Source organism: Hippocampus bargibanti, linkage group LG04 (assembly GCF_051943395.1).
Source record: "Hippocampus bargibanti isolate YZ-2025 linkage group LG04, ASM5194339v1, whole genome shotgun sequence".
In the NCBI taxonomy this organism is placed as follows: Eukaryota; Metazoa; Chordata; class Actinopteri; order Syngnathiformes; family Syngnathidae; genus Hippocampus; species Hippocampus bargibanti.
Window position 1 is genome coordinate 14,005,001 of NC_142737.1, and position 469,447 is coordinate 14,474,447.

Here is a 469,447-nt window from a genome sequence, read left to right on the forward strand (position 1 = left end):
AGATCACTCCGCCAGCCGTGGTGGGTGTGTATTATGAAAATAGTGCTGATTATAAGGTTTAATTTTCATAAATTTGACGTTTGTAAGACAAAAAGTTTGTAAGTTGAGGTGTTTGTAAGTTGAGGTCTCACTGTACTCACTCCTTATATGAGAACAGGATTTGGTTTGAAGCAAATGTGAAGAGTTTGGGGAAGGATAAAGCCCTTTGCTAATGAGCGGTATTGTGACGCAGGGCTATGAAAGCAAATGACCTTTTACTTTTACGAATGTCATTTTAGTTTCAAGAAATTAGCCAAACACACAGAGAAAAACTAAACCTTATACAAGGGTTTATTCGACTGATTCCGCCTCATGGCGAAGAGATATGCCTTATTTATCTGTTGCCGTGGCAACACTTCCAAAAATGGAGGTCCTTTGAGGTCATGGATCTTGGCTTGTTATAAAACTGCTTGTAACATTCTGCAGCACGTTTGATTGTCGATTCAGAATTCAGTGTTGGGAGATGAGAGAATTAAAATATTATTTTTACAAAATCCAACTGTTAATTCTCATTCTTAATTCATTCACTTCCAAACATGCAAAAATGTGTCCACTCCAGTGCCAGGGTTTTTGTCATTTTCACCCACAGAATATTGAGTTTCAGGACAACATAAACATTTAATACAGCGTTAGAAACCGTAGACTCTCTTCTTTACTCGGAAAAAAGAGTTAATTCCTAAATTATATAGGTCTGGAGTTATATGAGCTTGAAATGAGGGCGGCTGTCCAAACTATAATGCAACACATACATGTTGGTTTATGTAGCGCTTTAACAACAGCTGAAGCTGGAACAAAGCGCTAACACGGGAAAAAAATAGAAATGCTGCCCCCTTGTGGAAGGGGAAAAACATTGCCAGAGGTCTGGCTGGCGCTTTATAGACACCCCAGCAAGAAAAAACAAAACCCAAATAAATTCGGAAATGACACTACATATTTCCAAATCCAGAAAAAAATTCGGGAATGGCAGTGAATGAGTTAAAAACGACTGACATAATGAATAAAGGAACATATATTTTAGTTTATTTCATTTATTCATAAACACAATACAAAACAGAATAAACATGCTCCCCCCTCCCTCGCCCTACCAAAAAAAATATGAGTGGTCCATATTTAAAATATGCAATTCCATTAAGTTGAATGATATAGTGATAGAAAATATAAATATACAAACCAAATGAGAACATAAATTTCTCATAGAGAATGATGATGGGTAGATCAACATTACTTGGCACGAGAAACGTTCGACAACATGATATGTGACTTTTATTATTTATTTGATTGCCAAACAAAATACATCAAAACACATCTAAACAATTAATCAATTCTACGAAAAAAAAATAATAATTACTGTATTTTCTGCACTACTACGTCACACCTAAACCTTTTAAAATATGTCATTCATTGAAGGTGACCCTTATAATGCGGTGCACCTTATGTATGGAAAATGTTTTTAAATATGTAATTCGTGGAAGGTGCGCCTTATATTCCAGAAAATGTGGCAATTTGATTGTCAGTTGTCGATGAAGTCAGTCATAGTTGCACCTCTTGAATTAAAATGTAATTATAGAATCTAATCCATGTAATTACATTTAAAAAGCTTTACTCCAGGATGGGCATTTAAATTGTGGCTTGAAGGTCATGGACAGACGCCCAGTCATCTCTTAGCCTAAAACCTGACCGGACGCTGACACAGGACGATTTGATCCGGTGTCTTTGATGGACAGCTGACACGAGACGTATCACTTCCTGCATGTGATGAGATGAATTGTGAGACTTCACTTGTGTTTGAATTTTATGTCCCTCTGCAGAAACACATCCAGTCGACTTCCTGTTCGTTTTGCTGTCCAATGATAATTTGATACACCCCAGAGACCAATCCTTACAGGGTGGGAAATGACTAGGAAGTCAAGCTCAAAATCTTTTAGGGTGTACTTTTACACAACAGTGATCCAGTAAAAACAGGAATCTTTTTTTCAATGTATTTATAAAAAAGTTTTCATCACTGCATATCATTCCAGCAGTTGGGGATGGAATCGGGCCAAGAAATACAACTTATCAGGTCCGTAGTCTCAAGGTCTGAGTTCATTAAAAATAAGAAAATAAGTAAAGAAAAAATCGGGGGTGAAAGTGCAGTTTTCAGCTTTGTAGGGAGAAAAATCCCTGTCCCAATATTGATTCTAAAAAATACATACTGTATATATATAATATATACAGTAATATATATATAATATATACAGTATATATATATATATATATATATATATATATATATATATATATATATATATATATATATATATATATATATATATATATATATATATATACAGTAAAGTCTCGTTATATCGATATTCAAGGGAGTCCGAAAAAATATCGATATAACCGGGACTATCGATATATCCGACCCTGTTTGCATGTAATTTTCTCCGTGCGTGCATAGAAATAGTATCGATATATATATATATATATATATATATCAATCAGTAATACATAATCTATCTATCAGTAATACATGTGTCAAAGTCAAGGTCTAGGGAGCTGGTCTGTCTCGCTGCATCATTTTATGCTGCCCGCGAATGTAAAACGGTCATTCCCAGTCTATGATGCTTCCTAAAGTTATAACATTTCAGTTTGCACCGGTTTTGGTAATTTTATTCAGTGTCAGTACAACCATTCAGAGACAGGTCAGAGTTTGTTTCACCCTCTCAAGTTTGTTTCATCATATCATGTTTTACTCATGGTTTTGTTTTCTACTTTGGACTTTTTTGTTGTAATGACTTTGTTGTTTGAGATGTTGTTCCTGCTAACTTTATTTAGGACAATTTGTCAAATACACCTTGCTCCTCCCTCCTGCCTGCATTTTTGGGGTCCACTACCACCCCCACCTTGCAAATTGTGACAAAAGTAGTGTTTTTTAATAGTTTTTATTTATTTATATGGTTTCCCAAAATTGATAATGGTCCTCCAAAACTACAATGTGGACCGTGACAAACATTTGTTTGACACCCCTAGTGTAAATAATAGCAAGCTAGCTAACTAACTAGCTCGCTAGGAAGCTTTATACACAGTGGCATTTTCAAAATTCCATTTCACCTTTTTTTGATTGTCTTTTTTTTTAAACACTTCAAGCGATGTTTCTACCCTAAACAAAAAGTTAACAATAAATGCCAAAGAACACGAAATGATTCATCTTGCCATACAAGACTCAAATACAAATGTTCAGTTGTATTCATTTTCAGTCATAATTTATTATTGTTTTTCTTGTTTTTCAAACCGGTGTCAGATAAACGTATTTAAATTAACTGTTACATAACGGATGCATTTCCATTTCCCAAATTGGCATTAGTGTGGATAGCCACCTCATTTGCATATGCCTGCCAGCGGGGCGTCTCGTTGGAGGAGAGCTTTGAAAAGTGCCAATGAATGAACAAAAAGTCATGGATAACAGACAGGATGTGAGTAAGTGCTCCCTGAAAATAAATAAAAAACTCAATAAATAAATACTCTGTGACCGGTTGCTACAGCAACGAGAGCTGCACGTTGGCTCAGTTCCCAATGTAGCCAATTACGTCGTCGCCGTGCGACTGTGTGTGTTTGTGTGTGTGTGTGCGTGTGTGTGTGTGCGCGTGTGTGTGTGTGTGTGTGTGTGTGTGTGTGTGTGTGTGTGTGTGTGTGTGTGTGTGTGTGTGTGTGTGTGTGTGTGTGTGTGCATGTATATGCGTCTCTCACGGACTGCCATTGAAATGTAAAATTGGAAATGGGCCCATGTGATACGCACTGGCAGCCATTTTGATGCAAACATGCTACGTACAGCCTTACACACACACACACACGCACACACACACACAAACACACACACACACACACACACACCCACACACACACAAACACAAATTCATTCATTTATTTTCCGATCCACTTATCATCATAAGGGTCGCGGGGGTGCTAAGCCTATCCCAGCCATCTTCGGGCAGTCGGTGGGGGACACCCTGAACCGGTTGCCAACCAATCGCAGCACACAAACAAACAACCACTCTCACACTTATACTTCGGGACAATTTAGATTGTTCAACCAGCCTGCCATGCAGAAAATACACATAGGCCCATGGAAAACATGCAAACTCCACACGGGGAGGCCGGACCTGGTCTTGAACTATAACGACTGCACTCACTGCACTGTGAGGTCGACGAGCTCACCACTGTACCACCGGGTTACCCTATACTGGATATTATGAATAGTACAGCAATACATTTATTTTTAAAATCACAACATTTGAAGGGGAACTTTTGGAAACTATTTTCATTTCATTTTTGCCGAACCCTCATCTTGACCGTCAAGTCAGTCTCCTCTGAGAATCTTCACACTGTGAGGTTTGCGCCATTGTGGCAGACACCAAGGTGCACTGAATACGTTTATCCAAAGGGAAGATGCATTTTTCGGCTCTTGGCAAAACCCCAGTGAGATCAAGCAACACACACACACACACACACACACACACACACACACACACACACACACACACACACACATTGCAGGCCTTTTGTTCCTTGCGGTCTTGTAGTTTCTCACAGGAGCCATTGTGTCCCCTCAGGAGGACCACCAGAGCGCTTGACGAGAAGCCAAGTCGGACCACTGCACTAATTGGCCCATTGCGAGCTCCCACACTGCATCACAACTCTCACGCATAAAAGAAGATCAATTTGAAAGCAAAAAAAAGCTTGAATTCAATGTCTCTCTGAGAACAAGTATGTAGTTTTCTAGACTTCAATCAAAAATCATTCATGGATGATGTCAGAGGGGGTTTGGATGAGGAGATGAGGGGGTTTGGAAATGCAAAAGATGTGTGTGTATGGAGGGAGGGTGTGGGGAGCCGGTGTTTGTCAGGAGTACTTTAGCAACTGTGATTGACAGGAAGGAACTCAACCCTTTTTTATCCTTTGCTTTCTTCATTCCTCAATGAGGACCTTTTGGAGCCATTTTGTCTTGTTCATTTTGGCATGAAAAGGTATGCATTTTTTTCACATTCTAATAACATACATGTTAAGTCTCACGATTTGGTCAGGAGACTCTTGATTTTGACCACAATACTTACAATACTCACTTCATAAAGCAACTATTGACACAATGGGGACAGTTCATTTGTAAGGTGAAACAAAAGAAAATGTCAAAAACAAAATAGATTTGTATACCAATTGTATACAATGAAAGCATTTTTGTGTGTTATTTACTTCTAATTGACACTTTTGTAATGCTCACATTACACCACAGTCACAAGTATGAAAAGCTCTCGATTTATAATTTCAGAAATTTAACATGTATGTAATAAAAAGATACTGAATACTGCTGTCTTTTCTGTATTGTCCATTTTTATGTGCAATTCCTGTTTTTTATGTTCTTTGTTTTCGTTTTTTGTTTTGGGGGAGCATTCAAAAGAGTTACAATTAAGACACCCTTGCCAATGTAGTAGGTAATTAAATAATTAAGATATACAATGAGTCTAAACCAGCATTGGTCCTGCAAAAATAAACAAATATTGTACTTTAAAAATAAAATATAACCCTTTCCACTATGTTGCTAAATCTCTTTCGAAAGGTTTTAATGAGTTGGCTAAGCTGTTGAAGAAGAAAGACAAAAGCGGCTGTATAATTTTATAGTAGCTAAAATAAAAGATAAACACCATTGGCAAAAAAAAAAGTGTCTGAGTGATGTTTTTATCCTCACTTGTACGATACGGCGTGCATTCAAGTGTGTAGCCTATTACAAAAGCCGAGAAAAATCAGCTTATTTGCCTGAATATAAAGTAGAGTGGATGCTACAAAGTTTAATGAGCTCTCTAAACTTGTGTAAGACAAACATTTTCATGGAAAATACATTTCTAACTGTCATTATAACCACAGCCTTGTGAAAACTGGAACCTGGAAAGACTGACCCTAAACCTCACCCCAAACATGATCTGGTTAGTTGCCATAAAAAAATCACATATTTGTGATTGGTGACACCATTTATAATCATTTGTATTGTAGCATCTTGCTAATTGAGCTGATTACTTCAATGTAGATATAACCTGGTGGACAAACACACACACACACACAAACTGTCACGTTTCGGTTTGCGACCAACGAGCGGCAATGTTGCCTGCAGCTGCACAGGTGTTGGTTGTTTTAATCAGTGGCAGTTAAAAGGACTGCCCACACAACCATTCCGTTTTGCATCGTTTGTTTCACCCTGTCAGGTTTGTTTCATCTTGTCATGTTTTACCTCATGGTTTTGTTTGCTACTTTGGACCTTTCTTTTTTCTGATGACTTTGTTGTTTGAGATTTTCTTCCTGGTGACTTCATTTAATACAATTTGTCAAATACACCCTGCTCCTCCCTCCTGCCTGCTTTTTTTGGGGTTCACTACCACCCACCACGTTGCAAACAGTGTCACAAACATGCTAATGAGTCATAGTTGATCATGTTCATATTTTATTTCTGGCCTCTTCTTGACTGCTTTTTTTCGGTACGCCCCGGAAAATTGACTTTTATCATCATCAGAGACACACACAGACACATTATTAAGATACACATAGGGGAAACGAAATTTAAATTAAAAAAAAGGATAGAGAGGTTTTTGATGGAGGCAGAAAATGGCGAGAGTGATTGTGAAGGCGGTGGAGAAGGAGACGTAATCAAATTGAGAGAGGGAACGCACAGTACCGAAGCATTAGTGTTGCTGAATAATGGAAGAACTTCAATTCTGTACACACACACACACACACACACACACACACACACACACACACACACACACACACACACACACACACACGCACGCACGCACGCACGCACACACGCACACACACACACACACACGCACGCACACACACACACACACACGCACGCACGCACACACACACACACACACACACACACACACACACACACACACACACACACACACACACACACACACAAATTGGGCACTTCCTAGCTGAGATGTTTAATACACATACATACAGGTTGCATCCCAGAAACAACACTCCATTAATATCTTAGTAAAAAGCAACAAGTGGAAAGAAAATGCATGTTCACAAGCAAGTGAAACGAACGACTAGGTTATAGTGGGACTCTTCATACACAAAAGCACACACACACGCACACGCACACGCACACACACACACACACACATACATTTTATGTACATTCACAGACACAGTGGGTAAATATAAAGGTATAAATACCATTATGTGATCTGTGCAGCTTCTGGCCCATTTAAGATGGATATTTACTGCGACATGTTATACAATGCATGTACACTGCACTGTCTTTGTGAACATTCAACATCTACGTCACATAGTCACATATATATATATATATATATATATATATATATATAGTGTATGGCTGGACTTTAATGTCACATATTTGAATGTAAAAGTGAAAATGATCCACTAAACGTCCACTAAACGGACAATAAATGGTGACTGCTTAATAGAATGTATAAATAAACAATGAAAGCATTTTGGTGTTTTACTTACTCCTAATTTCCACTTTTGTAACACTCTCATTATTTTAACACCCACCACAGAGTCACGAGTACGAAAATCCCCCGATTTATGATTTCTGGAACTTAACATCTATGGTATAATAGTGCATGACCTTTTTATATTTTGATGTTAACAGGATAAGAACTAAATAAAATGGATAGATGACATTTTATATTTGAAAAAGCAGTAATCCAGTAATCTTTTTTTCCATTGCAATGTTGCAAAGTGCAAAGTCACCAATAACTAACCCCCCCCCCAAAAAAAAAAAAAAAAAAAAAAAAGAAATTCACTGATCTGAGATCTCAAATGATGGGGAAATAGTTTATCCTCAACATTTCTGTTGAAATTCAGATTTTGAGAACATCAGAGGTGTTCCATTTTCCAAGGAAACTTAAAGGACAACCGACGTGACTTTTTTGTTTTTTAACTGACACCAGAAAAACGTTTTATAGCATCTAAAATACCCAAAACATGCAGTATGATATTTCTAGTCAAATGCAAAACACCAATAAAAATGACTTAGTGTCCAAAATCTGCAAAAAATTGAGCTGCGAATTGGGCATTTTCAGAAAGTCCCGCCCCCATTTCGTGACGTCATGCCAACAATGGCTTCAGATTCATAGAATATGCTTTCTTGTTACACATCCAGTTATGAATATGATTCAAATAGTCCTGATGAGCAAATCATACATGTTTGCAATCGATTAAATAATTTATTTGGGCCATTTTGAGGCAACATTGGGGGACAATCTCTCACAAAAAACGAGGCACAAAATGGCGACCAGCTCCGGTGAGGAATGAATCAGCCCGTTTCCACAGGCTGATATATTCCTTCCATGGAGTTTGCCTACCTCTGCTGGCGGCTTTTGGGTCTAAGACATGGTTTAAAAAAAAGTACAGCAGAATACATTGATGTGATGGAAAGACGCTACAATGCGTCTTTTTTTACGGTGAGGAGGTGGTCCTTTTCTGACGTCATGTACGGACTCGTCACCAACTCAAAAACAAGACTTCCTGAATATTCAGCGCGAGTCTTAAAACGTGAAATATAGCTATATGCTGTGGAATCTTATTAAAATACGCCCAGTAGAAGTCATTTGAAGCCATTTTACAAATTATGGACATAACTTGTCCGGAGACGTCGGTTGTCCTTTAAAGGCACTTAAAGGGGACGGTGTCATCAAGCGTCTTTCTACAAGGCGGACACTTGGGTTCAATCATGAGATATCCGCCACGGCTCATGTTAAGACAGTAAGTGGGGAGTAAACAAGTTAAAGTGCAGGCTGAGCACGAGAAAGCGGGAGGCAGTCGTCGGGGAAGCTTTTGTGTCATGACAGAGACCCTTGCGAGCCTCCGATGCCACCCCAGGGTCATTACACAGGGAAATTTATGAGGAAGTCCAAGAAATAATATGTGCTGAATGTGACGGCTCCCATTTGCAGCGGGGTGGTTGTCTTAAGTGGTGCACCAAGCATCAGGTCAAAAGGACCCTCGGTTGCGGAGTTTTATTCCGTAACCGTTATTAAAGCTGGATTTACACGATGTGGGTCATGCAATGGCAATGTGAGGTCACCAGGATACAGCAAATGGATGGCGTGTATGTATATGCACTGTATGTATATGCACACATGTTGACCCAAACAAATAAAATACCCTTTTAGAGAGAAAGCATGCGGTATTAAGTGAAGTCCAGATATGGTAAATAACAGGTGTATAGGCAGTGTTTTGCAACGGATGGCTCACTAACGAATTCAGTCGTACGTTAAAATGTGTCAAATGGTGGACTTGGCTGGTTGCGATGAAAAATGTCGTTTTGTAACTTCATTGTTTTTAGGTCGTTAAACTTTCAATACTATTGAGGAAAGTGATGGGTAAATGGCAGCTGAGTGGCCCCTTGAAAATAAATACATTTAAAAATCAGATACATTCAAATACACAAAAAAAGTTTGTGCATTTGGTCAAACTGATTGTTGACATTGATGGTGTCCCATCACTTTTGGTATTTTTAGAACAGGCTACTCATGTTGTAGAATAGGGAGGTGCTTACTAGACACCATCTTTGTCACAACTTTATGTCATTCTATTTAGCTTTATTATTTGTTTTTTACTTTCTTCACTTCTTTTTATTTATTTATCTATCTAGCAATATATCTAGCTACCGAGGTAGCTATCTATTTACTATTTATTAGGTGGCTAGCTAGATTTGTAGCTGGCTACTTAGCTAGCTATCTATTAGCTATTTAGCAATCTAGGTACATGATTCTAGCTAGCTAGCTATTAGATATCTATTAGCTGGCTAGCTAGTTTTCTATTTGTTACTTCTGGGTTGAGTGAATGCTGGCACGTGTGACTGTCGCTGCTCACCCACAGAAAAATCCTGTGACTGTAAAGTGACCATGAGTTTTGAAAGGAGTTTATGAATGTGAAAAATGTAGATTAAAAAAGTAGATAAATAAACACAAATGTACAGTATATTGGCAACTGTAGCTGTAAGATGGAATATGAGCATTTATCACGAGGGCAGGTATGGCTAAATTGCACAGTGTTATGTTGCTAGCAGCAAGTTGAGTCGTGATACATTTTTATAGATTTGGAATGACATGCAGGACATGCTACTACCACAAAAATCTGACAAATTTGAGTTAGTTGATTTTTATGAAAATGCCCAAAATGAGTTCTTGCAGTTAATCTTGTTTTTTTTGGTCAGTGGTTTTATGCAAGAGAACCCTTTGCAATTGGGGGGAAAAATATAAAAAATTCGGTGGATAAGGCGCACTCAAAAGCCTTAGTTTCCTGCTATGTTAAGTATTATTGAACCAAAACAGGTCTCGAAACTATGGTCAGCAGGCACTAACTCAATTTCCCCCTGTAGTAGCGCATAACCCCAACTGCAGTGCCTTATACTGGAGTGTGGTTTGCCTTATATTTGGAAAACCTTGATGTATTTATATTATTTTGAAAACCTTTTCCATTCATTGAAGGTGTGCCTTATAGTCCAGTCCGCCTTATATATGGAAAAAGTTTGAAAATACACCATTCATTGGGGGTACGCCTTATACTCCGGTGTGCCATATACGGCAGAAAATACAATCACAAACAACTGTAGGTGGTTCCTTTTTTCGTTTACTTTCTTTAAACTCTTAATTGTTGGGTTAGGATTTTTATTTGTGCATTGGGAAATGCACACATATATATATATATATATATATATATATATATATATATATATATATATATATATATATATATATATATATATATATATATATGTCACCTTCTGTGTTTTGTAACATGTATCTTATATTTATGAGTGCAGTCATTGTTTACACTTGTTTACTTACGTGCATGCTTGTATTCAAGTAAAAGTAAAAGTCATATTTGCAGTGTCAATCCAGCCTTCGAGACAGACATGCATCAACAGTTAGAATAAAATGGAAAATGTGAGATTTTTTTGGAATTGAAACTGCCCCTGGTAGAGTCTGGGGGGAATTGAGGAGGGGAAGTCGATAGATAAACAAACAAATAAATAAATAAATAAATGAATGTTTGTTTGGTTTCATGTGTTTTTTTTTTTAACAGTCACTGGCTGCTAATGGCAGGCTAAGATTTCTAAGCGTTTCTGATCTCGGAGTCTGACAGAAGCGCCGGAACTTTTTCTTTGGTGACAGAGGCGGAGGAGGCGGCGGCCTCCAGATCCACCTCGGCGTCTTCGTCATTGCTCTCGGCGCTGTAATCCACTGCCTCTAGGAAAGACGGCTCATCCTCATCCATGACGTAGGTAGTAGGGCAGCTGATGCAGGGAGACACAAAAGACACATGCAGTGTTAATGGGACTAACCCTTTCAGTGACGACAGTGGACAGCTTATCATGTTATCATGTTACAGGTTGTCATTATTGGGTGATGAAAGGGTTCAAAATCGAGAAAAGTGCTACTGTGGCTATCATGGGTGATTAACTTTGATACATTTGTTTACAGTATATCAAATCAAATTTTCCTTTGAAATGACCTGAAATGAAATTCATTGTGTTAATGCAAGAGCCTTTTTTACATCCATCATTTTGTCTCATTGGCAGATTTAATAGAACAAAGATCCATAATTTTAGAAATGTTCAAAACCTTTTTTTTTTCTTGCCGATAGCCTGATGTATCGTCACCTCTTGAGTACTCAGCAATACAAAGTAACACAAATGCAATACAATGACAGCAATACAAAGACACAACTGTTGTTCAAAGTTCAAGATAAAACACATATATCTCACTTTGATTTGGGATCAATTTGAAATAAATGAAGACAAGTGCAAAAAACTTCCACTTGTAACTTGCGTAAAATGATTTACCTTTACTAACTTGGCATTATGGCCACAGGCTGATTTTAAGGGGCAGATGCCACATGCTTAATTGGCAAACTAGCTCGGGAGGTGCTGCCTTCACTTTTTGCCAAGAGAGGCGGGAGCAAACTTGCATCATCGATCACATTAATTGCACCAATGTATTCTTCTTCTATTTCTTGTTTTTGTTCTTCACCTTCGTCTTCCATTTCTTCTACTTTCTTCAGGTGGTTGGCAAATACTTTTGGGGCATTCCCAACACTTTCTGAAATTGGAGTCCTGAAAATCATGATTTCAAATGGCCACCGGAGATGACAAAGAATTTTAGTTCAGGTTAGCAATACTAAAAAAAAGTTCAGGTTAGCAATATAACGAAAAAAGACAAAAATATCCAAAGTCAAAAGCGGAATTGACGTATTTAAGCAGAACTGCCGTCAACACGGTGAGGTCATGCGGATTTTGGGTGTCAGTCCAAGCGTTTCTGTACTAAGATCTCAAATTTTGTAAAAAAACATTTCTTCATGGTGCATTTTTTTGACTGATGCCATTTATTCTCCAGGACGACCTATAATCCAAATGCAGTGGTGGGGCGTCAGGGCCTGCAAGGCCTTCTCTGTTGGCCTAAAAATATCTGAATGTGAGTGATATTTTGTTCATAAATTCTTGTGAAATAATTCCAAATTGTCTGTCAGCTTCTTTTCATTGCTTTTCCCCTGCTGAAAAGATGTGTTTCGTATATAAGCATTTAACCAATCACATTTCAGCCATCCTTTGTTACCGGGGTCAGAAATATACCTGGATGCCTTCACAATCAGTTCTACGAGCCCTGTCACATTAAATTGTGTTAAATTGTGTCTATGACTCTGTTGCTTTAACCAATCAGATTTTGAGTTGGTGACACGCAAGGCCCGCTCACTTGCCGCATACTAGCCAGAGCTAGCACACTGTATCTGTAGCGAGCTGCATAAGCAAATATATTTTTGTGTTGATTTATTAGCGTTTTTGTCAACTCACAATGACTGAAGGAAGAGAAGAAATAGATTTCGTTGCAGATTTACTGATGTAGCCATTTTCAAGATGGACTTTTTAAGAATAGATGGACATCGTTAAGAAAAGTTGGACGGATCTGAAGATAGCAAATAATATTGCAATTTTAGGCGGTTATCATGAATCCACACTTTCATAGTAAAAATTGGAACAGGTTAATGACAGTATTTTTTAAGTTTTATCAAGTCACAAGTTATGTCCTGGCAAACGACATCCTCTAGTGGACGTGTAGTAAATCGCACCACACTTACAGCTGTGGATCGACTCAGACGTAGCACTACTTAAGGCCTCGGTGACGTGCGTGACCCGCCCGCCACTGTCCGAATTAAAATAATATATGCATTACCACATGTTGCTATTATGTCTTCAGACCAAAGGCTAAAAAGGCGGCACATGTTATTAAATGGCCCCACAAACTTTTCAATGCATAAAATCTGAAGATTTTTTTCCCATAATTACCAAAGAGTATAGATGGTAATTTGGAATCAAAATGGCTGGTCAAGGACGCCTTTCTATTTTTCTTTCTTTCTCTTTCCCCTTGGGTCCATCTGCTTAAACGCCTGCTGCATCTTTTGAGGTTTTAGTGGCTTTAGTGGCTTTTTAATGGTGTTAATGGTTTGAAATGCGATCCCGGGGAGACAGTGTCATGCTGGCACAAGGGGGAGACAGACACATAAATGGTGTACTGTAAGCGTGTGCGTGTGATGGTGATGAGAGTTGCGAGTGAACAGGAAATGTCCTTTTCTTTGACTTCCAGTAGCTCTTTGCTCCATTTGACACTACATATGCGCCTCATCATTTCCATCCACGTACACACACACACATACTGACCGTATCTTGCCTTTTACAAACTGGCAGACGCTCCCAATAGTCGCAATATCATTGCAATGACGACCTATTAAATGCTAAGTGCTAGCATGGGGGGGCAGGCTCGGCCTGCCTGCCTGCCTGCCTGAGAGCATCCAATCTCAGAGGAGAGAACATTGCGAGTCCCTTAATGATCAAAGGCATCAATGATGAATGAACACCTATCAATATGAGAGCAGAGGAGACGGTAGAAGGCCATAGGAAGATGCTCATGGGAAGAGTGGTGATGGTGCGGGAGGGGTATTAAGTGGTTTTGGAGAATTAAGCCATCAACTGATTTAACGGAGACGGCAAACATCCAAATGATTACGTAAACAAATAGTTTGTTGTTACAATTTGTAGACTGTTGTCGTTTGGAAGAGTGCGTTGCGGTACAATGTAGGTGACGTACCATATCTGGATCACCATTAACTATTTGAGTGCCAGACGATGTGCAAAAATGTATTCACTCCAGTGCCAGGGTTTTTGTCATTTTCACTTAAATTGCAGAATATTGAGTTTTAGGAGTACAGAAACATTCAATGCAGTGGAAGAAACCTTTGACTTTCTTCTTGCATCAGTATAAAAGAGTTCATTCTTAAGTTACATCGGTCTGGCGTTAACTAAGCTTGAAATGGGGGCCGCTGTACAAAAGGAAAATGCTGCCCCCTCATGGAAGGGAAAACATTTTCCAAGGTCTGACCAGCACGTTATCGACACCCCGCGCAAGAAAAAAACAAAACCCAACAAATTGGGGAAAGGCGCTCCACGTCCTGCTTTTCAATTCCCGAAATTATTTGGGAATGAGTAGTGAATGAGTTAAAAGGCAACCACTGTGAAGTTACTGGGTGTCGTTTCTAACCTGACTACTTTAGGCTGTGTCCCAATGAGGTCGCTCTCGAGGTCCAGCAGATGCTGATGGCTATGGATCCCCGTCATTCTCTTGAGTCTCAGAAGGGCCACACAGAACTGAGCTCCCATCTCTTCCAGTTCCCTGGTACCAATCTGAAAACCCTGAACGAATATAGATTCATCATAAGATCAATTGCACATAAAAGATAACCCGTGACACCATTACTTGGACATATATTGACTTTAATTTGGCACCGTGGTTCAATGCTATAACGGCCAACCCAAGGAAAGGCTTGACTGTCAATACATGTTGATATACTGTCATCCCATCACAGGAAATGCAGATTCATGTGCATCGCTATGAGGCTTAACAGAGAAGTGCTCACACACTTACAGTACAATACACACACAGTTCAACCACATATTCACAGACCACTTTTTGTTCCTTTTCCACAGGAAGGCCAACGCTGGGCCAGATTCGTGTGCTCCTAAAAATTTCATGGTTCAACATTAATGGTGGCCCGATGGTCCCAGTATGCCTGTGCGTTAGGCCACTCCGGATATTGGCCAGTCCAAATTCGACGGCAGTCACCGAAAATAGCCCCAAAGTACATTTTCATTTGTTTTAGACCAAAAACGCTGTAATCGAGCATGCGCTGTAATCAGCACATACTTGACTCGATCAACGGGCATGAATCGGAGTAAGCCTCATGAAGTTTGGGAGGGCTAACTCGATTGCCGTAGCCTTAATAGATTCATGCAAGTGCCAGCAGGACCATAAAACTAAACGATAAGGGCAGCAATGCAAAACGATGCTTTATCACCTGATTATTATTTCTTGCAAAATGTGGATTTAAAAACTGGGTGCTAACCAGGAGAATGTAATTCATTATTTGTCTCGAATACTGATTGAAACACAGCATATTACAAGGCTTGTTGAGCAGTACCTATATGTTGAAGGCTATTTTTAATCATTTGGTTGTATTTGCTAGCTCTTCAAAATACCATATTTTCTGGTGCATAAGGTGCACCCAAAACCCTTGATTTTCTTCCAAAGATGACCCTGCGTCTTGTATGCAGGTGCGCCTTATATGTGATGTAATATTGAGCCGCAACATGTCTCGCAACTACTGACAGCAGCTACAGACTCCATTTCCTCCTGTAGAAGAAGCCGTGCGTAACCGCAGCCTCTACTTTTGTACTTTATAATCTGATGTGCCTTATATTTGGATTTTTTTAAATAGATTTCTATATTATATTTGGAAAAATCTTTACATTCATTGAAGGAGCACCTTATCGTCCGGTGTGCCTTATTTATGGAAAAAAAAATTGAAAATACACCATTCATTGGGGATGCGCCTTATACTCCGGTGCGCCTTATACACAGAAAAATACAGTAGGTCCTTACATAAAAACACTCAGTGGAACTATAAAGTTTGGGGGCACTTCCGTCGAATAAAAAAATATATATATATATATATCAATAATTTGTTGTGCATTGTTGGATTTTTACTTTTAAGCATTAAAACTCATTCACTGCCATTTTCATCATTTATTCGGGAATTGTATGACATGAAGCGCCATTCTCGAATTTGTTCAGGGTTTGTTTTTCACGCGACGTAGTGGGTTTGAAGCTTCGGTCAGACCCCTGGCCATGTTTTTCCTTCCCACGAGGGGGCAGCATTTGCCTTTTGTACAAGCGTCCCCATTTCAAGCTCAGATGACTCCAGACCCATATAACTTAGGAATTAACTTTTTTTTCTGATGAAAGAAGAGAGTCTAAGGTTTCTTACACTGCATCGAATGCTTATGTAGTCATAAACAACAATATTCTGTGAGTCCTGCAACTTCAGTGAAAATGACAAAAACCCTGGCACTGGAGTGGACAAATTATTTGCACATCGTCGAGGAGTGAATGAGTTAATATTGATTTGTGCAATTACAATGCCTTGATTGTATTATGGTTACTACAAAGTCATGGTAATTGTTTGCAACAATATGAAATAATTGTTCTGTAAAGTAACTTTACTGCTGTGTTACTTCCGGGTAGAGTGAACGCTGGAGTGAATGTCTGCCGCTGCTCACCCACACAAAAAAACTACGTGATTGTAAAGTGTCCTTGAGAATTTTGAAAGGCGCTTATAAATAAAATGTAGTGTTTTTGCTTTTTTGAATGTTGCTGAGCCGATGACCATTTTGTGCTTGGGGGGTTTTTACTGAGCGAGTTGCTTGTTCTGTAGCCACAAAGGGACATAAGTCCCAAGCCTGGATAAAACAGTGGGTTGTGTCAGGAAGGGCATCCGATGTAAAAGGTTGGCCAAAACAATCAAACCTCTAAAGATGGAGGACACTGATTTGCTGTGGCGACCCCTTGAAGGGAAAAGGCGAAAGGAAAAGAAAAAGATTATTATTATAATGCTCTTTGTTACAGCCAAAGCTGTTGATAGTGTTATATCAATAAATATGTATTGTAAATGTAATGTATTCCATGATTACTACAGCAAACGTGGCCATGACATCAGATTCACCAGAACTTGGCTGATCACCCGAAAAAGACGTAATGTCGGTCCCTGCATATGGACAAAAGGATTGAACGCACGAAACAACAACAACGAGGGTACTTTTCTATGGCCGAAGCCTTTCATCACAACAGTTGCTCTGTTGCCAAAGCGGCATGTTGGACTGCAGCACCACCTGGTGGAAACTTCCCTCTTCGGTAGTTGCGAATCAGAAAAAGAAATGCATGGCATGTAAAATTACAATTTTATTCTAATAACATGATGACTTTTATTCTGTAGCGTTCATCATTTCAAATTTCATTGTTATTAAATTGTGACTTTATGTATGTAAAATTGCAACTAACATTGACTATATGACCATTTTATCTGCCCTAAAGTTACATACAATGTATTCTAATAGAATGGTGTCTTTTCTACACAACACCCAAACGTTTCCTAAAATTCCTATTTAAATCAGATAAAATCCCAGGATTTTAGAGTCATTTTTTCTGATCATTTAACAACTTAAAATGAATATCCTAACATTTTGATTGGCGTATAATTCTGGCGCCTTTGAAAAAAACTGCTAATCATTGATTTCAAGGGTCAAACATATGTTTTGCAGCAAGCCACACTGTAGTTAGTTTCCTGTCGGGGCCATTATGAATTTGGAAAAGCCATTACAATGTTTAATATCCTCCAGATATTACCTGCACATACAGAACGCACAACAAATTAATGAATAAAACCTTTTCAAATTTGATGTAAAAATAGTTTAGTTTATTTAAAAGTGTTATTGTGGTTTACACTGGACAATTTGAAATTTTGATTCAGACTTTAGCAAGCATCATGGAATTTCACAAGTTTGATTTGCTTTCGCGGGCCGAATAAAATGACGTGGTGGGCCAGATTTGACCCCCGGGCCTTAACTTTGACACCAGTGATTTATTTAAACCCTGTCACGCACACTGTAATCGGATAACATGATAAACCGTCCATTGTAGTAACCGCTGTCCCTTATATGATTAAAATCCAGACTTTATTTGTTATTAATAATTGTCATTATATTCTCCAATCATATCTTCCACCATATCACAAATCACACAAACTGAGGTCATAAGACATTACCTTATATTTTCCCTGGTCGCAACCGCAGACGGTACTCTCCATGGTGTAGCTGCGCTGCACGCCAATCTCCCGCCATACCACCACACGGGCCGTCGATTCCTTGGAGCGTTCCACCACAAAACTACAGCTAGACAATGTGAAGGCCGGAGCGATCTGGGAGAGGATCTTTGGTAGGGCCTTAAAATCATCAGCAAAAGTGTGAAGCAGACCATTTGGGTGGGTTAAGCTTGGGTGCGTGTGTTAGTAATGGTAGTGTGCTCACCCTGTATGCAAGGTCCTCTTCTATGTCATTGGACGCCGTGCTAATGTTGGACTGCCATATTGTTTCCTTTAAACTGCAGCCGTACATGAATACGTTCTTCTTTCTGGAATGGCCGTGGTAGTCGCAGAAAACCTGAGCATACACATAACGTCACAACTCACACAACCAATCTCTACATCAATAATAGTAGTATGAAGGTGTACCAATGGTGCTCGTTGCGTGTGTGCAAGGTACTGCAACAGGCTCTTGGTGTGGTAGATGGTCGGGTGCAGCTCAGGATTAGGGTTCTGCCACTGGCGATTCAAATCTTCGCCGCTCAGAGAACAACGATGACTAAAGCAAAATAAAATGTCTTTTAAAAGCAGACGCTTCGGTCTAAGCTGCCATTTTGCACACCTGCGCACTAACTTTCCATTGATGACGCCATCTGGGTTGAGCATGGGAACAATCTTGAAGATGTAAGACTCTCGCAAAGAAGCCGCCAGCAGGCTCGTACCCATCAGAAACTCCAACGTCCCTTTCATCACCCAGCTGGCATTGGTTTCCCCGGGATGCACTCTGGCGGAAAGGAAGATCAATGGACGATTTCCTGCAGAGAGGGAATATTGTTTTTCTTCTAGTAAGTATCAGGTGTGCCGTATTTTCCGGTCTATTAGGCGCACCCAAAAGCCTTCATTTTCTTCAAATGATGACCCTGCGCCTGAAACGCAGTTGCGCCTTACATGTGAAGTAATATTGAGCCACAACTGGTCTCACAACTTGTATCAGCAGCTCGCGACTACATTTCTACTTTCATTCCTTTCATCACTTTGCTACTGTGAAATGTAAATTTCTCCACTGCAAGACTAACAAAGGCAAATCCATCCATCCATTTCCCTTTGTAAAAGAAGTTGTGCGTAACCCCAGCCTCTACTGTAGCGCCTTCTATTTAGAAAACATTTATATATTTCTGTATTCTATTTAGAAAACTTTTTCATTCATTGAAGGTGCGCCTTATCGTCCGGTGCGCCCTATATATGGAAAATGTTTTAAAATACACCATTCATTTGGGGTGCGCCTTATACTCCAGTGTGCCTCGTACACCAGAAAATACGGTTGGACTTTACATGAAAATACTCAGTGGAACTACAAGGTTTGGGGCTCACTACCCTGAAATAAAAAAACAATATCAATAATGTGTTATGCATTGTTGGATTTTTACGCCATGTACATTTTGGAATTCGTTTTTAAAGCATAAACGCATTCACTGCCATTCCCGAATTTATTTGGGAATTGAAAAGCATGACGTGGAGCGCCATTCCCAAATTCGTTCAGGTTTTGTTTTTTTTTCTTGTGAGGCGGTGCGTTTGAAGCTTCAGTCAGACCTTATCATTCATTAAAGGTGCGCTTTATAGTCCGGTGCGCCTTGTATATGGAAAACGTTGTAAAATACAGCATTCGTTGGGGGTGGGCCTTATACTCCGGTGCACTTTATACACTGGAAAAAACGGAAACTTTTTTTTCCTCACAAAAATAAGGTACATTTCTTTTTTGTTCAGACTTTTATGAGAATAAAAGTCTGACTGATATTTAAAAATTGGACATATATTTGAGTAAGGTAAATTCATAGTATCCACCCATCCATCCATTTTCTGACCCGCTTATACTCACAAAGGTCCCAAAACCAAATACAATTTTAGTGAATTAATTCCTCATTTTTGGACAATTTGTAATATTATAAGAGGCAGCATTTTTGTCACAAATATTGTGATTTTAGTACAAATATCAAGTTGTAACATAAAGGACAACCGACGCCTCCGGATAAGTTGTGTCCATAATATGTAAAATCTGAGCGTATTTTACAAAGATTCCAGCCCATATAGCTATATTTTACGTTTTAAGACTCACGCTGGATATTCAGGAAGTCTTGTTTTTGAGTTGGTGACGATTCCCGACGTCACGTCACGGAGGGATCTTCCCTGACCGAGAAGGCGACACACAATGCCTTTTGCGGTACTTTGTTTGGTCTGAAAACTTGGTGTTGATCCGTGTCGATGGCAAAATTAGAAGGACAACACATAACTAACGCGATGGTGAATCGATGTGTGTTGCACCAAGACAACTATTTGATATCGACTGACACAAATTCCCAGCAGACAAATCAGACCATTTCCAACGGAGCTTGGGTGCCAACTTCTGCATTTTCCACATCAGTCCTGATGCCTCAAAATGACCCGGAAGAACTTCTTTAATCGATTGCAAACATTTATGCTTTCCTCTTCAGAACTATTTGAATCATATTCATAACTGGATGAGTGACAAGAAAGCATCTTCTCCGAATCTGAAGCCATTGTTTTGATTCTCGACCAAGGCAAGACGTCTTGGTGTGACGTCACGAACTGGGGTCGGGACTTTCTAAAAATTTTTTGCAGTTTTAGCACACTTTAAGTCATTTTTACTGGTGTTTTGTATTTGATTAAAAATAGCAGCCTGCGTGTTTTGGGTATTTTAGATGCTATAAAACGTTTTTCTGATGTCAGTTATGAAACAAAAAAATGGTGTGGGTTGTCCTTTAATAATAAAATAAAGTTGGGACAAATGCACTTATAATATCATGGCCAAAAAGTTATCATCGTATGTGATCAAAAATGAGAACAAACAACTTTTTACATCGCTGTTTCCCAAGGGAAGAAACAAGTTTGCCAGGTTGACTTACTAAATTGGCAGATATGATCATTGGAGTTAGATTCCGGCATGGCGGTGACGGTAAGGAGCGGGCATCTGTTTCCCCCTAGCGTCTCGCAAAGCACATCCTCTCGCAGATAAATCTCAGGGGCTTTCAAAGCTGCTAACTTTGACAGGTGCATCTGACAACATTCAATGACACAATTTGGCATTTGACTTCTGAAAATTTCTGCCAACATCCAGCATTGTGTCATAGTACCTTAAGAGAGGAATACGTGTACGGGTAGTGATAGGAAAAATAGCAGACGTCATCCTTGTGGCTGAAAGCGGTACTGAAGGTCATTGTGTAGTAGGACTTCCCTTTCTGACCGCCAGTTGCAATGGAACTTCTGGCAAAATGGTTCCTGGAATTGGGTTAGAGTTATAGCAAAGAAAAGCCTTTAAAGTCAGAATCAGAATATTCTTGATTGGCCAAGTGTGTAGAACACACAAGGAATTTGTCTTTTGTAGAACATGCTGCACCAGTATCATCATAAAAAAAACGTGAAAAAATGTGTGTATAAGGCATAAATATTGCAATTTAAGTATTGGAATAAAAAAATGAATGGAGAAGGACATCATGTAGAGCCTGGATAGCTCAGTCGGTAGAGCATCAGACTTTTAATCTGAGGGTCCAGGGTTCAAGTCCCTGTTCGGGTGTTGACTTATGCAAATTTCCCCATTGTGGGAGTATGAAAGGCTTTCTTATTTGTATTTCACAATAAATAAATGTATCTAAATATACAGAAGAAAAAGTTAGATGTGAATCCAACCTACTTATAGTAACAGATGTCTGTTCCTGTTCTGACCCAGCAAGGCCTGCCCCTGATGGCCTCCTGAACCGAGTACATCAGCGGCTGCATGCCTAAAGACACACACACACACACACACAGATACACACGCAAAATACACACGCTTTGAGAAATGAGTGACCTGACTTTGGAGTCTTTATTATGCCAGCAAACTCAACTCACTCATTCATCATTTACATTATCATTTCACGATACGTAGCAGTTTATCGTAGAAAATTCCTCCAAAAAAGAGATTTGAAGCTGAAGACTGCAACCCCCAGATGAAATTCAGTCAAACTAAGTTGACAGTACAACAAAGATAATTACATCTTTTGTATTTGTTTAACTAAATGCTAAATAGAAATATACTCCATGGATGCGTCTGTGTAAGCTCTCAGTCGTACAGGAGTGGTCCATCGATGAGAAGGTTTCTTCAGCCGTCATCTGTACAAAAGTGAAGGTTTCGGACGTTTCGCCTCCTATCCAAGAGGCTTCGTCAGCGAACTAAAGTCTGACTGGTCGTATCGGCCCCATTTATATATCCCTAATGTCCAGACATGGTGGCGCCGGACACAGCTATGATAGGTCCCTACTCTCAGGTTGGGGGGGGCAAGGGACCCCTCCCTGTGGCCCCACTGATTGTTCCTACATTCCTGACTAACGACTGGCCTATTACCCCCACTCCCCCCGGTATCACCTCATCAGCATAACGACCCTCATCAGCATTGCGAAAGTTGCCTAACCTGTTTTGCCTAAGCAGGCTATTGTATGAACGATCCAAATTGAACCTCACCCCACCAGACCGGTTTAATGAAGGATTTTGTTGTTTTATAAGAATCGCCTCTTTTACCCCCCTTTCAAACCATCGATGTTCTTTCGCTAAGATTTTAACCTCATTGTCGTCAAATGAGTGGTTGCTAGCTTTTAGGTGCAAATGTACTGCCGATTGAGGCCCACTAGTATTATCCCTGCGATGTTGATAAAGTCTTTTTTTGAGAATTTGTTGAGTCTCCCCAATGTACTGCTCTTTACAATTTTCATTCTTACAATGTATGGAATAAACTACATTACTTTGTTTTTTCATTTGGTAGCCTATCTTTTGGATGCACTAATTTTTGCCTTAACGTGTTTATCGGTTTGAAATAAGTAGGAATTTTATGTTGCCAAAGGACTCTTTGTAATTTTTCAGAAACTCCTGCAATGTACGGTACTGCTACTCCTCTCCTTTTTGAATCTTGAGAATTATTGGTTTCGTTCGCTATTCTTTCTTTTTTTTTTTTTTGCCCATGGATGGGCTAACTATTTTATAATCTTTTAAAACACAACAATACTCATAAGCATATATGTATTTCTATCCATTATCTCCAAGTAACTGTACTATATTATACTGTCACTGGTGGATGAGATTGGAATTATTTCCATTATATTAGGTGCTTACATTTTTTTAAATCAAGTGCGGTACTAACGTGCTATTTTTAATATTGAAAAACACCTTAGATCATTTGGAGAGGCTCGAACAGATTCATAACATTTTCACACATTTCAATGGGAGAGCATGATTTGGTTTTGGAATTGGAAATGGAAATTAACTCATTCACTGCCAGATGATGTGTAAAAATGTGTCCACTCCAGTGCCAGGGTTTTTGTCATTTCCACTCAAATTGCAGGACACACAGAATATTGAGTTTTAGGACTACATAAACATTCAATGCAGCGTAACAAACCTTGGACTCTCCTCTTGCATCCGAAAAGAGTTATTCCTAAACTATATGGGCAGCTGTAAAAAGAAAATCCTGCCCCCTCTTGGGAGGAAAAAAACAATGCCAGAAGTCTGACCAGCGCTTGATCGGCACCCCTGTGTAAAAATAAACAAAACCCGAACAAATTCGGAAGTGGCGCTCACCGTCATGCTTTTCAATTCCCGAATAAATTTGGGAATGGCAGTGAATGAGTTAAATTAACTCATATTTCAAGGAACCACTGTTTATATCCTGAGTAACTTCACTTTATTTCATAATAAGAAAAGTGTAGTAGAAATCTCACCGTAATTGAACTGGCTGTTGGACTTTTCACAATTTATGATGTTGAAGCGGTACGTGGTCCCCACACGCATGCCGCTCACCTCAAAATAGAACCACTGGTGGTGGTGGTTGCTGTTGATGTCCGAGTTCAGAATCAGGTCGTACTCGTGCCTGCGCACAATATCTGTATCATGTGAACAGAACACCTTGTAATCACAATGGTAGGTGTGAATCCTTACTTCCTGATCTGAATGGCTTTCCGGAGGTTGCCGGACTCAAACCGAGAGTTGAACCTCAGTGACTCGCTATCACTTTCAATCACGGGACAACTGCAAAATAAGAAAAACACATTGAATACGATAAACATAATAGACTGTATTGAAAATACTGTACACTCAAAAGGAGGTATGAGATTTAAAAAAACTAAAAATCTACCTGGGAATGTCAAGGTCGTAAATGACTTTATCCATGATGTCGTTCGGGTGAATCAACCTCTCGATATCCTGGAATATCTTAGACCTGCATGATTATATGAGCCAATTTAGGATTTTTTGTTTTGTTTTTGGACCTTGGAACCATGCATAGTCACAATTTGGCATGGGCAAATTCACATACATTTGTTTGCATTCACATACATGTATTTGCTGATTTTTGGGGGGTAAACTATTGTCTGTTTTTGTTGCTGCTTGATAGGGCAATTTTATATCCACATTATTTAACATCTGCTGTTAATTTAAATATCGCTTTGGTTTAGTCTGACTGTGACTTCCCACTTTTAGTAGCATGTAGGTGATAGATAGGCTCTTTTGAAATGTCATTTTCCCACTGTATAACTTCCTCAAGTAAGGGAGGAGCAATCTCTCTTGCTTTTGGGCCGTCCTGAGGATTAAATAATCTTTTTGCCTCCTACTTTGGTTTGTTTGATTTTTCCATTCAAACAAGCGATTACTCTTAAATCACAAATTTGAACCGATCACGCTTATTCACGGATTTTGTGCTCATGACAATTTCTGTATCTGATATTTCTTTCATGCCATTGTGGTGCCAAGTAACTATGTTGACATGAATAGAGAAGCACCATTAAGTCAGGCCACAGCCTTGAATAATAAAAAACAGATGCTTTGTTGCGGGTGAATCAATATATGTGTATGAAATTGTTTGAACCAAACAACCAGAATGACTGCTGTTCGACTTTTAACTCATTCACTGCCAGACGTGCAAAAATGTGTCCACTCCAGTACCAGGGTTTTTGTCATTGTCACTTGAATTCCAGGACCCACAGAATATTGAGTTTTAGGACTACATAAACCTTCTATACAGTGTTAGAAACCTAAGACTCTCCTCTTTCATCATAAAAAAAAGAGTTAATTCCTATATGAGACCTCTAGAACTCTATATGAGCTTGAAATGAGGCCGGCTGCGCAAAATACAATGCAATACATTGGTTTATCTAGCGCTTTAACAGCAGCTGAAGCTGGAACAAAGTGCTAACATGGAAAAAATGGAAATGTTGCCCCTTTGTGGAAAAGAAAAAAACATTGCGAGAGGCCATGGCGAGCGCTTTATCGGCAGCCATGCATGTAAAAAACAAACCCCGAACAAATTTGGGAATGGCACTCTTTGTCATATTCTCAATCCCCGAATAAATTTGTGAATGGCAGTGAATGAGTTCATTTGAAATGACTAAAACACAAATAGTTAGGTTTCTGGAGAGCTTACCTATCAAGTGTGAAATTAAATAATGTGTTTACTGCATATGCCTTTGGCAAGAATCTTGCATACTATTTCACAAAAGTGATTTCATGGCTGGGTGATGAAATGTTGCTTCCGGTGAAAACATGATCTGTGTGGTTTGTGGGTGTTACCGGTTTGCATTTTCTTAAACCATTACGTTGCTGTGCTACACGGGGCTGCATCACTTGCATTAAAATGTCGAAATATTTCTCAAATGTGCCCACTGTGGGACTATTAAAGCCTTTCTGATCTGATCTGAAAAGATTTTGACCAACTGTTTTCTTACCGCTGTACCCCGTACAACCTTTCCAGAAGAGGCTCTCTATACGTGGGGGCCACATGTCCAAAGTAGTCCGGGTAAGCCACCTCAGTGTAGCACGGCACAGATTTTGTCCCCTTCACCAGCTCCACGTAAAGGTCCAGGTCGTGCAATGGGAGAAGCTGAGCTGTGTCAGGTACCTCCACGACAGCCCTTTCGCCGACTTCATCCTCCGCGCCCTGTGAGCCGCAGTCTGAACCACTTCCTGCTATACAGCGAATGGCTATGCCCTCCAAAAGCAGAGGGGATTGTGTGGCCTTCAGTGCATTAACTGGAGTTTCTTTTGGTTTGACTCTCATCGGAGGCGCATTTAAGGAGACATGTTTCGGCAGTTTCTGCTCCACTGGTTGATTTTGTGCCTCTGTGTTTTTGTTGAGGCCCTTGTTACAGTCACGGGTGTCAAGCTGCAAAGGGTGAAGAGTGGGAGAGGGAGCAGAAGAGTCACACACATCTCCGGTGATCCGTGCGGTGATGTTATTTGGAGACGGCGCCTGAGCGGTGGGCACAATGATGGACTGAGCAGATTGAGACGATGAAGAGGGAGGAGAGGATTTAAAGGTGAAACCCTAGAGTGGAGGAAAAGGTGGGAAAATATTATTTTCATGTGATCGTTCCACAATGTTTTTCTCTCTCCTCTGTCTTCAGACTCGTAGATGCTACTTTATGTGGCTTATTACTTTATAGTCTGCCTCAGTTCGTGAGGGCGCACTCATTTATTATTATATTTAATATTCAGTAGTTAGTGTGTTAAAAAGCCGAATGCTTAAAAAGTGCAGTCAACATACTCCCATATAGCGTATGTTAGTGTGAATTACAATTTTTTTAACTCATTCACTACCAGACGATGTACAAAAATGTGTCCACTCCAGTGCCAGGGTTTGTCATTTTCACTCAAATTGCAGGACCAACAGAATAATGAGTTTTAGGACTACATAAACATTCAATGCAGCGTGAGAAACCGTTGACTCTCTTTTTTCATGAGAAAAAAAGAGTTAATTCCTAAATTACTAAAATTTTTCAACAGTAGCCAAAATGGAACTGTATAGTGCCACTTAGCAGTTTTTTTGACAACGATACTAGAGCAGCGTGTTCTACCGGAAACAAATTCCTTGTGTGTCCTACATACTTGGCAATAAAGATGATTCTGATTCTGATTCTGATTCTGATTATATGGGTCTGGAGTTATATGAGCTTGAAAAGAGGGCGGCTGTCCAAAATACAATGCAATGTTGGTTTATATAGCGCTTTACCAACAGCTGAAGCTGTAACAAAGCGCTAAAATAGAAAAAAGGGCAATGCTGCCCCTTTGTGGAAGGGAAGAAACATTGCCAGAGGTTTGACTAGCGCTTTATCTGCACCCCCCTACCCCCAAGAAAAAAACAAAACCTGAACACATTTGAGAATGGCGTTCCACGTCACATTTTTCAATTCCCGAATAAATCCGGGAAAGGGAGCAAATGAGTTAATTGTTCAGCCCTACCTGGAAGTCTTGGGACAACTCAATGAAAAATTTCTCATAGACTTTTAATTCTTCGTAAGGTCGGCTCGGGATCTTGTGAGGGTGTAGCTTGTTGATATCCTTTTCAATATCATCATTCTGTAGAAATGATACGCTGGATAGTATTTGGGTGTTTTCACACGTAAAGGCAAGAAATGAAGCCAGTGTAAAAATTACCAGGGAGCAACAATCCTTCTCATCTTCCTCGTTCTCCGTATCGTTCTCCGTGTCTGCCTCTGTGTCGTTATCGTCACTTTCATCTACCACGTCGTCCACTAGAGGAACACAGTCACACAGCGCATCACTCATTACCCTTAAAACTTCCACTTTCCGCGTGTTTCTCTGGAGGATCATAGTTTTCTTGTGAGGAGTTATCAGAATGTCTCCAAACACAAAATGCATGCAGCTATGATCAAATGACAATGTTTTTTTTGAAGAAAGTTGAACATTTCTTCAAGGACATACATGAGGGATCATCTTCATTTCAACTTCAGTGAAAGTTAAGAGACTATCTATCTATCTATCTATCTATCTATCTATCTATCTATCTATCTATCTATCTATCTATCTATCTATCTATCTATCTATCTATCTATCTATCTATCTATCTATCTATCTATCTATCTATCCATCCATCCATCCATCCATCCATCCATTCAACAATCCATCCGACATTTACCGTTTACAATATAGCTCGTCTTGGTGAGTCGACGAGCTTTATTGTAGCACAATGAATATTTGACAGCATGAAAACAGCATAATATGATGCATGTTTACTGCTAGTTTTAGTTATGACTCATGCAAGCATGATCAATTGTAAATGTTTTTCTCTGCTTGTCTTCAATGGTCTTACCCTTCTTTAAGGGCTTGCTGAACTGTGCATGTGTTCTTCCTGTAAGTGTAGCAGTGTGTGAGAAACAATGAGAGCGCATGAGTGTGCGTATGTTCATAAATTGTACAGAAGACCCCATCCTCCCACCCTGTTGTCATGTTTTTTTTGTACATCTTTTCTCACCTCCAGGCGGTTGGCTGTATAGCTGTGCCACAGGCCCTGAAGCTAGAACGTGCTCCAGCTGATAATGGAAAGCGGACTTGATGGTTGGCAAAGGCAGACGGTTTTTTGGGAAGCATTTCCTCATGATGAGGCTTGAGGCATTGACAAGAGGATCCAAGGTGCGCACCGAGAGACACTCCTGGAAAAAATACCACCATGAAAATTTCGCTGTCAAATTATGCTGACCTGGAAAAGTTACTGTGCAATTCAGGGCCATGCTAAAATTTTACCTGACAGCCAAACAACCCAAACATTTTGGGAAGACTAGTGCTGTGAAATGTAAATTTCTCCACTGTGAGACTAATAAAGGCCAATTCAATCCAATCCAATGCTATGTGTTGGCATTCACTCAATATTCTCACTCACGATGGAAGAGTTGTACAGACTGCGCATGCCATCTGCTTTCGTAAACGCCCGCCTGCCCAGTTTGATGTTGGTGACATTGCGCAGACAGCCCAGCAGTCCCTTGCGGATCACCGTATGACGATGCCACGTGTCGTTGCGGTGCCAGTCCAGGTAGAGGGTGATCAGGGTGGGGACGTAAGCACCCTCCACTGCACGCCGAGCATTTGTCTCTGGATGGAGGATGAGAAGATACAATCAAGTGCAGGCACATGGAAAATATTTTACTCCTTTCCTGTTTTCTGATTTCTTTTCGCCTCTGTTTATCACCTATACATCACATTATATATTTTCTCTTTGAGAGACAAGCAAGTGAATACAAAATGCAAATCTAACTAATCTGTCCTCCTGGGAAAAAATTATTGTTCAATAATGAGTCACTCTGGTTAACTGTAATTGTTGGAAAGCGGATCTCAATTTCCAAACCCATGCATGATTAGTACCAGAAAAGATGATTCAAGAAATGCCCTCTAGTACTTTGTAGACAAACTGAAGTACAGAATCATATCTCAAAAAGAAATGCATAATGCCACCATGCTCCACCCCAATAGTTGAAGAAACAAAGAGAAACAGAGTGTTTGAAATCCAACAATCTCAATTTTGGGCTTATAAAAAAATCTGTGTCAATATTTTACACTCAATTCCATTCCCATCTGTCTGCTGTTTGATTTTTTTAAATTCACATTTTATTTTTGTTTAATTTGTTCAGTGCTGTTGCTTCCCCTTATGTGTTCACACCCTCGCATCCAGGCTTATATTATTACTTGCTGCATCAATTTTGAACCAGTCGTGATCACATATCCTGATTATCAATCAAGCTAATTATTTTGAGTCCACCCGCAGTTCCGAACTGCTTGACATCAGACTGCCACGCAACAAAACCAGTGCAACGGGTAAAATCAATACTCACTGGATTTGAGCAGAGCAACGAGTGCATCCACAGCGAACCTAGAGTCAAACACAGGGAACATCGTTACAAATGTGGCTAAAAAGACACGAGGCATCTAATCCAAAAAGTAAATTATAAATGAGTGAGTAAATAAATAAATAAATAAATAGACAGACATAAAATAAATATATAAATGCATAAATAAATAAATAACAAATAAACAATAAATAAATAAGTGGATAAATAAATAGACAGAAAGAAAATAAATAAAATGAATAAATAACAAACGCATTATAAATAAATAAATACATTTCCAAATAAATGGCTTATACATAAAAACAATAAATGGCTTATTAAGTAAAAGATTAAATACATAATAAATGAGTGAATAAATAAATTAGAGAGACAGAAAATAAAAGCATAAATAACAAAGACAAAATAAATAAAATAAATAAATACATACATAAATAAATAAATAACAGAATACATGAAAACAATAAATGGTAAAAAAAACAATAAATGAGTGAATAAATAAATACGGTAGACAGAAAGAAAATAAATAATTAATAAATAGACAAATAAATAGGCAAATACATACATAAAAAGAATACATGGCTAAATAAGTTAAAAAAGAATAAACAATAAACGAGTTAATAAATAAATACATAGACAGAAAATAAATAAATAAATGCATACATAAATAACAAATACACAATAAAGAAATGAATGAATGAATGAATGAATGAACAAACGAACAAATAAATAAATAAATAAATAAATAAATAAATAAATATGTTTGGCTGTGTATATTCATTTAGTTGTCTTCAACATACATACTTCACCAGGGTTGTGTTTTTCTTGCTGTACGGCGCCACAATCTTGAACATCATCTCAACGGCTCCACTTTTGCCCAAGGCTATGGCGTTCACAACTTCACATAGGACAAGTAAAAACAAACATCAAATAAAATGTTTTTTTCCTTTGGAGAATTCATGACAATTGAGCAAAGTTCCGATTGACTTACTATTGGTCGAGTACACCCTAAGAACCTGCAAACAGGGCAGGACCAGCTTGATATTTTGGAGATTTTTCTTGATCAGGTTTATTGTGACGTGCAAAGCGCCAGTCAGACGTGCCTTTACGCCTAACTTCCTGTCTATACAGACACACACACACACACACACACGCGCACATGCACACACACGCACGCACACGCACGCACGCACACACACACACACACACACACACACACACACACACACACACACACACACACACACACACACACACACACACACAGACACACACACACAAACAAAGGCTTATAGGTCAGCAATGTACTGGATCTTTGCAATATTGAGGTACACATTGCAGATATGTTTTGTGTGTGACATATCAACTACCCTGTCGCAGAATCCACCCCAATGGAGTAGTAACGTGTAGTTTCCGGCAATGTTTTTTTTTTCATCACATTTTACAGGAGAGTTTACAATATTCATCAGGGCATTTTTCAGCACTTGAATGACGCCCAGTAGTTAAATACATACAATGTTGCAGGTGATGCTGTCAACCACCCAGAAATGTCACGTGCCATCCTGCCAAGCCACATCAAACAAAAGGACTGAAATTCTCCTCGTTGGTACCAAATCCACCTTACGCAAAGCTAAGCATTTCTCTCTCACTATTGACAATTTGACCGTTTTTCCTTCCCATCAGGTCAAAAGCCTGGGTGTCATCCTTGACAGCACACCATCTTTCCACTCCCATAGAAATAACTTAACCCGATAAAAAAAGAGGCAGAAAATGGCGACCAAGCTCCGTGTAAGGAATTAATCAGCCCGTTTCCACAGCTTTGTCGCCCTCTTCTGTCTCTTTTTTGGTGCAACACGAAGTTGTCAGACCAAACAAGTACAGCAAAATGCATTGACGTGATGGAAGGACTGCTGCAATGTGTCCTTTCTTCGGTCAGGGGCGTTCCTTCAGTGACGTAGGGTGAGGACTCGTCACCAACTCAAAAACAAGACTTCCGGAATATTCAGGGCGAGTCTTAAAACGTAAAATATAGCTATATGCGGTGGAATCTTTGTAAAATACGCTCAGTCGAAGTCATTGGAAGCCATTTTCCAAATTATGGACACAAATTGTACGGAGACGTCGGTTGTCCTTTAAAGTTATGCATAACCTTGCCCCCCCATACCTATCTGACCTTCTTCAAATTTCTATTCCCTGTCGTTCCCTCAGATCCTCTTCCTCCCTCCACCTCTGTGTGCCCCCTGCCCGTCCTAGCACGATGGGGGACAGAGCTTTCAGCTGCTTTGCCGCCAAACTCTGGAACTCACTTCCTCCCAACATTTATAACATCAATTCCCTTCCCACGTTCAAATCCCATCTCAAAACCCACCTATTTAAAATTGCATTTTCTATGTAGCTTTATCTCTTGTTTCTATTTATAATTGTATTTTTATTATTGTATTTATGGTTGTCTGTGACTGTAAAGTGTCCTTGAGAGCTTTGAAAGGCGCTTGAAATAAAATGTATTCTTATTCTTATCTTTATTCTTATCTTTATTCTTATTCTTATTCTTATTCTTATTCTTATTCTTATTCTTATTCTTATTCTTATTCTTATTCTTATTCTTATTCTTATTCTTATTCTTATTCTTATTCTTGTTCTTGTTCATATTCTTATTATTACACCTCTTAAAGGCACAGACACAACAATAGATACATACAAGTTTTGTGTGTTTTACTGAGTTGATATTTGTGGAATGCGTGTGGGAGGTGTACAACTATCTCACATATTTTAGCCTTTTTCAGGTGGGTGTGGAACATATCCCCCATACGACCTTTGCAAAACATCTTACCTTTCGGGCCCACCTTGGCCAAGAGGGAGTGAATATGCAACATGAGCTCATCGTTGGGCTGAAACTCTTTGCTGGCACTGATGAGAATGCGGAGTAATACGGCCGTTCCTCCTTTTGATACAAAGAGCCCCACCCTGCGTCCTTTGCCTAAACAAGCAAAGAGACCATCATAAGTAAAACTAATTGAATGTAATGGTTAGAACAAGTAATAGTGAAATGTAGTCCATACTCATTCACTGCCAGACGTGCAAATACGTGTCTACTCCACTACCAGGTTTTTTTTTTTTTTGTCATTTTCATTGAAATTGATGGCCCCACAGAATATTGAGTTTCGGACTTCATAAACATTCAATACAGCGTTAGAAACTTTACTCTCTTCTTTCATTTGAAAAAAATAGTTAATTCCTAAATTATATGGGTCTGGAATTATATGAGCTTGAAATGAGGGCTGCTGTCCAAAATCAATGCAATACATATTGGTTTATATAACGCTTTAACAAAAGCTGAAGCTGGAACAAAGCGCTAACATGGAAAAAAGGGAAATGCTGTCCCCTGGTGAAAAAGAAAAGCATTGCCAGAGGCCATGGCCAGCGCTTTATCGGCACCCAAGCATGAAAAAACAAAACCTTAACAAATTCGGGAATAGTGCTCGATATCATAAATTCGTGAATGGCAGTGAATGAATTCAAGAAACTGTCAAATATAAAAAAACAATCAAACAAATGAATGAACGAACGACACCACAAAGACAGTCAAGATAGCTCACGAATATAAATTCAAAATATGAGTAACTTGTCACTGTTGATCACTATTTTTTTCCTTTATTGTTAATGTTTTGTTTTTGTTGATGGTTTGATTGGTTGTTTTCCTTGTTCAATAATTTTCAGTTACAAAAGGATCTTACTCTTTATTCAAATGTTCAATTTTGTCATAAAAATAATAAAGATGCGAGTTAAAAAAAAATGTCAAATAAAAATTTGACGAAGCTAAATAGGTTCTAACTCACTCTCACATTTCACAGAAAATGGATGGAGAGTATATCGACACCCTTTACTCACCCAAGGTCAGCAGCTCATTGAGAATGCACAGAACGTTCAAAATTGTCTGGATGTCCCGGGTGGTCTGTTAAGAGTTAGATTGTCATGAATTAGATTTTGCAAATGACCAAAAAGCGTATAGTAGTCAAGAACGTAGAAAATTCTAATACGTGGGTAGTTAGGTAGGTAAACTGGTAAACAGACCCATGTGCGTGAAGTGGTGCCGACTAACCTCCAGTAAAGCCAAGATGACTTCCAAGCCGCAGGTGCCTTTTGACATCACCTCCTTCGATGTTTTCTCTGTGAGACAAGCAGAAGACAGCCGTTTATCCATCTATTACCTTTCTTTGCAGTCATCACAGCATACCACTAGGTCACGCTGGTTTGAAGCATATTATTTGGATAAAATTAATTTGACATTTTGGATTTTGTTTATTGATTCAGAAGAACCGTTTGTGGATCCACCCGAATACACTTACATAGCTGATGCATTATGCTTAACCTCAAACTAGTTATTTTTGACCCTGAAATGTTTTTGGAATTCATGGCAATGACTGAAATTTTAGCCCTGTAATCAGTATAAATGCTGCACTACATTAAATTAATTAGGGAGCGTAACTCAGTGTGAATTATTTCAAAACCTTTTTTTTCTTCCATACTGCTGGTCTTGATTATCGCCGCAGTACGTCCTGTTGTAGCGGGGCTCCATTTATAGGTTCTCAAACTCGTTTATTTTTTTTATAATTATTTTTCCAAAGCAGCATGTCGTGACTGCACACAAAATACTGGCTGCATGAACTACGCCACATGTTGTCTGACATAATTTCACATATTTTGATTTTTATCTGGACGCAGGTCCATGAGGTGAGGAAAGAAAATGAGAAACAACTTGAGTCATGTGCCTCTCAAGACACGTGAGAAAGTCCACTAAAATAAAATCCCCGCTGTAATTGCCCGCCGCCGCCCTTGTTCTTGACCTCCGAGTCTCGCACACTTAAAACATGTAATCTGAGGACACCAAAATTCAGCCTGTGGTTTACAGTTACCGCTAGACAGATCGGTAACAGCGTCACACACTCTTCGGGGGTAGGAGGGGATGCTCAGTGTGTGTGTGAGTGGGGGCGTGAGTATGTGTGTGTGTGTGTGTGTGTGTGTGTGTGTGTGTGTGTGTGTGTGTGTGTGCGTGCATGTGTGGTGCAGATGAGAGAAACAGCTGACAGCAATGAAGTAGGCGGTGGGGTGCGGGATTCATGAGCGAGCGTGAGAGATGTGCAACATTCTGCTGCACCCATTCGTCCTGGGTGGGGTGGTATAACCACATTCAAAATTCCAGAAAAGTGTGAGGTACTATATGGTGGCCTATAGGGCTCAAATGACTATTTTTGAACACCACTAACAACTGAGAAGCATTGCTAAGCATCACTAGAAGGCAACACGGGAGTGGATTTTATAATAATTAATAATAATTTATAATAATCCCATAGTGACCCAGGAAGGCTGGGAGTACATGCCACAAGAGGTCAATATAGAGCACTGGTAGGACAGTAGATAGTACTGTACGTTGACCATTTTAACTCATTCACTGCCATATAATGTGCCAAAATGTGTCCACACCAGTGCCAGTTTTTGTCGTTGTCACTCAAATTCCAGGATCCACAGAATACTGAGTTTTGGGGCTACAGAACCATTCAATGCAGCATAAGAAACATTATACTCTCTTCTTTCATCAGAAAAAAATAGTTATAATAATAATAATACATTTTATTTCAAGCGCCTTTCAAAACACCCAAGGACACTTTACAATAAAAACAATAAAACAAAGCACATAACAATAAAACCATAAGTAAAATGATACATAATAAAATAGCAGATAGAACTATACATTGAAAGCAATTTTAAACAAGTGGGTCTTGAGGTGAGCCTTGAAAATAGGGAGGGAGTAATTACTAAATTATATGGGTCTGGAGTTAAATGTGCTTGAAATGAGGGTGGTCGTCCAAAATACAATGCAATACATACATATTGGTTTATATAGAGCTTTAATTTCAGCTGAAACTGGAACAAATCGCTAACATCGAAAAAAGGCCAATACTGCACCCTTGTGGAAGGGAAAAAAAATGCCAGAGGGGTGACCAATGCTCTACCGACAGTCCCAGCAAGAAAAAAAAGAAAAAAAATTCTAGAATGGCGCTCCACTTCATATTTTCATTCAATTCCTGAATAAATTCGGGAATGGTAGTGAGTGAGTTAGGCTTGAGTCAGCAATTTGTAAAACTATTTCAGTATGTATACGTCTGTGTAAGCTCTCAGTCGTACAGGAGTGGTCCATCGATGAAAATGTTTCTTCAGCCGTCATCTGTAATTCTTTGATAGAGAAGTACAGATGACGGAAGTACAGATGACGGCTGAAGAAACCTTTTCATTGATTTCAGTATGTATGCAACATTTAAAACGAAACACACTTTTTTAAGCTACACGTGTAGTTTTAAGGCTGTGTTAAACAATTAGGCTGGTGCTCATTATACCGTACTATGTTTTGGCTCCAACAGGGAACCACATCCTTCATTCATGCTTGCAAAACCAGTTTGGCTTTGTTTTGTCATTCTTAATTGTCAGTTTGCATGTCAGGTCCTGCTAAGTTGTGTTTATTTTTATTTAAATGTATTATTTTGGACATTTGATGTGATTCCAAAGTGTTTTGTTTTCATTTTTCTTATTTTTTTTTTAATTAAAGACTGTTGAGGGTGCACCTGCCATGCCTTATTGCTTCTTGGGTCCTCAACAACACACGTTCTTGACACACAAGCTTTCCAGTGTCCCTTCAAAAGTGGCTACTCCGCCTCAAGCAGTCTTTCCATCTTCTCTGCAATTGGGGTGTCATTAAACAGCTTCAAGCACACTCAGGGAGGGACGACAGAATCATAAAAAGGTCAGATGCTTGATGCACAAGCAACAAGGTTCTTCCACAATGTCGGAATCTTGCAAATGCACTTTTGGCGCATTAATCATTGTTCTACGAAAATAATGTTTTAACTAATTTAGTACCATTCAGGAATTTATTCGGGAATTGAAAATATGACGTAGAGCGCCATCCCCAAATTTGTTCGGGTTGTTTCTTCATGCTTGCATGCCGATAAAGCGCTGGCCAAAGCCTCTGGCAACAAAAAAAATCTTTAATTATTTTCCACAAGGGGGCAGCATTTCCATTTTTTCCATGTTAGTGCTTTGTTCCAGCTTCAGCTGTTGTTAAAGTGCTATATGAACCAATATGTATGTATTGCATTGTATTTTGCCCCATTTCAGATAACTCCAGACCCATATAAATTTTGAATTACTTTTTTTATCCTGATGAAAGAGGGAAGGTTTCTTACGCTGTATTGAATGTTTATGTAGTCCTAAAACTCAATATTCTGCGGGTCCTGGAATTCGAGTGACAATGACAAAAACCCTAGCACAGGAGTGGACACATTTTTACACATCATCTGGCAGTGAATGAGTTAACAGTTATAGAAGCAGATAATTAAAGGACAACCGACATCACTTTTTTGTTTCCTAACTGACATCAGCCGTTTTATAGCATCTAAAATACCCAAAAACTCAGGCTGATATTTTTAGTCAAATGAAAAACGCCAATAAAAATGACTTAATGTGTCCAAAATCTGGAAAAAATTGAGCTGCGAATTGGGCATTTTCAGAAAGTCCTGCCCCCAGTTCGTGACGTCACGCCAAGACGTCTTGCATTGCTAGTGAATAGGCTTCAGATTCGGAGAATATGCTTTCTTGTTACACATCCAGTTATGAATATGATTCAAATAGTTCTGAAGAGGAAAGTATAAATGTTTGCAATCGATTAAAGAAGGTTTTCTGGGTCGTTTTGGTGGCTCAAAACTGATGTGTAGTGTCACAGAAAATGCAGAAGATGGTGACAGCTTGGAATATTTTTCAACGAATATCAAAGAGTTGTCTCGGTGAAACATACAACGATTCACCATTGCGTTATTTACATGTTTACCTTCTAATTTTGCCATCAACACGGATCAACACAAAGTTTTCAGACCAAACAAAGTACCGCAAAATGCATTGAGGTGATGCAAGGTATGTCCTTTCTCAGTCAGGGGCGTTCCTTCAGTGACGTAGGGTGAGGACTCGTCACCAACTCAAAAACAAGACTTCCGGAATATTCAGCGCGAGTCTTAAAATGTAAAATATAGCTATATGCGGTGGAATCTTTGTAAAATACGCTCAGTAGAAGTCATTTGAAGCCATTTTACAAATTATGGACACAACTTGTCCGGAGACGTCGGTTGTCCTTTAAATTACAACAAAATTTAGATGAATTGTCCAGTGCTACTCTGTCAATCATTTTTTATATTCACTACATTAATCCTCCTCACCCTCAGGTTTCCACTCCATTAAGTTTGAAATGGAAAAATACTGTTGTCTAAATACCACTATCATTACTTTTTGTCATTGATTGACTTTCAAATCAGCTGTAATGAATGTCTTTCTGCCATCCAGTAGCCCAATAGGACCTATTATTTTAAGATATTATATGAAATGTTTTTCTTGTACTCAAACATCAGAGTACATGGGGAAGGTTGTAACATCGCACAACTGTCCATGTTTTGATGCTCCTGTTGTGTTTATTATTCTGCTTTGTGTTGACTATTATGTGAAGCCATTTGTTCCAGCTGCAGCTATTGTGAAATCGCTATATAAATTAGGATGCATTGTATGTATTGTATGTATTATTCGTGCGAGTTGACCTTGTGTCTGCATAAGATGCAGAAGCTTGGAGGTGATCTGCCGTGCCATCTCTGGATCCTTCACTATGGAGTCTCCGGTCACCTTTTCCAACTGGGTCAGCAGGATCTGAACTCTGGAGTTATTGGGAACACTGGTGAGAGGAATGAATGAGACCGTAAATTGGATTGAATTTGCTTGAATTTTGAGTTTTGTGCAAAAAAACAAACACAGCGTGATGTAGAAGAGGCACAACATTGCTTTCCTCCATTCTTTTGTGCATTGGAGTGTTTGGGAATAACATCCCATTGGGATACATCAGGGTCATCTGAGGTTGGCTATTTCGATTCTGTGTTCTCTTAGTTTATTGCCGTTCAGTTCAAAGACAAAAAAACAAAACAAATGATCAACGGGTTTTATAATGACAACAATAAAAAATACAAATATGTTAATCCTCATGGGCGGATTATTAGTAACAAAGCTGCATCTAAAACAGCTATGTTTCGACGCGAGTGGTATTTATTGAACAAGCAAAGCGTTTAGTGGACTTTAGTAGAGACGATTTCAGAACGTTTCGGTCAAGGACTTTTGTTCAGCTGGATGAGCGGGGTGAAAGGTCGCCACTTGGTACAGCGACTGCAAACATGGGAGAAGCGAATCCAAGTTGTACCCAGCGCAGCTCAATGTTCCCCATGTCCTTATAAAGACACAGCAAAGAAGAGTGCACGCTGGGGACAGCACAAGTCAAAATGGCAAGCGAGCGCATAGCGTTCAATACATGCCCAAATAAACAGATTGCATTAGTTATACATGAAGTGGCACGGGGGCCACTCTAAAAAAGAAATACATCAATCATTGCCTCATATTTGGTTAATTGTTATTTTCATTCGAGTATTCTGGAAATTGTCATCTTCTTAATATCATGACAGTTGTCATGTTTCATAATCTTACAGATTTCTCTGTATTTATGAATGCATTCTCATTAAAAAAAAAAAATCTCAAAAGATTGTAAGATTACAAATGTGCACTATTTGTCCAAAGCGAGTTTTGTTTTATTTCATTCTTGTGAAGTAATTTTGTCGTGATGTTTCAAATTTAAGTTTTTCCATTTTTTTCCCTTCAAGGACAACCAACATCACTTTTTCGTTTCCTAAATGACATCAGAAAAACGTTTTATAGCATCTAAAATACCCAAAACACATAGGCTTTTTAGTCAAATGCAAAACACCAATAAAAATGACTTAAAGTGTCCAAAATCTGCCAAAAATTGAGCTGCGAATTGGTCCTTTTCAGAAAGTCCCGCCCCCAGTTCGTGACATCACATCAAGACGTCTTGCCTTGCTCTAGAATCAAAACAATGGCTTCAGATTCGGAGAAGATGCTTTCTTGTTACGCATCCAGTTATGAATATGATTCAAATAGTTCTGAAGAGGTAAGCATAAATGTTTGCACTTTTGAGGGATCAAGACTGATGTGTTGAGTCACAGAAAATACAGAAGATGGAGCCAGAGCTTTTCAGCTTGGAATTTTGGTCAGCGAATATCAAATAGTTGTCTCGGTGTAACACACAACGATTCACCATTGCGTTATTCATGTGTTTTCCTTTTAATTTCGCCATCAACATGGATCAACACGAAGTTTTCAGACCAAACAAAGTACCGCAAAACGCATTGACGATATACAATGTGTCCTTTCTCGGTTAGGGCTGTTCCTTCAGTGACGTAGGTTAAGGACTCGGCACCAACTAAAAAACAAGACTTCCTGCATATTCAGCGCAACTCTTAAAACGTAAAATATATGTGGTGGAATCTTTGTAAAATACGCTCAGTAGAAGTCATTTGAAGCGATTTTACAAATTATGGACACAACTTGTAGGAGGCGTCGGTTGTCCTTTAAATACAGCTTTATCCCCCCCAAATCACGAACACTTGTTTTCTCAAGTTTGCAACTACCGTATATTCTCATTTTCAAAATGTATGTAATGATTGTACTCAGGTAATATTCCCTTTTTTCTTCCCTTATGAATTACCTCATTTTGTGGAATATAAGGTACGCCTTCAACGAATGACATTTATAAACATTTTCCATACATAAGATGCACCGCATTATAAGGGTCACCTTCAATGAATGACATATTTTAAAACTTCCATACATAAGGCGTACCGGATTATGAGTCGCATTCTCTTGTTTTGAAAAAAAATATCTTTTGTTTTAGGTGCGCCTTATCGTGCAGTAAATACAGTATTTATTCTCATAAAACTAATTTCTAGTAATGAGACTATTTTGTTATTTATTGAGAATTGATTTTTGTCAAAACACAGAAACAGAAAAATTACAACGATCAGAATATTGAATTGTTATGGTCCTGAAATTACAACTTAATCCTCGAAAACTGGCATTTGTTTCTTGAAATATTTCATTGTGGTATTTTCTGATTCGAAATATTGAGGCATTTCTGAAATGCTATTTGTTGCTCATAACAATATTTTATTTACATAAAATGACGGGAAAATGTAATTGTGTTGTCATACTACAATTATATTCCATTATAAACATTTTCCTGGTAAAATTCTGACTGTATTCTGGTAAATTTGCATTTCATTACTTTATGCTAGTAAATTTCAGGTGTTCTTATATGCGTTTTTGATTTGATATCATACATTTGTCCTCAATACATTTTTTTATTTGAATAACCCCCAAAAAATCAATAGTTTTGGTGGTGTTGATACACTGTTTTTCTTTTCTTCTTTTTTTGTTTTGCCAAATTCCTGTTGCATGTTGTTTGTTACATTTTGCAGTTTTTCGTGGGCACTCAATCACCACCTCCAATCAGTTGATCAGTCATCGACTCGGTTTAAGTGCCTGCTTGATCTGTATGCAGGTACCCTAAGATTCCGACTTCTGGAAGTGGTATTTTGGCAACATAATAAGTGTAGCTACGTGTTTGAAAGTGTTCATTCTCCTCTTTTCCTTCTTACTCATGCTCCTCATGACTCGCTGCCAAATCCTTGGTCCAACCTTGTTCCACCTTGTCACCCAAATCTCACATTTACCAAGCAGACCAATAGCCCATTGCATCGCCATCTGCTTCAGTAATAAATTTCTCCTGCACCCTGCTCATACGTTACCTTTTTTGTCATTAAACCCTGCCTCAGCTCTAATCCTGTTTCCTCTTCACCTCCACCCCACAAAAAAAAACAACTTTTATTGTCACAAAATGCATTTTTTAAATGACCTGTTTTTATTTTCTCTTCCGGTTCTTTTTTTCACCACTAAACGTTTTGTGGTAACTTTTATTTTCCTGTAATTATTTCTTTCCTATGCAGTTTCACTTTAGTGCAGGGGTGGGCAAACTTTTTAACTTGTGGGCCAAAATGGGTTTTAAAATTTGACAGAGGGGCTGGGCCAGGAGCATTTGGAAGGGGTGTTTGGGCCGGAAATAGTAAACCTAAAGCATTAAATGTAGTGGATGAAAACCTCATAGCACAGAAAGAACACTACAACCCAATTATTAACTGTCTTTCAAATGTGAAAAATAGCCCTTATCAGTTAATAAATTTGTCTCAAGGAATATGCAAGACATGGCATTTACATTCTATTTCGCAAATATTGGGAGGATGAAATGGAAATAGATTAAAATAACATACTCACTGTGATTTATCAAGATTCCGTCTGTTTTTAATAAGTTCCAATCGAAGGTGCAAAGTTATATAAAACAACATTTATTGAAAAATGGAATCACTTTCAACATTCAAAAAATTATTACACAACGAAATACTCAAGCTCAATAATATCTACTTGTGTTAAACTCCGCAAAATCATGGATGGATTGTCCTGACCGCGAGCTCTACAAATTCGCCACGGACGCCCTTGCCTTCACACGCAAACAGTACACATGTACCGTTGCCAAGCACACAGACAAAGGCTACCTGTTGTTGAAATTTGCATACTCTGCACAGCAGCCAATCAGAAGCCTGCTTCGTAGTTCAGACTTTCCCAAGCATTATAAGGTCGTGATTTGCATATCATTTTCCAAAATAGATGCACAGAACCTCACCCAAGAGGAAAGATTCAAAAGAAGCTAACAAAATTTGTGAAGCTACAAAACGTAAACTTACGTTATACCGTGACTGTAAAGTGTACTTGAGAGTTATGAAAGGCGCTTAGTGGCTTGCAATAGACAATGCAACGCAAACATTGGATTGTGCACCATGACAACAAACATCAACTGCCACAGATATCTGTAAATTAAGCAAGGTAGCATTTGTGGTAGGTATAACCTTAATTTAAAAAAAAAACGTTATACTTTGCAACAATGTTTTTTTCGCGATTACCCGTCTTATTGTGTTTCAAGTTGTGAAAAATGGGGCAGGCAGCTTTATGGCTGGGCAGGCAACTTTTCAGAGTTGTTTGCCCTGTTGTCCGCTAACTTTTTGACATGACTTTCAGACACTGTTTTTACTATAATTTGGACAAGTTTGACAAGCCGGATTAAAAAGCCTAACAGGCCATATGTGGCCCGCGGGCCGTAATTTGCCCATATCTGCTTTAGTGGATACTATTTTTCTTGAAGCATCACATTACACTTCTTTCTTGCAACATTGCCTATACATTATACATCTACATAACACAATATTTTATAAAGAACAATAGTAACGAGAACAAAAAGCCTCTGGATAATTGCACATGTTAACCTAATTCATGTGAAGTTCTTGTGCACAAAAGTACATTGCAGGACCCCAACAAACATTGGTGCTACACTCGGAGTTCAAAAGGTAGGAGAACTCACTTAAAGGACAACCAACATCACTTTTTTGTTTCCTAACTGACATCAGAAAAACGTTTTATAGCATCTAAAATACCCAAAACACGCAGTATGATATTTTCAGTCAAATGCAAAACACCAATAAAAATGACTTAAAGTGTCCAAAAACTACTTCAAATTGAACCCGGAAGTGGCCAGTTTCAGAAGGTCCCGCCCCCTTGTTCGTGGTGTCACCCCAAGACGTCTTGCCTTGCTGGAGAATCAAAACAATGGCTTCAGATTCGGAAAAGATGCTTTCTTGTTACTCATCCAGTTATGAATATGATTCAAATAGTTCTGAAGAGGAAAGCATACATGTTTGCAATCGAGTGAAGAATTTATTCCGGTCATTTTGATGCATTTGGAGAGAAATTGAGTGACAAACTCTTTAATACTCACAGTACCCAAAAAAGGCAGAAGAGGGTGACAAAGCTCTGTGTAAATTGTCTCCTGGGACGTTTTGTAAGTGATCATCAAATACACTGTAGAAGTCTTGGCGCAACACACAACGATTCACCATCGCGTTATTTATGTGTTTTCCTTCTAATTTCGCCATCAACACGGATCAACACGAAGTTTTCAGACCAGACAAAGTACCGCGAAATGCATTGAGGAATGAGGGTGAGGGGCGTTCCTTCAGTGACATAGGGTGACCAACTCAAAAACAAGACTTCCTGAATATTCACCGCAAACCTTAAAACGTACAATATAGCTATATGCCATGGAATCTTTGTAAAATACGCTCAGTAGAAGTCATTTGAAGTGATTTTACAAATTATGGACACAACTTGTCCGGAGACGTCGGTTGTCCTTTATGTCATGATCTGGTTGACGACCAACGGGGGGCGCTGTTCGCCCCCGCCTACACCTCACAGGTGCTGGTCGTCCTGATCAGATTGGCGACCAGCGGGTAGCGACGTCAGCCCTGCCTGCAGCCTCGCAGGTGTTGGTCGTTTAATCATTGACATTTAAAAGAACACCCGGCACGACCATCCGGTGCCGATTCATTGTTTGTTTGCTGCTTGGTTGCAGCATGCATTGTGTACGTGTTTGTTTAACCTTGGCGGACTTTTACACTTGGTTTTCTTTTGCTACTTTGTATTTTTTCCATTCAGTTCATTTTGATGTTTTACATTTTGTTACTGCTGACCTTTATTTTAATACAATTTGTCAAACAACCTCCTGCTCCCTCCTGCCTGCTTTTTGGGATCCGAACCCGCCATCACCACCTCGCAAAACCGTGACAGAATGAATCGGCCCACCATCGGATCCCGCAGGTACATCGGACCCGTCTCATTTCCACCCTGTGCCTGGCAATGCTACGTCCACGTTAGCGAAAGCCTCGTCGCGTTTGAATCGCGTCACTCGACGAGCCGCAACGTCCACGTAAACGTCCGGCCGAGACCTCCTTCCAGGTGGCCGTCCAGGGTGACCCTGGGTGACTGGCATTGCACGCCCACGTCCAGCCACGCTGTCGTCGTGCATGACGAATTGAGTCTCATCCACGACGAGCCGTGCAACGTCCGCGTCAATGTCAGTCCGAGACCCCACTCACCGCTGGATCCCGGAGCGGCTCTGGACTGGTCTCGTTCCTCCGGAGCCGGGCAGTTCACGCCCACGTCGGCGTCCGGCCGAGACCTGGTCCCATACGGCCGTACGGGGTGCCATTCTGCGCCTGGCAGTTCGACGTCCACGCAGAGCCATGCGCCGTCGCGTGAACGTGCGAGAGGGATCGCACTCACGCCCACGACGATCCGTGCCGCGTCTTCGTCCACCCCAGGCCGAGTCCCGTTCCCATCAGGCCGCCGCCCGTCGTATGCTGGAGAGGCAGCGGTTGCCCTCTCCACCGACCGTTCCCTGGCGAGTGGACCTTTTTGGGAGACTGTTGGGACTTCTGGAAGCAGCCCCTTGAAGGGGGGGTACTGTCATGATCTGGTTGACGACCAACGGGGGGCGCTGTTCGCCCCCGCCTACACCTCACAGGTGCTGGTCGTCCTGATCAGATTGGCGACCAGCGGGTAGCGACGTCAGCCCTGCCTGCAGCCTCGCAGGTGTTGGTCGTTTAATCATTGACATTTAAAAGAACACCCGGCACGACCATCCGGTGCCGATTCATTGTTTGTTTGCTGCTTGGTTGCAGCATGCATTGTGTACGTGTTTGTTTAACCTTGGCGGACTTTTACACTTGGTTTTCTTTTGCTACTTTGTATTTTTTCCATTCAGATCATTTTGATGTTTTACATTTTGTTACTGCTGACCTTTATTTTAATACAATTTGTCAAACAACCTCCTGCTCCCTCCTGCCTGCTTTTTGGGATCCGAACCCGCCATCACCACCTCGCAAACCGTGACACTTTAAAGGTGCGTAACAGTATGAAAGAGTACAAAGCATAGAGAAATGCCATCATTTTCCTTGGATAAAATTGTGCTTTTAAAGTAAGTAAATAATTAAGTAAGTTAATAAGTTAGTAAATAACTAAGTAAATAAGTAAGCAAGCAAGTAGTAATAATAATAATAATAATAATAATAATAATAATCATAATAAGAAGAACAAGAACAAGAAGAAATTAAGTAAGTAAATAAATAAATACATCCATACATAAATACATAACTAAATACATGAACATACGAATGAACACTCACCCCTTCTCTGAGGCCATCTTTGGTTTGTTCATTTTCTTCACATCAACATGGCATGTCGTCTATCAAAGAAATAAACATGTAATGCATCAGTATCTTAACAATATTATGCTTTCATTGTGAGTAGAATATGTCATTGTAGGACAACGTGAAGGTGTGTTACTGTTGAACGGCCACCAAAATGGGTCACAAGTCAATTTTTATTGACAACAGTTAGAGGTGACTTTTAATACAGTAAAGTCTCGTTATATCGATATTCAAGGGAGTCCGAAAAAATATCGATATAACCGGGACTATCGATATATCCGACCCTGTTTGCATGTAATTTTCTCTGTGCGTGCATAGAAATAGTATCGATATAACCGGGACTATCGATATATCCGATATCGATATAACGAGACTTTACTGTATATCTGTTTGATTCATTCGGGCATATCCTTTCCTGGCAAAGGGATTCTTGATTACTGCTTGTTGTACTGAATTAAAATGTTCTGTGTTGTATTTAGTTCATGATAAAATGTTTGGGTGCACAATATATGCTGGTTACATCCTGGTTAGGTGCCACAAAGCACTTCCAAATATGGGCAAGCATGGACTGGGGCATTGTCATTCATGCCTGTTTCCCCGCGGTGAAACACTTTGAAAATTAAGTGGGGGCCTCTTGTGCCGGTCCCAAGCCCGGAAAAATACAGAGGGTTGTGTCAGGAAGGGCATCCGACGTAAAAGCTTGGCCAGGATAAAGAACACATGGCTGTCAGTATTGTTAAAATAGACTACAGTAAAGTCTCGTTATATCGATATCGGATATATCGATAGTCCCGGTTATATCGATACTATTTCTATGCACGCACGGAGAAAATTACACGCAAACAGGGTCGGATATATCGATAGTCCCGGTTATATCGATATTTTTCGGACTCCCTTGGATATCGATATAACGAGACTTTACTGTTATTTGTGTTACTGCACCAATTGTGTACAAGCAACTGATCCTTAAATTGTTTTAGCACTGACATTACTCGTTATTCATTAGTATTAAGTTAGTATACTTGTATATATAGTTGTTTTACACAGTGTGTCTTTTTGCGGCATTAAACTTCTCTGCTTGGGAGTGGCATCAAAATAAATGCTTGACGTGCAGGGTTGAATGCCTTGCCGAAACACATGTACAGAAAACAAATGTTTCCTTAACGAGTCAGAGCATGACTCTTTTCAAAAAAAAATGGGGGCGGGGGGTTCGCTGGGTCCTCCGGTTTCCTCATACATTCCAAAAATATGCATAACCAAAAATATGCATAATTGACTGATTGCAGGGATAGGCTTCAGCACCCCTACAACCCGAGTGAGGAATATGAGTTTCGGAAGATGAGTTTAGGAAGATGAATAAATGAATGAATTTTGGTAAATTTGGTAAACTTGCTTTTGATTGTTATTAGGCGTGGGCACTTGTTTTGGCGGCGTTGTGGACTGGTGTACACGTGTTTAAATATTTATGAACCGAGCTTGACGTTGTTACGATAAGGTCTTTTTGTCACTTGTGACAGCCATTGCAAATTGAAAGACGGCTGATCGCCTTCCGATGACCCCCTTACAAAATCTACAACAAAGCAAAGTGAAATAACAACGAAGATGAAACACAGTGGCCGTCACTGGCAACCAAGTCGCCGGAACTGTCTGGAATGGCGTAAGAAATCACTCTAGATGCTATAAGCGTTAGCGGCCCCCGGCTGCACCTGCCGTCGGGGACGAAGGGTTACCGCCGGACTGAGCTCACAAGAAAGCCGATTTTAAGAACGTCCCAGCCGCGTTAAGATAAAGGGCTAGCCCGGGCAGCGCCGTTCATAGGATGTGCATGACTTACCTCCGAAGCAAGGAACGGCTGTCCTCCTGAGATAACGACGGTGTGTTTATTGTGTAATAGCGTTTGTCGTCTGGCTGGCTGGTTGAAACGCCCTGGTGATGTTGTGATGAGGGGCAGCCCCAAGACTGTCAGAGAGAGAGGCTGTCAAAGTGAGCGAACCACGCGAGAGTACGACTCTTACTGCGGTTTGACGTGCTCATACGCCTTTGATACAGCCAGTGCGCCATGGTCGTCACCAAAAACAACACTCATGGTATAATGTTCTGCATTGGGCGGTGAATTGGAAGCGGTAAATGTCCCGCGGGGACTGGGTTAAGAACAGAATGAGAGAAAACTACAAATCCCGGCATTTTGATTTGTTTTTTGATGACGTCATATCACTGCGCCCTGGCTGTAGGTCCGTGAAATCATTCCCCTTTCAGCTAAAGCTGCATGGCTATTAAAAAATAATAAGGTATGTATCAGATTTCAGTCAGAGCAGCACCCTTAACCTGGTATTGTTCATTTGTGGGGCATTGGAGTGTTAAAACAGGAAATATAAACAAGTTATCTCAACCAAGATGCACTATTTAGCATTACTGCCTCGAGCTAGCTCTGCATCTTTTTGTAAAACCGTCCATTTTTTTTGTATCGTCTATATAATGTACCTGAAGTAATTTATTTTAATTAACCAAACATTGTGTGTGTGCACGTTCCTTTCTTTCACTCACTCCATTGCTTGTACTTACATGATCGATCAAGTTATTTTGAACTGTCACTATTTGTTTGTTTATTTAAATGGAGAGGAAATGGTCCTGGCACGAATCTTCCAGATTAGAATCTGTTAAAAGTGGCAACAGCCTCTAATTTTGCGAATCTTACAATAATTGATTGTAATCCTTATCCAAATTCTATTAGACATGTCAGTCTGCTTTGAACATCTAACTGGAGATTCTGATCCTTGTTCCAAATTCTAATACCAGTTTGAAATCCTGACGTTCTATTCAAACCCTAATTTGAAACGCTGCAAAATGTTTGAAACCGAAACCCATGCTTTACACCATAATTTTAAATCAATCTAATTTAAAACCCAAACTCTTGTTTAAATTACACATTTCCCCATTGTGGGAATTTTTTAAAGGCTTTCTGATTCTGAAACCCCATCTGAAACCCTAAAATTGGCTTTGACGTCTAATTAAAATGTTTATCGCTTCTAGCTTGACCCTCAGATTTAGGCTAGAGATCTGTCTTTTTTTGTTAGCATAAGGCAATCTAAACTAATTCAGCATTATGTGCAAATATTCAACTGTTTTGCCTTTTCCCTCTTCTTTACTTATTTTAGTTGTAGTAGTGGGGTTCCAAAGTATCTTGATACTTCTAATTTCTTTAAACGTAATTCACTATCATCCGAAGCCAGTTCGACATGCATCAAGCCATGCAGTATTAAATGAATGAATGCCTACACATGTACAAAAATGCTCCTGTGATTCTCAAGTAGTGTGACTACAGTAATTGTTATCTTAATACAAATAGACACGGTTTAGTCATGATGGGCACTCTCTCCAATTGCAGTTAACAAGAGAGCATTTAGTGCAGCCAAGCATGCCATTGACCTACCATTAGCTGCCTCTTCGTGTGATGCCAAAGTTGCATATGAATTTGATAGGTAGGAAAACTAGTCAGAGATGTGTCTATTCATGTCCTCTGTGTGTGAATGCGCCAGTTGCCACCATGGTGATGAAGTCGTCGGGGGAAGAGGATGATTGTGGCTGGGGTCTGGGCATCCCGGAAAAGATGAAGAACAACGCCAACTGGGTGGACATTACCCATGATTTCAAGAGTTCTTGTAAAGGTACATAATAGTGGATGTCAGATAGATTTGTTTTCCTCTCTTATTACATTTACCTGTTGTTTTTTTTTTTTTTTTTTTTTTTTTTTTTGTAGAATTGAGCCTTGGGGAGTTGCTTCACGACATGCTGTGAGTATGGAAAAGACCGGAATACTTAAGGAGAGTAGAGTTAAGTGTATTTTCAGCAACAACATCAATAAAACACTTTTCTGACGGTGGCAGGTTTGGCTTGTTTGAAGCCATGTCGGCCATCGAGATGATGGATCCCAAGATGGACGCGGGGATGATCGGAAACCAAGTCAACCGGAAAGTGCTCAACTTTGAGCAAGCCATAAAGGTACATCACATGTGAACACAGCCCATAGCATGCACAAAGTCAAATTAATGTAACACATTAATAAAACACATTTTATATTCCACAAGCACAATATTAACTCATTCACTGCCAGACGAGATGCAACAATCTGTCCACTCCAGTGCCATGGTTTTTGTCATTTTCACTCAAATTGCAGGAGCCACAGAATATTGAGTTTTAGGACTACATAAACATGCAGCGTAAGAAACCTTGGACTCTCTTCTTTCATCAAAAAAAGTTAATTTGTAAATTATTTGGGTCTGGAGTTATCTGAGCTTAAAATGGGGCGGTTGTACAAAAGGCAAATGGGAGGGAAAAACATTGCCAGAGGTCTGACCGCAGCTTGAACTAATTCGTGAATGGCCTTCCATGTCATGCTTTTCAATTCCCAAATAAATTCGGGAATGGGAGTGAATGAGTTCATCATAGTTTTAACTAGTGGGCGCACAGAGAACATACAAGTTAAGTCTCACAAATTGGTCTCGAAACTCCCGATTTTGACCACAGTACTCGTTATATGGATATCGGATATATCGATAGTCCCGGTTATATCGATACTATTTCTATGCACGCACGGAGAAAATTACATGCAAACAGGGTCGGCTATATCGATAGTCCCGGTTATATCAATATTTTTTCGGACTCCCTTGAATATCGATATAACGAGACTTTACTGTAATTGAAACTATTTTTGTTTTTTATTTACTCCAAATTTATACTTTTTGTAATGCTCACATTATTTTAAGCACGCACCATAGAGTCGCCAGTACGAAAATCTCCCTTTTTATGATTTCTGAAACTTAACATGATTGAGAGAACATCCATCCATCCATTTTCTGTACCGCTTATTCCTCATTACGGTCGCTGGAGCCTATCTCAGCTGTCTTTGGGCACGAGGTGGGGGACACCTGAATTGGTTGCCAGCCAATCGCAGGGCACACAAAGACATACAACAGTCACTCTCACATTCACACCTAGGGACAATTTGGAGTGGTCAATCTGCCTGCGATGCATGTTTTTGGAGTGTGGGAGGAAACCGGAGGACCCGGACAAAACCCACGCGGGCCCAGGGAGAACATGCAAACTCCACACAGAGTCAGGACAGGAACCGGCGACCTCTGCACTGTGAAGCCGATGTGCTAACCACTCGACTACCTTGAGAGAACATCTTCTGGTAAAAATATTTTTGACTTGACTACCCCATTAAAGTGTCCATTTTATTTCCCGTAGGAACACGCCATCAAGGTGAAAGATCTGAGCCTCCCTGAACTCATTGGAATCATGGACACGTGCTTCTGCTGCTTGGCGAGTCTCCTACTGAACTAATATTCAGCAATCTCTCACCAAAGTACCGGCAGTGGATGTTTAAATGTGTACTGTATGTGTAACCCGGGTGCAGATCACATGGCTGGAGGGCCACTCGCTAGCTCAGACGGTGTTCACCTGCCTGTATGTCCACAACCCGGACCTGATCGAGGAACCCGCCCTCAAGGCCTTCGCTCTGGGCATTTTGAAAATTTGTGACATTGCACGAGAGAAAGTCAACAAGGCGGCTGTGTTTGAGGAGGTGGGCCGTAGGTTCCACAGCTTCATAGATTGTGTGGGAGAGTACGAACCCGAGAGTGAGATCTGCTCTTTGTGTATGCAGGAGGACTTTCAGGCCATGACGTACGGTTTCAGGATGGCCAACAATGTCACAGATCTGCGGGTGACGGGTACAACATGATTACGCTTTCACGTGTTACTTCATCCAAAGGGTCAAACAAGAGTAAAAATCAACAGTCGCCCCACTTGCTTCTAGGTATGCTGAAAGATGTGGAGGATGAGTTACAGAGGAAAGTCAAGGTAACCGATTGATCAAAGTTATTCTGTACCTGCCGCCTTCTTCTGTGTTTTATATTTTGCTCTGCGTCCACCTTTCAGAGCACACGCAGTCGTCAGGGTGAGCAGCGTAACCCCGAGGTGGAACTGGAGGTGATTTGATGTTTTTTTGGGATTCCTAAACGTTACTAGATAAGTGAATGGCTAAATATTTGTTTCTAGCTGTTGGATAATAGAGGCCCACTCCAAATAGCTCGTACCTTTTTTTTTGATTGAGTAATGCATCATCCATCACTGCTTTTATTGTCTTATAGAAAGAAAATAAACATGTAGCTACCCTTTCTTGCACAGACGGCAAATACTGTATTTTCCGGTGAATAAAGCGCACCGTACGACTTATACGACTTCTATGTAAAGTAATATTGAGCCACAACAGCTCTAACAATTCCTGTCAGCAACCATTTACAACATTTACGTAAAAAGTACAATACAGATATCAAGATATCATCACAGTACCGTATGACTCATGTCATGTGTGACTCATGAGTACAATTTGCCAGGGAAGTCAGATCATGTTCCCAACTTGTCGTTCCTACTTTTTTGTAAGGGTAGCACCAACGTGCTGCTAATGTTCCCTAAATTGCCGTTTGTGTGTGTGTGTGTGTGTGTGTGTGTGTGTGTGTGTGTGTGTGTGTGTGTGTGTGTGTGTGTGTGTGTGTGTGTGTGTGTGTGTGTGTTACTTCCAGCACCATCAATACTTGGCATTGTTCAACCGCATCAAGTTCACACGTCTTCTCTTAACGGCACTGATCGCCTTCACCAAGAAAGAGGTAACTTGGCTAAGTTCCCCTTCTAAAAGTCACGGAACTGAGAGACAAGTTTGTATTGTGTAACAGACCAGCTCAGTGGGGGAAGCCCAGAAGCTCGTTGCTCAGGCAGCTGACCTCCTGTCAGCCATTCATTCCAGTGTGCAACATGGCATCCAGTCCCAGAACGACACCACCAAAGGAGGTTCAAAAAACTCACATCTAATATGTATTTTTACGAAAAATGATTTGCGCAACTAATTTTTTGAAAGAAAAAAAAAATCATGTCAGATCACCCCATCATGATGGGCTTCGAACCACTCGTCAACCAGCGCCTGCTGCCGCCCACCTTCCCTCGTTACGCCAAGATCATCAAGAGGGAGGACATGGTGGCTTACTTCGGCAAGCTCATCGAGCGTATCAAGACCGTCTGTGACGTCATCAACACCACCAACCTGCACGGCATTCTGGTAATGTGGAAATTTGTTATACTAACCATGTCAATCAGTTTTTGTTTTTTATTTCTTACTGTCTAACATGAAATCATAGGAAATACTAATGAGAAAAAAAAATACAGTATTTTCCGGTGTATAAGGTGCACCGGAGTATAAGGCGCAACCTCAATAAATGGTGCATTTTTCAAACTTTTTCCATCAATGAGGCGCACCGGACTATAAGATGCATCTTCACTGAGTGAAAAATGTTTTCAAAATATTATATATAAATCTATAAAAGTTTTTCAAATATAAGGCACACCACATTATAAGGTGCGACAATAGAGGCTGAGGTTACGCACTACTTCCACTGGGGGAAATGGAGTCGGTGGCTGTTCACAGTAGTTGGGAGACCTGTTGTGGCTCAATATTACTTCATATATAAGGCACACCTGCGTATAAGTTGGGTCAGTTTTTGAAGACAATGAAGGCTTTTGGGTGCGCCTTATACACCGGAAAATACGGCACTCTGATTTCATGTCAGAAAGTGGAAAAAAATTAAGTACAGTCAGACCTGTTTTCGAACACCAGAAATTTCAGTTTTTTAATGCTTTGGTTTACAACCAAAAATTGGTTCTCGATCTTACTGAGTGCATCTGAATGCACCACTCCTCTACCCACCGCTTCCTTATACGTCACTTCCTTGTGTCGTGTGTCTCATTGTGACCGCCGCATTATCTTCGTGTCGCGTTCCATTGTGAGCTGGCATGTATGTGTTGTTCAATCACGATTAACTCATTCGCTGCCATTTCCGAATTTATTCGGCAGTTGAAACTAAGACGTGGAGCGCCATTCCCGAATTTGTTCGGGTTTTGGTTTTTCTCGCAGGGGGGGGGGGGGGGTGCCGATAAAGCGCTGGCCAGACCTCTGAGAATGTTTTTTTTTTTTTTTTTTCCCTTCCGCGAGGGTGCAGCAGTTACCTTTTGTCTATGTTAGCGCTTTGTTCCAGCTTCAGCTTTTGTTAAAGCGCTATATAAACCCATTTGGATGTCTTGCATTGTATTTTGAACAGCCACCCTCATTTCAAGCTCATATAACTCCAGACCCATATAATTTAGGAAGTAACTTTTTTTTCTAATGAAAGAAGAGAGTCTAAGGTTTCTTATGCTGCACTGAATGTTGATGTAGTCCCAAAACTCAATATTCTGTGGGTCCTGGAATTTGAGTGAAAATGACAAAAACCCTGGCACTAGAGTGGACATACAGTAAAGTCTCGTGATATCGATATTCTCGGGAGTCGGAAAAAATATCGATATAACCGGACTATCGATAGATCCGATCCTGCGGCATGTAAATTTTCTCCTTGCGTTCATAGAAATAGTATCGTAATAAGCAGTACTATCGATATAACCGATATCGCTATAACGAGACTTTACTGTATTTGCACATCGTCTGGCAGAAAAAGCAGACATTGATTATAATGGGAAATGTTTCCGTTTTCGACCAAATGGGTTTCCAAACAGATTTCTGGAATGGAGTAAGGTTGAAAAACAGAGGTTTGACTGTATATCTTTTTACCTGTTGTGAATGTCTTCTGGTTTCTTATTTTGGTGACACCGAATGACAGGACTTCTTCTGTGAGTTCAGCGAGCAGTCTCCTTGCGTGTTGTCCAGATCTCTACTTCAGGTGAGCTCATTTCCAAGTTTATGCTTGCAAAGGCAACGTCAACACTGAATGTGATTGTCGCGGTCCATCTAGACAACCTTCCTGATTGACAACAAGAAAGTATTTGGGACCCATCTGATGCAGGACATGATCAAAGATGCCCTTCGATATTTTGTCAGCCCACCCGTCCTTTCATATAAGTAAGTAAGTCAGAGATTTCTGGATTGTGAAATCCTGTACGCTATATCCAGCTGTGCATATTGCTTTCCCGTCTTCCATTTTGTAGTTTCAGTTTATTATTCCCGCCTATGACTTGCCGTTCTCGAGAAACTAGTGAGCACCCCCAATGAATGGTGTATTTTCTAAACTTTCCATATATAAGGCGCACCGGACTATATGGCGCACCTTCAAAGAATGAAAAATGTTTTCCAAATGTAATATATAAATATACACTGTATACACCTTTTCTAAATGTAAGGAACACCACATTACAAGATCTGTGTAAACTCTCAGTCGTACAGGAATGGTCCATCGATGAAAAGGTTTCTTCAGCCGTCATCTGGATAGAGCTACCAGCACAACTTTAGTTCGCTGACAAAGCTTTTTGAGGAGCGAAACGTCCGACATCTTCAAAGAAGGACAGATGACGGCTGAAGAAACCTTTTCATCGATGGACCACATTATAAGGCGCTACAGCCGAGGCTAAGGTTACACATGACTTCTACTACAGGGGGAAATGGAGGCGTTGGTTGATGACATTAGTTGCGGGACCTGTTGTGGATAAATATGACTTCCCATATAAGCCGCAGGGTCATCTTTTGAAGAAAACGAAGGCTTTCGGGTGCGCCTTATACAACACAAAAGACGGTACCAATGTGTAACTTGTGTGTGCAGGTGCTGTCTGTTCAACAATCACCAGGCCAAAGACTACATCGACTCTTTTGTCACACACTGTTCGAGGGTATTTCAGCTGTCCTCTGTGCATTTTGCCCGGTCGCTCTTTTTCAATGACATAACTTGCATTCTATTATCTTGTGCTTGATTTTTGTCAGCCGTTCTGCAGCCTCATCCAGATCCACGGACACAACCGAGCTCGGCAGCGGGACAAGCTGGGTCACATTCTGGAAGAATTTGCTACCTTACAGGATGAGGTGATGTTACTTTTGACGATAAAACCCAATATGCAAAGAAATATTGAGAATCTAGGAAGCAATGTGATCCATGATGAGGGATTGCTTTTTTTTTTTTCTTTACGCCTTAAAATGCAGAGGAAAATCAGCGGATCGGCCATGCCATTTGTGTCCTTTGGCCAGTTTAATTGTCAAAAATGTATATTTCATATAATTGTATATTTCATTTCGAAATGTATTTCGAAATGAAATATGAGTCACTCATAAACAAAAGTTGATTACGTAGAGGTTGCTGCAGGCCGCGTCCTTGTTTTCAAATCTCATTCTCATAAACTGCTTGACTGTCTTGTGTCCAACTCATCCAAATGGCTGTTGTATTCGGTTTCAGATTATTATTGGTGATTTTTTTCTACATAAATGTATAAAAATGTTTGTCATTTTTAAGGACAATATATTATTAACTCCTTTACTGACATTCCCAAATTTATTCGGGAATTAAAAAGCGTGACGTGGAGCGCCATTCATACATTTGTTTTGTTTTTTCTTGCAGGAGGTGCCGACCGATAAAGCGCTGGTCAGACCTCCACAAGAGGGCAGCATTTGCCTTTTATCCATGTTCGCGCTTTGTTACAGCTTAAGCTCTTGTTAGACACTATATAAATCAATATCTATGTATTGTATTTTGTACAGCTGCCCCTATTTCAAGCTCAGATAACTCCAGAGCCATATAATTTAACCATTAACTCTTTTTTCCGATTATTATTATATATATATATTTTTTTGGGGGGTGGGGGAGACTTGACAGTGATACAGTCGTCACGTGTCTGCCACCCCTCTCACCGGCAGGCAGAGAAGGTTGATGCAGCCCTTCACAGCCTGCTGATCAAGTATGAGCCCCAGCGGCAGCACTTGGCCTGCCTTGGCACTTGGATCCTCTACCATAACCTGAGGATCATGATCCAGTACCTGCTCAGCGGCTTTGAGCTGGAGCTCTACAGCATGCACGAGTACTATTACGTCTACTGGTACGCCCGCTCGACCTCGTAGATGCCGCGGGATTTGCCCTCAGGTTAACTGAGTAACACCTAGTAATTTGCGCAGGTATCTGTCGGAGTTTTTGTATGCGTGGCTGATGTCCACGCTGAGCAGAGCGGATGCGTCACAGATGGCCGAAGAGAGGATCCTGGAGGAGCAGGTGAAAGGACGCAGCAGCAAAAAGAGTAAAAAGAAAAAGAAAGGTATTTTTTTTTTTTTACTCCTCCATGAAAAAAAAACAATCAATTCAGCATTATTGTCGCATACTATATTTTAATATTTTAAATATTTGCTTATATGCATCGGTACCGTAGTTTTCACACTATTTGGCGCCATATATATATATATATATATATATATATATATATATATACACACACACACACACACACACACACACGCATATATATGTATATATATCTCATCTCTCATTTTTTCGGGAATTGAAAAGTGTGACGTGGAGCGCCATTCTTTGGTTGGGTTGTGGTTTTTCTTTCAGGGGGTGCCGATAAAGCGCTGGTCAGACCTCTGGCAATGTTTTTGCCTTTTATCTATTTTCGCGCTTTGTTACAGCTTGCATTGTATTGTATATTGTACAGCCTCCCTCATTTCCAGCTCATATAACTCCAGACCCATATAATTTAGGAATTAGCTCTTTTTTCTGATGAAAGAAGAGAGTCTAAGGTTACTAATGCTGTCGTGAATTTTTATGTAGTCCTGAAACTCAATAGATATTGTGTGGGTCCTGCATTTACAGTTAAAATGACAAAAACCTTGGCACTGGAGTGGGCACATTTTTGCACATCGTCTGGCAGTCAATGAGTTAATGGCACTAAATTGTCATACATGTGTAAAGATTTTGTTTCTTAAAGTATTTAATTTATTGAGAGCAACAATGTATTTTTATTACTATATCATTTTGAATGACTATTTCAGTATATTACATTTAAAAAACAATGACTAGTCCTGATGTAGAAAATGGGGCCCATGTGTATGATATAAATATGAAATTAATTAAAGTTTATTTGGTGTACATCAACAAACTATTGACAATGAAATAATTGTTTTTCATGGTTTTAATTCTGAGTTGTGTTCATTACAATTGCGTGAAAAGTAAAAAACAAAAACATGTTAAGGTCCTGAAAATGAGAGTGATGGCCTCGGTGAATGTAGCATTGCTTCACAATTTGTGTGCAGTTCGCCCCCTGAGCAAAGAGATCACCATGAGTCAGGCCTACCAGAACATGTGTGCCGGCATGTACAAGGTACAACGGCGCCATCCTTCTTTGGATTTACCACTCTGTAAATCAAGTCAGTAACCCTCATTCACCCTGCGGTCAGACAATGGTGGCGCTGGACATGGACGGCAAAGTGCACAAGCCTCAGTTTGAGCTGGACAGCGAGCAAGTTCGCTACAAGCACCGCTTCGCACCTTTTAACAGCGTTGTCACACCCCCGCCTGTACATTACATACAATTTAAGGTGGGTGTTTTGGCTTTGGACTTTCTCTGGAAATTCGGGCTGAGACACTTTCCAGTAAATTATACCTCAGTGGGAACGTAAAGTATGAACATCTTCCAATTCACAGGAAATGTCTGACCTGAAGAAGTACAATCCTGCTCCGGGCTCCGCCGACCTCTATCTGGCTGCCAGCAAACACTTCCAGCAGGCCAAGTTCATCCTGGAAAACGTACCAAGCCCGGACTCGGAGGTCTTAACATTCATTGATATTGTATTATGATGTTCCAAATCACTCGTGTCGCAAATGAGTGAAAATGCCGTGCCTGGTCACATCCATTGGCACCCGCGCCTCCAAAACAAAACGGATGACATTTCTCAATGCATGTGAAAAAGATCCACTATTCAACAACAAAGAGTTTGAAGCAAACAGTAAAATATGCATGTGGTGCATTTTTCGTAAGTTGATAGGAAAATGCACAACATGACTGTTCAAGGGCGACACAAAGCTGCTCAATCAAGAAACCAACATTGAGTCCAAGAACTCAATTTGCACATTTTTTTAAACCGTTTTTTTTCATTATTGAAGGACTGATTGTCATGCATATCATTCCAAATCTGCAAAAAAATATTAGGTCTACTCATAATAAATGCCCATTAAGGACCTTGTCGAAGACATGGCTGCCGTCTCGTGGTGATTGGTGGTATTACACCGTAAAGGACAACCGCCACAATTTTTTTGTTTCCTAGCTGACATCAGAAAAACGTTTTACAGCATCTAAAATACTCAAAACACGCATGCTGATATTTTTAGTTAAATGCAAAACAACAATAAAAATTACTTAGTGTCCCAAAACTACTTCAAAATGACCTCGGAAATTGCGAGTTTCAGAAGGCCCCGCCCCCTTGTTCGTGACGTCACGCCAGGACGTCTTGCCTTGCTCGAGAATCTAGAAGATGCTTTCTTGTTACTCATCCAGTGATGAATATGATTCAAATAGTTCGGAAGAAGAAAGCATAAATGTTTGCAATCGATTAAATAAGTCATTCCGTCTCATTTTGAGGCGTCTGGACTCCAATGTAGCGCCCAGAAAAATTCACAAGATGGCGCCCAAGCTCCATTGGAAATGGGCTGATTTGTCTGCTGGGAATTTGTGTCAACTAGTATCAAATAGTAGTCTTGGTGCAACACACAAGGATTCGCCATCGCATTATTTATGCGTTTTGCTTCTAATTTTGCCATCAATATGGATCAACTTGAAGTCTTCAGACCAAACAAAGTACCCAAAATGCATTGTGTCGCTTTCTCAGTCAGGAGCGTTCCAGACGTGACGTCACGTCAGGCATCGTCATCAACTCGAAAACGAGACTTCCTGAATATTCAGCGCGACTCTTAAAACGTAAAATATAGCTATATGCCGTGGAATCTTTGTAAAATATGCTCAGTAGAAGTCATTTGAAGTGATTTTACAAATTATGGACGCAACTTGTCCGGAGGCGTCGGTTGTCCTTTAAGTTTATTCAGAAAAAATATGGGGCGATTGGTCGCAGTTGCCCATACAGTAATATCATAAGTACTGTAAAAAAAATGTAAAGAGTGAATCAATTTGTTTTCAAGATGTGCTGTTTTGGTATGCGGACCTCTACATGCATACTTAAAAATCATGTAGATTTGAGGAGTCAAAATGTTGGTATTTTGTGACCACAGGTGAACGGTATTCTGAGAGTGGCCAAACCCAACTTTGTGGTGACCAAACTCCTGGCTGGAGGACACAAGAAGGAGACCATGGTATGGATGACTAATAATCTGATTGGCATTATGTCACTTCAATCTCATTGCATTTTAATCACCAGGTTTTACCAGAGTTTGACTTCACGGCTCACAAGTACTTCCCTGTGGTCAAGATCATGTGACACGACAGACGCAATAACCTGCTGTGCTTCAAATCCACTCATCACAACTGTGTGCGCTTTTGTGATGCAACTGTAAATTGTGTGTGTGTGTGTGTGTGTGTGTGTGTGTGTGTGTGTGTGTGTGTGTGTGTGTGTGTGTGTGTGTGTGTGTGTGGCCAATGTAAGTGTAAAGACCAGTGGCGGCGGCTTGTCAATGGAGGGTGCTTCCCTCTTGCTGAGCTGAGTCAAAGGGACAACAAATAATAAAAATGACAAAATACTTCTACTAAGTGTCTTTTTATGCGAGTACGTATTTTTTTATTTTTATTTTCTGATGTCTTAAATGAAGTCTCACTGCCATTTTGGACACAGAACAATGTCCATAGACTTAGAAATGTAATTCAGATTTGGCCCTTGTGCAATATGCGCACATTGTGGCACAGATGGGTGCTGAATTCCACCGCGTCCAACAGATAATGTTAAAATATTGAAAAATATATACAGTAAAGTCTCGTTATATCGATATCGGATATATCGATAGTCCCGGTTATATCGATACTATTTCTATGCACGCACGGAGAAAATTACATGCAAACAGGGTCGGATATATCGATAGTCCCGGTTATATCGATATTTTTTCGGACTCCCTTGAATATCGATGTAACGAGAGTTTACTGTAATATAAATTATCTCCTTTCCAGTACCGAGTGAGTCTCGCGTTCCAAGAGAACATGCCTCCAAGGTGTAACTGGTATGTCATTGTGGTGGCCATATTGGATGTGACTCAGTGAGGTTCCTTTTGCATTACCTCATTTTAGTTTGTCTTCATTTTCATGAATAATTTATATTCATAACTAAGGAAAAGTATGATTCATTCATTTCGTGACAAAATTAGGATAAAGTGAAAGAGACATCAACTATATTTTTGGTGACCGTTTACCTAACAAGTAAAAAAAATGTAAAGCAGAAATGTGTTCTTTAATCTTCCATTTTATTTTCAATCATGACAAACAATCCTTTTGTCAACACCACCTTTATTGTATGATTTTCATAGTTTTTCTTCGGCACATGTGAATATATTTACACATTTTTTTAAATCTGTCTTGCACACATTTAAAATCAAAGTACTCTGCTGGTGACAGATGATTTGACTTCACTCTTCAACGGTTCTGGGTCCATTTGTTTGTATGAGACAACAAATGTGGCTTAACTTCATTCAGTAGTCATTTTGGTGAAAAAGTCAGCATGTCCGTCTTGCCATCTCCAAAATGACACAGAAAATGTTTAATTAAACTATCGTGTTGGTGCTGTTGGACCAATCAACTACGATTCAAAAAGCCAGCAATCGTTTAGATGTCCATTTTGCATTGTGCTTTTCTGCAAGGAAAATATAAATTCATATGATATGATAAGACATGACAGTCATATTCTACTTATTTTGGTTCTATTATTTGAATAGTATTTGTAAATATGAATATGCTAGAATATACAGAAAGTCTCACCTTAATCCTGAGCCAATTCGGCTTGCTTTTCGGCCTCAACCTCTCCTTCGTTGGTGTCGTCGCCGTTGTAGTCGGCCAGCTCTTCCTCCATTATTTTGTCTATGGGGCAAAGGTTACAAGAACACTTGTCACTTTTCCTCTTATGTGGTGCTGACACAGAAAAAGACAAAACCAGTTGAAGAAAGTTCAACTTGTTAAGAAGAAACAATTTCACACTCACTAAACACACAAATGATCATTTACGGACAAACTCCCATACGTACACAAAGATGAATTGACACAACCACCCAAACAAAACACATGCAAAAATTCAAGCACGCACGCACAAATAGATGCACACACACCTATAGTTTCATCCCGTTTCGTTTGCTGCTGTTCTTCTCCAAGCGCCAGCTTGTCATCAGGGTCGTAATTGTCTTGTTTTTCTTCCAAGTCGTTCAGGTTGGCTTTCCCTCGGCCATTCAGCACGTATCCCATTCCAGGTTCCTCTTCTTCAAAAGACATCACAACGTGTCACTGAAGGAGAACCCCGGCACAGAAACTGACAAACAAGTACAATTTACTCTCTTAGGCGATGAGGGCAAACGCTATTTAAATAAAAATAATAATTTTTTACATTTTAATTCCTGCTCCATTCAGGATCAATGACACACATTTCTATCGAGTAGCTAAAAACCCTTCAGAAGAGTAAGAATCAGTGATTCTTGATGCTCAATCGTCAAAGGACAACCGACACCTCCGGACAAGTTGCGTCCATAATTTGTCAAATCACTTCAAATGACTTCTACTGAGCGTATTTTACAAAGGTTCCACCGCATATACGTCGCTATATTTTCCGTTTTAAGATCCGCGCTGAATATTCAGGAAGTCTTGTTTTCGAGTTGATGACGATATGCCTGTCACTGAAGGAACGCGCCTGACCGACAAAGCGACGGCCAATGCATTTTGGGCACTTTTCTTGTCTGAACACCGTGTTGATGGCGAAATTAGAAGGAAAACTACATAAATAATGTGATGGTGAATCGTGTGTCGCACCAAAGAAGGTGTTAAATTGACACAAATTCCCAGCAGACAAATCAGCCCATTTCCAATGGAGCTTGGGCGCCATCTTGTGCATTTTCTGGGACGCTACATTGGAGTCCAGACGGCTCGAATTGATACGCAAGGACTTCTTTAATCGATTGCAAACATTTATGCTTTCCTCTTCAGAACTATTTGAATCATATTCATAACAAGATTGCATCTTCTCCGAATCTGAACTGTCTGAAGCCATTGTTTTGATTCTCGAGCAGGGCAGTTTGTGACGGTGTATCCTGGCATGATGTCACGAACAAGGGGGCGGGACCTTTTGAAACTCACCATTTTTGGTGTCATTTTGAAGTAGTTTTGGGACACTCCAAGTCATTTTTATTGGTGTTTTGCATTTGACTAAAAATATCAGCCTGCGTGTTTTGGGTATTTTAGATGCTATAAAACGTTTTTCTGATGTCAGTTAGGAAACAAAAAAATTGTGTCGTTGTCCTGGAACTTATCTGTGCACATTTAACACACTTTCTTTCGTGAAAGTACCAGAAATAACACATCTGAGAATCACCCATCGTGCCTTACCTTGGTCCGGGGCAGCTAACACATCCACTTGGGTCAGGTTATTCGACAAAGAGAATTTGCTGGTTTGTGCCACAGGGGCCATATCAAGGTTTTTTATGCCATCTTTTGTCACATCTGACCGGTGGACGTCGTCCTTGTCCTCTGCAGCACCTGGAAGATTGCAGGAAAAAAAAATATATATATATTTATTTTCTTTTTAATTCAATGTAATTGAGATTAATAAATTTCTATCGAAATTGTTGCTTGGTCTGCAACTAACAAGATTCATAATCCATCTGTCTGCTTTGTCAATTGTTTGAGGGATAAAAAAAATAATCACGTGTAACCATTTATTCAACTATATAGGACATCGAATTGACATTGTAAAAAATGCACCACCTAAAAATGTAGGATTAATTTACGAGTTTGGTCCGTAATATATAGGGTGCAGAAGCCAAAATGTAAACCACAGTATATATACATATATTCTATAGTATACTTATAAACGCTTTAGCTCACGAACTTTGCGCCTTACTAACATTAAATTCGCGAGAATATAATCTTGGCATACAAAGTAGTTTTCTGCGGACGAACCAAACCACACAGCGCCACGGTGGCTGGCGGACTAGTTTTTGGCGGATGAACACCAATCCACACGATGAAAAGGTTTCTTCAGCCGTCATCTGTACTTCTTTGAAGGTGTCGGATGTTTCGCTTCTTATCCAAGATGCTTCGTCAGCGAACTAAAGTCTTACTGGTAGTTTAGGCCCTATATAAATCTCTACTGTCCAGACGTGGCAGTGCCGGACTCTGCTATGATTGATCTTAGGTTGGGGGGAGCAGAGGACTACTCCCTGCGGCTCCATTGATTACTTCTAATGTCCTGACTGATTACTTCTATTGTCCTGCCTGAGTATGGGGTCTACGAATGGCCTGATTGCCCCATTTGATCTGGTATCACCTCATCAGCATAACTAAGCCTATGTTGCCTAAGCAGTCTGTTGTATGAACGATCCAAATTGAACCTCACCCCACCATGGCGGCTTAGTGAAGGATTTTGCTGTTTTATGAAAATCGCTTCTTTTACTCCCCTTTCTACCCATCTATGTTCTTTCGCTAAGATTTTAACCTCATTGTCGTCAAATGAGTGGTTGCTAGCTTTTAGGTGCATATGCACTGCCGATTGAGGCCCACTGGTATTATCCTTGCGATTTTTGAGAATTTGTTTGCTCTTTACAATTTAAATTTTTACAATGCATTGAATAAACCCGTTTCCATTTTTGTGTTGACTAAAGGACTGGATATCCTTTCTTTTTCCTTTATTTAAAACAGTTCTAAAATATCCCAATGGGGAAAAAAATATGTTGTCTCTCTTTTCCATTGCTGTATTTTCTGCACTATAAGGCGCACCTAAAAGATTTTTTTTTTCAAAAGCTGACCATGCACCTCATAATATGTATGGAAAACATTTGAAAATATGTGCATTCATTGAAGGTGCCCCTCATAATGATGTGCGCCTTATGTATGGAACATTTACATGCAGAGCGCCGATGCGTATGTGGAACTGTTGCGGCTTGGAATTGAAGCAGATTTATGTGGAACAGGAGATGTGAGACAATCTCTTTTCGTCAATGGATGCTACAGCTGCGTGTTTGCTTTCAACATTTAGCTTGTAGTTGACATGCACATTCCACCATGATGTCCCTGATCCACTGGTGGAAAGACGCTTTGATCCTCTCCTCTTTCATCTAGAACTGTTTCATGTCATCACAAAGAGGGTACAGCAAGTCCTGAAGAATGAATGTCTCTCTGTGTCTTTGTTTAGTCATATTGTCTCTATGCTGTCATATTATTTGTTATTTAGTTTTTTTTTGTTCTTTTGACTTCAAGACGGCGCCGCGAGAGTGGCTGCCTTTCCAGCAGCTCATGTATTTCGTTTTTCTACTTTCATTCATCACTTTGCTGCTGTGAAATGTAAATTTCTCCACTGTGAGACTAATAAAGGCATATCCAATCCAATCCAATCCATTTTTAAACATCATTTGTTTGAAAATACTGTACGTTTAGAACATCCCAGAAACATTTGTTGCCGACGTCACCTATTATTTGACTGATTTGTGTGGATTTTTACATTTGGGTAAAAATGAACCACAACATAATCAACGTGATTTTTTTTTTCAACGAGGGTTAAATAGCTGACGACTAAAGGACCCATATGGAATGTGCTATTACCTTCCTCCTTGAATATGTTGTTGGCGTACGGTGCAAAAGGCTCGTCGGCTTTGTCCACCGTGAGATTGGAGGAGTGGCCCAAATCAACCGAATCCTTCTCATCCTGCCGATGGTTTATGAGTCATTTGACGTGACGCCACTCAAACGGTGGGCTGAGATGGACATGTGCATCATGGCTTCGGCTTACCTGGACGCTGGCGAGCTTGGTCATCGTCTTCTGGACTTCTAGTTTGGCGGCGGCCACTCGCTCGTCGCATAGTTCCTTCTGAGTCAGGATCTGAGAGTTACAATGCGTCCTACGCACGCATGCACATGACATTTGTTAACGTAAGACCACTGATGATAGCGTATCATACTTGTGTTTGTGTGTTGAATAAATGAGAGCAGTGTCACTTCAAATTTTATTTAGCAGTGACCCCAAAAACTTAAAGTTGTATCAGTTGTCATGAAATCGGGTGGAGTCGTCTAACACAACAGGACTCGTGAAAAAAAATCTCAAGAATCCATAACCGGCAGTCGGAAATAACTGTGGAGTGGCCAAAAATGAGGACCGCTGGACACCGTCTTGGCCCATCATTACGATAAGGATCAGACTTCTGTTTTTATAGCGGAACAGACGAAAAAGTTTCAACCGGACGGAAACTGAAGAGGAAGTCGGCCATTTTAAGTTGAAGCGGCCATTTTGGTGAATTCTATGACTCAAAATACAGTGATACCTTGGCTTATGAACTTAATTGGTTCCCAGACAGAGTGTGTAAGGCGAAAAGTGTGTATCCTAAAAATTAATTTCCCACAGGAAACCATTAAAATGAGAATAATGCGTTCCCAGGTCCCCATAAAACATAATTTTCTACTTTCTTATTTTCTAAGACTTCAAACTACACAAAATATACCTTATTTTATGTACAATGTTCAAGACGGCGCCCCGAGAGTGGCTGCCTTTCCAGCAGCTCATGTATTTTGTTTTTCTACTTTCATTCCTTTCATAACTTTGCTGCTGTGAAATGTAAATTTCTCCACTGTGAGACTAATAAAGGCAAATCCAATCCAATCCAATCCAATAAATGTGCTATGGTATTATAATTAAAGAAATAAACTTTAGTATATAATAAAGTCGTTTTATTTACCTTTGAGATGATCGTGGATGGCTTGATGGAATGGAGTGGCCGGTTTCATCAGCATTAAACACTTGATGAGGAACGTAACCCTCTTTCACCATCTTGAGGAATGATCCCTAGTAGGTGCTTTCTCTGCCATAATTTTACCTAGTTCCTCATCAATTGTGTTCTGTTTAGCTGGGTTGATAGCTTTTTGCATCAGGTGTACAGATGGCTTGTGCGGGTTATTTGTGGAGCCTGCTTGATGGGATATTTTAACCTTGCAGTCTACACTCTGCCTTTGAACTATTAAAGTTGAAACGAGTCCAAATTTCACTGTTTTTTATCCATTTGCTCATTCTCTCTCTGTCGTCTGCCTGTCTCTTTAAGGTTTAACGGCCTCACTCTCTCTCTGTCTGTAATCCCCACCCACTCAGTGTTGCATTCTTGACCAATCACGGCGATTTAACTGAAGACTGGGGGCGGGGAATAGAGGACAAAAACAGTCGGCTGCCATTTTGTTGTTAGGAGAACGGGCTCATTCGCGAACGACACATCGCTCATTGTGGCGCTCCGTGTGTATCCCGAAAAAAGTTTGTATGCCAAGGTAAAAGTGTCATAATTCTAACGTTCGTAAACCGAAAGGTTCGTAAGCCAAGGGGTTCTTAAACCGAAGTATCACTGTACCTTCAAGGGAATTCCGCCAAATCGAAGGCAGTGATGTGAGTGAGATGGGGTAAAAGTGGATGCAAGAGAGTGTCCATTGTTAATTTTTACGTAAAACTATATTGGATTCCTGCATTTTAACACATTCACTGCCAGATGATATGTCGGAGACAAATTCCTTGTGTGTTCTTCATACTTGGCAATAAAGATGATTCTGATTCTGAAAAATGTGTCCACTCTAGTGCCAGGGTTTTTGTCATCTTCACTCAAATTGCAGGACCCACAGAATATTGAGTTTTAGGACTACATATACATTCAAAGCAGCATAATAAACAAATGTCAAGCTTCTTTGGTTCGAAGGTTATCTGCAGTGGAAGTGGGGGCAGCTGTACAACAGGCAAATCCTGTCCCTTCGTGGGAGGGAAAAACATTGCCAGGGGTCTGACCGGCGCTTGATCAGCACCCCGGCCCCCGCAAAAAAACAAAACCCAAAATAATTTGGGAAAGGCCCTCCACGTCATGATTTTCAATTCCGGAATAAATTCGGGAATGGCAGTGGATGAGTTAAAATGAAAAGCATTTGCATGGGTTATCAATGAAGACACACATTGAGGGGTTCCCAAGTATGCTCCTTGGCGACCACTGCTCTAACTATTTTCGATGTTTCCCTCCTCCCACACACCTGATCGAAATGATTAGCATGACAGAAAGCTGATCACAACTTGGGAGCCGTTTCTTACATGTCATACGTGAGTTTGTCGTTGAGGGTTTTGACGTTGTTCTGGCAAGCCTGCACCTCCTTTTGAAGCTTCACAAGGTCATCGTTCATCTGATTCAGTTGGCCTGCCAAAGCAAAGGATGAAACTTTTTTTTAATTAATTCACTGCCAGACAATGTGCAAAAATGTGTCCACAACCAAGGCTTTTGTCACTGTCACTCAAAATGCAGGACTCACATAATATTTAGTTTTAGGATTACAAAAACATTCAATGCAGCCTAAGAAATCTTGGACTCTCTTCTTTCATTAGAAAAAAAAGTTAATTCCTAAATTATATGCGTCTGGAGTTGTATGATCTTGAAATGAGGGCAGCTGTTCAAAATACAATGCAATCAATGCATATATATTGGTATATATAGCGCTTCAACAATAGCTGAAGCTGGAACAAAGCGCTAACATGGAAAAAAGGGAAATGCTGCCCCTTTGTGGAAAAGAAAAACATTGCCAGAGGCCATGGCCAGCGCTTTATCAGCACCTAAGCATGTAAAAACAAAACCCGAACAAATTCAGGAATGGCGCTTGACGTCGTATTTTGAATTCCCGAATGAATTTGTGAATGGCAGTGAACGAGTTAAAGCACATTATTAAAACATGTTACCTTTGAGTTCTTCTATGGTTTTGGTGCTGGTGGAAATGTTCTGCTTCAATGTTGCCTGCAAGACAACATTGTCACCCAAAGTGAGTTTAGACTTCTCAAGACAAGGAATTCAATTGTTATATTTGTTATATTGACAGCACCCTGTCCTGGCTGCAGGTGTCCCGCACTCCCTCCAGCTGGTTCTTATATTGACTCTCGAGGAGTCCAAGCTGATCCCTCTGCCTGTGGATCTCCCTCTGGAATTCGGATTTTTTCACCTCATCAGCGCCACGCTCTGCCACCCCGCGACGCACTTGACCCTCCAGTTCATATAGCTTGGTCTGTCGCCAAGACACACAAGATGACGCCATCACATAAACGACCCACAAAGACTTCAAACATTCAAAAAAATGGCCCATGGAAATCACAACATGCCCTCCTCCGAGTTCAAACAAAAATTAACTTGGGATAACATGACTCAACAGACATTATTTCTTAAAGGACAACCGACACCTCCGGGCAAGTTGTGTCCATAATTTGTAAAATCACTTTAAATTACTTTACAAAGATTCCACCGCATATAGCTATATTTTACGTTTTAAGATTCGCGCTGAATATTCAGGAAGTCTTAGTTTTCGAGTTGATGACAATCCCCCTATGTGACGTCACGGAGGAAACGCCCGTGACCGAGAAAGCGACACACAATGCATTTTGGGTACTTTGTTTAGTCTGAAAACATCGTGTTGATGGCGAAATTAGAAGGAAAACTACATAAATAACGCGATGGTGAATCGTTGTGTGTCGCAGCCAATTGCGTTAACATGCTTAAAGAATGTGTTGCCACAAGTTGCCACAAATTCCCAGCGGACAAATCAGCCATTTCCAACGGAGCTTGTGCGCCATCCTGTGCAATTTCTGGGTGCTACATTGGAGTCCACACGGCTCGAATTGATACGGAAGTACTTCTTTAATCGATTGCAAACATTTATGCTTTCCTCTTCAGAACTATTTAAATCATATTCATCACTGGATAAGTAAGAAGAAAGAATCTTATCCGAATCTGAACTCTCTGAAGCCATTGTTTTGATTCTGGAGCAAGGCAGTGTGTGACCAATAGTGATGTCACGAACAAGGGGGCGGGACTTTCTGAATCTGCCCAGTTCCTAGCTCATTTTGTGGCAGTTTAAGTCATTTTTATTGGTGTTTTGCATTTGACTAAAAATATCAGCCTGCGTGTTATGGGTATTTTAGATGCTATAAAACGTTATTCTGATATCAGTTAGGAAACAAAAAAATGGTGTAGGTTGTCCTTTAAGGGGGAGGTGTGGAGAGGACAACATCACTTCCTCTCATGTGATATTGCTTATTCTTGTAACCACCTAATAAAAATGATTAGTCAGGAAATTTGCCTCGAAACAAATAGAGACATGCGCTATAATGTTAAGAGGCTACCTGGAGCTCAAGGTTACGCGAACTGGACACCCAGTAGTTGAATCCAAGAACCAGGATGCATGCGATCAGGGCGCCGATCATTAAAGGCGGAGACCTTCCTCCACGCCGCCCGTTGACCAGACCACCCATTGCTTGTCTAAAAACACACCAAAGAAAGAGTTCAGGAACTTTTTGTTATTTATTAATGCTGTGGGAGAGGGGCGGAGGGTATTAGCATTTTCTAATACTACCATACTGACACAAACAGAATTCAGACATTCCAACTTTGTGGCGGGCGCCACGGTGGCCGACTGGTTAGCACGCTGTTTTTTTTTTTTTTACCAGAACTCCGGTTTCCTCACACATTCCAAAAACATGAATGGCAGGTTAACAAAATACTCTAAATCCCAAACTCAAAAATCCGCCCGGGGGCAGATCCAGCCAGTCAGAAATTGTCATGTGTCATAAATGTCGTTGAGATTTTGCTATGATGTTACCTTTACAAGTATTGTGTTTTCCGGTGTATAAGGCACACTCAAAAGCCTTCATTTTCTTCAAAAGATGACCTTGTGCTTAATATGCAGGTGCGCCTTATACTGTATGTCAAGTATTTTAAGCCACAACAAGTCTCACAACTACTGTCAGCAGTCACCGACTCCATTTCTCCAAGAAAGAAGTAGTGCCTAACCCAGACATGGGCAAACTACGGCCCGCGGGCCACATACGGCCCGTTAGGCTTTTTAATCCGGCCCGCCGAATTTGCCCAAATTATAGTACAAACAGTGTCTAAAACTCATGACAAAAAGCTAGCAAACAACAGGGCAGATAACTGAAAAGTTGCCTGCTCCATTTTTCACAACTTGAAGCAAAATGAGACTAAAACATTAAATTAAAAAAACATTGTCACATAGTACAAAGTTTTTTTTAAAACAATAATGCACCAACTACAAATGCTACCTTGCTTAATTTACGGCAAATGTGCATGGCTGTAGATTTTGCTGCAGTAGTCGATTGTCATTGTAGTGCACAATGCAACGTTTGCATTGCTTCCTACGAGCCACTAAGCCCCTTTCATAAATCTCACGTACACTTTACAGTCACGGTTTAATGTAAATTTACGTTTTGTAGCGTCACATATGTTGTTAGCTTCTTTTGAATCTTTCTTCTGGGCTGAGGTTCTGTGCATCTATTTTGGAAAATGACATGCAATTATACGACTTTATAACGCTTGCGAAAGTCCGGAAGAAAGAAGCAGGCTTCTGATTGGCTGCCGTGCCGAGTATGCAAATTTCAACTGCAGGTAGTCTATGTTTGTGTGCTCGGCGACGGTACACGTGTATTGTTTGCGCGTGAAGGCGAGAGCGTCAGTGAGGAGTTTGTTGAGCGCGCGGTCAGGACAAACCATCTATGATTTGGCGGAATTTAACACAAGTAGGTATTATTGAGCTTGAATATTTCGTTGTGTAATAATATGTTTTGAATGTTGAAAGTAATTCAATATTTAAATAAATGTTGATTTCTTTAACTTTGCCCCTTTGATGGAAACTTAAAAACAGACACAATCTTGATAAATCACAGTGCATATGTTATTTTAATCTATTTCCATTTCCTCCTCCAAGTATCTGCGAAATAGTATGCAAACGCCATATTCCTTGAGACAAATTTATTAACTGATCAGGGATATTTTTCACATTTGAAAGACAGTTAATAAATTGGGTTGTAGTGTTCTTACTGTGCTATGAGGTTTGTACATACCACATTTAAAGGACAACCGGCACCATTTTTTGTTTTTGTTTCCCACTGACATCAGAAAAACGTTTTATAGCATCTAAAATACCCAAATCAGGCAGGCTGATATTTTTAGTTAAATGAAAAACACCAATAAAAATGACTTCAAAATGAATCCGGAAATGACCAGTTTCAGAAGGTCCCACCCCCCTGTTTGTGACGTCACGCCAAGACGTATTGCCTTGCTCGAGAATCAAAACAATGGCTTCAGATTCGGAGAAGATGTTTTCTTGTTACTCATCCAGTTATGAATATGATTCAAATAGTTCTGAAGAGGAAAGCATAAATGTTTGCAATTGATTCAAGGAGTCCTCCCACATCAATTCGAGCCGTCAATGACAGCAATGTAGCACCCAGAAAAAACAGAAGATTGCGCCCAAGCTCCGTTAGAAATGGGCTAATTTGTCAGCTGGGAATTTGTGTCAGTGAATATCAAATAGTTGTCTTGGTGCAACACACAACGATTCACCATGGCGTTATTTATGTGTTTTCCTTCTAATTTCGCCATCAACACGGATCAACACGAAGTTTTCAGACCAAACAAAGTACCCAAAATGCATTGTATGTCGCTTTCTTGGTCAGGGGTGGTCCAAACGTGACGTCACATGGGGATCGTCATCAACTCGAAAACAAGACTTCATGAATATTCAGCGCAAGTCTTAAAATGTAAACTATAGCTATATGCTGTGGAATCTTCGTAAAATACGCTCAGTCGAAGTCATTTGAAGTGATTTTATAAATTATGGACATAACTTGTTCGGAGTATTTCCGGCCCAAACACTCCCTCCAAATGCTCCTGGCCCGGCCCCTCTGTCAAATTTTAGAACCCAATGCGGCCCGCGAGTCAAAAAGTTTGCCCACCCCTGGCCTAACCCCAGCCTATCCCGTAGCGCCTTATAATGTGGTATGCCCTATACTGTATTTGGAAAACTTTAGTCAATTAATATATTATACTTGGAACACTTTTTTCATTTATTGCAGGTGTGCCTTATAGTCCGGTGTGCCTTACATAAGGAAAAAAGGTTGAAAATACACCATTCATTGGGGGTGCGCCTTATACTCCGGTGGACATTGTACACCGGAAAATACGGTAGTACTTACACTTACAAGTAGTACTGTAATACGATTAAACATTTTTTGTGGGTTCACTCCAAAAGACATTTATATTTTTTTCAATGCTGTTTTATGGGTATCTTTATAGAACTTGGTGATTTGTTATTGTTTTTGTTGAGTTAAGTTTTTGCTTTACTGACTTTTTACAGTTGATATTTTTTTCTCTCCATTTGAATTTTAACGTTTGGCTCAACAACACAGAATTGCACCAGTACAACAAACGAGACCCAGGACAGTTTTTGTTTTTATGAGGACAATGCTCAGTTGTCATATTGCTAACACGTCAAATATTAATGCGGTTGCAGCTTGCAATGGCTGTATCTGATGTCAACACATACCAACATTAAATGAAAGCAGACAGGCAGGAAATATGAGTAGAGGACTCTCCCTGAAATCACAGCTATGAATAGTCAATGCTTTTTCACAGCAATATGTCACACATTGAAATCAAACAAAGCGTGTGACGCATTATTCGGTCTGACAATGGCAGAAATTTCATGACCAACCAAAATTATTTTCAAAGACATGTCGCAATACCTTAGTGAAGCCGATTTTATTTGATTGTTCAAAGCGAAACGTAAGTGCGAGCAAGCTATCAGATGCCCTTTCTTCAGTCATTCCTTCCCTTTCACGCGTTAGCATGCTAGGAGTTTAGCGTCATCTTACCCGGTAAATCCACAGACAGGAGGTGGAATGCTTTGGCAAGATGATTCGATGGCTTTTAATCTTATCTAGGAGTGTCGCAACGTTGACCCAATTGATAATGAAGACACATCACGATGTGCTCAAATTGAAATTTGAGCTAATGGCCAAACACGAATGGCAGCATATTTGTGTTTACAACCCGCTTTGACTGGGACGTAGGTGGCGCGTTCCCGTGCTGTCGTAAAAAATAAGTTTTGCTCTTCGCACAGCAAAATTTGAGACTGCGTTCGTTAAATATTACATCCACTGACGAGGGTGGAAAAAGCGTTTAACTGTTTTGCCATTGAGGACATTACATCAAACCGCGAACCTGCCATTTGAGCTTCTCGCGATGTTTATCGTGGTGTTTCCTGTGGACTTTTTCTTACTAAGGGCCATGAAGGCAGCATAACTTTTTTTTTCAAATTGTCATAGTCAGGGGGGATGCCTTTTTTACGATGGAAATTCCTTGGCGGATGTTACATAAATCATTCCTTAAAAATTCGGGAAAAGAAACTCGCAAAAACGTGAAAGTTACATAGGTATTCTTTAATAACCCATCAAAGAAATGCCTTACAAAAAATGAACATTTGTAGAAATAAACAACACTTTATACAAATCATTAACTTATGGTCAGTTTCTCAGGGTGCAGAATGGAAAGTACTGTATGTCAGAATACATGGCACTAATGCTTTTAGCAAACATATATTACCCAATTTGTAAACACATGGGTGCTTGTCAGATTTTTCCTGAGAAGTTCCATTCAGACTTTCTTAAATAAAGGCAATGTGAAACAAAACAATTATTTTCTTCCATTTCAGCCTTCTGGATGTCAAATATTACCAAAGATTCACAGTGGCAGGGTGGACCTCATCGTGCAAATAGTTCAGAGAAGTTGGGACGACAATGTTATTCAGCGTTAAACAAAAGTCCCTCCAAGAGCAAACATGTTATTATCCATGGTCACCGGGGTGCAGTAAACTCCTCTGCTGCTCATCTGATTTTTGCCAACCGAAAGAGATAACTGCAAAGACAAAATAAAATTATGTGAAACTTCTAGCAATAGTACCAATTTACTCTGCATGTTTCATGAGTCCCTACTGCTTTTCTTGACTTCTGTTTCCCGGTCGTCTTTAATTTCAGTGTAACCAGTTCTGCTCCCACCGCAGGCCTCCTGGGTGCCTCCATATCGCTCTCTCCGTGCCTGACAACACAAACCAATACATTATCACAACAACCAAACTATATTTTCTTGTTATAAACAAATAAGTAAATTAAGTATGAATCCGGTGGGAAATTCTAAAGTTAATTTCAGGTTATTGATTCGTCTGGCCCTTACATGGGAACATTCTCGTCACCATAAAACATTTATTAACTGTAGAGCTGAGATGTCCAAGTCATATTTAACATTTCTAAATTAAAAACAAGTTAATCATTATCAATAGGTAACCACTGAAATGTAAAAATGACAACTTTTTTTGCTAACTGGTTGTCAAGAAAATAAACAATTGATTTTTGTTTTCCAAATATATTATGAAGTTTAACACTGAGTGTTAATGGTTAAACACTGAATGTTAATGTGGAAAGAATGCAGTTCTTTTTTACCATTTTTTTACCAGTGTCAAACATAAAAATAATTTAACCACAGTGAATTGCAAAATCTAAAAGCAAAGCTGGTAAGATTTTAAATACTTAATTTGCAAGCATCAAAAGAAACGAAAGACAAGATTTTTGTTTGTTCATGTCATACAAGCGTAAAAAGAGGTGAACAATAATGTTTCACAGTGTTCCGAGTTCAGCCACCAAATGCAAGAATTCATGAGTGTGTGAGTGACAAAAGGATGAAAACGTTTCAATAGATGCCCATAGATGGAGGCAGAGTACAATTTTTTATTTTTTTAATGAAGCTCCTTAACTCACAAACCAAAGCTTGTGGGCATGGATAGGCTGAAACATTACAGTGGGACCTTGGCTTACGAACTTAATTGGTTCCCAGACAGTCTGTAAGACGAAAAGTGTGTATCCCAAAAATTAATTTCCCATAGGAAACCATTAAAATGAGAATAATGCGTTCCCAGGTCCACATAATTTTCTACTTTATAATACAGAAATAAATGCAGCCGGCTGCCATTTTGTTGTTAGAAGAACGGGCTCGTTCGCGAACGACACATCACTCATTGTGGCAGTTCCGTGTGTATCCCAAAAAAATAGTTCGTATGCCAAGGAAACATTTTCATAAATGTAACGTTCGTAAACCGAAAAGTTCGTAAACCGAGGTCTCACTGTATTTTTATATACTCATAGATTTTTGGTGGGGCAAATTCTGCATTATTTGCTGAAAAAAAACATCAATTTTTGCATAAAATAATGGAGAATAGATTTAGACAATCAAAGTAAAATAATGTTCATAGAAAAATATAAGAAAACGCAAATGAATGTTTTTCACGATCTTAGATGTGATTTTTCCCCTCTAAAACATGTAGACAATTTCCAAGACCTCATTGAATTTTATGGCTTCGACTGAACGCGAAGGAGAATTCATAAACATGTCATTGTCAGAAGGACAATAGAAAATACTTACAAATGCTCTATTAGCTGCATCAATACTTTTCTGTCGTTTTCTTCTTTCTGGAAAACAAAATATCAACATGATTAATGTGTTCTTGAGGGGGAGAGCCAAAGTCATAATTGGGCAATGCTTTGAACCAACTGGTGAAGTGATCACCTCTCCTGACTAGCTCCTTGCCCTCATCCACCAGATCCAAGCTCAGTTCGTCATCGCTGACATATTGATGGACCCCCAGCAGACTCAAACAGCGAGAACCAAGGCTAGGAACATAAACCCATCAAATTTCCATTAAATAATTAGCATTTATTTTCTGTACAGTACGCTTCAAAAGTTGAAGTACACTTCATCTTTTCATTAAAAAACATCAATGTATGTATAATGTTACCCAAGGCATACATGATACTAACAGTTTTCAATAGCTTACTTGTAAAGTGTGGCAAAGCAGAGCAGCAATACCAACACGGGGTAGTAGATGTAAAATCCTTTGGCGATGAAGGAGAGGAGATGCATGGAGCCCATTATCTAGTAGAGACAGAACAATAAGTGAGTGTCAGTCATAATTACATGGAGTGGTACATTGACTTACAAGTGCTCCAATGCACCAGTTTTACAGTCGCAAGTTGTCACTCATTTGTTTTTTTTCCCTTTGTGTTCCAAGCAAAATATGTAATTCACAATTGTCATTCAGTGATCCAGAAAATCACATCAGCCGCCATCAGTTTGTATTAGTTCCCCAGCACGTGCCGTGTTACATATTCGTGGTGTTTTGTGTTGGTATTTTCTGTTGGTTTTTTTGCCACTAAATTGCCATTTTTAACACATCAAATCTGAAGAAAGCGTTTGGAATAGAAGACCTAGACCATTGAATGAAAGCTTGAAATTAGAGAATTTACTTGAGCAAGGTGTTTGTGAAATCGGCATGTCTTTTGCTTGTCATTTTAAAAAATAATTCTCTATTCATCTGTGTCTGTGTAAGCTCTCAGTCGTACAGGAGTGGTCCATCGATGAGGTTTCTTCAGCCGTCATCTAGTACAGATGACGGCTGAAGAAACCTTCTCATCTATTCATCTGTGATATTTTCAGCATCATTGTTTTGTTTTTCATAAGGGAACAAAAATTTTTGAAGTTATGGAATTTTCATTACATTATTACTGAATATATTTGTACCCTACAATAACGTAACAATAACGACAAAATATTTGAAGTGGGTTTTGGAGGCTTAGAGCAGATGAATTGCATTTTGATTCCTTTCAATGGGGACAGTGATCTGAAATCCAAGTGTTTAATAATAAATAATAATAATAATAATAATAATAATAATAATAATAATAATAATACATTTGATTTCTAAGCGCCTTCTGAGACACAAGCATTGTCAACGAACACATTCAGCTGCTAAATTAAGGTACGAGTGTAAATCATGGGATTGCATTCGAACAGTGAGTCCACTCACAGATGTATAAGATGTGTGTATTCGGTCTTGTTGAGATAGGGCGGGATCCATGTGGATCAGACCGAGGAAGTTGAGGCACATGGGAGGAGTCAGGCGACAAAACAACCTTGAAAAGAAGATATGTGACACATTACACGCATGTAGGTTTATATAATAATGCGACCATGAGTGTGCTGTGCATACATGCCACTGAACTGCAGGCTGTAGGCGTCTGTCTGGTGATGCGGTGCCAGATAGTAGTAGTTGAATACACGGATCTGGAACACGGTATAGTAAACGGAAACGCACAGGAAGATGATGGTAATGAAACACACCACCTAGTAGACATGGACAAAAGAAGGCGGTCAATGAAGGTTTTAATGTGGATTTATTTCAAGAGATTTTTTTTTTCTTCATAATTCAGAACACTTGACTGTGAAACATTTTGATCAAAATATTCCAAGAGAAATCTAGAATTACATTAACATAAATATGAAAAGCAAAATCACAGACAGCTGACACCAGGGGTGTCAAAGTCATTTTTTTGCCGCGGGCCACATTGTAGTTCCTGTTTCCTCTCAAGAACTGTTATGAATTTGGGGAAGCCATTAGAATGGTCCATCTCGTCCACATATTGCATACAGAATGCACAACAAATTAATGAATAACTAGCTCTCAAAGCTGAAGTCAAGAATAATGACTCTTATTGTGGTTTACATAGGACAATTTGAAATTTTAATTCGGACTTTTCGCAAGAATCATGCAAATTGACATGCTTGATTTGCTTTCGCGGGCCGAATAAAAATGATGTGGGGAGTCTTACACACTCTATATTTGGTATTTACTGAAGTTAGGCCTTTTGATAGATGACCCACTGAATGCTACTGAGCCAGCCTTAATCTAGGGTCACAATTCGGAGCATGTTTTGGGAATTTGGGAGGAAAACGGAGGAACTGGAGAAAGCCCACGCAGGCCCTGGGAGAACATGCAAACCCCACACAGGGAGTTCAGACCGGGTCTTGAACTCACAACCTCTGCACTGTGAGGTCAAAAGGCGAACCACTGGATCACCAATTTGCCCTGACATATTATTCTTATATTTTTCAGCCCAACTGGACACGTGGACTGCTTACACTTAATGACAAAATGCGACATTGCCTGTACGGGTATTTCAATGGCGATGTTATGAGTGATTCCAAAGAAAATCAACATCAGTGGGAAATTTTGTTTTGAAAGTCAACCAAGTAGGTGCCGACCTCAGTGCAAACATAGTAGTGTTGCTGTTCAGTCATACGGACAACAATGGCGAACAGGGAGAGGACGGGACGCATGCTGAAGAAGGTGCACTCGGACCACACCACCGCCACAGAGAGAAAGAAGAGCAGCAATGCCAGCAGCTTGTAGAACACCCGACGGAACACACACTCCCAGTACCACTCTGGACAACACACACATAATCAACCAAAAGTCAACTTGGGAAAAATAAATACATCTATTTTTAATAAAAGAATAAATATTTAGACATACATACATGAAGTAAAAGTATTTTTGTATGTGTGTTTATTTCAAAGTGTAAAATGTGGTGCTCCGTGTCCCCAAATATCAGTCAAAATAGACTAACGAAAAGTCCCATTGACTCACCTACTTTAGGTGTGTAAAGAAACCTTCGGATGCAGCCGTTGCGCTCCGTGGCAGCGAAGGTGTGCACAAAGTGCCGCGTCGGGCTGTCGCGACTCTTAGCGACATCTTCAAGATGGAAAATACGTTCCAACAACATGGACCACTGAACGCAAGTTTGACAGCATCGCTGCACAGAGTAGATCACCTGAAAAATGCACATTGTCAAAGATTAAAATTAAATATTCTATTTGTGTGCTTTTATATGGGTATATTGTAATACATGTATTTGTGTAATTTTCCTCTTAACTCATTCGCTGCCATTCCTGACTTCATTCGGGAATTGAAAAGCATGGCAATGTTTCTCCCTCCCACAAGGGGGTAGCATTTTCTTTTTGTACAGCCATCCCCACTTTCACTGCAGATAACTCTACAACCAAATAAGCTCAACATGAACCTTTTTTTCTGAGGAAAGAAGAGAGCCTTAGGATTTTTACGCTGCATTGAATATTTATGTAGTCCTAAAACTCAATCTTTAGTGGCTCCCACAATTTGAATGAAAATGACAAAAACCCTGGCACTGGAGAGGACACATATTTGCTCATTGTCTGGCAGTGAATGAGTTAATGCAGGGGTGTCAAAGTCATTTTTTGCCACGGGCCATATTGTAGTTATGGTTTCCTCTCGAGGGCCGTTATGAATTTGGGGAACCCATTAGAATGTTTAAATCCCTTCAAATATTACATATAGAGCACACAGCAAATTTAAATCCCTTCAAATATTACATATAGAGCACACAGCAAATTAATGAATAACTCGTTTTCAAATCTGAAGTCAAGAATAATGACTTTTATTGTGGTTGAAATCCAAAAATATGAAATTGTGGCTCAGATTTTAGCAATCATCATGGAATTTAACAAGTTTGATTTGCTTTTGCGGGCCGAAAAAAAAATGATGTGGCGGCCCGGATTTGGCCCGCGGGCCTTGACTTTGACACCTGTGAGTTAATGGTTTTATTTTGGGAATTTTTTGGCTGAAAAAAGTGAGTGTTTTTTTGCAGATATTTGTGTGTAATTTCTGAGGATTATCTGTATTGCACCGAAGCCACTTTGTGTACTTTTTTATGAAGCTGAACAAGGCCTTTTTTGGTTGGAAGGACGGTGTGATCATCGCAGGAATGTTCCGCGTTGCTGCCCATCTCCTGCTGGTACTCTACGGGACACTAAAGTGAGATGATGTTAGCATATTAACAACAAAAAAGAGCTAATTAGGGTACTTCACCTTGGTCAAAATGGTGTCCACACATTTTCTGAGCGAGTGGTTGTACTTGACTGAAACGTTGATGACCGACACCTCCTGATGATAACATTGAAACAAACGCTTGTTGCGCAAACATAACAGTACATTCATTTGTTTTAAAAAATATGTGGAGAAGCTTTTCAACACCCCTTACCTCCATGACATCGGCCAATTTCTCCTCGGCTGACGTCTTTTCGCCAGCCATTTTTGCTACCTTGAAGTAAGTCTTGGCCAATAAGTGGGCCTGGGAGGATGATTGCCAATAGGAACGTGGGATTTCCACCAGGCCATAGCCCAGCAACAGCACTAGCAGAAAAAGTCCCCACGTGTTGGCAGCTGTGATGCAGATGGTCTGAAACTCAGTCCTGAACACAGGTGATATTTTTGATATTGCTCAAAGACAGCACAAACAGGGTCCAATATACCCGCGACCCTCATGGCAATAAGAGGAATGGATAATTGATGGATACGTAAGCTCTCAGTCACAGGAGTGGTCCATCGATGAAAAGGTTTCTTCAGCCGCCATCTGTACTTCTTTGAAGGTGTCGGACGTTTCGCTTCTTATCCAAGAAACTTCGTCAGCAAACTAAAGTCTTACTGGTAGTTTAGGCCCTATATATATCCCTACTGTCCAGACATGGCGGTGCCGCACTCTGCTATGATAGGTCCCTGCTCTCAAGTTGAGGGGGGGGGCAGAGGATTACTCCCTGCAGCTCCACTGATTGTTCCTATTGGTCTGACTAACGACTGGCCTGATTGCCCCACTTCGACCGGTATCACCTCATCAGTATTACTAATCCCAAAATGTTGCCTAAGCAGGCTATTGTATGAACAATCCAAATTGAACCTCACCGCACCAAACCGGTTGAATGAAGGATTTAGTTGTTTTATGAAAATCGCTTCTTTTACTCCCCTTTCAAACCATCTATGTTCTTTCGCTAAGATTTTAACCTCATTGTCGTCAAATGAGTGGTTGCTAGCTTTTAGGTGCATATGTACTGACGATTGAGGCCCACTAGCATTATCCCTGCGATGGGGATATATATATAGGGCCTAAACTACCAGTAAGACTTTAGTTTGCTGATGAAGTTTCTTGGATAAGAAGTGAAACGTCCGACACCTTCAAAGAAGTACAGATGACGGCTGAAGAAAGCTTTTCATCGATAATGGATGGATGTCTCGTACTGGAGAGTGATCTTGAGAGTTTTGAAAGGCGCTTATAAATGAAATGTATTCGTATTATTTTCCTCTGATTTTTGTATTTTCAGTTTTATATCTTTGACTCTTGAAATATTATTTGTGGGATTTATATATTTTTTGCCTGAAATCTCATTTCACTCTTCTGTACTATTTTATCATTGAAAGAATGTTTTTTTTTACATTTTCTTTCATCTACTTCTCATAATTTTAGTAATTTATTTTTGTTTTCCACTAACATTAGTTATTTGTTTTAAACTGGTAAAAGGACACTTGTTTTTATTGGGGGGTTGTTTTTTAATGTTTAGATTTTTCATCAAGTACTTTTTTTGTTTTTTGTTTTGTTGTCTTCTCTAATATTTTTGTAGTTTTCATGTAATAATTTCGTACTCTGTCAAATACTTTTGTACTATTTGGTATGATTTTGGCTAATATTTTATTTATTTTACATGTTATATATTTTTTCTACTATGTTATTTTTTTATTTTTTTTGTAACAATTATTAAAACACATTGTTTTGGTGATTGCGGTAGCTCACCTCTGTATTTTTTTTAGCAAAGTTAATGATAACACTGAAAAACCTCAATTTCATGACTAGAACAGAGTGAGGCAGAGAACTAACCATGTGAGTCTCCACTTTGGGTGTGCAACGACGTAGATGAGCAAAAAGATAAAGATGAGCAGATAGGTGCCATAGTAGATGGCATTCTCAACAATTGCTGCTTTCACCTTTCCCAGCAGGGAGAACGCGCCAGATCGCGCGTACGACTGCATGAAGGGCAGCAGTAACCTAAATACATGCACAATGGGAAGGGTTATGTCCATCTCTTTGCAAATTTCCCCATTGTGGGACGAATAATGGTTTTCTGATTCTGTCTTTAGTGTGTGCGTGCGTGCATACATGTGCGTGCTTACCATGTGAGAAATTGAGACGTCCAATACACAACTCTCCAGAAGACAGGTAGCACACCCTCTGGTATGTAACTCCATGGCTTTTCACACACACTTGGTACACTGTCAACACATAAACAATAAAAAAATGGATGAATGGTTGTCCATTAATTGCAGTGTATTCTGGAGGTCTACAATGTAACTTTGTTACCTCTCAGTTGGGTAAAGAGTGGAGCCGTTTTTTGTTATATAAGATATTTTTGTGGGCGAAACAGGGGAAGGACGATATGTGTGATCCAAAAGACACTGCTTGTAGATGGTCTGAAAGAGAAGAGCATTTGAAACTCCTCACTGAAACACACACAACAATATATGTACATACCGTGCTGACATCCAGGGGCAGGACGAAGATGATGAGGAAACAGAGGTACCAGGATGCCAGAGTCCCCAGCAGGACCATCGGCTGCTGGTTCTTCAGGTCACCATAACGATGAAGGAGGGCAAGCGCCAGGAAGAAAACAGCTGCGAGCACTAAGCCCAGCGCCACACCGCTCATTTTGATAGGCAGACGCAAGAGAGGGCCAGCGTCAGGATGTCATCATGGAATAGAGGCAGTCCCTTTATTTTGACTGTCAGGGACTGCTTGTATTTGTCAAATGAAAGTGTTGTTTAAAACAGAATAAGAATGACAGTTAAAGGATATATGAAGAGAGCAGTAAACAATTATATTTATTTTGTATTTTTATATATGAGTGTAGCCGCATGGTGGTTGACTGGTTAGCATATCAGTCTTACAGTGAAGAGTTCGACTCCAGCTCTGTTCTTCCTGTGTAACGTTTGCATTTTTCCCCCCATGACTGCCTGGGTTTTCTCCAAGAACTCTGGTTTGCACCAATATCTCCAAAACAAGCATGGTAATACAGTAAAGTCTCGTTATATCGATATCGGTTATATCGATAGTACCGCTTATTACGATACTATTTTCATTTCCCTTGCACATTTCTAGTCTTTTTATGTATAATTAGTACCGTTTAGTACGATACCCGGTTATTATGATAATCCGGTTATTACGGTACTCCTTTTCATCCCCCGCCGGCCATTTTTGTTGTTTATATCGATATATCCGTCGCGCCATTGGTCAACTTGGTCACGTCTTGTTACGTGAGCCGCCATCGGTCGCGCCATTGGTCGACTTGGTCACATGAGCCGCCATCGGTCGCGCTATTGGTCGACTTGGCCGTGTGACTTTGTCACGTGACACGCCATCGGTCGCGCCATTGGTCAACTTGGTCACGTGTCTTGGTTACGTGTCACGCCATCAGTCGCGCCATTGGTCGACTTGGTCAGGTGACTTGGTTACGTGCCCAGCACCCGTGTAGCAGAGCCATTTTCATTTTCAGACGCTAGCTCGTGTGTAGCAGATGAGATTGAAGTGTTTGTGTTAAAAAGGTAAAAATGGGAAGCAGAAGAAGATTGATGACTTTTTTAAAATTGTATACATAATACAGTAAGATGTAAGCGTTGCAGTTTCCCTGTTGTGTTATGTACATGCCCACTGTACTGTATATGAATGCAATCGTTTTTTGCAACAATGTTTCTTGTTTTGTCTGCTGAAGCGCGATGATTTTGAAAATTATTAACATTCCATACTGTGTATTAAAGGACAGCCGATGTCACTTTTTATTCAAATGCAAATAAAAATGACTTCACGCCAAGACGTCTTGCATTGCTTGTGAATCCAAACAATGGCTTCAGATTCGGATAATATGCTTTCTTGTTACACATCCAGTTATGAATATGTTTCAAATACACTGTAGTTCTGAAGATTAAAGCATACATGTTTACAATCATTAAAGAATTATATGTGCCATTTTGAGGCAACATTGGGGGAACATCTCTGACCCAAAAAAAAGGGAGCTAATGGCCAGCTCCGTTTCTTATATGGCGCGTGGCTGCCCTCTTTTGGCGGCTTTTGTTTAATGCAGTTCGGCACAGGATCGGATATATCGATAGTCCCGGTTATATCGATATTTTTTCGGACTCCCTTGAATATCGATATAACGAGACTTTACTGTAATAATAATACATTTCTAATTTAAAACAGTAAAATAAGAATCTGTTTTAAATTAGATATCAAGTAGACAGGATGAACTTAATACAACTAATAATACATTTCATTTCATAAGCGCAAAACTCTCGAGGTCACTTCACAGTCACAGGATATGTTTTTCTGTGGGTGAGCAGCGGCAGCTACATGCGCCAGCGTTCACTCAACCCTGAAGTAAATTAATTGGACACACTCAACGTTCCCCAGGTGGGATAGAGAGTGTGATTAGTTGTCGTGTGACCTGCGCTTGCTGGCAAACAGGATGTAATATGCCAGTTTGTGAATGTTGGTATTTCGTCACTTTACTTGTACTTAGTTATTTCATGGTTTTAATTTTTGTGATGTTAAGTTATTCAAATAGGCCGTTTCTTTGAAGCAAAGTGTAAGTTATCCATCTACTCAATCAGTACACTGAGTCTAGCAAGATGATATAATGTTTAATTGCGTGACATGTCGATGGTACCCTGACTCTACAAGTGCCCCAACGTGGGAATTTTTCCATTTACAAGAAACGCCTTGATGGATGTTTTGCTTTGTCTATGTCAAGCCCAAATTTCAAGTACAAGCTGGCTTCTGTGCACTTCATCAAATTCATCAAATAACAAACTTTTTTTAATACAAAGCTATTTCTGTATATTAAACGTGTTTTAAAAGTACAATTTATAAGGTAATTTACATGGCAGCGAGCCGGAAATGTTTCACTGATTTGAATCTTTGCTTCCGAGGATATCAGTTATTTTGCAAGTTATACCAGAACGTTCTTCATCACACTAACACGATCATATGATCAGTGCTATAGACGAGTGTGCGTTTAAGAGAGTTTTGAAAAGCTTATGGTCTAAATGTCATTCTATTCATCAGCTGCATATATTTGTGAACCACTGTTTTCGGTGACATATATCTCTTTTTACCCACATTTTAAGATGTTCTAGAATCTAGAGTGACATCTTACCTTCTCTAGCGTCAAGATGCTAACACTCTGCTCTTGTGACGTGGAAACCCATACAAAAGCACACAACCTTTGAATTTACATTCCGTAACGACCGAAAATACAACATTCGTTTGCTAGCTAGTCGTTTAGCGCGGCATGGAATAGTGGTCTTGACAGGTATACTCCACAACCGGAAACTATGCAGGAAATTGCATGTGCTACCATAAACTTGTCATTTCAGAAGACGAACTGTTAAACGGCTATTTCAGACTGAATGTGACTACATTGCTGTCAAATAATGCGACCTCGTTTTTATTTATTTTAATATTTATCGAGCTCAGGAACAGTATAAATTCGTATTTTGATTTGATTTGCACGATTACCAGAACCATGCGACCGGATGTTCCCTTTATTTGGATGTTTTTGTTAAGAAGTAGAATGGCACGGTATCAAAAACGTAATACATCATAACATTTAAATTTAATAATAATAATAATAATAATAATAATAATAATAATAATAATAATAATAATAATAATAATAATCTTCTTTTCCTTTCGTTTTTTTACCTACAAGGGGTCGCCACAGCAAATCAGTGTCCTCCATCTTTAGAGGTTTGATCTGCATGTTTGTTTTGGCCAAGCTTTTACGTCGGATGCCCTTCCTGACACCTGTGTTTATCCGGGCTTGGGACCGGCACAAGAAGACTTATGTCCCTTTGTAGTCATCATCATCATCATCATCATCATCATCATCATCATTATTATTATTATTATTATTATTATTATTATTATTAGTAGTAGTAGTAGTAGTAGTAGTAGTAGTAGTAGTAGTAGTAGTAGTAGCAATAATAGTAGTAATAGTAGTAGTAGTAATAGTAGTAGTCTAAAACATTTCTCAATGTTTTAATATCCAATCACTCAAACGGAAGCATTTGATGGAGGGACATTTTACTTTAAATCCTATCTACTTTAAATTGTTGCTATTTTTATTTGTGCAAAAAAAAAACACCTTGGTAGTGAACACATGAGAACGATGGAGTTTAAGAACAATTTTTACTGCATTTTAGTATGTTTTAGTGCAGGCAAATCAATCCGACAATTGTTGAAACGTGGATATTGCAGTTCACGAGACACTCAATACAATTTATATCTGAATTCCGTGTTGAAATGAATCTGCATTTTCTGATCAAATGTCATGAAACAGCCACACGTAGGGGTCATCCAAAGAAAGTGGGCCTGCAATATTGACATACGTGTCTCGGTGCTCCAGAAGAAAGTCAATTTGTCCCAGCAGGTCCAGGCACATGTGCTCCACCAGAATTAGACAAGTGGACCACCCTCCTTCGTGGCCACCTATCCACTCTGGACCAAAAACGTCCAAATGTTCAGACCTGCCCTCCATAAAATTTTCCATCTTGTAAAATATCTTGTCCCACAACCAGCAATTGCAACTACTGCTATAGGGTAGTGAGGCCATCTAAATGCGCACTTCATCCCTTAACGGGATTATTCTAACTATAGCCACAAAACTTTCAACCGTCACTTGTTTTTACATGCCCATTATTATTATTATTATTATAGTTATTATTATTATTATTATTATTATTATTATTATTAGTAGTAGTAGTAGTAGTAGTAGTAGTAGTAGTAGTAGTAGTGGTAGTAGTAGTAGTAGTAGTCGTAGTAGTAGTAGTAGTAGAAGTAGTAGTGGTGGTAGTGGTAGTAGTAGTAGTGGTGGTAGTGGTGGTAGTGGTAGTAGTAGTGGCAGTAGTGGTGGTAGTGGTACATACAGTAGCCAGATATTACCATCAAGCCATCCATCAATTTCCTTCTGTGCTTATCCTCACAAGCGAGCCTCTCCCAGCTGTTCGTGAGGAGGAGGCGGGGTGCACCCTGAACTGGTTGCATGGTAGCCTATTACAATTATTGAAATGAAATTAACATATATACTTATGTGTGCATTCTGAATGTATACAAAAATATATTGTCATATTCTGGTAATTTTATTGTCATTTGGTCATTTTTCATTTACCTCTGCTCTGTCTGATCCCTCACCAAGGACCTGTTGTCCCACGGGCAACGATGACAGAAACATAAAGCGCCAGACTTTCACCACTAGATGCCACCACATCTAATATAATGATCAACGCAGGACCTGTTTTACCGTAAAGTTGTTGGAGTGTCACAAGTGTCCTTGATAAAGTAACATTCCTTAGTGACTACTAGCATATGTATTTATTTATTTATTTATTTATTTATTTATTTATTATGTTGTTTGTTCATTTATTTGTTTATATGTGCAATCGCACTGATAAATAAATAAACCAACGATCAGCTCATCAACAAGCTCTGGGAAGACTGTTAACTATCGTGATTATTTGAATAAGGTAAATTGGAGGAGGGAAAAGTCTCAATGAAAACATGCTGGATTATTTTTGTGCACCCTCCGGTGGTATCTCAGTGTGAAGTGAGTGAAGTGACTTGAGAGATTCCTTGACAGAAGTAGTTTTTTTTTTTTGTATTTATGTTTTTGTGGCATCTGCATTTCATAACCTTTTACGGGGGGGAGGGGGGGGCATGAATGTTTGTTGTTTGCACAACTCGTTGCCTGCGGATCCTTTATCCTGTGGCTGTAAAGTGTCCTTGAGAGTTTTGAAAGGCGCTTATAAATGAAAATTATTATTATTATTACTATTATTATTATTATTATTATTATATTTCCTCAATTTCCAATAAATGTGGCACCGTTTTGGCATGGGGTTCGTGACTTCAGGTGGCGCTGCCACAATTGTACAACTTTTGAAGAACGTTTGAAGACAGATGAAACATGAATACTGTATTACAAATGCAAACTGGAAACTTCAGGTTCTCCCCCTTCTCAAAAAAAGTACAATAGGTCATTTTGCGTTTCTGGTGTTTTATTGGAATTTAGGGATATTCAACAGTTGGGAGTGTGAATATGCCACACATATCACTATTTAAAATTTGTGTTTGGGAGCCTTTTACTGAGCATCTTCATCTTTATTAAGTTCATAGACTTGATTGTTCTGTAGCCACAAGGTGACATAAGCCAGTGTCTTCTTGTGCCGGTCCCAAGCCAGAAGGTTGTGTCAGGAAGGGCATCTGATGTCAAAGCTTGGGCAAAACAAACATGTGAATCAAATCTCTGAAGATGGAGGATACTGATTCACTGTGGCGACCCCTTGAAGGCGAAAAGAAAAGAAGAAGAATTTCAAATGGGTCAGCATCAAGTGAAATAAACAAAATGTGGTAAGACTACACAGTTTAGGTCCTGCCAGATAATCCCTCTATGCTGTTTTGTTGAGCATTGGAACAAAATTATATTGTGTCCGTGTGGATATTTTTTTTTCTTACTCAAATGTGTTACTTTGTTTTCATCCCCCCCACCCACACCCCTGTTCAATTTTGCTGCTGTAGATTGCAAAATTCCCCATTGTTGGGCTATTACAGGCTTTCTGATTCTGACTCTGACACCCCACGCCAAAACGGTGCCACACTTATTGGGAAAGCGATAGTGTCTATTTGAGGGTGGGATTTATTCCTTTTAAGTGCATGACACACCCAGAGTCCAAAAATGGATGGTGCCTATTTGGAGGAATATAGTAAGGTGCTTGTATGTAAAATCATCTGTCAAGACTGTACAGGGTGTTCATTTTCAACATGTGATAAGACTCCATGCTTCCATCCATATGAGACAATGTCTACACGTCTCGGGATGCGCTGCTGTTTTTGTTAGCAGCAGGGTTCAAATGGTGCAGTTCGCGGTGGCCTCAATGGCAAAACAACGCTTGAGCGTCCAAGTCACTGAACGGCAGAAAGGAGCGCGCTGGGACTCTCCCCCTATCATCTCACAATACCTGTTCCATGGGAAACCCTCATGCACAATGGTGACGAAACAATGCGACGACCCTTAGGGAGAGGAGAACTGTGCGCCGCAGATCTGATAACCTGAACCTGGGTACATCAGCCCCTTGGGAGCAGTGTGGCTAGAGTTATCTGACTGTGTTTGGTTGTGAGAAGGACACAGAAGATGTATTAAGGCATATTTGTATGTGTGTGGGAGGGGGGGGGCTAGGGGGTACAGCATAAGTTTACCCTGTTGTTTCTCTGTATTTTATGGCACTTCTAGGAGCCTTTCTTCCCATTTTCAAGCAACTGTTATTGAGTGCAGCGGAAAACAAAGGGCTCTTGTTGGCTTTGTATGTGTGTGTGTGTGTGTGTGTGTGTGTGTGTGTGTGTGTGTGTGTGTGTGTGTGTGTGTGTGTGTGTGTGTGTGTGTGTGTGTGTGTGTGTGTGTGTGTGTGTGTCACAGTTGCCATGTGAATCACTAAGGCGAGGGTCAAGATTGGCGGGGGCCCCTCCATTTCAAAGCTATAAGATCAGGGATGGGAATGTAAGCAGTGTTGTTTTTATTGCTTTGGATTAACTTTAAACCACATACTATCTGTGTTATATCCCTGTTTGTTTTTTTAAGAGCACACCTTTTGAGTGTATGATCCAAGATTGTCGAAAATGTTTGGATTTCTCGCAGATTTTCGAGGTTATGTAACTTGTAACTGGCGCTGCCATTCATCCCCTATGTACCGTAATTTTACGACCATTGCGCGCGCTGCGCGTTTTGGAGAATATTTATGACTTTTAAGTGCACCTGATAGTCATGAAGACTTTTAAGTGCACCTTATAGTCGTGAAAATACGGTACCAAGCTGACCATGTGACGTCAACACGCATGTGTTTGTGAACCTGACCATGTGACGTCAACACGCATGTGTGTATGAAACCTTAGACTCTAAGGTTTCATCCGCTGCATTAAATGTGTATGTAGTCCTAAAACTCAATATTTTGTGGCTCCTGGAATTCGAGTGATAATGACAAAAACCCTGGCACTGGAGTGGGTACGTTTTTGCATATCGTCTGGAAGTGAATGAGTTAACACTACCTGTTGTGTTGCTGTCATGTGGACCCAGACACAACACAACTCCAAGTGACACAACAACAACAACTGTAACGTTGACGTGCTCGCCACTCGACTACGGAACTGCCTCTGCCCCGAAGATATGCCACGGAAATTTTGCAATTGAGTCAATAAACACCCCAGGGTGCCTGCTCAACAAATATACACTTAAGTAATGGTTTCACTTTGCATTTGTATTTACCACAGTGGGAGTTCACAGCTATGGGGGCAGCCTGGAGCAGGAGGTTAAAGAATATTGTTTGATCAATCATTTTCCAGACATAACAGAATAATAACCTTGAATAAATGCAAGATCATTTCCTTGTACAGAACACTAGGTAAACATTGACCTCATCTTCATACAGAATCATACATTTTGCATAGCATCAACAATGGCTGTATTTTGGAAAAGTCTTTTCAATATGTTAATAATAATAATAATATCGATGAAAAGGTTTCTTCAGCCATCATCTGTACTTCTTTGAAGGTGTCGGACGTTTCGCTTCATCAGCGAATTCGCTGACAAAGCCTCTTGAATAAGAGGCGAATTGTCCGACACCTTTAAAGAATTACAGATGACGGCTGAAGAAACCTTCTCATCGATGGACCACTCCTGTACGACTGAGAGCTTACACAGAAATAATAATAATAATAATAATAATAATAATAATAATAATAATAATAATAATAATAATAATAATAATAATAAAGTTAATCATTGGTAAACACAAAAAATAGCATTAATTTTTCATGGTACAGATTTTTTATAGGAAAAACATAGACCACCAAAACTTTAATGCGACATGTTCTGACATATGCATCAGTAAGAGTGGTGAGCTGATTCTTCCATCCACTTGAGTCATTGACACACCTTCATACAGTCCATGCATTCTGGATGGACTAAGTCAAAAATGCCTTACCTGTCAAATCAACAAGGTCTTTCAAAGATTCCTCAAATGCTTAAGAAGCTTGAGTAAGTCAAGCACCTCAGAAAGTGAAACATTGGATTGCACTTAAAATGTAGATACAGTTACATTCAGTATTTACAGACGATACTCCCAGAACACATCTTCAACTCTTGAGTACTCACGATACCAAGTAACGGATACCGGTTTTACTTTTATAACAACTTGCTGTGCCAGCTATGAACAAATCTCTGAATCATGGGTAGTTACGGTTTGCCTTTGAGGGCCATGATTACTTTCGGAAAACCATATAAATGTTTACCCACCTCCACATATTCCATCCACAGTGCACAACAAATTGATGAATAACTTATCAGAACTCAAGAATAACAACTGTTATTATGGATTACATAGACTTAGACTTTAGAAAGCATTATAGAACTAGACTTGCTTGATTTGATTTTGTAAGCCACATCAAATGATATGCTGGACCAGATCTGGCCTGCGGACCTTGACTTTGACACCTGTGATATACTGTTAACCTTACAAATGTTCATCATTTGGCTTCGATTTGACCAATACGTTATACCAGTGGCGGGCCATGGTTTTCATCGCTCGGCCTTCAGTAGTGCTATGTTTGAATCAATCCAGACTGAAAAAGTGTGGTATGATTTACTACAAGTCCACTAGAGGGTACCATTAGCCAGAAAATAACTGAGCGACCTTTCTTAATGATGTCAATTTTTTCTCGAAAAGTCCATCTTGAAAAAGGCTTTAACAGTAAATTTCCAACCAAATCACTTTCTTCTCCTCCTTCAGTCATTGTGGGTTGACAAAATAGCTATTGAATCAACACAATACATTTACTTATACAGCTTTCTACCAATACTGTGTGATAGCTACGGCCAGTATGCTCTTGTCACGAGCAGCTTGTGATCAGAGCAGTTTTCGCAAACTAAGATTGGCTAGTGACTGATCAATCATAGTTTGCAAAAACTCTGACGCTGACCAGCCCCTTCAAGAAGGTGTTGTTACCCCTTTTGGGTTGCCAGCTCGAAACCTGATTGGTTAGAGCAACAGTTTGATCGACACTGATTGTGAAGGCGTCCAAAGAGATTTCTGACCCTGGTAACAAATAATGGCTGATATAGGATTGGTTAAAGGCTTAAACACGAAAACACACGTCTGGAAGCGGCGCAACAGGGGAAAAGTAATGAAAGGAAGCTGAAAGACTATTTGGAATTATTTAATAAGAATTCGTGGACACAATATAATTAACATCAGTCTGTGATTCCGATATTTCTAGGCCAGCAGAGAAGACCTTGCGGGCCTTTACGGTCCACCACTGCAAATACGTTTAGATGATTTATCAGGACATTCCAGCCACTTTGTCAATACATTTGAATGACTCTGAAGTAGCTTCGAATGACACAGCCCAGTCAAAAATATTTAATCCACATCAGCAGTTCCACGCTTTCGTAAATTCAATTCAATTTGATTCAGTTAAATTGAACGACATCTGCTGATAGAGGCTCTTGTTCTTCTCCATTCTGCAATCAGTTCCAACTTATCAGGCGTGACAAAACCTTTCAAAGAGGCAAACAAGAAATTCCTTTCTCTTCTTTCCTACTTGGAAAATCTCTTTTTTCTTCCAGCTCCCCTCACCCTGCCTCTACCTTGATTCCCATCCACCACCTCCCCTCTGCTCTCCTCTCCCACCCCCACGAGGCAACAACTGAGTCCCGTGGCACCGCCTTCATGTTGCCTCACTGGCTCTTTCGTGAGCAGGATTGATGACTCCCCCTCGCTCTCTTTTCTGCCTCTCCTCTCGCCCCCACTCCTCATTTCTGCACACTCAACAGCACAAAGTAACCCCGTGAGCACCACGGACTCACCCCTCCTCTACATCCACCCACGAAGTTTTCAACCCTCCACCAAACCGTCTCAGGTCTCGGTACGTAAGCGATTTTCTTGAAATTTCACTTGCTGCGGGACGGTTAGGAGCAAAACCACATGCGTGTGCGCGTGCGTGTTGAGGGGAGATGGGTTCGTGTGCGTGGTTGTGTTTTGTTTGAGGAAGTAGTCCGTCAGTTTTTCTCCATGCCACATGTGCACCCCCCAGTTAATGCGTTTGAAAGAGCTTGCTACGTTTTTTAAATTATATATGTGAATTTCGGGCCCCTTTTCGATGGATTTTAATAAAACGGAAAGATCCGGAGAATGTCGAGTAACGGGTGGCGAATATTTTAGCTATCTCAGATTTGATATAAGTCCTGAGGAAAACATGATGCAACATTTTTCAAGGACGTCTCATATTAGTTAATGTAATGAACAAATATCTATCGATCCATCTATTCATCTATCCACCCACCCATCCATCCATCTATATTCGAAAACAAGAACATTTATAACGAGTCTGTTCCGACTAACCTCCTCCAGCCCCTCATACTACTGCCCTTTACTACCAAAAGTTAATTGGAAGCAATAAATGCTAACTAGGCTGCTCCTTTACTCAATTCTCCGAGCAGATAACCATATTATTTTACATGGCGCATTCAAAATAACTGCAGCTGTAACTAAAGTCTTGACAAAACCTTCAACATAAAATAATCACACACTTTGCTAAGTCTTCCCAATAACGAAAACTACTGACGGTACTAGTAACGGTAGGAGTAGTAGTAACGTGAAATAATTAAAATACACTAAAGCTTTATTTATGTTGCGCTTTCACAGCAGATGTAACAATGTGCTTTAAAGAACATTTGACATTGGCCTTGTGGGTAGAAGCGGTTAGCCATATATAATCAAATCAAAGTGCAATTTCCAGAAACTTCATGATTACAACATACAGTAGATGACGTCACACACGTTTGCCCTAGCAAAACCATTGTCAACGGAAAGTGTTGAAATAAATGAATAAAACTGTGTTAAAATGCAGTCAATATTTTGACAATCATGGAAGTTCTGACATTTTAAGCCTCCAAAACGAGCAGTCAAAAATTTACCATTTTACCATTTTTATCCATTGGCCGAAAATTACGTGTCTGTTTTGGTATGAGCAAGAGCAAACTGAAGAATTTGGAGCTGTGATAAACAGAGAATATATAAATGACTAATATATATATATATATATATATATATATATATATATATATATATATATATATATATATATATATATATATATATATATATATATATATATATATATATATATATATATATATATATATGCTGATGAGAAGTTGAAAGGGTTAGGGAGTTATAAGTTTAGTATTGGCTCAAGAGATTGCTAGGTTATAAAAATAGCAGTTGAGTATTTGGGGAATTTATTAGCTATAGGTTCATCGATTAACTTTGACACATCTAGTTAGACGGTGTTATTATTTATTATTAAGCCTATTGTGTTTTCTACCTTTGTGTTCTAGAGAGTTCCTCCAAGATGCAGGCCAACGGGGAGGACCCACTAAGAGCACGAAGAGGCTTCCGGCAAATCCAGGCCAGCATCCAGTCCCGTTCACTGCTGACTAGGAAGAGAATCTCGAACATCAGCAAGAAAGACGTCAAGGGCTTCTTCATAAGGAATGTTTTTGTCATGTTCACCGTGGCAGCTGTCATTATTGGTGAGTGGAAATGTTCAAACGTAAAGCTGTAAAAACGATGACACTAGAGCAGTGTATTCTACCGAAGACAAACTCTTTGTGTGTTCTACACACTTATCTCATAAAAAATCTCACTAAATGCGCTCCAAACGTAAAACTGTTGGCTTTAAAAAAATGGTGAAACACTGCTACTATTTCGTAGTCATTAAAAAAAATAAATGTAGGGCAGCTACTGTTGTGCTGCTCCCAGCCAGATCGCTCAACACAGCTTAACTATTTCCTCCCCAGCAGGCATTTTGCATTTCTTCCCCCCCAGCCTACAGAGCCTGCAGCCTAGCTTTGTAGTGTGCTCCCTGTGAGGCTTCAGCAGGAAATTCATAACTAACATGTGTTCAAATAAACTGTTATAACTTCTTTATTTGTTGTTCAATCTTTATGAAACTTTCAGTACAAGTCACATATGCATGAAATAAACCTAGGATGCATTTAAAATAATTCAGGACGTTTTTTTTCTGGTATGGTATTTGTCCTGAATTCTAACAGTCCTTTTTCACAGGCGACCTGTTCTGGTTTTCACTTGATGGTTTGGAGAGAGTTTCATCAGTATAAATCCATTGCAAATACAAATATCCACTAGAAACCAGAACAGGTATTTCCACCATTTGAGTGATTTCCTAGAGATAGCGTATGAAGCACGTAGTTGATCAGCCCGAAAGTATTTGAATGGTGATAAAAGTTCATCAATGCAACAGTCACGACTGTGTCAGATGCCAAAATGTCTTAATCAACATCGTCATCTATTTCATTCATCAGGATCTGGAAAGATATACAGTACATGGGTATTTTAGAAATAAAACACATATGGACCTCCGTTTCAATAATCATATAGAGAATGCAAAGCTATGAGGTACATCTATTAGTGAAAAACACACCATTCACTTACAATTCTTACAATTATTCGCATCGGGTACCAAGTCAGGATTGCAAATATGATAGAGAAAATCAGCCACTTTCATAAAAAGGAGCAAAGTCGCATCCAGGTGAAATAGGCTACAGTTACATTTCATAGCATTGATTCTTTCTTGTTTTTCATGTCATTGTGTTATTATAAAATACACACAATGCATTTTGTGTCAGAGTGTCTGTAGTTTTGAGACCAGATGTCTCAGAAATAAGCTTCCACAAGTGAGGGCTAAACAGAAACCCATTTGGAACTCACTCGACCCCTGTGGCTGACATTGAAGTATTTTCGAATTAACCTACCAATCATGGAGCGGCAGGAAGTCAGTCGGGGGCCACCCACGCCTGCCACATCTGTAACCCTACTTGAGTTACGGCACCTTTGCGAATCAACAATTCAGAGCGTGATTTGCGGTGACGTACATCACAAGAAAACCTTGTGCATCCATTTTCAAACAAAAGAACCTGATGACTTGAAGTGCTCCTTCAAGTGAATTTAGACGAAAAATGAAAAATCCCCCCCCCCTCTTTTACTTTATAACACTCTACAATGTTTATATCTGTATTGGTTATCGTTTCGTAAAATAATCTAAATGAGGAAACTAAAATTAAAACAAACCAAATGAATTGTCAACATATTTGTGTAACTTTGTAAATGAGCGAAATTACTTAAACCAAACTTGAAAATGTTTTTAAAAAAAGGAATTCAAATGTACATAATTATGTTGTTGGCTAACTAACAAGTGAACCTAACAGTTGGCTAACTAACAAAATAATGTAAAGAAAATCATAACATACACATCCCGCTACCCTTGTTAATAAATGTACAAATTACTAGGTTTTCAGTTACACTTTTAAAATATGGGGATCATTTCGCAATTTAAACTTTTTTAAAAGACGCCATTGTTTATTTGAGCCCTTGTCGCAACAAGCGGATGAATTGTCACAATTGTCATGTAGTTCAATGGGGTGCCGTGACTCATGTCATTTGACGTGGTGTTGCTGAGAAGTATCACGTGAAAATGTCCAGTCGGTTAACAGGTGAAACTGGATATGTTGTGTCCTCCATGGAGGAAGTGGTGACTGCTTTTCACCGTTTGGAACATATTCACTGAATTTAGAACGCAGTTGCCAGTCAGTCATTGTAATGCATTGTGGATTGTCCCGTTTACGACTCTTAGCCATTGTTGTAGAGTTATTTGGCCAAACGCCTTTTCGCTGTGTGGTGATTCACAGTTCATATTCAGTCTTACTATTCTGCCTATATGCATAGACAAATAGATGGGCTTCTAGATACGAATCACAATGGATTGGATTGGATTGACCTTTATTAGTCATGCAGTGGAGAAATTTAAATTTCAAAGCAAAGTTATGGAAGGAAGAGGTAAGGAAAGGAAGAAGTAGAAAAACCAAATACAGTGACACCGCAACTTACGAACTTAATTGGTTCCCAGACAGAGTGTGTAAGGCGAAAAGTGTGTATCTCAAAAATATTTTTCCCATAGGAAACCATTAAAATGCGAATAATCTGTTCCCGGGTTACCATAAAATATACTTTTCAAGTAAATAAGCCTTAAAACTACACACAACATACCTTAATCTATGTATAATAAATGTGCTATTGTATTGCAAAGAAAGAAATACACTGCATTGTATCATAAAGTCACTTTATTTACATTTGTGATGGTCATTTATGGCTTGATGGAATGGCGTTGGAGGTCGAAGGTCAAAGGGAAACTGTGCTGTAAAATAAAGTTTTATTTGCCTTTTTGATGGTCGTTGATGGCTTATGGAAGGAGAGTCACCTTCCACAAGGACTGTTGGTGCTGTTCGGTCGTGTGCTTCCGCCGAAGATCACTCCACCAGTCGTGGTGGGTGTGTATTATGAAAATAGTGCTTATTATAAGGTTTAATTTTCATAAATTTGACGTTTGTAAGACGAAAAGTTTGTAAGTTAAGGTGTTTGTAAGTTGAGGTCTCACTGTATATGAGCTGCTGGAAAGGCAGCCACTCTCGCGGCACCATCTTGAAGTCAAAAGAACAAAATATGACAAAACATAGACTCAATCTTGGCACTTTCTGCACCCTTTTTGTTGTATGAAGCAATTCGAGATGAAAGAGGAGAAAATCAAACTGTCCTTTACACAGTGGATCAGGAATGTCATGGTGGAATGTGCACGTCTACCACAAGCTAATTGTTGAAAGCAAACACGAAGCTGTAGCATCCATTGACGAAAAGAGATTGTCTCACGTCGCCTGTCGGCACTCTGCCCTGACACTCCTTACTTCTCATCGTGGGCTCCTCAAGCCATGCATCCATCAAACCGCAGACTGTCCAACAGCACTGACCTTTCCGCTAAACAAAGCGGGGCTGTGAAAATGCTGCCCATTACTGGCGCAAAAAAGCACAATTGCCCCAGAGCAGTCTAGCGATTACAGTGAAATGGCACAGACATTCCTCCCAATCAAAATCAGCGCTGGCATATCTTAGACTTCCTTTCACTTTCATATTCACTTTCGTAAATGGTATGCCCCATGAGTCTTTAATCTCTAATGAATCAAACAACTTTATAATTTACGGGTGAGTATTTATGCTTTTTTGAATGTTGCTGTGCCGATTACCATTTTGTGTTTGGGAGCCTTTTACTGAGCGAGTTGCTTGTTCTGTAGCCACAAAGGGAAATAAGTATTTTTGTGGCGGTCCCAAGCCCGGATAAATACAGAGGGTTTTGTCAGGAAGGGCATCCGACGTAAAAGCTTGGCCAAAACAAACATGCAGATCAAACCTCTGAAGATGGAGTGCACTGATCCGCTGTGGCGACCCCTTGAAGGGAAAAGCTGAAAGGAAAAGAAGAAGAAGCTTTGTTGCATTGATTATGTGCAGAAAATCAATTGTTGACTTTTAATGTGACATATGCATAGGTATCATTCTGGGGTTTGCCCTGCGACCGTACAACATGTCCTACCGTGATATCAAGTTCTTCTCTTTCCCCGGAGAGCTGCTGATGCGGATGCTACAGATGCTGGTGCTGCCCCTGCTGGTGTCCAGCCTCATTACAGGTCAGTCACCACAACATGCAATGCCTTATTGCAGCAGAGGTTAATGTTGTTTACCGATTAAATGATTTTTTTTTTGTTTATCTTTACCAGGAATGCAAAAAAGAAGGCACTTTCATGCTCTAGCTTTTATTCCAAATATGTATCAAAAGACTTCAGGCCCGTTGACATCGTTGTACTCTGGTTCTCCACTCACTAATACTTACTGTTACTTGAAAAACACTTAATACTTGAATGTTCAGACTTCAGACTGTCTTAGGACTTGCAGTTCGTTGCACCTCTGGTAGGTGTGCAAACGGTGCCAGTATAATGCAGGGATGCAGCTGAGCCGCGCCCTTAAGCCATTTATGCATTTTGACAGCCTCTGGTGCAACTTTGCAACTCCCCTGCGCCAGCACCGACGCAGGTCTATTACTATTAGCGCATATTGCTACATGATCTGCGCCACATTTGACATAATTCTGTTAAAATAGCTAAAGAAACACATTTAATTAAACATAAATTGAAAACTGTTCGTTTTCCATCAGAGATTTGCCTTACCGATATCTAGCCATAATCACCCTGCATTTATTTTGGTGCGTTCCAAAATTGTGGTAGAGGATATGTTGGGCTTTTCCACAATCCGTCGGAAAGTGCCGAAAGAGATAATCAAATATTTATTTACCCATAGTGCATTGCAGTATTTACATCAGACATGGCAGATGTTTGCAAGATGGACCGTGAGAACAGGAGCAAAACTCAAGGACATTAAAAGCAGGAAGCAGACAAACACATTCTTGTTTTTTTAAGAAACAATCGAACAAGTCTGCGGAGGGTAGTGACAATTCGTTGCAGCAAACAGCTGTTAATGATTCAAATGTTGTTGCTAATGGGAATTATGTCACAGATGTTGCAGCAAATTGGAAATCTTCAGAGCAAAGAAATTGTGAAAGCTTGGCCAAAACAAACATGTGAATCAAACCTTTAAAGATAGAGGACACTGATTCGCTGTGGCGACCCCTGAAGGGAAAAGCCGAAAAGAAAAGAAGACACGAGTAAGAAATATTGTGCTAAGTCTGTTCTCTGTGTCTTCTCTGTAATACCGTAGAATGTTAAAATGGCACAGGATTGATTATGTAGTAACTAAAGAAAATAGAAATGTTTTGTTTATTTTATGCATGAATAAATGATTTGACTTGAATTAAAATTGTTGGTATATTAGAAAGAATACATTTTACTCAAATAATAGTTTTCCATTTGTAATTTATAAATATCATGATCCAATGAATGCATTTTTGTTTATTTCAATCAGTTTAGTATACTTTGGCAATCTAGTTAAATCGGGCCCCATCAATGTTACAATTTGGCCCATTTTTCAGACACGACGGGGCCAACTGAATTCAGACCAAAAATTGCCCCCTTTTTTTATTTCCCAGACATCTCCGGACAAGTTGTGTCCATAATTTGTAAAATGGTTTCAAATGACTTCTACTGAGAGCATTTTAATAAGATTCCACCGCATATAGCGATATTTTACATTTTAAAACTCGCTCTGAATATTCAGGAAGTCTTGTTTTTGAGTTGGTGACGAGTCCGTACGTGATGTCATGAAAGGACCGCCCGCTGAAAATGCCCAATTCGCAGCTCAATGTTTTGCAGATTTTGGACACTTTAAGTCATTTTTATTGGTGTTTTGCATTTGACAAAAAATATCATATCATATCATATCATCGTTTTGGGTATTTTAGATGCTATCAAACGTTTTTCTGATGTCAGTTAAAAAAACAAAAAAGTGATGTCGGTTGCCCTTTAATGTACAATGATCCATGCTAGCGATCGTTACTTTTACAATAATGTTTACATCTTTTCCACTTTGTGCAAGTGCTTTTAGGTCACAGAGGGAAGATAGACGATAAGAAATAGGAGATGAACTCATTATTGATTGAATGAGCAAACACACGATGGAGCTACTTTGCGCAGTTATGGTGTTTACAACGGTCTTGTCGTATGTTTTCATGTGCAGCAAGCATATAGTGACCGGGTCATTGAGAGAAAGACGTAATTGCCGCTTGCAGGGACACGGCACAGATAAGACAGTTAAGACTTTGTGCTGTGCACGGAGCGAAGCACAACGTAGCATTTTACGACGTCATGCCATGTGACGACTGAAAATACTGGGACAAAACAAGTTTATGCTCATTGGAATTAATTAAAAATAATAAAATAATCCAATTCAAAATCAGATGGGGGCGGCCCGGTAGTCGAATGGTTAGCACACCGGCTTCACAGTGCAGAGGTCGCCGGTTCGCGTCCCGGTCCGGCCTCCCTGTGTGGAGTTTGCATGTTCTCCCCGGACCTGCGTGGGTTTTCTCTGGGTCCTCCGGTTTCCTCCCACACTCCAAAAACATGCATGGCAGGCAAATTGACCATTGCAAATTGTCCCGAGGTGTGAGTGTGAGAATGACTGTTGTCTGTCTTTGTGTGCCCTGCGATTGGCTGGCAACCAATTCAGGGTGTCCCCCGCCTTGTGCCCGAAGACAGCTGAGATAGGCTCCAGCAACCCCTGCGACCCTAATGAGGAATAAGCGGTACGGAAAATGAGATGAGATGAGAAAATCAGATGGTGGCCCCCTAATAAATACTTCATGACCCACACAGGTAATGTTTCAGGTAACATTTTAACATTTGTAACCGCGATACAAGTGTAAAAAAAAACTAACGACTGTAGAAATGTAAATACAACAAGACACTTTCCTTGAAACATGGATGTCTAGTTTGTTTTTGATGGTTCAATGAAAGCTCTCCAGGAGCCTAATAATGATCTTGAACCTTTGGATTAGATTGGATTTACCTTTATTAGTCTCACATTGGAGAAATTTACATTTCAGAATAGCAAAGTTATGAAAGGAAGATGGTTTTGGTCTGTTGGCCCCCAAAGACTGGATTTTGACACCAGATGTAAAAACAAAACAAGGTGAGACACGACATCGGCAAATCATCTCTTGTCTCATTTTGAGACAATTGGTTTCATGTCAGCATAAGAAAATAAGCAGTCTCAAATCACCTTTCTCGAGTAAGTTGTCAAATGAAAAAAAAGAAAATCATTGGCCAGTCAGGTGTCAAAATAATTATTAACTACAGGCGGCACAGTGGACAAGTGGTAAGCACATCGTTGTGAGTGCGTCCTAAAATAGGAGCCACCACACCAATGACCTTTGTGTGAGGATAAAGCTGTTTAGATAAAGGATGGATGGGTTACTAGCTATGATACTCATATGTAAAGAATGTTACCATGCCAACAATCTTACTACTTTGAATATGAGTCTACCGCCAGGCACCACAACCCAAATCTCTGCCATTGCAAAAGATGGTTCCACAGAAATGGTTGCGGACGACGACAGTGCAACACAAGAGGCATGTTTTTCCAAACACTGTATTCAAACTATCCCATAATGGGTTAGATGAGGCGAACGGTGCAGGAAAGTTTAGTCACCAATTATTCTGAATGACTGTGTTTGAGTTAAAATAGACACAGGCTTCCTCGGAAGGGAAGACGAGGCAATTATCTATCCAAGTGAAACTGAAAAAGAAAGCGCTTAGTCAGCGGAATTCGAAGACAAAAGTCTCTTTCGGACACTGCTATGGCAGTGTTGTATGAGGCTGGTTGAACACACATATTTTCTAGAAGAAGATATAAAAATGGCAGTTTCTGACTATAATCTTGGAGCTACTATGCGTCAATGATTTGATATTTTTTGGGTAGTCAAGGAAATGCAGAGAAAAAAAAAGAAGCCTGCTTGATCAGTCACTTTTTCTCTCTGCCTCTCTCTCTTTCTCTCTTGCTCGCTCTCTCTGTCTCTCTGTCTTTCTCTGTCTCTCTCTCGGTCACTCTCAGTCTCTCTCTCTCTCTCTCGGTCACTCTCAGTCTCTCTCTCTCTCTCTCTCTCTCTCTCTCTCTCTCTCCTCTTCCCCCCCCTCTCTGTCTCTCTCTCTCTTTGTCTTCTCTCTCTCTCTCTCTCCCTCCCTCTCTCTCTCTCTCTCTCTCTCTCTCTCTCTCTCTCTCTCTCTCTCTCTCTCTCTCTCTCTCTCTCTCTCTCTGGACCGAGTCTAGCCTTCTTACATTTGTTCACATTGAGCGGTAATGTGATTACAGTGGCCTTCAAAAAGTTCTCACCTGAGACGCCCCAACGCCCTCGCACGCAGACATTTGGGGGCTCTGAATACACCTTTTGCTCGTGGGTTTCTGTATCAGCTACATATAGCACAAATGAAATGTCTTCCCTCTCAATCAGACGACAAATAATATGTTTGGTTACATGAAAAAATGGTAGGGCACTACGGGGTATACGAGGTTCCAGAAAGTCTGGACCACTTCATGTGCCCCCAACTTCAACTTCTCCTTCTCTGGAAAGGGGTCTGTATTTGTAGTTATACCCCCCACCGCCCTTCTAAAACAATCTTTCCTTGCTCTCATTCAACCTTGCCTCTTTCATTCTTTTGAGTGGAAGAAATTAGTGAGGCTGCTTACGCTGTTGCCCGGGCGACAGTTCAGGGAACATTTTGTGTGTGTCTGTGAGTGTGTGTGTGTGTGTGTGTGCTCGCGTGTGTGAAGACTAAAGACTAAAGTTAAAAGTATACCACAAATGTATATTTTCTTTGTTATATACAATACTGATTTATACGGCTGCAGCTGTAAACGCTAAATAATAATAATTTCCTAATGGATACAATGGATTTGGTTTGTGATATTTTCTTTTCATAAGAACCCTTAAATGTATTTTTGTATTGTGTATTTGTTTTATTTTGTAGTATGTATTATAATCCACAAACATGGCTGGCATGTTGTTCCTAAAAGGCTGTCTTTTGCCACAACATCCCACATCATAGTTTTAAAAGCATTTTGGTTTACAAGTTTGAAGGCATTTAAAACTTCAATGAATTTAGATTTTTTTTAACCACCACCACCGAAATGTGTCCACAAAAATGCAGGCATACTGAAGAAGACAAGAAATATTTTTTCATCGCAGTATAAAAACGGAGTCACAATCATGTCATGCCACAATAAACAAGAGAGGCTCCTCCTTCTACTCTTAACAGAAAAAAAGGTATGTCTATCATGTGGTCCATGGTTGTTAGCGCATTCACACACAAACACACACACACACTCATTGGAAAACTGAGCGACACATGAAAGGCCGAGATGAATCTTGATTCCAACAAAAGGGGAGGCTTTTCCTGTTCCTGCTCGGAATGAACTAAGCCGTAAATGGAGGTGGCAATATGCTACACTTGTTCCTTTATCTTCAGAAATCCGCACTCGCACTCTTTCTCTGACCAACAATGTGAATTGAATGCTGTCACGATGATGAAAAGGGGTTAAAAAAATGTTTCATAGCTTCATTCTTCTCAGGGAGAAAAAAAATCTTACCTGAATGACAATATGTTATAAAACCAAATAAAACCCACCAAGGAGTTTTTTTTAGAAAGCCCACAAAAGACAAAACGCTTTATAGGGTAAAAAGGCCTTTAAAAAATTACAATTGACATTTTTTTTCTTTTTAAGTTGCCCATTTTTAATACATATAAAGACTGGTTCCTATCGGAGAAAAAAAAACGTTCTGAAACAAGTTTTATATTTGAGTGGAAATATTTTTCTGATAATGTATTTGTTTCAAGGTAAATATGCATTATTTTATATTCCAGAAGAAAAATAGCATATTTAGGCTAAGGTGATGGGAAAACAAACTACAAAAAATATATTTTAATATTGTCTGAATTTTTTCCATAAATAAATTTAATAAAAATCTAAACCTTGATTTAAATCCTGCGCGATTACCAAACTCTCATTTCAATGCGGTTGAGAATACATAAAAGAATGGATTAAAATGGGGTGTCTGAATTAAAACTTCACATGAAGTGGTTGTGTACGTCAGATGCCAAAATATGCAAAACATGCTTTATCTTTTGGCCAAACAAAGCCAAGGTCACTATGTTAATCATTAACAAGCATCTTCGTGCATATAAAGTAGTCACACTTGGTTACCTTTTGACCCTCAAGTTTTGAGTAAATGACTTTGGAAGTGTTCATATTTAAAGGGACTCTTGTGATGCACCTTAAAACAGTGAGTGCCATTAAAAATATATTAAAAAAACACATTAAGCGGATATGATCGTTCCCTGGGTTTTATCCAGAAGGTGTTGCTTACCTGCCGTGTAGATCACAGACAGATTGTATTTCTTATTGTGCTTTGTTCCTTGTAAAATAGTTGAACAGATTATGGCGGTGGAAGTATTCCATCTATAATTACAAGCATCTTTTTCCCATACTCGCTGGGACACACCAATTCATTTTGTCTAAATGTCTAAGTTTGCAGCGCTGCTCTTTTTTTTGTATTGCCAACACAAACTCAACTGTGTTAATAATTAACAAGCCATCTCTCTTTGAAAAACCCTCAATTTCCCATAAACTAATTTGTAAAATAAGTGCTTTGTTGATACTCTGCAGCGATGCTCTTGTAAGGAAAGAGTATGTGCATGCAACAACTTTCCTCATGTAAAGAAGCCACAATTATCAAATATTAAATTACCTTTTTTTAAGTAATGTATTCATGTCCTACGTTTTGAGAGAAATGTTGCCTAGTTGTTTTCAAGGCGTTTTACTGTTTTAGGTGGAAAGTAATATGTTTCCCGTATTTTCCGATGTTTATGGCGCACCGGAGTAGAAGGCGCACCCCCGACGGATGGTGTATTTTCAAACCTTTTCCATATATAAGGCGCAACGCACTACTAGGCGCACCTTCAATGAATGAAAAACGTTTTCCAAATATAATACATAGTTATATAAAAGTTTTCCAAATATAAGGCACACCACATTATGAGGCAGTACATTAGAGGCTGGGGTTACGCACTATTTCTTTTACAGGGGGAAATGGAGTCGCCTCCATTTCTTTTACAGGGGGAAAAAGGGTGCGCCTTATACACTGGAAAATACGGTAGAAATATATATTTTGAGAGCAAAGGGTCTGTATATTTGTGGCATTTAAAACCTTTTTTGTAATTTTATTCTTAAGGTTTTGTATGAGTTTGCAGACTGGTTTCACAGGATGTAAATTTACGTTCAATATTGTTTTGTAGTTTTTCATTCACTGCATGGCACCGCCGCATGGCACCACATCTTAAAGGACAACCGACTCCTCCGGACAAGTTGTGTCCATAATTTGTAAAATCACTTCAAATGACTTCTACTGAGCGTATTTTACAAAGATTCCACCGCATTTAGCTATATTTTACGTTTTAAGACTCGCGCTGAATATTCAGGAAAGTCTTGTTTTCGAGTTGATGACGATCCCCACGTGACGTCACATTTGGAACATCCCTGACCGAGAAAGTGACACACAATGCATTTTGCGATATTTGTTTGGTCTGAAAACTTCGTGTTGATCCGCGTTGATGGCGAAATTAGAAGGAAGACATAAATAACGCGATGGTGAATCGTTGTGTGTTGCACCAAGACAACTATTTGATATTCGCTGACACAAATTCCCAGCAGACAAATCAGCCTATTTACAACGGAGCTTGGGCACCATCTTCTGCATTTTCTGGGACGCTGCACATCAGTCCTGACGCCTCAAAATGACCCGGAAGGACTTCTTTAATCGATTGCAAACATTTATGCTCAGAACTATAATCGATTGCAAACATTTATGCTCAGAACTATTATTACTATTCATATTCATAACTGGATGAGTAACAAGAAAGCATCTTCTCCTAATCTGAAGCCATTGTTTTGATTCTTGAGCAATGCAAGTCTTGGCGTGACGTCACGAACTGGGGGTGGAACTTTCTGAAAATCCCCAATTCACAGCTCAATTTTTTTTGCAGTTTTAGCACACTTTAAGTAATTTTTATTGGTGTTTTGCATTTGACTAAAAATATCAGCCTGCTTGTTTTGGGTATTTTAGATGCTATAAAACGTTTTTCTGATGTCGGTTGTCCTTTAAGTTAAATTTGAAAGTTTCAAATTAGGGAGCAGAATTTGGTTAATAAAGTAGATGTATTGTTAAATATTATATTACTACTTTTTTAACAAATGAAAGGTCTCACCTCAAATAAGCACTGAAGGCTAGGAAATACCCAAAACAAATCATTTAAGGGAAGAATTCCCATTAAAACTGCATGACTTTTATGATTTCAGGCATGGCCGCACTGGACACCCACGCGTCGGGTAAAATGGGTATGAGGGCGGTCGTCTACTACACCACCACCACGGTTATTGCTGTGTTCATCGGCATCGTCATGGTGCTCATCATCCACCCCGGTAAAGGCTCCAAGGATGAGTTCACCACCCGGCAAAAAATTGACACTGTTAGTCCTGCCGACGCCTTCCTGGACCTTATCAGGTATAATAATAATACATTTAATTTACAAGCGCCTTTCTGAACACCCAAGGACACTTTACAACAAAGACAATACACAAAACAGTAAAATCATGAATAAAACAATAAATAATAAAACAGCAGATTAAACTAGACCATGAAGGCAAGTTTAAACAGGTGGGTTTTCAGGTGAGATTTGAAAGTAGGAAGGGAGTCAATGTTACGGATGTTGGGTGGAAGTGAGTTCCAGAGTTTGGGAGCGGAGCGGCTGAAAGCTTTGCACCCCATCGTTGTGAGACGGGCAGAGGGGATATAGAGGTGGAGGGAGGGAGAGGATCTGAGGGCCCGAGAGGGACTGGAGATTTGAATTAGGTCAGACAGATAGGGGGGGGCAAGGTTATGGATGGCTTTAAATGTAAACAGAAGTATCTTGAATTCAATACGGAGTTTAACAGGGAGCCAGTGGAGCTGTTGGAGGACAGGGGTGATGTGGTGAAAGGAAGGGGTTTTTGTGATGATCCGGGCTGAGGAATTTTGGACTAGTTGGAGTTTATGGAGAAATTTTTGATTGACCCCGAAAAGAAGTGAATTACAATAATCGATACGGGAGGTGTGGATGGGGATAGCAATAGTGTGACGGTTGAGAGAGGGACGGAGACGATTGATATTGCAGAGGTGAAAATATGCAGACCGAGTTATGTTATTTATATAGGAGTGAAAAGATAGTGTGCTATCGAGGATGACACCCAGGTATAGATAGACTATTTCATAATGTTTGTAAACCGTAGGTGCCAGGAAACAAGTGGCAGGAAACAAGTGGCAAAAATACTTTACATGAAACAAAAATGATAAAAAAACCTACTGTGTTTGGGCTTGCGCTATGGCCCAATGGCTACAAAAAAGTTTAGAGCCCTATGCTAAATCCAACAGGAAGTCCGCCATTTTGAACTGACTTTTATATTATTTAAAAATTGGCCTCATTATCACTGCAAAAACTGCTGTAACTATATTCTCATCATCCTATTTTGGCCTAATACCACTTACTATGTGAAATTCCAGGCCTGAAGGAATCTACAAACACATTTTCATTGTAATGGCAGTGCCACCTACTGGCTTACGTCTGACATCTGCTTTGAACAACAGTGACAAGCATTTAAAGGACAACCGACGTCACTTTTTTGTTTTTTAACTGACACCAGAAAAATGTTTTATAGCATCCAAAATACAATACATATTGATGTATATAGCGCTATAACAATAGCTGAAGCTCTAACAATGTGCTTAAAATTGACAACTATGTACGAAAGAGCTTTCTATTGTGCATGGAAAATCATTAGCTGCAATTAAACTAATTAATTAATTTATCTTTCTTTAATATTTGACAGTACATGCTGAAAATAGCAGGTAAATATTCAAAATTGTACGCATTATCTATCTATTGCTGTTATAATGCTCAATTCATAAAATTAGCCTAGCCTTGGTAGAAAAACCTATTTACTTGTGTTTTTGCTCCCAAGTCTCCTTTTTTAAAAGGGTTGGGAGGATTTCTTTAAAAAATATTTCAACATACTTACTAGTGACTTGTATGTGTGGTTTTGCAGGAACATGTTCCCTCCAAACCTTGTGGAAGCGTGCACCACACAGGTAATATATCATATTTATTCACATGCTGTTTTCAATTTTACCTATTACTTAAATTCTGATTGAATTTGATTATTCTTTGTTCATTGATTACCAAAGATCAACTTGAGGTGATCCACGATGTGAATAAAAACAACACCAATCTAAATTAATGTAGTGGCATTGCATTGCATTAAGTGTGTGTTTGTGTGTGTGTGCGTGTAAAAAAAATTGGGGAACACAAAAACTAAACAAAAAATATTCAAATGAAAAACAAAGCAATTTGTTGAGAAAAAAACTTCATACAGTCATAAGAACAATATTTTTTAGATGAAATTTGAATATTGTCAAGTGAAAAAGTCATATTCTCGAGGGGCTGTGCAAATTATACACCAATGTGCGTTGTTCACATGCTTATATGGCAAGTAGAGTAGTTAGAGTACCTATAGACAAATGCAAATGTATTGTGTTCCTACTTCCACTATAAGATGAATGAAGACACACGTGATGTACCTCGATGTCTGGAAATGTTTGTTCCATATGCTTTTCTTTACAGATGTAGTCATTTCACTAGAGTCATATCCCGAGGATCGTCAAGGCACTGTGAACATATGGCAAGCTATTAAATTGCCACTGCACTGCTACCAGCATGGCTAAAAGCTTCACTGGCTCATGGGACTCTTCCTTTTCTTTCAGTTCAAGACACAGTATGCCAAGAGAGTGATCCAAATCAATGTGACGGTCAACGATTCGGTGTTCCTGCTCAACGGGACCCAGGTGATGACTAGGGAGGAGATGATCCCCGTGGCGGGTGCTGTCAATGGGGTCAACGCATTGGGCCTGGTGGTCTTTTCCATGTGCTTTGGCTTGATCATCGGGAGAATGGGGGAAGAGGGACAACCCCTGAGGGACCTCTTTGATTGTCTCAGCGAGGCCATCATGAGGCTTGTGGCCATCATCATGTGGTACGTCTAAATTAAACTACCGTATTTTCCGGTGTATAAGGCGCAACGCAGCCCCATCGAATTGTGTATTTTTAAACATATTCCATATATAAAACGCACTGGACTATAAGGTGCACCTTCAATGAAGGAAAAAGGTTTATGTAATATGTAAATCTATAAAAGTTTTTCCACACCTTTTTCCGAGTAGTGCTTCTTTTTTTACTTATATAAGCCTTAAACATACATTCATACAAAATATAGCACTGAAGTAACTTATGAACGAATTCATCTTACAAACGACCGTATCTCGTTTGTAAGTTGGGGAGCGTCTGTATAAGGGACACCACATTATAAAGTGCAACAGTAGAGGGTTACGCACTACTTCGTTTACAGGGGGAAATGGAATCGGTGGCTGCTGACAGTAGTTGCAAGACCTGTTGTGGCTCAATATTACCTCACATGTAAGGCACATCTGCGCAAAGGCGCAAGATCATTTTTTGAAGAAAATCAAGGCATTTGGGTCCAACTTATACACCAGAAAATACGGTACTCTGATTTCATGTCAGAAAGTGAAAAAAAAAGAAGTACAGTGAAACCTTGGTTTTCAAACATCTCTGTTCTCGACCAATTTGGTCTTCGACCCGAAATTTCAAGGCACTTGTGAGTGCTGACTCATACAGTGGAGCAAAAGCTGAGAAACAGTAGAGCGAAGGAGAAGCGCGATGAATGTCAATGAAATAGCAAAAACAAATAGGCATGCAAATGATAATTTATCAAGTCGCTGACAAAAAAAAAACAGAGATTTGCTGTCAGTGGCAAAGCAATTAATCATGGAAGACCAAAAATCCATTGAACCTTTTTTTGAATCAGGTATGCCCCCATCGGTATCCTGTTCCTGATCGCGGGTAAAATTGTGGAGATGGACGACATCTCATCAATGGGCGGCCAGCTGGGTATGTACACAATCACTGTCATCTGCGGCCTGCTCATCCACGCTATCGTGGTCCTGCCCACGCTCTACTTTGTGGTAACCCGAAAGAACCCCTTCACCTTCATCTTGGGGCTGCTGCAGGCCCTTATCACCGCTCTGGGAACATCCTCCAGGTTTAGTGACCATTCTTTCTTTCACTGTTAACACAGTCAGGGGATGCGCTGATGTGGTCATTTTTACCATAGCTCTGCCACGCTGCCCATCACGTTCAAGTGCCTTGAGGAAAACAACAAAATAGACAAGCGTGTAACACGCTTTGTACTGCCCGTGGGTGCCACTATCAACATGGACGGCACCGCCTTATATGAAGCGCTGGCAGCCATCTTTATTGCTCAGGTGAACAACTTTGACCTCAACTTTGGACAGATTCTCACCATCAGGTAAGTGCCCAAACAGACTGTATCATCTCTATATTGCTAACACAATAGACCCGCAGATCTCCAACTATTCACGCTAAGTTCCACCCAAAAATAATAATTAGCGCTCCAAGTACAGTTAAAAACAATGCAATTTTTAATGAATGAAATGTAAATTTAATAATATTGCAAACCTTGTAACTTTTATTAAAATTGTGAACATTATCACTGTTGTTTCAATATACTGTAGGTACCAGTGGTGGGCAATTTATCAAATTTTGCCTCTCCGCCATTTGTTTTTTCGGTATTCGTCACCAGCCTGGCCATCTGTCAGTCAGTCACTTTGTCATGTTCCTGTATTTTTATTAACCACACTATGGTCATCGTTTACATCAGTGCATTTCGCGACCAATCCGATTTGGGACAATTACACTAATAGACCAAAACCCACTTCTGCTGGTGCATAGTCTGTCACATTTTTTTCAGCTTCCTATCGTTCAGCGTTCCTCAGCAAAAGGGCCGTCTGTCCCATGAAATTCACAACTCTGCTTGGTCGATTAAAAAAATGTCCTTCATGAAATAAATTATGATTTATTTCACGTAATGTTGAATAAAAAATATTCATTGTTTAAAGTCTCAAAACAAATAAGTACAGTAAAGTCTCGTTATATCGATATCGGATATATCGATAGTCCCGGTTATATCGATACTATTTCTATGCACGCACGGAGAAAATTACATGCAAACAGGATCGGATATATCGATAGTCCCGGTTATATCGATATTTTTTCGGACTCCCTTGAATATCGATATAACGAGACTTTACTGTAAATGCAAATGCCTTGCTCTAAATAGACAACCGACTTTTTTGTTTCCTAACTGACATCATAAAAACGTTTTGTAGCATCTAAAATACCCAAAACACGCAGTATGATATTTTTATTCAAATGCAAAACACCAATAAAAATGACTTAAAGTGTCCAAAATCTGCAAAAAATTGAGCTGCGAATTGGGCATTTTCAGAAAGTCCCGGCCCCAGTTCGTGACGTCACGCCAAGACGTCTTGCATTGCTGGAGAATCAAGACAATGGCTTCAGATTCAGAGAATATGCTTTCTTGTTACACATCCAGTTATGAATATGATTCAAATAGTTCTGAAGAGGAAAGCATACATGTTTGCAATCGATTAAAGAATTTATCCCGTACCATTTTGAGGCAACATTGGTGGGAAATGTATCACCAAAAAAGAGGCAGAAAATGGCGTCCAAGCTCCTGTGATGTATTAATCAGCCCGTTTCCACAGGCTGATAAATTCCTTCCATGGAGCTTGGTCGCCGTCTTCTGGCGGCTTTTTGGTGCAACACGAGGTTTTCAGACCAAACAAGCAAAATACATTGACGTGGTGGAAGGACTGCTACAATGTGTCTTTTTTTTCGGTCAGGGGCGTTCTTTCAGTGACGTCACGTACGGACTCGTCACCAATTCAAAAACAAGACTTCCTGAATATTCAGCCCGAGTCTTAAAACGTAAAATATTGCTATATGCGGTGGAATCTTTGTAAAATATGCTCAGAAGAAGTCATTTGAAGCCATTTTACAAATTATGGACACAACTTGTCCGGAGACATCGGTTGTCCTTTAAATACAACTGGACTGTCCGAGGGAAGTCTTTGTTTTTTGTATTGAATCATTTTCCTTTAATATAGCAGTGGAGGAACCTGTAGATTCTTTCAATTTCAGAGGTACAATGCTCTGAGTTTAGTGACCCTATTCGCTGTTGTGCATGCATGGATGGAGGTCAATTTGAGTTCATGTGGTTCAAACAGATGACCATAAAAAGGCCTGAATTTATTTTCCTGCAGCATCACAGCCACAGCTGCCAGCATTGGAGCAGCTGGAATACCCCAGGCAGGACTGGTCACCATGGTGATAGTGCTCACATCTGTGGGCCTACCCACTGATGACATTACACTCATCATCGCCGTTGATTGGTTCTTGTGAGTACTTCTTGGACCACATGGTCAAGATTTATACTTTCACACAGAAATCCTGCAAAAACTGGCAGTATTTCATTCAATACCATTCCCAAATTTATTTGGGAATTTAAAAGCATGACGTGCAGCGCCATTCCCAAATTACTTCTGGTTTTGGTTTTTCTTGCGGGGTGTGCCGATAAAGCGCTGGTCTGGTCATACCTATGGCAATGTTTTTCCCTTCCACGAAGGGGAAGCATTTGCTTTTCGTCTACGTTAACACTTTTATTACAGCTTCAGCTGTTGTTAAGGAACTATATAAATCAATGTGTATGTAGCGTATTGTATTTTGCATAGCCACCCCTATTTCAAACTCAGATAACTCCAGACCCATATCATTTAGGAATTAACTTTTTTCTGATGAAAGAGTCCAAAAGTCTAAGGTTTCTTATGCTGAATTGGTTGTTTATGTAGTTCTAAAACTCAATAGAGTGTGGGTCCTGCAATTTGAGTGAAAATGACAAAAACCTTAGCACTGGAGTGGACATATTTTTGCACATTGTCTGGAAGTTAATGAGATAAGGACCGTTCTCAAACTTCCTCCTATAGTGGAAAACTGCTGGGCCAGCTTAATTAAATGTCAGGGGATCTTTATACAAACAGAATTTTCAAAAGATATCAGCTTTTACATATAGTCTAGATGAGCTTGTTATGCCACCTCCAAATATTAAAAAATTACCAGGTGGCACAATTCCATATTCAGTGCCGTTTTCGAAAAAAAAAAAAAAACATCTGGAAAAATGTTTGTCTTTCAATGTTTTCTTACATAAACGGTTTCTTCATCTGTGTCCTATTTGCGCTTGCAACAGGGACAGACTACGTACTGTGACCAACGTCCTGGGAGACTCCATCGGCGCTGGTATCGTGGAGCATCTATCTCGTCACGAGTTAGCCCAAGACCCAGAGGAGCCTCACTTGGGGGCAGCGGAGGAAGTGGACAAGAAGCCCTACCGACTCATCTGCCAAGATAACATAAATGAGAGGCCCATCACTGACAGCGAGACCAAAATGTAGCCCATTTTCATTGCTTTTTTTTTTTTTCATTTTGCAATGTCAACATTTTCCATTGTCGGAATTTGATGCTACATTCAAATCGATCAAAGAGTGTCAGTCCTCTTGTGGCTTGAGTTTTTCAGCCAATTCTTGAAGATGAGTTCCACAGATACAGTCCAAATCTAAATTCTTGAATAAGGAACCACAAATAATTGGTGGTTTCCAGCATTCTGTCCCATGCTAACTTTTTACTCCAATAATATTGACACTGTTGCCATGCGGCTGTTTTGTCATTTGGGTCCTAAATAGCTTATCGATCCATCCCAGCTGTCTTGGGACAATTGACGCAGTATGCCTTGAAATGGTTGCCAGACAATGGGAGGGCAGTGTCCTGAGTAGTTGAATGTATTTCTTGGAATAGGATTGGTAGCCAGATATTGTGTCAAGGAAAATGTTCATATCAGTCTGTTTCTTTTTTTATATTTAATTTTTTTATATAACTTTTTTCTCTTTTGGGTGTAGAGTGGCATCTTAATATTAAATGTTCAAGTTACGAAATGCCTCAACAGGAAAATATTGGAGGAAGTGTTCCCAAGTGTATTGCGTGGTGGGAAACGTGCCACTAAATTCTCAACTGTGATAATGATCCATTTCTCCCACTCGAGTCCAGTACCCCTCTGAATCCAGCAGATTTACATTTTTATTCACCAACGTAATTTTATGCTTGTCTTCCGAACAATTACCCACTACAGTGGTGCTGCTCAGAGACTGTTAAATGTTGGATACCATGCACATACAGTACACTGTGAACAGTCTGGTTTCTTTAGGAGACCGAAAAGGGCTGCCTTCTTTCAAATGTATTTGTATAGGCACAAAAGGCATTCTGAAATGTTGCAAAGTTGGTGTGCTGAAAAACATATGCTTTGTACTATGCTTTTGGTTGCTTTTATACCACCCCGAATGCCTATAATGCCTATTAAGTCTCCTGTTATGATGATGTCTGAGTAACATTGACAATGTGCATAGAGGATGAGCCTAAAAACACTAGACCTGTACCGCAACAGGGGGGTTACGAATATATATATATATATATATATATATATATATATATATATATATATATATATATATATATATATATATATATATATATATATATATATATATATATATATATATATATATATATATATATATATATATATATATATATATATATATATATATATATAAACATAAACCAAATTTTATCAGCAATGTTTTAATTTCAAAAATCTATTTGACCAAATCACAATTTATGACCACATATGGTGCACACTGTATTTTTAAACTATTTTTTCCAAAGGAATATACGAAATGGATAATCTGCTTTTCTTGAGTCAAGGCAATTATTTCAGATTTTAACAAATATAAAATGCTGATGGGTTTTGTGGCATTGTTATTTTTAGTTGGGTTAAAGTTGTAGATTTTCTTCTTGACCCAATCTTTGGGGAAACGGGGGGGTGAATGCAACATTAAGAAAAATTAACCAACGCTTATCAGCCAAATTTTAATCCTTAGCAATGTCTTTACCAAATCAAACAATTTGAGAAATCATAGATATGTGTGGTGTTATTTTATAGAATTCTTTTCCACCAAATCACAATGTCAACTTTTTTCCATATTTCATTTGTACACATTTTTATTTACTTCTAAATTCTGTATACATATTTTAAAATATTTAGCGTGGTGATAGTTTGATTTTTATTTTTAATATTAAGATTATTTTCTAGTTTAGTTAATCCAAATGAGAACATTTTATAATTATGTAAACTAATTTGATATTGTTTAGCAGATTGAGTGTTTACAGAGAGGGGCTTCCCAAATTTTCTATATTATGTCTACCAATAGAAAAACATGCTGTATTCTGCTTGATTGATTGTAAAAGGAAGAGTTTATTTCATATTGTTTCACATTTATTGTAATACCTTTTGTGTACGTATAGTGTGTCCATGATATGTTTTACTTGATGGAATGGTTGGGAAACCTTGTTATAGAGGAACATTTATGTAGATAAATAAATGTGTATGTTAACTGTAGTCAAATTGCAAAAGGTTACTTGCGGATTATTCTGTTTTCAAACTAGTTACCGAATTCTATGTTAAAATGTGATGCAAAGGGGCAAATTATTGGAATAGTTCATTTTTTAGAGTCATTGCTGTCACATCCATAGGCTGCACAGTGTTTGTAACTGTACGTTGTACAATGCTTTCTTAAAATAAAGGAGAAAAAATACTTATGTTAATGTACAAAGTTGACACCTGCACACATGTGATTTGGCACCAATGGATTTGCGGCTTTTTTGATTTTTTTTTTTTTTTTTTTGGGGGGGGGCGGTGTTTGAATATATTGGGCACGTGGAGGCACTTCCTTTCCTCACATTATTTTTCTGCAAAATGCATGTACATTTTGTAGAATATTCCACTTATCCTCACAAGTGTGTGTGTGTGTGTCAGCTTCTGGATCTGCAAGTCTTCCCTCACAACATTTGTGAATCACCTCTTGGGTCTCTGTCGTCCTGCCTGTCGCTGGAATTACTGCATCCTCATTGCAATATATCCAATGTCACTCCTCTGCAATGTCCACACATCTCAGTCTGGCAACTCCAAGCTTTTTTTCCCAAAACTTTAAACCTATGTGCTGTCCTTTGAATGCTCATTACTTACTGATCTTGTTTCTAAACTACACTGCACTATCCTACTTTCCTTTGACTTAACTAATACTGTACTCGTCTCAGAAGTCTTTTTTAACCAGAACCCTTTCCTTCATCTACTATGTCTTCTTCACTCTACATTTCTCTGTAAATTCAAGTCCAACTTGAACTCCTGAACTTTATTTGGCTTTTGTACTTGTAACTCAACCTTTCCAATTGACTACTTTTATTCACACATCTATACTGTGTTTGACAGAAAATGTACTCCCAATTTTAAAAACACATATTTTCTTATATTTTATCTTTTACAGAGATATCAATGCTACATTTTGATTGCCACCGTCTGGGTTATTAACGGTATGTTGAACACACGATTGAGTTTGGAGAAATTAAGCTGCGTCTAATTCAGAGGTACACCAGGATCCGGGGGTCACTTGGAGCCCCATCTCAGTCTTTTGTGGCTTGTGCCATAGAGAGTGAGACCTTGGTACAATTAAGTTTTTGTTTCCCCAACAAAATTGAGTATCAATATTCATGAATTTCGTTTTATTTCTGATCCAAACCAAACTCACCCTAACATATTTTACGAACCCTGACAAAAATGGCTATAACTTTTGCTGCTTAGTTAGATAAGACTGACGGGTTGGATGTAATATAACCAGTGGAGGATGCTAACAGACTATAACGTTATCCAGCAAGCCATCACGCGAACCGTTTGTCCTTCATTGTTTTAGATTAGATAACCTTTATTCGTCTCACAGTGGACAAATTCACAATTCACAGCAACAAAGTTATAAAAGGAAGAGCAAAGGAAAAGGAAGAAGAAAATATAGGAGCTGTCAATAAAAGTTAAAACAATAGTCAATGTTTGTTTATCCATTTCATTAGTCTTTTTTTCTTTATAATCATAAATCTAGTTATCACAGTGAACGTTTTAATTGTGCCAAGTGCTTTTGTTTAATATTTAATTGGATAAAATATTCAAACCATTGCAGCATAGTGTAGCTTTCTTCCAGTGTGTTTATAAATACACTATGATGAACTCAAAATTTCAAGTCAACAGACATGAGAGCCATTTTAACTTGAGCAATTCAACTGCATGTCTTAAATTTTGGGATCATGAGAACTCTTTCCTGGATTACAAAACAAGGTGTTTACAAAATGGTTGTTTAATTAATTTGCTTGCTTTGTTGCATTTACTAACGTTGTTGCCATTAATGTCAGTATAATTTATACAGATTTTCCCAGATTAACTACGTGCTCCAACCATTGTTTTGAAACCAATATACAGGTACAGTATTATAAAGAGCTATTTATCCTAGAATGTCTTTTGGATACCAAATAAAAGGTTGAGGTGCCAAACTGTACCTGTTGGACGCGAGATCAAGAACAATATTTTAGACAATGACATTTGTAGACATTTGAGGTCTATCTATCTATCTATCTATCTATCTATCTATCTATCTATCTATCTATCTATCTATCTATCTATCTATCTATCTATCTATCTATCTATCTATCTATCTATCTATCTATCTATCTATCTATCTATCTATCTATCTATCTATCTATCTATCTATCTAATCTGTCTGTCTGTCTGTCGATCTGTTTATCCATTTATTTATGTATTTATTTATGGATTTATTTATTCATTTGTTTTATCATTTCGTTTATTCATTCATCGTGTATTTATTTATTTATTTATTTATTTATTTATTTATTTATTTATTTATTCATTCATTCATTCATTCATTCATTCATTCATTCAAAAAACTATTCGAAATGAGGCGTCAAAAGGATGCTCGTGTGCTCGTAACGTTGTGTTAAAGCGCCCTCTGGCGAACCGCAGGCATGGTGTCGTGTGACATTTCGTTTTGGCGCCGATGGAGGGAGTCACTCGTGAGATCGTTGCTCAAGTCAGACTGTGGCACTTCCGGTCGGCATTTTGTTCTACGAGAGGAGAGCCTCTTTCGGGCGATCGTAACAAATCGTCACATTTCTCGTTTTTACGCTCGGGGGGAAAAAAACAAGTCGCTCGTGCTCGTCGCACGCGTCAACCGCGACGCCGAAGGAAGGACGCAAACCTCGTTCTTAAACGTGGAAATAATTTGGCCGCGAGTTGTGTGACGGAAGAAGGAGCCAAGCGAGCCCGACCCCGGATTATTGTTGATAGCTAGCGAGCTAGCAACCTAGCTCGAGCTGGGCTAGTTCTACGAGCCAATCCGAGTTTCTTCTGGAGGAGAAGAAAGGGGGAGCTAGAGACACGGACACCAATCCAGCAAAAACATTCCCCTCCCTTTGGGCGCCACATCTGAAGGTAAAAATAGTCACCTTTGCGCTGTCCTGTTTAAAATCAATTTAACACTTAATAAGCAAACTGCGGTGTTCGAGGTGGGGGCACACTGCGTCGTTAATCGCTGACCGGGAAGGGAACGGATGCTAGCGGGGCTAACCGCGCCAGCTAGCTAGGTGTGTTTTCATTCTTGCCCGAGCTCGGCCTCGAAGCTGGGTGTCACTCGTCGAAGCCCGCGGAGCTGTTCCCGCAGCGAAAGTCAACAACTCCTCCGTTTCCTCTCGAAACTCTGATCAGTCTCTCACTGTTTAGCGTCGCCGTTTCGCTTCCTTACTCGGTCTCCACTGCAGCGCTTCATATTATGCTAACTTCATAACATTCAAAGCTAGCCATCGGTAGCCGAACCGAACAAGCGACCGAGTCGTAGCCGAAAACCGACCCGCGGAGTGAGCCCGTTTGCATCGCTTTTTTTACCGCGGTTACCTCGGGGACTTCTAGCTTTATTCAAAAACTTTGTGAAATTAGCGATTTGGTGCTTTATAAAAAATCACAATGGCTAATTTGGGGTTATCGTTTCTTCGTGTCGTGGTAGTATTTTTACGTTTGTGGTCTGGCGATGTTGACGATAGGCACCATTCACGGCGCATCTGCTCTCCTTTGTGCCGCCTCCCACCCTCCTTGTCTGCCTGTCAGTTTCCCAGCTGTCATTTTTAGCCCACACGTTCTGCTTGGGCTGAGAGAACCCCACAAACGTGTTACTACGATTTTATGTTTACAACACTTCCCCTACCCCCAATCTTTACTTGTTTTCGAACTCCTACCTTTTGCACGAGCTTTTTTTTGGACTTGGCGAATCGCAGCGCTGATGTTGTTTGTCAAACTTGTTGCATTTTACTGCAAGTCGTTTGAACATTGGCGAAAACATTACCTTTCTGATTTGTAAACCAGTATAGCAGAATGTTAAAGGTCGAAGGAAGCATTGTTCGATTTCTTCACATTGTTTTCAGGAAATTGCATTAATCAGTTTTACTGCCCTACTGTCAAGATTTAAAGAATGGTACACTGATGCGTTTACTTCATTATTAAATGTCATACAGGGGTATACAAATTGATTAGGTACTATTTGGTAAAATAATTAAAATTCAATGGAGTCAACCCTTTATGCGATGCATTCACCTGAGGTTGACTTGATGCTATTTACCATTCCTCAAGTAATTTCGTTCAATGTCCGTTACTTAAAAACACTATTGATTTCAATACTATGCAGAAAAAAATTCTATCACAGCTACATATTTTTATCAAATTGTCATGAAGTCATTGGCAATTTCATCACTTTGTGTGCACCTGCACAACTGGAGGCTGCCATATTTTGCCACCGTCTTTCTTTCTACATATACCCAAAGGAGGCTAAGTTAGTGAACATTGCTCATCAAAATTATGACTTGAATGAATACTAGTAATCGCCTGGGGTGATATGTTTGCACGAATGCTGAAGAAATTGGTGGTAGCTTGCCACGTGTGGTCTTGCAGAGGCACTATTATGCACGTACCTGTAAATGCATGATGCTCTTTTGAGCTGAGGTAGTTGCGTTTTGTTAAGCCAACACTAGATGGCACTAAAGTCTACATATTGTACCTTTTAACTTTCCTGTAAGTGCAGGACAAAAGTTGTGAAACAGAACTGAAAAGTCAAACCCGTTGCCAGAAATCAGCCTGACCGGGGACACATGAAATGCATATGCATATGACAGAATTAACTATTTTTTAATAGAATGGCGCCTTGGCGACAACCACTGGTAGGTGAATTCTTGGGCAACATTAACAATACAGATACAGACACCTTATGCCGCAGCCGTATTGATTGTGAAGCTATTTATGTTGATGCTTTGTTCACTTAAGACTTAGAGATTGATTATCAAACAAGAACTGATTGGATAAATACCGTACCATTGCTTTTGATTGCATTATGAGATTAAGACTCAATTAAAAATATTTGCTGATTTTATGGCTACTAAATTGAACTTATCCAAAATGGCATGTGTGCTGACTTCTCACAAGTGTCTACAGGATAAATTAAACGAAAAATGACATGGGAGCAGGGGGGACAATCTTCATTCTAGATCAGTGGTTCTTAATATCGTTGGAGGCACCGAACCCCACCAGTTTCATATGCTCATTCACCGAACCCTTCTTCAATAAATAATAAAATATGTTTTTTTTACTGGTGCACGAAATGAATTGTACATTAATGTCACTTTGTTCAAATGACAAAACAGTGCATGAACTGAAAACACTATCAATGACTGCACTCCTTAACTGCAGACGAGACTGAAGGCACCTCAGCGGCGGAGGATAGGTTTGATCGAACCCTATTTAAGAACCACTGTTCTAGATGTTGAAAGGGTTTGTGGCTTCTGTGATTTATTTTATAGCTCTTTCGTTGGCACATACTCAAGTGCTACGATAGTCAACAAGCGTTGTATCGGAAACTGTCTCCAAATGGCCAAAAACTGTCATCGGTAGCAATCAAAATCAGACTGCCATGCGGTTCTTTGGAATTGGGAGGACCCAGAGAGAACATGCAAACTCCACACAGGGAGGTCGAACCGGGTCTTGAACTCTCGACCGCTGCACTGTGCACGTTTGCATGCGTGCATGTACTATTTATGTCAATTATGACCTCATTAGTATATATAGACTAAAAGTGTTGAGATGTCTCGACGTCCTCTTTGGGAACCCCAAGGCAATGTGCTGTGTAATCAACTATCAATTTGACCAGAAGAAAAATCAACCACACGTCACTAATCATTAATATTAACACTAGTATTACTACACCTTCGTTAGTTCTTATGGCCAACTTCATGTACTTGCCTTGGAATCATGCCTCCCGGTATTTCTCTTTTGATTTGTGCATCCAGCACATGTCAACTTGCTAGTACACCCATCGAATGATTTGCGAGAAAAATCAGACCGGAAATCCCATTTTTTAAACATAATAATGAATACACCTTTTGGTGTGTTTTTTTTAACCGTCATTTTGATCCATCATCCATGCACTTTCTCAGCTTTCAGACTAAAATAGCAACCCCAATGCACACATAATATTTCTTATCCCACCGCCCCGCCACTTAATGCAAACAAACGGAAATCAAATACAGTGATACCTCAGCTGATAAACTTAATTGGTTCCCAGAGAGTGTGTGAGGCGGAACGTTCGTCTGCCAAACATTTCTTTCCCATAAGAAACTATTAAAAATGAGAATCATCCGTTCCCAGGTCTCCATAAAACATAATTTTCTACTAAATAAGCCTTAAAACTACACAAAAATACCTTATTTTATGTATAAAAAAATGTGCTATTGTATTGTAATTAAAGAAATAAACTGTACTGCATAATAAAGTCATTTTATTTACCTTTGTGATGGTCGTTGATGTAGTTGCCTCTTGATGATATCCGAGTGAAGTTGCCGTGCTTTCTCTGCAATAATACCCTCACTCACACAGTCCCCTGCAAGCTGCTTTTTGTTATTCCAAATCAACAGAAGTTTTTCAGCCTTCTACTGCCTGAGACCGTTGCTTAGACAACACAGAAACACCCTTAGCCACACATAGCGATCATCCACTTAGCATACTGGTACTGGGATGCTAAGTCATACAAACGCACACCTTGTTCGTGTTTTTTGATGATCTCCTTCTTCTGCTCGACCATAATTTTCTTTTGTGTCCTCTTCGGCTTAACACAAGCCTGTGGTAGGGTCAAAAGTACTCCACTCGATAACAAACCACGTTTGCACTCAAAGAAAGTGGGTGTGGAAAACTCGTCCGTCAGCCACCGTGGTGCTGTTCGACCATGTGGTTTGGTGTTCATCCGTCGAAAACTATTCCACCAGCCACCTGGCTGTGTGGATTGGTTCGTCTGCCGAAAACTATTTTGTATGCCAAGATAATATTCTCGCGAATTTATTGTTCGTAAGGCGAAAAGTTTGTGAGCTATAGCATTCGTAAGCCGAGGTATCACTGTATAAGAAATACACACCGCACCACAAAAACACATAGGCACAGTGAAATCGCATTGATCACACTGGATCGATACGTGTATGGTCAACTACTGCGCAGTGAATTTTATGGGAAACGATTTTTCTGTACCATACACATGATCCCATGAAGACATCACACAACATGAAATGATCATTACCGTGAAATCCTCAGGTGTGTGTTCACATCAGGCTTTGAAACTATATCAGAATTATTACCATAGTATTACGGATTTGAGAGCATTTCCCTTAACATAGAGACACCACCTATAAAGTTTCTCTTCATGACTTTGTCCATAAAATACAAAATATTGGTGCAATCATTGTGAATTTTTTAGAGGTTTCTGAGGGCTTAAAGGGCTTAAAGTACAGAAGTCCACATACATTCTGTTGCCGAATCGATTGCAGTTTTCTGAAATATTAAGCTCTTAAGTTTTTTTCTTGAGCGCAGATTCACTTTGATATAATGGGCAGTATTTTCTCACACAAGCATTTACGTACTCTTTCACACTGAAGCGTGTGTACCTAACATTCTAATTTTTATTGGTTGGTGGAAATAAGACAAGCCCTTCAGTCATACAAAAATTGCAGCACTGTTTCTTTACATTTTTAATGGCTTCGTGAAACACAAGATTGGCTACGATGATATTATAATAATAATATCAGAATCATCTTTATTGACCAAGTGTGTAGAACACACAAGGAATTTGGTGCTGGAGATTATATTGGTCAGTAACAGTGGTTCAAGTGAGTCCAGAACTGCAGCTGCAATGATAAAACAGGATGCTGTTCCACAGGTTTGTGCAAAATTGCAAAGAGACTATGGTTATATTTGGGTTAGTGTTTTGATAGTTAAAGGCGAAGCTGTTTAAAGGACAACCGACGCCTCCAGACAAGTTGTGTCCATAATTTGTAAAATCACTTCAAATGACTTCTACTGAGCATATTTTACAAAGATTCCACGGCATTTAGCTATATTTTACGTTTTAAGTTTTCGGGTTGATGACGATACCTGACCTGACGTCACGTCTGGTGACCGAGAAAGCGACACACAATGCATTTTGGGTACTTTGTTTGGTCTGAAAACTTCATGTTGATCCGTGTTATTGGCAAAATTAGAAGGAAAACATAAATAATGCGGTGGTGAATCGTGTGTTGCACTAAGACTACTATCTGATTCTAGTTGACACAAATTCCCAGCAGACAAATCAGCCCATTTCCAACGGAGCTTGGGCGCCATCTTGTGCATTTTCTGGGACGCTACATTGGAGTCCTGACAGCTTGAATTGATACGCAAGTACTTCTTTGGATTGGATTGGATTGGATTGGATATGCCTTTATTAGTCTCACAGTGGAGAAATTTCTTTAATCGATTGCAAACATTTATGCTTTCCTCTTCAGAACTATTTGAATCATAATCATAATTCGATGAGTAACAAGAAAGCATCTTCTCAGAATCTGAAGCCATTGTTTTGATTCTAGAGCAGGAGTCGGGAACCTATGGCTCGCGAGCCATATATGGCTCTTTTGATGATTGCATATGGCTCGCCGATAAAACTAAATACATAGTCTCGCCTTTTCGCTGTTAATTTCCTGTTGGGGCTGCAGTTGGCGGAAAGCGCAATTTTGATTGGATGATACTGGCCGTCATTTTGAAACTGGTAAACGCCCGTTTAAATGAGCCCGATGAGTAAAAACAAATGACGAGTACACTTCAGCTTGAATGTACCGGAGGATTCGCCTTTGTGGAGTTAAAATAGTCTGATTCTAATTTGCAATGAAACAATACCATCGATGAAACAGTCAAATGTCAGTGACATTTTAACAAGCTCTATGTTAACGTTAACATCAATATACTTCTGCGAGAAGTATATTGCAGATAGCAAGTGTGGAAGCTAATTAGCCGTGTGCAGGCTAGCTAGCAGTAACTTCGCCTATGTACCTGGCAAGTTGACTGTAATTCCGATCGTTTGGCTGGATTTTTACCAATCATGAACGGAAAACCATTCATGTTAACGGTGAGTAGTATCACAAGGTTATTTTAAATAATACATTCTGACATTTTGTTGAAAAGTGGCCGCGCGTGCGTGCGTGCCTGTTTGCGTGTGTGGGTGTGCGCTCACGCGTGTGTGGCTCTCACTGAAAAACCTTTCAAAATATTTCACTTTTATGGCTCTCTTAGTCAAAAAGGTTCCCACCCCTGTTCTAGAGCAAGGCAAAGACGTCCTTGACGTCACAAGCAAGGGGGCGGGACCTTCTGAAACTCGCAATGTCCGGGGTCATTTTGAAGTAGTTTTGGGACACTTTAACTAATTTTTATTGATGTTTTGCATTTGACTAAAAATATCAGCCTGTGTGTTTTGGGTATTTTAGATGCTATAAAACGTTTTTCTGATGTCAGTCAGGAAACAAAAAAATGGTGTTGGTTGTCCTTTAAATGTCTGCTGGATTTTGTGAGCATCAGTCAGTAGCGCCTGCCTGAGGGGAATAGCTGGAAAAGGTGGTGGGCAGGGTGCGTAGTTCCGATAGGATTTTCTGTGCCCTTCTCTTGGTTCTTGCAGTGTGCAAGTCCTTAAGAGTGGGTAGAGCTGTGCCAATTATTTTTTTTCCGCCGTCACCAGTGTCCATTGAAGTTGTATTTTATCGATTTTTGTGGTGGCCCCAAACCAAACCATGGTTGAAGAACACAGGATTGATTCAATGACTGCCATGTAGAACTGTCGTAGCACCTGCAGTAGCTGGCCATGCTTCTTCAGCGGCCTCAGGAACGACATCCTCTGTTGGGCCTTTCTCAGCATGGAGTTGGTGTTGACCTCCCACTTCGTGTCTAGGGAGAATGATTCCCAGGAACTTGAAGGTCGACGGTTGACACAGCTGTTGGAGAATGTGAGGGGCAGCTTGTGGTAATGGATGTTTCCTGAAGTCCACGACAGTTAGGACGGCGGAAAAAATCATTGGCACCGTCCTACCCACTCTCGAGGATTTGCACACTGCAAGAATCCAAATTAGGGCTCGGAAAATCCTACTGGACCCTCCGCACCCTGCCCACCACCTTTTCCAGCTTCTCCCCTCAGGCAGGCGCTACCGATCCATGCGCACCAAATCCAGCAGACATTTAAATAGCTTCTTCCCCCAAGCCATTAACTCTTTGAACTTTGAACTCTTTCAACAGTAGCCCAAATGGAACTGTATAGTGCCACTTAGCAATTTTTTGATGATGATACTAGTGCAGCGTGTTCTACCGGAAACAAATTCCTTGTTTGTTCTACATACTTGGCAATAAAGATGATTCTGATTGTGATCATCTCTATCGTCTTGATCGTGTTCAGCTCTAAGTTGTGTCGGCAACACTTGAGCTCCAGCTGTTGGCTAGTGTGAAGGGCAGCTGTGGTAATGGATGTTTCCTGAAGTGCATAATCATCTCTACCGTCTTGAGCGTGCTCCATCTGTTGTCTGTACACAGATTTGTCGCCGTTATTGAGTAGACCGATCACCATGGTGTCGTCTGCAAACTTTATGAATTTGACAGCAGGGTCCGTTGTGGTGCAATCAAAGTCAAAGTCAGCTTTATTGTCAAATATGCTAATATGCATGACATACAGCACAGATGAAATTTATGTCCTCGGACCCAGCGTGCAAGGCATGCAAGGCACTTATAACGTGGCTAAAAAGACATACAATTGACAACAGACAATACATGTAATTTCTGAATGTAAAGTGAGGTAGTGTCGTCTGGAAAGTGAGGCAGTGACGTATGTAAAGTGAGGTAGTGACATATGTAAAGTGAGCAAGTAACGGATATAAAGTGACGTAATGTAGTAATGCAAAAACAAACAACAAGAAAGGGTTGAAGTGAGGTCTTGCAGAAAAAAAATGAGAAAGATAAAAAAAAATAGTGTTCAGGATGATAGTACAGCATGTAGCGTGTACTCAGAGTTCGGTGAGTGTGGCAGTGGGAAGGGGCAGGCTGGGCAGGGCTGGGAGGGAGTTGAGTCTCCGGACTGCCAGGTGGCAGAAACTGTCCTTGAGCCTGCTGGTCTTGGCTCGGAGACTCCGCAGTCTCCTACCCGATGGCAGGAAGAAGAGCAGTGGAGAGAGGACGCATCCCTGTGGGGCTCCAGTACTAGTGGTTTGTGTTGGTGATTATATTTTTCCCAGTCTCACCTGTTGTGTCCATCCCGTCAGGAAGCTGAGGATCCACTGGCAAATCATAGGGGACACACCGAGCTGGAGAAGTTTGGGAGTTCCGGGATGAAGGTGCAGAGCTAAAATCCACAAACAGGATCCTTGCGTAGGTCCCAGTATTGTCAAGGTGCTTGAGCAGGGATTTCAAACTCTTGTTTTTTTGTAGTTACGGTTTCCTCTCGAGGGCCGTCATGAATTTTGGGAAACCATTAGAATGTGTAATCTCCACCACATATTACATAGAGAACACACCAAAAATTAATGAATAACTAGTTTTCAAATCTGATGTCAAGAATGATGATTGTTATTGTGGTTCACATACGACAAGTTCGAATTTTAGCAAGCATCATTGAACTTGACTTGCTTGATTTGCTTTCGCGGGCCGAATAAAACGATGTGCCGGGCCAGATTTGGCCCCGGGCCTTGACTTTGACACATCGTGTTAGATGATGTGGTGGAGTCCGATATAGACTGCATCTTCCACAGACCTGTTTGCCCGGTAGGCATACTGAAGAGGTTTCAGGAGGGGTCTGGTGATGATATTTAGGTGGTTCAGCACGAAGCGTTCAAAGCACTTCATGACCACAGACATCAGAGCAACAGGTCATAGTCGTTCAATCCTGATGGTGCTGGTGTCTTTGGAACTGGGATGATGGTAGACTGTTTGAAGCAGGATGGGACTTCACACTGCTCCTGGGGTCTGTTGAAGATTTGTGTGATGACCGGGGCCAGCTGGTCAGTGCAGACTTTCAGGCTGGAGGGGGACACTGTCAGGTCCTGCAGCTTTCTTGGTCCTCTGCTGTTTGAAGAGCCGTTTCACGTCCAGCTCGTAGATCTGTAGGGCACAGGGCGTATATATACTAGTCTCCTTTTCAAATCGTCAAAAAAATGTGTTTGGCTCATCAACCAAGACCCTTGTTGTTCACTGCTTGGGGGGATGCTTGTAACCGATAGTTTGCGATCGCTTTCAGGCCATTCCACCTGATGCAGTGTCGTTAGCAGAGAACTGTTTGTTTAGCCTCTCCGCATAACTTAACTTTGCGATGTTAATTAGGATCAACATATCAATCAACAACAATAATAGTATGTTTATAGTATTATAATAATACCTATTATTACTATTATTATCATTATAAAACACATCTATTTTTTGGAATTCATCCCTCAAATGGGGTTGGCAAAGATTGGGAGCTCAGCCCTCTGTGACCCACTCATGATGGCGGGTCTGTGTATAGTAAAACGAAATGAAAGCATAATCACCCCTCGATTATGTAGACCATTTATGGTAAATAGTTTAGTGCTTTTTAACTTTAACTGTCATGCAACTGTTAAAATCAGTTGAACGCTGCATACTAAAACAAAAGAGAAAATTAATAACTTCGAATTAGGGGGCGATCCACTACACTTAGTTAAATGTGGATTCATTTATAAAACAACACATTCAATCTCTCAGAGCCTCCTAAATTTGTAATTGTTTAATTACGCCGTGGTCTACGATGAAAAGAAATCAGCTTTCTTTACTGCACGTTCCGTTATTCTGTCAAGTAAAAAAAAAAAAAGAAAAGCTAACACTGTTAGCTTTTCGCAACTGTTATACAAGTGCAGAAAAAAATTAGCAAGTTTACATTTTATTTCTTCAATGTATGAAATAATCATCGCTTAATTGTTTATTATGCTTTCTTCAAGCTATTTATCGCACTCACAGTCTTTGCTAGGAGCATCCTGGACTGAAAACATTCACTAATGTTGTTTAACTTAGCATATTGCATTGCTAACAATTCAGTACAGGATGCTCATCGGAAACAAAAATTGTCTATGTAACGAGTTTTCTTCCTTTCAATTTTGGCATGATGGAGCTTTTCTGTCAGTTCTAGTTCTACAGTTCCCTGCCAAATCACGCTCAACTAATGTGACGTTTTTAACCATGCAGGTTTTCTATTTGAATGAAATTTGGTGGACTGGTTGATGGATTACGTACTAGTGGTGCTTTTGGTCAATTGGAGCAGTGGTTGGAGCACTATGGCCCACAGAAGTTAAACATTTTTGCCAAAGGGGGGCGCAGCAGCCTTCCTTTGAATCTTTAGCTCAAACATTCAACATTCAACGAACGAGTTTTGTTGTTGTTATGTTTGGATGTACGGTTCACAATATTGGGCTGAAGTGCATTGTGTTTTTTGTTTGTTTTTTAAACAGGTCCAGGTGGATTTGTTTTCATCTGAAATGTCACTGTGTCCACCTGCAGCAGCACAACATTCTTTGAAAAGGTATATTGCTGTTGCAGATTTGAATTTATCCTCCTTGTGATCATTCAGGATGAAAATTAATTTTGGGTAAAGCATTTCTGAACAGGGTGAAGGCAGGTACTGTGTCTTTTCAGGTACTGTGTCTTTTCAGGTGCTGTGCCAAGCATTACACTTCTCATATTGCTGGCATCATGCAAGAGAACAGTAACAATGAAACTTTTGAGATAAGATTGCCACTTTCTTGTCAAAGTAACGGAATATACTTGTGTCGCTCATGGACCGATATATTTTTTTTTATTGTGCAAGATTAGATCAGAATCAGAAAACCTTTATTTGCCCCACAATGGGGAAATTTGCAGTCCACAGCAGCAATTTGAAAGGGGATGGGGTGGGGGGTGAAAGGATAGAAAACAAGATATTCTAAGCATAGCAAAATAAAAATGTCAACTGTATACTGTAAATGTGCAAAACCGTATAATCAAAAACTGTACATAGTGCAAGTATCAAGAAAGGCGTATTGATATATGTAGCTGTATTGTATCAACCCATATTTACAAGTTTCCAGTTTTTTTCTTCACATGTGCTGTCAGGAGGGGGTGGGGAGGGGCTGTCCATCATAGCTTTTAGTTTAGCTAGCGTCCGTCTGTTGCCCACCTCCTCCAGAGAGTCCAGCGAGCACCCCAGGACAGAACTGGCCCTCTTGACAAGGCGCTCCAGTCTTTTCCTGTCCCGGGTGATGATGCTGCCTGACCAGCAGACAATTCCATAGTGGATGGCTGAAGCCACCACAGAGTCATTTACACATTTTATGTAATTCAGTTCAACATGGTCATGAGAATGAATGTGTACTTGATGTTATATGTAATGGATATTCCGTTTCAAAAGCAGAAAGCAAGACCGAAAAAAAACAATAAGTCCCATTTAATCTTTTCCTTCAGGTGTCAGGAGATGTGAGGACGGGTGTCGTCCATCGGCCCCCCCGATCTACCTGTGTATCAACACACTCCCCCCACCTCAAGTATGAATGGGGATATGCCTCATGTTCCCATCACCACTCTCGCTGGGATCGCTAGCCTGACAGACTGTGAGCAGCACCTTCTGTTTCATGCATCAACACACACAATTTCTGTTGGATGAGTACTCGACACATTAGTTCTCCGTCTCTCATTCCAGTGTTGAACCAGCTACCCCTTCCTTCCCCCCTCCCGGCTACCACCACAAAGAGCCTCCTGTATAATGGGAGAATTGCTGAGGAGGTTACCTGCTTACTGGGTTGCCGGGATGAGAATCTAGCCTCGCAGCTTGCTCATGGCCTCAACCAGGTCTCTACAGAACACATGTAAGAGGCCATGACAGAGTGCCTGCGTGTATTTGTGCGGGCGCGAGTATTATATAACAATGTTTATTGTATCCAACCAGCCAGCCATTCATCCATCCATCACCCAACCCACCCAAATCCATCTATCCATCCATCCATCCATCCTTAACAGCACAGGCGTCGAGGTCAAGACCCGGGGGCCAGATCCGGCCCGCCACCTTATTTTATGTGGTCCGCTAACAGAAATCCTGTGTCAACTTGTTAAAATCTGTACCTAAATTGTCATTCCTAATGAATAACATTTTAATTTTACGGTCGTGTTGACACTCCTACTATTTGAATAAACTTGACTGATTTCAAAAATAGTAATCCTTGAATTAGTTGTGTACTAGTAATCATTTGGTGGTTTCACTGTCATAACGGTGACTACAAATTGACCCACAACTAAAATGACTGACACCCCTGCATCAAATTAAACCATCCCTAATAAACAGTGAAATAAATGTTGACAGGTGAATAAGTTCACATTATTTTTATTTGTATTAATAAAAAAAACGTAAGCAATGGTGGCACACTGGATGTCTGGTTCCCGCATCCGCCTCACAGTTCTAAATGTCGTGGATTCAAATTACGCCTATGACCTTCTCTTGAGTTTACAGGTCAAGCACGAAGACGTAAATGTGAGCCAAACTGAAAGTGGTTGAACCCTTTGTTTTGTGTTCTTGCAGAGAGCTAAAGGACAACCTGGGAAGCGATGAGCCCGAGGGAGATGCGCCACTGCTGCTGCAGACCATGCTGGCCAGAAATCCAGGCATCTTCAGGGAAAAAAGTATTCCCCTCAAAACCGTATCACTTTTCAATGGAATTTAAGTAAAATATTCCCCCTCTGAATGATTTCTCCTCTCTCCTTGAACAGATGTTATGCAGCAGCCGATGGTACAGCAGTATAAGATCACCCAAAATTCCATGCATAGTCCGGCTCAGTCGGCAAACTTTCAACCGGCAGCAATTTCTCCCAATCCTTCAAGGTAAATTAGAACATACAATGATCTCATCAACCACTTGAAAGGGAATACCAATCGTTCAATACCAACAATAAATTCACAATTTGATTTGCTTGGAATTCAAAATGGCAGCTGCAGTGCATGATTGATCTTTTCAGAAACATCGTCCCAGAGTCTAGACTCTTGAGAATCATCAGTATCAACCCCGAATATCTTTTCTTTTTTGTAATTTTCATTTTTAATGTTCTCCCACATTCCAAAAACATGCATAGAAGGCTGATTGAATACTCCAAATTGTCCCAAGGTGTGAGCAGTGTCTGAAACTCATGACAAAAAGTTAGTGGACACCCGGGCAGACAACTCTGAAAAGTTGCTAGCCCGGCCATAAAGTTGCCTGCCCCATTTTTCATAACTTAAATCACATAAAGATGTCTAATCGCCAAAAAAAGTAAAAACATTGTTGGATTGGATTGGATTTGCCTTGATTAGTCTCGCAGTGGAGAAATGTACATTTCACAGCAGCAAAGTTATGAAAGGAATGAAAGTAGAAAAACAAAATACATGAGTTCCTGGAAAGGCAGCCACTCTCGCGGCGCCGTCTTGAAGTCAAAAGAACAACAACAACAAAAAAAGCCAAAACGAACATTCGTTTGGCAATTTGCATACTAGGCACCGGCAGCCAATCAGAAACCTGCTTCAGACTACACCCTGACTGAAAAGTGTACTTGAAAGTTTTGAAAGCCGCTGAGAAAGAGGAGTCTGCGTGGCTCATTGAATAAAACAAACATTTGATTTGAAAAAAATCGCTTTTTTTTCTTCAAGTTGTTGACGCCCATCCTCGCCGAGACGTTTTGAAAGTTGTACGCCCGATGTAAAAGTTCTACGCCCCGGGCCACAGGGCAGACGCTAGCTCAAACACTGGTGTGAGTGTGAACATGGGTGGTTTATCTGTGTGTGCTTTCCAATTGGTTGGCAACCCATTCAGGGTGTCCCCCGCCTCGTGCCCGAAGACGGCTGGGATAGGCTTCAGCATAGCGCCGCGACCCTAATGAGTCGGTCTGGAAAGTGGATAGATAGATGTTTTTAATCGATGCATTGTGCATTTTCACAATTAAAAAAGTTCTTATGTGCAAAACAAACAAAACTGACATGCTCTCATCATATACCCCATGGTTTGACCTTTTTTAATACACACAATTTTTCTATCCTGCCGAAATCAATACTGTTGGTGTGTATTGCAAGAACCTCACCACGTATACTCTTTGGGGAATCAGGAGCCAGAGTTTGAGACTGTTAAAATACTTGTAGTAGCAAAACCCGGTGTGGGGAAGGGAGCTCCTGTAATGAAAATAAAACAGGTTGTATTTTGGGGGGCAGCACTTCATATACTACATGTATAGGTAGCACATAGTTCAAATTCAAGTCACCTTTATTGTCAAATGTGCTTGATGTGTCCTTGGGGGGGGGGGGGGGTGGCTTTACTCTTGCTCCACATGTTTGTCAATTTCGGATGATGAGGATGTTGGCTTTCCAAATAGAGGCATGGGATGATGAATGGTATCTTTGAAGGGTTTATTTGTAGAGTATTGCAGGCACCCGCGGTTTATTGACAATGGCTGCGGATCACGAGTGCAAAGCAGCAAGGGATTCACAACATATTTGTGTCATGAGAAGGGTGATACCAAAACTTTTGGTATGGCATCAGGACTGTCATTTCTCCTGAACCGATTCTTAGCGTGCATCAACTTGCACATTCCTCTGCCTAACTGATGAGTGGGTGTGATTTCAAGGACATATAGTTTCACAGCTGGCATTATAAAGTTACAATTGCACGACTAAATATGAACAGGATACACACTTCATGTGCAACATACAGCACAGATGAAATGTCTTTGCTCTCAACACCGCTGCGGATGCCCATGCCACCATCAACTAAACAGTTAACATAAAATGACAAAATAACACAAGACAGACAGCCATGCGATCTTTGCCAATTTATCTGTTTACACATTGTTTGAAGCAGTTATGGATGAAAGAGGAGAGAATTAGGTAGCCTTTCACCAGCGGATCAAAAATGGCATACATAGACACAACCCAAAACGTGTATGATATAAACGAGAAGGTGCAGATGGGTTACTGATTTTCTAAACGCCTTCAATTTTTCCAAGAGCTGACCATGCGCCTTATAATCAATTCACCTTATATATGGAAAAAGTTTGAAAATATGTCATTCATTGAAGGCACGCCTTATAATCAGGTTCACTTTATAGTACGGAAAATACGATATTTGTATACACGTCAATAATTCCCCCTTTGGAATAAATCGTTAACTGAAACTGAAATATGTATTTGATATTCCCTTTAATTCTCTTGCTCAATTTTATGCTGTGGCCCTCTTCCGTTTTAGCCGTTTCGTGCCCCCACAGACAGGCTCTAGTAGTCGATACTTGGGCCAGCAAAACAGCCCGGTTCCCAGCCCCTACACGCCCCAAAGCCCCGCCCCTGGTTACATCCAGCAGTACCCCCACCAACAACCACCCAGCTACAACCAGCATCAACAGATACAGCAAGGTGAGTCGAACATCACTGTTATCACATTCTCTGAACCTCTGAACACGTTCCTCCAATTCTTTGTGATTTAATGAATATCCCTCACTCTCATTTCATATTTGCAGTAGTTAGACATGCACTCTGCCAGCACTGGCCCAAACGGTGCTGAGGGTGTGTTATTGTAATGCATCGTGTGAAAATCCATTGTGGTTTGTGACTTGGGCTCATTTGTGCCCCAAAATATGACATGCGGCACTGCACATTCCTCGTATGAAAGAAGCTGTCTCTGTGGCGTTTTAAGTAACTAAATACAGTAAAGTCTCGTTATATCGATATTCTTGGGAGTCAGAAAAAATATCGATATAACCGTACTATAGATATATCCGATCCTGCGCCGTACTGCATGAAGCGGGGGCAATAAATGGGGGATCTTTGATATGGCATGTCATTTTCTCATTGGGTTCATGGATTGCGTATCTAGCATGCTTTTGTACTGTAGTGAAGTGAAAAATAAACGGATGCATTAAATAAAGACATCATTTATTATTTTTATAACGCACTCTTGCAATCATGACTCTGAGTATCACTCGACATTGTTGCTGGCGTTCGTGGCGTTCTGGCCCAGCATGTACAAACATATGAAAAAGTGATTATTGCAAGCGATAAAGATATGTGAATACAACACAATTAAATACATGTATGGAAAACGAAAACTGCGACGTTTACATTACTTACCTTGATGAAGTATTCTGCGGCACGTCGAACTATTTCGCGATGGAGTTGCTTGTTGGATTGTCCTCCACAGCCGCGATTGCCTTGTACGTTGTTCGGATATCACAATTCTTATGTCTCCCCATGGTTGAAATTGGTGTCAAACAACTGTATACTTACTGTATAAGAAGACTACAGTATTGTGACGTTCTCGTCCTCTTTGATCCAGGTCCGAAGTTTATTTTATCCTTACTCTTCAACCACATTGATAAAGTATTTAACATTGACAAAGGATTTGCTCCTTGTTGGATTATCCTCAACAGCCACGATTGCCTTGTATTTCGTTCCAAGGTCACAATTCTTTCGTTTCGCCATGGTTGAAAATGGTAGAAAATGGTTTCTGCTACATTGCGCAAGACAAGCTGGTCACGTCACGTGACCAACGATGCGACCGATACAGATTTCGATAATGGTGGTACTGTATAGAAACCCCTAAACAAATATCGATTCACCTTAAGTATCTTTTGTATCGATATAAACCTAGCAAAATGGCCGGCGGGAGATGAAAAAGGGCACCGTAGTAACCGGATTATCGTAATAACCATGTATTGTACTAAACAGAACTAATTATACATAAAAAGACTAGGAATTTGCCGGGAAATGAAAATAGTATCGTAATAAGCAGTATTATCAATATAACCAACATTGATATAACGAGACTTTCCTGTATACATGAAAATTCACCTGATTTTAAAATTCATTGTGAGATAATAACTCATGTCTGCAAAGATGCAAAAAAACAATATCATGAAAAAAAAGTTTCCTTTAATATTACGTATTGTTCATTGCACAAGGAAATAGAAATAAAACGAGGTAAAAAAATAGTTTCCATTGGTGAAGTTAGTGAAACCATAAGAAATCTTTAATGCTGAAGCATCAACTTGCAACTGATGATTTTGCAGGGTAATAGTTAAGGATTTTACAACTCAATAATCTGATCTGTTTACTTTCTCAAAGTGTCTGTGGCCAGTCCAATGGTTCCGGGAAGTGTACGAAACATCCACGAAGGCAAGGTATCAGGGCAAATGGCCAACGTCGCTAACCACCACTCAGACAGGCACGGCACCGACGACTACTTGAACATTGTGCACCGGCTGGGCAGTGAGGTACAACCACTGTTATACACTTTTTCGTCCCGGTAGATATTTTGGAATCACCGGATGGAAAAAGTACTGTTTTTCAAGACTATAAACTATTTAACGTTTTATAAATTTATACATATGATGCATTTTTATTCGAAAATATGATCCGCGTTTGTGGTTATATGTGTTTGTGTCTAAAACAGATAGTTTTCTTGTTAAACCCCTTTGACCAACTGGAAATGTTTAAATTCCCTTTTATGTGTTTAATTCAGGAGGGTGACTCTGCCTTGAGAAATCCATCATTCCCTCTGAGGTCGCCACAGTCTGGCTGCTCCCCAGCAGCGGGCGAAGGGACACCCAAACGTAAATAATTGTTTTCTTTAAGATCAGCATTGCATTCAGGTGGAATTCACGTTTCTTGCGTTTGTATGGGGTTCACTCTTTTTTTTTTTTTTTTGTCCCACCTCCTTACAGCAGGTTCTCGTCCTCCGCTGATTCTGCAGTCGCCACCACCATATGCGACGTCACCAGGGGATGGTGGACTCGACCAGAAACAGCAGCTCCTGCAGCGCAAGAAGATTCCCACTGTGAAAGAAGAGAAAGACATGTATGACATTGTTAGCTCGCCAAACAAGGACTCCACCAAACTCACGCTCAAGTTGTCCCGGGTCAAGTCGAATGAGTCTGATCCAGCGGGTATGTCAACACACACAAAGTCTGAACAGTATTTAATAAATTAGCAAATTAATCCGTGCCTGTTCCATCAGGTGACACCATGCCTGGCATGGACCACAACTCAGACAATATGGAGGCGGAACTTGGCTTCCAGCAGGTTCCTGTTCTCCAGCAGAACCTGGGAGCCCGCCATCAACAAGTCCTCCAGCAGCCCGGGGGTGCTCTTGGTCTCCAGCCATCAAGTTCCCCATATGACGAGGCCGAGCTTGATGCACTGGCTGAAATCGAGCGGATAGAGCGAGAGGCAGCAAGCGAGAAATGTTCAAAGGAAGTCCAAGATAAGGGTAAATAGAGGATCATTATTTTTATTTTATTTTTTAAGCACAAGAATGGAATCTATATGATGGGTTCATTCCTTTTTTTAAATAGACAAGCCACTGAAGAAAAGGAGGCAAGACTCATTTCCTTTGGAACCAGGTGCCGGGGGACCCGGTGGTCCCACTGGAGCACCAGGAAGTGGACCTGCGGGAGGGGGAAATGCTGGCAAACTGACCCCGCAAGAGGCAACAGCAGCTGGAAACGGTGCCAGTCGACCTCCCCTCATGGTGAGCATCAACCTCCAGCAGGCAGGTAGAGCTGACGGCCAGCTTGACCCCTGTCTGGCTGCCCCAGTCCCAGCCCTAGAAGCCCAACGCTGGCCCGAAGAACCGGCTAGTGGGCTCGCTGTCATAGAAGGTTATGACACCGCCTCGCGTTTGAAACCGGATGGACGACCAGAAGTCATCAAGAACAGGGTTGATAAACATGACGGCAGAGGAGACAGTCGGGAATCAGCCAAAGCCAGACAAGATGACAAGTCTTCAGACAGGCGTGTGGAGATGCCCAAGTTGTCAGGCCGAGGGGATCATGGACGGGACAGGGAGGGGGAATCTGACAAAGATAGGATGCATCGAAGCGAAACCAGAAACACCCGTTTGAGAAGTGACCAAGACAGGTCTGGCTTTCAGGTAACCTCTGCCAGAGAGCCTGGTCGGAGCAGCCATAGGCAAGATGTTCTTAAGCCCACTGTCGTTCCCTCCGACACTAAGTTTCCAGATTCTTTTCCCGCTCACCTCCTGGGAGGACAAAGTGGCACACTGAAGAACTTCCAGATCCCTAAGGTGATCTGGATCGACCCAAACAGCAAAAACCTCCAACCATTCAGTTGTCACTGCCTGCAGTTCCACTGAATCATGCCACCATTCTTTCTTGTTTTCACATTAGTCTTCCCATTTTCAATTGTTTGGTTTGGTTTGTATTGAGGTTTATTTTTTAGCACATTAATCCGCCTAAACAATTTTTGAAGTAGATGTTTTTGTTCTTTTTATACATTGAGCATCCCCTGTAGAGTTATGAGCAACAATGCACAAATCTTAAATACTCCACTGCAGTTTCTCCGATGTCAGCTGAACAACACCCTATGGCCCATTGACCGCACTTGTCTTTTTCCAATCTCCACTTTTTGTCTTAACACTAATGTTGGACTGGAGTATTTCTTTAAGCATTTGTTACTAGGACTATACTGAAAACTAACATTATATTTCCTTAATTCATCAGTATGCACCATTAACACTCGAGCTTTGCAATATGGACGACATTGAATCCCCTTGTAACTGTAATTTTCCACGCCGATTATATAAATGATATGAGAGCGATTAATATTTTTCCTTAAAATTACATTTAAGTGAATTATTTGTGATGTTTTCTGTTTATTAATGCAACCAGTGTTTTATTTACACCATATAATTAACTGCAGAAAAAATATCCTGTGATTGTAAAGTGTCCTTCAGAGTTTTGAAAGGCGCTGATAAATGAAATGTATTATTATTATTATTAACTGAATACAAGACGAAAATACAATGAAACATAACAATTCGATGACAAAATATATACCGTTAAAAATAGCTAGTTGTACAACCACTTTTCAAGGAGTACAAAAAAGTTCAAAGAATTCCAATAAATTCTACAGGGTGCTTCCAGTAAAATTCAAGTATCTTTTCAAAGTATCAGAGGATGAGAAATTACAGGATTTGCTCAGTAGCGACAAGGTTAATCTGAGGATATAAATGACAGATGATTAGAAGCTACAATAGATGTTTTATATCGCATCGACAATATATTTCAATCTATTGCACGGCTCTAATTTACACTGCACCATTTCATATATTTTACATTCCGAATTAACTGTTTTTTAACTTTAAATTGCAGGCCAACACTGTATAGGATCCCTAACTAATTTTCTTCTTTCAGATCAAACGCGACAAGTATTGTGATGTTCCAACCAAAAGCCACGGATGGGGCCAGCCCAAGGTGAAATTGGAGCGGCTAGGTCTGGTGCAGAACTTTGAGATGAGGCCCAAGCCTGTTGTGGTCTTGAAAAAGCTCTCAGTTGACCAGATCCAAAGAATCATTCGTCACAGCAAATCCGGAAAGAACCGATTTTCCTCTGGCAAATATGGCAAAAGTATCTACCACGATGAATATAGCCATTGGTCCTATATATTCATCTTATATTGCATCTAATGAGATTTGGTCTTCTGTTTTAGGTGGCATGGACCCAGCAGTTTTGAAGGAACTTCCCCCAGAGTTGCTTGAAGAGATTGAGTCAACCATGCCCCTCTGTGAACGAGTCAAGATGAACAAGAGGAAACGGAGTACAATCAATGAAAAGCCCAAATACGCGGAGGTCAGCTCGGATGATGATGCTAACGGAGAATGTGAGTCAACCGTTTGTATTCTTGTTCTTTGAAAGCATAGTCGCTGTATGTCAAATCATCTTTCGAGGATTGTTTGGTGTCCTCAAATTGTCGCTGCCCCTCTTTCAGACATCTACCCTAATTTGTCTGCAGGTAAGTCTGTCTTCCCTTTGAGGCAAAAATTTAGCACTTTTAGCAGACAATTCAGACAGTAACTAGGTGTCTTCGGTGTAAATAAAAAAAAAAAAGATCATGAATGACTACACCTAACTTAAAACACTGCTTGAAATCACTCCGTTCTGGAGGGGGCCCCTTCTCTGTTTTGCAGTACTCTTTTGCACCGTACTCCCCTGTACTGTAGGACTAAAGTTGTGTGTGCTCTTTCTTTTCTTAGGAACATGTTATCGAGGGCATTTTCACTTGATACTGAATTGTCGACGAGGCCCATATGTGTCTTTGTCTGCCTGTCTGCCACTCTGTTCACTGCCTGCCCCATAAAACAAAATATAAGAATGTGTCATGAAATTATGATTATTGATCAATTTGACGAGATATTTATTGAAGGTGTGCCTTATATATTGGAAAAAGTTTGAAAATACATCATTCATTGGGGGTGTGCTTCTGATTATTTGGTGACTGACTATAAGCGAAGAAAAACTATTTTTTTTCCCCACTCAGCTGAAAACCACTTGTTTGGCACCAATTTCCGATCGTATGATTGGATCTTGACATCCCTTGTCTAAAATAGATGTTCTTGAATATCCATAGCAGCAAGGAAGCGCCAGCGGCGAGACAAAGATAGGACATGGGACTTTGAGGAAAGGGAGCGACGAGTCTCAGGCGAACATCGTAGAAGTGGTTTGAAAGAAGGCCGGAAAGGCCTGGGTAGCCGTTACCGGGACTCTTCTGAAGATGAATCGCCGCCTCCCAGCATGAGCGATGGTCTGTTTTCACATTCGTCATGTTTTTTTCACTCTTTTGGCTTGGCTTTTTTGTCTTTGCTTCATGAAACCGAATAACAATTCTCCTTGCTCAGTTGCCAGGAAATTAAAAATGAAGGAGAAGCAGAAGAAGCGGAAAGCGTACGAACCTAAGCTCACACAAGAGGAGCTGATGGACTCGTCCACATTCAAGCGGTTTTTAACAAGCATAGACAACATTCTGGAGAACCTGGAGGATGTTGATTTCACCAACATGGGTAAAGTATCACAGTGATATCAATGTGCCGGAGAACCTCCTCTTGAATTTGCGCTTACTTATTGGGTTGTTTCCGGCAGCAGATGATGATGAGATACCTCAGGAATTGCTACTTCGGAAACACCAATTACACGAGCTGGGTAGTGAATCAGCCAAAATCAAAGCCATGGGCATCACTGGCAGGGTAATCATATATTTAGTTCATTTGAGATACTTGTTGGTGAATCATTGTTTTATTTTCTAAATTTTTCTCACCCTCTTCATTCAGATCCCATCAGACAAGCTAGTGAAGCTGCTCAACATACTAGAAAAGAATATCCAGGATGGAGCCAAGCTCTCCACCATGATCAACCACGTGAGCCTCTACTTCCTAGACTTCCATTGTACTACTGTATTGCCGCCACATGAATTGATAACCCAGTTTGTCGCTGGTGGCCTCAAATAGACAGAAAATTACACTTGGTTAAGTTAGGACTGCACAGAGATGGCCAAAATGAAAATCACAATTGTTTTGAGAAATTTTAGTGCTTATCTAAACCTAAGCAAGCCCGCATCCAACTACACTGAATTATTGATACATTGATGTGAAAGAAATGCCTGATACTGTTTGCAGCTCAGTAAACAGCTGCTTTTGAGGACACAGTTTAAACACTAGACTCATGATTTGCGGTAAAAAAAAAAAAAAAAAAAAAAACTGATTTCCATTTGGAATGTCAGGACCATGACGCCGAGGATGAGGAGAGGTTGTGGAGAGACCTCATCATGGAGCGAGTGACCAAGTCGGCCGACGCCTGTCTCACGGCCCTCAACATCATGACGTCTGCGCACATGCCGAAGGCTGTCTATATTGAGGATGTCATAGAGCGGTTGTTGCAATACACCAAGTTCCATCTGCAGAACACACTCTACCCTCAGTATGACCCCGTCTACAGGGTGGACCCGCATGGAGGTGAGGATTGAACAGTCATCAGAAAATGATGCCATTTAATGTTGCAGTCCGGCGAGCGCAATCGCCATGTCATTTGACATCTACCTGCCTACCTACCTTTCTACCATTCTACCTATCTGTGTATATTCTCATTTATTTATACAAATTTGTTGATCTATCTAATTTTTCATCTAGGTGCCTTGTTAAGCTCCAAGGCGAAACGTGCCAAATGCTCCACACATAAGCAACGTGTCATCATCATGCTGTACAACAAAGTGTGTGATGTTGTAAGCAACATCTCTGAGCTGCTTAAGATCCAATTGCTCACCGACACCACCATCCTGCAGGTGAAAAGATAAATTGTACTTTGTTGTCCGGGTACATACAATGCAAAGCATTCAAGGGACATTCAAAACGAAATTAGATGACTTCACACAACCCTGCAATGTATTTTTAATGCGTAATTTGTGATATTTCATTGGTGAGTGCGCTCTGCTTTGTCCACCTCTGTCATGGAAAATCCGCAACTCTCCCCCTGTCGCAGGCTCCCACTTTAAAAAGACGTGCTTCGGAACCAAAACAATACTGATTTTGACATTAATTCATCAGTGCTCTATCATACTAATTTATATTAGTCCATACTACTCAAAAAGACCCATCCCTACTGGTATGCGCACCTCATGTATTTATAAGTGCAAATGCATGTTCAGTCTATGCATTTAAATTGAGTTTACATGCAAAATAATCACTGGATTCATGACACGTACGTTAGCACAACTACATACATGGAGGGGTCTGAATTCATTCTAAATGACATGTGCCTGTAGCATACTAATTTACATAAACCACACTCTTTTTTTTCTAAAAGGGCATCCATTTGATGCATCTCAGCCACTATGCATAGGTAACACTACTGTAAGCCATTGACACTTTAGCGTAGATAACTACCCCATCATTATTCTATTTTCAAGAGGTTGTGGGGCAGAAAGAGTCTTGAACACACCTGACACTACATAAAATTACCACTCATTTTTTTATAAAATGCGAATATAGTTGTGAATACTTAATGAAGGATAATAATAATAATACATTTTTTGAAAGCGCTTTCCACAGTACTCACTCTACAACAAGAATTAAGATACACAGTACACAAGAAAAATATACAGTTTATAACAAAGATAAATAGCAATTTCAAAATGCACAAATATAAAGACAAAAAAAACAAAGCAAAAAATGAGTACAATAAAAAGTTATTCTTACATTGTATACATAGTACTTTTTCCTCTCTTTATATTTTGTTTGTCCCCCCCCAACCTCATTCCCCACGCCCTCAGGTTTCGTCAATGGGAATCACTCCATTTTTTGTGGAAAATGTCAGTGAGCTGCAGCTGTGTGCGATTAAACTAGTTACAGCGGTAAGTATTCTGACATTCATCCCCACGACTGTCTGCAGTTCTTAGGGGTAAATGTGAGACACCATACTTGAATATTTTGTCCCTCCAGGTGTTCTCACGCTACGAGAAGCACCGGCAGCTCATTCTGGAGGAGATCTTTACGTCATTGGCGAGGCTGCCCACCAGCAAACGCTCCCTCAGGAACTTTCGGTATGATAAATTACATTGAGAGTAAGACCGAACAGCTATGTTAGGCTGTGATACTGATCCTCGCCATGCTCTATCAAGGTTGAACAGCTCCGATCAGGATGGTGAACCCATGTACATTCAAATGGTGACCGCCTTGGTGTTGCAGCTCATCCAATGCGTAGTCCACCTCCCCAATGACAAAGACACTTTGGAGGAGCATGACAGCAAGGTTGGAGAAATTACATGCACTTCTATGCCCTCTCTATGTAGTACATATATGTTCATTGTGTTTATTTTCAGGTGGACCAAGACGTGTTGATAACCAACTCATATGAGACGGCAATGAGAACAGCGCAGAATTTCCTTTCTGTATTCCTCAAAAAGTAAACAAACTCCTCTTCTATGTTTTTGGTTAAAATACCAATATTTCTGTTCAAAATTACAGCGTAACCTTCAAAGTGGAATTGAATCCATTCTGTAATCCTGGCTGATTTTTATCAACAATTATTAACAATGCCCCAATCACACTTATTTGGCACCCGAGTAGGACTCTGGTCTTATGGATCTGCCCATACAGAATTGTGTCTTAGTGTTTTTCCCCATATTCACCCTCAGATGTGGCAGTAAGCAAGGAGAGGAAGATTATCGGCCTTTGTTTGAGAATTTTGTTCAGGACCTGCTCTCCACGGTTAACAAACCAGAGTGGCCCGCCGCCGAGCTGCTACTCAGTCTGCTCGGCAGACTCCTGGTTAGTGTCATCCAGCTCATTTGTTGGCTAAATGATTTTGACTGTACTTGTTCGTGTTATTATTGAATAATGGCATGACATGTGGTCTAAAATTGTCTGCTGTGTCTCATGTCCAGATGCACACATTATTTGGCAACTATACAGTAATTTTGCATCTTACTTATGAAGTGCTGTCTCTATCGGGGAAATATGCTGTTCGTTTCACACACACTTTTTAGACGAGGGACTTTGAAAAAGTAGCCACTCCCTCAAAGATTGTCAGGGTGAACTTCGTCTCGGCCACCCCTGCCCCTCCTACTTCAGTGGGGCTTAAAAAAGTGGGGGTTTTGTTGTGTGCTGTAATTTTTGACAATTGTAGCATTTCGAAAAAAAGAATGCCTCAGATAATTTTCCTATTTTTCCTTGCTCTCTGCTACAAAATATCATTAGCCTGCAAACATTGTGTTTGATTTACACCAGGTGCACCAGTTCAGCAACAAGCAGACTGAGATGGCACTCAGAGTGGCGTCTCTTGACTACCTCGGTACCGTAGCTTCCCGCTTGAGGAAGGACGCAGTCACCAGCAAGATGGACCAGCGGTCGATTGATCGTATTCTGCAACAGGTTCAACAATTCAATATGTTATTTTGCTGAAAGATCAATATTTATCCCTGTGATATTTCTGCAGTCTCAGGATGGGGATGAAACTCAGCAGCTGCAAAAGGCTCTACTGGACTATTTAGAAGAGAATGCTGATACTGATGCCTCCCTAGTGGTAAGTTTTGGTTTAAACAAAACATTTCTTAAAAAAATATATAAAAGAAAACAAAAACTTTTTTCGTCGAAATATTACAAACAACTGCCCATAATGACAACTTGAAAGTCTACACTGGCCAAGAAACAGTCTCTGTCTGAGCTTCAGCGGGCCTCTGGCAAGAGCTGAACCTTATAGAATGAAACCTATATATGGAGCACTACACCAATCAGGCCTGTGTTGTAGGGACACTCCTTAGTAAAAGGCAAATGGCTAATGTGACAAAGGTTGAACTCTTTGGCATAGATGCAAGTTATCAAGTTAGGACAAAACCAGTAATATCTATAAAAAAAAGAAGAGAAATTAAGGCAGACTTTGATTTGTAGTTCGCAAGAAAGTTCTACATCGCACAATGGTTCCGGGATTCCACAACGGAGGCGGAGAAGTCCATGCGAAATCAGAACCCGAAGGACGACGATTCTTCAGATGGTCCGCAACATGCCAAGGAAATGGAAACCACGGGTGAGATCATGCAGCGCGCTGAGAAGCGCAAGAAGTTCCTGCGCAATATCATCAAAACCACACCAGCTCATTTTGCCATGCTGAAGTAAGCACACATCTCACCGGAATGGCTGTGATGTGATTGGGTATCTTCTTTGCAGCATCTTAGTCTTGTAATGTTTTGTGTTCTTTCCTCCAAGGATGAACTCCGACACTGTGGACTATGAGGACTCCTGTCTTATTGTGCGCTATTTGGCCTCTATGAGGCCGTTTGCACAAAGCTTTGATATTTATTTAACACAGGTAAACATTGAAAATTCATATCCTGTTTTCACCGTGTTTAAATTTAGCAGCCACTTCATGGTTAATAAAAGTAGTTTATATTGACCAAATTTGCTGATGATAATTATTCGGGGGGAACCGGGGGTAATGCATCATATTTATACTCCGTGTTGTGTATTTGGCTTAGAAAGGTTAATAGACCGAACAGCTAAAATGATTGAGTGAGTGGGCCTTTATTATAGTATGAAAAAAAATATATTAAATATTGACTATCATCATCTCTTCTTTGTAAGACTTGAAAAAAAGGTGCTTGCTGAGTTGCTGACACATAATCCTCACTTTGGGGTTTCGATTGTACAATATAAATGACTCATGTTCAGTTGAATGCATAATGGGCATTGAATGAACATATCTATTTTCTATTTTGTTTATTTGTATTGTTTTTTTCCTCTCCCTTGTTTCTGCCCCAGATATTGCGAGTCCTTGGAGAAAGTGCCATAGCCGTGAGGACTAAAGCCATGAAGTGTCTGTCGGAGGTGGTAGCCGTGGACCCCAGCATTCTAGCCAGGGTACTTGTCTGAAGACTACCTCCCCTTTGTACTGTCCTTCCCTTGTCATGCTGTAAAGTGACACAACTTTGTCTATCTGTGTAGTCCGACATGCAGCGCGGAGTTCACGGACGCTTGATGGACAATTCCACCAGTGTGAGAGAGGCAGCCGTGGAATTGCTGGGCAAGTTTGTGCTAAGCAGACCGCAGCTCACTGAGCAATACTACGACATGCTCATAGAGAGGATCCTGGTAAGTGTTGGATCACTCGATGTGTATTCCACTCTCCGAGAACGATATCGGTCACCGCAAAATCAGCAGGAATGATGAATGCGCTAATTTTTTGGGTCTGAAATTAAAATCACTTCAACAAGTTAAATTATTCAAAGAACAATAGTCGGAAACAGTCTATGAAAAAATATGACCCATTCATTCCAAAGATTTGGGCTACATCATGTCAAGCATAAACACCAACTCCGTTTAAATACAAAATAAATTAAAACAACTTTTTTTTTCCTGGGGGCACCAGCGCTTGTTTGATTGTTTTCATTTAGTTTTTTTTAAATCACACACACATATATGTCACTATCAAGAATTTCATTCTATGGGAAACAAATGTTAAATAAAAAACTGAGCCTTTTTGAAATGCAAAAATGTTTTGGTGCACGCCGAAAAAGAAAAAAAAAACCAGTACCACCATTGTAGCAAAATACATTTGCTTTGTTTCAAACGCATTACCTCCAAATCTCCTTCCGGGATCTGAAAGTGTCACATTGATAGTGTTATGCCTGTTGTCATGGAAATCAATCGGGTTCATGTGGAGTTCACCATCCACTGCAGTCCTACACTGCCACCTGGTGTTATAAAAATAATGTTCCAACACGCCACTCTTCAGTCACATCTTGTTTACAAAACCTGTCCGAGGGGTTTCATCAACCAATGTGTGCCCTTCAGGACACTGGTATCAGTGTAAGGAAGCGAGTGATTAAGATCCTGAGAGACATCTGTTTGGAGCAGCCCACCTTCAGCAAAATCACAGAGATGTGTGTCAGAATGATTCGCAGAGTCAATGATGAGGAAGGAATTAAGGTAAGCTCACTGCATGTTTTTTTATTGTGAATATTCTTTTGGAAATAAATCCATGCAATTCAAATCTTGATTATTTTTTTTCCCCCATAGAAATTAGTGAATGAAACATTTCAGAAATTATGGTTCACACCAACGCCAGCCCACGACAAGGAGACCATGACCAGAAAGATCCTTAACATTACTGATGTGGTTGCAGCCTGTCGAGACACCGGCTATGACTGGTTTGAGCAGCTTCTTTCTAATGTAAGTCTTGTGTCAATAGTTTGGCACGTTATAAAACCAATGTTGATATTCAGCACAACACCATCCGTCCCTTTGATGTTAGCTTCTCAAATCTGAGGAGGACGCGGCTTACAAACCTGCCAAAAAGGCCTGCGTTCAGCTGGTGGACAATCTTGTGGAGCACATATTAAAATACGAAGAGTCTCTCGCAGGCAAGTAAGCTCACTAAACCATAGAGATGATGAAAGGAAAATATAAAACAACATTGATTTAAGTCCACCCGGAAATGTCCATCAAATTCCAGCCTTTGTGAGCTCAAAGGCCTTCAACTTTGCCGAGACTGCTCTACATGCACTGAATGAATGTCAATATTTAATCTTTCTTATACAGAGAGCAAAGGTGTGAACTCCACCCGCTTAGTGGCCTGCATCACTACTTTGTATCTGTTCAGTAAGATCAGGGCCCAACTCATGGTAAAACACGCCATGACCATGCAGCCTTACCTCACCACCAAGTGTCACGTAAGTGTCCTTTTTGTCTCAGTACATCATCGGCTTATTAGCTCACTTTAACTGTAGTCAAAACCAATCGCACTTGTGTTTTTTTTTTGTTTTTTTTTGCAGACTGCCAACGACTTCATGGTCATTTGCAACGTGGCAAAGATGTTGGAGCTTGTTGTGCCTTTAATGGAGCACCCTAGTGAGACGTTCCTTGCCACGATAGAAGAGGACCTCATGAAGCTTATCATCAAATATGGCATGACGGTACGTTTAAGGAGACTTCACATTAATGCTCAGTCTTTCTACCCCTTTATTAATACACATAGTTTATGGGTACAGTACATCTAAAAATCTATACATTTTGGGAATTTTTAAAATAAATGTCTCATTTTAGAAAGTGAACCAATTTTTTTATTGCGATCAGCCGGCAGCCAGTGGACTGGTCCTAAGTCAATCATAGAGGGTGTATTTCTCTCTCTCTCTCTCTCTCTCTCTCTCTCTCTCTCTCTCTCTCTCTCTCTCTCTCTCTCTCTCTCTGTGTGTTTTAATCTTTGAAATCAGTATTTGCATAAAAACCCCCCTATATACTCTTGCTTGAAAACATGTGTTTATGTATATATCTTGGGAAGATGAGTCATGTCAAATTGCATAATTGTGGCACAGTGGATGGGAATTACTGCTCTGATGCTCGAGAACTGTGTTTCACTTTTGTATAGGTGGTGCAGCACTGTGTCAGCTGTCTGGGGGCTGTCGTCAACAAAGTGACACACAACTACAAGTTTGTCTGGGCCTGCTTCAACAAATTCTATGGTGAGATAACATTTCTCCATATGTAACGTTTCTGCTTTACTGCACTTCATAGCTCACCATTCCCCCCACTTTTTAAAAAAAATAGGTGCTCTTAGTAGGCAGAAAATCCAGCATCAAGAGGACCCAAACAGCACGACTTTGGCAGCAAACAAGGGTGTCATACTGAGATCTCTATTCACTGTGGGTGCCCTGGGTCGCCACTTTGATTTTGACCTGGAGGAGTTCAAGGGCCCAACCAAGGTAGCATATTGGTTTTCAACAGTTTCCAACTGTATCAGTCATATTTCTGTAATATGAGTTTATCAAAATACCTCAAATATTGGGAATTGTTGGAATAGCCTGATCACACACCCGTGTGGTACTGTGTGTAATGGGGCAATAATATTCAAGATGATCACCAATTTTTTCCTGATAGACTCACAAGAAGCATTTTGTTTGTATTTCCTTTTTTTTTGTTTATTAATGTTGACTTCAAACTCTTACACATTGCATCTTCTATGTAATGGTTTCCTCCTATGTTTTCATACATAGAGCTTAGACTGGCCGTCACGTTTTTTTTTGTTTACAAACAATGAACGATAAAGGCGATGACACAGTGCTGGTTAACCCTAACAGTTCTGATAATAGCCTGCTTTATATTTCCAGATATGCTCACTTATATTTTTATTAGCTGACAATAGTCACACGCTCTCCCACTAGCTGATGTACGCTCCTCTTTTTTGATTCAAGCACTTGCAAGTAAACACCCGAGTCGTGAATGATTGTTTGTCTCAATGTTCACTACGTTTGACCGCCAACTTAGCCAAACTCAAGTGAGATTGACTTCAACTCACTGAAGACTCTTATAAAAGACAAACGGTATAAAATAGGAAGTAATGACTCAACTCAAAAAAAGGCAACGTTTACAAGCTGACCTCCAACTTAGCCAAACTCAAGTCAGTTTGACTACAACTCACTGAAGACTCTTATAAAGGACAAACGATATAAAATAGGAAGTAGTGACTGAACGAAAAAAAGGCAACTTTTACAGGCTGCGAAAAAGATTCAAGAAAAGTGGAAGCTCTTGTGGCTTCAATAGGTGCAGCACCTTTATATTCTTTCCTCTGTTTTCACTTCCAAGAGGCGTAATGGTCATGTGTCTCAATACATTTCTCAACATAGTATCTGTCTGAATTTGCGCTGTCATTGTTTCCTCATATTGACGCATTTAGCATGGCAACATCATAAAAATGTAACTTTTTTTGGGGGGGGGTTGCAGGTTATTATCAAGGAGAAGGTTCTGGAGCTTCTTCTCTACTTCACCAAGCACGAGGACGAGGAAGTGAAGACCAAAGCTATCATTGGCTTAGGTGAGGTCAAAAACCTATAAGTATTAGATAGTTTTTGGGTTTTCAACAGTCCTGACATTTTTGCATTTAATGTTATGAAAAGCAAACAGGCATATTCATTTTCTGCAGTGTTTAGTTTTTCATTTGAATATTTTTCTTACCGTAATGGCTTGCAAGTCTTTTTCACACAAATCTTTTCTGTATTCCTGATAGTGTCGGTTCGTGGTAGACTGCACTACATTCCTAAATTTTAGGTGATGTCACCACCGCAGAAATGGAACTCTGTTGTAAACAGAGGGCTCCAATTATAAATGTGAAAAACAAAATTTAATTTGTTGGTTAAATTCTAAAAGTGAAAGTTATGACACATATTTTCCCTTGTTTAATGAGTATGTATATAATATGATTTTCACTTATTCTAATTAAACTAGATGAACTAGATAAACTAGATGAAGGCTCAATATCAACAAGCTTTAAATCTGTCATATCAAAATGCGGTTGCTCACATCATTCAGGCTTCCTCGTGATCATGCACCCCAGCCAAATGTTTGTACCTGAAGTAAAGACCTTGTACAACGGCATCCTGGCTGACAGTACCTCGTCCATTAACCTCAAACTCCACATCCTCAAAAACCTCCAAACATACCTACAAGAGGAGGACACAAGAATGCAGGAAGCTGACCGAGAATGTACGTTCCACAACCCAATGAAGTGCATAATGTGCCACATCAATGCTGTATTCTCTCATGGTGATGAAAACTATGTTTTTGTAGGGAAAAAGCTTTCTAAACAGGAAGATCTGAAGGAGATGGGGGACATCTCTTCCGGGATGAGTAGTTCCATTATGCAGCTTTACCTGAAGCAGGTTTTGGAGGCCTTCTTCCATACACAGTCCAACGTACGTCTCTATGCGCTCAACGTCATTGCGCTGACACTCAACCAGGGTCTCATCCATCCGGTGCAGGTAAGCCACTTATTGTGAGTTCTTTCCATTCTCACTCATATTTAAGGACAGTAGGAAAGAACATGTTAAATCGTAATTTGTGCATCAGTGCGTGCCGTACCTCATTGCCATGGGAACCGACCCAGAGCCCAGCATGAGGAACAAAGCCGATCAGCAACTTGTGGAAATCGACAAAAAGTACACAGGATTCATCCATGTGAGTTAACATGACAGTCATTCATACGTACAAGGCAGGAAGTTATCAGTTATCGTTTGAAATATTTCATACTCCATCAATATCGATTGCCTTTCATTTTTCCTGACTCAATCCTCAACAGATGAAGGCTGTGGCTGGGATGAAGATGTCATTCAACTTGCAGCAGTCCATCGCGATATCTCGGAAGACCATCGTTCGTGGTTTCAGGCAGGACGAGACACACTCTGCGCTCTGCTCCCATCTTTTCACCATGATCCGCACCAACCGGCAACACCGGAGGGCCTTCCTCATCTCGCTGCTAAACCTCTTCGATGACAGCGCCGTGAGTCTTGCTGACCTGAACGCTTCAACCTTAGTAATATGATCTTTTTTAAACATCGTCTTATCTCCTTTTCATTCCGCAGAAGACGGAGGTGAATATGTTGCTGTTCATAGCGGACAACCTAGCCTATTTCCCATTCCAGAGTCAGGAGGAGCCTCTCTTCATTATGCACCACATTGACATCTGCCTCTCAGTTTCTGGGAGCAATCTTCTTCAGACCTTTACAGAGGTAAGCGATAGATTCGGTTCCATGTTGACAAGTAGCTCCAAAAAGTAATTGTGGCAGCCAAAATTCAGTTGTGATAGTCTGCCACAGTTAAATGTATAGGTGGGAAAACACTGTTGTAATACTGTCCATTCTTTGTAGCCAATTACCCCTGTGGAATATAGTTTTGAAATCAGAACTGTGAAGTCAAAGATCATCACCGAAGGAATCGTTCAACTTTGATGATTAAAACTATTTATTGGTGATGATAAATCGTCACATTGTGGTTGTCTTTCCCCGTTGTGGGACCATTAAAGGCTTTCTGATTCCGATTCTGATTTCCTCTATTCAGCTTCTGTTAAAAGAGCCAAGGCGTAAAGAAAAGGTGAAGGAGGAGTGGAAGAGCACTTCAGATGGTGAGGATGATGATGATGAAAGAATGAACTGCAACTCCCCTGTGAGCGATGAGGGACACAACAGCGAAGACGACGACGTGGTGCCGCGGCCCAAAAAGCCCAGAAAACCAGTAGCTGACTCGGAAGAGTCAGAGTCGGACTTTGATGATTTGAATGTGGATGATACGGAGAGGGTCATGAGGCGTCTACCAGACAATCCTGCTAGCCTCTTAGACTTTACCAACTCTGTTCAAGGCATCTTGTTGCTGCTGGTCCTCAAACAGCATCTGAAGAACCAATACGGATTCTCAGACGGGTATGAACTGTAAGACTTATCCAGGTTCTGATCTTACAGAAGCGCTGTTTGTAACTCTTAATGTGTTTTTTACTCTTCCCTCAGCAAAATTCAAAAGTACTCGCCAACGGAGTCAGCTAAGATTTATGACAAGGCGGTGAACCGAAAAGTCAACGTTTATTTCCACCCGCGACAAACCCTTGACTTCATTTCCAACAACATGGCCCGCGCCACGTTGACGGAAGAAGTCAAGAGGCGTATCGTCAAGCAGTACCTTGATGTAAGTAATGATGGAAGTTTATCTGAAAGTAAATATTGGTAACCATGTCACAATATGTGCTCTGTAAAATACACGGACACCTGGTGCAGAATAGTTGCAACAATATAAATGTGTATTAACTCATTCACTGCCATTCCCAAATTGATTCGGGAATTGAAAAGCATGACATGGAGAGCCATTCCCGAATTTGTTCGGGTTTTGGTTTTTCTTGCAGAGCGGTGCCGATAAAGCGTGGGTCAGACCACTGGCAATGTATTTTCCCTTCCACATGGGGGCACATTTGCCTTTTGTACAGCCGCCCCCACCTGCTCCTCATATTACTCCAGTGTACTCAAATGTGGACACATTTTTGCACGTCTGGCCGTGAATGAGTTAAGATTAGGGTATTGCATTATTTAACAACGTATCAAATTACAATTCGTCCTATAGTATTTGTGCATCGGTAGAAATTGTTATTCCTGTACTTTCCGCACTATTAGGCGCACCTAATAGCCTTCAATTTTTTCAAAAGCTGACCATGCGCCTTTCTAATCCAGTGGACTTTACATAAATATATATTTTTTAAATATGTCATTCATTGAAGATGCACCTTTTAATGTGGTGCATTTTACATATGGATTTTTTTTAATACAGTAAAGTCTCGTTATATCGATATTCTCGGGAGTTAGAAAAAATGTCGATATAACCACACTGTCGATATATCCGTCCTGCGCCGAACTGCATTAAAGGGGGGGGCAACACTTAAACGAGGTATCTTCGATATGGCATGTCATTTTATCATTGGGTTCATGGATTGCGTATCTAACATGCTTTTTGTACAGTAGTGAAGTTAAAAATAAACTTGTGCATAAAATAAAAACGTCTTTACACTTTTTTAATGACGATTTCCTTTCAAAAATGCAACCAATGCAAAATTCTCACGTTCTATTCACATGAAACCAAGAAAAAAAGTGACTGTTGCAAGCGATAAAGATATCTGAATGCTACACAATTAAATACATGGTTGAAAAACCAAAACTGCAACGTTTACATTACTTACGTTGATGAAGTATTCTGCTGCACGTCACGTCAAACTCTTTCGCGATGAAGGATTTGCTTGTTGGATTGTCCTCCACAGCCACGATTGCCTTGTACGTTGTTCGGATATCACAATTCTTACGTTTCCCCATGGTTGAAATTGGTGTCAAGCAACAGTACTGTATTTTAGATCTGCTACGCTTTTTTTATTGTGCTCGGTAAGACAGGTCACAACACGGAAGCTGGTGACGTGACTGGGCTTGGGAGGACCCGACAACGGGGTTCGAGAGAGTGCCTGACTAGAATGACTGTACATGTTTGGTCTGAGAACTGTGTTGCACCCAAAAGCTGCCAGAAGAGGGTATCCAAGCTCCATATAAGGAATTTATCAGCGTCTGCTACACACGAGCTGGCATCTGAAAATGAAAATGGCGTCTGCTACACGGGAGCTGGTCACGTAACCAGGTCGACCAACGGCGCGACCGATATAGATTTCGATAATGGTGGTACTGTATAGAAATCCCTAAGCAAATATCAATTCACCTTAAGTATCTTTTGTATCGATAGAAACATAGCAAAATGGCCGGCGGGAGATGAAAAAGAGCACCGTAGTAACCGGATTATCGTTAAAACCACGAATCGTACTAAATGGAACTAATTATACATAAAAAGACTAGAAATGTGCACGGGAAATGAAAATAGTGTCGTAATAAGCAGTATTATCAATATAAACAATATCGATATAACGAGACTTTACTGTATGTCATTCATTGAAGTTGCGCCTTAAAGGACAACCGACGTCTCCGGACAAGTTGTGTCCATTTGTAAAATGGCTTCAAATGACTTCGACTGAGCGTATTTCACAAAGATTCTACCGCATATAGCTATATTTTACATTTTAAGACTCGCGCTGAATATTCAGGAAGTCTTGTTTTTGAGTTGGTGACGAGTCCGTACGTGACGTCACTAAAGGACCCCACTTGACCGTAAAAAAGACGCATTGTAGCGGTCCTTCCATCACGTCAATGTATTTTTCTGTACTTGTTTGGTCTCGGGACCTTGTGTTGCACCCAAAAGCCGCCAGAAGAGGGCGTCCAAGCGCCATATAAGGAATTTATAGGCCTGTGGAAACGGAGGTGGCCACAGGATGTCGGTTGTCCTTTAAAGGACAACCGACATTACTTTTTTGTTTCCTGACATCAGAAAAACGTTTTATAGCATCTAAAATACACAAAACACGCAGTATGATATTTTTAGTCAAATGCAAAGCATCAATAAAAAGGAGTGAAGTGTCCCAAAACTACTTCAAATTGAACCCGGAAGTGGCCAGTTTCAGAAGGTCCCGCCCCCTTGTTTGTGGTGTCACGCCAAGACGTCCTGCCTTGCTCGAGAATCAAAACAATGGCTTCAGATTCGGAAAGGATGCTTTCTTTTTCCTCATCCAGTTATGAATATGATTCAAATAGTTCTGAAGAGAAAAGCATGAATGTTTGCAATCGATTAAAGAATTTATTTGTACCATTTTGAGGAATTTATTCCGGTCATTTTGATGCATCTGGAGATAAATGTAGTGACAAACTCTTTAGTACTCACAGTACCCAAAAAAAGGCAGAAGATGGCGACAAAGCTCAGTGGAAATTGTCTCCTGGGAAGTTTTGTCAGCGAATAATATAGAAGTCTTGGTGCAACACACAACGATTCACCATCGCGTTATTTATGTGTTTTCCTTCTAATTTCGCCATCAACACGGATCAACACGAAGTTTTCAGACCAAACCAAGTACCGCAAAATGTGATTAAAGGACTGCTGCAATGTGTTCTTTCTCGGTCAGGGGCATTCCTTCAGTGACGTGACGTGAGGACTCGTCACTAACTCAAAAACAAGACTTCCGGAATATTCAGCACGAGTCTTAAAACGGAAAATATAGCGACGTATATGCGGTGGAATCTTTGTAAAATATGCTCAGTAGAAGTCATTTGAAGTGATTTTACAAATTATGGACACAACTTGCCCGGAGGCGTCAGTTGTCCTTTAAATATGACACATTTTTTAAACTGTCATTCATTGAGGGTGCTACTTATAGTCCGTAATTTGTTTTTAGGTGCTATGAAGTGCAGTATACCAAACCCATGAAAAAAACTTAGGAACACTAGTGTCTAAGATGTCCTGCAGTGAAGCTGCAAATGTCAACAATATTTATTTTCCCAGTTGATAGCAACTGGATGACCCACTAACCAGTGCTTTTATCCTGGATCATAGTTCAAGGTGCTGATGGAACATCTGGACCCAGACGAGGAAGATGAGGAGGGAGAGGCGTCAGCAAGCGCCAATATCCGAAACAAAGCCATAAATGCTCTGCTGGGAGGCTCGGGACCCCTATCGGGACCTAGTCCACGTAATCAGGCAGGACCAGAGACAGATGATGACTACAGTGACAGTGACGAGCGGACTCCTGGGGTGAGACTGAATCAGTGTCTGGTGGATTCCTTGTATGTGCAAAAACACTAATTTTTTTCAGATATCAAAAAAGACATATTTCTTGCCTTTTAAATTATTCACCCGAGTGAACAAAACAAAATATTTTGGATACATAACGGTTACATATAAGAAAGACTGTAATTTTCAATTTTCTACCATTTAATTTGCACCATTATTTATAAACATGAATGTTGGTACAAGTTTCTAAGTTGGATCAACATGGACTATTCTCTCCTCTTAACTCATTTACTGCCAGTTGACGTGCAAATATGTGTCTACGCCAGTGACAGGGTTTTTGTCGTTTTCACTCAAATTGCTGGACCTACAGAATATTGAGTTTTAGGACTATATAAATATTCAATACAGCAAAAGAAACCTTAAAGGACAACCGACGCCTCTGGACAAGTTGTGTCCATAATTTGTAGAATCGCTTCAAATGACTTCTACTGAGCGTATTTTACAAAGATTGCACCGCCTATATCTATATTTTACGTTTTAAGACTTGCGCTGACGATTCAGGAAGTCTTGTTTTTGAGTTGGTGACGAGTCCTGACGTCACGGCTGGAACGCCCCTGACCGAGAAAGCGACACACAATGCATTTTGCGGTACTTTGTTTGGTCTGCAAACTTCGTGTAGATCCGTGTTGATGGCGAGATTAGAAGGAAAACACATAAATAACGCGATGGTGAATCGTTTTGTGTTGCACCAAGACAACTATTTGATATTCGTTGACACAAATTCCAAGCAGTCAAATCAGCCATTTCCAATGGAGCTCTGGCGCCATCTTCTGCATTTTCTGGGACGTTACACATCAGTCTTTATGCCTCAAAATGCCGCCAGAAGGCCAGAAGAGGGCGTCCAAGCGCCATATAAGGAATTTATCAGCCTGTGTAAACGGAGGTGGCCACAGGATGTCGCCATTTTGTGCCTCTTTTTTTGGGTGAGAGATTTTCCCCCAATGTTGCCTCAAAATGGTACAAATAAATTCTTTAATCGATTGCAAACATTCATGCTTTTCTCTTCAGAACTATTTGAATCATATTCATAACTGGATGCGTAACAAGAAAGCATCTTCTCCGAATCTGAAGCCATTGTTTTGATTCTCGAGCAAGGCAAGACGTCTTTGGCGTGACGTCACGAACTGGGGGCGGGACTTTCTGAAAATGCCCAATTCGCAGCTTAATTTTTTGCAGATTTAGCACACTTTCAGGCATTTTTATTGGTGTTTTGCATTTGACTAAATACGTCTGTGTAAGCTCTCAGTCGTACAGGAGTGGTCCATCGATGAGAAGGTTTCTTCAGCCGTCATCTGTACAAAAGTGAAGGTTTCGGACGTTTCGCCTCCTATCCAAGAGAAGCGTCAGCGAACTAAAGTCTGACTGGTCGTATCGGCCCCATTTATATATCCCTAATGTCCAGACATGGTGGCGCCGGACACAGCTATGATAGGTCCCTACTCTCAGGTTGGGGGGGGGGGGGGGGCAGAGGACCCCTCCCTGTGGCCCCACTGATTGTTCCTACATTCCTGACTAACGACTGGCCTATTACCCCCACTCCCACCGGTATCACCTCATCAGCATAACGACCCTCATCAGCATTACGAAAGTTGCCTAACCTGTTTTGCCTAAGCAGGCTATTGTATGAACGATCCAAATTGAACCTCACCCCACCAGACCGGTTTAATGAAGGATTTTGTTGTTTTATAAGAATCGCTTCTTTTACCCCCCTTTCAAACCATCTATGTTCTTTCGCTAAGATTTTAACCTCATTGTCATCAAATGAGTGGTTGCTAGCTTTTAGGTGCAAATGTACTGCCGATTGAGGTCCACTTATATTATCCCTGCGATGTTGATAAAGTCTTTTTTTGAGAATTTGTTGAGTCTCCCCAGTGTACTGCTCTTTACAATTTTCATTCTTACAATGTATGGAATAAACTACTTTACTTTGTTTTTCATTTGGTAGCCTATCTTTTGGATGCACTAATTTTTGCCTTAACGTGTTTATCGGTTTGAAATAAGTAGGAATTTTATGTTGCCAAAGGACTCTTTGTAATTTTTCAGAAACTCCTGCAATGTACGGTACTGCTACTCCTCTCCTTTTTGTATCTTGAGAATTATTGAATGGGAATGAAACCAATAATTCTCAGAATTATTGAATGGGAATGAAACCAATAATGATGAGGTGATACTGGTGGGAGTGGGGGTAATAGGCCAGTCGTTAGTCAGGAATGTAGGAACAATCAGTGGGGCCACAGGGAGGGGTCCTCTGCCCCCCCAACCTGAGAGTAGGGACCTATCATAGCTGTGTCCGGCGCCACCATGTCTGAACATTAGGGATATATAAATGGGGTCGATACGACCAGTCAGACTTTAGTTCGCTGACGAAGCCTCTTGGATAGGAGGCGAAACGTCCGAAACCTTCACTTTTGTACAGATGACGGCTGAAGAAACCTTCTCATCGATTTGACTAAATATATCAGCCTGCGTGTTTTGGGTATTTTAGATGCTATAAAACATTTTTCTAATGTCAGTTAGGAAACAAAAAACTGGTGTCGGTTGTCCTTTAAACTATCTTCTTTCTTCAGAAGGAAAACGTTTTATGTCAACCTTATTTGGTTCTAGAGTTATCTGCAAGTGGGGGCACTGTACAAAACGAAATGCTGTCCCTTCGTGGTAGGGAAAACATTGCCAGAGGTCTGACCGGAGGTTGATCCGCACCAACAAGAAAAACCAAAACACAAACCCATTTGGGAATAGCGCTCCACGTCATGCTTTTCAATTCCCGAATAAATTAGAGAATGGCAGTGAATGAGTTATTCGTCTTCATTTTTCATTTCCAGGTCTCTTAAAATATTTCAAGATGTAAAATAATGATGCATCTATAAAAATCCCTCAATCTCTCCCACAAGCATTGAAGTGTGCTCAATTCTGCCATCATTGTCCTCTTGCTCCCTTGTAGTCTTCTCGGAGGTCGAGACGAGCAGGCGACCCATCAGACTTGGGAAGAATGAGCGAGACAGTAGACGTGATGGACGTGATTGCCTTGTGCTGCCCTAAGTACAAGGACCGGCCGCAGATTGCCCGCGTGGTCCATAAGACTCCCAGCGGCTACGCCATCCATTGGATGGCCGGCTCCTACTCGGGGCCATGGGCGGAGGCCAAAAAGCGGGACGGTCGCAAACTCGTGCCTTGGGTGGACACAATCAAGGAGTCGGATGTTATTTACAAGAAGATTTCCTTGACCAGCAATCACAAACTTAGCAACAAAGTAGTGCAGACTTTACGGTCACTGTACGCAGCACGGGAAGGAGGAGCGAGCTAATGGCTCCTGTACTTTTGTTTTTTGTTTGTTTCTTAAATTTCTCCACTTTGCCCAATTCCCTGCCGCCTCCTTCAACACGGCCAAACTTCACTGGATTCTCACCCTTTCTCTTCCTCTTCCTCATTTTTTGTAAGCAAAACACAAGACACTACATACTTTTACATGAGTTCTTATTTCAAAAAAGACTTATAATTATTGTTATTATTATTATTACTATTATATGAGAGGGACTGCTCATGTTTGTGTTTAAATGTGTACACGCACAGAGAGGATATAGGATCCAGAAGGCATATTGAAAGGAAATCATAGGCTCCAGTTTATACCCTCTGTTGGAAGGCGTTTACCAGAAGAGACCTGGAGGGCGGGAAATGTTTGGTCAACATTGTTGTGGGAGCTCCTTCGCTGTTGTGCAGCCGATTCTAGTCGCTCATTTCTACTCCCACTGTATCATAGTTTAACACAAACAGAAAAACTAAACAATGTTTATATCTCTGAAGACAAAACTGTAAAAAAAAAAAAAAAAAGAATAAAACCTTAAGTGAATGTTGGAAACTAGTGTTTTTGATGTTCTTATTAAAGTGTTTTTGGAGTTTATTATACTATTAGCACCTAATATTTTCCCCCTCAAGCTTTTAGATATTTGAAAGAAAACAAAAAAAGGACAAAATAATTTTTATTTTATTTTTTTTCCACTTTTATTTGTCTATGCTGTACAATGGCAGAGTCCTCTGAATATAATTTATTTCGAACTACGCATGCAGTATATATGTGACCTATTGCAGAAGGATATTTTGTAAATGTAGATATTTGTTGTTTTAGGTCACCTTAGTAATAAGAGCAAAAGGGGATTCATAACCTTTTTGGGCTGGGGTGGGTGGAACAAATACTGCAATAAATTTTCTACTTCTCTTTGTCATTTGTCTCCTGAAAGTGTCAGTGATCTTTTCCGTTTTTTACCCCAAACGAGTACAGCTGTAAATGGGTTGGCATGTATCTGGATACCTCTGCAGAGTCCTTGGTTAATGGTGCCTTTTACAATTTCTTAGCCAAATTATTATGAACATAATGCACTGTTGTGTCATTATCATCTCAACCATTTCCACAAAAAGTACTTCTGGCCAATGCATATGAAAAGGAATGAAAAACTGAATTACTCGAGTATGAGTTCTCATGCCATGTGAAGGCCTACCTGTCAAGGAAATATGTCAGGTATTTGAACACCGACAATACACTGTAAGTAAGGAATCTGCTTAACATTTGTCAAGGAAATAGTTCAAAATCACTGCACCTCGCTCACACGAAACTGAAATACAGTAGGATACCACTGAGGCAGAGTGTCATGTATTATAGCATTTTAGTATGCTGTATGTGTATTTTAGGTGCATGCTCGTGCTTTTATTTGCGTCCCAAAACAATTCACGCGCGCTTGTGTAAGCATTTTATTGTCGCGGGGATGGGGGCGGTACTAGCGTGTCTGATGCTATTTTATTTGAGTACTGTTCAGTAAATAATTTAACGTTTGTATACACCAGGGGTGATATTGGTAGATAACGACAAACAGTGCAGCACGGAAGAGGATTATGGCCAACGAAGAAAAATATAAAATTGGCACATTATCACTTTAATCTCAGAATACTGACTTTATTCTCAGAATTCTGACTTCAAAGTCAGAATACTCGCAAAAACTGCTCACCCGCAGAAAAACATTTTTGTTCTCATTCTGTGACTTAAGTGCCCTTTACAGTTTTGAAAGGCGCTTAAATAAAATGTATTATAAAAAGTCGCGATGTCCTATTTTCCAAGCCACACCACTTGCTGACGTCCCCCACATACACGCACACAAATCATAGCTCCACGAACGTCATAGAATTCTGACTTTATTCTCAGAATTATCACTTTTTAAGTCTCAATTCTCACTTTAAAGAATAATTCTGAGATTAAAGTGAGAATCTCGCCAACATTGTCATTGACATTGACATTGTCATGAACGAACGCGATACTGCAGCCATCCCTTCACTTGATTGATACAACGGACAACCAATCAAATGACATCCGATTATTAGGTACACTGTGCGTGATCACACAACGCCCCCGAGCGCTGCAAAGTTAACAAACTAGTCGTTCGTTTCCATCCTAACTTTTAACTTGTTTTTCCCCTTAAACGTAAGATAGGGTATAAAAATGAGTGGGGCAGCTGGAACAAATAAGAAGAAAAAAAGTATCACGTTCATACGGAATTAGAGTAGGACTTTTTCCACGATTACGTTAAAAAAACAATTATTCTGTATTGCAAGAACCCTCAACATATTTCTCTATATATTTATCAATAAATATGAGAGGAAGATCATTCATTTTGAAATTATATGCTATAAAGACAGTATTCAATAGTACTTTTGTCACGGTTCTGAACACCTTTCCTTCCCTAAAAATGAAATTAACGACAGTACATTTAAACGTAGCTACACTTATCGAAGTACAAGCTGAAAACAATTTTAATATTAAATCAACATACTTCTCTCCAACTTCATGCATCCTGTAAGTGTATGCAATCAGTTTCAAATACCGTTTTTAATTACGTTTCGCCGCGTTTATTTTCTTTTTGAACCAATTGACTTGCCTTACTGCGAAGATGTCACGTGGCAGCCATTTTGAATTGTGTTGGCGGGTTTTGCGATTTTATTTTTCAGTGTGATTATTTTGCCCCTTGTTCAAAAAGGATACAAATGGAACGGTATGTATCGGATCTAACCACCAACTCTTTTTAAATTTGATCATTGAATGGTGTTTTGACCAAGAGGGCTGAGCAAAATTAACATAATAACGATGTCAGTGCGAATCAATGTACGTATGTAGTATACATCAAATACAGTTTGAACCACAAATAGATCAAACTGAGTTTAACGTGCTGTTTCTGTTTGCGTCTAGTATTCATCATGTAACACATTGAACATGTTCTTTTATTTGTACGTATATGTGACTTTTGTGGCCAGAGGAAGAATGAGCAGAGCCAACAGCAGAGCCGCAAGCAGGCTGTCTGAGCTGCCCATGCGAGTGCATGATTCCAACAGGATGAGCACTGCGTACACAACACCCCGCAGGTTGGTTCATTGTTGTTAAAAACTGCATGAGCAAACGGGCGTTAAAATAAAACCTCGTGTTATTTTCTTCTCAAAAATTATCATCAGAATGTATTGTCATTGCAAAATGAGAATAACACATTTTACATTTTAGTTTAATATAATCACATTTTTTTGTTTTATAAAATCCCATACTGTTCTCAAAAAGCAACTGCATTCTATTGTCATTAGTAAAGACACGTCTTCTTTTTTTGCTTTATTTTTACATTTGTAAACAAGATCTCCCTCGTATTACCTTGCATCAACTTCCCCCACATTCATTGCAAATCATGTCAAAATGTGTTGTATTCAAAACATAAGTACAAACACAATCCATCCCAAATTATTTACAGTCATTAAATATAAAATCTTCACTATTTTCGTCTCAACCTCGGTTATCACGTTCGACTGCTAATTTTTCCATTTGTGATTTTTTTTTTTTCTGTTGTTGAAACGTGAGACTTTAAGTCAGCTATTTGATTACCATGAACACTGTCAAAGAAAATGTCACGGTTTACAATCCTCTTTTGTTGTTAAATTTGTTTGTCTTGGCCACCACAAACATTGTTATTTTGCTCAGAATGTTGTCCTGGCAGCTATTTTTTTAAGTTTAGAAATCACATTTAAATTGCTTTGTTTTAATTGACAGTGAAAAGCCTTCAATGGGAAAGCTCAGCATATCCAAACCACTGTCACAGACATCTGACCGGCAGAAAAGCTTCTTCGGTCAACGGTATGTGAACAATAACACTGCTATAAACCATGTTTTTCCACTATGTATAATGGAATGAATATTCTTGCAGGTATGTGTATATATATATATATATATACACACACACACACAGTAGAGTCTCGTTATATCGATATTCAAGGGAGTCCGAAAAAATATCGATATAACCGGGACTATCGATATATCCGACCCTGTTTGCATGTAATTTTCTCCGTGCGTGCATAGAAATAGTATCGATATAACCGGGACTATCGATATATCCGATATCGATATAACGAGACTTTACTGTATATATTGACTTTTGGGACATTCTGTGTACAGTATTGTACAGGTAGTATTTTTTTGTTGTTGTTGAGTGCAGCACAAGTGGAGCGAGTATGCCACGAAGCAGCTCCATTTATGGCTTTGGGGGACCAGAGAAACTCAAAGATACACGGCCTCTGCACGACAAAGCCTTTGTTCAGCAGTGCATCAGACAGCTGCATGAGGTTGGTTTCGCTGCATCAATATTTTAATTCTTGATCTTTGGGATAGTTTGACAAATGAATGTCACAAAAATGTTAAGACCCCTGGGCAATATTTGGATCCAGTATCCTCTAGTTTAGTGGAACCTCCCAAATTTAATGGCAAGACACGAACATGAAGTTCTTAACCCTGCGTTCAATTGTTAGATTTTGGTGTTGTAATGTAGATCTCCTACTGCTCATTATCCATGTTCCTGCACAGTCTGTGGTTGAGACACACCCACTAAAATCAGAACTCTTTTTTTATGCAAAGCTAAAACTTTGGATCACTTACATAATTAATTCTTTTTTGTTTTGATTTAGTTCTTGACAGAGCACGGATACAATGTGGCAGCCAAGACGCTTCAGTCACCATCCACCAAGGAGTTTGTCAAGCTCTTTGAGTTCATCTATCGTCAACTGGATCCCACTTTTGAAATGCCCAGCTCCAAAGTGGAGGAGGAAGTTCCAGCTCTCCTTAAGTCGCTCAGGTGACAAAATATCCTGTTTGCTTTAAATTACTTTCTCTGTTATATAAATTGCATGGGAGTATATGGAAAAGATATTCCCCTCAGAACAACATATCCCATAGTGCTCGTACTCATTAGACAAAGAAGGGCAGCTTTATATGCTGCACATTACGAATAGCACATTTTATGTACATTTAAGGTAACTCAGTACTTCAGACAAGCAACCACACAAATAATTTACAAAAATGATAGGTAACAACCTTCAGAAGTAAACGAAAACAAATTACATTGCCCACATTACTGAACAAAGTCCTTCAAGTGTAGTCTGCCTAACCCACCTGTCTTGGAGGGGATGTGGCGTCACACGTGCGCACCGCAGCACTGACCTTTGAAGTGCGGCTTTCAAAGTCTTTCAAGTCTGCACTTTTGATGTCTTTCAAGTGCGACAGCCTGACGCATTTCCCACGCATGCAAATGCGTATATAAGTAGCCTTCGCAGGGACAGACTCAGACAGAATCACACGGATTCATAGAGACTCGCAGAGACCTGCACAGGCACGGCCCGCATTATGATTAAAGAGAACCACCAAACTCTTTAGGGACACCCTGACACCCAGCCAATTGCACATCACACATAGACAAACAACCATCCACACTCACACCTAGAGGCAATTTAGAGTGTTCTATAAACTGTCATGCATGGTTTTGAAATATGGGAGTAGATACAATACACCCTAATTTATATAGCGCTTTTACAACAGCTGCAGCTATAACAAAGTGCTTCACATAAGAGTCAACATTAAGCAAAATAATAAACACAACTAGAACATAAACATGGACAGTTGTGCAATCTTAACGACTTTCCCCATGTACTCTATGATGTTTGAGTACAAGACAAACACTTTATTACACGAAGCAGTTCTAGATAAAAGAGGAGAGGATCAAAGCCTCCTTTCACCTGTGGATCAGAGATGTCATAGTGGAATGTGCACATCTGCTACAGGCGAAGTTTTCAAAGCAAACACGGAGCTGTAGTATCCATTGACAAAACGAGATTGCCACTGTCCAACATAAATCCGCTTCAATTCCAAGCCGCGACAGTTCCACATACGCATCGGCGCTCTGCGCTGACGCTCCTTTCTTCTCATCGCGGGCTCCTCTCACTATTTGTCTTTCAGATATCCGTTTGTTCTGTCCAAGAGCTCCATGTATTCAGTGGGAGCCCCCCACACATGGCCTCAGGCATTGGGTGCCCTTGTGTGGTTAATTGACAATGTCAAGGTGAGCAGTTACATTTAAAAAAGTACAACAAAATAAATGTTGCTTGAGTCATTCAAAATTGAAATTTGAGATGGCCCGCTTCTGTCAAAGTCAGCTTTATTGTCAAATATGCTAATATGCATGACATACAGCACAGATGAAATTACTGTCCTCTCGGACCCAGCATGCGAGGCACTTATAATGACTTTCTGTCATGTCGCCAGGTGCACATGAACCTGAACCAGCAGGATCTGCTCTTCAGCAACTTCTGCGAAGGAAGCGACAACATTGATGACAACGCAGATTACAATAGGGTACTTTGATTTACATTGACAATGTTTTCATTGTGATTGTGGATGAGTTGGAATCGGGACGTGAACTAACAAACTTCCTGATAACATCTGTACTGCGTGGGTGTGCTTATTTCATTCAAAACATTCTTCCGTCTGCAGCTTTTTCTGGACTACACAGCAACCACATACACCAAATTCATGCAGGGCGAGGACACCTATGAGGAGGACGACGAGGCCTTCATCTCTGAATTGAGTAAGCTGCATTTGAAGCAGTTAAAGGACAACCGACACGTTGTGTCCATAATTTATAAAATCAAATCAAATGACTTCTACTGAGCGCATTTTACAAATATTCCACTGCTATATTTTACGTTTTAAGACTGAATATTCAGGAAGTCTTGTTTTCAAGTTGATGACGATCCCCTACGTGACGTCATTGGGGGAACGCCCGTGACCGAAAAAGCGACACACAATGCATTTTGGGTACTTTGTTTGGTCTGAAAACATCGCGTTGATCCGTGTTGATGGCGAAATTAGAAGGAAAACTACATAAATAACGCAATGGTGAATCGTTGTGTGTCGCAGCCAATTGCGGTAACACACATCGAATGTGTCAGTTCACAAATTCCCAGCGGACAAATCAGCCATTTCCAACGGAGCTTGTGCGCCATCTTGGTCATTTTCTGGGAGCTACATTGGAGTCCAGACGGCTCGAATTGATACGGAAGGACTTCTTTCGTCGATTGCAAACATTTATGCTTTCCTCTTCAGAACTATTTGAATCATATTCATAACTGGATGAGTAACAAGAAAGCATCTTCTCCCAATTTGAACTCTTTGAAGCCATTGTTTTGATTCTGGAGCAAGGCAGTGTGTGACCAATAGTGACGTCACGAACAAGGGGGCGGGACTTTCTGAATCTGCCCACTTCCGAGCTCATTTTGTGGCAGTTTTGGGACACTTTCAGTCCTTTTTATTGGTGTTTTGCATTTGACTAAAAATATCAGCCTGCACGTTTTGGATATTTTAGATGCTATAAAACGTTCTGATGTCAGTTATGGAATAAAACATGGTGTCGGTTGTCTTTTAAATTTGAGAAATAGGATGGCATAACGATCAGATTTTATTGCCTGTGTTGTTGCGTCGCTCATTAATTTTTTTGTGTTGTGATACTGTACTGCTTTTTGTGTTTGTCCATACAAATGTGCATTTATTTAAGTGTGTTTGTGCATGATTTCACAGAGAAGATGTGGCGTTATGATGAAGAGCTGCTGGTTGCCATGGAGCAGAAGCACAAGATGCTGATGGAAGAAGTTGAACGACTGGAGAAAGAAAACCAAATGGTTCTTTTTATCATGATGAATTTGATTGTGACTGTGTGAAACCGAAATTTCCTGCAGAGCATCCAATCAAATGTGTAATTGTGGGCAATGGTGACACAAATCACATTTGCTGTTTATTTTATGACCAGCAAACGTATCCTTATTCCCTGATAGGACCGTCTCCAGGTCAAGAGAACAGAAATGATGAAACTGCAGTCAGACCTCCAGAAACTGCGTGACTATTGTGCCAAAGTGGAAGCCTTCCAAGCAAATCAGGAGAAAAAGTACTCCGAGCTGGATGAGGAGCTGAATTGCGCTGGTAAAAGAAAACACTTGTTTTGGTTACTTACCATCTTCCCTCATATAGTGGCCCATGGAGCATAACAGCCTTCTATGAGGCATGCAGCACTTTTTTTTCGACAAATGGATTTAATGAGGGTGCAGGGAGGTGCAATATCAGTGCAGTTGACCTGTGTTATTCCTGTGTCTTTTATTTACAATACATATTGATTTACATTGCGCTTTAACAACGACTAAAGCTGTAACAAAGTGCTTAAATCATTCACTGCCATTCCCGAATTTATTCGGGAATTGAAAATATAACGTAGAGCGCCATTGTCGATTTTGTCCGTGCTTTGGTTTTTCTTGCTGGGGGTGCCGATAAAGCGCTCAGATCTCTGGCAATGTTTTTTCACTTCTACGAGGGGGCAGCATTTTCCCTTTTTCCATGTTAGTGCTTTGTTACAGCTTCAGATGTTGTTAAAACACTATATAAATCAATATGTGTGTATTGTATTGTATTTTGGACAGCCACCTTTATTTCAAACTCCTATAACTCCAGACCCATATCATTTAGGAATTAACATTTTTTTTACTGATGAAAGAACAGAGTCTAAGATGTTTTATGCTAATTTATTCAGGAATTGAAAAGCATGACGTGGAGCGGCATTCCCGAATTTGTTCGGGTTTTGGCTTTTCTTGCGGGGGGTGCTGATAAAGCGCTGGTCAGACGTCGTGCAATGTTTTCCACTCCCACAAGGGGCAGCAATAAGCCTTTTGTACCGCTCCCCCCGTTTCGAGCTAAAATAATTCCAAACCCATATAATTACGGAATGAACTCTTTTTTTCTGATGAAAGAAGAGTCTCGGTTTCTTATGCTGCATTGAATGTTTATGTAGTCCTAAAACTCAATATTCTGTGGGTCCTGGAATTGTGTGAAAATGACAAAAACATTGGCACCGGAATGACACATTTTTGCATGACTGGCAGTGAATGAGTTATCATATACAGGAAATAAAGCAGTCCCAAAGATACAATAAATATTGATTTATATAATGCCTTAACAGCTGAAACTACAACAAAGCGCTTAACATGAACAGGTATCATATACAGTCACAAAGTCAGTAGAAAGCACCAGGGAGTAAAACTAATATCAAGACGGAATCATGCTGAGTCAAAATTTTAATTCCAATTATTGCATGACAATACACATTTTTTATTAAATAAAACCAAAGATGCAACATTTATTCGGACGCCAATGTTTTAAATGTAAAAAAAATCAGCACTGTACATTTTGTTCAAAAGCAAAGTTATTGTCAGCAAAATTGTCAAATGGAAAATGAATCACATGAAATTGTGACTTTGAAATGCGAACATTATACGGACGGAAACATAAACGCTGTACATTGAAAAGAGCTTCCACTCTATGCATCGAAGTGCTTTTACCCATTTGAATAAATGAACATTTTATTGAACTCTTCTCATTTTGTTTTCTTGTCTGCAGCCAGCACTCAAGAGTCTCTGAAACTCGAGCAAAGCGAGCTGCAAAATGTCCTGCGGAACCAAAAGTACAAGCCCTCCGACGTACAACGGATCAAACAGGAGCAGCGGGAGCTTCAGCAAGCCATCAACAGTCACACCCAGTCTCGGGAACATGCCCAGCAGTGCAAGTGGGGCGAAGAGATTGCGCTGGCCAAAGTCAAAGAGAAGGTATTTCCACCCAAAGATGACAAACTTTAATTGTCGCCGAAATGATCTCATTTCAAAGACTCAAAGGGAGGTAGGATGCTTTACAAGTAGATGTCTGATGGAATTATATCGCTTTTATTGTGGCTGTCCTTTCCAATAAACAATCCAGGCTGAGCTGAAGCTTGGCGAGTACCACAAACTGGCTCGCAAACTAAAGCTGATACCGATATCTGCGGAGAATGCCTGCGGCCATGACTTTGAACTCAGGCCCTTTGAATCTGGACCTTCCAACATTCATCTCAACTCACAGACGCAGGTACTCGGTGGAAATCTCCTCATGTGATATTCTTGTCTCGATTCCTTTTGCTATCAACTGCTTTTTATGTCGCGTGATAGACTCATTTGAGAAAGCTGACCAACGACGTGGAGGAGGATCGCTGTCGACTGGCCAACAGCAAGTTCAGCCTGGAGGACTCTTGTGAACAGGTGATGAAAATTGTGTACTGGTTTTGTTTTTTTCCTCGCGGGGGCTGTCGATAATGCGCTGGTCAGACCTCTGGCAATGTTTTTCCCTTCCACAGGGAGGCAGTGTTTCCTTTTTTTCCATGTTAGCACTTTGTTGCATCTTCAGCTGTTGTTAAAGCGCTATGTAGTATAAACCAATATGTATGTATTGCATTGGATTTTGGACAGCTGCCCTCATTTCAAGCTCATATAACTCCAGACCCACATAATTTAGGAATTAACTCTTTTTTTCTGATGACACAAGAGTTACCTATGCTGTATTGAATGTTTCTGTAATCCTAAAACTCAATATTCTGTGGGTCTTGGAATTTGAGTGACAATGACCAAAACCCTGGCACTGGAGTGGACACATTTTTGCACATCGTCTGGCAGTGAATGAGTTAAGAAACGGACCTGGTTGGTGAAAAAGACATTGTGCGTGCTCACGTGAAGGCGTCATAATTGGTACACATTAACTGTAATAGCAGCAGAGGAAATTAATCAAATTAAAGATGTATGTTGAATAAAACTCCTTTGTTTGTAACGGAGGTGGACAGCGATATGGTGTGACCAAAAAATTACAATTTATGGATGGAAAGGTGGTTGCGGGGTTGAGCTGGAACAGATTTGAATGACAAACTACGCCGTTCCTCCCCTAGGTCAACTCCAACATCTTCGACAAGGAAAACGACCTGAAGCAGCTGAGAGAGCAGATCCGCAAGGTGGATGATCGCTGGGATGCCAGCCGGAAGGTATAAATTACATTTGCCATCCGGAACTGACAGAAACGCCACTTACCCATCTCATCTATTCGGTGCCCTCCTTCTGTGTGTGTAGGAGGTGGAGAGAGAGGACAAAGAGTGGGCAAGAGAGGTGGAAATGGTGGAGAGCAATCACAATCTTCTTGAGGAGAAGATCAACTGGGGTTATGAGGAAGCCATGCAGGAGAATAAGGCACTGAAGCAACAGTGAGTAGCTCGCGGGTTGGACACTTAATTGGGTACACGAGTGACATCCATTGTAGGGATGCATCTGGGCCGCGCCCTTGCGCCATTTACGCATTTTGACAACACCTGGAGCTACTTTGTAATTCCACTGCGCCAGCACCGGCGCACTTGTATTACGATTGGCGCATATTGCTACATGATCTGCGCCACATTTGACATACTTCTGTTAAAATAGCTCAAGAAACAAATGTAATTAAACAGCGAAAAGTGTTTGTTTTCCATCAGAGGTATTAGCTTTCGTCGTCTGCCATCTTGCCTTACCGATATCGAGCCAAAATCACCGTGCATTTTTTTCAGTGCATTCCAAAGTCGTGGTCGAGGATATCTCTGGCTTTTCTGTGATCTGCCAGAAACTGCAGAAAGAGATAATTGAATAATAATAATAATCCATTTCATTTCTAAGCGCCTTTCAGAACTCTCAAGGTCACTTTACAGTCACTGGATCAGTTTTTCTGTGGGTGAGCAGCGGCAGCCACATGCGCCAGCGTTCACTCAACCTGGAATAACTCAAATAAATAAAAAGCTAGCTATTAGACTGCTAACAGATAGCCAGCTAGCTAGCTAACCAGCCAGCTAACCAGCTAGCTAATAGATAGCTAGCTAGCTGGATAGATAGCGTCATTGCGGATGGCGCCTTTGTTGTTGACCTCACCGTCGTCACTGGAGGTGGCTTCCGTGTTGTCATAGCAACCTTCCTCCTTTTCCATCTCCATGGAGGATAGCTCCTCCATTTTCACTTCCATGGGTGGCGAAAAGGGGGCCAGCCTTCAGTCTCTCTTGACTCTGTCGGCAAAGAGCAGCGCTTTGGGCAAGTTTCCCGCCAGAGAAGCCACGCCCCCATCGGCGTTCATTTAGCCATGGTGCAATGCATCATTTACACCGAACATGGGGGATGGTTGCAATATGGAGAAAAACAGGAGTAAAACTGTAAAAGACATTAAAAACGGGCAGCAAACAAGCATATTCTTGTTTTTTAAGAAACAATCCAATGTCTGCAGAGGGTCGTGACAATTAGCAGATAATGGGAATGATTTCAGAGCTGTTGCAGCACATTGGAAATCTTGAAAGCAAAGACATTTAAGGAGACACTTAAACATTGTGCTAAGTGTGTTTTCTTTGTCTTTTCTGTAATACCGTAGAATATCAAAATAGCACAGGATTGATTGTGTAGTCCCTAAAGAAAATTGGAAGTGTTTATTTTATATATGAATACATTCTTTGAGTTGAATTAAAATTGTTGAAATATTAGGAAACATAGATTTTACTCAAATATGTTGTTTTTTCATTTTCAATTTAGAAATATGCTCCAATGAATGTATTTTGGTTTAGTTTTGTATACTTGGGCAATGTAGTTAAATCGGGCCTATTAACTTTAGAATGTGGCCCCCTTTAAGACACAAGGGGGCCAACTGCAAAAGCCGTGGCAATTAATCACTCCTCATTTTTGAACAGCATAAGAGAGGTAATGTATGTTAAAGGGAACCCCTGGATATGTGCGCCACCTCATGGTAGTTAGGGTGGGGGGGGGGGGGTAATAGAAGAGACCCAAGTTGTATGTTTGTATACCAAACATTAAAAAGTCAATTTTCAGGAATGTCCCCCTTAAAATGTTACCATTTGTGTCATTGAGGTACCATCTGGTTCTGCTGGAAACCACAGAAGAAAGACGAACGATATGCAACAACCTCACGAGTGTATTCACCACAGCAACAGATCACTTGTCATCCACAGAGGTAACTCTCGTACTCTTGTCGACATTTCTCCTTTCAGCGCGCATGGAAGTGGAGGCAATAGTCATAAGTTCTGGTTCACATTGCTGCTGTGCCACAGAATTGTCTGAAGGACCTTCTCAGCCACAGGCAGCACTGCTGCTCGAAGGCCTTGGAGGACGATGAGAAGGCCGTGCAGGAGCTTAAGAAGATGGTAGAGGACTTCAAGTTGAAGGTGCAAAAATCCCTTGAAGATTAAACATATTCATCATTTTTATTATTGTTTGTTTAAACTAATACTTTCTTGTGTTCTGTTAACATGTGTTTAATAAAAATTTATTTGAAATAAAAACTTAGCCCTCAGAGTTGCTCAAACCCAAACACGTTTTCCCATGATGTACATTTGAACGCCTAAAAAAGAGTAGCCCTGAAATAAATGTCATTCAATCTCAACTCACTGGTGTTTTGTTTTGTTTTTTTGCCATGAGACTAAACTGAAGGCAGCAACCAAAAAAAGGGGGGGGGGCCATCGGAAAGGCTTATGTGATATTCGCATTACATATCTCATCTCAACCCTATTGAGTATTATTATTTTTTTGGGGTGCAGTCAAAACTGCACTTTGGTTAAACCAGGTGGCGCTTTGTGCCACTGATAGCATGTAATGCAGTCTGCAGATGACCCAAAAAAACAGCAATTTTGTCATCCTTTTTCAATGGCATTGCCATTTCATCCACTTATAGTTTCTATCCTCGTGGTGATACTAATCACATGCTAAGATTAAACTTTTCACTGCATTCAAACCCGCAACACAATGGCGGTCTCATTAAAAACACAAGCACACCTAAGAAAGACGATTCTCAACTTCTTTGGTTCACATCCAGCAAGTATGTGACTGAACCGCAGCGCAGCGGCCAGCAGGAGTCTCCCTTGTTTTGTGAAACAACATCCGTTTACTACAGAGGTGTCAGTCATTTTATGCCACGGGCCACATTGTAGTTCCGGGTTCCTCTCGAGGGCTCTTATGAATTTGAGGAAGCCATTAGAATGTTTCATCTACTCCACATTTTACATACAGAACACACAATAAATTAATGAATGACCAGTTTTCAAATCTGAAGTCAAGAATAATGTCTTATTGTGATTGACATATGACAATTTGAAAATTTTGGTTCAGACTTTAGCAAGCATCATCTTGATTTGCTTTCGCGGGCTGAATAAAATGATGTGATTTGCCCCCCCCCCCCCCCCCCCCCCCCCCGGCGTTGACTTTGACACGTGGTTTTGTAGTTCACAAGGACTTAATAATACCAATTTTCAAATCATTTTGAATACCAATTAATTTTATGTCAAAGTATTTTAGATCTTAAAAGAAGAAAAAAAATAAAACTAAAAAACAATCTGAAAATGTTTCAGAAAATTGATGAAACGATAAAAAAAAGTCCTTTTAGCCATAAATGTCTCATGATATGTTCCTTATCAGGAACTAACATTTGTGTTCTGAAGATTCTTGAAAACCAAAATGAAATGAAAATATTTTACATTCGTAACAACATGCAGTCTAATAAATATTTATGTCTTTTTATTGCGATGCAAAATGTTTTGTATTTATGCCACGCTCCTTGACAACAAATATGTTTAAAAGCTGTTTTTGTTAAGACGTCAACAGTTGCAATTTTGTGCCATTAGGAAGTGCAAGTATACCTAACATTAGAAGCTTTCAATTAGTTTGGGTTGACGTTTTTAAAGGTTACACTTTTTATTTCTGTGTGGCTATTGTTTCCATGATGATGTCACAGCGGCTGCCTGCGTTACGATGTTTGCAGTTTTTGGAGAGCAGACAAATTATTATATATTGTTATGTACTTATTAACTCATTCACTGCCATTCACAAATGTATTCAGGAATTGAAAATACGACGTAGAGCACCATTCCCGAATTTGTCTGGGTTTTGTTTTTTCTTGTTTGGGTGCCAATAAAGCGCTGGCCATGGGCTCTCGCAATGTTTTTTTCCTTTCCACAAGGGGGCAGCATTTCTCTTTTTTCCATGTTAGCCCTTTGTTCCAGCTTCAGCTGTTGTTAAAGCGCGATATAAACCAATATGTATGTATTGCATTGTATTTTGGACCGCCGCCCTCATGTCAAGATCATGTAACTCCACACCCATATAATTTAGGAATTAACTGTTATTTTTCTAATGAAAGAAGAGAGTAAGATTTCTTACGCTGTATTGAATGTTTATGTAGTCCTAAAACTCAATATTCTGTGGGTCCTGGAATTCGAGTGACAATAACAAAAACCCTGGTACTGGCCTGGACACATTTGTATAAATGAAATGTATTATTATTATTATTATTATTATTGCACATGTCTGGCAATGAATGAGTTAAGTGGTTTGTGTTTTCTCAGTGTGGGAGATCGAGCCAGATGTAAAAAAAACAAACTGTTGTGTTGGTGTGTGCGTGTGCGCATGTGTGTGTGTTGATGTGTATGTGTGTGTGTATATTTGTATTACTAGTCTTGCGAGATTATACCATACGTAGTGAGGACATTTTTGACAAGTGAAGACCTTTTGGCCGGTCCTCACAAGTTTTTTTCATTCTAAAGGCTTCTATCGGGTCTATATATGCATCTGTTAAAGTTTCAGAGAGGTCCTCACAAATTCACACAAAATGATTTTTTTTGTGAATTTTCATTTCACTTGGATATACACAGTTTTTACTCACTGTATGTGTTTGTGTGTGTGTGTGTGTGTGTGTGTGTGTGTGTGTGTGTGTGTGTGTGTGTGTGTGTGTGTGCGCGTGTGTGTGTTTATGTGGTTGATGACAAGAAAAAGTTCATACCACAAAAGTAAAACGATATTTTAACTCAATTCACTGCAGGGGTGAGGACTTTGATGTACCCATTATGAAACCTCACTCCTGCTGTTATTTCAGTTTCAAATCTACTTTTTATTTCTTTGTTTTTAAAGAAGTTAATGTGGAAAATGGGCTGACATTTAGTGTTGAAATGTAACAGTATTTCTTCTCTAAACTTATCAGCAACTGTGGTCCTCACTCCTTATCTGGAGTTATCTAGACCTCACAAAACAATTGAAACAGGAATGTGTGTGTGTCGATATGTGTGTGCGTGTGTGCGCTTGTTTCACTTTCAATATATTGAAGATTAGATGTAGTCAACATGTGACTGTTTTTTTTTAAAATAAAATAATTCAACTTTCTTTACTGTCTCTCCTGAGTACTACATTGCACAGCTGCACACAGAACACAATAAAACTATAGTGAAATTCAGTCAATGTAGAAATAGTCTGAAAATAACACAATAAATACTGAAGCAGTTCATCAGGGTTTCATATTGACAGGCGTGTCCTTACAATGCCCACACAAAATTCCTATAAACGTTCACACCTGGGCGGTTTATGAATCGTTCATTCAAGCCTCAGTTAGACGTTGCAATATTATACAATATTATATATCTTAAATGTTAATAAACTATTTTCGTGTTTCTTGTGTGGAGTTGAAAAGGGTGAAAGTGTGCCATGAAGGTCAATGATGTGCAAATCTATGTGAGAAAGTCTTCACTTTCCTGCATATGGTATCACTTATGTCGATAGATGCAAAGCCAAGCAAACTTGTCCAAACACGTCCCTTGGGATTAAAAATCGTAATTTAATTTGGAATGTGAATGTGAAAATATGATGTATTGATAATAATGTCAACAATATAGTACAACAAAGCAAAGCGAATTGTGTGTTCCAAAACAATTTGCTAATTTGTTTTGACTTCTGTAACATAAGACAATACGAGCGGACAAAATAAGGAGGACAATACAGATGCTCTCCAGTTTACAAACAATCGAGTTACGAAAAACGGTACACACGAACGAACGAAGATTTTGTATTGCGCGCCTTTTTCCGGTCGAGCTCGCTTGCAATTGGCTGCGTACCGTGCTTCACGAACAGACACGTTGGTTGTTTCAAGGGCTGGAAGTTTACGCGACGGATACCAAGGCTGGCCAATCAGCGCACGACTATGCTGAAGTGTCGCCAACGAGTTCAAGCCCCGATCCGTCAAGCTCGATTGCAATTGGTTGCATAAAGTATGTGGGCGGGAAGGAAATCCATTTTACCAGTTGGCGCTCCATGAGGACGCGATGCATCAAAAAGTGATGGTGGCTCGTAATTCGGTAATTATGTGCCAGCAGCTTCTATAACGGCTTACTGAAGACTCAAGGATATGTACCGTCGTACTACAGTAGGTGTGAATTTATTTTCTGACTGTTAGAGCGTCTGTGTTTTATACTTCCCGGTTGTGTGTTTGACTTAAACATACATTCTATACAAAATATAGCACTGGAGCAATTTACGACCAAATTCACCTTACGAACGACCGCTCGGAACGTATCTGTTCGTAAGGTGGGAAAGGTCGGTACAAGCAGCAACTAGTTTTGTAAGCTCTGTATTTCTTTGTTGAAAATGCGGGAATTACTATTTTTATATTGGATTGGATTGGATTGGATATGCCTTTATTAGTCTCACAGTAGAGAAATTGAAAATATGAAATATGAGAAACACTTCTAATGTATTGTTGGATTGCTCATTTTAAAAAAATGTTGAAGATTATAGCCTTGAAATTTTGCGTACTCCCAGCGTGTGTTTTACAGTGTACTAAAGAACAACAATTTCACTCGTACATATGTGTACGTGTGCGTTTGTGTGTTTCCTCAAGGATTGTTGGTCTTACGGGCTGTAAGACCAACAATCCTGCTATATATCATGTTTCCATCCGCGCCGTCGCCGCCTGGCTGGGGGTGGGGGGGTCACGAGGGTCCTGCGAGAAGTCATCTAAAGGTGGTTGTAGATGAAGAAAGGTCACGGCGAGGTTGCCAGTGTGTGATGTTTCAATCGGTTGCTCCTTGTTTTTGCTGTGTGAGTCATTCAATGTCTTGGCGCTGGGATCTATTTCAGCCTGGCTTCACCGTGCAGGAAGTGGAACAGATGCCTGTCAGGGAACTGGCAGCTCAAAAATAGAACCGGACATATTTTTACAATCTCCCAAAATTTTGTCTTTTCTTTGTTTGACAATTTCAGCTATTGTACGTTTTTTATTTTCATTAATTTGGAGAGTTCATAGGCCACCTCATTGGGTACACCTTTACTATCTAATGAGATTCTCTTCTTTCATCAGAAAAAAAAATGAGTTAATTCCGAAGTTAGATGGGTCTGTAGTTATCTGTGCTTGAAATGGGGGCGGCTGTACAAAAGGGAGGGAAAACATTGCCAATGGTCGGACCAGGCTTCATCGGCACCCCCCACCCCCACAAGTAAAAACAAAATCCCAAAAACATGGGAATGGTGCTCTATGTCTTGCTTTTTAATTCCTGAATCAATTCGGGAATGGCAGTGAATGAGTTAAATTTGAATGCTCCTATTTGAGTGACGCTGTCAGGGGTATTTATTGATTCATTTTCAAATTATTTCTATAACCTGATCAGGTGTCCCTTGTTGTCACCGCTGTCCCTGGAGGGATTATTGATTTTTTTTCAGAGAAATTAAACAGAACCCTAATTTTATAAATGCTTTTCCCAATCCAACTCACGTATATTTACACTGTAAAGCACTTTCTCAACACCTGCAGGAGTTGGAAACCCCTGAAAACATGTTGATGATAAATATGCTCAGATTTTTTTAGTTTTTTGTGTTTATCCCCATTTTTTAAAAATGTTAATTCAACACATTTGCAAACACCTGCTTTTACTTTGGAAAGCAATGCTCAACATTATTTTCTGATTCTTGTCTGTATTATGCACTGTCAATTTGAGCCAATGTCGTATTTTGGAACAAAAAGATGGATTTCTTTTTTCAATACTCTTCGTTAATTATAAATCATATAAAATTATATGAATGGTACTGCAACATCATCAGCAACATAATAAGCTTTTTCAACATCATGACGTTGCTTCTTTACTGGACGCTCGAAGCAGCATGCTGTTGCCTGGGAGAAAATCAGACCTTGATGACAAATGGGGCGTTTGACCTAGTAATCCTCCATTTCGGATAACTAAAGCTAGGAGACAGCTTGCAAGCTAGCGTTTAGAAATGAACGAAAAATGACATCGATTTCAAGGTAAGATCAGAGCATTGTAATCAAATGGTGAGTAGTTTTACATTATTTGAATGTTATTGTGCCAATGACATATTTGATATATGCGTTAGTGGTGTACACCTCCACTTCCGGGTTGAGTGAACGCTGGCGCGTCTAGCTATATGCCGCTGCTCACGCGCTGGAAAAAAAACATCTTATACTGTGACTGAAAGTGTCCATGAGAGTTTTGAAAGACGCTTATAAATAAAATGTATTGTTGTATTATTATTATTCATATTATTATTACAAGTGTGTGAAATCGATGACGACATGAATATGTACAAGAGTTAACATTTATAGGAGAGTGTAAAATGAAAAGGGTTAGTGTATGTGCACATGTGTATCTTCCTGTGTATTTTTTGATGTAGTGCATTATTCTAGATAGTTTATGATGGGTCTCGGTCCTCTTCCCATTCCATTAAAACCGTCTGTTGGCCGCCCACTTGAGACCATTTTCTCTTTTTTTCCCCCACAGATGAAGATGAGAAAATGCTTGGGTGATGTCGTCCGAGGACTTGTTGCCTCGAGCATTTGCAGACAATCACTAGATTTATGAACCCGCGGAACAGCGATATGTTCTCCTTATGGCATGTTCTCATGATTACGTACTCTCCTCTATGAACATCCTTTTGTATGGATTTGTATGCGTGTTTGGAGACCGCAGAATATGCGAACATTTTTGCTTTTAAGTGTTCTAATAAAACATTTCCTGCATGTTGGTAGACAGATGTCAAACATCTGCCTTTATCTTTACTTTAATTGCAAACCAATGTGGCATTTTAAATAGGGAAATTATCTTTCAGTAGTAATCCTGTCATTATTTTTCACTTGAATTTTCAAAATCACAAATTGTTTTTGATATGCCACGCGTAAAAGAAATAAGGCACAGAGGAATTCATAAGGAGAAATTCATCCATCTTTCGCATCCATTCGCCAATCCATTTATGCGGCTCGGGGGCCGTGCAGGGGCCCATCCTAGCTGTCTTTGGGCCGAACGCGGGGTACACCCTAAATGGGTTGCCAGCCAACCGCAGGCTGCACACAGACAAACAACCATTCACACTCATAATCACACCAAGGGACTATTTAGAGTGTTTTAAGCAGTGGTGGACCATCAAGGCCCGCAAAGCCTTCTCTGCTGGCCTAAAAATATCAGAATCACGGACTGATGTTTATTATATGTTGTCGATGAATTCTTATTAAATAATTCCAAATTGTCTTTCAGCTTCCTTTAATTACGTTTCCCCTGTTGTATTGCTTCCAGTTGTGTGTTTTCATATTTAGGCATTTAACTAATCACATTTCAGCCAACATTTGTTATCAGGGTCTGAAATCTACCTGGCAACCCTAGAAGTGTGCCTTCTTGAAGGTGCTGGCCAGTGTTTTCGCAAACTATGATTGGCTGGTGACTAGCCAATCACAGTTGGCGAAAACTGCTCTCTTCACAAGTGGATCGTGACTAGAGCATACTGGCCAAAGCTAGCACAACGTATCGGTAGCGAGGTGCATAAGCAAATATATTGTGTTGATTTAATAGCAGTTTTGTCAACTCACAATGGCTGAAGGAGAATAAATAGATTTGGTTGGAGTTTCACTATTAAAGCCATTTTCAAGAAAAAAAATCATTAAGAAAGGTTGGTCAGTTATTTCCTGGCTAATGGCACCCTCTAATGGATTTATGGGAAATCACACCACTCTTTTTTCAGTCTGGATTGATTCAGACAGGACGACTGAAGGCCTAGCGATGAAATTCATGGCCCGTTACTGGCATTAAGTAATCTAGATTGCACGTTTTGGCAATGTGGGGGGTAACCGAAGTACCCGACAAAAATCCACACAGGCACGGAGAGAACATCCAAACTCCACACACAAATGCCAGAGCCGGCATCGAACCCTGCACCTCTGCACTGTGAAGCAGATGCGCTAACCAGTTGGACACCATGCTGTCCCGAAATAAAACAACTCCACATACAATGTAGTGTGAAAAGACAACCGACGTAAAAATTGTTGACCAAAAAGATCTCAAAATGCTGGGAAAAAAATGTCACTGTCGTGGTTACATTAAGTGTCCACCAGGTGGCAGATGTGGACGTATGCTTCGAACTGTGCACCTGTCTTCTGCCGTCATCATCAAAGGACGACTCGACGCTCATTAGCTGCCGAATGAATAAATGCCGTGCTCGATACATTATTCAAATGCTGTTTTCGAACCGTTGCTCACGCCGGGCGTCGGACCGACATCACAGCACGACGAAACACCCTGCTCGACTCCTCGACACGATCAAGCTCTGAAGCACATCACATCTGCGTGTCACTTGCCTGGGAGATCTGACAATGAACCCTACTTACAAATAAAGAGAAACATCAAACTATTTAGTAGTGACAAGCTATTTCCTTTTATCTTATTATTGCCTTTTACAAGCGCTTTTGATTGTTTTTACCCTGATTGGGCGTTCCAGCATCATTTTTTTGTCCTTTATCAGCTTCTGGCCCCATGTTTTTTTTTTAATGTAATATATATATATATTATATATATATATATATATATTACATATATCATATATATATATATGATATGATATATATATATATATATTATATATATCATATATATATATTTATTTTAACATTTATCAGTCTAGATTTAGAGTCCGATTCTGTCCGTCACAATACAATACAATACAATACAATACAATACCATACAATACAATACAATAGATATTGATTTATATAGAACTTTAACAACAGCTGATGCTGTAGCAAAGTGCTTAAAATGAACAGCTATCATATACAGGAAATAAAGCAGTAAGGAAAAGAGCAAGTAACCTTCCGGGCATTGTGACAGCCACGTTACAAAGAAATCCACCAACAGATGACAAATCAAGAATGTGACAGCTATTCGTCTGGAAACCATTACCATTACAAAGATTTTAGCCATTATCTACTAATTGCGAAAGCATGGAAAGTGACAAACCTTTCCAGGAGTAGCCATCTGACAAAAATTATTCCAAGTCCAAGAGCGATTTATCCAGGAGGTCACAAAGAAACTCAAGACAATGTCTAAAAAACTGCAGACGTCCTTCTCTTCATAGGGTCAGTGTTGATGACTCAATGACAAGGCAGAGAGTGGGCAAAAATGGCATTCATTAAGTTCCAAGGTGAAAATTTATTGGTAACCAAAAAGAACATAGAGGCTTATTTTCCAGATTATTTTTTTGCACAATTCCCAAAACTGTCAAACTATCTGGAAGGTGTCTCTCTGTCATAAATGTACTGCAACATTTCAAATAATGACAATCACACCAAAAGTTAAACATGGTAGTGTGATGATCTGTAGCTGTATTGCTTCTACACGACTTGCTGCGCGTCAAGAAAGCATAAAATCTGCTTTTCATTTGAAGATCCTGAGGAATAAAGTTCACTGAGTAGTTTCCTATTGCAACATGCAATATAGAGTGCCCAACAATAGGGCCACTGAGATCCTCTTATTGTACCAAAAGAATTTCAGGATTATGGATTCTCAATCAAAAGGTACGTAAAATATCACCTTATCTTAAACGACAACCAACGTCACTTTTTGTTTCTTAACTGACATCAGAAAAACGTTTTATAGCATCTAAAATACCCAAAACACGCAGTATGATATTTTTATTCAAATGCAAAACACCAATAAAAATGACTTACAGTGTTCAGAATCTGCAAAGAAATTGAGCTGCGAATTGGGCATTTTCAGAAAGCCTCGCCCCCAGTTCGTGACGTCACGCCAAGACGTCTTGCATTTCTGGAGAATCAAAACAATGGCTTCAGATTCGGAGAATATGCTTTCTTGTGACACATCCAGTTATGAATATGATTCAAATAGTTCTGAAGAGGAAAGCATACATGTTTGCAATCGATTAAATAATTTATTCTGTGCGATTTTGAGGCAACATTGGGGGGAAATGTCTCACCCAAAAAGAGGCAGGAAATGGCCACCGAGCTCCTGTGAGGAATTAATCAGCCCGTTTCCTGGCTGATAAATTCCTTACATGGAGCTTGGTCATCCTTTTCTGGCTCTTTCTGGTGCAACATGAGGTTTTCAGACCTAACAAGCATTGGCGTGATGGAAGGACAGCTACAATGTGTGTATGAATTTGATTCAAATAGTTCTGAAGATGAAAGCATACATGTTTGCAATCGATTAAAGAATTTATTCCATGCCATTTTGAGGCAACATTGGGGAGAAACGGATCACCAGAAAAGAGGCACAAAATGGCGACCTCCTGTGGCCACATCCGTTTCCACAGGCTGATAAATGCCTTATATGGAGCTTGGACACCCTCTTCTGGCGGCTTTTGGGTGCAACACAAGGTTTTCAGACCAAACAATACAGCAAAATACATTGACGTGATGGAAGGACTGCTACAATGTGTGGTTTTTTTTTTTCGGTCAGGGGTGTTCCTTCAGTGACGTCACGTACGGACGCGTCACCAACTCAAAAACAAGACTTCCGGAAAATTCAGCGCGAGTCTTAAAACATAAAATATAGCGATATGCCGTGGAATCTTTTTAGAATACTATTGCTCAGTAGAAGTCATTTGAAGCCATTTTACAAATTATGGACACAACTTGTCCGGAGACGTCGGTTGTCCTTCAACTAATATTTGGATTGTGCGTGATGAACACCTCGGAAAATCATATCCAACCTTTACCCCTGCAGAGAGAGGGGGCACGAAAAGGGAGTTGGAGGTCTGCTTTGCCTCTTGGGGTGCACACACACAGGGAGCAGTGCAGTGTTTACAGAGAAGATTAGAGCAGTTCCACTCTGTGCCTGAGCTGCCACATGTGGAAACCATGAGAGGAATGCACCACGGCAGTAGCGATGATGCGCGGATAGCGTCTGCTGCGTGCATCAACACATTTGTAATACTTCCAAAGTACGAACTCGGGTTTTCCCACACAGCCACCCTGCTGACACATAAGAATAAGACACCGTTGGAGCCACGGTTCACTTGGCACAAAAGTGATATGAGTTGGAGTTCAGCTGAGAATATTTTGGGGAAAAATAGGGAATTCTTCTCTGGAAGCTATCTTTTGTACCTGTCACAATTTGCAAGGTGGCAGTGGACCCCAAAAATGCAGGCATGGGGAGGATCAGGGCGTATTTGACAAATTGTATTAAATAAAGCTGGCAGAACAAAAATCTCAAACGAAAAGGTTATCAGAAAAAAGGTCCAAAGTAGTAAACAAAACCATGAGTGAAACAAACAGTGACCCGGCACTGAATTGTCGTGCCGCGAGCCATTTTAACTGCCATTGATTAAAATGACCAACACCTGTGCAGCTGCAGGCGGGGCCCAACAGTGCCACCCATTGGTCGCAAACCGAAACGTGACAGTACCAGTGTTGGTAAAAAGTAAAAGGTGTAAGTAATAACCATCAAACGGGTCCATCTCATTACAATATCACACATAATTCAAAAGACTCCATTGCCATAACTTGATTTAAATATATACAGTATTTATTCAGCCATTTATTTATGTATGAATTTGTTGGTTAGCTTGGCCAAAACAAACATGCGAATCAAACCTATGAGGATGGAGGACACTGATTCGCCGTGGCGACCCCTGAAGGGAAAAGCTGAAAGAAAAAGATTTGTTAGTTAGTTAGCTTGTTTGTTTTTAATCCACTGACTCATTTCTTGAGAGAAAATAACAGTAGTATTTCATGTTTTGGACTTTCTGAAAATATTTTATTCTTCAAGAAATTATTTTAATGTATTCTTTTTTCAGTAAATTGAATATTCTTTGAGCGAATGCGATCTTTTTTTATTTGTTGTCTTTGCCTCTGACTCTTGTCCTGAGCAAACCAAAAAAATACTCTTCTTTGAAATATATCATTTTGATAAAATATATGTTTTTGTAAGATTCCAACAACTGGGAAAATTACACGTGTACATTGAATTACAGCAATACCTCGTTTTAGTAGTCTAGTTTGATTGTTTTGGTTTGACTTATGTTTATACAGTAAAGTCTCGTTATATCGATATTCAAGGGAGTCCGAAAAAATATCGATATAACCGGGACTATCGATATATCGATATAACGAGACTTTACTGTACTTGTATGACAGCGATGCATAATAAATAAATAAATGCATGCAAATGATGCCACACAGGTGTCAGACCGACACCTCGGGCAACCTATTCTATGGTTCCATCTCAATATTTAATGATGCCATCTAATGGTGGTGTTACGATTGCATTTCATGATCACGACTGTAACTCACTCACTTCATTGCTATTTTTTATTTGGGGGCGTTCAAATACACCGTGCAAAATGTAAAGGGGAAAACAGTTAAGTTGTTTGAATCCAAAGTGATGCTAATGTTCGCCACATACAGTACTTTATGTCATTAAAAACATCTGTATTCGGCACCTGTTGGCCAGGCGATCCACGGCCGGAAACATGATCGTTCATTACAAGCTCATTTGACGCCCTGAACAAAAGCACAAGAGAGTCATGTTGCGAATGACATGATCCTCTCTCATCTTGCCTCCTCATTTTACACACTGAGTTGTAAACTAGCTCATTCTGCTCTTACAGTCTTCATACAAGGTGAAAATTAGATGGTCTGAAAATAAATCTGATTTTAGTTTGAATAGTTTTTGTTTTCACCCATTTAATATCAACAAAGAGCAAATGATATCATTTGCTCTTTGTGTCCATAATTTGTAAAATGGCTTCAAATGACTTCTACTGAGCGTATTTTAATAAGATTCCACCGCATATAGCTATATTTTACGTTTTAAGACTCGCGCTGAATATTTCGGAAGTCTTGTTTTTGAGTTGGTGACGAGTCCGTACGTAACGTCACTGAAGGAACGCCCCTGACCGAAAAAAAAGGACACATTGTAGCTGTCCTTCCATCACGCCAATGTTTGTTTGGTCTGAAAACCTCATGTTGCACCAGAAAGAGCCAGAAAAGGACGACCAAGCTCCATGTAAGGAATTTATCAGCCAGGAAACGGGCTGATTAATTCCTCACAGGAGCTCGGTGGCCATTTCCTGCCTCTTTTTGGGTGAGACATTTCCCCCCAATGTTGCCTCAAAATCGCACAGAATAAATTATTTAATCGATTGCAAACATGTATGCTTTCCTCTTCAGAACTATTTGAATCATATTCATAACTGGATGTGTCACAAGAAAGCATATTCTCCCAATCTGAACCCATTGTTTTGATTCTCCAACAATTCAAGACGTCTTGGCGTGACGTCACGAACTGGGGGCGGGACTTTCTGAAAATGCCCAATTCGCAGCTCAATTTTTTTGCAGATTTTGGACACTTTAAAGGACAACCGATGTCACTTTTTTGTTTCTTAACTGACATCAGAAAAAAACGTTTTATAGCATCTAAAATACCCAAAACACGCAGTATGATGTTTTTATTCAAATGCAAAACACCAATAAAAATGACTTAAAGTCATATATATATATATATATATATATATATATATATATATATATATATATATATATATATATATATATATATATATATATATATATATCTTCTCCTCTTCTTGTCCTTTCGGCTTTTCCCCTCAGAGGTCGCCACAGCGAATCAATGTCCTCCATCTATCCCGGTTTTGTGCATCCTCTTGTCTCACACCAGCCGCATATTTGTGTATATATATATATATATATATATATATATATATATATATATATATATATATATATATATATATATATATATATATATATACAGTAAAGTCTCGTTATATTGATATTCAAGGGAGTCGGAAAAAATATCGATATAACCGGGACTATCGATATATCCGACCCTGTTTGCATGTAATTTTCTCCGTGCGTGCATAGAAATAGTATCGATATAACCGGGACTATCGATATATCCGATATCGATATAACGAGACTTTACTGTATATATATATAAACCTAGCAACAGCTTTATTATGTTATGGGGAGAAGAAGTCACAGCTTGTCTTCATAAAAGAATTGAAAGAGGTGGGAGTGTTTATTGTCAAGTTGTTGTTTATGGAAAACAAGATGTGCTGGCTCCAACGAACAACGGCTAGTTGAGGAGGGAATTAAATTTTCTTAGTTACTGAAGCTTTGAGTAACGTACAATGTATCCTAGTGCTTTTCCCCAGAATGCTTAGCGAATCTGAGATGTTTTGTGTTAGTTTGTTGATTTTTGGATACGTTTGCCTGCCTTTTGAAGTAAATAACTGAAGTGTGCTTAGTCAGGAAGCAGACGTTTGCCATCTAGTGAGCATGTTTTCATTTTATACAATCCCAAATAAATATGAATAAGTTAATACATCTATTTTCATAAATACATTCTATAGTATATGGTTGCTCCCCAGTCAAAAGTATCTCCAAAATTCTTTTTTCTGTCGACAACCCCCCCCCCCCCCCAAAAAAAAAAAACAAAAAAACAAATATGTGGGTTAAAATGCATGGGAAAGGTTTTGAGTGATACTGTATATCTTATTTTGTTCCTGGTTTGAGAAAATAATCAAACATGACGATACACAAGTTTGATGTGATTATATTTCTGTTTTTCTCGATTTTGAAGACCCCCCCTGACCCCCACCAAAACCTCTCCCTTTTCCATCTGTAAAGAAAAATTCTTCAATTTCATAGGTATATGGTTCAAAAACCTCTGTGTAAGCTCTCAGTCAAACAGGAGCGGTCCATCGATGAAAAGGTTTCTTCAGCCGTCATCTGTACTTCTTTGAAGGTGTCGGATGTTTCGCTTCTTATCCAAGATGCTTCGTCAGCGAACTAAAGTCTTACTGGTAGTTTTGGCCCTATATAACTCCCTACTGTCCAGACGTGGCTGTGCCGGACTCTGCTATGATTGGTCCCTGCTCTCAGGTTGGGGGGAGCAGAGGACTACTCCCTGCGGCTACACTGATTACTTCTACTGTCCTGATTACTTCTATTGTCCTGCCTGAATAGGAGGTCTACGACGGGCCTGATTGCCCCATTTGCTCTGGTATCACCTCATCAGCATAACTAAGCCAATGTTGCCTAAGAAAGTGTAGTCCTCTGCTCCCCCCAACCTGAGAGCAGGGACCAATCATAGCAGAGTCCGGCACCGCCACTTCTGGACAGTAGGGATATATATATATATATATATATATATATATATATATATATATATATATATATATATATATATATATATATATATACAGTAAAGTCTTGTTATATCGATATTCAAGGGAGTCCGAAAAAATATCGATATAACCGGGACTATCGATATATCCGACCCTGTTTGCATGTAATTTTCTCCGTGCGTGCATAGAAATAGTATCGATATAACCGGGACTATCAATATATCCGATATCGATATAACGAGACTTTACTGTATATAGGGCCGAAACTACCAGCAAAAGACATTAGTTCGCTGACGAAGCATCTTGGATAAGAAGCGAAACGTCCGACACCTTCAAATAAGTACAGATGACGGCTGAAGAAACCTTTTCATTGATGTTCAAAAACTGTCGGTTTTTTTCATGATTTTCTGCATTTTCCTCTCCATGCCATGTGGGTTTTCTCCGGGTACCTTCGTTTCCACACAGGTTCCAAAAACATGCATTGCGGGGACTTTAAATTGCCCCGAGGTATGATTGTGAATTGTTGTGAGTGTGATTGATGGATTGTTTTTGTGTGCCCTGTGATTGGGTGGCAACCAGTTTGGGGTGTAACTGAAAGCTCCTAATATGTACATTGGATTAAAAAAAGTCATATATATTCCTTGGACTCAACTCAGCCTGCCAAGAAATTTGGAGATACTTTTTTCATTGGAACGTGCCGTAGATCCAATCCTGCAGACACTGAGAGAGTGTAGAATCCTCTTTTGTGTCTGATTCAGACATGAAAAAGGTGTGGATTGTCATGTGTCGTATGAAAAAAAAGTCGATCAGACACAAGCACATTTTCTGGCCGAGTGTTTCCGGAGCGTATGGTAGACCAGGTTATCATCAAGAAAAGACAAGTTGTCGTCAAATGCCACCGGGCGGCAACAGGCCTTCAGGGGAGCGTCCTTGGCCGGCAACTTCCCGTGGCGGCTCAGGTGGCGCAGGATCTTGTCGTAGTTCGTCTCAGACTTTCTGCAGGTTCCTGCGCAGTACCTGAAGATCATCTCTTCACCCGAATGGTAGCCCAGGCCCATATCAGTCACATTGAGGTGGACTTGCTGGAGTGAGCAGCCCTTTGCTCGCCCGCCACCTGCTTTCCGTGCTTTTGTATTCGGGATCCTTTTCTGGCTCGACCCCGTCATCCTCTCCTGTCTGGACCTGATCCTCCGGTTCTGATTAGACTTTGGGATCCTCAGGGAGGACTCGCTGGGTGATCCTCGTATTCTGCTCACGGTCACCCTTACCAAATCCGCCACTTCATCAAAGTCGCCTGGGATAGCCTCCTCCATAATGTCTAAAGGAAAAACAGGTTATTGGCGTAATCAATTCCTACCTTATATTTTTAACTCATTCACTGCAAGAATATGTCTTGCAGTGAATGAGTTAAAAATATGCAAAAATGTGTCTACTCCAGTGCCAGGGTTTTTGTCATTGTCGCTTGAATTCAGAATATTGAGTTGTAGGCCGATATAAACATTCAGTAAAGTGTTACAAACCTTACACTCTCGTCTTTCATTAGTAAAAAGAGTTCATTGCTAAATTACATGGGTCTGGAGTTATATGAGCTTGAAATGAGTGCGGCTGTCCAAATTACAGTGCAATACATGCATGTTGGTTTATATAGGGCTTGAAACACAGCTGAAGCTGGAACAAAGCTGTCTATCAATGTCTTTCCTTACCTCAATATGAACACAAGGATGACTATTTTTCGTACCATGTTACACCATAAATTGAAATTGTGATTTATTTTTTTTACAAACGCACGTTTCACCATCCTGACGGAAAAACTTGCAGTTGTGTGAATGTGTCTCAATATTCACAATTGAACATGACTGCTTTTATCTAAACATTACCAACTACATTTTGTATAATGGTAATATGAATATTTGGCTCTCGGCATTCCCATTTCAAATATGATAGACATGCAACATTATATGAATGCTTGTCTCTCAGCATTGTGGCTAAAATACCTTTGTCATGCAACTGAATGTCTATCCAAGCATTTCCCCCTTTTTTCTGACATAGCATGAGTGAGAAAAGGCTTTCTCTCAGTATTGCTACATTCTTTTTTTTTTACATCAGCATAACTGCTGGACTCTAAGTATCTCCCCAGTAACTTATTGCCTTCCAGCCTCATCCTTACAAGCGTCTTTCTGGTCGTTCGCGTCCTCCTGGTTCTCCCTGACGCCCTGATAAGAGGTGAATGACAGGAGCGGCGGTCTCTCCTCTGCGACGAGCACAGATCCCGGGGGTCCCAGGTCGGCGTGAACGACTCCGACAACAATCAAACAAGTGGTCAGGCTATTCCATAGCGTCATGGTCTGCTCGGGTCCGGCAGGGGGACATGGCGCTACTCGGAACTAGCTGCGCTCATTCGGCAGAGATAGGTGCTTCCAAAATGATTCCTGCAAGCAAAAACAAAAAAAAAATGTGTAAGTCTATCAAACACGTATTCCCACAGAGCTCTAGTCCACACCGAAGAAGAACAGGAGGCGTGATGGGGTGTGTTGGTGACGGCCAGCGGAACATCCCGGGTGGGTGGAGACTCCACAGGGCAAGTTAAAAATGTGCTTCCAATCAGTGGGACATAATTTGTGCTGCTCTTTGACGTTGCCGCCCCCCCCAACGCCCTCCCTCAATGACATTTGATACACCCTCATCAGAAATACAAAGCTCCACATATATTTGATGTATGATACAACAGTGACTAAGTGATGTGTCGTCTAAAAAAATCAAGCGAACATAATTTGTACACTAGCATTTCATTTGCGGTCAGGGGGTGATGTATGTTTGGACTTTATTGGTTACTTTTTTACTTACGAAACTTACAAGTAATCATTCCTCAAGATGGTGAAAGAAGAAGGCTACGCTCCTCATCAAGTGTTTAATGCTTATTTTTTTGGGAAAAAGATGCCTTACCAGACTTTCATTACACAGGAAGAGAAGTCCGTCCCTGGGCATAAGCCTTTGAAAGATAGGCTAATGGAATGTGACTCCCCTTCCAAACATTAACTCCCTCCCTCCCACCTCCTTCCACTCCATTCCATCAAGCCATCAACGTCCATCACAAAGGTAAATAAAACAACTTTATTATACAGTACAGTTTATTTCTTTAATTACAATACAATATCACATTTATTATACATAAAATAAGGTATATTCTGTGTAGTTTTAAGGCTTATTTAGTAGAAAATTATTTTTTTATGGAGACCTGGGAACAGATTATTCTCATAATAATGGTTTCCTATGGGAAATTAATGTTTGGAATACACACTGTTTGCCTTACACACGCTTTCTGGGAACCAATTAAGTTCGTAAGCTGAGGTATCACTGTATATGAAATAGTGTTGCTAAAAACAAAACTAAAAAATCAGCAATATTTAGCAGCTACTCTACTCTTAAAATGCTCACTTACATACTTGTTAAGTTTCAGAAATCATAAATCGGAAGATTTTTGAACTCGCAACTCTGTGGTGTGTGTTAAAATAATGTGACCGTTACAAAAGTGTAAATTTGAAGTAAAAAACACAAAAATGCTTTCATTGTTTATTTATACATTCAATTAGTTTACAAATGTATTTTGGTTTTTATTTTATATATTTGTTTCACCTTACAAATGAACTGTCTATTGTGAGTATTGAGGTCAAAATCGGGAGTCTCCCGACCATATCGTGAGACTTAACATGTATGCACTTACGATGTACCCACATCTTACCGTTGTGTGCTTCGTATGTGTTTATGTGTCTTGTCTGTAGTCGTCGAGAGTCGTGATATGAAGAACTAAATTGAAGTCGAGAATAAAACCGGTGGTCAGAGATCCCCCATAAAGGCCGGCTGGAGCATGAAAAGAGACAAAGGAATTTCAGGCAAGTTATGGCTGTTTGGCGAATGGGAGGACAATATCCTCTCCTCTTCCTTTTTGGGCTGCTAAGTAGAGTGGCAAAAATACATTACCTTTGACTTTTATGTTGACTGGTCCATTTGTTTTTCACTTCAAAACATCACTTAAATGTTTTACAATACAATACAATACAATCCTATTAATACAATAATGATTTTTATAGCGCTTTAACAACAGCTGAAGCTGTAACAAAGCGCTTAACATGGAGAACTATCATATCCAGGAAATAAAGCAGTCACAAATGTGCAAACATTGTATTAAGGTCTAAAACAAAGGACTTCAGTTTGCATTATTTTCAATTTGAGGAAAAAAAATCTTTCCTTCCCAGAGGACTGATTAAAAGACGTTTGTTGACCTTAAATCAAGTCTAACAGCATGCAGCTGTTGGCTGAATATAGACAGACATAATCTACAGAAGTGACATTATGTCCAGAATGTACAAGAGCTTTGATTTTGTTTACCTACCACCCTCCCATTAAAACCATTCAAGGAAGATGTATTGTTTCCCCAAGGCTCGCATAATGCAAAATCTTCAGCACCAATGTAATGGGATTTATGGAAGACATCTGATGAGCGCTCTAATGAATTGCGTTTCTGTTCCACGTGATATTTATTTATACATATATTTTTTGAAACATCCACATGGAGCCTCATCAGTACGGGAACAGTAACCTCACATCCTAAATTAATTAGAGGTGTGATAGTAGGTTATTGTTGAAGTAGGAAAACAACCAAGGATATAATTGTCACGTTTCGGTTTGCGATCAATGCATGGCCTCGTGTTGGGCCTCGCCTGAAGCTGCAGAGGTGTTAATCGTTTTAATCAGTGGTAGTTAAAAGGACTCCCGGCACGACCATTCAGTGCCAGGTCATTGTTTGTTTAACCCTGTCAGGTTTGTTTCGTCTCATGTTTTTGTCATTGTTTTGTTTGCTACTTTGGACGTTTTTGTTTTGATGACTTGGTTCTTTTCTTCCTGCTGACTTTATTTAATACAAATTTTCAAATACACCCGGATCCTCCCTCCTACTTGCTTTTTTGAGGCGACAATATTATAATAATAATATAATATATTGTTATTGTTAATATTGTTAAATAAATTGTTTAAAAATCTGTTATTATCCCATCACTGTAGTGTCCTTGAGAGTCTTCAAAGGCGCTTCGAAATAAAATTTACTATTATTATTATTATTAGTAGTAGTAGTAGTAGTGTTATTAGTAGTATCATTAGTATTATTATTATGAATTTGCGGCCCGGTAGTCGATTGGTTAGCACACCGGCTTCACAGGGCAGAGGTCACCGGTTCGCGTCCCGGTCCGGCCTCCCTGTGCGGAGTTTGCATGTTCTCCCCGGACCCGTGTGAGTTTTCTCCGGGTCCTCCGGTTTCCTCCCACACCCCAAAAATATGCATGGTAGGCAGATTGACCACTCCAAATTGTCCGTAGGTGTGAGTGTTAGAATGACTGTTGTACGTCTTTGTGTGCCCTGCGATTGGCTGGCAACCAATGCAGGGTGTCCCGAAGACAGCTGAGATAGGCTCCAGCACCCCAGCGACCCTAATGAGGAATAAGCGCTACGGAAAATGGATGGATAGATTAGATTAGATTAGATTAGATTAGATTTGCCTTTGTTAGTCTCCTCCGTACTCAGTTGTCATGTCTTTTTTTATGATACTAGAGCACCGTGTTCTACCGGGGACAAATCCATTGTGTGTTTTACGCACTTGGCCAATAAAGATGATTCTGATTCTGATACTGATTGTGAACCATTTAAACACACTTGATTCCTGGCAGTCAATATGATGGGGTTCAATCTAAAAATTCTGCATTTACTATAGTATATTGGGAAAGGGAGCAATATGAGCAGCCGTGAGACGTTATTCAGGATTACCTCTCACACTTACTACTGAAACATCATTTTTTTTCCATCTAACCCTTTCATGCACCCCATAACCTGGTAACATGATAAACTTTGCACCGTGGTAACCACTGTCGCTGAAAGGATTAAAAAGCATGTTTTCATGACTTGAAATGCATTTGATGGCTATGGGAGGAGTCACACTATATCACAATGACATTAAAAATATATACATACATATAGCGGTATGGAAAATGGATGGATGGATATTATGAATCTGAATTACTTGTTGCAGGAGCAAATTTACCCACCAGTGTGCGCTATTTACCGTTTTTATGCGTCCCTCAACTGGAAGTTGAGATTTTTTTTTTTTTTGCGGGGGGGGGGGTTAATATTCGTATTATACGAAAGGATATTCTTAGAACAATTCGCCTCATTATATGTTTATTGTATTAGTTATGTGTTGATATTTTGAATTAAAACGTATTTAAATTTCCCCAGTTTGGGACTATCAAAGGCTTTCTGATTCTGAAAATTTACTTTATGTCGTTTGGTGTTTTGTGATAACATTCATCCTGTCTGTAAATAAAAACACATTTCAGTAATTTAATCATAACTATGCAGGATTATGTAATTGTGTCTATTTAATGTGGTGGTTAAGAGCCAGCCCAAGTGGACGAACGTTTGTATTTCTTTTAGTTACTTGAAGGAGCCTTTTGGGGGGATAAAAGAGCATTGGCTGTCGGCTGTAGTGGTGTAGTGCTCGTGTGGGTCAAGACTGCGTGGCTTCCATCTGCGTGCGTGGCCTGCGGTGTGCGGATTAGACGCTCGTTATCCTCTTAGCCTCTAAATGGCTCCACGTTGCTGCGTGCGCTCCTGGGTTGTCGTTTTGCTTTCCGGGACGCACGCGCAGGAATCACCCAAGAAATAGAGAAAAAAGACACATCACACGCGCGCGCCCGGTGTGCCCACCCATCGCGCGTTGATCTCGCGCATAACGCACGGGTGTGTCCCCTCCCGCCCTCACTCACATTGAACTACCGCCTGTTCGTTTGCGCGCGCGCGCAGTGACGTGACAAACCCGAATTGATCTTTCGGACCCTAATCTCATCAGCTCTTCTCGTTCATTGGGACGCCGCATCAACCCTCTCAACTTTTGTAGTATTCTTATAGTATTGGTCCCGTGTGAAGCGGTGTCGCTTCGGGCTGCGTGGACGATGAGTATTTGAGAGCGGCGGAACGATGGCGAGCCGCAGCTGGACACGGACCTCGTTCTTCCTGCGCTTTGTTTTCTTTGTGATGTGCTGCTTGGCCAGTTGCAGCTACGCCGCCAGGAGGTCCAGTGCCAGAAGAGCCGGTCAGTCAAATGCTGGTTCAGCAGGATCATATTTGTCGGGTTCCATAGCTAAAACCTCTTCTTGCATTTAAATGTAACCGCTTTCAGAACTTCAGACAGGGTTCCCAAATTGGGGGTCACGAGCCTAAAATGCATCCAGTGTCACTTTGTAATTAATTTTAATATCGGTCGCACAGTTACACCGAATCAGAGATGGCTCTGTGTCCATTAATATATTTTTAGTGCAGATTTTTTGGGGAAAATGTCTTTAACATCAGGCATGTTTTATATATATATATATATATATATATATATATATATATATATATATATATATATATATATATATATATATATATATATATATATATATGTAACGGAGTTGTGCGCTTAGATTATTAAATTATGAAGGAAGTGACGCAACGGCGCACAGTGTGGCACTATGTCCCGCCCATAGTTTTCAGAACAATCTCGAGGAGATTCAGGAAATAAAAGAAATAAAAAGACACATCCACGCGTCTCGTCTTCATTAATACAGCAGCATCGTGGAGATGAAGACAGTCACTGTTGTGACACCCGTCACATTGGTGCCGTGACCCGGATCACAAGTGACTCTCCACTTCGGACCGGGACCGCGATGCTGCACAATGAAGACGTTGTGCAGTCCCATCACTCGGTGGACGGTGTGTCGACCCCCGTTTTGGAAATACATGTAGTGTGTTAATTGTCTGACCTGCTGTTTTGCAATTAGTGTGTTTTTTTTTTCATGTACGTGTTTTCGTGTGTCAAGTCTAAGAATGAGCTCCTTACATTTAACCAGTAGCACACCTTTGAATGAGTGTGTTGGTAGAGGTAGAGGCTTCCCAACCGTGTAACAGTTGTGTGGTGCAATCCAGAGTGGTGTAGGTTGTACAGAGGGGAATGGGCAGGTTCAAGCTGAGGCCACTTATGTTAGTGGGGACAGAGTTCCTTCCCAGACCCAGTGCAGTGCATCTACGACGAGCGCACAGACAACTGATACACCAGCAACAGATCCCTTTCTCCAGTCTGTCACAGTTATGTAGTGCTATGCAGGGTGATGTAGTTTGTACAGAGGGGAATGGGCAGGTGCGAGCTGAGGCCACTTATGTTAGTGGGGACAGAGTTCCTTCCCAGACCCAGTACAGTGCATCTCCGACGAGCGCACAGACCCTGACACACCGGCGACAGATCCCTTACTCCAGTCACCTGACGTAGTTGGTCAGATGAGTGACATAATTAGACAGCATTTTTGTACATCCTTGCCCGATAACCTTGTCTATTTTGCCTGTTGGTCTTTCTGTTGTCTTCCATGTGTATGTTGCCTCACTTCTGCATAATTTAAGGGGGGTGTATGTAACGGAGTTGTGCGCTTAGATTATTAAATTATGAAGGAAGTGACGCAACGGCGCACAGTGTGGCACTATGTCCCGCCCATAGTTTTCAGAACAATCTCGAGGAGATTCAGGAAATAAAAGAAATAAAAAGACACATCCACGCGTCTCGTCTTCATTAATACAGCAGCATCGTGGAGATGAAGACAGTCACTGTTGTGACACCCGTCACATATATATATATATATATATATATATATAAATATATATATATATATATATCAGTGACGTGCGGTGAGGCACTGACGTCATCACAGTCAGATTTACAAACATATTAACTCTACAGAGTAGCTGATTCACCATTTGATTGGCAACAGTTAACGTGATTTGTTTAAAATGGCATGTCAGCATTCTTTATATAAACTGTAGCATGGAAAAAAAGAATTAAAAAAAACGTGATTATCTTGTTACCTTTACTCATAAATGAAGTCCATGATGCTCCTTCTGAAGAAAGGCATCAATAACTTTCGGTTATTGATGCAACAGTTTTAAAAGTCTCTCTATTTCTTTCAATTTAGATATGTAAATTCTGAAAACAAGGCCAAGCAACACGAAAAAATGACTGGATGGTTGCACTTAACTTGCTGTTTACTGTAGCTTGCTCTCACTAATTCTATTATTCTTCAGCCAAGGAGGCGCAAGAAGAATCTGTAATCACCAGCGCCCCCTGTCATGAGGCAGAAGAACTGTGTGCCTCACCTATGCACAAAATTTTGATGAAAATAAAATAAAATAAACACTGTACTACAGTGTTTATAATGTAAAGTGACTCTACATTATATACACCAGCTAAACGGTAGAAATTTAGTTCCTATACTAAAAGCGTTTCATGCTAGCTTTGCCAACTCGTCCATCGATTCCCATGGATCAAGTCTACATAAGACAACGACCCAACACTGTGTTCCTAGCTCACTCAGCTGCAATCAGGAAGACGTCCATGCGTAACTCTCGGACAGTCCAGACTGCTCCCATCTTTCCTGTTCAGTGAGGGTGAGATGCCTTGGTCAGTGGAAATGCCAAGAATTTTGTTCAATCAAGAACGGCAAAATGATACATAATAATGTTAAAATCTCTATTAGACTAATTCCAAGTGAACTTTCATAATATAAAATACATTTCGGAGAAAATGAATATTAACCTGCAAAAGTCTAAGACTCATACAAAATTATTAAATTAATTACACATTATAAGCCTAAGAACATCCATTAATTAACTTTTGAGTATTCATAGATGAATAAATTCAGCTTACAGTCATAAATGTATTGAAAGTACTTAATGATCTATTGAAAGAATTTACTTTCATCAACAGTAAAGTTCATGAATAATGTAATGAAGTATGGTTATTGACAATGAGTGTGTACAGGCATAGCTAGTTTGCGTAGGTAATGCGATAGATTTGTTGAATGAGAATAAGATTGATGATTAATTTGGATTGATGATGATAATAAATAATATACTAGTATAATAGATCAGCAATATATCGATAGATAGTATGAGATATATAATCTTCGATATCTGTTAATTTTGTCTGTCTTCAATGTCTTACAACTTCTAAGTTTATGTCTGCTACATGCACTGTATTCGACTAATCTATACAGAACATAATTTCATTGATCTCTTTATTGTTTGCGTTCAGGCTCAATCCGCTTAAATCTAGACTGATTTACTGTGGTCAAGTACTAATTTATGCAGTCAGGGACGAATATGATATTATCTTGCATGTATTTGTGTGCACAGGGATTTGAATGCGTGGGGAATGAACTGGACGTGGGACATAATGCCGATACTGTTACTAGGGATATCATTCAATATGGTATGGTAAGGTAGTTCAATTATTCTAGATTTCTTAAGCTAGATAGTTTTATCTGATATATTCATTATTCTGTATGTTACACACTAGTAATGTCATAAAAGATGCCATTTGTTATGAATCTTCCAACTACTACAGTATTAACCAAGAGTAATTGATACATGTTTTTTTCCATTAACTTGCCCTGCACTATTACAATATATTACAATTATTATTTAATAAGTAATTGGAAACGTGTGAAAATCGGTCAAATCCAATACTTTCAATGCAACACTTCCAGTTTTGAAGCACATGACCCGTTGGAAGACTGAACACATACATTTCCTACTATCTCGAAACTGTAACAACTTTTCACAGGATTTAATGTACTACATTTACCACTGTAGATCTGTTATTACTTTAGTTGTACTGAGTTAAATCTTTAGTATACAGTATATACTTGTTTCAGAATTAATTAATTCCTTTGCCCATAACTGGATTACTTTCTCCCAGCAATTTCAAGTCAAATGCAGGACATTTCGCAGCTTACTGCGGTAGTTCAGCATTGCAGCATGCATCAAGATTTATACGCAATACATTGTGGTATATAAATCAATCACTTCATGCCTACTGATTATACATCTCTATTACATACATTACTATGCTCTTTGTTCTGTATGATAATATTATTTCGAATTACGATATAGATTACTAATATATCAGCATGCTTCATTAGCATATTCAGAGCAGCTTAAAAACATCAAAGATTATGTAAGGACATTTACGGACTATACATACGACTTCTATACAGGCTACACTATATCTATCCTCTTCTTCATCATCTTTAGACTCTTTGACTATCTGATTAAGTCTTACTTTCTTTATTTCTATCTCTTCTATCTATCTTCTTCTATCTACTACTATTTGTTCATTATCATATCATATATAAGTTTATAATCTTTTCATTCTTCGTGATTTTGCGTAGTCCCGTTATCTATTGTTTGCTCGTTAGTATTCGATCCTTTATCATATACGAGTTATTATATATTTCTTTTCGACTATAATATTTAATTATGTATATTAATATATCAATAATTACATCGAGATATAATTAATTTAGTTCATATACATTGGATTTTATCGTTTTCTACTACTTGAAATGATACTACACTATTTATTACATTTTGATACCATTTTATAACTATTTCACGATACAATTTTTTATTAGTTTTATTGAACATTACATTTTCACGATTCGGATTATTGGTCTGCACGTAAGAAGTGCATGTTTGTCGCACAGTCAAAGACCGCGTACGGTGCTCGTGTACATAACCCTGCTGAACATGACAATCTTTTTTGATCTTTCAAAGCTTGCTCATTGCAGACAGTCAGTTCAGACCGTGGTATACATATAGTCAACGGAAACAGTTTTGGCTAGGGAGGAACAGCAGTTGCTCACAGGCTACGTACCGCTACTTTTCACAGCGACTGGCTCGCTGGGTAGGCAAGGCGACCAGGTCTGTTGTTAGGGGTGCTTTCCAACGAACCCGATCAGACTAGCCTGCAAGTGGAAGCGGAGCCGTGAGGGCGACCAGATCGGTCTTCCAGCTACTCAAAGGAGTACCATCACGCATCTGGCTTAATGCATGGTTTCGGCCACAGAGCTAGTGTGTACGTGGGTCAACGGCGCTGTGTTTCAACGTGCACCCTTCTGTCTGCCCTGTCCCTGGTCGGACCTGGCAACGTGACATTTTTATCTCCTCACTCCGACAATGTAAACTTCAGGATTTTGTATGCAGGCATGCGTAAGATAGTGCAGTTGGCAGCTACGTGGATTTGTTCCACCTCCTCGATTTTCTGTACCTGTCCTCGTAGGGCTCGGACTTGAGACTCTTGCCACATGTGACATAAATTAGAATAAATCTCCACGTAGGATGTTGTTCAATGACTCAACTCATAATGCAGTTATTTGATTCTAATGGATTACTTCAGGAATGAGTTTTACTTTCAACCATTGTTGCCTGATCATTATTGTTCAAGTCTACGAATATTTAAATTGTATCGTCCATTAGTATTAAATTCATATTTGCACTCGAGCTGATAATGGCTTAATTGTAATATTCACTTCTTGAACCAGGCTAAGAATCTTACAATAAATACTTTCTTAACATATTTTCGACATGTTATCTCAGACATATTTGCATGAGCCTGAACTGACTTGTTCTGCATGATTTTGAAACTGTTATGAATGCACAGTATTGAACAACATGCCAATTTGAAAAACCATTAAGCAACACCAATTAATGATGAAGGAATATACAACATTAGTTGGACATACTATTCCAGGATAGTATGAACCGTTCACTGGCTTTCAACAAGGCATTTATACTATAACTGCATTTGAAACACTAAACTCATCATTTTGTCATCTTATCGTATTTGACATTTACTGAAATTGAAAATGGCACGAGAGCTGACTGATACCCAAGCTAGATTCAACTAAACGCACTTGAACGACAGGTCATCTTCGCTACCGTTTCCTCGCTCATTAATGTTGGACCGAAACAAATTAGAAAATATTTCCACACTATTTTATTTCATAAAGGTCATTACCGTGTAATGCAATGGGCTGATGCCGTATGTATCAAACATATTTTTGATTAAGTTTTCTTCTTATTTAAAATTGTATTGTTAGTTTGAATCGGCATGGAAATACATGTTCTCACCAACGTGTGTTTCTTCTCTACCTAACTGCAATGTGTGTATTAGTCTCTGGCCTTGGGACCCACACGCTATATTTACCAGTGCTTCCTGCTGCGCTGTGACGCTTCGTCGACGTCCGAGCGGTTCGAACCCTGAATTCTTTTGCTCGAGTCTCAATGTTCAGCTGTCTCCCGACAGCTGTTAACGACACTATCATCCTCAATTACATGCCGGTGCGATTAATGTGCCTGTAACTGTAGTCTACTGCTATCTCTTCCGGACCATTCGGTGGATCCTTCCCGATCGAGCTAATTGCCACCCGAAACTTTCTTTCCATGGATTTTGTTTCGCCCCATGTTTCTGCGTCGACTCTGTTCCGGTTTTTTGCTCTTATGCGATACTCTCCTGGAGTGTCTGCCTCTGGTCGTTGTATACTTCTAGTGCGCTCGCTCCCTGCTGCTCATCTTCTAGGACCTCTGTAGAGTTCTGCCTTGTCAGTTACGTCGCGACACGCCCTACTCCGGTATACGTCGCTGCTTCTTTAAATATCTTCCACGCATTGATCTCACCCCACATGCCATTCCTAGACAACGCCTCCTTATCTTAATTCGGATGATTATCTTTCATGCTTATTCCAACTATGCACTCGCACACTCTTCATACTTGGAACCATAATGCATACTGTCAACTACTATCTAATTTCGCTTCAGCATACTTCTGCGACCTTAGCTCAAACTGTTTTACACCTATGATTAATACGCTTGAGCAAACGCTGCACACTCAACATCATTTGGTCACGAAGAGCGATCGCCTTAGCATGCAACTCGTTGAATTTGTAAAATGAATTTGCTGAATGTTCAATAATCATACCTGTCAACTTTGGCTAATAGCTGCCCTTATAAATGATTACAATTCTCATATAAAAGTTGTAGTATGCCGTACATTATTTGAAATGATTAACAAAATGCTAACATGAGCGGAAATGCAGACATCTTACGATTGATGATTACTTTTGCTGGTTTGCCGTGACAATAGTAGCGATCGGCAGCAGCATTGTCGCTGGCTACCAGCAGTTGAGATGAACTGGATTCGAGCCAAAATTGTCTTTGTAAGATCGGTTCACAATTATTTTGTAAACCGAATGTATAAAAGTTGTAGTACGGCGTACATTATTTGAAATTATTTTTAAAAAAAAACGTATAAAATACAGGGAAAACATACAGGTTGACAGGTATGTGTTTTGATATCTGCGTCGTTGTGAGCAGCACAATACGTAAAATGCGATTATTCCACAAGAGGTTCAGCCCAATAAACGCAATTCGTAACGGTCAATTAAATGCTTATTGTGGATCACAGAGTATTTGTTTGTGTACACTAATTGCGGATCACCCAATTGACCTTCTTTGCGTCCTTCCTAATTGCCGTCACCCGTTAACAAAGAATGAATCAGTGTGTGCTCTGACCATATGTCCGTGCTAAGAGGATTAGTCAACGAGCTGCACCTAGCTTCCAAACGACTCACAGTTAAACATAGCCTCTGCATTACCTCTTATGTATGAACTTATTACTAATTATTAAAACAAAACCTAATTTTAGCTCTTTCAAACTGTTCCCACATTGATTCAAGCCTTTTGCTCATGTGTTGAGATGATCCCCTTTAATGTATTTCAGGTATTCTACACGGAAATGAAATATGGCCGACCCCTGGGCACAGCCTCTGTAATGGACGTCCCTCTTAGTTTGGATATGCTAACTACGGTGAGTCCGTTTTGTTGCTATCAAGACCGGCAATGTTGTTAGGTGCCTGGCTCAGCTTCATTATACTGAATTTATGTTGATCGCTCAGGAAAATATCGGGCCACTATCAGCAATAATGAAACTGCTCATGATAAAAAAATGGCAGATGTAATAATAATAATAATAATAATAATAATTTTTTATTATTATTATTATGAAAGTGCCTTTCATAGCTCTCAAGGACACTTATATAGATATAAGATATAAAATATAAGATATAGGCTTATTTCAAGTTATTTTAAAATTATTTATATTTTTCCATTGTGAATTTATTTTTCGGTGCATATAATTTTATTTTAAATGCTTTTTTCCTAAAAAATTTATAACATGTAAGTGTTTTTTTAATCTTCATCTTTTTTTCCTTAAAATTAATAATGGAAACCCACTACCTGTACAGAATATGGACAAGGTACACAAGTGAATATAAAATACCTATAAAGTATTCATGCTAATGAAATAGCAACATACCATTTTTTTTCATGAATTAATTTTCCTGTATAAAACATGTGCATAAAACAATAACTCCTGCCCCCCCGCCCTCCCACGTAAGCATGTACAGTGAGACCTCGGCTTACGAACACCTTACCTTGCGAACTTTTCGATTTACGAACGTCTGGCGGAGTGATCTTCGGATCTGGCGGCATGATCTTCGGCGGAAGCACACAACCGAACAGCGCTCCAGCCGGCGCACCTTTCCACACCCCCTCTCTCTGAATTCACACGAAGATCGCCTCCGAGGAGCTTTTTGCAGATAATTTTGCTCTTATGGGACCGAAAAAGACCGCACCACAAGACCGCGACACAAAACAAAATCACAGTCGAGGAGAAGAAGGAGATAATTGTACAACACGAACGAGGTGTGCGTTTGTGTGATTTAGTGGCCCAATACGGCTATGCTAAGTCAACCATTGCTACCATTCTCCGCAACAGAGAAGCCATCAAAGGTGCGCCTGTTGCAAAAGGTGTTTCCGTGCTGTCAGAGCAACGGGCTCGGGCAATCGAAGAAGTTGAAAAACTTCTGTTAATTTGGATTAACAAAAAGCAGCTATCCGGACTGTGGCTATGAGAGTCATCAACATGATGAACGATAATGTGATGCCTCAGTTTCGTAAGACCTTACAAGTCAGAAAGCAACAGGTGTCAATTAAGAGGTTTTTAATCATCAAAAATAATGAGGAGTCTCCAAAGAAGCAAAGAGGAGAAGCCACACGAGAGGTTGAGTTACCTACAGTCCTTTTGGAAGGTGACTCTCCTTCCATAAGCCATCAACGACCATCAAAAAGGTAAAAGAAACTTTATTTACAGTACAGTTTATTTCTTTAATTACAGTCCTCCTCAATTACAGACCAACGTTTGATTAAACAGTGCATGTATTGACATCAGAATCAAAGTTGGTATAGAAGGAACTGTTAACATCACCGAAAGAAACACTGTAAATGTAGGAGTCAGAAACCCGATGCAGTCTGACAGCACAAAAAGAAGCACAATGTGATACACTGCAATAGAAAGGGTAGAATGAAACGCAACAACCAAAAGCGGCTGATTGACTGTTGGTGAGATACAAGCTAACTAGCTAACTGACTAGCTAACACTCATCTGTTATCTTGTGTTGATTTTTAATCTTTCCAAAGGGCCAATTCGATGGGCAGGCAAGCTTTGTAAGTAACCTTTCCTTCTTTTGCATCGGGCGCATTTTATCAGAGCAATTGAGAACGAGAATGAGCCAAATCCATTTTTGGTTACTTCATGAGAATCAATCAAAATTTTGTGGCTATAATCCAATCTGGGATGTTGATCTATCTTGGTTAAAAGTGACAAAAATGGAGTTAGTCCAATCTCGTTGCCACTCACTCATTTGGTTTGACGCTTCCTTTTTTGTGCATCACAAAGGACGTGGATATAGGTAACCTCAAAATCAACACCAAGTACCGGGTGAGCGTTGGTGCCTACGGTTGGGCGGGTGAGGGTCGACCCAGTATGCCTCGTGATATCGGCACAGCATCGCATGGTGAGAGGACGGTGGCGCGGGGAGAATCAAAAAAGCCAAAATAACAAATGAGATATGTATCTGATTGAATTTGTCATCTGCCATCAGATACGTGCATGCCGCCCTCACCCCCGACCGAGCCCATTGTCGTGGCGATATCCGACACAGAGTTGGCATTGTCGTGGCAGCAAGGGGAGAGCGAGGGAAGTGCGCCTGTCCTCCACTTCCTGGTTGCTTACATCAGGTGAGCCACCCCTGATCAGGTATATCATTTTTGTGTGTTTAAATAACAGTATCAATATGTATTTATGAAATGCTTATACAATAATAATAATAATAATAATAATAATAATAATAATAATAATAATAATAATAATAATAATAATAATAATAATAATAGATTTAATTTGTAAGCGCCTTTCAAAACTCTCAAGGCTCACTTTACTGTCACTGGATCAGTTTTTCTGTGTGTGAGCAGCGGCAGCCACACGCGCCAGAGTTCACTCAACCCAGAATAACTCAAATAAATAAAAAGCTAGCTAGCTAGCCACTGGATAGTCAGCCAGCCAACCAGTCAATAGCTAGCCAATAGATAGCCAGCTAACCAGCCTGTTAGCTAATAGATAGCCAGCTGGAGAGATAGCTAACAGGTAGCGAGCCATCCAGCTGAATAGCTAATAGATAGCTAACAGATAGCCAGCCAACTAGCTAGCCAATAGATATGTAATAGATAGCTCGCCAGCTGGATAGATGGCTAACAGATAGCCAGCCACCCAGCTAGATAGCCAATAGATAGCCAGCTATCAGCTTGCTAGCTAACTGGATAGATAGCCAATAGATAGCCAGAAAGCTAGCTAGATAGCCAATAGATATGACATTTTAGCATGATTTATTTCATATTGCATTTCTTTTATCCAAAACATTTCGCCGTTTTTATTCCAGCTACACCATAAGCCAAGGTTTTAACCGCCCACCCTTTCTTATGCGCACGCCAGTGACCCTACTAAAAGATAAGATTTTCCAAAGGGAATATAAGAATTAAAAAAAACCTTTGTCTCACAATGGAGAAATTCGAAATTTACAACAGCAAAGTTATGAAAGAAACAAAGTCTTCTTCTTCTTTTCCTTTCGGCTTTTCCCTTCAAGGGGGTCGCCACAGCGAATCAGTGTCGTCCATCTTCAGACGTTTGATTCGCATGAAAGGAACAAAGTAATATAACAAAAAAAAGAAAGGATCTGATGTAAAGGCAGCCACTCTTGCGGCAGCATGTTGAAGTTATAATACCAAATATGTTGTTAAATGAGCTTTTAAAAGTGGTGAAAGTAACATCTGTGTTATTTGGAAGACCCTGTCGAGTGTCTTCCATGCATCTATTTGGAGTTGTCAATGTCTTTGGTTTGACACTGAGACAAAACTCATTGGTTATGTGAACAGAAGAGTCCGACAGAAAAAAAAAACACAACAAAAAAGCTTTTTAGAGTGTGGAACAAAGCGCCTCTTTGTCTTAGCCAAGACAAGTTACAGTCAGTCATCATTTTCCACCAAAGTCCCTTGATGGTTTGCTCAGAGACAACGGTGACAAAAAGGCTGCTTGTGTTTGAAACACTTTTCTCTTCGCGCCCCGCTGTGACTCCACCGCATCAAGATGTGGCATCGGATATAAAAAGCATAAAGGCAGCTGTTGCTCTTTACTTGACAAAGAAAGACTGTGAGACAACTGATCTGAATCCATGTTCTTTCTTCACAAACAATATCAGGTCAAATTATCGCCCATCAACACCACACAGAGACTTGAAAGTGACAGGCAGACAGGAGTAAAATGGGAAAATTCAGAACATTTGCCTGGAGGATTGAACCCCCATTTATCACCGCAAATATGTTCAGAGCACATCTGCGCCAGATCAAAATCTCTGATTTAAAGAGACAGTGTATACATTTTTAATGTCATTATGATATAGTGTGACTCCTCCCATAGCCATCAAATGCATTTCAAGTCATGAAAACATGCTTTTTAATCCTTTCAGCGACAGTGGTTACCACGTGCAAAGTTTATCATGTTACCAGGTTATGGGGTGCATGAAAGGGTTAAATGGAAAAAAAATCTGATGTTTCGTAGTAAGTGTGAGAGGTAATCCTGAATAACGTCTCACGGCTGCTCATATTTCTCCCTTTCCCAATATACTATAGTAAATGCAGAATTTTTAGATTGAACCCCATCATATTGACTGCCAGGAATCAAGTGTGTTTAAATGGTTCACAATCAGTATCAGAATCAGAATCATCTTTATTGGCCAAGTGTGTAAAACACACAATGGATTTGTCCCCGGTAGAACACGGTGCTCTAGTATCATAAAAAAAGACATGACAACTGAGTACGGAGGACACTAACAAAGGCAAATGTAATCTAATCTAATCTAATCTAATCTAATCTAATCTAATCTAATCTAACCATCCATTTTCCGTATCCATCCATTTTCTAATCTATCCATCCATTTTCCGTATAAAAATAAGGATTGGCAGGGCTCGACATTTAGTTTTTGGTAGCCTGTTCGTTTGACTTTCCTAAGACTATTTTGTTCATCTTGTCCTATCCATGCAGGCCAGAAATGGACACAGAGTGGACGTACATCCGGGAGCCCATCGAGAGCAATTCCATGGTTCTGAAAGGCCTCATCCCCGAGACCGAATACCAGTTTGTCATCCGAGCCGTCAACGTGCACGGGGCAAGCCCGCCAAGCCACGTCAACAACCCGGTGCGCACCCTGGGTAAGATTCCTCTTCACAACACATCTCCCTTACTCCATTTACCGGCTGGAAATATACTTTTCTTTCCCAGTCCTACTGTCATGACCACCATTTCAAAAAGGGGTATGAAAAGGTGGTGACGGGGGTGTGAGCCCCAGGCATCAAATGGAGGCAGGGAGCTTCATGCACCTCCTCTTCAACTGTCAGACAAAAATTTCTTCATTTGGGTACTATAATAGAATAATGTGAGTAATGAAAAAGTTCCTGAAAAGGAGGCTCTCCCCCCGAAAAAAAAAGAAACAGTTCGGGGAAAGGCGGGCAGACAAACGGTCAGAAGCTGTGCGGTGGACGAGCGTGGTCTCCCAGCAGGGGACCAAAGCGGGTTACGTTCAAGTCTCATCAGATGGGATTAAGAACGGCATGCCAGACCCTCTTCACGCACGCACGCATGCACGCACACACACACACACACACGCACACACACACACACACACACACACACACACACACACACACACACACACACACACACACACACACACACACTTGCACACGCACGCTTGCACACACACACACACACACACACACACACACACACACACACACACACACACACACACACACACACACACACACACACACACACATGCACACGCACGCTTGCACACACACACACACACACACACACACACACACACACACACACACACACACACACACACACGCACACACACACGCACACACACGCACACACTATGAAGGAGAGCCTTGTGAAAACTATCAGTGCATCAGGCCCATCCTTGTCGTCCATTCAAGAAGCAACATAGCTTGTGTGTGTGCGTGTGCGTGTGCGTGTGTGTGTGTGTGTGTGGAGGGGTGTTGTTAGACAACAGCAGATTAGTTTCCTGGGGACCCCCCTCATGTGTTCCAGTACTCAGTATGCAGGATTTACTGTTCGTTGGCTGTGCCAATTAGCATTTTGAAAAAACAGTCTGTGCTGATTTAAAACACTTGTCACACATTCAAAAGCATTTCACTGCCGGTTACATTATCCACGATACTTGGGGGGTGGGGGGTGACGCACTCTCTCACGATCGCATTTGAACGCTGTTGAATGTAAGCATTATTCTTTCATTTTGATTGTAGTGAACAAGGAAATATGAATTGGAGGGTTCTTAAATTACTCGGAGGAATAAGGAAGCGCATATAATGGAGAGTGTCCATCAGGCAAACACATTTTCTTCTCACTGAAGCACATTAGAAACTCTTTATTTCGACAGTATCTGCATTGGCATACTCACAATGCTGACGATTATGCTGTTTATTTTTTTCACCTAATTGGCACTGCTGTACTCACAATCAATTCGCAAGTTTAGGATGTTTGTGGGAAATAAGTTGTCTTTCATGCTGAGTTCTTGCATTCAAGGTGAGAAATAGAATTGAGTCGATGCAAGGAATGCGGTATGGGATAACGTAGGAATGTAGCCATCCAAATGCCACAATATCATCATGGTAAGAACCTTCTCATGCAATATTTATCACAATATCGTTGATAGGTTAGCAAATCAAACAAACAAACAAATAACTGACTGACCAACCAACTAACCAACTAACTAACCCACTAACTAACCAACTACCCAACTAATCAACCAACCAACCAACTGACCTATTAACTAACTAACTAACTAACTATCACATACTTATGACAATATCGTTGACAGGTTAGCAAAACAAACAAACAAACAAATAATGGACTAACCAACCAACCAACTAACCAACTAACTAACTAACTAACTAACTAACTAACTAACTAACTAACTAACTAACTAACTAACTAACTAACTAACTAGATAACTACAACTAACTAACTAACTAACTAACTAACTAACATACAAACCAACCAACTAACTAACCAACAAAATAACCAACTAATTAACCAAATAACTAACTCGCCAAATAGCTAACAAGCTAACCAGCCAACTAGCTAACAACCTAACTAGCCAACAAGCTAACTAGACAACTGGCTAGCTAATTAGTTAACTAGTGAATTAGTGAACTAACTAATAACTAGATGAATGAATGAATGAATGATCCCTGCTACATCAATTATACACCACTGGTCAATCAATGCTTCATTACTTGGGGCTTCATCTGTGTGGCATGAGTGTTGTGTTTTGGTGTATTATGGGTGCATAATTATAATAATTATTATTCTTTTGTGCCTGAATAATTTAGCACCAGATCAACTTTGGTTCTCTCAACAGCAGCCTCAGACGTGGGCAGCGGCGATTACGGACGTTATTTCACGGATACGCAGTTCAAGGACGATGACGGATTTGACATGGACGACTCCGACTATGATATCTTTATTGAGGAAGTGAGTCGCCATGTATTTTATGAAATTAGAAAGATTTGTGGTGTTGATTTATTTATTTTTGGGGAACACTTTCAAATGGTTTTCAGCTGAAGTCGTTTCCTGCTATCGGCCAAGACAGCGTCAAGTCACAGCTTCGCTCTCGCTCTGGTCCATCGAGTCAGAACATTGTTTACCGCATGAACACCATGGTGCCGCCCAACACCACGACGTTACCTTCGGCCTCTTCCCCCAGCAGCACTGCCATCTTTGCAGACTTCTCCGATTTGATTTTCCCCACTAGCTTTGATAGCAGGGCCACAAAAACGACCACAACCGGCACTACCACGGCCAGGTACCTCCTAAAAAGTTGACTTTAACAACTTCAATGATGCCAACGCCAAAGTCCATCTTGCTGATTCTCACCAGTACCGCGACGTTTGCGCCCACTGCCGCTGCCACCGTGTCCCCATGGAAGGGCGACGTTCCTCGGGTGTACCAACTGACCTGCGACGACACCGTGTGCCCACCCGACAGCTTTTGCCTCCCAGACTTGGAGAGAGGAGGATCGAGATGCCATTGCAACCTTGGACGTGCCGGTGACATTTGTTCCCAAGGTGAACTCCTCCTCTTCTTTTCCTTTCCCAAGGTGAACTAAGTCATGAATAATAAATATAAGAATACACTTTTTGGAAAAATATACTGAATTTAGTGGAAAATTTCAATCAAAACGTCAAAAATAAAAATATACAATAATAATAATAATAATAATAATACATTTCATTTATAAGACCCTTTCAAAACTCTCAAGGACACTTTACAGTCACAGGATAAGTTTTTCTGCGGGTGAGCAGTGACAGACATCAAAAACCATGAAAAAAGTAAAATACATGCTATACATGAATCACAAAACAAATTGCTAATAGTGCACATTGAGATTGTTTTAAGAACATGTGCTAGCTTAATGCTAACACGTCATAAAAGTTGTCATGGTGAATGAATTCTAACATTAGCATCGGTATGCAGTCATTTGAACGATGATATTTTTTAACACAAGCAGTAGCAATTCATGCAGTAGCTGTAACACTGACAAGCATATTTTCTTTATCCTCTGCAAAAAATGCAGTTTATTACAGACAATCTGTTTCCTGTATGAATGGGTGGGTGGGTGGATGGATGGATGGATGGATGGATGGATGGATGGATAGATAGATAGATAGATAGATAGATAGATAGATAGATAGATAGATAGATAGATAGATAGATAGATAGATAGATAGATAGATAGATAGATAGATGTGGTGTCAGAATATTGAGCTAATCTTTTGACTCATCTATACAAAACTTTCACTCACTGCATATGGCAACTTAGTACACACCTGCACAGTGTAATGTTGTCCCACTAAAACTTATTGAACAAAATAGCATTGAGTAATCTCCTGCCGAGGATCAATCTATTTTTTTCTTTTGTCTTGTGCTGTTCCTTTTCAGAGGTGTCTGTCAAGTTTCCCAGGTTCTATGGCTACTCGCACATGACCTTTGAACCTCTGAAGAATTCCTACCAGACCTTTCAGATCTCAGTGGAGTTCAAGGTGGAGCTGAATGGTTAATGGAAGTCATTTTGGCTTATCCCCATGACAAATATGATGATGGTAACTGTGGCTAATACTGATTTTGTTTGCGTGCGGTACAGGCGGATGCCGAGGATGGCTTGTTGCTGTACTGTGGCGAGAATGAACATGGCCGCGGAGACTTCACCTCTTTGGCCCTGCTGGGAGGGAAACTGCATTACAGGTGATGGGATCCCAGGGGTCAATAATAGCGATGATGGGCTGATAGGGATAAGTTTTCGATTCTGGCTCCTGGTTAGAGTTTAGTTGAATGCATTCCAAACAAACGTCTTCAAAATGCTGAAGGTTTTAAATGTCTGAATAGTATTGCCCAGCTTGGTGTATCGGACAAGCTCAGTAAGTGTACACCAAAAAGATGCCATTTGATCTACATGTCAATCTCTTCTCAACATGCCACGCACTACAATATATTTAATATCAGATGGAGGTTAGTTTTGTATAAGTAATCCAATACTGCGCAAAATTTTGCCCCTGGAATCATACTCATTTCCAACAATATCTTCATTTTAATATAATCTTCACATGGAAGAAAGTTTGAAAAAAACCCGTAGAGAAAATGGAAAGTGTAAACACAACACAATTCACCTGTACCTTCACTTTCTCAACGATGTTGTGAAAGTCGCTGCTGCCATCTAGTGTCTGAGTTTCTGAAACTGACGAGTCACATATTTGCACACATCACAGATAAATCCCTGTACTACTTTTACTGCTACAGGGAGGGTATGCTAGAGATGTACTTGTATTGTTATGACACTGTAGTTACACAGTTGTTAAACACCAAGAGAAGTCATTCTTTGTTTTCTCCATTAAAATCTTCGCCATTACTGGTTTAATATATCCTCCAGCAATTTCAAGTCTAAATCTAGCCGGACATTTGGGCACCGTTACTGCGGTGCTACTATGTGCTCATGCCTTTCAAGCAAATGACACATGTTTGATTTCCCATTTGAGCAGCAATACCATTGCCGGTCCAGATAAAAATGAATATGTTTTGCCAGGCAGGGCTTCAGGTGCCAAAAGTCTTTTATTACAACTTTTTGGCCTTTTTGTAACATACCAATGTACTAATAATTACTTTTGTTGATACTGTACGTTATTATTACTATTACTACTACTATATTATTATTCTTAGATTAGATTAGTTTAGCCTTTATTAGTCCCACAATGAAGAAATTTACATTTCACAGCAGCAAAGTTATGAAAAGGAAAGGAAGAAGTAGAAAAACAAAATACAAGAGCTGCTGTAAAGGCAGCCACTCTCGCGGCGCCATCTTGAAGTAAAACAAAAACATTATAATAAAACTATAATAGTGTTACATATGATATATTATTAATATCATACTCTATCTATCTATCTATCTATCTATCTATCTATCTATCTATCTATCTATCTATCTATCTATCTATCTATCTATCTATCTGTCTGTCTGTCTGTCTGTCTGTCTGTCTGTCTGTCTGTCTGTCTGTCTGTCTGTCTGTCTGTCTAGCTAGCCGTCCGTCTCTGTCTGTCTGTCTATCTATAATACAGTAAAGTCTCGTTATATCGATATCGGATATATCGATAGTCCCGGTTATATCGATACTATTTCTATGCACGCACGGAGAAAATTACATGCAAACAGGGTCGGATATATCGATAGTCCCGGTTATATCGATATTTTTTCGGACTCCCTTGAATATCGATATAACGAGACTTTACTGTATATTATTTTTATATATAATATAATAATACATATTATATTATGATATATTTTATATATATAAATAGTATATATGATATATTTTAGCATAATAGATTTTTTTTATTATTTTCATGTATTTATTTTTGATTGTTATCATCACCTTTTATTTAATTGACATTTTAGTGGCTTTATCCATTATTACAATATTATTACACAGACGTAACAATTGGAACCGTTTTTCATTTTCTTTTCCGAACCAAAAACTACAATGTTTTTAAATTGCAGGTTTAATTGCGGAACGGGTGCTGCACAGATCGTCAGCGAGAGCCGCGTGGTCATTGGTCAGTGGCACACGGTCACAGTGTTCAGGGACGGAATGAGCGGTTGGCTACGACTGGACAATGACACGCCCATATCTGGTCGATCCTCGGTAACAGTAACAAATCTGTCTGATCATGTTCAAACGCTGCAGGTTTACCTCATGTAGCAATGACTGCTTAGTCTCAATTAGTCTCTGGGTGTGTCATTTCACACCAATAAACTGTTACAAACCGAAATATCGTGAATATACATGATGCTCTGTGGAAAGGAAGTGAGAACAAAGTATGTTTTGCCGTCCAGGGCCAGTACACCAAGATCACGTTCCGCTCGCCGCTCTACGTCGGCGGAGCTCCGAGCACCTACGGGCTGGCGAAGGCAACAGGCGCCACCAGAGGCTTTGTGGGGTGTATCCAAAGCTTGAGCCTCAACGGCAAAACCACCGATGTCAGACCGTGGCCGCTGGGCAAAGCTCTGAGCGGCGCCGACGTAGGTGGGCGGACGGCATCGTGTACATTCAAAGCGGACGTAAGCGGCGCGGCATCCGACAATATTTCAACACTGCCGCTTATGTGCATGTGTTTTCAGGCGAGTGCAGCGACAGTGTGTGCGACGTGGTGGGCTGCGATAACGGCGGCGTGTGCTTTGCCAACCGCGCCGACACCTTTATCTGCCTCTGTCCACTCGGTTTCAGGGGAGCACTGTGCGAAGACAGTGAGACCATTCTTCTTTTTCCATTCATTCTCACACAAAATGTGAATTTAACGTCTCCTACTCAGCGGCATGGTGGTCAAATGATGAGCATGTCAGCCTCATAATGCATAGGTGAAGATTTTGGGTCCAAGCTTCCTTTGTGGAGTTTTCTTGTTCACCCCTTCCTGCTTGGGGTTTCTCTGGGTACCCTGGTTTCCTCCAACATTCCGAAGATGGTTTAGGAAATGGATCTGTGCCACTCTGCTAAGGGTGTCAAAAAGTTCAAGAGACTCAACAGTGCATGCCACTCCGAGGCCTTCAGTTGTGCTACGTCTGAATCACTCCACAGCTGCGAGTGTGGTGTGATTTACTCCACGTCCACTAGAGGATGTCGTTAGCCAGGAAATAACTTGTGACTTGAAGAAACCTATGAAACACTGTCAGTAAATTGTTCAAATTCTTACGATGAATATTATTTGCTATTTTTGCTAGCTTCGGAGCTGCCCAACCTTTCTTAATGATGTCCATTTATTCTTGAAAACTCGGTCTTGAAAATGGCTTTAACAGTATATCAGCAACTAAATTGATTTCTTCTCCTTCTTCAACCATTGTGGGTTGATAAAACCACTATTAAATCAACACAACAATATATTTGCTTATGCAGCTCGCTACAAATACGTACTTTGTGCTACCTCTGTCCAGGTAGATTTCTGACACTGGTAACATATGGTTGCTGAAATGTGATTGGTTAAGTGCTTATATGCAAAAAAACACATCTAGAAGCAGCACAGCCAAGGAAAAGCAATGAAAGGAAGCTGAAAGTAAATTTTGAATTATATAAATATAATTCACATTAGTCTGTGATTCAGATATTTTAGGCCACCAGAGTAGGCCTTGCACTGGGACTTTTCACAAGCCATTATATACAGTACTGTATGAAACTGCCACTTGTATGAACACCCATCCATTCATTTTTCGATCCATTTATCCATCTTATCCGCTGGAGCCTATGCCAATTTTTGGAATGTGGGTGGAAACCGAAATACCTGACAAAAACCCACGCAGGCCTCGGGGAGAACATTCAATCTCCACACAGGGCAGTCAGAGCTAGAATTCGACCTGGTACCTCTGCAACTGTAAGGTCACTTCGCTAACCTCTGGGCCGCTCGGCCGCATTTGTATGAACAATAATTTACAAGTAATTTTAGTTTAAAATGGTTTCGATTCAATTTTAATTTACCCCAAATGAAAATGCAATGGAGTTTTAATGGAATGGAAAATAGAATGTTTTATTACATACACATCATTTTGTTTGATTTCAAGTTTTCTTCCTTAGTTTACTAAATTGTTGTTTTTTTAAATTGTAATGGATTTGAAAAAAATCTATTCAAAATAACGGTTCCCACCAAGCTTTTTTTTCTACCAGGCTTTTCTCTGTCCTCACCGCTGTTCAACGAGACAATGTGGTCTTACGCCGTGGTGCCGTGGCCTCAGCCCACCCAAAGCTACTTGTCCTTCATGGAATTCGAGATGACCTTCCAGCCTTCTGCGCCTGATGGCACGCTGCTGTACAGCGACGACAACGGTAGCGGCGACTTCCTGGCCATTAACCTGCTGGACGGATATGTGGAGTTCAGATTTGACTGTGGCTCTGGAGGAGCTGTTTTGAGGTACCCTTACATCCTTTCCTAAGGTTGTACAGTGATACCTCGGTTCTCGACCATAATTCGTTCCAGGACCCTGTTCGAAAAGCGATTTGTTCGAACACTGAAACCACCTCTTTGCTCCTGTCACTTGCGAGTTGACAGCGGGGGGTGGGGGGATGGCTGCCTCTCCCAGTAGTTCTCCACCTGCTGTCAATTCTCTAATCACGGACACGGGGCATTTATACGGTTCGCGATCACCTCGCTAATGCCGGATGATTGACTCAACTCGCCACCGTACCTGGACTCTTTCTTTGATGGGCGAGTGTATCCGGTCCGAGGTATTTTCCCTGCGTCCCGTAAATGTATGTCATCTTCCGGGATTGTGTAATTTTGCACCCTCGTGTGCCATTTGCTTTTAGGCGTAGTAAGCGGGTCGGATCACCCACTGCCTTCTTACTCGCTGTGTTTTCTTTTATTTGTGAATAAACATCCTGCTTGGGTAGTATACGTCTCTGCCGCCTGCTTTGGGATCCCAAACATTCCACTACGTTCCGACGAGCCAGCTGCCGTCACTCTCGCTCGGAACGTGACAGCTACGGATGACTCGGCTGCAGGATGTTCTTTTCTCTTAAAATATCTATCCAATGACAATTGCTCTCACTCCCACAGCCACATCACTAGATTTAACAGCCTCCTTATTCTTTAATATCGTACTGATCGTAGATTTCGCCATGCTGTATTCCCTAGCCAGATCAGACACTCGCACAACTCCTTCATATTTTGTGATTATTTCTTTCTTAAATGCAATAGCTGTACACACTACTTTTCTTTTGTCACTTAGCAGCACTTACTTTCTTTGGAGGCATGATTAGGGGCTAAAACTGTTTGTACACCTATATTAAACGCTTGAGCAAAACGCTGCACATCCGCAAGCGACAACAGTTGGTCACGGAGAGAGCGATACACCCGTACGCCGCTCAGCACCCCACCCTCGCGTACGCACTCACGCGTCATATTGGCATTCGAACACCGATTGGTGTTCGAATTACAAAGCAAGAATATCTTGAATATTTTGTTCGAACTTCGATTTGTTCGAACTGTGAGGCGTTCGAGAACCGAGGTACCACTGTCTATGCAGAAGACCTGATCAGAGTAGCGTCAGTCATCCCCACTGACATTCATTTAATGACCCTCTGATCAGATAGTGAAATCAAATTTGTCATTCCATACAATTAGTTTGCAACTCTTTCATGTATACAGACGCTCCCCACCTTACGAACGAGTGGTCGTTCGTAAGGTGAATTTGGTCATAAGATGCTTCAGTGCTATATTTTGTGTTGAATGTATCAAACACAGACTCTCTAACAGTCGTAAAATAAATTCACACCTACTCTAGTATGACGACACATATCCTTGGGTCTGCTACTGGCACATCATTCATTAATTACGTGCCACCATTACTTTTTGTTATACATCGCGTGTTCCTGGAAAGAGGGATTTCCTTCCTGTCCACATACTCTATACAGCCAATCGTAAACGAGCTCGGCGCCTCCTTCTCAGAGCGTCAACCTGTAAGAGTGATTTTCTCCCCGCCCAAATACAGTACGCAGCCAATCGTAAGTGAGCTTGGCGGATCGGGGCCTGAACTCATTGGCAACAACTGATTCGTCAGCCTTGGTGTCCGTCGCGTAAACATCTCGCCCTTGAAACCTCCAAGTTTTCTATGTGCGTGTGTGCGCGTGTGAAGCATACAAGGCAAGCGAGCTCGGCCGGGAAAAAAAGGCGCGCAATACAACATCTAACTTACAGCATCTCTGTCCAAACATTTTCCGACATAAAGTATCCGCAAAAAAGTTCGTATGTACTGTTTGTCGTAACTCGAATGTTCATAAATGGGAAGCGTCTTTACTGATCACTAAAGCGGAAAGCTTTTCAAAAACAGTTTTCTTCATATTTGCTAAAGTGCACTGCAGTTAGCATGAGCCATAAAAGACATAACCAAAGTGTAGAAAACGTGCCCTGTGAAGAATGCAGCTTTGAAACAAATGCACTGACGTTGCCATGGTTGAATGATGATGTTACAGGAGTGAGAAGCAGATCGAAATGGACGCGTGGCACGAGCTGAGGGTGTCCCGCACGGCCAAAAGTGGAATCCTGCAAGTGGACAGTCAGAAATCAGTGGAAGGATTTGCTGAGGTATTTCTAGTATTGACCACAAGGGGGCAGACAAACTCATTTTTTTTATTCCTACAAAGCATTCCTGAGTCGATGATCGTGTGCTTTGAATGTGTGCGCAGGGAGCTTTCACGCAAATCAACTGCAGCTCATCACTTTACATTGGGGGTGTGGCGCAGTATGACAAAACCAAGAGGACGGCGGGTGTTAGGAAGCCTTTCACGGGAACGATTCAAAAGGTGAATTTACACCGGGCTATCGCCAGACACAGTATGCATACTCTCATTCTTAGTTAAGTTGCTTTGCATGACTTAAAATTTAAAAAAGAAGTTCACTGCCACAAAATAAATTTAAAGCAATCTGTTGGAACTTTTTTGGTGAAGCAGGTAAAAACATGTCTTACTGAACTCTTATGTATAAAAAAAAATCGCCAACTAAAGGAAAAAAATATAAATAAACATGTTCTGCCCACCTAGTTGGTCCTGAACGATCACACCATCGCCATCACAAACGGCTCGGCGGGCGGCGTTAATGTGGCCAACTCGGATCACCCGTGCGTGCAAAGCCCTTGCGCGAACGGCGGCACCTGCCGACCCAAGTGGGACGCCTACGAGTGTGACTGCCCCCTCGGGTACGACGGAAGACACTGCCAGAAAGGTCCGTTGGATGCTCGTTATCCTTTTGTTTCGTCATTATATGGCTAGGCGGAATTGGATTAGCTTTAATTTTGTTCCTTTTTCAAGTGGAATGATTTAATCGAAATTTGTGATGGTGAATGCAGCACTTCTCGGTGTGGTTGCAACCACGTGAGAGGGGTTGCATACTTTATATGTACAGACTACAATGAACTCATTCACTACCAGACGATGTGCAAAAATGTGTCGACTCTAGTGCCAGGGTTTTTGTCATTGTCACTCAAATTCCAGGACCCATAGAATACCAGTATTGCGTTTTAGGACTACATAAACATTCAATACAGGGTAAGAAACCTTAGACTCTCTAACAACAGCTGAAACTGGAACAAAGTGCTAACATAGACAAAAGGCAATTAAAAAACATTGCCAGAGGTCTGACCAGCACTTTATCGGCACCCCCACAAGAAAAAAAAAAACAAAAAACAAAACCTGAACAAATTCGGGAATTCCGCTCCATGTCACATTTTTCAAATATGTTGGGAACATTTCTTCCTTTTAAATGTAAATTCTTTTACCCACGATATATCCAGGTTTTATTTTGTGTTGCAACATCCCTTATAATTCAATATATATTCTTTTATGTTTCTCTTTCATCACGTAAAATTATATTTTTATTTTTCCATTTTTTAATTTTTCATCTGAAATTAATTATTGATGATCAATTATTATTATTTGTCCTTTGACAATTTTATTCATTTATATATATATATATATATATATATATATATATATATATATATATATATATATATATATATATATATTCGGCCGTATATATTTTATATATATATTTTAATTGAGTTTTGCTTCTTGGAAGTGTGTTTTTCATGCTACCAGTTTTGTGACATTTCTTACACCCGCTGAATGATGCAAGGAGTGGGGTTGTGAACTTCCACCACAGGTGGATTCTGCCCACTCTGCCCACCCCTTTTGCATGTCTCTGAAGGCATCGCGAGTCTCAAAGGCCTTGAATTAGATGGGCTTTCCCCTTCTTGTTCGCCACTAGATATTTTTCCCAATTATGAGTCTTTATGACATCACGTAGCACACATATTCTGTCTGTATTTTTTTCATGCAGAATGTGGAAACTACTGCTTGAACAGTGAGTCGTGCTGCATCTTCAACGCACCACTTCTTGAAGAAGCAAATATTATTTCCAACAACCTATGTGGTGGCAGTAAGTTGTGCTGCCACTGTGCGCACATGGTCGTGGTAAGTAAGCATGTGCTTTCCCTCCTTGTCTGTCCCAGCCGTGACGGAAGCCATCGAGATCCCACAATTCATGGGTCGCAGTTACCTCACCTATGACAACAGGGACATCCTCAAAAGGTCAGAATAAAGTGCACACCAAACTTTCTATTTATGTATTTATCTATGTATTTATTTATTTATTTATTTATTTATTTATTTTTTTATTTTTTTATTCATTTTTCAGTGCGGGGTGATCCAGTAGTTAGCGCGTCAACCTCACATTGCAGAGGTTGTGGATTCAATACCCCAATTTTTAAAAAAGTTCTTATATGTATGCTCCATTAACTCATTCACTGCCAGACGATGTGCAAATATGTGTCCACTCCAGTGCCATTTTCACTCAAATTGCAGGACCCACAGAATATTGAGTTTTAGGACTACATAAACATTCAATACAGCGTAGGAAATCTTCCACTCACTTCTTTCATCAGGAAAAAAAATATTTCGAGCTTACTTGGTTGTAGAGTTATCTGCATTGAAAGTGGGGGCGTCTGTAAAAAAAGGTATATGCTGCCCCCTTGTGGGAGGGAAAAACATTGCCAGAGGTCTTATCAAAGCTTGAAAGACAAGCGCCCCAGCCACCACAAGAAAATACTAAACCCAAACAAATTCGGGAATGGCGCTCCACGTCATATTTTTAATTCCCGAATATATTCCGCAATAGCAGTGAATTAGTTAATGTTTTTTTAAAAGTAAGACCGTAGAAATTGATTTTTTTTTTTACCCTAAAATTTTAGTTATCCTATGAAATGTGTTGTTCATGTTTAAGGGTGTCAGGTTCAAGGAACAACGTGTTCATGCGCTTCAAGAGCAGTTCCGGGGACGGCCTGCTGCTGTGGAGAGGAGACACACCCATGAGAGCCAACAGTGATTTTTTGTCCTTGGGCCTCCAAGGTGGCGCGCTCATTTTCAGGTAGCGGGAAGAGAAACCACCATTTTTGTCATAGTTTTTTTCTACTCTTTGTGACTGTCACAACATGTTGTCGTTCTGGTGGAGTTATAACCTAGGGAGCGGTGCGGCAATCATCGTGGTCAACGGCACCTTCACTGATGGGAAATGGCACAGAGTCAAAGCTGTCAGGTGAAGTAGCAACATAAAGGAAGACATTTTAAGATCATTTTTATTCCTACTTTCAGGAACATTTCAGGTCCTATATCAAGTCTGATTTCAACTGCCCTGACCTGCGTGAATGACTGAATATGATCAAGCATCTGAGTCGTCATATTACAATTCATTCTCTCGTTGTTACGACTTAATTCATTGAATGAAGTCTTTACTGGCATTTATTATGACCTTTATTTTTATGAATCAGACATAGATTTTCATGACATTATGATTTTAATTATGTAGAAACTGGCTAAATAATCTTGTCCATTTTAACAATTAATTATTACAAATGAATCCGTTCTAAATTCACGACCTAATTGAGTTGCTGATGGAGCGTTACACTCACCTAACTTGTGTGCGGGCAACGTGGGATCGGTTCCCACTCAGTCATGGTGTCAAAGTGAGTGTAAAAAGTTGTACATCTCTGTTTGAAATGTAACTGAGTGGCAACCAGTTCATTGTTTAGCCCTCCCAAAATCAGGTGTTACAGGTTCCAGCACCTCTGTGACCCTGTACAGCATACATACATCTTGTTGAAAATGGTTCGATGGATGAGGGATCAGGGATGATGGATGAATGGGTGGATGGATGATGGATGGATGTAAAGATTGATGGATGAATGGATGGGAGGATGGATGATGGACGGATGACTGGAAGGATTTATGGTTGGAAGAATGGATGGATGACTGGGTGGATAGATGAATTGATAGATGATGGATGGAAGGATGGATGAATGGATGGATGATGGATGGAAGGATGGTTGGATGATAGATGGTTGGATGATGGATGGATGGAAGGATGAATGGATAGGTGGATGATGGATGGATGGAAGAATGGATGGATGACTGGGTGGATAGATGAATTGATAGATGATGGAGGGAAGGATGGATGAATGGATGGATGATGGATGGAAGGATGATTGGATGATATATGGTTGGATGATGGATGGATGGAAGGATGAATGGATAGGTGGATGATGGATGGATGGAAGAATGGATGGATGAATGGTGGATGGAAGGATGAATGGATGGGTGGATGTAAGGATGGGTGGTTGGATGGTTAGATGATGGATGGTTGGATGATGGATGGATGGATGGAAGGATGAATGGATGGATGTTTGGATGATGGATGGTAGGTTGGATGATGGATGGATGGCCTAAATGGGGTGGCACAGTGGTTGACTCGTTAGCATGTCCTCCTTCAAGTGCAGAGATGCGAGGTTCGATTCCAGCTCCAGCCTTCCTCTGTGGCGTTTGCATGTTTTCCCTATGCCTGTGTGGGTTTACTCCGGGTATTCCAATATACTCCCACTTTCCAAAAATATATATGACCGGTTAATGGAACACTCTAAATTGTCCCTTGGTGTGACTGTGAGTGTGGTTGTTCGTCTATATGTGCCGTAAAATTGGCTGGAAACAAGTTCAGGGTGTACCCCGCATATTGCCTAAAGACAACGAGGATGAGCTCCAGCACTTCCTCAGCAAGATTTTTTTTTTAAATGGATGGCTGATTACCTATAATTGACCACCTGCTTTGCTCGTATAGGGATGGGCAATCCGGGAAGTTGACCGTGGATGACTACGGTGCCAGAACGGGTCGCTCGCCAGGCAAGATGAGACAGCTCAACATCAATGGACCGTTATATGTCGGTCAGTGACTGCTCAAATGGCCGTCCAGATACCAATGCTAAGAATGACGTCATCGCTTTTGCATCTGTGTGTTTGCGTTTGTTAGGAGGCATGAAGGAGATCGCCCTGCACACCAACCGGCAATATGTGGGCGGTTTGCTGGGCTGCGTGTCACACTTTACACTGTCCACCGACTACCATGTGGCGCTAGTGGAAGACGCCGCCGATGGCAAGAACATTAACACGTGCTCCAACTAGGACCATTCCAATGACTGTCCAAAAACTGAAACCATTGTGATTAGCGGCGGGTAAAAAAAATGGTTAGAGCTAATTTGGATCATTGCAAGGACTTTTTTTGTGCTGGGGTTTTGTGCACATTTCTATTTTTTCTACTCCAAATCCTTATTTGATTGCTGGAAGGAGCGACTTACCCGCAGGATCAAGCGTTATGTGACCTGACCAAGAGCAGCTAGCGGTGATCAAGTTCTTTGTAGGGGATTTGCTCAGGCCTTTAGGGACCTTCACTCACTTTTCAAACCCGTCTTCTTCTTATACTTCTGGTGCTCGTGTAGATAAAGCGATAGTTGGCAAAAAAATGGAGTGTGTAGCAGCGTTTGTGTGCTTTTTTTAGTGTACATCCTGATGTTTTTTATACATACAGAGAAATGCTTGCTCGTTCCTCTTGCTGTTCATGGATTCTTATTGTTGTGAGGGAGAATTGATAGGGTGCCGTTGTAACTGCCCCATCGGCCAATAAGAACAAAAAAAGACTGCTCCTCCGCTGGACAGTGAGCTGACATAAACAGGAAGTCAGATCAGAAATGCAATCCATATAAAACAGGAAGTAATGTATCGTGAAAGAGATCAACAGAAGGGTTCTTAGAAGGGTTCTTACTCCAGCTTCTTGTTGAAAGTGCACGATTGGAACTGCCCCAGAGGCCATCGATAAAGAATTGGCATAAATTGGTCATGGTCTGGCAGAGTTAACAGGAACAGTAAATCAGAAAAAGCAAAAATGATCCAAAAATCAAACAGACTTACATGGAAATTAATTTTAAAATGTTACAATGAAAATCAAATAGAATCCAGTGAGCAGATTTGCTATCATAAATTCACAGCATGACTCAATTCCCTTTTCCTGTTTCCTCTCATCTATTCATTTCTAACTTTACCACAAGCCACAAAATTCATTTATCGGGTACAATAAATGACATTTAGCGTGAAAAGCTAAATATCAAAGCTGGGTGGTAAAATATCTGCCCCTTGGAACAGATGGTCAGCAGGAACAGGAAAAAATCTGGATCTTTGGTTCTGTTGTATTTATGTTTGTAACTCTGGCACACTTGCAGTGGTAACAAAAGAGTTGGTTTGCCCACGTGAGGTAAAATTCGACATATTGTCAGTCATGACTCAGCAGCAAATAGCACACAGCAGCATCAGTTTGTTTTCATCAAAAATAAAACGTATGTCAGCAATCACCTGTGGCCATTTTATTTCATTTTAATGAATGTGTCACATTGAAAACTAAAACACTGAAAAAAGATGTGTGACTGATTTTATTTGTAAAAAGTAATTATCAGTAGATATATGGATAGCAATGTGACTATTTTTTTTACATATACAGGTAACATCCAATTTACGATTGGCTCGACTTACGACCACCCGTAGTTATGACCATGACCTCCAGACCCTATTTTTAAAATTTTAATTCTACGCCTGGCAGCGCAACGCCCGAGCAGGCCGGAAACGCGTACGGCAATTTTGGCCAGCCAATATCTCACTCTCGCTCAGCAATCGACCATGTGATGGCACCAGAGTGCCTTCAATGTTTTGAATGTATTTCGATTTACGACCATTTCAATTTATGACCGTCTGATCGGAACGGACCTCGGTCGTAATTCGGATGTTACCTGTAATTGTTGCTTTTCAGAAGATGTGATTTTTTTTCATTGATGGTAGCCAATATGTTAACATATCACTTTTTAAAATTGGATTGCAATTGTGGTTATTTTGTGCTCTATAAATACATGTGGAGAATTTTAAATAATTGACTTGACCTGAGTCACTTATACACCATCTTGGGCTGACCCATTACTCAGGAGATTTGGATTGGGATTGAATTTACCTTTACTAATCTTGCCGTGGAGAAATTTACATTTCACAGCAGCAAAGTTATGAAAGGAAGATGAAAGGAATGATTGAAGTAGAAAAACAAAATACAGAAGCCATCTTAAAGTTAAAAGAACAAAAAAAACTAAATACATAAAATGACAACACATATACACAGACAGTCATTCTTTCTGAAGCACTTTCTGTACCTTTTTTTACATGAAGGCGTTCTAAATGAAAGAAAAGAGGATCAAAGGGTCCTTTTCACCAATGGATCAGGGACGTCATGGTGGAATGTGCACGTCTATTACAAGCTAAGTGTTGAAAGCAAACACGAAGCTGAAACTATCGCAGAATATCCACCATCAGAAAATGAAAAATGCCCATCCCTTTTATGCCAACAACTGGGCATACAATTTAGCAGAGAGAAATTAAAAAAAAGAAAAGAATTGGACAGATTTATAAACAAAGGCATGCATCAGAGTCGCCTTTTCGAGTTGGAAGAAACTCAGGCGGTTCAAAATTTTGCTTGACAAGGAATAGAGTGGGCTATGTTCACGCTCATCACGGCGCAAACAGCCCATAAAAAAATACGACAATTTGCGCAATTAACATTCGTTCGAACTCGCGTCTGCTCATATTGCATACTGCGTCGGATTTGCACCGGCGCGAAAATATGCCGCCCTATGTCATAGAGGTGCTCTGAAAAACAGCAATTGGTCCTGCAAAGGTGTTTTGTTGTTGGCCGCGGGAAGTTTTTTAAAAGAGTAATTCACAGAAACACTTAAAGCTTTCCAGACTTTCCCCCTTTATTGCGCCTCTTCTATTTTTTTTTTTTCAATTAAATGTTGGTCTACAGGTTCAGGCAGCCTGGTGAGGTTAGAGTGATGTGAAGCTACATTGTCCAGTGGTGAAGAAATAATGCCAACATATGCAGCTGGTTGATTTACATCATCACTTACAGAAGATGAAGATGCAGTTTGTCACATTTCGGTGTGCGACCAACGGGTGGCACTGGAGGGCCCCGCATGCAGCTGCACAGATGTTAGTTGTTTTATTCAGTAGCAGTTAAAAGGACTCCCAGTGCGACCATTCATTGTTTGTTTCACCCTGTCAGGTTTGTTTTGTCTTGTCATATTTTACTCCTGGTTTTGTTTGCTACTTTAGACATTTTTGTTCTGATGACTTTGTTGTTTGAGATTTTGTTCCTACTTTATTTAATTGTCAAATACATTCCCTCCTGCCCGCTTTTTTGGGTTCCACCACCACCACCACTACAACCTTGCAAAGCGTGACTTAGTTAAGCACCATCTTAACTTTGATCGGAATCTAACTGATGCAAGCTAAACCAACATCACATTTTGGGTCGTGATTTTCAAATCATTTCAAGACATTGTCTGCCGTTTTTAAAGCATGTCAATGAAAACATATGTTTAATTTGGAGCTCCTTGTGACGCAAGCAGCAACTTGGAAGCTAATTAACCCACATCCTTGGGTTCCAATGTCCTGGCATCCCTGCTTTATGCCTCGCCTGACCTTGCTCGCGTACACTCTGTAACGCCCAGTGGAATATTCTATTGAGTCAGTTTTGATTATATTACATCACTCACACACACACACACACACACACACACACACACACACACACACACACACACACACACACACACACACACACACACACGCACACACACACATACACACGTACCCTAGTTACAGTTCAGTGTGACTGCTTTCATTGCTTTCCATTCGTTCCCCCCTCTGATCACGTCAAAAATAATCAGAAATCTGCTGTATGAAATTATTTTCCCCACAAAAAAAAAACGGAAACAACTAATTATTAACTAATTAGAATCAGAATCATCTTTATTGGCCAAGTGTGTAGAACACACAAGGAATTTGTCTTCAGTAGAACACGCTGCACTTGTTTCATCATAAAAAAGACATGACTAAAAAAAAAAAGACAAAAACAGGAACAATACCAGGGAGCGCGTAACTGAGGCTGCCACTCGCCATCTTGTAATTACATACAACATTGTGCAATAGTATGCTTGTGTTAGGGCAATTCAGCTTGTTACATATTTATTACACAATTGATTTTTAACTCATTCACTGCCTGACGTGCAAAAATGTGTCTATTCCAGTTCCAAGGTGTTTGTCATTGTCACTCGAATTCCAGGACCCACAGAAGATTGAGATTTAGGACTACATTCAATGCAGGGTAAGAAACCTTAGACTCTCTTCTTCTCTCTTCAAAAAAGAGTTAATTCCTAAATTATATGGGCCTGGAATTAGATGAGCTTGAAATGAGGGCGGATGTCCAAAATACAATGCAATACATAGATATTGGTTTATATAGCACTTTAACAACAGCTGAAGCTGGAACAACGCGCTAACTGTTAGGGTAATTCGCCATACAAACATCTCTAAACATCGCTCTGTAATCTTTGTTTACATTTTGAACTTCCTCGTATGTCATATCCTGCCTTCCTTTACACGATGTCGCATTTTTATTACGTCACATCCTGTCGCGTCATTACTATGTGCCACATAAATACTCCTGCAGCCCGTTCATCTCTCTCTCTCGCCATGCGCTCCCTCCTCCGCGACACTACAATGCCCGTGCTCTCCAAATTAAATCAACTTTCTGTTCAAGTCCTGGCTCCCTGATGATTTAACCATCGATCTCCATCAACACCCGTCGAAGCAATGAACCAAGGGCGAACGATAAAAAATAACCCAACACTAACATGGACAAAAGGGAAATGCTGCCCCCTTGTGTAATGGTAAACCATTGCCAGGGGTCTGACCAGAGCTTTATCGGCACCCAAACAAGAAAAAAAAAATTAACAAATTCGGGAATGGCGCTCTACGTCATATTTTGAATTCCCGAATAAATTTGGGAATGACAATGAATGAGTTAAAAATATTTTGTGGTGGCTCAGTGCATTAACCCTCATATTAGGTTAGGGGGTCAATTTGACCCGTTTCTATTTTGTGTTGACTAAAGCACTGCATATCCTTTCATTTTCCTTCCTTCAAAACAGTTCTAAAATATCCCAATGGAATAGCAAAATGTGTTGTCTCTCTTTTCAAGTATGTTTATGACATCTCAGAAACAGTTGTTGCTGATGTCACCTATTATTTGACTGTTTTGTATGAATTTTTACAGGTAAAAAATGACCCATACCATAATCAACGTGATTTTGTTTTCAACATAACATGACGGTTAACATTCTCCTCCAATATACTCGCCTTTTGTTTCATTCGGTAACCCAACACAAACGAGATTTGTTCATTTTGTGACACAGAACGACACAATGCACAAAGTCATGAAAAAAAAAATAAAGCATTCAGAGACTAATCCTTTGCAAGAAAGATTACCGACTGCAGTGAAGTTCCAAGAATACATTTCCTCATTTGCAGAGATTTGGGACGCCGCATAAGGATTGTAAGGAGTAGCAGCCCCGTGGAGGAATACTATTTCATAGTGAGTGCTGTTCTTGAAAGCAGTAAACTATGCAGTAGTAACATAGTTTTGAAAGGACAAATCAGTCCAATGAATAAAAATGTATTCAAATAAAGTAAGAATGACTTTCAATGAAAGAAATACAACTTTAAACTGTTTTTGTCTGCAAAATGCCATAGAATGTAACACGTCTACACACGGGCAATACAAATAAATAGGTTTGCAAAAATGCATATAAATCATCTCATCTTATTTAAAGAAATGAATAGATATAGGTAATTTTACACAAATGAATGCAGATGATGCAATGACATTTGGGTCCACCTAGCAGTCACCATCATGTGATTCTCGAAAAAGCCCATTTTTAAACCTCAACTGTGATCAGAGTGTCAGTCTCACGCCAAACCACATCTTTAATTCTTTAGTTGTTATATGGTATCAATAATTGTGACTTTAGAGTGAATACAACTGCTTTTGCTTGGTCCGCACATCAGCACAAATCAACCGGTGACCAGTGACCACCCGCTGTTTCATCAACGACAGCGTCTGGACCCTATACACAAGGAAAGGCGCATGATTTTGAGAAGAGGAAAAAAACAAACAGTGATTGCCCTCATTTTATTTTCACTCCATCTAGAGTGCACACATTTTATGAAGGCGTGTATGTAACACGCTTAAGATGATGGGAAAATCTGTACAGTAAAAAAAGTGCACTGCTGCTTATCTTTTGTGATGCATGTGGGAAGCCAATTCATATGTGTTGTACTCAAAATGAGTGACAGAGCAGCTCATACAGAACCATGACTGTTTTAGTACATTTTGATGAAAACAAAATATTTGTAAATACACATTTATTCTTGTAAGATACTTTTCATCGGGTATGGAGTTTTTCTTTTCTTGTCAGATCATAACTTTTATTTTCCTAACTCGACACATAATATGCCTTCTCAGAATCAGAATCAGAATCTCTTTATTGGCCAAGTGTGTGGAACACACAAGGAATGTATCTTCGGTAGAACACACTGGACTAATATCATCATTAAAAAGACATGAAAAATAAGTATGGAGAACACTAATAAAAACTCATCTAATCTAATCAAATCAAATTCCTTAATGTAAGTGGTACCTCTCAGGAACAACTGAAAGAATATGCAAGTAATCAAGCAGAGCTAAAGTGATCAGTGCTAGAATAAAATACACTAACAGTTGTATAGTTGGTGCAGAAAATCATTGAACAATTTGTACAGTCCCATTATTTGTAGTAAAACAAGTGTGCAATTATGCTGATGTCCTGAAGCGCCTCAAAGTGTCTGGTGCTGGAGATTATATAGGTTAGTAACAGCGGTTCAAGTGAGTACAGAGCTGGAGCTACTACTATGATTATATCGATGAGAAGGTTTCATCAGCCGTCATCTGTACTTTTTTGAAGGTGTCGGACGTTTCGCCTCCTATAAGAGGCTTCGTCAGCGAACTAAAGTCTTACTGGTCGTATCGGCCCTATTTATATATCCCTAATGTCCAGACATGGCGGCGCCGGACACAGCTATGATAGGTCCCTACTCTCAGGTTGGGGGGAGCAGAGGACCACTCCCTGTGGCCCCACTATGATTATAACGAGATGCTGTTCCACAGGGTTGTGCAAAATTGCAAAGAGGCACTATACAGTTAGATTTGAGTTACTGTTTCGAGAGTTCATGGTGACGGGGGAAGAAGCTGTTTAAATGTTTGCTGGATTTGGTGGATTGGTAGCGCCTGCCTGAAGGGAGTAGCTGGAAAAGGTGGTGGGCAGGAAGCGAAGGGTCCAATCAGATTGTTTATTGATTCTTGCACTGTGCACGTTCTCAAGAGTGGGTAAGGCAGTGCCAATGAACCTAAGTGTCCTTTGAAGTCGGATTTTGCCCTGAACCAAACCGTGATGGAAGAAAACAGGATTGATTCGATGACTGCCGTGTAGAAATGTCGTAGCAGCTCCTGTGGCAGGCCATGCTTCTTCAGCAGCAAGTACATCCTCTGTTGGGCCTTTATACTATCATTATGTTTATAACTCAAGTTGAAGCAGTTCTATTCAACTTTCAATGGTTCTTTCTAATATTTTGATTCCATTATATAGCCAAATACGGAAACCAAAGTCATCAAAACAAAAATGGCTGAAATTTTGAACTGGGTGATTTCGATAATCTAATGTGTCCTGTGACCTCACACACTCTCATAACAGCATGGTAATCCCTTCACTTTCATTTTGTAGGGCAGTGATTTTCTTCCAGGTTTTTTGGCATTGTTGTATCCCATGAGAAATCATAAAGGCTTCCTTGGGAAATCATCCAATTTCACTATATTGATGCAAAAACACTTTGTCCATCGACAATCACCGGCAGAACAACTAAATCCTCTTCCGTTTGAGAGCAGAGGGCACAATAACCACCTTTTGCATTTCCTGGATCAGCTTTGTTTTCCATTTTTCACCTCAATATTTTAGCATTTTTCCATTTCGTGACATTAGTTTGGTTGTGTGCTGTGTGACCTTTGTAATGAACAACCATGTCACATTAAAGGTTGGGAAAGACTGTGGGAGATGGGACAAGATCATGAAAGGTCTGCTATTGACTGAAATTAATTCCATTTATGGAAGTGTTTCCTTTGATCTGCATTTTGCAAAACGTTTCTTTCGTAACCTACATTCCCACTAGCAACATTCAAGCATGCGCTTGCCTGCACGTGCACATACCCGCACACACACACGGAAACAGTATTAAAGAGGCTTAAGACCACATTACTTGTTGAGCCCTAAAGCTCTATACTCAATGTTGCAGCCTTTCCTCTTGGCTTGAGCGCATGTCAGGATGTCTTGTGAGATTTTGTAAGATTTCAGTCTAGAAAAGAATGATTTTTTTTTTCTGTGCCTTTTCTAACATGATTTTTGTGATGCAATGGCACTGCCAATGTCGCATGACTTTTGAATAGCAAACAGATCGTAGATATACATTTCTTGCTTGACATTGTATGCATTATTCACAAATAAAATTCTCATGAAAAACATAGTCTGTAAAAGGCTGAGGGCAGCTAACCCTCAATACATACCCACTCATACAAATTAAAGTAAAAGTGAACCCTATGACCTCGATACGAATAATGGTCAAGAAAATGTATGAATTTAACAGATTATTTTGATTCAAATCTGTTGTAAACTCCTTATTTTTAAGACTAGTGTTATCGATATGGTTGAAAATCTTACTTGGGTGTATTGAGATTAAAGAGTTTGATGTTTCTCTTTATTGGTAAGTCGGTTCGTTATCAGATCTCCCAGGGAAGTGACACGCTGATGTGATGTGTCCCAGAGCTGGATCGTGGCATGGAGTCGAGCAAGCCGTGCTGTGAACTCCGTCCGACGCTGTGTGGGTCTCTGCGAGTCTGTGCGGTCATGTGAGTCTGAGTACGTGTGATTCTGTACATCTCTCTGTCCCGCGAAGGCTACTTATATACCCATTTTTCATGCGTGGGAAATACGTCAGGCTGAGACGCACTTGAAAGACATTAAAGGTCTTTAAAGGACAACCAACGTCACTTTTTTTGTTTCCTAACTGACATCAGAAAAACGTTTTATAGCATCTAAAATACCCAAAACACGCAGGCTGATAATTTTAGTCAAATGCAAAACACCAATAAAAATGACTTAAAGTGTCTAAAAAGTACTTCAATTTGAAACCGGAAGTGGCCAGTTTCAGAAGGTCCCGCCCTCATGTTCCTGGTGCCACGGCAAGACGTCTTGCCTTGCTCGAGAATCAAAACAATGGCTTCAGATTCGCAGAATATGCTTTCTTGTTACTCATCCAGTTATGAATATGATTCAAATAGTTCTGAAAAAGAAAGCATACATGTTTGCAATCGATTAAAGAATTTATTCCGTGTCATTTTGAGGCATCACGGGTGGGAAATGTCGCACCCAAAAAAGGCAGAACATGGCGACCAACCTTCGTGTGAGGAATTAATCAGCCCGTTTCCACAGGCTGATAAATTCCGTCCATGGAGCTTGGTCGCCCTCTTCTGGCGGCAACACGAGGTTTTCAGACCAAACAAGTACAGCAAATTACATTGACGTGATGGAAGCACTGCTACAATGTGCGGACTTGTCACCAACTCAAAAACAAGACTTTCTGAAAAGTCATTTGAAGACATTTTACAAATTATGGCCACAACTTGTCCCCGTAGACGTCGGTTGTCCTTTAAAGATGTCAAAGGGTTGAAAGGCGCACTTCAAAGGCGTACACACGTCAGCGCTGCGGTGCGTACGTGTGATGCCACAGGATCATGGATTGTATCAGAATCGAATAAAATACGTACTGGTATTTTCTGGTGAATAAGGCGCTCCCAAAAGCCTTGATTTTTTTTCAAAAGATGACCCTACGTCTTATATGTGGATGCGACTTATATGTGAAGGAATAAGGAGCCGCAACACGTCTCGCAACTACTGTCAGCAGCCACCAATTTAATTTCCCCCGGTAGAAGTAGTGCGTAACCCCAGGCTCTCCTTTAGCGCCTTATAATGTGGTGTGCCTTATATTTGGAAAACGTATTTCATTCATTGAATGTGCGCCTTGTCGTCCGGTGCGCCTAATATATGGAATCAATTTGAAAATACATCAGTCATTTGGGGTGCATCTTATACTACGGTGTGTCTTATATACCGGAAAATATGGTGTATATATATGTTGGTCGCCAACCAGATCGTGACAATTTCAACCAATTTATATATATATATATATATATATATATATATATATATATATATATATATATATATATATACGTCTGTGTAAGCTCTCAGTCGTACAGGAGTGGTCATCGATGAGAAGGTTTCTTCAGCCGTCATCTGTACAAAAGTGAAGGTTTCGGCCCCATTTATATATAAATGTATTTATATATAAATGGGGCCGATACGACCAGTCAGACTTTAGTTCGCTGACGAAGCCTCTTGGATAGGAGGCGAAACGTCCGGAACCTTCACTTTTGTACAGATGACGGCTGAAGAAACCTTCTCATCGATATATATATATATATATATATATATATATATATATATATATATATATATATATATATATATATATATATATATATATATATATATATATCGTATGTGTGTGATCGGTTTTGGTTGAAATTGTCACAATCTGGTTGGTGACCAACGGGTGGCGCTGTCGGCCGCACAGGTGTCGGTCGTTCCAATCAGTGGCAGTTAAAAGGACTCCCGGCACGACCATTCGGTGTCGGGTCATTGTAGTGTGTATGTGTTTACTGCACCCTGTCAGGTTTGTTTCATCTCGGCAGATTTTTACTCATGGTTTTTTGATACTTTGTATTTTTCTGTTCAGATGATTTTGATGTTTTAGATTTGATCCTGCTGACATTATTTTCAGACAATTTCTCAAATATAACCTGCTGCTCCCTCCTGCTGCTTTTTGGGATCCACAACCGCCATCACCACCTTGCAAACCGTGACAGAACTTTCTTATATTGTGCATTACTAAAAACAAGAAAACCAGTCACACTCTTAAGATATATTTTGAAGACAAATTAATTTGTCTCTGTGTATACTTTTGCAAAGCAATTCCTCACATAACCGTCAAGGACATCTGTGTTGTCTCATATTACCTGTGACGCTGCACTGGATCCACTTCGGAGGGTGCTCATGTGGCTGGCTGCCAATGACCTTTTGTCCACGGAAAAAAAAAGTGGCCAATGGTGTCAACTTGACGCCGTGGACTGCAGGTCAACGTTTCACATGTCAATGAGACAATTAACATGAGAGAGCAGCTGATCTCAACTGGTGTGAATGTCCAGTTCAGGCATGACAGGATGGTGCGCTGGGCTTTTGTGACACAGCGTCAAGAGACCGACTAATTACTATTGAGCGCTGGGAGCGGTACAACCAGCCTGCAGGCAATCGATACGCCGACCTGCCAGAGAAGTGAACCACTGTATCAAAAAAGTCAGCTGTCATAAAACTAGAGTGAACACTTGCTTTTCTGTTGAATTAATAGCAAAAAAATCAAATGACTTTCTAGGATTTTTTTTATTTGTCTGAATTACGGATGAACTGCAACAAGCATGGCGAACTTGAGTTCCTCGAGAGATATATCCTGCTTCTTTTTTATCCTTCTCTATCCAAACGGTCTTGATCATTTCAGGTGACCTGATGAGCTGATTATTTGAATCAGGTGTGTGGGAGTAGGGGGCGTCTAAAACAGAAAGGGACCAGAGTTCCACCTCCTCTGCACTGCACTTTCTGTCCTGAGCTTGTTTGGCAAATACTCGAGCATGCATGACTGCTGTACATATTTTTTTTTTTTTTTTTTTTGCCGGCTTATGTAAAAAATTTTGCCAGATTGCCGCATTTATCACACCCAAAAAAAAAAAAACAACTTACACCTCAAATTCAATTTATGTACATTTTTTAAAATTTGGAAATTTTTCCTTTAAATATTTTATACCAGATATAATTTTAGTTTAAATTTATATTTCAATATATATTTTTTTTCTCTTATTAAATATATTTTATTTTTCATTCTTTAATTTATGAAAATTTTATTCATTTTAATTTTCTTGAATTTATTCTACATTATTATATTATTATTATATTATATTATATAATATATATATATAAATTTATATATATTTTATTTATATATATTTATTTTTTAATTGATTTTTTTCTCAATTGTGATTTATACGTTTGATGACATTACGTGATCTGCGATTCCCCTACTTGAACACATTTATTCCAAGATTTTCCCTGCTTTGAAATTGCATTTCCTTATTAATAATTTCCATTTTTTTACTGATATTAAAATATTCCAAACTCGCGAAATTACTTTTAACAACTCAAATTAAAATCAAAATTTTTTCAAATTTTTATAATTTGTGATTTCCCACTATGTATGGTAGTGCGTGTTCCGTGTGGCCACGCCCGCAAGGGTGGTTCCCCCACTTCCAGCCGTACTCAAGCCATCACGACATGCAATGGTCATACCCATTTCATAGAACCAGATTTGATTTAATTTTTATTATTTATTATTTTTATTCATTTTTCATCGATATATATTTGCTATCTTCAGTTGGGTTACGATACCCCAATTTAAAGTTTATATGTTGCTTTCAATCATGCAATTTAAAAGTTCATAGTGCCTTCACCCATCGACAAAATATTCATTGCCACAATTTATTGGTCAAACTCAATATATTTTCAGAAACACAAATTTGTTTTGTTAAATATAGTTCTTAATGGGTCTGTAGGATTGGACCTTTAGAAAAAACATTCGGCCTTCTGTTGAAGGAACCCCAAGGCCAAAATGATACACCCCCAAAGAATTTCAGTATTTTAACTTGTATTTTTATTCCAATTGATCAAACAGTTTTTAGTAAGGGTGTTTAATTTACCCAATTTTGTCACATAATTATTATTTTAAAAAGAGTTCAGTAAGTGTATTAAAAAATATTCTTCACGATTCGGGAACCCTAGTGCTAAACAATTGTCACGCCCGACTCGCTGATCAGTTGGGGATCAAACATATACAATATTTTTTGTTGCTCACTTTTGGTCATTTGGGGAAATATACGATTTCGCATATGTTTGTCTTATGATGGGAAATTTGGCCATTAAAGCTTAGTAAAGACTAAATAAAATTTTGATCGACTTACCTTTTGGAATGAGGTCAATCAGTCTGGTAATAGTACTATAGAATCTTTTAAACAGTCATTACCTTTATTTACCTAAATATAAGTTTTACGAGCCTTACTTATGATAATTAATTTTACAATATTATTATGAAAGGATAAATTTGAATGATTATTATAATTATATACAATGATTTTCAAATATTCCCATATGAGTGTGATTAGTTAATGCATAATTTGGGGAAAGTGTGATCAAGGTTAAGTGAATGTAGTGTGATGAAGATGGTTGTAATGCCCGAAGGAATAGTGGATCGTTACATTGGTGCCTAAGGAAAGATCTGTTAGGTTATGGGGGGACACATTATGAATTGATGATTTGGTGAGGATGAGGTGAATCGGATGGTGGTGATGGTGCTGTTGTTGATGATGGTAGGGATGGGGTGATGGAGTGATATGGTGTGGATGATATGTGTGGAGATGGTAATGATATGGTGGATAGATGGAACGATAATGGAATTAGTGGAATGGATGGATGGGAATTGGATGTATGAGTGGAAGTGATGTGGATGAGTGGGGATGTATGATATGGTAAGGAGATGGAGATATGGAATTATGGATGGATGAAGAGTGATGATGGGATGAAGGTATGGGTGAGGGAAGATGGTGGATGATGGTGGAGGTGTGATGAGATGATTGGATGAAGTAATTGGGATGATGGATGATGAATGGTGGATGATGGTGGATGCTATGGTGGAATGGTGTGTATTTTTAAGGCAGAATGGAGGTTGATTCCACCAGCCTTGGGCGTTGTGGTTCATTCCTGTTGGGGTTACTCGGTTGAATACCACTTCCAAAATATATATGAGTTAATGACTCAAATGCCTTGTGATTGATGGTGTCGTAATGGGAATTGGCTGAAAATTGGTGTCCCATCATTGCTAATCACAGGTGAGCGCACTTCCCAGCAAGTTTTTTTAATGCGTGGGATAATATTTCCCATTTAGGTATAGAGGAATGGAATTGAACCGTGGTGACTGGTGCGTGCGGTAGTGCGGAAATGGAGAAACAAGTGTAGCGGTTGTAAAGCGTGGATGATTAATCATCAGAATCTTTATATGTGTATTCTTTTGACAGGGATTTGGTCGGGAAACGGAATGCCAAAAGGTGCTGGGGCGTGCTCTCGGCAAACAATGTACGATATGGCGTGAAGTACGGACAGGGTTAAGGTGCCAAAACCTTGTATGAGAAAATGAACTGTGATGCAGTAATTTGGATATTGGCAGGGGAATTGCGCTTGCACATTATTTTATCCAATATGGAATTTGATTGCTGGAAGAGTTCCAATAGATGTGACGACAAACACAGCTTATGGATGCATCATTTTGAGACATCATACATGGGCATAACTTTGATGGTTTAAACTGGGTGGGAAAATTGGAAGGTGGGAAAATAAGTGTACTTTTTGTTTTATTAATGGTGTGTGTTTTGTTAGATTTGTTGTTCTAGAAATTAATGGATGCTATGAGGGCAAGAGGTAAACTAGTTCCTGCACGGCCATATAAGTTAAAGATCGACCTTTCAGGAAAGTTGATTTTAAAATAACGTGTTTTAGCTTATATTCTTTCAAAGGAATAATCCGAATTCATAAAAAATTGAAGGTCTCCAGTTATGTTAAATTAATCATGCACCATCAAAGCACAACTCTGGATTTGGAGTTACATAAATGCCAGGAGAATATATGCTTGAAATACACATTCTTCCTGTAATCTTTCCTTACTGATCAACAGAATCGATAGCAATTTCATTACAATAATTATTTAAAATGGATGAAGGTTTGTCTTAATTGCATCTTGTAACACGAGAAATCGATCTGGCTTAAGGATTGAGTGAAATTTCATTGCGTGGAAAAATTCTTAGACAAGTCAAAAAAAATTGGAAATATTTACATTAATTAAAAGTCGTACAAAATCATAAAAAATGATTTTCTTTCTGACTTTTCTAATTTAATACAAATGTAAAGTTATGACGGAATAAAGATCATTGTATTAAAGAAACATCAATACTGGAATTCTCTAATGACACTTGCACACTGAACTAAATTAAAATGTTGCTAATTTTAAGCGCAGTGCAAGGTTTTAGCTAGGAAATCCAATGATCAGTCACATTCGCACACGACCGACAAAATGCCATAAATAACTATTTCATTCATTCATGCGCGCATAAAGGCGTAATGAATTGCAAATCTACTCTGAAATGATGATTTTGTCTGTGTTTGATATTGATCGAATTTTTTATTATTCAATAGCTTCATTCTTTGGCCGCTTTTTTATTAAATGCTCGTTCTAGTTACAATTAGTACTATCAATTTAGGGGGAATTTTACCCTATTAGGGAATTTATCACTTGCAAAAGAGTATAATTCATTTCGAATTACTGGGCCGTTAGAAGATAATTTATACATAAAATGAGTGACAGGATTTTTCCTTTAGTTTTTTAGATAATGATTTTTTATAAAGACAAGTATTAATTGACAATTTTGATTGCATTATTAGCTTATTTAAGCATCTGAATTTTAATAGGTTACCACAGATAAACCTTCACCTGTACAAAGACTGTATGTGCATCTATTACTAAGAGAAACAAACAGAAAGTGAATATAAAAAATAAGAAGACTGAAGAAGATCCAAGTTAAATGCTACAACGGATTGTCAGCCATACACGCACACACACAATGATAATATGCACATATACATTCTCATATTGTCAACTCTTGAAATGAACGATGAGATGAAATGAACAATGAGATGAAATGTAACATGGTCCTGCGCACTGATTGGATGAATTGAATAATGTAATGAACGCATCACATACACACAAACACACACACACGTTGAAACATGCATGAAAACGTCCACCGTGATATAATGTGTTCTCTTTAAACTATTGCTATTGTATCGAAGTGCGTGACCTAAATAGCACAGTATTCTCGCTCTTACCTAAACTGTGATGGCAATGCCAATAACTTTGTAGACTGTGCAAATGTGTCATGATGCATCCAACAATGTTGAGAATCATGAAACACTGGACGTGATGTTGTTCTGTCCGTTTGTTACAATGGATGGTCCTCACATGAGATTGATGTTGAGAGTGGTGTGGGTGCTGTGCTTCTAGGATGGGAAGGTTGTGAATTTGGGACACATCGTCAGTAGTGTGCCAAAGAATCATTGGGTGTTTCGGCCTTTCATCACAAGACACCCTCATCGATGGTGGCCCATGACAGGTTAATCACGCCCGCGCTTGTGTCCCATGCCCAATCAGATGTTGAGAAGTTGGTGGGGGGTGGGGCGGGGTGTGGTGTCTTAAGTTGCTGTTCTATGAGCCCAACAAGGGTCCTTCCTCTTCATCCAGATCCACTGGTTGCTTCTTTCTGCCGCTTCAGAGACTGATCTAACTGTGTGCCACAGAGCCTGTCCATGAATACCCAGGTCTTTTAGCAGCCTGATGGTGGAGGAAGGCACAAACCCTCTGCATCCAACTTCAATTGCATATACCTTGGCTTTCCATCCTCACAGTTGCGCATCCACTGCGAGTTCTGTGTAGCGCAGCTTGTTGCGCTCATAGGCATCTTCAACTGAGTTTTCCCATGGGACTGTGAGTTCTGTGATGTAGACGGCCTTGAGTGAACGGGACCAGAGCACCAAGTCTGGTCTTAGGGTAGTGGCTGCAGTCTTCGCTGGGAAAACCAATTGCTGGCCAAGGTCAATCTGCATCTCCAAATCGCGGGCCCTGGATAGCTGTCCAACTTCTGGTTTGGCAGGAGGATGGTTGGGCTTTTTCTGTCCCTCTCGGATGAAAGTCAATGGTGCTGGGCTGGAAGTGGTGGCTCTCATTGGCAAGGAGTTGATGCTATTTCTCTTGCAACAGCCAAACTCTTTGACCTGGTTGTGCCTCCAGGTGTCGCGGACTTGTGTGAGGCTGGTCTTCAGGATGTGTTTGAGAGTTCCTGGAGTTCGACAGAGGTCACAGGTTGGATCTTTGCCATACCATAGTTGGAGGTTTTTTTTGAGATGGGAGCACTCATTGATAGCTCTGATGATGAAGCTGATGTTGCTTGCCTCCATTTCCCAGAGATCCCTCCAGCTGAGCTTTCTCTTCAGCTTCTCCAGACCTTCCCACCTCATCCATTGTCCCTATTTGGCACGAGAGACAGCCTTTGCAGTTCTTTCAGCTTCCTCTTGGCGGCACACCTCTTCCATCACCATTTTCCTTCTTTCCGATGTTGAGGCCTTACGCCAAGATGGTTTGTTAGTCAGGCCAAACCCCCCTGTTCCTAGCTGGACCTGTCCCACAATGTCGCTGTGCCTTAGTGCTGCTGTGGCCTGCTGCACTGTGATGGATGGCGTCCATTTCCGTCCAGTTGATAGGGGAGGTGTAGCTTGACTGATCTTCCGGTCTCTGGAGTCTGTAAGGGTCATCGGAAGTCTCACTTTAGAGCACTTGTACTCTTCCACTTTGGGAGCATCTTTAACCTCAGATAACATTAGCAGTACACTGAAGCATAAATGACTATTTATAATGGGCTATTAAAACATTTGCTGTGGCCTGATGATTTATCAAACATATGGCAAATGCACAAAATATTTTATATTAGTAGTGGGCTCAGTATTTGATAAGCACTTTAGCAAACAGATCTGATGACAAGCTGACATTAGGTTGATCATCACTCAAAAGTGGTACCAAACAGTTCTGGCTCACACATGATTTAGATTCTAATCCAAATGGCACAACAGCAATGCCTAATCCGGAATAATACTTCATTTGAACATTCGCTTTTCCTTTCCTGTCTTCATCGTGCAGAAATACGTTGCTGTCTTTGAGCACAAGTAGATCGTTCGTAGATCAAAAAGTAGATATTCGGTCCAAAAAGGTTGGGCAACCCTGTTCTACAGGATGTACTGCAGAGGGAAAATCATTTAATCATGAAGACTCGTTGTTTATTTGTAGCCAATTTACTCATTTTGATAGTTGGCTAATATCGCTAATGTTGATATAAACAGTATACCAGTTGCCTTCATTGTAAAGCTTAGATAAGGCTTTTATTTTTTTTGCGGCTCCAGGCATTTTTTTGTTGTTCTTCTAATATAACTTTTTTTTACATTTTGGTTCACCCACCTATAGTTTTGGGTTAGTGGTCAGGGTCAGAGTTGCTTTAAGGCAGTGTTTTTCAACCAGTGTGCCGCGGCACGCCACTTTGCCGCGAGATATTGTCAGGTGTGCCGCGGGAAATTATCCGATTGTGTTGCACATTGTGTTTTGTGTATGCTGTGGCTGGTATATTGTTAATTATTAATAATATAATAAAAAATGTGAAAAAAAAGCATACATTAACAGTTAATACTTTTTCCCCACGTTTTCAGCTGGGGGTGTGCCCCGAGATAATTTCAACGGAAGAAATGTGCCTTGGCTTGAAAAAGGTTGAAAAACACTGGTTTAAGGTTAGGTTGAAGTTTAGGGTTGGAGTTCGGCTAAGGTGTTAAAGGGTAAAGGGTTGTAAATAGGAGTTTGGGTTGTGTTTTGGTTTTGGTACGTTTTGGTTTGCGAACAACGGGTGGCTTTGTTGGGCCCCGCCTGTAGCTGCACATGTGTTTGTCGTTTTAATCGGTGGCAGCTAAAATGACTCCCAGCACGACCATTCATTGTCGGGTCATTGTTTGTTTCACCCTGTCAGGTTTGTTTTGTCTTGTCATGTTTTACTCATGGTTTTGTTTGCTACTTTGGACATTTTTGTCCTGATGACTTTGTTGTTTCTCCTAACTTTATTTAATACAATTTGTCAAATACACCTTGCTCCTTCCTCTGCCTACTTTTTTGGGGTACACCACCACCACCTTGTAAGGTGACAGGTTTTAGGGTTCAGTTAGTGTTTAGAGTTTAGGGGCAGTGTTGGGACTTCGGGTTTAGGTTTATGGTTAGGATTTAATTTAGGGTTAGGTTTATATTTAGTTTAGGTATTAGGATTAGATTTCGGGTTGGGTTGGGTAGTGGTTTGTTTTGGTGCTCGGTTTACAGTTGGGATTAGGCACAGCCGGTTGTAAACCTACCATATGTTTTTGTGTGTAAGGTGCACCGTACTATAAGGCACACCCCAATGAATGTGCAGGGGGAAATGGAGTTGGTGACTGGTGACAGTAGTTGTGAACTGATGTGGCTCACTATTCACACATCACATATCAGGGGCATCAGCGTATAAGGCACAAGGTCAACATTTGAAAAAAATGAAGGCTTTTGGGTGTGGCTTATGCATCAGAAAATATGATAATTTTCTATATCTGAACTACAGAGCTCCCCGCTAATGTTATGTTCTTATTTATTTGAATGACTTGCTTGTACCTACCAAAAGGGCGGACACTAAATAATTTTCCATCCTTTGGACCATTATAAGGTCTTTATAACAGTATAAAAGTCATTATAAAATGATTTTGTGTTCTTCGCAAAGTTTTGTGAGGAAACATAGCGTTTTCCCCCTTCCATGTCACTTTAGGGGCTCTGTAAAATTATTTTGGCTTTCCGCAGAATAAAAAATGCTGCTCCAGTCATGTTCAATGACCATTTTTTGTAGTGACAATTGTTGCTCTCGCTGTGGCTTTTCCAGGTTTTGTGATGTTTTTCAATGGCCAAATTGTACAACTGTACAATTTTTTATCATTGACTGCCGTGTGATAAATTGTATGTTCAGAATTTCTCATTTATGTTTGTGTGCAGCAACAAAAAGCTTCGCAGTCCGCCCAACTATTTCATCATGAACCTGGCAGTAAGCGACTTCCTCATGGCCTTCACGCAGTCACCAATCTTCTTCATCAACTGCCTATACAAAGAATGGGTGTTTGGAGAAATGGGTAATTTCATTTTACATCATGCGAACTTCCACACCAACATCCAAAGTATTAAACATCTGGATTGCCACACAGGTTGTAAAATGTATGCTTTCTGCGGTGCCCTGTTTGGCATCGCCTCCATGATAAACTTGCTGGCCATCTCCATCGACCGCTACCTGGTTATCACCAAACCATTGCAAACCATCCACTGGAGCTCCAAGAAAAGAACCACGCTGGCCATCATCTCTGTCTGGCTTTATGCACTAGCTTGGAGTTTGGCTCCTCTTGTTGGATGGAGTGAGTCGTTTACCATCGTCGACCGCATTTCATGCCAGATAAAGAAAATTAACTCAGCCAAGCAAACACTGAATACATTGTATAACCCAGTATAAATTTAGACGAGTAAATAGAAATTTCCCTTCCTGATTTCCACAAAACTTTACTTATTCTCACTATTTGACAAACATAGGGTTTTGTTTGCAACGTAAAAACGCATGATGCACTGTGTAGTATGTGGCAAACACACGCTATGTTTTTTACAATAGGCAAAGGGACGTATCAATGGATATGAGCTCATGATTTGGGAAAGATAAGGCACTCTTGTCTGCGCAAACCATACAGTGTAATCTAGTATACTGCATGTCTCGAGAATGGCATTAAAAAACAAAATAATACATCACTGCTTTCCGTAAGTTGTTTGAACTCACTACATGCTGCTATTTATAGTAGGGACAGCGATGTAACTTTGGCTGTGGGAACACTAAAAGCTATTACTGAACTGGCAAACAAATAACAACTTTAGTTGTGAGATCACTATTTGGCAAACACATCCCACTATTTATAGCAAGCAAAATAATGTCACTTCAGTTGTGGTGGCCTGGTGCACTTAATGATTGTTAGAACAAGCTAAATTTCATAACATTAGCTTAGGCCTCGCTATTGTGCAGGTACAGACTGGCAAATAAACTATAATGGCAAAGTTATCCAAAATTTGCTGTTGGCTCTACTTTTGACCGGTACAAGCTATTGGTACAAGGAATAAAACAGTGGAACTTTAGCAATGTTCTTCCCATTTGTTAAACACCGAATACTGGTCATTATTTCCAATATTAGTTTTGTTGTTTAATGATGAACTTTGGGCTCACTATTTGGCAAGCACAAGTTACTATTTAGAAGTGGCAAAGAAAGGCTTTATTATAGTGCTAGTGGGCTCACTATTTGACAAGCACACCATAAATTATGACTGTAATATAAAAGTATGTAATAATAGCTGTGATCTTGTTATTTGGAAAGCACAAGATACTATTGATACAAAGTGCATTATCAAGTTACAGCTTCAGCTGTTATCAAAGCGCTATATAAATCAATGTGTATTGTATTGTGTTGTAAGTACGTACTTATTTATCTTTGGGCCACCAATGGCACTGTTTATAACAGTTAAAACAACATATTTTAATAGTTTATTGTGTGTTGTTTCACTAAGAATAAAAAACGATTTTTTTTTTCTTATGACAGATGCATCTGTAATTTCCATGTTATTTTGTATAGGCTCCTACATTCCAGAGGGCCTGATGACATCGTGCACTTGGGATTATGTCACATACTCAGCATCTAACAGGAGCTACACCATGATGTTGTGCTGCTTTGTCTTCTTCATCCCGCTTCTTATCATCTTCTACTGCTACGTATTGATTTTTCTGGCTGTCAGGAAGACCAGCAGGTGAGCAAGAGGCCAAAGTCATGTTTGTCGTCTCCCAATACCTTGACTTGTGAGTGATAAAGTAAGTTGATATTTTGTTTATTACTATGACCAAAAATTGGGCATGTGAGTGAAGGAGTTTGTCACGTTTCAGTTTGTGGCCAACGAGTGGCACTGTAGGGCCCTGCCTACAGCTGCACATGTGTTGGTCGTGTTAATCAGTGGCTGTTAAAAGGACTCCCAGCACGACCATTCAGTGTTGGGTCATTGTTTGTTTAACCCTGCCAGGTTTGTTTTTCTGTTCTGATGACTTTGTTGTTTGAGATTTTGTTACTGCTGACTTATTTAATACAATTGGTCAAATACACCCTGCTCCTCCCTTCTGCCCACTTTTTTGGGGGTGCACCACCACCAACAACAACACCCTGCAAATCATTCAGTTATATTTCATTACTATTATCTTGGTATATTTCTTATTTCCTAAAATTATCTTGGTGTTTTTTAGACATTTGGAAACAACACATTTCTATCCATTTCATTGGGGAAAGTTGATTTGCAATACAAGTGATTTGAGTTGCAATTATGATCTATAAATGACTCAAACTCGAGGTGCCAATCAATTATTAAACACTGAACTAACGTTGTTGTCCTCAGGGAGGTGGAGAGACTTGGTACCTGGGTGAGGAAATCCACATTAATCCACCAGAAATCCATCAGAAGTGAATGGAAACTGGCGAAAATCGCCTTTGTAGTCATTGTGGTTTATGTCCTCTCCTGGTCACCGTACGCCTGCGTCACACTTATTTCATGGTCAGGGTAAGACTGCTTTAATAAATGACATCTGGACAAATTGGTAATGAATGACTTTGATAACTGAATGAACACTCCCCAAAACCGACTCACGTACATCCCCCGGAAAGTTTAGGGAAAAAAAAGATGGGGATAATTGTTCCAAGTGTTTTTAATCTGCCTAGACAGCCTTTGCCCACAAAAACACAGTAAAATTGTTAACAACATATAAATATATTACTTGATGTCGATTTTCTACTCGTTCAAATGGGAAATCACCAATACACAGATGGATTTAATCTACATTTTCAGATAATCCCTGAACGCTCATGACCCAATGATTATGTAACAAATCAAGAGATCAGGGTTAACTTTGAGCTGTTGAACTCATTATTTTTCATGCTCTATTGAAGTGAAAAAAAGGCAGGTTGCCAATGTTAACATTTTAGACTGTATTGACAATGAAAGCACTGTATATGATTCAACATGGTTTGATCTCTTTGTTTTATCCAGCCATGCCAACCTGTTGTCGCCATACTCCAAGTCCGTTCCTGCCATCATAGCAAAAGCCTCCACTATCTACAACCCTTTCATCTATGCCATCATTCATAATAAATACAGGTAATCAGCTCACCCAGCGTCTGCTTCCGTGAAACCTCATACAGCAGCTTCCACTCTCACAGACGCATTTGACAATTAAGCAGTGGGCGTTGAAAGACGGGAGCCTTTTTTCCCTCTCAATATGATACGTATGCATCCACTGGATACAATCGGAGAGGAGTGGGCATGGTTTTGTACATCATGTCCTCAGGTCATCTTGCATAAAATGTGTACTGTTTCTATATGTGTTTCTCATTTTTGCTGTATTCAGGATGACTCTGGCAGAAAAGGTTCCCTGCTTGTGGTTTCTGTCTCCCACCCCTCGAAAGGAGTGTATCTCCTCCTCATCCATCAGTGAATGCTCCTTCAGGGACTCCACCATTAGTCGCCAGTCCACTGCATCCAGGACTCACTTCATCAGCGCGTCCTCCAAACCCACTGATATGGTAAACCTGAAAAACACAACAAAAATGAAATTCTATGGAAAATAATATTAACACATTCAACCATAAAGCAATGCCTGAAATGAAACAACATGTCACAACTGTTGACAAAATACAGGATATGGTGAACAAAATACAATACAATACAGTCGTAGCAGAACCAAGTCATTTAATTTTTTTAAAACCAAAATACTATAGTAATCCATCTGCATGGTCTTATGCATGTGGTACTATATGTGCAACCACAAAACAAATCATTTCATGAATGGAGCATACTCAAATTTCAACTGTCTGTCGTGGCTTGGAATTGAAGTGGATTTACGTGGGATAGGCGATGTGAGACAATCTCTTTTCATCAACGGATGCTACAGCATCGTGTTTGCTTTCAACATTTAGCTTGTAGCAGACGTGCACATTTCACCATGACGTCTCCGATCCATTGGTGAAAAGGAGGCTTTGATCCTCAGAGATGGTGCAGAAAGTGCTTAAGATTAAATGACTGTGTCTTTGTGTTGTCAAATTATTTTGTTTATTTTTGTTCTTTTGACGCCAGGATGGCGCTGCGAGAGTGGCTTTCTTTACAGCAGCTCCAGCATTTTGTTTTTCTACTTCTTCCGTTCCTTTTCTCTTACTTTCATCACTTTTCTAATGTGAAATGTCTACACTGCGAGACTAATAAAAGATAAACTAATCCAACTCTACTTGATTCAAACATTTTAAAATTGTAAACCACAGGATTTTTTTTACGATGTTGAATCAAAAATTGATTATTGATGTATGTGCGCACACCGGTTGAAAACCCTATTGCAGGTCCCAAGGGACGTGGAGATGCAGCATCTTGGAAAAAAAACAGGAGATTCCTTTAGAAGTCTATCATCCTACCATCAATCCAGCAGAGGCAGCTCCTGCAGGAGGGCACTGGAACACAAGACCACCCATAGAGTGGAGAAGGTGGGTATGGTGGTGTATAGTAGAAATTCATGTCAAACTTGTGGCTTGGGGGCAAGATCCGAAGTTAGCTAGCTAGCCTGCACACGGCTCATTAGCTTCCACACTTGCTATCTGCAATATACTTCTCACAGAAGTATATTGATGCTAACCTTAACATGGGGCTTGTTAAAATATCACTGACATTCGACTGTTTCATCTATGTTATTGTTTCATTGCAAATTAGAATCGCGAATCCTCCGGTGCATTCAAGCTGGAGCGTACTCGTAATTTCGTTTACTTGTCAGGCTCATTTAAAGGGGCGTTTACCTGTTTCAACATGACGGCCAGTATCAACCAATCAACATTGTGCTTTCCGCCAACTGCAGATGCAACAGGAAATGAACGGCGGAAAAGCGAGAATATGTATTTAGTTTTATCGGCGAGCCATATGCAATCATCAAAAGAGCCATACATGGCTCGTGAGCCATAGGTTCCCGACCCCTGATCTAGTGTAGCAATACGTTGAGGCTATAAAACATTTATTTGATTTGACCAATGTCGGGCCGTGGATTTCATCGCGAGGCCTTCAGTAGTGCTTCGTCTGAATCAATCCAGTCTGAAAAAAGTGTGGTGTGATTTACTACAAGTCCACTAGAGGGGACCATTAACCAGGAAATAATTGAGCAACCTTTCTTAATGATGTCCATTTTGTCTTGAAAATTCCATTTCAAGACAAAATGTCTTTAACAGAAAATCACCAACCAAATCCATTTCTTCTCCTTCAGCAATTGTGGGTTGACAAAACCGCTATCAAATCAACACAAAATATTTGCTTATGCAGCTCGCTACCAGTAGTGCGCTAGCTCTAGCCAGTGTGCACTTATCACCAGCGGCTAGTGATATTATGATTGGCTAGTGACTAGCCAATCATGTGACTAGCCAATCAGAGTGCTCTTCTCATCTAGCAGCTGGTGATCAGAGCAGTTTCCCCAAACTATGATTGGCTCGTGACTAGCCAATGGCGTTGACCAGCGCCTTCAAAAAGGCGTTGGTACCCCTTTTGGGTTGCGAACTCGAAATCTGATTGGTTAAAGCAATAGTTCAATCGACATATTTGATGCGACGGGGCCTGCAGAACGGATTATGATGGCGTCCTGGTAGATTTCTGACCCTGGTAACAAATGATGACTGAAATGTGATTGGTTAAATGCTTAAATACAAAAATACATCTGGAAGCAGCAGGACAGGGGAAAAGTGTTGATAAGAAGCTGAAAGACAATTTGGAATTATTTAATAAGAATTCATGGACAAAATATAATTAACATCAGTCCGTGATTCAGATATTTTGAGACCAGCAGAAAAGGTTTTGCAGGCCTTGACGGTCCACCACTGGTAAACGCTCGATTCAGTTCGTATGTACACGGATGAATACACTAAATGTAATACTAATTGTACTAAACAGACTTTCTGAATACCGCCTTTCAACATCTAGTTCAACTTGATATCAATGTGGAGGAAGAAAAAGCCTTCATGGTCCACCACTGAATTTGACTTTCATAAGGCCTCCGAGGAAAGACATAACTCCAAAGTCGTCTGCGACAACAAAAATGAGTTTAACACCCCTGCAGTAGACGTTCACTGTCTCATTGCATGTACTCTCACGTTCTTATTTCTCATGCACATTTTTCTTGTTTGTTTTTGCTGCATTTTTTGTTTGTTTGTTTTTTGTTTTCACCACCAGCATCCATCTACCATGACTGAGTCATCAGGCAACTGTGACCATGAACTGGTTTCTAGCACGCTCACCAGCGCCACTCTCCCCCTACTAGTTCTTACCAGGAGGCGTAGTCACAGTCTGACCCACAAAGACTCCAAGAGGGACAAAATCAGTCCCGACAGGCCGCAAGGCTGCAAGAGCAACTCGGCTGACTCATTGTGCGTCGGACGAGCCTCGACGGCCGAGACTCGGGAATCTCAAAAGCAGGGGGTCCCTCGAATTGTCGTCATCAGCCCCACGACAGAGAGCAGACTGGTCCAACAGGACAGCCTCTGCTTGGAGGAGATGATGGCAAACAACGTTTTGGTTAGTCTGAACTTCTCGTCAGAGGTGTTGGAAGCGGTGGAGTTGCTATCCTGACTTGTTTGTGGATGGTTGGCATCATGGAATAGCTTCCACGTTTTGTCGCTGCAGTTTTTTTTAAAGGCTTCATCTTTCAGGTTGTCAATGTATTTTAATCTTTTAGTGATTTGTGATACCCTAATGAGTTTGGACAAAAAGCATACACCAAGTTAAGCCCCAAAATCTAAACCTTGGATATTTTGCCAGTGAACCGTTGGATGTTGCAGAAACCCATTCCACACCAATTCAGGTACGTGGAAAAAAATCCAATCCAGGCTACACGTAAGCAGGCCTTAATGCTCCTGCACTGGAACAGGCAGCCAGCCTCTTATTTGAGGAGGGTGATTGCATGCGAACAACGTAAATTGGTCTGAACGTAGGGGTTAGTGCAATAAGTCACCCCTTGCAATTTTCAGGTAATAAGATCACTCTCACACCAAATGAATGAAAGATGTGAAAAATTACAACACACATTCACAAAAATGACAAACATTTTTTTAATAAAAATACAGGTACAGATTAATGGGGTTCCATACTCCAAGACTAATTATGAATGGACCTGTGTTTAAAGGAAATAAGAGACAAGGCATGGAGTTAGGGGTGAAGGGTTAATTTTAGTGTTAAGGGTCTGAGATCAGAACAGCTCATCAGGAGAGTCTCTGCAGATGGCATTTTGGTTATTTTGGAATTTTCTTCAGAGGCCTTGCATGCAGTAGACTTTCTATCCTGGTCATAAGGTAGATGTTATCGTTTTTTTTTACCTCAAAACTAGACTCTGTTTATCTGCAGCCATGTTTTTTTTCTCCGAAAGGGTTCGTATTTTGGATTGGATTAGCCTGTATTCGTCTTGCAGTGGAGAAATTTCACGTGTCTCTGGGGTTCAATGTTTAATCAATTCTCTGTATCCCATCGATGTTGGCCAAACGGTAGATTATCCCTGTGGAAAAAAACAACATATTTACAGTTAACACCTTTGTTTCAGTCACTGATCCCATGCAAAGTGCTATATGAATGAAACACTACACCAAAAAAGGTTGTCAAAGTTACAAGCAAAGAACGCACCCTCAATCTTGAACTGTGTGTGAATTTACAGAGTTTGATGGATATTTCATTCTAGGAAGTTTGAGTTAGTGTTAGGGTTGGGAATGTATCGTTTTTGAATGTATAACCAACCTATTTAGTCCTCATCATTGTCACATGATGGTACTGTGAAAATTTAGATATGGTAACATTTGGCATCACAAGTTCTCTACCAAACAAAAACTGGTCAGGATCTGTCCGACAATGTAAATTATTGAGAGGTTTTGAGCGGTAATAATTGAACTTGAAATCTATACTCGACTCAATTGGCGACACTCAATTAAAGTAGTAAACGGGGAAAATCTCTTTCAATCTGTGTGATTCCCAATACAGGTTCTTCAGATTTTTTGTTTGTTTTTATGCTTGTTTTTGTTGTTATTGTTATTGTTTTGTTTGTTTTTTTGCCCGACCTGTCACCATAGAAGTGACTGTTCATTTTCATTAAACAAAATAAATAAATGCCAATGTCTTGTCTGCACTCCTTTTCCTTTATCTTTTGGGAGTGACAATCAGAAAGAGATTTGTGATTTAAGTTGCGTGTGAATGCAGTATGTACATTATTATGATCGTCCGTGCACAGGCAGTAAAACACATTTTATATCAAGGCTTTTTGTGCTTGTAAAATATACACAATCTGACTCATCAGACATCAAAGTGGGTTCAATTTAGTAAAATAACAGGAATCGTTAGCGATCTAATCGCTGCAATCCAAATGAAAACACTCGTTGCACAGTGTAGCTCATTTTACACATGTAATTTCGACATTTTTGTTGATATTTTATTGATTCAACATGCGTACATAAATAAATACATTTCAAATGAGTCATTTGACATCTTACGTTTTTTATTTATTGAAATAGGACTGATGTTTTCATAATATCCACAATGCTATTTTATCAAACACATTTTCTCCTACAAAGATGAAACAACTCTGAAAAGTATCATCTTTTGGAACGGATCAACAGTTATTTTATTTCTTCCACAACGCGGGCGCCTTTTTAATGCGTCACTACCTACGCATGACTAGTCAGCTGTTGCTGCGTCCGATTCTTGCACCACCTCCATTTTTGACAGGTAAGTCATACTACTCACACAAGAATGGCTTAAAGTGGAATTGTTAACGTTCTAAAACTTCTAATGAAGCTTCAACAATGAGTTTAAATATTTTAACCGAAACGGTTTAGTCATCAGTTCGCTGTATTAGTCGTCGCTAACCTCACTCCAACTTAGATGACAGCTCCGAAGTTACTTAGAAATTATGCTAGCAAGTAGCAATGCTAATAAGGCACCAACAAACTTTCTCAATATTTTGATGTCGCCGTTGCTTGAATAGTAACGCGGCGAAGTATGCAGTGTGTCAAAATCTAACATTGAGTTAATGTCTGTTGTTTAATTTTACAGATTTTTTTCCAGCAGAGTTATTTGGAGAAGTTGTATATTTTTTCGGTCATTTCTGTTTTGACTTCTGTTTCAGTTCCTTGTACAACCCTTGCCAGTTTGTGAAAGAATATTGGAAAAAAGGCAATCAAAATTAGTCTTGGAATATCTATTTCTGGTTTAGTTTTACAATTCAATTGTCTTTTTGTGCATGAACCCATAATGTAAAGTATTAAGTATTTCTATAGTATTTATACACAGTATGGTAAAACTGGGGCTGAACGGTTTTGGAAAAGAATAAAATTACAATTGAATTTTCAATTATTTTGTTCAAGGTCTTTTTTCAAATTATTTTTCAGCGAACAATCTTTGCAATGCTACAAGCAATATCATAATACAGTACCGTACCACAATTTCACGTATACATTTACCAGATGTACAGTCTTTTGACCCTTCACCACAGTAATTCAATACTGCCACATATGACATGCAGTGTGAACATAATTCCAGAAATACAAAAAAAGATACATGTATAAAAAATGATCTAAAGCCAGTATTTTATACACATTGTAATTTGGATTTGAATTTGCCTTTATTAGTATGAAAGTATGAAAGTAAGATTATCATTTTTTTGACATAACAAATTTACTATGAATAAGCAGTATATTTTTCAAAGTTTTTTTTTTAGTTTTGGAAATGTATTTTCTTTTATGTGTGATTACAAAGATTACAGCTCATAATGGCGTGTCAATTTTGTAAGGTCACAACACTAAACTCGGTGACAAATGTCACTATCCAACGGAAACCACATCGCTTCAAAATGTTGTCATTGTTTTTATCCTTGTTTTATGTTCCTTATGTCCACCAAGAAACTCGATTACATCTCCCATAGAAAACAGGAAGGAGTGATTGACCAGGCACAATGTGGACAGACAAGCAGCGAGGGATGCGTCTGTCTCAGCAGGAGATCCTGTGCAAGAACTCCTGTGGTTACTATGGCAACCCTGCATGGCAGGGTTTTTGCTCCAAGTGCTGGAAGGAGCGAGTGCAGCCTGCCGAAGACCTTCGACAAGACAACAGGTGAACTTGTACAGGCGTCATTTAAAGAATGTTTTCTCTTTACAGTCATGTAAGTGGAAGAAGAATTGAACAAAGTTGACCAATGTAAAAGTTCGATGCATTTGAGACCCACTAAAAAAATGTGAAAACCTTCAAAATATCATGATTAAGATTTTTTTGAACCCCTTTGACTCACTTTGTAAGCATAGAATCTGATCTGTGTGACTTCTTGCAGAGCGGGTGCTGACGGCATACCACCAACCTTTTCCAAATTTGAGGAGAAGAAGAATATTGAGAAGGGTCGTCGTGTCAACACCATGAGGAGATTCTTCTGGGGCGGCCCGTCCCCTCCCAAAGCTGGTAGGAAAATGATCAATGACGCATTTCAGGTGACGCTCCGTGAAAGGATTCTGCTTGGCCAAGATGGCGGATTTCATATGAATTCCCCTCACTACTCTTCTTAACTTATTTTTGTCTTCACTTAAAATTAAAGGACAACCAACGTCACTTTTTTGTTTTTTAACTGACATCAGAAAAACGTTTTAGAGCATCTAAAATACCTACGCATATTTTTTACGCGATATTTTTATTCAAATGCAAAACACCAATAAAACATTGAGCTGCGAATTGGGCATTTTCAGAAAGTCCCGCCCCCAGTTCGTGACATCACGCAAAGACGTCTTGCATTGCTGGAGAATAAAAACAATGGCTTCAGATTCGGATAATATGCTTTCTTGTTACACATCCAGTTATGAATATGATTCAAATAGTTCTGAAGAGGAAAGCATACATGTTTGCAATCGATTAAAGAATTTATTCCATGTCATTTTGAGGCAAACGGGCAGGGGGGAATGTCACACCCAAAAATGGCGACCAGCTCCCGTGAGGAATGAATCAGCCCGTTTCCACAGGCTGATAGATTCCTTTCATGGAGCTTGGACTCCCTCTGCTGGCGGCTTTTGGATGTAACATCAAGGTTTTCAGATATCCAGTACAGCAAAATACATTGACGTGATGGACTGCTACAATGCGTCTTATTTTACGGTCAGGAGGCGGTCCTTTTCTGACGTCACGTACGGACTCGTCACCAACTCAAAAACAAGACTTCCTGAATGTTCAGCGCGAGTCTTAAAACGTAAAGTATAGCTATATGCGATGGAATCTTTGTAAAATACACTCAGTAGAAGTCATTAGAAGCCATTTTACAAATTATGGACACGTCGGTTGTCCTTTAAGAGTTATTTTGAGTCATTGGTTTTAAATATAAGAGGATTAGAGTTGAATTTGCTGCTTTTTTTTGGCGAACCTTAAGATCCGTTTTTCAAAGACTGACTGTGAAATGTTTATCCGCAGACATTAAAGTAGACTTAAAAGATCAAATTTGGACGTTATTCCTTTTGTCAGCAATGAAACTTGTTTGGTTGCTGTTTCTTCCACCTCTTCCTTTAGAACCTTCCGACAGTCAAATGAATGTGTTAAAAGCCTTCCAGAACCTGGAACCCGGAGACTTCACCGGGTTCTTAAAAGCACTCCGCAGCCCGTCATCTCAGCGTCTGCAGTCCCGTTGCACAACCTTCCTCAACACAATGGAAGCTTACCATGTAATCACCGTCTCATCTTGAGAAGGAGGTTTCGTTGAATAGTTCTGACCGTGTTTTTTTTTATGCAGGCTCTGCCAGTGGAGAAACAGTCGGACCTCGTGCAAGACTTTTACCAGTCTTTTGCCCGCTATTTTAGCAGTAAGTGCCCATCGCCTCATTGCCATTCAAGTCATCCATTTAACCCATTGACCCATATTATGTTATGGGTCAATTTGACCCGTTTCAGTTTTTGTGTTGACGAAAGTACTGGATATTCTTTCTTTTTCCTTTCTTCAAAACAGTTCTAAATTATCCCAAAGGGATAGAAAATGTGTTGTGTCACTTTTCAAGTATGTTTATAACATCTCAGAAACACAAAACAGTTATTGTTTTGTGTGGATTTTTACATACAGGTAAAAATGAACCACAACATAATCATTTTTTAAACCTAATATGAGGGTTAAATGTAAAATGTGGGTTAACAAGTGTTTTTTTTTTTTTTTTTTTTTTTTTTTTTTTTCTTTTCAGGGTTTTCAGAAGCTGAGCTCACTCAGACAATGGAACATGTGGAGAAGCTCATCATGACGCGCTTGCACAAGTGGGTATTCTGCCATGACAGCTGTGATGACGAGCAGAAGGACCTGATTTTGCAAAGGAGGATACGGTTAGACTTGCCTCACACCTTGTTTTTAATTCTTGAATTTACTTTGGTTGTATGCTTCCATTTTTTTTATCCATCATCCTGCATTTTTTTTGGAATGGGGTGGCTGCCGCTCCTCACCTGTGACTGTAGTGTCCTTGAGAGTTTTGAAAGGTGCTTATAAATGAAATGTATTATTATTTACTCTTCCCTAGGTGTCCCTATTCAATTGTAGTTCCATTCTCTCCACATATGAGTTTCAGAAATCGACATTTTCTTGTTTAACAAAAAAAAGCTAATTTCCCTCAAGAAAATCGCTTGAGTTAGCATGAAATTTTGCATGATCGTTGTACTAAGTTCATCCTGTCTACTTGATATCTAATTTTAAGCAGATTCTTTACTTAGTGTAGGTGTTCAAATACCTGACATGTTTCGGTGACTACTTCCGTGTTTTTGTGTTGGACGAAGGCGGAAGTAGTCGCCGAAACATGTCAGGTATTTGAACACCTACACTGTCTGTAAGTAAAGAATCTGCTTAACATTAAAAATAAAATATGAAATTTTGCAGTTAGATGCTGACTTGTTTTTTATTGTATACCTTTTTGGCAGTTCTTTAAACTGGGTCACCCCGCAGATGCTCAGCGTACCTTTCCCAGACGTGCAGAGCGCCGTCTCGGGTGACCCCTTTCTTCCCGCTATAACAGCCATCATCGAGATGGACGCCAAACGCGCCCCTCAGGACAAGCTGGTATGCGTGTCCAAGTGCAGCCAGCACGTGTTCGAGGCGCTCTCTGCCTACAACAATGAGCCAGCCAACGCCGACGACTTCCTGTCTGCCCTGGTCTACGTTGTGCTTAAGGCCAACCCGCCTCGCCTGCACTCCAACATGCAATATGTCATCCGCTTTGGCCTCCCGCATAGCCTCATGGCAGGAGAAAGCGGTTACTACTTCACCAATTTGGTAAGTTTCTTACATGTTTCAAATATTTTCTACCTCAACAAAATTAAGAGTTGAATGAGAAATGTGTTTGGATTTCAACCCAAAGTCCAGACTGTGAGAAATTTTACAACTTCTAAAATGACCCCATTGCCATCATTTGGTTGCAGTCTTGCGCTGTGGCCTTCATCGAAAAATTGGACGGCTCCTCGCTCAACCTCAGCCCAGAGGAGTTTGAGGGCTACATGAGGCGTCGAAGAACCCCAGCAGCAGTGGATGGGTTGCGCGAGGTCGCCTGTGAAACGCGGCAACTTCTGGATGAGCTGACATTGCGACAGGAACGGTTGGACCACGGGGTGGATGCCCTCAATGTCCAGATGCAGACGTGGGCGGACGCGGTTCACGCCCAGATAGACCAGGCCACGTCACAACTGGTCTTGGTGCAAGAGGAAGTGAGCGATCTCTGTTCATCATCGTCATCACCGTCCTCCTCTGATTCAACTGGCATAGAGCAGGTAGTGCTTACAGCTCAATATGCAGGGCCCTCCGATACGGACTGTTAATCATAACTTTAAAAGGTACCCCTGTACTAACTCTATCACTTGATCAAAAAAAGCACAGGTTGTATTTCCACGTTGTACACGTGAATTGTTTGTACTTGTTAGCTATTGGTACGGGCAAAATGAAGAAAGTTTTAAATGCATTCCGTGATTACCAGCAACTGTGATGGCGTAGCACTCAGGTTTTTTTGTTGTTCTTGTTGTTGTTTTTTTGTTTCCTAAAAAAGAATTTATAATATATTAAAATGGAGATTTATAAAATAATATGAAATGGTCCATAATACTGATATATGGGTATGTGAAATAACTAAGGAATCTCTTAATGTCCTGTACTTGTTTTTGCTTTTGAAGGTTTCCATAATAAAAATCTGAACTGACTATTGTGCAAAGTCCTTGGTTATTTTCAAGTTAGTTTTTTTTGTTTGTTTGTTTGGAGTGGAGCGGGGTCAGTTTTTCCCTTAAAATCATGCATCAATGTGTACTATTTTGTTTGGTCGAAACACTCCACACTCGCACATACACAAACTTCAGTTATTTTTTTCTTCTGAAATACAAATTTGTTCAACTCCTAACATTTAATGCATTCATTGATGTTAAATCTCAGAAATCATAAATCAGGAAATTTTTGTACGTCAACTCTGTGGCGCGTGTTAAAATGTGAGCGTTACAAAAGTGTAAATTAGAAGTAAATAAAACACAAAATTGTTGTTTTTTTTTTAACCTAGGACCAAGACACACTCAAATCCAGAATAATTGTTTGACCTTGCCGCCTCGAGTTTAAAATCTAACCGGAAACAAAGCGGCCTAACACACTGTTGTCCATCCTGACACAATATTGTTCCGCCTGAATTAGAAATTCTACCCGGACATAATTGTGCAGGACAATCAGGAAGTCGCAATGAAGATGACTACCGAAATTACTCCAGAAACGTCCATGGATGATGTTAAAACCCTTATTAAAAAGAAAGATAACATCGAAGAACAGATTAAAGCGTACCACGACGTCCTGGAAGACGTAAGTTGACGGAATATAACCATCAATTTGTAGCCGATGTTGCGAGGTTGTTCTATCTTGGCTGGAGTTTTTGTTGTTATAGCAAGGGGTCGGACTCGATGGTCCCTTGGTGGACGCGGAGGGCTACCCGAGAGCTGACGTCAACTTGTACCAGATAAGAAACGCCAGACACAATATTTCATGTAAGTAACTCTGCGGGTTTTCTTTCTGGTGTTTTCTACACGATGACGTGACGCCAAGTCATTGCTACGTCACAAAACGATGACGAATGCGTATAAATTACAGTATTAGACATGAAAAGGGTTGAGATGCAGGTGTCGACTACTTTTTAGATACATTAGACAGAATAGCTTGATTAATTTTTTTATAAACACATTCAAATATGAGATTGCAGGAAAAATGTCAATTAAGAAAAGCCTGCAAACATACATTACACAGGTTTTGCACAAAAATTGGCTATTCAATGAAAAAAGCACAACTATTAGACAAAAACCTCCAATAGAAAAAAAAATCCCAAAATAATAAATGTAATACTTCAGTTATACAATATACTGCTAGGTATGTGGCAACCAAATTATTTTACAATTTTTAAATCAGAATCAGAATCATCTTTATTGCCAAGTATGTAGAACACACAAGGAATTTGTTTCCGGTAGAACACGCTGCATTAGTATCGTCGTAAAAAAACTGCTAAGTGGCACTATACAGTTCCATTTTGGCTACTGTTGAAAGAGTTCAAAGAGTTAATGGCTTAAAGTGCATAAACCAATGTCGCCAGCTAGTCTGAGCTAGTCAGAGCATAACTAAAGGAAGAAAATGGTAATTACAAGTGTCCGTGAGCAGTATTCAATTGTTCAGTAATAAGATGCAAACTAGGTTTCAACACAAATTGGGTGGTCAAATGCCATCGTGCGTGACGTGAACACCGAGATAATTTCATTGAAATCAAAATTAGGCAGAGGAAATTCCATCGTCCATATCTAAAATTAGACACAGAAAACAAATGTGCATTTTTGTCAAAAGAGCGCAAAACAGACCAGCTTGATGTGATGGCACGAAAATGGCAATAAGAATGTCAGAAACTAGTCAATTATCACATATATGTACAATATTGGGGGTAAAAAAACGGTCATATGGGCCCTGAATATTGCGACAATGGTATTTAAGAAATAAAATATACTTGTACTCAAGAAAATAGGAAAGCATTGGACACATTTACAAATACAGTACAGTAAAGTCTCGTTATATCGATATTCAAGGGAGTCGGAAAAAATATCGATATAACCGGGACTATCGATATATCCGACCCTACGCGCATGTAATTTTCTCCGTGCGTGCATAGAAATAGTATCGATATAACCGGGACTATCGATATATCCGATATCGATATAACGAGACTTTACTGTATATTAAATAGAAAAATACACAACTTCTCCAAAATATGTGCATATATTTGCACGACCTAAAAAAAAAAAAAAAAATACAAAGTTAACACGAATATTTTAAAACATTTGAGACATTTTACAAAATGCATGCTGGGTCAGAGAGGACAGTAATTTCATCTGTGCTGTATGTCATGCATATTTGACAATAAAGCTGACTTTGAAAAGCATGGGAAACTATTAGCCAAAAAATATATACGAAATCCCAGAAAAAGTACAGAAACACTTAGGTTCCCGATTGACACTGAAGTGTAAAGAAATGAAGGTGTATTATCAAACAGAACAAAATATAATTACCTTTGATACACCTGACACAAGTCAGAGATAATACAGTTATGACCATTTCTATTTTTATTGTGATTCAATGTGTACATCTCAAACTCAACAGTAACGGACGTCTGTCACCGTTTTCCATGTCAGGCCTGCAGAACGACCACAAGGCCATCATGGCTGAGATCGAGGATGCGCTGCACAGGCTACACGCTCAAGAGAAAGCCAAGCGCCTGCATGATGAGACGGAAGCTCTCGAAGAGGCCATGGAACATCAGGACACGCTTCAGCCGGCCTTTGCGCGGGTGGATGCCGTCACTCAGGGTTCTCCCGCCTTCGCAGCCGTGAGTGATTGGAAACCCATTGGCGGTGATGTTTGAAAGCCTTTCTTGACCTTTTGCTTTACTTTCTTGCAAAAGGGCCTCAGAGTTGGAGATGAAGTCATTGAGTTTGGTTCAGTGAATACTGGCAACTTCCAGAACCTCTACAACATTGCCTCTGTTGTGCAGCACAGTGAAGGGGTAAGACTCTCACTAAACGGATCCTTTAACATGTCTTAACATGTCAAGATGCTAAGATGGCTTGACTTAATGTGACAAAGCCATCAAGAGTCATTTTCCTTGATAAAATACCAAAAGCAATCAAAAATCTGATCTTCATGACAAAATATTGTATTTACAGTCATCAGTGTAACGGTTTGGGAAATGTTACAAACTATCTGCACACTACTTTGTAGTCATTTTTAGTGCGTACACCCACATTAGATCGTTTCTTGTACTTATAAATTTTGGGAGGGTGACCCAAAAAGATGCGTCCGACTGAGTCCCTCACAACAGCAATGTTTTCTCGCGAAAGAGGAGTGTGTAAAAGTGATTGACAACTTTGTCAGACGAGGACAGGTTTGCTTGCAATGAAATCGTGGACATTTGGAACACATTTTGGGAAAGCCATAAATTGACTGAAAATTGACAGAAACAGCTGAAACTCTGGTGAATGGTCTTCCATAAACTGAATAATGTGTGGTTTTAATTTGAAATAAATAGCTTTTTAATCAAAGCCACAATTGAAATTTTCATGGTACGCATCTTTTTGGGTCACCCTGTAGATTTAATGTTACGTAATGTACTTGTACAAATCTTAAAGGACAACCGACGCCTCCGGACAAGTTGTGTCCATAATTTGTAAAATCACTTTAAATGACATCTACTGAGCGTATTTTACAAAGTTTCCACGGCATATAGCTATATTTTACGTTTTAAGACTCGCGCTGAATATTCAGGAAGTCTTGTTTTCGAGTTGATGACGATGCCTGACATGTCGTCACGTCTGGAACGCCTCTGGCCGAGAAAGTGACACACAATGCATTTTGGGTACTTTGTTTGATCTCAAAACTTCGTGTGGATGGCGAAATTAGAAGGAAAACACATAAATAACGCGATGGTGAATTGATGGTGTTGCCCCAAGACTACTATTTGATACTAGCTGACACAAATTCCCAGCAGACAAATCAGCCCATTTCCAAAGGAGCTTGGGCGCCATCTTGTGCATTTTCTGGGACACTACATTGGAGTCCTGATGGCTCGAATTGATACGCAAGTACTTCTTTAATCGATTGCAAACATTTATGCTTTCCTCTTCAGAACTATTTGAATCATATTCATAACTAGATGAGTGACAAGAAAGCATCTTCTCCGAATCTGAAGCCATTGTTTTGATTCTCGAGCAAGGCAAGACGTCTTGGCGTGACGTCATGAAGAAGTGGGCGGGACCTTCGGAAACTGAAACTTTCTGAGGTCATTTTGAAGTATTTTGGGACACTAAGTCACATTTATTGGTGTTTTTCATTTGACTAAAAATATCAGCCTGCGTGTTTTGGGTATTTTAAAAATGGTGTCGGTTGTCCTTTAAGCTCTGAAAATCAGAATTCAGAATTCTCTTACTCGGCCATAAAGCCCCCACACACCCAAATACTTTCCCCATAACCTTCAATAATACTGTTTGTTGTTTTTTTTCCCTAGAAGCCATTGCGAGTGACAGTGGTCCGCGGGGGTCAGAGAACCCACATGAGCTTGACTCCGCAGCGGTGGTCTGGTCAAGGTCTGATGGGGTGAGTCCATAAACACAGATGCATTTCCCAATGGTGTATGGTCATACACCATTTGGTTGTTTTCTTGCCAGGTGTAAGATTGTCCCCATGCCTCCACGTTAAGTCTCGCGATCTCCTTGTGAATAAAGACCTTTTCAAATTCAGTTTTTAGTTTTTTTTTTAGTTTGAACATTTGTAAAAAATATTTATCACTGAATAAACATGATTCAAAATTACAAATTGTAATGGACCGATGACCTATGCATTAATTAGGCCGATGTAGTCATAGGGAAAAAATGATCACGATGCTTTGATTTTCTTCTTTTTGCCTTTGACCATTTGCGGAAGGTGGATTTTGAAAGCCGCCCTACAAAACAAACAAATATTCAATGCAAAATTGAATGTTTATAGAGAATTGTGATTAAAAATGCTCTTTTTTTAACTCACTCGCAGGTTGTACAGAGAGGGCTGAAGTTGCAGAATACTGTGGTGGAGAAAAAAAGTAGCAGAAAAATCAAATAGAGATTAATTCATGATATTTTCCCTTAAACTTCAGTGTATAAAATGAAAAACAGATTTTTAATACCACTATAAGGACCATATATATCTATGGCAGTGTCAAACATGTCTGATGGAAAGATCGAGAGGGATTTGAGTTTCTGTTAATTTGAAGAAACTGCGGTGAAGGGGATTGAAAATAAGACATTTATGGGAATTTAATTTTCCAGCACATGGCGAGTATATTTCAGAGTTTGATGCTATAAATGTTTTCGTTATCCATTAGTTTTCTGATAGAGAATAGAGAGAGTAGGAGTTATCATATTTAAAAGTTTCATGCTGTTGTATGCTTAGTTGGCCGAACACAAGGCCCACAATGGAAGCACAAAATCTGGGGTCAATCTGAGGTGAACATCACAGTAAGAAATCTAGCCTTGGACAGAAGGCAGGACTTAATACACTCTTGCACAGGAAGGGCTCATTAGCCAGGTTACAAATCTATCAGTTCATGGAAAGTCAACCCATTAAAATGTCAACATTCTGTTGGTTTATGGCTGTTTGTGCTTGTACAATGGGACGTCCAGGGGTGTGGTATTTAAATCAAAAAGACTGTTTTACGAAGGTATCACTTAACTTTGCATATACTCTCAATAAATAGCTTATCTGAGGGCTGCAGAGGTTCGGTGTCGGTCGAATAAGCTCACATAAAGTGGCTTTGTGAAAACTGTGTCCCGTGTCCGCAGTAAAAGACAATCTTCCCGTGTTCGAGCATTTGTTCAGTGTGCGAGCTAACATCTCTGACACCTACCAATCGGAAGTCGTACAAAAATGAGGAAATGGTGCATCTTCTTAGATATATATAAGAACTTTGGTCTTGAGCAAAAAAAAGATTTTGTTGGAAGAAAAAAAAACACTTCATTCTGAAATATTACTTTTTTTCTGGAAAAAAAATATAATTGCCAATACTTGTTTTAAAAAAAATCGTAATATCAAACCTTTTATTATGAAATGAAATGACTTGTCAAAATGGTGTAGCTTGTTTCCTTAAAAAACAAATTAAAAATTCTTGCACTTACTTGAGAGGCAAACGGAGCAGACGTAACCGATCTGGATGAGGTTGCGGTGACAGAAGCACGCCGCCCTGTAGTCGACGTGAGCCGGCGGCGGCAGAAGTAGCTGTGAACGTTGCTCGCCCTCAGGCAGGAACACCCACTGTACCGTAAAGTCACACAAAGTTTAATAGCACCTTGATGTTAATAATAGACCTGAAAAAGTGGAGCGAGTGGCGGTGGTCACCAGCAGGTACTGAGCCAGAGCTGCCTTCTGGGGAATTTTCAGGTATAAGCCTCCCGTTATATCACAAGCCTGTCAATTCAGAAAGTAAAAGGACGACAGTTTTGATCTGAATCATCTTTATTGGCCTTTAGTGTAGCCTGTAGACAAATTCCTTGCGTCTTCGACATACAGTAAAGTCTCGTTATATCGATATTCAAGGGAGTCCGAAAAAATATCGATATAACCGGGACTATCGATATATCCGACCCTGTTTGCATGTAATTTTCCCCGTGCATGCATAGAAATAGTATCGATATAACCGGGACTATCGATATATCCGATATCGATATAACGAGACTTTACTGTATGTCGAAGACGCAAGGAATTTGTCTACAGGCTACACTAACTAGTATCATAAATAATCAGGTCTCTCCCACTAGTCACAGCAGCTAGTGTTACTACTACATTTTTTAAATTTATCATGATGATAGTATTCACAGCAACTATAATCCTTTTATTTCGCGTGAAGATGGATCACTGTAAGTAAGTGTGTTCGTGCGTGGGTGTGTGAAGATCTTATTGAGCAATATTTACTTGCTGCAACAGCCCCGAGTCTGACTCCAGCACGCACGCATCTATCAGAATGCTCTGTTTTGAAAACAAATAATTTCACAAATATTATATAAACATAGTAAGATGATCAATAACTATTCAAATTGGCAACAAATGAATCCCAACCAGCTTCTGGGCGGCAAAGATGACATTCATGAAATTCATGTACTGCAGGGCGCAGTCGTCTGCTGCCTTGATCACCTAAACAAGGCCATTTATCCGATTCAAATTTCAAAGTATAAATACGACAAGACTGATTTTGACACTCTGCATCATTCACACTCGCACACACAAGCTTACCAAAATTCGAGATTTGACCTCCTGTCCCACTGACAAAAATAAAAAAAATGAAAGACATGAAAGACAATTGATGGTGAAATATAATCAAAAACATGACGTACCTTCAAGCTCCTTTGAGACTCTGTTAATATCTGTGTTGAAATAATTCAGATTAATAGCTGAAATATATGAATGGGGATTTCCCCGTGCATTGTTTACAATTTTTATTCTATATTTATATCACTGTTTAAACAATTTGTCAAAACGTTTGTTCCTGTATTTTCATCTAAACTGTATTATTTCATTGATATTGTCTTAAACCATGTCAAAATTATGTAATAATTTCCAAATATCTGTTTTACAATATTTTTAAAATGTCATTTTACGGTATGGTTCCATTGATAATTTCTAATTGGTATGTGTGTTACAATATATACCGGTAAGTATATTGGAATATATATTGTAATCATTAGTGAATAGTTGTGAACATATATAGAGTCATTTGTCAGGTGTCATATTTTCCGAACAGCAAATGTCTAGATTGTAAAGGAAGGATACAGCAGAGAGCTTTGGCAAGGGATCCAGCGAGCAAGGTGTCTGTGGAACCTCCCGTCACTTCAACTGCAAAGTGAACACATAGAGAATATGATTAAATCATTAAAATACCCCCCCGCCCCCCCATACCCACTTTTCAACGTGAATCCTCAAAATGACCATTACACTTTTAAAATGTACTTTTGAGCCTCATTTGAGCAAATTTTACATGAAGGTCATCAAATCACAAAACCTGAAATTCGTCTAAAATGGCTGCTTGAAAATGAACAAAACTGGTGTAATTATTTTCCTAACTTTCCAGGCAACAAGACTGAGTGAAATTGTTTTTGCACTCTTACAATTCATATATTTTCACCGGGAAACACTGGCTTGAAAAGAACTAATTCGTGTAGATGTGTTTTGATTATCCAGAAAGGTCATTTGTCAAAAGAATTATTTAACCTGAAAGAAGCAAAAAGATCAGCCAACTTTAAAAAAACAATCATCAACTAAGAAACTCCTGTGTTTAGGCAAATTTTATGGCAAAGTATTCTCAAAATGTGTTTCTTAATGTACAGTAGTGGGGGTCCCTTTAGTGGTCCAAAAATAATCAATGGACTACTGTAAATGTTCAAATTGTGCACACAATACAGCCGATTAACCTATTTTTTAATCCTTAAGAGCAGCTTAGTTAAATACAATTCAGGTGTATTTAAATTTAAAGCATAATAATATAATCATCATAATCATAATTATCATAATAACAATAATTATCATAATAATAATACATTTCATTTATAAGCGCCTTTCAATACTCTCAAGGACACTTTACAGTCATATTGCTCCCCCCAAAATCTTCTGTGTGAATGGCGTTATCATTATTAAGTAATGGAGTCAACCTACTATTGGACATCAAGTTCCTGATCTGGTCAGCAATGATGCCGTTGGCGATAGACAGCAGCTCATACTTGCCATCGCCGCTAGAGCATGCATCGTCAGGGATGCCATTGCTGTCTGACTGACTCTGACTGGGATACAGGAAGTGGCTGGAATAAAAAAACGTGGCATTGAGTCTATTTGTATACAAGCTATTTTAATCAAATCAAGAAATGTTGATAGATTAAATCAAGGATGTCAAATTCCTACAGGCCACGTTTCAATTTCAGTTTCCCTAAGAGCCATTAAGACTGAAACCATAAAAATTCCTGACTCATTGTATTACACATGCAGTGCACTACAAGTTGACAGATAACTAGTTTTTAAATGTTGCTGTGCCGATGACCAGTTTGTGTTTTGGAGCCTTTGACTGAGTGAGTCGCTTGTTCTGTAGCCACAAAGGGACACAAGTCTTCTTGTGCCGGTCCCAAGCCCGGATAAATACAGAGGGTTGTGTCGGGAAAGGCATCCGACGTAAAAGCTTGGCCAAAACAAACATGTGGATCAAACCTCTAAAGATGGAGGACACTGATTTGCTGTGGTGACCCCTTGATGGGAAAAGCCGAAAGGAAAAGAAGAACAAATCCAGTAAAAAATATTAATTTGCAGAACTGGCTAAGTTACTGTCAACATAATATTACAATTGTATATATTGAATCAGATAATTTGAAATTTTGGTGATTATGTGAAGCATCATAGAAGTTGACATACTTGATTTGCTTTCACGAGGCATAGAAAACGATGAGGCAGGCCAACTGTGGCCTTGAGTTTGAAATCTGTAGATGACATGGTGAATGAGGGGAAGAAAGAGAGGAAGAGACGAACGGCGTCGGACCTGTCTTGGCAGTGGCTGGCGATGACGGCTAGCTTGTTATTCCTGCTCATGGCCACGTGAGAATTAGCCATCACCATAACAGCGTCCATACATTTGGACAGCGTGAACTAGGGCCACAAAACAATGTATGAGAAATAACGATATGATCCCTGTTTGATATCTTCTTTCACGTACCTCCGGCTCTCGCTGGGCTTGCTGTCCCCACCATATCGGGTTAACGTCCACGACGATGACTAACAAGCTAACTTCGTCTTCTGCTGGAAAAAGAAGTATATACATTTAAAAGTAAGTACCTGTATTAAATAATTTGATAACACGAAAAGCCAAACAAAACCAACCTGATGCCATCACGGCGGATCCCTTGAAATTTGTATCCTCTTATCGTTCACATATTCCAAAAAACACAGAATTCGACGAAAGAAAGTGCTATGGACGAAGAAAGTCAAATTTGGACAAAATATCAGCGCTAGAATGAATTTCATCAAATCAAAGAAATGTGTGAGAGTTGAGCAATGTAATATTTTTAACTATTTGTCGCAGGTGATGACGTTTCGTCCCTTCTTTTTCTCCATTCTTTTTAGATTAAAAAGGTGCACTGCTGCCCCCTGTACCATGCAGCGGTTTGGAGTTGCTACTTCGAATTATTCAATGTAATTCAATGTATTCGGTATATGGCACACAATAATGCATATTTATATAACTTTGAAAACAGCTGCACCTGGAACAAAACGCTTTCTAAAACATCAAACATAATGTAACGGAACAAACAACATAACCCATTAAGACTTGGGGGTTGTGTTCATACGAACATGAAAATATTAGCAATTAAATATATAAAACTCACTCAAATATTATTGTATTATTGTAATTCATTAAAATGTAAAATGGCTGGCAACCAGTTCAGTGTGTCCCCTGCCTACTGCCCGAAGACATCTGGGATTGGCTCCAGCCTTTTAATTTTTTTGTAACCCATTATCCATCCAAAATGCATTTTGAATACTTTTCTCCAATTCATTGGGTGTCACTTATCAGAACATTTTCACAAGTAGAACGTTGTGCAGTTCTAACACAGTTCATATCCCTCGCAAAGAGTTATGTTCACCTAAATTTGTACTGTGTCTCATAATCAAAGAGACATTGTGTCCAGAAAAGCCAAAACAAGTATAAAAAAGATTATTTATTCAAGAAAAAAAACATGGAGAAACACCATTCAGTGTATGGTGTTGAATGGTCCATTCACAGATCTGTCAAAAGAGCCCCCAATCACAGGATACAGTTGAGTGCATGAGCAGGCCGCTTTGCTTATCTGCAAAATAACTGGTCAGCATTCAGGAGCACGAACAGTTACTTACATTTTAGCACTGTAAGATGTAAAATTCCCATTACAGCTGTACATTACATACAAAACATGACATATTCTCTTTTCAGCTGACCTTTTGGATCCGTAAATTGGACCTGAATGTGTCAGTTTGGTAGTAATCGGACTCAATGGTCTCTCTGGAGTCATTCAGTGTGACGTATATGTCCTCGTTCACTTCAGTAATTCTGTGGACCCTCTGTTTGACACCTTTGGATCGCCAGTGAGTGATTAGAGGTTTAACGGTGGGGTTATCCACAGCTTGGTAAAGTCCCTCGCCTTCCACCAGTGTGATCTTGTACTTGTGCCATGGACAGACAATGCACACGCGCCCATTGAACTCCTGATGGACAAGTAAGATTGACAACTGAGATGTGTCATTGATAATAGAAACTGCTGGTGCTAGAAAGCTCACCTCAATGTCTCCAAGTTCCAAAGCACCGCCAGCATCTGTTGACGTCAAAGTAATCTTATGTTAATTTACTTTTTTCCCTTCATTAACTTATTCACTGCCATTCACGAATTTATTCGGGAATCGAATTGAAGATGAACTCATACTGCCTAACAAAGATTGTATTCAAGTGAAGGACTCTTACGGTAACAGCGCATGTCCATGGCATGGAACTTCCCGTGGTGATACACGACAAGGACATCCCGGCATCCATTCACAAGCTTCGTCACACGGCCACGTCTGATGATCTCACCACGTTTCCCAACATAATGAGAAGAAGGTGGGGAAGGATGGGGAGGAACGAATGAAGATGAGATCTGCCAAGTCTTCTCCTCAGAGGACATGTTATTTGCTACAGGGGCATTCCTGAACAAGAAAAATAATCATGAAAACTCATCCTCACGGGGGCATTTTTTTAATTATATGAAATTTTAACTAAAACTAGTAAAATTACGCTTATAATTAGTCATTATGTCAATGAAATATGAAGGGGGAGATTGTAAGGCAAAATATGTGGAGCCCATTGCCCTCGAGTGAGAAATAATGCTGAAAACTAAAGCGGAAGTTATGGTGGCTAAAGAAGCACATCTAGACTAAGGTGAAAGCTGATGATTCAGATTCTGAAGAGGAATCTATCAAAGAATTCGAACATAACGTCGGTAAAAGCCAATTAGACAAACCAAAAGATATACCACAGATACAGTACTATGATGCCATCCGAAATGGTCAAGGGTCAGCACAGTTGCTTTTGCATTCTGTGACCGTGAGCAACATAATCCACATCCATTCAAAATGTTGAATGCACATACAGTATACCAGTACTATCTGCTTCAAATCACTTCCATGTACTTTTTACGCGGGCCGAGTCACAACACTCACACAAACTCAGACAAAGTTACAGTCCCTTTTCGATTTGACCTTTTCCTGACGTGACAACGTCAATGTGAAATTTACCAAACTCTACCAAAAATTCAGGGTGCCAAGTGAATGGGTGTCAAAAGGCACAACGCAAATTTCGTTCTGTTTGTTTATTAATTACGTTCAAGCTCAGCTGGTAAAAACATCAATGAATTTGAAATTATATTTTAAGAGACGCCAATGTTTGATATTTAGTGAATAGAACCACAAGGACTAAACATTCGAAAAGGGCCGATGGTGTTAAATTTAAATGTTAGCCTAAACTCCACGCTCATTCAAAATGTAACTCAGTGTCGACTTTTGGTTTTTACACGTTGAATCTAGAGTACGAGTTTACTCACTTCTATGTATTTATGGATAGCAGTTTACATTTCCCAAGAAGATAAACTGCAACAGCCGATGTTTTGGAAGTTTGCGGGTTAGCACGACATGGTAACAATACTCAGCATGTCGCGTGTTAGCGCGAATGCTGTTCCCTGGCAAAACATACAAGCCAAGACAATCAACTGGCCATGGCAGTGTAAAAATAACCCGGACGGGTAATTTATTTGAAGTCTCTGGCGGCCATTTTACGCTGCCACTGGTTTAAGACTGCAGCGCGCGGCGTTTTGCTGTCTCAATAACTACAGAAGATGCGAAATCTGCTTGCCCATTTGGAGTAAATAATTGGTTCAAAGTTTTTCTCTTATAAAGTAATGACTATCTCCATTGTAATTGTAAATATTATCTCAGAAGGCATATTTACTCACATGGTTGTTTGCATTATGTTGACATAACAAAAAATAACTACTAAATGGAAGCAAAGCCTAAGAGAAAGAATGCAAGGACATCGATTCTATTTGCGCATAAATCCTCTATGATGATGTGAAAACCCAACTTTGTAAGTCATTGTTCACGATATTGAGATAATATGCTCTGAAAGTTTGTTTGCCTATATAGACTCTTATTACCTCAGATACGATCGTAAAAAACACGCAGTGGTAAAAGAATATAACTGAATTTGTCAGTGAGAGTGGCAACGCAAGATGAATGCCCCCTGACTTCAACCGGAAGCGTCCACCGTGAATCCAGGTTTGTTGTAGACGTCCATGCACCGGCGAGAAGAGTGACTGACCACTCTTATCGTATCGAAATACGGGTCGTTCATCGAAACTGTTTGCATTGTTTGATAATTCAAAAACAAATATTGAACGCGAAAAGGTTTCTTTTGATAAAATAATAAAGTGCTTTTAAAAGTTCGGAGTAGCAACAATAAAAAGAATACTCGCATTAATATATGCGGTGTACGTTTCTTTAAAATACGTGACTAATTGATCTAATCCTGATTTATTGGATTAGCAACTTCTTCCTACTGATCCCGAAACTGTCGCCGTGGAGACACAAGTGTGCGGCGATAGCGATAACGCAAACTGTCACAAGGGAATGCCTGAACGTGTTTATTAATCCCATGCTAGCAATAAATGAACACCTTCAAATCGTTTTTAGTCAAAAGGCTCGCATATTACGACGCCCCGTATGACGTCCATTGCACTTTTCAAATCATCATCGGACATCGGAAACGTGAACCGCTTTTTCTTTCGGCCTTCTGCAACGTACATCTTGTGTTTGCACGAAACTCACACTGGTAAGTAAAAAAAATCTATTTTGTTTTACGTTTGACGGTTCTTTAAAAAACACCCACGTTCTCAAACCCAGTTGACATTTGGTGTCACTCAATATTTATATGACAGTCTTCACTCTTCAACATTAGTTGTCATATCAATGTGATATTCTTCAACACCAATTGATATCATATTGATATTTACTTGTTTTATGATACCCACTGGGAAATTATCTTCTTCTTTTCCTTTTGGCTTTTCCCTTCAAGGGGTCGCCATAGCAAATCAGGTTGGAAAATGACTCAAGTGTGTCAGCTATCAACTGGTCAAGTTTAAGATGATGTTGTTCAGTAAAATTTTCAATATTCAATTATACATCCTCCACTGTCACAACACAATTATAAAAACTATCAATACTATTCAATACAACAACACAATTGTGGCCCGTACATCGAGTGGAGTGGTTTAGAGCTAATATTTATGATATAAAGTGCATATCAATAATAAAATATTTCACACCCACTTTGCACACTTTGATAATTAGAGTTACGCTATCACCGAATGCTGTAGGTGATCAATTACAGTTTATTGTAGTGTGGCTAAAGGAACAAAAAACGTGTTTCTTGGATTCAGGTTATAATGGTATCGCACTGCTCCGCTGATCTCAGGTGTACCTACCTTGTGGCATCCAATTTCAAAAGACTTGAGGCTATACTTGCTGCCAAAGGTGCATCACTTACACTTGGTATTGATCAAATACAGTGATTTAAGATAAGAAAATACATTCTAAAACATTTTATTTTTAATGAATTTGGAATTAAATTTCACATTGAGCTGCGGCATTTTGAGGAGTGGCATCAATTGTCTTGTGATGAAAATGTGGGCAATTTAACAAGAAGTGTAATGTCAATTTAAATGGAGGACACAATTACAGGTAACACATTTTTCACATTTTATCCTATGCTTTCTCTCAATAGTTTTGTGATGACATCGTGGTCAATGTTATTGACTGTCAGAAGGAACAAAGGAGCAAGGACACGTTGCCATGGCAGCGGTATAGGAGACTTTGTACCATTTGGATGCATCACAGTATATCCATGGAGAAGTAATTCCCCAATTCACCAACCTTTGTGAAACCAAGAGCTACTACTTCTTAGGTACTGATTACTGCAAAGGGCAACCAGATTGATCCATCCATCCATCCATCCACAACAAACCATCAATCCGACAAACAACCATTTACGCTCACATCCGCACCACTAAGTGGGAACCAATCCCACATTTCGCGCACATAAATTAGGTAACATTATAACATTAACTCCAGTTTGATACACACTTCTTCAACGCTTGTCTGAACTTTTAAATCGTGAACTTTGAACATGTGGGGAATTACTGCATTGATTTCATACTTCATTGCTGAATTGATCTTAAATTTGTGTGACTGACCCTCGCCAGGATCTGTGGAGACAAGTGGAAGATCATCCAATCATGACACTGAGCCTGTTTGAGTGCCTCAAGGTGGTGGGCCTTCAACATCTTCACGAACGGTAATTACAAGATTGTACTTCCTAACTCGGGCCAACCAGCACTCATTCCTCCATTCTCCATTGACGTTTCAGCTTCACTTCCATGGGGATCTTTCACATAGCCCATCTCATAGCCCTCACTTCAGAGGACTTGCCTCTCTTAGACATCCACACGGCCCAAGATAAAAAACGCCTCTTCAAACTAATCCATCTTGTTAAAATACTAGAGCAGGAGGGGTTGAGACTTGGAGAAGTGGCAGATGATCAAGACGTATACCTTAATCATTCTGCACTGCAGGGCACCCACATGGCGCTACAGAGAAATGCCAGGCCAGACATTACGAAACGATTAGCCATGTACAATACGTACTCTGCACTGCCACAGGCAAGGAATGTGACGCCCCACAATTACCAGCAGCAACCAAAACCCAGAACTGCAGCCAAGAGGTGCACGGATAAAGCAAGTCATCCAATGCCTGTTTATGAAGCCAAGAGAAAACCAGGGTACAACTATGGACTTCCTCTTCAGCCTGTTTCTGTAAAAAAGTGAGTTAAGTATGTACTTGTGCAGTCGAGTGAACGACGAACTGGCTATTCTGAATGATCAAGTATGTGTATGAAAAGAATGTTAAAAGGGGATGCCATCACCTCATTGGTCAATCAGCAAATAATCCCAGAATCAGACACATAATTATCAGAATCAGAAAGTCTTTAATAATCCCTCAATGGGGAAAATTGCAATTATACTTAAATATTATATTTATTTTTAAGTCATTTTTTTCTGTATCATACTTACTGGAAATGTTTGTATTTTTATTTTTAACATTTTATCCAAAACAATTGATCAAGATGATGTTTGCCAGAATAGTATTTATTACTATATATATATATATATATATATATATATATATATATATATATATATATATATATATATATATATATATATATATATATATACAGTATTTTCTGCACTATACATTGCACCTAAAAGAAAATATTTTTTTCAAAAGCTGACCATGCGCCTCATAATCCGGTGCGCTTTATGTATGGAAAACGTTTTACAATATGTCTTTCATTGAAAGTTCCCCTTATAATGCGGTGCACCTTGTATGGAAAAGGTTTTTAAATTTGTCATTCGTTGAAGGTGTGCCTTATATTCCAGATAATACGGTAATTATATAATACAGTATATGAAAGTAATTGACAAAAATAATTTATTTTTGCACACACATACACATGATTCACACACACACACACAAACACCCACATTCATATAGTATAACATGTGTGTATAATTATTTATTTATATTATTTGTATTATTTATTTAATAATATATTGAAATAAATTTGTGCCCAAATAATGTCTTCAAACGCAATTTTAACAATATATCCTATATAAAATATAGTATTTAATAGTAATAGACATGGCCTCAGTTAGTTTCTAAGTATTCTTTTCCCTAATTCTCGAACAAATTCATACCTCAAATGCATTCTTTTTCCATTTTCTGGAGAAATAAAACCTGAAATAACTCAATTACTTGATTTTATTTTGCCAAACTTCTTCAAATGGAAATGAATGGATCAGTATCAAATGTGCATAGGGGGCAGTAGACTGTTGCAAAGTGATGGGATAATTTAATTGAACAGTTGTTGCTTCATTTTATTTCATTTGGACTCTGTGTTGTTTGTAGGCAAACCCACGGGCCTCGGATCACCGTTTGCGTGAGGAAACGACCTCTGACGCAGTTTGAGAATAGGAAGGGCCAGACAGATGTGGTGATAACGCCGAGCACCCAGTGCGTGATTGTGGAAGAAGCCAAAGAAGCTGTGGATCTTACACAGTACATTCTACAGGTACGACAATTCAAATTTTCAATGTTAATATTATAATATCCAGCGACACCTATAACTGTCTAGAACATGCTTAGGTCACATTGTCTGATCTGATTTGTAGCACCCGTTCTATTTTGACCAAGTTTTTGGAGCGTATCATTCTAATGAGGAAGTGTATAAGAAGACGGCATATCCGCTGGTGCAGCACATGCTCGATGGGTAAGATGTCCATCTACACAATTCTTCTTCTTTTCCTTTCGGCTTTTCCCTTCAAGGGGTCACCACAGCAAGTCAGTGTCCTCCATCTTGAGAGGTTTGATCCGCATGTTTGTTTTGGCCAAGCTTTTACGTCGGATGCCCTTCCTGGCACAACCCTCTGTATTTATCCGGCTTGGGACCGGCACAAGAAGACACATGTCCCTTTGTGGGTACAGAACAAGCAACTCGCTCAGTAAAAGGCTCCCAAACACAAAATGGTCATCGGCACAGCAACATTCAAAAAATTATGTCTTTATATCTATAAATTCCTTTCTATTACAGTTTATTTTGTTTACATTTACTGACTTGGACAGTTGTAGTGTTTTTGGGGATGTTTACAACTATTATAGGCTCTCAATATTTCACGGTAGTAATTGGACTAACTGTAATACTGTATATCATTTAATTTCCATTTTATTATTTAACTCATTCACTGCCAGACAATGTGCAAAAATGTGTCCACTCCAGTGTCATTTTCACTCAACTTGCAGGACCCACAGAATATTGAGGCTTAGGACTACATCAACATTCGAATGCGGTGTAAGAAACCGTAGACTCTTATTTCACCCGAAAAAAAGTTAATTCCCAAGTTATATGGGTCTGAAGTTATCTGAGTTTGAAATGGCGGCTGTACAAAAGGCAAATTCTGCACACTCGTGGGAGGGAAAAAACATTGCCAGAGGTCTGACCACTGCTTTATCAGCACTCCTCCGCAATAAAACCCGAAACCCGAACAAATTTGGCAATGGCACTCCAAGTCATGGTTTTCAATTCCCGAATACATTCGGGATTGGCATTGAATGAGTTAAAGGATCTTCCCAGCCTTTGCAGTCTTGACAGACTCTGATTGATATTTAATGATAATAATTTGACCCGTTATATGTGTATATGTAGGGGGAAGGCCACTTGCTTTGCATTTGGCCAGACAGGCGCAGGCAAGACTCATACCATGATGGGTTCCACTCCTGGCGAAGCGGGTTTATACATGCTGGCGGTCCAGGATATCTTCACCCACTTGTCAGCAATGCGCAGCCCCATGCTGGTGTACGTCAGCTTCTGTGAGATCTACTGTCGTCAGGTCTATGACCTACTCAACAACAGGAAAAGGTGGTCTTTTTATTTATCGGTATATGGGCTCTAAAATAGCTTAAAATTGGATATTACTTATTGGCCACTCCGGTGTCAGAGATACGAAACCAGAGGTCCCTCAAGGGTGAAAATTTTCTATCCTGATCTCCTGAATATCTAAACTCCTGTTTTATTTTATTAGGTTATTTGTGCGGGAGGATGGTCACAACGTGGTGCATATTGCAGGACTTTGTGACATCAGAGTGGACTCAGTGAACTCACTGCTGAAGGTCGTTCTACAACTGCCATTGACTTTTTGAGACAAATTTGTGTCCTGCATCTACTGTATAAAATCCCATCTTAATCCCTTTATTTTGCTTTTTAAGGTGATTTCACAAGGTTTAGCAGCACGCAAAAAGAGAGTCAGTGGCGTCAACCCACTCTCATCTCGGTCTCACGCCTTGCTTCAGATTCAACTCAGATTTCCCAACCAGCAAATATTTGGCAGGTGACACTACTGGCAGCCTGTTCCCTACATGTTTTATTCATATATCACAAAACAAGTTTAATAATATTGTGTTGTTGTTTTTTTCTAAGAATGTGGTTTATTGACTTGGCGGGAAGTGAACGAGCATCAGATACCACAGCAACAGATTGGCAGACTCGTATGGAGGGAGCTGAGATCAACCAGAGTCTGTTGGCTGTAAGTGACAACAACCTTCACACTGATGTACTTATCGGCCAATATTAGCCTCTGAAGATGGAGGTTACTGATTCGCTGTGGCGACCCCTTGAAGGGAAAAGCCGAAAGGAAAAGAAGAAGATTCTTGATATGTGTAAGATGCAGATGACTCATGCCTATTAGTCAAAATGGTGTCAGGAGTGCGACTCTGCAGATAAATTCTGTCATCCTATACACGTGTTTGATGCTCATTTATTGTGCGTGGTACTTACCGGGCAATTTTGCATTTAACTCATTCACTGCCAGATGAATATGTGCCCACTCCAGTGCTAGGATTTTTTTTATTCACTCAAATATCAGAATATTGAGTTTTCGGACTACATAAACATTCAATGCAGCGTAAGAAACCTTGGACTCTCTTCTTTCATCAGAAAAAGTTTATTTTTAGCTTACTTATACTTCCCTCTCGTGGGAGGGGAAACTTTGCCAGAGGTCTGGCAAAACCCGAACAAATTTGGGAATAGCGATGCATGTCATGCTTTTTTATTCCCGAATCAATTTGGGAAATGGCAGTGACTGTGTTAGAATGAGATGAAAAATGAAATTCTCTGTCCTCAACTGTAGCACATGTAAGGTGTTTGTGATTTCGAAACATTTTCGGCATCAGAAGCGTTCATTTTCCCTCCTGCAGCTTAAAGAATGCATCCGCTCCCTTGATCAAGAGCAGCGGCACACACCTTTCAGACAAAGCAAACTAACTCAGGTGCTAAAACATCAATGCAGTCTTTCTGAAATGTTATTTTCAGTTCATGAAAGGCTCATTTGTTTTTGTTCAATTCCTAGGTCCTAAAAGATTCATTTATTGGCAACTCCATGACCTGCATGATTGCCAATATTTCACCTGGTAACGTTGCCACAGAGCACACTCTGAACACGCTAAGATATGCTGATCGGTAAGTGTTCAAAATGGGAAATTATATTATTATTTCAGTCAACAATGATCCATGAAATGTTCCCAAAATGGCCGCTTCAAACACTATTACGTATTAAGTTGTGATCGACCGCAGACCGAGGCTGATGACTCGAGGCCAAATCCACAAAGAAATGAATTGCTGCTTTATTTTTATTTTCAATTCTACAGTGTGAAGGAATTGAGGGGTCGCGGCCAAGGACAAGAATGCAAAACCACGTCACCTTCCAAATGCTGTGGTCCTGGAAAGAATCTACCTAAGAGCCCAAAGACGACGACAGCAAGAGTGTCTTTTGCCGCCATTTCACCAAGCCTGAGGATACCGATGGGGTGTCCTGTCGACTGTTCCACTCCAAAAAGACATGTGGAGGAAAGACCTGCAAGAACCAAACTTGGGATCAGACTCGAAGATGCAAGGAACTCTCAGCAACGGGGCGATGGAGGACTCGGTTCTAACAAAGAAAACAAAAGCGCACATTTCCCGTGTCAGGAAAGGCCAAGTGAGGGAAGCCAAAATCAGAAAGCAAAAGTGTCAAGAGAGGAAGGTGGAAAAGACGTGATGGTGGACAAGGAGATGCAGCAGCACCTGCAACATTATCACCAGCAGCTGCAGATATTCATGCCCTTCTCCAACACGCCGCCTTCCTCTAGCTGCAGATCGCTCTCCTCTTCTGCATCATCCACCGGACATGTGGCATTTTCCACCCGTCCCGGTTCGAAAGATTCATCTACCGTGTACGACAGCGGAGTTGGGAGCTGTGATTCGTTTGGAAAAGATGCCCCGCAAAGGGTTGATTTGAGGTGGCGGACTAATTTACAACAGGCTGACCACACGGCAGATGCAACCGGTCTATCCCCCAACTCTGGAGAGAATGGAGAGGACTCGCTTGAAATGGACCCTTCGCTCGACGGGTTGTGGACGGACTGTTTAACGTCGGTCCACCAGACACTTTGTGGCTCCCCTGCTGTTGAACTGCCACATCAAAATGTGCAATCTGCCCATTCAATCTCCTCAGCCTGTGAATTTAAAAATGTACTGCGAGCACCCCAGGAAAGTAAAAAGCCACCGAGATTATTAAAAAATACTCAGGTACACAAACATGTAGAGGATAAAGCAAAAACATCTCAGGATAATACCTCAAGCATTTCCCACCTTGCGGTCTCCACAGCCTTACTAGTTCAAGGAGATGGGACCAATAGCCAGTCACTTGGGAGAGAAAAAGAGCCACTCATATATGCAAAGAACACAGACAGACAATTCAACCCCCAGGCTTCCACTTTTGACAGTAAAATGTTAAAAAGGTACACAAAGGAGCTCACACATGCAAAGGACGAGGATGCTGATTTATGCCTACCAAAGGACTTCCAGTCCCCCACTTCGACCAAGAAGTTGGCTAAAAAATACACAAAGGAGCGGCTCATACATGCAAAAAATAAAGATGACAACACTTACGTCGGGCCCCCTACTTCTGATTCCAAATTAACTAGAAAGTGCAGACGGGACCATCTCACACTGGCAAAGGATGAGTCTGAAATCTGCGGGGCATCTTTTCCCACTTCTGAAACAAAACTGGGCAATAAATACACAATGAGAGAGCAGCTCCCACATGTAAACAAAAAACAGAGAGAATTTGACCTGCAATTTTCTACCTCTGACACCAAAGTGGCCAATCAGTACGTAATAAATGAGCATTTGATTCATGCAAAGGATGAAGATGCAGACCTCTGTGACCCCGAAGACATTTGGCTTCAAATTTCTGACACCAAACTGGCCAATAAGTGCAATTTGGAGCGCAGGACACATGCAAAGGATGAGGACACAGACTGCCACTCGCCCTCTTCTAACACGGGTAATCGGTCAGGGCTGACACAAGGACCTGGCTCATGTGCACCAAAGAAAGCCATCTCACTCTCTTTGAATAAGAGAGACACCACCATATCAAATAAGACTGGCAGTGCTCCAGAACCAGAACACCCCCGCAAACCTCACCATCATGACAAAATGGATGATGCTGCAGATTTGTACTGGAAAGAATCAACCTCCTACCCAGATTTTTCCCTAACAATGGATCATGCCAAGTAAGTAATAGGAATACAAATCAGGTGTTTGGAAATATGTCTCTGTCCATAGAAAGGTGTTTTAATAGTGTCTTTTGACAACATTAGATATGATATAGTTTAGCAACCAGTGGGGTTCAGATTTCCGCCATGGTGAACTGTGATGTTAGCAGTGGTTTTTGTTTTGTTCTAACCACATCAAGTAATATAGCTATATAGCTAGCTATATATTCACTATCTAGCTGGCTGGCTATCTAGCTAGGTATCTGATGGCTATCGATTGGCTAGCTAGCTAACTTTCTATCTATTTGAGTTGAGTGAACGCTGGCGCGTGTGGTTGCCGCTGCTCACCCACAGAAAAACTTATCCTGTGACTGTAAAGTGACCTTGAGAGTTTTGAAAGGTGCTTATAAATGAAATGGATTGTTATTATTTTTTTAATTGGCCACTTCTAACACTCGCCGTTAAAAAAAAAAATATTTTGATACATTTGGATCGTTGCTTCTTCTAGTAATGCTAAAATTGTTGCCTTCACTATTTTCTTATGTTTCTGTGAACTACTGTGTGACATTCCAAAATTCATTTCTCAACTCAAGATGCCGTGTCATCCAAGCCCATTGGGAAAAACTGATGAAGATGAGGCCTTTGCTGCATGAGGAACAGACACTACTATGCAAACAGCCTCATATGGTAAGAAGAACTCAACTTCTGTAGTTGTCTGTAAGTCTTTCATCCTACTTTGATGGACTTCCCTTTTTTTAATAGGCATTTGTGGACTACGTGGACAAGCTGGAGGAGATCCTGGATCGCAACTCTCAGTGTCTGCGCAGCATGAGAACCAAGCTTCGCTTATATCGTATGACCAGCTCCTTTTCTGAGCCTGAGAACAACCAGTAATGAACCAGTGGTTTAAATAAAGAAAGGTCATAACCAACAGCTAGCTATAAGTTAATGTGTTTGATTGTATAGCCAGTTTTTATTCGAATGAATAAACTTGTTTTGCATTTTTTATGTATTTTTTTTTTACAGTAACCAGGAAAGGGTCATTTTCTTCACACCTGAATCGTGTACTTCAATATATGTTTTTGTGTCACATGGGTTTATAAATCACGATAATAAAAGGATTGGATTTACAGTACCGGTAATCCTGAATATTGTGTGAATATATACAGTACATAATAATACACACATACATATACTGTATACACATGCACACACATTAAATCTCTATTATATCTTTCAAAACTTTGCTGCTGTGAAATGTAAATATCTCCTCTGCGAGACTAATAAAGGCAAATCCAATCCAATCCCAAAACAGTAGTCTCCCCTATATGTATTTAATGGAACTGTAAAACTATTTCTAAAATGTATGTACATTACCAGATGTTACAGTGCCATCTTAAAACATTTCATTTGCCTTTGGACTCAGCATTACGTACGGAAGAGGATTAGGGCCACTGAAGAAAAAAAATACGGTTGCCAAAATTCTGACTTTAAAGTCAGAATTCTGAGAAAAAAGTCAGAATTCTGACTTTAAAGTCGCAACGAAAATAATGCTGACTTTAAAGTCAGAATTCTGACTTTTTTCTCAGAATTCTGACTTTAAAATCAGAATTTTGGCAACCGTATTTTTTTTCAGTGGCCCTAATCCTCTTCCGTACAGCATGTCTTGATTTTAATTGACTGTTTTTTTCCTCTCCCGTCTTAATTGTTGAATGAATTTTTGCTCCATGCACAGCACTTGCACAGTGCTAGTTGTTTCAAAGTGATTTATAAATATACGTAGTTGAGAATATACATGTAGTGTATTTTTATTTTACCATGAGAACTTCAATAACAAAGTAAGGAAAAAATGTGCACAGACTTGTCTGTTGACCCACGTGATCCACCGGCTCTTGTCGGATTCGCGGGGTAAATGTGTTGTTCACTTCCACAGATATCAATAAAGCAATGTGAAAAAAAAACGGAAACTGTTTTCACAAAGGTGAACTACGGCGCGGTGGGTCACGTGACATCTGCTGCTGGTCTGAGCGAAGCGTGTTAGCAGGTAAGGAAACAGACACAGAAGTTTGTTATTTTTAACACGCTTGACGATTTAAGCATTGGTTTGAGGAAAGCGTGCGACACCAGAGGTCTCGTGTTATCCGTCCTTTACCCCTGGATAAAACTCAACGTTAGCCTGCGTCGTATCCGGATTGTCTGAACAGGCCGTTCGCATGTCTGGCTAGTTTGGGGCATATTCTCGAAATGTGTTATTTAATATTGTTGTTTGCACCATATTTCAATTTCAAACCATCGTCTTCCAGATACTCAAACGTTGAAATCATTTGTATCGAGTAGAAAGTGCTGTTTTATGTCACGCTTGTTAACTCACCTCGAGTGTTAGCGTCCTTTGACTATCTCGTTGACTGTCGCGCCGTTGACAATAAGGGATTTTTATTAACGCATTTTTATTAAAAAAAAGTTAGTTTTGTCGTTGAGTTCATCCCCCCAAGTGATAAAATCGATTCATCTCGACGACGTGTGGGTTTTATCGACAATCTTTAGTTTTTTTTCGAGCGGAGTGTCGTGGGAGAGTCGCACACACGAAACAAAGACGGAGTTGCGGCTAAAAGCTAAGCTAACGTGGGTACCAGCCCACTGCGGCTCACGTTTGTTCATAAAAACGTTCCTTTTAGATACATTAGTTACATACCGCTATATATAAGTGTAAATCTGATCCCACATCGAACAATATCCCTTAATTTAATTTGTGAGTTGTTTTTATGTCCTGTATATACCGCCTAAAGGCCGTTTGGTCAAGTTTCTATGCGCTGCATTGCGATTGACACACGCCCAATTAAAACGAAGCAGATTTAATTATTTTAAGAGTGCTTGTTTGCTGGTCAGTCATAGTGTTTTTGTGTGTGAGTGACGGTGTAGAGCGGGGTGTTTGTAAGATGACACCTCGACTGTCCCCTCCAGAGTTCTATATTTAACCGTAAGGGGTAGGTGGGTGACAGATGGAGTTATACTCGTACATGGTATACTCCAACGCCCCAACCCACTTGGCATATTTACTTTAAGGGGACATGCTTTAGAAAGTTGATGTTAATGATAGTATGCAAATATAGTCAACAATTGTTTATCATGGGCGTTGGAGATCACTTGAGAATAATTGAAAAGTCTATTTTGAGAGGGAGGATAAAGATTTTAAAACATTTTCTGCTCCAGCACTAGAATAAAAAAGTGGACAATGGGTTCCAGAAAAATTGCTTTTTTTGTGTTGGGGCGAAAACTGCTTTTTGAGGAATGTTGTGTATTAAATTCGATTAGATGAGCCTTTATTTGTCTCACAGTGGAGGAATTTACATTTCACAGCAACTAACTTAATCATAATAAAGCACAATACCTTTATTGTACTTTTGAATTGTCATTTTAATCTCCGTGCTATTTTCCAGGAGCCTGATGATTCTCCCTTGTGCCTCTCTGATTTCAGATTTTTTTCTATTTTGTACATACATTGTTTTGTATATACTGTATATGATGACTTCTTTGGTCAGCAATCAAACCCGGGGTACGCGGGACAGAACGCTGCCGACTCCCACCACCACACAAAACCCACAGCCACAGAAACACAGACAGGTTGGTGATTAAATAAATGTATATAATAGTAAAAAATGCCAACAACTTGCATCATATTTTTCAAATGCTACTACACTGTCCCACATTAAGCATTTGATAACTTACTAACTCCTTTTTTAAAATCTTTTATTTTGGTATAATTAGTTGATATTGTGCAGTGGTGCTTGTTTTTGAACAAAATCTTTCTGTGTTCCAGGCAACGGAAGAACAGATCCGTTTGGCTCAGATGATCTATGACAAAAATGACGCCGTCTTTGAAGACAAAATCAAACAGGTGTTGTTTCTCTTGGTTGTCTGCCTTGTTGTAAGGAGTGTTAACGGTGACACCATTTACTTTATACGCTCGCAGCTGATTGAAGTCACTGGCAAGACTCAAGATGAGTGCATGGTCGCTCTTCATGACTGCAATGAGGATGTTAACAGAGCCATCAACTTCCTGCTTGAGAGCACGTCGGACGCAGTGAGAGCCCTCATTGCATTTGTTTGTCGTCCATGTACTTGACGGATAACACAACTGTTTTGTTTGTTTTTCTGTAATCAGAACTCCTGGGAGACGGTTGGGAAAAAGCGAAGCCTTGGGAAAGAAGGAGGTTCTTCAGAGGTAAAGGAGAGCCGTGAGAAGAAGGGAGGCGAGCGGGAAGCTAGTCGTGGGCGAGGAGGGGCCAACAGGAGAGGCCGTGGGATCAGTAGAGTACGCGAAGGTAAAAAGCGTGATGGAATCAAATGCTGACTTTTTAATGATAGCTCGGGTGTGTGTTCAGAAGATTAAATTTAATTATAAAATGTCTGGGAAAATGGTGATACCGTATTTTTCACTACCATGAGGCGCACTGTCTGAAAAGATGTAGTGTTGTTGTGGTTTAACTAGCTTAGCATTGCCTCCTAGCCTGAGTGAGGAGTGTTTGCCCTGCCGCTTTCAACTTCACTGTTTCTGTCCATTACAATGGTAACCAATCACTACAGTAAAAGCCAACTTCACGTGTGATGTGCCTATCGCTACTGTGCACCTCTCTTCTCTCCGATGTGGTCCACTGGGATTGAAAGAGAGTGCCACTTCATCCATGTTGATGTGGTTGGACCACATGTGTTTGTTGCCAATGCAGCCCACGCTGATATGTCAGAATGTGCTGATTGGTTGAAAGAAGAGTCTCCTCAAAATTAGAACGTTTTTTTCCTTAAATGAAAAATTTTGCAATACTGCTCAGCAAGGGAAAAAAATCTACCCTTTATTGTGAAATACTTTTCAGCCATAATGTGTAAAATACAGACCCCCCCCCCCCCCATTTGAAAGGCAAAACTTGAAAAAATGCATTGTCAAAAGTTGAGTGTACCCACTGCAAAAAAGCTACACAGGAGCCCTGCTTTTGGACCACGCTTGTATGGCATCTGCCAAAACGTGAACAGCCTCAACATTGTATTGTTGCAACTGAAAGGCGCTTAAATATAAAATATATTCTTATTAACGCTGACATTTTGTGTAGAGAGCTGTCCAGTCGACTTAAGTGGTTGCCTTGCAATGTTGTGCATATCCATGCGGGTGTTTTTTGTTTTTGTTTGTTTGTTTGGGTTTTTTTTTTTGGGTAGTGTGGACATTTTGCTCATCCTATTCCTTTTGTTAACTTTGTTTCCAGGTCGTGCCGAGGAGAATGGCTTTGAGGTGGTCCCTGCAGAAAGGGGTGGAGACCGTGGACGCAGAGGACGAGGCAGAGGTAGCTCATTTTCTAATGCTTTCTATTCACATTCACACTTACAGACAATTTACTGTCTTCATCCAACCCACTATGCATTTTTTTGGATACCATAATCACCATGAATTCTGTGTGGAACATGTTTTAAAAACCTCACACACAAGGTACTTTCTGTGGGTTTTCAGGGCCAGGTGGTCGAGGGAGAGCTCCAGGAACCAGGTTTGCCCAGGTTATGGGGTACGAACATGAGCTCAGCACTTAATGTTATCAGCGGTGATGTTTATTACAAGAACATATCTAAATTGGGAGTAGACAGAAAATACTTTCTGAACCTCCTTTTGGAAATATGGCCTCTCAATGGTAATTTCATCTATTTGGTGACATCCCTCTTCCTCTTTCAGCACCTTCAATCCTGCTGACTATACGGGTGGTCGCCACGAGAATTGGGATAATGATGTCAACGAAACTGCTGAGGCACCCGGTAAAGAAGAGAATTGTACCTAAATCAGAACATAAGAGGACTGATATGGATCCAGTTGACTTAAAACCATTCTTTCAGCCACAAACGCCAACCTCCATACCCCACTGAATGATAAAGGCTGGCTGTGAAGTAAAGTTATTACAGAGTTGGATCATTGAAATGGTTGCTGTTGTTTTTCAGGTACATGGGCAGGAAACCCAGAAGATTGGACGACCGAAGACTGGAATGAAGACGTGAGTAAACATTAGCACCCTAATGATAATTCGATTATTCTCACCATCATACGGCTCATGTTAACAGATGCATTGTTAGTGGCATGTGCTATTTCTGTATTTAACTCCTACACAAGATGGATCGCATTATTAGACAGGGGCATGATAAAACACGTTAGTTAAAACTATACAATTACATCCATCCGAGCAAAAGTTTTTAAAAAGGCAGCAAGAGCAAAACTGCGTTCAGTTGTATTTTATTCAAATATACATGCCTTTCATGCCCTCTTTCACAGCCTCCTTTCCCACTTTAACATGAGCATGCTGTGCTCGTTTCATTCCACCTCTGTATAAGCACATCAGTCTGTCAAATGGGCTGTCATCAAAGTCAAGCAACACTACAAGGCAATCAGCATTATTAGTTGCCGCGTCCACTTTGGAGAAAATTTCAGACTTTAATATCCATATTGTCGTCGTGAAAATCTGGTAGATGTTTTCTGTAATTTAGCTGACTATTTATATTTTGCTTTGCAGTTATCTGAAACCAAAGTATTTACTTCCTCTTCAACTCCTGGAAACCACAAGTGAGCCCTCCCACTAATTTAGACAGTTTAAAATATTATTCAATTGTCCAATTTTTTTTCTAAAAGTTTTGTTATCTCTCTCTCTCTCTAGTGTGGACCTGACAGGACTCCTGCCAAAACCCGGAGTCTCTGTGGAGTCAGATTTTGTCGATGGACCTTCTGCCGAAGATCTTGGCCAAAGCCTGGTTTTCACCAACTCCCACCATAATGGACGCACAGCCACCCACAGCTACGCTCACGCTGCCTCTGCTAGCACCACCTATGCGCACGCCGCACTGGTACATATGAGCACACCATTAGCCAACTAATACTGTTGCTTGCCAAATTTTGTTGATTAAATGTACGCGGTAGTCCAAAACTCGGTGCATGTTTCAAGTTTGATTGTGGGTTGTGATGCTTTTGTTAAACTGGTGAAGACTGTAAAATGTGTACTGAGCCCCGTTCTTTTAAACGACCCATGTTCTGTTCTCTTTTTCCTGACCTCCACTTTCCACTGCGCCTAAATTTGTGGCTTACATTTAGAATGTCTTAACTACTTCAATCATGCCTCAATCTGTATTTACATTATATATATTTTTTTCATGCCCAGTCTTCAGTCCCAGGTCTTGGTCTTGGGTCCCTGAATGCATCCAAGCCGGCACCAGTCTCTGATGCTAGGACAGCAGATCAGCTCAACGGGCCTCCGCTTGGTCAAAGAGCAAGTCGGATTCCGGCTGCTCCTGTGACCATCCCCAGTCGCCTTTCCAAAGATGCTGTGCCGCCTGCAGTATCCACCTCCTCGGCCTCGGTCGAAATCAAACCTCAGAGATTGGACAATGGACCAGTAACTGGTCTAAACGGTAAGTTAGGCCACTTTTCCTTTTGCACTTTCTCCTTGGACCGGCACCACAAATAACGGCTTCCGTTGCTTTTCCATTACAAATGGGCACACTTTTAGAGAGTGTTTAATTTGTTTCTATAGTGGAGATGAAGCTTCAGCCAGAACCCTCTGCGGTGCTCAGCCAGCTATCACACAGGCACCAACAATCTTCCATCCTTCCCCAGTCGGAACCGTTACTTCTGTCCCATTCACATGCCCCACAAGTGCCCACACCACCAGGTACGACTGCATCACAGAATTTTCGACCCACTGGGGATGATCCGACTATCATTTTGGCATTGAAATCTTGATTTCGGAGGTGTTGATTTTGTGATCAAAACTGCATTTACATTTTTGCCCCCAACATTCTAATCACCAAGATCACCACTCAGATGCAACATGATAATTTTAAAATAGCTGATGCCGCACTTTGAAGCAGTTAAGTCTCGGACAACAATATGGGCAAAAAAATGTGCATTTATGGACAAAGAACATATAAATGATGAGTTTTTAAACGGTTTAAAGTATTTTTATATATGCACAACTGCATATTTATACATGATGGTAGGCAGTATTATGAATTTAATCAAAGGCAATAAATACTAGAAAAATCACAATTGTACCTGAAATCATTCAACCTTATTACAAACAACTTTAAATGTCCAATTAGATCCCAGCTCCCTTTCTGTATATCTCAGGTCACGAGTCATCAGTCCTGCCTGCCAGAGATGGATCTTCCCCAGGAATGAAGCTTCCTGATATGGACCCTCCTATCACAGAACCACCTCCTATGCGACAGCTCAAGACGCAGAAGCGCAGAGTACCACCCCCATCTAAGGTGCCCAAATATATTTATTAAGAAGGTTGTTGAATCAAGAAACCATAATGATATCTATACATCATGTCCCTTGTTTGAATATCTTGATTTAACGGGTATCAGTGCCACAAACGTCATGCATTAAACTTGTTTGTACAGCAAAGATTAATTGGTCAGAAGCTAAAAAGATACACTTCTTCTGCATTGGATTTTGTTTGTTTCAATACTCAGTCTGCAATTAACAAAAAGTCTAAAGAAACACTTGCATGAGGAAGGAGGCCATGATCTACCTTCTGTGGGAGCTTTAAATATCTGTCTTTTAGCTCAAGATGCAAACAAATGTAGTAGCCAGTGTTTATGTTTTGTTTGTGTTTACATACTCGGATGGTATAGTTTAGGGAACCAGCTAACTAACGTGCTTTCTGGCGGGTTTCACATGATTTTGGACATACAGTGGATTTTGCCCATACTACTGCGTGGGGCACCTTTCATCTTCACAAATTTGTTTTACTTTGTCACCAATATAATGCAACAGTGTCATAAACAGAAGACCCACAGATTCGACATCTATGGCCGTATTGCAACCATACCTATTGTTCCTTTAATATGATAGCCTCAGTATATATTGAAACCAATCTTCTTTGTATCCAGATACCATCGTCCGCAGTGGAGATGCCAGGCTCGTCTGATGTCTCAGGTTTCAATGTTCAGTTCGGTGCACTGGACTTTGGTTCGGAGGCAACTGCCGTTGATGTGGTCCAGAAGGATTCTTTACGGGAGCAAGCACCATTGGCACCTTCAACGGTGGCAGCACTGTCCATCCCTACAGCTGCCATGCCCGCACAGCAGCCGCAGAGCTTGTTTTCCAAGCCTCCATCTGTGAGGTGTGTGTGACTTTTATTGCATGTATGATGATGTTATAAATATGTTATTAACCAAAATTCACTTCATGCTATTCAAACAGCGAACATATGAGCAGCATACCCACCATGCCAGATGCCAGCTTCCCCTCACCGTCCTTGGGGTTACCCAGCACCACGCCCTCGGCCTCCCGTGGCCTCCCTGGCGCAGGCCCACAGCCTTCCTCCACGGCATCAATCTCTGGAAAACGGGTGGAGGGTGCCGTATCCAGATCGCTGCCTCCCCACCTGGTCTTCTCTCAGAACAAGGAAAGCACACCATCTGTTGCCGCGCCCCTGACGGTAAGGCTCGAGCAATGATGCTCACCATGTGTGATGTGGCACCTTCGTATGACATGGAAAATTATCCTGCTTCACTTAATTAGTGAAAAATAACTGAAAATTATTAGCCATAATTTCCAAGATACAAAACATACCTAACAAAAGCTGCAACGGCACATAGGGTTGTGGCATTGCAGTCTTTGGAAAGCCGTTGGATACATGTATGCAGGGGGGTGTCATCTTCTGCCTGCAATCAAGTTAAGATTCTTATTTTCGCTCTGCGATATATGATATAATGTATGCGCTATGCTGCTCACACACTCCCGCTTGTCCTACGAGTGTGTGCACTCCAACCACACATGGCTGATTTACATTCAGTATAGGTGTCGACTCGGGACAATTACATTCAGCCACTGTGCTATGTGTGGTAATGTTATTGGCCAGCTGTGATGTTATGGTAAATCTATTGACAGCTTGAAAGTCCTCCGTAAAGAATCAGGAATCCGGTCCATCATTTAAATAATATTTTTTATAGATTTTGTCCAATGCAAAATGTGTCTTTGCTCCGTATCGGTTGGTAAACCCTTGACATTCTATAACACACATTATGGAAATTGAGTAATTTTTCTTTTTCATTTATTTTAGAATGGTTACTGTGGCATGAAGGCGCAAAGCACACAGGACGGTGAGTTTATGATGAGACAACTGTCAAATTCACATAATCAAAATTATTTTTATTTTAGCCGTACCATCACAGAGAATTGTGAAAACAGAATCGCCGATGAGTGACGGCGGTGCCGGCCACCACATATCTTCCCCCACAACCTCCACTGCCCACTCGGCGGCCCTTCCCTCGCTCAACAGGTAGAGAGAGGCTAAATTGCAAACTGTTTTTCTTTGTTGGGGACTACTGAGCATCCTAAAATTGTGATTGAGGGAAATATGAAAAGCACAAGTTTGGCTACTCTGTGACATTCTTAACAGGCGTGGGAAGATTTTCCCAATTTGATTGTTTTATGATGCATTCTTTGTCCATACTTTTTGGGGAAGAATCAAACAACAAGGTTACCACCCACTCTCTTATTTCTTAATTGCTACACACGTTTCTAGAAGTAACATCAACTTAAAACCCCAAAGAATACGATTATGCATGTTTTGTACATGTATAGTTGTATGGATTATTTTGCTAATATTTGCTAACTAATATTTTGGTTTATTACCAAAAACAGAACAAGTAAAATTGTGTCATTTTACAGAACCCTAGAAAATGTAAATGCTAAAGGCTATATATCACACTCAGGTAATACTTTGCGTCTTTGGAGGTGTGTTTTTATCCATAAAATGTTAACTGGATCACCTGACAGTGCACGATCACTTCCTCAATATTTTTAACAGAACAAATGTGAAATTCAAGCTGACTAATGTAAATGGTTGTAATTTGCTTTACAGCCAGGTGAGCAGTTGTCAATCATCTGGACTAACGCACACATCAAGCTCTTCCATGCAAGTAAGTGTGAACTTACTTGCCCTAACATGAAACAAAATAATATACAAGTCTACAACGTTTAACCTCATTCTTTCTTTGGCAATATATTTTAGACAAGTAATGTAGAGAGCGTTGGGGGCAATCTTCACACCTTCTCCGCGCCGTCCAGCCAGCCCCACGGTGCCACTCCCTCAGCTCCGCTGGCTGTTAGTAGTTCCAGCACCAACAACGCTACGCACCTGTCTGGAGCCCCCGGACTAACCCAAAATGGCCCAAATGGTGCACTTTCAGCTGCCAACAGCCGCACTGCCCCGCTACTCACCACCAGCGCTGGTAAGCCCTGCCAAATTAACTGCTGTCGTGACTCTTTTGTAGTACTTTTTCTTGGCCTCCTTGAAAATATTATAATCTCCCTGATTAGAAATTGAATATCTAATTTAATCTCAAACAATGATCACTAAACACTTATTGTTGCTAATTTGTAGTACTTTTCTCCTCAACTTACTAAACGTGTCTCAAAATGCATCACTCCAGCATACTTCCTTGACCAGTTGCCTTTTTCGACGAGTACTAACCTGAGTTGTTAATGTTCTTTTTCTGTTCCTGTTTAAGAAACTGGAAATGTGGCCAGATGCCAAGATGACATGTTATCCTCAATTTTGGCAGTTATTTTTTATGTGTTTAGAAAAAGCATATTGTATTGTTTCAATGAATTGCTCCGTGAGGATATGCATTATTATAATTGGGCAATACTAATTGCAAACAAAGTTGGATCTTTACACTTCAAAGATTACATTATTTTGTACACCAACAGACAGCTCATAGCTGCCTTTAATTTCCATTTATAGTTTAAATAGTGAACCATGGTTTACTGTATGGAGCCATTTGTACTCAACCACAGTTGGATGGAGAAATCTGATGGGCGACCAGTAAACCTGGCTGTAATTCAGGACTGTTATGGAGGAATGTTGAGAACTGAGGTCGACTGGGCAGAACAAGTGTTAGAACATGACAAGTACAACATTGTTGGAGTGACTGCTTTATTCTATACCATCTCTGCATAACAAGGTCAGTGTTGTGCAGAGATCTTGTTTGCCAGAGGCTCAAACTCTCAATTTAAATGTATCTGGCAGATCGTTAATTTGGGCCCAAGCGTGCTTACAGGGTGTTCAAATGGTCTCTGCAGTTGAATGATATTAAGAATAGTGTACATGAATCCTCATGAGTTATTTCCCAGTCTGTGCTCTGTTGAAATAGAGGTGTGTACTTGATTAAATGCGGTGTGCCATAAACAATTTGTGGTTTGAATCCCAAAGTAATTGTAATTTTCTTTCTGTCCCCAGGAAAAGCTCCCCCCAACTTAGCCCCTCTCCTTGCCAGCCAGTACATTATGGGCCCTGGTGGCTTACTCCCTGCTTACCCGGTAACAATAATTGTCAACTACAGATTTGGAATCATTAGACAAACATATTTATCTTGTCATTTGTGTTAACCCTTTTAGCAGATCTATGGTTATGAAGACCTGCAGATGCTGCAGTCTCGCCTTCCTATTGTGAGTCTCATTTCGTATTTATTAGGGAGAACATATGGACAGCTAAAGGTTGTATTGCATGGTGATGCGATTTACAACTCTGTGTATCTCCCCCTCTTTGCAGGACTACTATGGCGTAGCATTCCCTGGTACAACGGCAGCCATGACTGCAAGAGATAGCCTGGCAAGCAATCCTTACTCTGGTGAGTGGTGGTGCTTTTATCTGACTCAATCTAGGTTCTCTTGAAACAGACCTTGGCACCATTTTGTAGCATTTTAGGGCATGTACAGCAGCTTCTCAACATACAAATACTGTGGCTTCAAAAAGGTTCTTCATTGGGTGTATTTTTCTGAACTTGGGTTATTAAATAAGACATATACCGAGCATTCTAGTCATCAGTAAACTGTTGCGGCCACAAAATCAACATATCTGCTGCCTTGATGTTTGTGGAAACACAGCCGTGGCTTGCAAGCAGGGACTCAATTAACTGATCATTTATTCCCCCCCCCCCACCCCCATTGTCCAGGTGAGGCGACGAAGTTTGGCAGAAATGACTCTTCGTCCCCGGCGCCGCCCACCAGCCTGTCCGCAGGCGGCGTGCAGTCGCAGGCCCAGCAGGCACCGCAGGCCGGTACGCAGGGTCAGGGCCAAGGCCAACAGAACCAAAACCAGACGTTCCTCAACCCTCCACTACCACCTGGCTATGGATACACTGGTATAGATAAGTGACAACAGGTTTCACCCTCTACCATGACACATTTTGTCATAAGACATAATTAATGTGTGTCAGGTCTGCCGTATTACGCGAGCATGCCTGGCGTGCCCTCGGCCTTCCAGTACGGCCCCACTGTCTTTGTACCTCCTACCGCGGCCAAGCAGCCCACCATGGGCCTCGCCAACCCTTCCAGTCAGTACCACCAACAGCACCAGCCCACCTATGGACAGCATGCATATGGAACAGGTAAGGCGCACAACGTGGAACAAACCTGGATTATTTTTCCTATGGGTCTGAACGAGTTATCATTTTTGAATCAAAATTGTGGTTTTGAATAACAAAAATATTGTGGTCACCAATATTTATTTATTTGTTTGTTTATTTATTTTTAAAACACCCTTAACCCTCCCAAGAATTGAGATATGTCTCTTTTGGTCTGGGAGGTGACATCAAAGCACTGTCACCAACCTTCGGCCAAAAACACAAATAATTCAATAAGTCATATTTATTAAAAAGTGAACAGGAAGAACAACATTTTTTTTCAGGCTGTCTTCAAAGGGTGCAGTCATTTATGTCTAATAGCTTGACTTCTGGAAGCCCTGCTATCGTGTCGTACAACATACAAAACAGTGTTAGCGTCTAGCCATGTTATTTTCTATTTTCTCGACCTTGATGTGCAATTAATTTGGGAGGGACTAAACAGTGGTTCACTTTTGTGCATGTCAGATAAGATTGCCGTATTTTCCGGTGTATAAGGCACACCCCTAACTAATTGTGTATTTTCAAACTTTTTCCATGTATAAGGTGCAAAGGACTATAAGTTTCACCTTCAATGAATGAAAAGTTTTCTCAGTAGAATATAGAAAGATATAAGGCACACCACCTAAGGCACCACAGGAGAGATTGGTGTTATGCACTAGTACTTCTCCGGGGGGAAATGGAGTCGGTGGCTGCTGACAGTCGTTGCGAGACCTGTTGTGGCTCATTATTACTTCACATATAAGGCGCAATTGCGTATAAGGCGCAGGGTCATTTTCTGAAGAAAATCAAGGCTTTAGGGTGCGCCTTATACGGCAGAAATTACGGTATGCATTAATTTTTTTAAATGAAGATACGCAGATGCGTCAGATGCTCTTTTCCTGAGCATTTTTTGTGAATGTATGCTATAATTTCTGTTTTAATATCACACATAAATGTTTAGCGAACCATGACCAAAACAGATTTGAACAAAACAATATTAGCTAAATAGTCACTGAGCATGTCGGAATAGACGATTTTGTCTAGCGTTTTTTTTAACCATAAGCAAAACAACTTTGGTGTATCTACTGCAGGTAGGTAAAATTTAAAGAATGACTCATTTCAGTGTGTTTCAGTGAAACACCATTTAGCAAAAGTTAAAATGCTGGACCATTTGACAGTTTTTCGTCTGTTTGCTTTCCATTTTGTGGATTGTGTAAGGTTAACTTTCTACATTGCATGAGTGTTGTTGGAATTTGGTTGGTCCCTTTATATGCGAGTGTGTGTGTTAGGCTTCTACTGCACGCATAGCTTAATGCCTCCTCCAACACTACCGCAATCATCATCATCATTACCACCGTCACCGCTCCCTTGCAAAAGTCAAAATAGACAGAGCTGCCATTGTAGTCAGGTTACCTTACTGCCTTTCTCCCCTCCCCCTCCCCTGCTCTTCATCCTCTTCTTCACCTCATCTGTCCTGTCTGCTCTTCTTTTTCTTCACTTCCTCCTCCTCCTTCAGCCTTTGACGACCTGTCTCAAGCCCACGCTGGGGAGTACAATAAGGGAGGGTACGGAGGCTCTGCCCAGTCTCAAGTCGCCAAGTCGGCGGGCAGCGGCCCAGGGAAAGGTACATGTGCCAACTATGCACGTGCGCTCAGTCACACTCACAAACACACATGCACATATCTCGTCAGTGGGAATTTAATTTAAAAAAGCGCGCATAAAAGTGATCATAGGGTGTGTGTCTGTGATTGCATGTCATTCACATTTGAAAAGGGCTGTGCTTTCTGCTTGTGCAGTGTTTCAACTTCATGAATCAGCATCTTCCTACTAGCTGCCCTTTCCCCACGACACCCCTCCCACCACCTACTACATTGTTTGATTGACTGCACCCACGTGGCGTTGACTTGTTTACCATTCGTAATGCCTGTCGCTCTCTCTTTTGCTCTCAGCAGCTGGAATGTCTGGATCGAGCAGCACTGCAGGTGTACCTGACATGAGTGCATCCATATACAGCAAAACACAGGTGACTTGTCTCTTTCACTTTTAGTGAGTGTGGAATTACTGTATTAATCTGTTGTTGTCTAAAGAGAAAACATGTCAGCTGTGGGAAAATGAGTTTACCGCATAATTCTTGACATGCAAAAAAAGATGTCCAGAATATTTCACAGCGAGAATATTCAATAACCTTACAATGAAGGCCACGGGCTCTTATGCTATACACTGTTGTTTTGTTTTTCTTTTTAAACCAGTCATTCGACAAGCAGGGCTTCCACACGGGGACGCCACCGCCCTTTAGCCTACCCTCAGCCCTGGGTGGTGCCGGGCCTTTGAACCCTGGGGGAGCACCGGGCTATGCACCAGCCCCCTTCCTGCACATTTTGCCCCCACATCAGCAGCCCCATTCTCAGCTGTTACATCACCATCTCACACAGGACACACAGGTATGGCCCAGACGACACATCGTTGAGTTCACTTTCGCTAAAAACAAATCAAAATAATGGACTCTTCAGACCACAACACACTTTTCTACTTGGCTTCATTCCACCTCCAATGAGCTTGGGCCCAGAGAAACCGGTGACATTTCTAACTGTTACAGATACAAGGCTTTTGCTTTAAGAATTTAAACCTGGCTTTGTAGATCTAGCAATGAACTGTTCTCCCACTATTATTTTCTGAAGGTGTTCGAGAGCACAAGCTCCAACCTCCTTTACACACTGATTAGATGAGCCTTTATTTGTCTCAAAGTGGAGAAATTTACATTGCATTCAAATATGGATTTTCTGTCAGTTCTTAAACCATTCATTTCCAATTACATATTAATGCTTTTAAGAATCCAAGACATTTAATCCCAGGTACATGTTTTATATATTTTTAAAAATGTGTTCACATAATAGTTTACCCTATTAGAGGACCGACCCAAAAGTGGCTGTCAGTGTCCTTCAGTGTCCTTTTATTCATTCACCGGGTTAAAGATATCTCAAGTGTTGTTGTTTGTCTGCCTCTGCAGGGCGGTCCGGGTCAGCGCAGTCAATCAAGCAACATGCAGCAGAAAAGCCAAGGCAGCAAGTCTAGTTACGGCAGCGCTCCCTACTGGGGCAATTGAGGATAGCACCCCCCCCCCCCCCCCTCCAAGAACCCATGTTCCTTCCTATCCCTTTTGTGCGCTCAAAGGAACCAAAAGGAAAGACACACACTCAAAAAGCAAAAGCAACCATTCAGGCTCTTCCCTCACCCCCACTTCCATTAAGTCCTCATCATGGTTTTCTTCCTCCTCCGCCTACAAATTGGTTTCTCTTGTAAGATATTTATGTATGTAGTTATATAAATATATATATATATGTAATGGTATAATTTGATCACGTGGGTTGCTACATTTTTTGAAGGACTTTTTCTGGTTAAGTTCGAACACTGCAGGAAGAGAAATTGCAGGAAATAGAAACAAGCAGAGAACGACAGCACTGATTGAGACATGAGGACTGTTCTGGTTGGGGCGAGGGACTTCACCACCACAACGACTGTGTTTCTGCTTTTTTTTATGTACATTACAAACACAATCCACCCCATCGGCATTTTGTAACTTTCCCATATATTGTGTCAAAGACACAAACCGCCCGCCCAAATTTTATATCTTAATTTAATTTTAATCCTCATTGCCCTCCAATTAAAGGTTCTGAAATGTTGAAAGTTTAACCTGACTCCTGTTTTTTATTTAAAGGACAACCGACGTCTCCGAACAAGTTGTGTCCATAATTTGTAAAATGCCTTCAAATGACTTCTACTGAGCGTATTTTACAAAGATTCCACCGCATATAGCTATATTTTACATTTTAAGACTCGCGCTGAATATTCAGGAAGTCTTGTTTTTGAGTTGGTGACGAGTCTGTACGTGACGTCAATAAAGGACCGCCCTTTACCGTAAAAAAGACCCATTGTAGCGGTCCTTCCATCACGTCAATGTATTTTGCTGTACCTGTTTGGTCTAGGGACCTCGTGTTGCACCCAAAAGCCGCCAGGAGGCCAGAAGAGGGCGTCCAAGCTCCATATAAGAAATTTATCAGCCTGTGGAAACGGAGGTGGCCACAGGAGGTCGCCATTTTGTGCCTCTTTTTGGGTGAGTGATTTTCCCCCAATGTTGCCTCAAAATGGCAAAAATAAATTCTTTAATCGATCGCAAACATTTATGCTTTCCTCTTCAGAACTATTTGAATCATATTCATAACTGGATGTGTAACAAGAAAGCATATTCTCCGAATCTGAAGCCATTGTTTTGATTCACAAGCAATACAAGACGTCTTGGCGTGACGTCATGAGCTGGGGGCGGGACTTTCTGAAAATGCCCAATTCGCAGCTCAATTTTTTGCAGATTTTGGACACTAAGTCATTTTTATTGGTGTTTTGCATTTGACTAAAAATATCATACTGCGTGTTTTGGGTATTTTAGATGCGATAAAACATTTTTCTGGTGTCAGTTAAAAAACAAACAAGTGACGTCAGTTGTCCTAATTAAAAAAGCCACTAAAACGTTTCACCTCCAAATCATTTGAGTGAGCCCTTTTTTGATTGCCAATGATTTTTCAATTGGTAGCTGTATGGGGGCTTTCTCTGTGTTTTTTTCTTTTCCTGGTTAATGTCAGATTATCTAAATATCAAAGATGGGCTAAAATACCAAACCTTGTTTTGAACATTGAGTGATCATAACCATTTTTAAAGTAGCAGTTATACTCTGAAATGGTCTTTTAAAGTGAGCATTGTTTGTGTGTGTGTGAAATGTGACACACTCCAGAAATCAATGTCCTGAAACTAATTTCTAACCCCCCCCCCCCCCCCCCCCCCAAAGTATTACTGGGTAATGTAACGTCAAATTGAAACTGACACCACCCTGTTACTTTTGCTCACATCACAAGTGTTTGTTTATTGTTGACCACTTAGCCTTGCTGCTAATTTGGACGTAAGGGCTATAATGTTAACATTAACTCATTCACTGCCATTCATAAATTTATTCGCAAATTGAAAATATGACGTAAAGCTGCATTCCCGAATTTGTTAGGGTTTTGTTTTTTTCTTGTTTGGGTGCCAATAAAGCGCTGGCCATGGTTTCTGGCACTGTTTTTCCCTTCCACAAGGGGCAGCATTTCCACTATTTCCATGTTGGCGCTTTGTTCCAGCTTCAGCTTCTGTTAAAGCCCTATATAAATCAATGTGTATGTATTGCATTGTATTTTGTACAGCCGCCGTCATGTCAAGCTAATATAACTCCATATACAAAATTTATAAATGAACCCCTTTTCTGATGGAAGAAGAAAGTAAGGTTTCTTATGCTCTATTGAATGTTTGTCGCCCTAAAACTATTCTGTGGGTCCTGGAATTTGACAAATGACAAAAACCCTGGCACTGGAGTGGACGCATTTTTGCACGCGTGGCAGTAATCTTGCTTTACAACCATGTCATAATTAATGAATATAAAAGATGAGATTAAAATAACATTTTGCTTCATTTAACTGCTCAAGGTTTATTTTGCAATATTTTTAATTAGTTTTTTATTCATTTTTGCTGTCTTGAGTGTGACAAGATTGCCCCAGACTTCGGCTTTTCCCTAGACATTGAAAGCAATTTTAAACAGATGGGTTTTGAGGTGGGACTTGAAAATAAGGAGTGAGTCAATATTACGGATGTTGGGTGGAAATGAATTCCAGAGTTTGGGAGTAGAGCGGCTGAAAGCTCTGCATTCCATTGTGGTGAGACGGGCTGAGGGCACATAGAGGTAAAGGGAGGATGAGGATCTGAGGGACCGAGAGGGAACGGAGATTTGAAGCAGGTCAGACAGATAGGGACGGGAAAGTATATGGATGGCTTTGAATGTAAACAGAAGTATTTTGAATTCAATTCGATGTTTAACAGTGTTTTAAAAAACAATCTTTTAACACGTGCCTTAACGTTCCATTTTTAAATAGTCTAAGAAAGAGGGCTAATGAATATTTTTTTTAAATAATGTTTTGTAGTCTAAAAACTTCCACATTTTGTGAAGCACTCACGGGCTCTGGCGAATCATCAAACCTCTGAAGATGGAGGACACTGATTCGCTGTGGCGACCCCTTGAAGGGAAAAGCAGAAAGGAAAAGAAGAGGAGTATCCTTGTCCCTCGGTGTTGACATTTCCTTGAGGTTCAGCGGGTCCATTCGCGTGAGGAAGGAGGGTGTTCTATTTAGTCTACTTTTAAAGGGCTGAAGAGCTAAAATAAATATATTAAGAAATCCCCATTTGCTGCTTCCTTTCTTCCCGTTTATCTCATTGGACGATGGATTGGACACGGTTGTCTTGTTCATCGACTGGAGGAACTGAGTTGCAATTAGCATGCGATTAGGACGCCCCTTTCAGCTTTTGAGGAGGGGTTGATGTGGAGGGCGGTGACAAAAGGATGTCAATCAACAGTGAATGGGCGGAAAATCACCGGCACATTCCAGAATGACAGCGTTTAGTCAGCTGTGACCTGGTCGGCATGGCCTGGAGGTGGGACGGGAGTCGCTGAGTTATCCCAGGGGGAGTTGAAAAGGGGGTTTGGACATTCTGGGTTGAGTGAAAGCTAGAGCGTGTGGCTGCCGCTGCTCATTCATAGAAAAAAAACTATCTTGTGACTGTAAAGTGACCTTGAGAATTTTGAAAGGCGCTTATAAATGTATTTATTATTATTATTATTATTATTATTATTATTATTATTATTATTATTATTATTATTATTATAATATCTGGAGTAAATATGCTGCCAACATCCTCCAGAACCTTTAGCGACTATTCTGGCATTGTGGGCACAGATGTTGAAACATGTTTTTTTTTGCTTGTTCCCGTTTGTAAATAATGTTATGAAATAAATGTGGATGTAAGGGTAAATATTTTATTGGATGTACTTTTGCATACATTTCCATTTACCATATTTTCTGGTGTTTAAGGTGCACAGGGGTGTCAGGCGCACCTCCAATGAATGATGTACAGTAAAGTCTCGATATATCGATATATCCGATATCGATACATCGATAGTCCCTGTTATATCGATACTATTTCTATGCACGCACGGAGAAAATTACATGCAAACAGGGTCGGATATATCGATAGTCCCGGTTATCTCGATATTTTTTGGACTCCCTTGAATATCGATATAACGAGACTTTACTGTATTTTCAAACTTTTTCCATATATAATGTGCACCGGAATATGGGGTGCACCTTCAATGAATGAAAAAAAGGTTTTCCAAATATAAGGCAAACCACATTACAGGGTCTACAGAAGAGGCTGGGGTTATGCACAACTTCTCTCACAGGAGAAAATGGAATCGGTGGCTGCTGGCAGTAGTTGCGAGACCTGTTGTGGCTTTATATGACGTCACATATAAGGTGCACCTGCGTATAAGGCACATCTTTTGAAGAAAGTAAAGTATTTGGGGTGCGCCTTACACATGAGAAATATGGTCCTTTTTCCAACACAACCCATTCTTTTGGTTCAATATTTTGGCGAGAAATTGTACATTAGTCCCTTAACATATAATTTACTTTTTTACTATGCTTTTAATACATTGTTTGATCTTTAAATGTTTTTCCCAAGTATGTGAACCACATTAAATTACCTTGTATATAAGATGCTAGAATAAACGACATTTTCTTGATTACTCTGTGACATTATTGCTGTTATTAATTCCCTCAACATCAGTTTCAAACCAAAACATTAATTCTACAAAAATATGTGCAGAAGAATGTGTGCAGTTAGTTGTTGATTGTGAAGGTGGAGTTCATAGTTGAGTTAACTCTGCTCTGGTATGTGTATGTCAATATGAAACGGCACACCGACAAGGCTCGCATTCAGCAGTACATCTCAGCAAGATGTTTAGTGTGTTTGTGTGTGTGTGTGTGTGTGTGTGTGTGTGTGTGTGTGTGTGTGTGTGTGTGTTTGTACGGCTATACTTGTGAGGTCCACAATGATTTTATACCATACGTAGTGAGGACATTTTTGACTTGTGAGGACCGTTAGGTCGGTCCTCACAAGTTTTTCATTGAAAAGGCTTCTAGAAGGTCTAATATGCATCTCTCAAAGCTGCTCACCGTCAGAATAACTTAGCCTGTGACTGTAAAGTGTCCTTGAGAGTTTTGAAAGGTGCTCATAACTTAAATATATTTTTATGATTATTTTCAGGGAGGTCCTCACAAACGCATCAACATTCATTTTGTGTGTGTATTTTTATTTCACTTGGATACACACACTTTGGACTCTCTACCGCCATCTTTTGGATTTTTAGATATTTATGTTCCAGCAAAATTCAAACTGGAGAAAACAGTCTCATGGGGTTATTAGAAAGTAAAACTGATTCATTTTCATTACATGTAATATTTGTCTAAGTTTAATTAATTTTTTAACAAAACATAATGTTCTGAAATAGAAGTCGTTTTGTGAACCCAACATTGGAATATGGCCTCAGACCCATCCAAAATTATACCTTAAGTCAAACCACTGAAAAAAATACATTGAATGAACAGGTTTAAAAAATTAGATAGAGTGGAGAAATTTACATTTGCTTCATGTTCATTCCATGAATGACATACTGAGCAAAGTTTATGTTGTCATTTTATAACTCCACATTTGTAATTAGAAGTGTACATTTCTAACAGTAAGGTAAGACCTATGTGAGTATTTTACTGGGTTTTATATTCTGATGTATGAGTGATGGAACTATTATTTACTCTTATATTTAGGGCATCCGTCTCATCTTTTGCAAAATACATACAAGGACAGAGGTGGCAGAATAAATGTGTACTCAACTGTCTTGTTACTTTTAAAAAACATCACAGAAAAAAGGGGCACTTGAGTAAAAGTAAATACATACATCGTGAAAGAAGCACAAGGACTGAGTCATTGGTAAGTAACTTCTTGTTTGTATTCAAATTAGCACATTAAACAGAAATAGTAAAGTGATATTCTATTTCAAAAGTTGTCCCTGGGTGCGAGTGCGGATGGACCTTAAAGCAATAAGTTAAATAAATAAATAAATAAATAAATAACTAAATAAATAAATAAATAAATAAATAAATAAATAAATAAATGGATGTGTGGGGCGTGTGGGTCGATGGATGATGAATGAATGAAGTGACAGCTGTAAGCATATTTACACCCTTTGGCGGTCCCAATGATGATCATGTAGTTCTCTTGGTCAACAAGATTGGGGCCAGAGTTGAGGGAGCATTTGCTGACATGTTCAGTTGGGTCTTCTGCGGGTTAAAAAAAATATATATAAGCGAGAAAGTTGTGATGAGATTAACATGATAAATAGCACAATACGTAATAATACGTTTCAAAATTGTACAGATGACGGCTGAAGAAACCTTCTCATCGATGGACCACTCCTGTACGACAGAGCTTACACAGACGTAATAATACGTAATAAGTAAAGTGGTTAACCACCTCTCCCAGAACACACAATAATATATTTTGGCTGTTAAAAGAATAATTTGCACGTTTCAAGCAGCATGTGTGTGTGGTACTTGTCGAGCCATTCAAAATGAAATAAAGACTTACCTTCAAGATATGCAAGAGGGCCTCACCTGCATTTCCCAGCTTCTGCAAAGGTGCAACAGCTGATGGTAACAACCCTGGCAAAAACAGCATATTCAGATGTTGGGGGAGGAGAAGAAAAACTATTTGAACTATATCATGTTAGTCCTACATAAGCATGATTTGTGCCAAACAGCAATACAGACCATTACTGGATGAACTGCATTTTTTTATCAAGACATTACGACTTTCTTATGACAGTACAGTATATATAACCCGACTGCACTCAAATAAATACTGATATATTTATTCACAATGAATGTCTTTTGTGGTGGTTTTAAATTGATTTAGCAGTTTTCATAAGCTAGAGTGCCTGACAAAAGTCTTGCTGCTTATCCAAGTTGTAGGAACAACAAATAAGAACTTGACTTGGAGTTCATCAATTGGAATCACAAATGGCTTATATGAAAGGCAATGCACATTATATCAAAATAAAGTTTTGGACAGAAAGGTCAGATTTTGCTTGGACAAAAGTCTTGTCGCATACAAAAATAATGTAGAAATTATACATATATTTCATTTTGAATACACAAATATGCTACAATAACGTCAGAACATAAAGTCTTGATGCATTAGAAAAAGAATTCATATTGTGTATGGCTCTTGTGAGCTTGGAGGACTGCATACATACGTCTCGGCAAGGACTCAATTAATTTATTGATGAAGTCATCTGGAATGGCAAACAAAACAGTCTTGCAGGACTCCCAGAGTTCATCAAGATTCTTCGGTTTCATCTTCCAAGCTTTCTTCTTCATCTTACCCCAGACATGTTCAATAACATTCATGTCTGGTGACTGGGCTGGCCAATCCTGGAGCACCTTGACCTTCGCTTTCAGGAACTTTGATGTGGATGAGAAGGAGCACTGTTGCAGAATTTGCCCTCTCTTGCAGTTTGGAATGTAACGAGCAGCAAGAATTTCTTGATTCTTCATGCACACCCCCATACTGGATGTAACCCCAAACCATGATTTTTCCTCCACCAAACGACTGTTTTCTAGGTGAATCTTGGATCTAAAGAGTTTGATGTTTCTCTTTATTTGTAAGTAGGTTCGTTGTGAGATCTCCCAGGCAGGTGACATGCAGAGATTGATCATGGTGTGGAGTCGAGCAAGTCGTGCTGTCAAACTCTGTGCGATGCTGAGCAGGTGTCTGCGAGCTGCATGTGTCTGGGTCTGAGAATGTTCTTCTTGTTGCCAGTCAGCGAGTTTAGTGGCAGGGCAGCCTCGGCACAGTTCGGGATGAAGCGGCGGTAGAAATTTACCATCCCGAGGAATTGTTGTAATTGGGTTACCGTCTCGGGTGTGGGAAAGTCACGGATAGCCTGCACCTTGCCAGGTAGAGGACGTACTCCTTTGCCATCGACTAGGTGGCCGAGGAACTTGATCTTGGGTTGCCCAGAAACGCACTTGTCGGAGGTGACGACCAGGCCGTGCTCGTCCAGACGCTTGAAGACCGTTTTCAGGTGCTGCAGGTGCTCCTCTTGGGAGTCGCTGGCGATGAGGATGTCGTCGATGTAGGCACAGCAGAAGTCAAGACCGCGGAGGACAGAGTCGATGAAGCATTGAAAAGTCTGAGAGGCGTTCCGGAGGCCGAATGGCATGCGCAAGAACTCCAACGAGCCAAATGGGGTGGTGACGGCCGTCTTCGACACATCCTCTTTCGCGACAGGGATGTGGTGGTAGGCTCTTACCAGATCGACGGTGGAGAACACTGTTTGTCCGTGGAGGAAGGACACGCAGTCGTGGATGTGAGGAAGAGGGTAGCGGTCAGGAACTGTGACAAAATTCAGCGCACGGTAGTCACCGCGGGGACGCCAGTCGCCCACCTTCGCCATGGGGACCATGTGCAGCAGGGAGGCCCATTTACTGTCCGATGGACGGATAATACCGAGCTGAAGCATGTGGTTGAATTCGGCTTCAGCAATCCGTTGTTTCACTGGGGCAAGGCGGCGAAAGCGTTGAAACTTCGCGGGACCAGCGGTCACCATGTGGTGAACAATGACGGGGGCAGGTAGGGTCGTCCGACTGGTGTTGGTTAGGTCGGTTGCGGCTTGGGCTGCACTCTCGAATGGTGATTACGGCAGCGTTCTCGACTGTGGCTGTATTCCCGGATTTCGGTTCGCAGGGCACGCATCTCGTCGATGAGCAGTTGGAGAGCATCAGTCGAGGGCCCTGGCGTCGGAGGAAGCTGCATGGCAGAAACGGTAGGCTGCCGCGCGTACGCCTCTGCAACTTTGTCGGCGAGGGCGACCAACTCCTGCAAGGTGGAGTCAGGTGGTGTTGTTGCCAGGACTGCTTGGATCATCGGGGGCAGCTTCTCTATGAAGATGTTCCGCAGGAAAAAACGAGCCGGATGCGCTCAGAAGAGCCGTTAGGAGGTGAGCCGTTCTGGGAGGTGCACACGTCTGCAGCTCCGGGTCGTTCGGCCACACGGAAAGGCCAGGTACGAAGAAGGTCGATCACCAGACATGGGGGGCATTGACATTTGAGTCAGTCGATGGAGACTGTATCCTCGCGGCCGTTGATTTGAATCCAGAACGTCTTCTCACCACGGGAGAGGACGGAATACGGGCCAACGTAAGGGGGCTGGAGGGGCTTGCGCACCCGATCACACCGCATGAAGACATGCGTACATGTCTGGAGTGCGGGATCCACCTGCGTCGGTCGGTACGATGTTCGCGGCGGCCAGGGCCGCAGAGCCAGCGCAAACTGCCGGAGGCGGGTGAGCAGATCATTGACGTCGATAGTCGTTGCGTCGGTCAGGTTGAGCAGCTCACCAGGCAGTTGTAAACTGGCGCCATATACCAGCTCCGCTGGAGTCGAGTTGATGTCGGGTTTTAGCGTGGAGCGGATGCCCAGCAACACTGGAGGCAGGTTATCCACCCAGTGTTCGGCATTGTCGGAAGACATCAGGGAGGCCTTCAGTTGGTGATGGAAGCGCTCAACCATGCCGTTCGCAGCTGGGTGGTAGGCCGTCGTCCGGTGTCTTTCATATCCCAGAAACTTGCACAGCTTGCCAAATAGTGCAGACTCGAACTGGGCTCCACGATCGGTGGTGATGGACTTCAGTGATCCAAAGCGGGCGACCCAGTGTTGGAGGAAGGCACCGACAACAGCTTCGAACCCGCAGTCGGACAAGGGAAGGGCTTCGCACCATCGGGTGAAACGGTCAATGCAAGTCAACAAGTACCGGAAGCCACGGGAGGGGGGAAGGAGTCCGACAAGATCTATGTGGACTTGACTGAACCGGCCGTTCGGCGTGTCAAAAATTCCCACGGGTGACTTCGTATGGCGCTGGTCCTTTGAGCGTTGGCATCGTAGACAGCCGCGCACCCAGTCTCGCGCATCCCTCTGCAGTCCTTTCCAGGAAAACCTTTTCGCCAGCAACTTGGTCGTACCACAAATTCCAGGATGAGAGAGACTGTGCAGAGAGTTGAACACCTTTCGCCGGAAGGAGTCTGGAACCAGTGGTCGAGGGACGCCGTCGGACTGGACGTACAGGATCGTGCAGCCAGAGTTAGGGAGAGGGACAGCGATGATGTTGGGGTCGTTGGCATGGTCGGTCAGACCTTCTCGTACCTGGGCTGCTGCCATCTCGTCGTAGTCAAGACCGTCTGGGAACTGGATCTCGTTGATCTCACCCCAAGAAAGGGCGTCTGCGACCTCGTTTTGAGCCCCCTGGACGTGGCGAAACTCAAGGTCAAATTGCGAGAGGTAGTCCAAGTGCCAAACTTCTCGCTCCAGGTACTTCGTCGATGCCGAGGGGATGGCGGAGAGGAGTGGCTTGTGGTCGGTAAAGATGATGACACGGCCACCCTCGATGAAGTGCCGGAAGTGCTTCACGCTAAGGTAGACGCCAAGAAGTTCCCGGCCAAAGGTGGAGTACCGGCGTTCGGCCGGCTGGAGGGCCTTGGACAAGAAGGCGATGGGTCGAGAGTCACCATTAAAGCCGTCGTGGAGAACCGCACCGATTGCAACCGTGGAGGCGTCAACCATGAGAGACAACTGACCATCGGGGCTTGGGTGAGCTAGGAGTGTTGCATAGGAAACGAGATCCTTCAGCCGTTGAAAAGCCTTTAATTGCTCGGAGAGGTCGACAGCAATGTTCTTCTTCTTGTTGCCAGTCAGCGAGTTTAGTGGCAGGGCAGCCTCGGCACAGTTCGGGATGAAGCGGCGGTAGAAGTTTACCATCCCGAGGAATCGTTGTAATTGGGTTACCGTCTCGGGTGTGGGAAAGTCACGGATAGCCTGCACCTTGCCAACTAGAGGGCCTACTCCTTTGCCATCGACTAGGTGGCCAAGGAACTTGATCTTGGGTTGCCCAGAAACACACTTGTCGGAGTTGACAACCAGGCCGTGCTCGTCCAGACGCTTGAAGACCATTTCCAGGTGCTGCAGGTGCTCCTCTTGGGAGTCGCTGGCGATGAGGATGTCGTCGATGTAGGCACAGCAGAAGGCCGGAGGCCAAATGGCATGCGCAGGAACTCAAACGAGCCAAATGGGGTAGTGACGGCCGTCTTCGACACATCCACTTTCGCGACAGGGATCTGGTGGTAGGCTCTTACCAGATCGACGGTGGAGAACACTGTTTGTCCGTGGAGGAAGGACACGCAGTTGTGGATGTGAGGAAGAGGGTAGCGGTCAGGAACTGTGACAAAATTCAGCGCACGGTAGTCACCGCGGGGACGCCAGTCGCCCACCTTCGCCATGGGGACCATGTGCAGCGGGGATGCCTATCTACTGTCCGATGGACGGATAATACCGAGCTGAAGCATGTGGTTGAATTCGGCTTCGGCAATCCGTTGTTTCGCCGGGGCAAGGCGGCGAAAGCGTTGAAACTTCGCGGGATCAGCAGTAACAATGTGGTGAACAACGTCGGGGGCAGGTAGGGTCGTCCGACTGGGGTTGGTCAGGTCGGTTGCGGCTTGGGCTGCGCTCTCGAATGGGGCCGCGTCCGTGATTACGGCGGCGTTCTCGACTGTGGCTGCGTTCCCGGATTTCGGTTCGCGGGGCACGGATCTCGTCGATGAGCAGTTGGAGAGCATCAGTCGAGGGCCCTGGCGTCGGAAGAAGCTGCATGGCAGAAACGGTAGGCTGCCCCGCGTACGCCTCCACAACTTTGTCGGCGAGGGCGGCCAACTCCTGCAAGGTGGAGTCGGGTGGGTTGTTGCCAGGACTGCTTGGATCATCGGGGACAGCTTCTCTATGAAGACAGGAAACTCTGGTCCTTGATGCTGTTGCCCGCCACCGTCTCGAGGCATTGCAGGAGCTGGGAGGGCCGGCTGTCTCCCAGCTCGACGTCATGCCTCAAGGCTGTGTACCTCATGTGTTTCATGAGGGTGGTGTGCCTCAGGATTTCCTGTTTCAGGGCCGCGTAAGGATTCTCGGCCGGAGGGTCAAAGATGACTCGGCCCACACGACCAGCCAACTCCGGAGTGAGGGCTGCGACCACATAGTGGAATTTGCTGGTCTCCTGGGTGATGGCACGGTTGACGAATTGGGAGTCAACCACTTGGAACTCCAGAGCTCCATGTCATCGTGCCTGGGGTGGAAGGGGGGGGGGTTTGAGGGAGACGGCGGAAATCTGGTCTCTTTCCATTAGGAGAGTTGATTGGGCTGAGGAGGAGAAGAAAAAAAATCCTCCTGGCTGGCTCGCCAATAAAGATGTTTCTCTTTATTTGTAAGTAGGTTTGTTGTCAGATCTCCCAATCTCCCAGGCAGGTGACACGCAGAACTTGATCGTGGCGTGGAGTCGAGCAAGTTGTGCTGTGAAACTCCGTGTGATGCTGAGCAGGTCTCTGCGAGCTGCGTGTCTGTCTGGGTCTGAGTCCGAGATGAGTCTGATTCTCTCTGTCCCGCAACGGCTACTTTTATATAATTTTCAAGCGTGTGACATGTGTCAGGCTGAGACGCACTTCAAGGAGACCAAGGGCTTGAAAGACATCAAAGCCGCGGTGCGCACCGGTGACGCCACAGGTCCATGTGGGTTCCAACAGGTCTTCTGCAGTATTTGCGGCGATTGGGATGCAGTTCAATGGACGATTCATCAGAAAAATCAACCTTCTGCTACTTTTCCACTGTCCATCGTTTCTGCAAGCTGTGGGCTTGAGCAAATGCAACACGATTGTTTCGTTGTCTTCTGTTTAATGCTAGTTTCTGAGCACAAACTAGGCCATAGAGACCACTGCGTGAGAGAAGTCCACAAACTGTCCTTGTAGATCAGGGGTGGGCAAACTTATTGACTGGCGGGCCATAATGGGTTCTAAAATTTGACAGAGGGGCCGGCCAGGCCAGGAGCATATGGAGGCAGTGTTTGGGCCGGATATACTAAAGCATTAAATGCAGTGTGTGCGAACCTCAGCACAGTAAGCACACTACAACCCAATTTATTAAATGTCTTTCTAACGTGGAAAATAGCCCTTAGCAGTTCAAACATTTGCCTCATGGAATATGCAAGATATGGCATTTACATACTATTTCGCGGATACCTGGAATATAAGGCCAGCAACTTTTCAGAGTTGTCTGCCCTGGTGTCCGCTAGCTTTTTGTCATGAGTCAGTTTTTACTATAATTTGGACAAGTTCGGTGGGCCGGATTAAAAATCCTGACGGGCCGTATGTGGCCCGCGGGCCGTCGTTTGCCAATGTCTGGTATAAGCCATAATAATCAAAATTCTCACAAATAAAACCTCAAAATATCTTGCAAATCATGTTATGAGTAAATAATATATTCATTTCACCTTTTAAATTGAATCACTTAAACGAATGAATGTTTTCACAAGATTCAAATTTTCTGAGTTTTACCTGTATATGATCAACTTCTCTGAAACAAGAATATGCGTCAAGGATCCTCAGTCTTGGGCTTGACCTTGCATATTTCTTGGAGTTTGATGTGGTCTTGTTGGCTCTCTGTAATTTGTGAAGCTAGAAAAAACCCCAAGCAACAAATTTAGCCATCAAAAGATGCAGTGTCACTGGCCGTTGTGTCAATTACTATTTGCCACTTAAATTTGCTCATGCAACATTGATACTAAGGCCTACATTATCCAGGAAATTTAATTCGTAAAAAAAGCTTCATTGTCAACAATCCACAACATTGTTCAATTATGCAACACTGTTCACAAACTATGTAACACAAGTAAATATTAGATTTAGATTTAAGGCTAGCGTTGGGCTGAAATCCTAAAGTCAAAACGTAACTAACATTCACGTCTATTAGACAAAAGTACTATTGCACTCGAAAATACTAAATGAAATCCAATACACCTCTCTATAAAGTGCTATTGTGTAGATAGATATGCATACACACTGCATAGATAATGATGTAACTGTTAATGCTAACGTTAGCTGAACACACGTTTTTAGCTTGCATGAACCTAATTTGAATGTCGAACTTAGCGTTACCTAATATAGCAACGCGGGTGTCAATATATCGCAAAAGTTAAACGGAAATTACCTTTTAATATTCCGGCTGCGATGTAATCCAGTCCATCTTCTTTCATGTTGATAGTGATTCTTTTCAGGAGCGAATGATATGTGTTGTGTTCACCAACGAGCCGGCTCTCTGTGCGTGAACGACGGGGAGGCGGCTAATTTTTTTTCAAATGAAAGTGAGATGGGGCCTGTGTCCGAGGTTCATGATCTACACCAGTGGTTGTTAAACTCAAATTCAAAGAGGGCCAATATTAAAAAAAGAAAATTGTCGAGGGCCAGACCATTTTTTTCAAAATTAATTTGTTTGTTTTTATTATCTTTAACATACAGTCAACTAATGTACTTTATTAACTATCCTAATAAATTACAACTGAATTTTTGCTTAAATACTGAAATCAGAATAGGTTTAAGAAAATAATAAAAACAAAAACTGAAAAAAACATCAGGCTTCTATATCTTTAACTTTATTCATTCTAATTGTAATTTAAATCATTTCATCACAGACATCACATCAAGGCCAACACCTAAACTATATCTCTTTCAACTTTGAATAGACGATGCCACCAGTAAATAAAATAATATTTATCCATTTTAGTTTTTTTTCACTGCTCAGTTACTCTGGTGATGCACAAGTATACAAGCTGAATACTTGGCATCGCTTTTACATGCAAGTGCATCAATTTCTGGAGTCTGGCTCTGCACAGAGAATTCAAATTGTAGACACCTTTCGCGGTACATGTGCTGTAACATGGGGCGGCGGGCCAGATGTAATACATATTTGAAATCATTTCGCGGGCCAAATATAATTGTAGTGCAGGCCAAAATTGGCCCGTGGGCCTGAATTTGACATGTCTAATCTACATGATTTGTCTGCAAAACTGAGGGATTGCCTATGAAATGAATGTTCAAACCATGCTGTTGCAGACAAATGAGTTGTGCTAAATGGTGCTAAATGTATTGAGCTCAAGAGCTCACATTTGAAAACACATATTGATGAAAAGGTTTCTTCAGCTGTTCTTCAGCATTTTGCTTCATGCCGGACGTTTCGCTTCATCTCCAAGAAGCTTCGTCAGCTTCTTGGAGATGAAGCGAAACGTCCGACACCTTCAAAGAAGTACAGATGACGGCTGAAGAAACCTTTTCATCGATGGACCACTCCTGTACGACTGAGAGCTTACACAGACATAAAACACATATTAATCATTTTCTGCAATCATTGTCATTGTCCAGTGTCCATGCTGTAAACACTAGGGGGGTAATTAAATATTTGTCCATGTGGCAACATGTAGCCGATCGTCTCGTTCCTCCGAGAAACTTAATGATGCATGTGAGAGGTCGTGGTGACAGTCAAGGAGTTAAAGGAGTTAGGAGTAAAAAGGGCAACTGCAAACTCCGAATTGGGTTGTGTACAAGATTCTGACCCGGATGAAGGCCCTAGTATTAGTGTTGGGGAAAATAAAGCAAAGACGATGACCTTAAGGCAACATAGTGAAAGCTATCTTTCGTATGGATTTATTTTGATCGGCAATGAGACAACACCTTCTCCATTATGCCTGTTGCGTGGCGAGAAGCTGCCTTTCCAGCAGCTCATGTATGTTGTTTTTCTACTTTCATTCCTTTCATCACTTTGCTGCTGTGAAATGTAAATTTCTCCACTGTGAGACTAATAAAGGCAAATCCAATCCAACAGCGCCATGGTGCCGAGCAATTTGAAAGAGTAGTTGAAACTAGCCAAAGAGTAGAGGTGAGCATTTGTGAACAGCAGTATGGGTTCATGCCAAAAACGAGTACGGCAGATGCAGTGCTATGTGACATTGTTGTTACGAGTTATTAAAAGTTGATATTGAACACAATTTATCATACCCCCCTTCAAAACAGACCTCAATCAAAGTTTAAAAAAAGCTGTGGCAATTTTGATCATCAGTTGAGGTCTGTTCTCACGCTCTAACCTTACTGTCTTCCCCTCCGCCACTCCCGGCCACTTTCTGCAACTGTGTCTGTCTCTAATTCCCATCCCCCACTCGTTTAGAAATCAATGAGCAGACTGCCAACAAGCTAAAAAACAGTCACTGCTTTGGACATTGAAACTGTATCTTATGAATTGCATCTTATAAATAAATATTTTCATTGCACTTCCATCTTAGCGTTGGATAATTATGCTGCTCTAAGAATAATTATACATTTTCATGTGAGTTTTTAAACCATGATATTAAGTTGAAAAAATGTGTTGATTATGTTGTGGGTCATTTTTACCTGTATTTCTACAGTCCAAACCATCTCAGTCTGGCCTTTCTGACATTCTCTCCAAGGCCTCTAATATGGCTTGTCCCTCTGATAATCTCATTCCTGATCCTATCCAACCTGTTCACTCCCAAAGAAAACCTCAACATCTTCAGCTCTGCTACCTCCAGCTCTGCTTCCTGTCTTTTCTTCAGTGGCACTTAAGGACCAATTATAATTTTCCATGTTAGTTTAATACATATAGTTTTATTTGCTGTACCTATGTTAGAGGTATGTGACATTGGAGTTCATATAGTTTAATTAAAACACGATGTTGCTCAAAACGTATCGTTCTCAGCCTTAAAATATACCTCAATCAAAGTTGAAAAAATGCCGTGGGAGAATTCTCAGTGAGACTTGGTGACTGTTGCACTACCCCTCCCCCACTTAATTAGTGACACAGAGACTGTGCGCGTCTCCCCGCCTACGCAGCGCGGATGAAGAAAAAAAAAAGATTCTGCACTCTATTGCAATGCCGAAATAGTAGTTGAAACTAGCCAAAGAGTAGAGGTGAGCATTTGTGAACAGCAGTATGGGTTCATACATCTTATGAATTGTCAAGAATAATTATAAATTTTCATGTGAGTTTTTAAACCATGATATTATGTTGAAAAAATGTGTTGATTAAAGAAAGAGTAGTTGAAACGAGACAAAGAGTAGAGATGAGCATTTGTGAATGTGTTCATGCCAAATGTGAATGTGTTCATGCCAAAAACGAGTACGGCAGATGCAGTGCTATGTGACATTGTTGTTACTAGTTATTAAAAGTTGATATTGAACACAATTTATCATACCCCCCTTCAAAACAGACCTCAATCAAAGTTTAAAAAAAGCTGTGGCAATTTTGATCATCAGTTGAGGTCTGTTCTCACGCTCTAACCTTACTGTCTTCCCCTCCCCCACTCCCGCCCACTTTCTGCAACTGTCTGTCTCTAATTCCCATCCCCCACTCGTTTAGAAATCAATGAGCAGACTGCCAACAAGCTAAAAAAACAGTCACTGCTTTGGACATTGAAACTGTATCTTATGAATTGCATCTTATAAATAAATATTTTCATTGCACTTCCATCTTAGCGTTGGATAATTATGCTGCTCTAAGAATAATTATACATTTTCATGTGAGTTTTTAAACCATGATATTAAGTTGAAAAAATGTGTTGATTATGTTGTGGGTCATTTTTACCTGTATTTCTACAGTCAAATAATAGTTGACATCAGCAACAACTGCATCTGAGATCTTGTAAATATACTTGAAAAGAAACAACATATTTTCTATCCTCTTCTTTTCCTTTGGGCTTTTTCCTTCAGGGGACGCCACAGCAAATCGGTGTCCTCCATCTAACCCAGTTTTGTGCATCGTCTTCTCTCACACCAGCTATCTTCATGTCCTCTTTGACAACATCCAGAAACCTCCTCTTTGGTCTTCCTCTCGGTCTCCTGCCTGGCAGTTCAAGGCTCAGCATCCTCCTCCCGATATAATCACTCTATCTCTCCTCTGGACATGTCCAAACCATCTCAGTCTGGCCTCTCTGACTTTCTCTCCAAAGCCTCTAATATGGCTTGTCCCTCTAATGTACTCATTCCTGATCCTATCCAACCTGGTCACTCCCAAAGAAAACCTCAACATCTTCGGCTCTGCTACCTCACGCTCTGCTTCCTTTCTTTTCTTCAGTGCCACTGTCACCACGGTTTTATACACCTTTCCTTTCATCCTAGCTGAAACCCTTCTATTACACACCACACCTGACAAATACTGAGGAGACATCATCCCCACAGCTTCAGAAATTTACTGGGAAGTTCTCCTGAAGTTTATCTACACATGGCGGTAAATTGAATTTGTCACGTGATATAATGACTTTGCAGTCTTTCATTCATCTTCAGTACCACATGCGTCCTCTGATTCTTCTCAGATCCTCCTCCAGGTAGTCTTCCAGGATAGACTTGCATATTCCATGCATACCTACATTTTACATCATAGGCTGCCCACATTTTCATGACATATTTGCCAGGTTTATTGAGCAAGTGCTGTCTGAAAGTTGTCAAATCAGATCACATGAGATGTGTGGAATTTCTTTTGAGACATTGTTTCTTGAAAGATTGGCTTTACATACTCTTCATCCCACAGACTTTCAGTTGCTTCTCCCCATGACCTGTGCACTCTGGCTAATAACTGAATTCCGTGGTATGCATGCAAGTCAGTCTGATCCAATGGCTTCAATTTCTCTTGAAATACATGCTTCCCCTCCAAATTTGTCTTTTCCTGGAGAATCTTTTCTATTGGCGAGGACATGGACAGCTGAAATGCCGATTGAAGAACATCAGGTGTAATTTTGATCACAACAGAAGATGATATTCTGCCTTGACTTTGGTGTGGTGATGTTGCATGACCATTTTATCTCACCATCCTTGTCCCCTCTGCGGCTGATGATTCCCGCTTTCCTTGGTTTTTATCGAAGAGAGAGACAGCAGTAGAACTGTCCTCTGTCATCCTTGTCGTTGGATGCATTACGAAACTTATTCAAACTCTGCAATGTAACTTATTTTGCTGTACATCTTGTGAAGCTTGTTTTTGGTGTTGGTTGAAGAGATAACATTGGATTGGATTGAATGGACCTTTATTCGTCTCGCAGTGGAGAAATGACATGAGGATGGTGACACGTCAAATCAGAGAATGTTCCTGCTCTCTATACATCTGGCTCTCTGGCAGTTAAAACAAAGTACTGTTCATTAAATATGCTTTTTTGGATATGAACAGCTGTTTGCCCACATTGCAGTGGATGGGTCAAAATGCTTTAAGAAAAGCTGTGTCAATTTTGATAATTATTTTTACCATTTGGTCATGAATGTGAGGCCTATTTTCACACTGTAAAACCTTCGGTTCAACTGTGTGACTGTCTGCAATTCCCATCCGCCATAAAACTGCACATACAAAAAAAGTCAATTGTTTTATTTTGCCTTGGGCATTGAAACTATGAAACTAACTACTATGTATATCTTATGAATGGCATTAAATAAGTAAATAATTGTGTTTCATAACACCCACATATCAGCGTTTGATAATTATGCTTCTCTAAGAATAATTATTCTTTTTCGTGTTAGTTTAATACATATAGTTTTATTTGCTGTATTTATGTTAGAGGTATGTGTGATTGGAGTTCATACAGTTTAATTAAAACACAATCTTGCTCAAAATGTATCATTCTCAGCCTTGAAATACAATAGACCTCAATCAAAGTTGAGTTGTTGTAAACCTTCACTGTTAGACAGAGTGACTCTGCATACCCCTCCCCCACGTATTAGTGCACTGAGACTTTCTGCAGGATGGCGCCCACACTTTGATCAAGCAATTAAGAGCGCTCAGGCTCCAGGACGCCATGCGCACTGCGCATGAACAAAGTTTTTTTTGCAGCCCCCCCCCCCCCCCCCCCCCCCCCCCCCCCAGGACACTCTTACAGTGCGTGTTCATCAATTTAATAAACTGCGAGCGCACAACCAGCCCATCAGCCCAAAGGAGTGAACGAATAAGATTTCGGAATTAAATCAGGTAAGGAATTCAAGTTTTGAATATTTTTCTTACAAATGTGTCATTCTAAGAAATTACTACAGGATTCGAACTTTCGTGTTTTATCAGAATGAGAGTGAAAGCGTCGTCATGTTAATTGAGCAGAGAATAAAATGAAGCTAGACTATTGGGTAGTAATAGTGTAATACGTATTGAGTGAGAAGCACGTAGCAACGTAAATCGAAACTTAAGTCCGGTCAGTATTTCAGAAGTGCCCATGTGGTCCCAATCGTTGTCGCGTCGGGCCAGCCAATAGAACGTAATTTAAACAACACATTAATGTAGCACAAGCGAAAAAAACGCACAGCCAAATTTGGAAGCACGATAAAAAACAAATGGCACACAATAAAAACAAAAGCACAGCTACGGTGATACCAAATGACATTTGATTTATTTACTTTGACCACCCCTGGTCACGTGTAGAGGATTTCATTGTATTATGAGTTTTTTTTTAAATACCACGTGAAGGAGCGTTATTTGTTAGATCACATGATTCACGTTGAATGCAAATGATAACCCATTTGAGCTGTACTGATGACTTTTTTTAATCCCACCGCCTGAATTTTTTAGGTTATCAAAATATCTTATATTATTTTGGATAAGGACTTGGAGAAAAACATCAAGAAAATGACTACCCAGGTATGTTTCAGGACAATTTGGCACACTTCACTTTTCATTGGAATTGATAGTTTAGTGTAAATTAAATGCGTTATCAATTTGAACGTGACCATCATTCTTATTTTGTTTGTGTTCCGTTAACTGACATTGTTTTTCTTTAGCACCTGAATATTAATCTATTTACTTTTATTGCATTAGGCCCAGCAAGATGATGTCAACACAGCAATTCAGGTACATTTCAGTATTACTATTTTGTTGCACACTTCCATTTAATGTGTATCTACTGTGTATCTAAGTAAATATATGTATGTGTGCGTATGCACTGATTATATACAGCTATGGAAAAAAATTGAGCTCCATTGTTTCTTTAGTTTTTTTACTCGTTGTAAATGCTTCATACAGTAAAGGAATGTTTTCTTGGACCAAAATATTAACGACAACAAAAACAATTCAAAATACTTGAACACATGCACTATTGGATGAATTTCAAAGTTTTTCTAATGACAAAAATCACTCCATACATTCTTAACAATAGCTATGACGTTTTACTGTAAAAAATAGTGTATTTGAGTATTCCATAATACCTTTTATTTCAGTGATTCACTTAATACACTTTTTGTAGCACCAGACATGAAAATGAAAATGAACATAAAGAAAACATGGTGGTGTCAAATTTTCTTCCATGGCTATATGCGCCTGTGGTTACAGCCAAAGACAGTGTCTTACCATCTATGTAATGTAACGTTGCAAAAACACAACGTAAAATACAAATCAATTTCCAGAACACAAAGTACTTTGGACAAATTACTATATTGCGACCCCTTATCAACACAACGGTTATATGGATCAACAAAAGCTCTGCATTTAGGCTGAAAAAACTTATATTAGGTGAGATGCATATTGTCTACAGTATATGTTTGTTTAGCTTTTCGTTCTTTTCTGGCATCTTTTTAATGATAAATTGCAGTTGTGGCACTCTATTGGCCAGACAGAAATGAACATACGCTTTAATTAAAAACAAGACATAATACGCTGAAAGAGTTAAAATAAATATTGTAATTATATACAGAAATTGCCGATTAATAAATCTATGAAAATATTGGCCTGGGTACAGCTCACATGGAAAATTGTTTCCTCCGCAATCCATACCAGCCATCATTGTTATTTGTTTGCCGAATACTTGGAAATCAGTCTCTTATTGTGACGCAGCTAATTCGCTAAATGTGTAGTGGCAACTAACTACCATGGAGGACTTGTTAATATATACACGATTAATATTTTATCCCACAGGCAGTCCTCATTATGACCTATCTCATCGTATAAACATAAATCAGTACTACTTAGTAGTATTATTTGCAATGGTATTTTCTGATCTTTTTACTTTTTTATATTTATAACAGATGGACAATCCCACTGAAGAGAGCGATTTTTCTGACTTGGACAGTCATTCTGGATCAGATGTGGAATACAAACCTACCTATACATCATCCACTGATTCGAGTGTTGATGAAGAGATATCCCTTCCAAAGGTCAAAAATATGCCCTGTCATGACACATACAATGAAGACTCTACAAGTCAACAGACATATGAAGCAGACCAGCGTAGAGTCACGTCTGCAATTAGAAAACAAAGTAACCCATTAACCTATGTTCAAAGAAAAAACAAAAAACAAAAGATGAGCAAAGAAGATCCATCTGTAACCATAAAAACGTGTTCAAGAAAAGAAGGCAAACGTGTTTGGGACAAAAGGCATTATTGTTTCTACTGTGGCCAATCAAATTTGAAGATGGCAAGACATTTAGAAAGGAAACATATGGAATTTAAAGAAGTTGCTTTCGCGTTCAGCTTTCCATCAGGATCCAAAAAAAGAAAGTCCCTATTGGAACAGCTTCGGAACAAGGGAGACTTCAAACATAACAGCACGGTTCTAAAAGATGGACAAGGGGAACTTGTCACATGGAAGCAGCCAACCGATGCCGCCTCCACCGATGATTATTTGCCCTGCCCATCATGTTATGGGTTGTTTTTAAAAAAATGTCTGTGGAAACATCATTCAATATGTAGAGCAAGAGAGCTATGCAAAGACGACAAGCGAAGGAAAGGAAAGAGGGTCCAAAATATTGCTGCCAGTCTCCTCCCAACAGCCGCATCATCAGAGGGATATGAAACAATTATCAATAACATGAGACAAGATCCTGTATCGTTTCACATACGAAAGGATTTCCTAATTTGCAAGTATGGCGAATCACTGTATTCCAAACATGGCTGTGTCAAGTCCAAGCACCAGTACATTGCGCAACGAATGAGGGAATTGGGACGGTTCATGCTTATTGCTAAAAAAATGGATAAGACCATCGCGGGTCTGCAGGATTTGTGTACGCCTTTGAAGTTTAATACTGTTATAAATGTCGCAAAGAAACTCACTGCGTTCAGTCCAGGGAAAAATGAATATGGGAAACCCTCCACAGCTCTTAAATTAGGATTTTGTTTGAAAGGAGCAGTGGAAGTCCTTATTGGACAGACTCTGATGGAGGATGACGACCTGGCAGAGAGAAAGGCAAAAAAATTTCTGGAACTCCTCGAAAAAAACTGGAAAAACCATGTATCAGTCAGTGCTCATCAAACAATAGATGAAAAAAGATGGAATAAACAAGATGATATTCCTCTTACCAAGGATGTCATCACACTCAGGGACCACCTTAGAGTGGTTGAAGAGGAGGCAAAGGCTGAATTGACCCAAGGGATGAGTTTAAGTGCTTTTCGTAAATTGAATGAATCTGTTCTGGCACAAATGATTGTTTTTAACAAGCGGCGTGAAGGGGAAGCATCACGTTTGACTCTCGAGACCTACCAGAATGCCAGCACAAATCCAGTCAATCAGGACATTTTTGAAACACTTTCACCATTGGAAAAAGAGTTAAGCAAGCTCTTAACTCGCATTGAAGTCCGGGGCAAAAGGGGCAGAAAGGTCCCAGTGTTTTTTACAGAAAGAATGAAGGAGTCCATCAACGTTTTAATTCAAAGGCGACAAGATGCAGGGATACCTGCTGAGAATCCCTATCTTTTTGCAAGACCAGGTGCAATAACAAATATCCGGGGATGTGACTGTCTGCGCAAATTTGCGAAAGAAAGCAACGCAGAAAACCCTCAATTCCTAAGGTCTACCAAACTGAGGAAACAGGTTGCGACACTGTGTCAGCTGTTGGATCTTAGTGAACAGGAATTGGAACAAGTCGCAAGGTTCATGGGACACGACATCAGAGTGCACCGAGATTTTTACAGACAGACTGATAAAACTTTTCAAATTGCAAAAATCAGCAAGCTGCTTTTTGCAATGGAGCAAGGCACTGGAACACTTAGTGGAAAGAATCTTGACACCATTAAATTATCTTTTTCTGGTAAGCATTCACTGAAATGTCATCATATTTAAAAAAAATCATTTTGAGACTGGCATAAAGAAAAACCTGATTGTTACTTCTATACCTTCTTTCTTTCTTTTCTGCACAGATGATATACCCAAAGCAGGCTCTAGTAGCACCAAACCGAGAGGGAAAAGAAAGGCAAATGTGGATGAAGGTAAATTGTAAGATTAATAAGTATACTTTACACTAACTTTCAATCTTATTTTCTGCAAAGATGATATCCCCAAAACAGGCTCAAGCAGCACAAATTCAGGGGAAAAAAGAAATGAAAATGTGGATGAAGGTAAATTGTAAGATTAATAAATCTGCCCTGGTTAGGACTAATTTTCAATCTTTTTCTTTTCTGCACAGATTATATCCCCAAAGCAGGCTCTAGCAGAATCAAACCGTGGGGGAAAAGAAAAGAAAATGTCATTGAAGGTAAAATTGTAGGATGAATAAGTATGCTACTACTGTGTCTGCAGGCATCATTAGATTCTGATTTAAGAGTCAGCTTTCTGTGGCTGGGGGCGATGAACGGACATCCCAAGGGTTCGAATATCTCCTCTTTTTTTTTCACGGCCGTTGTCATGAAGTATGAGGTATCATGTAGTTCTCTTGGTCAACAAGAATGGGCCAGAGGTGAGGGAGCATTTGCTGACATATGGGGTCTGCAGGCTAAAAAAAAATACGACTGAGGAAGTTGTGATGAGATTGAAATCATAAGTAGCACAATACTCACCACACTTGACAGAATAACAATTTGTTCATTATTATTTAAAAACTTAGTGTTGATCGAACAGGTATATACAGTGATACCCTGGCTTACGAACTTAATTGGTTCCCAGACAGTGTGGAAGGCAAAAAGTTTGTATCCCAAAAATAATTTCCCAGAGGAAACCCTTAAAATGGGAATAACCCGTTCCCAGGTCCTCATAAAACATAATTTTCTACTTTCTAATTTTCTAAGCCTTAAAACTACACAAAATATACATTATTTTATGGATAATAAATGTGCTACGGTCTTATAATTAAAAAAATTAACTGTACTGTATAATAAAGTGGTTTTATTGACCTTTGTGATGGCTTGATGGAATGAAGTGGCCAGTTTCATCAGCATGAAACACTTGATGAGGAACGTAACCTTCTTCTTTCACCATCTTGAGGAATGATCCCTTGTAGGTGCTTTCTCTGTGATAATTGTATCTAGTTCTTCATGGGCTCGTTCGCGAACGACACATCACTCATTGAGGCAGCTCCGTGTACAAAAAAGTTTGTATGCCAAGGTAAAGTTCGTATGCCAAGGTAAAAGTTTCAAAAATGTAACGTTCGTAAACCGAATATAGAAAATGTCTTTGGTTTATTTCAAATGGTTTTGTATACTTTGGCAATCTAGTTAAATCAGGCCCTATCAATTTTAGAATTTGACCCCTTTTCAGACACAAGGGGGCCACTTTTTTAATTTCCCAGATGCATCCCTGTAGAATTCCAAATGATTCCTTTTGAAATGGCTCCCTGTCCCACCATAACAAGTGCAAGGTGTCATTTTGCTTGTTTTACTTTAAGGTGACGTGACAAAAAAACGAGCAAAGCGCTGTCATGGCAAACGGAAAAGAACTTCTGACTCAGATGGTAAACTGGAAGCTTTTTTTGGCTATTAGTCTTACCTTGAGGTATTGGTTCGCACTAACTTTTAATTTTGGATCCAGAAATATTTTTTTCTCTCCATAATTTAACAAGTTAAAATGCATGCACCGTATTTGCCCATGAGTGTCAAATTAGCAATGTCTCCTTTCTTTGTAGATTTGAGTCCAAGAAAAAAAATTGCTTCCAAAGAGCATGAAAATTCAAAGTCAGAGAAAAAGAAAGGTAAGTCTATTTATTTTATGTATATAATCCACACTGTAATGCTGCCACAAGTGGTCTTTGTGAGTATCATTAAATTGCAATTGTCATCATATTTAGGCTCTCCCAGAGTAAATTTGAGGAGACCGTGGAGTGAAGAAGAAAAGGCTGCTGTGGAAAAACACATGAAGAGACTGATAAAAGGGCATCAAGTGCCTGGGAAAGAACAGTGTACTGACTGCATTAAGAAAGAGCCGCAGACTTTGGCTCAAAGATCCTGGAAAGACATAAAGAACTTTGTCCACAACAAAATTGTGACACTCAAAAGAAGATCCACTTCTCGGGTTCTTCAGTTTTAATGATACAACAAATTTGTTTTGATGTGCATGCCTTTTTCTTCACAAATATGCACTTTAGTACATGTTCTAGTTTCTTACAAGAGTATTTAATTTTGTATTATATTCCCTTTTACTGTTGTTAAAAATGTTTTGCTTCAGGACAGATTTCATGTTGACATCATGTTAAAATAAAGTTTTAGTTTATTTGATTTGGTTATGGAAATTCATTGAGCAAAAGCATGGGTCACTTTACCAAAGTAGTTATGATACAGCAATCGACCAGACCAGCTTCCGGTTGATATGAACATATAAATAAGGAATTCCATTTATTTTAAGTTAAAACTATCAAGTTATTCATTAAACAGTCTCTCTCTCTCTCTCTCTCTCTCTCTCTCTCTCTCTCTCTCTCTCTCTCTCTCTCTCTCTCTCTCTCTCTCTCTCTCTCTCTCTCTCTCTCTCTCTCTCTCTCTCTCTCTCTCTCTCTCTGTATATATATATATATATATATATATATATAGTCTATATATATATATATATATATATATATATATATATATATATCGATACTATTTCTATGCACGCACTGAGAAAATTACACACAAACAGGGTCGGATATATCGATAGTCCCGGTTATATCGATATTTTTTCGGACTCCCTTGAATATTGATATAACGAGACTTTACTGTATATATATACACACAATTAAAATACAAAATGTCTGCCGTGTAATTGTAGGTGATAATGAGAGGTAAAAGTTGATACAAAAAGTGGTTTGAAAACTCAACTGAATCAACCAAACAAAAAAATTAAATAAATAAAACGATGTTTCGAACATAATTCACTATATGAGTGAGGTCCCGGGATTTACCCATTCGGACCTCACTTGTCTAGTGATTCCACTCTCAAGTCCACTTCTTATTGCTTTGTTTTTTAAACAAGTTGAAGTGGGAAATGCAGTTAGGGGGACATCTAGTGTTCAAATATAACACTGGTTCTTCTCTAAACTTATCAGAAAGGGTGGTCCTCACTCCTGATGTGGAGTTACCCGGACCTCACAAAGTCGTTCAAACAGGAATGTGTGTGTGCGTGTGCGTGTGCGTGTGTGTGTGGGAGTGTGCGCCCATGTACATGTTTGCGTGTTTGTGATTTCCCCCGCCAAAATATATGTGTGATGGCAAGAATGAATTATGGTACCACAGAAAAAACGCTATTAAGTAATTTTGTTGGGAAATAATCCGAGTGCTCGATACAGTTACAGCAGGACAACACTGGGCAGTGCTGTTCCTTTCCAATACTGTAGGTGGGAGTAATGTAATTGTCCAAATCTCAATTTCACCCACTAAATAGTTAACGTTCTACAATCTGGTGTCCTCCATAAAAGTTTATCTTTACGTTTAATCAAAATATATAGTGTAAAATGGTGTAGTGGTACATGTTGCTGGCTTTCGTGCAAACTTGGATTTATAAAACTTTTGCGATACAAAGTGTTTCGTGAGTGGATTGATGGATAATTTAAATGAATCGTTTTCAAAATGGCATTGGCTGTCTGTGACAATGGATCGCTCTGATTGGCTGTTACATAATCTAGCGAATTAAAATAATTCAAATTAGATATAAATTCTAAACTGTAAAGTGAAGTGCAAGTATCATTTGATTCATTTGGTTGCCTTAACAGCAACTGTTGTATTTTGTTTTTCTGCGACTTCCTTTCATTTCTTCTTCCTTTCATAACTTTGCTGCAGTGAAATGTATACATCTCCTTTATGAGACTAATAAAGGCTAATCTAATTTAATGTAATGCTTGCCTTTTTTAATTTCGTGTAAAAAATACCAACGTGGGTTACATTTCCATCCATCCAGCTGCTTCAGGCAGTACGTGGGGCGCACCCTGAACTGGTTGCCAGTCAATCACAAGGTGCACACACTGTAGTGTTTACACTTAACACCTTCGGACACTTTAGAGCAGGGGTTTTCAAACTCATTTTTGTTGTTGGCCACATTTTAGTTACAGTTCCCCTTGGAGGGTCGATATTACTGAAACTATTTATCAAAGTCAAAATAACAGTTTATTCGTCTATTGTTTAAATTACTGTAATGAGGTGTTTGGTAACAAAAAAATAAACACAGCAGTGATGTCAAACTCATATTTGTTGCGGGCCACATCATAGTTACGGTTTCCCTTGGGGGTCATTATGAATTTTGGGAAACCATATACATGTTTCATCATCTCCACATATTATATACAAAGCACACAATAAAATAATGAATAACTAGTTTTCCAATTTGAAGTCAAAAATATTGACTGTTTTTGTGGTTTACATGGGACAATTTGACATTTTGGTTCCGAGCTGTGAGGAATGAATCAGCCTGTTTCCACAGGCTGATAAATTCCTTCCATGGAGCTTGGACTCCCTCTGCTGGCGGCTTTTGGGTGTAACACAAGGTTTAAAAAAAAACAGAACAGCAAAATACATTGACGTGATGGAAGGAGCTACAATGCGTCTTATTTTGCGGTCAGGAGGCGGTCCTTTTCTGACGTCACGTACGGACTCGTCACCAACTCAAAAACAAGACTTCCTGAATGTTCAGCGCGAGTCTTAAAACGTGAAATATAGCTATATGCGGTGGAATCTTATTAAAATACACCCAGTAGAAGTCATTTGAATCAATTTTACAAATTATGGACACAACTTGTCCGGTGACGTCGGTTGTCCTTTAATTGAAAGTGTATGAGTGAAGACTGTATTTTTACTTAGAGTTGAATCTGTACTTCATGTTTTACCAATTCATTATTTATGTATGTGCTTCTTCTGAAGTACAAGTCAGACTACTTTTGGGTGTTTGTTATTATATATTTTTATTTTATCATGATGAAGGGCTTCCAAGTTTTTGGGACGACCCCCCCCCCCCCCGGCCCATCTCTATTAAAAAGTGCCTGTGTTCAATCTAACTCTCTTTAAGACCCAGCGGCGCGGTTTTAGCGAACCTCCATCACCCCTCCCCTCGACCTCCTCCCTCCCTTGGCTTGGACTCTCCTCTCCAGTCTGGGGTTCCACGGACCAGGCTGCTCCAGCTAGTTAGTCGTTCGTGAAGAGCCGCCGTGTGGACATTTATTTCAGTGGAGCGCTCTTGAAGCCAGCCGCTTCGGAGGAGCCTCTGTCTACAACAACTACCACAGGAGTGAACTTCCAACTCTTCCATGTGGACATTATTGGAGATTTGAGGGTAAAGGGGAACTTCCCACTATCACCGCTATCCTCGGTCCTTCTCTCTCGTTGTCCCGCTTCGGCCGTCCGTGCGATCCGTGCTCCACCGAAGTTAGCTGTTTTTATAGGGAGAAGAAAAAAGAAGAGGAGGCGGAGGAGGGGAGGAAAGAAACGTTAAGGGGGGAAGATGGTCCGCCTGCTGTGCGTCCTGGCGCTCACCCTCGGCTTCTTCACGCCGCCGCCGCCGTGCCACGCTCGGATTTACACCAACCATTGGGCGGTCAGGATAGCCGGCGGGGCCGCGGTGGCCGAGCGGATAGCGGAGAAGTACGGCTACAGGAACATGGGACAGGTAGGCAACATTCCTCTACTTTTCACTCACTCGTACCAAGTTGTCAAAGTGTACCGGAGGCGCAGCCGTCAAACCAAAACCAGTCAAAATGTTGTTGGAAGCGAGTCAAAGTCCGCCCCGAAGAAAGTCGCGGTTGGACGGAGCAGGACAGCACAACAGGTGCCTCATCCTCGCCGAGCCGGCAGAATACTCACGTGCTTGGCCCGTTTCGCCAAACGGTTTGACGCTTATTGGTCAGATCTTCATAAAGCACATTATGAAAAACAAACCATTCTATTACTAAACCAAGAATATAATCCCGCACGGTTAATACGAAGTGCGAGCCACAGATTGAAGACGACGATTTGGACTTGGTGTTTGGGGTCTAAATGATTGCACTAGGTGTTTGGGGTCTAAATGATTGCACTACCGAGATGTGACCTGCCTCGGCGCTCTGGAGTCACCCACAACGAGTTTTCCAAATGAAGAACTACAATGTAAAGCAGTTGAGCCACGAACGTCTTCAAGATACGCAAGTGGCCTCTGGCGGACTGTGGGCAGCCACCCTGTGCTGCCACTGCAAATGGCATCCTATGTTTGGGTTTCAGTGAAGACGTTGTTATCAGTGCGTGCTTTAGACCAGGATCACTGTATAGAGTCAAGAGAGCTTCACAACGAATGTAATTACGTACATGTTTGCATCTACCATTCAGACTATATAGTGGTCTGACCTTTGTGCTAAAAATAGCAATATAACCCACACTCCCATGCACAGAACCATACTGGGAGACATCCTTGGCTTTACTTTGAGAATCCCGGCCTATGAGTATGTATACATATTTTGATTAGATTACACGACAAGGAGTTTTAAGAGGACTTTGACAATTTGTAGTTATGGAGAATTAAAGCACTGACTTAAGGTAGGCAGGCGAGGTGTGAAAAAATTTCATTTGATTGGTGATTTAGATCCTTGGAAAATTCAACAGGAATGCTCGATTATGAACCTGAAGATACTGTTCAGTGGGATTTGTATTGATCTTGTCAGAGAGTCTCTGCAAAATAGTGAACAGAATCAGAATCAGAAAGCCTTTAACTCATTCACTGCCATACATGTGCAAAAAATATTGAATTTTATGACTACATAAACATTCAATGCAGCGTAAGAAACCTTAGACTCTCTTCTTTCATCAGAAAAAAGTTAATTCATAAATTACATGGGTCTGGAGTTATATGACATTGAAATGAGGGTGCTGTCCAAAATACCATGCAATACATATATATTGGTTTATATAGGGCTTTAACAACATCTTAAACTGGAACAAAGAACTAACATGGAAAAGAGGGAAATGCTGCCCCTTCGTGGAAAGGAAAAAAAACATTGTCAGAGGCCATGGCCAGCGCTTTATCGGCACCCAAACAAGAAAAAACAAAAGCCGAACAAATTCGGAAATGGCGCTCTACATCATATTTTCAATTCCCAAATACATTCGTGAATGGCAGTGAATGAGTTAATAGTCCCACAATGGGGAAACTTGCATTCTACAGCAGAAAAATTGAAAGGGTTGGGAGTGTGGGGTGTAAAAGAAAAAAACAAAACAAAACAAAGTACTATATATAAAAATGTCAGAAAAACCGAACTGCACCACTGCATAAAAATGTTTCAGAAGAAAAGAAAAAAAAATGTTGTCACTAACTACATTCAAGAGTATCTCAGGGTATCACTTCTTTCAACTACTCCTATCAAGAAGAGACACAAGTGCTGATCTGAAGTTATTGGTATGTCAGTCTAAGTTGTTTAAAACAACTTTAACAAATGAAACAATGATTGTCCCCTCGCTAAATACCTGTACTATTATTCAGTAAAAGACCGACATGCTCACCAAAATTATTGTTCCGGTAAATTATAAATCTTCAAACAACACACAGAGAGGATTCCAGTTTGTTGTGTACTTTTCTTTTTCTATCATATATGTAAACAAGAACACACAAAACTAGAGCATGTTGGCATTTAAATGTAATGCTCTATTCAGAATGTTGATACTGTCAGTGAGACTTGACAACCAAGATGTCCGCCGCTGATGCATTAATAATTTGAAGACCTTGAAGGACTCCGTATGGTCTCAGTCTTGTCAATTGTCACAAACAGAGGTTAGCAAACAGAGGTTAGGGTTAAATTGGAAAGATTTTTTTCCCTTTGTGGGCTTTTTTTTTTTTTCATTTAATTGGCCATTGTTCTAAAATTGACAAAAAAATATACTAGTATGTAAAGCCAGAACTTTCAAGGGAACAGACAGCCATTTTTCAAGGACATGTTTTTTAAAAAACTAATTATAATTTGGGACTATTGCTGACAGGTCAAGTCTTCCCGTCGGAAGGTGTTGATTGGAATTGTACATTTTTTGATGGATAACATCAATATCTTTCTTCGACAGAAAATTTGTTAAGATCTATTCATTTTGCCATCGTCTTTTCAACACATCACAACAGATTGATACCCAATGACAAATTTGTTGTATTTATTTTTTTACCTTTTTTTATTTTTTACCTCTTGAGCTATGAGCTAGCCACATTTGGTTTCTTAAATTGGACAAAGTGGCTTCAAAATGGGAGCTAAAACGTGTTTGAGACTTACTTCAGCTTGCATGAGGTGGCCTGAAATGCATGTTTTGCTCTCATTCCTATGTGGGTCGTTATTTCCAAAAAAGATGGTCACATTCACCTTTTTTTAAAGGTTAATTTGGAAAGAGTCCTGTCGTACATTCCCTCCGCCATGTTGACTATTGTCAGTAAAGACCACGGTGAGGCATACATCCATAAACAAGAGCTTTTCATGAACAGTTAAGGTGTTGTTAGGTTGATGGGAGGGCGGGGGGCGTGTTTGGACACAGTTAAAGAGCCTTTCGTGGGGGTTGGGAGAAAAGATATACACCCCTCCAGCATGGACCTCACACATACTTCTCACACCAAAATATAGTTCAAGCCCGCACTTGCCGGCGTTGGCGGGTGGGGGTCGGGGGCATTCTGACAGGTTGTTGTAGGGTAGCCTAGTCAACAGCTATTGAACCCCCACTCATTGCCTCCTCTCTTCCACTATCTCCGCTTTGCCCAGCCATCCCGCCCACCCACTACAGTCCCGGAGAGAAGAGCCTAAATGGCCTCGTTTATCCCCCTCTCTTTGACAGGAACTAAACATGGAGAGCCCGCCACCACCCCAGCATCACCACTCACTCACCCTTACCCTCGTTCATGTTCTATTCCAGGTCATCATAGGAATTCCCTTGTGGAGTGTAACACCACCCCCAATCCATGCACCCTCATTTCCATGTCAATATGGTGTGTTCATTGGACGTCAACACCTCATAGATGAGCATTTTACTTCACTTCCCGGTGTGGGAGTTCGGCTTGCGTGCATGTGTGTGTGCGTGTGCATGTGTGTGTTTGGTCTCAGGGGTGTAACTCTTTTTGACTCTCACCCACATGGAATCCTCTACATTAGGCAGCGCTAATGGATCACGACTTTAGATGTATCAATCGAGGTTGTCAGCCATGCTTTCTTTTGTTTATGTTCAACCGGGAATGTTGTTTTTGCCCGCAGTATAAAATTGCAGCTTTGAAGACAGTGATGGCTGCCATGAAGAATGTTGAACAATTCGACAGGTTGCAAAGGAAAGACAAGAAAAATCAGAAACTAAATTATTCAATAGGTATTGTGATATTTTTGAAGACGAAAAACATTTTGCAAACTCATAAAAGAGTTTTTCAACGTTTGTTTTTGTGTAGATTATTATAGAATTTAGAAGCATTTTTTCCTAGAATTTTTTAATGAAAATATCTTGTAAGAGTATAATTCATTTGTTTTTTTTATTTTGTTTATTTTTATGATTGAGAAAATCATTGAAAATATTTTGGTTTGTCAAAAACTTATAAGATAAATTATTTGATCGATTAATTTTTGAAGCCAAATAGTTATTTATATTCAACAATCTTCTGATAAGCAAAAGTATTTCTTTCTTCATGATTAAGTAGAAATCTTTCTAAGAATTTCTTTTGTAGTGATTCACGAAAACTGTCCAAACAAATGTATGAGGAAATGACATCAAATTCATCTGACGCTATCTACAAATCACTTTTGTACAGATGACGGCTGAAGAAACCTTCTCATCGATCTACAAAGGATGAAAAAAGTAATTTGGATACTTTGGTTAAAAACAATGTTGGAGACTCTCTTTTCAGGGGAAAAAATCTGAAAAAATCTGAACTAATTTTAAAAATATAATCTTGATTTTTCTCGACTAAAGTCATATTTTGAAAGCCCCCAAAAATATTTTTGAGAATTTAATTTCTTAATTTAAAATTCCCCATAAAAAATACAATTAAATTCAGTCAATCATAGCAATTGAGAATATTCCATCCATTTTTGTGTGTCATTGTTCTGTAGAAACAACATTGACATGGAATGGGGAAGTAGGGCAACGTCATCTCGCATACATTCTCCCTTAAAACATAGCATAGCAGCACTATAAAAGAGATTTAACAGAGGCGGGAATTGCTCTTTGCATGGAGTAGGGCGGGGAAAGTTTAACACTCGTGGGCTCATTAGGGTTAACCCATGATGCTTACTGAATTGAGGTCTCTAAGAACAGACCTTGAAGTTGTGCCGGGAAGCAAGATGAAAGTGATGGGATGATTCTTGTGGGGTCTAGATGGGAAATGGTGACAGAATGACAACATGAACTCCATCACAGTCCTGGAAGGGGTCAGCACACACCAATCTGGCAACTAAAGAATGGAGGGATATTGGCAAGATGGATGAACGGATGAAAGGAGTTGGCATCCAGAGAGTGAGCACCTTGTTTGGGAATTCTGGGTAATCCACTTAAGCGTGGAGCCCCCTTTCCAGACTAAGACAGTGGCTCGAATGGAGTCTAAATCACCTGACAAGCTCATGGGCACAATGTATCTTCAAAGTGTTGTTTTTGAAATGCTTGGAGATAGGTGGGGGTCTTGGGGAATGGGAGTGTAAAAGGGGGGGGGGGGGGGGGGGGGGGGTCAGTCCATAGAAAAGTAAACGATGCCAGGTGTTTCTAACAATTGGATTTGATGGTTCGTCATGCTCCTTCTTCATTACTTGGTTACTGTTGGTATAGTTAAAGACAAAGAACCGTTGAAAGTTCTCTTAGAATTTTTCACACTCTTGGAATTTGGGTCTAGAAGAGCAGTCGAAATTAAAGCAGGGTTTCAGAATGTTTATTGAGCAATGGGACATATTGTACTTTACGTTTAAAAACGCACTGCCAAACAAAGATATCCAGATCATGGGTACTTGCTGTCTTTCCTGTCCGAAAACCACCTCAAACACTTTTTATTCATATCCAACTGTAACTTCAATGTTAGTATATTTAATCACAATAATGCAGCAGCAATGTCACATTGCGTCATCCTAGTGCCTCACTCTCTTGGCGTGACCAATCACTTCGGACCTACGCCAACTCTTACATTTGTGTATGTAACACAGGGATGGGCAAGTGGGCGCTTGCCCAAACTTGGTGTGGCCCTCGGTTAATTTTTGAAAATAAACATGTTTACTATCGCTGAGCAACCTGAACTGTTCAATAGTGGGTGCCAATTCTTATGTCATTTTAGAGTGGCCTCCTATATTCATTTGAGCATTGAAATGCATGGAGATATTGTTCTCTACAGTCAGTGAAAAAAGAAGACAGGTACATATTTTGTTCTGATTTAAAATTGCCATTTTGCCATAGATGGAGTTAGGAAGCACAAATTGAAGCCCCCTCCATCATTGACGTTGCCCATCCCTTTTGTAACAGCTGGATTGACCGTAAATCCGAATGACCTAATAGAAAGCCCATGGTTGTTGCGTTCAGTCTCAAGCTACATAAGTGTAGTGAGAGCCCAGTCCCACACATATTTACAACATTACTGTGTGGAATACTTTACTGCACTGTCGTCAGTTAAGGTGCCACGGTGTGGGTTGTGGCCGTCAATAGCTCCTTGTGTGTCTTTTTGTATTAATGTGTTTGATTTCATGTGTAAATCGTGAGGTCACAAGACAAATCTTCTTCTTTTCCTTTCGGCTTTTCCCTTCAAGGGGTCGCCACAGCGAATCAGTAACCTCCATCTTCAGAGGTATGATACGCATGTTTGTTTTGGCCCAGCTTTTACGTCGGATGCCCTTCCTGACACAACCCTCTGTATTTATCCGAGCTTGGGACCGGCACAAGAAGACTTATGTCCCTTTGTGGGTACAGAACAAGCAACTCGCTCAGTAAAAGGCTCCCAAACACAAAATGGTCATCAGCACAGATAAAAAAAAGTAAATTAGCAACATACAGTAACTCAAACCAAAACATTTTTTTTTTGCGGAGCATAGATAGGTGGGCAAATATATATCATTTGTCAAAAAAAATAAATTTTCCAAACTAATTTATTGAAACTGGACAATTTCCCCCACTGCAGCAGGCAATCACAGTATTAGAGTACAGCACTCCCAACAAAGCCAAATAATCCTATTTCACATTGTCATCAAATTTTTTTAGGTGTCTGAAATGTTAAGAATCCATTCAGTCATTTTTAATCATGAATTCTGCCACAAATGTTCCAACCTTTTTTGGTGCAGCTACCATACAAAAAGTCATTGTTAAAACAGTGGCGGGCCGTGAATACATCGCTAGAGCTTTAGTAGTGCTATGTCCTCATCAATCCAGACTGAAAAAAGTGTGGTGTGATTTGCTACACGTCCACTAGAGGGTACCATTAGCCAGGAAATAACTGACTGACCTTTATGATATCCATTTTTTCTTTAAAAGTGCATCTTAAAAATGGGTTTAACAGTATATCTGCAACCAAATCCATTTCTTCTCCTCCTTCAGCCATTGAGCATTGACAAAAGCGCTATTAAATCAACACAAAAATGTATTTTGTTATGCAGCTCGCTTCAGATACAGTGTGCAAGTTCTGGCCAGTATGTGGTTATCACTAGCAGGTAGTGATTCTATGATGGGCTAGTGACAAGCCAAGCATAATTTGTGAAAACCCTGGCATTGACAGCGCCTTTGAGCAGGCCGTGGGTTGCCAACTCAGGTAGATTTCTGACCCTTGTAACAAATGATGGCTGAAATGTGATTGGCTAAATGCTTAAATACAAAAACACATATCTTGAACAGCACAACAAGGGGAAAGCAATTAAAGGAAACTGAAAGACTATTTGGAATTATTTAATAAGAATTCATGGACACAATGTAATTCACGTTAGTCTGTGATTCAGATATTTTTATGCAGCAGAGCAGGCCTTGCAGATTGTTCATTACGAAAAGGACGCACAGCCTTTACTGAAAGCGTCAGCGCACTAGTTCAGGCAAATCTCCAATTTGTTGATCCAGCTCGGAAGGCCTCATTTAAATACACCCAGTGGGAGATGAGACAACAAAAGAAAGAGATTGTTTTTTTGTCTTTTTTGTCAATTATGGGATTGTGATCAAAGTGACGCATCATCCAGTATCAGCATGACAGCACGTGATTGACTTCCCAGTTGTGATCGTTGCGACATTGTTCCCAGAAAACAAAGTCAGGCGTTGCTTCTGGGGCTCAATGCAAAACCACTTTGAGTGATAAACAACTCAAAATGGCTTCATTTTACTGCGATTATGAGAAAATTTGAATAAGACCTACTATTAGATTTTTTTTTTCATTTGTGGATACCAAATTCATAAAGTGTACATACAATACAAGTTTGACCTTAATTTTTGTTAAATGGAAATTTCGCGTTACAAAGTCAAACCGCAACTGTCCTTAAACCTGCTGCTCAGTAAATTACAGGATTTATCATACTACAGATTGTCTTTGTGATGTGATTCAGCTACTGTTCAGAGGAGGAGTGGAGTTATTTTAGTTGAATACTTGACCAGAGGCCCACACCACCTAACCAAAATCTTAAATGGTTTGCCTGCTGTAATGTCGATACCCATGGCTTTAGTTGCAGCCGTTTGAAATGCGATAAGGCGCAAAAGGAATCAATCAGCTTTTCATGCCATTGTAATTTAGGATACAAGATGTGGATTCCATTTGTTTGAGGAACGATCCAATTTGTGTCATTCATGGTTGCCAATTCCATTCAAGGATGATATCAATTCATTTAGAATGATAACGTTCCAAATGATTCAGTGGATTGAAATTGATTTGGTAACTTTTTAGCTGAAAATACCATCTGTGTGACTGTGAAATAAATACCCAGCTACTGTGCAGTCCAGGATACGTTTCCTAGATTCATGTAGTTTCTTCAATGAAATCGGGTAAAAAAAAACAACAACAAAAAAAGCACTGTTTAACTAGTTGTTGAGGATATGATATTTTCGGTTTATTTTGACATCAAGCCTGAAACACTCTGTTGAGTGAAATGTGACAGTGTTCGTGTTGCTCTGCGAATAATGTGCTGCTAATAAATATGAGGACGCAACATTAATTTGCAGCAATTTTCTGCAATTTTATGGAATGAATCAAAATGGATTTGCAAAAAAATACATTTTCAAACAAATAAATGAATTGCAAATAAAAATGATGGAAAAAACATGTTTGAAAACAAGGCTATTATTTCCAAAGGGTATGGTTTTGTTTAAAAAAAAATGCTCTTTGCAGTCAGGCGTGGTTGCAATTTTTGAAATGTTAAAGCCTTGTTTGCAACTCTTGACTTTTGCTTTGAGAATCCATTTCAGTGAACAATGTTAAAAACAAGTGTTCCACCTGGAATGTTGTGACAACTTCCACCCTTAATACGACAAACATGAGCAGGTTGCAGTCAATAACTGGATCATTTTTATGTTTATTCTTAACTTTTCTGTGATGACCGGAGTTCTTCAGTCAAAGTGATTGGATTGGATTGGATTGGATTTGCCTTTATTAGTCTCACAGTGGAGAAATTTACATTTCACAGCAACAAAGTGATGAAAGGAATGAAAGTGATCTCAATCAGAATGACATAAAAGGTCTCCATGTAAATCCGACTGTTGACTTTGTGCATAACTCTGCCATGTCTGGCTTTGGTAGCGATGCTTGCCGCATGCCAATCATGCAGAGTTGATTTGGGGTCAGAATCCCTTCAGTGCACAAGAACTGCTAGTTTCAGCTCTTGGTGAAAAGGTGCAAATCGGGTGCAAGTCATGATTGTTTGAATTTATTTGCGAGAAACGCATCAGTTGTGAACAGCATTTGACAGGTCAATAAAACTGTCTCCTCCTGTCCAAAATCCCACCCTATGATTAAAAATCACCAAGACATTTTACAAAAGCTCGCACAAGGTTTGCATGCATATTCTTTTTTGTTTGGAAATATTTGAATAGATATTTTTACTTTTGAATCCATTTTTTGGGGGTTTGGTTAAATGAAAAAAATCTCTCCATAACGATGCTGCTGTAGCGGGACCACCGCAGGAAACGCCTATAGGTGTTAAAAAGTGTAAATCGTTGATGTACATCATACTCAAGTAATTTTTTTAATGTTAATGGCTGCAACAACTGAAGGCTTAGTAGCATATATGTATGTAAATATTCACCTGCTTTTATTCTACACAATGAAACCTTTCTAATAAATTATATCCTTTTCAAAACTCAGTTGATTAAAAAAATCAAGAAATAATGTAATTTTCGACCGATATTTGTGTCTATGTAAAAATTCACAAAATTCAGCACACTTTGTTCCAAGGTAGAGTGAAGAAACACAAAGAGCATGATAATTTTATTAATTTTTATACTTATTATACATTATACTTGGATAGCCTCAAAGCTCCTCGTCATGGTTGCTTAACTGATAAATTTTCGGTTCAAGTGTGGGCTTACCACAGAGATAGTAAGATACGGAGATAAGGCTGAATTTGGAATTTGTCTTTTAACTTGTGATTGATGTTTTTTTTTCACCCCTTGGGGTGATACTGATTATTAGTCAAAGAAGCTGATAACTGATATTCGGAGCCCATATTAATATGTGCTGAAAAGGAAAAAAATGTTTTTAATGGTACAAAGACAACACTATACAATATTTTATGCACAATGTTCTATTCATTAGAACTTTAGTAAAAATCCCTCCCCATACTTTTATATAGTAAATAAAACGTAATAAACTTCCACATATTCACCGTATGGCATGACAAATTTGTAGTTAAAAAAACAAAAACAAAAAAAAACATGAACTCTTGCATTGTAAATAGCACAGCCAACTTATGTTGACTCAACACAGTTACATATATCAAATATGCTTTTTTTATATCGGAGGCTGGGATGGGGTTTGTGTTTCAATACTTTTCCATATTTTAAAGTATATACTGTTTTCATATTTTGAGGGGGATGTTTCACCTACATTGATCTATTTATTTTTATTTATGAATTTATTTTTTAAATTGGTGTTTTTCGAAGAAAACTGCCTCTGTATTTTCCACTTCTCCCTTGGGGCGTGCGTTTCACCACCAAAGTCCCTGTATTCAGTGTAATTTTCCATACATTGGATCTAAATCCCATTTGATGAAGGTTTGATTTGAAAGTGCAATGATTTGATTCAGTTTGATTACAGTGGGATTACGATTTGATATGGTACGGCACAGTTCGAGTGTGTGTAATGTAATTGTTTATTCTGATATTATGCATACATTTGAATGAATTTGTCAGCACTATAAATGTGCGATTTCCTTCAGCTCTCTATCCAATAAAAGACGCTTTAATACACTTCTTGAGCGCACCACACTTAATGTCTAGCAGTCAAAACACATGGCATTGTTTTTTCTGTCTTTATGGGACTTTGCCTTTTCCCTTCAGCACTTTGAGCACAATCTGGCCTAGTAAGTAGCCACTCCCTTGTCTCCTCGCAACCTCTGCGCTCCACTGCTGTATTGCACGATGGCCCTGCAGAAGTAGTGGGTGGGGGTGAGCAGGAACTCTTTTGCTTGAGATAATACCATCTTCTCAACCGGCTAAAATCTTACGTTTAAAAAAAACATCCAATCTATTTATTTATTTATTTCTTTATTTGTTTGTTTGTTTGTTAAACAATTTAGATTCCAAGGATTGTTGCGGCTCTTATTTGATTCAAAGAATTTTGTGTTGAATGAGCTGAAAGATGATCTAATGGATCATTTGGGGCTGGCCATTTGATCGGTGACAGAACACAGGAGCCTTGGCAGCCATGACACTTTGCTTGTCTGAGGGATTGTGTGGTCTTTATCAATTATTAAACCTAATTACCTTTTGAGCAGCTGGGATCCACTTCACATCCTCTTACTCGCTATTACTGTGTATGTATTATTATTTTTCTTGATCTTCTTCTTTTCCTTTCGGCTTTTCCCTTCAAGGGGTCGCCACAGCAAATCAGTGTCCTCCATCATAGAGGTTTGATCCGCATGTTTGTTTTGGCCAAGCTTTTTCGTCGGATGCCCTTCCTGACACAACCCTCTGTATTTATCCGGGCTTGGGACCGGCACAAGATGACATATGTCCCTTTGTGGCTACAGAACAAGCAACTCGCTCAGTAAAAGGCTCCCAAACACAAAATGGTCATCGGCACAGCAACATTCAAAAAAGCAAAAACTATACTCACCATTTTATGACAATGCGCTGATCTTACTGTGAAATGGGCATCTCTTTCCTTCAAACATTGTTCAAGTATGTTTCGGAAAAGGGTGCAACTTGGGGGGGGGGCTTTAAAACAAAAACCTGTTGTTTTTACCATTAAAGACTCACATGATCATTATCATCATTATTGTTAATGAATAATGCAGTAGGGATAGGATTAAATAAATAAATGTTTTTTAACTACCTCTGCGATCATTGGTTGTCACAATTTCCAAGTGTATAACAATTGGCTCAACAAAACGCAGGTTTGTGATTCACAGGATTGTACTGTATTGAATCACAATTTCATTTCAAAAACAATACACCGTTCAGTTTGATTTCATAGAATTTGTAATTCAAATGTGGACTTTAAAAAAATTATTTCCCAAAACAACAGTAAGATTTACTGAAGTTCTATTCATTAACACCAACTCAGTGTCCACAGTGTTGTTTGTTTCTGTATATTTGTGTCTGTGTGTTTGTATCCTCGTGTCATCAAGCACACTTGCATGCATTTGTAGTCTAAGCTTTTTATTAGTTCCCCCAGGCCTATAGCATTCCTCTTGGATGGTTGTTTTTAAAATTTGTTTTAAGCGCTATTTTATGGCATTACAGATTGGGGACTTGAAAGACCACTACCACTTCTTCCACAGTCGGACCATAAAGAGGTCCACTTTGTCCAGTCGTGGTCGCCACAGTTTCATCTCCATGGAGCCCAAGGTAAGCTCATTGTCTTTCTTTGAATGCTCTGAAATGCTCTTTTCCCACCTGTTGTGTTAATGCATATGAGGTTTTTGTCACGGCGGGGGATGTTGCAAATGTGCCTTTAGTTGACCTCATTTTTCTGCAGCAAAACTCTTCCAGCCTGAAAATTCTGCTGCTCTGTCAAATAGTCCCACATCCTGATGAATCAACAATAGATAAATCCAGTATTTTGTCCACGGCTCGTAATGATCGCACACCAAGTTTAAAGTAACAATGCCAATATTAGTGGCTGCTTAAGCGAGTTACTGTCGCTCATAATTATCAAATAATCAAAAAAAGCTGTAAACTGTGCGCTTGTTCAGCGCTTTGTAATACAACAGCGCATAACCAAATCTGTCTTTATTTAATGTCTTACTTCAAACTGCTGAAGTCTGAGTTAATTTATAGCATGCCAGGTAGTAGTTATCAGAATTGGTGAAACGGAAAACAGCTTTGTGATCGATTCTGCATGATATAATCCTTCGTTACCACAGCTTTGTGTCTCTTTTCAAGGCATTCTGTTCATTTCCATTGTGCAAGGTTAGGGCTGTGCAGGCCGGATTAAGCCAAATAAAGGAAAGGTGGCTAATCTGCAGGATCAGGTAGAGGGCGAGTCTGCCACCCCGCGATGACGTCCCACTCTATGTGTGAATGAGTCAGATGAGGTGGAGTGCCGTCGTCAACTTGTTGCAGCACATTTAAAGCGCTGCGCCCTGGTTACCTTGACAAAATACCGCTTTATGGCACAGGGTTTACGCCAACATCACCTGTCAGGTCAAAGAGCATTTCTGTGTTGATGAGTGGGGCTTTTTTACCTTCATTTAATGACCGTGAGGAATTTATGGTTGGTCTAAGTAACAGAATGTGACAGGCTTTAGGACTTTTTGCCAAGATGACTATCCCAGCCCGCATCATGTTCTTTCTGAAAGGTGAAGTGGCTGAAGTTCATCTTGCGCTCCATATGTGTTGAAATCAATTGTTGCTTCCCTTGTCACGACCTCACATCTCCTGTCATCTCATATCCGTACAATCGGTAAATCATCTCCATTCGACAAAGTACTTCCTTCCGGTGAAGGTAAATAATGGAACCCTATAGAACAGGGGTGGCCAACCAGTCAGAGATGAGGAGCCATTATTTTTTTATTGTGTTACTGCAGACGCGCGCACAGACACACACACACACACACACACACACACACACACACACACACACACACACACACACACACACACACACACACACACACACACACACACACACACACACACACACACACACACACACACACACACACACGCACACGCACACGCGCACACACACATGACCATGCACTGGAGCGCCCGAACATAAATGAAACCTAAAAACACAAACGCACGAATCTTTTTTCCCCCAATTTCCTCCTCCGACCGTTCGCAGTCCACTAGGGACCAATCTGCTGGATCTTGGTCGATTGCAATCGACTTAGCATTTACTACTTAGCACCGATTTCTGCGCTTGAGTGGTGATCCAGTCATCTGTTCAGCTGCCCTCTATGTCAATCAAGTAGCGGGCTGATGCGGTTCATTCTGTGTATTCAGAAACCTTCGAATGGAAGCGCCATCGGCGAGGTGTTTTTCTCATGGTTTTCAAGGTGATGGTGGTGGGTCCCAAAAAAACAGGAAGGAAGGAGCAGCAGGGTGTAATTGACAAATTGTATTAAAATAAAGTCAGCAGGAACAAAATCTCAAACATCAAAGTCATCAGAAGTACGAAGTAACAAAGAAAACCATCAGTAAAAATCTACCAAGATGAAACAAACCTGACAAGGTGAAGCAAACGCATACAATGACCCGAAAACGAATGGTTGTGCCGGGAGTCTTTTTAACTGCCAATGATTGGAACGACCAACACCTGTGCAGGTGCAGGCGAGGCCGACAGTGCCACCCGATGGTCGGCAACCAAATCGTGACAGTTTTACAGTTTTAGTTGGCGTGTGAAAGCCCGGGAGCCACATTGAAGCAGCCAAAGAGCCACATGTGGCTCACGAGCCTCGCTTTGGCCACCCATGCTATAGAAAAGGAACTGTGACAAAGCACCCGTCGGAATTTGACGTCAAGAGTGCCTTTTGTTTTACAAAGTAATAACTGTACCGCAGTTTCCACTTTGTATTTTAAAGACATATTGTATCATATACCTATAAACAAAAGAGACATCATTTAACTCATTCACTGCCATTCCCGAATTTATTCGGAAATCGAAAAACATGACATGGAGCGCCATTAACAAATTTGTTCCAGTTTTGGTTTTGTTTTGCTAGGGGGTGCCGATAAAGCGCCGGTCAGACCTCTGGCGATGTTTTTCCCTCCCACGAGGGGGCCACATTTCCTTTTTGTACAGCCAGCCGCCCCCATTTCAAGCTCAGATAATAGGAATTAACCTTTTTTTCCGATGCAAGAAGAGAGTCTAAGGTTTCTTACGCAACATTGAATGTTTATGCAGCCCTAAAACTCAATATTGTGTGGGTCCTGCAATTTGAGTGAAAATGACAAAAAACCCTGGTACTGGAGTGGACACATTTTTGCACATCGTCTGGCAGTGAATGAGTTCATTTTTGTCAGAAGACACAAACCATGAAGAAAGCACAATTATAGCATGTTCCAGATCAAATCATCATGTTATCCTAGTAATCACGACATACACAGTAAATTTGGGAACTTTTTTTCCAGGCTTGGACACACGATGTTGGGCATTTACCAAGTTATCCAACTTTTCCCCCTCTTCAGGAGGAAAAGGTTCAAACATGCAATACGTGGTTGACATCAGCCTGCATTTCCTGGCTTCCGAGATAGTAACAGAGAACACGTGTGCAAGGAGCCATGACCCGCTGGCCACGACCTTCCCTGTTGAATTATCTTAAAGGACAACCGACGTCTCCGGACAAGTTGTGTCCATAATTTGTAAAATGGCTTCAAATGACTTCTACTGAGTGTATTTTACAAAGTTTCCATCCCATATAGCTATATTTTACGTTTTAAGACTCGCACTGAACATTCAGGAAGTCTTGTTTTTGAGTTGGTGACGAGTCCTCACGTTACGTCATGAAAGGACACCCCCCTTGACCGACAAAAACACACATTGTAGCAGTCCTTCATCACGTCAATATATTTTGCTGTACTGTTTATCTGAAAACCTTGATGTTACCTCCAAAAACCCCCAGCAGAGGGAGTCCAAGCTCCATGAAAGGAATCTTTCAGTCTGTGGAAACGGGCTGATTCATTCCTCACGGGAGCTGGTCGCCATTTTTGGGTGCGACATTCCCCCCTGCCCGTTTGCCTAAAAATGACACGGAATAAATTCTTTAATCGATTGCAAACATGTATGCTTTCCTCTTCAGAACTATTTGAATCATATTCATAACTGGATGTGTAACAAGAAAGCATATTATCCGAATCTGAAGCCATTGTTTTTATTCTCCAGCAATGCAAGACGTCTTGGCGTGACGTCACGAACTGGGGGCGGGACTTTCTGAAAATGCCCAATTCGCAGCTCAATTTTTTTGCAGATTTTGGACACTTTAAGTCATTTTTATTGGTGTTTTGCATTTGAATAAAAATATCATACCTCGTGTTTTGGGTATTTTAGATGCTATGAAACGTTTTTCTAATGTCAGTTAAAAAACAAAAAAGTGACGTCGGTTGTCCTTTAAAGTAGATGTCAGAGACTGAAGGAAAAAGAATCGCATCAGTATATTGCGAGGACTCAGCCAAAATACGTCAAGAGAATTGTTTTCTGAGAATTTTTTTTCTGATTCATGAGTGATCGTTTTTAAGAAACTGGGAAAATACAATCGTTCTTAATAACATTTTGAAACTCAGACTCATCTACATACAGACTATAATATTTCCTTCATTTGTGCTCAGCAGTCACTGGTCAAATGCTTCATATTACTTCTGCATTTAATTGTGAAGCCAACACAGTCATAGATTATATACACAGTCCATACGTCCATGCGAAGGGGGCTTATGTTACATGAAGCATTCTTGCACGGCCACCATGAATATTTTTAGGGAAAATAACGGAAAGTAAGCTTTTTTTTTAATGTGCCAAAGTTTGGGGTCTTAATTGGCTGCATCATATGCCATGTATTTACTGCACTATTTGATTCATTGTAACCCATAGTTTGTGGTAATTACATCTTGGTCGTGCAACCCCCTTTTTTAAAGTCCATGCACATTCAGGTTTGTGACAGGTTAAAAAAACAGACAAACAAAAATGTATTTTGTGCCAGAGGACATTTGCGTCTCGGAGGGTTTGAGTTAATGATACCAAATGTCATCTTGCACGGTACTACGTTGTTTGCTGATGAATCGGCCCCCCAACCACGTTCAACACTCCCTTTGTCATATTAAAAGCACTGAATGCAAACTACTTTAATTCAATTTTTAATCAAACTAAATGCGATAATCAAATGTTGAAAGAATTCTCAGAAGAAGAAGAGCAAACAAATAACAGGCAACCGAACTACTCTTGAGTGTAAAACGATTAAAAACAAGCTCCCATCACAAAAACAACAGTGGCTCAATTTGTCCTTATTTACGCGACTGGAATGAACTCTTCCCCACTTCCCCCCCGGTTACTGACCAAGGCGAACCACCTGCAATTGTATAGTGTACGCGTGTGCATGCCTGTTCATGTGTGTTTTGTGGAGGAGGGGGTCTTTTAAGACAACAGAGACAAGGCAACAAACAATTAAAAGATGAGAAAATTGGAGGGAATTGAGCTGACCCAGTCGTAAGCCATCACTGGAGTAAAACTAATACAGAATTAAGAGTCTCCAACAAATGGTTGCTGATCCTCTGATAAGGAGCCAAGCGTGATGTTGTCTTTGCCTTTGAATATGGACTCTGATAATGTGTCGTATCCAAATTGCTGGACGTGCCAACTTTTATTGATTGTTCCATTCAAGTACCGTATTTTCTGGTGTATAAGGCGCACCCAACAGGCTACATTTTCTTCAAAAGATGACCCCGCACCTTATACGCAGGTGCACCTTATATGTGAAGTCATATTGAGCCAGGAAAGGTCTCGCAACTACAGTCAACATCCACCGACTGACTCCATTTCCCCCTGTAGAAGATCAAGGGGAAAGCACAGACTCTACTGTCGCACCATCTAATGTTGTCACGTTTTGCAAGGTGGTGATGGCGGGTGCGGATCCCAAAAAGCAGACAGGAGGGAGCAGGAGTTGTATTAAAATAAAGTAAGCAGGAACAAAATCTAAAACATCAAAATCATCTGAACGGAAAAAATACAAAGTATCAAAAGAAAACCAAGATTAAAAGTCCGCCAAGATTAAACAAACACATGCACCGCACACAATGCATACAACAGCATATAATGCGTTCAACAATTACCCGACACCGAATGGTCGTGACGCGAGTCCTTTTGAGTGTCACTGATTGTAACAACCAGCACCTGTGCAGGTGCAGGCGGGGCCGACAGCGCCACCCGTTGGTCGCCAACCAGATCATGACAAATGTGGTGTGCCTTATATTTGGAAAATATTTATATATTTATATATTATATTTGGAAAACCTTTTTCATTCTTTGAAGGTGCGTCTTATAGTCCGGTGCGCCTTACATATGGAAAAAGTTGGAAAATATACCATTAATTGTGGGTGCACTGTATAATCCAGTGCGCCTTATACACCGGAACACCTATTGGTGACCTAAAAAGACTCAATAAAATGCAACCATTATTAAAGCCTCCCATTCCCTGGTCAGAACAAAATTATTGTAAAACAATTTGAAAGCTCTTCAACCTGATTTTAAGGTTCATCCAGACTTATCTTGTAGGTGGTTGGGGGTATGATAATGGCATGAATCCGGTGGCGTTCATGAGCCATGATGCATGCGCTTCCTTTTTCTATAGATCTGTTAAGATTAGCTGCCATAGATAAGGGCTTTCAAAGAAAACCATTGTAACTGCCTCCAAAATCTCATGTTCTCAAGTATACATGACCTGAGGAAAGGCTTGTCACCATAATTACTACATTAATTTATCACTCGATGATTAAAAAATAATAATATTGTTTTTATGGGGCGATGGATGTTTGCTTACCTTCGCCATATTCCTTCCCTCTGTTGGCTCTCAACGTGTTCGATGCTGTGGAATCGGTACTCTTTGCATACGCTTTATATTTCCAGCATTTATAATTTCCACTTAAAAGGCGGGCTGGGTAGCTGAGCTCTGCTAAATGAAAACTACCGGGAATAGATTTGAGGTGCCGTTAATTTGTGAAAGTCGCAGAGGACTTGAGTCTGCTGGAAAACCTGGGATGCCTTCAGTGTCTCCCAGAGTTATTCCACTAATATAAATGTTAATGTATGCAAATTGCAGCAATACTCCAGTGGTTTTAAGTAGACAAGAAAATCCAAATCCATTTTGAGGTGGATGTACAGATATAGCTTGGCAGCATTTGGCTAATAATGACTATTTGAGTAGGTATTTAATGATTGTTCCCTCCCTGGTGGCCTTGTCTAAATCTCATCCCACAAAGAAGAGACCTGAACGCCTCCATAAAGAGCTATCCAATTGAGTTTAGCCACCCTTATTTATGAAATCAATTCTCTTTCTCCAGCTGATTCTTTTCACTTTTTTTTCTTGGCCTCTCCAGGCACTCGTTCTCCTCAAGCCTCCACTCCGCCTACCTTTATCTCGTCTCGCCGCCTCCCTACCCTCCCGAGATGCCGGCAAATTGTTTCTGTGCATGAAAGCAGATAATCACGGCGCAGTAATTATGTCAGTCTTGCTGTCGATTCGATATCGACGCATTGAAAAACGCTACGGCTTTTTATGCACGCGGACATTGTTCGGCAAGAAGACACAATTGTGCTCTTTGGAAATGATTCTCTTTGTGGTCTCAAGTTCTGCATCAGCTTCATCGTTAGATTCCGTGACGTGTGGCATTGTTCAGGGGAGTGAATAAAGATGTGGAAAAATGTTTTAAAAACATTTTTTTAAAGCAACAACAAAATCATTAAGGTTCCTTTTTTTCTCTGTCGATCTGAAAATTTTCTACTTATGAACTGGCTTTCCCAAAGGAATTCATGGAAATGAATATCTGCTGCCATCATTAAAACATGTTGTCCATTAACACATGTTGTGCATATTTTACATGATTATTTTAAATTCATTTAAAAAAAGTCAAATGGTCCCATTTATCGGTTTGAATAAATACTATTTTTAAGAGTGACCTTTTAAAAATATGTGGTAAATTAACTCATTCACTGCCAGACGATGTGCAAATATGTGTCCACTCCAGTGCCAGGGTTTTTGTCATTTTCACTGAAATTGTAGGACCGACAAAATATTGAATTTTAGGACTATATCAACATTCAATGCAGGGTAAGAAACAGACTCTCTTCTTTAATCAGAAAAAAAGAGTTCATTCGTAAATTATGTGTCTGCAGTTATTTGAGTTTGAAGTGCTGGTGGCTGTACAAAAGGCAAATGCTGCCCCCTCGTGGGAGAAAAAAAAACATTGCCAGAGGTCTGACCGGAGCTTCCCCCCCCCTTGAAAGAAAAACCAAAACCCCAGCAAATTCAGAAATGGCGCTCCATGTCAGGCTTTTCAATTGAGAGAGAAATGAGTAAAACAAGATTCACGTTTTACATTGAGCTCGATTTTAAACCAATTGGCTTGTTAAATAAATTGAACATTTTGGGTCCCAAAATCTATTTCACTTGGCAGCATGATATTTGGTATATACTATTGTGCGTAGACCCACCCCAATAAACAAACAAAAACAAACAAACAAATAAATAAATAAATAAATAAATGAAGTACCTGTGCATAAAATGACTTGGGCTGGTTTAAGTGTCATATTTCGGTAATTTTAACCATTTCCAAGAGTCCTTAGAGAGCAAACTTTATTTTTTGCATAATTTCCATCAAATTTGAACCACAAAAGAACGAAAGAAAATAGACCTTTGACATGTACGGGACTTATCTTAGTTGACAATTTTTTCGGTGAATGAAGAGAGTCAAACCACGAATGAATTTCTTGAACTGAAATTCTATTCAATGACTTTGGGTTTTCATGGAATGTGTTAGGTGGAGTGGATCCAACAGCAGGTAGTGAAGAGGAGGATCAAGCGGGATTACAAACAGGCTCCGCCCCTCTCCTTGTCCAGCCACACCCACAGCAGCCCAACCTTCCCCAGCAATATCTTCTACAACGACGCCAAGTGGACCAGTATGTGGTACATTGTGAGTACACCACGTCACCCAAATGTTTTTCCTCCCTCTTTGTCAATCGTTAAGCTAGTTTGTAGGTCAAAGTTCAGATGAGGTTGTTGGTTTCTGATTAGTGCTGGGTCAGAGGAGCTGAGAGGTTTTTTTTTTTTTTTTTTTGTGAATGGAAGACAAGCAAAGCCATAGTATGAACACCATCTGCTTCAGGATGGTAGTAGATCGCCTCACTCAAATATTATTAAACATACACAAATATTCAGCCTTTTTTTGGAACTGCTGGGGGCGCAGTCCACAAATATTCATAAGAATAATCACAAGAAATATGCTGTAGTGTTTTCTGCTTTAAATTAGTCATCTTTGGTCGACACAACTGTGATTTGAGCTTCTTATCGCAAATTGTTTGCACACCCCTTGATATCTCGGCTGTCGGTAGTCCTAAATTCTGTAAATGGTTAATGTTGTGTTGATAAATGCTAATACTTTGACCGTCGCATATTCTTTTTCTTTCTGGCTTTTGAACAGAACTTCATAAACTGAATAGTGTCTGGGTAAAAACCTCTAAAACAGTCTTTCAATTCATTCTAAAATATATTTGTTTTAACGTACTCTGTGTTACAATAAAAAACAATACAATACATATTGATTTTCATAGCGCTTTAACATCAAAACTCCAAAATATACCTCACACAAAGGTTCTCGTGTACCTTAATTGAGCATTTACATTTTTCTTTGGCTTTTTCTGCTGCATGCTGAAAGAAAGCCTCAACATGAAGCGGCGTGACATTCAAACGAGGGCTGCTGATTATGTTTATAAATTATGATCAGGATTAATTGCAATTGAAACCTCGCTTGATAAACACACACACACACACACATATATATATATATATATATATATATACAGTAAAGTCTCGTTATATCGATATTCAAGGAAGTCCGAAAAAATATCGATATAACCGTGACTATCGATATATCCGACCCACCCAAGCCTCCAATTTAAGCCCTTTATGCTCTTTCACCCCTGGACATTATTTTTATACATATTCTCGACTCTTATTCTCAAGTACAAAATTTCCTCGCCAATATGTTTAATTCAAGCCTTTTTCATTTTACTGATGCTGCATTGCATCTCTGCACATTCAAACCATGAAAAAGCATCTCCCCGATGTCTAATGCATTTATTTTATCCGCCTTTGCTGTTCTATTTTTATTTGAACACGTGTTGGGACTTTCTTGGCTTAATTGAGCTGAGATCTTGAGCATCATAATTTGTGCAGTATCATGTGATCATATGTAGTTTAGATTTAAATTAGGATTTTATATTCATATCCAAACATGAACATGCAATCATCTTTGATGTGTTTTGGCTGTGATAGCACTGCAATGAGGATGTGCACAACTGCCAGTCGGACATGAACATCGTTGGAGCATGGAAGCGGGGATATACAGGCAAAGGTGTGGTGGTGACCATCCTGGACGATGGCATCGAGCGCAACCACCCAGACCTTGCTCAGAACTACGTGAGTGTGTATGTATGCCATTTTGTGTGTGTGTGTGTGTGTGTGTGTGTGTGCGTGTGTGTGTGTGTGTTTGTGGACAGTTATTGCACAAAGTCCCCTTTTGCATCATCCTCTGCAGAAGAATAAAAATGGCCCCTATATCGACATTTCCCTTTTTTCCATTAGGAAAAAACATGTAGTGACTGTGGTTTTCTCAGCGCTTAGATGCCTTATCATTGCTATTATATACTTCAGGCGCACATCAAAACACAAATGCTTTTCTGTGTGTATTTACGTGCATGTATGTATTTCTACACACAGGAAAGTGTGTATGTTTGAGAGTCAGAATTTCCATGAACAGCACTTTATTAAATTAGTGTATTTCGTTACATTCTCTTACGTTTTATGGTTATGATTTATCAATAAATTTGGGATATTGTTGCAAATATTTCAAAAGAGAGTGCAATAATACAACGTGTGTAACATGTTCTGAAAATGCTGGGGCAAAACTATGGGAAAGTTGAGAGATATTGTAGAAGAATAAACAACAACAAAACCTTTTTAAAAAAGGCAAAAAAACACCTGAATGGAGCTTGCCACATGTGATCAGGTTAACTCATTCCCATTCCCGAAGCATGATGTGGAGCGCCATTCCCAAATTTTTTCGAGTTGTAGTTTTTCTTGCAAGGAGGTACCGATAAAGCACTGGTCAGACCTCTGACAATGTTTTTCCCTCCCATGGCGGGCAGCGTTTTCCTTTTGTTCAGCCACCCCCATTTCAAGCTCAAATAAGTCCAGACCCATACAATTTAGGAATTAACTCTTTTTTTAGAATGAAAGAAGAGAGTCTAAGGTTTTTTACGCTTCATTGAATGTTTATGTAGTCCTTAAACTCAATATTCTGTAGGTCCTGCAATCTGAGTGAAAATGACAAAAACCCTGGCACTGGAGTGGACACAGCGTCTGACAGTCTTTGTCTTCTTTTCCTTTCGGCTTTTCCCTTCAGGGGTCGCCACAGCGAATCAATGTCCTCCATCTATCCCGGTTTTGTGCATCCTCTTCTCTCACACCAGCTACCTTCATGTCCTCTTTGACCACATCCATAAATCTCCTCTTCGGTCTTCCTCTCGGTCTGCTGCCTGGCAGTTCAAGGTTTAGCATCCTTCTCCCGATATAGTCACTCTCTCTCCTCTGGACATGTCCAAACCATCTCAGTCTGGCCTCTCCGACTTTCTCTGCAAAGCCTCTAATATGAGTTGTCCCTCTAATGTACTCATTCCTGATCCTATCCAATCTGGTCACTCCCAAAGAAAACCTCAACATCTTCAGCTTTGCTACCTCCAGCTCTGCTTCCTGTTGTCTGACAATGAATAAGTAAATTGGAAACAGAGTAGTCCCATGATTAGCTATAAAAGGAGCAACACCGAAAAGGGAATTTACCTTCTACAGTCCATAATAACACAATAACGACAAAATTCAGTGAATTTGGGGCCATTTCTGCTTGTAAGCAGCAAGGCCGAAACCCACATTTACCTTTGACCTTGGACGCCTCAGGCGGCGCCACATTGAATTATATAAAGGAAGTTAAAGATAAATAAACAACAGAGCCCAGACTGTTGAACACTGAAGCTGTACGTCAAGTAAGAATATTTTAAGTTCTCATATGTAATAAATAAAAGATATATTCTTAGCATTTTCTTGTTCCCAAAGCCCCCATACTAGTAACACTTGACTCCTTGATATTGTTTCGGCCCTCAAAGTGAAATGGTGACTAAAATTGGGCCAAAAATGAGTTTGATACCCCTGCCTTTCAACACTAACTTTTTCAGCCTATTGGCATTCCCAAATTATCGTAAACCTTCAAAATACTTATTCAGTTTGTAACAATGAATCTTTGTAAGCATTCGTTTATAATTATGGTAGATATACAAATCACAAAAGGAACATTTGAGAATGGCAGCTCAGCATTCATAAACATGTCATGGCATGCAATATCGATTTGCAACAAATATTTATTATGTTAGATTTTTTATTTTTCAGTGAAATTCATATTTAGCTGGTTTTGTCCTTTGAATACAACAATTTTATGTGCTACTGATGCATGATTCACCCTGTGCACTGATATAATGTACCTTTGTTTTGAATTTGGAAAAATACATTTTATTTTGACAAGACCAAAGAGTTTGATGAAGGCCATTGTTTTATCTTTAACGGATAAAATTAACATGGTTAGAGTGCTTTATTTAGAATTACAGTAAGTGCCGTTTTATATTACATTCCACATACTTGTGGGTGTTCAAGTATGTGGCATTTGCCTCCTTGTGTGCGTCTGTGGTTACGCTGGACGTGGATGTTGAGGTATGCTTAATACACGTGCATACACATTCAAACCGACAAGCTCAATTGGAAGTTGTTAGCTCGAGGCTGCAGGTGAGGCAAGAATGATTCATACGCCTGTTGATGACTTTGTTAAGTTCAGCTTTAGTTTGATGCCAAGATGAAAGCTGCCTTTTCTATGACAAGCCACGTGTAAATCATTGTCGCATTGTCGAAAAAACACCTTTGTCCTCTTCTCCTGTTTTTTGTCCTTGTTCTAATTCTCATTGTTCTTCTTCTCCTGCCCCTACTATTTGCGTTTTCTTTCTAACCACCATTCTCCTTCTCCAGGACCACCAAGCCAGTTTTGATGTGAACGGCAATGACCTGGATCCTATGCCACGCTATGATGCCACCAACGAGAACAAGTAAAGGAAAAAAAAAAATCAATCTTAATCAAAATCAAAATAATTCTATATTCTACTCATATCGTGTCACTTGTGTATTGCTCAATTGCAGCGAGTGCAAGGAGTGTAATGTGTAAAATTGTGAGGACCATATTTTCTGGTGTAAAAGGCGCACCCAAGAGCCTTGATTTTCTTCAAAAGATGACCCTGCGCCTTATAGTTCGGTGCATATTATATATGGAAAAAGTTTGAAAATACAGCATTCATTGGGTGTGCGCCTTATACTCCGGTGCACCTTATACACCGGAAAATATGGTAATTGACATGCACCAGAAGCCCCGCCCTCCCGTACTGGGTGAAACATGCCTATGTAAAAACTTTTAAGAAGAACACCCCCCCCCCCACCAAAAATGCCAAATTCAGAGTGACCATTGTACATGCAGGAAATTATGAAAATTCTCCACATTGTAGACTATTACCAGTATCTAGCGGTTTACAGACGCTCCCATACTTACGATCATTCGAGTTAGGAACAACGGTACATATGGCCATTTTTGTGGGTACAGTGATACCTCAGTTTATGCACGCTTTAGTTTAAAACATTTCGCTTTACGAACGTTAAATTCACGAGATTATAATCCGGGCATATGAACTAGTTTTCGGGAAACACACGGAGTGACACAATGGCTGGCGGACTAGTTTTCAGCGGAAGAACACCAAACCACACGGTCGGACAGCGCCAGGGTGGCTGGCAGACTAGTTTTCCACACCCCCTTTGAGTGCAGACGTGGTTTGCTATTATGGGACCGAAAAAGGCCCCGCCACAGACTAGTGTTAAACCGAAGAGGACACAAAAGGAAATTACGGTTGAACAGAAGAAGGAGATCATCGAAAAACACGAATGAGGTGTGCGCTTGTGTGACTTAGCATCCCACTACCAGTATGCTAAGTCGACCATTGCTACGTGTGGCTAAGGGTGTTTCTGTGTTATCTAAGCAACGGTCTCAGGCAACAGAAGAGGTTGAAAAACCTCTGTTGATTTGGATTAACGAAAAGCAGCTAGCAGGGGGCCGTGTGAGTGAGGGTATTCTCGCCGAGAAAGCCTGGCAACTTCACTCGGATATCATCAAGAGGCAACCAAATCAACGACCATCACAAAGGTAAATAAAACGACTTCATTATACAGTGCAGTATATTTCTTTTATTACAATATAATAGCACATTTATTATCCATAAAATGTATATCCATCCTACATCAATTCACAAGTTACATACAAACAGAAATGTTCAATCATTTCAAGGGTTTTAAAACTGAACGTGGCCCGATAATAGGTGGCCCCGTGTGTGTGTGTGTGTGTGTGTGTGTGCGTGCGCGTGTGTGTGTGTGTGTGTGTGTGTGTGTGTGTGTGTGTTTGTGTGCGCGTGTGCGTGAGTGAGAAGAGACATGCGGCACACAGATGCCACTTTAATTAGCCTGATTTCATTTTGTGTCTGTGGTGTTTAATGTGCAAAATAACTTTGTCTGTGGCTTTACTGTAGATTCCGCAAGTGAAGGGGGTTTTTCCTCTCTCTTTTATGAGTTGGAGACACTGTAAGATGACACAGCACACTATAAGAGCGACATAGCCTGCTGCGATAGGAGTGTGCCTCTTGTTCCACTGACTGCAAATCTATGGCAGCCCCAACTCCACTCTGGCCTCAGCCATCAAAACAAGTGAGACGCAGATGTGCGAAAATGGAAAATACGAGCAAAGTACAAAGAGCGGAACGATGGCCAGACTGAAGATTTTATGGATTAGTAAAGTGCAATGAAGTGAGGAAAGATGACTGAAGCCAGTTTGGCTCATTAAGCACCACCAAAGGGACTGTTAGTGATTGAAATTTGTTACAAAAATGCAAAACTTTCATTCAAAATAGGCCTCGTGTGTTAATTTTCCCCTATGCGGACATGAGTGAGTCAAAGTGTGACTGCCAGCATGATCAAAGTGTTGTCTGCTCGGCAAGCGTCATCCTCACTCGGGTGCAGCATCACGTCTTCCATCCCAGATGCTCAAATGGGAAAAATCACTGCAGAGATGTGGGAAACTTATTTATTGAGGCCACACATGTATAAAGCAATACCTCAAAAGGTGGAACATGTTCTGTTTCAGGATGTTGGTTCACGACTGACACAACTTATTCCGATCCAGTTCGGATTGTGGCTTGATTGACTTTTGGCTTTGCGTTTGAGGAAATGGGCAAGCTTCCTAAACGCTGCCACTCGGGTGAAGTGAAAAAATCAAGTAATTATTGAAAGATCATGATGCGCATGGTCAAGTAGAACTACAATCACTGATGCACTTTATTCATTGAAAGAGATAAACATGCAAACCCACAATCACAAAATAAGAACATGCAAAAAGTGTGTGTGTGTGTGTGTGTGTGTGTGTGTGTGTGTGTGTGTGTGTGTGCGTGCGTGCGTGTGCGTGTGTTTGCGAATGAGCTTTTGCTTGTATTGCACATTTCAACCTTCAAGTTACCCCAAGCACTTTAAAAATCTCTTCCTTCAACTACTGATGATGCAGCATCCAACTGGGGTTGGCCCTTCTTACTCATTCAAACATCTACATTGTCACAGGAGCTCAAACTGAACCATAACATCTTTGCAACGAGAGAAAAGCACTCTGCCGCTGAAATGATGCTACTGTGTGTCTTTGCATCTTGGAAGTAGTGTTTTTATTTATTTTTAAGGTTGTTTTGCCCATTGTCACTGCATCATTGATTGTGGTATGTTACTCTACTGTGTAGGTGTGTATTTTTGTGTTGCCGTGTTAGCATATATGTGTATATAGTATTGCAGTTGTAGACACACATGTGGCCTCATGTGACTCGCCATGTGTTAAATGGTGCAATAACTTGCATGTGGTCTCTTCCCCAGACATGGGACACGGTGTGCAGGAGAAGTGGCTGCGTCAGCAAACAACTCGCACTGCATTGTCGGAATTGCCTACAACGCCAGAATAGGAGGTGAGGCTATTTGGGTTTAATTGTATTTTCCGTATTTTCCCGAGTATATGGGACACCCAAAAGCCTTGATTTACTTCCAAAGATGAGCCTGCGCATTATACACATGTGCGTCTTATATGTGAAGTAATATTGAGCCACAACAGGTCTCAACTACTGTCAGCGGCCACTGACTCCATTTCACCCATTGAAGGAGAGATGTCCACAATTTTTATTAAGATATTTGACACCACGCTTGGAGTGAGCAAAATGCGGATGTTATCATTAGATGCTAGTGTCAGTAATATTGTATACAGGAAGGTGAAAGTCTCAAATCTTAACATTGAATTGTCAAGCAAGTGCCAAGTTACTGCAGCAAAATTCAAGCAATTCAAGGAGACTCCCAACTACATTTGAAGAAAGTTGACTCAATTCCTCTCTTGGGTAATGCAGGTCATAAATCAACTGAAAGTGTCCCGCTTAGTCACACCATATGTGTACTCTATACCATACATAAATGTAGAATGCCTTTAATAGTCCCACCGTGGGGAAATTTGCAATTGAGCTATATAGTATAATTTGTTTATAGTCATAATCAATTGTTTGGGTTTGTTGTTTGCTTTCTTGGTGTCAAATAAAATTGGATCTTTCGCTAAACCGACTAATGGAGAATTATGTTATATTTTAAACAATATCCATGACATACACCAAATTTACTGAGGAAATTTTAGAAACAGTCATAGAGCTGGTCCTGAGTTATGAGATTAAACAAACATTTTGTTTCTTATGCTTTGGTGACCAAACTAAGACATTTGCATAGTACTTTACTCATGTAATACATGGTCTAAAAATTTTATTGTACTTTATCAGTAACCCGTTTCATCCCTTGCGGTGTGTTGCCATCTGCATCAGGTGTGCGTATGCTAGATGGGGATGTGACGGACATGGTGGAGGCCAAGTCGCTGAGCTTGCAGCCGCAGCATATTGACATCTACAGTGCCAGCTGGGGGCCCGATGATGATGGCAAGACGGTAGATGGACCTGCAGCTCTGGCCAGGCAGGCTTTTGAAAACGGCATCCGCATGGTGAGGAAAGTATTTTTTTGCAAGAACAAATAATGAAGAATACTGTAAGTGCAGGAGTATTAGAATCATGCATCCAATATCTGGGGAAAATATGCTAACATGAGGAAAAAAATCCAGCAGGAGTTTGACTTTAGGTATAATAATTGCATTGTGTTGTACTGTGAATACATTAGTTGGTAGAGCTACTTGGCTACATTGTCGGGTGTTGGGTTGTGTCTAACAGCAGCTCCTTGCAAGTGTTCTCAGTTTGTTGTTTGAGCCGTTTAAAAAAAATAACAAACAAGATACGTGCCCAAAATGTTAAAATAATACCCATAAAAATGTGTAAAGGCTACAGATATTCATACAGTGCTTCTTGGTTTGAGTCCGATGTTAGCGTTGTTAGTCACAACTCCTTTCATGCCGGTTTAGTGCTGCAAGCCCATTATCTGGAAAAAGACCCCATGTTCCCCCTGATCACAGTTATGAGGACTGGCGGACAAGTCTCCTCCTTGCTCAACTTTCTTTCCCAGCATGACATCCCAGTCTCTTCCTCCTCAGCTCTGAGGGAATGTCAGGTCACACTCCAGGAGCCGGTGTAATGTTAGCAAGGAATGCTAACAGCTGATCGTGACTGTAAACAAAAGAACCATTGCACATGCTTCAAGCTAGTAGATTGTGCATCGATGTTTACAAAGTAGATGTCGCACACAGAGATCCAGAAATAGAAGTGAATGTAAATACAAACATAGAGATGCTGTTTACACACTTGAAAATGTGTTTTTATCAAGATATTCCTTTGAGAAGTCTTTAAACTCATCATAACTCTAGTGCTAAATACTGTAGAGCATGTGCATCACAAAGCAAGTAAAACAAATGTTCTGATTAACTCATTCACTACTACAGTGATACCCTGGCTTACGAACTTAATTGGTTCCCAGACAGTGTGTAAGGTAAAAAGTGTGTATCCCAAAAATTAATTTCCTATAGGAAATCAGTAAAATGACAATAATCCGTTTCCAGGTACCCATAAAACATAATTTTCTACTTTCTAATTTTCTAAGCCTTAAAACTACACAAAATATACCTTATTTTATGTATAAAAATGTGCTATGGTATTATAATTCAATAAATAAACTCTAATAAAGTCGTTTTATTTACCTTTGTGATGGTCGTTGATGGCTTGATGGAATGGAGTGGCCGGTTTCATCAGCAACACTTGATGAGGAACGTAACCTTCTTCTTTCATCATCTTGAGGAATGAACCTTATAGGTGCTTTCTCTGTGATAATTTTATCCTGTTCCTCATCAATTGTTGTCTTCTGTTTAGCTGGGTTGATAGCTTTTTTCATCAAGTGTGCAGATGGCTTGTGTGGGTTATTTTTAACCTTGCAGTGAACTATCAAAGTTGGAACAAGTCCAAAATTCACTGTTTTCTATCCATTTTCTCACTATTTTAACTGCCTTTGAACTTTCAAAGTTGAAACTCTCAATGTCGTCTGCCTGTCTCTTTAATGTTTGAGTCATGACACACTGGACATGATGTTATTCTATCCGTTTGTGCCAATGGATGGTCCTCACAAGAGATTTAGCCTTGATGTTGAGAGTGGTGTGGGAGCTGTGCCTCAGGGATGGGAAGGTTGTGAATTTGGGACACATCATCAGTCGTGGTCCAAAGAATCATTGGGTGTTTCGGCCTTTCATCACTAGACACCCTCATCGATGGTGGATGGATCACGCCCGCGCTTGTGTCCCATGCCCGCGCTTGTGTCCCAATCAGATGTTGGAGGGGTCTTAGGTTGCTGACCTATGAGCCCATCCAGATCCAGTGGCTGCTTCTTTCTGCCGCTTCAGAGAGTGATCTAACTGTGTGCCGCAGAGCCTGTCCATGGATGCCCCGGTCTTTTAGCAGTTTGATGGTGGAGGAAGCCACAAACCCTCTGCATCCAACTTCAATGGGATAGACCTTGGCTTTCCATCCTCGCTGTTGCGCATCCACTGCGAGTTCTGTGTAGCGCAGCTTCTTGCGCTCATAGGCCTCTTCAACTGAGTTTTCCCACGGGACTGTGACTTCTGTGATGTAGACGGCCTTGAGTGAACGGGACCAGAGCACCAAGTCTGGTCTTAGGGTGGTGGCTACAGTCTTCGCTGGGAAAACCAATTGCTGGCCAATGTCAACCCGCATCTTCCAATCCTGGGCCCTGGATAGCTGTTTAACCCCCCCCCCCGCCCTCACTGCTGCGTTCTTGACCAATCACGTGGCTTTAACCGAAGACTGGGGCGGGGAATAGAGGACAAAAACAAGTCGGCTGCCATTTTCTTGTTAGGAGAAAGGGCTCGTTTGCGAACGACACATTACTCATTGTGGGGCTCAGTGTGTATCCCGAATAGTTTGTATGCCAAGATTAAATTTTCATACATTTACACAGACGTCTCCATGTAAACTTAAGATTTTGGTAAGTGAGCCACACCTCACATATTAACAAAGTTTGTGATTCGAAGAATGTGTAATGTAAGTTTCTCCACTGTGAGACGAATAAAGGCAAATCCAAATCCAATCCAAATCCAATATGGAGAAATAAATCTAGGAAATATTCCCAACAGTGTAAAACGGCTGTGTGTATAAATGCCGTATCTTGGATCGGTTGAGTTTGAGTTGAAAAGACAATTTGAAAAATGGAGATGCTAGTGAATATGGTTTGCATAATAAATAATGCAAAACAGATGCAAACGCTTGTCATTAAGAGTCATCTATTATTCACAGGGAAATTAAGGAAAATATTGAAGATTGCCTGAAGTGTTCACACGAGTGGGGAGAAATCATTAGTTAAGTATTTCTTGCAAAACTCTGCAATAAAACCTTGAAGGGGCCATATTCTGTTTGGGAATTTCAACTGGGCTGTAGCCTTCGTGTGTGTCGAGTTTACATGTTCTCGCCGTGCTCACTTGAATTTTCTCCAGATACTCTGATTTCTTTCAACATTCCATCCACATATATGTTGTTTAACATTCTAAATTGTACTTATGCGTGAAAGTGAGTGTGAATGCTTGTTTGTTCCCAAACACTGGTTTGCATCGAGAAGATGGATGGAGAGATCGATGGATACAAAGTTCAGCATTAGCAGAATTCCCACCTCTTGTATTTGCATTTGACAATGTGTCTACTGCATGCATCACATGCATGGATCAACTCCACTAATTAACAAGTGGCATTTTGTGTCTTGGTGATAAAATCCTGCCTCCAATGTGTTTATTGTCTTTATGGGGGTTAAATTTTTGCAGTTTGGCAAGGCTTTAAAAAGGACCATAAAAATATACTTTGGCATATTGTTTTTGAAACGCACTATTGGATTGTCATCAGTGATGAAAAATGCATTCTATCTCCTCAATGCAACAATGCCTGCAAATCTCGATGTCTTGACATATTCAAGAAATAAATATCAAATATCAAAAGCAGCACTGATGTCAATTATAGAGTTTCCGTATCCATCCAAATATTTTCTAATCGAGGACTGCGGGCATGTCCGAGCCAATCCAATAAAAATATCTTGAATTATTTACAAATTCAAGACATTAAAAATGCATTTCTTAAAAAAAATTAAAGAGATAAATATAATATTTTCCGGTGGATAAAGCGCACCCAAAAGCCTTGATTTTCTTCAAAGCCACAACAGGTCTCGCAACTACTGTCAACAGGCACCGACTCTATTTCCCCCTATAGTAGTAGTGCATAACCCCAGCCTCTACTGTAGCGCCTTATAATGTGGTGTGCTTTATATTTGGAAAACTTTATATATTATATTTCAAAACTTTTTCATTCATTGAAGGTGTGCCTTATAGTCCGGTGCGCCTAACATAGAAAACTTTGAAAATACACCATTCATTGGGGGTGCGTCTTATACTCCGGTGCTCCTTCTACACCAGAAAATACGGTATACTTTTTTTTGGACAGTGTTCTATCACAACAATCACATGTTGACGACTAAGTGAACTACATTTCCCATAGCACTGATTGGACAGGGCATGTCATAAAAAAATTAACATGTTAAGTCACATTGCAGAGGTTCTGCTGAACCCCTGAAACCGATTCACCGAACCTTTTAGTTTTGATCAATCTCAGCTTAAGAACCACTAACCTGCGATGCATGTTTTTGGAATGTGGGAGGGAACCAGAGTGTCCGGAAAAAAACCCACACAGGCACGGGAATAACATGCAAACTCGACAGAATCAAACCTTGCACCTAGGCACTGTGAGGTTGATAGAGAAATCTACAAACAAATTGATATCATGATTCAAGTTTCAGTTAATTTGGGCCAATCTAGACATGAGTCTATTTAGTGTCCCCAAATGTCTGCACGCTAGGGTGTTGGCCGTCTCCAGCGGAGATCTCTTTGAAGTCCACAATAATCACTTTACCGCAAGAGTGGGGTAGGATAGAAGGGGGCTAGACTAAGCTCGGGTGTGGGAGTAAACAGTTTAGGAACGAAATGTTTTAGAATATCAAAAGGCAGTTTGGGAAGTGGTAATAAGTGTCATGGCCCAGGCGAACATATTGTCACCTGCAGCGTCTGCGACTTTTGTTACCAGACATTATGAGTACAGTGGGGGCTTGGCTTACGAACTTAATTGGTTCCCAGACAGAGTGTGTAAGGCGAAAAGTCTGTATCCCAAAAATTAATTTCCCATAGGAAACCATGCAAATGAAGATAATCCGTTCCCAGGTCTACATAAAATATAATTTTTAACTAAATAAGCCTTAAAACTACACACAATATATCTTATTCTACGTATAATAAATATTGTATTGTAATGAAAGAAATACACTGCACTGGATAATTTGTGATGGCTGTTGATGGCTCTTAATTGACACCTGTTGCTTTCTGACTTGTCAGGTCTTACGAAACTGAGGCATCACATTATCATTCATCATGTTGATGATACTCATAGCCAGTCTTTTCTGGATGGAACTGTTCAATAAAAGCCTGCACATCAACTCCTGAATGGCTTGATTCTGCTTGTCCTCTTGAAGGCAAATCAAATCCTCTGTGTTGAGGACCTCATTATGGTCAGCAACAAGCTCCTCGATGTCATCTGCGTCCACTTCAAGTCCCGTAGCTGCTGGCAGAGATTTTATTACAACAAAAGGCGCGAGTCCGATGATTCCATGGAGCCGGAATAAAACGCCACAAAAAAGGCGGGCTGGGGCGATCCGTCCAGCCTATCAAGCTATGCAAAATAAAATGGCACACTCGCGATCCCGGAAAGCAACAAACTTATGTGATCACAGCGAACAATAACTTCGAGCGAAGGAAACTCTTATGGTGGCAAGTCCAAGACACAGCGAGGCGCGAGGCGTCGTAATCATGTCACTGGTGAGGTGACAGCGACTCGTTGAAATGTCCCAGTATCGGTGATTAGGGGATCAACAAGCACACCTCGTTCCACGTGTTTCTCAATGATCTCCTTCTTCTCCTCGAATGTAATTTTATTTTGTGTCTTCTTCGGCTGGCGGAGGTCAGGAGCGGCGGCCCCACCCCAGCTGTCAACTCGCACGTGACAATTTCGGTGTCATTAGTCACGTGAAAGCATCGAGAAAATAACGCCTTTGTGTCAAGCTTTTTGTGAACGATGGTAGCAATGGTGGACGGTACCGAGCTCTTTATTTGTAGAATGGTAGTAGAAAGTTACTCTCAGGGAAGTGACACACAGCGTGCGAAATGTGTCAGGCTGAGATTCACTTGAAAGCCGCGGTGTGCACCTGTGACGCCACAAACGCACACCTCGTTCGTGTTTTTCAATTACAGTAAAGTATCATTATATCGATATCGGTTATATCGATAGTACTGCTTATTACGATACTATTTCTATGAACGCAAAGAAAAAAATTACATGCCGCAGGATCGGATATATCGATAGTCCGGTTATATCGATATTTTTTCCGACTCCCGAGAATATCGATATAACGAGACTTTACTGTATCTCCTTCTTCTCCTCGACGTGATTTTGTTTTGTGTCTTCTTCGGCTGAACACGAGCCTGTGGTGTGGTCGTGTGCATTCAGAGAGAGGGGGTGTGGAAAGGTGCGCCGGCTGGAGCGCTTTTCGGTCGTGTGCTTCCGCCGAAGATCCGAAGATCACTCCGCCAGATCCGAAGATCACTCTGCCAGCCGTGGTGGGTGTGTATCCCGAAAAGTAGTGCACATTGCAAGGTTTAATTTCATCAATTTAACGTTCGTAAACTGAAAGGTTCATAAGGCAATGTGTTCGTAAACCGAGGCCCCACTATATCTGTGTTTCAAAGCTCAACAAAAGTTAATCAAATTCCCGAATGAAGAGTCGGAATGGGGTCATGCCATGCAAATATGGGGGGCAGTGGTTTTCTTGCAATTTGTATATATAAACAATAAAAGTACGATTTTAGTGTGATTTGCAGAGCAATTGGCATGGATTGTTCTGGTAGAGGTAGACCAAACTCCCGCCGACTCAAACACAAACTTCCCTGAGTCAAATTCTTTATTTAAACTTGTCCGGGTAAATCTCTGACCCAGGTGGACATGCTAACCGCTTTACCCACTGTGTTGCCCAGATCTTCTTCTTTTCCTCACTGCCATTCACAAATGTATTTGGGAATAGAAAATATGACGAAGACCTCCATTCCCAAATTTTTTCAGGTTTTGTTTTTTTCTGTTTGGGTGCCGATAGAGGGCTCGCCATGGCCTCTGGCAATGTTTTGAAACCTTCCACAAGGAGGCAGCATTTCCCTTTGTTCATTTTAACGCTTTGTTCCAGCTTCAGCTGTTAAATCCCTATATAAACCAATCTGTAAGTATTGCATTGTATTTTGGACAGCCACCCTCATTTCAAACTCATGTAACTCCAGACCCATATGATTTAGGAATTAACTTTTTTTCCTGATGATTGAAGAGAGTCGAATGTTTCTAACAATGTACTGTATGTTTATGTAGTCTTAAAGGACAACCGATGTCTCCGGACAAGTTGTGTCCATAATTTGTAAAATCGCTTCAAATGACTTCTACTGATCGTATTTTACAAAGATTCCACCGCATATAGCTATATTTTACGTTTTAAGACTCGCGCTGAAGGAACGCCCCTGACTGTGAAAGGACATACCTTGCATCACCTCAATGCATTTTGCGGGACTTTGTTTGGTCTGAAAACTTCGTGTTGATCCGTGTTGATGGCGAAATTCGAAGGAAAACATAAATAACGCAATGGTGAATCGTTGTATGTTACACCGAGACAACTCTTTGATATTCTTTGACAAAAATTCCAAGCTAAATAATAAACCTATTTTTCAACGGAGCTCTCCCGCCATCTTCTGCATTTTCTGTGACACTACACATCAGTCTTGATCACTCAAAATGACCCGGAAGATTGATCTTTGATCGATTGCAAACATTTATACTTTCCTCTTCAGAACTACTTGAATCATATTCATAACTGGATGCGTAACAAGAAAGCATATTCTCCGAATCTGAAGCCATTGTTTTGATTCTCGAGCAAGGCAAGACGTCTTGGCGTGATGTCACGTACTGAGGGCGGGACTTTCTGAAAATGCCCGATTCGCAGCTCAATTTTTTTGCAGATTTTGGACAATTTAAGTCATTTTTATTGGTGTTTTGCATTTGACTAAAAACATCAGCCTGTGTGTTTTGGGTATTTTAGGTGCTATAAAACGTTTTTAAGATGTCAGTTAAGAAACAAAAAAGTGATTGTCCTTTAATACTCAATGTTCTGTGGGTCCTGGAATTTGAGTGAAAATGACAAAAACCCTGGCACTTGAATGGGCAATTTTTTTGCACATCTGCCAGTGAATGAGTGAAGTAAAAGTTCACGTGTCTGCGTGTGTGTGTCTGCGTGTGTGTGTGTGTGTGTGTGTGTGTGTGTGTGTGTGTGTGTCTGTGTGTGCGTGGGTGCATGTGTGTGTGTGTGTGTGTGTATTTTTTTCTTTTATTTAAACAAAGTGGCTTGCGTCTGCATAGGTTTTTCTTCCCCCACCAATTTGGGAGGACTCCAAAATAACAACTTTCAAGCCTTAAAATTAGATTACAGTAGGAAAACCTGTCCCGTGACTGTAAAGTGACCTTGAGAGTTTTGAAAGGTGCTTAGAAATCGAATGTTTTATTATTATTATTATTATTATTATTATTATTATACTTTTGAAATCTGTTCCTTTGCTCATGTTTGATTATTTTGAGTGCCAGAGACCCTTGCTTTTTAAGAGGAAATCCTTGGCTCCGACACAATATCAAACAATTCTCTTAAATCAAGCCACAGATGGGGAACCCTCTGATGCGACTATGTTGTTGGTTTACGTTGCTTGATGTTTCCCCTGTGCCTGATTTATTTCTACCTCATAGGACCTTAAAACCCTTTTTAATCAAGATCGCAAATGTGGTTAAATTTATATTCTCAATATATGTTGTCATGTTTCAAAGTAAAAGGCCAATTTTGACAAAGTAAGGAGTACAAGGTACACATATTGAATTACTCAGTACTGTACTTTTTAAAGGTAGGATGTGAAACTAAAGTTGTCAAAAAAAACACTTAAGTACAAATGACTGGAAATTACCGCAGCAACACATGTATTTGTTATTTCCCACAACTGCTTCTCAGAGACTCTTTTTTTGTCTCATAAAAAAAAACATTATTTTAATATTTCTTCCAGAGATGTCTCAATAATGTATTTTGAGTATTACAGCTGAATTATTTGTTAAAGCTATAATACATCTTGTCAGCCACAGTTCCAGATTCAATGGAAAATGCATCAGTGAACAAGTACGTAATGCAAAAAAATTCTACATTACCCCCTTTCAAACCTCACCGCAGAGTTTTGATCTTTCACTTTCAAGAGACTTTGGAAGACACTGCTCCAACAAACTGCTCCCCGGGGCCTTAAATAGAACCTTGCCCCAGTGTGTGCTTCGAACAGTGTGTGTTTGCTTTGTCATTGACAACAATGGGAGCAATGCAGAGATCAAACTTCATGTTTGTGTGTCTCTATGACAAATGAAGATGATTCTTCTTTTTCTTGATCACTATCGATCCACAGAGGCTGTTGCTTCCGTCTGAACATCGCTTATCGAATCCCTAAAAGTGAATGATGAGTAAGTAAGCAACCTTTGTTTTTTTGTTTTTTTTTATCCGCAATTCCTAGGGAAGGAAGGGCCGGGGCTCGATCTTCGTGTGGGCCTCGGGCAACGGCGGCCGAAGCCGTGACCACTGTTCCTGCGATGGTTACACCAACTCTATCTACACGATCTCCATCTCAAGCACGGCCGAAAGCGGGCGCAAGCCCTGGTACCTGGAGGAGTGCTCATCCACACTCACCACCACCTACAGCAGCGGCGAGAACTACGACCGGAAAATTGTAAGCTTGAACCTTCCGTTGGAGGAGTAATGGCGGGCTCTGAAGTCCACCTACTCAGACTTGGTTGTGCGGCAAATTAACCAGTAACCAGTCAGAGAACAAAGTGGTCTCTGATTGGTTTCAAATGCCTGTGGTGAGTTTTAGCCATTGGTTTCAGGTTAGGACCTTGGAATAGAATGGGAGGTTGAAGTAGGGCCATGAATTTTATATACCATATTTTCCGGTGTATACGACGCAACCAAAATATTTTCTTGAAAAGATGCCTCTGCACCTCATACACAGGTGTGCCTCATGTCTGAAGTAATATTGCCACAATAGGTCTCGCAAGTACTGTCAACAGCCACCGACTCCATTTCCCCCTGTAGAAGATGTAGTGCATAACCCAACCCTCTGCTGTCGTGCCTTATAATGCGGTGTGCCTTATATTTGGAAAACTTTATTATATTTATATATTATATTTGGAAAACTTTTTTCATTCATCACTCCGGTGCGCCTTATATATGGAAAAAGTTTGAAAATACACCATTCATTGGGGGTGTCCCTCACAGTATACTCCGGTGCGCCTTATACACCAGAAAATACTTTAATAAAAGTATCTTCCAATGCACAAATCTGTTGGACTTCTTTTAGTTCTTACCATTTCCACCGCATTGTAACCACGGTTCACAGGGATGAAAAATGCCAGTTCGCCAATGTTAGCTACTAGGTCTGGCACAGTCCCGCTACATTCCTCGCACCGATGCTACAAGCGAAACCACACAGTAACCCGGTTGCATTGTACAAATGAGCAATTTTTTTGCCAGTCACTCTAATCTACTCGAAAGGCATTCTGTGCTGCAGCACATTTTTAGTACTTGTGTGTTTGTGTGGGGATAATCCCTCCAAGTTTTCAGTCCAGCAAAGGCCCTTTGATCAGGGCTCAGTTGAGGGGCTAGCCAAACTTTCTCTTCACTCAAAATCTGCCTTGCTCTAGAAATCCATATGATTTGGCCAAAGCAGACCATAATCCAACTACAATGAACCCTCGCTTATCATGGATGTTAAGGATCGAGACCTGCTGTGATTCGCAACATCCACACTCAGCTGTGCAGCCAAGCCAGGCATTTGTTTTTCCCACAAATTTGTTTGATTTAATGACAATTAAGCCCTGAAAAATTGATCTATTCCAGGCCGTATTTCATTGAGTGACAAAAAGTGTTTGCTTGTTTATAGCCAATTATATTTTTCTTCAGGCTTTGTTCAGGGTTCTAAATGGCAGCAACATTCTTCCCAACAAATTCAATGATCTCAAGCAGTTCAAAATTTGACGGCAACAACAAAATCTTTTTTCAACCATTAAAACTGCATGGTGGATGCCTTTGCAACGGTTTGCAACAGTGAACAAACCCTGTCCCAAAAGAGACACTGACAAACGTCTGCCACTCAATGAGACTGGCTTTAATGTAGAGCTTTTTTATCACAAAATCAACAATCTGAGAACTATTATGTTTTATTTGAATTGTGTAAGGCTTCATACAAGGCTTCTTAATTGATCTTAGCGATTCCTGGGGATTATCTAGCTTCCAGCAGCGCCTCCGAATTCTTATGTCCTTATAAGCGACTGAGTCGTTGACAGCATAAACGCTCACAACCGCCTTAACACTCAAACATCTTCCAGTTTGCACCTTGTCAGCAATAGAGCTCAGGACAATTCTTTTTGGCCAAATGTTGACCAAGTAACACTTGAAATTAAACTGCTTTACAAAATTTTACCTGGTCTGAAATAAGGTGGCTGTGCAAAAGTTCCAAAGCATTTTCTGAAAAAAATCAATTTAGGTTTATTATCTTATCCCTTCTTTTTGATTAATCTCAATCAATGAATATAAAAATTCAATGCATGTGAATGGGCGATCAACATTTTTCCAATGCATCAAATGCATCTTCCATTCTGCCATGAATTTTTGCCCATTTTTTTGGCGCAGGAAACTTGCAATATCTGCAGCATTAACTATAAAAGTAGGACAGTAATTTGGTGTCAGTGAAATCAGTTGGTAGCACATGTCTTCTAAAAGCTAAACTTGGATTGATGGTTTAAATTACACGTGTCAAAGTCAAGGCCCAGGGGCCAAATCTGGCCCATCACATAATTTTATTGGGCCCACAAAAGCAAATCAAACTTGTGAAATTCCATGATGCTAAAGTCCGAACCAAAATTTCAAATTGCTGTACGTGAACCACAATAACAGTGATTGTTTTTTACTTCAAATTTGAAAACTACCGTGGCTGAAATTATTTGCCAGAGTTGGGTGTAGAGAGTCATTATATTTCAGAATTTGAGGCTTCACGTGAATCACCATAGTTTCTCCCTCACCATGCAGATTACAACAGACCTGAGGCACCGCTGCACGGACAGTCACACGGGTACGTCGGCGTCAGCTCCCATGGCCGCCGCCATCATCGCTCTGGCTCTGGAAGCCAAGTAAGATCCAGTTAACTGCATCCCTTTCACCTCATCCCTTTTCACTTTGCGGACATTCTTATGTTTCACTGATGGAGTGAGGGAGATCATATGTCCGGAAGTCTTGTGTTTGTCACAGAATCCATTTGATTTGAACGATCCATTAGAACCGTGCTCCGTCCAATTAACACGGAGTGTCCAAGTAAGCATTTTTCTTACTGTCCTTAGTCGAAAGTTGTCACAAGGTGAATATAGTGGATTATAATCGGGCTGCATATGAGACTCCATAATCTCCATTTTAGTCAACGTATTCAGTCTCCTCCTGAAGGAAATATCAATTTTCCATGACAAACTGCCAATACTGTCATTCAAAATAAATACCACGTTTTGCAGTTGTTTGTTAGCGTAAAGTTACATTAACTCATTCACTGCCAGACGTGCAAAAATGTGTCCCCTCCAGTGCCAAGGTTTTTTTTCATTGTCACTTGAATTCCAGGACCCACAGAATATTGAGTTTCAAGACTACACAAACATTCAATGCAGCGTAAGAAATCTTGGACTCTTTTCTTTCATCAGAAAAAAAGAGTTAATTCCTAAATTTTATGGGTCTGGAGTTATATGAGCTTCAAATGAGGGCAGCTGTCCAAAATTCAATGCAATCCATGCATATTGGTTTATATAGTGCTTTAACAACATCTGAAGCGGGAACAAAGTGCTAATATAGAAAAAAGGGAAATACCTTATGGAAAAGAAAAAAAAAACATTGCCAGAGGCCACGGCCAGCACTTTAACAAATTTGGGAATGGCGCTCTACGTCATATTTTCAATTCCAGCATACATTCGGAAATGGCAGTGAATTAGTTAATGTCTCATGAGCAAGTCCCTGACTTGCTAAAGCAATTTTCATTCTTCTCATCGTTACAATAATATCCTGATTGGAGAATCTCACTTGCTTCCACACTCACATTTGAACCTTTTTCTTGTTCTGATTTATGTCCTTGAATGGGGGGTTTTCACAAATTATGATTTGATGAAGCCGGTCATCGGCGTTTTCAACTTGTGCCAGTTGTCACGTGCCTAGCTGCACAATTAGCTGAGGTCATTTAGTTTAACCCGGATAATCCACTTTAAATCTCCAGCAGTAGAAAATATTCTGGCTTTCTCAGTAGAGCGGGCCCGGCACATACTCTAAGCCTGTTTCCTCAACAAGATTATTGACACTCGGACGCTCTGCTTGCCTGCCTTTCTTTTCCTCCCCTTATCTTTTTTCTTCTTTTCTTCATATCCACTTGGATAAACTGGCATGCACATGCGGGCAAGGAAGCATCAATTGCTTCAGACAGATTCTCTGATAATATCAGAGAGTAACTAATGAAGCAATGCCAGTGCAGTGAGCCAGCTTTTGTGCGGTTTTCCGTGTAGCGTGAAAGAGCTTTTCAAAGTTTAGGTGAAACGGAAAAGGCATTGGGCATAAAGATGAGCTGATGTCAAGGTCACAATGACCTCACAAAGCATCCATTTATACTCTAATGGTAGACACATATATCCAAAGACATCAAACCTTCCTTCAGCAAAACAGCGGCGCAACTTTGTATAAACTCATGATGCAAAAACAAAAGCACAAAGTTGCGTTTTTGAATAGGAGAACAATGACTAAGTCACTTTATTTCCAAATGATCCTATTGGCTGAGCAGCGCAAAGTATCATGGTCTATGTAGTTCACAATGCTTTGTTCGTCTCACGTAATCGCACTTGAGGTATTGGTGGCAAGTCAATTTATGGAGGAATTTAAATGTGTTAATTCCCTTTCATCTGACGATTAGTGTGGATTTTCAACCAATGGCCAAAACACGCATAATTCAAAGCAAAATGCACAAATACACTAACCACCAGAGGGTGCTGAAACTGCAGAAGTGGATAATAACCTTGCCTATTTCAAAGATAATAAGAATAAGATTAACAAAACCTTTAATATAACATTGGGGAAATTTGCAATCTACATCAGCAAAATTGTAAGGTGCTTTTAAAATCGCGACATGCTGTTAACAATATCGTGACAATTTTAACATCACGGTATCACAGATATTGTTCCCTCCCTAATGTCAAGGTAAATCCCTGAATTATTTTTTAAGAATCCTTAATTCGTAATTGTAAATGGTTTGTTGGTATTGGTGGCAATAGTTTATGAGCGGAATATTAGTATATACTGGCCACAACAACAGTCTGGAAGATAATTCGAGACAGTCGCCAGACCTGCATGACATATCCATTAATTTTTTGAGATATGGTTTATGCATGCCTTGTATGTTACTCTCATGCAAAGCCAGTTATGGCTGGCGTGACTATTTTCCAGAATGTGCATGTACACACAAATCTGTGTGCATACCAAATAAATAGGTTTGTGAGACGAGAAGTCTTTCACTTTTAATTTGAATATTTTTAATGAATGAATGAATTTAATTTAATTAGTAGTAGACGTGCACATCCACCATGACGTCCCTGTGGCGACCCCTTGAAGGGAAAAGCCAAAAGGAAAAGAAGAAGCCGTGCACATCCACCATGACATCCCTGATTCACTGGTGAAAAGGACACTTTGATCCTTTCCTCTTTCATATAGAACTGCTTCATGCAACAAAGAGGGTGCAGAAAGTGCTTAAGATTGAATGACTGTATATGTCTATGTGTTGTCATATTATTTGTTATTTAGTCTTTTTGGTCTTTTCAATTCAAGATGGCGCCGCGAGAGAGCTGCCTTTCCATCCCTACCCTATGCCGAAATGTCATTTTACAACAGTTTGACCCAGAACAGATTATTTGTTGCTAATCTGCTTCACACAAATATTGAGAATATTTCTTTCCCTGTGTCTCAGTTAATCATATTTTTTCTTCACTTAATTACCCGCTACCATAGCTCAAAGGAAGCTCCATTAAAACCTTCCTATTTGCTGCAGCTGCTGCTGCCAGTAGTTTAGTCGGCTTGCTTTGTTAATTACTATTGGGTTGTTTATGAGAGGAAGGCTGTTGTGACCTAGATAACGATGCCATTCCACTCCTAATTAATGACCATAAAACATTTATGGGGCCATCATTACTCTTTGCCAACTACTCTGCCCCCACCATTCCATTAATATTGATCTTTTACACTCAAATTCGTTTGGCTTTCATGGCATATATTTCTGTTCAAATTATATTTAGAATACGTATTTAAAAGGAGTATCCAGCACTATTTTTATCTGTTCCATGACAAAGCCCATACAGTAATTCTATAGGGTATATATTGTAATTTTCTGTGTTTGGTTCTAAGAGTCAGTTGGTCTGCTTCTCCACTGTCTGATCCCGGATTTCTACCTTTTAAAGGACAACCGACACCATTTTTTTGTTTCCTAACTGACATCAGAAAAACGTTTTATAGCATCTAAAATACTCAAAACACTCAGGCTGATATTTTCAGTCAAATGAAAAACACCAATAAAAATGACTTAAAATGTCCCAAAACTACTTCAAATTGACCTCACAAAGTTTCAGTTTCAGAAGTTCCCGCCCCCTTGTTCGTGACGTCGTGCCAAGACATGTTGCCTTGCTCGAGAATCAAAACAATGGCTTCAGATTCAGAGAAGATGCTTTCTTGTTACTCATCCAATTATGAATATGATTCAAATAGTTCTGAAGCGGAAAGCATAAATTTTTGCAATTGATTAAAGGAGTCCTCCTATATCAATTCGAGCCTTCAATGACAGCAATGTAGCGTCCCAAAAAATGCACAAGATGGCGCCCGAGCTCCGTTGGAAATGGGCTGATTTATCTGCTGGGAATTTGTGTCAGCTAGTATCAAATAGTCGTCTCTGTGCAACACACGATTCACCAACGCGTTATTTATGTTTTCCTTCTAATTTCGCCATCAACACGGATCAACACGAAGTTTTCAGACCAAACAAAGTACCCAAAATGCATTGTGTGTCGCTTTCTTGGTCAGTGATGTAACGGTAGGTATCGTCACCAACTCAAAAACAAGACATCCTGAATATTCAGTGTGAGTCTTAAAACGTAAAGTATAGCTATATGCGGTGGGATCTTTGTAAAATACGCTCAGTAGAAGTCATTTGAAATGATTTGACAAATTATGGACACAACTTGGGGCGTCGGTTGTCCTTTAAGGGGCATGGCTAACTGGGTGACATCAGAAGATAGAATTCGTTTGCATTAATTGTGGCCTACATAAGCACTTTGCAGGTTTTGTTATCTTTTATTTGGTTGTTTCATTCAATCAACAGCTGACAATGCATCAGCGACAATAGCCCTCTCTGCCTATATCTGACGATATGAAGCCCTCATTTGTCAGGGTACAGTACATAATAATGCTGATGGTGGATTCCAAAGCGAACATACGCAAAGTAAATTCTTTAAAATCTGCTTTGACTAAAAGAGCATCCAAGATTGACAAAACCTCGATTTGAAATAAATGACAAGCAAATAAGACAGAGGCATGGAACAAGAGCTATTAACTCAAGAGCATCTGAGGGTTATGGATGGCTTTAAATGTAAACAGAAGTATCTTGAAATCAATACGAAGTTTAACAGGGAGCCAGAGGAGCTACTGCTGGAGGATAGGAGTGATGTGGTGAAAAGAGGGGGTTTTAGTGATGATCCGTGCTGAAGAATTTTGGACTAGTTGGAGTTTATGGAGAAATTTCTGATTGACACCGAAGAGAAGTGAGTTACAGTAATCAATATAATTTAGGAATTAACTCTTTTTTCTGATTACAAAAGTGAGTCTAGTAAATAATATTTACCAAAAAAATGCGAAAAACACAACTGGCAGAAAACAAGATGAGTGCAAAATAAACACTTGGGTAGCAAAATGTTTTTTTTAATTTTATTTTATACCAATTGTTGCACTCTCAGCTAACGCTTTTTTCGAACACAGGACTGGTTATATTTAGACACTGATCTCTCTCTATTTAAATGTTTTGTTTTTTAACATTTTTTTTTTTGGGGGGGGGCCTAATTCTGTCCAAGTGCTGTATTATTGAGCGCGCTGTCCTCAGGTGCCAGCCCTTTTGTCTCGACCATCATGCAATCAGTGACGTGCTGTGAGGTTGATGGCTGGTGAGGCGCTGACGTCATCACAATCAGATTTACAAACATATGAACTCCACAGAGTAGCTTATTCACCATTTGACGGGACAAGAAGTGCAATGGACGACAGGTTTGGATGCAAAGAAAAAGGTTTTAATCAAGGGTTCCAGGGGGAATTCACAAGCAACAAAGGTTTGAATAGTGTCTCTTCCAATACTTGTCAAAATAAAGTCTCTTCTGATACTTAAATCCAAATAAGGTCTCTTCTGAGGTAAAACTGAAGACGGAGTTCTTTACAAGAGTCTCTAGGCCTCACCCCTCTTGACGTCCTCGTCATGTAGCCTAGCCACCTTAGCTAGGTTCAAATCCAGTGTCCAGTCGTGTGGTCCCAACTGGCAATGAGTTCCACGCAGCAATCAACTTCTCCACAGAGCACAGCAATCGAGCTTGTCTTTCCCCAAGCTGCACACTCAGAGGCTCTCTGCCTTAAGAGCCCTGCTTTCCAATCAAGCCCTGATCAGCTGCAGGTGTGTGGGTTTAATTGCTGCCTTCCACCAGGTGGGGCCAAGACTCTCTCTGGGTGGAGCCATCTTAGGGGGATGTATTTGCCCTCCAGGACGCAGCCTCTCGTGACATCACAATATACTGTATACAAACTGTAGCATAGAAAAAAAGAATTAAAAAAACGTTATTATTGTGTTACCTTTACTTATAAATGAAGTCCAAGTCTCTCTGTCTCAATGGAGATCACTGCCAGTGATGAAAGTCGTCCTTGATCAGTTCTGTTCCGACTGTATGTTTTCTGTCTTTTGTGCTGAGAATGACCGCTCCACTGATGCTGTAGTAGCTGGAACAGTGAGCACGAGCTGGAGCAACCTTGTCGCTTCAGGAATGGTTTCATTGAGATCCTTCTTGGCCAAAAAGCTGAGAAGCTGTCCAGGAGATTTACATTCATCCCTCACCGTTTGTGAGCTATACAGTCTGGCGTTGGTCTTCCTTTAATTATTATCTCCTGCTTCGATTGAAAGTTCGGTTTAAAAAATTCTTTCAATTTAGATGTGAAATCCACCATTCTGAAAATAAGGCCAAGCAACATGAAAAGTCGCAAGAAGAATCTCTAATCAGCGCCCCCTGTCATGAGGCAGGAGAACTGTGTGCCTCACCTCGGCACACAGTTTTGATTAAAAAAAAAATAAACATGTAGTACAGTGTTTATAATGTACAGTGACTGTACATTATATACACCAGCTAAACTGTACAAATTTAGTTCATATACTAAAAGCTTTTGAACATTTTAATAGCGATATGCAGAGGGACAGCAATGTGGTCTCACTGCAGAGCAAGCAGCACAGTTAGCATAGTGATTGCGCAATCCATGGCGAGGCTCAGCCGGCTGCTACCTCACTGCTCGTCTCCACTTAGTATTTGAACGGTAAATGTGAAAATTCAGCGATTTTGAAAAAAAAAAATGGTGAAGTTAAATGGAAAAGACCGTTAAAGTACAAATCACTACATAAATACAAGTGTTTAATTTATTTTGTCATTTGATATTTCCATGATGACAGGTGAGGCACAGCCTCACCGGCCTCCACTGACTGCACGTAACTGCATGCAATAACACTGCAACCTCATGAAAAACAATTCTTGGCTGACGAGCTCTCTCGGATGGTGTGAAAGTATCTGGATGACATGCGGATAGGAGCGGGAATCCCAGGAAACACGGTGACCCACTTGCTGGTTCTCCCCCACTATTTAATGTAGCGTTAGGCTCATGGAAGGAGTTGTGACACATGGTTGCCCGTCATGTAATGGAACTCACGTGAGAACAGAGAGGCCGGCAGGTGGGTGGGGGCTGCACAGATGAATGAGCCTCAACAAGCTCCAGCCAAGCCTTCCTGTAATTTTCCCCTCTATTTGGCGGTTGCATTGTTTTAATTTTAACCTCCCTTTTCCCTTCTTATCGTTCCCTTCAGTGCTTTGTGAGGTTTGCTTTCCTACCACCTATAAAACTGAATTTATGCTGAAGTTGAAAAAGAGAGTATTGTGGATCAAAAGCATTTTGATACTAAGACCTAATAGAATCAGGATGTGCATATTAGCATTTTTTTGAAATGGCAATCATTCACCACATCTGACATCTGTAAAACTCAATCCATATTGGAGTTAAGGAGAAACAGCAGTACCAAGTCTGTGAACAGGTTGCAGGTGAATTACCAAGTTTGAATCGCGTGTGGATGGCGACAATAAAGTTGTACCTGACATGCGATTGCCCCATCCTATTTTTTACAAGTAAATTCATGTTTGTTTGTGTTTCCCTTTTTCTAGTCCTCTTCTGACATGGAGAGATGTTCAGCACATCATTGTGAAGACATCTCGAGCTGGACATCTTAGCGCTCCTGACTGGAAGACCAATGCAGCTGGTTATAATGGTATTTACACTGTATATTATACTCTACACTGCAACGTCCAATTTGTTGCAGCTGCCCTTATAAATCATTTTATATATGAAACAGTCTTTTAAATGTGGGGAATTAATGCCAGCGCTCTATTCTCGTTCGACATCAGCAAAAGTAGGGACTTGGATGTGCCATTTTGGTTTCTTGTTAGTCATGGTTCTTCATTATTCTCCACATTCTCCACTTTGTTGCACTGGACCATAGTCTCATCTCTGAACAAAATTGGTCTCCAGACAGTGGCGAAGTCATGCTATGACTTGACTTGTTTTTGAAGCTTTTCCAATGGCCAAAGGTTTAAATACAAATACTTTTAGTCCCGAGCAAATCCCATCGAGATGATGTAAATAACAGCTGGACCCTCTCCGGTTGGATCTGAATTGCCATTTGAGGTTATGTCAAATATAATAGCTGTGCTGTTCCTTATCCATTGTTTGTCTGCTTTGAACTAAGATTAATGAAACGGAGACAGACGCAACTATGTTTCAAGTTCTGTTCGGAGAGAGAGCGCACCGTATGGGAGAACTGGGCGATATGACAATATATAGCGCAAAGACATAAGATAACATTTTATCGTGTCATTTGTCATCTGCAGCAAACTGCATTTAATTGATACATTAAATGAGCTTGGTTTTGAATTACACTTACCAATATTATATTGCAGGAAAGTGATTCACAATACATAGTGATCGTACATAATATATACCTGTAATGCAAAATTAAATCTAAGAGGAATTGCAAATGAATGAATAACAAGATGGGTAAATGCAATTAACAAACACTGTTGGGCAAAAAAATTATTAACAACCAACATATAATTATTAATGCTTGCCTTCCCTGTGGCTCGAAGGACATACGGTTTTATAACAATAAAATAATAATTGTATGTTTTTGTATGTCTGGTCCACAGTTAGCCACCTGTATGGCTTTGGCCTGATGGACGCAGAGGCCATGGTGAAGGAGGCAGAGCGATGGAAGCAGCTACCCTCCCAGCATGTTCCGCCTCAACACGTCTGCGTGGAGAGCGCCGACCGTCAAATCAGGTACACGATCAAGCATGGCCAAAACTATATAGTGAGCACATGAATGGATTTGCCTGTTTATTTTTATTTGTATTTATTTATTTGTCTGTTTGGTACACTTATTCAAAGACAATCATCAACCAATCCCTCAAACTAGACAATTAAAAGTGGAAGTTTGCAGTTCCGGTGTACCTTGACCTAGGCGTGCCCAAACTTGCCGGTTTTGCAAGTCACCTGATAATTTCCCATCCCACATTCTGTCAAACAAAAATGTCAAAAATGTTGCTTCCGCTGTAATTGATCCCATTTATTTTCTTTCTGGGAGGCATGGAGGTGGATTGGTTTCCACATCCACCTCACAGTGAGTGTGTGTGGAATGTGCATGTTCTCCTGTGCCTGCATGGGTTTTCTCAAGTATTCTGGCTTCCTCCCACATTCCAACAAAATGCATGGCAGATTAATTGAACACTTTAAATTGTCTCTAGGTGTGAAAATGAGTTTGAATGGTATTTTGTCTATGTGTGCCCTGCAATTGGCTGGCAACAAGTTCAGCGTGCCCCCTACTACCTCCCCGGACAACACTGGGATAGCAAGTGACCCTCGTGAGGATAAGCGGATTAGAAAATTGAGGGAAGGATTTATTCACCACTCCCACCCCCATTGGTTGTTTTTTTTTAATATATACACCAGCCCCCATGTGCTTGAGAATGTGCTTGTGCAAGCTTGTACATTGATAGGGGCCAAGCATTAGTTCTGGCAGGGTGGTTCTCACATAAGACTTTTACTAAACACACACATGTACACGCAAACACACACACTCCAAACCAGGGCTTCAAAGCTTATTCTTGATGCAGCTGGAAGCCAAAGCACTGTTTGGTGCAAGGCCCAATTTAAGCCAAACGTTCAATTGTGAGGGGCTCACTGGGCAGCACCCACCGACTGCGATACAACTCCCCCAATCATCATCATCATCATCATCATCATCATCATCATCATCATCATCATCATCATCATCATCATCATCATCATCATCATCATCTCCACTGTCCTGTCTGGTCTGCTCTGATGCACAAATCTACCCATATTAGGATTATGTAGTTGTGCCCGCTGACTGTGTGATATGGTTGAATTTGACTTAAAGGACAACCGACGTCACTTTTTTGTTTTTTAACTGACATCAGAAAAACGTTTTATAGCATCTAAAATACATCAATAATAATATAAAAAAACACCAATAAAAATGACTTAAAGGGTCCAAAATCTGCAAAAAATTGAGCTGCGTATTGGGCATTTTCAGAAAGTCCCGCCCCCAGTTCGTGACATCACGCCAAGACGTCTTGCATTGCTAGTGAATCAAAACAATGGCTTCAGATTCGGAGAATATGCTTTCTTGTTACACATCCAGTTATGAATATGATTCAAATAGTTCTGAAGAGGAAAGCGTACATGTTTGCCACCTCCGTTTCCACAGGCTGATAAATTCCTGATATAGCGCTTGGACGCCCACTTCTGGCCTTCTGGCGGCTTTTGGGTGCAACACGAGGTCCCCAGACCAAACAAGTACAGCAAAATACATTGACATGATGGAAGGACCGCTACAATGCGTCTTTTTTACGGTCAAGGGCGGTCCTGTAGTGACGTCACGTACGGGCTCGTCACCAACTCAAAAACAAGACTTCCTGAATATTCAGCGCAAGTCTTAAAACGTAAAATATAGCTATATGTGGTGGAATCTTTGTAAAATACGCTCAGTAGAAGTCATTTGAAGCCATTTTACAAATTATGGACACAACTTGTCCGGAGACGTCGGTTGTCCTTTAATTGTTGAACAAACGCATCAACCTCTCCAGTTTGTAAGGCAGGGATTCTTCAAATGGACCTTAATCAGTGGTGACATTTTTCCAAGGACTCCATTTTCATGCGATGTACAGCGGCAATCAAACCTAACTCTGCACTTTAACCCAAAATGATTAAAAAATAGTCAATTTTCACAGAGGGAGGAAAATAAATATGTATGTACCATATTTTTACTTTTTTGTTTTCTAACTGACATCAGAAAAACGTTTTATAGCATCTAAAATGCCCAAAACACGCAGGCTGATATTTTTAGTCAAATGCAAAAAAACAATAAAAATGACTTAAAGTGTCTCAAAACCGCCCCCTTGTTCGTGACGTCACTATGGGCCACACACTGCCTTGCTCCAGAATCAAAACAATGGCTTCAGAGAGTTCAGATTCGGAGAAGATGCTTTCTTGTTACTCATCCAGTTATGAATATGATTCAAATAGTTCTGAAGAGGAAAGCATAAATGTTTGCAATCAATTAAAGAAGTCCTTCCGTATCAATTTGAGCCGTCTCCAAGCAATGAAACCGGTGAATATCTGGACTCCGATGTAGCGGCCAGAAAATGCACAAGATAGCACACAAGCTGCGTTTCGTCCAGTACATGAAATGGGCTGATATGTCCGCTGGGAATTTGTGTAAACTTACACCTTTATGTGTATTACCGCAATTGGCTGCCACACGATTCACCATCGCGTTATTTATGTAGTTTATCTTCGAATTTCTTGATCAACACGGTGTTTTCAGATGAAAAAAAGTACCCAAAATGCATTGTGTGTCGCTGTCTCAGTCATGGGCGTTCCGAGGGGCATCGTCATCAACTCGAAAACAAGACTTCATTAATATTCAGCGCAAGTCTTAAAACATGAAATATAGCAATATGTGGTGGAATCTTTGTAAAATGCACTCAGTAGAAGTCATTTGAAGTGATTTTACAAATTATGGACGCAACTTGTCCGCAGGTGTCGGTTGTCCTTTGAGGTAGAATTAGAGAGGAAGGTCACATTTTAAAAAGTAAACTTTAAATATACAACTTCAGTTTGGTAATGTTAACTTCACAGTGTTGTATGTTGGTTACTTTCTTTTTCTTCATAATAGTTTACTTTGTTGTGAACTCCACTTTTATTTGACATGAAATGTCATCATAACCTGTTTAATTTCCATCCATCCATTTTCCGTACCTCTTATTCCTCATTGGGGTCACGGGGGGTGCTGGAGCCTATCTCAGCTGTCTTCGGGCACGAGGCGGGGGACACCCTGAATTGGTTGCCAGCCAATCGCAGGGCACACAAAGACATACAACAGTCACTCTCACATCCACACCTAGGGACAATTTGGAATGGCCAATCTGCCTGCGATGCATTTTTTTTTAATGCGGGAGGAAACCGGAGGACCCGGAGAAAACGCACGCGGGCCCGGGGCGAACATGCAAGCTCCACACAGGGAGGCCGGACCGGGACGCGAACCGGCGACCTCTGCCATTATTAACGTATTGCGAATTGCCCCAACAGTGTTGTCCAAAAGATTTTGTCCGATTGATGCTACAACCAGTCTATAATAGTTGTAATTATTCAAATAATACCAAAAAATGTTGGGCATCTGTTTAAGACAAACTTTCAAGTTCTATTGTCACTGGAGTGTTGAAGGAAGCAGGAAGTCTGGAGGCTGTGATTCCGGCACACAAGGACTACTAGTACACACGTTAAAGTCATTTAGTCCGGCAATTATAAGAACATCTGGTATTGTAACATGGTATGTATGTGATAAGCAAAACAGCAGGTTCACCCCTTTTTTTGTTCTGATTTCAAAGAAACACTTGGTCAGAATACTTAGTTAAATTCGCAGCTTGGAATCACCCTAAGCAATTTCCTCCCCAATGGCAACCATCTGCATTGGCTTTAAGTCCTCAAAAAGAGCCGCAGCTTTCATGGGGTCGGGGGAAAATGGGCTGCAATAAAGCAAATTAGAGTATCAGTTTGTGTTTTTTCCAGCCGGCTTGACACACACCAAGTGTTTTCCAGCAAGTGTAACTCAGCGGCTTTTCTATGAAGCTATGCAAAATTGGCTCAGCTGTTACTATAACACTGAGAAAGATGGTCTTGATTATCACAGCCCTCCATGAGCGCGTGGATGCCCGCCAAACAGACGCCGGTTTCACGGCCTCTTTCGTGACTGCTTCGCATCTGATGCTGGTGAACTTGTTTGACGTGCGATGGAACCGCACGCCTGCCCAACATCACACTTTGCTATTACGATGCGTTCTCAGTTTCAAGACACATTCAAAAGAATAAAAATAACAGTCTCTACAAATAGAAAAACGAGGCAAAAATAGTTATCTAATCTAATTTAACAAACAAATGATCCTTGTGCTGCAGGACAATCCGCCCAGAGCATGTGGTGCGTTCAGTGTACAAGGCGACGGGTTGCACGGACAACCCTAACCACCATGTGATTTACCTGGAGCACGTGGTGGTGCGCATCACCATCACTCACCCACGCCGGGGAGACCTGTCAATCAACCTCACCTCACCATCGGGGACCAAATCTCAGTTGCTGTCCAACAGGTAGAAAAGGATGTGCTGTGGAAGTTATGAACATTATTTGTGTATTACCGGTAATTAAAATACAAATAACAATCATTTAAATAAAAAAAAAAATCTACCAAATCCTTTTCACATTTTGTGTTAAAATGTAAAAATAATTCCATGCAAACAATAGGATTTTTTATATTTTAACTCATTCACTGCCATTCCTGAATTTATTCGGGAATTGAAATGCATGACGTGGAGCGACATTCCTGAATTTGTTCGGGTTTTGTTTTTTCTTGCGTGCGGGTGCCGATCAAATGCTGGTCAGACCTCTGGCAATGTTTTTCTCTCCCACAAGGGGGCAGCATTTACCTTTTGTACAGCAGCCCCCATTTCAAGATCAGATAACTCCAGACCCATATAATTTAGGAATTAACTCTTTTTTCCTGATGAAAGAAAATAGTCTAAGTTTTCTTACGCTGCATTGAATATATTTATGTAGTCCTAAAACTCAATATTCTGTGGGTCCTGCAATTTGAGTGAAAATGACAAAAACCCTGCAACTGGAGTGGACACATTTTTGCACATCTGGCAGTTAAGATGAACATGATTACAATCTAAAATGCGTTTTTTCCCCAAGTAGAGAAAATCCAAGTTAATCCACAAAAGGGGTGCACGGTTGACAAGTGATCAGTATCTGCCTCACAGTGCCGAGTTCGTGGGTTCGAATCAGGGCTCCACCCTTCCCATGTGGAGTTTGCATGCTCTGTCCATACGCGTGTGTGATTTACTCCGGTTTGGATTGGCTTGGATATACATGTACCTTTATTTGTCTCGCAATGGAGAAATTTACATTTCACGGCAGCAAAATTATGAAAGTAAGTGGAAAGGAAAGAAGGAAATAGAAAAACAAACTACAGGAGCTGTTGGAAAGGCAGCCACTCTCGCGGCACCATCTTGAAGTCAAAAGAACACATTTGAAAAGCAAGCATAGTGAGTTAATGGAACATTCTAAATTATCCTTTGGTGTGCTTTTGAGAGCAAAAGATTTTTTTGTCTAAATGCCGTGCGATTGACTGGCAACTATTTCTGGGTGCACCCTGCCTGCTGCCCAAAGACAGCTGTGTTTAGCCAGTACGCATGCGACCCTCGTGTAAGGAGAAGCAGTTCAGATAATGGCTGGATAAAACAGAATAAAGTCATTTTGGAAAAAAGTACCATAGCAACATTTGAAGATCAAGGAAGCTATAAATGTGGATGTCTAAAAATGCATAAATAGAACTTCAGAGAGTAGCTGTTCTCATGCAAAATAACAAATGTGTTGGAAGAGATGTGCTAGGACACAAAGTGCTTGAATCCTTACCTCATCTGATATAATTTACTGCTTTTGTGTCTTTGGATGTACTCGACACGTAGGTTGTTTGATCACTCCATGGAGGGGTTTAAGAACTGGGAGTTCATGACCACCCACTGCTGGGGGGAGAAGGCAGCGGGTGACTGGGTGCTGGAGATTTATGATTCCCCTTCTCAGCTACGCAGCCAAAAAGTGCCTGGTATGGAAACACTGCTATAGAAGACACAAGTGAATATTTTACTGTACATTATTAATGTGTGTGCATGTGTGGCTCACATTTTGAAATTTCTAGAGCCTTTTCAAACTTTATTACATGCCAGAAGTACATTGAATTTTGTTATTGTTCTGTGTTTTGTCAACTTTGTTAATGAAGGCTGTAAGTTCTTATATTTAAAAGTTGACACAATAAGCCTATACATCACTATGTTGATACTGTATTGTGAAATTCGTTTGTCACTAGTTACACAGAATTGAAATGGGTTCACAATAAATTGCTACCGCTTGTGAATGTTAAGAGCTAACAATCTGATACATGCCAAAGCATCCTGGCATTGAAGGTGGTGTTGTGTTCATAGGCAAGCTGAAGGAGTGGTCACTGGTGCTGTACGGGACCTCGGTACACCCATACTCGTCCTTACGCAGCATGTCTGTTGAGCCCAGATCGACTGATGCCGTGGCGCCCACTGATGAAGAGTTCACAGAAGAGTACAACGGTCGGTCGGTCGGTTTGAATCTTGATCACATTGCATTGGATTGTAATTGATTGTGTGTGTTTCTTGGCAGGTCCTTGTGATTCCGAATGCAATGAGCATGGTTGCGAAGGACCTGGCCCACATCATTGTATCAACTGTCTGCATTACTTCCTCAAGTTCAAGAACAACACCAGGTCTGAATGCTCACATTAAGATTACAGGAAATGTTTGTCTTGCACAGATGGAAAAAACACAGCAACACAAAATGGGATACTGCTGTATATTGTCATCCTGCAGCAAATACACAAACATAGGACAAAATATGGGTAAATATAAGAAATTATATCAGAATCAGAAGCATCTTTATTGCCAAGTATGTGGAACACACAAGGAATTTGTTTCCGGTAGAACACACTGCACGAGTATCATCATCAAAAAATTGCGAAGTGGCACTATACAGTTCCATTTGGGCTACTGTTGAAAGAGTTAGATGGTTAAAGAGTTAATGGCTTGGGGGAAGAAGCTGTTTAAATGTCTGCTGGTTTTGGTGCGCATGGATCGGTAGCGCCTGCCTGAGGGGAGTAGCTGGAAAAGGTGGTGGGCAGGGTGCGGAGGGTCCAGTAGGATTTTCCGCACCCTAGTTTGGATTCTTGCAGTGTGCAAGTCCTCGAGAGTGGGTAGGGCGGTGCCAATGATTTTTTCCGCCGTCCTAACTGTCCGTTGAAGTCGGATTTTGTCCATTTTTGTGGCGGCCCCGAACCAAACGGTGATGGAAGAACACAATATGGATTCGATGACAGCCGTGTAGAAATATTGTGTGATGTACTTGCATTTTGGCAAGGAAAGGCACAGTTGCTTCTGACCCTTTTAACTATTCATTACAAGGGAAACACAGCCAAACACCCAATACAAAATGACAACACTCACAAGCAGCAGCTGTCGGCCACAACATAGACAAACCGGCCAACTCAATATCAGCTTGTGATACCACTCACTGAGCTGCACCCACAATATATTAAGTAAAATAATTCTTTTACATTCCCCTTTATTGTTTAGATTTTGTATTGGCTACTGTCCTATTTTACTGTATTGAAAGCATAAAAAAATAAATGGTAGCAGAGTAAAAGCTTCTTCGTTAACCTCATTTTGTTCATCATCGTGTGCAACTTTAGCATCCCTTCTGGATGAACGTGTGAGCTAATTGCCATTGTGTCAGCTGGGCTCTGCGCTCATAAAAGGTAGAAGAGCCAGAATGAGGGCGCATGGCATGTCGCCCTGCCGTCAGCCTGCCCTGGAGGGGCGGTGCCCTTCTGCACCACCGCAGGGGGTGCTTGATGAGCCCTCATTAGTGGTGTGGGTGTTTTGTGAGTCAGAGAGTCAGAGTCAATGAGTAAATGAGTCAGTGAGTGAGTAGTGAGTGAGTAGTGAGTCAGTCAGTGAGTCAGTCAGTGAGTTAGCCAGTGAGTCAGTCAGTGAGTCGGTGAGCGAGTCAGTGAGCGAGTCAGTGAGCCAGTGTCAGTGAGTGCAATGACTCACCATTTTTTTCTCTCCTGAATGAAAAAGTCCTCATTACTAGCAATAATTGTTCTAGATCAGCGGTGGTCCCTTTGCAGGAAATTTTAGGAGTTACGATGTTATTAAAGAATTAATTTTTCAGAAAGTCGTATGTTAACCAATTCCCTGATGAAACATTTCAAATATATATAAAAAAAATTCTGCATTAACAAAATATTTAAAATCACTCAATTAACACGCTGTTAAAATGTTAGATCTGAAATTGCTCAAAATCAACAAAAAAATAAAATAAAATCATCAGACTCTCATTAATGTCAAGTCTCGGTGCGCAGGTTGAAGATTACAGAAAGATCAATGTGTTTTTTTCAGCATAAAATATTTGAGAAGCACTACCGTATGCAGTGCATGAACACAGACCAACACCCTCGACTGTGAGATAGCTACTATTTCTAGGAAAGAAAAACACTTTCAAATATGACTTTTTTTTCAGGATGTGCGTGTCCGAGTGCCCAAGTGGCTTCTTTCGCGATGATAAGAAGCGCTGCAAGAAGTGCTCATCGTTGTGTGAAACCTGCATGGGCAGCCGCAGTGACCAGTGTACCACGTGCAGGCACGGATTCCACCTCAATGAAGGCTCCCATACCTGTGTGGCTAACTGTGGCGATGCTTTTTACCTCGACCACGGTAAGGGGCCATGGAAAAAGCAAAACACACCCGTATGAAGCAGAACTTATCATACATGACCTCACTTCATGCTACACTCAACTCGCTTCCACTTTTCAGTTTAATCGGCATTATGTATCTGTATATGTATTTGTGTACATCCCGCAGTCTATCGCAAGATGTGTTGCTCTTTATATTACAATGATGTCAATTGGATTTTCATACGCATTAACAACATTCATCACAATTTAAGATGTGGGTAGAATTTAGTTTGCAATGTGAACGAGACAATGTTTCATTTTATTTGGGTGGCGGGGGGGTTGGAATGAGCCAAATGTTCAGAGACTCAGCTTGGGTTTCTCATGTTTGTTGACAGATTGGTTTTAAATTGTAAAATGAGCATGTCTTTCAAACTTGTCGTGTATATACACGCTACTTTATCCTGAATTGACCCGAAACGAGATTGATGAACTGCGATAAAAATGGAACGAGACCAAAAAAGGATCATGTAATAATTCGCTCGATTTATTGGTCTGCTGCCGATCCAGCATCCTGGCAGCAGATACGTTGCCTTTGTGTCCAAGTTCAATCATAACATTTCCTCGGGCCAAAGATGTTGTAGATACTTTCCCTCTTTTTCACCCCGCACTGTGTTTGCGGTAAATGACTCCATTTGCTTCAGGCTGACAACAACCTGAAAGGAATCCTAATGGCCCACAGTGTTGGATGGGGCCTTTCTTGAGGAGGGCTGTTGAAATTTGTGCCGTTAAAAAAAAGAAAAAACATACATTTTAGTTGTAAAAAGTGATACCTGAACATTTGTTACTGACTAGTCTGGGTGGGTGTGGGGGAATAAAAGAGTTGGGCAGGGTGGAGGGGTAAGGTCCGTGTTTCAAGGCAAATTATCAAAGTTTCATGCACTTCACAGAATTGGTTATTTATTGCTTGTTGTGCAGTTCGTCATGAACACTTACCAAGTTTTGTGTTTATCGGATTACATGGTTGATGCCAAATCGTAATACGGGGTGGGAGGTGGGGTGGTTCAATTTCAGATAACAGCCTGCGAATATAGACACAGCCTCACTTTCTCTGAAAATCCACCTGCCACATATACACGTGTCAGTACCCTCTTCTTAAACATTGGGTTTTTTCAAATGTGGTATGGTCAATGGATGTGGCCAGACATTTTTTTGTGCTACAGTGATACCTCAGTTTACAAACTTAAATGGTTCCCAGAAAGTGTGTAACGCGAAAAGATCATCTGCCAAACATTTATTTCCCATAAGAAGCCATTAAAAATGAGAATAATCCATTCCCAGGTCCCCATAAAACATAATTTTCTACTAAATAAGCCTTGAAGGACAACCAACGTCACTTTTTTGTTTCTTTACTGACATCAGAAAAATGTTTATTAGCATCTAAAATACCCAAAACACGCAGTATGATATTTTTATTCAAATGCAAAACACCAATAAAAATGACTGAAAGTCTCCAAAATCTGCAAAAAATTGAGCTGCGAATTGGGCATTTTCAGAAAGTCCCGCCCCTAATTCGTGACGTCACGCCAAGACGTCTTGCATTGCTGCAAATCAAAACAATGGCTTCAGATTCGGAGAATATGCTTTCTTGTTACACATCCAGTTATGAATATGATTCAAATAGTTCTGAAGAGGAAAGCATACATGTTTGCAATCGATTAAAAAATTTATTCCGTGCCATTATGAGGCAACATTGAGGGGAGATGTCTCAACGAAAAAGAGGCACAATATGGCGACCTCCTTTGGCCACCTCCGTTTCCACAGGCTGATAAATTCCTTATATGGAGCTTGGACGCCCTCTTCTGGCGGCTTTTGGGTGCAATACGGTCCCCAGACCAAACAAGTACAGCAAAATACATTGATGTGATGGAAGGACTGCTACAATGCGTCTTTTTTACAGTAAAGGGCGGTCCTTTAGTGACGTCACGTATGGACTCTTCACCAACTCAAAACCAAGACTTCCTGAATATTCAGCGCGAGTCTTAAAACGTAAAATATAGCTATATGCGGTGGAATCTTTGTAAAATACACTCAGTAGAAGTCATTTGAAGCCATTTTACAAATTATGGACACAACTTGTCTGGAGACGTCGGTTGTCCTTTAAGGTCCTGTAAACTACGTTTTGGTTTATCTGAGGACATAGCAATGGAATGTGTTTGCTAGCCCACAAAATAGAAGCGGCTAGTTTTGAAACTTTGTGATTTTTTTGACAAATGAACTAGCAACTGTTCATATGTTTCAAGGAATGTACTGTCGCACATTGCTGAAATTGATCCCGTCGTTGTATCTTGTCCCCCAGGGAAGCAATTCTCTGATACTCTCACAAAATAGCCACTAATCTTTAATTTTTAGATAAACTCATAAGAACGGACAATCCACTGGGACCTCTTAAAATTACCACGATGTTTAAAACAGCATTGCTTGCTGTAAAATAACTTTCGCAAAGTGACCATTATTCGTGAGAAGAACAGTGTGGGAGTAGATAAACCATGGGTTTAAGTCATCAATTGTGTTTTTATGGCTTCATTTGTTATGGAGGATTTTAGAGGTATTTGCAACACTCATTTCATTATTATAACATTTTAACAAGATGGCGGACGGCCACATTACTAGATTTATATTTTATAACTTGAAAAGTTTGGTCGGACTTTTAATATTCTTGCCCTGCTGTTGGGATAGCAGAGCAGTTCTAATGTTTTATGAATGTGTCTTAGAGGAGAGTGAGTGTGTGTGTCCATGTGTTGTATGGGTCATCGTCGTCTTGGTTCCCCAGCTGTTGCGCCTCTCCACTTTTCCACCCCCCAAATCCTGACACTTCCTGCTGTTTTGCTCATTTTCTGCTTACTTCCTTCACTCCCCGGATGAAATATTATTTATCTGTGTCTGTGCAAGTGCATTTGTGTATGTGTGTGTCTATGTGACATTCTTGTCTGGTGTCTTGCAGATTCCAACATTTGCAGGAGATGTCCGGAGAACTGCAAGAAATGCACCACCTCCAATTTCTGCACAGAATGTAAACAGGGAACCAGGTGAGCTCCAAAAACTTAACTCAACAATAATCAAACGTATATTCACAGTTCAACATTCACATTTTTTTTTTCATTTTCTGAAGCATTCGAAGATTTAAAATCACGCAACTTATCATTTCCGCGACTTTTTTCTTGACCTCGTCGCTATTTTTACATTGTGACACCAGTGTCCAGACAGACACCACCGTGGGGATTCAAAGCAATCTGAAAAATTTGCATTGCCCACAACACCAATCTCACCTCTGATGGGAAGTTTTATGAAACTTAAATAAAAACATAACTTAATTGTTAGAAAATCTTTGTCTAGCCATTTTCAATTCTATACACCATGGAAACAATTTATTTAATATTTCAACTGATCCACTTTGATTTTGCTGCCCACAACAGGTTCTACAAGAGAGAAAGCTAACACCAGCCATGTTATTTAATTAAAATAGTATTTACCTACTAATTTACATTTCACAACAGCAAAGTCATGAAAGTAAGAGGAAAGGAAAGGCAGAAGTAGAACAACCAATACAGGAATTGCTGTAAAGGCAGCCACTTTCGTGGTTCCATCTTGAAGTAAAAACAACAACAACAAACTAAATAACAAATAATCTGACACAACACAAAAGACACAGTCATTCAATCTTAAACACTTTCTACACCCTCTTTGTTGCATGAAGAGGATCAAAGCATCATTTTCACAAGTGGATCAGGGACATCATGGTGGAATGTGCATGTCTGCTACAAGCTAAATGTTGAAAGCAAACATGAAGCATCCATTGACGAAATAAATTGTCTCACATCTGCTGCCCCACGTAAATCCGCTTCAAATCCAAACCGTGACAGTTCCACATACACATCGACGCTCTGTGCTTTTATTCACACATTTGTAAAGAAAAACGTATTCCTATTATTTCTGCGGAAGTTGACACAAATTAACGCTGTTTCAATTGATTATTATTATTCATTTTCAGTCCTTTTTGGGTGCTTCCATGTTATTAAGGCCCCGGGAAGCTGTTTAAAATTGGAAAAATACACTGTCAGCAGCTGTTGGGGCGTCTCTATGAAGTGGACAGTCTTTCACTCTATGACCCAGCAAGCCACTTCAAGCCCGGACCCACACACCAAGATGAGCCATTTTGTGTTCTGCTCGGCTTTTTTGAAGACGCTTTCATCTCTTAAGACGTTTAAGTTAGCCACACGGCCTAAGGAGCCATCATTTCCTCAGTCCAGACACATTCACGCACACATACACTGTCTGTCGGAAAGTCGGGGTGAAGAGGGGTCCAGATGATTTCTTGGAATTCCCAGCTAATGCAGAACAGCTGTTTTTCAGCTGAGCACGGTGCTGAAAGAAGTCCTCACCGCAAACACACACCAGGCATCATTGGCTAGACTTTCATCAAAAAGCTGGCCTATACCGCCATACATTTGTAGTGTTTTTCAAAGTGGGGAAACGGAACATTCGGTCCATCTGCAAAGTTAAACATCATCTGACACACGAGCAGTTTGCCAAGGTATTTTCAACCTCCTGTTGGTTTTTTCAGTACAATGCAAATGTTTGTGAGTCAAAGTCAAGTCAAAGTCAGTGTGACCTCCTGCTTTCCTTTAAAAAAACGTCAATAAAACATCAGCACGGTGATGACAAATTCTGGTCCACCATCCGGCGTCTCAGGAGGGGAAAGCAGTGCACCACTAACACTGTGTACAGTGAGGGTGGGGCGCTGCTGACTTCGACTCGAGACGTCGTGAACCGGTGGGCAGAGTACTTCGAAGACCTCCTCAACTCCACCAACACGCCTTCCTTGGAGGAAGCAGTGTCTGGGGACTCCGAGGTGGGCCCTCCGATCCTTGTGACTGAAGTCACCGAGGTGGTTAAAAAGCTCCTCGGTGGCAAGGCCCCGGGGGTGGATGAGATCCGACCGGAGTTCCTAAAGGCTCTGGATGTTGTGGGGCTCTCTGCAACATTGCGTGGTCATCGGGGAGAGTGCCTCTGGATTGGCAGACCAGGGTGGTGGTCCCCCTTTTTAAAAAGGGGGACCGGAGGGTGTGTTCCAACTACAGAGGGATCACACTCCTCAGCCTCCCCGGAAAGGTCTATTCAGGGGTCCTAGAGGGGCGGGTCCGTCGGAAAGTCGAGCCTCAGATTGAGGAGGAACAGTGTGGTTTTCGTCCCAGCCGCGGAACAGTGGACCAGCTCTACACCCTTAGCAGGGTCCTCGAGGGCGCATGGGAATTCGCCCAACCACTCTACATGTGTTTTGTAGACTTGGAGAAAGCGTTTGACCGTGTCCCTCGTGGAGTTCTGTGGAGGGTACTTTGGGAGTATGGAATACAGGAGCGGCTGATACGGGCCGTTCGGTCCCTATATGACCGATGTCAGAGTCTGGTTCGCATTGCCGGCAGTAAGTCGGAATCGTTTCCAGTGAGGGTTGGGCTTCGCCAAGGCTGCCCTTTGTCACCGATTCTGTTCATAACCTTTATGGACAGAATTTCTAGGCGCAGCCGAAGCGTTGAAGGTTTCCGTTTTGGTAGCCTCAGTATAGCATCTCTGCTTTTTGCAGATGATGTTGTACTGTTGGGGCCTTCAAGTGGAGCTCTCCAACTCTCGCTGGAGCGTTTCGCAGCCGAATGTGAAGCCGCTGGGATGAGAATCAGCACCTCCAAATCTGAGACAATGGTTCTCAGTCGGAAAAGGGTGGAGTGCCCTCTCCGGGTCGGGGAGGAGATTTTGCCTCAAGTGGAGGAGCTTAAGTATCTGGGTGTCTTGTTCACGAGTGAGGGTGAAAGGGATCGAGAGGTCGACAGGCGGATCGGTGCGGCGTCTGCCGTGATGCGGACTTTGTACCGATCTGTCGTGGTGAAGAAGGAGCTGAGCCAAAAAGCAAAGCTCTCAATCTACCGGTCGATCTACGTCCCAACCCTCATCTATGGTCACGAGCTATGGGTTGTGTCCGAAAGAACGAGATCCCGGATGCAAGCGGCCGAAATGAGCTTTCTCCGTCGGGTGTCCGGGCTCTCCCTTAGAGATAAGGTGAGAAGCTCGGTCATCCGGGAGGGGCTCAAAGTCGAGCCGCTTCTCCTCCACATCGAGAGGAGCCAGATGAGGTGGCTCGGGCATCTGATTAGGATGCCCCCGGGACGTCTCCCTCGCGAGGTGTTCCGGGCATGTCCCACTGGCAGGAGACCCCGGGGACGACCCAGAACACGCTGGAGAGACTATGTCTCCCAGCTGGCATGGGAACGCCTCGGGATCCGCCAGGACGAGCTGGAAAAAGTGGCTGGGGAGAGGGAAGTCTGGGCTTCCCTACTGAAGCTGCTGCCCCCGCGACCCGATCCCGGATAAGCGGCAGAAGATGGATGGATGGATGGATGGATGGTGATGACATAGCACCATCTTTATTAGTATAAATAAGGTATAAAGTATAAAGGCCAAAAATAATGAGGCACTTGCTGAGTACAGTATTTTCCGGTGTATGAACTTGCGCCCTATACGCAGATGCGCCTTATATGTGAAGTAATATTAAGCCATAACAGTTCTTGCAACTACTCTCAGCAGCCACTGATTCCATTTCCCCTGTATAAGGGGCCATGCATAAGCCTAGCCTCTACTACTGTAACGCCTTATAATGTGGTGGGCCTTATATTTGGAAGGCTTTTAACTATTTATATATTATATTAGAAAAACCCTTTTCATTTATAGAAGGTTCGCCTTTTAGTCTGGTGTGCGTTATATATGGAAAACGTTTGAGAATACTGTATTTTCTGGTATATAAGGTGCTCCGGAGTATAAAGTGCACCCCCAGTGAACGGTGTATTTTCAAACTTTTTCCATATATATGACGCACGGACTATAAGGCGCACCCTGAATGAATGAAAAAGGTTTTCCCAATATAATATCTAAAGTTTTCCTATTATAACGCACACCACATTATAAGGCACTACAGTAGAGGCTGGGGTTTACCCACTACTTCTACGGGCGGGAAATGGAGTCGATGGGTGCTGAAAGTAGTTGCGAGACCTAGCTAGCTATGTAGCTATTTAGCTAGCTAGCTAGCTGTCTAGCTGGGTCTCTATTAGCTATCTGTTAGCTAGCTGGCTAGCTTTCTATCTATTTGAGTTACTTCCGGGTTGAGTGAACGCATGTGACTGTAAAGTGACCTTGAGAGTTTTGAAAGGCGCTTAGAAATTTATTATTATTATTATTATTATTATTATTATTATTATTGTGGCTCAATATTACTTCACATATAAGGCGCACCTGTGTATGAGGCGCAGGGTCATCTTTTGAAGAAAATCAAGGCAATTGTGCGTGCCTTATTATTCGGAAAATAGGGTAATATTTCAGAATAATATATTGCCACAGTGTCCATTAGTCTTGCCTTTAATGCTGCAATCTTGGTTTGCCTTGCATGCTGCGATATTAATCTCCAAAAGTGTCCATTCTGCAGCAGTGGTCCGTCCTCAGGCGGGTAACATAAATTGTAATCTAATTTACTGCTACCTAAAATGCATTTTGTCCAAAGGCCTCCACCCTCATACAGTAGGTACCTGCTTGCTAAAATATGAACGAGTGTTTTATGTCCAGTTTACAAGGTAACAAATGTCAGATGACATGCGACGCTGGTTCCTACTACAACGGCCATCGGAGAACTTGTGAGCCCTGCCACCGCGCTTGTGCCACTTGCGCGGGTAAGATGTTAAGATTTGCAACTCAAGGAAACACCAAGTTCCAAAAACTATGTGATTTTATTATTTGGAAGGCACGGGTATCGAGGCATGCACCAAGTGCGCGGACGGCTACCTGCTGGAGGACTGGCGTTGTGTATCTACTTGCAGCAACGGCTACTACTTGTCAGAGCAGACAATCGAAGGAGGCCAAGTGCAGAGGTCCTGTAAGAAGTAAGTTATTTTTAACACCACAGTCTCCATGTTGCTGCCTTAGCTTTGGTCTCATTTCAAATAATCAAGCAGACCTGCTGTAACATTTGTTCAACGTGTTCTGTAGTATGATAGATAATACAGTTACTTTATTTTGCTCCAATATGCTCCAAGGCATTTGTGACCCTAATGACCGGCATGATGCAAAATGGAGGGAGTTTGAAATACTGCCAAATGATTATCGGTACCTTTGACATCCATTTTCCACAAACTGAGCTTTGTTTACGGATTTGTGGGCGTTTCTCACTTAATTTTGCATTTGGGAATCCTGTAATGGCGCATGTGGTTCCACATCTACTCGGTGACATTGTCCAACTGTATTTCCCTCAGTAGTTTTAAAGTCATTTAGACTGAGAGGGAATAATCCACAGTCGAAAGATACTGTGTTGTACCTAAGTGAGTACATTTTTGCCCTGGTCAGGTGTGACCATAGCTGCTATGAGTGCTTGGGGCCCGGTGAGAGGAACTGCAGCAGCTGTGTCAGCGGTTACAATCTGGAGGTGGGAGCCTGCGTGGTCAGCACCATCTGCAAAGATGGTGAGTTTTCATCTTTTTCTTATCCCACTCGTTGTACGCAAAGCTTCTGCTTGCACGTCCAAAAGGTGTTTAACAAACTCACGCAACTGCATGCTTCTAACGGTCAAAAGTGGACCCTTGAAACTCCAAGACTGTTCAAGGAAGATTTCAAATAATTCAAACACATTAAAACAATTTAAAGCAAAAGTATATTTCATCACAAATTATAATGATTCATTTATAAATAGTTAGGAAATAGTTGCCTTTTCTTTGTTGAGTCAACTATTTATAAAGATGATCTTAAAAAGTCACCCTTCGACACACACACAAAAGCACTGCGTGTATATATATATATATATATATATATATATATATATATATATATATATATATATATATATATATATATATATATATATATATATATATATATATATTTATTTGTTAAAATCAATTTACATTACTTTTTCATTAGAAAATGCAAACATATTCATTAATTTGTGTGCATATTTATTAATTCAAAGCTATGAATTTTTAACAGTTCCAGAGTTTTAAATTTACTTTGTAAATGCAGTTGTGCTCATTTTAGAATGGGCCTTTCAACATGGTTTCAAACAAGTGATCATTTAAATCATTTACAATACAATGTGCTATTCTTGCCATCACAGTTGCTATTTCAGTTTTATTGAATTTCTGAGTTTCATCTTCTCTCTGGCTAAAGAAAAAAATCCCAATTGTTGGACTATTGAAGGCTTTGTGATTCTGATTCTAAATCGTTGTAGTTCCGAGGGTCCTCACTAACCACATACCAAACACTTTTTTCAAGTGTGAACAGCCATTTTTTGTGTGTGTCTAGCATCTCTGACCGTGCTTGTGCTCAACGCCACTAACATCGCATCCATCACTGACACTGTGTTTTTATTAATTTTATGAAGACAAACACTTTCTGGGGTACTCTATGATAGTGTCTCAACAAGGTGGACTTATTCCGCATCCCTGAAATATTCTTTAACTATTTGCTTCTGCTTCTAACTTTTGCTTCACACTTCTACCAAGTAGTTCAGTTTTTCTTCTTTTCGTTTTCATTCTCAAAAGGCACTTTTGGGTTCCCAAAGCGGTTGAAACGATGCTAGGTTAACTCATTCACTGCCAGACATGCAAAAATGTGTCCACTCCAGTGTCATTGTCACTCAAATTCCAGGACTCACAGAATATTGAGTTTTAGAACTGCATAAACATTCAATGCAGGGTAAGAAACCTTAGACTCTCCTCGTTCATCAGGAAAAATAGTTAATTCCTAAATTACATGGGTCCGGAGTTATATAAGCTTGAAATAAGGGCGGCTGTCCAAAATACAATGCAATACTGTACATACATATTGGTTTATATAGCGCTTTAACAACATCTGGAACTGTAACAAAGCGCTGACATGGGAAAAGGGGAATGCTGCCCCCCTGTGGATAAGAAAAAACATTGCCAGAGGCCATGGCCAACGCTCGGCAACCAAGCATGAAAAAAAAAAACCCTGAACAAATTCGCTAATGGCGCTCTGTCATATTTTCAATTCTCGATTAAATTTGTGAATGGCAGTGAATAAGTTAATGTTACCAAACCAAGGCAAAGTCTGTTGCACTGTGCTGCTTGATGGAAGCATGGCTTCACTTTCTCTCTGTGTGGTGTTTCTTTTAGACCGTAAATGCAACCCCTGTATTTTTGTTCTTTTTTTTTTTTTTTTTTTTTTTTTTTCGTTAAAAACATCAATCTGAGGCTGGATTTACACTACACTGTCAGAAAACAGAGTGACTCTTAAGATGTGTACCTTTTGTAGGGTACATATTACATGTACCCTTGACACATTGTTTTGTCCTTTACAGACCAATGTGTACCCAAGGGTACGTATTTGCCTACAAATCTTACTGTCTAGACCACAGGTGTCAAAGTCAAGGACCACCACATCATTTTATTTGGCCCGTGAAGGCAAACCAAACTTGTGAAATTCCATGAAAATTGTTCCACGTAAAGCACAATAACAGTCATTATTTTTGACTGCAAATTTGAAACCTAGTTATTCATTAATTTGTTGTGCAGTCTATATGTAATATGTGGAAGGGATGAAACATTCTAATGTCTTCCCCAAATTCATAACGCCCCAGAGAGGAAACCGTAACTACAATGTTATGGCCAAAAAATAATTTGACATCCTTGGTCTACACAAATAGTTGGCAACATTTTTTTATAAATGACAGCAGAGTGAAGTCATTAATTTCAATTAGTACCACTAGCACCTGTTCACGTCCATTACATAATTTTTTTTAAGCAATTGACGATTCGACAAACATACAAAAGAAGGTGAAGTGTCCACCAGCCAAGTTTTGCCCTTGTTGTGATTGCGATTACTGGCTGTCGTAATTTTTGACACAATTTGGTTTCAATTGGCAAAAGAGATATTGGCGGGCAATTTTCTGCCATTTTGTTCCGATATGGACGTGACTGCAAAATGGTTGCGTTCTCAAGCATAATGAGGCCCTTAAATTTATTCAACGTAAGAATATAAAACACAGCAATTTCAAGAAGCCTAACCGCTGGCGTCGTCACAGGGTAGTTGGTTACAGGATTACTATAGGGTCAAAGGGTTAATTGTTATGACTGTTGCAACTGCCACAATACAATTTGTATTTGTATGTAATCCAGATCAGAATACCACACAGTAGTAAAACATAATTATAGCCACTTTTTGAATAAGAAAAGCTTTCAGCCAAGAAATATGTATGAAAGAATCAAATGAAAAAGGTAAAGTAGGATGGTTGATTTCACATGACCATTCATTCATTCATAGTTGGGAATGTGGAACTGTCTGATACTGTACAGAAGTGTCTGTCACTCCAGCCTCAGATCTCATGTGACATCTTACCTGAAGTTCCTGAAAATACTTGATGCCAAAAGTTGTCAATTTTCTAATTGTTTGACTTTTGTTTGTTTGTTTTTTCTCTTCTCTCAAATGTTTCCCTTTTCCTCTTGGCATTCCTTCAATCACTCCAACTTCCCATCTCCTGACCAATCAATTGTTTTTTTTTCTGTGTCTTCCATCTCTCTTTTTTCTTCTCTCTCCTTCCTGGTCTGTGGAAAGCAAATGAAGAATCTTGGGCGGAAGGCAGTTTCTGCGTGCTGGTTAAAAAGAACAATCTCTGCCAGAGGAAAGTTCTGCAGCAGCTGTGCTGCAGAACATGTTCGCAAAAGGGTTGATGGGCCCACCAACCCCATTTCCCCCATTGCTCATTCCCCCTCGCCACTCATTCACAGTCACATAATTTATAAAGGAATTTGTGCCTCTTAAAGGGACTGCATGGGAGGAGGTGCAAAGACGGGACTACAACACACCTACCTTTTTGTTTTGTGTGTTTTTTTTTTTTTTTTTTTTTTTCTCTGTACTCGAATGTTCGGGGTGTACTATGACTGGGAATTTCCTCAACAACAACAAAAAAAGTGCAAACAAAACAAAAAGTGTCAGTATTTTGTGACCAAAGCATCAATGCCAAAATAATTGAACATTTTTTGTTTGAGTTTTTTTTTTTGCCAGTGTAGCGTGCATCGCTAAAATCCTGTGAATCTCTGAATGCGCCTGTGTGCATCTTACTCTCTCTATTTTTTTCCAGTGTTAATAATAATAATGAACAGATCGACAGATGGAACTCGGAGAGCTTCTGTACATACAGTGGCAAAGGTCAAAGGAAACAAAAATGATAAAAGTGACATACGTAATGTGAAAATATTAGCCGTCTCGGCCAAATGTGGGTGTATATAAATCAAGATACACACACAGAGCCAACAAAGTCAACTTCACCGTGCGTGTATGCTTTCACTAGGGTGAAGTATATAACAATATTAAATGCAAGAGAAAAAAAGGCATCTTAAAATGTGATTTAAATTTCTCTGTGTGTTGTTAGCTCCTGTTTCCATGACAACGTGTGAAATTAGCTCATGGCTATTGTCACATCGTTTTGTTTTGGAATAAGCAGACATCCATTCCAAATTCAATTTAATGAAAGGGGATTTCTGTATGCTGGTGGCGAAATTTTTTTCACTTTTCAGGTGTGGCAGCGTATACCACACTTACGTGAAAAAAGTGACAGGCTGACAATTAAATATCTCAAAAATTGGCCTGTTCATGAAATTAAAGTACAGTGATACCTTGGCTTACGAACGCTTTAGCTAACAAAAATTTTGCCTTACGAACGTTAAATTCGACAGAATATAATCTTGGCATACAAACTATTTTTTGAGAAACACACGGAGCGCCACAATTAGTGATGTGTCGTTCGCGAATGAGCCGGTTCTTGGCACTCCTAACAAGGAGCTGGAAATGGCGCCCAACTTTTTTTTTGTCCTCTATTCCCTGTCCCCAGTCTTCGGTTAAAGCCGCACGTGATTGGTCAAGATCCGTTTTAGAGGAGGGCGGGGAGACACACGCAGCAGGACACACACAGCAGTGAGCGGGGAGAGGGGTTACAGAAACAGAATCGCACGCACACACACACACACACACACACACACACACACACACACACACACACACACACACACACACACACACACACACACACAAAAGGGAGACGACAGAGCTTGAAACAAAAAAACTAAAGTGAAATGGTGAGAAAATGGATAGAAAACAGTTAAATTTGGACTCGTTTCACCTTTAGTGACAGTTCAAAGGCAGAGTGTAGACTGCAAGGTTAAAATATCCCATCAATCAGGCTCCACAAATAACCCACACAAGCCATCTGTACAATTTGAAGAGAAGATACAAGCAAGGGAACCAGCTATTAATGAAGTTTCTAGTGTGTCTGCCTGCATCTGTTGCTGTCGCAATATCACAACTTCTAAGATGTACAACCCAGAGCTTCTTGAGACACTTTATGCAAAAAGCTATCCATTCCATCAACGGCCATCACAAAGGTAAATAAAACAACTTTATTATATAATACAGTTGATTTCTTTAATTACAATACCATAGCACATTATTATACATAAAATAAGGTATATTGTCTGTAGTTTTTAGGCTTATTTAGTTGAACAGTATGTTTTATGGGGAGCTGGGAACAGATTATTCTCATTTTAAAGGTTTCCTATGGGAAATTAATGTTTGGAATACCGCTGGCGTGTGTGGCTGCCGCTGCTCACCCACAGAAAAACTTATCCTTTGACTGTAAAGTGACCTTGAGAGTTTTTAAAGGCGCTTATAAATGAAATCTATTATTATTACTTTTCACCTGACACACACTTTCTGGGAACCAATTAAGTTCGTAAGCCAAGGTATCGCTGTACAGTGATGCCTTGGCTTACGATAGAGTGTGTAAGGTGAAAAGCGTGTATCCCAAAAATTAATTTCCCATAGGAAACCATTAAAATGAGAATAATCCGTTCCCAGGTCCCCATAAAACACGATTTTCAACTTTCTAATTTTCTAAGCCTTAAAACTTCACAAAATATACCTTATTTTATGTATAATAAATGTTCTATGATATTATAAGTTTTATTTACCTTTGTGATGGTCATTGATGGCTTGATGGAATGGAGTGCCCGGTTTCGTCAGCATTAAACACTTGATGAAGAATGTAACCTTATCCTTTCACCCTCTTGAGGAATGATCCCTTGTAGGTGCTTTTTCTGTTATCATTTTATCTAGTTCCTCATCAATTATGTTCTGTTAAGCTGGGTTGATAGCTTTTTGCATCAAGTGTACAGATGCCTTGTGCGGGTTGTTTGTGGAGCCTGATTGATGGGATATTTTAACCCTGCAGTCTACACTCAGTCCTCACTGCTGCGTTCTTGACCAAACACGTGGCTTTAACCAAAGACAGGGGGCGGGGAATAGGAGACAAAAACAGTCAGCTGCCATTTTGTTGTTAGAAGAACGGGCTCGTTCGCGAACGACACATCACTCATTGAGGCAGCTCCGTGTACGAAAAAAGTTCCTATGCCAAGGTAAAGTTCGTATGCCAAGGTAAAATTTTCATAAATTTAACGTTCTTAACCCAAAAAGTTAATAAACCAAGGGGTTCATAAACCGTGGTATCACTGTACTTTTCTTGTCACAGTTAGGGATTTGCACAAATAAATGTTCCCCAACAATATTTCAATTCCCTGTCTTACAAAAGCCTTTTTTCCTTCCAGCTGTTCCCATAAATTCCCATTCATTTCAATGGAACGTTTACAATTTGAAAGCATTCTCCATATTTTGGCAATGCTACAACAATTAGTCCCCCATGGAGTAATCTCATCCCAAACATGACCTAAAAATGATATGTTCCTGATATCCGCTCTCGCGGCACTCGCTCATTCATTCACTTCCTCACCCGGTCATCTGGTGAAGACCCTGATTGATTACTTGTCTTCATCAGCCAAGGGTGTGGAGATTGTTTGAACCCCACTAGTAATCAATGTTTTTCGAAAAACTTCCATCTGCCTCGCTTCCACTGACCTAAATACACATGAGAATAATGCATATGAAAATTTAATGGGCACAAACTTTAGCTATTAGTGGTCACAATGTGGCATCTCTGGCTGACGGATGTTCCTGACTGTGCTGATTCTGGTGCTCGTGTCACAGTATCACAAAAAAGGTGTGTGCGTGCGTGTGTGTGTGTGTGTGTGTGTGTGTGTGTGTGTGTGTGTGTGTGTGTGTGTGTGTGTGTGTGCGTGTGCGTGTGTGTGTGGTGTGTGTTTACAGTATTACATTGTTTTCCTGGTTCTTGTTGATTTGTAATAAAGACTGATGAATCCCCTTTTGGTTTTGCTTCACATAAAGTTGTCATTGTTTAAGATGACAAACAAACATGCACACACACTCACACACCCCCTGGTATAAAAGTTGTTTCTTTTTGTGTCCTTGTGACATTTACAATGTATTGTTATTCAGAGTACTAGATTTTTTTTACTTTTAAAAGTTCTCATTAAAATGTTTACTCGATTTGTGGTTTTGTTTTTGTTCATTATGATTTAGTTTCATGGGACGAGCTGTGCTGATAAATCGACACGGTTGTTTTCTCGAGGGACTCTAGTCAGCGCTTTATTATCTTTTTGGTGTGCTTTAAAAAAAGCTGGAGAGGAAGACAAATGCTTGGATTCTAATACAAATAGCCGCTTGTACCCACTTTTGGTTTGCTGGCAGTTAATCATGGACAAGTCATCAAAAGGTATTACAGTCTGTCTGTCCTCAACTGAGATCTAATACGTAGTACAATCTCTCGCTTAGTTGGGAAAATAATTGTTGACTGGTGATTATGCAAGTTATGCCACCCTCATAAAATGAAGAGGTTTGTCATTTTCAGGGTGGGTATCATTCACCTATGAGAGATCATAGATTGGAAAAACAAAGAAAAAACATGACAGTACAAATGTATCAAAGTCAAGGCCTGGGGGCCAGATCTGGCCCACCTATCATTTTATGTGCCTCCCAAAAGCAAATCAAACATTTAACTTCACTTCCTAAAATCTTCACCATAATGTAAAACCAATAACAGAGATAGTGGAATCTTTTTTATTATTAAATCCCTTCATCCAGTAACAACGCATTCACTGCCAGATGTCACGGTTTGCAAGGTGGTGATGGCAGTTGTGGATCCCAAAAAGCAGACAGGAGGGAGCAGCAGGTTGTAGAGTGAGACCTTGGCTTACAAACTTAATTGGTTCCCAGACAGAGTGTGTAAGGCGAAAAGTGTATATCCCCCCCCAAAAAAACGGAAATCGGAAACCATTAAAATGAGAATAATCTGTTCCCAGGTCTCCATAAAATATAATTGTCAACTAAATAAGCCTTAAAGCTACACACAACATACTTTATTCTTTGTATAATAAACGTGCTATTGTATTGTAATGAAAGAAATACACTGCACTGTATAATAAAGTCACTTTATTTACATTTGTGATCGTCGTTGATGGCTCTTAATTGACACCTGTTGCTTTCTGACTTGTAAGATCTTACTAAACTGAGGCATCACATTATCATTCATCATGTTGATGATTCTCATAGCCTTTTCTGGATGGAACTGTTCAATAAAAGCCTGCACATCAACTCCTGGATGGCCTGCTTCTGCTTGTCCTCTTGAAGGCAAATGAAATCCTCTGTGTTGAGGATCTCATTATGTTCAGCAACAAGCTCCTCGATGTCATCTGCATCCACTTAGTGTCCCGTAGGTGCTGGAAGAGATTTTATTACAACAAAAGGCGCGAGTCTGATGATTCCACGGACGCGGAATAAAACGCGACAAAAGAAGGCGGGCGGGGCGATCCGTCCAGCACATTCGCGATCCCGGAAAGCACCAAACTTACGCGATCGCGGCTAACAATCACCTCGGCAAAGCAAACTCTTGAACTTGCCAGCACAAGACACAGCGAGGCATCATAATCATGTCACTGGTGAGCTGACAGCGACTGGTTGAAATGAAATTAAATTGAAGTGTGTTCTTCGGCTGGCGGAGGTCGCGAGCGACGGCCCCGCCCCAGCTGTCAACTTGCACGTGACAATTTCGGTGTCATTAGTCACGTGAAAGCATCAACTAAATAACACCTTTGTGTAAAGATTTTAGATGGATGATAGCAATGGTGGACGGTAACGGGCTCTTTATTTGTAGAATGGTCATAGAAAGTTACTCTTAGGGAAGTGACACACAGCGTGAGAGATGTGTCATGCTGAGATTCACATGACAGCCGCGGTGTGCATATGTCACGCCACAAACGCAAACCTCGTTCGTGTTTCTCAATGATCTCCTTCTTCTCCTCGACGGTGATTATTAGGGGATCATCTTGCATTCAAGTCAAAAGTCAAAGTCAGCTTTATTGTCAAATATGCTAATATGCATGATATACAGCACAGATGAAATTACTGTCCTCTCGGACCCACGCCAATTTGCCGCCATCTTGGGAAAAAACAAAAATAACAAATAATATGACAACACAAAGACACAGAGTCATTCATTCTTCAGGAATTCGTTTCCTAATAGTAAAATTATCTGCAAAAAGCTCCTCGGAGGCGATCGACGTGTGAATTCAGAGAGAGGGGGTGTGGAAAGGTGCGCCGGCTGGAGCGCTGTTTGGTCATGTGCTTCCGCCGAAGGTCCGAAGATCACTCCGCCAGATCCGAAGATCACTCCGCCAGCTGTGGGGGGTGTGTATCTCGAAAAGTAGTGTTTATTCCAAGGTTTAATTTTCATTAAAAAAAAAGCAAACCCGAAATTTCACGTTATTTGTGAGGACTCTGAGGATTTATCATAACAAATAAAAGGCTTTGTAACTAAATCTAAGTTCAACAAGACTGGATAAACATTTACATATTTTCTATTTCTGTGGAGGTTACGTTAACCAACAATTTTCTGTCATTGACGGTGTTTTCTAAGAGTTGACGGAAAAGTTAAAGTCGTCTCTCATTTGACGGGTTGTGCCATAAACCACAGCAGCAACAGTACGTCCTTAAGAAGCGCAGCACTTTAAAGGACAACCGACGCCTTTCGGACATGTGTCCATAATTTGTAAAATCACTTCAAATGACTTTTACTGAGCCTATTTCACAAAGATTCCACCGCATATATGTAGCTATATTTTACGTTTTAAGACTCGCGCTGAATATTCAGGAAGTCTTGTTTTTGAGTTGGTGACGAGTCCGTACGTGACATCACTGAAGGAACGCCCCTGACAAGAAAGCGACACACAATGCATTTTGTGTACTTTGTTTGGTCTGAAAACTTCGTGTTGATCCGTGTTGATGGCGAAAATTAGAAGGAAAACATAAATAACGCGATGGTGAATCGTTGTGTGTTGCACCAAGACTACGATTTGATTCTAGTTGACACAAATTCCCGGCAGACAAATCAGCCCATTTCCAACGGAGCTTTGGCGCCATCTTATGCATTTTCGAGGACGCTACGTTTCATCCAGATGCCTCAAAATGAATTACTTTTTTAATCGATTGCAAACATTTATGCTTTCCTCGTCAGAACTATTTGAATTATATATATATATATATTTTTTTTCCCCTCAAGTGGAGTTGCTGGCTTGCCTTTGTTTTCTCATCTTTCAGGTTCAGAGCTTGGTTGGTGGGTTTGACTTCATAAATTTAAAGTGTCAACAAAAAGGACAGTGAAAGTTTCTCTTCCATAAACTTGTTTCCTCTTCTGTCTGTCTGGCTGCAGGTCAAAAAGAACACGCGCGCGCGCACACACACTTTTCCATCCATGAGCAGTGTCTGTTACCTTGGTATACAATAAATACACAGATGATCCAAATTTGCTGCTTGTACAAGTGCACAACATATATAGGCCAACGATCCATAATGGATATTCGTATTTGGCCCGTACTGTGTCTTTTTTCCCTTTATGTCCAGCTCAGCATCCACATGACATGACATCAAAGTACTTCTTTGTTGCCTTTTCTTCTTCTGCTTCAAAGTCATGTTTGCCATTACGTGGTTGGCACCCAGTGTTGAGACTGAGACGCCACAGTTGAAATAAACGCTGACTTTGGCAAGAGATGGCACATTTGTGTTGTCAAAACGCTGGTTGAATGGTAGGTATTCCGAACCATTACTTGATGTACTGTTGTATTCATTCTAATTCTTCGTTGTTCACTGTATTTTGTGAAAAAGTACTTGAAAAGCGACATACATTGATTGGGCCTTTTTCTGGCAGGCTAAATTGGTTGATTGTGGCAGATGTCTTTGATTAAAATTCACTTCATTTTGTTTTCCAAACAAAATGTGTCTTACGAGCCAAGGGAGAAAAAAAAGACTAATTCACTGTCAGACGATGTGCAAAAATGTGTCCACTCTAGTGCCAGGGTTTTTGTCATTGTCACTGAAATTCCACGACCCACAGAATATTGAGTTGTAGGACTACATTATTATTCAATGCAGAGTAAGAATCATTAGACTTTCTTCTTTCATGAGAAAAAAACATTATATATGTCTGGAGTTATCTGAGCTTGAAGTGGGGGCGGCTGTACAAAAGGCAAATACTGCCCCCTTGTGGAAGGAAAAAAAAATCATTGCCAGAGGTCTGACTAGCGCTTTATCGGCACCCCTCCGCAAGAAAAATCAAAACCCGAACACATTCGGGAATGGCGCTCCACGTCATATTTTCAATTTCCGAATAAATTCGGGAATAGCAGTGAAGGAGTTAAATGTTATTTATATCCTTTGGGAAGGCTGCCATTTTGCCACTTGCTGTCAACTGAAAATGACAGACATCATATTCGCTAAGGTCTTGGATAGCAACTGTCGCAGCTCACCTGTTTTCTGGGTTTGGTCATGTGACAGTCACAAACTGAGCACTTAGGCACTGGGATTTCATTTTCCTTTGATACCAAGTGACCAAACGTCTACCCCCTCAAAGATACAAAAAATAAAAGCAGGTGAATTTCACTGCCTGGACTACTTTCTTTTTTGAAATTGTCTGATGAGTCAGCATTGAGGCAAATCTGTGCCCCAGATTGCCCAGAGAGGCGCAACACGGCCCCTAACTCGCGAGACTAAACTTGCCTCGGTATGAAAATAAAGCTACGCTTGTTTTTACGGCAGGCACAAAACGGCAGATGGTGTTGGTCGATAGATGCCTTCCACTGCCATAATTTTACGTCCCTTTGATTCCTGCTAAATTGATTTGATTTTTTTTTCTGTGAGGAATGTCAACATCACAAGTTAAATTGAAAAGGAGGCCTAACTTTGTGTGAGTTATGACCTGGATTGATTCTAAAGTTTATTTGGGTGCTGTGGTGTCCACATTGCAGGTCAGTACATGGGCGGCCATGGCAAATGTCGCTTATGTGATGCCACCTGTCTGGAGTGCACGGGGCCTGAGAGAGAGGACTGCACCAGCTGCCCGTCGACGCGGTGAGACCCCACCGTCCAGCCCCCTATGCCCCCACTATGACATCACATATAATTAGTGAAAATTAGCACAAGGCTTTATTGATGACACAAAACAAGGAGCTATCACTGTTCCCCCATCCATTCTGTAGCTGGGTCGATAGATTGGATTGGATTAGCCTTTATTAGTCTCAAAGTGGAGACATTTACATTTCAGAGCAGCAAAGTGATGAAAGGAAGAGGAAGTAGACAAACAAAATACAGGACCTGCTGTAAAGGCAGCCACTCTTGCATCGCCATCTTAAAGTCAAAAGAACAAAAAAAAAAACAAATAATATGACAACACAAAGACACCGACAGTCATTCAATCTTAAGCACTTTCTGCACCCTCTTTGTTGTATGAAGCAGTTGTAGATGAAAGAGGAGAGGATCAAATCCTTCATTTCACCAATGGATCAGGGAGGTCGTGGAATGTGCACGTCTGCTAGAAGCTAAATGTTGAAAGCAAACGTGAAGCTGTAGCATCCATTGATGAAAAGAGATTGTTGTCCCACCTAAATCCGCTTCAATTCCATGCCGCGACAGATCTGTGGACATTCATTATTATACGGATGAAACAATCCGACTTTCTTCCTTTACTGATTTTCATTTGCAATGTTTTCCTCGTGTAGGCTTTTCGACGAGGGTGCCTGTGTGATCCGCTGCCAGGAGGGGCGCTACGCCGTGGGCAGAGAGTGTCATCGCTGTCATCACACCTGCCACGAGTGCACTGACGGAGGCCCTGACAACTGCACCAGCTGCGACACAGGTACAAGACTCAGGCTGGTCTGGGATCAGCCTCCTACAATCCAGTCGTGAGGTCATTTCGACATCACAAAACATTTTGAAGTGTCCTTGGGATGTAAGAATGAGTGGCTTTCACCTTTCTGGTCTAATCTGTGGCTAAAATAAGAGCATCCTGGTGGCAACACCCCCTCCCCCTCTCCATCTAACAGAAACAAAGTGCAGAGATGTTTATTTTCCACTGCTAATTTTAGGTGCATGCTCAAATTTGACATGCGTACGCTGTTTGGAGGTGGTTTCATGTGTTTCCTCTCAACCCATGACACATCATTGGTGTGTGCAAATGGATGCTGCTCATGCTTGGTTATCACGATGGCACATTGTTAACACTGTTACTATTTAACTGACACACTCACACAAAACATTCGAGTTACGAATAACGGTACATACGAACATTTTTGCAGGTACAGTATGTTGAAAAATGTTCGGATAGAAATGCTGGAAGTTAGATTTTGTATTGCGCACCCTTTTCCGGCCGAGCTCACTTGTGATTGGCTGCGTACTGTACGCAATGGACACCAAGGCTGACCAATCAGCGCTCGGCTATGCTGAAGTGTTGCTAACGAGTTCAGGCCCCAATCCGCCGAGCTCGCTTACGATTGGCTGTGTAGAGTATGTGGGCGGGGAGGAAATCCCTCTTCCCAGTTGACGCTCCCTGGAGGAGGCGAATGGTGATGCATAACACAAAGTAATGGCTTCAGTAATGGCTTACTGACGACCCAAGGATATGCTGTATGTCATCGTACTACAGTAGGTGTGAATTTATTGTTATTGACTGTTAGAGCATCTGTGTTTAAAACCTCCGCCTTCAGTGTTTGACTTAAACATACATGCCATAGAAAATATAGCACTGAAGCAACTTTGCTTCCCCCCCAAGTCATCCACTGTCTCCGTTTGTTTAAAATATCTAAATTATAAACAGTTTTTCGTCCTTGTCTCGCCACCCCCTTCCAGATATGTTTGATGTGTCCCGCTACCTGTTTGGAAGTGAGTGTCGAGACGCGTGCCCCGAGGCCTTCTTCCACTCCGAACGCAAACGCTGCGAGCCGTGCGCATCCGACTGTGTTGTGTGCACGTCGGCCAGCAGCTGCCTCAGTTGCAGCCCAGGACACAAACTCCGAGAAGGACAATGTTTTCCACTACAGTGCAGCCCAGGTGAGTGATCCCAAAATCAACCTGCAACAAACCACATGATGTTATCTATCGTATTGGAGCCTCTGGTGGATGCTTTCAAGATTTGTAATGGCGTTTTCAATTGTCCCCCCGGGTCTTTTTTTTTTTTTTTTTTTAGATCTGCTGCAATTTCATGTCGATGACATGTTGAACTTGCTGATGAGTTCTGCTTGCAGAAATGTTATTGATACATTTCCTTTGTGATTATTTTTTACCGGCGCTCTTTAGGTGAGCCTACAAAGTCTGATGCCTGTCTCCCCTGCGACAACGGCTGCAAACAGTGTGAGAACAGTGAGTCCAAAATATTTTCTCACACATCCTCACAAGCACACAGACGTGTCTCTGGGTATTACCGGAAGGCATGTTTTTTAGTGAGTGAGTGAGTTTTTCTTCCACCTTCTATATTCTATTTTCACGAGTTGTGACGTGTTTTTGCATTCATTCTTGACTTTGTGAGTGTGCGTGTGTGTGTGTGTGTGTGTGTGTGTGTGTGTGTGTGTGTGTGTGTGTGTGTGTGTGTGTGTGTGTGTGTGTGTGTGTGTGTGTGTGTGTGTGTGTGTGTGTGTGTGTGTGTGTGTGTGTGTGTGTGTGTGTGTGTGTGTGTGTGTGCGTGCGTGCGTGTGCGCGTATGTATGTGTGTATTTGTCTGCCTGGCTGTCTGTCTGTCTGTGTGTCTATCTTTGTGTCTGTCTGTCTGTCCTCAGCTTTAAAGATACACCACGTGATGAGTTTACGTTTGTCTAAAATTGTCTCTTGGAAAATTCACATTTTGCCTTTTGATCACATCAACTGCCGTTTTATGTTGTGTTAGAGTACCCTCTGCTGGTGACAAACAACACTACAATGTGTGGCCTTTTTTTTGGGGGAGGCGTGGTGGTTGGTTGTGGATTATATATGAATAAGTATATGAATCTGAATAATTGTATGTACTAATGAGCATGTAGCACTTGGGCAACAAGCCAAATGTATCATTCAATGTACTATTTGCTAAATTGGTTGTGACAAATTGGCATCATACACATTTTGGCATGTAGTTAAATTTGGTTGTATTTAATAATAATAATAATAATAATACATTTCATTTATAAACATGTGTCCTCCCCAGTGCCAGGGTTTTTGTCATTGTCACTCGAATTCCAGGACCCACAGAATATTGACTTTTTGGACTACATAAACATTCAATGCAGCATAAGAAACCTTAGACTTTCTTTTTTCATCAGAAAAAATCGAGTTAACCCATAAATTATATACGTCTGGAGTTATATGAGTTTGAAACGAGGGTGGCTGTCCAAAGTACAATGCAATACATACATATTGGTTTATATGGGGCTTAACAACAGCTGAAGCTGGAACAATGCGCTAACATGGAAAAAAGGCAAATGCTCCCCCCTTGTGGAAAGGATAAAACATTGCCAGACTCCATGGGCAGCGCTTTATCAGCACCTAAGCATGTAAAAACAAAACCCGAACAAATTCACGAATGGAGCTCGACGTCATATTTTCAATTATCGAATAAATTCAGGAATGGCAGTGAATGAGTTAAATACCATATCGATTTTTTTCATTTGTCTCCGTGAGACCAAAATACATGTTTTTCAAAATAAAGAAAACAATGCAAACACCACCTCTCCAGAGAAAGTACCATATGCACATTTATTTTCATTTATTATTTCCACCTACCCTCTAAAAACTTTATTTTTGAGTTATAAAGGAGGTTATAAATTGCATTACTTGCGGAAAAAGGTTTGAAATTATTTCCTTTATTCCATTTCTTTTATGACACAAAAACCTGAACAGGGTTGTGGAGACTTCTAATAGCCACTGTATGCTAACATGCTAACCACAGTATTCCTCTCAGAGGACTCGGCACACCCGGACCAGGGAACAATCTGCCTCAAGTGTGAAGATGATTTCTATAAGTGAGTTAACAATGGACATGCTTTTTGCTAATTTTATTGTATTGCTGTTTTTATGTGTTATTTAAGTGTGTGTGCGTGTATTTATGTGTGTGTGGCAGACTGGTTTCTGACTGCTTCAAGTCCTGCCCAGATGGCACCATTGGTGTTCCCGACAACATGACATGCACACCGTGTGAAGACCGCCGCTGTTCCATATGTGATGAATCACAATGCTATTGGTGTCAGCGGGGATTCTACCTCTTTAGTAAGCCCCCCCCCCCCCCACCATTTGTGGAGGCTACATTGAAAGAGCAGTGAAACAAGTGTGTGTGTGCGTGTGCGTGTGCGTGTGCGTGTGCGTGTGCGTGTGTGTGTGTGTGTGTGTGTGTGTGTGTGTGTGTGTGTGTGTGTATAGATGGTCGATGTGTGGAGAAATGCCAGGAGGGCTTCTTTGTAGATGTGGAGAATCAAGAGTGTGAGGCCTGTCACAGAGCGTGCAAGACGTGCGGCGGTCCGCGATTTGACGACTGCGATTCATGCCAGGAGGACCTAGTGCTGAAATACGGCGAGTGTGTGAAGGGAACTCAGTTGGGTGCCTGTCCTATTGGACGCTTCAGGAACGGTAGGACAAACAGATGCTCTTATCTTCTTGTTAGCGTGGTGTCTTGATTTTCGAGGGCACAAACACCCCGCCCACCCAAACTATAGAGATACAGTTTATATGTCTAAAGTACACGCACAATACCGTATATAGTGTATTACAACAATATCTAACAATACCAGTGGTGGGCTATGCATGTCACTCCTAGGCCTTCAGTAGTGCTACGTCTGAATCACTCCACAGCTGCGAGTGTGGTGTGATTCACTACACGTCCACTATAGGGTGCCGTTGGGCAGGAAATAACTTTTGACTGGAAGAAACTTAAGAAATACCGTCATTAAACTGTTCGAATTTTTACTCTGCAAGTGTGGATTCATTATAAACTAAAAAAATGCAATATTATTTGCTATTTTTGCTAGCTTCGGAGCTGTCCAACCTTTCTTAATGATGTCCATTTTTTCTTGAAAAGTCCGTCTTGAAAATGGCTTTAACAGTATATCTGCAAGCAAATCCATTTCTTCTCCTCCTTCAACTATTGTGGGTTGACAAAACCGCTATTAAATCAACACAACAATATATTTGCTCATGCAGCTTGCTACAGATATGGTGTGCTAGCTCTGGCCAGTATGCTCTTATCACTAGTGGCTAGTGATACTATGATTGGATAGTCACTAGCCAATCATTGTTTACGAAAACTCTACCGTTTCCAGCGCCATCCAGCAGGCCTTGGGTTGCCAACTCCAAATCTGATTGTTTAAAGTAACAGTTTCATCAACACTTATTTTAGGCGAGAGGGCCTGCAGAACTGATTGTGATGGCGTCCAGGTAGATTTCTGACCCTGTTAACAAAGGATGGCTGAAATGTAATAGGTTAAATGCTAAATGTGAAACAAAACCACATCTGGAAGGCGAACAACAGGGAAAAAGCAATGAAAGGGAGCTGAAAGACAATTTGGAATTCTTTAATATGAATTCATGGACAAAATATAATTCACATTAGTCTGTGATTCAGATTTTTTTAGGCCAGTAGAGAATGCCTTGTAGGCCCTGACGACTCACCACTGAACAATACTTGTATATGTGCTTGTTCAATGAAATTTTGACAGTTGTGGTAAAAAATATATGCAAGCAGCATTAAAGTCCATTGAAGTTCCATTGAAGTGAATGGAAGAGAGCTCCACCTGTGGACACGATACACTTTGATATCGTTCAAATTAAAAGAAGCTGCTGTGGGAAACAATCCGTGTCCAGATGCTCCCACATACACAAATTGGGCAGACTTTGCCCACTGCTTGTGTCCAGCGAGTGACCGTGTGTCTGTGTGTGTGTGTGCGTGCGTTTCACGTTTCAGCACAAGGAGAGTGTGAGCTCTGTCATCCTTCTTGTGACACCTGCTTTGATGCACGCAGAAACGACTGCATTACCTGTCACAAAGGTCTGTCTACATCTTGTGTACATGTTCAGTACAGCAGCTTGACAGCAGCTCTTATCTATGTTTTTCCTTCCTGTTTCTTCATAACTTTGCTGCTGTTTTGTGAATTTCTCCACTGTGAGACTAATAAAGGACAATCTAATCTAAAGTAATTTAATCAAATTTTTGTGTGCATATTTTTTATTGGATGATTCAGGATTACCTCCATTTCTCACAAGTGCACGCGCACACACACACGCACACACACATATATACATTTTTATGCTTTCTGGGGACCACTTTTCGGAGATCACTTCTGGGGACCACCCTTTCTGAAACTTTTCTATATGTTTTCTTTATGGGGACCAGGATTTTTGTCACCATATGTCAAATGGTCCCCAGGACGGGACTGTGTAAACAGGTTTTTGTCCCCATAACCACATATAAACGAGAGCGCACACTCTCTCTCTCTCTCTCTCTCTCTCTCTCTCTCTCTCTCTCTCTCTCTCTCTCTCTCTCTCTCTCTCTCTCTCTCTCTCTCTCTCTCTCTCTCTCTCTCTCTCTCTCTCTCACACACACACACACATAGACGCATTTTTATGCTTTCTGGGGACCACTTTTCGGAGATCACTTCTGGGGACCACTCTTTCTGAAACGTTTTTTTTTATATGTTTTCTTTATGGGGACCAGGTTTTTTGTCCCCATACGTCAAATGGTCCCCAGGACGGGACTGTGTAAACAGGTTTTTGTCCCCATAACCACATATAAACGAGAGCGCACACACACTCTCTCTCTCTCTCTCTCTCTCTCTCTCTCTCTCTCTCTCTCTCTCTCTCTCTCTCTCTCTCTCTCTCTCTCTCTCTCTCTCCCTCTCTCTCTCTGTCTCTCTCTCTCACACACACACACACATAGATGCATTTTTATGCTTTCTGGGGACCACTTTTCGGAGATCACTTCTGGGGACCACTCTTTCTGAAACGTTTTTTTTATATGTTTTCTTTATGGGGACCAGGTTTTTTGTCCCCATACGTCAAATGGTCCCCAGGACGGGACTGTGTAAACAGGTTTTTGTCCTCATAACCACATATAAACGAGAGCACACACACTCTCACACTCTCACACACACACACACACACACACACACACACACACACACTACTAATGTGCGCATGTACATATAAAATTCTTTCAAATCAATGCTGAACTACACACTTCTGAAATGTTTTCTCTGTCATATGCAACTAAAATTGTTTTAAAATTTACAACTGAAAGCACTTTAGTTGCATGTGCGTGTATCAGTGTGTCGAAAAGAAAGCCCTTGTGCATGTTTAGCATGAACATGAATGTGTCCATCTAACAATTTAATGAATTAATTAATTTTTGTAGGAGCCTTCCTGACGTCCGATCAGACGTGCGTGACTCACTGCCCCGTGTCCACCTTTGTCAATGTCTCATCTGGACGCTGCGACGACTGCCTCGAGGGATGTGTAGCGTGTCATGGCACCGACGCGTGCCTGCGATGTCATGCTGGACTCTATCTGCAACAAGCGTCTTGCGTGGAACAATGTGATAGGTCAGTTGTCTTGCAGGTTATGTTTTTTTTTCTCATTGTGAGCCAAATTGGAAGTACGAGTGAGGTGGGGAGAAAAAAAGTCTTCAAGTGTTTTTTTTATTCTTAGTTCACATGTTTTTTTCATTAGATGTGATGCACCCAGCAGTGTTGTACTCTGTAACGACATTGTGATAGTGATAACATTTAGTCTTCACAGGGAAAATGCAAACATAAGCAGGGTTGTACCTAATGTATTGTCCTTCCTTGTTATCCTCTTCTCTGGTGTATATTGGCGGTTGGAACATTGTGGTTCATTGCTGGTACTGTCTTTGTGCTGCAAGGAAACCACAGTGATTTGCTGATGGCTCCATGTTATGCAGTGGAGTGGTGAAGTTGTGATGCGCACTCATACGACTGACTCCTCAAACAGCAAGGCAATAAATCAACAAACAAATACATTAATTAAGAAAGAAAGGAAAAAAGAAGAAAGGAAGGAAAGGGGGAAGGAAAACTGGAAAGAAGGAAAGGATGGAAGGAAGGAAGGAAGGAAGGAAGGAAGGAAGGAAGGAAGGAAGGAAGGAAGGAAGGAAGGAAGGAAGGAAGGAAGGAAGGAAGGAAGGAAAAAGAAGGAAGGAAGGAAGGAAGGAACAGGAAGGAAGGAAGGAAGGAAGGAAGGAAGGAAGGAAGGAAGGAAGGAAGGAAGGAAGGAAGGAAGGAAGGAAGGAAGGAAGGAAGGAAGGAAGGAAGGAAGGAAAGGGAACGGATATATTAGTGAGTTTTGATTTGTATCTTGAAAAAATATCACGGTCACACGAGGCAACAGTTTTTTCAAGTTGATTTAAAAAAAAATCTCATTTTTTAGTATAAAATCACAATAAAATGGTTCTGGTTGCTGGAAATGATTCATACCATTCTAGTTCATTTTATTCATTCATTTAAAAGAAAAATAAACAGAGTGGATTAATGCGTAAAAAAAAGGTAGCCACGGAACAAATATGTGTGCTTTCCATGTTTTCCTTTGCAGAGGTTTCCCCGTGGGCGGCACGTGCCGCCCGTGCCTTCCCGAGTGCGCATCCTGTCACGCCAACGCTTCCTTTTGTCTGAGCTGCGAGTCCGACCACTTCCTGTTGGAGCACAGGTGCGTGCGAGACTGTCCTCCAAGCTACTTCAGGAAAGACGCGCAGTGTATCCGCTGTCCTGCCGACTGCATCCGCTGCAACCAAGACGGACTTTGTCACAGTAAGTACACACGGGTATGTTTTTTGGGGATTTTCTTCAACTCTACACCTCATTCGCCGTAATTTGATTGATTGATTCATTGATTGGTTTGTTTATGTATGTTTGTGTCTTCTTCGCCAGACTGTGCAGATTACTTCTTCCTCCACGCCGACAAGTGTGTGGACAATTGTCCCATTGGCTTTTTCCCCAGCGAACAGCAGAACGAGTGCGTTCGATGCCACGCCGACTGCGCCTCGTGCGACGGGCCGGACCCCGACGACTGCATCACGTGCCGCAACCCCAAAGCGCGGCGCTACAATGGAGAATGTCTCCCCCAATGTCCCGGCAACACTTACTACGAGAGCGCTGATAGCGAGTGCAGAGGTAAAATTGAAATATCCGAACGCCGTTGTCCTCAATGGAGTTGCGAGGGGGCCCGGAGCGGTCTTCGGAGATCAACCTGCCATGCATGTTTTTGGAATGTGGATGGAAACAGGAATACCCGGAGAAAACCCATGCAGGCAGGGGTAGAACATGCAAACTCCACACAGGGAGGCCGAAGCAGGATTTGAACTCACGACCTCTGCACTGTGAAGTCGCCGTGCCAACCACTTGACTACCTGGCCGTGATTTGAAATACATGTATAAAAAAATATACAATTCAAATCTGTATAATTTTTACAATAATGAAACATTCAAAATGCAAATAGTGTATAGTGGAAAGAAAATACAATAAAGAAATAGCAAAAACGATATAAAATAGAATAAAACCACATCAATGTGTGAAGACTGATTAAACATGCAATGAGAAGTTAATTTAAAATGTAACAAAAAGGGCACAAATAAATTAAAATATGATGAAAAGTGGCAAAATACAACACACCGAGCAGGAAAATCCATGAGATGAATGAAAACTTGACATTTAAATGTCATTAATATTCCCTCAAGGCAATATTAACTCATTCACTGCCATTCCCAAATTTATTCTGGAATTGACGTGGAGCGCCATTCCAGCATTTGTTCCGGTTTTTCTTGCGGGGGGGGGTTGCCAATAAAGCTCCTTTCCGACCCCTGTCAATGTTTTTCCCTTCCATAAGGGGGCAGCATTTATAAACCAATATGTATGTCTTCGTCTTTTCCTTTCGGCTTTTCCCTTCAAGGGGTCGCCACAGCAAATCAGTATGTATGTATTGTATTGTATTGTATTGTATTGTATTGTATTGTATTGTATTGTATTGTATTTTGGACAGCCGCCCCAATTTCAAGCTCATATAACTCCAGACCCATATAACTCGTTTTTTTTTCTGAAAAAAGAAGACAGTCTAAGGCAGGGGTCGGGAACCTTTTTGACTAAGAGAGCCATAAAAGTAAAATATTTACAAATGTTTTTCAGCGAGAGCCACACGCACGCCCGCGCGCACATACAAACGCTCGCGTGCGCGCACACACACGCGCGCGCGCGGCTACTTTTCAACAAAATATCAGAATGTACAATTTAAAATAACTTTGTGATAGTACTCACCGTTAACATGGATGGTTTTCCGTTCCTCGTGTTTGGTAAAAATCCAGGAAAACGATCGGAATGAAATTCAATTTGCCGGTCCAAAGGCGAAGTTACTGCTAGCTAGCCTGCACACGGCTCATAAGCTTCCATACTTGCTATCTGCAATCTACTTCTCGCAGAAGTATGTCGATGCTAATGTTAACATGGGGCTTGTTAAAATGTCACTGACATTCGATGGTATTGTTTCATTGCAAATTAGAATCAGAACATTTTCTCTCCTCTTATGCTCCGGTGCGTTCAGGCTGAAGTGCACAAGTTGGGCTCATTTAAAGGGCCGTTTCCCTGTTTCAACATGACGGCCACTATCATCCAATCAACATGGCGCTTTCGGCCATTCTAGGTCAGTGTCATCCAATCAAAATTGCGCTTTCCGCCAACTGCAGCCCCAATGGGAAATGAACGACGAAAAAAACGACAATATGTATTATAATATGTAATATTTATCGGCGAGCCATATGCAATCATCAAAAGAGCCATATATGGCTCGCGAGCCATAGGTTCCCGACCCCTGGTCTAAGGTTTCTTACGCTGAATTGAATGTTCATTGTAGTCCTACAACTCAACATTCTGTGGGTCCTGGAATTTGAGTGAAAATGACAACAACCCTGGCACTGGAGTGGACACATATTTGCACGTCGTCTGGCAATGAATGAGTTAATCACAAGACCGCATTTTTAGTCATGAGGGCACATAGAACTAATTATTGCACATATATTATTTTAACTGGAGTTCTTCTTTAAGTAAATTTGTTCAGTAATACATCAGCTTACTAACTTAATTGGTTCCCAGAAAGTGTGTGTAAGGCGAAAAGTGTGTCTTCCAAACATTAATTTCCCATAGGAAACCATTAAAAATGAGAATAATTTGTTTCCAGGTCCCCATAACCCTTAATTTTCTACTAAATAAGCTACACAAAACATACCTTATTTTGGATTGGATTGGATTTGCCTTTATTAGTCTTGCAGTGGAGAATACAATATAATATAATATAATATAATATAATATAATATAATATAATATAATATAATATAATATAATATAATAAATGTGCTATTGTATTGTAATTTAAGACATAAACTGTACCGTATGAGGACGGCCCGGTAGTTCAGTGGTTAGCACACCGGCTTCACAGTGCAGAGGTCGCCGGTTCGCGTACCGGTCCGGCCTCCCTGTGTGGAGTTTGCATGTTCTCCCCGGGTCCGCGTGGGTTTTCTCCGGGTCCTCCGGCTTCCTCCCACACTCCAAAAACATGCATGGCAGGCAGATTGACCAATCCAAATTGTCCCTAGGTGTGAGTGTGAGAGTGACTGTTGTACGTCTTTGTGTGCCTTGCGATTGGCTGGCAACCAATTCAGGGTGTCCCCCGCCTCGTGCCCGAAGACAGCTGAGATAGGCTCCAGCAACCCCCGCGACCCTAATGAGGAATAAGCGCTACGGAAAATGGATGGAACTGTACTGCATAATGGTCATTTTATTTAGCTTTGTGATGGTCATTGATGGAGTTGCCTCTTGATGATATTCGAGTGAAGTTGCCGCGCTTTCTCGCTGATAGTATCCTCACTAACACGGTCACCTGCGAGCTGCTTTTCGTTAATCCAAATCAACAGAACTTTTTCAATCTCTTCTATTGCCTGAGACCGTTGCTTAGACAACACAGAAACAGCAATGGTACTGGGACGATAGTCACACAAACGCACACCTCGTTCGTGTTTCTCGATGATCTCCTTCTTCTGCTCGACTGTAATTTTGTTTTGTGTCCTCTTCGGCTGAACACTAGCCTGTGATAGGGTCTTTTTCGTTCCCAAAAAAGCAAAAGTATCCACTCGATAGCAAACCATATATGCCACGTAAGGACTCAGAGAACGGGTGTGTGGAAAAGTGGTCCGACAGCCACGGTGGCGCTGTTCGGACGTGTGGTTTGGTGTTCTTCCTCTGAAAACTAGTCCGCCAGCCATTGTGGTGCTTCGTGTGTTTCCCGAAAACTAGTTCGTCTGCCAAGATTATATTCTCATGAATGTAATGTTTGTAAGATGAAAAGTTCGTGAGCTAAAGCGTTCGTAAACCGAGGTATCACTGTATTTAAATTACATTTTGGGAATTGGTTTGTGGTATTTATTAACATATAATTTTTAAATTTTGGATTACAAAAACAAATTGCTTTGCGATGGTGACTGCGATTGTATTTTAATGGTGGTCTTTACTTGGAGAGCTTTGAATCTTTTTTACAAGTTTGAGAAGCACTGATCATGTTTGAATGTTTGAAATTTTTGAGAATGTTGGTCACGTGCATCCAGATTGCGATCGCACCTGTCTGACTTGTTCGGGCAACGAGCCATCGGCATGCCTCAGCTGCGGGTCAACGCACCGCCTGGATGCCAGCGGCCACTGCGTGTGGTACAGCCAATGCTCTCCGCACACGTACAAGGACGGCGGCGGGCTGTGCCGTCCGTGTCATGCCACCTGCCGAAGCTGCTCCAAAGGCCCCGGCCCGAATGGCTGCCTTAGCTGCGACCCGCCGCGCTTCCTGCTCAGTGAGTGCTACTCACACACGCTCCTTTCAACGCAAGACTCTTTTCATCAACGTTTTCCTTTTTTTTTTGGGCAGATGCCACATGCGTGCAGGAGTGTCCTGCCGGTTACTATGGCGACGACAAGGAAGAGCGCACCTGTGAGCGTTGCCACACGAGCTGCGCCTCATGCGCCGGACGCCACAGCGTGCAGTGCTTCGCCTGTAGAACGGGTTTCTTCAGGCAGGGCAGGAGCTGCGTACAAACCTGTTTTGAGAGGTCAGTAGTGCAATGTTCCTTCCCCAATTTCTCCCTTTGTCACATTTTTCAAATCGTATTTTTTTTCCTGTGTGGTCGTGAACTTTTCAACACATTATTTTTTTACAGCTGTAAATATTCAATACGTTCCATTTTAAGATAGATTTTAATGCATGTGGGCCAGGTAATGTGGTTAGACCTTTGACCCCACAGTGCAGAGGTGCCATGTTCGATCACCGTTCCGGCCTCCCTGTGTGGGTCTTCTCCGGGTACTCCCACATTCCAAAAACATGCATGGCAACATGCACCTGAATGTGAGAGTAAATAATTGTTTGTCTCTGTATATTGATTGACAACCGGTTCAGGGTGTCCCTTGCTTGCTCCCCAAATGTGATTGGGATAGGCTCCAGCACACCCTGCGACCTTTGTGAGGATAAGTAAATTGGGAAATAGATGGATGGATGGATGGACGGACGGACAGACGGATGGATGAGTGAGATGGGGTTGGTGGGAATGGATGGAAGGATAGACGGATGGATGATGGATGGATGGATGGATGGACACATGTACGGATGGATGAACCGACGGATGGATGGACGGACGGACGGATCGATGGATGGACCGAGGGACAGACGGACAGATGGATGGATGGACGAATTGATGGATGGACGGACAGATGGACAAATGGATGGATGGATGGATGGATGGATGGATGGATGGATGGATGGACACATGTACGGATGGATGAACCGACGGATGGATGGACGGACAGATCGATGGATAGACCAATGGACAGACGGACAGATGGATGGATGGACGAATTGATGGATGGACGGACAGATGGACAAATGGATGGATGGATGGATGGATGGCGGATGCACAGATTGATTGATGGATGGACGGACAGATGGATGGATGAATGGGTGGACAGACAGACGGATGGGAGGATAGATGGATAAACGGACTGATGAATGGACAGACCTACAGACGGACAGGTGGATGGATGGATGCATGGAGGGACAGATGGATGGATGGATGGACAGACAGACGGATGGATGGACGGACCTACGGACGGACAGGTGGATGGATAGATGGATGAATGGACAGACGGATGGATTGATGGACAGACCTATGGACGAACAGGTGGATGGATGGATGGATGGATGGATGGATATAGTCCACGCACATACACTATATTTCATATTTGATGAACATTATTTTGTCAGATTCATTTGGGACTTGCCTGAAACTTCTTATTGACTCACTCCCACCTCTGCTCTCATGTCTCTATTTCTAGTCATTTTGGCAATAGCAGCAGCCTGACGTGCGAGCGCTGTGACCCTGCCTGCAGTCGCTGTCGGGGGCCCGCCGACACCGACTGCCTGAGTTGTCGCAACGGCTTTGTCTACGCCAAACACCAGAATCGCTGCATGAAAAAATGCCCGCCGGGATACTATCATCACAGCTGGACCCACACCTGTCTTAAGTGCCACCCCACGTGCAAGACCTGCACAGGTTTGGGAATCGCTCTTTGTCACGCTGATTCAGGTTACTAGCGTCGTTGCTGGGAAATTATTGCCCTCATAAATTAAGCGTTATAGCAGTCATTCAGTGTCATTAAAAAGAGCCATAAATGTATTTGTTTTTTGTGAATGGATCATAAATCAATGACCACAATGTATGCACGCATGTCCGTTTGTATGTATGGATCATAACATAAGTCTGCATTTTACAATACGATACAATACATATTGATTTACATAGTGCTTTAACAACAGCTGAAGCTGCGACAATTAATTTAAATGAAATATACTGTATCTGAATGTAACTAATAGACAATTGTGTACGTCCAGGCGCCGGCGCCATGTCCTGTGAGTCATGTTACCATGGATACAGTCTGATTGGCTCCAGCATCTGTGATTCCCGGTGTATGATTGGCTTCTACTTAGCCTCCCAGGTCTTGATCTTCTTCAAATAAGGTGACCTCCGTCAACGTCAGAACACTAACTTTTTCTTCGATTTGGTTCCAGGAGCAGTCGTTGGAGAGCAACACGCTGGACTGCCGGCGGTGCGACCCGTCCTGCCTGGGTTGTCGCGGCGGGGGAGCTTGGAACTGCACCGAGTGCCCTGCCTCGCAGATCCTCAGTGACGACGGGCGCTGCCTGAGCTGCTGCCACGATCGGACGTCGCCCGCCAACCGGCCGGTGGGCTGGCAGTGCTGCGACTGTGCCGCCTCATTAAGTAAGATGAGCAGACACATTATTAGGAACGCCGCAGTGGAACAATTGGAGCAAAAGGAAGGAAATAAGCCAATGTTGCATCTACAAATGTTGTCCCCTTTTTCATCATTTTATCTGAAACTGTTATTTCCTAAATGAAAAGTTGCAAAAAATATATATTATTAATTATATATTATTAATATATAAAAAAATATTTTTAAATAAAAAAGAATGCATTTTTACATTAATTCATGGGGAAATGTATAGTTTTGTGTCAGGGCGGGAAATTGTAAGTGGAATAGTAATGTGACGTCTAAATTGATTCAGAAAAAAAAACAGAAAATATGATTATACTACGTATTATATTATATTATATTATATTATATTATATTATATTATATATATTCTTATTGTTATTATTATTCTTGTTTTTATGCTTTTCTTATTCATATTATTATTACTGTTGTTATTATTAGTAATATTATTAATGTATATTATATTGTATTATATTTGATTATATATATATATATATTCTTGTTATTATTATCATTATGATTATTATTATTGTACGGATATTATGTATATTAGATTAGATTAGATCATTTGAAAAGAAATAAAATATTATACAATAATTATGTCAAGTACAGAACCAAAAATATTGTTTTTAAAAGGGACACAAAAGTATGGAAATACAAAAAAAAACATAAGTATTTTAAAAATGACACATTTTTATGGACACATATGTTAAAAATAGCCTTTTGTATTCTTCTTTTGCTGTTGCATTGACACGGTTCATGTTTGATGGTTGGATGTTGGATGAGAACAAAATCACTGTGACGAGCTTCCACGTGAAAATAAATGCAATTACAGTCTTGTTATATCGATATTCTCGGGAGTCTGAAAAAATATCGATATAACCGGACTATCGATATATCCGATCCTGCGGGCATGTAATTTTCTCCTTGAGTTCATAGAAATAGTATCGTAATAAGCAGTACTAATATTAAGCAGATTCTTTACTTACAGACAGTGTATTGTAGGTGTTCAAATAGGTGACATGTTTCGGCGACTACTTCCGCCTTCGTCAGAGTGTCACGTATGTTGTTGTGACGCGCCATTTTCAGCTGGTGTTGCTATGAGGGCGTGACCTACTTGTCAGATCTGACAGCCAAGCCACGCCCCCCGCTGTCCTCTCGTCCCTCCAGGATACTGCCCCAGGTAGTAGAGAGCATGTAAGCTCCCTCATCCCTGTTGATGGTCCTTGGTCCTCGCTTCCGGATTTCAATAGCCTCCCTGATCCAGCGCTGATGTTTGTTGTCTTCGGTGCGGATGACTCTGGCCTTCTCTCAGTCCATGATGTGATTTTCTCTTTTGCAGTGGTCTGTGATGGCTGATTTATGCTGTTCCTGTTGTGCTTGTTCTTTTATTGCTCTTGATTGTATTGTTGCTGTCTCCTTCTCACACTCCTTCTTTTCTTGTATTAAAACTCCTTCCTATCTCCCCGATGTATGATTTATTGCATGACTTGCATGGGATTTCATATATTGAGTTGCATTTATTTTGCCCTTTGGGTGTACAAAGAGCTGTCGGAGAGTTGTGTGTGTGGTTTGACCGGTGTGTTTATGTTGTGTTTCCTCAGTGCTCTTCGTATGCGTTCTGTGATCCCTCTCTTGTACGGCAATGTTACCATTGCTCTGTGTTCTTGTTTGTTGTGTTGTTTTTGTTTTTGACCTGCTCTGCCCCTTTAATTATTGCCCACTGAGGATATTGGCATTTTGTAGTGCGTGTTGTATGTTTTTCCTCCTGTGTTCTGTCCTCCGGGTCCGTGATCATTGTGGTGCGCTCATGTAATGTTCTGACAACTGACAACTTATGAATAGTGGGGTGTTCAGATGTCCAAAGGAGATATTGGTCAGTATGTGTGGGTTTTCTGTGTACTTTTATTTTAATGTCCCCGTTGTCTGTGTGGTGTATGTTCAAGTCCAAGAAGGCGATGGATTGGTTTATTTCCTCTTCATGGGTGAACTTGATACTGCATGTGGTGTCTATGGAGTTGAGGTGTTCCGTAAGCTGTTGTGTATGTCCTGTTTTGATTTTCTCCAGAATGTCGTCCACATACCGTTTCCATAGTGTTGGTTTGTATATTTCCGGGGCTGTTGAAAGCGCTGAGAGTGGGCCCCCCATGGCGAACCCTTCTTTTTGCCTGTATATGGCGTTTCTGAATTGGAAATATGTGGATGTGGCAATGAACTGAAGTAGCTGGGTTATGTCTTGTGCTGTTAGATTTGTAAAGAATCTGCTTAATATTAGATATCAAGTAGACAGGATGAACTTAGTACAACGAATAAGCAGTACTATCGATATAACCGATATCGATATAACGAGACTTTACTGTATGTGCATTTGTGAAGCGTGAAGTGCTCATATGTGCAGTAATGGGCGACTATACTACTGTAAGTGTTCCTGAGTAAACTTGTGATTTCCAACTTGTTCTTCCAGTGGAGTGCATCCTGGATGTCAATTTTGTGCTGAAAGATGCTGCCGACTTGGAGCGAGAACGCAGAGGCGGGGCCAAACTGACAACCACTATTTTCGTCCTTCTGATCCTGTCAGTCGGCGTTGGGGTGTTTGTATTCCTCAACGCACGTTCCAAGGCACGGGCCACGGCCACCACCATCAAGGTCAAAACCAAAGGCGGCGACTACCAGAAACTGGACAACAACGAAGTGGTAGAGGTGAGACAGCAAGCCGTCACCTCCTCCTTCGGGGAGTACAGCGACAGAATCGTCAAGGCGGAGGATGATGACGACGATGAGGATGACATCGTATACATGGGACAAGATGGCACTGTCTACAGGAAGTTCAAGTACGGCTATTTGGGTGAGCAGGAGGATGACATTGAGCTGGAGTATGACGATGAAAGCTACACCTACACCTGAATACGTCCAAGTCAGTTGATATAGCACACCGGTCACTTTGTGTGGTCAAAAGAAAACAGTTTATGTTCAAAAGGTTATTTGATGAAAAAAAAAGGACAGTCTTAACTCATTCACTGCCATTCACAAATTTATTCGGTAACAAAAATATGACGTAGAGCGCCATTCCCGAATTTGTTCGGGTTTTGTTTTTTTCATGCTTGGATGCTGATAAAACGCTGGCCATGGCCTCTGGCAATATTTTTTTCTTTTCTACAAGGGGGCAGCATTACCCTTTTTTCCACGTTAGCGCTTTGTTCCAACTTCAACTGTTGTTAAAGCGCTATATAAACCAACATGTATGTATTGCATTGCCTCTTGGACAGCCGCCCTCATTTCAAGCTCATATAACTCCAGACCCATATCATTTAGGAATTACCTCCTTTTTTCTGATGGAAGAAGAGAGGCGAAGGTTTCTAACGCTGGATTGAATGTTTATGTAGTCCTAAAACTCAATATTCTGTGGGTCCTGGAATTCAAGTGACTGACAAAAACCCTGGCGCTGCAATGGACAGACACATTTTTGCACATCTGGCAGTGAATGAGTTAAGCAAATGAAATTTTATGTAAAAAAAAAAAAGTAACAAAAACAAATCCGAAAATTTGCAGACAAAAACTCATAACTCTACTTCATAATGTTAAAGAGAATTCAAGTTATATGTCAAGTCACAATTTGCCATGAAAAAGTTATGTGACCCAATGTTTTTGGTCATGGGGTCTAAAATTTTACCTACAATTTGTTTTTGGGTGGTGAAAATAATTTTAGGTGAAACATTACTCTTATGTTTTAACATTCAAACATTTTTTATGAGTGGAAAAACAAGGTACCGTAATTTGAAGTGGATAAACTTGAGTACCATTTATACACTCCAAAATATTTATAATACGAAAGAAAAACCCACAACTTATAGGAAACAAAAATAACCAGTCCTCACAGTGGACGGTTAGCAGTTCAGGGTGTCCCCCACCTACTGCCCTAAGACAGCTGCTGGGATAGGCTAAAAACACACACATGCACACACACTTGAAATGTTATTTCACTCCCACCCTAAAAATACTCTAACTCAAATAATATTATTGTTGTAAAATCTTTGAAGATTTATTGGATGATATGAAAAAAATGGACGATCGTCACAGTTTCTCGTTGCGCATTAAATTGTGGTCAGAGTAAGCTTCTACGCGTTGTCCATAAATTCTGGGTCCATGGAAATAAAAACATCTTAAAAACAATTAACAAATGCATTGTTGAGAAATACTGTATTTTCAACATGATTTTCCAATTTGTGATTTGATGCGTTTTGCAAAATCCAGGTGACTCATAATGCGTCTCGTGGTTTCAAATCTGTCCTCAAGTACACATCTCAGCAAAACAAGTCAAGTAACCATGAAAACTCCATTGTACCCAGACTTTGTGGACGCTCCAGTTTTCTTTTTTTTTTAAATACAAGTTTGAAGAACAGGACAGTGAGAGAATAAAAATCTGAACATTTCAATGGCCCGGACAGAATGATTCACATTCTATGCACTAATCATTTACACAAATACAGTAAAGTCTCGTTATAGCGATATCGGTTATATCGATAATACTGCTTATTACGATACTTTTTCTATGAACGCAAGGAGAAAATTTACATGCCGCAGGATCGGATATATCGATAATCCACTTATATCGATATTTTTTCAGACTCCCGAGAATATCGATATAACGAGACTTTACTGTAAATATATATATATATATTATTCTATAAATTAACACCAAACAGGATATAGACAAAAATGAACTGAGAACAAATAGGAGGGAAAAGTGTGTCCCTGCCGAGTGAGTGGACTTTGCGCTTCCGTCAATGTTTCATAGTTATGTGCAAAGAAAAGTTCAAGCTACAGGCCAAACTCGACAATTGTACTTCAATTTGTTATGTAACAGAGACCTTAGTAAGAGCTGTGTTGTAACATTTTCCCCCAAATACTGAAATACAAAACAGGGAAAAGTATTTTTTTAAGTTAAATTGCAAATAGATTTTACATGAGAAAGTTGTACAGTGATACATTGGCTTATGAACTTAAGTGGTTCCCAGAAAGTGTGTAAGGCGAAAAGTGTGTATTCCAAACATTAATTTCCCATAGGAAACCATTAAAATGAGAATAATCCGTTCCCAGGTCTACATAAAACATAATTTTCTACTAAATAAGCCTTAAAACTACATTTTATGTATAATAAAGGTGCTATGGTATTGCAATTAAAGAAATCAACTGTACTGTGTAATAAAGTCATTTTATTGACCATTGTGATGGTCATTGATGGCTTGATGGAATGGATAGGTTTTTGCATAAAGTGTCTCAAGGAGCTCTGGGTTGTACATTTTGAAAGTTGTGATATTGCAACAGATGCAGGCAGACACACTAGAAACTTCCTTAATAGCTGATTTCCTTGCTTGTCTACTCTTCAAATTGTACAGGCTCGTTAGCGAACGACATATCACTCATTGTGGTGCTCCGTGTGTTTCCCGAAAAATAGTTTGTATGACAAGATTATATTCTCGCGAATTTAACATTCGTAAGGCAAAACGTTCGTTAGCTAAAGCTTTCGTAAACTGAGGTATCACTGTATTTAAAAAAAGAAACAAATGAGAATACAAAAATGAAATATTAAATATTTTTTTAAATGACAAACAAGTTGTGGAACAAAATCTGAACTTTAGGTCAAAATTTGGCATGATAAAAAAACATTAATTTCAATTGACAAACATCTTTTGTGAAAAAAAAATCATAATTTTGCTACAAGATAGTTTTGATGTGGGGAAACGTGTACTTTTGTGTTAGTGTTACAATTTTGTACACAAAAGGGAAAAAATACTTTTCGTTGAGATGTCTACATCAAAATACTAATTTCTCTAACATATTGTCACACAAAAAGGGGAAAAAATACTAATAAAGGCCAATCCAAATCCAAATAACAGTTTTGAATCCGTAGGAGAAAAAATTGCTGGAGTTTTAGAAGATTATGTTTGTATGTGATTATGAGAACACATTGTTTTTTTTTAAATACAAATAAATGTAGAATATTGCAAAATAAATAAATCAAATGTGATCATTTGGTTATAAATACGTATTATGAAGATATTACAATCTGATTTTTTTTTTTGGAATGTCACTGTGTGTGTGACAAGTGGGCACGGAGCAAAAGCATAAATCCTAAAACGGTTACCAAGACCACCATTCGAGTATCTAAGAGATTATTTGACAAATGAGGGAACCAAAATGTCAGGGTTAGCCTGTAGTGATTCGATCTTTTCTTTGTCCAAGGTCATTCTGCATAGCGTCACTTGACAAACATACACGTCTCTACACTGGCTAACTTAATGTGTTTTTGCGTGCGTAGATGTACACGTGTGTGTACACCCAAAGACTGAAAACAAGACAGACAGTCCAAAACAATTCAAAGTAATGATGAGGTTTCACCCTGGCGTCACCATGGCAACAGGCCGGCCGGCCACGCGCATCACCGGGCTTCAGTGGCCGTTGATGAAAGTCTTTGAGGAGGAGCAAGAGGACGAGGCGGCTGAAACGGATGTGGAATGGCTGGTGAAGAAGTTGTCCTCCCTCAGCTTGACGTGTTCGGGCCTCTCCAGCTGTAGCTGGGCCTCCGAGATGTCCCCGTTGATGGCGGCGATCAGGGCCTCTGGATGGACACCACGGTGCACATTAGGATGGACAAACGGGTACACACACACGTTTAGATCTACAGGTAACATCCGACTTACGACCTGCTCGACTTACAACCACCCGTACTTACGACCACGCCCTCCAGACCCTATTTTTAACATTTTAAGAGGGGGAGTTTGTGAGCCTCCGAGTCTCTATTCAACATTTTGAATGGATTGTGACCTACGACCTTTTGACTGACGACCGTTTGGTCGTAAGTCGGATGTTATCTGTACTTACAAGTAGACACCATTTCAAATTGAAATTTAAAGCGTCGTGGTCAAATTCAACACGCAGCCTGTGTTGACACAAGCAAATAAGTTTCAGTTGGATTGAATTTCCACTTCTTACTCACAAAACAGGTTTTATCTTCTTAATTTTAAACTGCATAACAGAACCACGGGGGCAATTGTGCTTTTTTGCGCCTTTAATGGGCAGCATTTTCACAGCCCCGCTTTGTTCAGCGAAAATGTCGGTGCTGTTGGACAGTCTGCGGCTGGATGGATGCATGCATGGCTTGAGGAGCCCACGATGAGAAGAAGCGTCTTGACTTGGAATTGAAGCGGATTTACGTGGGACAGGAGATGAGACAATATCTTTCGTCAATGAATGCTACAGCTTTGTGTTTGCTTTCAACATTTAGCTTGCAGCAGACGTGCGCATTTCACCATGACGTCCCTTTATCCACTGGTGAAAAGGATGCTTTGATCCTCTCCTCTTTCATCTCAAACTGCTTTATATAACAAAGAGGGTGCAGAAAGTGCTGAAGATTGAATGACGGTCTTTGGTTTGTTTTTTTTACTTCAAGATGTCGCCGCGAGAGTGGCTGCCTTTACAGCAGCTCCTATTTTTTTTCTACTTTCCTTTCCTTTTTCATCACTTTGCTGCTGTTAAATGTTAAAGTCTCTACTGCAAGACTAATAAAGGCTAATCCAATCCAACCACTGGGCAAAAAACAAGGTGGCAGTAATGCGCAAAAGTCAAGACAAGGTGGGGGGTGTGAGCGCTCATTGGCTTTACCGAGTGATTCATAGCTTCTCTCCGGGCGGATGTATCCCACCATGACGACACTGAGGGTCTCGCCATAGAAGTCCTCTTTGAACTTGTGGATCACATGAGTCTCCTGGAACAACAGAAGCACACATGCGTTAATGACGGCGTGGTACTCAAAAGAACCCGCTTTACTACCACCACCACCGTGCTAATCGGGCATCTTAGCTCCAGGCTATGCGCTACGTTACATTTCATTTCATTCCAGCTCACATCAATGTTCTCTTTTAGTTCTTTTTTTTTTCTTGCTGGCCATCAATGGCTGCTCTTTCTGCCTGCATGCATGCAAGTCTCCACACATCATCGATTTCATAAGCTTATGCTATGCATAAGCTATGCATAAGCTTATCGTTGCATCATATGTCACCATTCCCTTGTGCGAGTTAACTTCCTCTCGTATTTGTATGTTATTCGGCGCAGCACTCTCCTAATTGTGCCTCTGACGCACAAAATCACTGCTCGATTTTCAATGGCATTAACAGTACATCACAACTTGGATGTTAATATGGTTAATAAACTAAACTGTAAAAAAAATTACACCATTATTTTGGAATAACATTTGCCATAGTTTTAAATAGAAGTCATGCTTCCTAGTGAAACATTATCATTTTTACATGACAAATTGAATTTCATGCTAAATCTGCCATTTAGGATTTTTTTTTAAACAAGGCATTTATTTTATGACAAGAATTTTTGTGTTTTTTTCAGTGAAAAAAGTCTTTATTCTACAAAAGTTAATGTCTTGCATATTTTAGGACAAAATATTTCACACTTTTTTATGTGAAATTTTTGTCTCATGAGCACTAACTAGAAAAGGACACACATTTTGAACGTTGCCATTTTGGGAAGAAAGGTAATTTTTACAAAATGACTCAAATTTACACAAGCACACACAGCCAATCACACTTTTTGATTATTAGTATCAACACCTTAAAACATCATTTGGAAGATTCCTCGTTCCCAGTATCATGAGTTGCCATTAATTTGGTACCAACCATGGACTTCTTTGTGTTCTTGTAATACGGGTTCCAGCCAATACTCATCACCATCTTGTGCACATTGCCGTTACCTACGCAGGCCCAACCGTAGTAGATGCCCGTGCTGATATCAGCAGGCAGGTGCTCCACCACACAGTCAGGGAAGTTGGCTAAAATTGACATTGAGAAAATCTGATGAGAAACACAAGCCTGTAAATAGAACTCAACAACTTTTCTAAGTATGACATTAGCAACATGGGAGAGGAATGCTAAAAATAAATACAGTGATACCTCTGCATACGAACGCTTCAGCTCACGAACATTAAATTCGCAAGCATATAGTCTATAGTCTCGGCTGACGAACGAACGAATCAAACCACACAGCGCCACAGTGGCTGGCGGACTAGTTTTCGGCGGATGAACACCAAACCACACGGTCGAACAGGTGGCTGGCGGACCATTTTCGGCACCACCTTTGAGTGCAGATCTGGTTTGTTATCGAGTGGAGTACTTTTGCTATTATGGGACTGAAAAAGATCCTACCACAGGCTTGTGTTAAGCCGAAGAGGACACAAAAGAAAATTACGGTCGAGCAGAAGAAGGAGATCATCAAAAAACACGTGTGCGTTTGTGTGACTTAGCATCCCAGTACCAGTACGCTAAGTCGACCATTGCTACGTGTGGCTAAGTATGTTTCTGTGTTGTCTAAGCAAGGGTCTCAGGCAATAGAAGAGGTTGAAAAACCTCTGTTGATTTGGATTAACATAAAGCAGCTAGCAGGGGACAGTGCGAGTGAGGGTATTATCGCAGAGAAAGCACGGCAACTTAACTCGGATATCATCAAGAGGCAACTACGTCAACGACCATCATCAAGGTAAATAAAATTTCATTATACAATATATATAACTTGCTGGGTCTGCTGTAAACATAACTTGCTTGTTTTTTTTTTCTTGTTAAATCATTGTTGATAATTATTGCGAGAAATAGTTACTCTGTTCAGTGTACTCTCGTAGAGCAGCAGACTGAAGTACGGACCCACAACCTGTGCCTTTGACTGGTTGTGTTTATTGATAAGTATATTTCATTACTGATAACGTGTCATTCAAAATAATTTGATCAGCTGCCATATTTAAGTATTGATCAAACTGACGGCCCTTAGAGGAAATTAGTATCCAATAGGTAGCTGTCAATATCATCAAGGCTGTTGACCGCTGTCATTGAAGACGCAAGTTTTCGGCTGTTAAACCATAAGAGACCAAACAAAAATAACGAGACACAAAGCCATTAAACGATAAAGGGACATACCAGTCGGTATCCCCAGTTCTTTGCTGCCTCTTCCGCAGCCCTGAACGACCTCTCCTCGGCAGAAATACGGCAAGCTCTTCATTCCCTCCGGGGGATTTGATAAAGAGCCGGAGTGAACGGGTGACCTCGAGCCAGGAACAAGTCCAGAAGTCCCGACACGGTTAAAAAACAGCCGAGATGAGGGATCGCGTTGAAGTCCACTGAAAAGTACTTCGTTGTCTCCAAAGGAAGAGAACAGCGACAAGTATTTGGTCAAAGCCGAATGATACAAGTTCACCTGCTACGCGAGCTAGGGTAGTTAGCATTAACACGTAAGCAAATAAAAATAATTAAAACAGTGAATAAAAACAAATAAAGAATTATTCAACAGTGGGTTTGGTTCCGGTTCAACAGTTCCCTGAGTTAAGACGGTTTCGCTGTTGGTGTTGATTGCTCGACAAGGTCCAATGTGAAGATGAGCCCGAATACTCCACTGAGCATTTAGCTCAGAACCCCGGAACATGTTCTCGTCGGAGGTTGGTCCGTTTTTTTGCACGTCCTACGTGTTGACGTCATCAACCCGTGACTGCGGAAGGAGCCACATGGTGCATTATATCATGTCAGAAAAATAATCATTCTTTATCACCGTCAGTAATATCGAATGGAGGAACAACGACGAACTAAGTTCCCGGTTCAAGTTTTAAGCCTTCGCCGATAGTGCCTGACATGCGTGCGGGCAGAATGGGACAGGTTCCCAGTCACTGACAGTGTGAATGCAGGTGTTTCGGTTTATTTTTCTTTGAGTGCCCTGTGACTGGAGTTCAGATCAGAGGTTATTCCACCCAAAGTCAGCTGACACAGGCTCCAGCAATTCCTGCGACATTCTTCTGGATAACATTTATGAAAATGGATGGATGTTTTAGTCCTTGATATTACGAAATCCATGTTTAAAGACAATACAAAAATAGGCAGATGCCTTTGTCCAGTATTCGGCGTATTAACGCCATCTAGTGGTGGTGCCAAAACACAGTCCTCTGTTTCCCTTATTATACCCCTTCGCTTTGCAATGCAAATAAAAATCGATTTTACTGAACCTCCACAAAGCTTATGATATGCCGTTGACAATGACTGTTCTGCGGTTTCATTAGTTTCACGATTATTACATTTTTTTCGATCTAACATACACCACTAAATCTAAAATCCGTTGAACACAGTTCAAATATGACCTGCAACTGCTTCGGTGGAGGTCAAGTGTAGCATGCACTGCTTTCAACATTGTATTTATTTATGTAGTGTATTTTGTATCACTTGAGACATATCATTTGAAGCATAGTAATGTCTTCAAATGGGGTCAACCTTGACTTGAACAGGTTATAAATGTTAAATATAAATAATGTCATTTCTTCATCGTTCTGTGAATACTAACTAAATTACTAATAATGACTGTATTTTCCGAGGCCCATGATACGGCTATAGAATCTGTGGAGCGTGTGGATGTGTGTGTGTGTGAGGCAAAGACACGATTGAGGAAATTTCCTGATTGATATCACCTGCGAAACGATCTGATCATGTGATACCCGGATATTGTGAAGCCTTTTTAAGAGCATGCGCAAAATAAAATGTTTGTCGAGTTCCCAGACCAATGATTGACACTGCTGTACGGCAGTTCTCTCGTGAGTACTTTCAAACGCTACGAAAAGTTATCATTTTGATTACTGTTAAAACGCTAAGGCTGATGCCAGACTGACTACCGCAACAGAATCAAATCACATTTGGGTGTTGATACTAGCGTATTAGTATTACAATGTAGCTGCCAGAAAATCATAGCCTGTGAAATGACCATTTTGCTGTTTTGCAATAGTACCACAAGAGTCCGCTGCCTGCAAATATTTTGCATACCACTTCGTCACATATTATGGCCGTTTCCGTAGAAATCTAATATAATGAGCAATTTTTCAATCGATATTGAAAACTTTATGCAATACAATGATAATTCCATCTCTTGACTTTCAAAACATTTAAATTATTTTTATTTCCATTTTCCTCTGATTCAATTTCAGTACAATTTCTTGTTAGGGAAAACTCAATGACTTGGTTTGAATTTTAAAGGATTCGCTTGCTTTTTTTTGAACCACCTTTCTGTGTTTCAAATCAGATCAAGCAGGAAATTGTTGTTGAAAGAAAACATCAGCTCCAAACACATCCGACCCGCACAGAGCATTCATGGAAGTGACAGAAGGACAGGGCCGGTCCATCTTGTTGGCTGAAAGCACGCACGCGCGCACACAGGCCTGATCTGAACTCATGCAGCAACACACATGAACATGTGTTAGAGGATCTGACTGAGCCACAATTGGTTAGCGTCCCCCCTCCCCCCACCAAAGGACTCTCAGAGGGGTCTGCTGCGGCACTCTGCTCCAGGGGGCCTGAAAATGCTGAGAGTGAGCACTTTTCCCTTGATTTCTATATTTGGCCCAAACATTGGAGGACTTCCGCCTCTCACATTTCCCACAGTTTCTAAACATGCTGCATCACAGTGCCGTGAACCGCTCATGTCCGCTGCGTGTGGATACAAATAACACGAAGGCCCCTAAGTCATAGTGGCAATTCGATCCCACTGTGACAAGAATGTTGTGCTCAGGGAGTGAGGAAACATGCAGAAACCGCGCCTGCTTTTTCTGCAAGGCCCAGTGCTTAGTCCGCCATGTCGACGCCGGCCACAGCAAAAGGAATTTGGAAAAGGGACTCTTCCGCGAGCCCATCCCCCACTCCCCAAACAGGAAGACACGATTTAACCGGTCACCACCCAAATGAGCAACAAAGTCACATTCAGAGATTTGCTGTTTTTGCTAAAATCCAAAGAGACCAATGAACACTAAATGAGCTGGGAAGGAAAAATTATCTGTTCAAGATCTTAAAATACAGATTTGAAAATAGTGTAGTGTATTTTTGTTGTATCTTAACGCATGTAAGACATTTATTATGATTAAAAAATGTGTTGTATATCGCTCATTTAAAATAAACAACCTGACGATTACTCTTCAACCTGTTATTGTGAATTCTGTGAAAGTCGAAAAACCATCACAAAGACACCCAGGAGATGTTCAGAAACAGATTTTCTTGTGACCAAGAAATATTGAACATGTTCCAAATTTGGGGAGAATTTAGAAAGATAGAAACATTTTCTTATAAATATACTTATATTGCAATTACAATTGAATTGTACAACAGAAAAATACTAGATTACTAAAATTGAATGACTACGCGTTTTTGTGTTGTGTCACATTACTACAGTGAGACCTCAACTTAAAAACACCTTATCTTACAAACGTTTCATCTTAAGAATGTCAAATTTATGAAAATTAAACCTTATAATAAGCACTATTTTCATAATGCACACCCACCACGGCTGGCGGAGTGTTCTTCGGCGGAAGCACACGACCGAACAGCGCTCCAGCCGGCGCTACTTTCCACACCCCCTCTCATTGAATGCACACGTCGATGCCTACTTGTAGCTTTTTCTGACCTGTTGGACCACAACATTGCAATCAATCAAGATGTGAAATAGTTGAACCTTCTTTACCTTTTCTTCATTGTGTTGTTGTCATTCACAAATATTCAAAAAGTAAGAACCCTTTTCAGAAAAAGGAATCGGGTACAGATAATTGCAAAATTATTATGCAAGTATCGACCATAATCGAATCTCACACTGTATCAAACAACTTTATATTGTGTATGACATCAGTAACTTGCAACACTGTATTGTATACAACAGGGGTCCGAAAAATATGGCTCTTGAGTCTTGAGTTTTGATGATTGTATCTGGCTCGCAGAAAAACAAAAATCTCTTTTTGGCTGCTCATTTCCTGTTTATATCTGCAGTGGGCTGAAAGAGCAAATTGGAGTGGATGATATTGGCCTAGTTAGCTTCAGGAGCAATTTTGATTAGATGAAACTGCACTATGTTGCCGTTGCTGTCAAAACAGGTAAACACCCCCTACTTGAATAAACCCACGTGGTCATTAGCTCATAGTTAAGGACTAAGAAAATAAAATGGCAAAAAGAAAAAAAAGGATGATGAGTATTGTACACTTCAGGTTGAATGGACCGAAGGATTTTCCTTTGTGAATAGAACAGGTTCTCCTGTGATTCTAATTTGTAATGAAACAGTCAAATGTGAGTGGCACTTTGACAAGCCGCATGCTACATTTGCATCGATATACTTCTGCAAAAGACAGCAGAAACCAAGTGTGCAAGCTACTGAGCAGCGTGCAGGCTAGTAACTTTGCGTTTGGACCCGGCCAGCTGACTTCTATTCCGATAGTTTTTTTTTTAACCAATCACGAGGGACGGAAAACCATTCACATTAATGGTTTATTATCACAAAATTATTTGAAAGACTACACTTTGACATTTTGTTTAAATCTTTATGTTTTCACATGTATGTGGGTCACGTTTGTACGCTGAAGCCTAAATGGACTAATAGAATTAATTTCATCAAACAACTTAATTCTGTGAAGAAAACAATTAGTTCAGAAAAGTGAATTAACTCGAGCTCAAAATCCTTTTGGAGCGATGAAAACTTTAATTGATTCTCAGAGCTGAACAAAAGGCTGAATATTCATGTTCCCCATGTATATGGGTCAGGCTTACACCTTGAAGCCTAAATAGTCATCATCGGACTTAATTCTATACTTAAGTGTCACGATTTGGTCGGGAGACTCCCGATTTTAACCACAATACTCACTTTATGAAGCAACTATTGACACAATACAGACAGTTCATTTGTAAGGTGAAACAAAAACTGTAAAAACATATTCTAATTGGATGTATAAATAAACAATTAAAACATTTTAGTGTTATTATAATTTACACTTTTGTAAGACACATTATTTTAACACACACCACAGAGCTAAGTTTTCTGAAACTTAACATGAATGTAACTGTGAAAAAAAACAATTAGTTCGTAAAATGTGAATTACTTATATATGTATAACACATAACTATTTCTAAATAGTTTTTTTTGCTCTTAGTCAAAACGGTTCCCTCCCGACCGCTGCTGTATTGTATACAATCGAAGTAACTTGCAGAGGAAGCATCAATCTCATCAGGGGGAGCTGTTCACCCTCAACCCGCGAGTAATACACACACGAATGTATCTGCCCACATTCATAAAAGTGAGGGAGGTCCCTAATTCCACAATAGCCTATAGGGCTTCAGGTTCATGTAAGAACCTGTCAGAGAGAAGACACATGTTTATGAATGAACACGCTGCCGCTGTGCTCACTCCACACTGCCATTTGATGTGCATCATCGCATTGTGGTCGGGATGCACACGTGTGTGGAAGCATCTCGCCAATGATGGAAAGGTGCCACTCACTAGAAATAAGAGTTGAGTGTTGTGGATGAACCCGCTTGTTGTGACCATGACAAAAGTGCGTCCCGCGAGGCTGCTCCTAGTCAATGTGATGTTTTTGTGCAAAGTGCTCCGGGATGACGGCTACGCCGAATGCCAGCGGGCATTAGAAGAGCGAGCGGCCATCTGCCAGCCTCGCGAACTAGCAACCCCACCAGCTGCAGTCGCAAAACGCCCTAGCAAGCAGGACGTGCATGCAGCTTCTGACGTCTGCGGCCACACTGCGCTGCGAAGCCCACAAAGAACCGGGAGCGGAAACAATGCGAATGGAGCCCTCAAACGCCGCGTAGGTTCAACGTTTGTCCGAGCAACTGCCCAGCACAGCACATCGACTCACTTCGGATGACTGCTTTGCGCGTCTATTTCCCCGCCGCGTGGAAAAGAACACGCCGAAAGGGGACTCATGCAGGGGGACTTTAATACCCTGACATGGCGACGGCAAGAAACGGAAGGGAGCTTTTTACCATTTTGGAAACCAGCGCGGATACAGAAAGTAGTGCGGCGTGCGACGGCCAAGAGTACCCGTTAAATCTTTCTGCCGGTGTGAAGTGGTTTGAAATTCCGTACAAAAAGCCGGACTCCGACGACGAAGACGGAGCGCGGGAGGAGGAGGAGGAGGGCGAGTACGAGGAGGAAGAGGAGGACGGTGTCAACGGCGGAGGTGGCGCGGGGGAGAATTGCTCAGCGAACGCGGCTACGGCGGCTGCGGCGACTGCGGCGGCCGCCGGCAGCCTTGTGGCCGGGCCGGGCTGCAACATCATTTTGGTAACTGGGAGCAATGGACTCAAGCACGAAGAGGAGGACAACTCGGAGGAGTGCTACTATTCCACTTCCACTAACTGCTCCGATGTCGCCTCGAACGACTCTGACCTCGATTTCTCCGATTTGGAGGAAGAGGAAGAGGAGCGAGCGAGCTTTCTCGGCTACGATGAAGACTTGTTCGAGGACTGCACGTCTCCGGACTTCTGGGGCGAACCGGACCAGGTGATTTCGATCGAGACTTTTAATGCTTCCAGCGGCCCTCAGCACTCGCTGGGAGAGGACGCCGAGCCCCGCGACTATTTCCAAACACTCTTCCCAGATTCGCTTTTTGAACACATGGTGGAACAAACAAACAACTACGCCCTCTACCGGCAAAGGAGGAGCGGCAAAACAGACTCGCTTTGGCACCCGACCCACGCCAGGGAGATGAGAGCCTACGTGGGCCTCAACATCCTTATGGGCATCAATCAGCTGCCAGAGAGCGGCATGTACTGGGCCAGTGACATTTTCATCGGCAACGCCGGCTTTAAAAAGACCATGACGGCGAGGCGCTTTGAGAAGCTCACCCAGTATCTACAACTTTGCGACAGGGAGACCGAGCCCGTGCGAGGCGAGCGCGGTTACGACGGCCTTTTCAAAATCAGGCCTCTCCTGGATGTGCTGGACAACACCATGTGGGACGCGTACACGCCCAACCGCTGTCTGACCATAGACAAGAGCGCCCTTGTCACCAAGGGCCATTCTTGGCCCGCTCACTCCATGCCCTCCAAGCCCCTGAGAAAAGGCTTGAGCGTGTGGATGCTGTGCGACTCGCGCTCGGGTTACTGCCACCGAGCTAAAATTCACGTGGGCCGGCCCAGTGAGGACCGTGCGGTGGTGCTGCAGGGATACCGCGTGGTCACCTCGCTTGTGCGGGGCCTGGAAGGTCAATATCATCACCTCTTCATAGACAGCTTGTTCAACTCGGTGCCTCTCCTCCAGAGACTGCTGAAGGACGGACTTTATGCCTGCGGGCCTACTCATTCGGGACGCAAAGGTTTCCCCGAGGTCCTCCGCCCTCGAAATGTGGGTAAGCTGTCCCAGGGGGAATTTTACCAGTGCCAGCGTGGCAACCTGGTCGCTACGGTAACACGGGACATCAAGGTCACGAGCTGCTTATCCACGAACTCTGCGCCGGGGATTGTGGGTATCAGCCCAGGGGAGCAGCACGGCCGCGAGACAGACGGCGAGGGCGACAGCGACAGCGTGGAGAGCTCAGGTTTGTCTTTGGGCCTCCCGAGGCCACTCCCCTTGCTGCTGTACCAGGACAACATGAAGGGAGTGCACGTGTGTGACCAACTGAGGGAGTGCTACCAGGTGGGCCGTCCGTGCCGAAAGTGGTGGCGCTACTTTCTGTGGTTTTACGTCAACGTGTGCATCGTCAACGCGTACGTCCTACTGAAGGAAAGCAAAGGGAGCGCAACGCCGCCCGGGCTCAACGGGAAGCAGTTGAGCCAACGCCACTTTCGAGTGCGGCTGGCCCAGCAGCTCATCGGAGACTACCAGGGTGCCAGGGGCATGGAGAGGGCCGCCAGGAAGAGGCACGCCGATTCGCCCATCGAGTACGGACATCGCCTGGAGCGCATGTCGGAACGCTCGCGGCGCTGCAGGAACTGCACCAACAAGGGATTACGGCATGAGAGCGTGTTTGGATGCAAGATATGCAATGTCCACCTATGCAGAGGAGGTTGCTTCTCTGAGTTTCATAAATGAACTCTTTCACAAATGACGTTTTCTCGATCATCATCATCTCATGTCAAGGGGGTTTTTCTTTGTTTTTTTAATTCCAAAGGTGACCACTACACGTGCGCAGTCTAGTCATCCACTTTTGAGCTAGTTAGAAGTATTATTGCACGCGTAACTAGAGACAATAAAATGAGTACTGTATTTGAATTAGTGTAGAATGTTTGGGCGCATTGCCTTCTCGTAACACTGACTGAATTGCCTTGTCATCTTTTTATATGTTTGATGCATTTTTTTATATGATAATTCAAAACTTTTTCTGCACTCGCATTTACCACAGAACGGTTATCTCTCGTTTTTTTGTTTTGTTTTTTCAATAATTGTTTTTTTTTTCAATAAATGCTCATTATGAAGTACAACCGATTGAAGTGCTCTTCTCTCTGCATCAAATCAAAACTGTCCCTATGCTAAAGGTGCGATCCAGTCTAAATGACTTTTTCCTGCTTTGATGTATTGCTGACATGCTATCAAGCAAACAGCTTGGAACAATTACTGAATGAAAAAAAACCTCAATCTTCTCTTTGCTTGAGCCTCAAGTAAGGTTCCCATTGCTGACACGTAGCCACACATGGTCCAAACTCTTCTGAAAATGTTATATAGTTACAGTGACGGTGAAATATATGACGACAGAAATGCTGTATCTTCTTTGTGTGAAATGGCATGAATGAGATCAGTGCGTCGGCCAAAACACTTAATAATAATAATACATTTTATTTATAAGCACCTTTCAAAACCCTCAAGGGCCCTTTACTTGATTTTAGTTAATTTTAGTAGACCCTATCTGATATATTAGCTTCACAATATTGTTATTAGTTAGCTTGTAGGTAGAAGTGGTTTAGATTTGGCACTCTAAAGTGACCTTGAGAGTTTTGAAATGCGCTTATAAATCAAATGTATTATTATTATTATTAGCAATACATTACACACAAAGTTATTTTACTATTTTATTTCACCCATGTAGCATGTATAAATTAAAAACATTTGAAACAGTCGCAGCTAATCCAGTGCGGTTTTACGCCACTAGATGTCACTAAATTTGTCAGAAAATGCGGTAGCTGGTTGGAGTGGGCGATGAATGCTGTTTTTTGTTTGTTTGCAACTCTACTTGAGAAACTATTTTTGACCAAACAACTTTTGGAGAAATTTATTTTTAACATTTTGTCCTGGTAATGGCACAGAATAGAGGTAGAATAATTTAAGAATTTATTTTTGTTGCGCTAAATGACGGTCACTTCATGCACGGACATACGGTACCCCACCGAGAGTGTGGACAACTTTGGACATGGAACATTTCGTCAATTTTTTATCATCAAAGCAGCATACTAGGAAATGTAAATGTGGCGTTATCTATTAAAATCTTAGTTAATATCTCTCAACACACTGTATTACTTTCCAACAGTGAAATCAAATCAGCAAATTTCTCGTCATTTGAGATAATTTTAACACAAAAAAAATATCTTTTTAATTTTTTTGGAGGGGGGACAACAATCACATAAAAATATATACAAATGAAATGATTTACTTATGTATTAGTTTTTGTGTGAACTATGATTTATTCTAAACTCTATATCATGTGTATACAGAGCCAAAATTGGTAACATTGAATCTGATCCACATTGCTCGCAACCTAAATTTCATTTTTGGAAATGCATTCACGACTCCAGATGTCATTTGTATTTATAGTCAAATTTGAACACTTGGCATGTGAGGCCACTCATTGATATCAGATAGGGGGAAAATGTTTAATCATTGGTGGCCCGGAATCTGTCGATCTCTTTTAATCAGGACCGAATAATACTATGGTCACTGCAGGTTCTGCTGGACACATTTATACCAACTCGCCTTGCGCGCCTCCGTCTTCTTCCTTCCTCGGCTTTTCCCAGACGGGGAGAGCGTTCGTCAACTGGACGCCCATCCCGCTGATCTGCGGGAGCCCTATGGGGAATTACTATGGCAACGGCGGCTGGTGAAGACAGGGAGACGCCAGCAGGCCCACGTGGTTGTCATGGTGCTAATTCTGGAGGTGGTGGGAGGTGCCAGAAGCCGCGCCCGCCTTTCCCATGGTTCCCTAACTCGCCGTTCTGCATGTAGCGAGAGAGAGAGAGAGAGAGAGAGGGGGGGGGGGGGGTGGAGCGAGGGAGGGAAGGACACAGGGAGAGAAAAAGAGAGGGAACGAGAGAAGACAGAGACAGAAAGAGAGAGAGAGAAAGAGTGAAAAGATGGAGAGAAAAAGAGGGAGAGAAAGAGAGAGTGAGAGAGGGGAGAGACACAGGGCGACAGAGAAAGAGAGAGAAGTGGGAGGGATTTAGAGAGAGTGAAAGAGATATCGAGAGAATGAAAGAGGGAGAGAAAAGAGAGGGAGAGAGATGATGGAGAGAGACGATGGAGAAAGAGATGGGGGAGTGGGAGAGAGAGAGAAAGAGAGAGAGGGAAAGAGACAGAGAAAAGAGATGGAGAGGGAGGGAGAGAGAGAGAGAGAGAGAGAGAGAAAGTGGGAGGCAGGGGGAGACACGAAGGAAGAGAGAAAGAAAGAGAGGGAGGGATGGAGAGGGAGGGAGAGAGAGAGAGAGAGAGAGAGAAAAAGTGGGAGGCAGGGGGAGACACGAAGGAAGAGAAAGAAAGAAAGAAAGAGAGGGAGGGAGAGAGAGTGAAAGAGGGAGAGAGAGACTATACTGTCACACTGCCGCAATGGTCATAGGGAAGTGTGACACACACACACACACACACACACACACACACACACACACACACACACACACACACACACACACACGCACAAGCATACACACATACACGCACACACACGTACACTACACGCGTACACACGTACACTCGCACACACATTATTTCTCACGCTCCATTTGAGTATCATCAGAGGTGTGTACTCATTTTATTCATACCAATAACTTCTTCTTTAACTCCTCATTCTGGGCAGAACACAAACACAATCAGGAAATTGAAGTTAGTTCAAACCACAGTCCCATTCCAGCCACTGCTACATTGCATGCTAATTTAGCAGTTTCATCATTCCATGTCCTGAGAGAGAGAAAGAGAGAGAAGGAGAGAGAGAAAAGAGATAGAAAGAGGGAGAGAGAAAGAGAGAAAGTGGGAGGCAGAGGGAGGAAGGAAGAGAAAGAAAGAAAGAGAGGGAGGGAGATAGGGAGAGAGAGAGACGATACTGTCACACTGCCGCAATGGTCATGCGGAAGTGTGACATATGGCACGCACACACACACACACACACACACACACACACACACACACACACACACACACACACACACACACACACACACACACACACACACACACACACACACGCATACACGCATACACGCATACGCATACACGCACACGTACACGCACACACGTACACGCGTACACGTGTACACGCACACACGCACACGCACCCACACATTATTTCTCACGCTCCATTTGAGTATCATCAGAGGTGTGTCCTCATTTTATTCATACCAGTAACTTTCCTCATTCTGGGCACAGCACAAACACAATCAGGAAATTGAATTTAGTTCAAACCACAGTCCCATTCCAGCCACTGCTACATTGCATGCTAATTTAGCAGTTTCATCATTCCATGTCCTGTGCATGATTTTTTTTTAATATGATATGGTTGGGAAGAAGCCCGTAGAATAACCAGTGGAAGTGTGATGTTTGGCTCTCTTGCCAGTGGCTCACCAAGCATGACCTGCAACCAATAATAATAATAGTCATAATACATTACATTTTAAGCGCCTTTCAAAGCTCTCACGGACACTTAACAGTCACAGACAAGCATAGGTACTATAATAAATAAAATATAATCACAAATAGAATGCAATAAATAAAATACAATTCTAAATAGAAACAAGAGAGAGAGCTACACAGAAAATGCTATTTTAAATAGGTGGGTTTTGAAATGGGACTAAAAGGTGGGAAGACAATCGATGTTACGAATGTTGGGAGGAAGTGAGTTCCAAAGTTTGCCAAAAAATAACATTTAGTTTATGCACTTATTAGCTCATAGACGCAAATAAAATCCAGTCAAATCAGCGACAGCAAACAGTTTGGTGCACTTTGGGGTGAAAATGAGGTCTCGGTGCTTGAATAGAATTCCACAATAAATAAAAAAATAAATAAATAAACAGACAGTCAGACAAATAAATAAATAAATACTGTAAGTAGGTATACCAGTAAGTAAATAAATAAATAAATAAGCTAAATACCTAACTAATTATAAATATAAATACACAGACAGATGGACAGACTCAATAAATAAGTGAATAAGTAAATACATAAGTAAACAAAAAATACATAAATAAATATAAATATAATTATAACTAAATAAACACACAGTCAGACAAATAAATAAATAAATAGACAGACAGACAAATAAGTGAGTAAGTAAACAGACAGTCAGACAAAAAAAATAAATAAATACTGTAAATAAATATACCAGTAAATAAATAAATAAGCAAAAATACCTAACTAAATATGAATATAAATACACAGACAGATGGACAGACTCAATAAATACGTGAATAAGTAAATACATAAGTAAACAAAAAATACATAAATATAATTATAATTAAATAAACACACAGTCAGACAAAGAAAGAAATAAATAAATAGACAGACAGACAAATAAATAAGTAAGTGAGTAAGTAAACAGTCAGACAAATAAATAAATAAATAAATACTGCAAATAAGTACACCAGTAAATAAATAAATAAATAAATAAATAAGCAAAAATACCTTATTAAATATAAATATAAATACACAGACAGATGGACAGACTCAATAAATAAGTGAATAAGTAAATAAGTAAACCAAAAATACATAAATAAATATAATTATAACTAAATAAACACACAGTCAGACAAACAAATAAATAAATAAATAAATAAATGAAAATTTAAAAGCGGAAAAATGTATTTTTAAAAGAATATCAGCACTTGTCACGGATCTGCACCAGATCAACGTGATTTCACGTGTAAAATAGCAGGAGGGAGAGTTTCACTCAGCACAGTTAGCCGAGACTACCTGCTCAGTTTACTCCGTGAATGAGACCCTCCAACGGCCTTCAATAAATCGTGAGAGTGAGTTTGTGGGTATGAGCTGCGGCCGACAAAATGAATTGTCATTTCTGAAGCCACGATTACCTTGAGTGTATACTCGAGCTTGATCAGGGAGCAGTTGAAGAAGGTCGGGTAGAGATGTGGAGGAAGACGGAGAATATTGCTGATGGTGCGACTACTGCAAGCTGAAACAGATTCTCCTGTACCGAAGAGGATCTCATTCTTGTGTTCAATAGCCTTTGATTGGGCGACAAACATTTGCTTCTCACACAGGAAGAATTTGGGTGTCAATGTGCGATTTGAGCCATTGATGACTTCAACCCACACTGGCATCGTTTCATCTATGAGCAGTGAAAAATGTATGTCAAGTAATTCATAGTCACATCCAACATTGATGTGGCACGGCCGCTGTAATGCCTTCACCTTGCATCAACCCCATTTTCTCCGAAGTAACCCTCAAGGTAACCTTTCCAGAGCCATGAAATGAAATTTTGGTTGCGCATTGCCGTTCCTATAGCAACAATGATACAAAGTCAGGGAAAAAAAAACATCCCGGATGGAAACATTCTATGGATTCATTGAACCAATTGCATACTTGAAGTCCGATGATCAACATTTCTGATTTGGAAGCAAATGGGAACTCGGACTTGGTCAGAAATGGAAACTCAATTTTGCTTTTGTGGATGCTCCAGATGGACAGAGTCAATTGTGCTTGTAAACCGTATGCGATTCGACCCCATTTCCCATCATACGATGAAGGCATTTCTCTGAAAAGAAATTAGCATGAGCGGGGTGGTAATTTATGAACAGAAGTTTTGGAACATCTAGACAGGCGACTCACCCCCCACCACCCTTGGGATTGTGACGTCTACACAATTGTATATTTTATTTCAGACATTTCTTTTCATAGACAAGTGCAGAAGTCACTTTAATTTCTGAATACATTGTCCGCCATTAAAACGGAACTATATTGCCTAACACAAATATTAACTGATTCACTGACATTCCAGAATTTATAATAATTATTCGGGAAATGAAAAGCATGATGTGGAGCGCCGTTTTTCTTGCGGGGGGGAAATCAAGCTCCGGTCAGACCTCTGGCAATGTTTTTCCCTCCCTCAAGGGGGCACCATTTGCTTTGTGTACAGCCACCCCAACTTCAAGTTCAGATAACTCCAAACCCATATAACTTGCGAATTAACTATTTTCAACTCCCCAGACCTATATAACATAGTACTTAACTGATGAAAGAAGAGTGTCTAAGGTTTCTTACACTGCATTGAATGTTTATGCAGTCTTAAGACGACATATTCTACGGGTCCCTCAATATGAGTGAAAATGACAAAAACCCTGGCACTGGAGTGGACACATTTTTGCAAATCATCAATGAGTTAATATAGTCATGGCCTAATTTCTCCCTCAGGCGCTCTCTGTAAATCATTTGGCTAATAGTCATTGAGGTTTGTTTTTGTCAAATAAAATAATTAAGATTCAAAAAGTACTCATAAATGTAATCCAAGTTCCGAGAATCAAATGTCTGATTTAAGAGGTGCACTCCAATACTTGTTTTGTCCACATAGTGGGGATGAAGAGTACATACTCACATGCTTGGAATCTCAAAGGTAAAAGGATACACATTTTTCCCTTGATGAATCATTTCAGATCCTTGTCGGGAAGAAAGCGGAAGTCAAAGAGGATTTGGCACAATCAGCAATGGTGCTGAGGAATTCGAGATTGTCATGAATTTCACATTAAGAACAGTAACAAAAACATTTGAATAAACATATGGCCCTGGTCAATAAAAAGGTTCCTTCAGACATCATCTATATGATGATGATATATAGGGCCAGAGTTACCAGCACAACTTTAGTTCACTGACGAAGCTCTTCGGATAAGGAGCGAAACATCCGACACCTTCTAAGAAGGACAGATGACGGCTGAAGAAACCTTTTCATTGAAGGACCATTCCTGTACGACTGAGAGCCTACATAGACGATTTGGTCATGGTGTGAATACATACTTTAGGGCCAAATGTAAGTAGCATTTAATACATGTTTGTAAAGAAAAAAAAAACAAACCATCTCCTTTATTTTTATCCTGAAGAATAATCTGTTCCAAATAGAAATATTTCTCCGCATCTTTGTTGGTGACTGTCTTCTGTCCGTCTCGCTCAAACCATTTGACCTTAGCCTTTCCTTTCGCGCTGACCGTCAAAGAATTTGCTTTGATCTCTTTGCTGGTCACTACGGTCACTCTTCCAGAGAGGACGTCTCCGGGAGAGAAAGTTCCTATTTCATTCACTTTATTGTATTCCACAGAGAAAAGCTTGATCGACATGATGAAGTCCCATTTCTCACACTTCTTTTCAAGGAGAAGAAGAAAGCAGGATTGTATCGGCATGCAATCCCGTCAAGCAGCCGACCTCTAAAAAAACGGGACTTGTATCTGTGTCACAAGTGCTCACATGATCAAACCCGGAGGTGTCACATTCACACAGGTAAACCGAGCTGCAGCCTCCATCCAACCATTCTCACAAGGGTCACGGGGTGCTGGAGCCTATCCCCAGTCATCTTCGGGCAGTAAGATGGGGACACCCTGAACCGGTTGTCAGCCAATCGCAGGGCACAGACATACGAACGACCCTTTTCAATCAACTTGCCATGCGTGTTTTCGGAATGCGGAAGAAGACCCACACAGTCATGCATGTAGATTCCACACAAGGATGTCCAAGCTAGGATTGAACCCATGACCTTTGCAAACATGTTAAGTCTCACGATTTGGTCACGACACTCCCAATTTTAACCACAATGCTCACGACTCACGATTAGAGAGCCACATCTCCCAGTTTAAAAAAAAAAGTAATTTTTTCCCCCTTTGTCGCTCTCATTTTTCACCCTTTTGTAACAATGCCATTCACCCCGATTTGGAAAGTGACCGAACTACGAATAGCCTCAATTGGCGTCATTTTCCGCCAGCGCTCGAAAAATGAGAATTGAGAATAGCTCGTCTCACAGTGCATGTGATCTCATACGTTCGAGAACTGCAGACGAATAAACATGACGCATAGTAACAGTGAGAGTCCAAAGCGTCCTGCGAAAAAAATAAGTAGTATATATAAACACTGAAAGCATTTTTGTGTTTTATTTACTTCTATTTTACACTTTTGTGACGCTCACGTTATTTTAACACCCACCACATATTTGCGAGTACGTACAGCTAATCTCCCCATTTATGATTTCTGATACTTGGATTGGATTGGATTTATCTTTATTCGTTTCACAGTGGAGAAATGTACTTTTTACAGCAGCAACGTTATGAAAGGAAGACGAATGGAAAGAAATAAGTGGAAAAACAAAATACAGGAGCTGGCAGCCACACTCGCAGCGCCATCTTGAAGTCAAAAGAACAAGAAACTAAATAACAATAAGGAAAAGACACAGACAGTCATTCAATCTTAAGCACTTTCTGTACCCTCTTTGTAACATGAAGTAGTTCTCGATAAAAGAGGAGAGGATCAAAGCGTCATTTTCACCAGTGGATCAGGGATATCATGGTGGAATTACCATGTCTGCCTTTGCACTGTGAGGTCAACCCACAAACCACTAGATCCGCCCAAATGCAAGCTCAATTCTGCGAATTACAATGAAATACAACGCAAATTAAGCCTGAAGGTGGAATTTCCTTTAGTTTGATGTGCGCAACATCGCAGCTGTATCTACCACTCTTGTCTCCTCACCCTGAACAATATATTGCGGTCACTGTCGATAATGAGTTGTGTGTGTGTGTATCTGGTAAACTGTCTAAAAGCAATGAAATATGTAATTTTATATTAACATACTTCATTTAAAAGGTAAAAAAAAATCTCAGATATAAATATAATATGCAACATATACACACGTAAACATAAATATACTGTACATATCTACATACAGCCATTTTGTTGCAATTGCTTTGCTTGTACTGTACATCCACTGAATGAAATCCTTTACAAAAGATTGCTAAGAAATCGCAAAGGATACAATATGCTTGAATTAAATCTGTTTACATGATATCCAAAAAAATAAGCATTCTTGTGGAATAGCTTCCCATTTTCATGAGATCAGTAGTTCATAGGGGTGTCCATAGATCGGGGTTTCGGTGGTGTGTTTTTAGCACTCTGTATTTTCATGTTTGGATATAGATTATCTCCCAAAGTGATTGCCTTCAGCAACTTTTGATGTTGTTTGGCGGAATACAGACTGGCGGGTTGTACAACTATTGGCAAGTTGAGATAAGTAGAGCTTGAGCCAATCATATCCAAACAGACCTGGAGAAAATACACACAAATAAAAGATGAAACATCATTTTTTTCATACAAAATGTCCAGTTCAATCAAAGATGGTGATATTGGGTCATGAAACAAACAAAATAGTGCTGTGTAACAAAAAATATAGATTTTTTTAACTTATTCACTGCCAGACGACACTGTAAAAATGTGTCCACTCCAGTGCCAGGGTTTTTGTCATTTTCACTGAAATTGCAGGACCCACAGAAGATTGAGTTTTAGGACTACATAAACATTCAATGCAGCGTAAGGAACATAACCAACTCTTCTATCATCAGTTAATTATCGGTACTACATTATATAAGTCTGGAGTTATCTGAGCTTGAAATAGAGGCGGCTGTACAAAAGGCAAATGCTGCCCCCTCGTGGGACAGAAAACATTGCCAGAGGTCTGACCAACGCTTTATCTGCACCCCCCGCAAGACAAAACAAAACTAAAAAAAAATCGGGAATGGCGCTCCACTTCATGCTTTTCAATTCCCGAATAAATTCGGGAATGGCAGTGAATGAGTTAACTATTTTCCCTTTGAGCTTTCCATAAGCACAAATTTCTTGTTTACTTGTTGAAGCGTTGAATGGGGGAGGTTGGCGGGAGAACAGTTGTAGGAAGATAGCATTGAATACGGTTTCCACAAAACAGGGTCTGAGTAAGTACTCACACTTGTAAGGCATACTCCAATCTTTAGTCGCCAATCGGGATTCATGCTCGATGAAGGTTTTTTTTTAACAACAAACAGGCCTCTTCATATATATTGCCCGGTCTGGCTTACCGTCAATATGTACTGAAGTTCGATGGGTGAACCCATCGCGATAGTGGGTGGTATTCCCCTTGGGAGGGTGATCACATCGATTACAGTCCCTTTGCTGTGGGCACCAAGAAGCTTGGCTTTTTTCTTCACAATCGGAAACACTCCAGTGATCCTCCTGCCATGGGAAATCCGACTTTGCTTCCTGTACAATATGTACTTGAGCGAGACTGAACAAGGTGACGGGTTAATGATGTCCACAATGACTTGGACTCCTTCACCTACAGGATGAGAGAGAGGTTAGTTTGGGATTCCAAAATGAGTGCAATTTCACTGAACAAGAACAATTAGTGAACATTCAAATTACAGTAGACAGATGTAGACACTAAGAATGATTGAAATTGGATTTTTTTTTATTTAATGGGTGAAACTTTCATACTCATAAAACCGTACATGTAATTTTGGCAGATTTCATGACTACTAGGTTTGTTATCGAACCAAACCACACAGCGCCACGGTGGCTGGCGGACTAGTTTTCCACACGCCCTTTGAGTGCAGATGTGGTTTGCTATTGAGTGGAGTACTTTTGCTATTGTGGGACCGAAAAAGACCCCACCACAGACTAGTCTTAAGCCGAAGAGGACACAAAAGAAAATTACGGTCGAGCAGAAAAGGAGATCATAGAAAAACACGAACAAGGTGTGCGTTTGTGTGACTTCGCGTCCCAGTACCAGTATGCTAAGTCCACCATTGCTACGTGTGGCTAAGGGTGTTTCTGTGTTATCTAAGCAACAGTCTCCGGCAATAGAAGTGTTTGAAAACTTCTGTTGATTTGGATTAACGAAAAGCAGCCAGCAGGGGACATTGTGAGTGAGGGTATTATCACCGAGAAAGCACGGCAACTTCACTCGGATATCATCAAGAGGCAACTACATCAACGACCATCACAAAGGTAAATAAAACGACTTTATTTTAGAGTAGTTTATTTCTTTAATTACAATCCAATAGCACATTTATTATACATATATATATATATATATATATATATATATATATATATATATATATATATATATATATATATATATATATATATATATATATATATATATACATATATATATATATGACACAGACCTTGATGTGGCAGCCCCGGGCTGCCACATCAGAGGAAGAGGTTCAACCAGAGATTGGGAGGCAAGCCCCAATGAATGATGAGATTTGGAAGCCAGCCCCAATGAATGAAATGCTGAGCGAAGCAGCAACTGACCTGAGAGATAAGGTCATGGCAAGAATGAAAACTGGGCAACTATGAAACCGATTACAACGGCTATGTGAAGTACCACCTGAAAGTCTCATGGAAACTGTGAATGCAGCACTGAGAATGATCCCGACCGGAACGATCACGGAAACCAATGTACCACCGAACCATAGCAGAAGTGGCTGATCTCAAGAAGTCCTATCAGTGGCTAGAGAGGGCTGGCCTAAAGGACAGCACAGAGGCACTCATCCTGGCTGCCCAAGAGCAGACCCTGAACACCAGAGCCATAGAGGCAGGGATATACCACACCAGACAAGACCCAAGGTGTAGGTTGTGCAAAGAGGCACCTGAGACAATCCAACACATAACTGCAGGGTGTAAGATGCTGGCAGGGAAAGCCTACATGGAGCGCCATAACCAGGTGGCTGGCATAGTCTACCGAAACATCTGTGCGGAGTATGGACTGGAAACCCCATGGTCAAAATGGGAAACACCTCCCAAGGTGGTGGAGAATGACCGAGCAAAAATCGTGTGGGACTTCCAGATACAGACTGACAAGATGGTAATGGCCAACCAACCAGATATCGTGGTCATAGATAAAGGGGAAAGGAAAGCCGTTGTCGTGGATGTAGCGGTCCCAAGTGATGGAAACATCAGAAAGAAGGAACATGAGAAAATCGAGAAATACCAAGGGCTCAGAGAGGAGCTGGAGAGAGCCTGGAAGGTAAAGGTGACAGTCGTGCCTGTGGTGGTCGGAGCACTTGGGGCAGTGACCCCCAAACTCGACGAGTGGTTGCAACAGATCCCGGGAACAACATCAGATATCTCGGTCCAGAAAAGTGCAGTGCTGGGATCAGCACGGATACTGTGCAGAACCCTCAAGCTTCCTGGCCTCTGGTAGAGGACCCGAGCTAAAATGGGGGACAGACACCACCCATGAGGGGTGAGACGAGGATTTTATATATATATATACATATATATATATATATATATATATATATATATATATATATATATATATATAACAACATCAGATATCTCGGTCCAGAAAAGTGCAGTGCTGGGATCAGCACGGATACTGTGCAGAACCCTCAAGCTTCCTGGCCTCTGGTAGAGGACCCGAGCTAAAATGGGGGACAGACACCACCCATGAGGGGTGAGACGAGGATTTTATATATATATATATATATATATATATAGGATTTTATATATATAAATCCTACGAGGATTTTATATATATATATATATATATAGGATTTTATATATATAAAATCCTATATATATATATATATAAAATCCTCGTCTCACCCCTCATGGGTGGTGTCTGTCCCCCATTTTAGCTCGGGTCCTCTACCAGAGGCCAGGAAGCTTGAGGGTTCTGCACAGTATCCGTGCTGATCCCAGCACTGCACTTTTCTGGACCGAGATATCTGATGTTGTTATATATATATATATATATATATATATATATATATATATATATATATATATATATATATATATATATATATATATATAAAATCCTCGTCTCACCCCTCATGGGTGGTGTCTGTCCCCCATTTTAGCTCGGGTCCTCTACCAGAGGCCAGGAAGCTTGAGGGTTCTGCACAGTATCCGTGCTGATCCCAGCACTGCACTTTTCTGGACCGAGATATCTGATGTTGTTCCCGGCTAAAGTCTCGTTATATCGATATTCAAGGGAGTCTGAAAAAATATCGATATAACCGGGACTATCGATATATCCGACCCTGTTTGCATGTAATTTTCTCCGTGCGTGCATAGAAATAGTATCGATATAACCGGGACTATCGATATATCCGATATCGATATAACGAGACTTTACTGTATATATATATATATATATATATATATATATATATATATATATATATATATATATATATATATGACCCTTAATTGTATAATTGTTTCATAATATATTTCTCATGTATTATGAAAAATGAAACCTATCAAGAGCAAGTATTGTGCATATACTGTATGTTGTCCCAATTTGAAATTTCTGATCATACATCAGGTTAAGAATTGGGTTACCCTAATGTGTCGACCTAGCAGCAACATTCTGGGCCCCTCCATCATTTAAGGTGCCCATCCTGCAGTAGAAATAGAACATTTAGTGCCATTGTTTTGGGCAATTGTGTGATTAATTAGTACCTATTGCCACACACACACACACACACACACACACACACACACACACACACACACACACACGCACACACACAAGCGCGCACACGGTGCTCAACCATGCACATGCGAGCTTATGCATGCACGAGGACATTTTTTTGGTTGGGGAGGGTCATCCCCGATGCACTGATTGTGAAGGCATTACCTGGCTTGTAGACCTTCTTTTCAGTGGAAACAACAAATGTTCCTGTTTCAGAGCCAAGGCATTCTACTAATGTCTTCATCCAAGTGCACCGGGGTACCTAAAAACAAATTCAAACAAGTGTTCCAACACAGTTTTACAATTTTGTGCTCTTCATTTGTTATGAGGAAAACTATTCAAAAATGTCACCATAAATGGGGCGATGTCCACATCTTTGTTTGGATGGAACCAGATTTCATTTTCCACAATTCCTTCTACATTCATTGTGTGTTTGAGATATGGATCTGTGAAAACATTACTTATAAGTTACGCATATCGGTGCAACCTCAAAATAACATGCTAAAGCGACTGAAAAAAGAACAACATTGGAAAAACATGTTTACATTTTAGAATGGAGATAAATATATATTACCTTTTATAACAAAACATTGTTGTCTTGGTCTCTTGTAAATCATCTTCATGTTCCTTTCAAGCAAATGAGTAAATGAGTACGACTCACAACCCCACGAGTGTAAACCTGTTTAACAATGTGGTGTGGAATGTAATCCATTGTCAAATGGTGGAAGGATGTTTTTTTCCCCACTAGACTACAGTGGAAAATTTTGTGAAAGGTGGAGACTTTGAAGTCATGATAATTTCCATAAATGTTTTAAAATATAGTAACACGCGTACACACACATATACTGTACATACACGTGATATGATTTTCATGGACATTTTTTTTCGCTTTGCTTGCCTTTACAGTGGATTACATTGAGTTTTGTAAGCAAACAAAATGTTACAACAAAGCCTGCAACTTTTCATTAGAGGAGATGAGAGTACAAATTTGTTGGTGGGAAGAAAGGACAGCTTGAGAAGTAACACGATCAGCAAGGAATATGACCAGTACGGCACAATTGTAAAATGACTGTTTCGTATTTCTTTTAATTCAAAATTATTTTGTAAAGACAGGTCAACATATTCTTTGACTTTTGTGAAGGTGTTATTATTAATTGTTTGCACACAAATATATACACCACTGGAAGGCATGAAAAAAAACAGTGGTGTGGAATTAACTTTTTTATTTTATTATTATTTTTTGGGTGATCTGTAAGCGTGTATGTGAATGAGCTGTTCTGCACTTCAGTCCACTCATAACAAACCAGTACAACAATACCTCATTTGGACAAAGCTCCAGCATGTCAAAGCTAAATGGCATTAGCGTCTGCTAATGACGTTACAATAATTGTCTACTTGCAGTTAGGTTGTTGTTGTTGTTGCATTCATGGGGGGAAATGTCATGGACCACCTACGTGCGCTTACTTTAAATGGTTTCATTTGCTATTGTGGTTTTGCCTAAGGCAAGGTAGACTTGTTTTTTTTAAAATATATTTTGCAGATTAGTACAACAGAAAACCAAGTTAACAAATTCATTGACATCCCCAAATTTGTTCGGGAATTGAAAATATCACGTCGAGCACCATTCCCAAATTTGTTCGAGTTTTGGTTTTTCTGGTGGGGGTGCCGATAAAGCGCTGGTCAGACCTATGGCAATGTTTTTCCCTTCCACAGCATTTCCCCCTTTTTCCATGTTAGCACTTTGTTACAGCTATACAAACCATTATGTATGTACATTAAGTATTCAATCACAATGAATTCTGTCAAACGGAAATTCTTTAATCCGGAAAAAAAAAAATTATGTATTATCTTTATTTACCACTAAATGATAGGAAAGATCAATTCCCTACAATGGAATTTACGATATCCGGAACACAGAATTACAATCCATGCAAAATTGTATAATTTCTTGCTGGATATACTGAAAAAAAGTTTTCCGTTCCACCATTTTTCTTGCCGGAGACGTAGTTCGGCCACCTGCACAGAGGACGATGGGAAATCCCCAAGTTATCCACATTAGCTTGCTTTCGGAATCACATGTTGTTTAGTGTAGTGCAGCAGTTGTATTAGGTAATTGTCGTCAACAAGTCCTGTAATCATAGCATCCAAATGTAACAGAGTCATTATGAGCGTAGAAGAAGAGTGACGTGTTTTAAATTGAGCGAAGAAGGATTAAAGTGAATTAGGCAAAAATAGGCAAAACTCAAGTGTACGACACGATAGAAACGAAGTAAACATTACACAACAGTACAACGCGGGCCAGTTGATGGCGACACTTAAGTTACTGGCGCCTCGAAAGACAAAATATACGGAGTGAATGACATCATGATAATGCCGCCGACGAAATACTTTCAAAACTGCTCCTGTATGCACAAGATTCACCCGATGTTCTTGATCAGCGGGACAGTTACTTGCAACTGGCAACAAAGCTTTACGAACAACCCAACAAACATCCTGATTAAGAAAACATGTTTACAATTTTACAAAGAAGTAAACTGCTTTCAAATTGTATTCTTTTTTTTTTCAAAATGTACTGAATTATGTTTACGCACAATATGTTTGGCTGTCTTAAAACTTGTTTTCTTATCTATGTTGATAACATTATATAGTTATTTATATATTTATACAGCACACGCATAACACCATACATTTATTTACACATTATATGACGCACACACATTACAAATTCCCACATAAGGAAATTCTGCTATAAGGAAAATGTTGGTACCGCAAATGCGATTCCTTATTAGAGAATACTTATTGTATTGCATTGTATTTTGGACAGCTGCCCTCAATTCAAGCTAATATAACTCCAGACGCATATAATTCAGGAATTTACTTTTTTTCTGATGAAAGAAGAGCCCAAGGTTTCTTACACTGCATTGAATGTTTCTGCAATCATAAAACTCAATATTTTATGGATCCTGCAATTTGAGTGAAAATGACAAAAACCCTGGCACTGGAGTTGGCACATTTTTGCACATCTGGCAGTGACCTCTGATAAACATCACTTACTTGAATGCACTGTAAATATTTAATTCTAGACCTCTGGGTATTTTTTGATAACAACACTATTCAGACAATGTATGTTATAATGGCAACCGTGATCTGTTTTAAATGATGCAAAACATTTGCTGCATCATTTGTCTCCTTTGAGTGAGCTTGCAGCGTTGGCAGGAATTTTGGACCTGATTTTCTCAGTACAGTGACACCTCAACTTACGAACTTAATTGGTTCCCAGACAGAGTGTGTAAGGCGAAAAGTGTGTATCTCAAAAGAAAATTCCCATAGGAAACCATTAAAATGGGAATAATCCGTTTCCGGGTTTCCATAAAATATACTTTTCAACTAAATAAGCCTTAAAACTACACACAACATACCTTATACTATGTATAATAAATGTGCTATTGTATTGTAATGAAAGAAATACACTGCATTGTATCATAAAGTCACTTTATTTACATTTGTGATGGTCATTTATGGCTTGATGGAATGGCGTTGGAGGTCGAAGGTCAAAGGGAATTGCTGTTTGGAAAGAGAAAGAAATAAGAAATAAACTGTGCTGTAAAATAAAGTTTTATTTACCTTTTTGATGGTCGTTGACAGCTTATGGAAGGAGAATCACCTTCCATAAGGACTGTTGGTAATTTAACCTCTGGTGCTGTTCGGTCGTGTGCTTCCGCCGAAGATCACTCCGCAGGCGTGGTGGGTGTGTATTATGAAAATAGTGCTTATTATAAGGTTTAATTTTCATAAATTTGACGTTTGTAAGACAAAAAGTTTGTAAATTGAGGTGTTTGTAAGTTGAGGTCTCACTGTACCAGTAAACTAAGCAATTTACAATCATGATGTAAAATAGTAAAAAAAAAATAATAATAATAATACAGACATAATAATATAATAATATAATAATAATAGAAAGAATGATACTTTATTATTTGAAAGCACTTTTCATCATACTTAAAGACACTTTGCAAGAGCATAAAAAGCAGAATAAAGTAGCATCATTATCACCTTGAATTTGATGGTAATTTCTAAAAAAAAAAGCCCTTTTCCCTATTTAATATCTCTGCAGGTTATAATTTATTTCTGCCATTTATTGTCAACCTCCATATTTGTCAGAATTAGCCAAGGAGGAAGAGGGGTGGGGGTACACAATGTGCGCTCCATATGGTGGAGGGAGATCCGAAGGTTGGGGTGATTGGCTCCAACTCTGTTGGTTTAAACCCCTGAATTCTTCAAATCCATAGGCAGCAGCACTTGGATGTTGTTTTATCGATGGAGTCTCAAAGGCAGGCAGGACAACGATTGGAAGTTTGATTTCAGGGTCGGTTGCATATTTGACATCCAGGTAGATCTGTGGAAACTGTTGGTTAGTTTCTGAAATTGGTTTTAGTCCTCCTGCTTCTTCCCCCAAGCCATTAACTCTTTGAACTCTTACAACAGTAGCCAAAATGGAACTGTATAGTGCCACTTAGCAGTTTTTTTTTGACAACGATACTAGTGCAGCGTGTTCTACCGGAAACAAATTCCTTGTGTGTTCTACATACTTGGCAATAAAGATGATTCTGATTCTGATTCTGATTCTGTTACGTTGCTGTGTTTCTTTTTCTGCCACTCTTTTCATGAGGAACGACTGTATCAAATGGAATAAACCTCAAAAAGTGCGATCGAATCTTCGTCTTACCTTCAGCCTGTATTCCAACTTGATGATGGAGGAGTTGAGAATGGAGGGAGGCACATTCCCGGGGATTGTGATCATCGTCTCCATTATCTCTTTGCTACGGGCATTAATACTCTCAAGTTTATCCTTCACAATAACTCGTGTATGAACTCTTCGGTGACCTTGAGCAAAGAAACTTTGCTTTTCGTAAAATTCAATTTTGGGCTTTAAATCACGGGATGATTGGTTATGAATATCAACTTTGACATGGAGAGCTTCACCTGCAAGGAAACACAAAATGACATGTAGTTGCAACATTGGGGAAGTAAACGAAGGGCAACTATCAACTTGTCTATTCTGCACTGTAAGGAGCAGCGAAAAGCATTTTCCATCCATCCATCCATCCATCTTCTGCCGCTTATCCGGGGTCGGGTCGCGGGGGCAGCAGCTTCAGTAGGGAAGCCCAGACTTCCCTCTCCCCAGCCACTTCTTCCAGCTCGTCCTGGCGGATCCCGAGGCGTTCCCATGCCAGCTGGGAGACATAGTCTCTCCAGCGTGTTCTGGGTCGTCCCCGGGGTCTCCTGCCAGTGGGACATGCCCGGAACACCTCGCGAGGGAGACGTCCCGGGGGCATCCTAATCAGATGCCCGAGCCACCTCATCTGGCTCCTCTCGATGTGGAGGAGAAGCGGCTCGACTTTGAGCCCCTCCCGGATGACCGAGCTTCTCACTCTATCTCTAAGGGAGAGCCCGGACACCCGACGGAGAAAGCTCATTTCGGCCGCTTGCATCCGGGATCTCGTTCTTTCGGACACAACCCATAGCTCGTGACCATAGATGAGGGTTGGGACGTAGATCGACCGGTAGATTGAGAGCTTTGCTTTTTGGCTCAGCTCCTTCTTCACCACGACAGATCGGTACAAAGTCCGCATCACGGCAGACGCCGCACCGATCCGCCTGTCGACCTCTCAATCCCTTTCACCCTCACTCGTGAACAAGACACCCAGATACTTAAACTCCTCCACTTGAGGCAAAATCTCCTCCCCGACCCGGAGAGGGCACTCCACCCTTTTCCGACTGAGAACCATTGTCTCAGATTTGGAGGTGCTGATTCTCATCCCAGCGGCTTCACATTCGGCTGCGAAACGCTCCAGCGAGAGTTGGAGAGTTCCACTTGAAGGCCCCAACAGTACAACATCATCTGCAAAAAGCAGAGATGCTATACTGAGGCTACCAAAACGGACACCTTCAACGCTTCGGCTGCGCCTAGAAATTCTGTCCATAAAGGTTATGAACAGAATCGGTGACAAAGGGCAGCCTTGGCGGAGCCCAACCCTCACTGGAAACGATTCCGACTTACTGCCGGCAATGCGAACCAGACTCTGACATCGGTCATATAGGGACCGAACGGCCCGTATCAGCCGCTCCTGTACCCCATACTCCCGAAGTACCCTCCACAGAACTCCACGAGGGACACGGTCAAACGCTTTCTCCAAGTCTACAAAACACATGTAGAGTGGTTGGGCGAATTCCCATGCGCCCTCGAGGACCCTGCTAAGGGTGTAGAGCTGGTCCACTGTTCCGCGGCTGGGACGAAAACCACACTGTTCCTCCTCAATCTGAGGCTCGACTTTCCGACGGACCCGCCCCTCTAGGACCCCTGAATAGACCTTTCCAGGGAGGCTGAGGAGTGTGATCCCTCTGTAGTTGGAACACACCCTCCGGTCCCCCTTCTTAAAAAGGGGGACCACCACCCCGGTCTGCCAATCCAGAGGCACTCTCCCCGATGACCACGCAATGTTGCAGAGGCGTGTCAGCCAGGACAGCCCCACAACATCCAGAGCCTTTAGGAACCCCGGTCGGATCTCATCCACCCCCGGGGCCTTGCCACCGAGGAGCTTTTTAACCACCTCGGTGACTTCAGTCACAAGGATCGGAGGGCCCACCTCGGAGTCCCCAGACACTGCTTCCTCCAAGGAAGGCGTGTTGGTGGAGTTGAGGAGGTCTTCGAAGTACTCTGCCCACCGGTTCACGACGTCTCGAGTCGAAGTCAGCAGCGCCCCACCCTCACTGTACACAGTGTTAGTGGTGCACTGCTTTCCCCTCCCGAGACGCCGGATGGTGGACCAGAATTTCCTCGAAGCGGTCCGGAAGTCGGCTTCCATGGCCTCACCGAACTCTTCCCATGCCCGTGTTTTTGCCTCGGCGACCACAGAGGCTGCATTCCGCTTGGCTAGTCGATACGTGTCAGCTGTCTCAGGAGTCCCACAGGCTATATAAGCCCGGTAGGACTCCTTCTTCAGCTTTACGGCATCCCTTACTACTGGTGTCCACCAGCGAGTACGGGGATTGCCTCCACGACAAGCACCAACCACCTTACGGCCGCAACTCTGATTTGCCGCCTCAGCAAGGGAGGTACGGAACATGGTCCATTCGGACTCAATGTCCCCCACCTCCCCCGGGACATGTGTATAGTTCTGCCGGAGGTGGGAGTTGAAACTCCTTCTGACAGGGGATTCTGCCAGACGTTCCCAACAAACCCTCACAACACGTTTGGGTCTTCCAGGTCGGACTGGCATCTTCCCCCACCAACGGAGCCTACTCACCACCAGGTGGTGATCAGTTGACAGCTCCGCAAATCCGATGATACAACTATAAAGTCAATCATCGAACTGCGACCAAGGGTGTCCTGGTGCCACGTGCACATATGGATACCCTTATGTTTGAATAAAGTGTTTGTTATAGACAATCCGTGTTGAGCACAGAAGTCTAATAACAAGACACCACTCCTGTTCTGATCGGGGGGGCCATTCCTCCCAATCACGCCCTTCCAGGTCCCACTGTCATTGCCCACATGAGCATTGAAATCGCCCAGCAGAACAAGGGAGTCCCCAGGGGGAGCGCTCTCCAGCACACCCCCTAAGGTCTCCAAAAAGGATGGGTACACTGAACTGCTGTTTGGTGCATATGCACAGACAACAGTCAGAACCCGTCCCCCCACCTGAAGGCGGAGGGAAGCAACCCTTTCGTCTACTGGGGTGAATCCCAATGTACAGGCGGCGAGTCGGGGGGCAATAAGTATGCCGACACCTGCTCTACGCCTCTCACCGTGGGCAACTCCAGAGTGGAAGAGAGTCCAACCCCTCTCGAGAGGGCTGGTACCGGAACCCAGGCTGTGTGTGGAGGCAAGCCCAACTATGTCTAGTCGGAACTTTTCAACCTCGTGCACCAGCTCAGGCTCCTTCCCTGTAAGAGAGGTGACATTCCACGTCCCCAGAGTTAGCTTCTGCAGTCGAGGGTCGGACCGCCAGGGTCCCCGCCTTTGGCTGCTGCCCAGCTCACATTGCACCCGACCCCTCTGGCCCCTCCCATGGGTGGTGAGCCCTTGAGAAGGGGGACCCACGTTTCCTCTTCGGGCTGAGCCCGACCGGGCCCCATGGGTGTAGGCCCGGCCACCAGGCGCTCGCCAACGAGCCCCATCTCCAGGCCTGGCTCCAGAGAGAGGCCCCGGTGACCCGCGTCCGGGCAAGGGAAAACTAGGTCCATTTGACTTTCTCATCATACGGGGTCTTCTGAGTCGTACTTTGTCTGGTCCCTCACCCAGGACCTGTTTGCCATGGGTGACCCTACCAGGGGCATGAAGCCCCAGACAACCTAGCTCCTAGGATCATTGGGATACACAAACCCCTCCACCACGGTAAGGTGACGACTCATGGAGGGGGAAAAGCATTTTATTTTCTCAAAAGCCAACAATGTGCCTTATAATCCAATGTGAGTAATATAAATGGACAGAAACGCTGTACATTCTCCATGTGAAAGTCCAAGACGGTGCCGTCAGCAAGTGCTCTCATGAGCCTTGCTTTTTTTTTTTTTTTTTTTTTTTATTGTTTGTGTGTTTTTGTTGGTCACTTTGTGTTGTTTTGCGTCATGTGGAATGGATATGGATGGTTTTTCAGCATTTTTGGCCACAACATTCATCAAGGAGGAGACTGTACTGAACAGCACCGTTTTTGATGAGGAGGAAGGTCGGGGCCATTTGAATGTCATCGCAGGACAGCTTTGGGGCGATTGTGCTTTTTTTGTGCCTGTAATGGGCAGCATTTTCACAACTCCGCTTTGTTCAGCGGAAAGGTCGGTGCTGTTGGACAGTCTGGGGCTGGATGGATGCATGGCTTGAGGAGAAGAAAGGAACGTCAGCGCAGAGCGCCGATGCGTTTGTGAAACTGTCACGGCTTGGAATTAAAGTGGATTTACGTGAGATAGGGGATGTGAGACATTCTGTTTTTGTCAATGGATGCTACAGATTCATGTTTGCTTTCAACATTTATCTTGTAGCACATTTCACCGTGACGTCCCTGGTGAAAATGATGCTTTGATCCTCTCCTCCTTCATCTAGAACTGCCTCATACAACAAAGAGGGTGCAGAAAGTGCTTAAGATTGAATGACTGTCTTTGTGTTGTCATATCTTTTTTTTTTGTTCTTTTGACTGCAAAATGGCGCCGCGAGAATGGCTGCCTTTCTAGCAGCTCCTGTATTTTGTTTTTCTACTTCTTCCTTTCGTCTTCCTTCCATAACTTTACTGCTGTGAAATGTACATTTTGTGGGTGTAATAGCTAATAATAAACGCTAATAAAAGCTAATCCAATTCAATCCATTGAGTTGTTTTCCTCTTACGATGCCATCCAGTGGTGATTAGCAGGAACCAAACAGACAACCACTTTCTGAGATCTGCGCAGCCATTATGAAACGAAGATAATACCAAAAGCTTAGTTAACCACTAACTAAACAAAGGAAGGAAGACAAGCTAGAGATTTAATGATAGCCTCTGTGCCTTTTTTGTTGAATCAATTGTTTTCAGAACTTTTTTTGTCTGTTATATATTTGTTTATAGATTTCTATTTATGTTTCATGTTCGTTTTTGTGACCAAGTATCATTGTTACTGCTGCATCGGTCGTGAAAGCTCTACATAAATGAAGCTGTAATCAATTGTATTGTATTGTTTTTAGTGTGGCACCATCCAGTGGATGCGTATTGTAACTTCTATGCTATGTTCCTCATAATGCAGTGCCGCCCTATGCATGAAAACGGTTTTAAAATACGCCATTCGTTGTAAGTGTTCCTTATAATCCCTATCACTTAATAATTCAGAAAAATGCCATAGTTCATTTCCAGTGGATACGTTTACAATAATACGGTAAATTCAACAGGACAATTATCTCTGTCTTATTTTGTTAGATATAGGCAATCATTTATTGAAATTATAAACATGTTTCATCTGTAGTATTGTAAAAATATAATATGTATACAATATAAAAATACATGCTTACCTTGTTGGTATCCCATTTTCTTGGTGTAAACATCCATTCCAATGGTTCCAGAACCGAAGACTGAAAGTTTTTTATCAGTGCAATCATGCTGAGGTTCCTGAAAAAACAACAGCTCTGCTTCTTCAATATGCACAAACACAATAGTTATATAAACTGCAATGAATTTGTTCTCACCATAAGTCCAGCTATTTCCATATCCCCTTTGGAGACAAATGTAAAGTGGGCCTTTGCTGATTTTGTCAACTTCATTGATTGTTTCAGTTCCGCTTTAAGTTTATGAACGATTCTACCAGTCGAGGACTTAAATGACGATCCCATTTTACTGCAGTGCAAAGACATGGAAATTAGTTGTCCGGAAAGCAGATAAACTAAAGAATAATAATCAGACGACTAACCACATTATTTTACCCATTTGGGACTTTGAAGGAAAAGGGGAACACATGCCTTCCTTGGGCAATATATTCAGTTCCTGGGGGAGTGCAGCATACAGTATATATAACTTGTGCATTAATTACAAGACAATCACTAAAAAAAAGAAAAAAGTGATACATTACCCGCTCTCAAGATATGTTGCTTAATGTCATAATATTTCTCATCAGACCAATAGTAACGATTGTGTTGCCCGTGATGTTCAACCCATCGAACCTTTGCGCTTCCTTTCCCATTAAAGGTTAGCGATTGGATTGGCGTTTCTTTCGAGACCTCCACGATGATCCTTCCATTAATTGTGTCTCCGTTTGTGAAGATGTTTTGGCTGTTGATTGCGTCATATTCGATGGAGAAATTTTTGATTGTCATTTTATAGAAATAAATATAAATTATACTATTACACCCACAGAAAAATGAATTCAAATAAATAATACAAGAACAGAATACAGACGTGTCCGATAATCTAAGAAGAAACAGACTGTTTGGTTGAACTGACTATTACTACAACGAGTGGTGGTGCAGGCATAAAGTATAGAAAACCTGTTTTTCTTGTCTGTCACAATCAGAATAAGTACACATAATGTCCTTTAGGCAAAGCAAGTCATTTTTCCTCCACTCGAAAAAAATCATCGAAGCACGTGGATTACCTCAATGGTAAATTAAAGTGGTCAGAAAAAGAAAAATAATTCGTTTTTTAATAATGTACTTTTTAAAATAAATAATTGTCGATTATAAGCTGTTCATATGTAGGGAAAACCTGTTTTTCTCGTTTGAAAAAAAAAACAAAAAACAAGGTGGCACTTCCATCTATGCAAAACTCAGTCTCTACGATTCCAGAATCAAAGAATTGGATTTGATTAGCCTCTATTAGTCTCGCAGTGGGGACATTTTACATTTTACAGCAGCAAAGTGATGAAAGTCCGAGGAAAGGAAGAAGTATAAAAACAAAATACAGGAGCTGCTGTAAAGGCAGCCACTCTCACTGCGCCATCTTGAAGTCAAAGCGATAAAAAAACAACTAAATAACAAATAATGTGACACAACACAAAAGACACAGTCATTTGATTGCAAGCATTTTCTGCACCCTCTTTGTTGTATGAAGCAGTTCTAGATGAAAGAGGAGACAATCAAAGCGTCCTTTTCATCAGTGGATCAGAGATGTCATATTGGAATGCGCACGTCTCATATATATATATATATATATATATATATATATATATATATTTTTTTTTTTCCGACTACCGAGAATATCGATACGAGACTTTACTGTATGTCTGTAATGGGAAAAACATGCATAAACATTCATAACATTTTATAATGCTTTAAAAATATGTAGAAAAAATATTACAATGCGACATGTTTATATTGGCAGTACGGGATGTCACTCAGGTGAAAAAAAAAAGAAAAAAAAAAGAAAACAGTGTTTCATGGATCTATTTCATGTGACGTGTGCAAACATTAAGTCTGGTCGCGTGTGCATCTTGGAGGCAAAATACACTTGTGAGTGGTTATGTTTTTGGAATGTGCTATTTTTTTTCAGCAATTGATGGACTTAAGGTGGGATACTCGGCGTGTGCTCCGTATGGCGGAGGGAGAGCTGAAGACTGAGATGCTCTGCTCCAGCTTTGTTGCCGTGAGTTCCCAAATTCCTCGACTCTCGAGGCTGCAGCAGGGCCCGGGGGCGGTTTTCCCACAGGAACGTCAAAGGCAGGTAGAACAACAATTGGAAGTTTGATTTCGGGATTTATTGCATATTTGACATCCAGAAAGATCTGTGAAAATGGTAATATATATTAGTTTCTGGCATCATTTTAATACCATACGTTTCTTTGTGGTTGTGTTGGTGATATTATGATCATGACTAGTTATTGTATGAAATGGATGAACCTTGATAAAAGCGCAAAAGAACTTGAAGCCTACCTTCAGTCTGTATTCCAGCTGGATGATGGAGGAGTTCAAAATGGAGGGAGGCAAACTTGTGGGGATTGTGATCACCTTCTTTACTTTCTCTTTTCTATGGGGAGCGATACTCTCAAGTTTCTCCTTGAGGATGTTCCGTGTGAAAACGTTCCTGTTTCCTTGAGCAAAGAAACTCTGCTTTTTGTACAAAACAAATTTGGGCTTCACGTCACGGGATGATAGGTTATCAATTTCAACTTTGACTTGGAGACCTTCACCTGCATGGGAAGACAAAAAGCATGTGTTGTTGCACCAGTGGGCACAGTTGTCAACTTGACTTCATTTTTCGGACACCTCTGGACAGTACACTGCAGGTAACGGGACAAATGTCTGTAGCCTACTTTGTTGGTTACAGATAATAACTCCCGGAAAAAAAATGTTGACAAATCTCTCATGAAACATGAAACAAACCTGTTTCACAGTTCATACTATAAACCGGTTTTGTGCTCCTTCCTTGGCACTTTCAGTGACAGTGCATAGGACAGTGGACACTTCATCATGCTAACATGCAGCTTACAAGGTGCATGAAAGGGTTTACATGAATGGTAACAGTTTGAGAGACACGCGTTTCAAAAAACAAATCTGCTTCGGTTAACTTGAATTACAGATTTTTAACTCATGCACTGCCATTCCCGAATTTATTCGGGAATTGAAAACACGACATGGAGCGCCATTTCCGAATTTGTTCGGGTTTTGATATTTTTTTTCTTGCGGGGGTGTCAAAAAAGTGCTTGTCAGTAAATGTTGGACACAAATGTTTTTTCCGCCAATGGGGGGGCAGCATTTGCCTTTTTTCCATGTTAGCGCTTTGTTACAGCTTCATCTATTGTTAAAGCGCCATATCAATCAATATGTATGTATTGCATTGTATTTTGGACAACCCCCCCCCCCATTTCAAGCTCAGATAACTCCAGACCTCTATGATTTAGGAACTCTTTCTTTCTGATGAAAGAAGGGTGTCGAAGGTTTCTTCTGCCGCATTGAATGTTTACGTAGTCCTCAAACTCAATATTCTGTGTGTCCTGCAATTTGAGTGAAAATGACAAAAACCCTGGCACTGGAGTGGACACATTTTTGCAGACAGTATGGCAGTCAATGAGTCAACTTGAATGACAGATTTTCAACAATTCAAGACTTGGTAAAATACATTGTATGTATGTTAACCTGGGTAATATCCCATCCTTTGTGTGTGAACATCCATTGCAATGATTCCAGAACCAAAGACATAGATTTTTTTATCCGTGCAATCATGCTGAGGTTCCTGAAAGAGAAAAAAATATTCATTTCTTGAATTAAAGATGGACATGTGTGTATTTTCAAAGTACGAATTGGGATCAGTTCCTGTTGCAAATTTCTCACCATAAGTCCAGGTATGGTCATGTCAGCTTTGGAAACAAACGTGAAGTGGGATTTTGCTTTTTTTGTCAACTTCATTGATTGTTTCAGCTCAGCTTTAAGCTTATGAACAATGTTACCGATGGATGATTTGAAGGATGATGACATTTTCCTAATAAATACAATTATATGCAACTTCAGCGGCTATAAGTAAATAAGCACAGTGCAATATGATATATAGTACCTGTCAGGGACCTTGAAGGAAAAGGGGAACACATGTCTTCCTTTGGGAATAATATCCGTGCCTGGGGGAATGAGACATGTCTGTTAATTTGTGTTTTATCTTAATAAAAGATCATGACCAACATTGTGGATTAAAAAAAAAATGATTACAGCATGCATTACCGGCTCGTAAAATACGTTGTTTGATTTCATAATACTTCTCATTGGACCAGTAGTAGTGGCTAGATTGCCCGTAATATTCATGCCAGCAAACCTTTGCACTTCCTTTTCCAATTAACGTCAGCGATTGGATTGATGTTTCTTTCGAGACTTCCACGACGATCCTTCCATTGATTGTATCTCCGTTGGTGAAGATGTTTTGGCTATTGATGGCGTCATATTCAATGGAGAATTTTTTAATGGCCATTTTCCAGAAACAAGTATAAACAGATACAAGCAAAAATTACGAGAGCCTCCGGGCAATCTAAGCAGAAACAAAGCATCTGGCTCGGGTGACAGAACGGCGACTAACATGTGATGGGGAGAATAAAGACACAAAACCTGTTTTTCTTGTTTGTCACGATCGGGTTGAGAAAACAATAAGGAAAAATGCAGCAGCAAGTGTTGTGAGCGACGGGGTGATACATCAGTCCAAAGATATACCGTATTTTCCCATGTATAAGGCGCACTGGACTTTAAGCACAGTGAATGGTGTACTTTCAAACTTTTTCCATATATATTCAATGAATGACATGTTTAAAAAAGTTATCAATACATAGGAGACAACACAGATCCTCTTCCTCCCTCCACCTCTGTGTGCACCTCCCCTCCCCGTCTCAGCATGATGGGGGACAGAGCTTTCAGCTTCTCTGCCCCCAAACTTTGGAACTCACTTCCTCCCAACATTCGTAACACCGATTCTCTTCCCACCTTCAAATTTCATCTCAAAACCCACCTATTTAAAATTGCATTTTCTGTGTAGCTCTTTCTCTTGTTTCTATTTATAATTGTATTTTATTTATTGTATTCTATTTGTGATTGTATTTTATTTATTGTATTCTATTTGTGATTGTATTTTATTTATTATAGTACCTATGCTTGTCTGTGACTGTAAATTGTCCTTGAGAGCTTTGAAAGGCACTTAAAATAAAATTTCTTATTATTATAAGACGTGTGGTTACGTTATGGACCCATTAGACCAGGGTTCAGGAAGAGATGACTCGCGAGCCATATATAGCTCTTTTGATGATTGCATCTGGCTCGCAGATAAAAACTAAATATGTATACCGGTACTCGCTTTTTCGCTATTCATTTCCTGTTTGGGTTGCAGTTGGCTGAAAGCGCAATTTTGATTGGATGATAGGTGGCCGTTGATGTCAAAACAGGTTAACGTCCACATTTGAATAAAAAAAAAAATGTATTGTACACTTCAGGTTGAATGGACCGAAGGAATCGCTTTTGTGGAGAGAACAGGTTCGGCCGTGATTCTAATTTGCAATGAAACCATATCATACAATACAATACATCCTAATTTATATAGTGCTTTTACAACAGCTTCAGCTGTAACAAAGCGCTTCACATAACAGGAAACACAAAGCAAAATAATAAACACAACAGAAACATAAAAACATTGACAGTTGTGCAATCTGAACGAATTTCCCCATGTACACTATGATGTTTGAGTACAAGACAAACACTTTGTTACATGGAGCAGTCCGAGATGAAAGAGGAGAGGATGAAAGCGTCCTTTTCATCAGTGGATCAGAGACACCGTGGTGGAATGTGCACGCACGTCTGCTACAAGCCAAGTTTTGAAACCAAACATGGATTGGATTGGATTTGCCTTTATTAGTCTCGCAGTGAAGCTGCGCATGAAGCTGTAGCATGCATTACAGTCGAATGTCAGTGGGGCTTGTAATGAAGAAAGCATACATTAGATCAGGGGTCGGGAACCTTTTTGACTAAGAGAGCCATAAAAGTAAAATATTTAGAAATGTTTTTCAGCGAGAGCCACACGCACGCACGCGCGCACATACAAACGCTTGCGTGCGCGCGCACACACACACGCGCACGTGCGGCCACTTTTCAACAAAATATCAGAATGTATTATTTAAAATAACTTTGTGATAGTACTCACCGTTAACATGGATGGTTTTCCGTTCCTCGTGTTTGGTAAAAATCCAGGAAAACGATCGGAATGAAATTCAATTTGCCGGTCCAGAGGCGAAGTTACTGCTAGCTAGCCTGCACACGGCTCATAAGCTTCCACACTTGCTATCTGCAATCTACTTCTCGCAGAAGTATGCTTTATGCTGCTTTATGTAACAAAGAGGGTACAGAAAGTGCTTAAGAATGAATGTCTCTCTGTGTCTTTGTATTGTCATGTTATTTGTTATTTAGTTTTTTTTGTTCTTTTGACTTCAAGACGGCGCCGCGAGAGTGGCTGCCTTTCCAGCAGCTCATTTATTTTGCTTTTCTACTTTCATTCCTTTCATAACTTTGCTGCTGTGAAATGTAAATTTCTCCACTGCAAGACTAATAAAGGCAAATCCAATCCAATCCAATGTCGATGCTAACGTTAACATGGGGCTTGTTAAAATGTCACTGACATTCGACTGTTTCATCGATGGTATTGTTTCATTGCAAATTAGAATCAGAACATTTTCTCTCCTCTTATGCTCCGGTGCACTCACGCTGAAGTGCACAAGTTGGGCTCATTTAAAGGGGCGTTTACCTGTTTCAACATGACGGCCACTATCATCCAATCAACATGGCGCTTTCGGCCATTCCAGGTCAGTGTCATCCAATCAAAATTGCGCTTTCTGCCAACTGCAGCCCCAACGGGAAATGAACGACGAAAAAAAACGACAATATGTATTATAATAATAATGTAATATTTATCGGCGAGCCATATGTAATCATCAAAAGAGCCATATATGGCTCGCGAGCCATAGGTTCCCGACCCCTGCATTAGATGGTATTGCGCTAACAGGCAATGTCAACAAAACACTCAGATTTCACTATAAATGTCTTTTTTTATGTCAAACACGAAAAGAGAAATTGTAGAATAGTATAATATGTGGTATTTTTTGCATTTTTATGAGCTCAAAAATATTCCAAGGATTTATCAGAGTTGATCACGATACAGTAATTAATATAATTTTCTGAAATTACCAATGTTCCAGGGCGGCTCGGTAGTCGAGTGGTTAGCCCGCCAACTTCACATTGCAGAGGTTGTGAGTTCGAATCCAAATATTATTTCACACTGAGGGGATGTTTTCCAGGTCCTCCGGTTTCCCTCCACATTCCAAAAAACATGCATGGCAGGCCGATAGAACACTCTAAATTGTCCTTAGTTGTGCGTGTGAGTGTGAATGGTTGTTTGTCTCTGTGTGCCCTGCAATTGGCTGGCAACCAATTCAGGGTGTCCCTCACCTCGTGCCCAAAAACGTTTGCGGTAGGCTCCAGCACCCCCTGCGACCCTCGTGGGAATTAAGCGATACGGAACATGAATGGATGAATGAATGAATTAGCAATCTTCCTTAGAGGTTTTCATTGAATATTTTGGCTTTATAATTTTCAGAAATGAAGATATTTTGTTTTTCTTGAGACACCATGCAAAAACGAGCAAAAAACACATTTCCATTTGTAATCATTGTGCCAACAATGGAAAATTATGGTGAAACCGAGAAAAAAATTTCCACCTTAAAAAATAATTTTAAGAGATTATTGAAATGAAACACCATTTTATATATCCCAGCATGGACCGTGCACTACTTCTACAGGCGGAAATGAAATCGGTGGCTGCTGACAGTAGTTGTGAGACCTGTTGTGGCTTAATATTACTTCACATAAAGCACACCGGCGTATAAGGCAAACCTCATCCTTTGAAGAAAATGAAGGCTTTTGGGTGCACCGTATACATCGGAAAATACAGTAAGCATGTGCACAGATGGGAAAACTATGTGACAGTTGAGGGAGACTATGTTGGAATTAAAAAAATCTGTATTATCATTATTGTATTGTCCTTAAACTAAAAAAAACATCCTTATTTATTGAATGGATACTATGAAAGAAACATGCGAGTGGCCAAAATTTAGAAAAGTGTGCATTGTCTGTTCGGTGAGTGCACCTGTTGAACTACCTTCACAACTTGAGGCTGTCCCAGAGTCCCAATTAAGTAGTCGGCAAATGACGTCAACAACAAACTTAATTAGAGTCATACGTCTGTGTAAGCGCTGAGTCATACAGGAGTGGTCCATCGATGAGGTTTCTTCAGCCGGATAAGAAGCGAAACGTCCGACACCTTTAAAGAAGTACACATGACGGCTGAAGAAATCTTCGCATCGTTACTTAGAGCCAGTTTCTGCACATTTTACACACAGCCAAACACTGACTTTTTTTGTGTTATGTACCTTTCTGAGCCATAGACTTCAATGACGTGCCCCATATTGTTCCCAATCACCAAACTGCGGATGTGTGCGCGGAGCCTCTGGTTGTTTGGGTATTCATGCGTCACCTTACCATACCTGTCAACCAGCCGTATTTTGCCATATTCTGTATGATTTTTGCATATTTTTAGACATGTACGGCATACAAGAATGTTTGTCGGGAAACACAAAAAATGGTTAAATAAGACATTTTTGATTGTTTTCTTCATTAAATATTAGCAGTAATGTTAATTATAACAAATGTACTCCTGTGACTGTAAGGTGTCCTTGAGAGTTTTGAAAGGTGCTTATAAATGAAATGTATTATTGTTATTATTATTATTATTACTTATAAATGGTGAAATAAATAATTATTATACATCATGAGAACTTAAATTCAAATATTTTTTATCACAAAAGCCAGAATACTCTACAACAGAGAGCATATTTGATTATTACTAGAAATATGTTGTAACTTCTCATCTCATCTCATTTTCCGTACCGCTTATTCCTCATTAGGGTTGCGGGGGTTGCTGGAGCCTATCTCAGCTGTCTTCGGGCATGAATTGGTTGCCAGCCAATCG

At 40.6% G+C, this 469,447-nt stretch overlaps 24 protein-coding genes and 1 non-coding gene across 47 annotated transcripts; 13 read left to right on the forward strand and 12 right to left on the reverse strand.

The window, feature by feature from the left end:
- Positions 1 to 10,843: 10,843 nt before the first annotated feature.
- Positions 10,844 to 48,098, reverse strand: agtpbp1 (ATP/GTP binding carboxypeptidase 1). The gene is made up of 26 exons (XM_088994175.1): positions 47,893 to 48,098; positions 46,035 to 46,093; positions 38,610 to 38,740; positions 34,076 to 34,143; positions 33,865 to 33,928; positions 32,807 to 32,953; positions 30,968 to 31,099; positions 30,781 to 30,874; positions 29,965 to 30,002; positions 29,019 to 29,227; positions 28,614 to 28,791; positions 27,776 to 27,873; positions 27,581 to 27,697; positions 26,068 to 26,666; positions 24,483 to 24,566; positions 24,287 to 24,376; positions 24,070 to 24,218; positions 22,013 to 22,100; positions 21,456 to 21,600; positions 21,228 to 21,378; positions 18,941 to 19,121; positions 18,736 to 18,865; positions 18,533 to 18,664; positions 18,271 to 18,447; positions 14,655 to 14,806; positions 10,844 to 11,359 (listed from the first exon to the last, which is right to left on the reverse strand). Exons 2-26 carry the CDS (start codon positions 46,064 to 46,066, stop codon positions 11,179 to 11,181), a joined length of 3,567 nt encoding a protein of 1,188 aa, XP_088850301.1. The 5' UTR covers positions 46,067 to 46,093; positions 47,893 to 48,098; the 3' UTR covers positions 10,844 to 11,178.
- On the forward strand, positions 21,823 to 21,895 carry trnak-uuu (transfer RNA lysine (anticodon UUU)). Its single transcript has one exon. It is a non-coding gene; the product is annotated as a tRNA-Lys (tRNA).
- Positions 48,099 to 48,219: 121 nt separating the features above from the next.
- On the forward strand, positions 48,220 to 60,604 carry naa35 (N-alpha-acetyltransferase 35, NatC auxiliary subunit). The gene is made up of 23 exons (XM_088994176.1): positions 48,220 to 48,346; positions 49,595 to 49,723; positions 49,816 to 49,849; positions 49,943 to 50,057; positions 51,306 to 51,380; positions 51,475 to 51,642; positions 51,724 to 51,790; positions 51,877 to 51,920; positions 51,999 to 52,049; positions 52,643 to 52,726; positions 52,793 to 52,907; positions 52,994 to 53,172; positions 54,764 to 54,823; positions 54,896 to 55,002; positions 55,697 to 55,763; positions 55,855 to 55,953; positions 56,779 to 56,957; positions 57,034 to 57,170; positions 58,165 to 58,232; positions 58,309 to 58,449; positions 58,556 to 58,678; positions 60,134 to 60,214; positions 60,280 to 60,604. Exons 2-23 carry the CDS (start codon positions 49,603 to 49,605, stop codon positions 60,337 to 60,339), a joined length of 2,175 nt encoding a protein of 724 aa, XP_088850302.1. The 5' UTR covers positions 48,220 to 48,346; positions 49,595 to 49,602; the 3' UTR covers positions 60,340 to 60,604.
- A 731-nt stretch (positions 60,605 to 61,335) lies between these two features.
- Positions 61,336 to 73,965, reverse strand: golm1 (golgi membrane protein 1). Its single transcript, XM_088994182.1, has 11 exons — positions 73,756 to 73,965; positions 70,210 to 70,345; positions 68,919 to 69,098; positions 68,779 to 68,833; positions 68,143 to 68,245; positions 65,827 to 65,935; positions 65,640 to 65,742; positions 63,429 to 63,578; positions 62,165 to 62,311; positions 61,821 to 61,919; positions 61,336 to 61,695 (listed from the first exon to the last, which is right to left on the reverse strand). The coding sequence occupies exons 2-10, from the start codon at positions 70,336 to 70,338 to the stop codon at positions 61,822 to 61,824; spliced, it is 1,074 nt and encodes a 357-aa protein (XP_088850308.1). The 5' UTR covers positions 70,339 to 70,345; positions 73,756 to 73,965; the 3' UTR covers positions 61,336 to 61,695; position 61,821.
- Positions 73,966 to 74,293: 328 nt separating this feature from the next.
- LOC148899133 (G protein-coupled receptor-associated protein LMBRD2B-like) lies at positions 74,294 to 86,173 on the reverse strand. 4 transcript variants are annotated; one of them, XM_088994177.1, is made up of 17 exons: positions 85,838 to 86,173; positions 83,161 to 83,417; positions 82,990 to 83,099; positions 82,803 to 82,901; positions 82,510 to 82,677; positions 80,845 to 81,055; positions 80,673 to 80,747; positions 80,509 to 80,613; positions 79,416 to 79,599; positions 79,031 to 79,212; positions 77,979 to 78,112; positions 77,796 to 77,901; positions 76,767 to 76,864; positions 76,499 to 76,602; positions 76,355 to 76,401; positions 74,875 to 74,977; positions 74,295 to 74,797 (listed from the first exon to the last, which is right to left on the reverse strand). In XM_088994177.1, exons 2-17 carry the CDS (start codon positions 83,332 to 83,334, stop codon positions 74,727 to 74,729), a joined length of 1,971 nt encoding a protein of 656 aa, XP_088850303.1. In that variant the 5' UTR covers positions 83,335 to 83,417; positions 85,838 to 86,173; the 3' UTR covers positions 74,295 to 74,726. The 4 variants fall into 4 exon arrangements, with proteins under 4 accessions (XP_088850307.1, XP_088850303.1, XP_088850306.1 ...); XM_088994180.1 differs by having other exon boundaries at positions 83,161 to 83,420; XM_088994179.1 differs by having other exon boundaries at positions 83,161 to 83,676.
- A 7,319-nt stretch (positions 86,174 to 93,492) lies between these two features.
- LOC148899134 (excitatory amino acid transporter 1-like) lies at positions 93,493 to 115,732 on the forward strand. Of its 2 annotated transcripts, XM_088994184.1 has the most exons (10): positions 93,493 to 93,651; positions 95,126 to 95,320; positions 99,182 to 99,319; positions 107,490 to 107,694; positions 109,272 to 109,314; positions 109,987 to 110,255; positions 111,105 to 111,338; positions 111,411 to 111,605; positions 113,443 to 113,577; positions 114,423 to 115,732. In XM_088994184.1, exons 2-10 carry the CDS (start codon positions 95,140 to 95,142, stop codon positions 114,625 to 114,627), a joined length of 1,605 nt encoding a protein of 534 aa, XP_088850310.1. In that variant the 5' UTR covers positions 93,493 to 93,651; positions 95,126 to 95,139; the 3' UTR covers positions 114,628 to 115,732. The 2 variants fall into 2 exon arrangements, with proteins under 2 accessions (XP_088850310.1, XP_088850311.1); XM_088994185.1 differs by lacking the exons at positions 93,493 to 93,651; positions 95,126 to 95,320 and adding an exon at positions 101,808 to 101,953 and having other exon boundaries at positions 99,181 to 99,319.
- Positions 115,733 to 119,241: 3,509 nt separating this feature from the next.
- Positions 119,242 to 160,665, forward strand: nipbla (NIPBL cohesin loading factor a). Its single transcript, XM_088994186.1, has 48 exons — positions 119,242 to 119,615; positions 130,004 to 130,074; positions 130,992 to 131,137; positions 131,227 to 131,392; positions 132,100 to 132,200; positions 132,288 to 132,399; positions 134,783 to 134,946; positions 136,654 to 136,802; positions 137,051 to 137,141; positions 137,253 to 137,474; positions 137,546 to 137,797; positions 137,883 to 138,058; positions 139,743 to 139,956; positions 140,039 to 140,209; positions 140,957 to 141,130; positions 141,225 to 141,386; positions 141,469 to 141,569; positions 141,654 to 141,740; positions 142,103 to 142,334; positions 142,509 to 142,660; positions 143,648 to 143,728; positions 143,817 to 143,917; positions 143,996 to 144,125; positions 144,197 to 144,279; positions 144,512 to 144,644; positions 145,104 to 145,247; positions 145,312 to 145,398; positions 145,764 to 145,984; positions 146,079 to 146,181; positions 146,631 to 146,729; positions 146,814 to 146,960; positions 147,663 to 147,797; positions 147,888 to 148,040; positions 148,123 to 148,235; positions 148,414 to 148,540; positions 148,643 to 148,783; positions 149,236 to 149,329; positions 149,415 to 149,569; positions 150,588 to 150,678; positions 151,173 to 151,346; positions 151,431 to 151,621; positions 151,710 to 151,817; positions 151,939 to 152,139; positions 152,222 to 152,368; positions 152,697 to 153,055; positions 153,140 to 153,314; positions 156,591 to 156,788; positions 159,769 to 160,665. The coding sequence occupies exons 3-48, from the start codon at positions 131,074 to 131,076 to the stop codon at positions 160,129 to 160,131; spliced, it is 7,044 nt and encodes a 2,347-aa protein (XP_088850312.1). The 5' UTR covers positions 119,242 to 119,615; positions 130,004 to 130,074; positions 130,992 to 131,073; the 3' UTR covers positions 160,132 to 160,665.
- Positions 160,666 to 162,837: 2,172 nt separating this feature from the next.
- ndc80 (NDC80 kinetochore complex component) lies at positions 162,838 to 173,365 on the forward strand. Its single transcript, XM_088995478.1, has 17 exons — positions 162,838 to 162,862; positions 163,122 to 163,229; positions 163,897 to 163,980; positions 164,339 to 164,465; positions 164,805 to 164,971; positions 166,129 to 166,231; positions 166,435 to 166,524; positions 166,663 to 166,756; positions 167,746 to 167,846; positions 168,000 to 168,144; positions 169,609 to 169,814; positions 169,963 to 170,109; positions 170,190 to 170,279; positions 170,957 to 171,049; positions 171,135 to 171,265; positions 172,935 to 173,037; positions 173,135 to 173,365. The coding sequence occupies exons 1-17, from the start codon at positions 162,855 to 162,857 to the stop codon at positions 173,270 to 173,272; spliced, it is 1,935 nt and encodes a 644-aa protein (XP_088851604.1). The 5' UTR covers positions 162,838 to 162,854; the 3' UTR covers positions 173,273 to 173,365.
- A 14,959-nt stretch (positions 173,366 to 188,324) lies between these two features.
- LOC148899137 (glial cell line-derived neurotrophic factor-like) lies at positions 188,325 to 190,810 on the reverse strand. The gene is made up of 2 exons (XM_088995479.1): positions 190,450 to 190,810; positions 188,325 to 189,600 (listed from the first exon to the last, which is right to left on the reverse strand). The coding sequence occupies exons 1-2, from the start codon at positions 190,622 to 190,624 to the stop codon at positions 189,089 to 189,091; spliced, it is 687 nt and encodes a 228-aa protein (XP_088851605.1). The 5' UTR covers positions 190,625 to 190,810; the 3' UTR covers positions 188,325 to 189,088.
- A 4,158-nt stretch (positions 190,811 to 194,968) lies between these two features.
- On the forward strand, positions 194,969 to 223,853 carry egflam (EGF like, fibronectin type III and laminin G domains). Its single transcript, XM_088993823.1, has 24 exons — positions 194,969 to 195,420; positions 202,931 to 203,061; positions 204,732 to 204,758; positions 204,991 to 205,108; positions 205,196 to 205,331; positions 207,688 to 207,854; positions 210,098 to 210,210; positions 210,297 to 210,541; positions 210,616 to 210,803; positions 211,678 to 211,778; positions 211,880 to 211,980; positions 213,785 to 213,929; positions 214,121 to 214,310; positions 214,406 to 214,531; positions 215,937 to 216,180; positions 218,241 to 218,352; positions 218,454 to 218,570; positions 218,808 to 218,988; positions 220,105 to 220,128; positions 220,277 to 220,355; positions 221,047 to 221,190; positions 221,275 to 221,358; positions 222,931 to 223,034; positions 223,120 to 223,853. The coding sequence occupies exons 1-24, from the start codon at positions 195,306 to 195,308 to the stop codon at positions 223,269 to 223,271; spliced, it is 3,144 nt and encodes a 1,047-aa protein (XP_088849949.1). The 5' UTR covers positions 194,969 to 195,305; the 3' UTR covers positions 223,272 to 223,853.
- Positions 223,854 to 232,000: 8,147 nt separating this feature from the next.
- LOC148899139 (melanopsin-A-like) lies at positions 232,001 to 251,540 on the forward strand. Of its 2 annotated transcripts, XM_088994189.1 has the most exons (9): positions 232,001 to 232,021; positions 243,024 to 243,157; positions 243,230 to 243,433; positions 244,685 to 244,856; positions 245,490 to 245,651; positions 246,138 to 246,245; positions 246,496 to 246,670; positions 247,478 to 247,618; positions 249,339 to 251,540. In XM_088994189.1, the coding sequence occupies exons 2-9, from the start codon at positions 243,061 to 243,063 to the stop codon at positions 249,732 to 249,734; spliced, it is 1,455 nt and encodes a 484-aa protein (XP_088850315.1). In that variant the 5' UTR covers positions 232,001 to 232,021; positions 243,024 to 243,060; the 3' UTR covers positions 249,735 to 251,540. The 2 variants fall into 2 exon arrangements, with proteins under 2 accessions (XP_088850315.1, XP_088850314.1); XM_088994188.1 differs by lacking the exon at positions 232,001 to 232,021 and having other exon boundaries at positions 243,010 to 243,157.
- A 272-nt stretch (positions 251,541 to 251,812) lies between these two features.
- Positions 251,813 to 257,327, forward strand: LOC148899140 (rab5 GDP/GTP exchange factor-like). Of its 2 annotated transcripts, none has more exons than XM_088994190.1 (8): positions 251,813 to 251,870; positions 253,043 to 253,253; positions 253,468 to 253,592; positions 254,682 to 254,833; positions 254,902 to 254,971; positions 255,341 to 255,476; positions 256,062 to 256,413; positions 256,560 to 257,327. In XM_088994190.1, exons 2-8 carry the CDS (start codon positions 253,096 to 253,098, stop codon positions 256,950 to 256,952), a joined length of 1,386 nt encoding a protein of 461 aa, XP_088850316.1. In that variant the 5' UTR covers positions 251,813 to 251,870; positions 253,043 to 253,095; the 3' UTR covers positions 256,953 to 257,327. The 2 variants fall into 2 exon arrangements, with proteins under 2 accessions (XP_088850316.1, XP_088850318.1); XM_088994192.1 differs by having other exon boundaries at positions 251,817 to 251,870; positions 253,066 to 253,253.
- Positions 257,328 to 257,807: 480 nt separating this feature from the next.
- On the forward strand, positions 257,808 to 261,926 carry psmd9 (proteasome 26S subunit, non-ATPase 9). Its single transcript, XM_088994194.1, has 6 exons — positions 257,808 to 257,964; positions 258,047 to 258,146; positions 259,827 to 260,020; positions 260,096 to 260,197; positions 261,695 to 261,783; positions 261,855 to 261,926. Exons 1-6 carry the CDS (start codon positions 257,848 to 257,850, stop codon positions 261,883 to 261,885), a joined length of 633 nt encoding a protein of 210 aa, XP_088850320.1. The 5' UTR covers positions 257,808 to 257,847; the 3' UTR covers positions 261,886 to 261,926.
- Positions 261,923 to 267,292, reverse strand: gtf2h3 (general transcription factor IIH, polypeptide 3). Its single transcript, XM_088994193.1, has 13 exons — positions 267,070 to 267,292; positions 266,906 to 266,988; positions 266,732 to 266,838; positions 265,864 to 266,006; positions 264,985 to 265,047; positions 264,549 to 264,578; positions 264,448 to 264,476; positions 264,274 to 264,348; positions 264,130 to 264,183; positions 263,557 to 263,625; positions 263,337 to 263,472; positions 262,210 to 262,246; positions 261,923 to 262,129 (listed from the first exon to the last, which is right to left on the reverse strand). Exons 1-13 carry the CDS (start codon positions 267,077 to 267,079, stop codon positions 262,063 to 262,065), a joined length of 903 nt encoding a protein of 300 aa, XP_088850319.1. The 5' UTR covers positions 267,080 to 267,292; the 3' UTR covers positions 261,923 to 262,062.
- A 601-nt stretch (positions 267,293 to 267,893) lies between these two features.
- LOC148899143 (Rieske domain-containing protein-like) lies at positions 267,894 to 269,937 on the reverse strand. The gene is made up of 4 exons (XM_088995481.1): positions 269,799 to 269,937; positions 268,685 to 268,905; positions 268,504 to 268,538; positions 267,894 to 268,431 (listed from the first exon to the last, which is right to left on the reverse strand). Exons 2-4 carry the CDS (start codon positions 268,881 to 268,883, stop codon positions 268,156 to 268,158), a joined length of 510 nt encoding a protein of 169 aa, XP_088851607.1. The 5' UTR covers positions 268,884 to 268,905; positions 269,799 to 269,937; the 3' UTR covers positions 267,894 to 268,155.
- A 924-nt stretch (positions 269,938 to 270,861) lies between these two features.
- Positions 270,862 to 280,837, forward strand: LOC148899144 (uncharacterized). The gene is made up of 15 exons (XM_088995480.1): positions 270,862 to 271,081; positions 272,033 to 272,212; positions 272,511 to 272,602; positions 272,675 to 273,127; positions 274,276 to 274,438; positions 274,539 to 274,636; positions 275,570 to 275,782; positions 275,946 to 276,033; positions 276,130 to 276,251; positions 276,341 to 276,446; positions 277,117 to 277,188; positions 277,269 to 277,378; positions 277,567 to 279,474; positions 280,050 to 280,143; positions 280,219 to 280,837. The coding sequence occupies exons 3-15, from the start codon at positions 272,544 to 272,546 to the stop codon at positions 280,348 to 280,350; spliced, it is 3,618 nt and encodes a 1,205-aa protein (XP_088851606.1). The 5' UTR covers positions 270,862 to 271,081; positions 272,033 to 272,212; positions 272,511 to 272,543; the 3' UTR covers positions 280,351 to 280,837.
- A 586-nt stretch (positions 280,838 to 281,423) lies between these two features.
- On the forward strand, positions 281,424 to 296,562 carry LOC148899145 (ubiquitin-associated protein 2-like). 5 transcript variants are annotated; one of them, XM_088994195.1, is made up of 29 exons: positions 281,424 to 281,500; positions 282,932 to 283,077; positions 283,274 to 283,351; positions 283,427 to 283,537; positions 283,619 to 283,778; positions 284,709 to 284,786; positions 284,951 to 285,002; positions 285,167 to 285,246; positions 285,427 to 285,479; positions 285,993 to 286,042; positions 286,134 to 286,320; positions 286,632 to 286,881; positions 287,004 to 287,141; positions 287,600 to 287,739; positions 288,370 to 288,602; positions 288,683 to 288,920; positions 289,545 to 289,584; positions 289,643 to 289,763; positions 290,349 to 290,406; positions 290,499 to 290,718; positions 291,729 to 291,808; positions 291,887 to 291,937; positions 292,041 to 292,119; positions 292,444 to 292,632; positions 292,708 to 292,878; positions 294,389 to 294,496; positions 294,822 to 294,895; positions 295,122 to 295,313; positions 295,880 to 296,562. In XM_088994195.1, exons 2-29 carry the CDS (start codon positions 282,976 to 282,978, stop codon positions 295,973 to 295,975), a joined length of 3,429 nt encoding a protein of 1,142 aa, XP_088850321.1. In that variant the 5' UTR covers positions 281,424 to 281,500; positions 282,932 to 282,975; the 3' UTR covers positions 295,976 to 296,562. The 5 variants fall into 5 exon arrangements, with proteins under 5 accessions (XP_088850321.1, XP_088850322.1, XP_088850323.1 ...); XM_088994196.1 differs by having other exon boundaries at positions 294,825 to 294,895; XM_088994197.1 differs by having other exon boundaries at positions 284,951 to 284,984.
- A 5,426-nt stretch (positions 296,563 to 301,988) lies between these two features.
- On the reverse strand, positions 301,989 to 303,557 carry LOC148899146 (uncharacterized). Its single transcript, XM_088994201.1, has 3 exons — positions 303,095 to 303,557; positions 302,428 to 302,501; positions 301,989 to 302,120 (listed from the first exon to the last, which is right to left on the reverse strand). The coding sequence occupies exons 1-3, from the start codon at positions 303,555 to 303,557 to the stop codon at positions 302,046 to 302,048; spliced, it is 612 nt and encodes a 203-aa protein (XP_088850327.1). The 3' UTR covers positions 301,989 to 302,045.
- A 12,032-nt stretch (positions 303,558 to 315,589) lies between these two features.
- Positions 315,590 to 322,149, forward strand: LOC148899147 (uncharacterized). Of its 4 annotated transcripts, XM_088994202.1 has the most exons (10): positions 315,590 to 315,719; positions 316,308 to 316,376; positions 316,554 to 316,586; positions 317,756 to 319,754; positions 319,864 to 319,932; positions 319,993 to 320,061; positions 320,130 to 320,198; positions 321,324 to 321,389; positions 321,561 to 321,626; positions 321,723 to 322,149. In XM_088994202.1, exons 2-10 carry the CDS (start codon positions 316,365 to 316,367, stop codon positions 321,959 to 321,961), a joined length of 2,622 nt encoding a protein of 873 aa, XP_088850328.1. In that variant the 5' UTR covers positions 315,590 to 315,719; positions 316,308 to 316,364; the 3' UTR covers positions 321,962 to 322,149. The 4 variants fall into 4 exon arrangements, 3 of the variants coding, with proteins under 3 accessions (XP_088850328.1, XP_088850330.1, XP_088850329.1); XM_088994204.1 differs by lacking the exon at positions 321,324 to 321,389; XM_088994203.1 differs by having other exon boundaries at positions 315,617 to 316,376.
- Positions 322,150 to 325,027: 2,878 nt separating this feature from the next.
- LOC148899148 (proprotein convertase subtilisin/kexin type 5-like) lies at positions 325,028 to 424,937 on the forward strand. 5 transcript variants are annotated; one of them, XM_088994206.1, is made up of 38 exons: positions 325,028 to 325,165; positions 325,275 to 325,498; positions 337,702 to 337,806; positions 345,928 to 346,083; positions 347,445 to 347,588; positions 350,235 to 350,311; positions 353,208 to 353,296; positions 354,185 to 354,357; positions 363,514 to 363,726; positions 366,084 to 366,184; positions 373,565 to 373,668; positions 374,603 to 374,735; positions 378,933 to 379,121; positions 380,502 to 380,638; positions 381,015 to 381,152; positions 381,223 to 381,325; positions 383,137 to 383,330; positions 386,292 to 386,376; positions 390,953 to 391,056; positions 391,128 to 391,266; positions 391,727 to 391,842; positions 403,597 to 403,699; positions 404,347 to 404,483; positions 405,473 to 405,673; positions 405,920 to 405,982; positions 407,550 to 407,610; positions 407,709 to 407,854; positions 408,005 to 408,211; positions 409,542 to 409,625; positions 410,988 to 411,174; positions 412,178 to 412,392; positions 412,513 to 412,755; positions 416,230 to 416,466; positions 416,541 to 416,721; positions 417,998 to 418,215; positions 418,554 to 418,657; positions 418,731 to 418,941; positions 421,419 to 424,937. In XM_088994206.1, exons 2-38 carry the CDS (start codon positions 325,334 to 325,336, stop codon positions 421,856 to 421,858), a joined length of 5,703 nt encoding a protein of 1,900 aa, XP_088850332.1. In that variant the 5' UTR covers positions 325,028 to 325,165; positions 325,275 to 325,333; the 3' UTR covers positions 421,859 to 424,937. The 5 variants fall into 5 exon arrangements, with proteins under 5 accessions (XP_088850332.1, XP_088850331.1, XP_088850335.1 ...); XM_088994205.1 differs by lacking the exon at positions 325,028 to 325,165 and having other exon boundaries at positions 325,259 to 325,498; XM_088994209.1 differs by lacking the exon at positions 325,028 to 325,165 and having other exon boundaries at positions 325,259 to 325,498; positions 421,533 to 424,937.
- On the reverse strand, positions 422,967 to 429,431 carry rfk (riboflavin kinase). The gene is made up of 4 exons (XM_088994211.1): positions 428,929 to 429,431; positions 427,642 to 427,793; positions 426,617 to 426,719; positions 422,967 to 425,573 (listed from the first exon to the last, which is right to left on the reverse strand). The coding sequence occupies exons 1-4, from the start codon at positions 429,008 to 429,010 to the stop codon at positions 425,404 to 425,406; spliced, it is 507 nt and encodes a 168-aa protein (XP_088850337.1). The 5' UTR covers positions 429,011 to 429,431; the 3' UTR covers positions 422,967 to 425,403.
- A 10,976-nt stretch (positions 429,432 to 440,407) lies between these two features.
- On the reverse strand, positions 440,408 to 444,330 carry LOC148899150 (arrestin domain-containing protein 3-like). The gene is made up of 6 exons (XM_088995482.1): positions 444,021 to 444,330; positions 443,547 to 443,607; positions 442,538 to 442,709; positions 442,366 to 442,453; positions 442,027 to 442,283; positions 440,408 to 440,573 (listed from the first exon to the last, which is right to left on the reverse strand). Exons 1-6 carry the CDS (start codon positions 444,277 to 444,279, stop codon positions 440,439 to 440,441), a joined length of 972 nt encoding a protein of 323 aa, XP_088851608.1. The 5' UTR covers positions 444,280 to 444,330; the 3' UTR covers positions 440,408 to 440,438.
- Positions 444,331 to 445,187: 857 nt separating this feature from the next.
- Positions 445,188 to 451,166, reverse strand: LOC148899151 (arrestin domain-containing protein 3-like). 5 transcript variants are annotated; one of them, XM_088995485.1, is made up of 5 exons: positions 451,033 to 451,096; positions 450,810 to 450,874; positions 450,624 to 450,720; positions 447,037 to 447,293; positions 445,188 to 446,248 (listed from the first exon to the last, which is right to left on the reverse strand). In XM_088995485.1, exons 1-5 carry the CDS (start codon positions 451,079 to 451,081, stop codon positions 446,042 to 446,044), a joined length of 675 nt encoding a protein of 224 aa, XP_088851611.1. In that variant the 5' UTR covers positions 451,082 to 451,096; the 3' UTR covers positions 445,188 to 446,041. The 5 variants fall into 5 exon arrangements, 2 of the variants coding, with proteins under 2 accessions (XP_088851611.1, XP_088851609.1); XM_088995483.1 differs by having other exon boundaries at positions 450,810 to 450,904; positions 451,033 to 451,090; XR_016114854.1 differs by lacking the exons at positions 445,188 to 446,248; positions 450,810 to 450,874 and adding an exon at positions 450,326 to 450,384 and having other exon boundaries at positions 447,154 to 447,293; positions 451,033 to 451,166.
- Positions 451,167 to 451,542: 376 nt separating this feature from the next.
- On the reverse strand, positions 451,543 to 461,452 carry LOC148899152 (arrestin domain-containing protein 3-like). Of its 2 annotated transcripts, none has more exons than XM_088994213.1 (6): positions 461,043 to 461,130; positions 460,884 to 460,957; positions 460,663 to 460,810; positions 460,489 to 460,585; positions 455,185 to 455,441; positions 451,543 to 454,854 (listed from the first exon to the last, which is right to left on the reverse strand). In XM_088994213.1, exons 2-6 carry the CDS (start codon positions 460,928 to 460,930, stop codon positions 454,600 to 454,602), a joined length of 804 nt encoding a protein of 267 aa, XP_088850339.1. In that variant the 5' UTR covers positions 460,931 to 460,957; positions 461,043 to 461,130; the 3' UTR covers positions 451,543 to 454,599. The 2 variants fall into 2 exon arrangements, with proteins under 2 accessions (XP_088850339.1, XP_088850338.1); XM_088994212.1 differs by having other exon boundaries at positions 451,547 to 454,854; positions 460,897 to 460,957; positions 461,043 to 461,452.
- Positions 461,453 to 462,174: 722 nt separating this feature from the next.
- On the reverse strand, positions 462,175 to 464,953 carry LOC148899153 (arrestin domain-containing protein 3-like). The gene is made up of 6 exons (XM_088995486.1): positions 464,617 to 464,953; positions 464,456 to 464,516; positions 464,236 to 464,383; positions 464,041 to 464,137; positions 462,838 to 463,094; positions 462,175 to 462,689 (listed from the first exon to the last, which is right to left on the reverse strand). The coding sequence occupies exons 1-6, from the start codon at positions 464,858 to 464,860 to the stop codon at positions 462,444 to 462,446; spliced, it is 1,053 nt and encodes a 350-aa protein (XP_088851612.1). The 5' UTR covers positions 464,861 to 464,953; the 3' UTR covers positions 462,175 to 462,443.
- Positions 464,954 to 469,447: the final 4,494 nt, after the last annotated feature.

Coding starts and splice junctions, on each gene's coding strand:
- gtf2h3 (XM_088994193.1), bottom strand. Junction 265,048..265,863: donor CAGGAACTTGATGTCCAATA/GTAGGTTGACTC, acceptor TTCACTTTGCAG/TTGAAGTGACGGGAGGTTCC. Junction 263,473..263,556: donor CTCTGGCTCAGTACCTGCTG/GTGACCACCGCC, acceptor TTTACGGTACAG/TGGGTGTTCCTGCCTGAGGG.
- egflam (XM_088993823.1), top strand. CDS start 195,306: ATGGCGAGCCGCAGCTGGACACGGACCTCGTTCTTCCTGCGCTTTGTT. Junction 205,332..207,687: donor TTCCTGGTTGCTTACATCAG/GTGAGCCACCCC, acceptor CTATCCATGCAG/GCCAGAAATGGACACAGAGT. Junction 218,989..220,104: donor CGGAAGACACTGCCAGAAAG/GTCCGTTGGATG, acceptor TTTTTCATGCAG/AATGTGGAAACTACTGCTTG.
- LOC148899133 (XM_088994177.1), bottom strand. CDS start 83,334: ATGAGCGGTGTGGCGCTGGGCTTAGTGCTCGCAGCTGTTTTCTTCCTG. Junction 83,100..83,160: donor TGCCCCTGGATGTCAGCACG/GTATGTACATAT, acceptor CTTCTCTTTCAG/ACCATCTACAAGCAGTGTCT. Junction 76,603..76,766: donor TGCTTTGCCACACTTTACAA/GTAAGCTATTGA, acceptor TTATGTTCCTAG/CCTTGGTTCTCGCTGTTTGA.
- LOC148899145 (XM_088994195.1), top strand. CDS start 282,976: ATGATGACTTCTTTGGTCAGCAATCAAACCCGGGGTACGCGGGACAGA. Junction 285,003..285,166: donor AGGTTTGCCCAGGTTATGGG/GTACGAACATGA, acceptor TTCCTCTTTCAG/CACCTTCAATCCTGCTGACT. Junction 290,407..290,498: donor CATCAAGCTCTTCCATGCAA/GTAAGTGTGAAC, acceptor AATATATTTTAG/ACAAGTAATGTAGAGAGCGT.
- LOC148899140 (XM_088994190.1), top strand. CDS start 253,096: ATGTGGACAGACAAGCAGCGAGGGATGCGTCTGTCTCAGCAGGAGATC. Junction 253,593..254,681: donor CCCGTCCCCTCCCAAAGCTG/GTAGGAAAATGA, acceptor CTCTTCCTTTAG/AACCTTCCGACAGTCAAATG. Junction 256,414..256,559: donor GTTACTACTTCACCAATTTG/GTAAGTTTCTTA, acceptor ATTTGGTTGCAG/TCTTGCGCTGTGGCCTTCAT.
- naa35 (XM_088994176.1), top strand. CDS start 49,603: ATGGTGATGAAGTCGTCGGGGGAAGAGGATGATTGTGGCTGGGGTCTG. Junction 51,381..51,474: donor ACACGTGCTTCTGCTGCTTG/GCGAGTCTCCTA, acceptor ACCCGGGTGCAG/ATCACATGGCTGGAGGGCCA. Junction 60,215..60,279: donor GACACAAGAAGGAGACCATG/GTATGGATGACT, acceptor TTTAATCACCAG/GTTTTACCAGAGTTTGACTT.
- LOC148899144 (XM_088995480.1), top strand. CDS start 272,544: ATGACACTGAGCCTGTTTGAGTGCCTCAAGGTGGTGGGCCTTCAACAT. Junction 274,439..274,538: donor TTACACAGTACATTCTACAG/GTACGACAATTC, acceptor TCTGATTTGTAG/CACCCGTTCTATTTTGACCA. Junction 276,034..276,129: donor CAGTGAACTCACTGCTGAAG/GTCGTTCTACAA, acceptor TTGCTTTTTAAG/GTGATTTCACAAGGTTTAGC.
- golm1 (XM_088994182.1), bottom strand. CDS start 70,338: ATGGGTGGTCTGGTCAACGGGCGGCGTGGAGGAAGGTCTCCGCCTTTA. Junction 69,099..70,209: donor CGCGTAACCTTGAGCTCCAG/GTAGCCTCTTAA, acceptor TCTTGGCGACAG/ACCAAGCTATATGAACTGGA. Junction 63,579..65,639: donor CAACATATTCAAGGAGGAAG/GTAATAGCACAT, acceptor GCAATCTTCCAG/GTGCTGCAGAGGACAAGGAC.
- LOC148899139 (XM_088994188.1), top strand. CDS start 243,010: ATGTTTGTGTGCAGCAACAAAAAGCTTCGCAGTCCGCCCAACTATTTC. Junction 243,158..243,229: donor ATGGGTGTTTGGAGAAATGG/GTAATTTCATTT, acceptor ATTGCCACACAG/GTTGTAAAATGTATGCTTTC. Junction 243,434..244,684: donor GGCTCCTCTTGTTGGATGGA/GTGAGTCGTTTA, acceptor TATTTTGTATAG/GCTCCTACATTCCAGAGGGC.
- nipbla (XM_088994186.1), top strand. CDS start 131,074: ATGAATGGGGATATGCCTCATGTTCCCATCACCACTCTCGCTGGGATC. Junction 145,985..146,078: donor GCTCATTTTGCCATGCTGAA/GTAAGCACACAT, acceptor CTTTCCTCCAAG/GATGAACTCCGACACTGTGG. Junction 156,789..159,768: donor GTGACGAGCGGACTCCTGGG/GTGAGACTGAAT, acceptor GCTCCCTTGTAG/TCTTCTCGGAGGTCGAGACG.
- LOC148899151 (XM_088995483.1), bottom strand. CDS start 451,081: ATGAAGATGATTTACAAGAGACCAAGACAACAATGTTTTGTTATAAAA. Junction 450,905..451,032: donor ACAATGTTTTGTTATAAAAG/GTAATATATATT, acceptor ATGTTTTCACAG/ATCCATATCTCAAACACACA. Junction 446,249..447,036: donor AACTTCAGTACATATTGACG/GTAAGCCAGACC, acceptor TATTTTCTCCAG/GTCTGTTTGGATATGATTGG.
- LOC148899150 (XM_088995482.1), bottom strand. CDS start 444,279: ATGTCGATCAAGCTTTTCTCTGTGGAATACAATAAAGTGAATGAAATA. Junction 443,608..444,020: donor GGATAAAAATAAAGGAGATG/GTTTGTTTTTTT, acceptor CTTCCCGACAAG/GATCTGAAATGATTCATCAA. Junction 442,710..443,546: donor ACCTTTGAGATTCCAAGCAT/GTGAGTATGTAC, acceptor ATTTCTTTTCAG/AGAAATGCCTTCATCGTATG.
- LOC148899153 (XM_088995486.1), bottom strand. CDS start 464,860: ATGGCCATTAAAAAATTCTCCATTGAATATGACGCCATCAATAGCCAA. Junction 464,138..464,235: donor TGACCATACCTGGACTTATG/GTGAGAAATTTG, acceptor TTTCTCTTTCAG/GAACCTCAGCATGATTGCAC. Junction 463,095..464,040: donor AAGGATGGGATATTACCCAG/GTTAACATACAT, acceptor CTTCCCATGCAG/GTGAAGGTCTCCAAGTCAAA.
- LOC148899147 (XM_088994202.1), top strand. Junction 319,755..319,863: donor CATTAAATTATCTTTTTCTG/GTAAGCATTCAC, acceptor TTTTCTGCACAG/ATGATATACCCAAAGCAGGC. Junction 321,627..321,722: donor AAAGTCAGAGAAAAAGAAAG/GTAAGTCTATTT, acceptor CATCATATTTAG/GCTCTCCCAGAGTAAATTTG.
- LOC148899137 (XM_088995479.1), bottom strand. CDS start 190,624: ATGACGCTATGGAATAGCCTGACCACTTGTTTGATTGTTGTCGGAGTC. Junction 189,601..190,449: donor GAACGACCAGAAAGACGCTT/GTAAGGATGAGG, acceptor TTTTTCCTTTAG/ACATTATGGAGGAGGCTATC.
- rfk (XM_088994211.1), bottom strand. CDS start 429,010: ATGAAGAGCTTGCCGTATTTCTGCCGAGGAGAGGTCGTTCAGGGCTGC. Junction 427,794..428,928: donor AGAACTGGGGATACCGACTG/GTATGTCCCTTT, acceptor TGTCAATTTTAG/CCAACTTCCCTGACTGTGTG. Junction 425,574..426,616: donor GAGAAGCTATGAATCACTCG/GTAAAGCCAATG, acceptor GTGTCCATCCAG/AGGCCCTGATCGCCGCCATC.
- psmd9 (XM_088994194.1), top strand. CDS start 257,848: ATGAAGATGACTACCGAAATTACTCCAGAAACGTCCATGGATGATGTT. Junction 258,147..259,826: donor CGCCAGACACAATATTTCAT/GTAAGTAACTCT, acceptor TTTCCATGTCAG/GCCTGCAGAACGACCACAAG. Junction 260,021..260,095: donor GTTCTCCCGCCTTCGCAGCC/GTGAGTGATTGG, acceptor TTCTTGCAAAAG/GGCCTCAGAGTTGGAGATGA.
- ndc80 (XM_088995478.1), top strand. Junction 170,110..170,189: donor ATCTCAACTCACAGACGCAG/GTACTCGGTGGA, acceptor GTCGCGTGATAG/ACTCATTTGAGAAAGCTGAC. Junction 171,266..172,934: donor AATAAGGCACTGAAGCAACA/GTGAGTAGCTCG, acceptor TGTGTCATTGAG/GTACCATCTGGTTCTGCTGG.
- LOC148899143 (XM_088995481.1), bottom strand. CDS start 268,883: ATGTCCTCTGAGGAGAAGACTTGGCAGATCTCATCTTCATTCGTTCCT. Junction 268,539..268,684: donor CATGGACATGCGCTGTTACC/GTAAGAGTCCTT, acceptor TGACGTCAACAG/ATGCTGGCGGTGCTTTGGAA. Junction 268,432..268,503: donor TGGAACTTGGAGACATTGAG/GTGAGCTTTCTA, acceptor CTTGTCCATCAG/GAGTTCAATGGGCGCGTGTG.
- LOC148899146 (XM_088994201.1), bottom strand. CDS start 303,557: ATGATCAATCTCTGCATGTCACCTGCCTGGGAGATCTCACAACGAACC. Junction 302,502..303,094: donor AATTGAGTCCTTGCCGAGAC/GTATGTATGCAG, acceptor TGTTTTTGCCAG/GGTTGTTACCATCAGCTGTT. Junction 302,121..302,427: donor CCCTCTTGCATATCTTGAAG/GTAAGTCTTTAT, acceptor TTTAACCCGCAG/AAGACCCAACTGAACATGTC.
- LOC148899134 (XM_088994184.1), top strand. CDS start 95,140: ATGCAGGCCAACGGGGAGGACCCACTAAGAGCACGAAGAGGCTTCCGG. Junction 95,321..99,181: donor CGTGGCAGCTGTCATTATTG/GTGAGTGGAAAT, acceptor ACATATGCATAG/GTATCATTCTGGGGTTTGCC. Junction 111,339..111,410: donor GCTCTGGGAACATCCTCCAG/GTTTAGTGACCA, acceptor TTTTTACCATAG/CTCTGCCACGCTGCCCATCA.
- LOC148899152 (XM_088994212.1), bottom strand. CDS start 461,286: ATGACAATCAAAAATTTCTCCATCGAATATGACGCAATCAACAGCCAA. Junction 460,958..461,042: donor GCAACATATCTTGAGAGCGG/GTAATGTATCAC, acceptor GCACTCCCCCAG/GAACTGAATATATTGCCCAA. Junction 460,811..460,896: donor TCCTTCAAAGTCCCAAATGG/GTAAAATAATGT, acceptor TTTGCACTGCAG/TAAAATGGGATCGTCATTTA.
- LOC148899148 (XM_088994206.1), top strand. CDS start 325,334: ATGGTCCGCCTGCTGTGCGTCCTGGCGCTCACCCTCGGCTTCTTCACG. Junction 409,626..410,987: donor CTGCATTACCTGTCACAAAG/GTCTGTCTACAT, acceptor TAATTTTTGTAG/GAGCCTTCCTGACGTCCGAT. Junction 411,175..412,177: donor TGCGTGGAACAATGTGATAG/GTCAGTTGTCTT, acceptor TTTCCTTTGCAG/AGGTTTCCCCGTGGGCGGCA.
- agtpbp1 (XM_088994175.1), bottom strand. CDS start 46,066: ATGAACAAACCAAAGATGGCCTCAGAGAAGGG. Junction 27,874..28,613: donor ATACAGCCAACCGCCTGGAG/GTGAGAAAAGAT, acceptor GTGTTCCTCTAG/TGGACGACGTGGTAGATGAA. Junction 14,807..18,270: donor GCGACCAGGGAAAATATAAG/GTAATGTCTTAT, acceptor ATATTCGTTCAG/GGTTTTCAGATTGGTACCAG.